General features: G+C 46.4%; 6 protein-coding genes and 1 long non-coding RNA gene across 15 annotated transcripts in view; 4 read left to right on the top strand and 3 right to left on the bottom strand.

Annotated features, from left to right (window-relative positions):
* Positions 1–179429: 179429 nt before the first annotated feature.
* On the top strand, positions 179430–216736 carry SP6 (Sp6 transcription factor). 4 transcript variants are annotated; one of them, XM_063959636.1, is made up of 4 exons: positions 179430–179496; positions 179740–179803; positions 180461–180549; positions 211066–216736. In XM_063959636.1, exon 4 carries the CDS (start codon positions 211105–211107, stop codon positions 212122–212124), a length of 1020 nt encoding a protein of 339 aa, XP_063815706.1. In that variant the 5' UTR covers positions 179430–179496; positions 179740–179803; positions 180461–180549; positions 211066–211104; the 3' UTR covers positions 212125–216736. The 4 variants fall into 4 exon arrangements, with proteins under 4 accessions (XP_063815706.1, XP_063815705.1, XP_063815708.1 ...); XM_063959635.1 differs by having other exon boundaries at positions 179463–179803; XM_063959637.1 differs by lacking the exons at positions 179430–179496; positions 179740–179803 and adding an exon at positions 179854–180156.
* A 21974-nt stretch (positions 216737–238710) lies between these two features.
* On the top strand, positions 238711–265536 carry SCRN2 (secernin 2). 2 transcript variants are annotated; one of them, XM_063959645.1, is made up of 8 exons: positions 238711–238916; positions 241487–241658; positions 241743–241924; positions 259769–259967; positions 260858–261074; positions 261677–261842; positions 262880–263060; positions 264428–265536. In XM_063959645.1, exons 2-8 carry the CDS (start codon positions 241491–241493, stop codon positions 264596–264598), a joined length of 1284 nt encoding a protein of 427 aa, XP_063815715.1. In that variant the 5' UTR covers positions 238711–238916; positions 241487–241490; the 3' UTR covers positions 264599–265536. The 2 variants fall into 2 exon arrangements, with proteins under 2 accessions (XP_063815715.1, XP_063815714.1); XM_063959644.1 differs by lacking the exon at positions 238711–238916 and adding an exon at positions 239979–240299.
* Positions 264664–332107, bottom strand: LRRC46 (leucine rich repeat containing 46). 2 transcript variants are annotated; one of them, XM_063959643.1, is made up of 8 exons: positions 332018–332107; positions 331838–331934; positions 285326–285434; positions 284794–284840; positions 274522–274631; positions 274320–274389; positions 274057–274202; positions 264664–265479 (listed from the first exon to the last, which is right to left on the bottom strand). In XM_063959643.1, exons 1-8 carry the CDS (start codon positions 332025–332027, stop codon positions 264782–264784), a joined length of 1287 nt encoding a protein of 428 aa, XP_063815713.1. In that variant the 5' UTR covers positions 332028–332107; the 3' UTR covers positions 264664–264781. The 2 variants fall into 2 exon arrangements, with proteins under 2 accessions (XP_063815713.1, XP_063815712.1); XM_063959642.1 differs by lacking the exon at positions 332018–332107 and having other exon boundaries at positions 331838–332009.
* LOC135057768 (uncharacterized) lies at positions 319627–323493 on the top strand. Its single transcript, XR_010244353.1, has 3 exons — positions 319627–319726; positions 320072–320178; positions 322910–323493. It is a non-coding gene; the product is annotated as an uncharacterized LOC135057768 (long non-coding RNA).
* A 1-nt stretch (position 332108) lies between the features above and the next one.
* Positions 332109–373020, top strand: MRPL10 (mitochondrial ribosomal protein L10). 3 transcript variants are annotated; one of them, XM_063959647.1, is made up of 5 exons: positions 332109–332193; positions 363991–364166; positions 371849–372013; positions 372093–372237; positions 372747–373020. In XM_063959647.1, the coding sequence occupies exons 1-5, from the start codon at positions 332109–332111 to the stop codon at positions 372947–372949; spliced, it is 774 nt and encodes a 257-aa protein (XP_063815717.1). In that variant the 3' UTR covers positions 372950–373020. The 3 variants fall into 3 exon arrangements, with proteins under 3 accessions (XP_063815717.1, XP_063815716.1, XP_063815718.1); XM_063959646.1 differs by lacking the exon at positions 332109–332193 and adding an exon at positions 332263–332384; XM_063959648.1 differs by lacking the exon at positions 332109–332193 and adding an exon at positions 332551–332628.
* TBX21 (T-box transcription factor 21) lies at positions 372989–477264 on the bottom strand. 2 transcript variants are annotated; one of them, XM_063959639.1, is made up of 6 exons: positions 476086–477264; positions 457519–457673; positions 448864–448985; positions 418824–418970; positions 378213–378298; positions 372989–373718 (listed from the first exon to the last, which is right to left on the bottom strand). In XM_063959639.1, the coding sequence occupies exons 1-6, from the start codon at positions 476736–476738 to the stop codon at positions 373217–373219; spliced, it is 1665 nt and encodes a 554-aa protein (XP_063815709.1). In that variant the 5' UTR covers positions 476739–477264; the 3' UTR covers positions 372989–373216. The 2 variants fall into 2 exon arrangements, with proteins under 2 accessions (XP_063815709.1, XP_063815710.1); XM_063959640.1 differs by lacking the exon at positions 418824–418970.
* A 79311-nt stretch (positions 477265–556575) lies between these two features.
* TBKBP1 (TBK1 binding protein 1) overlaps positions 556576–576716 on the bottom strand; it is an 80334-nt gene continuing 60193 nt past the window's right edge. The window contains exons 7-9 of the mRNA XM_063959649.1: positions 570920–571029; positions 568240–568868; positions 556576–559732 (exon numbers count right to left, since the gene is read on the bottom strand). Coding sequence (XP_063815719.1) covers positions 559604–559732; positions 568240–568868; positions 570920–571029 — 868 coding nt within the window. The 3' untranslated portion in view covers positions 556576–559603. The remainder of the gene's footprint in view (positions 559733–568239; positions 568869–570919; positions 571030–576716) is intronic.

The raw sequence follows: 576716 nt of genomic DNA on the forward strand, positions 1-576716 counted from the left end.
ACGTCAGCTCCAGCCCGGATCAGCCTCTTCTGATCGCACTGTAGGAGTATATCCTTGGCTGCGCAGAGACTGCACATGGAGGATTTTTGCAGCTCAGTGTACACATGGGATCGCACACTTGCACGCTGAATTTACACTCCCCCTGGGGGCGGTGACTATCTGAACGCAGGACAGCAAAGTTAGCAGTGCAGCAATCAGGTCTGAAGCACCCCCTATATTCGTTCTTTGATATGCATACTAACGGGCTAATTTATTAGAGAATATCCTTCTGAACACTAATAGGTGCTGCTCTTTATTCGTGGTACTATATCAATTTCAAATGGGTCTCCTAGCTGTAGAAAAAAATATGTTTAACATTTAAAAGTGACAGACACCAATTTGTTGTGGTGAACATCAGCTTATACACTGTAAAATCCGTAGTGGTGGTGTCGGCAGGTGCTTAGGCAATACAGATTCTGCTTCAGCCCTACATCCAAATATAGCACGAAGGACATTCTTAGGCTTTGCTGCAGGCTACCTCAGCTCAGCAGGAAGCTACGCGGGTGCAGTAAGCCACTCTGGAGGAAAGTCAAAAGCAACAGCAAATTCTAATCAATAAACTTTGTGAGCAACAGCACCAAGACCACAAGGTCTTAAAAGTGGCGGTATAACATTTAGCAGCCCTGTCCTGGAACACTTTCAACTAACCTTCGCTCCATATGGGCTAGTCATTTTCTGCAAAAGATGACTCTGAGTGATGATGTTGAATCCTATCTAAGCACTTTTGAAAGAACAGCTGAGAGAGAGTTAGCCTAAAGATCAATGGGCAAGTCTTGTGGCATCCTTCCTATCTGGAGAACCACAAAAAGCCTATTTTGACTTGTGCCTGATGCCAAAGACCATGATAAATTAAAACATTAAATCTTAACTCGATTGTAAGTCACAGTGTTCGTGCCCAATGAGTTCACCACTGGGAATGGAGAAGCCTTCCCGCTCTTAAGTGCATTACCTTGTCATCTTACTACAAAGTGGCTACAGCCAGAGTCTCTAACAGAACCACAGATTGTGTTAAGGATCATTATGAATCAATATCTACAATCCATAATAAAAATTATGCACAAGTAGGGGAGCTAAATGGACCCTAAAACAGCAGATCAATTGGTATAAATGGTGGAGAGCGGTATGTGGAGGCTGAGAAACTATTAAGTGTACCCCACCGCATCCTAGTCCCGCAACGGTAATCTTCAATGACCACTGGTAAGACTGGGGAGAAGGATGCTGGCCGGTGGAATGAACCTAAGACTGTGGGTTTGGAACCTGGAAGTAGGCCAGCAGTGTCAGGAAGGTTCCTACTTCATAAAATACTTGATAGAAATATTATCCAATGTTTTCTACGTGTTGGTTTGGGCCATATGGCTGCTAATTACCTCTGAATCTATGCAATGTGATACTGCTTATATCAATCATAGAGTGTCTTTCTTTGCTCAGCTAGCCTGCACTGCAGACCAGAGTCAGGTAAACAAATGTGAATAGTCAATATAGAAGTCTAACAGATAGAGGATCTTCTGGATTCTGATAACCTGGTTATTCTTATAAAAGTCAACTTGAAGAACTTCTTAATCCGTAAGGGAAAAACTGTTGGTGTGACTTGCATAAATGGGGATACTAAGTATTATGTTTTTTATTATTATTATTATTATTATTATTATTATTATTTATTAATTAACAGTTTCTTATATAGCGCAGCATATTCCATTGCTCTTTACAATTAGAACAACAGTAATAGAACAAAACTGGGTATAAACAGACTGACATAGAGATAGGAAGGCCCTGCTTGCAAGCTTACAATCTATAGGGAAATAGCCATTGATACACAAGGATAGATGCTACCTATTGCATAATGGTACACCAGATTGCTAGGTTCTTGATAGTGATGAGCGGATTCGGTTTTACTCGGTTCTCAAAACAGCATCTTATTGGCTCTCGGATGTCACGTGTTTTGGATAGCCAATAAGATGCCGTTTTGAGAACCGAGTAAAACCGAGTAAAACCGAGTAAAACCGAACCTCGCTCATCACTAGTTCTTGATGGGTTGTATGATATGATCACCCAGCAATGTTGGCCAAGGGTCAGGAGGGAGTGAGAGTAAAGAAAGACAATATATGTGAGGTTTTCTGTACTGTACAGAGAAGATGTAATTAGATAGGGAAGCACTGAAGGTTATGTGGGTGGGTCTGGAATTTGATAAGCTTGTCTGAAGAGGTGAGTTTTCAGGGAACATTTAAAGGTTTGGAGACTAGAGGTGAGTCTTATTTTGCATGGGAGGGCATTCTACAAAGTGGGTGAAGCCCGGATAAAGTCCTGTCATTTTGAGTGTGAACAAATAATACATGTGCATGAGAGACTCAGATCTTGTGCAGAGTGGAGAGGTCAGGTAGGGAGATATTTTAAGATGAGTGAAGAGATTATGTTGGTGCAGTTTGGTTAATAGCCTTGTATGTAAGTAAAAGTATTTTATATTTAATATGGTAGAATACCGGTAACCAATGGAGGGACTGACAGAGCAGATCTGCAGACGATGAACGTCTAGCGAGGAAGATTAGCCTTGCAGCTGCATTCAAAATGGATTGTAATATGAAAGAACCTATGTTTGGGAAGACCAGTCAGGAGGCTATTACAATTATCAGTGCGGGAGATAATGAGAGCATGGATTAGAGTTTTTGCTGTATCTTGTGTAAGATATGCTCGTATTTTGGATGTTTCTTAGATGTATGTAACATGATCTTGAGACAGATTGAATGTGGGGAACAAAGGACAGTTTAGAGTCAAGAATGACACCTAGGCAGCGAACTTGTGGGGTAGGGATGATTGCTGAGTTATCAACAGTGATAGAGATATCAGGTTGGTAACTACTATTGGCCGGTGGAAATATAATTAATTCTGTTTTGGAAATATGAAGTTTGAGGTGGCGAGATGTCATCCAAGATGAAATGGCAGAAAGGCATTCAGTGACACAGCCCAATACAGATGGTGACAAATCTGGGGAGGATAGATAGATTTGAGTATCATCTGCATACAGATGATACTGAAATTGGAAAGAGTTGATTAGTTTGCCAAGAGATGTGGTATAGATAGAGAAAAGCAGAGGACCTAAGACTGAGCCTTGCGGTACTCCAACTGAGAGAGGTAGCGAAGAGGAGGTGGAATCAGAGAAACGAACACTGAAGGAGCGATTAGATAAGTAGGATGAGAACTAAGAAAGGGCTGTGTCCTGAGGACCTAGGGATTGTAGTGTTTGTATGAGAAAAGAGTGGTAACAGTGTCAAAAGCAGCAGAGAGAATAAGGAGAATAAGTAATAATAGCCTTGAGATTTAGCAGTGACTAAATCATTCACTACCTTAGTGCTGTCTCTGAGGAGTGTTGGGCATGAAATCCTGGCTTAAATGGGTCCAGTAAGCTGTGTGAGTTAAGAAAGTGTGAGGCGAGTGTAAGCAAGTCTCTCAGGTAGCTTGGGGGGGCATGGGAGCTGAGAGTTGGGACAGTAGTTTGAGAGAGAGTTAGGGTCAGAGTTTTGTTTTTTTCAGAACGGGAATAATCACTGCATGCTTGTACAGAGAAGGAAAGATACCAGTAGACAGAGAGAGATTACAGATTTTAGAAAAGGTTGGGATGAGCACAGCAGACAGAGCTTTACTAATTTGTGAGGGTGTAGAGTAAAGGGGAGAGGTAGTAGAGTAGGCAGATGAGAAGAGTGCAGATACTTCATCTTCAGTTGTGGGATAAAATGAAGAGAAGGTGTTAGAGTGTTCAGGAAGGGAATTGAGCACGTCGCTGGCTGTGGAAGAGCATACCATTTCATTTAGAATCTTATCAATCTTGTCCTTGAAATAGGAAGCAAGATCTTGTGCGCTGATAGTGACTGGTGGGTTGGGTGAGGGAGGGATAAAAAGTGATTTAAATGTATTAAAAAGGCGCTTGGGGTTAGAGGCTTGAGCAGAGATGAGAGATTGGTAATATGTTTGTTTGGCAGTGTCCAGAGCAGTACGAAAAGAGTGGTACACGGTTTTACATGTGAGGAAGTCACGTGAACTACGAGATTTACGCCACTGGCATTCTACTTTACGTGAGAGTTTTTGTAGGTGTCTTGTTTATTTAGAGTGCCACGGTTGACATCTAAGTCTACATGGAGTGTGATGGGTAGCAGGAGCCACATGTTACTGCGAAAGTGAACTTAAAAAAGTGTGGTTCCACTGTAGTTACTGTGGCTTTGATTCCTGGTTTGATATTTGATGCGATATTGGAGACTTTGCCTACTTCCGGAAGCTGATTTGCCACAGAAGTAAATAACTCAGTCCCATTTGAGAATGTTACTGATACAGCAGCAGTGGGAGTGTCTTCTGTGTTGAACCAGTTGATCTCCCTGATCTTGAAGTCAGAAATTAGAAATTTGCCTTAGAGCACTTAAATGTAAAAGTGATTTACTGAAACCCAGTAGACCCTTATAGTAGGTTGTCAAGTGGAAGAAATTTTGAAACAAATGGTAGTTCCCAAGGCATATTGAAGAGCATTGCTAGACCTGGTTCATGGTCACATAACTGCAGGTCACCTAGGGGTAGAAGGGTGTGGCTCATTAGATCGACAGTGTCTAGGTCGACAATGTTTAGGTCGACCACTATAGGTCGACAGTCACTAAGTCGACAGGGTTTGAAGGGCGACAGGGTTTCTAGGTTGACATGTTCTAGGTCGACAGATCAAAAGGTCGACATGAGTTTTTCCTGTTTTTTTTGGTGTCGTTTTCTCCATACAGTGACCGGGAACCCCAATTAGTGCACCACATCCCCTCGCCATGCTTTGGGCAAGGTGCCTCACTCCGCTACCGCTGCCCTCGGCACAGATTACCGTTCCCAATCCTAGTCCGCGTGGATCATTAAGTATGAAAAAGTTTTAAAAAAAGAAAAAAATGTGAAAAACTCATATCGACCTTTTAACCTGTCCACCTAGAACATGTCGACCTAGAAACCCTGTCGACTTTGAAAACATGTCGACCTAGTGACTGTCGACCTATAGTGGTTGACCTAAACATTGTCAACCTAGGCACTGTCGATCTTCAGACCGGATCCCAGGTAGAAGAAACCACTGACAGAATTTTACAGAGGTTTTTCTGGCCTGGAATCCATAAAGAGGTATTTGAATTTTGTCCATCATGCCCTGAATGTCAGTACCATGCTCCAAGGCCATATTTTAAAAGTCTGCTTGTCCTGTTACCCATTATTGAAGTTTCCATTTGAGTGAAAGCTATTGATTTTGTTGGACCTCAAATAAAATCTGCACCGGGCCATCAATATATTTTGTTGATAATGGATTACAGTACCAGATAACCGAAAGTGATACTTTTGTGTGATACATTAACAAAGACCATTGCTAGCAAACTCGTACATGTCTTTAGCAGATTGAGAATACCTAAGGAAACCCTGACTCACCAGGATACCCAATTTATGTTGAAAATCATGAAAGAATTTTGCTGCCTATTTAAAATTACTCAATTAAGAACCTCTGCGTATCACCCCCGGACTGATGGGTTAGGAAAAGGTTTAACAAAACTTTAAAAGATACGCTAAAGAAAGTGGTGGCTAAAAATGGAAGAGATTGGGATTATTTGTTGCCTTGTTTGTTGCTGGCCATTAGAGAGGTTCCCCAATCTTCCACAGCGTTTTCACGTTTTGATTTGTTGTACGGAAGACACCCAAGGGGATTGCTGGATATTGCAAAGGAGACATGGAAGGGGCAATACAGTCCTTATAAATTATGTTATTGAGTATGTGTCTCAGATGAAGGAAAGACTCGCTGCTGTGGTGCCAATAGTAAGTGAGCACTTGGAACAGTCCCAACAGGCACAGCAGAGGGTGTACAATTGCTATGCCCAGTTGTTCATCTTTGCTCCTGAGGACAAAGTGCTTGCTGTGATTCCCACAGTAGAAAGTTAACTTTTGGATAAGTGGCAAGGACCTTTGAAATCCTAGAAAAAGTGGGGGAAGATAATTATAAAATGTACAGGGGGGTAAACACGGAGAGATCCATGCTTAAAATCTAAGCAGTCTGACTAGATTGCTTAGAAGTTAAGCACTGATCTCTCCATGTGTATGCCCCCCAGTGACAGCGATGCGCGGCCCCGCGCGTCGCTATCACCGGTGCTAGATTGGCCTCAATCTAGCAGGTCGCTCACTCCAGCACTGTGTGAAGTGAGCGGTCCCCCCCCCCCTCGCTCAGCACACATCGCGCTATGCTGAGCGGGGAGGAGAGATGTGTGCTGAGCGGTTCGCTCAGCACACATCTCCCCCGGGTATTCGGTCCTTACCAGCCTGGAAAAAGAAAGCCAGAAGAGATCTACCATGTAAATCTTATAAAACTTTTGAAGGATAGAGTACAGTAGCTTTGTCAGCCATCCCAGTCCCTCCAGTTTACCCAGTGCCTTTGGTTCCCAAAGTAACAATAGCTAAAACCCTCTGAACTGTTCAACAGCAGTAAGGATACAGCATTTCTCAAAAGAAATATATATTTCTTTCAGACACACCAGTTAAAAACAACAGTCATTATACATGACATAATCACTGACCCAGGGGTTAAAGTTAGCCTAAAGCCCTATAGAATACCAAAAGCCCAACAGGAATCAGCATCTAAAGAAATAAAAAAAAATATGGAATTATATGAAATTGAAGAGTCACATAGTGAATGGTCAAGTTCCATTGTGCTCATTCCGAAACCTGACATGAGTTTGGGCTTCTGCAATTATTTCTGTAAGTTTAATAATGTGTTTTCAATGCCTACCCGATGCCTCTGGTGTATGAATTTATTGAAAGATTAGGAACAGCAAGATTCTTAATAGAGATGAGCGGGTTCGGTTCCCTGAGAACCGAACCCCCCTGAACTTCACTATCCGAGCCCGGATCTGAGTCATTCTCGGGTTCCATTGGTACTGGCGTATAAATCCAGTGATACTGCCGTATAATTCCAGTGATACTGCTGTATAATTCCAGTGGTACTGGCGTATAAATCCAGTGATACTGCCGTATAAATCCAGTCCAGTGGTATTACCATATAAGTCCAGTGGTACTGCCGTATAAGTCCAGTCAAGTGGTGCTGCCATATAAGTTCAGTGGTGTATAATTCCAGTTATACTGCTGTATAATTCCAGTGGTACTGGCGTATAATTCCAGTGATACTGCCATATAATTCCAGTGATACTTCCGTATAATTCCAGTGATACTGCCGTATAATTCCATAAGTCCAGTGATACTGCCGTATAAATCCAGTCCAGTGTTACTGCCATATAAGTCCAGTGGTATTGCCGTATAATTCCAGTGATACTGCTGTATAATTCCAGTGAAACTGCCATATCATTCCAGTGATACTGCCGTATAATTCCAGTGGTACTGCCGTATAAGTCCAGTCAAGTGGTGCTGCCATATAAGTTCAGTGGTGCTGTCCTGTGCTGTATATTATTTACTCCAAATAAAGGGGTTATTAATATTTAATCCAAATAATTTTCACAGGGTTTGCCCTGTGTGGTGTAGAGGTATGCTCTCCTGTACCACATATTGTTATATAACTCCAGAAAAATATTGGAGAACAAAAATTTGGAGGATAAAATAGGGAAAGATCAAGAACCACTTCCTCCTAGTGCTGAAGCTGCTGCTACTAGTCATGACATAGACAATGAAATGCCATCAACATCGTCTGCCAAGGCCGATGCCCAATGTGATAGTAGAGGGCATGTAAAATCCAAAAAGTAAAAAGACCCAAAAAATAAATTTAAATGGTCTGAGGAGAAACGTAAACTTGCCAATATGCCATTTACGACACGGAGTGGCAAGGAACAGCTAAGGCCCTGGCCTATGTTCATGACTAGTGTTTCAGCTTCACATGACGATGGAAGCCCTCATCCTCCCAATAGAAAAATTATAAGAGTTAAGCTGGCAAAAGCACAGCAAAGAACTGTGCGTTCTAAGATGGTATCACAAATCCCCAAGGAGAGTCCAAGTGTGTCGGTGGTTGCGATGCCTGACCTTCCCAACACTGGACGGGAAGAGGTGGCTCCTTCCACCATTTGCATGCCCTCTGCAAGTGCTGGAAGTAGCACCCACAGTCCAGTTTCTGATATTCAAATTGAAGATGTAACTGTTGAAGTACACAAGGATGAGGATTTGGGTGTTGCTGGTGCTGAGGAGGAAGTTGACGATGAGGATTCTGATGGTGATGTGGTTTGTATAAATCAGGTACCGGGGGAGACACCTGTTGTCCGTAGGATGAATAAACCCATTGTGATGCCTGGGCACAATACCAAAAAAGCCACCTCTTTGGTGTGGAATTATTTCTCCACAAATCCGGACAACAGGTGTCAAGCCGTGTGTTGCCTCTGTCAATCTGTAATAAGTAGGGGTAAGGACGTTAACCACCTAGGAACATCCTTATACGTCACCTGCTGCGCATTCATCAGAAGTCAGTGTCAAGTTGTGAACTTTGGGTAAGAGCTTAAGCAGTCCACTGACACCTAAATCCCTTCTTCCTCTTGTACCCAAGCTCCTGCAAGGCACACCACCAACTCCCTCAACGTCAACTTCCTCCTCAGTCAGGAACGTCAGTAGTCCTGCAGACCATGTCACTGGCAAGACTAAGGAGTCCTCTCCTAACCAAGATTCCTTCGGAGGCTCCTTGAGTGGTACGCCTACTGCTGCTGCTGTTGTTGCTGCTGGGAGTCGATCGTCATCCCAGAGGGGAAGTCGAAAGACCACTTGTACTACTTCAACTAAGCAATTGACTGTCCAACAGTCCTTTGTGAGGAAGATGAAATATGACAGCAGTCATCCTGTTGCAAAGCGGATAACTGAGGCCTTGACAGCTATGTTGGTGTTAGACGTGTGTCCGGTATCCGCCATTGGTTCAGTGGGACTTAGAGAATTGATGGAGGTAGTGTGTCCCCGGTACCAAATCCCATCTAGGTTCCACTTCACTAGACAAGCGATACCAAGAATGTACAGAGATGTCAGAAAAAGTGTCCTCAGTGTCCTAAAAAATGCAGTTGTACCCACTGTCCACTTAACCACGGACATGTGGTCAAGTGGAACAGGGCAGAATAAGGACTATATGACTGTGACAGCCCACTGGGTAGATGTATTGCCTCCCGTAGCAACAACAGCAGCGGCACCAGTAGCAGCATCTCGCAAATACCAACTCGTTCCTAGGCAGGCTACGCTATGTATCGCCATTTTCCATAAGAGGTACACCGCTGACAACCTCTTATGGAAACTGATGGACATCATCACACAATGGCTTACCCCATTTAGACTCTCCTGGGGATTTGTGATATCGGACAACGCCACCAATATTGTGCGTGCATTACATCTGGGCAAATTCCAGCACGTCCCATGTTTTGCACATACAATTAATTTGGTGGTGCAGAATTTTTTTTTAAATGTCAGGGGTGTGCAGGAGATGCTGTCAGTTGCCCCGAAAAATTGTGGCCACTTTCAACATTCAGCCACTGCGTGCCGAATACTGGAGCACCAGCAAGCACTCCTGAACCTACCTTGCCATCAGCTGAAGCAAGAGGTGGTAACGAGGTGGAATTCAACACTCTATATGCTTCAGAGGATGGAGGAGCAGCAAAAGGCCATTCAAGCCTATACATCCACCTACGATATAGGCAAAGGAGGGGGAATGCACCTGACTCAAGCGCAGTGGAGAATGATTTTCGATCTTGTGCAAGGTTCTCCATCCCTTCAAACTTGCCACACGTGAAGTCAGTTCAGACACTGTCAGCTTGAGTTAGATCACCTCATCAGGCTTTTGCAGAAGCAGCTGGAGAAATTGAAGGAGGAGCTAAGACGGAGCGATTCTGCAAAGTATGTGGGACTTGTGGATGGAGCCCTTCATTCGCTTTGCCAGGATTCAAGGGTAGTCAATCTGTTGAAATCAGAGCACTACATTTTGGACACCGTGCTCGATCCTAGGTTTAAAGACTATGTTGTATCTCTCTTTCCGGCAGACACAAATCTGCAGAGGTTCAAAGACCTGCTGGTGAGAAAATTGTCAACTCAAGCGGAACGTGACCCGTCAACAGCTCCTCCTTCATTTTCTCCCGCAATTCGGGCTGCGAGAAAAAGGATAAGATTTTCTAGCCCACCTGCTGGCGGTGATGCAGGGCAGTCAGGAGCGGGTGCTGACATCTGGTCCGGACTGAAGGACCTGCCAAAAATTACTGAAATGTCTACTGTCACTGCATATGATTCTGTCACCATTGAAAGAATGGTGGAGGATTATATGAGTGACAGCATCCAAGTAGGCATGTAAGACAGTCCGTATGTATACTGGCAGGAAAAAGAGGCAATCTGGATGCCCTTGCACAAACTGGCTTTATTTTACCTAAATTACCATCCCTGCCGTCCCCCTCCAGTGTGTACTCCAAAAAAGTGTTTAGTGTAGCCGGTAACCTTGTCAGCGATCGGCGTAGGAGGATACTTCCACATAATGTGGAGAAGATGATGTTCATCAAAATGAATTATAAATTCCTCCGGGAAGACCTTTACCAGCAATTGCCTCCATTCCAATGGGGACGAATTAATACTTTGTGAGGAGGAGGATGTACACACTGAAAGGGGTGAGGAATCGGAGGATGAGGTCGACATCTTGCCTCTGTAGAGCCAGTTTGTGAAAGGAGAGATTGATTGCTTCTTTTTTGGTGGGGGCCCAAACAAACCTGTCATTTCAGCCACAGGCATGTTGCAGACCCTGTCGCTGAAATGATTGGTTTGTTAAAGTGTGCATGTCCTGTTTATACAACATAGGGGTGGATAGCAGAGGATCAAAATTACCCCCAAATTATGTGATTTTAGCTGTTTTTATGTTTTTTTAAAAACTCATCCAGATCCAAAACACGAAAGGGTGGTTTTGGCAAAACCAATCCAATCCAAAACACGAGCATGGAACCAGAACCAAAACTCAAAACACGAAAAGTGCCCGTCGCACATCTCTAGTTCTTAACCACTCTAGACTTAACCAAAGGGTATTCGCAAGTGCCAAAGAAAAGACAGACCTGCACCAGAAGGGTTGTTCCAATAGAAAATATTTCCATTTGGGTTACATAGGGCACCCGCCACCTTTGAAAGGATGATGGATAGAATTCTAAGCCCTCATAGACAGTATGCTGCTACTTATTTTGATGATGTAGTCATCTATAGCCCTAATTGACAGTCTTTCTTACCCAAGATACAAGCAGTGTTGGACTCCATCCATAAGGCAGGATTGACACCTAACCCCAAAAAATCTTGTTTAGGGATGGAAAAAGTAAATTATTTTGAAAACACCATTGGAGAAGTTTGTTAAAGCCCCAACTGAATAAAATGAAGGCAATACAAAGGGACAGATGTATAAAGCCTGGAGAAGTGATAAAGCAGTGACAAGTGGAAGGGGATAATGCACCAACCAATCAGTTCCTAACTGTAATTTTTCAAACCCGTCATGATTGGCTGGTGCGTTATCACCTTCCACTTATCACTTCATTATCACTGCTTTATCACTTCTCCAGGCTTAATACATCTGCCACAGTATTGGCTATGACCCCTGAATAAGTAGCAGGTTGAGAGATATCTTAGGAATCACATGGTATTATAGAAGATTTATTCTCAATTTGTAATACAATGGGGAGGTGGTTGATAGACAGTTAAAAGGTCGACAGAGTCAAATGGTCGACAGTCAAAAGGTCGAGAGTCAATAGGGTTGACACATATTTTTTAGGGTTTTTTCGTGCTTTTACAACTTTTGCCTCATTTACTATCCATGTCACAAACTATTACCTTTAGTAACCTTGTGGTGAGCGAAGTGGATCGAGCCACCGAGCCCGAAGCGTGGAAAGTGAAGTGAGCCTGCGGGGGATTTTATTATTTAAATTCTATAGTTAGTTTCGTCATCGTCACTGATTAACCCGATGACTGCGATATAATCAGCAAATTTATGACCTTAACTGAGTCAGAAGACCACATATAGTCGTGGGTAAACAGTAAGTATCTAATTCGGACCAGCAGAATACACAAGCACAAAAGGGGACTCTCCTAAACAGGAAAATAAGGTCTTAATGGCAGTGGTGGATTTCCCAATAGGCAGATGAGGCACGTGGGGGTGATACAGCAAGCTCACTTGCAGGAGAGCCCTGCTAGGCTGATGGGCAGATGAGGCCAGGTGATTCTTTTTTTCCCCCCGTCATTAAGTCTTATTTTTTTTTTTGTGTAACTGGTGAGGGAGGAGGGGGCAATGGCCAATAAATTGTGATTGAGGAGGGACAGTAAGATTGGTGCTGAAGGGGGCAGTGACATGATGGACGGTGGCCGATAATGTTGTGCCTAGGGGTGGCCTCACCCCTAAATTCATCCCTGCTTAATGGGCAAGCTAGTGTACTTATCAGTAGGGTATATGTGACTGTCAGCGCTACCTCTTAATAAAGGCTATATTATATATATATAATATATAATACATCTTGATTTTTATCACATTAGTAATAAATAAATAAAATAATGTATATGGGGTCTAAAATATTTATTTGTTAAATATTTGACAGTCTATGTAGCAATAACATTTATAATACCAGTACATGTATAGGACAATAAACACACAAATTAAACAAAATACATATATAATAAAATAAAAGTAAATAAAAAGGTAGACCTTTTTGAAAAAAGTGTAGCGGGTGTGACAAACTTTATGCGACTAACTCATCCTCACTATATGTTGTACTAGAATTCTATAACCCATATACCTTGATTCAGGGACGTGCGGTGAGCTAAATGGCTCAGGAGGCACTGGCTAACCCCAGAGCCAGAATTCCATGCAATATATGAGCCAAAGGGTGCATCTGGGCATTGTAATCATGTGCAGCAGTATAAACTCCTGGGAATTTGGTGAGTTTTGATCAGAGATGAGCTGAAAAGATAAGCAGGTGAGGCATAACCTTTTTACTCCAGAGTTTTGGCTATAAAAATTATTAGAACAATGCAAAGAAGATATTTCAAACAAATTATTGCAGGGTGCTCTTTACTTATTCCTCACCGGAAATGTCCATGTCCACCAAAGTAAAGGCACTCACTTCTTTTTCATTTTTAATAAAACAAAATAGTTTTATTATTCAATCTTCAGGCACAGCTGTATTAATCCGCTGTTTCAGTGTAATGAGCATGTTCATTAGCAGGGAGTCATAAATTCAACTTAACATTTATGTCACTTTCCATACACTTCAGTGATTATTGGAAAATCCTCAATGGTTGTAAACATATGATATTCCTTTATACGACTCCACATAATATGACATCATGCTCTTCCTCCATTAAACACATCATATCTCTTTAATGTGTCTGTCGACTTCGGCCGCTTATGTGCCTTATAAGACCCACATCTAGAATAAACCATAGACAAACAAACTATTACAAAATTGCTTTAGGTGCATCCATCATCAGTACTCACTCATAGGACCTCATCATCTACCTGTCCAGCCAGATTCCCAGCGTGCATTCCACCCAGTTGCGCATGTCACTCACTCCCTCAGTGTCCGGACTATAAGCCCCTCCACTCCGGTCATGTGACGTGCTAAACTCCCTTGTTTAATCAATGCGCATGTCAAGTCCGGCGTCATTTTATGACGATGTAGCGGTTCACCTGCGTTCCACTGAGTTGTCAATATGTATATCACATTCAGCGCCACCCTATGACGCATTTGCAGTTCACCTGCGTTCCACTGGGCTATCCACTCTCTACTTCCTAATCCACTGCATAAATACTTTCCTTTACTTAAAGCTCTATCAATGCAGTTCCCAACATATATCATTGTTATTAATCGTAACTCTGAGCTCTATATTCATCCACTGAGTGAGTACAGTGATACATGCACCTTTACAACCATATACAAACAACACCAACATATATAGTTAAAACCCTGGATTATATACCTCGGTATAAATCCTATGTTAAAAACATATAAACATATAATCCCCCAATTACCGGATGTGATCATTACTCTTCATTTTCTCCATGACATATTGTAATCCCACAATTCACAAAGGATACTTTTAATAGCATCAAAGAAAACATTTAAAGTTAACATTTTCATTCATTCCTCTCGGAGCAATAGTATCTAGATCATAAATCCATCTTGCCTCTCTCCTCAGCAGTTTCTGGTCCCTATCACCCCCTCTTTCCAGATGTGGGACATGGTCTATTAACATACATCTTAATGACGCTATTGAGTGTGACTTTTGTAAAAAATGTCTGGCCACAGGTTTATCACTTCTACCTTCACTAATGACCTCTCTGATTGACCTTCTATGATTAGCCATTCTTTCTCTAAAGTTTCTAGAAGTCTTGCTCACGTAGACAAGACTAAATAGGCACGTTAATATGTATATCACGTACTTTGATGTGCACGTCAACCAATGTTTAATCCGAATTTGTACTCCCGTGTGGGGATGTGAGAATGTCTTCCCTGCCATCATACCACTACAGGTCGTGCATCCCGTACATTTATGACATCCAAAATTTTTCTTATCTAACCATGTCCTTGTTGACTTCTGGTTAAAATTATAGTCCGGACACTAAGGGAGTGAGTGGACGGTGGAACGTACGCCGGGAATCCGTCCGGACAGGTAGATGATGAGATCCTATGAGTGAGTACTGCTGATGGATGCACCTAAAGCAATTTTGTAATTGTTCATTTGTCTATGGTTTATTCTAGATGTGGGTCTTAAAAGGCACGTAAGCGGCCAAAGTCGACAGACATATTAAAGATATATGGTGTGTTTAATGGAGGAAGAGCATGATGTCATATTATGTGGAGTCGTATATAGGAATATCATATGTTTGCAACCATTGAGGATTTTCCAATAATCACTGATGTGTATGAAAAGTGACATAAATGTTAAGTTGAATTTATGACTCCCTGCTAATGAACATGCTCATTACACTGAAACAGCGGATTAATGCAGCTGTGCCTGAGGACTGAATAATAAAACTATTTTGTATTGTTAAAAATTAAAAAGTAGTGAGTGCCTTTAATTTGGTGGATATGGACATTTCCGGTGAGGAATAATTAAAGAGCACCATGTATGATGAAGAAAAGTAAAAGGAGAGTGCATCTATGTAAATATGGATATTTATGGATCGAGAGAACCTTTATAGTTGCACCCTGAAGAGATTGACTTGGAGTTGACAGTAAATATGTTATTATCTTGAAGTTCTTTCTAAAGGCACATGAATGAGAACACCAACTGTGCTATATATGTTTTTATATATTGGTAATTATTGGATGTGAAAATTGTTTGGTTAATTATGAAAGTGGTGAGCCACAGATTATATTAATAGGTTGATGGGGAAAACCTGACATATTGTATACTACAGACTTAATTTATTAATCAATGATAACACAAAGTGGGAACAGGTTTTTGGATGAGGCATTATTGGCACAAGCTGAAAATATTCAGTTAAGTTTGACAGATGATGATGCCAAGAAAGTACTGTTTGCACAGGAGGAGTTTGGGGAGTTACCGGCAGAAACTACACTTGACCTTTACCACAGATTATTAAAATTATCTAAGAAGGAAATTGATTTGATCCTACATGGACAATTCCTTTCATATTATTACAGACAAAAAAAGATCCCCAGAGGTTTCAGTATCCAAAATGTACCAACGATTGGACGCAAACCCTGCATTTTGCAGTAAGTGGTGCAGTGTTTTGAATAGTGTTCAATGGACCTGATACTCCTGGTGATCGAGGAAGTAGGTAATGACCTTAAGAAAACCAGGGATGAATTAGGGGAGTTTAAAACCTCATCCCAAACAAAATTGGTGGAAGACACGAATGAAAAATGGTTGGATAAATTATCTACAAATATTGAACGTTATAGAAAAGATCTGGCTGCTTTTAAAAGGAATAAGTTGGATGTGGTATTGAATGATTATAAAAATCACAATGTATATTGGTGGTTAAGTGGGGAAAGTATAAAATTTCCAAAATTCCGCCAGAGAAATCAGAGATATAAGCATTCATATTCCATAGACTCCTCCTCAGAGGCTGAACAGTCTGACAGACTCCCACCCAGTGGTTCTGGGAATTTTTTAGGGGTCAGTACAGATTTAGTAGAGACAACACATATAAGAGAAAAAAGAGGCCGCACCCGAGGAGGGGGAGGAAGGAGGGGAAGAAGGAAGCGTTAAGTAGTAATGTTTTTAATCTCTCCAAATATCCTTTGACACAGACAGAACTCTCGGTATTAGCACTTGTTGTTCCAACATTTAGGAGTAATTCATTTGATACACATGTGGATTTATATAGGTTGGGGAGAAAATTAAGATTGAAAGAATTCTTTAAAGACACGAAGCAGGACAAAATATGCAAATTTGGATCATTAAGGGGGAATCCTAGTACTTTAAATCCCCTGTCCAGTAATGCCAGTATAAAAACTTTCCTACGTATGGTAGAGAGGGACTATGTGGAAATGAATAAAAAATCATCATTATAGATGTAATTTAACTAATGATCAAAGAAGGGCTCTTACATCATTACAAAATAATGATGAGTTGGTAATAAACATATATATTGGTAGATGCTCAATTAGCTTAGTGATATCATTCAGGTGCTCGAAAGGGAGGGGTATTTCTAAGCAAGAAAAAAAGGCATTTGTTTCCCCCAGCACCCTGAATGATAACCGTAACCAGATATAAATTCCACATAATAATAGAATTCAGAGATCTTCGTTACACATATTTGCGCAAATGTGTGAATAAGCCCCAAAGCTGCATCAAGGCGTCTCTGTATATTTGGGGTCCCTAGCGCTATATCTAGGTGCAGGCTGTGGCACCCCAAAACCCCAGCATAAGCCAGAAAGCCCAGCGTAGCATACCAGTGAAAAAACTATAGTGTTAATAAATTAGTATTTAGGAAGCCGAAGCTATAGAGAAAGTGATACAAAAATGAAATGCTATTAAAATAGAGAAATAGTGTTAAAAAATGAATAAGTGAAAAGTGTTAATAGAATGTAAAGGTATGCCACACTATGGCCATCCAGCTCAGCCAGTCCAGAGGCACCACACCTCACACCTCCATTACCCCAATCTGGGTCTAAGATTAACCAGGAAGAAAACGATTTACAGAAGACTCTTGAGTGGGTGCACTCCTATTTTGATTTATTAATATGAAGATATTAAAACATAACTTTTATTATCTCATTATTTTAAGAAAAGATCCACACTTATATAGTCCACCACGATTAATTCAACAAAATATATTAGTACACGCATATATGATTCAGCCCGCCAGCATCTCTGAGAGATGCCATATCTAATTGATGTGGCTGATCAGACTAGAAAAATTGGAGTGAGTATAATCAACAACCAATCATTAAAAATTAGAAATATACTAATATACTAATAAGGATCTATACTCCTGATAACAATCCGGTTCAATGACCCTTGGAGGTCCTATTAATACAAGCTGAGCTTGTGCTGGTGGGATAGGATCAGGGTGTAGAGCCAGAGTGTCTACATCCCTCCTGAAGTCTATTAGTATAGACTAACCAGAACATTTCCAAATTTTCTAATTTTTAATGATTGGTTGTTGATTATACTCACCAGTGGCGTCACAACGTGGGTGCGGGGGGTGCGGCCCGCACCCGGGTGTTACCCTCTGAGGGGTGACACCAAAGTGCCGGCTCCTGCTCAGTGACAGGAGCTGGATGCTGCAACCCGGCTCCTGTCACAGTGCAGAAGCCAGCACTGCAGATTCAGCAGTGTCCGGGTGAAGGCCGTATCCCCCGACCCACAATGTGCCGAAAACGGGGGTCGGGACGCAAAGCCACGCCCCATTCCGCGAAGCCACCACCATTCCACTAAGCCACGCCCCCTTTTCACCCGCGACCGCACCGGATGTTATAAGAGTAAGTGACGCCCCTGATACTCACTCCAATTTTTCTAGTCTGATCAGCCACATCAATTAGATATGGCATCTCTCAGAGATGCTGGCGGGCTGAATAATATATGCGTGTACTAATATATTTCATTGAATTAATCGTGGTAGACTATATAAGTGTGGATTTTCTTAAAATAATGAGATAATAAAAGTTATGTTTTAATATCTTCATATTAACAAATCAAAATAAGAGTGCACCCACACAAGAGTCTTCTGTAAATCGTTTTCTTCCTAGTTTGTCTCTGACTCTGGGTGCACCACCAGATCTATTTATCAAAAATACGAATTATTCTTGCATATTATTCGCTATTCTGGTACTTTATTATTATTACTATTTCTTTTGAACCTTCAGAACTGGTGCGGAATCATGTCTACTGTCACGATCCGGGTATCTGGTCGCCATTACTTACCCTTCAGATGCCTCCTAAGGCTGGCTCAGCGTTCCAGGACCGGATCCCGCTGTTCCTGAGTTTCCACATGCAGAATGTCAGAGTGGTGATTTCATCAGCCGCGGCCTCCGCTGTGCCCGCGTGGTTAAATGTGCGCTTGTCAGTCTGGCGTCTCCTGTCTCCTGTGGCCGGCGTCGCCATTACTGTTTCAATTCTCACATGGATTACAAACCACACTTCCCTCCAAGTGTCTGCATGGGCGCAGCCATCTTGGATTTTGTCATCTGATTATTTCCACCAATCTGCTGTCTGTATTGTTGATTTGCATAATTGCCTAGCCAACCCCTTCCTTGCTGCAGGTATAAGTATGCTGTGCCTGAGCAAGGAAGGCGTCAGTGCTTTGGTTGTCTAACCTAGTTCCAGTTTGTCTCTCTCCTGTGGTTGTCTTCCAGGTTCCAGCTCCTGTCTCCAGACTTCTGCTATAGAGACCCGCACCAGCATTCCATCTGCGGTGTAGCCTGACTCTCCGATCCATTCTGGACTCACCTGTTTCCAGCTACTACAATCACCTGCTTCCAGCCCAGCTTCCAGCAGTGTACAGCTTCTCTTAAAGGGCCGGTGTCCTTTCTGCAGTTTACCACTCTCCACCGGTATTATTATTTCACCGCTCTCAAACAATCACCTGCTTCCAGCCCAGCTTCCAGCAGTGTATAGCTTCTCTTAAAGGGCCGGTGTCCTTTTCTGCAGTTTACCACTCTCCACCGGTATTATTATTTCACCGCTCTCAAACTCCAAACTTCATTATTATTTCATCGCTCTCAAGTTAGTTTATTATTTAACTGGTTCCAGCCAGTATCCACTCCGTACCAACAACAGTCTGGTTCCAGCCAGTATCCACAGCAGCCGTTTTACCTTCAGCAGCCCAGCCTTTCCTGGAACATCAGCTGGTACGATCCTGGGTTCTCTCCATTGCTACAGTCAGGCCTGGTAAGGACTTTCCAACTAGAAGATTATAAGAACTGTCTCACACTACCAGTGCCTGTGGCCCTTGCCACCCTGTAGTACCCAGGAATTGTATTTATCCTCTGTTGACTTTTATGTTTCCTTTTACTGCTGCTGTGTTACGGAGTTTGTCATAATAAACATCATTGACTTTTATCCTGGTTGTCGTGGTCACGCCTTCGGGCAGTTATTCTACATGTTACTTACATGTCTAGGGGTCTGATACAACCTCCCAGGTTCCGTTACATCTCAGCCCCTACAACTGAGGCTGCCTCCCGTCAGCTCAGGCCCTCAGTTGTGACATCTACTCTCTAAGATTAACCAGCAAGGAGCCACATGATAATGGCTCCTTACTACAATATGTCTAAGCTAAGAGCTACCTACCTTGGAGCAACCCCATAATGCTCCATGTGGCATGTTAGGGCCTGCACCTCCTCCTAATGCAGGAACCTCTCTGCCTCTCACAACAAACATATATATTGGTGGATGCTCAATTAGCTTAGTGATATCATTCAGGTGCTCGAAAGGGAGGGGTATTTCTAAGCAAGAAAAAAAGGCATTGATGCGGCTATGGGGCTTATTCACACATTTGCGCAAATATGTGTAACGAATGCCTTTTTTTCTTGCTTAGAAATACTGGTGAATCCTGGTTAAGCGAATGAAGGGCTCCATCCACAAGTCCCACATGCCTAGCGGAATCGCTCCGTTTTTGCTCCTCCTTCAATCTCTCCAGCTGCTTCTGCAAAAGCTTGATGAGGGGAATGACCTGACTTAGGCTGGCAGTGTCTGAACTGACTTCATGTGTGGCAAGTTCAAAGGGTTGGAGAACCTTGCACAACGTTGAAATCATTCTCCACTGCGCTTGAGTCAGCTGCATTCCCCCTCCTTTGCCTATATTGTAGGCAGGTGTATAGACTTGAATGGCCTTTTGCTGCTCCTCCATCCTCTGAAGCATATAGAGGGTTGAATTCCACCTCGTTACCACCTCTTGCTTCAGCTGATGGCAGGGCATGTTCAGGAGTGTTTGCTGGTGCTCCAGTATTCGGCACGCGGTGGCTAAATGCCAAAAGTGGCCCGCAATTCTTCGGTCCACCGACAGCATCTCCTGCACGCCCCTGTCGTGTTTAAAAAAATTCTGCACCACCAAATTCATTGTATGTGCAAAACATGGGACGTGCTGGAATTTGCCCACATGTAATGCACGCACAATATTGGTGGCGTTGTCCGATAGCACAAATCCCCAGGAGAGTCCAATTGGGGTAAGCCAATCTGCGATGATGTTCCTCAGTTTCCGTAAGAGGTTGTCAGCTGTGTGCCTCTTATGATACAAAGCGTAGCCTGCCTAGGAATGAGTTGGCGTTTGCGAGATGCTGCTACTGGTGCCGCTGCTGCTGTTGTTGCTGTGGGAGGCAATACATCTACCCAGTGGGCTGTCACAATCATATAGTCCTTAGCCTGCCCTGCTCCACTTGTCCACATGTCCATGGTTAAGTGGACAGTGGGTACAACTGCATTTTGACTCTTTTTCTGACGTCTGTGTACATTCTCGGTATCGCCTGCCTAGAGAAGTGGAACCTAGATGGTATTTGGTACCGGGGACACACTACCTTAAGCAATTCTTTAAGTCCCTGTGAACTAACAGCGGATACCGGACGCATGTCTAACACCAACAGAGTTGTCAAGGCCTGAGTTATCCGCTTCGCAACAGGATGTCTGCTGTCATATTTCATTTTCCTCGCAAAGGACTGTTGGACAGTCAATTGCTTACTGGAAGTAGTACAAGTGGTCTTCCGACTTCCCCTCTGGGATGACGATCGACTCCCAGCAGCAACAATAGCAGCGCCAGCAGCAGTAGGCGTTACACTCAAGGATCCATCGGAGGAATCCCACTTAGGAGAGGACTCGTCAGACTTGCCAGTGACATGGCCTGCAGGACTATTGGCGTTCCTGTCTAAGGAGGAAATTGACATTGAGGGAGTTGGTGGTGTGGTTTGCAGGAGCTTGGGTACAAGAGGAAGAAGGGATTTAGTTGTCAGTGGATTGCTTCCGCTGTCACCCAAAGTTTTTGAACTTGTCAATGTCTTCTTATGAATGCGCTCCAGGTGAAGTATAGTTGGTTAACGTCCTTACCCCTACTTATTACAGCTTGACAAAGGCAACACACCGCTTGACACCTGTTGTCCACATTTCTGTTGAAATAATTCCACACAGAAGAGGTGATTTTTTTTGTATTTTGACCAGGCATGTCAATGACCTTATTCTTCCCACAGACAACAGGTGTCTCCCCGGGTGCCTGACTTAAACAAACCACCTCACCATCAGAATCCTCCTTCTCAATTTTCTCCTCAGCGCCAGCAACACCCATATCCTCATCCTGGTGTACTTCAACAGCTCATTCCAGCACTTGCAGGGGGCATGCAAATGGTGGAAGGAGCCACCTCTTCCCGTCCAGTGTTGGGAAGGTCAGGCATCGCAACCAACACAATTGGACTCTCCTTGGGGATTTGTGATTTAGAAGAACGCACAGTTCTTTGCTGTGCTTTTGCCAGCTTAACTCTTTTCATTTTTCTAGCGGGAGGATGAGTGCTTCCATCCTCATGTGAAGCTGAACCACTAGCCATGAACATAGGCCAGGGCCTCAGCCGTTCCTTGCCACTCCGTGTCGTAAATGGCATATTGGCACGTTTACGCTTCTCCTCAGGCACTTTTAATTTAGATTTTTGGGTCATTTTACTGAACTTTTGTTTTTTGGATTTTACATGCTCTCTACTATGACATTGGGCATCGGCCTTGGCAGACGACGTTGATGGCATTGAATCATCTCTGCCATGACTAGTGGCAGCAGCTTCAGAACTAGGTGGAAGTGGATCTTGATCTTTCCCTATTTTACCCTCCAAATTTTTGTTCTCCATTTTTTAATGTGTGGAATTATATGCCAGTAATATATCTGGAATTACACGGCAGTAATGTCTGGAATTAGATAACACTAGATAGATACCAGATACCACTGTGACTGGAATGATGATGACCTATGCACAGTGACAGGACACTACCACAGCACCCTACAGCAGCAAGAGGCAGCACAAGACACTGGACTTTTAGTAATGTACTGTAGTATACTGGTCACCACAATGCAGCACAAGACAATGAGCAGTGATACTGAACACTGATGAGGATACTAGAACTGACACTGGGCAGCGAGATGCAGCAGTGGACTATTGTACTGTAGTATACTGGTAATGTTTTTATTTGAAATATTGCAACCTTCTTACATTTTATTTACACATTTACAAATTTACAATAAATAAATAAAATTAAAAAAGAACAAAATCTCAAACAAATTTTCCCATTTGTTCCTACCACTTCTCCCCTGTTTGACATATTTCCAAATTCCATCTTTCCCTTCAATTTTCCCCTTAAGTCTAACAACTTCCTTAAGAACCTTCTTGTCCTGAGACTAGCCTCCTCCTTTTTCTCCTTACTCCCCCCTCACCTGTTCTTGAGCCCATGCATACCACTCTCACACTTCCTTTCATTCCCCACCACCACCTTTCACTCCACTCTCAACCCACTCACCCTCTCACCTACCATCCCATACACTCTACTTTCTCCCAGGACAATCCAACATTTAATGAGGAGTCAATAACAAATCTAGGTAGCTCTTCCAGTGTACGCAGCCATTTAAAACCAAACCAAATCTCAAAATTCTATTTCAACTAAAAAGTGAGATAGTTATAGAAAAGTTTCTACCAGTACCTGGAGGCTGAAAATTTTCCATCACCCACTAAGGGGGCTTCAGCCGGCGCCACAAGTGGGACCAACTGGTGACATCCAATCTCTCCTCCTCCATTTCCATCATCCGCTTCACCTCGTGTAGTATTAAGCCCTCCACCACTTCGCAGGGAAGGATTTTATTTCTCAATGAAACCTGACACCATGCATTCCATAAGTGATACCTGACAGCTAAACTTATCATAAAAATTGTGCATAAATCAAATTCCTCATACCCTTTGAGTGCCCCATATGCCCATCCCTGGTAATCCAAACCAGAAAGACAAGGTATTCCTAGAGCGCTTGACACTCTTTTGCAAATGTTTATATTAAAAGGACACTGAAGCAAGAAATGGTCCATACTCTCCTCCTGACCTTGACACTCCTCCCGTGGACAATCACGATCATTGGATCTTCTAAACTTCAGGTTCCCCCTAACATAGAGCTTCCCTTGGAATGAGAACCAGGCGATGTCCCTAAATTTCAACGGGATCCTCTGAGAATTTATCAGAGAAATCCCTTCTGAACATACAGTTTCTGGGCAATCCTTCAGGGCCAATGGGACAAGGAAGTGAGTTTGCAAGACCCTCTTCCCCAACTCCTTCCTACTGAGATCTCTTAACTCCCCCACTCCCAAGCCCCATCGCCCAATCACTTTCAAGCACTGGATCACATAGATCGGGAGGTAGCCTCTTCTAGGCCGAGAGTTTCTCAAGTGACCTCCTTCTATCCACACTGTGAGGAAGGGGGATATCCATTCACTAAAACCGTCTGCCCACCGAGGAGGGGTCTCTGAAAACAGACCCCCGAAATTCATTTTTAAAAAAGCTGTTATAAAAAACACCACCGGGTTGACCATATCCAGCCCCCCCTTGGTCCTCGGTTTGCACGCAATGCCTCTCTTGACTATATTCATTTTGTTTCCCCACAACAGCAGGAAAAACAAAGAGCCAATTTTAGACCACAGTGGTTGTGGCAAAAAACATACATAACTGACATATAAAAACAATGGAATCAGATAGGTTTTACACAAGTCAACCCTTTCCCTCAGAGAGAATTTCCATCCTCTCCAACTTCTTACTTTCCGGGTCGCCTCTTCCAGTATCCTTTCCCAATTTGCTGTGGCATAATCGCCCTGGTCGAATCGTATTCCTAGAATCTTAATTTGGTGGTTGGCCACAGGGAGGCTGTCTGGAAGGTCGAATTCTCGACCTTCCTCCCCCATCCAGAAAACTTCACACTTGTCCTGATTTATCATGGAGCCCGAGGCTCCAGAGTATTCGCCTATCAGTTGGTCCACATCACAGGCCTCTGTCTTTGATGACAACACCACTGTGACATCATCAGCAAAGGCAGTTACCCTTAGTGGTTCTCCTTGGCCCAGCTGCACCCCTCCCACCATGCTGTCCTCAATCCTCCGAATAAAAGGATCGATCGCAAACACGTAAAGGAGAGGGCTCAGGGGGCAACCCTGACGGACCCCAGAATTCACCACAAAGGCAGGCCCTACCCAACCATTAACAAGCGGGAAGCTCTCGGCCTTGCTGTACAATATGCGTAGCCAATTGACTAATTTAACTGGAATGCCATACCTTTCCAGCAAAGTCCAGAGGTACTCATGGTTGACTCGGTCAAAAGCTTTGGACTGATCCAATGCCAGTAAGTACTTCCCCCACTTCTCAACCCTGCACCGTTCTATGGCCTCCCGGACACCAAGGACAGCACTAAATGTGCTTCGACCTTTCACAGTACAATGCTGAGAAGTAGAGAGCAACTGCCCGGAAAATTCCATCAGCCTATTAAATATGATTTTTGCCAACACCTTCCTATCTGTATTGAGGAGTGCTATGGGGCGCCAGTTCTCAATACGGACCGGGTCCTTTCCTTTAGAGCAGTGATTTTCAACCTTTTTTTACTCACGGCACACCGAACAATATTTTAAAATTGCCAAGGCACACCATCAGTTCCCCACAGAAGAAAAAAAAAAACACACACATTGGCCCTCATAGTAAAAAACAATCACATTGCTCCCCACATAAATCAATCACATTTCTCTCCACATAAATCCTATTGCTCCCCACATGTATTATTCACATTGTCCCCCCCATAAATCCATAAATTCTTATTCTCCCCACGTAAATCCTATTGAAATCCTATTGTTCCCCACAGGAGAAATAAAATAACAAATATTATCAGCTGTCCTCCTCCCTGTCCCTCAGTGGCGGGGGCTGTTCATAGTGGATTGCTGCGAATACTGAGCAGCGGGCGGGCAGGTGTGGATGTGGGTGGGCAAGGAAAGCTGTGTATGCAGGCGGGAACTGGAAGATGTGTATGCAGGCAGGTGGGCTGGCTGGGTGGTGAGACGCAGCAGCTGTGACCTATGATATCATATAGTTTTCAAGGCATAGGTCACAGCCGGAGCACGGCTGATCCTCTAAGAAGAGCCCGGGCCAACAGTTCACTCTGCAGGTGCAGGAAGCTGCTCTGGCTCCGCGGCACACCTTGCAACTGGTCGCGGCACACTAGTGTGCCGCGGCACACTGGTTGAAAAAGCCTGCTTTAGAGAGTAAGATAAGTGCAGAAAGCCTCATGGAGGGAGGGAGTTCACCCTCTGCCAGGCCACTGTTAAAAACCTCCACGAGACGAGGTGCCAGGACGTCTGAGAATTCTTTATAGAATTCAGCTGTCAAACCATCTGGCCCAGGTGTCTTTTTTGATGTTAAACCGCCAATCGCTTCTCTGACCTCCTCCACAGATATCTCACTCTCTAAGCTATCAATTGAGGCATCCGGTTCCACAAGCCCTGGTATCCTCCCCATAAATTCCTCCATCTTTTCTCTGCTAAGTGCCTTCTCGGACAGCAGATCAGTGTAATAGGTTCTAATGACTTCCAGGATGCCCTCTCTCCCCTCCTGCATGACACCCTTTCCATCAATCAGATCTCTGATTTCCTTTAACTCGATCTTTCGCCTACAATTCTGGTAGGGATCCGGGGAGTGGTACTTGCCATAATCCCTCTCCCGAATCAAAGACGAAAGTCGACTATACTGCAACTGCTGCATCCGAGATTTCACCCGGGAGATTTCCCCATCATCTCCTCTTTCAGAGATCAGGAAGTCTAATTTCCTCCTCAGAGCATAGTAGGCACTTTTCTTTACCAAGTTTTTCTTTGCTACCAGCCACTTGAAAAACCCTCGGGTCCTCTCTTTGACCTCCTCCCACCACTCCGATCTACTCCATCCTGCCTCCAACAGTGTTTCCTGTGCTTGGAAGAATTCCCTAAAGGATTGTCTTACCTTCTCTTCCTTTAGGAGCTCTGAGTTCAGCCTCCATAGACCCCTTCCTTTCGAAATGGACTGTGAGGCATTCAAAGAAAAAGTCAAGAACCCGTGATCCGAAAATTCCACCAACCTTACCCGTGAAGGCAAAGTCTTGGAAGTTTCTTTAATGAAAAACCTATCTATTCTAGTCCTACTCTGACCACTAAAGTAAGTGTACCCCGTGAGGTCTGGATGATGCCGAATATGGACATCAACCAACCCAGCTTGCCTTACCATTGACACTAAATAATTTGAATCATAGCCCATGGTTTTTTTGGCACCTCCCCTGTCTTTTGGCCTAACTACGGCGTTGAAATCGCCACCAAAAACAACCTGCTGGGCCGTAAAAAGAAATGGCTTGATCCTCTTGAAAAGGCATTTCCTATCCCAGGCTGTCTGGGGCCCATAGATATTGATCAGCCTTAGGTCATGCCCTCTCAAGTTGACATCTAAGATCATACACCTTCCAATTTGTAGCTCAATAACCTTGTGCACAGTTACTATGCCGGCAAAAAGTACCGCCAACCCACCATAAGGCTCAGCTGCAAGAGACCAATAGGAGGGCCCACCTCTCCACTCGCTTTTGGCTTTATGAAGAGCTGCCAACCTGCTAACCCGGGTCTCCTGCAAAAACAAAATATCAAAATCTTGGTTGTTAAAAAATTCAAAAGCCATAAACCGAGCCTTATCGGAAAGAACGGAAGCCACATTAATTGTGGCACATCGTATAGGGTGGAGATCCATGTTTCTTTGGTGATTGAGTTTCACTACCCATTTTCCTTATTCACTTCTCCCCACCACCTCCTTCACCATCACCACCACCAACACCACATTCCATTCTTACAACAGCCTCTCCTTCTTTCATCCCGGCTCCCTCCACGCCTGAACCAGGATCTGGGGGTTTCCGGGCAGGATCCTTTGAAGGCGGATCCTTCTCTATTTGGGATTCCTGCACCCCCTCCCCAATTCCTTCCATGTTTGACTCTACATTTTCACCTTCCTCCTTGTCTTTCCCCACTAATGTAGATCCTACCGGGTCCCACTACAGCTCACTTTCTGATTCTTTCCCTGAAACTTCCGTCAAACTTCCTTTTCTTTCCTTCTTCTTTCTCCCTCCTTCCCCACTCCCTTTCTCTCTCTTCCTTCTCTTCCTTACTTTCCTTTGCTTAAGCACTAACTCTCCTTTTTCTCTCACTATTTCCCCTTCTTCTTCCTCCGTAGGCACCCCCTCAAACCTATTGAAAAGCAACAAGTTTTCTTTAATTCTTTCTGACTGCCTTTTTGCTCCCTTAATTACTAGCTGGAATCCCTCATCCTTCTCTTCCTTTCCCTCCTTTCCTTTCCCCTTTCCTCCTACCAACTTCCATTCCACCTTTCCTTCCTGTACCTTCGCTGACCCTACTTGCACATTTTTCTCTCTTTCTTCCGTCTCTCTTTCCCTCCTCTGCGTTGCTAATTCCTCCACACTTTCCCTCCTTCTCCCCCCTTCCTTCATTTTTACCGCCTCCGGGCACCTACTATATGGATGACCTTCACCCCCACATAAATTGCATCGAATTATGTTGCAAACCTTTGACGTATGGCCCAGTCCGCCGCATAAGTTGCATTTGACCGCATCGCACTCATTGCTCAAGTGCCCAGGGTCACCACACTTAAAGCAGGTCTTTGGCTGACCCTGGTAGAAAACCTGAATGCGATCGCGGCCAATGTATGCGGCGGACGGCAGATGTTTCACTCCTTCTACATTTCGCACCAAGTGCACATTTGCTGACCATGTTCCTCCCCACACTCCCAGTGTATAATCAGCTTTCTCTAAACTCAACACTTTTTCACATTGCCTGCTTAACCAGAATTTAATGTCGTTTTCCGGTATTGTCTCGTTTCTTACTAATATAGATACTTTAACACTTTCAATCCTCCCCCTCATTAAAAAGGAAAATTGACTAAAGTAGCCTCCTTCTACTTGATCAGTTAATTTTAAGAAGCACTCCTGCATCACCCTGTTTGCCATAAAGGCCACGTCAAACTCTTTGAATTCACAGGGTGAATGCAGGAGTACAGTTGCCTGGCTGAAAACCCCAATGCAAAAAATTCTTTCAAAAAATCAACTTTTGAAGGAGCATCCCCCTTACCATTCCATTTAAAATGTATCACCTTTCTCTTCCCAAAACCTCCCGCATCTCCTCCCTCCCCCCAAACATCTTCACCTTGTCTCACAGACGGTGGTTCGCACAGTACCTTTGCATAAGACGCGACTCCTTCCTTTGATGTTCCACCTTTACCTGCAACAGGGACAATGGGAACAGGGAAAAACACAGGGCCAGGGGCTGCAATAGGGACAACTGCAGGCTTTACCTTTTTCCCTGGAACCACATTCTTGCTTTTATCCTTGTGTTTAAGCATTTCAGTACTTATGAGCTTTGCCGCAGCTCGCATTCTTTCTGGTACCTGTAGTTCCCCATAAACTGTATTCACCACTTCTAACTCTGCTTTAGAAAGCGAGCTTTTATCCAGCCTTGTCTGGCCTTGAACTTTACCGGATTTTCCTTCATTTCCACTGTTTCTATTTATCTCCCCATTTGCATTTTCATCTTCATTTTCCCCACTTTGTCCCTCCATCCCCCTGCAAAGCCCAACTGGGCCCCCACCACCCAAACAAAATTCTGGAGCCCCCTTTGCTCTTTCCTTTCCTCCGCTGTCTGGGACACACACCTCTTGTCTGCTGCTCTCAGCCGCTTTGCAGGGCTTCATGCTGGCCGGGACTCCCGCTGTCACTTGTCTTCCAGCCGGGATCCCCGCACGGGTCTTTTCTGCCTCTACCGCTCTGGCCGCCACTGCTTGATCTTCCTGCTGCTTCTGCATCACCGCTGGCTCACCTTCGTCCATGGACCCCGGCTTTCCCTCCGTCTCCATATCAACCAGGATTTCTTCCACGTCAGTGGCCACGTCACCGGGGTTCCCTCGACTTCCGCATTGGTCCACTGCTCCCGGCACCCCCTCCACACTGATGTCGCATGGAATTCCTCCCTGAGGCCGCTCCTCCTGCACCGCTGTCTCCGGCTGCTCTACAGGGAAATCCTTTGTAGATGGTACTGTCATTAACCCCTGTAGCGCCGGCAAGTTTTCAGTACTGTCCTTTTTCTTATTTTTTTCTCTGGCAGCTACCATTTTTCCTTTAATACGAGCATGGTATATAGTTAAGTCCTCAATTTGATTTACATACCGCTGCCTCTCCCACACTTGACTTTTATTCCTTCTTTTCTTTGCTGACACAATACGATTGCTTATTTTCTTTGATTCCATTATCAGTTCTTGTAAGGACATCTTCGCTAATATTTCCTCAGTGTCAGATGTATCTTCGGATACTGACTTCTCCTCCGATTCTGACACTTCCTCCATACTGTACTCTTCTTGATTAACCCCTAACTCCCTGGTTTCTGCAGATTTCCCCCCAGGAGCTGGCTTTCCCCCAAAGGTACTCTCTACTAACTCAGGGGGCTCGGGGCCCTCAGAGGATGCATCATACCATGACAATGGCTCTTGAATTTTAATATTTGCTTTTTCCACTAGCGGCACTAGCCGCTCCCCTCCGTCCCGCAGCTTTCCCCCAATCCCCTCTTGGGGACCCCTGGACTTTGCAGCATTATCCCCAGGAGCTACACTACCCCCAGGGACACCTGCTGCTAGCACAGGAAGGGGGGCTGCCCTGGACAGGGACCCTTCTCGGGATTTACCTTCTTGCTGTGCCATTTGCCGCTCCCCTTCTCCGGACGGACCCGCAGACTCCACTTTCCCTTCTACGGGCGGACCTTTCTCGGCTCCAGGATTCTCTGTTCTCACAGCTGCTTGATTTTTGGTACCCCTCCTTTGCACGGAGGGGGTGCTTTGCCTTCCTCTTACTTTCACCGGTCCCGGGCACTCTGTTCTTGGATCCTGCAACTTTCCTTTTTCCTCCTTTGCAGCAGCAGCAGCTGCTGCAACACGGGCAGATGTTCTGACATCCTCTTTCTTTTTTTACTTTAGCTGGGGAGGCCGGCAGGACCCCCCGCTTCTTCATCCTGGTAATAGGGCTCCTCCAGGCACCCTCAAATGTTCAGGAATACAGGCCCCAGCCTGGGCCCTCCAGGCAGGGGATTCTCCTGCTACAGCTGCCCACTCCCCAGCTCCCACAGCTGGGAGAGGGGGCGGGATCCCTCAGGTAACCAGATGGAGCACAGGAGCTCCTGCAGACACGTCCAGAACTGAGTAGTATACTGGTCACCACAATGCAGCACAAGACAATGAGTAGTGATACTGAGCACTGATGAGGATACTAGAACTGACACTGGGCAGCGAGAACAGCACTGGACTATTGTACTGTAGTATACTGGTCACCACAATGCAGTACAAGACAATGAGTAGTGATACTGAGCACTGATGAGGATACTAGAACTGACACTGGGCAGCGAGATGCAGCACTGGACTAACGTACTGTAGCATACTGGTCATCACAATGCAGCACAGATACTGAGCATTGATATTGAGCTTTCCACTCAGAGAACGTAGCCACGTCCTCTCACTCTCTCGACAATGCACGAGTGAAAATGGCGGCAATGCGCGGCTCTTTATATGGAATCCGAATCTCGCGAGAATCCGTTGTGGGATGATGACGTTTTGCCTCGTTCGGGTTTTCCGAGTCAGGCGGAAAGAGCTGAGGCTGCCTCGGACCCGTGTAAATCACGTGGAGTTCGGGGGGGGGGGGGTTCGGTTCTCGGAGAACCAAACCCGCTCATCTCTATTGTATATGGTTGTAAAGGTGCATGTATCACTGTACTCACTCAGTGTATGAATATAGAGCTCAGGGTTACGATTAATAACAATGATATATGTTGGGAACTGCATTGATAGAGTAAAGGAAAGTATTTATGCAGCGGATTAGGAAGTAGATAGTGGATAACGCAGGTGAACCACAAATGCGTCATAGCATGGCGCTGAATGTGATATACATATTGACAACTCAGTGGAACGCAGGTGAACCTCTACGTCATCGTAAAATGATGCCAGACGTGACATGCGCATTGATTAAACAAGGGAGTTTAGCGCGTCACATGACCGGAGTGGAGGGGCTTATAATCCGGACACTGAGGGAGTGAGTGGACATGCGCAGCTGGGTGGAGCGCACGCCGGGAATCCGGCCGGTCAGGTAGATGATGAGGTCCTATGAGTGAGTACTGATGATGGATGCACCTAAAGCAATTTTGTAATGGTTCGTTTGTCTATGGTTTATTCTATATGTGGGTCTTATAAGGCACGTAAGCGGCCGAAGTCGACAGACATATTAAAGAGATATGATGTGTTTAATGGAGGAAGAGCATGATGTCATGTTATGTGGAGTCGTATAAAGGAATATCATATGTTTGCAACCATTGAGGATTTTCCAATAATCACTGAAGTTTATGGAAAGTGACATAAATGTTATGTTGAATTTATTACTCCCTACTAATGAACATGCTCATTACACTGAAACAGCGGATCAATACAGCTGTGCCTGAAGATTGAATAATAAAACTACTTTATCTTGTTAAAAATGAAAAAGTAGTGAGTGCCTTTACTTTGGTGGAGATATATATATATATATATACATATACACAGTGGGGCAAAAAAGTATTTGGACAGCCACCGATTGTGCAAGTTGACCCACTTAAAAAGATGAGACGGTCTGTAATTTCCATCATAGGTACACTTCAACTGTGAGAGACAGAATCTGGAAAAAACCTAGACAATCACATTGTATGATTTTTAAACAATTTATTTGTATATTCATGCGAAAAATAAATATTTGGACAATCAAAAAGTTTAACTCAATAATTTGTAATATAACCTCGGTTGGCAATTACAGGAGGTCAAACGTTTCCTGTAGTTCTTGACCAGGTTTGCACACACTGTAGCAGGTATTTTGGCCCACTCTTCCTTGCAGATCTTCTCTAGATCTGTCACGTTTTGGGGCTGTCATCGGGCAACACGGACTTTCAAATCTCTCCACAGATTTTCTATTGGGTTGAGGCCTGGAGACTGGCTAGGCCACTCCAGGACCTTGAAATGCTTCTTACGGAGCCACTCCTTAGTTGCCCGGGCGGTGTGTTTGGGGTCATTGTCATGCTGAAAGACCCAGCTACGTTCCATCTTCAATGCTCTTACTGAGGGAAGGAGGTTTTTGCCCAAAATCTCACGATACATGGCCCCATTCATCCTCTCCTTAATACGGATCAGTTGTCCTGTCCCCTTTGCAGAAAAGCAGCCCCAAAGCATGATCTTTCCACCCCCATGCTTCACAGCGGGTATGGTGTTCTTGGGATGGATGCCATTCATCATTCTTCTCCCTCCAAACACGAGTGGAGTTGATACCAAAAAGTTCGATATTGCTCTCATCTGACCACATTACATTCTCCCAATCCTCCTCTGGATCATCCAGATGGTCACTGGCAAACTTTAGATGGGCCTGGACATGTGTTGGCTTAAGCATGGGGACCTTTCGGGCGCTGCAGAATTTCAATCCATGACGACCTAGTGTATTACTAATGGTAACCTTTGTGACTGTGGCCCCAGCTCTTTTGAGGTCATTGACCAGGTCCCCCGTGTAGTTCTGGGCTGATTCCGCACCGTTCTCAAGATCATTGCTACCCCACGAGGTGAGATCTTGCATGGTCGAGGGAGATTGTCAGTGATCTTGTATTTCTTCCATTTTTTAATAATTGCACCAACAGTTGATCTCTTCTCACCAAGCTGCTTGCCTATTGTCGAGTAGCTCATCCCAGCCTTGTGCAGCTCTACAATTTTGTCCCTGGTGTCCTTAGACAGCTCTCTGGTCTTGGCCATGGTGGAGAGGTAGCAGTCTTGTTGTTTGTGGTTGTGGACAGGTGTCTTTTATACAGATAACCAGTTTAAACAGGTGCCATTTAATACAGGTAACGAGTGGAGGATAGAAGAGCTTCTTAAAGAAGAAGTAACAGGTCTGTGAGAGCCAGAAATCTTGCTGCTTGGTAGGTGTCCAAATATTTATATTCCACAAGAATATACAAGTAAATTGTTTAAAAATCATACAATGTGATTTCCTGTTTTTTTTTTTGTTTTTTTTTCCAGATTCTGTCTATCACAGTTGAAGTGTACCTATGATGGAAATTACAGACCTCTCTCATCTTTTTAAGTGGATCAACTTGCCCAATCGGTGGCTGTCCAAATACTTTTTTGCTCCACTGTGTGTATATATATATATATATATATATATATATATATAGCCTTTATAGTAGAGGTAGTGCTGAGAGTCACATATACCCTTGCACTTCTACATTAAGGGAAGATGGACTCCCTTTTCTGCACTATATAGCAGCATCCTATATACAGTGGTAAGTGCATCCTTTATATCTGTTTTTATTGTCCTTATCAAGCCTGGAGTTAAATAAGTTTAACTCTTCATCCAACAAACTATTTTCTCCTTTCACCTCTGCCTATTTTGTTTTGCAACCAGTTCTTGTAACGGGTCGGGGTCTTTTTAACAGGTACAGGTTGAGTATCCCTTATCCAAAATGCTTGGGACCAGCAGTATTTTGGATATCGGATTTTTCCGTATTTTGGAATAATTGCATAACATAATGAGAGATCATGGTGATGGGACCTAAGTCTAAGCACAGAATGCATTTATGTTTCATATACACCTTATGCACACAGTCTGAAGGTCAATTTAGCCAATATTTTTAATAACTTTGTGCATTAAACAAAGTGTGTGTACATTCACACAATTCATTTATGGTTCATATACACCTTATACACACAGTCTGAATGCCATTTAATACAATATTTTTAATAACTTTGTGTATTAAACAAAGTTTGTGTACATTGAGCTATCAGAAAACAAAGATTTCACTATCTCACTCTCACTCAAAAAATTCCGTATTTTGGAATATTCCGTATTTCGGAATATTTGGATATGGGATACTCAACCTGTATTAAAAACAGGGACTCATGATCTGATCTACCAATATTGGAACACACCACATATTTGTAAGCCATTTTAAGATTCGCATAGACCTGGTCCAAAATATGTTCACCACAAGTAGAATCTAAGAAATCTTTATAAAAAATAGATAAAAACCTTTTCAAGTCAGCTTGGTTAAATAATACAGAATAACGAGGCATTACAAAACTTTACATTTTCAGAAAAGCACAAGCCAGGGAGCCAACTGGCCAATGCAGATGATTTGCCTCTTGTTTTTTTTTTCATAAAAGCCGATTAAGGGTTCCTGGGGCTGTGGATGGAGAGAGAAGCCGGCTCCATCCATTAGGGCCATTCAGGTCATCAGCCTGAGATCAGGATAATTAGTATTTGCAGGGTTTTGTGTCAGGGTTTTACTCAGTGTCTCACTATCTGGGGATAACAGGTGGAGGGAGGCCTGTTAAGAGACAGTGTGAATTTCTGGCCATGAGTACTGTGCACATGCTTATATTTGTCTTAGGAGCAGTAGGACCTACTACTCTGAGAGAGGGACTCTGTTTGGTTAGTGCCAAGACGAAGTAGAATTTATTTTTATATTTTATATTTGCTGTACTGCACAATAAAGCTAGATATGGCACAAAACCCATGGATTGGTGTGCTGTCTCCTGGCTGCTGTGTGTTTGGAAGGGCCTATCTACCCCAGGAGATGGCACCTCCACCTTGATCTCCTCACACTACCTACTGACTTTTTGCATTATTATGGTGAGTGCCTATAATTTAGCTCTACATATTATTGGACTTAAGGTCTACAGTGGAGCACCATCATATTGATCCGGTTAAGCAGTGACTGCTGACAGGGCCACAATCACAGGGGGACTGCTGAGACTCCAGGCCCAGACTATGAGGGGGTCCACATTGCAGCAATGTGGATTGGAGTACTCCGGAAGCAGCTATAGACGGACAACAACTGCAGCATTTTGAGTTTGGAGCTGACCACAAGCCAGTCGGAGCTTGCTGATTGCCAGTTATTCAGGAGCAGATGCAGTGGCAGCTCCTGATTAGCTGCCAGTCTGCAGGCTCCGACTGGCTCATTGCTAGCTCCAAATTTGAAATACCAATGGCGCTGTCCCTCTATGGCTGCCTGCTCTGGACTCCTTCCCTATTCTGCTGCTGCTGCTGTGGTCCTGGACCACTGCATTTGTGCCTAGGGGTCACCTGATGTCCTGCGGTCTGCTCCCAGGACTAGCAACCTGCACCCAGAATGGTAAGCTGTGGGGGCTGCAGGGAAATGGAAGGTGAGAGCTGTTGGGGGCCCTACCTATTCTGCTAATCCTGGGCCCCACAATTTACGATAGCAGCCCTGAGTCCAGATATATTAGGTCCTGCACTTGCTGCTTAGGTCCTGAGTGCCCCATACTCAACTGCTGATTGGCCAGTAACAGAAAATGGGCGGGACTTAAGCAGATGATGGACAGAAAGACATAGTATAATTTACATACTATAAAAGTATACAGAGCAGCTGACTGGTTGCCATGGGCAACTTCTCCACTGGCTCACTTCTCCACTTTTTTCACTGCTCAGTACATCTCCCTATTAATCCTCAGGGGAGGTGTCGCCGGGCTGCCACAGCAAGTCCCACTGATTTTTCCTAAAATTAACAACTTTAGGAAAAATCAGACTTGCTCTGAGGGTGCATGAAAAAAGACAGTGATTTCTATAGCAATCACTGCATCTCATTTTCAGTACTGTAACTGAATAGCAAAACACTGAGGCTGCAGGAAACATCCCATGGGGTTTTTTACATTTCCTTCCATCAATTGAATCTGCCCCACAGTATTTCACAGTACTGCACATTGTATTGTTATGATAGCAATAAAGAACATAAAATGACATCAAACAGAAGATAAATATGGTCCTGCCTTCAATGCTTCCAATCTAGGAGATGTATGAGATTGATATACATATATATAGACTATATATAAAATAACAATTGCAGCTGATGTTGGAAAAAGTGTGGTTATTGTAAAGCAGAAGCATTATTACCTAGAAATTATATAGCAGCCTGGCGACAGCTCCCTGTGCAGCTACTAATAGTGTTGTATGGTTGGAATGACACTGACAGTGGAACATGGAGACATGAAAGATGATTAGTCACTGCAGAAATGTTAAAACAACTGCTGGAAGCCATACCTGTCCATCCCCATTTATCTTAACTGAGCCTCTCTCTTCTTCACTTTTGTGCTACTGTATGCACTTCTACACTATGTGCCTTTGCTGATGATGTTATTCATTTTGTGTCCTATGCTAACATCACATTACATACAATTGCTTGTGAAACATTAACAGGTTGGGCTGTTTTGGGGGTGATGGTTGGGGCCAAACATGCCCCAACCATCACCCCCATTCCAAAGACCAAGGAATCTGATGACTCCTCTTGCTTTGTTGGCAAGCAAGGCAGTGCAGTTCGATACAATACCATGGTCATGCTGGGATGTTATTTGCTTAATTAATGCACATACATTTCTTGTGCATTCCACAAAAATAGAAAGTAATTTCCAAAACTGCATCAACATACATCTCACCACTTGTCTCTAAGTCGTTATTCCCAACTCCCTTCCAAGTGCAACAACTGTCCCCTTGCCTGCAAGCTTCAAGTGTTCTCTGGAAACTCACCTCTTTAGACAAGCTTATCAATTCCTGAGACACTTTATTTACCTCCCTCACTCATAAATCACATTTATTCTCATTCTAAAACAACCACAGGAATGGGTGTGGCCTCACAGGAATGAGTATGGCCTCACGGCCTGAACCCCATATTTATCACTCATGGGGTCCTGGAGATACGGGGTTTTCCCCAGAGATCATCTGGGTGCAGTGCTGGCTCCTACACTGTGACTGTTACTGAGGAGGAAACGGCATTCTGGTGTCACCCTTCGGAGGATGACACCTGGGTGCAGCCCACACACCCCTAGTGACACCACTGCCCTAAACTAATATTGCTGTGTGTTTAGATCATATATACCCCAACTCAGAGGCAGAACTAGCGCCAGTGCAGGCAGTGCCTTGCACTGGGGCCCGCAACTGTCAAGGGGCCCGCAGCCAGAATGGCATGTAATGAGTCAAACTGACTCATTACATGCCGCCTGGCTGCCGCTGTGTTCCGCCGCCAAGGAGATGATGCGCGCACCGGCTACAGGGGGGGAGGAGGAGGAGGGGGGATGGAGGAGGGAGCCGCAGCAGCGCTGTGTAATTGGTAGAAGCGCTGCTGCTGCTGGCCCTCTCCTTTACCATAGGCTGCCCTCCGCCGCTGTGAATGCTGGGATGCGCATTGCATCCCAGCATTCACAGCGGCAGGGGGCAGCCTATGGTAAAGGAAAGGTCCAGCAGCAGCAGCGCTTCTACCAATGACATAGCGCTGCTGCGGCTCCCTCCTCCAGCCCTCCTCCTCCTTCTTCTCTCCTGCCAGAACAGAAGCTGCACGAGGAGCCTGAGCCAGCGGAAACGGTAAGTATACCTATTCTATCTATCTATCTATCTATCTATCTATCTATCTATCTATCTATCTATCTATCTATCCTGTTTGCCGTAATGTGTAAAACATGGGACGCTGTCTGCCGTAATGTATAATAAATGGGACGCTGTCTGCTGTAATATGCAAAAAATGGGACGCTGTCTGCCGTAATGTGTAATAAATGGGACGCTGTCTGCCGTAATGTGCAAAACATGGGACGCTGTCTGCCGTAATGTATAATAAATGGGACGCTGTCTGACGTAATATGCAAAAAATGGGACGCTGTCTGCCGTAATGTGTAATAAATGGGACGCTGTCTGCCGTAATGTGTAATAAATGGGACGTTGTCTGCCGTAATGTGCAAAAAATGGGACGCTGTCTGCCGTAATGTGTAAAAATGGGACGCTGTCTGTTGTAATGTGTAAAAAAGGGACGCTGTGTGCCGTAATGTGTAAAAAGGGGACGCTGTCTGCCGTAATGTGTAAAAAATGGGGCGCTGTCTGCCTTAATGTGTAAAAATGGGACGCTGTCTGTTGTAATGTGTAAAAAAGGGACGCTGTGTGCCGTAATGTGTAAAAAGGGGACGCTGTCTGCCGTAATGTGTAAAAAATGGGACGCTGTCTGCCGTAATGTGTAATAAATGGGACACTGTCTGCCGTAATATGCAAAAAAGGGACGCTGTCTGCCGTAATGTGTAATAAATGGGATGCTGTCTGCCATAATGTGTAATAAATGGGACGCTGTCTGCCGTAATGTGCAAAAAATGGGACGCTGTCTGCCGTAATGTGTAAAAATGGGACGCTGTCTGTTGTAATGTGTAAAAAAGGGACGCTGTGTGCCGTAATGTGTAAATAGGGGACGCTGTCTGCCGTAATGTGTAAAAAATGGGACGCTGTCTGCCATAATGTGTAATAAATGGGACGCTGTCTGCCATAATATGCAAAAAATGGGACGCTGTCTGCCGTAATGTGTAATAAATGGGACGCTGTCTGCCGTAATGTGCAAAAAAGGGGACGCTGTCTGTCGTAATGTGTAAAAAAGGGGACGCTGTCTGTCGTAATGTGTAAAAAGGGGACGCTGTCTGCCGTAATGTGTAAAAAGGGGACGCTGTCTGCCGTAATGTGTAAAAAAGGGACGCTGTCTGCCGTACTGTGTAAAAAAAGGACGCTGTCTGCCGTAATGAGTAAAAAAGGGGAAGCTGTCTGTCGTAATGTGTAAAAAGGGGACGCTGTCTGCCATAATGTGTAAAAAGGGGGACGCTGTCTGCCGTAATGTATAAAAAAGGGGAAGCTGTCCGCCATAATGTGTAAAAGGGTCTCTACCTGGTGTAGTGGTACTACCGTGTGGCGTAATTTGAATAATGGAGACTACTGTGCACCGTTATATGAATTGGTATTATTTTGTGGCCACACCCCCTTCCCCACGAAGCCATGCCCCTATTTTTTCGCGTGCGCCTGCGGCGCGCACTGCCCCTGTTTTACATAGAGGGGCGGGGCTCCGATGCCATTTCTTGCACACAGCACTAAAATGACTAATTACGGCACTGTTGCTAGGTATCCATTTCTCTGGCCCTGAGCAGGTCCCCCTCACCAGATCCTCTCCAGGGGTGAGGCGGTGGACTTAGATGGGGGGGGGGGGGCAAAGCATTTTGTCCCACATGGGCCCACCGCTTGCTAGTTCCGCCACTGCCCCAACTAATCATGTTTTCCTTTGCAATCTGGCTAGGGAAATATGCAGTATATACAGGGCCGGCGCTACCATTAGGCAGCTTTAGGCAGCTGCCTATGGGCGCTGGCCACTGGAGGGCGGCATGCTCCAATTAAATATATTTTACAAAAAAAAATAATATTTTGATAAGTAAGCCCAGACCAGGGGCGGCCGCGGCGAGGGTCTAGCCTGCCACAGCCGTCAGTCACCTCACCGGCGCCAGTGTATTGATTTCCTTGCTCCATGTCTCTAACAGAAATAGACGGAGCTGCGCGTATGAGAGAGCAGGTCAGGAGACGGGCGCCGCCCACACTGACAGCCTAACACGCATCCTAGGCGCCGTCAGCACGAACATGCCGTGCGCTTGTGCGGCGCCCGTCTCCTGACCTGCTCTCTCATACGCGCAGCTCCGTCTATTTCTGTTAGAGACATGGAGCAGGGAAATCAACACACTGGCGTAGGTGAGGTGACTGACGGCTGTGGCAGGCTAGACCCTCGCCGCGGCCGCCCCTGGTCTGGGCTAACTTATCAAAATATTATTTTTTTTTGTAAAATATATTTAATTGGAGCATCTGAAAGGCAAGAGAAGTCTCCCTATCCCCTCCCTCCCTGCCGCCCCGCGCCTCCCTATCCCCTCCCTCCCTGCCGCCCCGCGTCTCCCTATCCTCTCCCTCCCACCCCGTGTCTCACTATCCCCTCACTGCCGCCCCGCGTCTCGCTATCCCCTCCCTCCCCGCCGCCCCGCGCCTCCCTATCCCCTCCCTCCCTGCCGCCCCGCGTCTCCCTATCCTCTCCCTCCCACCCCGCGTCTCACTATCCCCTCACTGCCGCCCCGCGTCTCGCTATCCCCTCCCTCCCCGCCGCCCCACGTCTCCCTATCCCCTCCCTCCCTGCCGCCCCGCGTCTCCCTATCCTCTCCCTCCCACCCCGCGTCTCACTATCCCCTCACTGCCGCCCCGCGTCTCGCTATCCCCTCCCTCCCCGCCGCCCCGCGCCTCCCTGCCGCCCTGCGCCTCCCTATCCCCTCCCTCCCTGCCGCCCCGCGTCTCCCTATCCCCTCCCTCCCACCCCGCGTCTCACTATCCCCTCACTGCCGCCCCGCGTCTCGCTATCCCCTCCCTCCCCGCCGCCCCGTGCCTCCCTATCCCCTCCCTCCCTGCCGCCCCATGCCTCCCTATCCCCTCCCTCCCTGCCGCCCCGTGTCTCCCTATCCCCTCCCTCGCACCCCGCGTCTCACTATCCCCTCCCTGCCGCCCCGCGTCTCGCTATCCCCTCCCTCCCTGCCGCCCCGCGCCTCCCTATCTCCTCCCTCCCACCCCGCATCTCCCTATCCCCTCCCTTCCACCCCGCGTCTCCCTATCCCCTCCCTCCCACCCCACGTCTCCCTATCCCCTTCCTCCCTGCCGCCCCGTGTCTCCCTATCCCCTCCCTCCCACCCCACGTCTCCCTATCCCCTCCCTCCCTGCCGCCCCGCGCCTCCCGATGTTGGAGTTGCCTACAGCAGCGGCAGCTCCGGAGACAACAGGCAGCGCTGTTACCTCTATTTCCGTGCCCTCAGCATCTCCGGCAGCATCTGCTTCCTCCGGGACTGAGGAACCAGGACCACTAAGGCGAGGGGTGGGGGAAGTTGTGCTTGGTGGCAAGTGTCTGGGCAGCTCACCCCCAGATCACTTGGACTGCAGCTCCCCCCCTTGAGATCTGGGGGCGAGCTGCAGTCCAAGTGATCTGGGGGTGAGCTGCAGTCCAAGTGATCTGGGGGTGAGCTGCAGTCCAAGTGATCTGGGGGTGAGCTGCAGTCCAAGTGATCTTGGCAAGATCACTTTGACTCCAGCTCACCCCCAGATCACTTGGACGCAGGGACAGGGAAAAATAAATAAAATAAATGTAAAAAAATGATATATTTATATCACAGCTGCCCGCCTCCCACCGCTGACCAGCGCTCACTTCTGCACGCTGCACCGCCATTGAAAGCTGACCACCGCAGACCACAACTGGCGGTGGTCAGAGGGACATCAACGCCTCAGCGAAGAAGGACAGCTTAGTACCGCCACATCCCCCGCAGACCATGGGCTCATCCGCCACCGACAACCACAGTCCCTTCCGCACCTCCGCTGCACATATCAGGTAATGTTACCCTATGTCCCTGCTGTCACGCTCTCAGTCCCTGCTGTCACTCTCTCAGTCCCTGCTGTCACTCTCTCAGTCCTTGCTGTCACTCTCTCTCCCTGTCCCTGATTTGTGGGTCATACCGTTTGCTATAATGTGAATTTCGGGTCATACCGTGTGCTATAATGTGAATTTCGGCTCATACAGTGTGGTAAAATCTGAAATTTTGAGTCATAGCGTGTTCTGTAACGTGAATTTCGGCTCATACCGTGTGCTGTAATGTGAATTTCGGCTCATACTGTGTAGTAAAATATGAATTTTGGCTCATACTGTGTGCTGTAATGTGAATTTTGGCTCATACTGTGTGCTGTAATGTGAATTTCGGCTCATACCGTGTGCTGTAATGTGAATTTCGGCTCATACCGTGTGCTGTAATGTGAATTTCGGCTCATACTGTGTGCTGTAATGTGAATTTCGGCTCATACGGTGTGCTGTAATGTGAATTTCGGCTCATACTGTGTGGTAAAATATGAATTTCGGATCATACCATGTAATGTAGTGTGAATTTTGGCTCATACCATGTGCTGTAGTGTGAATTTCGGCTCATTCCGTGTGCTGTAATGTGAATTTCTAGATAGTATAAGAATTTCTAGATAGTATAAGGGGTCCTAATACACTGAAGGACACGCCCCCATTTGAGTGGCCACACCCCCTCTTCCGGAGGCGCGCGCATAATTGCAACCTTCACTTTTCCATACCCCCACTTCAAAATGTCCACTTCGACCACTGTATATGTATGTGTGTGTGTATATGTATATATATATATATATATATATATATATATATTATATATAAAATCTCAGTGCCTCCCCAGCCAATGACCTCACCGCACGTCACTGCCACAAAGTTCTAGTTACAACCCTGGTGCCTATCTATAATACTGTATAAAACTACAGACTGTGGTATTATACTATATATGGATGTGGGGCTGGATGCTTTTTAACTTGTGTGCATTTAATATAATATTTGTCAGGTTATCTTTTGCTGTTATTTGGCTGTTTCAGGAGGATCAACATACTGTTAACACAGCCTCTAGATAACGTGATCACTCCACTGTCCAAGCAACAGGGGAAGGGGAGGGCCGGGAGGACGGGAGGACGGGGGGGGGGGGGGGGGGGGGGGTGTAGGCAGAAATTTTGCACTTTATAGCACTTTACGTATCAAGTTCCCATATATTTCTGTTTATACCCAGTCTTATTTTCTGACTGTGTTTCTGCACTATTGTAAAGCACTGCGGAATATAACTATTTGGGCTTGGCTCGTGCATTCAGAACGTTGTTGTTTTCTTTGCATTAAGCATTAAAGTCGGACCTGAATGGAAGACTGCACATTTCCTCAACTATGCCAATATTCCTGTCCCACACTGAGAAAGGATCTCTGAAGAGAGCAGCTTGGTCTGTCCTGTATATCAAGGTGAATTGTGTTGTCGCCACACACCCAAGGTGTGTCATTACCCACAACAAAGCTCAGTCTGTCCTCGCTCACAACTCTCTGAATTCCTGCTAATGGCTTTCTTCCCTCTGATAAAAATACTCAGAGCTTATCCACACTGTCTGCTGCCAGACGGATAAAACACTGATCTTACTCGCACAGAGTTGCCTATGACTTCAAACCGGAAACATTGTCATATCCGAATGTGGTGACAGCTGCCCGTATTGTAATTGTGTCACAACATTTACTTTACCATGTCCACACTACCAAATTCACTGAGCATGTTACTGTCAGTAAATCTACTGACAGCAGAAATGATGCAGCCCAAATATACAGACAGAACATACTTAGAATAGAAAGGATTCCTGAAATGTGCAAATGTGCATTGAAACCATAGCAATCAATCAGACACTTGGATTCATTGTTTATTTTGCACAGTTAAATGTTGTTGATTGGTTGCTATAGAGCCATAAAAATGTTAATTGTTACTAAAAATATTTAAAAAAATGATACCAATAGTGGTGAATAATTTCTAAAATAAAAAACTGTCATTGTACACTTTTAATACATGCATAGCATAAATAATACAAACACAACATATTAACAATAAAAACACAGTTTACAGTGTATATTAAGACAACACTAAAATATTTTTCATTTTACTTATAAATGTTTAGTTCAGAAGCATCCAATCTTTTTTCTTAGAGTGTCGCATTAGGGAAATTACTTTGGCCCTCATTCAGTATGGATCGCATTTGCAAAGCTGCTCTCCCTGTCCCTCCCCCGAACGCCTCTGCCTGTCAATCAGGCAGAGGCATTTGCAGTACAATGATGCGATCGCAGGACCCATTCTGTACATGCATAGTATGGGTCTTTGGCATGCGTAGTTTCCCGATTATCAGGAGACTGCCCTGAGGATTGCTCCCGCGATCCATATTGAATGAGGGTCTTTGAATGGAAAGACGCAAGCTTCTTTCTCAGCCTCCCAGCAATTACTAAAGAGTTCTCTGCTTCGTAAATCTTATTCTAAGAAATGATAAAACTAATAAAAATATATTGAAAGGTGAGAGTCCTTGGGCTATATTCAGGGACATTAGAGGAGGGGGCCCTCCGGGTGGGCCCCCTCCTCTGCACAGTGCACTAGTCTCTGGCATTGTGCCGGAGTTTGGCTGTGATTTTCACACCGATGATGGACTCCAGAAAGGTAAGTATTAAAATATGGGTGCAGTGTAGGGCCCCCCTGGACTCAGAGGCCCGTGTGCTCCACACACATTGCACCCATTATAGAAACGCCAATGGCTATATTCTTCTCAGACACTGTCTCTCAACTAATGTATTTGTCCTCCTCCTAAAATACTAGAACTCTAGATCCTATGCTCCCTGCCCCCATCATACAGGATCCCCTTCTGATATATAGTCACAAGTGCCTGTCTTCCCTGAGAAAGGGCCATGGAGAGTGGTGCCAGGCTCGTGTTCAATAGGGGGCATGGCCTATCCAGAGGAGGTGGGGCCCAGCAGCGGGGCTGTAACGCCGACTACCTTGTGCAGGGGGGGTGGGGGTGGCAACATTAGCACATATAAACATATATGTGCAGACGTATGTAATATGTGTGCTGGCGTGTCCAGGATCGGCAGTGGCTATGCAGAATTTAGGACTCGTCATTAGGCTTCCCTCTCATAAGCCTGCCTGCAGACTCCTGTGAGCTAGCCATTGAGCGTTCCTCCCTTGCTCAAGGTAGTCAGCGCTGCAGCCCAGGGACTGCAGCTGCTGCTGGTGTAGCATACAAAAATTAATATCACTTCAAATTGCTCCTGGAAGTGGGTTACTAATACTCGGCCGGCGCCATATTCCCAGTGATATACGGAAAGATGGCGAATGTGCACTAGGGAGCACAGTGACAGAGTCTTTGTTTTCACTGGGCGGCGCCATCTTTCTTAAGATATCACTGGGAAGATGGCTACATGGCATAGTCCCTTTTCTCCTCAGAAGTAGCCTCCAGTCCTCGTCTGCTTTGTGTCTGACTCTGCTGCTGGGTGAGAGGGGAACTACCTATAGATTGTAAACTTGCGAGCAGGGCCTTCAGTTCCTACCTCTATGTCTGTCTGTTTTTACCCAGTTATGTTCTATTACTGTTGTTCTAATTGTAAAGCGCAATGGAATACGCTGCGCTATATAAGAAACTGTTAATAAATAAAATAAATAACTGCCTAATGTTGTCTCAGCTCTGCCTATATTTTAAGAAGTGAGCACGCAGCTCTCACTCCCCATGGTGTATGTGTTTAGCAGCAGATCAAAGACTCCAAACTGTTGTCCAGTCAGATGACCACATTGGAGCAGGTGGAGGTCCACATTTGTCCCAAGGGATTCCCCTGTTTGAATTCCCCTGTTTTAGAGGTTTCTTCCTGAAACAAAGACTATGGGGGTTATTCAGGTTTGTTAGCAAATCAAACAAGTTAGCAATTGGGCAAAACCATGTTGCACTGCAGGTGGGGCAGATGTAACATGCACAGAGAGATTTAGATTTGGGTGGGTTATATTGTTTCTGTGCATGGTAAATACTGGCTGCTTAATTTCTACACTGCTATTTAGATTTCAGTTTGAACACATCTCACCCAAATCTCACTCTCTCTACACAGGTTACATCTGCCCCACCTGCAGTGCAACATGGTTTTGATCAATTGCTAACTTTTTTGGTTTGCTAACAATCCTGAATAAGGCCCTATGGGGTAAATGTATGAAGCAGTGATAAGAGTGGAGAAGTGAACCAGTGGGGAAGCTGCCCATGGCAAACAATCAGCTGCTCTGTATAATTTTATAGTATGCAAATTATAAATGTTTCTTCAATGCTGATTGGTTGCCATAGGTACTTTCTCCACTGGCTCACTTCTTCACTCTAATCACTGCTTCATACATTTACCCCTATATCTGCAATTTAGAATCCAGGATTCAGCTTGAAGAGTACATTAATAATAACTTTCCTGTATCTGATTTATAGGGTGTAGTATGGTATACCAGCGCCCGGGCTCCCGGCGACCAGCATACAGGCGCCGGGAGCCTGACCGCCGGCATACCGATAGCGCGGCGAGCGCAAATGAGCCACTTGCGGGCTCGCTGTGCTCGCCACGATGCGGGCATGGTTTATTCTCCCTCCAGGGGGTCGTGGACCCCCACGAGGGAGAAAAAGTGTCGGTATGCCGGCTGTCGGGATTCCGGCGCCGGTATACTGTGCACCGGGATCCCGACAGTCGGCATACTGAAGACCTCCCGATTTATATACAGAGCCACATTAAGAACCCATGGAACCCCTGGGCAGGATGAGAGTTTTGTCCACTGTCCTCTAAAAATGTGACTATCTGCTTACACCTGACATCACACAATTGATACACATTGGTCTCTAAACACAGGCCGTACAGATATCACACTTCATTCCCACTTATCACTATCACTGTCACATCAATATTGCACACGATACACACTGATCACTACACACAGAACACAGTCTGACATCACACTGATACACACTGATCACTGATACTGATCACAATACACAGATCACACACTTGGTATACAGTGTTCATGGGCCCTCATTCCAAGTTGTTCGCTCGCTAGCAGATTTTAGCAGCATTGCACATGCTAGGCCGCCGCCCTCTGGGAGTGTATCTTAGCTTAGCAGAATTGCGAATGAAAGATTAGCAGAATTGCGAATAGAAAATTCTTAGCAGTTTGTGAGTAGCTCGAGACTTACTCCTACACTGCGATCAGCTCAGCCCGTTTCGTTCCTGGTTTGACGTCACAAACACGCCCTGCGTTCGGCCAGCCACTCCCCCGTTTCTCCAGACACTCCCGCGTTTTATTCTGGCACGCCTGCGTTTTTCCGCACACTCAGAGAAAACGGTCAGTTTCCGCATTTTTGCCTTAATCGCTCCGTTGCGAAAATCGGCAACGAGCGAACAACTCGGAATGACCCCCATTATACACAGGTTGTGCACATATCACATACACTTATCAGTATACATAAGTCACAACAATATCACAAACCTAATACACACTAATCACCATGCACATGTCATACCGATATCACACATGTGATACAAATTGATCACTAAACACAAGTCGGCGGCATATCATACATCTGGAACTCGCTAATCTCTATACCAGGTATTCCCAACCTCGGTCCTCAAGGAACACTAAAAGTCCAGGTTTCTCATACGTCCTAGAGGATGCTGGGGACGAAATCAAGACCATGGGGGTATAGACGGGATCCGCAGGAGACATGGGCGCTCTTAAGACTTTTCATTGGGTGTGAACTGGCTCCACCCTCTATGCCCCTCCTCCTGACCTCAGTTGTAGAAATGTGCCCAGGCAGACTGGATGCACTCTGAGGAGCTCTACTGAGTTTCTCTGAAAAGACTAATGTTAGGTTTTTTATTTTCAGGGAGAACTGCTGGCAACAGACTCCCTGCTTCGTGGGACTGAGGGGGCAGATGCAGAACCAACTTCCTAAAGAGTTTCATGGCTCTGCTTCTGGCTGACAGGACACCATTAGCTCCTGAAGGGAACTGAACGCTAGCCGTGTCTAGATGCTCACTCCCACAGCACGCCGCAACCCCCTTCACAGAGCCAGAAGTCAGAAGACAGGTGAGTATGAGAAGAATGATCTTCTATCAAGTAAGTGACGGGTGAGGTACGGCGCGACTGGCGGGAGCGCAGCGTGCCATGGCTGCCCACACACACAGGCACTGCAGGGTGCAGGGCGCGGGGGGGGGGGCGCCCTGGGAAGCAAAATATACCTCAAAACTGGCTAAAAGGGGGCATAAGATGCCGCTGGCACAGCCCTACCCCCGCCAGTATAAATATTAAAGTGTTTTACTGAGTGTAAGGACGCGCCATTGCGGGGGCGGAGCTTCTTCCTCAGGCAGCCAGCACACTGCTCAGCGCCATTTTCTCTCATTCACAGACTTCAGAGAAGAAGCTGGTCCTCCTCCACTTCTGAACAAGTATCAGGGTGACAAAAGGGGGGGCCTGGGTGCTAAAATATTTGTGCATATTAATAGCGCTAAAAGGTTTCTGTGTACGGAGTACGCAACATGGGGATTTTGTCTCTGTGTACAAAGTACGCGGCACAGGGATTTTTTCTTTGGCGCTGGGTTGTGAACTGGCTGCTCCTAAACTGTGTCCCTCTGACAGATTTTACTGTGGGTCTGTCCCCTATAAAGCCCAGTGTGTCTGTGAGTGTGTGCTGTACACGTGTGAGGCATGTCTGAGGCAGGGAGTTCCTCCCCGGAGGAAGCAATTTTAGGGACACAGAGTTGTAATGTGGTGGCACTGCCGGCACACCAAAAGCCTGCATGGGTGAAAGAGATACGTGACAGTATGCATCTGATTAACAGAAGGTTAGATAAGTCTGAATCTCATGCTGCATGCTGGAGAAAATCTGTGGAAGATGTGATTTTTCAGGACTCTGTTCTTCCTCCTGCAGGCGGCCCCTCTGGGTCACATAAGAGACCATTTGCGAATGTTGTGAATACTGATACCGACACGGACACTGATTCTAGTGTTGACGGTAGTGACTCCAGAGAAATTGATCATAAATTGATATATATATATATATATATATATATATATATACACAATATGTGATTGTGGCTATAAGGGACGTGTTAGAAGTTACAGAAGCCACTCCTGTACCTCAGGAGAAGGCATATTTCTATAAGGAAAAGAAATCCAAAGTCACTTTCCCTCCTTCCCACGAGCTAAATACTCTCTTTAAAGGGATGTGGGTGAATCCTGATAAGAAATTTTGTATTCCCAAAAGGATTCAGATACCTTATCCTTTCCCGGCTGAGGACAGGAAAAAATGGGAATCACCCCCTGTGTTAGACAGTGCACTTTCCAGGTTGACAAAGAAGGTAATTCTCCCTGCACCTGGCACGGCTTCACTAAAAGAGCCGGCAGACCGTAAAATGGAAACTACATTGAAATCCATTTATGTAGCCAATGGTACACTGCTCAGACCCACTATTGCCTGCGCGTGGGTGAGTCGTGCTATTGTAAAATGGTCAGAAAGCGTGTCATCAGAAATTGACACGATTGTTAAAGATGAGATACTCCTTAAGTTAGGGAATATCAAGGATGCTGCCGCCTACATGCTGGAAGCAACGAAGAATATTGGACTCTTGAGTTCACAAGCCGCTACCATGGCAGTATCGGCTAGGCGGGCGTTGTGGATTCGCCAGTGGAACGCAGATGCAGATTCCAAAAGAAACATGGAAGCTCTCCCGTATAAAGGTGAGGCCTTATTTGGCGATGGCCTGGATGCAGTAGTCTCGGCAGCTACCGCAGGTAAGTCAACATTTTTGCCCTCTACGCCTGCACAGGCAAAAAAGACCTATCACCCACACGTGCAGTCCTTTCAGCCCAATAAATACAAAAAAGCGAGAGATTCCCCCTTCTTTGCAGGTAAGGGAAGGGGAAAGGGAAAGAAGTCCGCAGCGGCTTCCGGTTCCCAGGAGCAGAAGTCTACCCCTACTTCTACCAAATCCTCAGCATGACGCTGGGGCTCCCTTGCGGGAGGCCGCTCGGGTGGGGCACGTCTCAAACTGTTCAGCCAAGGTTGGATTCTGTCTGGCCGGGATCCCTGGGTATTGCAAATAGTATCCCAGGGATACAAGCTGGAGTTTCAAGACGTTCCCCATGCCGATTTTTCAAATCGACCTTGCCAGTTTCTCCGCCAGAGTGAGAAGCAGTAACAGCGGCAATCCAAAAATGATGTCAGGACCAGGTCATAGTCCTGGTACCATTGTCACAACAAGGGAAGGGTTTTTATTCAAGCCTCTTTGTAGTTCCGAAGCCGGACGGCTCGGTCAGACCAATCCTAAACCTAAAAGATCTGAATTTCTACTTGAAAAGGTTCAATTTCAAGATGGAATCACTTCGAGCGGTGATTTCCAGTCTGGAGGAGGGGGACTACATGGTGTCGGAAGACATAAAGGATGCTTACCTACATGTTCCCATTTATCCTCCTCGCCAGGCGTATCTGAGATTCGCGGTTCAGGATTGCCATTACCAATTCCAGATGTTACCTTTTGGCCTCTCCACAGTGCCGAGGGTATTCACCAAGGTGATGGCGGAGATGATGGTTCTCCTTCGTCAGAAAGGAGTCAATATAATTCCTTATCTGGATGATCTCCTGATAAAGGTGAGATCCAGGGAGCAGTTGATACAAAACATCTCACTCTCTCTGTCAATACTCCACCAACACGGTTGGATCATAAATTATCCAAAGTCACAGTTGGAACCAACGACAAGGTTGTCTTTCCTCGGGATAATTCCGGACACAGAAGTTCAGAGAGTATTTCTGCTGGTGGAAAAAGCTTTGGAAATACAGAAAATGGTAAAACAGATACTGAAACCATCCTCTGTGTTGATCCATCAGTGCATTCGGTTGTTGGGGAAGATGGTGGCGGATTACGAGGCCATACAGTTTGGCAGGTTCCATGCCAGAGTATTCCAGTGGGACCTGTTGGACAAGTGGTCGGGGTCACACTTGCACATGCACCGAAAGATAATCCTGTCGTCAAAAACCAGGATTTCGCTCCTGTGGTGGCTACACAGCTCTCACCTACTGGAAGGCCGCAGGTTCGGGATTCAGGACTGGGTCCTGGTAACCACGGATGCAAGTCTCCGAGGCTGGGGAACAGTCACTCAAGGAGAAAACTTCCAAGGACGTTGGTCACATCAGGAAGCCTGCCTTCACATAAACGTGCTGGAGCTGGAAGCCATTTACAACGGCCTTCAACATGCGGTACATCTTCTTCAAGACCGTCCCGTGCAGATCCAGGCAGACAATGTAACAGCAGTTGCGTACATAAACAGGCAGGGCGAAACAAAAAGCAGAGCGGCAATGGCAGAAGTGACAAGAATCCCCCTCTGGGCGGAAAAGCATCTAAAAGCTCTGTCGGCAATATTCATTCCGGGAGTAGACAACTGGGAAGCGGACTTCCTCAGCAGATGCGATCTCCATCCAGGAGAGTGGGGCCTCCACCAAGAAGTCTTCGCAGAGGTGACAAGTCTTTGGGAAGTTCCTCAAATAGACATGATGGCATATCGTCTCAACAAGAAGCTTCAGAGGTACTGTTCCAGGTCGAGAGACCCTCAAGCAATAGCGTTGGATGCGCTAGTGACCCAGTGGGTTTTCCCATCAGTGTATGTCTTCCCTCCACTTACGCTGATCCCAAAGGTACTCGGGATCATAAGAAGAACAAGGGTTCGAGCAATTTTCATTGCCGCAGACTGGCCAAGGAGGGCTTGGTACCCAGATCTTCAGGAATTGCTCATAGAAGGTCCTCGGTCTCTTCCTCTTCGCGAGGATCTGCTACAGCAGGGGCCGTGCATGTATCAAGTCTTCCCGCTGCTACGTTTGATGGCATGGCTGTTGAGTGCCCGATCCTAGCCCGAAAGGGTATTCCCAAGGAAGTCATCCCCACTCTTATTCAGGCCAGGAAAGGAGTAACGTCGAAACATTACCACCGTGTTTGGAGAAAATATGTGTCTTGGTGTGAATCCAAGAAAGCTCCTATTGAAGAGTTTCACTTAGGACGTTTCCTCCATGTTCTACAGGCTGGTATGGAAGCAGGCCTCCGATTGGGATTAATCAAGGTCCAGATTTCGGCCTTGTCAGTGTTCTTCCAAAAACAATTGGCCTCTCTTCCAGAGGTTCAGACCTTCGTGAAAGCGGTTCTGCACATCCAGCCTCCATTTTTGCCTCCAGTGGCACCATGGGACCTTAATGTGGTGCTGCAGTTCCTTAAATCGGAATGGTTTGAACCTCTACAAGAGATAGAGTTGAAGTTTCTCACTTGGAAAGTGGTGATGCTTTTGGCATTGGCATCCACACGGCGGGTGTCTGAATTGGGGGCCTTGTCTCACAAGAGCTTTACCTGATCTTGCATGAAGATAGGGCAGAGTTGAGAACTCGCCAACATTTTCTTCACAAAGTTGCTTTCATCTTTCCACCAAAACCAACCTATTGTTGTGCCAGTAATTACTGACACATTCACTGAGTCAAAGTCTCTAGATGTCAAGCAGACTATTGCACGTTGGGTCAGAAATACGATTCAGCAAGATCATACTACGGCTGGATTACCGTTACCGACGTCGGTAAAGGCCCACTCCACTAGGAAAGTGGGCTCATCCTGGGCGTCTGCCCGGGGGGTCTTGGCATTACAACTTTGCCGAGCAGCTACTTGGTCAGGGTCAAACACATTTGCTAAGTTCTACAAGTTTGACACCGTGGCCGATGAGGACCTAAAGTTTGGTCAATCTGTGCTGCAGGGCCACAGTTCCTACAACTGAGGTCTGGAGGAGGGGCATAGAGGGAGGAGCCAGTTCACACCCAATGAAAAGTCTTAAGAGTGCCCATGTCTCCTGCGGATCCCGTCTATACCCCCATGGTCTTGATGTCGTCCCCAGCATCCTCTACGGACTAGGAGAAAAGGATTTACCGGTAGGTATCAAAATCCTGTTTTTAGTGATATCCATGCGTGAGCACAGGTGAATTAATTAGTACCTCAATTATTTTGATTTAACCATCTAGTGTGCTGAAGCCTGGACATCACTAAATCCTGCACTGTTGTACCCCTTTCAGAAATACTGTACAACAAAAACCCAGGTTCGACCCAAGTTTCCAGACACAGTTCCAACCTGGGTCAGACCCTGTTTACACTGCACATTGGACCTGGGTTATTCCTGGGTCAGCCCCATTTAAACATGCCCTGCATGCCACTCACAGAGCCTCATTTAAGGCGGATCTCTGCGGATACAGCATCGTTACCTGGGTCCAACCCTAGTAGCTACTAGGGTCCGATTCCCTGGGTTATTTTTCAAGGACTCTTTTACACCAAGCTGTGACCTGGGTAGACCCAGCAATAAACCGGCTCAAAAGCTCAGTGTAAAAGGGGTATGAAATGAATGCGCATTGACCCAGGTTTTTGCTATGTGTGAATACAAACTAAGTGGGTCAAAGTTCCAGGTCCACAACCCTGCTCTCTACCAGGGGTTTTCCCAGGTGCGAAGTATGAACACATCCAATCTGGGTTTTTAGACTCAGCTTGGCTGTTCGGGTAATTGCTATAACATAACCCTTTTGATCTGGGTTAATGCAACTCTAACCTGCTTACCCTATACACCTGATATCACTGGGGCTCTTCAGCATTGGTGTGCTGGTGTCCTCTCTTACTCTTTGTATCCTTCCCACATAAAATAGGGCAGGATTGTTTGTAATTCAGTCTATGTTGTATGTGTTATTGTGTGTTACTCCATAATGGTGAAACAAAAAATATGCAGTGTTTGTAATGCCAGATTCTCCCCTCTCTCAATTGGCTCCTTATCATGTGAGCAGTGTAGTCAGTCATCACAAAATGCTGACACTGTGGGGGAGAGTCACGAGCCCTCCTGGCTGGGGGCTATCAAAAATATGATGTCTGATATGTAATCTCAATTAACTGCAATAAAACACAAGAACTGCAACAAGCAGTAGCAAGTCTAGCTGCCAGGGCTGATGCCCCCCATCCCCCCACCTGTCTACTACAAGTGCACATAAACGTGCTTTATCTGCACTCCTATCAGATACTGATGATGATATGCAGGATGATGGGGATGATGTGGACCCCATAAGCAGGAACTCCACCCCTGCACAGGGTACTGAACCCCTCATTTTGGCTATAAAGGATGTGCTAAATCTCCCCCTGGAGGACGCTACAAATCAGCAGTCATTTTTCCTCCCATAAGACAAAAGGAATTAGATGATTTGTTTAAACTAGCCTGGAAAACTCCTGATAAAAAATATCAGGTGTCAAAACAATTTTTGCATACATTTCACTTTGCCCCTGAAGGCAGAAAGTTCTGGGAAGAATCTCTGGCTGTAGATGTCTCTGTCTCGCCTTTCCAAAAAGGTGGTACTCCCTGCCCGAGGATCCATTACGGTAAAGGATCCGGGAGATAGGAAAATTGAGGCCACACTGAAATCTATCTACACTGCTGCAGGTGTATCTGAAAGACCAGTCATTGCAGGTTGCTGGATGACACATGCAATTCATTCCTGGGCTACTCAAATTCAGGAGGGTCTTTTTGGGGATATGACCCTGGTTACTACAGTAACTTTCCTAAAACACATTCAGGATACGGCTAGAGTCCTCTGTGACTCCCTAAAAGAGATTGGCAATGTTAATGCTAGGACCACTGCTATGGCTGTATCTGCACACAGAGCCATATGGTTGCGTCAGTGGATTGCAGACACTGACTCCAAACATAATGTGGAATCTCTTCCCTTTACAGGTGAATGGCTCTTCGGAGGTGAATTGGACGCATGGATTTCCAAGGTTACTGCTGGAAATTCCCATTTCTTCCCTCTGGGGCTCCGCCTGCTAGACGTACCTACCCGAGACCATCTACCCAGTCCTTTCGGTCCACCAGATTTCGATCTAGGGCCAGGGGTGCCTCCAACGCAGCTAGAGGCAACAGAGGTAAGCCTAAGAAACCTGCCATTGCCGGCTCTCAGGAACAGGGCACCAGTTCTGCTTCTGCGAAAGCTTCAGCATGATGGTGCCCACCCACCCCGAGAGGATCTCATGGTGGAAGCTCGGTTACATCGCTTCAGCCATATCTGGGAAGGTTCCTGCCAGGATGCCTGGGTAAGGGACCTCATCTCTCAGGTTACAAGCTGAAGTTCGGCGGTGCTCCTCCCCAACGATTTTTCAAATCAAGCTTACCAGCTTTGGAAAATATGCATGTTACGCTGCTACTGGCCATCACAAAGTTGGTCCAGTCCCAGGTCATTTTTCCGGTGCCCCTGCATCAACAAAGACAAGGTTACTACTCCAGCCTATTCGTAGTACCAAAACCAGATGGGTCTGTGAGACACATTTTGAATCTGAAGTCCTCGAGTCTTTACCTGAAGGTTTTCAAATTCAAGATGGAATCTTTGAGAGCAGTGATCGCAGGCCTGGAACACCAGGAGTTCCTCGTGTCTCTAGATATCAAGGATGCCTACCTCCATATCCCAATTTGGCCTCCTCACCAGGCCTATCTGAGGTTCGCCCTGCTGAACGATCATTACCAGTTCCAGGCGTTACCCTTCAGCCTGTCTACAGCTCCGAGGGTGTTCATGAAGGTGATGGCGGAAATGAGGTTTCAACTCAGAGTCCAGGGGGTCAATATAGTCCCTTACCTGGATGATCTCCTGATAAAAGCGAGTTCCCAGGAGCTTCTACTGCTCCATATAGATCGCACTATCCAACTTCTGTCTCACCACGGGTGGATCCTCAATCTACAGAAGTCCCACCTGGAACCGTCTCAGCGGCTCCTGTTTCTGGGTATGCTACTAGATACTGTAGCACAGAGAGTGTTCCTCCCAGTGGAAAAAGCGAGAACACTCCAGGAAATGGCTCACATGGTCCTCAGACCTGCTCGAGTGTCCATTCATCTTTGCATAAAATTATTGGGAAAGATGATGGCATTGTACGAAGCGATACAGTATGGACGGTTCCGTGCCAGAACGTTCCAACTGCACATCCTGAACAAGTGGTCTGGTTCCCATCTCCAGATGCACTGGATGATTCAGCTGTCACCCCAGGTCAGGATTTCTCTTCTGTGGTGGCTACAGTCTTCCAATCTCCTGGAAGGTCGACGCTTCGGGATTCAGGTTTGGGTCCTCCTCACGACGGATGCGAGTCTAAGAGGATGGGGAGCTGTCACCCAGGGGGTGCAGTTCCAGGGCAGGTGGTCTGCCCAAGAAGCCCTACTTCCGATCAACATCCAGGAACTTCGGGCTATCTACAGTGCTCTGATTCAGGCCTCCCCTCTGCTCAGGAATCCGGCAATCCAGGTACAGTCGGACAACGCCACAACTGTGGCGTACATGAATTGACAAGGAGAGACAAAAAGCAGGGCCTGCATGCGAGAAGTGTCAAGGATACTCCTCTGGGCGGAAAGAAATGCAAGAGCACTGACCGCAATCTTTATTCCGGGAGCGGACAACTGGGAAGCGGATTTTCTGAGTCGACACGATCTCCACCGGAGTGGGGACTACACCCTCAGGTGTTTCAACAGATCATTGACAGGTGGGGATGCCCACAGAGCGACATGATGGCGCCTCGCCTCAAAAAGAAGCTTCGCTACTATTGCTCATGAACCAGAGACCCTCAGGCGAGCGCAGTGGATGCGCTGTCATCGCCTTGGCTTTACCAGCTGGTCTACCTATTTCCTCCATTTCCGTTGATCCCAAAGGTGCTCAAGAGGATCAGGCATCAAAGAGTGCAACCAATCTTGATTGCCACGGACTGGCCCTGAAGAGCATGGTACGCGGCTCGTCTGGACATGTCCATAGAAGACCTTTGGCCTCTGCCATTAAGAAAGGATCTTCTTCAGCAAGGACCATTTGTCTACCAGAACTTACGGCTGCTTCGTTTGACGGCATGGAAGTTGAGCGGAACATCCTAGCTCACAAAGGGCTTTCCAAAAAGGTCATTGCCATTATGGTGCAAGCCAGAAAACCTGTGACGTCAAAACACTATCGTCATATCTGGCGGAGATATGTCTCGTGGTGCGAGGAACGCACATATCCATCTGCAGACTTTCACTTGGGAAGATTCCTTAGTTTCCTGCAGGCTGGAGTGGATAAAGGCTTACGTCTGGGATCCATTAAGGTCCAGATTTCAGCTCTTTCCGTCTTCTTCCAGAAGAAGTTGACTCTATTGCCAGAAGTTTAGACCTTCTTGCAAGGGGTGTGTCACATACAACCTCCGTTTGTGCCGCCTATGGCACCTTGGGACTTGGATTTGGTGTTACGTTTTCTGCAGTCCTCCTGATTTGAACCTCTGATGATGGTATAAGACAAGTACCTCACGTGGAAGATGGTGATGTTACTGGCCCTGGCTTCTGCTAGACGTGTCTCGGAATTGGGGGCCTTATCGTGTAAAAGTACATACTTGGGGGGATATCCAATTATCCCCGGTAAAACATTGAGTCCGAAAAACGGCTGACATTTTTCTGACTTTTTTCCGATGTTTCACTGATAATTTTTTTACAGGCGATCCAGATTGATCGCCTGTAAAAAAAAAACGTTGTCCCGAAAACACACAGGTTCAGTGAAACCTGTGTGTTTTTGTATGAAACAGCACCGTTTTCGGACAAAAACGGGTCTGGTTCCGGGGATTCTACTTCGCCTGCTGGAGGCAGGTGAAACAAAATCCCAGATAAGCCGCGGCACGCACCGTCTTATCGGGGCTAATTAGCTAGCCCCCGGTGGGACAATTAGCCCCGGTAAATTACCGGGGCTAATTGGATATCCCCCTTGGTCTTTTACGAGGACAGAGCGGAGCTCAGGAATATACAACAGTTCCTGCTGAAGGTGGTCTCCGCGTTTCACTTGAATCAACCTATTGTGATTCCGTCCACTTCTGGCACTTCTGCCCCTCTGGAGGCACTGGATGCAGTGCAAGTCTTGAAAATCTATGTCAAGAGAACGGCTCGTGTCAGAAAGATGGATTCCTTGTTCGTGCTGTATGATGCGCAGAAGAAGGGTTGCCCTGCTTCAAAGCAGTCCATTGTTCGTTGGATTAGGCTTACTATCCAGCAGGCCTATGTGTCTGCAGCCTTACCTGTTCCTAAGTCTCTGAAGGCCCACTCTACAAGATCGGTGGGGTTTTCCAGGGCGGCTGCCCGTGGAGTCTCGGCCTTGCAACTATGCCGAGCTGCTCCCTGGTCAGGGAAGACAGGGACGAAACTAGGCAATTTGTCACCCGGGGCGAGACAGTAATATCTCACCCCCCCCCCCCCCCCAAAAAAAAAAAAAAAAAACAACAACAACAGCAACAAAAAAACACCACACACGTTATGCCACAGTAGTACCCCTTATACACAGTGCACCACAGTAGTACCCCTATTTAATTATCCCCATCCATGATAAGCCAGTGACTATTAACATGCATTATTAGTGCCTCAGGCTCAGTGTAACTTTTTTTTAAACGTTACTGAACTAAGATAAAATGTTTTACTCAAGCAATAAAGTACACTGTTTAAATACAAAAAGGAGTAATTTAGTAGAGTGCGCAGTAGTATTGTGAAGGTACCTTCATGACACTTGCCAGCAAACACAATGGCAAGCGGTGACCCTTTGATGTATGACCCCCTTGTTGAGCTCAATCAAGTGATGCCTGTGTCTGTAACGATACAGTATATTTAGGCTGGAAAACGGCTACTGAGGCAAAACTAAAATGTATTATTTATTCTCCACATATCTGCATATGAAATTCTAATAGAACTAAGAAAATAAACATGTGACAGATGAACACAGTTAGGGACCTGACTGCCACCACACAGGAAGCAGTATGCATAATTACACATGTATGTTGCATTGTTGCACTGCAGTAATGACAGACTGCCAGCTGCTGTCTCTGTGCATACACTACTACCCGTACCTGCTACCTGCTGCACCCACCGATCACTCTGAACCCTCACCTCTTCTGCCTCTATCTCCTTGTAGTCGGTCTCCATTCATGGTCAGCACTGGAGGCACCTCTATCAGGAGAAGAGTCCGACATGCATGCTTTGCTTTCTCTAAGGGACTGAGGACCTCGGTCAGAAACCGAGGAGTCAGCATGCTGCTGCAGTGGCAGATCCTGAAACTGGAGAGACAGAGAGGTCTCTGGGGGCCATCGTACACTTGCGCTTCACGGGCGCCTCCGGCACTGCTGTTTCCGGGTCATCTTTAGTGGGCCACCCACTCTTGGACAGATATTTGGGCAGGACTGGGGGCGGGGGAGGTGGATGGAGAGCTGTGGCTGGCGCTGCACTGAGAACCCCTGATGTGACCATACAGGTAACATCGGAGGCTGCAGCAGCGGCCGGGAGCGGAGCAACAGTGAAGGGGGCGTGGCCAGCGCAGGACATCACCATATAGCAGCAGCAACACAGTCAGTCCTCACAAGGCTTAAGCTCCGCAAACCAACAAGCGGCCTCTGCTGCAGCGGCGGTGGAATTTAGGAGGGATTCATTTGACTGTCTCGGCGCCCTCTCCAGTCTCGCGCCCGGGTCACGTGCCCCCCTAGCCCCCCCCTAGTTTCGGCCCTGGGGAAGAACACCTTTGTGAAGTTCTACAAATTTGATACCCTGGCCAAAGAGGATACCCAGTTTGGGCAGGCGGTGCTGCAGATGTCTCTGCATGTTCCCGCCCGTTCTGGAAGCTTTGCGACATCCCCCTCATACTAATGTGTCCCCAATATCACTTATGGATGCTAGAGAAAATAGGATTTTAATACCTACCGGAAAATCCTTTTCTCGTAGTCCATATGGGATATTGGGCGCCCCCCTCTGTGTGGTGACTTTCTGCAGGTTCTCTGTTACGTGTTACCTGTTCAGCTGTTGCTGTTATGTTGCCAGCCGTTGCTGGCCCGGTTATGTTATGGTGTGCTGGTGTGTAAATCTCACCACACTTCTTGTTGTTATGTTCCTTCTCTCAAGTATGTCATTTCTCCTTCGGGCACTGTATTACCTATAACTGCCTGTGGGAGGGGGCATAGAGGGGAGGAGCCAGCACACCCAGTGGAAGAAATTTAAAGTGCACTGGCTCCTTTGGACCCGTCTATACCCCATCGTACTAATTTTGTCCCCAATATCCCTTATGGACTACAAGAAAAGGATTTACCGGTAGGTATTAAAATCCTATTTTTCTTTTAACAACAATATATATAGGAACAAAGTTGCTTAACATATTTGACCGCTTTTTCACTTAATATGCAGTCTACGTTTCATTTTTGGGAGCTGCGTCAACTAGACTCTTTTTTTTCTGCTGTGATTAATTTATTTATTTATTTTGAGGTAGGGATTTCCTTTGGTCTACAGTTGAGTGCTTATATGTTTATTTATGGATACCAAACATGAGCACCTTACTCATGCTCTGGTGAGTTATAGGTACCCAAGTGTTTGTTTTTAAACAAGTCATGCTGTGACTGCACCTGGGTACAGCTACTTGTTTGTACTAGGGGCCTAATTCATGTTTGTATGCAATACCAAAGTTCACGCAATGGAGCAATTATTGTCAGACTGCACATGTGCTGCGATCGCACTGCACAAGTGCCAAGATGCCTTTGCGATGTAAAGCAGAGTGATTGACAGGAAGGGGCTGATTGGGGGAGGTAACTGGGAGTGGTGTCAAAAATGCAGGCGTATCATGCCCATTTTTTGGGGTTGGGTACAATCATGTTCATAGAGAAGCATGGCACCAGCATCGTTACTGCTGCTGCCAGCCTGCATAGCCATACTCGTCGATGTTCCTCGTTGTTGCGTCAGTGCTGCATATGTGTACGCAGTTGCTGAGGACTTTGGCTCCAGTGGCCGTCTTTATCCTCTTCTGGGTAGCAGCTTCACCTGCAATGTTCAACAGTTCCGTAGCCTGAAAGTTTAGATAGTGATGTGGTTTATGGTCAATTTTTGGAACCTTTTTATAGGCTTTTATAGGCTTGGGTAACGATTCATGTAAATTCTGCAGTGTCATGCAGAGAGGGTGTGATGCTGTGTAGATGAGTTTTGCAATTTTACTTCTCTGACTTTTTATTGTTTTATTTTATTTTATTTCTTTATTTTTACTGTTTTATGAACTTTTTCCCCACTTGTAGGACCATGGCGATCCTAATCTAGCAACTTGTTATTCGGGAAATACTTTGCTAGTGCTAAAGGTTCATTCCATGAAATGAAATAGTTGCATCAGCTGCAAACCAAAATCTACAAAAAAACAAAAAAACCTTCAGTAAATAACAATAGTCCCTTTTATAGTACTGTAATTGTTATAATAGATTAAATTTATAAATTCATGATCTTTTCACTTTTGGTTTTGTAACTGATGCAAGAATTTCTGTAGTGCACAGCTGCAATTGAGTGTCTTTTACATGGTGGAAATTGGTGTGGTATGAAAAGTCGACATTCAGAATGCCAACTGGTTCTAAATATCGTGCCGCAAAAAGGAAAATATTGCTGTACACTCTATGCACTAAGAATACTGCTAATCAAAACAATTTAACATGGAGTACAATGGCGGTACTCAGCACATGTTTGTCAAAAGATGCACGCCCACTTACCATGTCATGGTGACCCTCATCAGGTGGGTACTACCATCCCTCATATTGACATATTATATACATTTATCCAGGACTAACCTATAATAGTGCCAATTCTAACATGTAGACAGCAAATGCAAGAGCCTATACTAATTAAAATTTAAGAGCAGGTGGGTGGGGTACTAGTCTGGATAGAAGGAGTCTCCACCTTCAAGTGTACATATATTGACAATTACAGCGTAAAGGGACTACTAAAGCCCAGCACCACCAGAGGTGCGACCTCCAACATAGCCAAATGCACTACTGGGCATGCACTGTTCTTCACGAGTCTTTTCCTTTCTCCCATCCTATGGTAATGGACGTGCCCCTGAGAGTCTCCGATAATGAAGACTACTTATATGGTACACTATACCACACTGTTACCACCGCTTTATATTACATACATCCCACTGCCACCACTGTGTATATACATGCAAGGGTTTGTGCTACACCACCAGCATTAATCCCATATGTTCCTGGCTGCACCTGAAGATATTGCATCATGAACAAGCTGTATACTATTTAATCCTGTGTAAATCTGCATCTGCTTTCTACCAGTTAATAAACCAATGCCTGAGTAAGTTATCCACTCTGGGAATGAACGTCCATCGCTCATCGCTGACACCTATTACCATCATAGGATCAGCCAATAGGTTATGGGCTCAAGCAGAGCCGGATTATGGGAGGGGTGACAGGGGCGTTCAACCTTGGGCCCCCACACACTAGCGTAACTAACTTCCATAGGTTCCCATCTTCATTATACTGGTTGGGCCCCCGCAATCACGTATTTGCAGCTGAGCATTGGCGCAGACTGCTGCTGTGTGTGTGTGCTGCTGGAAGGGGTTGGGAGGAGGGGTGTTGTGCCGCCCGCCGCCGCTTCCGCTTTTCAGTGGATGCGGAAAGGAGGACATTCCGGCTTTCACGCTGACTGGTGCTGGTGAGGGGGTGCCGGCCGCCGCTTCTCTGTGGGTGGGAGTTTATGATGATTTCTGGTGAGTGTGGCAGGATAGAGGGGGCGGCAGGATAGAGGTTGTGCTGCAGTATGTCGTATGTTGGGAGGGTCTGTTGCTCCTGAGGCTGTGCCCTCCTAGCCCTCCTTAGATATGTGTATGCATGTATATATATATATATATATGTAGTCCACCTAGCCTCATATGCCCACAGGGGCATAGCAGTACCGGTTTTGCACACAGGAGGGGGGGGGGGGGCGCAAAGGGTTTGGCAGCAATCTTACTATTGGGGCCCACACAACTTCACTGTCCCTGGGCCCCTACAAGCCTTAATCCGGCCCTGGGCTCAAGCACCAGTGTGTGAAGATTATGGATACCAAGAAAAATGGCTGCAGGAACATTGAACAAAAGAATCTGAGTGAGCACATAAAAGTCCTTTATTTATATAAGGGAAAATGTTCAGTGGAGCGGGTTAGTATGAGCTTCATTAAACTTACAGGCTCAGAAAACTATGCCACATGGATGTTTGCCATGGAAATGCAGTTAATGAGGGAAAAGCTGTGAAAGGTTACCAGTGACCCAGGTGATAACCCTAACCTAGATGATGTAGTCATGGGGACCATAAACTTAGCTCTGGAACAGCATGTATATTCCATTATCCATAGGAAAACATCTGCACATGATATGTGGGTGACTTTAGAGACATCTTATGAAGACAGGTTTAATGAGAAGAATTAACCTGAGGTGTACTTTATATAGAACGACGCTGAGTTCATGCTGCAATATGAATGAATATATAGATAAAATGCTATTTATCTCTCAGCAATTAACTGCAGTAGGCATCCAAGTAGACAATGGGGAGGTTGCAAAAGCTATGCTGCAAAACCAGACACCAGAGTATGTTTCCTATTCGTGGCTTTGGAGTCTTGCACCTCAAAGCTATCAGCAGAGACTGTATGGTTAAAACTACTGCAGTTTCAATGGTGCATACCTGTAGAGACCATGCTGAGAATTCTATTCTGCTGTCAAAGGGTGTTAAACCCAAAAAGACAAAAAAACAGGTACTTCAAGTGTCACAAAATTGGGACATAGGGCCTCAGAATGCTGAACAAGTGACCCAATTGGTACTTAACCATACAAGTATGATAGAAGAAATGAATCAGAGTTAAATGCAGCAGACAGTTCCTGCAAAGACTGCTGGTACATGGATTCAGGAGCCACAAGGCACTTCAGCTGTAATGAAAGTTGGTTAAATTCACTCAAGCCATGTGAATCTGTGAACTCCACGGAATAGGTGACATGGAGTCTATGTACTAAGACTAGGACAGGGATAAAGTGTAGGGAGATAAAGCACCAGCCAACCAGGTCCTAACTGTCATTTTTCAAACAGAGCCTGTAATATGGCAGTTAGGGACTGACTAGCTGGTACTTTATCTCCATCCACTTTATCTCTCTCCAAGGTTTAGTACATAGGCCCAAGATCGTAAATGCCACAAAAGTCACAACAATTACTGTGTGCTTAAGAATTATAGGCTAAATCAGTTGTCACAGACACAAAGTTAACAGAAAGTAATTAAACAGCCATTAGAAACTATGTAACTGACCCTCTACTAGAGTAACAATGTATAATTTGAGTGATTGTCTGTAACCTGACATTAGAGGAGGCATTGGACCCTCTGGCAGTGGGGATTTACCCTGTACCCATATAGGTCAGTCCAACCCTGTCTCCAAGAAGCAAAAATAAAGAGTTGTATACAGCCCTGAATGACAATGACACATTACCATTGTGGACAAACAGTCAAAAACTAGTGGGTCTTCTGCAAGAAACTCAACGATTGAAGACTTGCTCACTACAAAGCCCAACTGGTTGCCATATTCTACACTGAAAAATCCAGCATTGATCTTCTCACTTGTTGCAAGGTACAGTGTGTTATATATGGTCATTGATATATCTACTGCATATGATCTCCTACTATACTAGCTAGACTTAGATTAAGCCTTCTTAAACAGTGAGCTAGTGGAAGAAATTTACATGAAGCCATAGGAGCACTACATTTCGAGAGGGAAAAGTATGTCTATTAAACAGTGCTGGTACATCAAGTTAAATGATGTACTGTATGGGCGGTACGGGTGGTGTAATGGTGTAGCATTACTGCCTTAAAGCACTGAGGTCATTGATTCATTTCCCACCGTGGTCCTAACGGTGCAGTTTGTATATTCTCCCCGTACTTGAGTAGGTTTCCTATGGGTACTCTGGTTTCCTCCCACAATCCAAAAATATACTGGTAAATTAATTGGCTCCTGACAAAATTAACCCTAGTGTGAATGTGTGAGCGTGTACATGTGATAGGGAATATAGATTGTAAACTCTACTAGGGCAGGGACTGATGTGAATGGCCAAATATTCTCTCTGTAAAGCGATGCGGAATATGTGTGTGCAATATAAATAACTGGTGATAAATAATAGATTAATAGAGATTACCTTTGGTTGTTCAAAATCTGTTCTTTTTTTGAATTACAATTTTTTTTTACTTACTTGTCCATGTAGATTATCCATGTATATTGCTTGCAGGTCAAGAAAGTCAGATAGCCTATGTCATGTTGTTGCTAAGTGACAGGTTCAGACTCAAAGACTTGCTGAGGGTCATATAAAACCTGAGTATTGGGAGTGTTTCTACATAGACCAACAATGCTGCATTATGGCAATGCTCAACAAACGTGGAATGACAAATGCCAATCCTGTCAACAGACCAACTGGTAAAGCGTGAAAGCTATATAGGTGGAATATAGACAGGAAAATAGGAACCAGTGGGGGCATAACCCCACCCCCATGATTTCTGTTGAGTGGGCAAAGACTGTGTTTTGCGCCCCGCCCCCACCCCCACCCCCACCCCCACCTGTGAACTTCTACACAAAAGTGAATGGGGACAAATGAACTGAAAATGAGGAGGAATCGATAATAGCTTTATTTTAACTCGCCAATTTAGCCAATAGCTTTATTTGAATTTGTGAAGCTTTTTTAAAATATGGGGGCTGATGTATCAAGGTGTTTCCGCAGTAATTTTTCCCGGTAAGCATGTTTATCGCAATATTTTGCTTTTGGTCTTATGTAACAAGCTATTAATAAGATTTGTATCTCATTTTTTGGGAGTTTCACTTATCGCAAAAAACATCCCACACTCATTGGAGTCTATTAAATGCGATATAAATCACATGTATCACATAATCCAGACAGATTTTTTCCGTAAAATTTGATATAAATTTAACGGTAGCTGTAGAAGGCGTTAAATGCCTTTGATGTACTTTAATTTCATTATTCTTTTCTTTTTTTAAAATAAATTGTCTATTATATATGGCCTATTTTTATTTTTTTATCTTTGTTAGAATTTATTTATTTTTGTCATTATTTTTTTTAGACCCCCTACAGCACATTTCTTGTTCTTCTCACAGAATGGGACAGACATGAGACAGGCCCGCGACTCTGACTACCATCAACCTCACCTGCCACGTCTCCGAGGCTGAATATGGCACCTCAGTTGTCCCTGGAGCGTCTTTCATGTTTCAGTGCACATGTGTAGTACAAAAATGCGATAAAAATTACGAAATTTATCGCATTTTAAAATCGCAAAAAAATGGCTAACATTGCATACACGTTAAATATCGCATTTGATTGATACATTTCATGCTAAAATATGCCAATCAAATGCGATATTAGATGGAAAAAAATGTGAATTGCGATGAATGATACATCAGCCCCACAGATTGTCTTAGTATACTGTAAATACTAAATGTTATTTAATATATATTGCCTTAGTATACAGATGGATTTGTTTATTTAAAAAACTCTAAGTGTTCCATTCATAAACATTTAACAAATAACCTGTATTGATGAACAATTACTCACTTTACTTTTACCCTGAATCTTGTGCGGTGTGTCCAGTAACAAACATGAGATATAGCAATTTATATTTCTAGCACATACCATAACCAGTGAGATAGTGACTATAGATTTAAAAATACTCCCAATCAAATGAGATTAGGCTGTCAACAAAATCTGAATAAAAACTAGGTTAATGACAATGAAAAATTTAATTTTTTAAGATGAACACTTGAATTTATCTTTAACTCTCTCTGCACATGTTATATCGCCCCCCTCCCTGCAGTGCACATGGTTTGCCCATTAGCTAACAAATTTGCTGCTGTGATCAAATCTGAATTAGGCCCAATAATAACAATAATTTTATTTATATAGTGTTTTTCTCCTGTAGGACTCAAAGGACGGGATTCAAATCTTTTATTGCCCCCGATCTCCCGTCTAAAGTGACGGGAGATCGCGGGGTGATATTCTATGGCCCCCTGTTATCGTGCTGCTCGCGCCCATAAGAGACGGGTTTAGCCGTGTAAAGCAGCTAAACCCGACTAAAGTCATGGGCGCGATCGCGAAAAGTCCCATTTGGGCGTCCAAATGGGTACTTTTCGTGCATTTCAGCACACCACCCCAGGGGGGGCGGGCTGAAATGCTGATATCGCGGCTATCGGCAGCAACATTTGAATACTGCCGGCGGGGGAGCCGGAGGGGGAGCTAGAAGATTTGAATCACACCCAAAGTCTTTTTACAGACATCAAACATAGTAAATAGTGCAACTATTTAGTATTACAGCAAGAACAGGAATCACACAGAAATAATAAAAAAAAATTACACCTAAAGAGCACAACAGTCATACTGCTTGGTTGGTGCAGACATTCTAGGTAAAAACTTCCATGGGTTGTGTATTCCACTCACAATAGGTACCAGACAAGGCAGCCATCTTGGACGCACTACGTAGGATTACCCTGGGTGGAATAGGTTGCCCCTAGAAGAGATGACACAAAATGGTTGGTTGGGGCGTCCTAACGCTAGGAGTAGGGTCATCAACATAACAGTCAGGTCCATGTATTATTCATCTCAGCCACGAGCGTACCAGATGAGGCAGCCATGTTGGGGCACTATCACAGGTTACACTGTGTAGGGTAAGCAGGGCCGGTGCAAGGTCTCTATGCACCCTAGGCAAATCTCCATGCTAGCGCCCCCTAACCTACAAACCCCTCACCTTTTGGAGGGGAGATGTAGGTGGCCACTATCTATCTATCTATCTATCTATCTATCTATCTATCTATCCTGCATCTGTAAATATGGGGTCTGGTGGGATATTTAATTGTATGTGTATACATACGTACAGTATTATATACATATATAGATATATTTGTATGCTCCTTATTGTGTTATTATGTGTAAGTTAATTACTGACCCCATGGGGGCACCCCTAGGGAGCCATAGTTACATCTGCTTCCTATGTGCCTCCACATGACTTGATGTTACACTTGTTAGCATGGAGGAAGCGCTGAGGCAATCTGTGGTACAGCCTGATAGCGACGGCTGCACCTGATTAGACCCGCAGCAGCAGCCAGCGCAGTGTAAGGAGGAGGCCACACACAGATTCATCCTTCAGTATTTTGCTAGATGAATCTAGTGGCGCCCTCCAGGAGCTGGCGCCCCTAGGCAGCCGCCTAAAGCTGCCGAATGGTAGAGCCGGCCCTGAGGGTAAGCCATACAAGGACCCAAGGCATATGTAGGAGAACTGTCATATTTGTAGTAGTATGATATACCCTGTATGAATCGATCCACGTGTAGTATTTCCCGCCCACAAAGGAACCATCCGAGGCAGCCATCTGGGGCGCACTGCATAGGTTGCTGCTGGCAAGGTGTGTAAACAGTGGCAGTACAGCATACCATGGGGCGGAAGTACATGGTAAAAACAAAAGCAGTAGCTAGGGCAGAATACAATGGTAGAGTGATAGTAGTTGGCAGGCAAAAGTAATTAAAGTAAAGCATCTTCGGCAAAGCAGCTACCAGCATGTAGTTGGATTTGCCATCATTTTTTTTTTAACATGTTTGTATAATATCTCTTATGTTTCATAAAACTCTACCAGAATAAGTAATACATTTTATTTAAAACAGTGTTTAGTATGCTGCTCCTTCAGGAGTGTAATTGTATCTGTGAGCTTTCTTATATGCATTTCTCCCTCCCTGCACACATTGGAAGATCTCTATATCAAGTTATGAAACAAACATTAGTGTTGACACATCATTTTTGCAAGACTTTCATATGAGTTCCTAACAAACACAGTTTTGTAAACCATTTAACTGCATAGATTCAGCAGAGCTTCTAATACTGTATGTTGCTATGAGAAGTATTACATGGACCTTGCTTAACCTGTAGCGTGCCAGGGATATTGCCCACAGATTGATGACAGAAGCGGCTCAGCCCTGCGTGGAAGGTCCCTGTTCCCCCCTGGGTGTGGGCTCAGTGTAATCTGGAGCAGGATTTGGGCGTTGCTGGCTGGTTCATCCAGTTCTTGGTGAAATCCTCCCTGCCTGGGACTCTGGATCCCACTGGATGCAGGGCAGTGCCTGCAGGGACATGCATGTAATTATCCAAGGCTGTCATTCCTGTACACAGCAGAGAGAGAACATTGTCTTTAATCTATTAGTGTCACTAATTGCTAAATAATAACTTTACCGCCATGAGTGCATGATTACAATAGCTTGTCTCTCTTGCTACAAGGGACAGTCCTGTACAGCCCTCATCACTGGATAAACAATTACAATGTCTGTGTAAATCATTTTACACCTGACAGACGCATATGAGAAATAAGACGGCTGGAGTACACCGCTAACAGCATAGTATATGATGTGTCTGACATGGTGGGATGATATTTAAAAAATAACACTCAGTGGTAGGACAAAAAAGAATAGGGTATGTGGAAGTGGAATAAAGGTTCAATTATATTATATACGGAATAATGTTAGAGAGGAGAGGTCAACAGGTAATGCTACAGCCTACCAATATAGTAGTGCATAGATTGAAAAAGAATGTGGATGACATTAAAATGTCACACTTGTTCGTATGCACCTTTAACTGTTTTTACAATCTTATTTTAGTATTTTTATTCATGCTAAACTTTTCTAGTCTCCCACTTTTAGTATCAAGATTTTAATATTAAACAATAAGGAACACAAAAAAAACCGATATGCAATATTAACAGCTCCATTTATATAAAATACTGGCGTTTGCCCGCAGCTTCGCTCATGTATGTAGATGTCTGCTATTGTTTAGTAAAACTTATTTTACAAAGACAGTAGTACCATCTAATATTATGATGTATATTTTATATTGTACACATTGTTCACAAAATATCTTTGTAAAAATTATTTTTACTTTTTATATAATTTTTGTGACATTATTTACTATTGTTCTTTGCTCGTTTTGGATTTGCAATACCCCTTATGGTGGCAGCATAATTTAATTACACATTCCCCTGATTTTAATGTACAGTATATGTAACGTGACTTTTCTATACTTTCTTTCCCATTATAGAAGAGTACCTCCTCAATATAGTTTCCTAATATAGGTAAAATTGAGCAAGTTCGGCTACAGAAGTGGTGGTTTACAGTTGAATAAGGTGGGGAGTTAATTATACTAAATTATTCTATATTATACTGATGTGTAATGGAAAATTAGTTACAGGAGGGTGACAGATTTCTGATCTTGCTATATAATAACTTCATGTCTCAGTATAGGCCAAGATGCAAAACTCTATCTCCTAGGTAATACAGAACTTGAAGTAAAATAGCTAATAGGAATTGGCAATTCTAAGATAATGATATTTTTATTTAGTGTAAGCAAGCATACACATAATGAGCAATAGTGACTTGTATAGCTATAGATAGATTTCAGGAAATCAAACATATGCAAACAAAACATAGACCGAGATATAGCCTCTACTAATACAATTAAGAAGTGGATAGAGATAATGCAAAAACACTGCTTAAATACTTAAGTATAAATGAAACAATACAAATGTGGCTTACTATAAACCAGTGGTTTCCATACTTTTCTGAGTCATGGCGCCCTAGAGTGTCAGAATTTTTTTTTTTGGCACCCCTAGGCTAAAAGTTTCTTATTGATAAATTTAGAAATAAACAGTATATGAAGTACATTGTGTTTCTATGTCACCCCATTCACACCACAGACTGGACCCGTTTATTGCCTGGTCTTCCATCTACAAATGCGTGGAGATGACATCTCCACCAGGGTCAGATTCCAGGGTAACACAACCCGGGTAGACCCTTTTACAACAAACTTAGGCTTGGGTTGCCCCAACAAATATCTGGGTTATAATTTTGGTGTGAAAGGGGTATAAGGAACAAAATGTCAGTCAGCAGTGCCTCAGCCACTAGACTGGTGACCAAAGGAAACCTAGTTCCTATTCCTAGAGGATAAGCGGAGCAAGGATGTGGCCGAAGTTATTTCCTAACCTAGTAGGTCTCAGTGAAAGGATCCATGCCATTTTACAAATTGGGTACATTTTCAAGAAAATATATTTTTATGATGCCATTTTTATATTTACTGGCTGAAGGGAGGATTTCCTTTTGCCGAGAAACTCCTGCTGATAATTTACTGGCTGAAGGGCATGACAGAAGCGTTGATCAAATACAAATCAGCACCTTTCGCCACAACAGCAACCTTAGACAATTAAACATAAATTGGCAATGAAAGCAAATGTAACCCTCTGCCAATTGTTCAAATATACCTAATACAAAAATAAAATACAAAAAAGACAAAATATGATTTTGGCTCATTATTTCGTCATGAGAAAGATGGCCAAACATCCGAAAATCCACAAATCTATACTGCCAAAGGTCCTATCAGTTGGTTAATCAAGACTTTCATGCAAGATCAGGAGCTTCTAAAATCGATAAAGGCTCTTAGTCAGAAAGTATACAGGGGATCGGTATGGCATCTGACATTGGCATCCTGAGTGGTGGAATGCTGGCAGGGGGTCAAGCGCAATGAAGACCCTTGCGGGCTCACTATACTCACCACACTGTGGGCAATATATTAATAAAAATTACCTCTAGAAGGGCTCCCATGACAACATACATATGATCGTCCATTTTCAAATAATATTATCAGCAGATATCAACCTGACTTTTATGAGAGGTCAATTATGTCAAAGATATGTAATTACTTACTGTGATTACGTGAGCTAATTCCAAGAACAAGGTATTGATATAGATGTATATTTGAATTGTACATATGTTATCTACAGTACATTAGAGTTTTGTGGTGTAAATTAAGGAACTCAGGCTTGCAGTTGCCCATTGTACCTGAATAAAAAATTACTATCATGACAAAGGAGGTGATTCAGTAAGGATTGCATATGCAATCCTTGCTGCATATTCCCGAAGGTCGGGTCCTGCGTTTTCGGCGGAGGAAAGCAAACTCCTCTGCCTGATTGACAGGCAGAAGCATTCGAAGGGAGGGGCGAGGGAGGCCAGTGTTCGGGCAAACGCCCCTGTTTTCCGGGTGTGGCGGGGCCAAGGACTGCATCGCGAGATGCAGTTTTCTTGGCATCGGAAGCCGCACTATGACGGTAAGGCTGATAAAGCTTAGAATTACTCAGCCACCCGTTGCACATGGACATCATGAGCAGCTTTGCATTTGCAATCCTTAGTGAATTAGGCCCAAAGTACATATAAAAAGTCAAATGTAGATTGCAAAATCTAGATGCCCACAATACACTTTGATTGCACAAATGCACTTAGGGGGTTATTCGGAGTTGGTTGCAATCATTGCAAAATCTGGGACCACTAAAATCACATGCTGGGGGCTGGCCAGCATGAGGCAAAGCCACCCAGCATGTGTAGCGCCGCCCGGCGATGTGATCACAGTTCAACTGCGACTGCATAGCTAATACCTCAAATAGAGGTTGACCCCTGCCTATGCAGCATGGCTGCATAGGCGGGAGGTCCAGCGCCATGTTTCCTATTGCCGGTAATGCAGGCAACGTCATTGGGCTGCCCTGAAAACTGCCATGACACGCCTTTGTTTCCTGCTTTCCTCCCCCCAACGCTGCGTTGCCAGCGCCTGTCAATCACCTGTCAATCACTATGCAATGACATCCTTCACATAGTGAAGCGCATGTGCAAACAGCCAATGTTTGGCTGTTTGCAATTCTACTTACATTGCGTCCACCTCTGAATAAGGCTCTTAATTGCCTACCGTGCGCATTACATTACGGTTTCTTTCAATAAGGGTTTTAGAACTGTTCCTATAGGACATTTTTGTGAATTGTAGGAAATGTGAATGGTGGAGTGCAAAGTCCAGCTTGTTGTCACCTTAGCGTTAACCCTTTATTACTTTCTATTTTTACATTTTCTCTAAAATACCACTGAACTTAGGGGGGTATTCAATTGGTGCCGAATTTTCCAACAGATGGAAAAGCGGCACTTTTCGCCCATTTTTAGGTCAAATTTACAGTCGACCTATTCAATCAAAGTGGTGATTTTTCAACTGTCCGGCACTATCGGTAAACATGTGGATCGGCGAATTACTCACCGTTCCAAGGTGGTCATTCCGAGTTGTTCGCTCAGTAATTTTCTTCGCATCGCAGCGATTTTCCGCTAATTGCGCATGCGCAATGTTCGCACTGCGACTGCGCCAAGTAAATTTGCTATGAAGATTGGTATTTTACTCATGGCATTACGAGGTTTTTTCTTCGTTCTGGAGATCGGAGTGTGATTGACAGGAAGTGGGTGTTTCTGGGCGGAAACTGGCCGTTTTATGGGAGTGTGTGAAAAAACGCTACAGTTTCTGGGAAAAACGCGGGAGTGGCTGGAGAAACGGAGGAGTGTCTGGGCGAACGCTGGGTGTGTTTGTGACGTCAAACCAGGAACGACAAGCACTGAACTGATCGCACTGGAAGAGTAAGTCTCGAGCTACTCAGAAACTGCACAGAGAAGTATTTTCGCAATATTGCGACTCTTTCGTTCGCAATTTTGATAAGCTAAGATTCACTCCCAGTAGGCGGCGGCTTAGCGTGTGCAAAGCTGCTAAAAGCAGCTTGCGAGCAAACAACTCGGAATGACCACCCAAGTGTTTTTGTCGAGAAAGTGGCTGTTTATGACTGTTTTCCACAGATGCAGATTCGACTTGTTAACAAGTGGAATCTGCATTGTCAGAAAAAGTGTCCGAAAACGGATTGAATAGCTATGTCCGGATTTTTCGGCTAGCTGAAAATTCCGGACATAATTGATTTACTCTCATTTATTGTTTATTTTTTTGTTATAAACTTTATTTATTTAAGGTCAAATGTAACAATCACCATACATAACAGAGTAAATACAATGCAACACTGGAAAATAAAATAATTAATCAAAAATAAAAAATCTCTAGGTAAAAATAAAGAGAATGTAAAATAAAGCCGACCATTTCTAGAAAGAAGGACGAGGAGGTTCAGCATGGCAGAGCGCATGAAGGAAGGGGGTGGGTGAATTTGAGATCAGAGATAAGTAGGGGGAGCAGGGCCGGAAAAAGCCTTGGGGGTGACCGGTGCACTTAAAATAGGAGGGCCCTGGTGGAAGGTGGGGGATGTATATTAGATTGTGCATACCTCCAAACATGTCCCATTCCAAGAGGTACAAAATGATCTCCACCTGGACTTCCCACTTAATATAGGATTGGCGTCACCTGAGTTATTAATTGATTAGAAAGGCATTTCAACACAGGTGATTGCAATCATAAATTAAGGCAGTCCAGGTAGAGAGCATGTTGTCCCTCCTGGAATGGGTCATGGTGGGAGGTATAGACTGTGTATATTAAATTTAAACCAATGATATATATTAGTTTTAGCTAATAGTTTAGTAATGCCTGGGTACTGTTTATTGCTCCACCTAATTGAAAGACAACTATTTTATACATTTTTCTTGTAGTGGAACAAAGACAACTTAACCTTAAAATACACATAGAAAAATTAAATAATTTATCTTGTCACATGCAAGAATAGCAGCAGCCTCTGTACTACTTACACACTGGGACAGGACTCAGGAGGACTTTCTGTATGTGCCTCTATCTCTAGTCCCAAATTGTTTAGTTGCATAACAGTTTACACAGGACTAAGATACCCAGGCGGGGAGGAGGAGAAGCTGGGATCCCTGTGCCACTTACAGCTCTCTCCACCCTCTTATCTCTCCTCTGGTCAGAAAGCGCTGTCGGTAGCTCATGAATAATGATATTCCTGTGTCACTGCCTTCACTGCGTACTGTCCTGCTCGTATTCTGGCTGCTGGTTCTTCTGCTGCTTAAGAGGGAAAGCTAGTGATGTCAGTGTGCTCTGGCCGGGGGGCCCCCTGACGAAGGGGGGCCCGGGGTACAGTATGCCCTGCTTCCCCCCCTTAATCTGGCTATGAAAAATAGCACAATATCAATTACATACACATTACATGCATATACAATAAAAAAATGAATATGTTATAAAAAAAAACTATTTCACAACCGTAGATGTATCCGGAAAACAATCGTCCTCTACTGAAGGTTTATTATTGGCCAAGAATCTCGTTAGAGTATTAGCTCAATTCACTGTCCGTGATACAAATAAAATGACATTTGCAGGAGATACTTCTAGTATAAATGAAGGGTATCCAAATAAATGCTTAATAACACAGTATTCTTCCCAACTCTGCTATATTCCACCGTGTCAGTTGTAAGTTCTGATTGAGGGACAGCGTTTTTTAGCTCTATACAATAACGTAACGTAACGCTGAACTCACCTCCTGGATATGTATCCATTTAGCTAGAACTGCACTAGAGGGGCAGAGGGAGATCACTGCTGTCATTTATACGGTTGTTGCCACCTGTGTCTGATGCACACTATTTGAAAGCTCTGTATAGCAGTGGATGGAATACCGCTCTCTGCTCCGGTCCGCCACTGTCATATTGTACCTCGATTGTCCGCGAGGCTAGGGCTGACCAGGAGCTGGTGTGTTGTATTAGAACAGGCATTCCCAACCACGGTCCTTAAGGCGCACTAACATTGCAGGTTTTAGTGATATCCAGGCTGCGGCACAGATGTTTAAATCAAAATAACTGAGCTACTAATTAAGTCACCTGTGCTGAAGCCTGGATATCACTAAAACCTGCACTGTTAGTGTGCCTTGAGGACCGTGGTTGGGAATGCCTGTATTAGAAGAATACAGTAAGGTGTCCGGATACAAATTGCTGAATAAGGCAAAGTCCTTACGCATTTCTCCGCACCTGTGGTATGGCGGTTTCGTCAGAGGATGAAGAATACTGTGTTATTAAGCATTTATTTGGATACCCTTCATTTATACTACAACTGTCGTCTGCAACTTTAATTTTATTTGTATCACGGACAGTGAATTGAGCTAATACTCTAACGAGATCCTTGGCCAATAATAAACCATCAGTAGAGGACGATTGTTTTCCGGATACATCTACGTTTGTGAAATAGTTTTTTATAACATATTCATATTTTATTGTATATGCATGAAATGTGTATGTAATTGATATTGTGCTATTTTTCATATATTTTTAAAAATAAAACATTTTCTATATAGATTCCAGAAGCGCTCCTTGATATTTTGTTTCCCCAATCGACACACATACACACACAGCCTGTCCCCAACACACAGTCTGCTCCCCCAATGCACACACACACAGCCTGTCCCCTACACACACACACACACTCAGCCTGTCCCCTACACACACACACACACACACACACACACACACACACACACACACACACACACACCATGTCCCCTACACACACACAGACACACACACAGCCTGTCCCCTACACACACACACACACACACACACACACACACACACACACACACACTCAGCCTGTCCCCTACACACACACACACACACACACACACACACAGCCTGTTCCCTACACACACACACACACACACACACACACACACACACACAGCCTGCCCCCTACACACACATACACACAGCCTGTCCCCTACACACAGACACACACATGCACAGCCTGTCCCCTACACACACACACACACACACACACACACACACACACACACACACACCCTGTTCCCTACACAGACACACAGCCTGTCCCCTACACACACATACACAGCCTGTCCCCTACACACAGACACACACATGCACAGCCTGTCCCCTACACACACATACACACACACACACACACACACAGCCTGTCCCCTACACACACACACACACACACACACACACACACACACACCCTGTCCCCCACACACACACACACACACACACAGCCTGTCCCACACACACACACACTCAGCCTGTCCCCTACACACACACACACACACACACACACACACACACACACCCTGTTCCCTACACAGACACACAGCCTGTCCCCTACACACACATACACAGCCTGTCCCCTACACACAGACAGACACATGCACAGCCAGTCCCCTACACACACACACACACACACACACACACACACACACACACACACACACACACACACACACTGGCTGTCAAGGGCGTAGCTACCATAGGTGCAAGGAGTGCAGCTGCTATGAGGCCCAGAGCAGAAAGGGGCCCATCTTCCCTGTTAAAGAGACATGTGTTATATACATTATTCCCTATTAGGTGGTGCATAGAGGCACTTACAAACATTTGCCTTGGGTTTCTACAGTGCCTTACTAAAGTGTTCACTCCCCTTGGCTTTTTACCTGATTTGTTACATTACAACCTGTAATGTAATTTTTGTTTAATCTGAATTTTATGTGATGGATCTGCACAAAATAGTTTAAGTTGGTGAAGTGAAATGAGAAAAATGTATATGAAAAATTATTTTTATAAATAAAAATTATAAAATTGGCATGTGCATATGTATTCACCCCCTTTGCTATGAAGCCCCTCAAAAGTTCTGGTGCAACCAATTACCTTCAGAAGTCACATAATTAGTGAAATGAAGTCCACCTGTGTGCAATCTAAGTGTCACATGATCTGTCAATATAAACACACCTTTTCTGAAAGGCCCCAGAGGCTGCAACACCACTAAGCAAGAGGCATAACACCATGAAGACCAAAGAGCTCTCCAAACAAGTCAGGGACAAAGTTGTTGAAAAGTACAAGTCAGGGTTGAGTTATAAAAAAAATATCCAAATCTTCGATGATCCCTCAGAGCACCATCAAATCCATCATCTTCAAATGGAAAGAACATGGTACCACAACAAACCTTCCAAGAGAGGGCCAGTCACCAAAACTCACAGACCGGACAAGGAGGGCATTAATCAGAGAGGCAGCACAGAGACCAAAGGTAACCATGAATGAGCTGCAGAGTTCCCCAGCAGAGACTGGTGTATCTGCGCATGTGACCACAATAAGCCGTACACTCCATAGAGCTGGGCTTTATGGAAGAGTGGCCAAAAAAAAAGCCATTACTTAGTGAAAAAATAATAAGGCGCGTTTTGAGCTTGCCAAAAGGCAAGTGGATGACTCCTCAAATATATGGAAGAAGGTGCTCTGGTCAGATGACACTAAAATTTAACTTTTCGGCCACCAAGAAAAACGCTATGCCTGGCGCAAACCCAACACATCCCATCACTCCAAGAACACAGCATCATGCTGTGGGGATGTTTTCAGCAGCATGGACTGGGAAACTGTTTCGAGTCGAGGGAAAGATGGATGGTGCTAAATACAGGGACATTCTTGAGCAAAACCTGCTTCAGTCTGCCTGTGATTTGAGACTGGGACAGAGGTTCACCTTCCAGAAGGACAATGACCCAAGGCATACTGCTAAAGCAACACTCGAGTGGTTTAAAGGGAAACATTTAAATGTGTTGAAATGGCCCAGTCAACGCTCAGATATCAATCCAATTGAGAATCTGTGGTCAGACTTGAAGATTGCTGTTCACAAGCGGAAACAATCCAACATGAAGGAGCTGGAGCAGTTTTGCCTTGAGGAATAGGCAAAAATCCCAGTGGCAAGATGTGGCAAGCTCATAGAGACTTATCCAAAGTAACTTGCAGCTGCAATTGCCGCCAAAAGTGGCTCTAGAAAGTACTGACTTTAGGGGCGTGAGTAGTTATGCATGCTGAAGTTTTCTGTTATTTTGTCGTATTTGTTGTTTGCTTCACAATATAAAAAACCAAACAAAAACATCTTCAAAGTTGTAGGCATGCTCTGTGAATGAAATGATGCAAACCTTCAAACAATCCTTTTAAATTCAAGGTTGTGAGGCAACAAAACATGAAAATTGCAAAGGAGGGTGAATACTTTAGCAAAGCACTGTATAACTAGTTATGCCCTTGGACCTGCTTATTGTAATGTGGTATAAAATAAACAGGAGGGCACTATACCGAATACATAATATGAATTGGGCGTACTGTAATGTGGCATAATATGAACTGAAGACACTATGTCATAATATGAATTGAGGCACTGTGTTGCATAAATATGTACTGATAGCACTGCTATGTACTAGGGCACTACTATGGTTCATAAAATAAACTATGACACTACTATGGTTCATATATAAACTACGACACTACTATGCGGCATAAAATTAGCAACTGCTGCGTAGAGGTGTCTCTGTAGAAGTATTGGGACAGGGCCCCTCCGAAATGTAGCTATGGGGCCCACAAAGTACTTTCTGTGCCCCTGCTGGCTGTCCCCTACACACACACACACACACACACACACACACACACACACACACACACACACACACGCACACACACACACACACACACACATAGCCTGTTCCTTACACACACACAGCCTGTCCCCTACACCCACAAACACTCACGCACACACGCACACACACACACACACACACACACACACACACACACACACAGCCTGTCCTCTACACACACACACACACAGCCTGTCCCCTACACACACCCAGCCTGTCACTTACACGCACAGTCTGTTCCAAGCACATTCACTCAGTCTCCCCACCCTCCTCTGTTCCCACTGTCTTACCTCCAGAAGAGCCGAGGAACACAGACACTATAAACCACAGGCAAAGTCAGGGGCGTGGCCTAATCACGGACCCGTAGCCATGCCCCCTTTGAGGGGAAAAAATACAGCAATCACGATAGGCGGCCTGGAAGAGGATGCACATGACCGGAAAATGGCAAACTCACCAGGCGTCCCGATCCACAGCTGACGAGCACTGCAGTTTACTGAAACTTCCGCGGACACACCAAGCAGCGCGGACCTGCAGGTGTTGCCGACGGTCCTGTGCCCTCAGTGCACATGCACTGTGTGACAGGCACCGCCAGCACACACCTAGTTACGGCCCTGAGAAGAAGCGGTGCTTTGGGATCATCTCATCTCCAAGTGCCGCCTCCACACGCATCGGGCCGCCGTCTGAAAGGAGTATCTTGCTGGGTTGCACCAGGGAAGGACCCATGTACAGACCTCAGGTGCGACCCGGCAAGCCATCTGAAAGAGGTGTAATTCCACAGTTGTGATAGGTCTATGGGTTATACTGTATATGATTAACCTTATTATGAAAATGCACAATTCTAAGGAATTGATAGAGATTGTATTTGGGATGTCACATTTGGACTGGATGTCTGAGAAGGAAGGGAAACTAAACAAGGTTGGTGTTAAAAGCTTGGTTGAAATTGTTATAAGTCGCCGCCGTGGTTCATATCTGTAGTGGGTCCCGGTCGTTGCCAAGTGACTGGGACACCATGTCATGCCAGCTGCACTGGCTGATGGTTCCAATGGTTGCTAGGCAACCAGGACTCAGACGGTTACAGTGATTTCTGGTACCGGCTGTTACTTGCAACCAGGACTCTTTCTCTGTATGAGTGCAGCTTTACAACTGCAGTCTATTTTGTCATTAAGGAGGCTGGTCTGCCTGGCTGCGGATTTTTACTGTGGACTACAGAAGCCATTGTGTGAAGTCATTGTTCTGAATTCTAAGCCCTGGTGCAGATCTGTGTATTCAGTCTGCAGTTGCATTTCCACCTGTGCTCGAGGACTGTGCTGCACTCCTGGATTAACATTACTCATGGTTAAAGTGCATATCCATAGTCTGAATGTGACTATGTTCAGAGATCCTTTCTACACCCTGCTCCAGAATCCTGAACACACCAATTATCCTAAAGTTACTCCTGTCCTGCCATTCCTGCATCTGCCTTCAGTTACTGCTCCAACCAATAATCCAGTGGTCTCCAGCCAATTGTATGAGCCCCTACTGCTTGAGGCCTAAGACTTGGTGGCATCCTAAGTACAAGTGTGTACATAATACACTAAGGAAACAATTGGCGGCTGTTGTAGGCAGAAGATCCTTGCAGTGGCTCTAGGGGTCTCATGTCATTTTACTGGAGTTCCATAACATTAATTCACTGTTATAAGTGAGATGATTGAGGAAGGCTAAGGGGAGAGAGCAAAGAGCCTATTAGCATGTTCATAGATTGCCAAGGAGTGAGGAAACAATTAGGTGATAAGAAGCCAACTTTGGATGTCGGTAGAGAGGGAGCCAAATGAGCGAGAAGGGCAACAGCCTCCTCAATACAAAGGATGCATTGTGCAAGCCATGTGTGGTCATGTAAAATTGTTTGAAATCAGGGATACCTAGACCACTCCCCTAGGCGACTGTGTATAACCCTGAGGTGCACCCGAGTATGTCTATTTCCCCATATAAAAAGGGAAGCAACATGGATGGGAAGGGACTAGAAAACATTCAATATTCCTAGGAATGTGTTCATTTTAACAGAGGTAATAGGGCCAATCCAAGAAATGTAAAAAAATGAGATCAGGTATCAAGATCTGCTTTTATCTGAGAAAGAAGGTTAAGAGAATTTGCCAGGAAAAGTTGATGATGTCTTATGGTTAGGACCATTGAGACAGGCAAAGGGCCCTGAAGAGGGTGTGGCCAAATCAGGGAAGCGTGGTTATGTCCCACCAGAAAAAAAAAAAATAATGATTTGTACTCTGCTTCCCTGGCAGGCTCCTCCAAAAGGCCTTGGAAAAGTCTGCTCCAGGTAAACCCTCACCTCCTAAGCCACTCCTTTTTATTAGCCCAAATTTTGATAAAAATGTAAAGGTCCACATTGAGTAATGATATTGGTCTATTAAATTTACCTAACTTGAGGTCTCACAATGTTTTCAGAATAACCACTATGTTGGCAGCAGTTGTGGTATAATTATATATGTTCCCCAAATATTTTATTATAAAACATATTTAGGTAGGAGGTCTAAAATAGCAGATGGTTGTTTTTTTTTTAATATTGGGCTGTAAAGCCAATAGGGCTTGGGACGGGACAAAATGTAAGTGTTTTATAAAGCTGTGGACCCAAGTTAAGATATCAGCATTCAGGTTAGCTGAGCTTCTGTCAAGTTCGGAAGAGTTTGGGGCTTAATTCAGATCTGATCACTAGGCAGCCATTTTTGCTGTCCTGCGATCAGATAGTCGCCGCCTACAAGGGGAGTGTATTTTTGCTGTGTGTGATCGCATGTGTAGCAGAGCTGCACAAACTGATTTTTTGCAGTCTCTGCGCAGCCCAGGACTTACTGAGCCGCTACGATCACATCAGTCTGTTCGGGACCGGATTTGACATCAGACACCCTCCTCTGAAATGCTTGATCCCGTCTGCGTTTTTCCGGACACTCCCTGAAAACAGTCAGTTGCCACCCACAAATGCCCTCTTTCTGTCAATCTCCTTGCGAACCCCTGCGCGACTGGATCCTTCACACAAACCCGACGCTGACCGGCGATCCACTTTGCAGCTGTCCATCGCGCCTGCGCATTGCAGTGCATACTCATGCGCAGTTCGGATCTGATCGCCTACTGTGCGAAAACGCACAGCAGCGATCAGATCTGAATTACTCCCTTGGTTCCTAAAGTAAGCATCAAGTGCTTCAGCAGAACAGCTGCATATTAGGTAGCGATCTATATACATTCCTCAGAGACCGGGCTCTGAAGCATATATGAAATGAATGATGTCATGACCAAATCTCTAATGACTGTCTGGTTTGTTATTTAACGTAGGGTCCATCCCGGAACTGCCCACGTGGCATTTAATTTAAGTACAAATAATTGTACATAATATACCCTGTGAAATAACTACAGAAAATATGGTATGTACCCATTAATTTCCATTCTTTAAACTACGAGTTCAGACACGACTGCAATGTGATGTGGGATGGTTAGATACCTAATTGTTCAAAACCATAAGTCATAGTGATTTCCAAATTGAACCTAACCTGCACATAGACCTCATATATTTTCCTCGGATTTTGGAAGCTCCATGCTGTCCTAGAAATATTGTTTTACTTCAAAAACAGATACACATATGGTTATGTCTTTGTTCTTTGTCTGGTGTCTGTTTATTCCTGCCTACTCCTACTGGTTTGTTGACAGTTTCCCAGATCTAACAAATCAATATGCGCCCACTTACAATAGGCCTGGTTTATAATAGAGATGAGCGGGTTCGGTTTCTTTGAATCCGAACCCGCACGAACTTCACTTTTTTTTCCACGGGTCCGAGCGACTCGGATCTTCCCGCCTTGCTCGGTTAACCCGAGCGCGCCCGAACGTCATCATGACGCTGTCGGATTCTCGCGAGGCTCGGATTCTATCGCGAGACTCGGATTCTATATAAGGAGCCGCGCGTCGCCGCCATTTTCACTCGTGCATTGAGATTGATAGGGAGAGGACGTGTCTGGCGTCCTCTCCATTAGAATAGAGATAGATAGATTAGATAGAGAGAGATTGTGCAGAGTCGCAGACAGAGTTAGTTTACCACAGTCAGTGACCAGTGCAGTTGCTAGTTAACTTTTATTTAATATAATATATCCGTTCACTTCTCTCTGCTATATCCGTTCTCTGCCTGAAAAAAAAAACGATACACAGCACAGTCAGTCACACAGTGTGACTCAGTCTGTGTGCACTCAGCTCAGCCCAGTGTGCTGCACAGTCATCAATGTATAAATTAAAAGCTTATAATTAATTGTGGGGGAGACTGGGGAGCACTGCAGGTTGTTAGCAGGAGCCAGGAGTACAATTATATTAATTAACAGTGCACACTTTTGCTGCAGGAGTGGTGACCAGTGCCTGACCACCAGTATAGTATTGTTGTATACTACTAATATCTCTTTAAATATCAACCAGTCTATATTAGCAGCAGACACAGTACAGTGCGGTAGTTCACGGCTGTGGCTACCTCTGTGTCGGCACACGGCAGGCAGTCCGTCCGACCAGAATTGTATTATTTATTATTATATACCTACCACCTAACCGTGGTTTTTTTTTCATTCTTTATACCGTCATAGTGTCATCCTAATTGTTACGAGTATACTACTATCTCTTTATCAACCAGTGTACAGTGCGGTAGTTCACGGCTGTGGCTACCTCTGTGTCGGCACACGGCAGGCAGTCCGTCCGACCAGAATTGTATTATTTATTATTATATACCTACCACCTAACCGTGGTTTTTTTTTCATTCTTTATACCGTCATAGTGTCATCCTAATTGTTACGAGTATACTACTATCTCTTTATCAACCAGTGTACAGTGCGGTAGTTCACGGCTGTGGCTACCTCTGTGTCGGCACACGGCAGGCAGTCCGTCCGACCAGAATTGTATTATTTATTATTATATACCTACCACCTAACCGTGGTTTTTTTTTCATTCTTTATACCGTCATAGTGTCATCCTAATTGTTACGAGTATACTACTATCTCTTTATCAACCAGTGTACAGTGCGGTAGTTCACGGCTGTGGCTACCTCTGTGTCGGCACACGGCAGGCAGTCCGTCCGACCAGAATTGTATTATTTATTATTATATACCTACCACCTAACCGTGGTTTTTTTTTCATTCTTTATACCGTCATAGTGTCATCCTAATTGTTACGAGTATACTACTATCTCTTTATCAACCAGTGTACAGTGCGGTAGTTCACGGCTGTGGCTACCTCTGTGTCGGCACACGGCAGGCAGTCCGTCCGACCAGAATTGTATTATTTATTATTATATACCTACCACCTAACCGTGGTTTTTTTTTCATTCTTTATACCGTCATAGTGTCATCCTAATTGTTACGAGTATACTACTATCTCTTTATCAACCAGTGTACAGTGCGGTAGTTCACGGCTGTGGCTACCTCTGTGTCGGCACACGGCAGGCAGTCCGTCCGACCAGAATTGTATTATTTATTATTATATACCTACCACCTAACCGTGGTTTTTTTTTCATTCTTTATACCGTCATAGTGTCATCCTAATTGTTACGAGTATACTACTATCTCTTTATCAACCAGTGTACAGTGCGGTAGTTCACGGCTGTGGCTACCTCTGTGTCGGCAGTCGGCAGGCAGTCCGTCCATCCATAATTGTATTATTATTATAATATATACCACCTAACCGTGGTTTTTTTTTCATTCTTTATACCGTCGTCATAGTGTCATACTAGTTGTTACGAGTATACTACTATCTCTTTATCAACCAGTGTACAGTGCGGTAGTTCACGGCTGTGGCTACCTCTGTGTCGGCAGTCGGCAGGCAGTCCGTCCATCCATAATTGTATTATTATTATAATATATACCACCTAACTGTGGTTTTTTTTGCATTCTTTATACCGTCGTCATAGTGTCATACTAGTTGTTACGAGTATACTACTATCTCTTTATCAACCAGTGTACAGTGCGGTAGTTCACGGCTGTGGCTACCTCTGTGTCGGCAGTCGGCAGGCAGTCCGTCCATCCATAATTGTATTATTATTATAATATATACCACCTAACCGTGGTTTTTTTTTCATTCTTTATACCGTCGTCATAGTGTCATACTAGTTGTTACGAGTATACTACTATCTCTTTATCAACCAGTGTACAGTGCGGTAGTTCACGGCTGTGGCTACCTCTGTGTCGGCAGTCGGCAGGCAGTCCGTCCATCCATAATTGTATTATTATTATAATATATACCACCTAACTGTGGTTTTTTTTGCATTCTTTATACCGTCGTCATAGTGTCATACTAGTTGTTACGAGTATACTACTATCTCTTTATCAACCAGTGTACAGTGCGGTAGTTCACGGCTGTGGCTACCTCTGTGTCGGCAGTCGGCAGGCAGTCCGTCCATCCATAATTGTATTATTATTATAATATATACCACCTAACCGTGGTTTTTTTTTCATTCTTTATACCGTCGTCATAGTGTCATACTAGTTGTTACGAGTATACTACTATCTCTTTATCAACCAGTGTACAGTGCGGTAGTTCACGGCTGTGGCTACCTCTGTGTCGGCAGTCGGCAGGCAGTCCGTCCATCCATAATTGTATTATTATTATAATATATACCACCTAACCGTGGTTTTTTTTTCATTCTTTATACCGTCGTCATAGTGTCATACTAGTTGTTACGAGTATACTACTATCTCTTTATCAACCAGTGTACAGTGCGGTAGTTCACGGCTGTGGCTACCTCTGTGTCGGCAGTCGGCAGGCAGTCCGTCCATCCATAATTGTATTATTATTATAATATATACCACCTAACCGTGGTTTTTTTTTCATTCTTTATACCGTCGTCATAGTGTCATACTAGTTGTTACGAGTATACTACTATCTCTTTATCAACCAGTGTACAGTGCGGTAGTTCACGGCTGTGGCTACCTCTGTGTCGGCAGTCGGCAGGCAGTCCGTCCATCCATAATTGTATTATTATTATAATATATACCACCTAACCGTGGTTTTTTTTTCATTCTTTATACCGTCGTCATAGTGTCATACTAGTTGTTACGAGTATACTACTATCTCTTTATCAACCAGTGTACAGTGCGGTAGTTCACGGCTGTGGCTACCTCTGTGTCGGCAGTCGGCAGGCAGTCCGTCCATCCATAATTGTATTATTATTATAATATATACCACCTAACCGTGGTTTTTTTTTCATTCTTTATACCGTCGTCATAGTGTCATACTAGTTGTTACGAGTATACTACTATCTCTTTATCAACCAGTGTACAGTGCGGTAGTTCACGGCTGTGGCTACCTCTGTGTCGGCAGTCGGCAGGCAGTCCGTCCATCCATAATTGTATTATTATTATAATATATACCACCTAACCGTGGTTTTTTTATACCACCTAACCGTGGCAGTCCGTCCATAATTGTATACTAGTATCCAATCCATCCATCTCCATTGTTTACCTGAGGTGCCTTTTAGTTCTGCCTATAAAATATGGAGAACAAAAAAGTTGAGGTTCCAAAATTAGGGAAAGATCAAGATCCACTTCCACCTCGTGCTGAAGCTGCTGCCACTAGTCATGGCCGAGACGATGAAATGCCAGCAACGTCGTCTGCCAAGGCCGATGCCCAATGTCATAGTACAGAGCATGTCAAATCCAAAACACCAAATATCAGAAAAAAAAGGACTCCAAAACCTAAAATAAAATTGTCGGAGGAGAAGCGTAAACTTGCCAATATGCCATTTACCACACGGAGTGGCAAGGAACGGCTGAGGCCCTGGCCTATGTTCATGGCTAGTGGTTCAGCTTCACATGAGGATGGAAGCACTCAGCCTCTCGCTAGAAAACTGAAAAGACTCAAGCTGGCAAAAGCACCGCAAAGAACTGTGCGTTCTTTGAAATCCCAAATCCACAAGGAGAGTCCAATTGTGTCGTTTGCGATGCCTGACCTTCCCAACACTGGACGTGAAGAGCATGCGCCTTCCACTATTTGCATGCCCCCTGCAAGTGCTGGAAGGAGCACCCGCAGTCCAGTTCCTGATAGTCAGATTGAAGATGTCAGTGTTGAAGTACACCAGGATGAGGAGGATATGGGTGTTGCTGGCGCTGGGGAGGAAATTGACCAGGAGGATTCTGATGGTGAGGTGGTTTGTTTAAGTCAGGCACCCGGGGAGACACCTGTTGTCCGTGGGAGGAATATGGCCGTTGACATGCCAGGTGAAAATACCAAAAAAATCAGCTCTTCGGTGTGGAGGTATTTCACCAGAAATGCGGACAACAGGTGTCAAGCCGTGTGTTCCCTTTGTCAAGCTGTAATAAGTAGGGGTAAGGACGTTAACCACCTCGGAACATCCTCCCTTATACGTCACCTGCAGCGCATTCATAATAAGTCAGTGACAAGTTCAAAAACTTTGGGTGACAGCGGAAGCAGTCCACTGACCAGTAAATCCCTTCCTCTTGTAACCAAGCTCACGCAAACCACCCCACCAACTCCCTCAGTGTCAATTTCCTCCTTCCCCAGGAATGCCAATAGTCCTGCAGGCCATGTCACTGGCAAGTCTGACGAGTCCTCTCCTGCCTGGGATTCCTCCGATGCATCCTTGCGTGTAACGCCTACTGCTGCTGGCGCTGCTGTTGTTGCCGCTGGGAGTCGATGGTCATCCCAGAGGGGAAGTCGTAAGCCCACTTGTACTACTTCCAGTAAGCAATTGACTGTTCAACAGTCCTTTGCGAGGAAGATGAAATATCACAGCAGTCATCCTACTGCAAAGCGGATAACTGAGTCCTTGACAACTATGTTGGTGTTAGACGTGCGTCCGGTATCCGCCGTTAGTTCACAGGGAACTAGACAATTTATTGAGGCAGTGTGCCCCCGTTACCAAATACCATCTAGGTTCCACTTCTCTAGGCAGGCGATACCGAGAATGTACACGGACGTCAGAAAAAGACTCACCAGTCTCCTAAAAAATGCAGTTGTACCCAATGTCCACTTAACCACGGACATGTGGACAAGTGGAGCAGGGCAGGGTCAGGACTATATGACTGTGACAGCCCACTGGGTAGATGTATGGACTCCCGCCGCAAGAACAGCAGCGGCGGCACCAGTAGCAGCATCTCGCAAACGCCAACTCCTTCCTCCTAGGCAGGCTACGCTTTGTATCACCGCTTTCCAGAATACGCACACAGCTGAAAACCTCTTACGGCAACTGAGGAAGATCATCGCGGAATGGCTTACCCCAATTGGACTCTCCTGTGGATTTGTGGCATCGGACAACGCCAGCAATATTGTGTGTGCATTAAATATGGGCAAATTCCAGCACGTCCCATGTTTTGCACATACCTTGAATTTGGTGGTGCAGAATTTTTTAAAAAACGACAGGGGCGTGCAAGAGATGCTGTCGGTGGCCAGAAAAATTGCGGGACACTTTCGGCGTACAGGCACCACGTACAGAAGACTGGAGCACCACCAAAAACTACTGAACCTGCCCTGCCATCATCTGAAGCAAGAAGTGGTAACGAGGTGGAATTCAACCCTCTATATGCTTCAGAGGTTGGAGGAGCAGCAAAAGGCCATTCAAGCCTATACAATTGAGCACGATATAGGAGATGGAATGCACCTGTCTCAAGTGCAGTGGAGAATGATTTCAACGTTGTGCAAGGTTCTGATGCCCTTTGAACTTGCCACACGTGAAGTCAGTTCAGACACTGCCAGCCTGAGTCAGGTCATTCCCCTCATCAGGCTTTTGCAGAAGAAGCTGGAGGCATTGAAGAAGGAGCTAACACGGAGCGATTCCGCTAGGCATGTGGGACTTGTGGATGCAGCCCTTAATTCGCTTAACAAGGATTCACGGGTGGTCAATCTGTTGAAATCAGAGCACTACATTTTGGCCACCGTGCTCGATCCTAGATTTAAAGCCTACCTTGGATCTCTCTTTCCGGCAGACACAGGTCTGCTGGGGTTGAAAGACCTGCTGGTGACAAAATTGTCAAGTCAAGCGGAACGCGACCTGTCAACATCTCCTCCTTCACATTCTCCCGCAACTGGGGGTGCGAGGAAAAGGCTCAGAATTCCGAGCCCACCCGCTGGCGGTGATGCAGGGCAGTCTGGAGCGACTGCTGATGCTGACATCTGGTCCGGACTGAAGGACCTGCCAACGATTACGGACATGTCGTCTACTGTCACTGCATATGATTCTCTCAACATTGATAGAATGGTGGAGGATTATATGAGTGACCGCATCCAAGTAGGCACGTCACACAGTCCGTACTTATACTGGCAGGAAAAAGAGGCAATTTGGAGGCCCTTGCACAAACTGGCTTTATTCTACCTAAGTTGCCCTCCCACAAGTGTGTACTCCGAAAGAGTGTTTAGTGCCGCCGCTCACCTTGTCAGCAATCGGCGTACGAGGTTACATCCAGAAAATGTGGAGAAGATGATGTTCATTAAAATGAATTATAATCAATTCCTCCGCGGAGACATTGACCAGCAGCAATTGCCTCCACAAAGTACACAGGGAGCTGAGATGGTGGATTCCAGTGGGGACGAATTGATAATCTGTGAGGAGGGGGATGTACACGGTGATATATCGGAGGGTGAAGATGAGGTGGACATCTTGCCTCTGTAGAGCCAGTTTGTGCAAGGAGAGATTAATTGCTTCTTTTTTGGGGGGGGTCCAAACCAACCCGTCATATCAGTCACAGTCGTGTGGCAGACCCTGTCACTGAAATGATGGGTTGGTTAAAGTGTGCATGTCCTGTTTTGTTTATACAACATAAGGGTGGGTGGGAGGGCCCAAGGATAATTCCATCTTGCACCTCTTTTTTCTTTTCTTTTTCTTTGCATCATGTGCTGATTGGGGAGGGTTTTTTGGAAGGGACATCCTGCGTGACACTGCAGTGCCACTCCTAGATGGGCCCGGTGTTTGTGTCGGCCACTAGGGTCGCTAATCTTACTCACACAGCTACCTCATTGCGCCTCTTTTTTTCTTTGCGTCATGTGCTGTTTGGGGAGGGTTTTTTGGAAGGGACATCCTGCGTGACACTGCAGTGCCACTCCTAGATGGGCCCGGTGTTTGTGTCGGCCACTAGGGTCGCTAATCTTACTCACACAGTCAGCTACCTCATTGCGCCTCTTTTTTTCTTTGCGTCATGTGCTGTTTGGGGAGGGTTTTTTGGAAGGGCCATCCTGCGTGACACTGCAGTGCCACTCCTAGATGGGCCCGGTGTTTGTGTCGGCCACTAGGGTCGCTAATCTTACTCACACAGCTACCTCATTGCGCCTCTTTTTTTCTTTGCGTCATGTGCTGTTTGGGGAGGGTTTTTTGGAAGGGCCATCCTGCGTGACACTGCAGTGCCACTCCTAGATGGGCCCGGTGTTTGTGTCGGCCACTAGGGTCGCTAATCTTACTCACACAGCTACCTCATTGCGCCTCTTTTTTTCTTTGCGTCATGTGCTGTTTGGGGAGGGTTTTTTGGAAGGGACATCCTGCGTGACACTGCAGTGCCACTCCTAGATGGGCCCGGTGTTTGTGTCGGCCACTAGGGTCGCTTATCTTACTCACACAGCGACCTCGGTGCAAATTTTAGGACTAAAAATAATATTGTGAGGTGTGAGGTATTCAGAATAGACTGAAAATGAGTGTAAATTATGGTTTTTGAGGTTAATAATACTTTGGGATCAAAATGACCCCCAAATTCTATGATTTAAGCTGTTTTTTAGTGTTTTTGGAAAAAAACACCCGAATCCAAAACACACCCGAATCCGACAAAAATAATTCGGTGAGGTTTTGCCAAAACGCGTTCGAACCCAAAACACGGCCGCGGAACCGAACCCAAAACCAAAACACAAAACCCGAAAAATTTCAGGCGCTCATCTCTAGTTTATAAATCCCTGGTCAGGTAATTGGGTTTCCTGATCAGAGCATTGTCCTTAGAGATATACATTCTAATGAACTACCCAGGGCATCCTGAGTGATTGAAACTTCCTATTTCTCGATGAGGACAGAATTATGACACAACATCGATAGTCACAGCGAAAGCATTCCCATTACCTGTCCACTGTGTGAGGCAGATTTATCTAACATCAAAGAAAAACATAACTAGCAATATGTCCTATTAAACCTATACCTCTACACTAGGGGATAGATTGTGTATTTCTAGAAGGGAAGATATCTCTTAACAAGAGCTTCCTCTTGTTAGGGAGACATTTAGTAAGCAGTGATAAGAGCGGAGAAGTGAGCCAGTGGAGAAGTTGCCCCATCAACCAATCAGCAGCTCTGTATCATTTTATAGTATGCAAATTATAGATGGTACTTCAGTGCTGATTGATTGCCATGGGCAACTTCTCCACTGGCTCACTTCTCCGCTCTTATCACTGCTTAGTAAATGTCCCCCTAAGTCCCAAATGACACCAGGTGCCATGTCGTCAGAGGAATTATCCGTGAAGTAATAAACTGTTGCATACATGACCGCCACAATTTTTTCTGGCTTGAGTAGTGAAGACTCATTAAGTTACCATTTGCAGGGGCTGGAGGCAAATTGGATAATGTCTAAAAGTATGTATACTCCAACATGATTTGTCCATGAGAAAGGGGTAATTTCGGCAATCACCGGAGATAAAGAGGGGTCTATTCATGAAGCAGTGAAAAGAGTGGAAAAGTTGCCCATGGCAACCAATCAGTGTTGAGGTAACATTTAAAAAGTGCATTCTATAAAATTACATGTAGCAGCTGATTGGTTTCCATTGGCAACTTCTCCACTGGCTCACTGACCCCACAGTGAGATATGGCAATCATGTCAATGTGGGAGTATATTTGCTGAGGGTTGGAAAGTGAGTGAAATCTATGGGGGTAGTATTGATTAGGAAGCAGCTTCTATTGTTTTAGCAAAGAACTGTTTAAAGGGGGGTACACGCTGAGTGACATTTACTTAATTTCTATGCAATCTGACTAGATTGCTTAGAAATTAAGCACACATCGCTCTGTGTGTAGGGTTCCGGCGACAGCGATGCGCGGCCCCACGCATCGCTGGCTCTAGATTTGGCATGCATGCATGCACGCCAAATCTAGTCAGGTCGCTCACTTCACCGCTGTGTAAACTGAGCTGCCCCCCCCCCCCCCCATCCCCGCCCCTCCGCTCAGCACACAGCGCGATGTGTGCTGAGCAGGGGGAGAGATGTAGCTGAGTGGTCTGTGAAAGATCGCTCAGCACACATCTCTACATGTGTACCCCCCCTTTAGAATCCTTAGTTGGTTTGTACTCAATTCCACCTAATGGAAGAACAGATTTATCTAACAATAGGTTAATGACTGTGTTAAAGTCTCCCCTATTATCACACAGCCTTGCATAACTCGCTCAATGCATCTGAACAATATAGTGAAGAAGGACATAAACTGAAATACTGTACATGTGACTGTTTCGGAGCAGAGTGTTCCAAACATAACAAGATATTGGGTCAGCAAGTGTCTACATCAGGATAAATGGTACGCTACTACATATTAAAATTGCCAAACCCACTTTTTGCAGTATGACAAAACAAAGAAGATTTTTTTTCTTTATTTGTTTGCTTTGTAGCAGAGAGTGCTGCTTGTCCTGGAATGTTGAGGCGCTGTTTAGAAGAGAAAAAGCTACTATTCACCTACTTGAGTAGAAACCTGAGCAACAAGTTAACACTAGGCATCATCTTCCCATCCGCACATAGTATCATACATTAAGTTATTAACTCCCATATTTAAGAAATAGATCTCTTTTCCCCACCTAGCCCTGAAATGACATTAATACTCCTCAGTCCTCACATCTATCAGGGACCCACATATTGCACGTTTAGCCCCTACAATATAGGAATAGCCTTTAACAACACCCCATTACAATAATAGCCTCTACATTTAAGACATAACATTATATATTCAGCTGTATTTAGCCGTCTACTATATAATACATTTTTTTAGTAAATTCTTTGCTGTTAGAAAGAAATTGAGGGGGAGGGGGTCTTGTAATGGTACAGTCTCTAATAAGTGCTTTTCTGGTAAGTATCTTTATTGACTTCAGTTGTATCTCTCAGGTAAGCATCATTTTCCTTAATTGTACTATTTAGCTTATGAATTTTTATTATTATTATTATTATTATTATTATTCTTTTTTCCCACTAGCGAGTAATGATATAATGTGTCCGTACATTACTATTTTTGGTGCTTCCCAAAAAACATGGGATTATCCCAAAACTCTAGATTGGACATTTTGTCCATCAGAAGTTTCTGGGTAGGCCAGTTGGCTTCAGGGGGCTGCCTTAAGCGTTGTATATAATTTTATTATTTTTCCTTCTAGTGATGGCTGCACAGGACAGGTGGACTGTTTAGGGTTGGCCACGGCCGTGCACGCTTATGGACAGAAGTAAAACTCTTTGACTAGTTACCAGTGCCTGTTGTTTGCCTATTTTGCCCATATTTTTAGCATATTTTTCCTTTGCACCAGAAAAGCTTCAACCCATGGAGGTGAGCTGGCAAACAGAAAAACACCTACCTATCTTGCTTTATAATTTATAGCCTTTTTTTTTTTATTAAATCTTTTTATTAAACAGTCATATCAGTACAAATAATAAAAAAATAAGATACATGCAGTTCTTAGGATTTCAAAAAAATAAACAAACCCATAGTTAAAAGATGCATCGTAGATCCCGGAGAACCAATAATATGGCAATATGACTGTGGATTTTCTAAATTTTTCAAAAAGAAGTGAAAAAGGCAAGTAGAAAAAAGAAAAGTGAAGAAAATAAAAAGGGAGAGAGAAAGAGGGGGAAAGAGGGAGAGCCGGGGGGGACATAAAACATACATAATAATAGAGACTAAGACAGAATGAAAGTTCACTCTATACCAAGTAGTCGAGTCAAATATTTTCCAAATTCGATCCTGGGAATGAACAGGTAAGCTAAGTATAAAAGCACCTCATTTCTTGTAGAAAGAATCTACACCCCTTTCAATATTGAAGATGGCTATACGGCATTCATGAAATAAAACATTCATTACTGCACTTTCCCATTCTTTTATTGTTGGAGCTGTGGGATGTATCCAGTGGAAAAGGATCACATGTTTGGCGATGGTAATCATTACTGTTACGACCGGGACTAAAGTTATTATTTCAAAATCTAGTAGCCATGAAGAGAAGTCAGCAAACAACATTGGTCTTACTGAAAGGGGCAGATCAAGGTTAAACGTCCTATTAAGAAATCTTAGAAGCTTAAACCAAAATTTCTTTATCTTACTACATGTCCAAAAGTTATGCGTAAAATTGGCTCCGAGTACCGAGCATTTAGGACATAGACCCAGCTCCAGAGCATTAAAATGTTTCCTTTGGGAGGGGGACACATACATTCTATTGAAAACTCAAATATGCACCTCTTGGAGGCGAGCTGCCTTTAAGTATTTGAGAGACTGCTTTGAATGTTTTAAAGTATCCAAGATATCTGGAACATCAGGGATTTCCTTTTTCCACGCCAGGTATAGCGGATCCCATGAAGGGGCGTTAGCTTATAATTTATAGCCTTCTTAAATAGCTGTTATGCTTCATTCTGACTTAAACTTGCAGAAACAGATATTTCTGCAAGTTTTAAGGCCAAAATTACTTTGATCGATAGACCCCTAAAAACTACGCTTATCACATTCTTATTTGGAATCAGTGAAAACAAGTTGAAACAACTGAATTCTCTTAGAACACACAGGATTTAATATGTCACATGCTTCTTCAATAATGATAGTTATTGTATTACAGAATTATAATGTAAAATAGTTTCTTAAAATAGAATGTAAACCGAACTCAGAATAATAACTACACTCACATTCATACTATTTCAACTAAACTGCTACATGGATGAATAGTAGAAGGTCCGGACAATTTCTCTGTATCAGACTGATCCACAAAACTGAAAACAGATTTTCTTTAATCTTTTGAAACACCCCTCCTCACTGAAAGAGATGCAGTGATCCGCTTTACAACTGGTTTATTGCCTTCTTATCTAACACTTCTTATTTAGGGGTCACAAAAATATGCCATGCCTTCCATCTCAGCACAGCATAGAAATATTTTTTTTCCTTTCAGAATTATCTTTATCAGGCTATAACAATGACATGGGTGGTGTATCTAGTTAATGTTTTGTTTTTCAACATAATCATTATATAACTATGTATATGTTTATTTTTAATGTGTATAAATGGAATTGTGTGTGTATCCCAGGGTGTGTACAGTTTGGGACAATGTATGCCTCTTCCATCAATCAAATTTTATGTTGTTTGTCAGGCAACTAATTATTTCTTACAAGACATGAGTGATAGGAGTCATCTCCAGGAGTGACCTCTTTAGTGGTAGTTTAAAGGAGCAGTCATTGTAAGCTGTAAGCAACACAACCAACAAAACAATGCGATTTTTGCCAAGCATGTATCTGTTAAACTCACACATCAGAAATCTACTAAACTGCTGGGCTGCTTCAGAATAATTGTGTTTCATCCTATGGCTCAGTAATGAATACGCCATATAAATTGAGGATAATAATAATAATAATAATAATAATAATTGTTATTATTATTATTATTATTATTATTATTAATCTGCTAACAGTGTCACAGTCACATGATAATAGTGCCATAACCCCAGGTACCTGGTATATTTATTTCTGTGGTTACCATAAGGATCAAAAGTGTGTTGTTTGTAACCTTCTTTAAGGTCTAGACCTGTACACAAGAAATTAAAAGGAAAACATGCAAACTCACCAGTGCATTCAATCTTGTTGCTTATTGATTAGTGCTTCATGTTCTAAAATCTAACTGGCTGCTTAACCAAACAAAATAACTAAACTGGTGATTCTCTCAGGCTAAATTACGGTATAGCCAAATACTATAGCTCCAAAGTGATACTGCTATAGCGTCCACAGACATAAACATAAAAATATCCATACTAATGTATAAGGGGTATGAGCAGAGTCGGCAAACTGGTAGGTACAGGCCAGTCAATTGAGAGTCTTCCTTACCTGTATTGTTTTCCCCCTGGGCAGATGGTGACTTCATTTGGTATTCACTATTCACATAGGAGATCACATGGTTCAGAACACACCTGTTTGAGAAGAAATATAACCAACGTCACCATCATATAGCAGATAATACAAAGTAACAGAAATACTGGTGCAGAGTAAAATGTAAACTTCCTTTATCAAACAATATAATACAGTATTATCAAACTGTATTTGTTAATTTGGTACCATTTGTAGAAGTAATGTTTTTTTAGAATGAAGATTGCTGTCCCTGAGCAAGCATTTTCCTTCAAATCCTGTCAGTTGTGGATAATCTCCACCCATTTACCCCACCCCCCTCCCCCGCCTCCAGTTCTTTTCAGTCCTATCCCCCTTGTGTCTCCCCAGCCCCTGACCCTTCTGTGCCTCCAGCCCCACATTGTCCCTCTAGTCCTCACAGTGTCCCTCCAGCCCCTGCCCCTGGAATCTCTCCAGCCCTCACACTTTCTGTCTTCTGGTTGCTTGCTATGGCTTCTCTGCTCTGTCTTTCAGGGGTGCGGTGCTGCATGATGTCACACGTGCTGCGCCACAATAACAAAACAAAAAAACTGGGAAGTCACTGTAGCAATGAAGCTACAGTGGCTTCCCAGACAGACCCCATACCAGGGACGTGTGGTGAGGTAAATGGCTCAGGAGGCACTGGCTAGAACCAGAACTAGATTAACACACAATATATGAGCCAAAGGGTTTGTGTGGGCATTATACAAAGATGCAGCAGTATATACCGCTGGAAATCTGGTGAGTTTGGATTAGATATGTGTGGAAAAGATAGGCAGGGGAAGCAGTGCCTCATCTATCATAGACTTTTTACTCCAAAGTTTTGACTATAAAAATTATTACAATAATACAAAGAAGATATTTCTAATATATTCTTTGTATTTTTCATATATTTTATATAGTCAAACCTCTGGTTTTTGTATGTAATTGCATAATGAAAGCCCTCTCACGCACAGTGCGGCTGCGGCAATTGTGAATTTCTCAAGACTGCGTCCATCTCTGAATAGTCCCCTGAGAGTGAAGGATTATTACATCAGAAAAGAGATGAGCAGAGGAATGTGTTGGTGCATTATTGTAGCCAGCCTCAGAAGAAAATATCAAGTCAACTTCAATGCACAAAGTCATAATGCTTCCATTGTTTCTTATAGTTGATGTGGTAAATAATATATTTTGCCCAAGCCATTGGCCCTGCTGTAGTAATCTAGATAAAATGTACATTCTGTTGGAGTGAGATATATATATATATATATATATATATATATATATATATGTATACACAGGATTAAAGTGGTCCTGGAGAGGAGGTGGAACTCATTTACCATGCCGCCTACCCTCCCGCCCCCCCCCCCCCCCCCCCCGCCCCCTACACACACACATGCACTTATTCCCATTACACAGCATGTATTGCCCCTGATTCATATTACACCACGTAGTATTGCCGAATATTCAGGTTATGTCACTTAGTAGTGCCCTTTATTAAATTTGCACTACCCAATGGTGTCCTCTACACATGTTGTACCACACAGTAGTGCACATTATATACAATGCCCACAGTAGTGCCCCTTATACACAATTCCCACAACAGTAGTGCCCCTTGTACATAATGCCCGCAATAGCAGTGCCCTTACACAAAATGACCACAGTAGTGCTGCTTATACACAGCTCTACCTCTGTCACTCCAGCAGCTCACCACCTGTGTTCCTCAGAAGCTTCCCCACCTCTCTTGTTCCTCCAGCTCCCTCTCATCTTATCTTCAAGATGCACATAGCCTGCTCCTCTTCATGACTCCTCTTCACTTCAGCAGTGATGACAGCATGGCATAACATAAGCTGTGCTGGAAAATTAAGCCACTTGGAGCTGAGGGGGGGATGAATGCTCTCCAACAGACACAGCGTGTGTGAGTACCAGGAGGGGTGGGCTGTAAATGGAGGAGGATCATAGAGCCACGAGGACCTGAGGAAAAAGGAGGTGGCGGCAGCTCATCAGTAACATTAGCACACCCTGCATCATCTATTGATGTATGTGACGGGGCGGTTTTTCTGTTGGAATTACTGTGCAGGGCAACAGAAATGGTGGAACTGGTTCCCCCTACCATTACAGGTGGTGGAACTCAGTTCCACCTCGTTCCCCTTCACTTTAACCCCTGTATAATAAGATTTTACTTACCGGTAAATCTATTTCTCGTAGTCCGTAGTGGATGCTGGGGACTCCGTAAGGACCATGGGGAATAGACGGGCTCCGCAGGAGACAGGGCACTTTAAGAAAGAATTTGGATACTGGTGTGCTCTGGCTCCTCCCTCTATGTCCCTCCTCCAGACCTCAGTTAGAGAAACTGTGCCCAGAAGAGCTGACAGTGCAAGGAAAGGATTTTGGAATCCAGGGCAAGACTCATACCAGTCACACCAATCACACCGTATAACTTGTGATAAACTTACCCAGTTAACAGTATGAACAACAACGGAGCATCAGGTCAACCCTGATGCAACCACAACATAACCCTTAGTTAAGCAATAACTATATACAAGTATTGCAGAAGAAGTCCGCACTTGGGACAGGCGCCCAGCATCCACTACGGACTACGAGAAATAGATTTACCGGTAAGTAAAATGTTATTTTCTCTAACGTCCTAGTGGATGCTGGGGACTCCGTAAGGACCATGGGGATTATACCAAAGCTCCCAAACGGGCGGGAGAGTGCGGATGACTCTGCAGCACCGAATGAGCAAACACAAGGTCCTCCTCAGCCAGGGTATCAAACTTGTAAAACTTTGCAAAAGTGTTCGAACCTGACCAAGTAGCTGCTCTGCAAAGCTGTAATGCCGAGACCCCTCGGGCAGCCGCCCAAGAAGAGCCCACCTTCCTTGTGGAGTGGGCTTTTACTGATTTTGGAAGCGGCAATCCAGCCGCAGAATGAGCCTGCTGAATCGTGTTACAGATCCAGCGAGCAATAGTTTGCTTTGAAGCAGGAGCACCCAGCTTGTTGGATGCATACAGGATAAACAGCGACTCAGTTTTCCTGACTCTAGCCGTTCTGGCTACATAATCATATGAAAAGATGACACCACTTTTGGCAGAAATTGTGGACGGGTCCGCAATTCTGCCCTGTCCATATGGAAAACCAGATAGGGGCTTTTATGTGACAAAGCCGCTAATTCTGACACACGCCTAGCTGAAGCCAAGGCTAATAGCATGACCACCTTCCATGTGAGAAATTTTAACTCCACGGTTTTGAGTGGCTCAAACCAGTGTGACTTCAGGAAACTCAACACCACGTTAAGATCCCAAGGTGCCACTGGATGCACAAAAGGGGGCTGAATATGCAGCACTCCCTTTACAAACGTCTGAACTTCAGGAAGAGAAGCCAGTTCTTTTTGAAAGAAAATGGATAGGGCCGAAATCTGGACCTTAATGGAACCCAATTTCAGGCCCAAAGTCACTCCCGACTGTAGGAAGTGAAGGAAACGGCCCAGCTGGAATTCCTCCGTAGGTGCATTCCTGGCCTCACACCAAGCAACATATTTTCGCCATATACGGTGATAATGTTGTGCCGTCACGTACTTCCTAGCCTTTATCAGCGTAGGAATAACCTCATCCAGAATGCCTTTTTCTGCTAGGATCCGGCGTTCAACCGCCATGCCGTCAAACGCAGCCGCGGTAAGTCTTGGAACAGACAGGGCCCCTGTTGCAACAAGTCCTGTCTTAGAGGCAGAGGCCATGGATCCTCTGTGAGCATTTCTTGCAGATCTGGATACCAAGTCCTTCTTGGCCAATCCGGAACAATGAGTATTGTTCTCACTCCTCTTTTTCTTATGATTCTCAGCACCTTGGGTATGAGAGGAAGAGGAGGAAATACATAAACCGACTGGAACACCCACGGTGTCACTGAGGGTCTCTTGACCTGGCGCAATACCTCTGTAGCTTTTTGTTGAGGCGGGATGCCATCATGTCCACCTGTGGCAGTTCCCACCGACTTGCAATCTGCGTGAAGACTTCTTGATGAAGCCCCCACTCTCCCGGGTGGAGGTCGTGCCTGCTGAGGAAGTCTGCTTCCCAGTTGTCCACTCCCGGAATGAACACTGCTGACAGTGCTCTTACGTGATTCTCCGCCCAGCGAAGAATTCTGGTGGCTTCCGCCATCGCCACCCTGCTCCTTGTGCCGCTTTGGCGGTTTACATGAGCCACTGCGGTGATGTTGTCTGACTGAATCAGCACCAATTGGTCGCGAAGCAGGGTCTCCGCTTGACTTAGGGCATTGTATATGGCCCTTAGTTCCAGGATATTGATGTGAAGGCAAGTCTCCTGACTTGACCACAGACCTTGGAAATTTCTTCCCTGTGTGACTGCCCCCCACCCTCGGAGGCTTGCATCCGTGGTCACCAGGACCCAGTCCTGAATGCCGAATCTGCGGCCCTCGAGAAGGTGAGCACTCTGCAGCCACCACAGGAGAGACACCCTGGCCCTGGGGGATAGGGTGATCAGCCGATGCATCTGTAGATGTGATCCGGACCACTTGTCCAACAGATCCCATTGAAAGGTCCTCGCATGGAACCTGCCGAAGGGAATGGCCTCGTATGATGCCACCCTTTTTCCCAGGACTCGCGTGCAGTGATGCACCGACACCTGTTTTGGTTTTAATAGGTCTCTGACCAGTGTCATGAGCTCCTGAGCCTTCTCCATCGGGAGATAAACCCTCTTCTGGTCTGTGTCCAGAATCATGCCCAGGAAGGGCAGACGAGTCGTAGGAATCAGCTGCGACTTTGGAATATTTAGAATCCAGCCGTGCTGTTGTAACACTTCCCGAGAGCGTGCTACGCTGATCAGCAACTGCTCTCTGGACCTCGCCTTTATGAGGAGATCGTCTAAGTATGGGATAATTGTGACCCCTTGCTTTCGCAGGAGCACCATCATTTCCGCCATTACCTTGGTAAATATTCTCGGTGCCGTGGAGAGACCAAACGGCAACGTCTGGAATTGGTAATGACAATCCTGTACCACAAATCTGAGGTACGCCTGATGAGGTGGATAAATGGGGACATGAAGGTATGCATCCTTTATGTCCAGAGACACCATAAAATCCCCCCCTTTCAGGCTTGCGATGACCGCTCTGAGCGATTCCATCTTGAACTTGAACCTTTTCAGGTATATGTTCAGGGATTTTAAATTCAATATGGGTCTGACCGAACCGTCCGGTTTCGGTACCACAAACATGGTCGAATAATAACCCTTTCCTTGTTGAAGGAGGGGAACCTTGACCACCACCTGCTGAAGATACAATTTGTGAATTGCAGCTAAAACTATTTCCCTCTCTAAGGGGGAAGCTGGCAGGGCCGATTTGAGGTATCGGTGAGGGGGCATCTCTTCGAATTCCAGCTTGTATCCCTGAGACACAATCTCTAGTGCCCAGGGATCCACCTGGGAGTGAACCCACTTGTGGCTGAAATTTCGGAGACGCGCCCCCACCGGGCTTAGCTCCGCTTGTGGAGCCCCAGCGTCATGCGGTGGATTTAGTGGAAGCCGGGGAGGACTTCTGTTCCTGGGAACTAGCTGTGTTGTGCAGCTTCTTTCCTCTGCCCCTGTCTCTGGCAAGAAAGGACGCACCTCGGACTTTCTTGCCCTTTTGTGATCGAAAGGACTGCATTTGGTAATACGGTGCTTTCTTAGGTTGTGAGGGAACATATGGCAAAAAATTTGACTTTCCAGCAGTAGCTGTGGAGACCAGGTCCGAGAGACCCTCCCCAAACAACTCCTCACCCTTGTAAGGTAAAACCTCCATGTGCCTTTTTGAGTCGGCATCACCTGTCCATTGCCGAGTCTACAGGATCCTTCTGGCAGAAATCGACATTGCATTTATTCTAGAGCCCAGAAGGCTAATGTCTCTTTGAGCATCTCTCATATATAGGACAGCGTTTTTTATATGCCCCAGGGTCATTAATATAGTATCCTTGTCCAAGGTATCAAGTTCCTCAGATAAGGTATCCGTCCATGCTGCTACAGCACTACACACCCAGGCCGATGCAATTGCCGGCCTTAGTAAGGTACCTGAATGTATATAAATGGACTTCAGGGTACCCTCTTGCTTTCTATCCGCAGCATCTTTTAGGGTGGCCGTATCCTGTGACGGCAGGGCTACCCTCTTGGATAAGCGTGTGAGAGCTTTGTCCACCCTAGGGGAGGATTCCTAGCGTAACCTGTCCGTTGGCGGCAAAGGATACGCCATAAGCATCCGTTTGGAAATCTGCAGTTTTTTATCTGGAGATTCCCAAGCCTTTTCACATAACTCATTTAGCTCATGTGAAGGGGGAAAGGTCACCACCTGCCTTTTTTCCCCATATATATGAACCCTCTTGTCAGGGACTGGGGTTTCCTCTGTGATGTGCAACACATCCTTTATTGCTATAATCATATAACGGATGGCTTTAGCCAATTTAGGCTGTAACTTTGCATCATCGCCATCGACACTGGAGTCAGAATCCGTGTCGATATCTGTGTCAACAATTTGGGATAGTGGGCGCTTCTGAGACCCTGACGGCCTCTGCGACATAGGATCAGGCATGGGCTGAGACCCAGACTGTCCTAAGGTTTCAGCTTTATCCAACCTTTTATGCAAGGAATTAGCATTATCATTTAAAACCTTACACATATCCATCCAATCAGGTGTCGGCGCCGTTGGCGGCGACCCCACATTCATTTGCTCCCGCTCAGTTTCCACATAGCCTTCCTCGTCAAACATGTCGACACAAGCGTACCGACACACCACACACACACAGGGGATGCTCTTTTTGAAGACAGTTCCCCCACAAGGCCTTTTGGAGAGACAGAGAGAGAGTATTCCAGTACACACCCCAGCGCTATATGTCCCAGGAATCACACAGTAACTTAGTGTTAACCCAGTAGCTGCTGTATAAAATGTTTTTTGCGCCTAATTTATGTGCCCGTCCTCTCTTTTTACCCTCTTCTACCGTGAATCTGCAGGGGAGAGCCTGGGGAGCTTCCTCTCAGTGGAGCTGTGGAGAGAAAATGGCGCTGGTGAGTGCTGAGGAAGAAGCCCCGCTCCCTCGGCGGCGGGCTTCTGTCCCACGTTTCTGTGTAAAATTATGGTGGGGGCTCATGCATATATACAGTGCCCAACTGTATATATGCCCAACTTTTGCCAAGAGGTCCTAATTGCTGCCCAGGGCGCCCCCCCCCTGGCGCCCTGGGCAGCAATACAGTGACCGGAGTGACCCCCCCCCCCCCCGCACCCTGGGCAGCAATACAGTGACTGGAGTGACTCTGGTCACCCTACAGTGACCGGAGTATGTGGGTTTAATGTGGGAGCAATGGCGCACAGCTGCAGTGCTGTGCGCTACCTCAGTGTGAAGACTGGAGTCTTCTGCCGCCGATTTTGAAGTCTTCTTGCTTCTTTCACCCGGCTTCTGTCCTCCGGCTCTGCGAGGGGGGCGGCGGCGCGGCTCCGGGATCGGACGACAAAGGGTGAGATCCTGTGTACGATCCCTCTGGAGCCAGGGCCGTCTTTTCGTATGGGCTCAATGGGCTCTTGCCCAAGGGCCCCAGGAGTAAAAGGGCCCTAGTCTGATAGCTGAGGGTCCCCTCTTTCCAGGGGTACCAGATTTTTGAAAATCGGCCCTGGGGAACCAGAGATATCAGACTTCAAAGCAGTGGTCCCCATCCAAGCCTGTTAATTGTTCTTCCCAGCCAGATATCTCGGTTTCTTTTTGACTTAGAGTTTTTCTGAGGGTATACTCCAAAAGCTGTGACTCACCCCTTTCAGTGGACACTGGCAGCTTGTCTCTACTATGCCCAGAACCAGAGATATCAGCCTTCAAGCAGCTGTTCCCTGCTCCAGCTCCACACTCCTAATATGCAGTTTTATATTTTTGTCGGTGGATTGCTCTGGCTTCTAAAGTCTGATCCCCAAGTCCCCAGTACCTCCTGAAAGGTGTCCCCAGTATCTCCTGACAAGTGTCCCCAGTACCTCCTGACAGGTGTCCCCAGTATCTCCTGACAAGTGTCCCCAGTACCTCCTGACAGGTGGGACTCTCTAGTTTTTTTTTTCCCCATTAAAGCTAAGAAATCTATTTCCAGGAACTGGAGATATCTGCAGTAAAGCACGCTGCCCTGACCCCCGGAAAATGATGAATATTAAGCCCACTCCATTATCCACTCCTCCCCTGTGTATTAAACACCCCCTACCACCCTAGAAGTCATGTACCAGGGCCACTTCATTCAGCACAATGCCCCCTTCTACAGTTTAGTGTTCTCCTTCCTGCCCCATCTGTGCAGTAAAGGAATAATTAGCAGAAATTATTTCTCCAGGTCCTACATACTGAGCGAAAGATAGAACCCCCCCTATCCCCCGCGGAACATCAAAGCTGCCGCTGATAGCTCCCCCCACCCCTTCCGCTGGTGGGTGGGTAGGGGCCCCAGTGCATTGCTGTGTCCAGGGGCCCACACTGCTGTTAAGACGTCTCTGTCTGGAGCTAATGGTGTCCAGTAGTCTAAGAAGCAGGACCTATCTTCAGTGAGCAGGGCTGCTTCTCTCCCCTCAGTCCCACGCTGCAGAGAGTCTGTTGCCAGCAGGTCTCTCTGAAAATAAAAAAAACTAACAAAATACTTTCTTATAGCAAGCTCAGGAGAGCTCACTAAGTAGCACCCAGCTCGTCCGGGCACAGATTCAAACTGAGGTCTGGAGGAGGGACATAGAGGGAGGAGCCAGAGCACATCAGTATCCAAATTCTTTCTTAAAGTGCCCTGTCTCCTGCGGAGCCCGTCTATTCCCCATGGTCCTTACGGAGTCCCCAGCATCCACTAGGACTTTAGAGAAATATATATATATATATATATATATAAATATATATATATATATATATATATATATATATATGTATATGGAACTCTCTCCTCCGAATCCTAAGTTTGTCTCTGAAGCCATAAAGAAGAAAGTTAGATATTTTGCATTTATCTGTGAATGTTAAGATATGTATCTTTTTGTCTTATGGATACATTTACATTCTAGTTTACTGGCCTGTTATGCATATAGCCCTTTCAAGTGTTCTTGGAGAGAATGAGGACAGGTCTGTTTCCATAAAGGGACCTCCCAAAATATTATTACTCATTAAGATTGCATATTAATTGTAGCTCTATAAATACTTTGCCTTCAGGGATGTCCCCAATGAGCAATTGCACAAATTGTTCATGTAAGTCTGGGACATGAAATACATGATTTAGAAAGTATGTGGCCCCCATCAGAAAAGTATATATACTGTACACTACATTATTATTTTTGGGCTCGTCGCAACCAATTATAATTTCTTCTAGGATTTGATTACTGATGCATTGATGATTTATAAAATGTTAATTGAGTAAATTGTAAATTACATATATATTATACAGAGGGGAAGAGTGTGTGTGTGTGTGTGTGTGTGTGTGTGTGTGTGTGTGTGTGTGTGTGTGTGTGTGTGTGTGTGTGTGTGGGAGAGTGTGAGAGAGAAAGAGAGAGAGAGAGAGAGAGAGAGAGAGAGAGATGTGGTATATTATTAACTTGGGGCACTATAGTATGGCATAATATGAACTGGGTACAATATGGCATAACATGAACTATTGTAAGGCACCACCACTATCATTCAGAAAATCAACTAGGGCACTACTATGGGGGAAAAAATTAACAACTCTATGTATAGAGGTGTCTCTCTAAAAGGTAGTGAGGCCCCTTCAAAATGTTGCTATTAGTCCCACAAAGTTCTGGGGACGGCCCTGGGTCAACATTATCCCATGCGATCCATCACAGCTGTCTTCTGAGATTACGCTGCAAAGTCCTTCTGAGCTGCATTCTTTTCATTTACCATTGAATGGAGCTGAAAGTACGTCAGATAAAATCAATAATTTTCTTTTCTAATTATTTAACTCACCTAAAAAGTAATACACAATTCCTACGTGGAAGTTCACCCCAAACCATTCTGTATTGTATAGTCTTGAGTAGTGGGAGGAAATATCTTTACAATACAATTTTTATGAATACATTTTTAACATTAGAAATACAGAGCAAAACTCTAAAAAAAAAACCAGTTTAAAATGTTTCACAAACATGTGAATGACCCCTAAGTTTGGATTCTGATAATTAGGTCTAAATTAGGTCATTCATGTTGCATTTGTATTGGACAATTTGATTAGTGCGGAACCACAAAACAATTGCCCAACTTGAAGTTTGATTGAATTTGATGGAATTTTGATCAGAAAAATCTTATCTGCTGATGAGCACTTCAGCTTCTGAATGTCATCATCTGATAGGAAACACAGTTCACCTTACAATCCAGTTGTTTATCAGTACTTGGAATTACTAGATATGTCCATGGTCCAGTAATCCCTCACACATTTATATCCAATTTGTTTACAGATCGTATAGCAGCTGTTTTATCCAAATTGAAGCATGCAAAATAAGGGATTAGGGGCAGGGCCGTTTTAACAGCATTGTAGAGCAAAACAATGCACTGGGGCCCATACTCGCCCATTCACGGGAATAAGTAAAAAAATAGCTTAACCCCCCCCTGCGGTCATGAGCTGTTTCTCTAAATGCTTCCAGTCATCCACTAATAAACATGCTGACCACCATTAACCATTTGACTACAGGCTGGGAGGCTGGTAGAGAATACTGCCTGGCCTATCTGATTACGAGTAATTCACAATCAAAGTGGCTGGGCAGCAATCTCTATCTGCCTCCCAACAAGCTCCAAAGGCAAAGGTTGCCACTGCCTAAAGGCCCCTAGAACCATGGGCAGCTGGCCAGTAAGCCCATACATTAAGATGTCCCTGATTAGGGGGAATATTTATCAAAGCTTGAAGAAAGATAAAGTGCTAACTAATCACTTCTTAACTTCCATTTTTCAAACGCAGCCTGTAAAAAGTCAGTTAGGAGCTTATTGGTTGGTACTTTAGCTCTTTATGCTTTATCTCTCTCCAAGCTTTGATAAATCTCTCAATAGATCTTCTGCAGGTAGCTCTAGGTGAGCAGTCTGAAACCCTAACCCAGTCTGAAACCCTAACCTATTATTTGACAGTGTGTTATTTGGGTCTGACCACTGACACACAACATTGGAACTGATTCAGAGTTGGGAGCAAAGTAAAAAAATAAGGAGCAGCTTTGTAGCTGGACAAACAATGCAATATATATGGGATACTTTCAGCACCCCGGTGGTCGTGATGCTGGCGGTCATGTGGCCGACGCCGGAATCCCGACACCACTCCACTCAGGAGACTGGTGCCGGAACACCAACAGCCGACATCCCAAAGATGAGTATTGGAGTACAAGTTAGGGCACGTGGTGGTGGGGGAGCCTTAGGCATTGGGGGGGATCAGGGTTAGGTACTAGGTGGGTGGTTAACCATAGCCACCACCCGCCGAGTGTTAGCCGTAACCGCCACCCGCAAACGGTTAGCCATTAGCGCCACTTCAGGGTGGTTAGCGTAGGGGACGGATAGAATACTTTCCCTGTCCAGTGTTGGGATGCCGACCGCTGGGATAACATACCCAACCCATACATACCAGGTACGTGCGGTGAGGTAAATGGCTGAGGAGGCACTGACTAGGACCAGAGCCAGATTTATACACAGCATGTGAGCCCAAGGGTTTATATGGGCATTATGCAAAGGTGCAGCAGTATTAACTTCTGGAGTTGGTGAGTTTTGATCAGAGATGTGTGGAAAAGGGGTGTAGTATGTGATGCCGGCGGTCGGGCTCCCGGCGGCCAGCATACCGGCGCCGGAATCCCGACCTCCGGCATACCGACAGCTGAGCGAGTGCAAATGAGCCCCTTGCGGGCTCACTGTGCTCGCCACGCTGTGGGCACGGTGGCGAGCCACACGCGCCGCGCTATCTATTCTCCCTCCAGGGGGGCCGTGGACCCCCAAGAGGGAGAAAATCTGTCGGTATGCCGGCGGTCGGTATGGTGGTCGTTGGGAGCCCGGCCGCCAGCAACCTGAAGACCACCCGTGGAAAAGATAGGTAGGGGAGACACTGTCTCACCTGCCATAGACTTTTTACTCCAGAGTTTTGACTATAAAAATGTTTAGAATAATACAAAGATATTTCTAACATATTCTTTGTATTTTTCATATACTTTATATAGCTAAAACTGTGATGCAAACGTTAGTATGGCAGGAAAGGCTCTTCCTCACCTGCCTCACCCCACCGCACGTCAGTGATACATACGTACTGCCTGCTTTTGCATGTAGCTCACAGATTTATTTTTGCATTACAATCTGGATCAGCCAGGTCATTCCCCTCACAATTATAAAGAGGAGTTTTCCTAACAGGTGGTTTATCAAAGCGGCGTTGATCTTCAGAAAAACCATGGTATGGTTATGTTGCCCCTAAACCTCTTTGCACAGTTTAAATCTGCCCCAACAGCAGTGAATCATGGCTTTGCCAAAGTGTAACATTCTTTCTTGTTTTCTTTGCTCCCAACTTTGAATCAGCCCCATAGTTTGATGATCATTATACATAACCTAATTAGATATGTGCGCTGGACCATTTTTGCTGGATTTGGATTTGGCTCTGGTTCATAGTCTGGCTTTGGATTTGGATTTTGTACACTGCCGTGACTGATTTTGGATTTGGACATTTTTTTTTTAAATTGATAATACAGCTAAACTCACATAATTTGGTCCTTTTTTGTAGCCAGAGTATTATTAACCTCAAAATATTAATTTCCAGAAATTTCCAGTCAATTTTGATCACCTCATAGCTCACAATGGGGGTAATTCCAAGTTGATCGCAGCAGGAATTTTTTTAGCAGTTGGGCAAAACCATGGGGGTCATTCCGAGTTGTTCGCTCGGTAAATTTCATCGCATCACAGCAATTTTCCGCTTAGTGCGCATGCGCAATGTTCGCACTGCGACTGCGCCAAGTAAATTTGCTATGAAGTTAGGTATTTTACTCACGGCTTTTTCTTCGTTCAGGCGATCGTAATGTGATTGACAGGAAGTGGGTGTTTCTGGACGGAAACAGGCCGTTTTATGGGCGTGTGGGAAAAAACGCTACCGTTTCTGGGAAAAACGCGGGAGTGGCTGGAGAAACGGAGGAGTGTCTGGGCGAACGCTGGGTGTGTTTGTGACGTCAAACCAGGAACGACAAGCTCTGAACTGATCGCAGATGCCGAGTAAGTCTGGAGCTACTCAGAAACTGCACAGAGATGTCTTTTCGCAATATTGCGAATCTTTCGTTCGCAAATTTACTATGCTAAGATTCACTCCCAGTAGGCGTAGGCTTAGCGTGTGCAAAGCTGCTAAAAACGGCTTGCGAGCGAACAACTCGGAATGACCCCCTATGTGCACTGCAGGGGAGGCAGATATAACATGTGCAGAAAGAGTTAGATTTGGGTGGGTTATTTTATTTCTGTGCAGGGTAAATACTGGCTGCTTTATTTTTACACTGCAAATTAGATTGCAGATTGAACACACCACACCCAAATCTAACTCTCCCTGCACATGTTATATCTGCCTCCCCTGCAGTGCACATGGTTTTGCCCAACTGCTAAAAAAATTCCTGCTGCGATCAACTTGGAATTACCCCCAATATTGGGAGTCATTCTGAGTTGATTGCAGCAGGAACTTTGGGGGTAATTCCAAGTTGATTGCAGCAGGAAATTTTTAGCAGTTGGACAAAACCATGTGCACTGCAGGGGGGGCAGATATAACATTTGCAGAGAGAGTTAGATTTGGGTGGGTTATTTTGTTTCTGTGCAGGGTAAATATTGGCTGCTTTATTTTTACACTGCAATTTAGATTGCAGATTGAACTCACCACACCCAAATCTATCTCTCTCTGCACATGTTATATCTGCCCCGCCCCTGCAGTGCACATGGTTTTGCCCAACTGCTAAAAAATTTCCTGCTGCGATCAACTCGGAATTACCCCCATTGTTTTTACCAATATTGGCCAAAGGCTGCAGTGTGCTGGCTGATTACTAAGCGACAGAGCAGTGGTACAAATACACAGCAGTTTATAGTACATCTATGAAACATTGCCACAGCGTACTGGGGTACAGTGCACAGAACAGTACAAACAATAAATCTATATATATATATATATATATATTTTCTTTGTAGAACTTGCAGCTGGGTTCAAACTGCATAGAGTCACAGGAGTTTGAACAAAGGGCACTAGCGTAAAGTGCACCAAACAGTACTAACAATTAGATCTATATATATTTTACATTTTTCTGTTTTTTCAACTTGCAGCTTGGTTCAATCAGCATGAAGTCATAGGGCATATAGATGAACATGATCAAAGCGCACTAGGGTAAAGCACACCAAACAGTACAAACTAGAGATGAGCGAAAAAAAGAACTAGTGATAGTTCTGGCATTAAGAACCAAGTAAATCCGAACCCACCCATCTCTAGTACGGGTTTAGTACTGGTGACCGGCAGTCTCCTGACCGCCGGTCCGCTTACCGACGCCGGGATCTCGGCGGGGAGGGGCGATTGCAGCAAGCCCCTTGCGGGCTCGGTCGCCTGCGGTCGCCACGGGTTCTATTCCCACTCTATGGGTGTCGTGTACACCCACGAGTGGAAATAGTCCCTGTTGATCGGCATGCCGACCATCGGGATAGTGAGCCGTCGGGCTCGTGGAGGAGGTCATGTGACTGTCGGTCAGCTGACCGGTGGTCACATGAATACCACCCCTCTAGTACAAACAATAGAACTTAACTATATATTTTTATTTATTTTTATTTTTTATTGACTTGCAGCCTGGTTCAAACTGAGTGGATCACAGGGCTTATAGATGCATGTGCGCAAAGTGCACTAGGGTAAAGTGCACCAAACAGTGCAAAAAAATAGAAATTAACTAGATAGATAGATAGATAGATAGATAGATAGATAGATAGATAGATAGATAGATGAACATGAACATATGAAGCCATCTGATTGATAGCCTTTTATATTACCTGATTCCTATACCTGACATAGGGGTCTATGTACTAACCCTTGGGGAGATATAAAGTGGACAGAGAAAAAGTACCAACCAATAAGGTCCTAACTGCCATGTTACAGGCTGTGTTTGAAAAATGACAATTAGGAGCTGGTTGTTTAGTACTTTGGGGGTAATTTCGAGTTGATTGCTAGCTGCCGTTGTTCGCAGCACAGCGATCAGGCTAAAAATCGGCATTTCTGCGCACGCGTATGCACCGCAATGTGCACGCGCGACGTACGGGTACAAAGGCCTTTGTGGTTTTGTACAGGTTCTAGCGACGTTTTCATTCGCACTGGAGGCCGCAAGAAGATTGACAGGAAAGGGGAGTTTCTGGGTGTCAACTGACCATTTTCAGGGAGTGCTTAGAAAAATGCAGGCGTGACTGGGCGAACGCTGGGCGGGTGTGTGACGTCAAAAGCCAACCCACCAACTTTAGAATCAATGCACATGAAGAGTAACTACAGGCTGGTCTTGTTTTGCACAAAATGTTTTTGCAGGCGCTCTGCTGCACAGGCATTTGCACTTCTGCAAAGCGAAAATACACTCCCCGGTGGGCGGCGACAATGCGATTACACAGCTGCTAAAAACTGCTAGCGAGCGATCAACTCGGAATGACCACCTTTATCTCCATCCACTTATCTCTCTCCAAAGCTTAGTACATAGGGGCCATAGTAATGTATATTCTGGATCTGACTATTGACACTCACATTGTAACCTTTGTTATATTACCTGTTTCTTTAATTCATGGGTCTTCAACCTGCGGCCCTTCAGCTGTTGTGGAACTACACAGCTCAGCATGCCCTGCCTTAGTTTTAGCATGCCTTAATAGTAAAACTGTGGTAGGGCATGCTGGGATGTGCAGTTCCACAGCAGCTGGAAGGCCACAGGTTGAAGACCCATGCTTTAATTGATTTCTGATATACACTGTTATTATAGTTGTTTCCCTGAACACGATTCTACATTTATAGAAATATTTTATTTTGTTCTGATTTATTTTGGAACACTGTATATCACACAGTCTCTGCGTCCTGGAATACACATTCCCCCAGCTCTGAAGTTCTGCCCTACCTTGAGGTATTGAGAAGCGGGCAGGGAGGGGGCGAGCAATTATTTTCCAATAAATCTGTCACAAGTACAGATAATTAACCCGGGCGTTAACCCCTCCACCCCCAGAGATGTGTGTGTCTGGTACTCTGTAATCTTACAGTATGTCATAAAAAAAAAAAAATCAGAGTATTCCCAGTGTAAGAGGAAGAGTCTTGGCATGACTATACTCATGCCAATCCTCTTCTCATTTCCTCTGTCAAAGGTAAAGCTTTAAATGGGATAAATCATTATTGACACACAAATTAAGACTACACTAAACTAGCAATAGGAAGGCATTCATTACTGTTAAGTATATTGTTCCCTTTGTTATAATTCTGTTTACTGATATTTTATAGAACAATTATTTACTGTTGGTCTTGTTGGACAATCATTTAGGGGCCCATTTATCAATGATCACTTATGCAAAGCAATCCTGGGTGCTAATATCCCGCCCAGATCGCATTGCATAATGCGATTATACCAGGTGGATGTATCACATGGCACAGGCAGGGACAGGAGCTCAGAAAGGAGGCGGTCCCTGCAATGCGCCGAGCGTGCTGCCGGGGTTGCTGTGCACGTGAAGTCATCGTGACCACTGTGCACAGGAAGGAAAGGGGGGGGGGGGGGGGAAACATTTCCGGTGGAGGGTTCCTGCAGAACCCTGCCAGAACTGCATCTCTTGAAGTATAGCCCATAGGCTACAATGGATTACAGCATGGGCCAATATAGGAAATGCTTCACATTCCCGATATTGATATTGATCAGGCAATATCTCATCCCCCCATAGGACGGCAATAGAGGGATGGCAGAAGGTATCCCTCCTTCTTATATGGGATACATAATATTTGTGGCTAAATGCGTGTTTTCAGGGACATTGCCGCAAATATTGTATGATAATTGGGCCCCTGAGACTTGAAAGCGGCATTATTATTGTTTTATGCAATGGGTGTTTCAGGCTTATTTTACATAAAATTTCAGTTGTAGTTCACCAAGTTATGTTGACATACAGAATTCTACTTACCTGGGATTCCAACATCCAGTGCTGCTCTTGTACACTTGTGTAAAGTGCACAGGAGTCTTGTTAATGTCCTCCCCCATGTTTTTGCATTGTCTTATATGGGAAAGTCACAGGAGTGGGGTGGGAGAAACATCTACAACATCAACATGTATGATACAGCGTGCTTTCAGGGAGGTATGTAGCCACAACATCAACATTCACAATATTGACAATAATAATGTGGTCACCACAATGTTAACAGTTATGATAAAGAAGAAAATAACGAGTTTTATGGTAAGAACTTACCTTTGAAAAAAAACTCTTTCTGCGAGGTACACTGGGCTCCACAAGGATAGACATGAGGGTGTAGAGTAGGATCTTGATCCGAGGCACCAACAGGCTCAAAAGCACAGGAGCTCAGTTTTTAGTTAACCAGCCCAATGCAGTAGCAGGAAAAGAGACGACAACGGTTAGTAGCCACATACACCATACTCTCACGACAGGAGAAGTGTCAGCGGCTAATGCCATACCAACCCAAAGAAGCTAAGTGCGTCAGGGTGGGCGCCTTGTGGAGCCCAGTGTACCTCTCAGAAAGAGTTTTAACAAAGGTAAGTTCTTACCATAAAACTCGTTTTCTGCTGCGCGGTACACTGGGCTCCACAAGGATAGACATAGGGGATGTCCTAAAGCAGTTCCTTATGGGAGGGGACGCACTGTAGCGGGCACAAGAACCCGGCGTACAAAGGAAGCATCCTGGGAAACGGCAGTATCGAAGGCATAAAACCTTATGAACGTGTTCACTGAGGACCACGTAGCCACCTTGCACAATTGTTCAAGGGTCGCACCACGACGGACCGCCCAAGAAGGTCCAACAGACTGAGTAGAATGGGCCGTAATGTGAGCAGGAGCTGACAGACCAGCCCTCACATAAGCATGTGTAATCACCATTCTAATCCATCTGGCCAAAATCTGCTTGTGAGCAGGCCAGCCCCATTTGTGAAACCCAAACAGAATAAAGAGAGAATCAGATTTCCTAATAGAAGCAGTTCTCTTCACATAGATACGGAGAGCCCGTACCACATCCAAAGACCGCTCTTTGGGAGACAGATCAGGAGAGACAAAGGCCGGTACCACAATCTCCTGATTAAGTTGGAACGAAGAAACCACCTTAAGCAAATAACCGGGACGAGTCCTAAGAACCGCCCAGTCACGGTGAAATATCAGATATGGGGAACTACAAGACAAGGCACCCAAATCTGACACTCTTCTAGCTGAAGCAATAGCCAGCAGAAACACCACCTTAAGGGAAAGCCACTTAAGATCAGCTGAACCAAGAGGTTCATACGGAGACTCTTGTAACGCAACCAAAACCACCGACAAGTCCCAAGGAGCCACAGGCGGGACATAGGGAGGTTGGATACGCAACACACCCTGAGTAAAGACATGCACATCAGGTAAGGTCGCAAACTTTCTCTGAAACCACACCGACAAGGCAGATATTTGAACCTTGAGGGAGGCCAGACGCAGGTCCAGGCCCTGCTGAAGAAAGGCCAACAACTTGGCTGTACTAAACTTGGAAGCGTCATAATTGTTAGATGCGCACCAAACAAAGTAACAATACCAGACCCTATAGTAAATCCGCGCAGAAGCCGGTTTCTGGGCCCGCAACATAGTTTGAATGACCGCTTCAGAAAACCCTTTAGCCCTCAAGACGGAAGCTTCAAGAGCCACGCCGTCAAAGACATCCGGGCTAGGTCCTGGTAGACACAGGGGCCCTGAACGAGGAGGTCTGGGCGTTGTGGAAGTAGAATTGGACGCTCTGACAATAGGCCCTGCAGGTCTGAGAACCGGTGCCGTCTGGGCCACGCTGGAGCTATGAGAAGCAGAATACCTCTTTCTTGCTTGAACTTCCGAATTACCCTGGGCAGGAGTGACACCGGAGGGAACACGTACGGCAGCCGAAACCTCCACGGCACCGCCAGCGCATCCATGAATGCTGCTTGAGGATCCCTCGTCCTTGCTCCGAAGACTGGAACCTTGTGATTGTGTCGAGACGCCATCAGATCTACGTCTGGAAGGCCCCACTTTTCCACTAGGAGTTGAAACACTTCTGGATGGAGTCCCCACTCTCCGGCGTGTACGTCCTGACGACTGAGAAAGTCCGCTTCCCAATTCAGGACCCCCGGAATAAATATTGCTGATATGGCCGGTAGATGGCGTTCCGCCCATTGTAGAATCCGTGAGACTTCCTTCATTGCCAAACGGCTTCGAGTGCCGCCTTGATGATTTATGTATGCCACTGTGGTGGCGTTGTCCGACTGTACTTGAACAGGACGGTTCTGAATTAAATGCTGGGCCAGGTTCAACGCATTGAAGACCACCCGCAATTCCAGAATGTTGATCGAGAGGAGAGATTCCTCCTTGGTCCACCGACCCTGAAGGGAGTGTTGCTCCAGCACCGCACCCCAACCTCTTAGACTGGCATCTGTCGTCAACAGAACCCAGTCGGATATCCAGAAGGGACGGCCCCTGCACAATCGTTGGTCCTGGAGCCACCATAGCAACGACAGACGGACCTCCGGAGTCAATGAGATCATGTGAGACCTGATCCGGTGAGGCAGGCCATCCCACTTGGCTACAATCAGCCTCTGGAGGGGGCGAGAATGGAACTGAGCATACTTCACCATGTCGAATGCTGAGACCATGAGGCCCAGCACCTGCACTGCCGAATGTATCAACACTTGCGGACAAGAAAGGAAGCAACAAATCCTGTCCTGAAGCTTCAGGACTTTCTCCTGAGACAAGAACAACTGCTGGTTGTGAGTGTCCATTAGCGCTCCCAGGTGCACCATGATCTGAGCAGGGACCAGGGAGGTTTTCTTCCAGTTGATGAGCTACACGTGGGCTTGTAGAAACCGGACAGTCATATCCTGATGACGTAGGAGAAGTTCTGGGGAATTTGCCAGGATCAACAAGTCGTCCAGATACGGCAGGATCCTGACCCCTTGACGGCGGAGTACCACCGTCATCACCGCCATAACTTTGGTGAAGACTCCCGGAGCCGTAGTTAAACCAAAAGGTAATGCCGAAACTGGTAATGGAGGTTGCCAATCGCAAACCTCAGGTATTGCTGATGTGACACTGCTATAGGAATACGCAGGTAAGCATCCTGTATGTCCAGGGAGACCATGTAATCCCCAGGTTCCAAGGCCAGAACTATAGAGCGAAGGGTTTCCATACGGAAATTGGAAACTTTCAATGCCTTGAGATTGAGAATGGGCCGAGAGGACCCATTCGGTTTCGGGACTAGAAACAGCGGAGAATAGTACCCCCGGCCCCTCTGAGCAAGAGGCACCTGTACTAAGACTCCTGTATCCAGGAGGGTCTGTACCACCGAATGTAGAGTGTTTGCCTTTGTCTGGTCCAACGGGACGTCTGTCAGGCAAAATCGATGAGGGGGACGGTTTTTGAAGGCTATGGCGTAACCTCGAGTGATGACTTCCCGTACCCAGGCATCTGAAGTGGTCTTCAACCATTCCTGGGTATACCCTAGAAGCCGGCCCCCCATCCTGGGATCCTCCAGGGGGAGGCCCGCCCCGTCATGCGGCAGGCTTATCCATCTTGGAAGCTGGCTGACGGGCAGCCCAGGCTCTTTTGGGCTTCGGCTTACCAGGTTTGGAAGTACGGGCCTGCTTGTTGTACGCCTGACCTTCTGATTTACCTGAAGGATGAAAGGGGCGAAAGGAAGTACCTTTAGCCTTCGACACAGAAGGAGCGGTACCTGGCAGACAGGCAGTTTTGGCAGTAGCCAAGTCAGCCACTATCTTATTTAAGTCCTTCCCAAACAGAATATCTCCCTTGGAAGGGAGTACCTCCAGGGTTTTTCTAGAGTCCAGATCCACAGACCAGGATCTCAGCCACAATATCCGGCGAGCCAGAACTGATGTAGTAGAGGCCTTGGCTGCTAGAATACCGGCATCAGAAGCCGCCTCTTTAATATAGTGAGAAGCTGTGACAATATATGACAAGCATTGTCTAGCATGGTCAGAAGAGATTTCAGCTTCTAACTCTAGGGCCCATGCTTCAATAGCCTCTGCAGCCCATGTTGCTGCAATAGTGGGCCTTTGTGCAGCACCCGTGAGGGTGTAATTCGCCTTCAGACAACCCTCCACACGTTTATCCGTAGGCTCTTTTAGAGACGTGACGGTAGTGACAGGTTGAGCTGAGGAAACCACCATCCTAGCCACATGTGAGTCCACTGGCGGAGGCGTTTCCCAATTTTTAGACAGCTCTGGCGCGAGGGGATAGCGAGCCAGCATCTTCTTTTGAGGCACAAACTTCTTTCCCGGGTTTCCCCACGGTTCCTGACGTATATCCACTAGGTGGGCAGAGTGAGGTAAAACTTAAATCACAAAAACGAGGGAGCGCTAGTAGGCTGGCTATGAGACAACTAATCGAGAATGACTGCTGCTTCACAAATTGAGGTGCTGAGCCTCAAAAAATAGAAACTGAATATCAAACGAAATGAAGCGCTATCATTATCGATATAATAATTTATTTTTAAAAAATTCAAAATGTATTATTAAACATCCTGTGACTAAAAACATGTGAAATTTCTTTGAAACATGCACAAAACACGGTAACAATTTACTATAACTTACTAGCAAAATGCTCCTACTAATAATGTATTCATTTAATGTTTAGAATAACATAATGTGACACTCTGCAATGGACCAATTAATTCAGCATAAATCTCCACCCGTATATCCACTAGACATAAAGGTCCATATATTGCTTCTATAGGTGTACGTGAGAGTCCCTCAATAGTGGAACAATTAGGGTGCACTGCAGAGAGCTCTCCAGAGTTTTCTGTGGAAAAAGAATTTTGTTAGGTTTTTTATTTTCAGGGAGTCCTGTTGGCAACAGGCTCCCTGCATCGTGGGACCGAGGAGAGAGAAGCAGAGCTGGCTTGTCAAGTTGGGCACTGCTTCTAAGGCTACTGGACACCATTAGCTCCAGAGGGAGTCGGAACACAGGTCTCACCTGGGGTTCGTCCCGGAGCCGCGCCGCCGTCCTCCTCACAGATGCCGAAGATAGAAGCCGGATAGAGAAGGCAGAAGACATCTTAGGCGGCAGAAGACATCAGATCTTCATGAGGTAAGGCGCGCAGCGGTAAGCTGCGTGCCATTGCTCCCAGTCACACACACACAGAGCAGCACTGAAGTGTGCAGGGCGCAGGAAGGGGCGCCCTGGGCAGCAATAAACCTCACATTTTGGCACAAATACAGTTTGATTAGACTGCGGAGGCAGTAAATCTATGATTCCCCGCCATTTTATTGAAAAATCACTGGGACCGAAGCCCGCCGTCGGGTGGGCGGGGCTTGATCCTCAGCACTAACCAGCGCCATTTTCTCCACAGAAGCTGCATGAGGAAAACGCTGGCTCCCTGGTCTCTCCCCTGCTGAACTCACAGGCTGGAAAAAAGAGGAGGGGGGCACATTAGCGACGCAGTGAGTGGGAATTGGCATAATATATATAAAAAAGCGCTATCTGGACATATTTTTTCCAGTGTTTTTAAGCGCTGGTGTGTGCTGGCATACTCTTTCTCTGTCTCTCCTTAGGACCTGGTTGGGGTTTTGTCCCCTTATAGGTTAATCCCTGTGTGTGTGGGGTGTCGGTACGTGTGTGTCGACATGTCTGAGGCGGAAGGCTTCTCCAAGGAGGAGGTGGAGCAAATGAGTGGTGTGTCCCCGTCGGTTGTGCCGACTCCAGATTGGATGGACATGTGGCATATGTTGAATGCAAGTGTGGCATCTTTACATAAAAGGCTTGATAAGGCTGATTTAGGGGGGACATCAGGGGGTCAATCCGACTCACAGGGTCCGTCGGGGTCTCAAAAGCGTCCCTTAACACAAGACACTATTACCGACACGGATTCTGATTCCAGTGTCGACTATGACGAAGTAAAATTGCACCTAGGGTGACTAAAACCATTCAGTGTATGATTGTGGCAATAAGGGATGTGTTGCATATTGTGGATGAACCCTCTGTCCCCGACACAAGGGTACACATGTTTAAGGAAAAGAAACAGATTATTAACTTTCCCACATCTCATGAATTAAATTAATTCTTTGGAAAAGCTTGGGAGACTCCGGATAAGAGACCGCAGATCCCCAAAAGAATTTATATGGCATACCCTTTCCCTAAGCAGGACAGGGAGATTTGGGAATCACCCCCCACTGTGGACAAGGCCCTGACGCGCTTGTCCAAGAAAGTGGCGCTACCGTCTCCTGACACAGCGGCCCTTAAGAACCCTGCAGATCGCAGGCAAGAAACTACCTTAAAGTGCATTTATTCTCATACGGGTGCTGTGCTAAGACCGACAATTGCGTCGGCATGGGTGTGTAGCGCAATTGCAGCTTGGACAGATGAGCTGACAGATCAATTTGATAATATGGAAAAGGATACTATATTCCTAACTCTAGCCCATATTAAAGACGCAGTCTTATTTATGAGGGATGCTCAAAGGGACATTGGATTGCTAGCTTCTAGGGCCAATGCCATGTCTGTCTCAGCGAGAAGATCCTTATGGACTCGCCAATGGACGGGTGATGCGGATTCCAAGACACATATGGAAGTACTACCATATAAGGGGGATGTATTGTTTGGGGATGGGCTGACGGACCTGGTTTCCACAGCTACAGCAGGTAAATCAAATTTTTTACCATATATTCCCCAACAGCAAAAGAAAGTAACACCCTATCAGATGCAGTCCTTTCGGTCGCACAAGTCCAAAAGAGGTCGGGGATCCTCTTTGCTCGCCAGAGGTAAGGGCAGAGGCAAGAGAGCACCTGCTGCGGCAGGTGCCCAGGAACAAAAGTCCTCCCCGGCTGCTCCAGAACCCACAGCATGACGCTGGGGCTCCCCGGAGGGAGTCCGCACCGGTGGGGGCACGTCTTCGACTTTTCAGTCAGGCCTGGGTCAGTTCGGACCTGAATCCCTGGGTGTTGGAAATAGTTTCCCAGGGTTACAAATTGGAATTCGAGGAGGTGCCCCCGTGCCAATTTTTCATATTGGCCCTACCAGCCTCCACATCGGAAAGGGATGTAGTGTTAGCTGCAATTCAAACGCTGTGTATACAGCAAGTGATAATCAAGGTTCCCCTGCACCAGCAGGGAAGAGGTTACTCAACCCTATTTGTGGTCCTGAAACCGGACGGTTCGTAAAGAACCTATTTTGTATCTGAAATCCCTAAACCTGTACATAAAAAGATTCAAATTCAAAATGGAATCTCTCAGAGCGATAATAGCCAACATGGAGGAGGGGGAGTTTATGGTGTCTCTGGACATAAAGGATGCGTACCTTCATGTCCCCATATATGCCCCCCATCAGGAATACCTGAGATTCGCTGTACAGGATTGTCATTACCAATTTCAGACGTTGCCGTTTGGACTCTCCACGGCCCCGAGGATTTTCACCAAGATAATGGCGAAAATGATGGTGGTCCTGTGCAAGCATGGAGTCACAATTATCCCATACTTGGATGATCTCCTGATAAAAGCGAGATCAAGGGAGAAATTGCTGAGCAGTGTGGCGCTCTCTCTGAGAGTGCTCCAGCAACACGGTTGGATTCTAAATCTACCGAAGTCACAGTTGATTCCGACAACTCGACTACCATTCCTAGGTATGATACTGGATACGGAACAAATGAAGGTCTTCCTCCCAATAGAGAAAGCCCAAGACATCCAGAACATGGTCAGAGACCTGCTAAAACCGAAAAGGGTGTCAGTTCACCAATGCACTCGAGTTCTGGGGAAAATGGTGGCGGCCTACGAGGCCATTCCCTTCGGAAGGTTCCATGCAAGGACTTTTCAATGGGACCTTCTGGACAAGTGGTCCGGGTCCCATCTGCACTTACATCGGAAAATAACTCTGTCCCCAGGGACCAGAGTTTCCCTCCTGTGGTGGTTGCAAAGTGCTCACCTCCTGGAGGGTCGCAGGTTCGGAATTCAGGATTGGATCCTGGTTACCACGGATGTGAGCCTCCGAGGATGGGGGGCGGTCACACAGGGAAACATTTTTCAAGGTCTTTGGTCAGACCAGGAGTCCTGTCTACACATCAATGTGTTGGAACTCAGGGCCATTTACAACGGCCTTCGACAAGCGGAGAGTTTTCTTCGAAACCTACCGGTTCTGATTCAATCAGACAATGTCACAGCAGTGGCTCATGTGAACCGCCAAGGCGGGACAAGAAGCAGAGTCGCGATGGCGGAAGCCACAAGGATCCTTCGCTGGGCGGAAAATCATGTAAGCGCTCTGTCGGCTGTCTTCATTCCGGGAGTGGACAACTGGGAAGCAGACTTCCTCAGCAGACACGATCTCCATCCAGGAGAGTGGGGACTTCATCAAGAAGTCTTTGCAGACGTAACACGTCTTTGGGGAACTCCTCAAATAGACATGATGGCGTCACGCCTCAACAAAAAACTTCGGAGGTATTGCGCCAGGTCTCGGGACCCTCAGGCAGTAGCAGTAGCCGCTCCGGTAACACCGTGGGTGTTCAAATCGGTCTACGTGTTTCCTCCTCTTCCTCTCATCACAAAAGTGTTGAGGATCATAAGACGAAGAAGAGTACAGACGATACTCGTTGTCCCAGACTGGTCTCGAAGGGCCTGGTACTCGGATCTACAAGAGATGCTCACAGGAGATCCCTGGCCTCTTCCTCTCAGGGAAGACCTGTTGCAGCAGGGGCCCTGTGTATTTCAAGACTTACCGCGGTTACGTTTGACGGCATGGCGGTTGAACGCCGAATCCTAGCGAAAAAGGGGATTCCGGAAGAGGTCATCCCTACTTTAATAAAGGCTAGGAAGGAGGTGACGGTAAAACATTATCACCGTATCTGGCGAAAGTATGTGTCTTGGTGTGAGACCAAGAATGCACCTACGGAAGATTTTCATCTGGGTCGTCTTCTCCACTTCCTAGTTCCTACAGACAGGAGTGGATATGGGCCTGAAATTAGGCTCTGTTATGGTACAGATTTCGGCCCTCTCGATTTTCTTTCAGAAGGAATTGGCTTCTCTTACAGAAGTCCAGACGTTTGTAAAGGGAGTGCTGCACATCCAGCCCCCTTTTGTGCCTCCAGTGGCACCCTGGGACCTGAACGTGGTGTTGCAGTTCCTAAAATCACACTGGTTTGAACCGCTTAACAAGGTTGAGTTGAAATTTCTTACCTGGAAGGTGGTCATGTTGTTGGCCTTAGCATCAGCAAGGCGAGTGTCAGAATTGGCTGCTTTGTCACACAAGAGCCCCTACTTGATTTTTCACAACCTATTGTGGTGCCTGTGGCTACAAGTGACCTGGAGGATTCCAGATCCCTGGACGTAGTCAGGGCCTTAAAAATTTATGTAGCCAGGACGGCTAGAATTAGGAAAACAGAGGCTCTGTTTGTCCTGTATGCGGCCAATAAGATTGGCGCTCCTGCTTCGAAGCAGACTATTGCTCGCTGGATCTGTAATACGATTCAGCAGGCTCACTCTACGGCTGGATTGCCGGTACCAAATTCGGTTAAGGCCCATTCCACTAGGAAGGTGGGCTCTTCTTGGGCGGCTGCCTGAGGCGTCTCGGCATTACAACTTTGCCGAGCGGCGACATGGTCCAGTGGCGCACCCAGGGGGGGTTTCCGAGCACCCAGAAACCCCCCTCCACTAAAAAAAAAAAAAAAATTTTTTTTTTTTTTTTTAGCTGCATGAGTATTATTAATGGCTGTCTAGCGTCCTCTGCAGCCTGCTGTCTTCCTGGTGGCACTTGTAAGTGCAATGAAAGTTTACTTTATTTTAATTATAGTACATATATATCCATGTGCATACATATATACACATGTATATATATACATACATATAAACACACACACACACATGATATATATACATGTGTATATATATGTGTACTGTATGTGTGTGTACATATATATATATATATATATATATGCATGTTTAATATGCTATGTATATGTGTGTATATATATGTGTGTGTGTATGTGTATATATATATATATATATATATATGTGTGTAGATATATGTATATATATATATATATATACACACACACACAGACACACTAGTTTTACGGACCCAGCATATACTGGGTCACCTCAGTCCGCACCCCCGTGATTGGCTCCACCCAGTTCTGGAAACCCCCCCATGCAAATCCTGCGTTTGCCACTGTGGTCGGGGTCAAACACTTTTGCTAAATTCTACAAGTTTGATACCCTGGCTGATGAGGACCTAGCGTTTGCTCAGTCGGTGCTGCAGAGTCATACGCACTCTCCCGCCCGATTGGATGCTTTGGTATAAACCCCATGGTCCTTACGGAGTCCCCAGCATCCACTAGGACGTAAGAGAAAATAAGATTTTAAACCTATCGATAAATCTATTTCTCCTAGTCCGTAGAGGATGCTGGGCGCCCGTCCCAGTGCGGAAACTCTGCAAGACTTGTATATAGTTGTTGCTTACATAAGGGTTATGTTACAGTTGACATCGGTCTTGGACCGTTACTGTCGTTTGTTCATACTGTTAACTGGTTATGTATGTTCCAGGTTACATGGTATGATTGGTGTGCAGTGGCAAACGCAGGATTTGCATGGGGGGGGTTTCCAGAACTGGGCGGAGCCAATCACGGGGGTGGGGACTGAGGTGACCCAGTATATGCTGGGTCCGTAAAACTAGTGTGTCTGTGTGTATATATATATATACACATATATCTACACATATATATATATATATATATATATATATACACATACACACACACATACATATACATAGCATATTAAACAAGCATACATACACATATATATATATATATATATATATATATATACAAACAGAGAACCCAGCACTCACCAAAGTAAACTCACTTATCCTCAACAATTCAATAAATAAATGATGGGGGTTTAGTTGGTGGATTGGCCAATGCACGGAAGCCTGTATACCGATTCAAGGTACCCCACCTTCATACAGGTCCTACACTATCACAGAGTCTTAAAACCTGACTACCACACTGCAATCATCTTTGAGCCAGTGCAATAGGTGACTAGTGTGCCTTTAAAAGCCATAAAGTCTGTGGCAGGTACACATTACATCTAGCAGGCAGATGATGCAGCAGTGTGGTAGTCAGGTTTTAAGACTCTGTGATAGTGTAGGACCTGTATGAAGGTGGGGTACCTTGAATCGGTATACAGGCTTCCGTGCATTGGCCAATCCACCAACTAAACCCCCATCATTTATTTATTGAATTGTTGAGGATAAGTGAGTTTACTTTGGTGAGTGCTGGGTTCTCTGTTTGTATTTATTAGAGCGATGTGGTCATGGGCTACATGCACCCCGCCCTGTGAGTGGTAAGTACAGCTGTGTACCCCGCTTCTGTGGTGGAGAGTGCAGTGTTACATGCACCCCACCCTGTGAGTGGTAAGTGCATAGCTGTGCCCCGCTTCTGGTGTGGTGAGTGCTGTGGTTTTTACTCTGTGTGTATATATATATATATATATATATATATGTACACACACATACAGTACACATATATATACACACTTATATATATATCATATGTGTGTGTGTGTGTTTATATGTATGTATGTATGTATGTATGTATGTATGTATATACATGTGTGTATATATGTATGCACATGGATATATATGTACTATAATTAAAATAAAGTAAACTTTTATTGCACTTGCAAGTGCCACCAGGAAGACAGCAGGCTGCAGAGGACGCTAGACAGTCATTAATAATACTCATGCAGCTAAAAAAAAATTATTTATTTATTTTTTTAGTGGAGGGGGGTTTCTGGGTACTCGGAAACCCCCCCTTAGTGCGCCACTGGTGTGGGCTGGTATGAATCTTGCCCTTGGATTGCTAAATCCTGCCTTGTATTGTCCATCTCCTCTGGGCACAGTTCTCTAACTGAGGTCTGGAGGAGGGGCATAGAGGGAGGAGCCAGTGCACACCCATAGTCAAAGTTCTTTTTAGGTGCCCTATCTCCTGCGGAGCCCGTCTATACCCCTATGGTCCTTACGAAGTCCCCAGCATCCTCTAGGAGAAATAGATTTACCGGTAGGTTTAAAATCTTATTTTTTCCACTTCTTCCAAACATAGACATTTCTAACTGAATAGAACAAAAGTCCAGGAACAACCCGTGGATAAAGCTGAACATACATAACAGCTTAGGGAGAATCATCAATTTAATAGCCGCCAACCTGCTCCTCTCTCATATAGGACTCAAGCATACGCAATTAAGGATGATAATTACACAGAAATCAGGGCCAGCTCTACCATTAGACAGCTTTATGCGGCAGCCTACGGGCGCTGGTCCCTGGAGGGAGCCACTGAATTCATCTAACAAAAAACTGAAGGATGTCTCTGTATGCGGCCTCCTCCTTTTACACTGCGCTGGCTGCTGCTGTGGGTCTAATCAGGTGCAGCCGCCATCAGGCTGTACCACATAGTTTTCTCCATGCTGACGTGTGTAACATCAAGTCATGTGAAAGCACATATGGAGGCGGATCTAACTATGGCTCCCGAAAGGGGCCCTCCATGGCCGCTCCTAGTTGCCCTGATGCACCTCCTCCAGGCCCCTGGATCCCATCTCTCTAGCAGCAAGCAGCACCTGACTACATCTCTGCACCCAGCACGGGCGCTGTAATGCTGCTGCTGCTGCCTATAAGAGGAACCATACCAAAAACAGAAAAAAATAACTTTTAGGTAAGTAACCCATGGGGGTTTCTGTGGGACCACAGACGGTACAGATCTTTCAGCCCGATGGGAGGTTTGCAGTTGTAAACAGCATAATAGGGAAAACACAGGCACTGGGGCACAATACAGTACATATGGAGGAGGAGGGTTAGTAATAAACTTACAGATGGGGGGATGGAACACATATATATTAGAGATGAGCGGGTTCGGTTTCTCTGAATCCGAACCCGCCAGAACTTCATGTTTTTTTTCACGGGTCCGAGCGACTCGGATCTTCCCGCCTTGCTCGGTTAACCCGAGCGCGCCCGAACGTCATCATGACGCTGTCGGATTCTCGCGAGGCTCGGATTCTATCGCGAGACTCGGATTCTATATAAGGAGCCGCGCGTCGCCGCCATTTTCACACGTGCATTGAGATTGATAGGGAGAGGACGTGGCTGGCGTCCTCTCCGTTTAGAATTAGAATAGATTAGAGAGACACTTGATTTACTAATTTTGGGGAGCATTAGGAGTACTCAGTAGTGTACAGTGCAGAGTTTTGCTGATAGTGACCAGTGACCACCACTTTTATTTATAATCCGTTCTCTGCCTGAAAAAAGCGATACACAGCACACAGTGACTCAGTCACATACCATATCTGTGTGCACTGCTCAGGCTCAGGCCAGTGTGCTGCATCATCTATTATCTATATATAATATTATATATATCTGTCTGACTGCTCAGCTCACACAGCTTATAATTGTGGGGGAGACTGGGGAGCACTACTGCAGTGCCAGTTATAGGTTATAGCAGGAGCCAGGAGTACATAATATATTATATAGTGAGTGACCACCAGACACACAGTGCAGTTTATTTAATATATCCGTTCTCTGCCTGAAAAAAGCGATACACACAGTGACTCAGTCAGTCACATACCATATCTGTGTGCACTGCTCAGGCTCAGGCCAGTGTGCTGCATCATCTATATATATTATATATCTGTCTGACTGCTCAGCTCACACAGCTTATAATTGTGGGGGAGACTGGGGAGCACTACTGCAGTGCCAGTTATAGGTTATAGCAGGAGCCAGGAGTACATAATATTATATTAAAATTAAACAGTGCACACTTTTGCTGCAGGAGTGCCACTGCCAGTGTGACTAGTGACCAGTGACCTGACCACCAGTATATAATATTAGTAGTATACTATCTCTTTATCAACCAGTCTATATTAGCAGCAGACACAGTACAGTGCGGTAGTTCACGGCTGTGGCTACCTCTGTGTCGGCACTCGGCAGCCCGTCCATAATTGTATATACCACCTAACCGTGGTTTTTTTTTCTTTCTTTATACATACATACTAGTTACGAGTATACTATCTCTTTATCAACCAGTCTATATATTAGCAGCAGACACAGTACAGTGCGGTAGTTCACGGCTGTGGCTACCTCTGTGTCGGCACTCGGCAGCCCGTCCATAATTGTATATACCACCTAACCGTGGTTTTTTTTTCTTTCTTTATACATACATACTAGTTACGAGTATACTATCTCTTTATCAACCAGTCTATATATTAGCAGCAGACACAGTACAGTGCGGTAGTTCACGGCTGTGGCTACCTCTGTGTCGGCACTCGGCAGCCCGTCCATAATTGTATATACCACCTAACCGTGTTTTTTTTTTCTTTCTTTATACATACATACTAGTTACGAGTATACTATCTCTTTATCAACCAGTCTATATATTAGCAGCAGACACAGTACAGTGCGGTAGTTCACGGCTGTGGCTACCTCTGTGTCGGCACTCGGCAGCCCGTCCATAATTGTATATACCACCTAACCGTGGTTTTTTTTTCTTTCTTTATACATACATACTAGTTACGAGTATACTATCTCTTTATCAACCAGTCTATATATTAGCAGCAGACACAGTACAGTGCGGTAGTTCACGGCTGTGGCTACCTCTGTGTCGGCACTCGGCAGCCCGTCCATAATTGTATATACCACCTAACCGTGGTTTTTTTTTCTTTCTTTATACATACATACTAGTTACGAGTATACAATCTCTTTATCAACCAGTCTATATATTAGCAGCAGACACAGTACAGTGCGGTAGTTCACGGCTGTGGCTACCTCTGTGTCGGCACTCGGCAGCCCGTCCATAATTGTATATACCACCTAACCGTGGTTTTTTTTTCTTTCTTTATACATACATACTAGTTACGAGTATACTATCTCTTTATCAACCAGTCTATATATTAGCAGCAGACACAGTACAGTGCGGTAGTTCACGGCTGTGGCTACCTCTGTGTCGGCACTCGGCAGCCCGTCCATAATTGTATATACCACCTAACCGTGGTTTTTTTTTCTTTCTTTATACATACATACTAGTTACGAGTATACTATCTCTTTATCAACCAGTCTATATATTAGCAGCAGACACAGTACAGTGCGGTAGTTCACGGCTGTGGCTACCTCTGTGTCGGCACTCGGCAGCCCGTCCATAATTGTATATACCACCTAACCGTGGTTTTTTTTTCTTTCTTTATACATACATACTAGTTACGAGTATACTATCTCTTTATCAACCAGTCTATATATTAGCAGCAGACACAGTACAGTGCGGTAGTTCACGGCTGTGGCTACCTCTGTGTCGGCACTCGGCAGCCCGTCCATAATTGTATATACCACCTAACCGTGGTTTTTTTTTCTTTCTTTATACATACATACTAGTTACGAGTATACTATCTCTTTATCAACCAGTCTATATTAGCAGCAGACACAGTACAGTGCGGTAGTTCACGGCTGTGGCTACCTCTGTGTCGGCACTCGGCAGCCCGTCCATAATTGTATACTAGTATCCAATCCATCCATCTCCATTGTTTACCTGAGGTGCCTTTTAGTTGTGCCTATTAAAATATGGAGAACAAAAATGTTGAGGTTCCAAAATTAGGGAAAGATCAAGATCCACTTCCACCTCGTGCTGAAGCTGCTGCCACTAGTCATGGCCGAGACGATGAAATGCCAGCAACGTCGTCTGCCAAGGCCGATGCCCAATGGCATAGTACAGAGCATGTCAAAACCAAAACACCAAATATCAGTAAAAAAAGGACTCCAAAACCTAAAATAAAATTGTCGGAGGAGAAGCGTAAACTTGCCAATATGCCATTTACCACACGGAGTGGCAAGGAACGGCTGAGGCCCTGGCCTATGTTCATGGCTAGTGGTTCAGCTTCACATGAGGATGGAAGCACTCAGCCTCTCGCTAGAAAACTGAAAAGACTCAAGCTGGCAAAAGCACCGCAAAGAACTGTGCGTTCTTTGAAATCCCAAATCCACAAGGAGAGTCCAATTGTGTCGGTTGCGATGCCTGACCTTCCCAACACTGGACGTGAAGAGCATGCGCCTTCCACCATTTGCACGCCCCCTGCAAGTGCTGGAAGGAGCACCCGCAGTCCAGTTCCTGATAGTCAGATTGAAGATGTCAGTGTTGAAGTACACCAGGATGAGGAGGATATGGGTGTTGCTGGCGCTGGGGAGGAAATTGACCAGGAGGATTCTGATGGTGAGGTGGTTTGTTTAAGTCAGGCACCCGGGGAGACACCTGTTGTCTGTGGGAGGAATATGGCCGTTGACATGCCAGGTGAAAATACCAAAAAAATCAGCTCTTCGGTGTGGAGGTATTTCACCAGAAATGCGGACAACAGGTGTCAAGCCGTGTGTTCCCTTTGTCAAGCTGTAATAAGTAGGGGTAAGGACGTTAACCACCTCGGAACATCCTCCCTTATACGTCACCTGCAGCGCATTCATAATAAGTCAGTGACAAGTTCAAAAACTTTGGGTGACAGCAGAAGCAGTCCACTGACCAGTAAATCCCTTCCTCTTGTAACCAAGCTCACGCAAACCACCCCACCAACTCCCTCAGTGTCAATTTCCTCCTTCCCCAGGAATGCCAATAGTCCTGCAGGCCATGTCACTGGCAATTCTGACGAGTCCTCTCCTGCCTGGGATTCCTCCGATGCATCCTTGCGTGTAACGCCTACTGCTGCTGGCGCTGCTGTTGTTGCCGCTGGGAGTCGATGGTCATCCCAGAGGGGAAGTCGTAAGCCCACTTGTACTACTTCCAGTAAGCAATTGACTGTTCAACAGTCCTTTGCGAGGAAGATGAAATATCACAGCAGTCATCCTACTGCAAAGCGGATAACTGAGGCCTTGGCATCCTGGGTGGTGAGAAACGTGGTTCCGGTATCCATCATTACTGCAGAGCCAACTAGAGACTTGTTGGAGGTACTGTGTCCCCGGTACCAAATACCATCTAGGTTCCATTTCTCTAGGCAGGCGATACCGAAAATGTACACAGACCTCAGAAAAAGAGTCACCAGTGTCCTAAAAAATGCAGCTGTACCCAATGTCCACTTAACCACGGACATGTGGACAAGTGGAGCAGGGCAGGGTCAGGACTATATGACTGTGACAGCCCACTGGGTAGATGTATGGACTCCCGCCGCAAGAACAGCAGCGGCGGCACCAGTAGCAGCATCTCGCAAACGCCAACTCTTTCCTAGGCAGGCTACGCTTTGTATCACCGCTTTCCAGAATACGCACACAGCTGAAAACCTCTTACGGCAACTGAGGAAGATCATCGCGGAATGGCTTACCCCAATTGGACTCTCCTGTGGATTTGTGGCATCGGACAACGCCAGCAATATTGTGTGTGCATTAAATCTGGGCCAATTCCAGCACGTCCCATGTTTTGCACATACCTTGAATTTGGTGGTGCAGAATTTTTTAAAAAACGACAGGGGCGTGCAAGAGATGCTGTCGGTGGCCAGAAGAATTGCGGGACACTTTCGGCGTACAGGCACCACGTACAGAAAACTGGAGCACCACCAAAAACTACTGAACCTGCCCTGCCATCATCTGAAGCAAGAAGTGGTAACGAGGTGGAATTCAACCCTCTATATGCTTCAGAGGTTGGAGGAGCAGCAAAAGGCCATTCAAGCCTATACAATTGAGCACGATATAGTAGGTGGAATGCACCTGTCTCAAGTGCAGTGGAGAATGATTTCAACGTTGTGCAAGGTTCTGATGCCCTTTGAACTTGCCACACGTGAAGTCAGTTCAGACACTGCCAGCCTGAGTCAGGTCATTCCCCTCATCAGGCTTTTGCAGAAGAAGCTGGAGGCATTGAAGAAGGAGCTAAAAGGGAGCGATTCCGCTAGGCATGTGGGACTTGTGGATGCAGCCCTTAATTCGCTTAACAAGGATTCACGGGTGGTCAATCTGTTGAAATCAGAGCACTACATTTTGGCCACCGTGCTCGATCCTAGATTTAAAGCCTACCTTGGATCTCTCTTTCCGGCAGACACAGGTCTGCTGGGGTTGAAAGACCTGCTGGCGACAAAATTGTCAAGTCAAGCGGAACGCGACCTGTCAACATCTCCTCCTTCACATTCTCCCGCAACTGGGGGTGCGAGGAAAAGGCTCAGAATTCCGAGCCCACCCGCTGGCGGTGATGCAGGGCAGTCTGGAGCGACTGCTGATGCTGACATCTGGTCCGGACTGAAGGACCTGACAACGATTACGGACATGTCGTCTACTGTCACTGCATATGATTCTCTCAACATTGATAGAATGGTGGAGGATTATATGAGTGACCGCATCCAAGTAGGCACGTCACACAGTCCGTACTTATACTGGCAGGAAAAAGAGGCAATTTGGAGGCCCTTGCACAAACTGGCTTTATTCTACCTAAGTTGCCCTCCCACAAGTGTGTACTCCGAAAGAGTGTTTAGTGCCGCCGCTCACCTTGTCAGCAATCGGCGTACGAGGTTACATCCAGAAAATGTGGAGAAGATGATGTTCATTAAAATGAATTATAATCAATTCCTCCGCGGAGACATTGACCAGCAGCAATTGCCTCCACAAAGTACACAGGGAGCTGAGATGGTGGATTCCAGTGGGGACGAATTGATAATCTGTGAGGAGGGGGATGTACACGGTGATATATCGGAGGGTGAAGATGAGGTGGACATCTTGCCTCTGTAGAGCCAGTTTGTGCAAGGAGAGATTAATTGCTTCTTTTTTGGGGGGGGTCCAAACCAACCCGTCATATCAGTCACAGTCGTGTGGCAGACCCTGTCACTGAAATGATGGGTTGGTTAAAGTGTGCATGTCCTGTTTTGTTTATACAACATAAGGGTGGGTGGGAGGGCCCAAGGACAATTCCTTCTTGCACCTCTTTTTTCTTTTCTTTTTCTTTGCATCATGTGCTGATTGGGGAGGGTTTTTTTGGAAGGGACATCCTGCGTGACACTGCAGTGCCACTCCTAGATGGGCCCGGTGTTTGTGTCGGCCACTAGGGTCGCTAATCTTACTCACACAGTCAGCTACCTCATTGCGCCTCTTTTTTTCTTTGCGTCATGTGCTGTTTGGGGAGGGTTTTTTGGAAGGGACATCCTGCGTGACACTGCAGTGCCACTCCTAGATGGGCCCGGTGTTTGTGTCGGCCACTAGGGTCGCTAATCTTACTCACACAGCTACCTCATTGCGCCTCTTTTTTTCTTTGCGTCATGTGCTGTTTGGGGAGGGTTTTTTGGAAGGGACATCCTGCGTGACACTGCAGTGCCACTCCTAGATGGGCCCGGTGTTTGTGTCGGCCACTAGGGTCGCTAATCTTACTCACACAGCTACCTCATTGCGCCTCTTTTTTTCTTTGCGTCATGTGCTGTTTGGGGAGGGTTTTTTGGAAGGGACATCCTGCGTGACACTGCAGTGCCACTCCTAGATGGGCCCGGTGTTTGTGTCGGCCACTAGGGTCGCTAATCTTACTCACACAGCTACCTCATTGCGCCTCTTTTTTTCTTTGCGTCATGTGCTGTTTGGGGAGGGTTTTTTGGAAGGGCCATCCTGCGTGACACTGCAGTGCCACTCCTAGATGGGCCCGGTGTTTGTGTCGGCCACTAGGGTCGCTAATCTTACTCACACAGCTACCTCATTGCGCCTCTTTTTTTCTTTGCGTCATGTGCTGTTTGGGGAGGGTTTTTTGGAAGGGACATCCTGCGTGACACTGCAGTGCCACTCCTAGATGGGCCCGGTGTTTGTGTCGGCCACTAGGGTCGCTTATCTTACTCACACAGCGACCTCGGTGCAAATTTTAGGACTAAAAATAATATTGTGAGGTGTGAGGTATTCAGAATAGACTGAAAATGAGTGTAAATTATGGTTTTTGAGGTTAATAATACTTTGGGATCAAAATGACCCCCAAATTCTATGATTTAAGCTGTTTTTTAGTGTTTTTGGAAAAAAACACCCGAATCCAAAACACACCCGAATCCGACAAAAATAATTCGGTGAGGTTTTGCCAAAACGCGTTCGAACCCAAAACACGGCCGCGGAACCGAACCCAAAACCAAAACACAAAACCCGAAAAATTTCAGGCGCTCATCTCTAATATATATATATATATATATATATATATATATACACACACACAGAGACAAAAGCCGGCACTCCACTACTTGTTGTATTTGTAATTGCGTCTGGTGCCCTCCAAGTGTATTTGGCCCGAAAGGGTCATTCACCGTAGATACTGGATCCAGGCAGTACTCATGACAACTTGAATAAGAAAGACACGGACCCCAGGAAGAATGTCAACGTTTCAATCTCTAGTGAAGATTTTCGTCAGGATAAATGAAACAATTACAATCTTACCTTAAATAACCCCACCACGTGAACCACGCCCTGAGCCCGTCACAAACGCGGCTCTAATGACGTCATGGTAATCAGTGCACCCTTCACCAACATGAATACAAGTACGGGGGCCATTAGAGAACAAAAATGCTCATTTACATAGTACCACTTCGATTGTCAAAGTTATTTCTTAAAGAAACAAATAACAGAGCACCATCACATACTAAATGTAAAGTAGGTTTTATATAGTAAAAAATAAATCAGCATTGCGCCGATAACACAGCGCTAAAAGAATAGTATCTTCATTAAAGCAATGCCATCGCCCTCGTTCTGTGGAAAACCACCGACGGAGACCACACATGCGCACAAGTCAAACCTATGAATAGCAACACTTTAGCGATCACTAAACATCTAGTAAAATATTTGAAACAGCAAGACACATTGGGGTATATTCAATTGAGGTCGGATCCATTCCAACATGCATTTGTCGGAATGGATCCAACAAGGGCTATTCAATGGCCATCTCTATTCGACTTTAAAAAAGGCGAATTGAGATGAGGGACCGGAGAGGGGGGACAGCCACGGGCAGACGGGGGACAGCAGCGCTGCAGAAGGATGTGACACAGCCGCCAGACCTCATGGCAGCGCCCACCCGGCTCCAGCAAGCGGGCCCTCATTTTCTGGAGCTGGGTGGACGCTGCCGTGAGCAGCGGCTATGACACATCCTCCTGCAGCGCTGTGCTGTAGCGCTGCTGTCTCCCATCTGTCCGCGGCTCTCCCCCCTCTACTCCTCTCAGGTCCCTCATCTCAGTTCAACTTTTTTTAAGTCGAACTGAGATGGTCGTAAACGTGGCCAAAACCTGTCGAATTTGCCCCCGTTTCCCTCAGAAGTACGAGAATCGGCAGCTATACCGCCAATTCACGTACTGTTCGACAAGTCGAATTCCCCGACTTGTCGAATAAAAATGCTGGGGACTGAATAGTTCGGAATCCCTTCCGACCTGTAAAAGTCGAAAACTGACGTCTTTTTGACAAGACGGCAGTTTCGACCTTATTTGAATATACCCCATTGTGGCAAAAGCCTACATGTGCCGCCCCATGTGAAATCACTAAACACTTCCTTACTAAAACTGTATTACCTATTCCTGTCAAAAAACGTTTCCTGCACAGGAATCCAGCCACTACAGAGCATAAATAGCAAGAACACCTACAGACAGAAACTATATTGCAAATATAGATGCTACTTCTGTCAAGGATAAAAAGGGAGACTGGACCACCAAAGCTGCCCTGCAAATCACAAAAAGGCTTGTAAACCAAGATTTTCATTAAGCCAGCCCTTTAGGGGACAATGTATTTAATTAAAAAATCCATTCAGCTTCGCTTAGTAACAGCAAGCGTGATCTATCACCCCCTGTTGGCATGGCCGGAATATGGTCAATGATCCTGTAATGCAGGGATGCAAGACTATGTTTAGCGTTTAAGAAGTGTCTAGCAACAGGTTGATCACTTTTGCCTTTCTCTAACGCTTGACGAAAGGAAGTACGATGCATAGTTATTCCTTCCTTGAACATTCTGTCTGTTTTACCCACGTAAATCACACTACATGGACATATAATCATGTACACCACAAATTTTGTAGTACATGGTAGAAAATGCCTAATGGAAATATTTTTGCCTGTGTGGGGATGATTGAAAGAAGTACCACTCAGCCAGGGCAAAAATAGGGGTGTGGCTTCATAAAGAGGCGTGGTCAGTTATGCCCCCAGTAGAGTTGTGCCCCCGTTTGTGCCCCCAGTAGAGTTGTGCCCCCATTTGTGCCCCAAGTAGAGTTGTGCAGCTTTCAAAAATAAAAAATAAATTAATTAATACTCACCATTCCCGCTCCTGATTCCCGACCGCTGCTGCCCTCCGTCTCCGGCCGACGGCGCCGCTCCTCTGATCTATGGGAGAGACGTCATGACGTCTCTCCCATAGCACCGCATAGACACTAGAGGTCAATCATGACCCCTAGTGTCTATGTGCCGCCCCCACAATGCCGTGCGGTGCGCGATGACTTTATACCGCACTGCACCGCATCTACCAAGGACCGCGGGGCACCAGTAGTGGATCTTGCTATGGCAGCGGCGCCCTCCGGACGGCGGCGCCCTGGGCAAAAATCCTGCGTGCCCATAGCTGCACGCAGCATGTAACTGTATGTGGTACAGTTTGGACATCTATAGCATCCCAATTTTTGGGAACTTAAAAAGTGTCCACTGTTTTTATTGCTTTCTGTGATATCCGTTTTTACCAATAAATTACGCAAATTGCGTCCTTTTGAACAGCATGGCATAATGATACATTCAGATAACGATTTTAAATCAGGGTCATTAGTGACTATTGGCCATAATGTCTTAGAATGTTTTTTTTTTATCATTTGACTAGATGTGTTGTAATGATTAACCCAAGCAATACGGGGTTTGTCTCGGGCATTACACCCAAGGGTCATTAAATCCTTTCTAGATTTTTTTAAAGCCTTATTCTTTTGTTTTAATAAGCTATTAAGATTGTACCCTCTAGTCAGAATTTTTTTGACCATGTCGTCTAGTTGGCTCAACGCTAAGGTTCTGTCACTAGTAATACGTAAGACCCATAAAAATTTAGAGTACGGTAGACCCTCTTTGAGACTAAGCGGATGACAGCTCTGGTATTTTAACAAATTATTCCGGTCCATGGGTTTAGTGTAAATGACCGTGTCTAATCCCCCGCCTTTTCTGCTAATCGTGACGTCTAAAAAAATGTACACTGTCACTGTTCATGACACAAGTGAATTTGATAGGATGAGTCAAGCTATTATGCATATCAAACACTTTCTGCAACATATCACACAGTCCGGACCATAAAATGAGAAGATCGTCAATAGAGATTGAAACGTTGACATTCTTCCTGGGGTCTGTGTCTTTCTTATTCAAGTTGTCATGAGTGCCGCCTGTATCCAGTATCTATGGTGAATGACCCTTTCAGGCCAAATACACTTGGATATATATATATATATATATATATATATATATATATAAAAACCCATACATATATTTGTATATATATCCTATCCCAGCACTTAGCAAAATTGTGAAATTGGCCTCGGTGTCCTATACAATTTCTAACATGCCAGATAGCGCATATACACAGACAGAAAGAATGGTCGTCACTCAAGGATTTAAAAGTGACAGTATATTGTGACTGTATACAGTATATAAAATAATGCAATTCACCCCAGTCCACCTAGTGGCCACCTGCATCTCCCCTTTGAGAGGTGGTGGAGGTGGCCTTTGTTGGTTAGGGGGCGCTAGGCTGAAACTTTGCCTAGGGTGCAGAGAGACCTTGCATCGGCCCTGATTGTAATAGGTCTTCTTTCGTAGCTGGGACAAAGATATACATAAAGGATGTCTTTTGCCAGGAATATTTCTGAATTTTCATGATGCTTAGAGCTCGATAGGTGTTGACTGCGGCAATTGTATTCAAAACAATCCCAACCTGATCTGAAATAACTTGATGATTTAATAAGAGATTCAAACTATTAGAGACAAGCTTAAAATGAGAATTTAATAGTGTGATCGGAAGATAATTGTGTAATAATTGTGATAGGTCCTTACCTACCTAAGGAATAGCATTCACCTGGGCTGCCAGCATCTATGGATGGAAAGACCTAGAAGAAGATCCCACTTGAAACACTCCCACCTAAATTGGAACCAGCTTGCTTTTGAAACATAAAAAATGATTAGCTTAGCCATTTGGCAATTGTGATTTTAATTTCAGTTCTGTCCACTCTTACTTTAGGATCCACCTCAGGAAGAATCAAATCCCATAAGAAGTAAAAAAAAGAAAAAAGTGGAGGGTACAGGCGCTAACATCTTTCTTACTTCCTTACTGTTATTTATGTGGGCATAGTATACCGCTAAGGTTTTCATGGGATTAGTCACTGCTCAGTTTCATACCTTTAAAATTAAAGCTGCTCAACTGTGCCTGAAGGCGAGGAGACTTGGGGTGGGGGGGCAGTGGCAAACGCAGGATTTCTAGACGGGAGTTTCCAACTGCTTGATTAGTAAGCCTTTAGATGTGGCAGTAGGGACATCCTGCCTGAGCTGAATGCTTTATATCAAATGTGCTTTATACCAAATGTGTTACCATTCCAGACCATTGGCGCAAGTCTGGGAGAATGGCAGAAGAACCTAGAAACTGCCCTGAACATATATGTACACATTACAGTATTAATCATTAACACTATAGATGGTCTATAGCAGAACACCTCTACTAGCTGGTATACATCATTTTATTATATACAATTGCTATAGTGGTAATGGTGTGGGCTAGAGAGGGGGGTTTCCAGGCAACCAGAAACCCCACCTGCGTTTACCTATGGGGGGTTGGGCTGCAGTCCTAAGTCGGGATGTCTGTGTGGAAAGTGCGGTTGTGTACTCCCATGCGTATTCGGTCTCCTGGCCTTTTTCGGGGAAGACCTGAAGAAGGCCAGGGATTGGGACTGCAGCCCAGCCTTCCCGCTCTCTCACCCCTCTGGGGAGGAGACGTGTTGCTGTGCTTCCAGGAGTGGGCTCTCTCCCTCCCCCTCCCTGTGGGGAGGTGGTTGCTGCTGGATGGTGGATCAGACCCCTGGGGAGGAGAAGTACTACATGGCTGCTGCCTCTGCTGCTGTGGAGGAGCACTCACCAAAAGGGAGCTGGAGTGCCGGAGTCCCAGGAGAAACTGCAGCAGGGGGTGAGATATTGGTGCCCCAAACACCCCTCCTATAGCCCTTCTGCTGCAAACACTCTGCATACTGGGGACAAAATAGTAAATAGGGATTGGGTTCCCCGATACCCATCTGCCCTGTGTGTGTTAAAGTGTGGGGTAGGCTCCCTTTTTCCCTATCTCTCCCCAGTGTTACAAAGTTACTAGGTGATGGGCTCCCCTTGGGTGTTGCTGCCCAGCTGCCAAGAAGGGGCGCAGTAAGTGTTAGGGGGTAGACAACCCTTTGTACCATAATGTATTATCTAAGTAAGGGGGCTAGGGTCCCCTTTGGCTGCTGCACCCATGTTAACGAAAAAGAGGGGGTAGGCATCCCTAACTTCAATTTACCCCAGTGTGATGTATGATCAGGGGCTGAGCTCCCCAATGTGGAGTCTGATATGTGAATCCCTGCTAATCTGCTGAAGTGCCGCCGTGCCGGTATGTGGAATGCAGATGTGAAATGCCTGCTATGCCGAAGTATTGTACATGAGAGTACCTATGTCTTCAGTGCCGCAATGCCGGTTTTCAAATACAGATAGGCAAATCCTGCATGCCAGTTAAAGGGGGAATAAAAGTGCCAAATTCTGAGATAAATGAGAGTTGTGTATGTAAATGTTATGCCTACCAGCCAACGGAGAGAGGAAAGGGTTAACTGTGTAGTGCTGAGGGGTGATTATTAATGTGTTTAATGTATACTAGCTAGTCAGATGATAGTCCATGCCATCGATGTTTTGCCAATGTTTATTGCTAACAATGGTGCATTTATATTGGCCAAGGTACTGTGAATGCATGCTAGTTAGTCCTATGTATTATGGTTAACCGATGTTTAATGTATGCCAGTGTATTGAATTTCTGCTAATGTGCATAGCTCATGCTGGTCGATGGTTGACCGATGTTTAATTGATGTCAATGTGTTGCATTCCTGCTAAAGTCATAACCCATGCTAACCGATGCTTGACCTAAGTGTATGTTGCCAAGGTATTAGTGCACAATTGTGGGACTGTTTTCAAAGCCGGTGCACCACAGATACCATACTGACTGTACTACGGGTGTGGTATTGAAAGTCGACAGTAACTAGGTCGACAATGTCTAGGTCGACCACTATTGGTCGACAGTAACTAGGTCGACAGGGTGTCTAGGTCGACAGGGTCTTTAGGTCGACATGTTCTAGGTCGACAGGTCAAAAGGTCGACATGAGTTTTTAATGTTATTTTGGTGTCGTTTTCTTCGTAGAGTGACCAGGAACCCCAATTAGTGCACCGCGTCCCCTCGCATGGCTCACTTCGCTCGCCATGCTTCGGGCATGGTGCCTTCGCTTCGCTCGGCACAGATTACCGTTCCAATCGTAGTCCACGTGGATCGTTAAGTATGAAAAGGTTCAAAAAAAGAAAAAAATTGTGAAAAACTCATGTCGACCTTTTGACCTGTCGACCTAGAACATGTCGACCTAAAGAACCTGTCGACCTAGACACCCTGTCGACCTAGTTACTGTCGACCAATAGTGGTCGACCAAGACATTGTCGACCTAGTTACTGTCGACTTTCAGTCCGGATCCCCTGTACTACTTGCCTACTGCTTGACTGCTACAGCCATCTGTGCACAGGGAAACGCCAGTGTTTAAAGCTTTTATAATGTGTACCACTGCACCATTGCAGGACTGTATTTAAAGCCGGTGTACCACAGGTACCATACTGACTGTGCTACTTACCTACTGCCTGACTGCTACAGCTACAGCCATCCGTGCACAGGGGAACTCCAGTGTTTAAAGTTATTATATTGTAAACCACTGCACCATTGCGGGACTGTGTTCAAAGCTGGTGCACCAAAGGTGCCATACTGACTGTGCTACTTACCTACTGCTTGACTGCTACAGCTACAGCCATCCATGCCAGGGGTGCTTTAAAAGAGGAGGAGGCCCGGGTGCAGCCTCCTCCGTTTGGGCCCCCTCCTCCCTACCGGCAGCACTGAGAGTCTGAGCACTAGTACGCTCAGACTCTACTGGGCATGCACAGATCTCTGGGAAAATGGCACGGCGGCCATTTTCCCCGAGATTTCTCTACTGCGCATGCGCAGAACTCCGTGAAAATGGCCACCGGGACATTTTCACAGAGTTTTAATACCGCCGTGGACGTCGCCGCGGGTGAGTATTTAGAAAATGGATGCAGCGTGTGCAGTGGGGGGCCCCACTGGACTCAGGGGCCCATGTGCAACGCACACATTGCACCCATTATAGAAACGCCAGTGATCCATGCACAGGGAAACACCTGTGTTTACAGTTATTATATTGTAATCCACTGCATCATTGCGGGACTGTGTTTAAAGCCAGTGCCTCACAGGTACCAAACTGACTGTGCTACTTACCTACTGCTTGACTGCAACAGCTACAGAGCACACATGCATCCATTTTGTTTTCTTTATTAAAAATCGGTGGGCGGGCAGCCGAGCCGGTGGGTCGGGCCCCCACGTATGTGTGTGTGTGTGTGTGAAAGGGTATGTATGTATATATTAGAGATGAGCGGGTCTGGTTCCCTGAGAACCGAACCCTACCGGACTTCACTACCCGAGCCGGGATCCGAGTCAGGCTCGGGTTTTCCTGCCTGACTCAGAAACCAGAACGAGGCAAAACGTCATCATCTCGCTGTCGGATTCTCGTTGGGTTTGGATTCCATGTAAGGAACCGCACGTCCCCGCCATTTTCACTCCGGCATTGGAGAGTGTAGCGAGAGGACATGTCTCCGTCCTCAGTGTCCTAAATCAGTACAGTGGTAGTGTCTTGTGCTGCATCAGTCCAGTCACAGTGGTGGTGTCCTCTACTGTCATATGTCCAGTGCTGCTGTATAACTCCAGTCCATTGCAGTGGTGCTGTGTTTTCCTGCATCAGTCCAGTGGTGGTTCCCTGTGCTGCTGTATATGTCCAGTGGTACTGCCGTATATGTCCAGTGATACTGCCTTATAAATCCAGTGATACTGCTGTATATGTCCAGTGGTACTGCCATATAATTCCAGTAATACTGCCGTATATGTCCGGTGGTACTGCTGTATAAGTCCAGTGGTACTGGAGTATAAATCTAGTCCAGTGATACTGCCCTATATGTCCAGTGGTACTGCCGTATAAATCCAGTGGTACTGCCGTATAAATCAAGTCCAGTGATACTGCCGTATATGTCCAGTGGTACTGCCATATAATTCCAGTGACACTGCCGTATATGTCCAGTGGAACTACCGTATAAATTCAGTGGTACTGGCATATAAATCCAGTCCAGTGATACAGCCGTATATGTCCAGTGGTACTGCTGTATAAATCCAGTGATACTGCCGTATATGTCCAGTGGTACTGGCGTATAAATCCAGTGGTACTGCCGTATAAATCCAGTCCTCAGTCCAGTGATACTGCCGTATATGTCCAGTGATACTGCTGTATATGTCCAGTGGTACTGCTGTATAAGTCCAGTGGTACTGCCGTATAAGTCCAGTGATACTGCCGTATAATTCCAGTGATACTGCCTTATAAATCCAGTCCAGTGGTACGGCCATACAAGTCCAGTGGTACTGCCGTATAATTCCAGTGATACTGCTGTATATGTCCAGTGGTACTGCCATATAATTCCAGTGATACTGCCGTATATGTCCAGTGGTACTACCGTATAAATCCATTGGTACTGCCGTATAAATCCAGTCCAGTGATACTGCTGTATATGTCCAGTGGTACTGCCATATAATTCCAGTGATACTGCATTATATATCCAGTGGTACTGCTGTATAAATCCAGTGGTACTGCCGTATAAATCCAGTGCAGTGATACTGCCATACATTCCAGTGGTACTGCCGTATAAATCCAATGATACTGCCTATATATGACCAGTGGTACTGCCATATATATATACCCTGTTGCAACGGATTACTGAGGCCATAACAACCATGCTGGTGTTAGACGTGCATCCGGTATCCGCCATTAGTGCAGTGGGACTGCAGTGCCACTCCTCGATGGGCCATGGAACCAGAACCAAAACACAAAACACGAAAATTGCCCGCCGCATATCTCTAGTATTTATCTTTACTATAATGGGTGCAGTGTGTGCAATGCACACGGGCCCCTGGGTCCACTCCATGGGTGTATGGGCCCACTCCATACACACTGCACCCATATATTATACTTACCACTCCGAAGTCCTGCGGCTGCGACACTCCAGTGTGGGCCATTTCCGAGTGATTTGCACATGTGCACTGGAGATGTCCCGGGAACATGGTGCAGTAGGCTCAGGCATTATGCCAAAGTCTACTCACGGCTGGAGAGGGGGTGGCCCACGACGGAAGCTGGGTGCGGGTCCCCTCCTCTCTTAAAATGCCCCTGCTGTAGATATTTAGATATATATAAATATATGTATAATATCTGTAGATATATAAATATATTTGTATACACATAGGTAAAGAGAGATAGGTATCTGTGTACAGTATATAGGCATATCTATATAGATGGGATGGTATCAGGATCCCGGCACTTGGGATGACAGTGGTCAGAATACAGACAGCAGCATCCCTACACTCAGAATCCTGACACCTGTTAGGTAAGTATTTTAACCCCCACTCCCTGCCCAACCCCTACTCTCCCTAGCTGCAGCCTGACCCTAATATCCCCCCCCCCCCCACCCCACCCCCACACACACCCCAACCCTCCCGCAGTTTCAACCAGCTGACAATGTAGCTTTTATGGGGCTGTCTCGCCATCCAAATAGTGAATACTTTTGTCCCAGCTGCAGGAAGGCATGCCATGCTCCTGTGTGTGGGTGCTTCTCATGTGCTAGACACGCCCCACAAAGAGGTGTGGCCATGCCCACAGCATACTGTGGTCACACTCCCTCCAGGAGGGGGGCCCAGGAAGTTGCTGTACAGGTGCCCAGGATTTCTCTTGGCAGCCCTGCATACCAGCAGTTCTCTTTACCGGATACAAGTGCAGAGATCCGATTATAATAGATGATATCCTGAGGTCAATTTGGTTTCTCTTTGTAAGTTATTACAGAAGGTTACTGTATTAATAGCATTTGGGGAGCCATGAAGTTGTTAAATATGTTTAGTAACTTAACAAGACAAACAGTTTGCAGGGCCGTCTTAACAGCAATGTAGGCCCCTGGGCACAGCAATGCACTGAGCCCCCTACCCATCCTCCAGCGGTAGGGGGTGCTATCAGTGGCTGCTTTGATGTCCCGTGGGCAGCAGGGGGTGTTTTATCTTCCACTCAGCATATAGGACCTGGAGCAGTAATTTATGCTAATTACTCCTTTACTGCACAGATGGGGCTAAACTGTAGAATGGGGCATCGGGCTGAATGTTGAAGCCCAGGTACATGACTTCCAGGGTGGTAGGGGGTGTTTAATACGTAGGGGAGGGGTGGATAGTAGAGTGGGCTTAATATTTATCATGTTCTGGTGGGAGGGCAGCTTGCTTGACTGCAGATATCTCAAGTTTCTGAATATATATTTCTGAGCTTGGAATGGGATCAAAAACTAGAGAGTCCCACCTGTCAGGAGGTAGTGGGGACTTGGGGATCAGAGTTCAGGAGCCAGAGCAATTCACCAACGAAAATCTAAAACTGCATATTAGGCGTGTGGAGCTGGAGCAGGGACCAGCTGCATGAAGGCTGATATCTCTGGTTCTGGGCATAGTAGAGACAAGCTGCCAGTGTCCACCAAAAGTGGAGAGTCCCAGCTTTTGGATTATACCCTCAGAAAACTCTAAGTCAGACAGAACCCCAGATAGCTGGCTGGTAAGAGCAATTAACAGGCTTGGATGGGGACCATTGCTTTCAAGTCGGATATCTCTGGTTCCCCAGGGCCGATTATCAAAAATCTGGTACCCCTGGAAAGAGGGGACTCTCAGCTATCAGCCTTGGACCCTTATACTCCTGGGGCCCTTGGGCAAGAGCCCATTGATCCCATACGAAAAGACGGCCCTGACAGTTTGAGTATTGGTATTGGTATCTTTACTAAAGATTTTCCATTTTGGAGAAATGACATGGATCTCCATACAATTTTCGATATGCATCTCCCGGCAGTATGGGATGCATACGTGCATTGGGTATGAGATCCCGGTGGCCGGGATCCCGGCGGGCAGCATACCAATGCCAGGATCCCAGCCGCCAGAATGCCAGCAGCAGGGCTTGCTGTGCTCGCCACGCTGCGGGCTCGGTGGCTCGCTGCGTTCGCCACAGGTTCTATTCCCACTCTATGTGGGAATAGCCCCTGTTAGCCGGGATTCCGGCTGTTGGCATTGTCAGCAGTTGGCATTCTGGCATCAGTATCCTGACCGCCGAGATCACGACTGCCGGCAATGTAACTGTATCCCACATATGTAGTGCTGCTACTGCTTCCACCTCTGAAATCCTCCCTAAGATGTACATTTACTAAAGCTTCTGATTGCTTGCTATGGGCCACACCACCACGTTTTATTCTATTTTATAAGTGTCCCAGAAACTCAATTATACTGGCTCTAAATGTGCATTACCCCGTTCAGCATACAGCTCATGGATTCAAAGTCCTTCTAGTCATCTAATGTAATTCCTATGTTGCTCTACATTTTTAGAATAGTTTAGTATATCATCCAAATAGATGGCCACAAACTGTATACTGTAAAAAACAACTCGGGAAGGACCTGGGTACCGTTTAAAGCCAATGGAGAGCTGAATGACCTGTCCTTGGAGATGATGTCATCTCCAAGCGCCGGCATAACAGGAACACTGCATGCGGGTGTGAAAATGTCTCCGGGTCACTATAAATGGATCCGACCCGGGTTTTTGGTGGAAAAGGGGTATAACACTGGATTGAATATGCAGGAGGGCTGGACTATTGGTAGTACAGTGGAGGCAGGCTTCTGCTGGTATAGGAGTTGGGTGCTATGCTCACTGAAGGCAGACTGCAGATTGTGCAGACACTGAATGCTATGCACCTTGTAGGCAGACTGCAGATAGTATTGAAATTAGTGATGAGCGGGTTCGGTTTCTCGGGAACCGAACCCCACCGAACTTCACCCTTTTTACACGGGTCCGAGCCATACTCGGATTCTCCCGTATGGTTTGGTTAACCCGAGCGCGCCCGAACGTCATCATTACGCTGTCGGATTCTCGCGAGATTCGGATTCTATATAAGCAGCCGCGCGTCGCCGCCATTTTCACTCGTGCATTGGAAATGTTAGGGAGAGGACGTGGCTGGCGTCCTCTCCGTTATTGTTGAACTTGATTGTGCATTATTGCTTAATTGTGGGGAGGGCTGGGGAGCAGCTGTATAATATAGGAGGAGTACAGTGCAGAGTTTTGCTGATCAGTGACCACCAGTTTTATCCGTTCTCTGCCTGAAAAAAACGCTCCTTATCTGTGCTCAGTGTGCTGCATATATCTGTGCTCACACTGCTTAATTGTGGGGACTGGGGAGCAGCTGTATTATATAGCAGGAGTACAGTGCAGAGTTTTGCTGACAGTGACCACCAGTATACGTTGTCTGCCTGAAAAACACACCATATCTGTGCTCAGTGTGATGCTTATATCTGTGCTCAACCTGCTTTATTGTGGGTACTGGGGACCACCAGTATATTATATAGGAGGAGTACAGTGCAGAGTTTTGCTGACAGTGACCACCAGTATACGTTGTCTGCCTGAAAAACACTCCATATCTGTGCTCAGTGTGCTGCTTTATTGTGGGTACTGGGGACCACCAGTATATTATATAGCAGGAGTACAGTGCAGAGTTTTGCTGACAGTGACCACCAGTATACGTTGTCTGCCTGAAAAACACTCCATATCTGTGCTCAGTGTGCTGCTTTATTGTGGGGACTAGGGACCACCAGTATAATTAATATTATATAGGAGGAGTACAATGCAGAGTTTTGCTGACCAGTGACCACCAGTATATAATATATAGCATTACGGTACAGTAGGCCACTGCTGTACCTACCTCTGTGTCGTCATTAAGTATACTATCCATCTAGATTCTATACCTGTGGTGCATTTCAGTTGTGCAGTTTGCTGACACAGTGACCACCAGTATATATAGCAGTACGGTACGGAAGGTCACTGCTGTACCTACCTCTGTGTCGTCATTAAGTATACTATCCATCTACATTCTATACCTGTGGTGCATTTTAGTTTTGCAGTTTGCTGACACAGTGACCACCAGTATACTATATATAGCAGTACGGTACGGAAGGCCACTGCTGTACCTACCTCTGTGTCGTCATTAAGTATACTATCCATCTACATTCTATACCTGTGGTGCATTTTAGTTTTGCAGTTTGCTGACACAGTGACCACCAGTATACTATATATAGCAGTACGGTACGGAAGGCCACTGCTGTACCTACCTCTGTGTCGTCATTAAGTATACTATCCATCTACATTCTATACCTGTGGTGCATTTTAGTTTCGCAGTTTGCTGACACAGTAACCACCAGTATATATAGCAGTACGGTACGGAAGGCCACTGCTGTACCTACCTCTGTGTCATCATTAAGTATACTATCCATCTACATTCTATACCTGTGGTGCATTTTAGTTTTGCAGTTTGCTGACACAGTGACCACCAGTATACAGTACGGTACAGAAGGCCACTGCTGTACCCACCTCTGTGTCGTCATTAAGAATACTATCCATCTACATTCTATACCTGTGGTGCATTTTAGTTTTGCAGTTTGCTGACACAGTGACCACCAGTATACTATATATAGCAGTACGGTACAGAAGGCCACTGCTGTACCCACCTCTGTGTCGTCATTAAGAATACTATCCATCTACATTCTATACCTGTGGTGCATTTTAGTTTTGCAGTTTGCTGACACAGTGACCACCAGTATACTATATATAGCAGTACGGTACGGAAGGCCACTGCTGTACCTACCTCTGTGTCGTCATTAAGTATACTATCCATCTACATTCTATACCTGTGGTGCATTTTAGTTTTGCAGTTTGCTGACACAGTGACCACCAGTATACTATATATAGCAGTACGGTACGGAAGGCCACTGCTGTACCTAACTCTGTGTTGTCATTAAGTATACTATCCATCTACATTCTATACCTGTGGTGCATTTTAGTTTTGCAGTTTGCTGACACAGTGACCACCAGTATACTATATATAGCAGTACGGTACGGAAGGCCACTGCTGTACCTACCTCTGTGTCGTCATTAAGTATACTATCCATCTACATTCTATACCTGTGGTGCATTTTAGTTTTGCAGTTTGCTGACACAGTGACCACCAGTATACTATATATAGCAGTACGGTACGGAAGGCCACTGCTGTACCTACCTCTGTGTCGTCATTAAGTATACTATCCATCTACATTCTATACCTGTGGTGCGCCTCTTTTTTTCTTTGCATCATGTGCTGTTTGGGGACAATTTTTTTGCAGTGCCATCCTGTCTGACACTGCAGTGCCACTCCTAGATGGGCCAGGTGTTTGTGTCGGCCACTTGTGTCGCTTAGCTTAGTCACACAGCGACCTTGGTGCGCCTCTTTTTTTCTTTGCATCATGTGCTGTTTGGGGACAATTTTTTTGAAGTGCCATCCTGTCTGACACTGCAGTGCCACTCCTAGATGGGCCAGGTGTTTGTGTCGGCCACTTGTGTCGCTTAGCTTAGTCACACAGCGACCTTGGTGCGCCTCTTTTTTTCTTTGCATCATGTGCTGTTTGGGGACAATTTTTTTGAAGTGCCATCCTGTCTGACACTGCAGTGCCACTCCTAGATGGGCCAGGTGTTTGTGTCGGCCACTTGTGTCGCTTAGCTTAGTCACACAGCGACCTTGGTGCGCCTCTTTTTTTCTTTGCATCATGTGCTGTTTGGGGACAATTTTTTTGAAGTGCCATCCTGTCTGACACTGCAGTGCCACTCCTAGATGGGCCAGGTGTTTGTGTCGGCCACTTGTGTCGCTTAGCTTAGTCACACAGCGACCTTGGTGCGCCTCTTTTTTTCTTTGCATCATGTGCTGTTTGGGGACAATTTTTTTGAAGTGCCATCCTGTCTGACACTGCAGTGCCACTCCTAGATGGGCCAGGTGTTTGTGTCGGCCACTTGTGTCGCTTAGCTTAGTCACACAGCGACCTTGGTGCGCCTCTTTTTTTCTTTGCATCATGTGCTGTTTGGGGACTATTTTTTTGAAGTGCCATCCTGTCTGACACTGCAGTGCCACTCCTAGATGGGCCAGGTGTTTGTGTCGGCCACTTGTGTCGCTTAGCTTAGTCACACAGCGACCTTGGTGCGCCTCTTTTTTTCTTTGCATCATGTGCTGTTTGGGGACAATTTTTTTGAAGTGCCATCCTGTCTGACACTGCAGTGCCACTCCTAGATGGGCCAGGTGTTTGTGTCGGCCACTTGTGTCGCTTAGCTTAGTCACACAGCGACCTTGGTGCGCCTCTTTTTTTCATTGCATCATGTGCTGTTTGGGGACAATTTTTTTGAAGTGCCATCCTGTCTGACACTGCAGTGCCACTCCTAGATGGGCCAGGTGTTTGTGTCGGCCACTTGTGTCGCTTAGCTTAGTCACACAGCGACCTTGGTGCGCCTCTTTTTTTCTTTGCATCATGTGCTGTTTGGGGACAATTTTTTTGAAGTGCCATCCTGCCTGACACTGCAGTGCCACTCCTAGATGGGCCAGGTGTTTGTGTCGGCCACTTGTGTCGCTTAGCTTAGTCACACAGCGACCTTGGTGCGCCTCTTTTTTTCTTTGCATCATGTGCTGTTTGGGGACAATTTTTTTGAAGTGCCATCCTGTCTGACACTGCAGTGCCACGCCTAGATGGGCCAGTTGTTTGTGTCGACCACTTGTGTCGCTTAGCTTAGTCACACAGCGACCTTGGTGCGCCTCTTTTTTTCTTTGCATCATGTGCTGTTTGGGGACTATTTTTTTGAAGTGCCATCCTGCCTGACACTGCAGTGCCACTCCTAGATGGGCCAGGTGTTTGTGTCGGCCACTTGTGTCGCTTAGCTTAGTCACACAGCGACCTTGGTGCGCCTCTTTTTTTCTTTGCATCATGTGCTGTTTGGGGACAATTTTTTTGAAGTGCCATCCTGTCTGACACTGCAGTGCCACTCCTAGATGGGCCAGGTGTTTGTGTCGGCCACTTGTGTCGCTTAACTTAGTCACACAGCGACCTTGGTGCGCCTCTTTTTTTCTTTGCATCATGTGCTGTTTGGGGGAAAAATTTTTGAAGCGCCATCCTGTCTGACACTGCAGTGCCACTCCTAGATGGGCCAGGTGTTTGTGTCGGCCACTTGTGTCGCTTAGCTTAGTCACACAGCGACCTTGGTGCGCCTCTTTTTTTCTTTGCATCATGTGCTGTTTGGGGACAATTTTTTTGAAGTGCCATCCTGCCTGACACTGCAGTGCCACTCCTAGATGGGCCAGGTGTTTGTGTCGGCCACTTGTGTCGCTTATCTTAGTCACACAGCGACCTTGGTGCGCCTCTTTTTTTCTTTGCATCATGTGCTGTTTGGGGACAATTTTTTTGAAGTGCCATCCTGTCTGACACTGCAGTGCCACTCCTAGATGGGCCAGGTGTTTGTGTCGGCCACTTGTGTCGCTTAGCTTAGTCACACAGCTACCTTGGTGCGCCTCTTTTTTTCTTTGCATCATGTGCTGTTTGGGGACAATTTTTTTGAAGTGCCATCCTGTCTGACACTGCAGTGCCACTGCTAGATGGGCCAGGTGTTTGTGTCGGCCACTTGTGTCGCTTATCTTAGTCACACAGCGACCTTGGTGCGCCTCTTTTTTTCTTTGCATCATGTGCTGTTTGGGGACAATTTTTTTGAAGTGCCATCCTGTCTGACACTGCAGTGCCACTCCTAGATGGGCCAGGTGTTTGTGTCGGCCACTTGTGTCGCTTAGCTTAGTCACACAGCGACCTTGGTGCGCCTCTTTTTTTCTTTGCATCATGTGCTGTTTGGGGACAATTTTTTTGAAGTGCCATCCTGTCTGACACTGCAGTGCCACTCCTAGATGGGCCAGGTGTTTGTGTCGGCCACTTGTGTCGCTTAGCTTAGTCACACAGCGACCTTGGTGCGCCTCTTTTTTTCTTTGCATCATGTGCTGTTTGGGGACAATTTTTTTGAAGTGCCATCCTGCCTGACACTGCAGTGCCACTCCTAGATGGGCCAGGTGTTTGTGTCGGCCACTTGTGTCGCTTATCTTAGTCACACAGCGACCTTGGTGCGCCTCTTTTTTTCTTTGCATCATGTGCTGTTTGGGGACAATTTTTTTGAAGTGCCATCCTGTCTGACACTGCAGTGCCACTCCTAGATGGGCCAGGTGTTTGTGTCGGCCACTTGTGTCGCTTAGCTTAGTCACACAGCGACCTTGGTGCGCCTCTTTTTTTCTTTGCATCATGTGCTGTTTGGGGACAATTTTTTTGAAGTGCCATCCTGTCTGACACTGCAGTGCCACTCCTAGATGGGCCAGGTGTTTGTGTCGGCCACTTGTGTCGCTTATCTTAGTCACACAGCGACCTTGGTGCGCCTCTTTTTTTCTTTGCATCATGTGCTGTTTGGGGACAATTTTTTTGAAGTGCCATCCTGTCTGACACTGCAGTGCCACTCCTAGATGGGCCAGGTGTTTGTGTCGGCCACTTGTGTCGCTTAGCTTTGTCACACAGCGACCTTGGTGCGCCTCTTTTTTTCTTTGCATCATGTGCTGTTTGGGGACAATTTTTTTGAAGTGCCATCCTGCCTGACACTGCAGTGCCACTCCTAGATGGGCCAGGTGTTTGTGTCGGCCACTTGTGTCGCTTAGCTTAGTCACACAGCGACCTTGGTGCGCCTCTTTTTTTCTTTGCATCATGTGCTGTTTGGGGACAATTTTTTTGAAGTGCCATCCTGTCTGACACTGCAGTGCCACTCCTAGATGGGCCAGGTGTTTGTGTCGGCCACTTGTGTCGCTTAGCTTAGTCACACAGCGACCTTGGTGCGCCTCTTTTTTTCTTTGCATCATGTGCTGTTTGGGGACTATTTTTTTGAAGTGCCATCCTGTCTGACACTGCAGTGCCACTCCTAGATGGGCCAGGTGTTTGTGTCGGCCACTTGGGTCGCTTAGCTTAGTCACACAGCTACCTCATTGCGCCTCTTTTTTTCTTTGCATCATGTGCTGTTTGGGGACTATTTTTTTGAAGTGCCATCCTGTCTGACACTGCAGTGCCACTCCTAGATGGGCCAGGTGTTTGTGTCGGCCACTTGTGTCGCTTAGCTTAGTCACACAGCGACCTTGGTGCGCCTCTTTTTTTCTTTGCATCATGTGCTGTTTGGGGACAATTTTTTTGAAGTGCCATCCTGTCTGACACTGCAGTGCCACTCCTAGATGGGCCAGGTGTTTGTGTCGGCCACTTGTGTCGCTTAGCTTAGTCACACAGCGATCTTGGTGCGCCTCTTTTTTTCATTGCATCATGTGCTGTTTGGGGACAATTTTTTTGAAGTGCCATCCTGTCTGACACTGCAGTGCCACTCCTAGATGGGCCAGGTGTTTGTGTCGGCCACTTGTGTCGCTTAGCTTAGTCACACAGCGACCTTGGTGCGCCTCTTTTTTTCTTTGCATCATGTGCTGTTTGGGGACAATTTTTTTGAAGTGCCATCCTGCCTGACACTGCAGTGCCACTCCTAGATGGGCCAGGTGTTTGTGTCGGCCACTTGTGTCGCTTAGCTTAGTCACACAGCGACCTTGGTGCGCCTCTTTTTTTCTTTGCATCATGTGCTGTTTGGGGACAATTTTTTTGAAGTGCCATCCTGTCTGACACTGCAGTGCCACGCCTAGATGGGCCAGTTGTTTGTGTCGACCACTTGTGTCGCTTAGCTTAGTCACACAGCGACCTTGGTGCGCCTCTTTTTTTCTTTGCATCATTTGCTGTTTGGGGACAATTTTTTTGAAGTGCCATCCTGTCTGACACTGCAGTGCCACTCCTAGATGGGCCAGGTGTTTGTGTCGGCCACTTGTGTCGCTTAGCTTAGTCACACAGCGACCTTGGTGCGCCTCTTTTTTTCTTTGCATCATGTGCTGTTTGGGGACTATTTTTTTGAAGTGCCATCCTGCCTGACACTGCAGTGCCACTCCTAGATGGGCCAGGTGTTTGTGTCGGCCACTTGGGTCGCTTAGCTTAGTCACACAGCTACCTCATTGCGCCTCTTTTTTTCTTTGCATCATGTGCTGTTTGGGGACTATTTTTTTGAAGTGCCATCCTGCCTGACACTGCAGTGCCATTCCTAGATGGGCCAGGTGTTTGTGTCGGCCACTTGTGTCGCTTAGCTTAGTCACACTGCGACCTTGGTGCGCCTCTTTTTTTCTTTGCATCATGTGCTGTTTGGGGACAATTTTTTTGAAGTGCCATCCTGTCTGACACTGCAGTGCCACTCCTAGATGGGCCAGGTGTTTGTGTCGGCCACTTGTGTCGCTTAACTTAGTCACACAGCGACCTTGGTGCGCCTCTTTTTTTCTTTGCATCATGTGCTGTTTGGGGACAATTTTTATGAAGCGCCATCCTGTCTGACACTGCAGTGCCACTCCTAGATGGGCCAGGTGTTTGTGTCGGCCACTTGTGTCGCTTAGCTTAGTCACACAGCGACCTTGGTGCGCCTCTTTTTTTCTTTGCATCATGTGCTGTTTGGGGACAATTTTTATGAAGCGCCATCCTGTCTGACACTGCAGTGCCACTCCTAGATGGGCCAGGTGTTTGTGTCGGCCACTTGTGTCGCTTAGCTTAGTCACACAGCGACCTTGGTGCGCCTCTTTTTTTCTTTGCATCATGTGCTGTTTGGGGACAATTTTTTTGAAGTGCCATCCTGCCTGACACTGCAGTGCCACTCCTAGATGGGCCAGGTGTTTGTGTCGGCCACTTGTGTCGCTTATCTTAGTCACACAGCGACCTTGGTGCGCCTCTTTTTTTCTTTGCATCATGTGCTGTTTGGGGACAATTTTTTTGAAGTGCCATCCTGTCTGACACTGCAGTGCCACTCCTAGATGGGCCAGGTGTTTGTGTCGGCCACTTGTGTCGCTTAGCTTAGTCACACAGCGACCTTGGTGCGCCTCTTTTTTTCTTTGCATCATGTGCTGTTTGGGGACAATTGTTTTGAAGTGCCATCCTGCCTGACACTGCAGTGCCACTCCTAGATGGGCCAGGTGTTTGTGTCGGCCACTTGTGTCGCTTAGCTTAGTCACACAGCGACCTTGGTGCGCCTCTTTTTTTCTTTGCATCATGTGCTGTTTGGGGACAATTTTTTTGAAGTGCCATCCTGTCTGACACTGCAGTGCCACTCCTAGATGGGCCAGGTGTTTGTGTCGGCCACTTGTGTCGCTTAGCTTAGTCACAAAGCGACCTTGGTGCGCCTCTTTTTTTCTTTGCATCATGTGCTGTTTGGGGTCTATTTTTTTGAAGTGCCATCCTGCCTGACACTGCAGTGCCACTCCTAGATGGGCCAGGTGTTTGTGTCGGCCACTTGGGTCGCTTAGCTTAGTCACACAGCTACCTCATTGCGCCTCTTTTTTTCTTTGCATCATGTGCTGTTTGGGGACTATTTTTTTGAAGTGCCATCCTGCCTGACACTGCAGTGCCACTCCTAGATGGGCCAGGTGTTTGTGTCGGCCACTTGTGTCGCTTAGCTTAGTCACACAGCGACCTTGGTGCGCCTCTTTTTTTCTTTGCATCATGTGCTGTTTGGGGACAATTTTTTTGAAGTGCCATCCTGCCTGACACTGCAGTGCCACTCCTAGATGGGCCAGGTGTTTGTGTCGGCCACTTGGGTCGCTTAGCTTAGTCACACAGCGACCTTGGTGCGCCTCTTTTTTTCTTTGCATCATGTGCTGTTTGGGGACTATTTTTTTGAAGTGCCATCCTGTCTGACACTGCAGTGTCACTCCTAGATGGGCCAGGTGTTTGTGTCGGCCACTTGTGTCGCTTAGCTTAGTCACACAGCGACCTTGGTGCGCCTCTTTTTTTCTTTGCATCATGTGCTGTTTGGGGACAATTTTTTTGAAGCGCCATCCTGTCTGACACTGCAGTGCCACTCCTAGATGGGCCAGGTGTTTGTGTCGGCCACTTGTGTCGCTTAGCTTAGTCACACAGCGACCTTGGTGCGCCTCTTTTTTTCTTTGCATCATGTGCTGTTTGGGGACAATTTTTTGAAGTGCCATCCTGTCTGACACTGCAGTGCCACTCCTAGATGGGCCAGGTGTTTGTGTCGGCCACTTGTGTCGCTTAGCTTAGTCACACAGCGACCTTGGTGCGCCTCTTTTTTTCTTTGCATCATGTGCTGTTTGGGGACAATTTTTTTGAAGTGCCATCCTGTCTGACACTGCAGTGCCACTCCTAGATGGGCCAGGTGTTTGTGTCGGCCACTTGTGTCGCTTAGCTTAGTCACACAGCGACCTTGGTGCGCCTCTTTTTTTCTTTGCATCATGTGCTGTTTGGGGACTATTTTTTGAAGTGCCATCCTGTCTGACACTGCAGTGCCACTCCTAGATGGGCCAGGTGTTTGTGTCGGCCACTTGTGTCGCTTAGCTTAGTCACACAGCGACCTTGGTGCGCCTCTTTTTTTCATTGCATCATGTGCTGTTTGGGGACAATTTTTTTGAAGTGCCATCCTGTCTGACACTGCAGTGCCACTCCTAGATGGGCCAGATGTTTGTGTCGGCCACTTGTGTCGCTTAGCTTAGTCACACAGCGACCTTGGTGCGCCTCTTTTTTTCTTTGCATCATGTGCTGTTTGGGGACAATTTTTTTGAAGTGCCATCCTGCCTGACACTGCAGTGCCACTCCTAGATGGGCCAGGTGTTTGTGTCGGCCACTTGTGTCGCTTAGCTTAGTCACACAGCGACCTTGGTGCGCCTCTTTTTTTCTTTGCATCATGTGCTGTTTGGGGACTATTTTTTTGAAGTGCCATCCTGCCTGACACTGCAGTGCCACTCCTAGATGGGCCAGGTGTTTGTGTCGGCCACTTGTGTCGCTTAGCTTAGTCACACAGCGACCTTGGTGCGCCTCTTTTTTTCTTTGCATCATGTGCTGTTTGGGGACTATTTTTTTGAAGTGCCATCCTGCCTGACACTGCAGTGCCACTCCTAGATGGGCCAGGTGTTTGTGTCGGCCACTTGGGTCGCTTAGCTTAGTCACACAGCTACCTCATTGCGCCTCTTTTTTTCTTTGCATCATGTGCTGTTTGGGGACTATTTTTTTGAAGTGCCATCCTGCCTGACACTGCAGTGCCACTCCTAGATGGGCCAGGTGTTTGTGTCGGCCACTTGTGTCGCTTAGCTTAGTCACACAGCGACCTTGGTGCGCCTCTTTTTTTCTTTGCATCATGTGCTGTTTGGGGACAATTTTTTTGAAGTGCCATCCTGTCTGACACTGCAGTGCCACTCCTAGATGGGCCAGGTGTTTGTGTCGGCCACTTGTGTCGCTTAGCTAAGTCACACAGCGACCTTGGTGCGCCTCTTTTTTTCTTTGCATCATGTGCTGTTTGGGGACTATTTTTTTGAAGCGCCATCCTGTCTGACACTGCAGTGCCACTCCTAGATGGGCCAGGTGTTTGTGTCGGCCACTTGTGTCGCTTAGCTTAGTCACACAGCGACCTTGGTGCGCCTCTTTTTTTCTTTGCATCATGTGCTGTTTGGGGACTATTTTTTTGAAGTGCCATCCTGTCTGACACTGCAGTGCCACTCCTAGATGGGCCAGGTGTTTGTGTCGGCCACTTGTGTCGCTTAGCTTAGTCACACAGCGACCTTGGTGCGCCTCTTTTTTTCTTTGCATCATGTGCTGTTTGGGGACAATTTTTTTGAAGTGCCATCCTGCCTGACACTGCAGTGCCACTCCTAGATGGGCCAGGTGTTTGTGTCGGCCACTTGTGTCGCTTATCTTAGTCACACAGCGACCTTGGTGCGCCTCTTTTTTTCTTTGCATCATGTGCTGTTTGGGGACAATTTTTTTGAAGTGCCATCCTGCCTGACACTGCAGTGCCACTCCTAGATGGGCCAGGTGTTTGTGTCGGCCACTTGTGTCGCTTAGCTTAGTCACACAGCGACCTTGGTGCGCCTCTTTTTTTCTTTGCATCATGTGCTGTTTAGGGACAATTTTTTTGAAGTGCCATCCTGTCTGACACTGCAGTGCCACTCCTAGATGGGCCAGGTGTTTGTGTCGGCCACTTGTGTCGCTTAGCTTAGTCACACAGCGACCTTGGTGCGCCTCTTTTTTTTCTTTGCATCATGTGCTGTTTGGGGACTATTTTTTTGAAGTGCCATCCTGCCTGACACTGCAGTGCCACTCCTAGATGGGCCAGGTGTTTGTGTCGGCCACTTGGGTTGCTTAGCTTAGTCACACAGCTACCTCATTGCGCCTCTTTTTTTCTTTGCATCATGTGCTGTTTGGGGACTATTTTTTTGAAGTGCCATCCTGCCTGACACTGCAGTGCCACTCCTAGATGGGCCAGGTGTTTGTGTCGGCCACTTGTGTCGCTTAGCTTAGTCACACAGCGACCTTGGTGCGACTCTTTTTTTCTTTGCATCATGTGCTGTTTGGGGACAATTTTTTTGAAGCGCCATCCTGCCTGACACTGCAGTGCCACTCCTAGATGGGCCAGGTGTTTGTGTCGGCCACTTGTGTCGCTTAGCTTAGCCATCCAGCTACCTCGGTGCAAATTTTAGGACTAAAAATAATATTGTGAGGTGTTCAGAATAGACTGGAAATGAGTGGAAATTATGGTTATTGAGGTTAATAATACTATGGGATCAAAATTACCCCCAAATTCTATGATTAAAGCTGTTTTTTAGGGTTTTTTGAAAAAAACACCCGAATCCAAAACACATCCGAATCCGACAAAAAAATTTCAGGGAGGTTTTGCCAAAACGCATCCGAATCCAAAACACGGCCGCGGAACCGAATCCAAAACCAAAACACAAAACCCGAAAAATGTCCGGTGCACATCACTAATTGAAATATTGGGGTAGATTTATTAATCTTCTTTAAGGGGTAATGCGATATCTGCACACGTTATGTGCCGTTGTATGTACCTGGCGATGCTGTATTCTTTGCTGCGGCGGTATCCTGCCACAGCCATTTCGGCACCTCTATCTTTTAGATAGCGCACCGATGACATACCTGACTTATTAACATTCGTTGTGTCCGAACGTTAGTGTCTCCTGCCTTCTGCCTGTTCGCCGGCTGGACCCGGCGCTGCGGTTGGCTTAGCAGCTGCTAATCTCCGTTCATCCCAGCATTCCCGGCGTCCACACATTCATTCCGTGCATGCGCCAGCCTAACTCCCAAACTGGATGCTGGGAGTTACTGGACGGCGCATGCACGGAAGAAGTGACTGCGGCCGAAGCGGGTGCCCGTTATGGGAGGACACGTATCACCAGAGGGGTGTGATAATGCGCTCCCATAACGTACAAGTTACGGTTAGTAAATTCACCGGAAAGGAGGTCCCACTTCACCACGATAATGCGGTGAAGCGGGACCCTGCTAATAAAGAACCTTAAGCACATTTTAATAAATTTACCCCTGAGTTCTTTGCACAATTGAAGCATACTGCAAATGATGTTTGTCGCTGAATGCTGCTGTGCACACTGAATGCATACTGCCGGTGAAGTTTGAAGCTGATTGGCAGCAATGTAGTAGACTAATGACTGAGGGCCTAATTCATCCTAGTATTATAAGTAGTAGCAGTGCCACTGCTGCTAAATGATGGTAATGCAGCAGCTATGCTAAATTTTGCTAATGTAGCTAAGCTGCGTATGCAGGAGGTCCGCTGCCATTTTTTAGATCGGAGCAGCTGCGTGTGTCGTCATGCAGCCGCCCGAAAACACTGCAACGATTTGTCGCCTCCCCCCACCTGCCCCGCGAACGCCTCTGTCTGTCAGTCAGGCAGAGACATTCACAGCCAATGTGATCAGTTCGCATTTGGCGGTCGCGCAAGTGCAGGATGGGACCTGCGCATGCACACTGTTGCCACTGCCGGGGTTCTTGCGGACTGAATAACCCCGTCTAACCATAGCTTTGTGCATGTTATGTTTCTGCCTCTATATAACAATACTCTGGTGCCCTCAGGTAATGCAGAATAATGGGTGTCTGGTCAGCATATTAGATCACACACTGAGGCCTGCTGCTTCCCAACCTGGTAATTCATACATATAGAGCATGTAATTAAGTGACTGATTTGGATTTATGCTCTGTGTGTGGTCTGATCTCAGGCTCCCACACAAGGACAGGCGTGTAGGCTGTGGCAGCTTACCCAAAATATTATGTCCAATAACATAACCTCTTCATCTCCGACATCAAGCTCTACGGAACACTGGCAACTGGTATAAACGGACCTCAATATAAAGTTGCAGCCTTGTTTTTACACCGGTGTGTCTGGTGGATTCTCCCAAAACACTTAGAAGGTACGAGCCTACTTCACTCACTTTAGGGATATATCAACAAACTAGATGCGTCTCTAGTATTACAAGGAGGCAGAGCTATCAGAAGTGAAAAGGATACATCAAATCAATCTCCTACCTCTTTAGAGCTACAGTACTTCCCCTTTTTTTTTTTTTTTGAGTGAAGGGATTATGGGATATTATGGGGGAGATTCAATTGTTTGAAAAGTCAGTTGGGTGTCTGTTTTTTTCCTATCTAATAGACAGTAAAAAACAGACATCCAATTGACGTTTCAAACATTTGAATTCCCCCCTATGTGTCCATTTATTTATTTATTTTATAGGGCAAAGTGTGCACAGAAATGAGCTTCCCTGCCGAAGTACAAAAGGAGGGTGCAAAGTGTGCCCCAGTAAGGTATAGGTGAGTAAATCATACTTTGCTTTAAACTTCTAAGTTAAAAAACACAGAAAACCTGACCCCATATGTAATGGCACCAGCCACTCCCATTCCCAAATGCTAAATTAAGTCTAGTCCCAAAAAAAAAGTATAATTTCACTAAATCTAATTTATGTTTTTCAGTTCTGTAATAGTTTTCCTACAGGTTTTCAGAGAAAGGAGAGCAAATGTCCAATAAGCTTTCTCTCACAGCCTGCTAAGACTCAAATCCCCAGCACAGTCTGGAACACCTGGAAAATACAGCAAGTGGTCAGTTGTTGTTGATGACTGTCTCTGAAATACAGAACTACCTGTCACTGTTTGCAGGGGTTGAATGCTGGGCAGGGGTGTAACGAGGGTGGCTCAGCCTGAACACCCCAGCTCCCTTCGCTTGCTATGGTGCGGGCCGCTGTACAGGCAGAGCAGGAGAAAGAGAAGGAGACGGGTGCACACTGACTTGGAGACTAGGTAGGGTACAGGGCAGGCCAGAGGCGATAGCAGGAGGCACATGCCGGAGCTCTGCTGCCCGCTTTATCAGGGCCGGAGCTTCCACTAGGCAGCTTTAGGCAGCTGCCTAGGGGCACCAGGACCTGAGGGGGCGGCCAGCTACAGCTACATGAAAAAGGTAGTGTGGTCCTACCTTTCACAGCTGCCGCAATCCCCCCGACACTCGTATCTTACAGTAGCTGCAACTGCCAAGCTCCCGTATTGCAGCCTCCAGCTCTGCCTCCACCCGGCACAGGCAGTAACTTTGACAGCTCCTGGAGTCCTGGCTGGGGGTGACATGCAGTGCTGCTCTTCATTCCAGACTTTTTCACAGACTACTCAGTCCCTACTCTGCATCGCAGCATGCAGGTAAGGTGGCTGCACAGTGCACTGCCTGCATTTGATAAGGAAAGTGGAGGAGAGCAGCAGTTTGTGGAGGGGGGGTAGTGGGGGGGGGGGGGGGGGGGGGGGAGATGAGCAGCAGGCATGCACACAGATGGTGGGTGGAATAGAACATTTAAGAGAGATGAGGGGGAGAAGGGTGTGAGCAGCAGGCAACCACACAGACTGGAAAGATGGGGAGAAGAGTTCAGCCATGCAACAGACTGGGGGTGGGGGAGACCACCAGCATGCCATTCATCTGAAGGGCAGGTAGGGGGTAGGGGCAGTATGCAGAAGTTTTGCCTAGGGTGCCGAGAAAGCTTGCACCGGCCCTGCGCTTTATATGTCTCACTATCTGCTTGTATCTGTACAGAAAGGTTATTTCTGTCCTGCTACACAATTCTCTGCCCCTGCTGATTCAACACATCTTTCTGACCCAGCTGCTGCAGCATTTCTCTCTCTCCCGGCTGCTGCAGCACCTCTCTCTGCCCTGGCTGCTGTTGCTGCAGCACCTCTCTCTGCATTAGAAGCTGCAGAGTAACATGTATAAGCTGGTCTACTGTGGCATAACTTGTATAAACGGTGGTGTAACGTGTATAAACGGTTCTACTGTGGAGTAACGTACATAAGCCGCTCTACTGCAGTGTAAGGTGTATAAATGGTTCTACTGTGGTGTAACATATGTAAGGGGCTCTACTGTGGTATAACGTGTATAAGCAGCTCTACTGTGGTGTAAAGGGTATAAACGGTTCTACTGTGGTATAACATGTATCAGGGCCGGCTCCAGGCATGTTCGACTAGAGCGGCCGCGCAGGGCGCCACCCTTAATGGGCGCCGCGCGCTGGCGCCGCCATAGTCATACCTGGAGCCGGCCCTGTACGCTGCAGCTCTCCCCGCCGTCCCCGGCCTTTGACTGTGCGCCGCGCAGCGCGCATGTAGAGCGCTCAAGCGGCCGGGAACACCAACAGACAGTCGGTGCCCTCAGACGGCAGCACTTCCCCTCCCAGCGCCGCCGCAGGTATTGTGGGGATCATCGGGCACTGTGTGGGGGCATATCTGTCACTGTGGGATCATCTGCACTGTGGGGTCATATCTGGCACTGTGGGGGCATCTGCACTGTGGGGGCATATCTGGCAATGTGGGGGCACTGTCACTGTGTGGGGGCCTATCTGTCACTGTGGGGTCATATCTGCACTGTGGGGTCATATCTGGCACTGTGGGGCATCTGCACTGTGGGGGCATATCTGTCAATGTGGGGGCACTGGCACTGTGTGGGCATATCTGTCAATGTGGGGGCATATCTGGCACTGTGGGGTCATCTGCACTGTGGGGGCACTGGCACTGTGTGGGGTCATATCTGTCACTGTGAGGTCATATCTGCACTGTGGGGGCACTGGCACTGTGTGGGTGCATATCTGTCACTGTGGGGTCATATCTGCACTGTGGGGGCACTGGCACTGTGTGGGTGCATATCTGTCACTGTGGGATTATATCTGCACTGTGGGGTCATATCTGCACTGTGGGGCCACTGGCACTGTGTGGGGTCATATCTGCACTGTGGGGGCACTGGCACTGTGTGGGTGCATATCTGTCACTGTGGGGTCATATCTGCACTGTGGGAGCACTGGCACTGTGTGGGTGCATATCTGTCACTGTGGGGTCATATCTGCACTGTGGGGGCACTGGCACTGTGTGGGTGCATATCTGTCACTGTGGGATCATATCTGCACTGTGGGAGCACTGGCACTGTGTGGGGTCATATCTGCACTGTGGGGGCACTGGCACTGTGTGGGTGCATATCTGTCACTGTGGGGTCATATCTGCACTGTGGGAGCACTGGCACTGTGTGGGTGCAGATCTGTCATTGTGGGGTCATCTGCACTGTGGGGGCACTGGCACTGTGTGGGGTCATCTGCACTGTGGGGGCACTGGCAGTGTGTGGGGTCATATCTGCACTGTGGGGGCACTGGCACTGTGTGGGGTCATATCTGTCACTGTGGGGTCATATCTGCACTGTGGGGGCACTGGCACTGTGTGGGGTCATATCTGTCACTGGGGTCATATCTGTCACTGTGGGGTCATATCTGTCACTGTGGGGTCATATCTGTCACTGGGGTCATATCTGTCACTGTGGGGTCATATCTGTCACTGTGGGGGCACTGGCACTGTGTGGGGGCATATCTGTCACTGTGGGGTCATATCTGTCACTGTGGGGGCATTTATGTATCTGGCACTGTGGGGGCATTTATGTATCTGGCACTGGGGGCATCTATGTATCTGGCACTGTGGGGGCATATCTGCACTGTGGGGGCATATATTTATCTGGCACTGTGGGGCATATATTTATCTGGAACTGTGGGGGCATTTATTTATCTGGCACTGGGGGCATTTATGTATCTGGCACTGTGGGGGCATATCTGCACTGTGGGGGCATATATTTATCTGGCACTATGGGGGCATATATTTATCTGGCACTGTGGGGGCATATATTTATCTGGCACTGTGGGGGCATTTATGTATCTGGCACTGTGGGGCATTTATGTATCTGGCACTGTGGGGGCATTTATGTATCTGGCACTGCTGGGGGGCATATCGGCACTGTGGGGGCATTTATTTATCTTGCACTGTGGGGGCATTTATTTGGCACTGTAGGGGCATTTATGTATCTGGCACTGCTGGGGGCATGTCACGTGTATCTGGCACTGCTGGAGGGCATGTCACGTGTATCTGGCACTGCTCGGGGGCATGTCACGTGTATCTGGCACTGCTGGGGGGCATGTCACGTGTTGCTGGCACTGCTGGGGGGCATGTCACGTGTAGCTGGCACGGCTGGGGGGCATGTCACGTGTAGCTGGCACGGCTGGGGAGCATATCATGTAGTGTTCCCGCTAGGCGTCTGTGGCTAGGCAATGTGTCTCAGTGCTCTGCCTGGCGCAATGTGTCTAACGTACTCTGCCTGGCGCAAAGTGTGTAGGAGGTTCTACCTGGTGCAATGTATATTAGCTGCACGACTGTGTGGTGTAATACGAATTGCCACTATTATGTGGCCACGCATCTTCCCCATGAAGCAACTGCCCTAAATTTTTGCTGCGCGCCGAAGGCGCGCACTGTCCATGCTCTGGCGTATGGGTAGGTGAGCACCAAGCATTACAGTATGTACAGAATTTCGCCCTCCTAACTTGAAAATGTGCCCTCCCTGTGATCAGCACCCTGCCCTAAAAAGTGAGCACTATCATGTGTAGCTGGCACTGCTGGGGGGCACATTGTGTGTAGCTGGCACTGCTGCGGGGCATGTCATGTGTAGCTGGCACTGCTGCGGGGCATGTCATCTGTAGCTGGCACTGCTTGGGGGCATGTCATGTGTAGCTGGCATGGCTGCGGGGCATGTCATGTGTAGCTGGCACTGCTGCGGGGCATGTCATGTGTACCTGGCACTGCTGGAGGGCATATTACGTCTATCTGGCACTGCACATTATGTGTATCTGCCACTATACTGGAGACATTGTGTGTAAGGAACACTACTGTGGCTGTTATGTGTGAGGCTGCTAATTGTGTGCGTAGAGGGGGTGTGAAAATATGTTTATAGTGTGATAATATGAGGCCACGCCCACTTTTCCAGGAGGCCACACCCACTTTTCCTGGAGCGCGCGCATAGGGTTTGGAGGAGGGGGGGGCGCTTTTATATTTTCTCGCTCAGGGTGCTAGTAGGCCTGGAGCCAGCCCTGACATGTATAAGGGGCTCTACTGTGGTGTATCATATATAAACAGCTCTACTGTGGTGTAAGGTGTATAAGTGGTTCTACTGTGGTGTAACATGTATAAGGGACTCTACTGTGGCTTAACGTGTATAGACGGCTCTACTGTAGAATGTATAACATGTACTGTATATGCAGCTCTACTGTGGTGTAATGTGTATAAGCAACTCTACTGTGTTGTATAACATTTATAAGTTGTGTAATGTGTATAAATGGCTTTACTGTGGTGTAATGTGTATAAGCGGCTCTACTGTGTTGTATTACATGTATAAGCGGCTTTACTGTGGTGTAATGTGTGTAAGCAGCTCTACTGTGGTGTAATGTGTATAAGCGGCTCTACTGTGTTGTATAAAATGTATAAGGGGCTATACAGTGTGGCATAACATGTATAAGGGGCCATACTATGTGGCATAAAGCATGGGCTCTACTGTGGTGTAACGTGTATAAATAGTTCTACTGTGGTGTAATGTGTATAAGGGGCTCTACTGTGATGTAACATGTATAAATGGTTCTACTGTGGTGTAACGTATATAAGGTGCTCTACTGTAGTGTACCATGTATAAACAGCTCTACTGTGGTGTAACATGTATAAGCGGCTTTACTGTGGTGTAATGCGTATAAGTAGCTCTACTGTGTTGTATAACATGTATAACGTGCTCTACTGTGTGGTGTAACATGTATAAGGAGCTCTACTGTGTGGCATAAAGTGTGGGCTCTACTGTGATGTAACGTGTATAAATGGTTCTACTGTGGTGTAACGTGTATAAATGGTTCTACTGTGGTGTAACGTGTATAAGGGACTCTACTGTGGTGTAACGTGTATAGATGGCTCTACTGTGGTGTAACAGGTATAAGTGGCTCTACTGTGGTGTAACATGTATAAGGAGCTCTACTGTGTGGCATAAAGTGTGGGCTCTACTGTGGTGTAACGTGTATAATTGGTTCTACTGTGGTGTAATTGTGTATAAATGGTTCTACTGTGGTGTAACGTGTATAAGGGACTCTACTGTGGTGTAACGTGTATAGATGGCTCTACTGTGGTGTAACAGGTATAAGTGGCTGTACTGGGGTGTAATGTGTATAAGCAGCTCTACTGTGTTGTATAACATGTATAAGCGGCTCTACTGTGGTGTAATGTGTAAAAGCGGCTCTACTACTATGTTGTATAATATGTATAAGTGGTGTAACGTGTATAAATGGCTCTACTGTGGTGTAATGTGTATAAGCGGCTCTACTGTGTTGTATAAGATGTATAAACATATTTACTGTGGTGTAATGTGTATACGCGGCTCTACTGTGTTTTATAACATGTATAAGGGGCTCTATTGTGGTGTAATGTGTATAAACGGCTCTACTGTGGTGTAATGGGTATACGCAGCTCTACTGTGGTATAATGTGTATAAGCGGCTTTACTGTGTTGTATAACATGTATAAGGGGCTCTACTGTGTGGCGTAAAGCATGGGCTCCACTGTGGTGTAACGTTTATAAATTGTTCTACTGTGGTGTAACGTATATAAATGGCTCTACTGTGGTGTAACTTGTATAAGCAGCCCTACTGTGGTGTAATGTGTATAAGAGGCTCTACTATATTGTATAACATGTATAAGGGGCTCTACTGTGTGGCGTAATGTGTATAAGGGGCTTTACTGTGTGGCGTAAAGTGTTTAAGGGGTACTACTGTGTTGTGTAATATGATTAACGGAGAGTACTGTGCAGTGTAATCTGAATTGGTACTATTCTGTGGCCATGTCCCTTCCTCATGAAGCCATACCACTATATTGTTGATGGGCACCTTTGGCGCGCACTGTCCCTAGCTTACTCATGGGGGGCGCCCAAAGGAAACTTTTGCCCTGAGCTCCACAAGGCCTAGAACCGGCCCTGTCACAAATTTAGGATTTTTAAATATTTTTATTTTCAAATGTAACATGCCCCACATGTTGGCAAGGACCTCAATTCACTACAGGGGTTGGGGGCATCAAAACATACCCTTGCTCCTCGCACCATTGCACTTAGCTACACCTCTGATGCTGGTTAAATAAAATAAATAGATCGATTTTTTATTACATTTTTAATTCCCTTTGCAGAAAAACTGCATACAGTCAAGGAGGGATCCGGTCATGTGACCAACACTAGGGATCCCGGCAGTAATCATGCCGACGCCGGGATCCCACCCTCTTACCAGCCCGACAGTCGGCATGCCAGCTGACTATTTCCACTCATGGGTGTCCAATACAACCATAGGGGGTCATTCCGAGTTGATCACACGCTAGCTATTATTTGCAGCACTGCGATCAGGTCAAAACTCAGCAAAACTGCACATGCATATGCACCGCAATGCGCAGGCACGACGTACGGGTACAAAGCGGATCGTTGCTGGGCAATGGATTTAATGAAGAATCCATTCGCACAGCCGATCGCAAGAAGATTGACAGGAAGAAGGCGTTTTCAGGGAGTGGTTGGAAAAACACAGGTGTGTCCAAGCGTTTGCACGGCGGGTATCTGACGTCAATTCCGGGACCGGACAGGCTGAAGTGATCGCAGCGGCTGAGTAAGTTCAGACCTACTCAGAAACTGCACAGACTGTTTTTGTACTGCTCGGCTGCACAAGCGTTCGCACACTTGCAAAGCAAAAATACACTCCCCCATTGGCGGCGACTATCTGATCGCAGCGCTGCAAAAAATAGCTAGTGAGCGATCAACTCGGAATGTCCCCCATAGAGCGGGAATAGAACCTGTGGCGAGCCCACTGCGTGGCGAGTGCAGCAAGCCCACAAAGGACTTTGTTGCGATGCCCCCCCCCCCCCATGTCATTCCGCTGCCGGAATCTCGAGGCAGATATGCTGACCGCCGGGATCCCCAGCGCCGGACTCCCCAGCGCCGGTCTCCCAGCCCCAACCCTTCAAGGAGACTAAGGCTGGATACACACTTGATAATATGCACACGACATAACTGGCGGATTGGACAATATATCTTTCACATCGTCCAGTGTGTACATGATGCATGCCCCCGCGGGTCGTTAACAAAGTTCAATATCTTTAGTTCAAGCCTTGAAATCTAAAGACATTGGACAGGACTACATGCACCTGGATGTGGGTGGATGTCATCACTGACGATATTAGTGACGATATCGTTCAGTGTGTAAGTCCGATATCTTTTCACTTGACAATGTCGCATCTTATGTGCATCGTCTTGTGTGTACCCAGCCTTAAGCTAGGTACACACAAGACGATAAATTGGATGATATGTCGTTTTGGCCGAATTGGAATGACACATCGTCCTCATCAAATGTGTACACAATATTGCACACTCTCTTGAGTCGTTCATCGCATCTTCAGATCAGGCAGATCTGAAGATGTTGTTAATAACAGCATTCTCCTGGATGTAGCCACTGAACAATATATAGCATGGTCACGTAATACATTAAGTGTGTATGGGTGACCGACACACATCATTCTGTTGGTCGTACCATCAGTCATGATTTGGAATCGTCTAGTGTGTACCCAGTTTAAATTGAATGCAGCAATAAGTCCTCCTTTATCAATAAAGTAACAGCAAACATAATAATTGTTAGTATCATCCATTTTGCTAATTATCCTAGCCATTCTGATGACATATACTAAGTGTGCAGAATCAGGTAGGCTTACAGGAAACACTTTTTCATACCTCCCAACAATACCCTCTCCAGGAGGGACAGAATGCTGTGACATATTCTGTGTCATAAGTATCTGCTTTGTATAATTATACTATCCAGTTTTATATTAAAATTAGGTTTTGGAGGCACCCAGTTGACAATAGGAAAGATGCTGGAACAGAGGGCGGGCGGGGGCGGGGCCAAGCCATGGGCAGTAAAAGCCCATTGAAAATAACAGTGAAAGCGGCACTTGCATAAGTGCCTTGGTGACAGGGACGTGCTTTCATTGCACATGAAAGCACGCCCTTGTCAGTCAGGCAGATGTGATTGGACAGCGGATTTGTCACTGGATACAGCTGTATAGTGATGGATCCGCTGTCATCACTGTGTGGGCAGCGGGATGTGTGGCGGGGATGTGGCGAAGGTGCGGGCATTTGCGGCTGCGGGACCCGGTGGGGATAGCTGGCATGACGGCAGGCATGGATCCAAGAGGATCCAGTCCCTGCCTGTCATTTTGCAGAGTTCATCAGCGGAGCGGAGCTGTTCTAATTTAACAAATGGCACGTTAGCGTCATTTTTGAAATCTAAGATGGCCACCACGAGCCAAGCATGGCTCGCCGTGTCATTGCCCCGCCCCTCGGGGTTGGCTTATAGAAGCCAGCGCGAGACAGCAGCTGTCATTCCGCCAGCAGGGAGGGAGTGTGCAAGAGCTCCAGAAGACAGAAGACGCCAGGGAGCCCTGGGGAGGCGGCAGCCATGGAAAATAGCTGCCTAAAGGCCGCCGCCCGCTAAGTGAAGACAAAAGACTCCAGAAGTCCTGTGGAGGCAGCAGCCATGGAAAAGACCTGCCCAAAGGCCGCCACCCCCCACGTGAATATACGGAAGCCCTGGGGAGGTGGCGTGCCCCCCAGGTGAAGACAGAAGATTCCAGAAGTCCTGGGGAGGCGGCGGCCATGAAAAAGAGCTGCCCAAAGGCCATCACCCCCCAGGTGAAGACCCTATATAATAAACTTTTTTTTTTAAATGTGTGTTTTCTTTTTTTTATTCTTTATTGTAGAAGTGGAGAATAAAAATGTACAGTATATACAAAAGCTTTGTATATAACAACAGAAAGCAAAATATGTATCAAATTGCGTTATACAATAAAGTACATCATAATCAACAAAAATATCAACAATTCCACTTAATGTTTATATTTTATAAGGGGAAACAACATTAAAGGCAACAGCTAACGTGTTACACTGTGGATTGAGGGGAGGGATTGGGTGAGAAGGAAAAGAAAAAAAAAGTTAAATAGGGTGTGGGGGATGGAGAAGTAGGGGGTGGGGAGGGAAGAATACCGCTAGACCAAGCTGCAATGAGAAGGGGTGCATCAAAACTACCGGTAGAGAGGACAGATTAGCATCTAGAAAGGGTAATGAAACCAAATTGGAATAGACATTTACCGGGTGCCCGGCAGTTGTCTATTAAAATGAAGATACCATGGGCCCCATGTTGCTAAAAATTTGGTCATAGAATCGTGAAGCAAGGCAGTAATGTACTCCATCGATGCTACAAACCAAATTTTATTAATCACTGCCTGTAAGGACGGAACTGCAGGTTGCTTCCATTGGGTCGCTATGAGCAGTTTAGCTGCGTTAAGTATATGAGTGCAGAGTTTACTAGAGGGTCCAGAAATCCCCCCCACCGGTCTACAGAGCAATGCGTGTAAGGGCCCAATAGAGGGGGAAGTCTGGAGGACCGTATCAATGAGGGCGAAAACACTCTTCCAGTAAGAACTAATCACCGCATAATCTCACCATACATGTAAGAATGAGCCCTTTGAACCACATTTTTCAGGAACTATATACCACCTCAAATAGACTTTAAAGGCATTTTCCTTAATATTGGTATTTATGGATGTTTTGGCTATTGAGCCTCTGATCGTTGACCACTCCTCCTCCTCCAAAGTATCGCCCAAATCCTGTTCCCAGACAAATTCATATGGTTCTTTGGGAGTGGAGGAGCCGGCCAGTAGAGAATACAGAAGAGAAATAACTCCCCTACGTCCTGGGTCATAAATACATAAATCTTCAAATGGGGTCGGGGGCCTAAATTTAGAAGACTTGCTTATGGAGCGAACAAAGCTGGTGATTTGCATATAATCAAAGTATCTAGACTCCTGTATACCATATTTCTCTTGTAGAGCTGAAAAAGTTTGCGGAGCAAACTCTCCAGTAACGTGTAAAATTCTAGTTATACCCGCTGTAACCCATGAGTGCATGTAGGAAGACACACAACCCATGGGGAAATGGGGGTGCATCCATAAGGGGGTCAAGGGGGGAGGATATGGTGCCAAGTGGAGTTTTTTATTCAAACTGTCCCATATCTTAAGAACAGAGTGGACACAGGGAACTTCATGCACCGAGGCTGGTATCAAATGTTGGGGGGAGCCATGGAAGGAAGCTTACAGAGAAATTGTCAATTAGGTCGCTTTCCAGGGACACCTATTTCCTACAGACCCCAGGAGTGTGCCAAGCCAACACATGACTCAATTGTGTAGCCTGGAAATACCATTCGAAGATGGGGAGTCCCAAGCCCCCTGTAGCCATTGGTTAGAGAGACATGCTCTCTGAAGTCTGGGTTTCTTGATGGACCATATAAATTTACCACACATAGATTGCACAGAACGGAGAGAGGAAATTTGAACAACAATTGGAATAGTCTGGAACAAATAAAGCAGCCTTGGCAGAATATTCATCTTAACAGAATTAATTCTACCAGTCCAAGAAATGCACAGGGAATCCCATTTGGCTAAATCTTTTCTAATATCCTGTAATAGCAGGATAAAAATAAGATTTTACACTTACCGGTAAATCTATTTCTCGTAGTCCGTAGAGGATGCTGGGACTCCGTAAGGACCATGGGGAATAGACGGGCTCCACAGGAGACATGGGCACTTTAAGAAAGACTTTAGACTCTGGGTGTGCACTGGCTCCTCCCTCTATGCCCCTCCTCCAGACCTCAGTTAGAGAAACTGTGCCCAGAGGAGATGGACAGTACGAGGAAAGGATTTTGGTAATCCAAGGGCAAGATTCATACCAGCCACACCAATCACACCGTATAACTTGTGAAAAACTACCCAGTTAACAGTATGAACAAACAACAAAGTCTCGGTCCAAACCGATGAACTATAATATAACCCTTATGTAAGCAATAACTATATACAAGTCTTGCAGAAGAAGTCCGCACTTGGGACGGGCGCCCAGCATCCTCTACGGACTACGAGAAATAGATTTACCGGTAAGTGCAAAATCTTATTTTCTCTAACGTCCTAGAGGATGTTGGGACTCCGTAAGGACCATGGGGATTATACCAAAGCTCCCAAACGGGTGGGAGAGTGCGGATGACTCTGCAGCACCGATTGAGCAAACAGGAGGTCCTCCTCAGCCAGGGTATCAAACTTATAGAACTTTGCAAAAGTGTTTGACCCCAACCAAGTAGCAGCTCGGCATAGCTGTAGTGCAGAGACCCTTCGGGCAGCCGCCCAAGACGAGCCCACCTTCCTAGTGGAATGGGCCTTAACCAATTTCGGTAACGGCAATCCCGCCGTAGAATGCACCTGCTGAATCGTGTCACAGATCCAGCGAGCAATAGTTTGCTTTGAAGCAGGGCCGCCAACCTTGTTGGCTGCATACAGGACAAACAGTGCTTCTGTTTTTCTAATCCTAGCCGTTCTGGCCACGTAAATTTTCAAAGCCCTGACCACATCAAGGGACTCGGAATCCTCCAAGTCACGTGTAGCCACAGGCACGACAATAGGTTGGTTCATATGAAAGGATGAGACCACCTTAGGTAGGAAGTGAGGACGGGTCCGCAACTCCGCTCTATCCATATGGAAAACCAGATAGGGGCTTTTATGTGATAGAGCCGCCAATTCCGAAACTCGCCTAGCCGAAGCCAAGGCAAACAACATGACCACCTTCCAAGTGAGATATTTCAACTCCACTGTTTTAAGTGGTTCAAACCAATGCGACTTAAGGAAATTTAACACCACGTTAAGGTCCCAAGGGGCCACCGGAGGTACAAAAGGAGGCTGAATGTGCAGTACTCCCTTCACAAAAGTCTGTACTTCAGGTAAAGAGGCCAATTCCCTTTGAAAGAAAATGGATAAGGCCAAAATCTGAACTTTAATGGAGCCTAATTTTAGGCCCAAATTCACTCCAGTTTGTAGGAAGTGAAGAAAATGGCCCAGATGGAATTCTTCCGTAGGAGTATTCCTGGCCTCACACCAAGAAACATATTTTCGCCATATTCGGTGATAATGTTTTGCTGTCACGTCCTTCCTAGCCTTTATCAGAGTAGGAATGACCTCATCCGGAATACCCTTTTCCGCTAGGATCTGGCGTTCAACCTCCATGCCGTCAAACGCAGCCGCGGTAAGTCTTGGAACAGACAGGGACCTTGTTGTAACAGGTCCTGCCTTAGAGGAAGAGGCCACGGATCTTCTGTGAGCATTTCTTGCAGATCCGGATACCAGGTCCTTCGTGGCCAATCTGGAACAATGAGAATTGTTCTCCCTCATCTTCTTCTTATTATCCTCAACACCTTGGGTATGAGAGGGAGAGGAGGAAACACATAGACCGACTGGAACACCCACGGTGTCACTAGGGCGTCCACCGCTACCGCCTGAGGGTCTCTTGACCTGGCGCAATACCGTTGTAGCTTTTTGTTGAGACGGGATGCCATCATGTCTATTTGGGGTAGTCCCCACCGACTTGCAATGTGCGCGAAGACTTCCTGATGAAGTCCCCACTCTCCCGTGGCAGATCGTGTCTACTGAGGAAGTCCGCTTCCCAGTTGTCCACTCCCGGAATGAACACTGCTGACAGAGCGCTTACATGATTCTCCGCCCAGCGAAGAATTCTGGTGACTTCTGCCATTGCCACTCTGCTCCTTGTACCGCCTTGGCGGTTTACATGAGCTACTGCAGTGATGTTGTCTGACTTGATCAGAACTGGTCGATTGCGAAGTAAGATCTCCGCTTGACGTAGGGCATTGTATATGGCCCTTAGTTCCAGGATGTTGATGTGAAGACAAGTCTCTTGACTTGACCAAAGTCCTTGGAAATTTCTTCCCTGTGTGACTGCTCCCCAACCTCGGAGGCTCGCATCCATGGTCACCAGGATCCAGTCCTGAATGCCGAACCTGCGGCCTTCCAGGAGGTGAGCACTGTGCAGCCACCACAGGAGAGATATCCTGGCTCTGGGAGACAGGGTGATCCTTTGATGCATTTGTAAATGAGACCCGGACCATTTGTCCAGTAGGTCCCATTGAAAGGTCCTCGCATGGAACCTGCCGAATGGGATGGCCTCCTACGAGGCCACCATCTTCCCCAGGGCACGGGCGCAGTGAAGCACTGAAACCTTTTTTGGCTTTAATAGGTTCCTGACCAGAGCTATGAGCTCCTGAGCCTTTTCCATCAGAAGAAACATCTTTTTCTGTTCCGTGTCCAGAATCAGGCCCAAAAATGCCAGACGCGTTGTAGGAACCAGCTGGGACTTCGGAATATTGAGAATCCAGCCGTGCTGTTGCAACGTCCTCACTGACAGTGACACGCTGTCCAGTAACTTCTCTCGAGATCTCGCCTTTATGAGGAGATCGTCCAAGTATGGGATAATTGTGACACCCTGCTTGCACAGGAGCACCATCATTTCCGCCATTACCTTGGTGAAAATTCTTGGGGCCGTGGAAAGCCCAAACGGCAAAGTCTGAAATTGGTAATGACAGTCCTGCACCGCAAATCTCAGGAACGCCTGGTGAGGAAGAAAAACCGGAACATGAAGGTAAGCATCCTTTATGTCCAGGGAAACCATCCAATCCCCCCCCCTCCAGGCTGGCGATGACCGCTCTGAGCGATTCCATCTTGAACTTGAACTTTTTCAAGTACAGGTTCAGGGATTTTAGATCCAAAATGGGTCTGACCGAACCGTCCGGTTTCGGAACCACAAACAGGGTCGAGTAATACCCCTTTCCTTGCTGGAGAAGAGGAACCTTGACTATCACCTGTTGCAGGTACAATTTTTGAATTGCAGTTAACACTAACTCCCTTTCTGAGGGAGAAGCCGGGAGAGCCGATTTGAAAAACCGGCGAGGAGGCATCTCTTCGAATTCCAGCCTGTATCCCTGAGAAACAATCTCTATTGCCCAGGGATCCACCTGTGAGTGAACCCAGACGTGGCTGAAAAAACGAAGACGTGCCCCCACTTGATCTGGCCCCCCCAGGGAAGCCCCAGCGTCATGCGGTGGATTTTGCAGACGTAGGGGGGGGGGGACTTCTGCTCCTGGGAACTAGCTGTGTGCAGCTTTTTTCCCTTGCCCTTACCTCTGGCAAGAAAGGACGATCCCCGTACCTTTTTGCTTTTATTTGAACGAAAGGACTGCATCTGGTAATGAGGTGCCTTCTTAGTATGTTGTGGGGGAACATAAGGTAAAAAATTCAATTTACCAGCCGTAGCAGTAGAGACAAGGTCCGAGAGGCCTTCTCCAAACAACTCCTCCCCCTTGAAAGGCAACGACTCCATATGCTGCTTCGAGTCGGCATCCCCCGTCCACTGTCGGGTCCACAAGAGTCGCCTTGCAGAAATAGACATAGCATTTATTCTGGAGCTTAGTAAACAAATGTCTCTTTGAGCATCCCTCAGATATAAAGCAGCATCCTTGATATGCTCTAGGGTCATTAGAATGGTATCCTTGTCTAGGGTCTCAATCTCCGTAGACAAGGAATCTGTCCATGCTGCGACAGCACTACAAACCCAGGCCGACGCCATAGCCGGCCTAACAATAGTACCAGAATGTGTGTAAATGTACTTCATGGTAACTTCCTGCTTACGATCCGCAGGATCCTTGAGGGTAGCAGTATCCTGGGAAGGCAGTGCCACCTTCTTGGATAAGCGCGTCAACGCCTTGTCTACTTTAGGCGAAGATTCCCATCGTATCCTGTCCTTTTGTGGGAAGGGATACGCCATAAGAATCCTTTTGGGAACATGTAGCCTCCTGTCTAGAGATTCCCAAGCCTTTTCGCACAATTCGCTTAGCTCAAATGAGAACGGAAAGGTGATCTCAGGCTTTTTCTCTTTATACATGTGTACCCTCGTGTCAGGGACAGGAGGTTCCTCAGTAATATGCAAAACCTCTTTAATAGCAATGATCATGTAACGAATACCTTTAGCCACTTTTGGCTGTAATTTTGCATCCTCATAGTCGACACTGGAATCTGAATCCGTGTCGGTATCTGTGTCAGTGATCTGGGATAATGTGCGTTTCTGAGACCCAGAAGGTCCCGGTGCCACTGGGACAGGCATGGTCTGACTACCTGACTGATCCCTAGCCTCAGTCTTGTCTAATCTCTTATGCAATAAATATACATTAGCATTCAAGACATTCCACATATCCATCCAGTCCGCTGTCGGCGTTACCGACGGCGACCTGACAATCATGCACTCCCCCTCCTCCTTAGGCTAGCCTTCATCGTCAAACATGTCGACACACGCGTACCGACACACCCCACACACACAGGGAAACTCTTTTCTGAAGACAGGTTCCCCTTTAGGCCCTTTGGAGAGTCAGAGAGAGAGTATGCCAGCACACACCCCAGCGCTATATGACCCCAGAGAAAAACACAGAATGTTTACCCAGTAGCGCTGCTGTAATGTATAATCGCCAATTATGTGCCCCCCCTCTACTTTAAAACCCTCTTTCACCGTGTGTCAAGCAGGGGAGAGCCCGGGGAGCTTCCTCTCAGCGGAGCTGTGGAGAGAAAATGGCGCTGGTGAGTGCTGAGGGAGAAGCCCCGCCCCCTCGGCGGCGGGCTTTTGTCCCGCTCAAACTTAATAAAATATGGCGGGGGCTCATTTATATACATGTACAGTGCCCACCTGTACATGTATATAGTCATTTGCCATAGGAGAGGTATTCTATTGCTGCCCAGGGCGCCCCCCCCCTGCGCCCTGCACCCGTACAGTGACCGGAGTGTGTGAGGTGTATGGGAGCAATGATGCACAGCTGCAGTGCTGTGCGTTACCTCAGTGAAGCACCCGAGGGCTTCTGCCGCCTCAGTATCTTCTTTCTTCGTTTCTTCTGGCTCTGTGAGGAGAACGGCGGCGCGGCTCTGGGATGAACGCCCAGGACGAACCTGTGTTCCACTCCCTCTGGAGCTAATGGTGTCCAGTAGCCGAGAAGCAGAGCCTATCATTTAAGTAGGTCTGCTCCTCTCTCCTCAGTCCCTCGATGCAGGGAGTCTGTTGCCAGCAGAGCTCCCTGAAAATAAGAAAAAAACTAACAAAATGCTTTCTTAGAAGGAAACTCAGGAGAGCTCCCTGCAGTGCACCCATCTACCTCTGGGCACAGTCTAAAACTGAGGTCTGGAGGAAGGGCATAGAGGGAGGAGCCAGTGCACACCCAGAGTCTAAAGTCTTTCTTAAAGTGCCCATGTCTCCTCTGGAGCCCGTCTATTCCCCATTGTCCTTACGGAGTCCCAGCATCCTCTAGGACGTTAGAGAAATTGGCCTGAAATAACTGGTCGTAATGCTTCGTGATCTGGACCCCTAAGTATGTAATAGACTTTGGCCACCAGATATACCCAAAATTTTATACTAAGAGATTCACAATGCTGGGGGGGGGGTGGGGGGGGGGTGATGGAATGCTAGTGCCTCTGATTTAGCACTATTAACCTTGTGTCCTGACACACTTCCGAACAGAGAGAGTTCAGCCTGTATATTAGGAAGCGAAGTCTGAGGGGAAGACCAGGACAAAAGAACATCATCCGCGATAAGAGAAATTTTATACTGTGAGCCCTTAACAGAAATTCTTTGATGTCCAGATTCAGCCTAATGTGAGTTGCCAAAGGTTCTATGCTGAGAGCATAAAGCAGAGGCGACAAGGGGCACCCCTGTCTGGTGCCGTTACTTAAACTAAAGGTAGGGGAGGAGAGGCCATTGGTAAAAACAGATGCCATGGGATTGTGATAAAGGGCTTCGTTTTGTATTTATTTTAATATTTTCTTTACAGGGGGACTAAAGGTGCCAGCAGGCCCTGAATGTCCAGGCATGCAGGCACTTATGGTTCTCCGAGTGCCAGCGTGCTGGGGCATGCTTGCTGGGACCTGTAGACCACCACGGGTGCGGGGCATATCACTGGGCTGCTTGTTGTTGCTAGGGATAGGGGACTCCATTTATTTTTTTCTGGGGTCCCCACTTTCCAAGGAATTCCAGCCCTGGGCTGACTGGTTTGGGAGGAGTTTAATGTGATGGCAGGGGGACCCCACACTGATGGTGGGATATACCAAGTGAAAAATGCTGTAAACCCCCATTTTTGGGGGTTCTACCGCATTTTCAAATGTACTAGGACCCAGCCACCCACATATCGGTGTGGAGGGTATCGCCATCTTTCTTATGGTGATACCCTACAGAAGCCTATGGGCTTCTTTCCGCAATCCGCCGCACTCACCGCTCACGCCAACTCCTCTCTAACCAGTGTGTCCTGGCAGCCTGCTCAAGGATCCCCCGCCTCCTCCGAGCTCCTGCAGTAGCTTGTGGGGGGTCCTCCTCCCCATCCTCCAGGAGCCGGTGCATTCCATGCCTTCTGCAGCTGCCCCACACCCAGCCCCAGCTGCACAGCTGCTTGTTCCCCGCTACGAAGTGCCGGGGTCCCAGGTGCTGGTGGTGGTATTGACTGCTGCATGTGGGGGTGCACACCGGGTACGGCGTGTTCCTGCCCCGCACGCAGGAGCAGATGTTGGGACGGCCGGGGTTCTCAGGGCACCGCTGTACTCCACGCTGCAGGAGCTTGGGGTGCGGTAGGTGCTGAGCTGCAGGGCTTCCCCGATGTGGACCACTAGGGAGTCCATCTCCTGCGAGCCCACGGTGACCGACTGCTCCAGCAGCAGGAAGCTCTCCTTGCGGCAGTCCTCCTCCCCCGCATCACAAACCCTCTCCTCGGGACTATCACTCATCGCGGGGCACCCCTGACATTGTGATACTAATCACCATAGGCGTGCGCACGGGGGTCGCCTGGTGCGCACAGGCACCCCCTAATGTCCGGCACCTCGCACGCAGCCTGCTACAGCACAGTGATAGCCAAGCCTGCAGCCCATTGCTGTGCCTCCCCCTACCGCTGCGCCCGGCGCCCGCTAATAAATGCTGACAGTGCTTAGTGTACTTTACGTGCTGGCGGCCTCACAGGGGGGGACTGAAGTCATCTGATTATGTGATTATATCACAGCGTGCATCCGCCCATGCTCTCCTCCCGGCCGTCGCGCTCTCCTCCTGCCCGCGCTCAGTCTCAATCCTAGGGTGCAGCCAAGCCACAGCCAGCGTTCCTCTCATGGGGACTCGGAGCCGTCGCTGGAGGACACATTCTGCTGGGGCAGTTCAACAGAGACTCTGCCACCGAGATGGACAGTAAGTCACTGTTTCTGATATTGTGGGTTCCATTACCAATAGCCAAATTTATCAATATCCTTCCCTATCATCATACATACAAGTATTAGAGATCCTATGAAAAAAATGTGCAAAGATAATAAATAATATAATATGAATGTGATATCATTATTGGAAGTATCATTTTTTTTTTCTTGCAGCCATACTTATGCTACCAGGGGTGAATTTGCCATAAGTTACCCAAGGCACGTGCTGTGTGGCTTAATATGAATTTTGACTCATATTGTGTGGCGTAATATGATTTTTGGCTCATACTGTGTGGCGTAATATGAATTTCGGCTCATACTGTGTGGCGTTATATGAATTTCGGCTCATACTGTGTGGCGTAATATGAATTTCGGCTCATACCATGTGGTGTAAGGTGAATTTCGGCTCATACTGTGTGGCGTAATATGAATTTCGGCTCATACTGTGTGGCGTAATGTGAATTTCGGCTCATACTGTGTGGCGTAATATAAATTTCGGCTCATACTGTGTGGCATAATATGAATTTCGGCTCATACCATGTGGTGTAATGTGAATTTCGGCTCATACTGTTTGGTGTAATGTGAGTTTCGGCTCATACTGTGCGGCGTCACGTGAATTTCGGCTCATATTGTGTGGCGTAATGTGAATAAGGGGCACTAATGTCAGTAGCTGGTGAGCACGGGGACATATGTGAAAAATGCTGGTATCCTGCAGAGGAGGTGGGATCTGATGGCATAGAAAGAGGCAGATGTGGCTCTTATGGCACATGTGTACATTTTAAACGTTACTTGTGTTATGTTAAAACTCAAACGTTTGGCCCCGTAAATCTCCCGTACTTTTCAGGATGGCCCACTCAAAATCAGGGTGTAGGTGCTGGGGGGTGCAAGGGTTGGTGATGGTGGGGAAGGGGGGGTGGAATGTATATGCACCTAGGCCCACCACTCTCTTGTTCCGCCACTGGGTTAGGTATAGTTGAGTAAGTGTAAGCAGCGGTAGGGTGCAGCGGCAGCTAGGACTCATGGTTATTCCGTAGCGGACAGTCAGTACCGGCCGGTGGTCGCACAATTATGTTTAATTTTATTTCTCTGCGGTGTATTATATCTACTTGTATAATTAATAACTAGGGAGAAATTAGATTAAGCCATGTTACTTTACTGAGAGAATGTAAGTGCTAGACATGTCCCTGGGCGGTGCACCCCCTAATAAAATTAGCTGTGCACGCCTATGCTAATCACATATGTTAATACATATGAGATTAGCATTGTTGCGATGATCGGCAATCAATCAACATCCCGCCCTGAGTGTCCCCCCTGCTATGGCATTACTCCCCCTGGTTGAGCCTGGTGCTGGTTTTGGTTAAATATGTGGAACCCTAATTATTATAATTCCCCCCCCATCAATATATATAAGGGATGGGGGGGGTTCAATCATCCCACGCCTCCCCAGGCACTGACCTCACCGCGCATCACTGGTGCATACCTCCCAACATGACCCTCTCCAGGAAGGACAGAACGCTCTGCTTCTGGACTTTTCTCTTAATGTATGATTGCTGGCACCTGTTTGAACAGGTTAATAGATGAGAAAGGTGTTTCACCACAGGTGCCGGCAATCATACATTAAGAGGGAAGTCCAGGAGCAGAGCATTCTGTCCCTCCTGGAGAGGGTCATGTTGGGAGGTGTGCTGGTGAAACACCTTTTATCAAGTAACTAGTTCAGCACAGGTGCTGGCAATCATACATTAAGAGGGAAGTCCAGTGAACAGAGCATTTTGTTTCTCCTGGAGAGGGTTATGTTTGGAGGCATGCTTTTTTGCTAAATATTTTCCCATTCTACTTAATGTTTCACCACCCACTCTGCAAGTATATATTCATTTTAATAGATTTTACTGATTTTAATGGTCAGGGAAAGTATCAGGCAGCCCCACATCTGGATTTTTCAAATACATCTAAAGTTTGTGCGTTAACTGTGTTCCTGCAATTCTTTCATACAGTGATTAATTGTAGAAGTGAATGCTACGGATACTTTCTTGTTTCCTTCCTTAGCTTTCTTGTACATCCTGCAGACTGAGAGGCGCTATATACTTCCTTACTGATGTACATCTCCCAGGTAATCCCCAAATCCCTCTTTCTTTCTTGTGTGTTAGAGTTGTCTGACGTGCGGCACACCCCTCCTTTTAATGAGTTAAACTTCACAGGGTGAAGCAATGCCAGCTGCTGTTGTTTCCTCTGTATCAAAGGGTTAAAGTCATCAGAGAAGAGGGGGGAGGAGCCCCGCTGGGAAAAAAAAGGCAGAGGTGCAACCTGTAAAGTTTAGGTGTGAGAGAGGAGCAGGCTGGGACAGAAAGCAATTCAAGAGTTGAACTTGGAGGGGATCGGATGCTGCTGTAACTTGGATGGTTTGCGATGTCTGACTGCTGCTGGCCGCTGGGTTTCCTATACAGCTGATCTGATCTTCCGCAGGTGACACTGGCTGTCCTTCCCCCTTCTCCTCTCAGATATCTGCGGACGAACCATTAAACCGAGCATATCGTTAGATCCGGCTATTAATGCCTCTATGTTCCAGAACAATTGACCGTAATGGACTTAAAATAGCACTTCTCTAATCTGACATCGGACATAACCGGGTGGCATAGACCAGGCAGGAGCTGCTTTGGTTAATGGGTTTTATGAATCCTCACTCTGCTGACTGCTTTTAAGAATCCTATCATCTATCAAGTGGACCACGAACATATGGACTAAAGTGATGGTTCTTTTAAATCCCCAGGCTCAGACTCCTGTTCTCATGACGTTCCAGGAGGATCCAGCCTGCATCCCTACATTACTCTAGTTATTGGAGGCATCCAGATAGTGAAGGTATGTCGCACAGTCCTCTCATCATCTTACCTCATTGAAGAGTTAAAAATGGCATCATCAGTCCCTGAATATTACTAGATTACCATATTTTCCCAGTTTTACTAACACATGTCTAATTTAAATCAAGGTTTCAGAAGCATGTGATTGGCTTGTACATCAATCTGGCGGTTTATGTACCTGTGTGTGTGTGTGTGTGTGTATATATATATATATATATATATATATATATATATATATATATATATCTATCTATCTCATTAGTAAATGGAACATAAAGTTTAGTAAGTCTGGTTCAGATAAGCATGCTGTCCTACTATGAACTTGAAAGGGTGAAAGTTAGGATTTGAGGTTGAACCAAGGTAAATACTGTAGAACTTTAGTGTTTACATTTACAGCATGTGTAGCTGATGTAGTTTGTGCAGCTCTCTTTTTGCTGGGAACCGCCATCATATTTTCTATGAATACTTTGCAGTTTATTGGTCTGTTAATACCTCTGGAGATCTATGAAACCTATCATTTCATATTCTCTAGTGAAATCTATAGTTCACCCTGTGCCCTCCTCCAGCGATTTAGTGACTTAGGTAATGGCACAAATGATGTGCTAGATTAGAAGATCTAAAGGGCCTTGTCCATTCATACAGATGACAGCACCTGTCAAACCAACAAGATTGCACAAATTAGAATTTATTATCTAAATAAGAACTTCCAATGATCTATAATGAATTGATAGGGTAAATGTAAGTTGTTTCTCAAATTCCACAGAGTGGAATGGGATTTTTTTTTAATGCATTTTGACCCTATCAGTGGGGTACTATTCACTTACTCTAAGCGCAGAGTTGTGACTTTCACCTTCTGCTAACCCTGCATTCTGGTAGTGCAAGTAAATAGGGTGCAATAATCTATAGCACACAGGGGAGTATGCAGGGAGAAACAGAAAGCGTAACCATAAATTGCCAAATTGCAAATAGTGTCTCATGCTTAGTGTACAGGTATAGATGTACAGATATCACACACACACTTTACTTAGGTTATTATTATTATTATCTTATGGGGAATCTGCCATTTCCCCATAGTAGCAATATAAGGTTTTCCCTGTGTGTTGGAGGATATTGCAGTGTTATGCCAGTAAAGGGTCACATGGGTGATTCAAACAAATTCATTTAATGGCAGAGCTAGCCCTGCTTTATTAAAGCATATATTCAATACAATGGGTAAATGCAATCCCGATAATAACATATTTCTCCAGTATTGGTTGTTACATTTACATATGTTATATGGATGTAGCATACAAGGAATAATATTAATTAGTGGCCGGGTGCTGTCAAGTGTCGGGAATGAAGGTATTTTCATGGTTATTCAACATAAAGTACACAGGGCTACCCAGTTGCATAGTGCTTTTTACTGTTGTGTATCAGTCTCGTTTGAAATGTAACCTATTGAAATACTGTAGCAGTCAATGGGGGGGGGGGGGGGGGGGGGGGGGGGAATTGAGATACAGACACCACCTAAGAAAAATAAATTGTTCTATAACTAATTAGGTATTTCCTGCATACCTCACAGTGCTAGGGTCATTGGTTTGATAGCAACTATTGAAAGTCTATTTGTGACGTTTGCATGGGTTTTCTCTAGATGTCCACGTTTGCTCCCACAATCCGGAAAAAAACATACTGGTAGAGTCACTACTGACAAAAATGCTAGAAAAAATTCGTTTGTAAGTATATATAAAAAAAAAAGGCAAGGATTGATGTAAATTACACTTACCTACTATCTCAATATGTCCAGGAGATTAAACCACCCTTTCATGTTTAGTGTTATGCATGATGACATGATTCTCTGTATACGAGAGGCTGGGGCCTGATGATGAACATTGCTCCATATTGGCCATGACCCCCAATGTGTGATGATTAGGGATACCAATCCTTTTGGATTAATCTCTTGATTAGGATTAATGGAAAAATGGTAATATAAATATTATATTTTATTATATATATTTATATATAATATTTTATTTCTTTACCTCTAGTCCTCTCTGTGATCTACCCCCCCCCCACTCCTGTCCTCTGCCACCCATTTTCCCCCTCCTGTCCTCTCTGCCATCCATCATGTCCTCTCTGCCTTCCATCTCCCCCCCCCTCCCCCCCCCCATACCTCATGTCCTCTCTGCCTTCCATCTCCCCCCCCCCCCCCATACCTCATGTCCTCTCTGCCTTCCATCTCCCCCCCCCCCCCATACCTCATGTCCTCTCTGCCTTCCATCTCCCCCCCCCCCCATACCTCATGTCCTCTCTGCCTTCCATCCCTCCCCTCCCTCATGTCCTCTCTGCCATCCATCTACTCCCCCCCCCCCCCCCATACCTCATACCTCATACCTCATGTCCTCTCTGCCTTCCATCCCTCCCCTCCCTCATGTCCTCTCTGCCATCCATCTTCTCCCCCCCCATACCTCATGTCCTCTCTGCCTTCCATCTCCTCCCCCCCATACCTCATGTCCTCTCTGCCTTCCATCTCCTCCCCCCCCCCCCCATACCTCATGTCCTCTCTGCCTTCCATCTCCTCCCCCCCCCCCCCATACCTCATGTCCTCTCTGCCTTCCATCTCCTCCCCCCCCACCCCCCATACCTCATGTCCTCTCTGCCTTCCATCTCCTCCCCCCCCCCCCCCCCCCCCATACCTCATGTCCTCTCTGCCTTCCATCTCCTCCCCCCCCCCTCCATACCTCATGTCCTCTCTGCCTTCCATCTCCTCCCCCCCCCCTCCATACCTCATGTCCTCTCTGCCTTCCATCTCCTCCCCCCCCCCCCCTCCATACCTCATGTCCTCTCTGCCTTCCATCTCCTCCCCCCCCCCATACCTCATGTCCTCTCTGCCTTCCATCTCCCTCCCCTCCCTCATGTCCTCTCTGCCATCCATCTTCTCCCCCCCCCCCCCATACCTCATGTCCTCTCTGCCTTCCATCTCCTCCCCCCCATACCTCATGTCCTCTCTGCCTTCCATCTCCCCCCCCCCTCCTCCATACCTCATGTCCTCTCTGCCTTCCATCTCCTCCCTCCCCCATACCTCATGTCCTCTCCGCCTTCCATCCCTCCCTCATGTCCTCTCTGCCATCCATCTACCCCCATCGCTCATGACCTCTCTGCCTTCCATCTCCCCCCCCCATCCCTCATGTCCTCTCTGCCTTCCATCTCCCCCCAACCTCCCTGCCACCTATCCCCCCTTCCTGTCCACCCCCACACTCCTGTCATCCATCTCCCACCCCCTCCTGACTTTACATTACACCTTCTGTCCTCTCTGCCATCCGTTTATTACCTCCTTTCAATGGCGTATGTATAATGGATGCAGTGTGTGCTGGGGAGCCCACACCGCACACCCTGCACTTGTGTTTAATGACTTACCTCTCAGAGCACTGCATCGGTGCTGCAGCAGAAATAACACAAAAAATTTTGGGCAGACATTTTTCTGATGATATGCACATGCGCAGTAGAGATCAGTCATGGGAACATGAACTGAGATCTAAATTTGCGCAGTAGGATAAATACCAGATGTTACTGCATCACAGAGAGGAAGGGCCTGCATGGACTATGCACCCAGGCCTCCTCCTCTCTTAAACCGCCTCTGGCCCCTGTCTCCTTTCCTCTCTGCCATCCATCTTGCACCTCCTGTCCTCTGTACCATTCATATCCTCCCTCCTGTCCTTTATGATATACATCTTCCCCTCTGTGTTATCTGATATCCTTCCCGTAAGTGCTATAATTCTACCATTTCCTTCACTTAAATTATTCACATAGTGATGCTCACAAGGGATTTCTATTGCTGATGGGCACATTGTCTGGTCCTCTCCCAGGAGCTGCATTTGAAGAACTGGAGACTTGTGATGCGACTGCTCTCAGTCACTGATTGCCCCAGCCCAATCCACAGTGTGTTTTGACTCCCATAATACCCAGGATTTAAGGATTATTATACAGAGTATTTTTGGGACTCTGGGGTTGGAATACTTAGTGATGATGCATACTATTTCATCATACTTTCAGGACTTCCCTCTCCGGGATATTGGTAGGTCCTACAAGTTATAAAGTATGGTTTGACTAAGTGTTCTCTGTACAGTATTGTGTAATATGGTGTAGCTGTATAAATGAAACAATGTAAACTATCATACAGACTACTAATATTCCAGACCTGTCATTCGCTGGTTTGCTAACTATTGTGCCCAGTTTTCCCGTTTGTTCTTTGTTTTTTCCTTCTTCTCTTTGTGTTCCCATCACATCTATCTTTACCTCTTTCCCCCTTTCCCCAGCAGAGTGGATTGCCCATCTGGCACTTCTGGCATATGCCAGAAGGGCCAATGGTCTGTTGGGCGGTCTGATCCCACAGAGAGCAGAGAAGAACGTGTGCAGTGCAGCTTCTGGCTCTCTGGTTTGGCTGCCTCCCCCCAGCCCGAGGTGTGTGTCTTAAGGAAAATGGGGGCGTGGACTGACTTGCGATATGCTCCCGTGAGCTGAATCCGCACGCCCCCTGTGACATGTGCATGCCCCCGTGCTGTGCGCTCCTTCACAAATTATTTTGTCTACCCTTCTTCCCTTTTTTTCTTGGGAGGGGTCTTTCTTTTCTGCCTCTTCTTTTTCGGTGCTTGAACACGCCGACTCTGTATGATTTTTTTTATTTTACCTTTTATACTGTAAAGGGCCCCATGCACTAGTACGATTTTACATGATTTCATACAATTCTGATATATTGTATGAAATTGTGTACGAGCGTATGTGTTTTAGATTGTATCCAATCTGATGCGCATCCCTGTGGCTGTCGGATAGGATCCACTAGGTCGTTGGAGCTGCACTAATGATATATTGGAATTGGATGGAATCTGATGAAAAAAGTGTGTTTTTTGTGCATGTGATATATCGCATGCGATGTATTACAGGGAAGTTTAACTGGCATTCTCAGGACACTCCCAGCCCCCGTAGCCCTCTATCCAGCCCATCAACTATATCTCATGGTACAATTGTATGTCGTACGATATATTGCATGTGATGTATAGCAGCTTCATCAATTGCATGCAATATATCTTCTACAAAAGTACCAAGTCGTATGGAATCGCTCCTGGGGGAGTTCAAGGGAAATGACATCCGACTTCAGCCTCAGACATTTGATATTGGAAAAAATTGCCGCGCTTGTATTTATTATGTCAGCAGCTCCATATAATAATGAACTATATGACAAAACGATAATTAGGAGCGCTTGTGTATATATATTATGTGTAGAACGCACATACCTGTTAAAAAAGAAAAGGGTTATTTTGAATGTTACAGCTCTTTTGTAATTAATTGGTAGAACGGAGATAATTAGCGGTATAATTAGCAGTGTATCCGGGTTGTTATGGACGGTCTCTATATGCGGGTAATACTTTCCCTACTGTCCCTAACTGTACCTCTTCTCCCCGGGAGAAGTCACGGTGAAGGACGGAGGAGCCCTGCCAGTGCATGCAAACGCTGACACGCTCGGGAATTAAAAGCCGCACGGGGAAATCAAGCCGAAGCGGCCGGAGCAGCAGCAAAGACGGGACCTGATACAACTGCGGCGGCCGGACAGGCTGGAACATCAAGCCGCAAGAGGTACAGTTAGGGACAATAGGGAAAGTATTACCCGCATATAGAGACTGTCCATAACAACCCAGATACACTGCTAATTATACCGCTAATTATCTCCGTTCTACCAATTAATTACAAAAGAGCTGTAACATTCAAAATAACCCTTTTCTTTTTTAACAGGTATGTGCGTTCTACACATAATATATATATATACACAAGCGCTCCTAATTATCGTTTTGTCATTCAGCCTCAGACATATTGTTGTAGTGTATGGGGCCCTTTAAGGTGCATACACACAGTGAGATTTATCCTTGCGATTTTAACTACATAGTCAAAATCGCAAGGAGAGTTGGCACATAACGCACTGTGTGTACACGGCTTACGATACCGATGCGCAGACCTGCTGGGTCGGAATCGCAAGGTTAGATAGACTGTTCAGGCAAGTCAGTTTTGACTATCTAGTACTAAAGTATAGTCAAAATCGTCCATAGCCAAAATCGCACATAGCCAATATCACAAGCACACAGTCAATATCACATAGTCAAAATAGAAGATAGACAAAATCTCACTGTGTGTATGCACTGTAAGGGTCACGCTGTAAAGCAGAATGAGTTATAACCGTATGCACTAAATTCAGGTACAGTATCTAGACAGGTAAGGTATTGTGTACTGATAAACAGAAGAGGTGGTTGAAGCCAAACATAGCGGCCACTGCTTCGGTTGAGTGTCCAGTTATTTTGGGGTACAGGTAGAGTTGGACTGGCCCACAAGTGCACAGGGGGGAACCCCCAGTGGGCTCCACTGTCTGGGGGCCCACCTCCTTCTTGACGGATACGGTTCCAGGCTGTGCACTTAAATTACACATAATACATATGTTACCTGATAGAACACAGGACTATGGTGTATTTTCTACAGTACATTGGTGTCATTAATCTGCTACATTACATGCACTATCAGTATTTACTATATACAAGGCTGGATTAACAATGGGGCGGATGGAGCTGCAGCTCCAGTCCCCAATTAAAAATAGGACCAGAGGAGTGACAGCATTGTCGGGGGGGGGGGGGGTGGTGGTAACGTTCTCCTGTCACAGACAGCCAGCAGCCGTCCTCTCTCCCTTGCCCAGCCTCCTTCGGCTCAAGCAGTGAGCACTCTCACCTGAGATCCGTGCAGGCAGTGTGCTGGCTGCCCTTCCCTTTCAGTCTTTCCTTCACTTGGGGTCCTGAGCCTGTCAGTCACAAGCTGTATGTGTGTATACTGTGTGCATACTGTAGGTGTGGTGTGTGTACTGTGTGTGTATATGTGGGACTGGAGTTGTACTGTATGTCGGTGTATATATGTGGGTCTGTGTGTATATGTGGTGGGAAGTGTATAGTGTGTGGATGTGGTGGTGTGGGGAGGTGAATGTGGTAGTGGTCACTGGGATGTTGAAATTGATCAATGAATGGGTAAAGAGTGCTAAGTGGGGGTAGTTAATGGGTGCTGCGGTGTGCGTGTAGTAATGGATTCTGCGGTGTGTAGTAATGGATACTGCTGTGTGAGTGAAGTGTATTAAGGGGTGGTGCTGTTGTGAGTGTAGTAAGGGGTGCTGCGGTGTGAGGAAAGCTTTACAGCAGCTGATAGGATGGGTAGTTAAATGTGCTAATGACTACTGGGAAGAGGGATTGATAATGAATTCGGGAGGGATGGGTTAATGGAGGGCAATTGGGGTGATTGAGGGAAGGCACTTGCCACAGCCCATGACGCAGACCACACCTCCACACCACTGGTCATGTCTCCTCACATCACTAGTCACACCCCCGGCGGCCGCGCATAATAGGCCTTTTTGGTAATTTCAGCTTATTCTGGCACTGACTATATATACTTATCAAGGGGACCAGGCCATACACTCTCTAATCGTTATCCAAAGCCCTGTGGAGACTAGCCAAACCGCTACACATGGGCCCCTACCACTGCACTCCCCTAGTGGGCCCTTCATGCCACCAGTCCGACACCATGTACAGGTCAGGTGTCTTCCTTACTTCTTAGTGGCATACAATTATCCAGATCAATGAAGAGTGTGCTTTCAAAATCTGCTATGTGTTCAATGCTGTACAGAGTATATGGTTAGCATCAGTCTTGGCCCATTGGAGCTAAAAAAAAAAAAAAAAAATAATTACAGAACCCCCCCCCCCCTCCCAAAGTAATACAGGTTGAGTATCCCATATCCAAATATTCCGAAATACGGAATTTTTTGAGTGAGATAGTGAAACCTTTGTTTATTGATGGCTCAATGTACACAAACTTTGATAATGCACAAAGTTATTAAATGACCTTCAGGCTGTGTATAAGGTGTATAGGAAACATAAATGCATTCTGTGCTTAGACTTTGGTCCTATCACCATGATATCTCATTATGGTATGCAATTATTCCAAAATATGGAAAAAAACAATATCCAAAATACTTCTAGTGCCAAGCATTTTGGATAAGGGATACTCAACCTGTATGTACAGAAAATATATATCATTCACATAGATCACTGCCACATTGAGTGAATGGTCTACATTATCTACCACACAGAGAGCTCCATTTTTGTCATCACAATTAACCTGTTTGCATTTTATTTTTGGACTGTGGGAAGAAACGGCAACCAGAGAAAACTAACACAAAGAAGTGGAGAGCATACAAATGCCATAAAGATAAGACCCTTGTCTGTTTTAAATCCATAGTCCCAGCACAAAGCTATAATTGTATGTTTATACTATATAGTTGTACGTGTCTTTACAGTGTAATATGCAAATCACTTTTCTTGTGATTCTTATAGTACCTATCCCTTGTGAAATGGACCAAAAAAGTGGTGTTCAATTTAAAATCATTATGTTAAATACTACCACCACCACCTAAAATAAGGGCTGTAACACACACTCCGGTTTTTCCCGGATGGCAAAAAGCCGGACAAAGTTTGTCCGGCTTTTTGCCATCCGGGAGAAACCGGCAGTGTCTGTCACACAGGACGGCTTTGAGCCGTGTGTGATGCTGTGCGCATGCGCAGCATCAGACACGGCTTCAGAAAAAACCATTGTGTGTGAAAGCTCCCCTTCACACACATGGTTTACTGGCTCCAAGGACGACCCGGCGGCCGCCCGGCCGCCGGGCCTTCCAGTGGTGAGACCCGGCTGCAACCCGGCAGCCGGGCCGGGGCCGTGCAGTGTGAAGGGACCCTACCCCTCACACTGTTAACTACAATGCCGGCACGGGAAAAAGCCGTCCGGCTTTTTCCCGGCCGGCAACAACCGTGTAGTGTGTTTTAGCCCTAACTCCTAAATCTTGGGAAGGCACTTCTGCTGAAATCAACTGTTCGAACTACAGGAACCTGCCATCTGACCAGTTATAAATGAATGACTTTTCTTAGCAACAACTGTAACCATGGGAACAATCGGCATGTTGTTTCCATAGTTATAAATGTTGTTGTTAAGAAAGGTAATTTATTCACAGCCTAACCTTTGTAACCATGGAAACAAACTGAATCATGGAAACAACCAAACTGCACTGATTGCTTCCATAGTTACAGATGTTGTAAGATAGGTCCGTTGCTTATAAATTCTCAACAGTTGCAGCAACAGAGTGAGTTTTACGTTTTAACATTTAAGGCAGAATACCGGACTTGGTATTTTACTCTGTCAAAATGTAAAAACGCAAAATATAGATACCATAATTTTGACAGGTACATTATTTAGACAACCTAAATGTTGATATGGACCTCATGTAGACAATTAGTGTGTATATAGACAGGTTGAAATGTCAACCATCAAAAAATAGGCATGGTCAAAATGTAGACTTTTAAAACATAGAAAAGGTTAAAATAGACATATCGACATTCATAATATAGGTAACTGCACATAGTTTTGACCAACAGTCAAACTCGTACTTACTGACTTTATGGCTGCTCCCTCCAGGTGGGGCAGCCAGGTCGGTGCAAGAGGGAGCGTGGCATCATTCAAGGTGGGGGCGTGGATTCTCGATTGAGTCATCAGTCCCGCCCCCGTTCTACATTGCCCAGAATACTTGCTTTGTAAAGCGGGGGGAGGGTCTACGATGACACGTCCAGCACAAATAGGGTCAATGGTTCCCATGGACGTGACTGGGGCTACCACTATCTTTACAGGGATTTTTTTTTCCACAGTGTTAGGGATTATTATTACAGTTGGCACACTTGCCTACTTCTGTTTAAGCATTTCAGGGAGATTGTGAAAGCAACACCTATGTGCTTGCCTTGGACGGGTACTAGCGCTACCTTTTACAGCAGTGATTTTCAACCTTTTTTTACTTGCGGCACACCGAACAATATTTTAAAAGTGCCAAGGCACACTATCAGTTCCCCACAGAAAAAAAAAACAAAAAACACACATTGGCCCTCACAGTAAAAAAAGAATCCCACATGACTTATTCACATTGTTCCCCCCCCCCCCCCCCCCCCCCCATCATTCCATAAATCCTTTTGATCCCCACAGAAGAAATAACATAACAAATATTAGCCCCTAGCGGTCAGCTGTCCTCCTCCCTGTCCCTCGGTGGCGGGGGTTGTTCATAGTGGAGTGCTGCGAATACTGAGCAGCGAGCGGTCAGGCAGGTGTGAATGTGGGTGGGCAAGAAAAGCTGTGGATGCAAGCGGGAACTGGAAGATATGTGGGCTGGCTGGGTGGTGAGACGCGACGGCCGTGACCTATGATATCACACTGCCGCGTCATCAAGTCATAGGTCACAGCCGGAGCACGACTGATCCTCTAAGAAGATCCCGGGCCAACAGTTCATTATGAAGGTACAGGAAGCTGATCTGGCTCCGCGGCACACCTTGTACCTGGTCGCGGCACACTAGTGTGCCACGGCACACTGGTTGAAAGCCTGTTTTACAGGGATCTTTTCTCTGACGTCCTAAGTGGATGCTGGGACTCCGTAAGGACCATGGGGAATAGCGGCTCCGCAGGAGACTGGGCACAACTAAAGAAAGCTTTAGGACTACCTGGTGTGCACTGGCTCCTCCCACTAAGACCCTCCTCCAGACCTCAGTTAGATTCTTGTGCCCGGCTGAGCTGGATGCACACTAGGGGCTCTCCTGAGCTCCTAGAAAGAAAGTATATTTTAGGTTTTTTATTTTACAGTGAGATCTGCTGGCAACAGACTCACTGCAGCGAGGGACTAAGGGGAGAAGAAGCGAACCTACCTAACTGGTGGTAGCTTGGGCTTCTTAGGCTACTGGACACCATTAGCTCCAGGGGGATCGACCGCATGGAACCGGCCATTGATGTTCGGTCCCGAAGCCGCGCCACCGGACCCCTTACAGAGCCAGAAGCAAGAAGTGTTCCGGAAAATCGGCGGCAGAAGACTTCAGTCTTCACCAAGGTAGCGCACAGCACTGCAGCTGTGCGCCATTGCTCCTCATGCACACCTCACACTCCGGTCACTGATGGGTGCAGGGCGCTGGGGGGGGCGCCCTGAGCAGCAATATAAACACCTTGCCTGGCAAAATCATCACAATATATAGCCCCAGAGGCTATATATGTGATAAATACCCCTGCCAGAATCCATAAAAAAGCGGGAGAAAAGTCTGCGAAAAAGGGGCGGAGCTATCTCCCTCAGCACACTGGCGCCATTTTCTCTTCACAGTGCAGCTGGAAGACAGCTCCCCAGGCTCTCCCCTGTAGTTTTCAGGCTCAAAGGGTTAAAAAGAGGGGGGGCACTAAATTTAGGCGCAATATTGTTTATACAAGCAGCTATTGGGGGAAAAATCACTCAGTTATAGTGTTAATCCCTGCATTATATAGCGCTCTGGCGTGTGCTGGCATACTCTCTCTCTGTCTCCCCAAAGGACTTTGTGGGGTCCTGTCCTCAGTCAGAGCATTCCCTGTGTGTGTGCTGTGTGTCGGTACGGCTGTGTCGACATGTGGGATGAGGAAGGTTACGTGGAGGTGGAGCAGAGGCAGATAAATGGGATGTCGCCCCCTGTGGGGCCGACACCAGAGTGGATGGGATAGGTGGAAGGTATTAACCGACAATGTCAACTCCTTACATAGAAGGCTGGATGACGTAAAACAGCTGTGGGACAGCCGGCTTCTCAGCCCGCGCCTGCCCAGGCGTCTCAAAGGCCATCAGGGGCTCAAAAAAGCGCCCGTTACCTCAGATGGCAGACACAGATGTCGACACGGAGTCTGACTCCAGTGTCGACGAGGTTGAGACATATACACAATCCACTAGGAACATCCGTTACATGATCTCGGCAATGAAAAATGTGTTACGCATTTCTGACATGAACCCAAGTACCACATAAAAGGGGTTTTATTTTTGGGGAGAAAAAGCAGCCAGTGTTTTGTTCCCCCATCAGATGAATGAATGAAGTGTGTAAAGTAGCGTGGGTTTCCCCGATAAGAAACTGGTAATTTCTAAAAAGTTACTGATGGCGTACCCTTTCCCGCCAGAGGATAGGTCACGTTGGGAGCTATCCCTTAGGGTGGATAAGGCGCTCACACGTTTGTCAAAAATGGTGGCACTGCCATCTTAGGATACAGCCACCTTGAAGGAGCCTGCTGATAAAAAGCAGGAGGCTATCCTGAAGTCTGTATATACACACTCAGGTTATATACTGAGACCTGCAATTGCCTCAGCATAAATAGTGCTGCTGCAGCGTGGTCTGATACCCAGTCAGATAATATTAATACTCTAAGACAGGGATAATAGTTTGCTAACATAGAGCATATTAAAGACGTCGTCTTAGATATAAAGGATGCACAGAGGGATATTTGCCGGCTGGCATCCAGAATTAATGCAATGTCCATTCTGCCAGGAGGGTATTAGAAACCCGGCAGTGGACAGGTGATGCTGCCTATAAAAGGCACATGGAGATTCTGCCTTATAAGGGTGAGGAATTGTTTGGGGATGGTCTCTGGGACCTCGTATCCACAGCAACAGCTGGGAAGAAATTTTTTTTACCTCAGGTTTCCTCACAGCCTAAGAAAGCACTGTATTTTCAGGTACAGTCCTTTCGGCTTCAGAAAAGCAAGCGGGTCAAAGGTGCTTCCTTTCTGCACAGAGACAAGGGAAGAAGGAAAAAGCTGCACCAGCAGCCAGTTCCCAGGATCAAAAATCTTCCCCCGCTTCCTCTGAGTCCACCGCATGACGTTGGGGCTCCACAGGTGGAGACAGGTGCGGTAGGGGCGCGTCTCGGGAACTTCAGGGACCAGTGGGCTTGCCCACAGGTGGATCCCTAGGTTCTGCAAATAGTATCACAGGGATACAGGCTGGAGTTCGAGGCGACTCCCCCTCGCCGTTACCTCACATCAGCCTTGCCTGCTGCCCCCGGAGAAAGGTAGTACTGGCGGCAATTCACAAGCTGTACTTCCAGCAGGTGAAATCAAGGTACCCCTCCTTCAATAAGGCCGGGGTTACTATTCCAAAATGTTGTGGTACCGAAACCAGACTGTTCGGTGAGACCCATTCTAAAATTGAAAGCCTTGAACACTTATATACGAAGGTTCAAGTTCAAAATGGAATCGCTCAGGGCGATTATTGCAAGCCTGGAGAATTTCATGGTATCACTGGACATCAAGGATGCTTACCTGCATGTCCCTATTTACCCTCTTCACCAGGAGTACCTCAAAATTGTGGTACAGGATTGTCATTACCAATTCCAGACGTTGCCGTTGTTCTGTCCCCGGCACCGAGGTATTTACCAAGGTAATGGCCGAAATAATTATCCCGTACTTGGATGATCTCCTTATAAAGGCGAGGTCCAGGGAGCAGTTGTTCGGCGGAGTAGCACTATCTCGGGAAGTGCTACAACAGCACGGCTGGATTCTGAATATTCCAAAGTCGCAGCTGGTTCCTACGACGCGTCTACTGTTCCTGGGTATGGTTCTGGACACAGAACAGGATAAAAAGGGTTTCTCCCGGAGGAGAAGTCTAAGGAGTTGTCGTCTCTAGACAGAGACCTCCTAATACGTATACAGGTGTCGGTGCATCAATGCACGCGAGCCCTGGGAAGGATGGTAGCTTCTTACGAAGAAATTCCATTCGCCAGGTCCCATGCAAGGATTTTCCAGTGGGATCTGTTGGACAAGTGGTCCGGGTCGCATCTTCAGATGCATCGGCGGATAACCCTGTCTCCAAGGGCCAGGGTGTCGCTGTTGTGGTGGCTGCAGAGTGCTCATCTTCTAGGGGGCCGCAGATTAGGCATACAGGACTGGGTCCTGGTGACCACGGATGCCAGCCTTCGAGGCTGGGGGGCAGTCACACAGGGAAGAAACTTCCAAGGCTATGGAAAAGTCAGGAGACTTCCCTACACATAAATATTCTGGAACTAAGGGCCATTTACAATGCCCTAAGTCAGGCTAGACCCTGCATCAACACCGGCCGGTGCTGATCCAGTCAGACAACATCACGGCGGTCGCTCATGTAAACCGACAGGGCGGCACAAGAAGCAGGATGGCGATGGCAGAAGCCACTAGGATTCTCCGATGGGCGGAAAATCATGTGTTAGCACTGTCAGCAGTGTTCATTCCCGGAGTGGACAACTGAGAAGCAGACTTTCTCAGAAGACACGACCTCCACCCGGGAGAGTGGGGACTTCATCCAGAAGTTTTCCAAATGATTGTACACCGTTGGGAAAGGCCACAGGTGGACATGATGGCGTCCCGCCTCAACAAAAAGCTACAAAGATATTGCGCCAGGTCAAGGGACCCTCAGGCGATGGCTGTGGATGCTCTGGTAACACCGTCGGAGTACCAGTCGGTGTATGTGTTCCCTTCTCTGCCTCTCTTACCCAGGGTAATGAGAATAATAAGAAGGAGAGGAGTAAGAACTATACTCATTGTTCCGGGTTGGCCAAGAAGAGCTTGGTAACCAGAACTCCAAGAAATGATCTCAGAGGACCCATGGCCTCTGCCGCTCAGACAGGACCTGCTGCAGCAGGGGGCCTGTCTGTTCCAAGACGTACCGCGGCTGCGTTTGATGGCATGGCGGTTGAACGCCGGATCCTGAAGGAAAAGGGCATTCCGGAGGAAGTTATCCCTACGCTATTTAAAGCTTGGAAAGAAGTGAACGCAAACCATTATCAGCGCATATGGTGGAAATATGTTGCGTACTGTGAGGCCAGGAAGGCCCCAAAGGAGAAATTTCAGCTAGGTCGATTTCTGCACTTCCTACAGTCAGAGGTGACTATGGGCCTAAAATTGGGTTCCATGAAGGTCCAGATTTCGGCTCTATCGATTTTCTTCCAAAATAGAACTGGCTTCACTGCCTGAAGTTCGGACTTTTGTTAAGGGAGTGCTGCATAGTCAGCCCCCGTTTGTGCCTCAAGTGGCACCGTGGGATCTCAACGTGGTGTTGGATTTCCTGAAGTCGCATTGGGTTGAGCCACTTAAATCCGTGGAGCTACAATACCTCACGTGGAAAGTGGTCATGCTGTGGGCCGTGGCGTCGGCCAGGCGTGTATCAGAATTGGCGGCTTTGTCATACAAAAGCCCTTATCTGTATTTTATATGGATAAGGCGGAATTGAGGACTCGTTCCCAATTCCTTCCTAAGGTGGTATCAGTTTTTCATGTGAACCAACCTATTGTGGTGCCTGCGGCTACTTGGGACTTGGAGGATTCCAAGTTACTGGACGTAGTCAGGGCCCTGAAAAGTATATGTTTCCAGGACGGCTGGAGTCAGGAAAACTGACTCGCTATTTATCCTGTATGCACCCAACAAGCTGGGTGCTCCTGCTTCTAAGCAGACTATTGCTCGCTGGATCTGTAGCACGATTCAACTTGCACATGCTGCGGCTGGACTGCAGCACCCTAAATCTGTAAAAGCCCATTCCACGTGGAAAGTGGGCTCTTCTTGGGCGGCTGCCCGAGGGGTCTCTGCTTTACGACTTTGCCGAGCTGTTACTTGGTCGGGTTCAAACATTTTTGCAACAGTCTACAAGTTTGATACCCTGGCTGAGGAGGACCTAGAATTTGCTCATTCGGTGCTGCAGAGTCATCCGCACTCTCCCGCCCGTTTGGGAGCTTTGGTATAATCCCCATGGTCCTTACGGAGTCCCAGCATCCACTTAGGACGTCAGAGAAAATAAGATTTTACTCACCGGTAAATCTATTTCTCGTAGTCCGTAGTGGATGCTGGGCGCCCATCCCAAGTGCGGATTGTCTGCAATACTTGTTTATAGTTATTGCCTAACTAAAGGGTTATTGTTGAGCCATCTGTTGAGAGGCTCAGTTATATTTCATACTGTTAACTGGGTATAGTATCACGAGTTATACGGTGTGATTGGTGTGGCTGGTATGAGTCTTACCCGGGATTCAAAATCCTTCCTATTTGTGTCAGCTCTTCCGGGCACAGTATCCTAACTGAGGTCTGGAGGAGGGTCTTAGTGGGAGGAGCCAGTGCACACCAGGTAGTCCTAAAGCTTTCTTTAGTTGTGCCCAGTCTCCTGCGGAGCCGCTATTCCCCATGGTCCTTACGGAGTCCCAGCATCCACTACGGACTACGAGAAATAGATTTACCGGTGAGTAAAATCTTATTTTTTCCACCGTGATGGGGATTAGTACTACAGTTGGTATACTTGCTACTTTTGAAAAAAACAAAAAAACTTTTCGGGAAATTGTGAAAGCAATACCTATATGCGTGGCGTTAAAGTGGACATGTACTGCTCTGTCTTAGCATTGTCTTTTGTTCTAAGTGTAAACGTAATGTGAGTAAAGTGCCATCAGGGAAATTGCTAGACTCTTCAGGGAGTCTTCCTGATATTCAGGAAGATCTAGCAAGTATTATTAGTATTAGTATTATTATTATTATTATTATTATTATTATTATTACCCTTTATTTATATGGCGCCACAAGGGTTCCGCAGCGCCCAATTACAGAGTACATAGACAAATAATCAAACAGGAAAACAGCAACTTTCAGTTGACGACAATATAGGACAAGTACAGGGTAAATAAACATAGCTACATCAGCAGATGACACTGGAATAAGTATCAAGTGGCAGAAGACTGCTGGATTTGGTGCAGTTGAAGATTATTAAAGTAAGAAAAGGGTAAGCACATGAGGGAAGAGGGCCCTGCTCGTGAGAGCTTACATTCTAAAGTATACGCACATTACGCAGGTATGGGATTAGTGCAACAGTCGCATCAATAAATGTATGGTGTGTCCCATAACAGGAGGGCAGTTAGTCAGTGCAAGATTCCCTAGTGGGGCAGGGGAATGAGGCAGGACAGAGGTCAGACAAAGAATGAAGGCTGGACAGAGGATGGGGTGGTGGAGGCGGGAATGGGATTGGACCAGATGACCTAGCCTTCACTTCCCACACGCATTAAAGAGCCTTGGTCGCCTATGATCCTGTCACCAGTTGTCCTTCCTTGGGCCACTTTTGGTAGGTACTAACCACTGCATACCGGGAACACCCCACATGTAGGAGATGCCCAGACCCAGTCGTCACACAATTTGGCCCTTGTTGCAATTTGCTCTGTAAATTTTGGAGCTGTTGATTTTCCCCCTGCCTATTCAATTACATCCCGCTTTCGCCTGTCTTTAAGGGATTTTCGCCAATGACTTTTTAAACTTTTTTTTTAATTTTTATTTTTTTACGTTAAAAAGCGTTTCCTCAATCGGTGGAAACGGCCACGTTTTTGCCGGCGCAGGTGAGAACATGTGGATTCGCCGATCCGCATGTTTTTTTGCGTCTGCTGAATTTTTCAAAAGGTAAAAAAACTGACCTAATTGAATTCCCCTCTAGGGCATCAAAATAGGAACTGGGTAGGATTCACAATTAACGGAACAATTCAGTATTGCTCCGGCCAAGGGACAGCTGCTCTGAAAAACAGCTGTCCTTGTGATCTATATCACAGTTACAGAGGTAGCAGTGATACTTAAGTGCCCATCCAGCCAACTGAGCATGCACACAGCCAATGATTGTGCTATGAGCCAGAGGGATCTGCTCAGATCCCTCTTCGCAACTCTACACCTCCTTCCTGCAAGAAGGACTAGGGCTCAGAGAACCATTGCTGTTTTAAAATGGTGTTGGTTCTTGCAAGCAAACTCCAAAAACTTTAAGTTTTCAGAGTTTGCTGTATATTAGGCGGCTCTATTTAGCGCCTAATAATGAATGGGCCCGTTACATAAACATAGGTGTTCTCAGGAGCCGACACTGGGGTGCCGCTCTGGGACTTAACCCCCTCTGCCACGTTATGGTTTATTCCTCCCCCTGCAGGGGGGGTGGGGGGGCTTGAAGCTGGGGGTTAGGCACCACCAAGGTGGGTTAGGGTTAGGCTGCAAACATGGAGGGTCAGCATTAGGGGGCCATTGGAGGAAGGTAAACCTAACCCTTACCTTCCCCTGTTGGGATTCTGATCATCGGGATGCCGTGGTTGCTGTATTCTGACCAACGGCATACCGTCCGCCGGGATATCCATCCCATCCCTGGGACAGCTGTTTATAGTATAATTCTATGCTTTCCTTCATATAAGGCAGGTGTGGGGAACCTTTGGCCCTCCATCTGTTGAACTACACATACCAGCATACCTTGCTACAGTTTTGCTATTTGGACAAGCTAAAACTGTTGCAGGGCATACAGGGATATGTAGTTCAACAACAGCTGTAGGGCCGAAGGTTCCCCTTCCCCGATATAAGGCCAAAGTCCTAGTAAACTTCCAATCCGGATTCAGAACAGTATTACAGATGCTCCTCATTTAACGACCAAGTTCCGTTCCTATGACTAGGTTGCTAAACGAATTGGTTGTTAAGCGAGGTTCTCATACTTAATATAGGCAATCCCCTATTTTTTTTTTTCTGAATAAACAAAATATTTGAATGGAGTTTCAACTTGACGGGGGGGGGGGGGTTGGGCATTGGGGGAAGGCAAGTATACTTACTTTGCCCCTGTCGGGAATTCTCACCATAGGGATGCTACGGTCGGTATTCTGACTGCCAGCATGTCAAACCCAACCCGCTTGGAACACCTGCTATTCGGAGATGCATCCCCCAGAAGCATTTTAATGGCTATTTCGCATATAATTGAATGAAGATTTTGACATATCAAAGCACTGATGTACAATGTATTCTCTCATGAATAGTGGGCAACCAAATTACAGGATGGGGGCTCTTCCCATTTTTATTTTGTGTTGGTCTGCAGTAATATTTAAAATATGCTTAAGTAGATTTATACTTTTACATTTTTTTTTTTTCTTTTCTATTGAAGCATCACATGTAATAAAAAGTATACATTACAGTAGTGCAATAACAATGGACAATAAATACGGTGGCTGGTGGAGGAAGATTTCTCCATCAAAGTAAGGGTCAAATAATGGGTATTAGACATAATGGGGGGAAAAAAAATAGACAAGCAAACAAAAAAACCCATATCCTTTTAATTAGCATATAGGTGGTCATTCCGAATTGATCGCACGTAGCAACTTTTTGACGCCGCCTATGGGGAAGTGTATTTTAGCATAGCAGGGCTGTGATCACTTGTGCAGCCCTGCTATGCTAAAAAAAAGTTTCAAGCAAAACAAGACTAGCCCTTGAACTACTTACCCAGTGCGACAGATCCAGCGATGAAGGTCCCGGCTGTGATGTCAGACATCCGCCCTCCAAACGCCTGGACACGCCTGCGTTTACCTTGCCACGCCCGGGAAACAGTGAGTAGACGCCCCCGATCCTCCTTCCCGCTGTCAATCTTCTTGCAATCGCGCCTGCGATCGCTTTCATCTGTCCTGGCGTCGTTGCCCGGTGCCGCACTTCCCACTCGTTCGCACCGAAGCCAAGAACCGCTGCATGCGAATGAGTCGGAATGACACCCATAGTATTTTGTGTATGACACTGTTATCATAATACTGTGATGCTATACCATCTCCAAATACATCATTTGTAGCACTTCTCCATTGCACAGAATGTTACGACCTTCGAATGTGTCAACAAAACTATTCCCAGAGTTCTTTTTATCTGTATGAGAGCAGACAGCAGTCATTCTCAGTGTACAGTTGTGACCATGTTACATGCTGCAGTGATATGGCACAAAACGCAACCTAAATGATAACTTGTAAATGAATAGTTCTATTCTTTATTACTATACATATGTAAATATAATACATAAAAGAAATGTCAGTGCTCAGTTTTACCTTTTTATTATACATGGTTCCAGCTGCATGGTAACATATGTAAATACAAAGCTGTGACAACAATTGTTATAAATAATGCGTACAGAGAAATCCATGAATCTCATTCGCTGATTGGGATTCACACAGGTATGCCCGTAATCCTTCCAAAGCGCAAGGGTTTGTGGAGCAAGGTGGATGGATTTGACAGAGTTCCATATTTCTAATTTGTGGAGGCGCCCGATGAGGGTGTAGAATAAGCGTACAATGTGATATGAGCTGGGTAAATAATCGAAGTATGAAATTGCTATAGAAAGTGTGTTCTGCTGTGCATTCATTGCACTTCGTAAAGAAGGTCCCGTGTCCTTGCTGAGTTCATACGACTATTAGGCCCACTCTGAAGTTATTATAAGGGATTAGTCATACAAATACTTCAGACAGGAGATTGTCTGTCTATTAGGTTTGCAAATTAGATATTCTAATGTAAATGACGAGTATGATTTCGATGTCCCTCATACCAAATTACTTGTACAAACCGTTTGCTGTCCTCTCCTGTTGCAGTGCATTCAGCCTTTGACTACTTCCACAACTGCCTGAGATATCAATGGGCAGGTTTTTTTTATATTGCAGGTATATAAATTACAGACTCTGCTAATCTACAAATTTGAAGAAAGTACATTTACCCAAATTTTATTTTGCACCAACTATGCCAATTTATTTACACACAAAGGGGGTGTATTTTTACACTGCAATTTAGATTTCAGTTTGAACACACCCCACCCAAATCTAACTCTCTCTGCACATGTTATATCTGCCCTCCCCCATGCTCTGCACATGGTTTTACCCAACGGCTAACAAATTTGCTGCTGCAATCAACTCTGAATTAGGCCCAAAATCTGTTTACATTTGCGGATACACCTGGACATGCAAACAATGGGAAAAAGTTAGTGACTGTCATGCCATAGACCTGTCAAATAACCAAATATGTCAATTCCTTCTTTTAGTACAATCTTTCAGTTTTTAACTCCTTATCTAAATTTCTCTATCGTCCTAGTGGATGCTGGGGTTCCTGAAAGGACCATGGGGGAATAGCGGCTCCGCAGGAGACAGGGCACAAAAGTAAAGCTTTCCGATCAGGTGGTGTGCACTGGCTCCTCCCCCTATGACCCTCCTCCAAGCCAGTTAGATTTTTGTGCCCGGCCGAGAAGGGTGCAATCTAGGTGGCTCTCCTAAAGAGCTGCTTAGAGAAAGTTTAGCTTAGGTTTTTTATTTTACAGTGAATCCTGCTGGCAACAGGATCACTGCAACGAGGGACTTAGGGGAGAAGAAGTGAACTCACCTGCGTGCAGGATGGATTGGCTTCTTGGCTACTGGACATCAGCTCCAGAGGGACGATCACAGGTACAGCCTGGATGGTCACCGGAGCCTCGCCGCCGGCCCCCTTGCAGATGCTGAAACATGAAGAGGTCCAGAATCGGCGGCAGAAGACTCCTCAGTCTTCTAAAGGTAGCGCACAGCACTGCAGCTGTGCGCCATTTTCCTCTCAGCACACTTCACACGGCAGTCACTGAGGGTGCAGGGCGCTGGGAGGGGAGCGCCCTGGGAGGCAAATGAAAACCTATTTGGCTAAAAAATACCTCACATATAGCCTCCGGGGCTATATGGAGATATTTAACCCCTGCCAGAATACACTAAAGAGCGGGAGACGAGCCCGCCGGAAAAGGGGCGGGGCCTATCTCCTCAGCACACAGCGCCATTTTCCTTACACAGCTCCGCTGGTCAGGACGGCTCCCAGGTCTCTCCCCTGCACTGCACTACAGAAACAGGGTAAAACAAGAGAGGGGGGGCAAAATAGTGGCAAAAATTATATTATAAAAGCAGCTATACAGGGAGCACTTATTATAAGGCTATCCCTGTCATATATAGCGCTTTTGGTGTGTGCTGGCAAACTCTCCCTCTGTCTCCCCAAAGGGCTAGTGGGGTCCTGTCTTCGTTAAGAGCATTCCCTGTGTGTCTGCTGTGTGTTGGTACGTGTGTGTCGACATGTATGAGGACGATATTGGTGTGGAGGCGGAGCAATTGCCAAATATGGGGATGTCACCTCCTAGGGGGTCGACACCAGAATGGATGCCTTTATTTATGGAATTACGGGATAGTGTCAACACGCTAAAGCAGTCGTTTGTCGACATGAGACGGCCGGACAATCAGTTAGTGCCTGTCCAGGCGCCTCAAACACCGTCAGGGGCTGTAAAACGCCCTTTGCCTCAGTCGGTCGACACAGACCCAGACACAGGCACTGATTCCAGTGGCGACGGTGACGAATCAACCGTATTTTCCAGTAGGGCCACACGTTATATGATTTTGGCAATGAAGGAGGCGTTACATTTAGCTGATACTACTGGTACCACTAAACAGGGTATTATGTGGGGTGTGAAAAAACTACCTATAGTTTTTCCTGAATCAGAAGAACTAAATGATGTATGTGATGAAGCGTGGGTTGCCCCCGATAAAAAGATGCTAATTTCAAAGAAGTTATTAGCTTTATACCCTTTCCCGTCAGAGGTTAGGGCGCGCTGGGAAACACCTCCTAGGGTGGATAAGGCGCTCACACGCTTATCTAAACAAGTGGCGTTACCCTCTCCTGAGACGGCCGCACTTTAAAGATCCAACAGATAGGAGGATGGAAAATATCCAAAAAAGTATATACACACATACAGGTGTTATACTACGACCAGCTATAGCGTCAGCCTGGATGTGCAGTGCTGGAGTAGTTTGGTCAGAGTCCCTGATTGAAAATATTGATACCCTGGATAGGGACAATGTTTTACTGTCTTTAGAGCAAATAAAGGATGCATTTCTTTATATGCGTGATGCACAGAGGGATATCTGCACACTGGCATCACGGGTAAGTGCTATGTCCATTTCGGCCAGAAGAAGTTTATGGACGCGACAGTGGTCAGGCGATGCGGACTCAAAACGGCATATGGAAGTTTTGCCGTATAAAGGGGAGGAGTTATTTGGAGTCGGTCTATCAGATTTGGTGGCCACGGCTACAGCCGGGAAATCCACCTTTTTACCTCAAGCTACTCCCCAACAGAAAAAGACACCGACTTTTCAACCGCAGTCCTTTCGTTCCTTTAAAAACAAGAGAGCAAAGGGATATTCATATCTGCCACGAGGCAGAGGAAGGGGGAAGAGACACCAACAGGCAGCTCCTTCCCAGGAACAGAAGCCCTCCCCCGCTTCTACAAAAGCCTCAGCATGACGCTGGGGCTTCTCAAGCGGACTCGGGGGCGGTGGGCGGTCGTCTCAAGCATTTCAGCGCGCAGTGGGCTCACTCGCAGGTAGATCCCTGGATCCTGCAGATAATATCTCAGGGGTACAGGTTGGAACTAGAGACAGATCCGCCTCGCCGTTTCCTGAAGTCTGCTTTACCAACGTCCCCCTCCGAAAGGGAGACGGTTTTGGAAGCCATTCACAAGCTGTACTCTCAGCAGGTGATAGTCAAGGTACCTCTTCTACAACAGGGAAAGGGGTATTATTCCACTCTATTTGTGGTACCGAAGCCGGACGGCTCGGTAAGACCTATTCTAAATCTGTAGTCCTTGAACCTGTACATAAAGAAGTTCAAGTTCAAAATGGAGTCACTCAGAGCAGTGATAGCGAACCTGGAAGAAGGGGACTTTATGGTGTCCTTGGACATCAAGGATGCGTACCTCCACGTTCCAATTTACCCCTCACACCAGGGGTACCTCAGGTTCGTTGTACAAAACTGTCACTATCAGTTTCAGACGCTGCCGTTCGGATTGTCCACGGCACCTCGGGTCTTTACAAAGGTAATGGCCGAGATGATGATTCTTCTTCGAAGAAAAGGCGTATTAATTATCCCATACTTGGACGATCTCCTAATAAGGGCAAGGTCCAGAGAACAGCTAGAGAGGGGATTAGCACTGTCTCAAGAAGTGCTAAAACAACACGGCTGGATTCTGAATATTCCAAAATCCCAGTTAATGCCGACAACTCGTCTGCTGTTCCTAGGGATGATTCTGGACACGGTTCAGAAAAAGGTTTTTCTCCCGGAGGAAAAAGCCAAGGAGTTGTCCGAGCTTGTCAGGAACCTCCTAAAACCAGGAAAGGTGTCTGTACATCAATGCACAAGAGTCCTGGGAAAAATGGTGGCTTCTTACGAAGCAATTCCATTCGGCAGATTCCATGCACGAATTTTCCAGAGGGATCTGTTAGACAAATGGTCAGGGTCGCATCTTCAGATGCACCAGCGGATAACCCTGTCTCCAAGGACAAGGGTATCTCTTCTGTGGTGGTTGCAGAGTGCTCATCTATTGGAGGGCCGCAGATTCGGCATACAGGATTGGATCCTGGTGACCACGGACGCCAGCCTGAGAGGCTGGGGAGCAGTCACACAAGGAAGAAACTTCCAGGGAGTGTGGACGAGCCTGGAAACGTCTCTTCACATAAACATTCTGGAACTAAGAGCAATCTACAATGCTCTAAGCCAGGCAGAACCTCTGCTTCAAGGAAAACCGGTGTTGATCCAGTCGGACAACATCACGGCAGTCGCCCATGTGAACAGACAGGGCGGCACAAGAAGCAGGAGTGCAATGGCAGAAGCTGCAAGGATTCTTCGCTGGGCAGAGAATCATGTGATAGCACTGTCAGCAGTGTTCATCCCGGGAGTGGACAACTGGGAAGCAGACTTCCTCAGCAGACACGACCTTCACCCGGGAGAGTGGGGACTTCATCCGGAAGTCTTCCACATGCTGGTAACCCGTTGGGAAAGACCAATGGTGGACATGATGGCGTCTCGCCTCAACAAAAAACTGGACAGGTATTGCGCCAGGTCAAGAGATCCGCAGGCAATAGCTGTGGACGCGCTGGTAACGCCTTGGGTGTACCAGTCGGTGTATGTGTTTCCTCCTCTGCCTCTCATACCAAAAGTATTGAGAATTATACGGCAAAGAGGCGTAAGAACGATACTAGTGGTTCCGGATTGGCCAAGAAGGACTTGGTACCCGGAACTTCAAGAGATGATCACGGAAGATCCGTGGCCTCTACCTCTAAGGAGGGACTTGCTTCAGCAGGGTCCCTGTCTGTTTCAAGACTTACCGCGGCTGCGTTTGACGGCATGGCGGTTGAACGCCGGATCCTAAAGGAAAAAGGCATGCCGGAAGAAGTCATTCCTACTTTGATTAAAGCAAGGAAGGAAGTAACCGTGCAACACTATCACCGCATTTGGCGAAGATATGTTGCGTGGTGCGAGGATCGGAGTGCTCCGACGGAGGAATTTCAACTGGGTCGATTCCTACATTTCCTGCAATCAGGATTGTCTATGGGTCTCAAATTGGGATCTATTAAGGTTCAAATTTCGGCCCTGTCGATTTTCTTTCAAAAAGAATTGGCTTCAGTTCCTGAAGTCCAGACTTTTGTTAAGGGAGTGCTGCATACACAGCCTCCTGTGGTGCCTCCAGTGGCACCGTGGGATCTCAATGTGGTTTTGGAATTTCTAAAATCTCATTGGTTTGAACCACTAAAAAAGGTGGATTTAAAATATCTCACATGGAAAGTGACCATGTTACTAGCCCTGGCTTCGGCCAGGAGAGTGTCAGAACTGGCAGCTTTATCTTACAAAAGCCCATATCTGATTTTCCATTCGGACAGGGCAGAACTGCGGACTCGTCCGCATTTTCTCCCTAAGGTGGTGTCAGCATTTCATCTGAACCAGCCTATTGTAGTGCCTGCGGCTACAAGTGACTTGGAGGACTCCAAGTTACTGGACGTTGTCAGAGCATTAAAAATATATATTGCAAGGACAGCTGGAGTCAGAAAATCTGACTCGTTGTTTATATTGTATGCACCCAACAAGATGGGTGTTCCTGCGTCTAAGCAGACGATTGCTCGTTGGATCTGTAGCACAATCCAACTTGCACATTCTGTGGCAGGCCTGCCACAGCCTAAATCTGTAAAGGCCCACTCCACAAGGAAGGTGGGCTCATCTTGGGCGGCTGCCCGAGGGGTCTCGGCATTACAACTTTGCCGAGCAGCTACGTGGTCAGGGGAGAACACGTTTGTAAAATTTTACAAATTTGATACTCTGGCTAAGGAGGACCTGGAGTTCTCTCATTCGGTGCTGCAGAGTCATCCGCACTCTCCCGCCCGTTTGGGAGCTTTGGTATAATCCCCATGGTCCTTTCAGGAACCCCAGCATCCACTAGGACGATAGAGAAAATAAGAATTTACTTACCGATAATTCTATTTCTCGGAGTCCGTAGTGGATGCTGGGCGCCCATCCCAAGTGCGGATTATCTGCAATAATTGTACATAGTTATTGTTAACTAATTCGGGTTATTGTTAAGAAGCCATCTTTCAGAGGCTCCTCTGTTATCATACTGTTAACTGGTTTTGATCACAAGTTGTACGGTGTGATTGGTGTGGCTGGTATGAGTCTTACCCGGGATTCAAAATTCCTCCCTTATTGTGTACGCTCGTCCGGGCACAGTACCTAACTGGCTTGGAGGAGGGTCATAGGGGGAGGAGCCAGTGCACACCACCTGATCGGAAAGCTTTACTTTTGTGCCCTGTCTCCTGCGGAGCCGCTATTCCCCCATGGTCCTTTCAGGAACCCCAGCATCCACTACGGACTCCGAGAAATAGAATTATCGGTAAGTAAATTCTTATTTTAATTTAGTGTGATACCAATACCTTCATCATGTGTGCCATTATAATTAATTGTCTGTGTGTATCACATGATTAAAATGCTCTTAGAAATATGCTTTCCTATATAAAGTGTGTATGAAAGCTTGAAATAATAAGCCAAGACCTGATCTCTTGTGGCCAAAGATTTGGTGGTCCCTTTGTAAAACGAAGAATGCCCTTGTAAGTGCCCTCTTACCCCCCTTGAATGTTCTACATAAAGATATCCTGTTTTTGCATGTGGGCTTACAATGAAAAGCTTTATGTGTACCCATATTTAGGAATAGGCGTCTGTGGAAAAGATTTGAAGGACTTAAATGATGTTGTTCCAGAAGTCAGTCTCTTCTATACAAGTAATAACACCCTTTGTTATGTGGAGTTATACATTATGTTCAATTGCTTCCTGCAGCCTCCAGTATGAAACACTCCCACTGCTGTCTCTCTCATCGACCATGACAAAAAGCGTTCTCAGAGGATCAAATCATATAGATTGAGTGTACATTCATTATTGCTATGCTGCAGCAACCGCATGTTTAAAAATAAATAGTTAAAATGAAGATACTGGTAATTCCACATATCGTTTTATGTTATCAAAGAATGTAGTCTTACAAAATATATCATTGTTTTACAGGGAATGTTTTCGGTCACATTAGTCTCTGCCCTAGTGTAGCTTACAACCTCAGGTTTTTTTTCCCTACATGCCAATGCTGTCTGAACGCCATGAGCGTACCAGTGTATTTTGAGGTTTTAGCCCTCATTCAGATGTGGTTGGAGATGCTATCGCTGCTGCTTACATAAAAAGCAGCAGCGATAGCTCTAATATGGTAATGCAGCAGGAGGATGCAGTATCGGATCATCTCTGACACCATCTGCCAGCTGCGGAACATATGGGGGTACACAAGCCAGCTGCTGCATTTGCTATGCAGAGGCCAGGAAATCTCCGTCCTAGGGATGGCCATTGACTATCAATGGTTACAAACCATCGATGGTCCGAACCTAGAGTTAGATGGTTTTTATCATCAATGGCGGGACTGCAGATAATTTCCCGCCGTTGATTGTAGACGTGAGGGCGATGGATTCACTTATGTTCATGTTGCTACTGCAGCGCATGAGTGCTACTTGGCTGTCTGCCGCTGGCTACACAGTCATTCACACATAGCTTCATCTGATTAGCCTTATTCTTTCATAGCAACATCCAGTGGGGCAGCGGCGCACATGGGCAGAGGAAACTTATGCCCACTCTGATTCAGTTAGTGACTTCAGAGCAGCAGCCCTATTCTGCGCAAATGCGGCATCGTGGGAATGAAATAGTATAAACAATCAATGGCAAGTAATCACATCGTTTCTACCCATCGATGGTTGTCTTTAGAATTTTAATTGATATCACCATCAATGGAACGCCTACCGATGGTTATCCCTACTCTGACGGAAATCCAGTCATCTTCCCTCTCCTGCAACGCTGGCGAGACGCCTCTGTCTAAAGATACTGAGGGCATTACCGCCCCTTTCCCGCCTCCAAACTGCATCAAAGTGTCAATCACTGACAGTCTGATGTTGTCCTGCATCCGCTGTCGCAAACCCACACTGCACATATGCAGTATACACCGTACTTGCCTACCTGACCCTCTCCATGAGGGAGAAAATGCTCTGTTCCTGGACTTTCCTGCTAATGTATGATTGCCATCACCTGTGGTGAGCTAGTTAATTGATAAGAAAGGTGTTTCACCACAGGTGATGGCAATCATACATTAGCAGGAAAGTCCAGGAACAGAGCATTTTCTCCCTCCATGGAGAGGGTCAGGTAGGCAAGTATGGTATACACTGGCACATGCACAGTACACACTGGCACATGCACAAAGTACCAAACAGCAGATTCTTCAGGATCTGAATGAGGGCCTTTGTGCTGAAACACACGAGCCGGCTTTTGCCGGCCGTGAAAAAAACGGATGGCTTTTTCCCGTGCTGGCATTGTAATTAAAAGTGTGAAGGGTAGGGTCCTTTCACACTGCACGGCCCTGGCCCGGCTGCCGGGTTGCAGCCTGAAATATCCACTGGTAGGTCTGGCTGCCGGGCCGGGGCCGTGCCGTCTTTGCAGCCAGTGGACCGTGTGTGTGAAGGGGAGCTTTCACACACAACTGGTGTGTTTTTTTTTTGGGGGGGGGGGGTTTCCAAGCCGTGTCCAATGCTGCACATGCGCACAGCATCACACACGGCTCAAAGCCGTTTGTGTGTGTGTGTGTGTGTGTGTGTGAAAGGCTCTGCCGGATGGCAAAAAAACCGGAGTGTGTGTTATAGCCCTTAGTGAGGAAACCCACAGAGAAGATAACATGGAAACACCACAGATATTGCCTGGGTTTCATTCTAAACTGGGACCTGAGATACAGATATATTTCTCATTTAATTTTATACTCCTAATATGCCTAATATTTGTCTCATAAATTGCCGTTCTTGCCTAATATGATTTTATATGACTGAATGTGTTTTAATTAAATATATGTATTAATTATTCAATATGATATATTCATTATGTAATATGTAGGGTCTATAAGGTGATGTTTTATAGTGTGTGTGTGTATACTGTTTTTAGTATTTTGTAAACACTTGATACCCTTATATTACATAAACAGTGACGCTTCGTGGTTTGGTTCATCGTACGTGTTAGCATGACAAATTAACAAAGTATACAACCTTTTAAAACTGTCTGAATTAATGCTTTTGTCCACCACACGCCTTAATTTTACCCTCTGGTTCACTGTGCTCCCAAAAATAATCCCATGTTCTCTGGATGGGTTGGCCGGCAGGATATTCAGGGGTCGGGATCCTGGTGTTGGTATTGTGACTGGCGGTCTCCTGACCGCCGGTCACATAACCGCATCCCCTCTGGATAGTGCTGGTATTGTGGCCTTAGAGAAATAAGGGGCAGATATATTAAGCCTTGAGACGGCATAAGGGAGTGCTAAACCAGTGATAAGTGCAAGGTGATAAACGCACCAGCCAATCAGCTTCTAACTGTTCATTTACATATTGGAGCTGATTGGCTGGTGCTTTTATCACCCTGCACTTATTACTGGTTCATCACTTCCTTATGCGTTCTACGGGTTGATACATCTGCCCCTAAATTCTGTATGTTCATATATAATTGTGAATCCTGTCTATACCTCTTTCGTGTGTTAGCCGTTCTATCTGATTGTAGTACATTCTGGTTGTATTATAACTGAAGCACATGTAAACCTTATATGCTAACAATGGGCAAACTCCACTGCAACCTATCCATGACATGCAAAGCAAGACCACAAGCTTCATTATTTATGTGCATATTTGATATTTATGCAATAAGTCCCTACATTTTAAAATTCCCTGCAGTGCATGGGTTAACTTTTCTGTTCCCCAGACTTTCTGACCCTAATATTCTTTAGGTCTCTCTCAGCCTCCACTTCTCGTTACAGCTCAGACAATAATTACTGTAATTTGCATCCACCAGCCCTTTATTACAGCTGCTGGCTCCTGGGATATTTAGGATGAAAGATAAACTATATTTACATTTCCTCTGAATATTTGAAAACCTCTAATCAGAGTGGGTGACGTGGGATTATGGTCTGACATTTTGCAACCTGTAAGCACCGGGTCCTAGCCTCCGGTACAATCAGCTGAGTAGTAAGGTATCTTATTTACTGCAAATGGGGGGGGGGATAGCCTATATCGCATGAGAAGGGGGAACCCAAATACAAGGTAACTGGTTCTATTAAACAAAGGAGAAATATTGGGGTCCTAGTGAAGGACATGAGAGAGTGAGCAGATGTTTTAGTGCACACAGAATGAGAGGAAACAGAGGTTCCATCACTAATCTGAGGAAATAGTTGCCTGCAGTAAAAATATATAGGACCTGATTCAGGGAGCAAAGCTTTTTGCTTGGTGAATATAGCAGAGTAAGTTTGCTTTTTAATGCATCCAGAAAGAGCAAGTAAGAAGCAATTGCACATGAAAACACAGGGTTTCAGTGAACACCAAATCTGAGGCAGAAAGAGAGCTCTAGAGCTGATAGAAACTGATAAATCAGGGGCATTCTCTTCTAAAATACTGTTTCACTTTCATGCTAACTCGTATTTATCTTTCTACAGATCACCTTTACCTGAACAACCTTTTGGCGTGTTTTTGCAATGCTGACTGCTGTATGTAGCTCTCTGGGTAACCAACCATCAGAGGCTCCTGGATCTCCATCCTCCTCTGAGCGGTCTCTGAAAACCTACACACTCCCTCCAGATTCTGATCCAGCATTGTCTGTCCTGCAGGAAACTGACCAAAACCCATCCTATTCTTCTACTGAGCGATACACATCTCTCTCCTCTGTAAGGCTTCCCTGCCAATCTTTTTCAAGCCAGGAATCTGCAGAGAACACATCATTCACCAAATTTCTAAGCCCACCCTTTGAGATGTCTCATCCATATGAGTCCTGGATGAGACCTCCAACCTCGGGAGGGCCTGGAGAGGAGACTGGAGTTCCTTCATGGTGGGATCTTCATGCTGGGTCTAATTGGATGGATATGCAACCTGGTGCTGGAGGCTTCAGTACTCAGTCATCCCACCAGTCACCTCTGGGGGCATATGGCTCTGATCTATGTATTCCCACTCCACATATGCTGCCTCCCACCCCACATCTCATTGGAACTTTGGATGCCCAAATTGAGTCTCATGCTGCTGAACAAAGTTCAGATGGTTCCCCTCGTGCGAAAGGTGCTAGGCGTGCAATGCCACGTAGTGCTGCTCAAACTGCCTGTCGTTGTCCCAACTGCCAGGAAGCAGAACGTGCTGGTTCCAATGCAGATGTAACCAAGCGCAAAACCATGCACAATTGCCACATTCCAGGCTGTGGAAAGGCATATGCCAAGACATCCCATCTGAAGGCTCACTTACGCTGGCATAGTGGAGATCGACCATTTGTCTGCAACTGGCTGTTCTGTGGCAAAAGATTCACTCGAAGTGATGAGTTGCAAAGGCACCTACAGACCCATACCGGGGCCAAAAAATACCCCTGTCCTTCCTGCAGCCGTGTCTTTATGCGGAGTGATCATCTCACGAAGCACATGAAGACCCATGAGGGAGAGACACGGGGGCCCACAGAAACTATGGGCAAGACCAAGATAGAGCCAGAAGAGAGTAGCAGTAGTCATACAAACTGAAAGTTCCCTTCCTAAACTGCAATCTCTATAATGGTGTAGGTGGCCTACACTGTAGGGGATCTATCCCTTGCATGGTTGTCCCCCACATTCCAAAATTAGTAGTGTGGGCTGGGTTCTTATTGATTTATTTATTTGAAGATAGACAATTGTCTCTAGCATTAGCTGATGCCCTGGTGTAAGAGTAGAGCAAGGGATAGGGGATGGGCCAGTAGAAGCATGTGATGTTTAATAAATCATTGTAATTGAGAGAGGGTTGTGGACAATTAGTCATTCCCTTGCTGCAGTAACAGTGACTTAGTGATGGAGTGTTGCAGAGAATACAGACAACAGTGGACATCCCTTACGGAACACACTTCATTCTGCAAATTGTTCTGCGCACTCCTACTGTGTTTTTGTTTTTTGTTTTTTTCTTTTGGAGACTCCTCAGTCAATAAGAAGTGCTGCACTGTACAAAAGTAGGAATATTGCATGAAAAGTCCAACTGTCTAGCATTTTAGAAGGGCCATTTTCATAAGATAAAACATGTACATTTTTATCTTTAAAATATAGGTAGTTTAGTCTAATTTATGGCTTAAAAGAATAATTGGAGAGAAGCAACATTAGAGCTGCCTTTATTATACCTAACACTTGTGTGTGTTTTTCTTTTGCTTTCCTTTTTTTGGTGGGTGGGATGGGACGTTAGGAGTGTAGTGGGTTATGTTATTTTGTTTGCCTTTTATTAGCTTTTTGGTTTACATTGGATGAAGCGCACCTTGATTCTAGCTGACTTTCTTAAACTCCCCTCCCGCCCAGTGCCACATTATCAGACTCTTCTCTTCACTGTGTAATGCTGCGGTGATTAGATGACACAATTAGAAAATAATTGTCATCACCCCCCCCCCCCCCCCCCCCCCCACCCACTGGGAATTTGGCCATGATCAAGGATGTTGACCTGCTCTCCTGGTAGTCCATTAGATTTTGCTAAATGTATGCGTCTTTAAAATTGCAAGGACGGGTCCCACCTGGGAATTAGAAACGGGGCCTCCCCGGGTGGGACCTGGCCATAGACCCTATACACCGCAATCCCATCCCAGCAATATGGGTCGGGTTGCCATCCAGGATGGAGCTGGCATCAGGGCGGGAGTGGAGGAGGCGTGGAGATGATCTCATGCAGTGAACGGGTACCGGGTCGCATCAACCCAGGAATCCCGTTCACACTGCGACTGGCCCCGGTCAGGTGACCCGGGTATTCATCCATGGCTCCTTTCACACCGCACAGCGACCCGTGCTGACCTGGCAATAAACTGGGTTGAAACCGGGTTATTTGTGCAGTATGAAAAGGGTATAATAGACATAAAGTACCTGGAACTTGGGTAAATATGATGCAAACTCTGTCCTCAAGGCACACTAACAGAGTAGGATTTAAAAATATCAATGGCTCAGGACAGATGGTTAAATTGTACTGACTAAAGTACCAATTAAGTCACCTGTGGCCAAGCATGGATATAATTTAAATCTGGACTGTAATAGGCCCTACACACTTGGCGATATTCTGAAAGATATGAACGATCTCGTTCATAAATGAACGAGAACTCGTTCATATCTTTCAGTGTGGAGACTTAAGCGATGAACGATGCGCGTCCCCGCGCTCGTTCATCGCTGGTCTCCCGTCGGCTGTGCATGCAGGCCAATATGGACGATCTCGTCCATATTTGCCTGCACTTCAATGCAGCCGGGTGACGTGGGGAGTGAAGAAACTTCACTCCCCCCGTCACTGCCCCCCCGCCGCCGGGTTGCTCGTCGGCCGTATCGGCCGTCGGGCACCTCGGCGGCACATCGCCAAGTGAGTAGGGCCCTTTAGTGCTCCTTGTGGACCGATTTTGGAAACCATTGACCTTGAAATATTTTCAGTACTTCCCATGTAAAGGTTTAAGACCAGATTTTACACCAACTTAAAGCTGGTGCAATATTCAAGCGTCTAACAAAGACTGCTCTTGCTCTTCCAAACTCCTCCTTTTTGGCGATTGCAAATTTCGTCTGCAAATGCCACCATCTTCCACCGTAAATCAGTGCACCTGACCAAAGATGATTTTATGCTGTGCATCAAGCTTTGTAATGGTAAATGTGTACAAAATGCTCCCTATTGTGTGTACATTTATTTAAAGTCCCCTCCTTATCAGAGTTGGCTTATTGCAATCCACTCCTTATGTCTTTAAATAGTGATTTATTTATTCTTTTAAATCCACCTTGTGATCATTTTTGCGTATGTGTTTATTATTATTATTATTATTATTACTACTAAGAAATGTAATGTTAGATTCATTGTGTCCGTCAGGCTTTTAAATATACCTGGGCACTTTTGCTCTAGAGAATATAAAGTGTGACTGGGTGAACAGAATTCATAATATAACTTTTCAGTTCACCTACCCACTGTACAGGCTGCAGATGGAACAGTTACATAAAAAGATAAATGCTTTTTGTGTAATTATATTGTGCATTAGATTCCCTGCATAGCACTGCAATAAATTGTGGGGGTTCCCTTTCTTTTTTTTAACTTTATAGTATCCAGAATGCATGGATTAGAGGAAACGCCCTCTGTTCTTCATTGTTCTGTGAGTGAGGGGCTACCCCTCCCACATACAGTCTCTACCCATGTTATGGGGGGAATGTGTCTATAAAACTGGGTGTGGACGTATATGGAAAGAGAACAGCTCCACGCCCAGTGAGACACCAGCACGCACCGGCTGCACCCAGGGGAACCATAGGTGCTGCATTAACCCCTTGCCTGATGCTATGAGATCAAATGTTGGCCTAATGCAGCTGATGCACAAAGGTGGTCTGTATAGTTCTAAATGAATCCTGTGCCTATGGTGCATGAAACTAATTGCCAAACCCTTTGCTTCCTCTTAATAATCCCAAACTGCAATATTACACCCTTGCATGGAAATCCTATTATAATACAGTTCACATTAACGTCTTAAAAATATTTTTGGCTTTCTACAACACATACCTGTTTAAGATGTTTGTGGATTACAAGGCCTGGGGATTTCTAGTATGTTTATACATTGGCAGGCTGTGGATGAAAATACTTTTTTTTTTATTTTTTATTTTTTTTAGCACAGGTAAGATACTAGAAATTATCCCCAAACCTGTTAATGCTGTTACTGCCATTTTGCGCTGCTTTTTGGGTACATATTTTACTAGCCATGTGTAAGGATTTTTGTTTGTTTTTTACCTGCTATTTGACCTATCAGAGAAAAAAAAAAAAAAAGTGAGAAGTCGGCCACCATCTGGGCCTCAGTGTAGCTTTGCTTCTGTGTGCGTGTGGGGGAAATGATAATAAATATGTACTTTGTTTTTCATGCAGTTTCCTGCCAATTTAACATTTATTATTACAATATATGTTTTTATGTTTATGCTGTTGATTCTACACACGACACAAAGTAAAATGTTACGTATTCTGTATTTCAATCATGGCCCCATCAGTGTCCTGCTTTTGGGGGTTTGTTATTTATTAGGTCCGGTCTAGTGGAAGGGAATTAAGGGCCTAATTCAGACATGATCGACGCACTGCTAATTTTGTTGTCTTTCTATCAGATAGTCGTCGCCCAACGGGGAGTGTTAATTCACCCTTTGCAAGTCTGTGATTGCATGTGTGTGCTGTGCGAAAATGTACCTGGCAGCGGACGGCTGCAAATCCGTTTGCAACTTGCTCACCATCTAATAGTTTTTCCAGTGTGTGCAGGCCACGACTTACTCCTATAGTGAGAAAAGAACTGGCTGTTTGGGGCCGGAGCTCATGTCATACACCCTCCCTGAAAACGCTTGGGAACGCCGGCGTTTTCCCTGACACTCCCAGAAAACGGGCAGTTACCACCCACAAACGGCCTCTTCCGGTCAATCAGCTTGCGAATGACTGCAATCAACATTTTTGCACCAGCTTGTCGCTGTTTGGCGACATGCGTGCACATTGCAGTACATATGCATGCGCAGTCAATCGATAATCGCCCGCTGTCCAAAAACGCACAGCAGTGATCAGGTCTGAATCGAGCCCTAAGTGTGATATGGCCAGTAATTAACTTGATGTATTTCATTATGATTTCTTATGGTTTTAGGATTTTGCTAATAAACAATGTGGGGAAAACTGTCATGATTACTCTAGTATTAAGCCCAGGCCACCGATCTAGGAAACGTTTTCTTCTAAGGTTCGGTGCTTGACCTCGGCAGCACCACCACAATCTTGTAAAAAAAATAAAATGGATAAAACGGACGCACAGAATAAAGTGTTACTGTATACTCCAATACTAGACTCATGAAGTGGCTGGGACTGAAAATGTTTTTAAAATAATTTTGTTTAACTCACAACCAATCAATATAAATAACTATAATGTCTGTGCACTGGTGATTTCTAAACTGACTGAAGAGCAAACCTTAGTTTTAAAGGGGGAAAGTTGCTTTTGTTTGGCTTGTCCAACTTCAGATTGTTATTCCGCAGCTAAAAAGTACCATGCCTCACTTACACTCTGGGTGTGTGCAGCTATCGGGTACTCGATGATGAATGATGATGAATCTACTGATGTTGATGACAATAGATTTGTGATAGTAAAAAATAAATAAAATTTAAAAACCCAAATTATTTGTGTTGAGTTTGTGTTTTCTTGGGGCAGACATAGGGAGGGGGCAGGAGCCTGGATCTCAGTCTGCTCCTCAACAGGCGTCGAGATGGTGAGCACAGTGTAAAAACCATGAATCGGCGTCTCATGTGAGATTTGTGGTTGCTGCTAGTGTAATCCTGGGATGGGCTGACAGGACAGTGAACAGCAGATGGAGCTGTCACAAGACAACCTATAATACTGTGGCTCTTTCCTGGAGGTCACCCACTATGACCTAATGACACGGAGTGAGTGTGCACTGTGCAGCCTTTATCTATCACAGGAGTATAAATCAGAAGGATAACATGACACCTTAAAAATAAAATGGTGTGTGTGTATATGATTGCTAGACTACCTTACACCAAGTGGTCGAAGATTACCCAAGAATATATGAAAGCTGTAAAATACTATAACTGTGTAATTTTCAGTATAACTTCACCCATATACACATTCAAATGAATACATTTTAGGGTTGGGCTCTGGTGTTTTATGAGAGATTATTACTTTATCTCTGTCCACTTTATCTTTCTCCAAGGCTTAGTAAATAGGCCCCTTGCGGAAGCAAGATCTGTGTCCATCTCTGAACAACCCCCTTACTGGCTACTAATTTTATATATATATATATATATATATATATATATATATATATATATATATATATATATATATATATATATATATATATATTTTTTTATTTATTTTTTTACAAATACTCCGGTTTGTTAATAAAATTATTCTGAATCAAGTTTATTGAGCTAGTTTAGCAATTTGGCTATATGAAAAAGTTTTGGTTTTTTTTGCAATATAACACACAGCCAGCAGCAGGGCATGGTACTACCTGGGAGAGGGGTAAGCTAGGGTTTCCTACACTCCCGCATTCAGCGGGAGGCTCACGTTTTTTACATGAGCCTCCCGCTGCCCCGGAAATCCTCCTGGTCCTCACGGTTTTTCTGTGCTCAACATCGAGAATGAAAACTGTGCATGTGCGAGTCCAGAAAGCCAGGGGGCGGGGCCTGCATGGGACGTCATGCTATTTAAATGCCAGCCGGCGCTGCTACCCAGTACCTGCATCCCCGCTACATTTAAATAACAAGCCGTCCACATTATGACATCGCCCGTGCAGGCTCCGGCATTTCGGACTCATGCAGGCACAGTCTGCAACATCGGTGAGTACAGAATGCCGGGGGGGCGCGGCCGGCAGCAGAGGTTGGTCTCTTCCCCCCCCCCCCCCCCCCCTCCAAAATGTAAGGATATTAAACCAGAGGTTCTCAAACTCGGTCCTCAGGACCCCACACGGTGCATGTTTTGCAGGTCTCCTCACAGAATCGCAAGTGAAATAATTAGCTCCACCTGTGGACCTTTTAAAATGTGTCAGTGCGTAATTAATACACCTGTGCACCTGCTGGGTTACCTGCAAAACATGCACTGTGTGGGCTCCCGAGGACCGAGTTTGAGAACCTCTGTATTAAACGGTGTAATGGGGCTGATGCTGCATGGTGGCTGGGCTGGACTGGATAAGGCAGCCCAAACTGGGTGGGCAAACTGGGGCAACAGGCTTTTTTTTTTTGTGTACCTCAACTCTCATAGCGGCCCATTGATCATTGATCGCATATTGAATGTGATCTGAGCAGCATCTTACAGCCCAGAATCGCATTACAATATGCGATCTCTTCATCTGAATATAACATCCAGCACCCGCAGGGACAGGGGCTCCGAAACGAGCCTGTCCCTGCGATGTGCTCAGATGGCTGCTGTGGGGTCTGCAGTCACATGTGACCATGCTCTATAGAGGCCACTTCCGGGGAGGGTTCCAAGGGACACCTCTGCCCGGCCACAAGTGCAGTGAGTAGGCCATACGTTACAGTGAGCTTCCGCCATCTTCAGGAGACCAATATCGGGAATGCTTTGCATTGTGGATATTGGTAAATTTGGCAGCATTGCATCCCCTAGGGGATGCGGCAATGGAGGGATCGAAGCAGATATTAGAGATACCTGCTGCGGTCCCTCCTACTTAATTCAGGAGATGCCTTATATTTGCAGCTAACCCCTGAAAACAGGTGTTTTCGGGGATATAGCCGCAAATATACTTTGAGAAATGGGCCCCACAGTGCGGTCTGTAGTAAAGGAAAAATGCAGTAAAAACCCAGTTTTCACCACATTTCTATATGCACTAAGACCTCTGCACAGGCTTCCTATAGAAACCTATGGGCTTCTTTCCACACTGTGCTGTGAGCTGGATCTGATCGGATCCCTTTCAGCATGCCCCGCTGACGTGCGCAGACAGACTCCCGAGGGCAGATACCTGGAAGTCCAGTGACGGGAGCACATCGCAGAGGGCAGCTCTTATCGGAAGAGCTGTCCTTTGCAGTACTAATCGCATATGTTAGTGCATATGTGATTAGTACCACTGCGATGCTATGTGTGGCGGAATGTGTTCCACCTTTAAGTGCATCCCATCCTTACACAGAATTCAGATTTGCATTGTACTTGCATTATGGGTAATTCTGTGACACTGTGATGATTGTTCCTGACTTTAAAAACACTAAAGGGCCCATTTATCATTGATTGGGTATTCGATGCGAACTTGGCATGATGTTAGCACGCAAGATCGCATTGCAATATGCAATCATATTGGCTGGATGCATCGCCTGGAACCCGCAGGAACAGGGGCTGCTGCTCGTGCACGGTCACGCTGACAATACATGCATAGAGGCCACTTCCGGGGAAACTCTCTGCTTGCATGGGTCAATATTGGGAATGCTTCATATTCTGGATATTGATAATCTGTCAGCATTGCATCGCCCCTAGATAGCTATGGGAGATGTGGCTGCTGCGGGAATGGAAGGATCGCAGCAGGTATTAGAGATATCTGCTGCGATCACTCTTACATATATTCCAGGAATACTTAATATTTGTAGCTACCCCCCCCCCCCCTAAAAAAGGGGTGTTTTCAGGGAAATAGCCACAAATATTTTTTGCTGAATGCAGAGCTGCCTACTCTCCCCCATTCAGCGGGGGTCTCCTGTTTTTTTTTTACCTGAGCCTCCCACTGCCCCACAAACCTTGCTCTTCCTCAAGGGTGTAGCTACCATAGGTGCAGGCAGTGCAGCTGCTATGGAGCCTAAAGCTGAGAGGGGCCCACCTTCCCTGTCAAAGTTACATATGTTATATATATTTTTCGCCATTGGGTGGTACGTAGGGGTCCTTTCAAACTATTTCCTTGGGGCATGCTATATATCTACGTATGTCCCTGGACCTGCTCATTGTAGTGTGATATAAAATGAACTGAAGGGCATTTTAATGTTATATAATATGAACCGGGGCACTGTAATGTGGCACAATATGAATGGGGAGCGCTATATATCATAATGTGAATTGGGGATATGGTGCGGCATAATGTGTATTGGCAGCTCTGAAATGGGACATAGGGTGAACTTAAGCATTACTACGATTCAGAAAATTAACTAGGGCACTGTTACAGGGCATAAAATTACCAACTACTGCTGCAGAGAGGTGTCTCTCTAGAAGCATTGGGATGGGGCCCCTTTAAAATGTTGCTATGGGGCCCTCAAAGTTCTAGCTACGCCCCTGCTCTTCCTCCTGGCTTTTGTGGGTCCCCCCACAAAAAATCTGGACTGTGTAAGTCCAGAAATTCTGGGCCTGCCTCCGGCTCTACCCTACTTGGAAAACTATGCCTCCAAGTCCTGCCTCCTTCCCAGACAGAGGGAAGGCAGGCACTTAGTATACAGTCCCGCCCGGGTCCGCCTCCAGTTACCCTGCACCTGGCTGCTGTTCCTTAGATGCAGGCAGCTTCACAAACATGGTTACAGCACAGCTCCACTCAACTTAGCAGCCTCCTCAGCGGCTCTACCTCACAAGATTTGGGGACCACTGTGTCACAGGTACACAGTGTGTTGCTCAGTCCCATCAGAAAGCTGCCTCATCACTCCGTAACAGGCCGTGGGTCCCCCTATTTATCTCCTCTCCTCAGAAGTTCTGGATGTTTCCTGCTGTGACCGCAAGACCCTGTGTAGCTGACGCACGGGGTGCAGTTCCATTACCAGCATGCTGGCTGCTGGAGCTGCACTGATGGGTAGATGTATCATCATTGAGCCATTCTGACATTATTTGGCAGGACCTACTCCATCCATTTAGTGCAGCGAAGCAAGTCCCAGAATGTCTGCCGAAGAGGGAGAGTGTTAAGGTACCTGTGTTCCGAAGTGCACTCTCCCTCTTCGGCTGCTCTGGCCAGCGCGTACATGGATTGTGCACATATGCCGGTCAGAAATCCACCAGCGGCACCCAGGTTATTAACCAAAACAATAAAAATACTTTTATTTTTAAGCACAATCTCTGTCAGAGCCAATAGCCAGAGACAGTGCTGTGGAGGAGCAACAACAGCTATAGCTGCAGCTGTCAGAATGGTCAGTGCCACATTGTCCTGCATATCAGAAGTGCTGATAAAGACACATATGGACACTGTAATACATGTGCACTGATACTACGCCCCCCCCCCCCCCTTCCCATATCATCGTGTCATACTCTATCCCTCAGTGTCCACTACCACCAATGAGTCTCTGGCACAGCATAAGGGGCAGCATATATTTATATACACCAGAAATTGCTCCCTCGCTTATCCACACTGCATCCAGCATGGGGTCCATATTGGGGGGGTATTAATGGTCTCAATTACAGAAGTGGGGTGCCACATTGTGTATATTTTTATTCATAAAAATGCTCTCAGTGTTGTTTGGTAGTCACTAAAATACTTTCCATATTGCCTAGTGGTCACAAAAGTGCCCAATGGTGGAGACACACCCTTTGGGGGTTGGACATGACCCCTTCCCCCCCCCCAACTGCGCGCACACAGTGTATTCTGTTGAAGAGGTGAGATCTGTCGATGGGGCAGGATCCCTACTCATATGGTCTGATTCTGAGTTGGATGCAGTTGAAGCCTTCCTTGCATCTTTTGCTGCAGTTGCGCCTGTGACTTTATGCTAGTGACACTACAATGCCCTTCCCTGCATCCATACATCCAAATATGCAAGGACAGAGATACCCACTATCAGTATCTACAGATGCTGCAATTGTGCGTTGTGCATTTTTAGATGCCACCTTTGGTCATACCATCGTAACTTTTACCAACGCTATGCTAGGGGCAGATCATCCCTATGAGAATGTGAGCAAATCAGCATCTCTATAAGCACCACGTCCATACTATGTTACATCTGCATCTGATTGGCCACCCCCCTGTAACCGCCTAGTAACGCCCAACACATTTCTAATACACTACATTGTGCGTATGTCTGTATCTGCACTGCACATCTGTACAAACACCATCAGGATGTATGTGCAGCGCAACTCAGATAAAAATCATCACTCCACTGCGTCCAACATCACCACTGGTCAGACTCTGATCAGGCCTGGAATGCTGTATACTATGCCATAGTGGTGCTTGCTGTACAAAATAACTACAAACAGGTCATGCATATTTACATAATGTCACTCCCCTTCTATCTGCGGATCTCTCTCATTATAAAAACATTCAGAGGTGTAATAATTAGAAAATGGCATTTACCAAAACAAAAAACTAAACAAAAAAAACACAGAAATTAAATATTCTGGCTGACAATGACTTGTTAGTAGTCAGCAGCTGACGTGACATTATAGTGATCATCTCACCACACAGGCTGCAGCATACTGTACGGAAAATATATGGGATGTAGTTATGTGATCCCGGCCGCCGGTAATGTGGCCCCGACCCAAATATATGTCACAAACACTATATCTATCTGTATATACCTATATATAGGCACAATAGCCAAAGGGGATGATAATAATAATAATAATAATAATAATAACTAACATGATTGGACACCATACTGTAGATCAAAGTGAAAATTCACATTACCCCACATAGTATGAGCCGAAATTCCCATTACCCCACACAGTATGAGCCGAAATTCCCATTACCCCACACAGTATGAGCCGAAATTCCCATTACCCCACACAGTATGAGCCGAAATTCCCATTACCCCACACAGTATGAGCCGAAATTCCCATTACCCCACACAGTATGAGCCGAAATTCCCATTACCCCACACAGTATGAGCCGAAATTCCCATTACCCCACACAGTATGAGCCGAAATTCCCATTACCCCACACAGTATGAGCCGAAATTCCCATTACCCCACACAGTATGAGCCGAAAAACTGTGATCAGCAGCAGCGGTGCAGAGGAGGCTGTGGTCGTTAGCGGCAGTGCAGAGAAGACTGGTTGGCGGAGGAGGCTGTGATCTGCTTCAGCGGTGCAGAGAAGTCTGTGGTCGGCGGAGAAGGCTGTGAGCAGCAGCAGCAGCGGTGCAGAGGAGGCTGTGGTCAGCAGCGGCAGTGCAGAGAAGACTGGTCGGCGGAGGAGGCTGTGATCAGCAGCAGCTGTGCAGAGGAGGCTGTGGTCGGTGGAGGAGGCTGTGTGTGTGTTTTACATATATATATATATATATATATATATATATAATATATGTGTGTGTTTGGCGCCACTCCTTCACTCTGTTACCCCTTCACTCTATGCCCCTCGTTCTGTGTCTCTCAGCAGCCTCCCTTCTCCCTCCTCCTGTGCTATGATGTGGGGCAGCACAGTAGTGAGTGACAGGCTGGCCAGCGGCAATCAAATACGGCGCCGGCAGAAACCGTGGGCCGGGCTCTGCAAGCAGTGACTAGCCTACCCTGGGAGCTGCTGAGGCTGCGCATGCGCAGCAGCTCCCCCCGGCGGCCATGTTTTGTTGGTCTTTATGGTGTTTCTGCGCATGCGTAGAATTTCTCACTGAGTGCTGCCGGTTCGGAGCTGAGCTCCGATCGCGGCAGCGGCCTGTCGCAGGGGAGAGGAGACGCCGCTGAGGGGACAACCGGACCAGCCAACCAGGATCTGGTCCGGCGTCCCAATCCGCCCCTGTGTGCACCTGCTGGGTTATCTGCAAAATATGCACTGTGTAGGGTCCTGAGGACCGAGTTTGAGAACCCCTGGTGTAGATAAACCAGAACTCTTCACTGTTAATTACATGCAATCCACCTGCAGCAATGGGTGTACCTATAGTGAGTGCTGGGGGTAACATTGTTATGGTTAACTCAAGATTCCTAACGCCAGGGCATTCCCCCCATGCACCCAATGCCCACTGGTATCAGCGGCAAATGTTGCGGTAGGTCCAGGTATCAAAGTATCGAATACAGAAATGGACAGTCTAGAAATTAGTTGCCATGATACAAGTCTATTCAATATACTGTATTGAATATACTAGACCAGTGGTTCTCATACTGTGTACCTGGCTCTTGCAAGGGTGCCTTGGGTTGGACCAAATCAAATTATTTATGGTCAAAGTGATAGGAAAACCAGTGCTGGTGGCTCCCAACCATAAAAAGTGCTCACTCAGAAGCACAGCTGTACACCACCACATAACTGACACTAAGGATGACAGGTAGGCACGATTTACTTTAATATGTTTCTCTAACGTCCTAGTGGATGCTGGGGACTCCGTCAGGACCATGGGGAATAGCGGCTCCGCAGGAGACAGGGCACAAAAGCAAGCTTTTAGGATCACATGGTGTGTACTGGCTCCTCCCCCTATGACCCTCCTCCAAGCCTCAGTTAGGTTTTTGTGCCCGTCCGAGCAGGGTGCAATCTAGGTGGCTCTCTTAAAGAGTTGCTTAGAAAAAGTTTTTAGGTTCTTTATTTTCAGTGAGTCCTGCTGGCAACAGGCTCACTGCATCGAGGGACTTAGGGGAGAGATTTTCAACTCACCTGCGTGCAGGATGGATTGGATTCTTAGGCTACTGGACATAGCTCCAGAGGGAGTCGGAACACAGGGCTCGCCCTGGGGTTCGTCCCGGAGCCGCGCCGCCGACCCCCCTTGCAGATGCTGAAGATTGAAGAGGTCCGGAACCAGGCGGCAGAAGACTTTCAGTCTTCATCAGGTAGCGCACAGCACTGCAGCTATGCGCCATTGTTGTCAGCACACTTCACACAGCGGTCACGGAGGGTGCAGGGCGAGTGGGGGGGCGCCCTGGGCAGCAATGTATAATACCTGTATGGCGAAAAATACATCACATATAGCCCTTGAGGCTATATGGATGTATTTAACCCCTGCCAGATATCACAAACTCCGGAGAAGAAGCCCGCCGAAAAGGGGGCGGGGCCTATTCTCCTCAGCACACAGCGCCATTTTCCCTCACAGAAATGCTGGTGGGAAGGCTCCCAAGCTCTCCCCTGCACTGCACTACAGAAACAGGGTTAAAACAGAGAGGGGGGGCACTGATTTGGCGATATGTATATATATTAAAATGCTATAAGGGACACTTATATAAAGGTTGTCCCTGGATAATTATAGCGTTTTGGTGTGTGCTGGCAAACTCTCCCTCTGTCTCCCCAAAGGGCTAGTGGGTCCTGTCCTCTATCAGAGCATTCCCTATGTGTGTGCTGTATGTCGGTACGTGTGTGTCGACATGTATGAGGAAAATGTTGGTGAGGAGGCGGAGAAAATTGCCTGTAATGGTGATGTCACTCTCTAGGGAGTCGACACCGGAATGGATGGCTTATTTATGGAATTACGTGATAATGTCAACACGCTGCAAGCCGGTTGACGACATGAGAGGGCCGGCGAACAAATTAGTATCTGTCCAGGCGTCTCAAACACCGTCAGGGGCTGTAAAATGCCCATTTACCTCAGTCGGTCGACACAGACCCAGACACGGACACTGATTTCAGTGTCGACGGTGAAGAAACAAACGTATTTTCCTTTAGGGCCACACGTTAAGGGCAATGAAGGAGGTGTTACATATTTCTGATACTCCAAGTACCACAAAAAAGGGTATTATGTGGGAGGTGAAAGAAACTACCTGTAGTTTTTCCTGAATCAGATAAATTAAATGAAGTGTGTGATGCGTGGGTTTCCCCCGATAGAAAATTATTGGCGGTATACCCTTTCCCGCCAGAAGTTAAGGCGCGTTGGGAAACACCCCTCAGGGTGGATAAGGCGCTCACACGCTTATCAGAACAAGTGGCGGTACCATCTACAGATAGGGCCGTACTTAAGGAGCCAGCTGATAGGAGGCTGAAAAATATCCTAAAAAGTATACACACACATGCTGGTGTTATACTGCGACCAGCGATCGCCTCAGCCTGGAGGTGCAGAGCTGAGGTGGCTTGGTCGGATTCCCTGACTAAAAATATTGATACCCTTGACAGGGACAGTATTTTATTGACTATAGAGCATTTAAAGGATGCATTTCTATATATGCGAGATGCGCAGAGGGATATTTGCACTCTGGCATCAAGAGTAAATGCGATGTCCATATCTGCAAGAATATGTTTATGGACACGACAGTGGTCAGGTGATGCAGATTCCAAACGGCACAAAGATGTATTGCCGTATAAAGGGGAGGAGTTATTTGGGGTCGGTCCATGGGACCTGGTGGCCACGGCAACTGCTGGAAAATCCACCGTTTTTTACCCTAAGTCACATCTCTACAGAAAAAGACACCGTCTTTTCAGCCTCAGTCCTCCTATAAGAGTCATATCTGCCCAGGGATAGAGGAAAGGGAAGAAGACTGCAGCAGGCAGCCCATTCCCAGGAACACCGCTTCTACCAAGTTCTCAGCATGACGCTGGGACCGTACAGGACCCCTGGATCCTACAAGTAGTATCCAAGGGGTACAGATTGGAATGTCGAGACGTTTCCCCCCTCGCAGGTTCCTGTAGTCTGCTGTACCAATATCTCCCTCCGACAGGGAGGCAGTATTGAAAACAATTCACAAGCTGTATTCCCAGCAGGTGATAATAAAATTACCCCTCCTACAACAAGGAAAGGGGTATTATTCCACACTATATGGTGGTACTGAAGCCAGAAGGCTAGGTGAGACCTATTCTAAATCTGAAAAATTTGAACACTTACAAGGGTTCAAATCCAGATGGAGTCACTCAGAGCAGTGATAGCGAACCGGGAACAAGGGGACTATATGGTGTCCCGGGACATCAGGGATGCTTACCTCCATGTCCCAAAATTTGCCTTTCTCACCAAGGGTACCTCAGGTTCGTGGTACAGAACTGTCACTATCAGTTTCAGACGATGCCGTTGGATTGTCCAAGGCACCCCGGGTCCTTACCAAGGTAATGACCGGAATGAGGATTCGTCTTCAAAGAAAATGGACGACCTCCTGATAAGAACAAGGTCCAGAGAACAGTTGGAGGTCGGAGTAGCACTATCTCAAGTAGTTCTACGACAGCACGGGTGGATTCTAAATATTCCAAAACCGCAGTTGTTCCGACGACACGTCTGCTGGTCCTAGGGATGATTCTGGACACAGTCCAGGAAAAGGTGTTTCTCCCAGAGGAGAAAGCCAGGGAGTTATCCGAGCTAATCGGGATCCTCCTAAAACCAGGAAAAGTGTCAGTGCATCATTGCACAAGAGTCCTGGTAAAAATGGTGGCTTATTACGAAGCGCTTCCATTCGGCAGATTTCACGCAAGAACTCTTCAGTGGGATCTGCTGGACAAATGGTCCGGATCGCATCTTCAGATGCATCAGCGGATAACCCTATATCCAAGGACAAGGGTGTCTCTCCTGTGGTGATTACAGAGTGCTCATCTTCTAGAGGGCCGCAGATTCAGCATTCAGGATTGGATGCTGGTGACCACGGAGGCCAGCCTGAGAGGCTGGGGAGCAGTCACACAGGGAAAAAATTTCCAGGGAGTGTGATCAAGTCTGGAGAATTCTCTCCACATAAATATACTGGAGCTAAGAGCAAATTTATAATGCTCTAAGCTTAGCAAGACCTCTGCTTCAAGGTCAGCCGGTATTGATCCAGTGGGATAACATCACGGCAGTCGCCCACGTAAACAGAAAGGGCGGCACAAGAAGCAGGAGGGCAGTGGCAAAACTGCAAGGATTTTTCGCTAGGCGGAAAATCATGTGATAGCACTGTCAGCAGTGTTCATTCCGGGAGTGGACGACTGGGAAGCAGACTTCCTCAGCAGGCACGACCTCCACCCGGGAGAGTGGGAACTTCATCGGGAAGTTTTCCGCATGATTGTGAACCGTTGGGAAAGACCAAAGGTGGACATGATGGCGTCCCGCCCGAACAAAAAACGGGACAGGTATTGCGCCAGGTCACGAGACCTTCAGGCGATAGCTGTGGACGTCCTGGTAACACCGTGGGTGTAACAGTCGGTGTATGTGTTCCCTCCTCTGCTTCTCATGACCAAGGTATTGAGAATTATAAGACGTAGAGGAGTAAGAACTATACTCGTGGCTCCGGATTGGCCAAGAGGGACTTGGTACCCGGAACTTCAAGAGATGCTCACAGAGGACTAATGGCCTCGGGAGCTAAGAAGGGATTTGCTTTCAGCAAGTACCATGTCTGTTCCAAGAGGAACCGTGACATCTGCCTCTAAGAAAGGACCTGCTCCAGCAGGGACCTTGTCTGTTCCAAGACTTACCGCGACTGCGTTTGACGGCATGGCGGTTGAACGCCGGATCCTAAGGGAAAAGGCATTCCGGAAGAGGTCATACCTACCCTGGTAAAAGCCAGGAAGGAGGTGACCGCACAACGTTATCACCACAGGTGGTGAAAATATGTTGCGTGGGTGAGGCCAGGAAGGCCCCACAAAAAAATTTCAACTAGGTCGATTTCTGCACTTCCTGCAAACAGGAGTGTCTATGAGCCTCAAATTGGGGTCCATTAAGGTTCAAGTTTCGGCCCTGTAGATTTTCTTCCAGAAAGAATTGGCTTCAGTTCCTGAAGTCCAGACGTTTGTCAAGGGAGTATTGCATATACAGCCCCTTGTGTGCCTCCAGTGGCACCGTGGGATCTCAACGTAGTGTTGGGATTCCTCAAATCATATTGGTTTGAACCGCTCAAATCTGTGGATTTGAAATATCTCACATGGAAAGTGACCATGATGTGGCCCTGGCCTCGGCCAGGCGATTGTCAGAATTGGTGGTTTTGTCTTAAAAAAGCCCATATTTGATTTTCCATTCGGACAGGGCAGAACTGCGGACTCGTCCCCAGTTTCTTCCTAAGGTGGTGTCAGCGTTTCACCTGAAACAACCTATTGTGGTGCCTGCGGCTACTAGGGACTTGGAGGACTCCAAGTTGCTAGACGTTGTCGGGGCCCTAAAAATATATAGATATATATATATATATATTTCCAGGACGGCTGGAGTCAGAAAGTCTGACTTGCTGTTTATATTGTATGCACCCAAAAAAGCTGGGTGCTCCTGCTTCTAAGCAGACTATTGCTCGTTGGATTTGTAGTACAATTCAGCTTGCACATTCTGTGGCAGGCCTGCCACAGCCAAAATCTGTAAATGCCCATTCCACAAGGAAGGTGGGCTCATCTTGGGCGTATGCCCGAGGGGGTCTCGGCTTTAAAACTTTGCCGAGCAGCTACGTGGTCAGGGGGGAACACGTTTGTAAAATTCTACAAATTTGATACCCTGGCTGAGGAGGACCTGGAGTTCTCTCATTCGGTGCTGCAGAGTCATCCGCACTCTCCCGCCCGTTTGGGAGCTTTGGTATAATCCCCATGGTCCTGACGGAGTCCCCAGCATCCACTAGGACGTTAGAGAAAATAAGATTTTACTTACCGATAAATCTATTTCTCATAGTCCGTAGTGGATGCTGGGCGCCCATCCCAAGTGCGGATTGTCTGCATTACTTGTACATAGTTATTGTTACAAAAATCGGGTTATTATTGTTGTGAGCCATCTTTTTTAGAGGCTACTTCATTGTTATCATACTGTTAACTGGGTTCAGATCACAAGTTGTACGGTGTGATTGGTGTGGCTGGTATGAGTCTTACCCGGGATTCAAGATCCTTCCTTATTGTGTACGCTCGTCCGGGCACAGTACCTAACTGAGGCTTGGAGGAGGGTCATAGGGGGAGGAGCCAGTACACACCATGTGATCCTAAAAGCTTGCTTTTGTGCCCTGTCTCCTGCGGAGCCGCTATTCCCCATGGTCCTGACGGAGTCCCCAGCATCCACTACGGACTATGAGAAATAGATTTATCGGTAAGTAAAATCTTATTTTTTCCAAATTTATCAATAAAAAAAACTTTTATCTTAGGTGTGTCATGAAAAAACATGCTAATACTTTAGGGAGCCGTGATTCAAGAAAGTTTTGGAACCACTGTACTAGACAATGGTGAGTAATTGCTCTCGCCTGTTCTTTCCATACCATTTGCCACTGATGCCAATGTGAGCTGGGTGGATCCATTTGGGTACTGACGGAGCGATATTCTTAGCAATCTGACTAGATTGCTTAGAATATGAGCATTATCGCTCCGTGTGTACCCCCCACAAGGATAGCGATGCGCAGCCCCGCGCATCGCTATCGCTGCTGCTAGATTGGCCTACATGCAGGCCAATCTAGCGGGTCGCTCACTTCACCCGCTGGGTGAAGTGAGCGGCCCACCCGTCTCCCCCCCCCCTGCACGCTCAGCACAGATAGCGCTGTGCTGAGCGGCGGGAGAGATGTGTGCTGAGCGGTTCGCTCAGCACACATCTCTCCTGCATCGGCCCGTCTATATGGGCCTTACCACCTCTCAGTAAACTGGAGCAGTACAATGTAGTGTAATGTGAACTAGCACCTCAGTTTTGCATATTGTGAATTTGGGGCTCCACAATAGGCATAAAATGAGCAACTGCTACAGAGCAAAGTGTCTCTCTAGAACACAAGTTCTCAAACTCGGTCCTCAGGACCCCACACAGTGCATGTTTTGCAGGTCTCCTCACAGAATCACAATTGAAATAATTAGCTCCACCTGTGGATCTTTTAAAATGGGACAGTGAGTAATGACTACACCTGTGTACCTGCAAAACATGCACTGTGTGGGCTCCTGAGGACCGAGTTTAAGAACCTGTGCTCTAGAAGCATTTGGAGCATACTTGCCTACCTGACCCTCTCCATGAGGGAGAAAATGCTCTGTACCTGGACTTTCCTGGTAATGTATGATTGCCATCACCTGTGGTGAGCTAGTTAATTGATAAGAAAGGTGTTTCACCACAGGTGATGGCAATCATACATTACCAGGAAAGTCCAGGAACAGAGCATTTTCTCCCTCATGGAGAGGGTCAGGTAGGCAAGTAAGATTTGGAGCCCTTGAAAATATTGCAGTTAGGCCGACAGAGTTCTAGATACACCCTTGATTTAGGCTGTACAGTTCTTTAGTTTGGCTCCACATGTTCACTCATGAGATGGTGAAGTATGAGTTATCTGATCATGTCATCTTCCTCTGCTGTCCTTTTGTCTGTGCTTTTTGTAATACTGCACCACTGACCTCACAAACAAACACTTATGTGTGGTTTATGCACTGTAACCTGATCTGACTATATGATCCTGTCCTGTGGTGCTTTCTGTCTGCCTGAGGGCCTGGGCATACCAACCGCCTTTGGTACAGATTTTCATAGGTACCAGGTATTCACAAGCTTATGTACACACCCCCATAGTATCATGGCCCGTTAGTTCTCTTGGTGGACCTGCTTGAAATTTGCATTCAAATTGGTCGAAAGTTGCTCGCCTGTTTTGTCTTGCACTGTAAATGAATGCATGTATATCATAACCCTGTACAATGTGCTTCTGCCAATTGTAGCTGTATTGCTGCTGTTGCTTTGCCTTTGGAGTTTCAGGTTGACGTCCCCTCAAGACACTGTTGCTTGTGAAACATTGAGCTGTCTTGGGGGTCTATCCATGAAGCAGTGAAAAGAGTGGAGAAGAGAGCCAGTGGAGAAGTTGCCCATGGCAACCAATCGGCATTGAAGTAACATTTATCAAGTGCATTTTACAGAATTATACATAGCAGCTGATTGGTTGCTATGGGCAACTTCTCCACAGACTGTCTTCTCCACTCTTTTCACTGCTTCATGAATAGACCCCTTGGTCGTGGAAACTCCTTCCAATTGCACCCTGATTACCCTTTTCTTTTTCAAAGTCAGTGAGGTCTCCTCTTACAGCCATACCAGTGGTTATTAGAAACAACTTTTGCGTGGAGTTCCTTATTTTCAGTATTCTTGATGTCTCATTTATTCAGGTGTTTAGTAGGTGTCTCTAATCTCTATGGATTTATTCAAATTGCTCATTTATAGTTGTACAAGTGAGGAATAATACATATACATTTTTGTTCTAAAATTAATTTGAAGCTTTGTTCCATTTGAGCTTTACACGGTGATATAAATCACATTTCCATAATTTTACAGATGCATCTGTCAACACGGTTGTGCCTATATCTATATTTGAATGATCTGATTTTTCAGTTAAATACAAAGTTAGTGTACTTATTTAACATGCTTACAAATAGGTGCTTTGAGTTGTCACACTGTTTTCAAATGGCACTGCCTCCTGGGACAAAGCACGTTGGGCCTTGGTTTGGAGTTCAATCTTGCAAAATCGCTAGCAAATCACTGCATGTGTGTGGAGCATACTTAACTTTATTAATTCTCCAAGAGACAAATAAATAATTTAGGAGGTTCAGAAAGAGTAGGTATTGAGTAAGGTATGGCGTAAAACAGTGCTTCTCAAATCAAGTCCTCAGGACACACTAACAGTGCATATTTTCTTTATATCTTTTGGTGAGCACAAGTGTGTTCATTACTGACTGACACGTTTTAAAAGATCCACATGTGGAGATAATCATTTCACTTGTGAGTCTGTGAGGAGACCTGGTAAACATACACTGTTAAGCAGGGCATACACTATACAATTATCTGGCAGATCATCTGCCAGATCTGGCTGGTTGGCAGGGGTGTTTCTAGGGGTCCGAGCGCCCCTGTCAAAGTAAGGGACTGGTGCCCCCCATATTTAAATAGGGAAGGTGCAAGTGCAAAAAAGGGACATAATCTTTTGGGAAAGGAGAATGACAATACAACAGTTTCGCCAATTCAAATTACGCTACACAGTAGTAACCCTTATACACATCATGCCCACACAGTAGCAGTTCCCTTTACACATGGGGGGTGATTCCGAGTTGTTCGCTCGCTAGCAGATTTTAGCAGCATTGCACACGCTAAGCCGCCGCCCTCTGGGAGTGTATCTTAGCTTAGCAGAATAGCGAAAGAAAGATTAGCAGATTTGCGAATAGACACTTCTTAGCAGTTTCTGAGTAGCTCGAGACTTACTCCTACACTGCGATCAGTTCAGTCAGTTTCGTTCCTGGTTTGACGTCACAAACGCACCCAGCGTTCGCCCAGACACTCCCGCGTTTTTCCCAGAAATGCCAGCGTTTTTCCACACACTCCCATAAAACGGCCAGTTTCCGCCCAGAAACACCCACTTCCTGTCAATCACACTACGATCACCAGAATGATGAAAAAACCTTTGTTACGCCGTGAGTAAAATACCAAACTTTTGTGCTGATTTATTTGGCGCAGGCGCACTGTGAACATTGCGCATGCGCAGTTTGCGACTAATCGCTCCATAGCGGAAAAAACTAACGAGCGAACAACTCGGAATCACCCCCATTATGCCCACACAGTAATCCTTATAACACTGAAGAGACATCAGCAGTGCCTGGCCTGGCTGAGGATGCAATGCCACCCAGGACCAGGTGGTATAATCAAATAGTAGTGCAAAGAAGTGCAGTGCAGCACAGTACCGAGTGGTGCAAATAGAAAAAAAATGTTAGCGGTACGGTGCGCGCACGCCACAAAAATTGGTGTGGCAACATGCCACATGGGGCGTGACCAATGAAAATGGGGTCGTGATACACATATGACCCCAATGCTGCAGTGCCAAATACACATATGCCCCCAATAGTGCCAGATACAAATATGCCCCCACAGTGCCAGATACACACATGCCCCCATGATGCCAGATATGCCCCCACAGTGCCAGATATGCCCCCACAGTGCCAGATATGCCCCCACAGTGCCAGATACACATATTCCCCCACGTTACCAGATATGCCCCCACATTGCCAGATACACGTGCCCCCATAGTGCCAGATATGCTACCACAGTGCCAGATATGCCCCCATGGTGCCAGATACACATATGCCCCACAGTGCCAGATATGCCCCCAAAGTCATATAGTCTTAGTCCCCCTCCCAGCACAGAGCCATAGTCCCCTCCCAGTAAATAGCCATAGCCCCCACCTCTCCAAGCAATAGCCATAGTCCCCCAGCACAAGTCTCCACCTCTCCCATCACAGTCATACAGTAGTCCCATCATATAACAATAGTACCCTGCCAACATAGATAGCCATAGTCCCCCTCCCCAAACACACAGCACTTAGCACATAGTAATAATCTCCCCCACTCCCATCACATACATAGACTCCCCACACAGCCCTAGTCCCCACCCCCACAACATCCCATCAGATAGCTGTAGTGTCTGTCAATACCTGCTGTGCCGAGCTGCCTGGGATGGAGGGCGGAGGATCGCTCAGCAGGCAGAAGCTGGCGCCGCTGTATGGCACCGCACCAAACTACGTGAAGAAACTGAAAAAAAAAAATGACAGCTCCCAGCAGCCCTTGCCGCTGGGAACTCCCGACAGCAAGGGTTGCTGGGAGTTGTAGTTTATTTTCAGTTTCTTCCCTGTAGTGCATTGCGGTGCTGTACACCGGTGCCAGCTCCTGCCTGCTCAGTGATCCTCAGCCCTTGGTATGCTGACCGGTGGTCTCCTGACCGCCGGTAAGCCATACTACACCCTCCGCCCTCCATCCCAGGCAATGCACAGGCAGCTCGGCACAGCAGGTGTTGCCAGACACTAAGGCTTAAGGTATTCCACCGATTGGCCGAGGGTGGCACCGTCTGGCGGCACCCCCTGCTTGGCTGGCGCCCCTGGCGAGTGCCATCCTGGCCAATGGGTAGATACGCCCCTGCTGGTTGGAATGAAAATCTGGTGATGGATGAGAGCAAATGACAATCAACCATTTGCTCTTAAGCACTAGAAAATGAACAAAACCTGTTGTTTATACAAATGGGATAAATCGCTAATTTAACCAATTTGTACAAAACTACAGTTTTTGTCCTTTTTCCAGTGTTAGACAATAAATGGTCGATTGTCATTTGCTCTCATCCATTACCAGATTTTCATTCCAACGTGCCAGATCTGACAGATTAGCTGCCAGATAATTGTATAGTGTATGCCCGCCCAGCTTTAGTGTATCCCGAGGACTGAGTTTGAGAGTTGTTGGAGTAAAATAACTTCTGCAAAGTAAATTTCCATTCCATATACACCTTAGGGTTAGCAGCCATCTGGGATTCATATGGAACCCCGGACAGATGGTAGGCTGACCATATTATCCCTTTAACCTGGGACATTAATGAATTACACAGGTTCTGTGGGATCAGTACGAGATCCCGCCGGACGAAATCCTGGCGGTCGGAATACCGACACTGGGTTCCCGACCGGCACAATCCTGACAGGGGGGCGAGTGCAACACAGCCCCTTGCGGGCTCGCTGCGCTCGCCACGCTGCGGGCACTGTGTCTTGCTACGCTCGTCACACTAATTTATTCTCCCTCTATGGGTGTTGTGGACACCCACAGAGGGAGAATATGTCGGGATTGTGCCGGTTGGGATCCCAGTGTCGGGACTGCGACCGCCGGGATCCCGTCCGGCGGGATCTTGACCGCATCCCGGTTCTGTGGCTGGCTGACTACAAGCCTGCATTTCACCTGGTTTTAAGCAGCCACACAACCTGTGTAATTCATGAGTGTCCCAGGTTAAAGGGACAATATGGTCAGCCTGCAAGATGGTATCTGTAAATTTGACAGCAAGCAGCGCTGGATTAGCACAGTGCGCTGGCTAGTGATACACTGACAGTAAAGTAACCGGATGGCCCTCTGTGCTGATCCAGCCGGGTGGCCTTTAGTATACCACCGGACGTGAATCCGGCGACCAGCATACCGACGCCAGGATCCCGACAACCGGCATGCCGATACATATTCTCTCTTTTGGGGGTCCACGACCCCCCTGGATGGAGAATGAATAGCGTGGCGCATGTAGCGCGCCACCGTGCCCGCAGTGTGGTGAGCGCAGTGAGTTCGCAAGGGGCTCATTAGCGCTCACCCAGCTGTCGGTATGCCGGCGGTCGGGATCCCGGCCGCCGGCCACTCATACTACACCCATCCAGCCTTCACCCTGGACAACCTCCTTCTCTCTGATGCAGGAGTGGTGCAGAGTGCATGATGTCATCATATTGCATCACACTGTGTCTCTGAAGGCTAGAGGAATAGTTGCTGCTAGAAAACATCATAGGTAAGGTAAGTGTGGGCTGAAGAGATAGAATGCTCGCAGGAGGGACAGGAGAAAAGCTGGAGCTGGAGAGTCAGAAAGGTAGCTGGAGAGATACAGTGTGCTCCTGATAGTGGTCCCCTAACAGGGGGGCCTGGGGTACAGTGTCCCCTGCACCTCCCTCTTAATCTGGCTATGGGTGGGTACAATCTCTCGATTACTATTACCCCTTTCAGATCTCCAGTGCTGGATCCCACCTGGGAATTGGAAACGGGTCCTTCCCGGGTGGGATCCAGCATTGGAGGCTCTGCGCTGGCTTTCTGACCCGGCAATATGCCGGGTCGGTTGCCATGGCGTCAGGGGGTGGAGCCGGCAGTGGGTGTGGGGGTGGAGGTGGCACTGGAAGATGAGCTCATCTCTGTGATGCCTCTCCCTATGTAGTAAACCGGTGACCCTGGAATCCATTTACGCTGCCACTGACCCAGGAATAACTCTTCTTATTACCCGGGAATGCTACCTTCAACCCTGGAATAACCCTCCTTATTACCCGAGTTGAATTACCGGGTCAGGCGACCCGGGAATTCTCATGGGGCCCTTTCACATTGCAAAAATAACCCGTGTCGACCCGGCAGTATGCCTGGTCGATACCAGGTTATTTTTGCGATGTTAAAGGGTTATATAGCAGCATTGCGGCATCATGGACTGCTCTGTCCTCTATAGTCTGTACTAACGCTGTCATGAAGCCAGTGTACTGGCGGAAGTGTTTCCAGTGTGTTTATATATATATATATATATATATAGAGAGAGAGAGAACTAAGACCCCTAATTGTGCTATAACCAATGAGCTCAAACCACTGAGGAATACCTCCTGTCAGAAGAGGTACTAGACATAGAATAGAAGAAACAAAGGAGATTCTCTTGGGAGCTTAACCACAACAGATATCTAATACAGAGGCAGAACTCTGGGAGGCAACGGAGTCATCTGCCGCCGGGCTCTGAAGTGGGGGCACCTCTCCTCCCATTCTGTGACACCATTTAATTAAGTTAATTGATAGCTGCCGCTGTCTTTTCAGTGGCCGACTTCGTCACTGGTCCCTGCACTTTACAAATCACACCCTCTTTATTATACTGAATATACTCATTTTACAAGTGTCATAGCCAGGAATAGAACCCACAACCTATTACACTGGAATCAGACACCTTACTAATGAAGCTATCTGCTCCTGTATCGGAAATATGAGAATTCTAACTATATGAAGTTACTTCTCTGACAATTACACATAACTTCATATAGTTAGGATTCTCATGTTTCCTATACAGGAGCAAATAACTCCATCAGTAAAGTGTCTGCTGTCAGTGTAACAGGTCATGGGTTCTAATCCTGGATTATGACCGCTAAGAAATGTGTGATTTAAAATAAAAGACAATTAAATGTATAAATACAGTATATAAATTTTTTTCAGCACACTACACACACACACACACTCTCTCTCTCTCTCTCTCTCTCTCTCTCTCTCTCTCTCTTTCTCTCTCTCTCTTATCTTAATCTAGGAAATAGGGGGTCACCAATATTTATCTTGCCTCCGGGCAACTGGGACGAACTTTTTGCCACTGATCTAATACATATGATAAAAAATCGTTTATTCAAACAACATATTACAATATTGTCATATAAACCTCCTTAATATGAATAGATGGATCATACATGTTAATTTATTAATAGAGCACACACGTGATTTCGGGTCGAAGAGTAACCACTTCACCTAACAACTGAGAATTTAGTGACTATATAATAGATCATTGCAAATGACTGTATGATTCAATTAACATGTATGATCCATCTATTCATATTAAGGAGGTTTAGATGACAATATTGGAATATGTTGTTTGAATAAATGATTTCTTATCATATGTATTAGATATCTGTGGTGGTTAAGCTCCTAAGAGAATCCCCTTTGTTATATATATATATATATATATATATATATATATATATATATATATATATATAAAATATATATTTAGAACCAGTGTAGGGAAGGAAGAGTCACAACTGAAACTTTGTGGAGCTCATTCATTGTATTATACAATGTAACTGTTCATGTGACTGTTCTGATGAATTTCAATTGCAACAATCGGCAGAGTCTGAGAGGAGATGTAGGAAAAAATAAAATAAAGAAATATCAGGATCTCATTACAAGAAAAATCAGTCGCCTGCATAAGAAATACAATACAACTCTGCATGAAAGACAAGTTTATTTTTTTTATACCAATTTCATCTCAGAAAATAAATAAGGCTAGGAGAAAGTTCCCAGAGTAAGGTAGGAGGGAGTTTGGGTATCATGTAAATAATGTGTATTTTATGTCCCTAATTGCAAGACACACCTCCGCTACCTGACACGTCCCTGGGTGGCAAATACTTCTTTTGGTGTTTCAAGTGCATAGTACCTCTCAACATTGGTGGCCAGTGGATTGGGGCCCTTGGCACGCCAAAGGCGCTCCCACGGCCACAAAGGTGGGCAGAGTCTTGGGGAACACGGTGGTGCTTTGCTTCTCTCCCCCCTGAGATTCCAGGCACGCCCCCAGAATATCCCTGCACTGCTTACCTGCTGCTCTTGTGAGCGGTGAGTGGTGGTGTGTTTTCCTCCCAATTTCCTCCCACACCCACCACCATGGGACACTGTAGATGTGTAGACGTGGATGGGTGTGGCTTTGTGCCCAAACCCCTGTTTTTGTCACTCCGTGGGTCCAGGAGATGCGGGCCTCCTCTGGAGTCTGCTGTGGCTGCAGCGCCAGCTCTTACATGATGTTACGGTGCAGCACCCAGCTCTTTTCACTGAGCAGGAGCTGGCATTTTGGTGTCACCCCTCAGCAGGTGACATCCAGCATGACCCGCACCCCCGTAGTGACACCACTGTGCTTGATCGGTGTGACAGTAAGTGACGGTTATGTATGTATGTGTATATGAGAGACATCTGCGCATGCCCGAAATTAGAGGGCATAGCAAGTGCTGCAATCGCAAGCCATGCCCCCATTTTCAGCACTATTGGGGCATGGCAGCAAACTGTGAGCTGCTGGCCATGCTTCCTGTACCTCTGCCGGTGCATAGACACTGTGCGCATGCATACAGCATCTGTTCACCGCCACTTTGCTAAGAAGAACAACAAATGAGAGAGCACACACCACCACCACCACCAGACACTGCGGCCCACGGTTGGACAGTGGGACAGTTTGTGAAAAACGGGACAGTTGGGAGGGTATGGTACATGTGTGGGCTGCAGTGTACTGTGGGGAGGAAAGCTAGGGTGGGAATGCTCTCCCCTGCTATTCGCACGAGGCTAGACTCAGGCAGGCAAAACCAAATACCCGAAAAGCAGCGGGTCTGTGGTCGGCGAAAACACACACATTTTTCTTTAAAAATGTGTGACTTTGTGAGAATTGTTGTTGGGTTTTCTTTTATGGGTGATCTAATTATATAACCTGTAAAAAAGAATATAGGTAAAACATCTGGAAAAATCGCAAAAACCCCCCAGATTTTTTTTGCACCCGATGTTTTATCGTGGGTAATTTGATACCACACCCTTAGAGTGAGTAGAATATGGCCTGAAATCTGATTTAAAAATGGTTATATTCCAGCTGCGGTTTTGGTCATGCCCCCTGTCCAGGAATTTAACAATGAAAAGGTGATAACCCTAATTTGTCTCCAATTTATTGCACATATAAAATACAGTTGTGACCACTGTCTGGGCAGATAGCAAGAAACAGTTGTTGTTTGTTAATGCTACTTAGAAGCTTGAATTTACCATTGCGAAATAGAACACCCAGGCATACCTCCCAACATGACCCTCTCCAGGAGGGACAGAATGTTCTGCTCCTGGACTTCCCTCTTAATTTATGACTGCCATCACCTATGCAGAAACACCTTTCTTATCCATCAACGTGTTCAATAAAGGTGCCTGCAATCATACATTAAGAGAAAAGTGCAGAAGCAGAGCATTCTGTCCCTCCTGTAGAGGGTCATGCTGGGAGGTATGCCCAAGTACAATTCAGCTCTGTTCAATAATGCAAAAAGCCGTTTTCTATAGGGTATAAAAAAAATAACAAATCAGCAACTACGAGCTATATGAACCATTGCACAGCCAGTTGTAGCCTCTGGGGGCACTAGGCTCCCAGTGCGGCCTTCCCAGGACAGCTCCTCCAGCCCCCAGCAGCAAGTCAGTACGTGAATCGGTGTATCAGTCAGTGGGCACTGAAGAAGCGTCGGAAGGAGTACCCGTAGTTTAGCGTCAGTAGCACCCGACCGGATCCAACGTGCAAGGTCAGCATATATCGTAAATAGGGGTGTCAGCATGTTATACAGAGTATAGTCTTGTTGATCTGAAACTCGCATAAGAATTATTGTACTGTAAACTACAGCAGTCTAGTTTTCTGTCACCTTAAAATGGGGGAAGCTATAGCAAGAGATAGCAGTACAGTATGGCTGTGTAGGGTAATGTATACAACATTAAAGTATGTATGCAGTATTAAACTAACTCTAAATACAGTTCAAAGTGTAGAAAGCTTATGCATGTGGCATTTAGAACGAGATAAACCTAAGGACGGTGTGGTATGTTAGACAGAATAGACTTCGGTCGACCACTATTGGTCGACATGGTTTCTAGGTCAACAGGGACTCTAGGTCGATATGTACTAGGTCAACATGAAAAAAGGTCGACATGAGTTTGTTTTTTTAAATTGGTTTAGTTTTCGTCGTAGAGTGACAGGGAACCCCAATTAGTGCACCGTGTCCCCTCGCATGGCGAGTGAACTTCGGGAAAGGTGCCTCGATCCGCTACCGCTGCGCTCGGCACAGGTTACCGTTCACAATTGTAGTCCACGTGGATCGTAAAGTATGAAAAAGTTCAAAAAATGAAGTAAAAAAAGTGAAAAACATGTCGACCTTTTGTCATGTCAACCTAGAAACCATGTCGACCTACTTACTGTCGACCAATAGTGGTCGACCTAGACACTGTCGACCTAGAGACCGGTTCCCACCTAAGGAATATGTAGGTGACAAAGGAGCACAGGTGTAAAAAGCATCTATATGGGCAGGACACTATAGTTGAAGGACTACCCTGAGGTTTTTTTTTTCTGTTTTTCCTGAGACCTTCCTGGGTCAGTTACTGCAAATCTTTATCTTGAAATGAATGTTACTCATTAATTTAGATCAGGGATGGGGAACCTTCGGCCCTCCAGCTGTTGTTGAACTACACATACCAGCATGTCCTGCTACAGTTTTACTATTTGGCCATGCTAAAACTGTTGCCGGGCATTCTGGGATGTGTAGTTCACAACAGGTGGATGGCCGAAGGTTCCCCATCCCTGATTTAGACTAATACAATAGAACAGCTGGAAACAGATCGCTAACTGGCACATACTGAATAATCTTTTTCGTTTTGTATTTAAGGAAACAGCAGTCCTTTTATGTGATGCATTTAATGTGAGACAAAACCTCTTTTTCTGCAGCACCATGTCTGTACCATTGTACCCCAGCTCATGTGACTGCTTTGTGTCACTTCCCCCGGCCTCGTTGGCCCCTGTTGTTGTGTTTGCAAAGAATTCAGACCGACCTCGAATGGAGGTCCAGGAGGTTGTGTACTACACCGCTGCCACACATCCGCCGGGCTCAACAGTCATGGTAAGGATAGTGAGCCCCCAGCGCTGATGTATTCCTAGTTGCATTGCTCTGTAAATGATATTTGTTACCTTGTTCTCTGGTTAGTGCACCTTTATTGAAGTTGAGCAGGCGCCGAAGACCCTGGCTGTACTGCTGAGTCGTCCAGCTTGGTTGTGGGGGGCAGAGATGGGAGCTAATGAGATGGGGGTATGCATTGGGAATGAAGCTGTGTGGACCAAGGAACCGGTTGAAGAGTATGACGCACTGCTGGGCATGGACCTGGTCAGGTGAGATGGAGGGCCTCCTCAATTCACACAACTGTCTATATTCCTCAAACACACTGGTATCAGGGTACTCTTTAAAGGTTTAGTCTTTTTTTTCTTTTCTTTCTCTATCGTCCTAAGTGGATGCTGGGGTTCCTGAAAGGACCATGGGGAATAGCGGCTCCGCAGGAGACAGGGCACAAAAAAGTAAAGCTTTACTAGGTCAGGTGGTGTGCACTGGCTCCTCCCCCTATGACCCTCCTCCAGACTCCAGTTAGATTTTGTGCCCGAACGAGAAGGGTGCAATCTAGGTGGCTCTCCTAAAGAGCTGCTTAGAGAAAGTTTAGTTTAGGTTTTTTTCTTTACAGTGAGTCCTGCTGGCAACAGGATCACTGCAACGTGGGACTTAGGGGGAAAGTAGTAAACTCACCTGCATGCAGAGTGGATTTGCTGCTTGGCTACTGGACACCATTAGCTCCAGAGGGATCGAACACAGGCCCAGCCGTGGAGTCCGGTCCCGGAGCCGCGCCGCCGACCCCCTTGCAGATGCTGAAGCGTGAAGAGGTCCGGAAACCGGCGGCTGAAGACTCCTCAGTCTTCATAAGGTAGCGCACAGCACTGCAGCTGTGCGCCATTTTCCTCTCAGCACACTTCACTGGGCAGTCACTGAGGGTGCAGAGCGCTGGGGGGGGGCGCTCTGAGAGGCAAATATAAACCTTATACAAGGCTAAAAATACCTCACATATAGCCCATAGGGGCTATATGGAGATATTTAACCCCTGCCTGACTGGAAAAATAGCGGGAGAAGAACCCGCCGAAAAAGGGGCGGGGCCTATCTCCTCAGCACACGGCGCCATTTTCTGTCACAGCTCCGCTGGTCAGAACGGCTCCCAGGTCTCTCCCCTGCACTGCACTACAGAAACAGGGTAAAACAGAGAGGGGGGGCACATTAATGGCTATATATATATATATTAAAGCAGCTATAAGGGAGCACTTAATATAAGGATATCCCTTGTATATATAGCGCTTTGTGGTGTGTGCTGGCAGACTCTCCCTCTGTCTCCCCAAAAGGGCTAGTGGGTCCTGTCTTCATTAGAGCATTCCCTGTGAGTTTGCGGTGTGTGTCGGTACGTGGTGTCGACATGTATGAGGACGATATTGGTGTGGAGGCGGAGCAATTGCCAAATATGCAGATGTCACCCCCCAGGGGGTCGACACCAGAATGGATGCCTTTATTTGTGGAATTACGTGATGGTTTATCTTCCCTTAAACAGTCAGTTGAGGACATGAGGCGGCCGGACAATCAATTAATGCCTGTCCAGGCGCCTCAAACACCGTCAGGGGCTGTAAAACGCCCTTTGCCTCAGTCGGTCGACACAGACCCAGACACGGGCACTGATTCCAGTGACGACGGTAGAAATTCAAACGTATTTTCCAGTAGGGCCACACGTTATATGATTTTGGCAATGAAGGAGACGTTACATTTAGCTGATACTACAGATACCGTAAAACAGGGTATTATGTATGGTGTGAAAAAACTACAAACAGTTTTTCCTGAATCAGAAGAATTAAATGACGTGTGTGATGAAGCGTGGGTTGCTCCTGATAAAAAGTTGATAATTTCAAAAAAGTTATTGGCATTATACCCTTTCCCGCCAGAGGTTAGGGCGCGCTGGGAAACACCCCCTAAGGTGGACAAGGCGCTCACACGCTTATCCAAACAAGTGGCGTTACCCTCTCCTGAGACGGCCGCACTTAAGGATCCATCAGATAGAAAGATGGAAGTTATTCAAAAGAATATATACACACATGCAGGTGTTATACTACGACCAGCTATAGCAACTGCCTGGATGTGCAGTGCTGGAGTAGTTTGGTCAGAATCCCTGATTGAAAATATTGATACCCTAGATAGGGACAATGTTTTACTGTCGTTAGAACAAATAAAGGATGCATTTATCTATATGCGTGATGCACAGAGGGATATTTGCACACTGGCATCTCGGGTGAGTGCTATGTCCATTTCAGCCAGAAGAGCCTTATGGACACGACAGTGGACAGGCGATGCGGATTCAAAACGTCACATGGAGGTTTTGCCGTATAAAGGGGAGGAGTTATTTGGAGTTGGTCTATCAGACTTGGTGGCCACGGCTACTGCCGGGAAATCCACTTTTTTACCTCAAGTCACTCCCCAACAGAGAAAGGCACCGACTTTTCAACCGCAGCCTTTTCGCTCCTACAAAAATAAGAGAGCAAAGGGCTTGTCGTACCTGCCACGAGGCAGAGGAAGAGGGAAGAGACACCAACAGGCAGCTCCTTCCCAGGAACAGAAGCCCTCCCCGGCTCCTGCAAAAACCTCAGCATGACGCTGGGGCCTCTCAAGCGGACTCGGGGACAGTGGGGGGCCGTCTCAAAAATTACAGCGCGCAGTGGGCTCACTCGCAGGTAGACCCCTGGATCCTGCAGATAATATCTCAGGGGTACAGGTTGGAATTAGAGACGGATCCTCCTCATCGTTTCCTGAAGTCTGCCTTACCAACCGTCTCTTCCGAAAGGGAGAGGGTGTTGGAAGCCATTCACAAGCTGTACGCTCAGCAGGTGATAGTCAAAGTACCCCTATTACAACAAGGAAAGGGGTATTATTCCACTCTATTTGTGGTACCGAAGCCGGATGGCTCGGTAAGGCCTATTCTAAATCTGAAGTCCTTGAACCTCTACATAAAAAAGTTCAAGTTCAAGATGGAGTCACTCAGAGCAGTGATAGCGAACCTGGAAGAAGGGGACTTTATGGTATCCTTGGACATCAAGGATGCGTATCTACACGTTCCGATTTACCCCGCACACCAGGGGTACCTCAGGTTCATTGTTCAAAACTGTCACTATCAGTTTCAGACGCTGCCGTTCGGATTGTCCACGGCGCCTCGGGTCTTTACCAAGGTAATGGCCGAGATGATGATTCTTCTTCGAAGAAAAGGCGTATTAGTTATCCCATACTTGGACGATCTCCTAATAAGGGCAAGGTCCAGAGAACAGCTGGAGACAGCTTTAGCACTATCTCAAGAGGTGCTAAGACAACACGGGTGGATTCTGAATATTCCAAAATCCCATTTAATCCCGACAACTCGTCTGCTGTTCCTAGGAATGATTCTGGACACGGTTCAGAAAAAGGTTTTCCTTCCAGAGGAAAAAGCCAAGGAGTTATCCGATCTGGTCAGGAACCTCCTAAAACCAGGAAAAGTGTCAGTACATCAATGCACAAGAGTCCTGGGAAAAATGGTGGCTTCTTACGAAGCAATTCCATTCGGCAGATTCCATGCAAGAATATTCCAAAGGGATCTGTTGGACAAATGGTCAGGGTCGCATCTGCAGATGCACCTGCGAATAACCCTGTCACCAAAGACAAGGGTGTCACTTCTGTGGTGGTTGCAGAAGGCTCACCTATTAGAAGGCCGCAGATTCGGCATTCAGGATTGGATCCTGGTGACCACGGACGCCAGCCTGAGAGGCTGGGGAGCAGTCACACAAGGAAGAAACTTCCAGGGAGTATGGACGAGTCTGGAAAAGTCTCTTCACATAAACATTCTGGAACTAAGAGCAATCTACAATGCTCTAAGCCAGGCGGAACTTCTCCTGCAAGGAAAGCCGGTGTTGATTCAGTCGGACAACATCACGGCGGTCGCCCATGTAAACAGGCAGGGCGGCACAAGAAGCAGGAGTGCAATGGCAGAAGCTGCCAAGATTCTTCGCTGGGCGGAGAATCACGTGATAGCACTGTCAGCAGTGTTCATCCCGGGCGTGGACAACTGGGAAGCAGACTTCCTCAGCAGACACGATCTTCATCCGGGAGAGTGGGGTCTACATCCAGAAGTCTTCAACATGTTAATAGACCGTTGGGAAAGACCAATTGTAGACATGATGGCGTCTCGCCTCAACAAGAAACTGGACAAATATTGCGCCAGGTCAAGAGATCCACAGGCAATAGCTGTGGACGCACTGGTAACTCCTTGGGTGTACCAGTCAGTGTATGTGTTTCCTCCTCTGCCGCTCATACCAAAGGTATTGAAGATCATACGGCAAAGAAGAGTAAGAACAATACTAGTGGTTCCGGATTGGCCGAGAAGGACTTGGTATCCGGAACTTCAAGAGATGCTCACGGACGAACCGTGGCCTCTACCTCTGAGAAGGGACCTGCTACAGCAGGGTCCCTGTCTTTTTCAAGACTTACCGCGGCTGCGTTTGACGGCATGGCGGTTGAACGCCAGATCCTAAAAGGGAAAGGCATTCCAGAAGAAGTCATTCCTACCTTGATTAAGGCACGGAAGGAAGTCACCGTGAAACATTATCACCGCATTTGGCGAAAATATGTAGCGTGGTGCGAGGATCGGAAGGTTCCGACGGAGGAATTCCAACTGGGTCGTTTCCTACATTTCCTGCAATCAGGATTATCTATGGGTCTCAAATTGGGATCCATTAAGGTTCAAATTTCGGCCCTGTCAATATTCTTCCAAAAAGAATTGGCCTCTGTCCCTGAGGTCCAGACTTTTGTCAAGGGAGTACTGCATATACAGCCTCCTGTGGTGCCTCCGGTGGCACCGTGGGATCTAAATGTAGTTTTAGATTTCCTCAAATCCCATTGGTTTGAACCATTGAAAAAGGTGGATTTGAAATATCTCACATTGAAAGTGACTATGTTACTAGCCCTGGCCTCTGCCAGGAGAGTATCTGAATTGGCGGCTTTATCTTATAAAAGTCCTTATCTAATCTTCCATTCGGATAGGGCAGAACTGCGGACTCGTCCGCATTTTCTCCCTAAAGTGGTATCAGCATTTCATCTGAACCAACCTATTGTGGTGCCTGCGGCCACTAGCGACTTGGAGGACTCCAAGTTGTTGGACGTTGTCAGAGCCTTAAAAATATACATTGCAAGGACGGCTGGAGTCAGAAAATCTGACTCGCTGTTTATATTGTATGCACCCAACAAGTTGGGCGCACCTGCTTCTAAGCAGTCGATTGCTCGTTGGATTTGTAACACAATTCAACTTGCACATTCTGTGGCAGGCCTGCCACAGCCTAAAACTGTAAAAGCCCACTCCACAAGGAAGGTGGGCTCATCTTGGGCGGCTGCCCGAGGGGTCTCGGCATTACAACTCTGCCGAGCAGCTACGTGGTCGGGGGAGAACACGTTTGTAAAATTTTACAAATTTGATACCCTGGCAAAGGAGGACCTGGAGTTCTCTCATTCGGTGCTGCAGAGTCATCCGCACTCTCCCGCCCGTTTGGGAGCTTTGGTATAATCCCCATGGTCCTTTCAGGAACCCCAGCATCCACTTAGGACGATAGAGAAAATAGGAATTTACTTACCGATAATTCTATTTCTCGGAGTCCGTAGTGGATGCTGGGCGCCCATCCCAAGTGCGGATTATCTGCAATACTTGTACATAGTTATTGTTAACTAATTCGGGTTATTGTTAAGGAGCCATCTTTAAGAGGCCCTTTCTGTTGTCATACTGTTAACTGGGTTTAGATCACAAGTTGTACGGTGTGATTGGTGTGGCTGGTATGAGTCTTACCCGGGATTCAAAATGCCTCCCTTATTGTGTATGCTCGTCCGGGCACAGTACCTAACTGGAGTCTGGAGGAGGGTCATAGGGGGAGGAGCCAGTGCACACCACCTGACCTAGTAAAGCTTTACTTTTTTGTGCCCTGTCTCCTGCGGAGCCGCTATTCCCCATGGTCCTTTCAGGAACCCCAGCATCCACTACGGACTCCGAGAAATAGAATTATCGGTAAGTAAATTCCTATTTTTTTTTTACTGGGGTTATACAGTATGTACAAAATATAAGCATTATTCCATTTATGGGCAACCCCATAAACTTCAAGGGCCATCCAACGTTGGGCTGCTCACTACCCATAATTCAAGAATTAAAAAAATAGGATTTTAATACCTACCGGTAAATCCTTTTCTCCTAGTCCGTAGAGGATGCTGGGGACTCCAAAAGGACCATGGGGTATAGACGGGATCCGCAGGAGACATGTGCACACCATAAGACTTTGAATGGGTGTGAACTGGCTCCTCCCTCAATGCCCCTCCTCCAGACCCCAGCCATAGGAACTGTGCCCAGGGAGACGGACATTTCGAGGAAAAGGATTTTTGTTAAACTAAGGGTGAGATACATACCAGCTCACACCACAACACACCGTACAAACTGGTTTACCAGGAATACCAGATAACAGTATGAACGAAAGACAGCAACAAGCTGAATTTCTCTATCGTCCTAGTGGATGCTGGGGTTCCTGAAAGGACCATGGGGAATAGCGGCTCCGCAGGAGACAGGGCACAAAAAGTAAAGCTTTTTCAGATCAGGTGGTGTGCACTGGCTCCTCCCCCTATGACCCTCCTCCAGACTCCAGTTAGATTTTTGTGCCCGGCCGAGAAGGGTGCAATCTAGGTGGCTCTCCTAAAGAGCTGCTTAGAAAAAGTTTAGCTAGGTTTTTTATTTTACAGTGATTCCTGCTGGCAACAGGATCACTGCAGCGAGGGACTGAGGGGAGAAGGAGTCAACTCACCTGCGTGCAGGATGGATTGGCTTCTTGGCTACTGGACATCAAGCTCCAGAGGGACGATCACAGGTACAGCCTGGATGGTCACCGGAGCCGCGCCGCCGGCCCCCTTGCAGATGCTGAAGTCAGAAGAGGTCCAGAATCGGCGGCTGAAGACTCCTGCAGTCTTCTAAAGGTAGCGCACAGCACTGCAGCTGTGCGCCATTTTCCTCTCAGCACACTTCACACGGCAGTCACTGAGGGTGCAGGGCGCTGGGAGGGGGGCGCCCTGGGAGGCAAATGAATACCTATAAAGGCTAAAAATACCTCACATATAGCCCCTAGAGGCTATATGGAGATATTTAACCCCTGCCTGATTTTTCTAAATAGCGGGAGACGAGCCCGCCAGAAAAGGGGCGGGGCCTATCTCCTCAGCACACGGCGCCATTTCCTCTCACAGCTCCGCTGGTCAGGACGGCTCCCAAGTCTCTCCCCTGCACTGCACTACAGAAACAGGGTAAAACAGAGAGGGGGGGGCAAATTTATGGCGATATTTTGATATAACAAAGCAGCTATAAGGGAGCACTTATTATAAGGCTATCCCTGATATATATATAGCGCTTTTGGTGTGTGCTGGCAAACTCTCCCTCTGTCTCCCCAAAGGGCTAGTGGGTCCTGTCTTCGTTAGGAGCATTCCCTGTGTGTCTGCTGTGTGTCGGTACGTGTGTGTCGACATGTATGAGGACGATATTGGTGTGGAGGCGGAGCAATTGCCAAATATGAGGATGTCACCCCCTAGGGAGTCGACACCAGAATGGATGCCTTTATTTATGGAACTACGGGATAGTGTCAACACGCTAAAGCAGTCGTTTGACGACATGAGGCGGCCGGACAATCAATTAGTGCCTGTCCAGGCGACTCAAACACCGTCAGGGGCTGTGAAACGCCCTTTGCCTCAGTCGGTCGACACAGACCCAGACGCAGGCACTGACTCCAGTGGTGACGGTGACGATTCAACCGTATTTTCCAGTAGGGCCACACGTTATATGATTTTGGCAATGAAGGAGGCGTTACATTTAGCTGATACTACAGGTACCACTAAACAGGGTATTATGTGGGGTATGAAAAAACTACCTATAGTTTTTCCTGAATCAGAAGAATTAAATGACGTGTGTAATGAAGCGTGGGTTGCCCCTGATAAAAAGCTGATAATTTCAAAGAAATTATTGGCATTATACCCTTTCCCGCCAGAGGTTAGGGAGCGCTGGGAAACACCTCCTAGGGTGGACAAGGCGCTAACACGCTTATCTAAACAAGTGGCGTTACCCTCTCCTGAGACGGCCGCACTTAAAGATCCATCAGATAGGAGGATGGAAAATATCCAAAAAAGTATATACACACATGCAGGTGTTATACTACGACCAGCTGTAGCGACTGCCTGGATGGGCAGTGCTGGGGTAGTTTGGTCAGAGTCCCTGATTGAAAATATTGATACCCTGGACAGGGACAATATTTTACTGTCGTTAGAACAAATAAAGGATGCATTTCTTTATATGCGTGATGCACAGAGGGATATCTGCACACTGGCATCACGGGTAAGTGCTATGTCCATTTCGGCCAGAAGAGCTTTATGGACGCGACAGTGGACAGGCGATGCGGATTCAAAACGGCATATGGAAGTTTTGCCGTATAAAGGGGAGGAGTTATTTGGAGTCGGTCTATCAGATTTGGTGGCCACGGCTACAGCCGGGAAATCCACCTTTCTACCTCAAGTCACTCCCCAACAGAAAACGACTTTTCAACCGCAGCCCTTTCGTTCCTTTAAAAATAAGAGAGCAAAGGGCTATTCATATCTGCCACGAGGCAGAGGTCGAGGGAAGAGACAGCAACACGCAGCTCCTTCCCAGGAACAGAAGCCCTCCCCGGCTTCTACAAAAGCCTCAGCATGACGCTGGGGCTTCTCAAGCGGACTCGGGGACGGTGGGCGGTCGTCTCAAAAATTACAGCGCGCAGTGGGCTCACTCGCAGGTAGATCCCTGGATCCTGCAGATAATATCTCAAGGGTACAGGTTGGAATTAGAGACAGATCCACCTCGCTGTTTCCTGAAGTCTGCTTTACCAACGTCCCCCTCCGAAAGGGAGACGGTTTTGGAAGCCATTCACAAGCTGTACTCTCAGCAGGTGATAGTCAAGGTACCTCTTCTACAACAAGGGAAGGGGTATTATTCCACTCTTTTTGTGGTACCGAAGCCGGATGGCTCGGTAAGGCCTATTCTAAATCTGAAGTCCTTGAACCTGTACATAAAGAAGTTCAAGTTCAAGATGGAGTCACTCAGAGCAGTGATAGCGAACCTGGAAGAGGGGGACTTTATGGTATCCTTGGACATCAAGGATGCGTATCTCCACGTTCCAATTTACCCCTCACACCAGGGGTACCTCAGGTTCGTTGTACAAAACTGTCACTATCAGTTTCAGACGCTGCCGTTCGGATTGTCCACGGCACCTCGGATCTTTACAAAGGTAATGGCCGAGATGATGATTCTTCTTCGAAGAAAAGGCATATTAATTATCCCATACTTGGACGATCTCCTAATAAGGGCGAGGTCCAGAGAACAGCTAGAGATGGGATTAGCACTGTCTCAAGAAGTGCTAAAACAGCACGGGTGGATTCTGAATATTCCAAAATCCCAGTTAATGCCGACAACTCGTCTGCTGTTTCTAGGGATGATTCTGGACACGGTTCAGAAAAAGGTTTTTCTCCCGGAGGAAAAAGCCAAGGAGCTATCCGAGCTTGTCAGGAACCTCCTAAAACCAGGAAAGGTGTCTGTACATCAATGCACAAGAGTCCTGGGAAAAATGGTGGCTTCTTACGAAGCTATTCCATTCGGCAGATTCCACGCAAGAATTTTCCAAAGGGATCTGTTGGACAAATGGTCAGGGTCGCATCTTCAGATGCACCTACGGATAACCCTGTCTCCAAGGACAAGGGTGTCTCTTCTGTGGTGGTTGCAGAGTCCTCATCTATTGGAGGGCCGCAGATTCGGCATACAGGATTGGATCCTGGTGACCACGGACGCCAGCCTGAGAGGCTGGGGAGCAGTCACACAAGGAAGAAACTTCCAGGGAGTATGGACGAGCCTGGAAACGTCTCTTCACATAAACATTCTGGAACTAAGAGCAATATACAATGCTCTAAGCCAGGCAGAACCTCTGCTTCAGGGAAAACCGGTGTTGATCCAGTCGGACAACATCACGGCAGTCGCCCATGTGAACAGACAGGGCGGCACAAGAAGCAGGAGTGCAATGGCAGAAGCTGCAAGGATTCTTCGCTGGGCAGAGAATCATGTGATAGCACTGTCAGCAGTGTTCATCCCGGGAGTGGACAACTGGGAAGCAGACTTCCTCAGCAGACACGATCTTCACCCGGGAGAGTGGGGACTTCATCCAGAAGTCTTCCACATGCTGGTAACCCGTTGGGAAAGACCAATGGTGGACATGATGGCGTCTCGCCTCAACAAAAAACTGGACAGGTATTGCGCCAGGTCAAGAGATCCGCAGGCAATAGCTGTGGACGCGCTGGTAACGCCTTGGGTGTACCAGTCGGTGTATGTGTTTCCTCCTCTGCCTCTCATACCAAAAGTATTGAGAATTATACGGCAAAGAGGCGTAAGAACGATACTAGTGGTTCCGGATTGGCCAAGAAGGACTTGGTACCCGGAACTTCAAGAGATGATCACGGAAGATCCGTGACCTCTACCTCTAAGGAGGGACTTGCTTCAGCAGGGTCCCTGTCTGTTTCAAGACTTACCGCGGCTGCGTTTGACGGCATGGCGGTTGAACGCCGGATCCTAAAGGAAAAAGGCATGCCGGAAGAAGTCATTCCTACTTTGATTAAAGCAAGGAAGGATGTAACCGTGCAACATTATCACCGAATTTGGCGAAAATATGTTGCGTGGTGCGAAGATCGGAGTGCTCCGACGGAGGAATTTCAACTGGGTCGATTCCTACATTTCCTGCAATCAGGATTGTCTATGGGTCTCAAATTGGGATCTATTAAGGTTCAAATTTCGGCCCTGTCGATTTTCTTTCAAAAAGAATTGGCTTCAGTCCCTGAAGTCCAGACCTTTGTTAAGGGAGTGCTGCATATACAGCCTCCTGTGGTGCCTCCAGTGGCACCGTGGGATCTCAATGTGGTTTTGGACTTTCTAAAATCTCATTGGTTGGAACCACTAAATAAGGTGGATTTGAAATATCTCACTTGGAAAGTGACCATGCTTCTAGCCCTGGCTTCTGCCAGGAGAGTATCAGAATTGGCAGCTTTATCTTACAAAAGCCCATATCTGATTTTCCATTCGGACAGGGCAGAACTGCGGACTCGTCCGCATTTTCTCCCTAAGGTGGTGTCAGCATTTCATCTGAACCAGCCTATTGTAGTGCCTGCGGCTACAAGTGACTTGGAGGACTCCAAGTTACTGGACGTTGTCAGAGCATTAAAAATATATATTGCAAGGACAGCTGGAGTCAGAAAATCTGACTCGTTGTTTATATTGTATGCACCCAACAAGATGGGTGCTCCTGCGTCTAAGCAGACGATTGCTCGTTGGATCTGTAGCACAATCCAACTTGCACATTCTGTGGCAGGCCTGCCACAGCCTAAATCTGTAAAGGCCCACTCCACAAGGAAGGTGGGCTCATCTTGGGCGGCTGCCCGAGGGGTCTCGGCATTACAACTTTGCCGAGCAGCTACGTGGTCAGGGGAGAACACGTTTGTAAAATTTTACAAATTTGATACTCTGGCTAAGGAGGACCTGGAGTTCTCTCATTCGGTGCTGCAGAGTCATCCGCACTCTCCCGCCCGTTTGGGAGCTTTGGTATAATCCCCATGGTCCTTTCAGGAACCCCAGCATCCACTAGGACGATAGAGAAAATAAGATTTTACTTACCGATAAATCTATTTCTCGGAGTCCGTAGTGGATGCTGGGCGCCCATCCCAAGTGCGGATTATCTGCATAAATTGTACATAGTTATTGTTAACTGATTCGGGTTATTGTTGAAGGAAGCCATCTTTCAGAGGCTCCGCTGTTATCATACTGTTAACTGGGTTTCGATCACAGGTTGTACGGTGTGATTGGTGTGGCTGGTATGAGTCTTACCCGGGATTCAAAATCCTCCCTTATTGTGTACGCTCGTCCGGGCACAGTACCTAACTGGAGTCTGGAGGAGGGTCATAGGGGGAGGAGCCAGTGCACACCACCTGATCTGAAAAAGCTTTACTTTTTGTGCCCTGTCTCCTGCGGAGCCGCTATTCCCCATGGTCCTTTCAGGAACCCCAGCATCCACTACGGACTCCGAGAAATAGATTTATCGGTAAGTAAAATCTTATTATAACCGATACACAACCTTCGTGTAACCGAAAACAACAACCATCAATACAACTGCAAGTAACAGTCCGCACTGGGATGGGCGCCCAGCATCCTCTACGGACTAGGAGAAAAGGATTTACCGGTAGGTATTAAAATCCTATTTTCTCTTACGTCCTAGAGGACGCTGGGGACTCCAAAAGGACCATGGGGTCTATACCAAAGCTCCAGACCGGGCGGGAGAGTGCGGACGACTCTGCAGCACCGATTGAGCAAACATGAGGTCTTCATCAGCCAGGGTATCAAACTTGTAGAACTTAGCAAAAGTGTTTGAACCCGACCACGTAGCTGCTCGGCAAAGTTGAAGAGCCGAGACTCCTCGGGCAGCCGCCCAAGATGAGCCCACCTTTCTGGTAGAATGGGCTTTCACTGACTTCGGGAACGGCAATCCAGCCGTAGAATGAGTATGCCGAATCGTATTACAGATCCAGCGTGCAATAGTCTGCTTGGAAGCAGGAGCCGCAAATTTTGTTGGGAGCATATAGGACAAACCGAGCCTCTGATTTCCTAATTTGAGCCGTTCTAGCGACATAAATTTTCAAAGCTCTAACTACATCAAGAGATTTTGACATAGCCAAGGCACCCGTAGCCACAGGCACCACAATGGGTTGGTTTATGTGAAACGAATAAACCACCTTCGTCAGAAATTGTCGACGAGTTCTCAATTCCACTCTATCCTCATGGAAAATCAAATAGGGACTCTTGTGAGATAAAGCCGCCAACTCCGACACCCGTCTTGCGGACGCCAAGGCCAAAAGCATGACCACTTTCCAAGTGAGAAATTTCAACTCAACCTTTCGCAAAGGTTCAAACCAGTGAGACATAAGAAATTGCAACACTACGTCAAGATCCCACGGAGCCACGGGTGGCACAAACGGAGGATGGATGTGCAGCATTCCCTTCACGAAAGTCTGAACCTCTGAAAGTCTGAAGGGTGGCCAATTCTTTTTGAAAGAAAATAGATAAAGCCGAAATCTGCACTTTTATGGAACCCAATTTCAGGCCTGCATCCACGCCTGCCTGCAAAAAATGGAGGAAACGCCCCAGCTGAAACTCCTCCGTAGGAGCTCTCTTGGCTTCACACCACGACACATATTTTCTCCAAATACGGTGATAATGCTTTGCCGTAACCTCCTTTCTAGCCTTAAGGAGAGTGGGGATGACTTCCCCGGGAATACCCTTTCGAGTTAGGATTTGGCGTTCAACCTCCACGCCATCAAACGCAGCTGCGGTAAGTCTTGAAATACGCATGGCCCTTGCAGTAACAGATCCTCTCTGAGAGGAAGAGGCCAAGGATCTTCTATGAGCAATTCCTGAAGATCCGGATACCAGGCCCTCCGTGGCCAATCTGGAACGACGAGTACTGCCGGAACCCTTGTTCGTCTTATGATTCTCAACACTTTTGGAATGAGAGGAAGTGGAGGGAACACATATACCGACTGAAACACCCACGGAGTCACCAGGGCGTCCACTGCACTGGCTTGAGGGTCCCTTGACCTATCACAATACCTCGGAAGCTTCTTGTTGAGGCGAGACGCCATCATGTCTATTTGAGGAATTCCCCAACGACTTGTCACTTCTGCAAAGACCTCTTGATGAAGACCCCACTCTCCCGGCCTGCTGAGGAAGTCTGCTTCCCAGTTGTCCACGCCCGGAAGGAAGACCGCTGACAGAGCGCTCACGTGCTTTTCCGCCCAGCAGAGAACTCTTGTGGCCTCTGCCATCGCCGCTCTGCTCTTTGTTCCGCCCTGGCGGTTTACGTACGCCACCGCTGTTACGTTGTCCGACTGAATCAGGACAGGTAGACCTCGAAGAAAGTGTTCCACTTGCAGAAGGCCGTTGTAAATGGCTCTTAATTCCAGAACGTTTATGTGGAGACAAGTTTCCTGGCTTGACCATTTTCCCAGGAAACTTCTTCCTTGTGTGACTGCTCCCCAGCCTCGGAGACTTGCATCCGTGGTCAGCAGGACCCAATCCTGGATCCCGAACCTGCGTCCTTCTAGGAGGGGAGAACTTTGAAGCCACCACAGGAGAGATATTCTGGTCCTGGAAGATAGACTTATTTTCTGGTGCATGTGCAGGTGAGACCCGGACCATTTGTCCAACAGGTCCCACTGAAACACCCGGGCATGAAACCTGCCAAACGGAATGGCTTCGTAAGCTGCAACCATCTTCCCCCAGCACTCGAGTGCATTGATGAATCGACACTCTTGCCGGTTTCAGAATCTCCTTGACCATGGATTGGATTTCCAGAGCTTTTTCCGCTGGAAGAAACCCTCTCTGCAGTTCCGTGTCCAGGATCATGCCCAAGAAAGGCAGCCGAGTTGTCGGAATCAACTGTGATTTTGGCAAATTTAGAATCCAACCATGATGTTGCAGAACAGTCAGGGAGAGTTCCACATTTCTTAGCAACTGCTCCTTTGATCTCGCCTTTATCAGGAGATCGTCCAAGTACGGGATAATTGTGACACCCTGCTTGCGTAGGAGTACCATAATTTCCGCCATTACTTTGGTGAAGACCATCAGGGCCGTGGAAAGACCAAACGGCAACGTCTGAAATTGGTAATGACAATACTGCACTGCAAACCTCAGGAAAGCTTGATGTGGAGGATATATTGGGACATGTAACTAGGCATCTTTTATGTCGACTGACGCCATAAAATCCCCCCCTTCTAGACTGGAGATCACTGCTCGAAGCGATTCCATCTTGAACTTGAAAGTTTTCAAACACAGATTGAGGGATTTTAGGTTCAGGATCGGTCTGACTGAGCCGTCCGGCTTTGGTACGACAAAGAGACTAGAATAAAACCCTCCCCCCCCCCCTGTTGAAACGGGGGTACCGGGACAATGACACTCTGTTGACACAGCTTTTGTATCGCAGCACTCACTACTTCCCTTTCTGGGATAGAAACTCCAGTTTGTACCCTTGGGACACTATGTCTAACACCCAAGGATCTAGGCCCGAGTAAAACCAGACCTGACTGAAGAGTCGGAGACGCGCCCCCACCGGTACGGACTCCCGTAGGGGAGCCCCAGCGTCATGTGGTGGACTTGGCAGAGGCCGGGGAGGACTTCTGGTCCTGGGAGCATGGCACTGCAGGCGACCTTTTTCCCCTACCTCTACCTTTAGAGGCAAGGAAGGACGACCCTCTTCCTTTTTTGTATTTATTAGGCCGAAAGGACTGCATCTGATAATGGGGTGACTTTCTGTTGTGCCGGAACATAAGGAAGAAAGGATGACTTACCCGCTGTAGCAGTAGACACCAGGTCAGCGAGGCCGTCACCAAACAAGACACTACCTTTATATGGGAGAGCTTCCATAGCTTTCTTGGAGTCGGCATCAGCATTCCATTGATGAATCCACAGCGCTTTCCTGGCTGAGACTGCCATGGCATTGGCCCTTGATCCCAAGAGGCCAATATCCCTCGCCGCATCCTTTAGGTAAGCTGCAGCGTCCCTGATATAACCGAGAGTCAAAAGAATGTTATCCCTATCCAGGGTATCCATGTCAGATGCCAAATTATCCGCCCACTTAGCAAAAGCACTACTCACCCGTGCCGACGCCACGGCAGGTCTGAGCAGTGCACCCGTAGTGACATAAATGGCCTTTAATGTCGTTTCCTGCTTACGATCCGCAGGGTCCTTGAGGGCAGCAGTGTCGGGAGACGGAAGCGCCACCTTCTTGGACAGCCGTGATAGAGCCTTGTCCACATTGGGAGATGACTCCCACTTTTCCCTGTCGTCAGAGGGGAAAGGATATGCCATAAAAATTCTCTTGCAAATCTGCCACCTTTTATCAGGAGATTCCCAAGCCCTTTCACAAAGAGCGTTCAGTTCATGAGAGGGGGGAAACGTCACCTCAGGCTTCTTTCCCTTATACAAACAAACCCGTGTATCTGGAACAGCAGGTACTTCAGAAATATGTAAAACCTCTTTAATAGCCACAATCATGTACTGAATACTCTTAACCAATTTTGGATGTAAACTGGCCTCACTATAGTCGACACTGGAATCAGAGTCCGTGTCGGTATCTGTATCCGCTATTTGGGTAAATGAACGTTTTTGTGACCCTGAGGGGGCCTGTACCTGAGACAAGGCGTCCTCCATGGATTTTCTCCACGTTTGTGTCTGAGAATCAGATTTATCCAGCCTTTTAGTCAATAACTCCACATTTGCTTTCAATGTACTCAACATATTCACCCAATCAGCAGTCGGCGGTGCTGACAGTCACTCCCAAATCCTTCTCTGCCCCCCCCAGCAACTTCCAAATTACTAATCTCCCCCCCCCCCCTCCCACCCCCGTTTTGCTCCATGTTACTTGATCAGGAGAGTGGAGGTCCGGACCAGCGTCTCTGCAGTCTGTGAAGAGAGAAAATGGAACTGGTAAGCTGTGAGGGCTAAGCCACGCCCCCACCTCGGCGCGCTGTAGTCCTGCTCAAATTTCAATCTTTATACTGGCGGGGGCTATATTTAGTGCCTAGGCACTTATAATATATCTCTTTCAGCCAGTCTTTACCTCAGTAACATGCTGCCCAGGGCGCCCCCCTTCCTGCGCCCTGCACCCTGTAAGTGCCGTTGGAAGTATATGTGGGAGCATGGCAAGCAGCGCGACCGCTGCGCTGTACCTCGTTACTGAAGTCTTCTGCCGTCACTGAAGTCTTCTGATCTTCTCATACTCACCCGGCTTCTTTCTTCTGGCTTCTGTGAGGGGGTTGACGGCGCGGCTGCGGGAACAAGCAGCTAGGCGCACCAAGTGATCGAACCCTTCTTAGGCTAATGGTGTCCAGTAGCCTAAGAAGCAGAGCCTTTAACTCAGAAGAAGTAGGTCTGACTTCTCTCCCCTCACTCCCACGAAGCAGGGAGCCTGTAGCCAGCAGGTCTCCCTGAAAATAAAAAACCTAACAAAGTCCTTTTCAGAGAAACTCAGGAAAGCTCCCCTAGTGTGTGTCCAGTCTCTCTGGGCACAGAATCTAACTGGAGGAGGGGCATGGAGGGAGGAGCCAGTTCACACCCATTCAAAGTCTTATGGTGTGCCCATGTCTCCTGCGTATCCCGTCTATACCCCATGGTCCTTTTGGAGTCCCCAGCATCCTCTAGGACGTAAGAGAAAATAAATAAATAAGTCAGGCCTACACTTGCTCCAAAATAGCCCCACTGGCCCTGAGACCCCCACTCGTCCAAAATGCTGCCAATTGCCATGCAATGCAACATAAGCGCTCAGATCCCACTAGTACCTTGAAAATCCCCCACATGACAAACCTCTCCACATGGATATCTGAGGCCCACATGCCCCTCACACCTTGCCCATGTGGCTACATTTGCTTGTCTTTATAGCTGGCGTTAGCTAGGAAAAAGGAAGAGAATATAGTGCAGAATAGTGCACAATACAATACACTCTGTCCTCTGATTGTGTGTATACAGTATGTCACATGATGCACCCAAATCTGGCTGTTCCCACTCAGTGTTATTTATTGTATAGACTAATTTGCATGGACAATAGAGCAGCTGTTACCTGTTCAGAAGATCCTGCCATCTTATGTTGACCACAGTGCATCTTCTCTATAGCTAGACCCCCTCCACGGCATCACAAGCCCCATTTTATGATGACTGAGTTGTGCTGCAACACAAGTGGATTTTCTTCCTACTGTGTTCAGCTTGAAGTCAGCAAAATGGTACAGTGGGTGGGCTGACTGTAGACAAGGGGATTCTGCCTGCCCCTCTCAAGAAGATGCCTTGAGCATGAGGACAATTGTTATATACAATCTCTAGTGTACAGTATATAGCTAACAGTTAACTATAGGATACACTATGTATTCACTCATATAACACACCTAAAAGTTGAGTTACTTTTTGAAAACACAAGTAACTTCCTTCTTTTTTCCCTGCCTTGTGTACCTCCATTTCTCTGTAGGCTGGCTCTAGAGCGTGCTCCGACCGCTAAAGCTGCAGTGGAAGTTATTGCTGAACTGTTGTCAAAGTACAGGCAAGGAGGCAGCTGTCGGGAAGACCCCCAGCCATTCATGTACCACAACACGTTCCTGCTATGTGATCGCCTAGAGGCATATGTGCTCGAGACAGCTGGACCATATTGGGCAGTTGAAAGAATCACTGGGAAGTTACCGCATATTGAAAAAATATTCTTAAATATAAAAAATATATACAGATGCGTTCTCAATACGCCATGCAGCGCTAGAAGCCTGGTGTGAGTGAGCCGCCAGATCCCGTACAATGCTGCTAACTTCGAGCACCTTTTTTTGTTGAAAATGCCTCTTAGTTGCAACGAAATGCGAATAGGACACACAAGGAGACTGTGCTGATTAATGTGATATGACACTTGTATATTGTATGTGACTGTGGGCCAGATTTATTAAGCCTGGTGAAGTGATAAAGTGGAAGGTGATAAAGAACCAGCCAATCAGCTCCTAACTTCTATGTTACCGGCTGGGGTTGAAAAATGACAGGAGCTGACTGGCTGGTGCGTTATCACCTTCCACTTTATCACTTCATCAGGCTTAATAAATCTGCCCCTGAGTCTGTATATAGAGCAGAACAGAACTTGTATTGGGGAAAAAAGCTGCGGCTGCTACATTGTAGCACTTCGTATACAGATTCAGAGACTCAGTCGCACACAGATATACAAGTGTCCTATATCAAATTAATCAGCACAGTCTTCTCTTATGTCCTAATCACATTGGGTCAGATGTATTAACCTGGAAAAGGGATAAAGAAGTGATAAAGCAGTGATAACGCGCCTGCCAGTCATTTCAGATTTGAAAAATGACCGGAGCTGACTGGCTGGTGCGTTATCACCTTGCGTTCATCACTGCTTTATCACTTCTTTATCCCTTCTCCGGGCTTAATACATATGCCCCATTGTTTGGTGTGACTGAAGCAAAAGTGTGTGAGGACATATCTGTACTTTCTTAAAGAATTGAATTATGTATGTTGTATTTTCCTCCTACGTGTCATAGAAATATATTACACACTGTCTTCCTACACAGAGGGTGCACGGAACATCTCTAACCAACTGAGTGTCGGGACAGTTATATGGAAAGAGCACCCTGAGCTTCGCTCCCATGCCCTGACTCAGGGTTGGTGGGATGGGGTAGAAGAATTTAATTTCAGGGCTGTCTATTCTTTAGAAAAGCAGCCAGTGCGTATGGAGGCTGCAAAAGCAAGATACAGAGCTGGCCAAGAACTGCTGCAAGGACAAAAAGGTGAGGAGACAAAAGTGGGGAGAGATTGTGACAGAAAAGTAAATTATGCTATAATGTTCCAGTGGTAGCAACACTAATGCGATATGGGTGACAAGCCCCATACTTTCTGGGGCTTTTTGTGTAACATTAGCTAGTAATGACAAGTGGCACTTTTTTTGGCACTAGCAAGCATTCCCACTCCCTGTAGAAAAATAAATAAATATATATATATATATATATATATAGATATATATATATATATAATATAAAAATATGAGAAGGTGCGGGCCGGCACTCCTCCCAATGGCTGGAAATTACCCTGGTGCCCTCTGGAAGAAATTTTGCAAAGTCCCAATACAGAAGACAGCGGCACTCAGGGATTTTCAAAAACACAAAGTTGTATTCAAAGTGTACAAGAAAGCTTTGTACACTTTGAATACAACTTTGTGTTTTTGAAAATCACTGAGTGCCGCTGTCTTCTGTATTGGGACTTATATATATATATATATATACACAATTTTTTTTTAAATTAATATCAGAAGGGGATAGATAGAAAGGTCAGTGTGTACATGGGAATGTGGGAGTATAACCATAGTATTACACTATATCCAATTGTGTCCTAGGGCACATTACAGTAGAGTCAATCCTGAAGATATTGCGTGATAAGAACAGTGGCATCTGTATGGACTCTGGAGGCTTTCGTACTACATCAAGTATGGTGTCTGTGCTTCCTCGCTGTCCACATTTACCATGCATCCATCTGATGACCGCCACTCCTGACCCATCCAAGTGAGAGACCATTGCTGGGTGTATTTTGATTTCTAGTTACTCATAGAAGTACACGTCTCATTGTGCTGCACAGCGGCATTAATGGATTCTCAAAGAAAACAAGTTTGGTCCACACCTAAGTACATCACTGTCACAGATACTTCTATATTGCACACTGAATATACTGTACATACTGTTCAATTGAAACAAGAACACGTCTGTGTATATACTGTATATCAGCTATACTAGTTTTAAATGTATGTATGTGTATTTACTATAAATCATCAGATGGGGTGCTCCTTCAGCAGTGAAGAGGAACCAGTCCTACTTGAATTGTATTTAATCCAGCAAAAAAGCAGGACACTCCCCAATAAATTCCAAAAGGTGTTTAATCCATATAAAAAAAACTCACAAATTCAGAAAATGGATTATATACAGATGTGTCCTCTTACATCCTTGCTGCAGTCATGCTAAACAGGCCTTCAAGTCACGCCATGACGTGATAGAGCAGAATGTCTTTTTTTTGTGTTTTAATGCAATAGGACGCACAAGCAGATCCTGCTGATTACAAAGATATGCGGCATGCCTATATTCTGTGTGTAATTGCGGCTCTGCTTGTGCGTCCTACTGCATTACAACGTGACAAAAAGACAATCTGCGCTACAGAGTCACACGGCACCCACACGTTATGTGTAACGCAACTTATATTGCACGGAGCGAAGATGTAAGAGGACACACCTTTATGTACGTGTCTACCAGCTCTAATGACTGGCTTTTATATACTTCTTTACATTCCAAAGTGATGACAATTTTTCTCAGTAGTCCATATTATTGTGTAGGTTTTAGATTTTAGTGAAAGGACCCGGGTCATCTCAGTCTACCCCTCCCACGCTGAGGTCTGCACCCTCTTAGCAGATTTTTATATAGTTGGAGAATATATTAAAATAATTTCATACAAATGAATGAAAGATTATTTAATATAAAACATTTAAAGGAGTATTGTCCCTGTTTATTCATTGACTTTCTCTGTGGTCTTTGCTGCCTATGTTTTGTTGCAGGTCTGTATTTAAACCTTTTGTGTTTGGTTCTCGAGTGACACAAGTGCCCCGGGTGTTGTCACCCAGTTTTGGAGATAACGACCCTGTCAGGCAGATTCCTCGCTTTCAGGCTCAGGTGGACAGGAGACATGAGCTTTACAAGTTCCACCAGAGGGCACTGGAAGCCTGTGAAGGCAATGAGGTATAAAGATGACAATAACTGTTAAATACTACATCCAGAGCACTTACAGTAAACAGCCAATATTGTCTGTGGTGCCTTAAGCTGGGTAAACACTATGTGATATGTTTTTGAGGGAACGGGCGATAGAACGCAAGCCTGTCTGCGTGTGTAAAAATTACATGTCTGTGAACCCGGGGGTGGTTGGAGGGGGGGGGATATTGAGCGTAGCCTCCTGTTTGCCACTTGGGGTGCGTGCCCAGTGCTTACAGAGATGCCGTGCTGCCCCCAAACTCTTAACGACACTGACCAGCGGTGAGCACTAAACTGCAACTTTTCCCACCCTTGCAACACTGCGGCCTGGGGGTGAGCATGGCACAGGGTAGGCCATTTCAGCGGGACCCCTCCATTAGGGCAGGGCACATTTTGTCATTTTAAAATCCATTAGGAAACCACCTAGTTGGAAAACTAGGGATTTAACTCTGCCCCTCTCTACAACAGGATTATTGTCCAAAAATAGATACTCTCATTAAAATTGTACAAAATTAACAATCTAATAGTAATATATAGGAGGGTGTGCTTTCCCAGTGGTAGCAAGAACCCTGGCATAGTAGTTAGCATTACTTCCTTATAGTGATGGGGTCCGTTCTAACTACTGTAGGTCCCATTTCTGTGATTTTTCTATGTTCTCCCTATGTTTCCATGTATTTCCTTCCTTACACACAGGACCAACTGATAGGTTAAATTAACGTGTGTGTATTTTTAGGGAATATAGGGGGGGAAACAATTGTTGGCGATTTGCACAAATGTGCGTATTGCTGAGCATGTTAGAGGAACACTGCAGATTTGTCTGCGCACCTCTATGCGCTGCAAAGGAAAATCGTGGTATATGCGCCTGCGAGTTGCTGGGGAAATCGTCTGAATGCTGCAACTTGCGGTAATCGTGATTGATTGATTGATTTGTCTTCATACAATGACATTAAAGGCCCTACGCACTAGGTGATATACTAAGCGATATCACTCATTTTTTACCCTCCTGAGCGATATTGCTTACTATATAGCCCAGTGTGCATGCTGCTGATGACAACCGATGTGCAGCCCCGCGGGACGTTATCAACCCTCTGTGACGTGCATGCAGCTCAATTTGGATTAATCGTCCAAAACCGTGGAATGATGTCACTCTGCGATATCGCACAGTGTGTATGCCTGCATCTGGCGGCCGGGCCAGGAGGGTGACACACTAGGCGATGTCATTCGCGGAGCACTTTTAAACACCACAAGGTCAGAATAAGTTGAACAATATATTGGTAAAAGGCATAATATTGAGTCACTATATGAAGAACTGTTAAGAAATAAAACTGATCAGCATAACAGTCCCTCTCTCTGGACAGGCTGCTCAACAGAGACTACAGGAAAAGCAAAGAAACATGGAAGCTGAAAACCTTGTATTGGTCAGTAGTCTGCTGGATGGAACAGATATCCCTAACCTTATGGACCTATCTGACCCATTTCTACTCAGTGTGGAGAAGGAACTTGCATTGTACAGAGAAGAAAACCATTAATAGTGCAGGTCACCGTACTCTATACTAATGCAGTATCTGATTACATCATTGCCCCAACCAAGAACAACCATAATAATGATAGAATTTAATATACATATTGATGAAACAATCACCAAATGCTCTAATTACAATAATTGTTCTTTTTTCCTTTAAACTTACATATGCACTATACATTGAGGACAATCATGGAAGGGCTTGTTTAGTGGTTGCTGTTTTATGGGGGGATCCATGCTGTAATTTTCTGTAGAAGGGAGCAGACACAGTTTGTCTCTCATTCTGAGTGTCTGAAGAAGAGACAGCTCTAGCGAGTGACTGCATTGTTTTTTTTATGGGGACAGACTGTAATTTTCTGGTGGAGGGAGCAGATCTAGCTTGTCTTTCATTCTGTGCAGATGCAGCTGTGCCACCAATTCTTCCAGAAGAAACGTTATTTGTTTGTGAAACTTTTGGTTGCAGATCAGGACATGGCACTTTTCTAGTAGAGCTCCTGTTAAATGCCAATACCGACATCCTAGCATCGGATTGGGTGGGTTGGACTGCTACCTGTTTTTTAGTGATGGGTTTGGAGGTTAACACAGAGGTGCCAACACTCCGATTATCCCTTGCCTTTTTTTCAATCGAAACAGGAGTCTTTGTATCTTTCTTAGATATAATAGTGTTGACTGGCTTGCTCTTAGTGGGGGAATGCTGTGGGTTTGTACCATGAGGAGATATAGTAGACGGCTCTGGGAGGTCTGCCTTGCAGGAATCCCTCCTGGCTGAGTCAAGGGGCTGAGCATCGGTATTACTCAGCTCCGATAGACGCTCTTCATGTTCTCTCTGTGCTCGGTTTCTCCTCTGATTAGACCTTTGCAGCATCTCCTGAGTCGTAGATGATAGACCTAAGAAGAAGAAAATACATAATAAATAAATGTATTAAATTACTGTATGTTCCTAAACTGCATCCATTTCTTTTCCTGTGTGCTGAAAACTGCTATCTTCTTTTACATTTATTCAAAGAAAATCCATTTGTGCCATTTTGTTTTATAATCGGAATTGTATAGAAATATTAGAAAAACCTTACGTCATAGAAACAATAGGTGGCTATGTTGTTGGAAATTAATTAATTAGACGTAACATGAAACACTTTTTCATTACTGAACTAAGAACTCAATCAGCAAAAATGAATTGTGCTGTCATGATGGCGAGCACATCCAATAGATTTCCAAAAATCAAATTGAATGTAACATTTCTCTAAATATTATATATGCAAAATGTATCCAAATGTAATTTACCCCAGTGCTAGAACACATTCAGCATGGCCAGTTATTGCAGCAATGTATCAAACCATAGTCCTTAGAGAGGTGATGTGGAAACTAACCCCCAGAGCCGTAACAACGTGTGTGCCTGGCACACAGCGCAGTCGCCCTGAGGGCGCAACTGCCCACATTCAAAGTCAGCGGCTTGTAATGAGTCAAACTGACTCATTACAAGCTGCCTGTATGCACCGGAGGAGGAGAGGAGCAGCTCCGGAGGCAGCGGAGAAGGAAGAGGAGGGAGAGGGACTCAGGAGCTGCAGCAGCGCTATGTAATTGGTAGCGGTGCCGCTGCAGCTGTCCCTCTCCTTCCACATAGGCTGGCCGCCGCCGCTGTGAACGCTGGGATGCGCTTACCTCATCCCAGCAGTCACAGCGGCGGCGGCCAGCCAATGTGGAAGGAGAGGGACAGCTGCATGTGGCGCCGCTACCAATTACAGTGCGCTGCTGCAGCTCCCGAATCCCCCGTCCCCCCTCCTCCTCCCCTGCCTCCAGAGCTGCCAACACCAAGGAAACTGACTGCCTGAGCCAGTGGAGAGATGGTATCATCTATTCTATCAGTCTATCTATCCTGTCTACCTAATGTGTAAAAAAGGGGACGCTGTCTGCCGTAAGGTGTAAAAAGGGGACGCTGTCTGCCGTAAGGTGTAAAAAGGGGACGCTGTCTGCCGTAAGGTGTAAAAAGGGGACGCTGTCTACCTAATGTGTAAAAAGGGGACGCTGTCTACCTAATGTGTAAAAATAAGATTTTAAACCTACCGGTAAATCTTTTTCTCCTAATCTGTAGAGGATGCTGGGGACTCCGTAAGGACCATGGGGAATAGACGGGCTCCGCAGGAGACATGGGCACTAAAAAGAACTTTAGGTATGGGTGTGCACTGGCTCCTCCCTCTATGCCCCTCCTCCAGACCTCAGTTAGAGAAACTGTGCCCAGAGGAGACGGACAGTACGAGGAAAGGATTTTCGTTAATCTAAGGGCAAGATTCATACCAGCCCACACCATCCACACCGTATAACATGGATATACAAACCAGTCAACAGTATGAAACAAAACCGCATCAGCCCGAGACTGATCAAAACTGTAACATAACCCTTATGTAAGCAGAAACTATATACAAGTCTTGCAGAATGTAGTCCGCACTGGGACGGGCGCCCAGCATCCTCTACGGACTAGGAGAAAAAGATTTACCGGTAGGTTTAAAATCTTATTTTCTCTTACGTCCTAGAGGATGCTGGGGACTCCGTAAGGACCATGGGGATTATACCAAAGCTCCAAAACAGGCGGGAGAGTGCGGATGACTCTGCAGCACCGATTGAGCAAACATGAGGTCCTCATCAGCCAAGGTATCAAACTTGTAGAATTTTGCAAAGGTGTTTGAACCCGACCAAGTCGCCGCTCGGCAAAGCTGTAATGCCGAGACTCCTCGGGCAGCCGCCCAAGACGAGCCCACCTTCCTAGTGGAATGGGCCTTTACAGAATTTGGTAACGGCAATCCAGCCGTAGAATGAGCCTGCTGAATTGTGTTACAGATCCAGCGAGCAATAGTCTGCTTAGAAGCAGGAGCGCCAACCTTGTTGGCTGCATACAGGACAAACAGAGCCTCTGTTTTCCTAACCCGAGCCGTTCTGGCCACATACATTTTCAATGCCCTGACCACATCAAGGGACTCTGAATCCTCCATATGAAAAGATGGAACCACCTTGGGCAAAAATTGAGGACGAGTCCGCAACTCCGCTCTATCCACATGGAAAACCAGATAGGGGCTTTTGTGAGATAAAGCCACCAATTCCGACACGTGCCTTGCCGATGCCAAGGCCAACAACATGACCACTTTCCAAGTGAGATACTTTAATTCCACCGTTTTAAGAGGTTCAAACCAGTGAGACTTAAGGAACCGCAACAGCACGTTAAGGTCCCAGGGTGCCACTGGAGGTACAAAAGGAGGCTGGATATGCAGCACTCCCTTCACAAAAGTCTGTACTTCCGGAAGACAAGACAATTTCTTCTGAAAGAAAATGGATAGGGCCGAAATCTTAACCTTAATGGAGCCTAATTTTAGGCCCAAATTCACTCCAGTCTGTAGGAAGTGAAGGAAACGGCCCAGATGGAATTCTTCCGGAGGAGCATTCCTGGACTCGCACCAAGATACATACTTCCGCCATATACGGTGATAATGTTTTGTTGTCACGTCCTTCCTAGCCTTTATCAGAGTCGGAATGACCTCATCCGGAATGCCCTTTTCCGCTAGGATCCGGCGTTCAACCGCCATGCCGTCAAACGCGGCAGCGGTAAGTCTTGGAACAGACAGGGTCCCTGTTGTAACAGGTCCTCTCTGAGAGGAAGAGGCCACCGATCTTCTGTGAGCATTTCCTGCAGATCCGGATACCAGGCCCTTCGAGGCCAATCTGGAACAATGAGAATCGTCTGTACTCCTCTTCGTCTTAAGATTCTCAATATCTTGGAGATGAGAAGAAGAGGAGGAAACACATAGACCGTCTGGAACACCCACGGTGTCACCAGGGCGTCCACTGCTACCGCCTGAGGGTCCCTTGACCTGGCGCAATACCTCGGTAGCTTTTTGTTGAGGCGTGACGCCATCATGTCTATCTGAGGCAGTCCCCACTGACTTGCAATCTCTGCGAAGACTTCCTGATGAAGTCCCCACTCTCCTGGATGTAGATCGTGTCTGCTGAGGAAGTCTGCTTCCCAGTTGTCCACTCCCGGAATAAAGACTGCTGTCAGAGTGCTTACCTGATTTTCCGCCCAGCGAAGAATCCTGGTGGCTTCTGCCATTGCCACTCTGCTCTTTGTTCCGCCTTGGCGGTTTACATGAGCCACTGCGGTAGGTCGCGAAGCAAAGTCTCAGCTTGACGAAGGCCGTTGTATATGGCCCTTAATTCCAGTACGTTGATGTGAAGACAAGCCTCCTGGCTTGACCAGAGACCTTGGAAGTTTCTTCCCTGTGTGACTGCTCCCCAACCTCAGAGGCTCGTGTCCGTGTTTATCAGAACCCACTCCTGAATGCCGAACCTGCGACCCTCTAGAACAGGGATGGGGAACCTTTGGCCCTCCAGCTGTTGCTAAACTACACATACCAGCATGCCTTGCAACAGTTTTGCAATTTGGCCATGCTAAAACTGCTGCAGGGCATGCTGGGATGTGTAGTTCAACAACAGCTGGAGGGCCAAAGGTTCCCCATCCCTGCTCTAGAAGGTGAGCACTTTGCAGCTACCACAGGAGATACCCTGGCCCTGGGGGACAGGCTGATCATCTGATGAATCTGTAGATGTGACCCGGACCAGTTGTCCAGAAGGTCCCACTGAAAAGTCCTCGCATGGAACCTGCCGAACAGAATGGCCTCGTAAGACGCCACCATCTTTCCCAGAACTCGAGTGCAGTGATGCACCGACACCCTTTTTGGCTTCAAGAGGTCCCTGACCAAATTCATGAGTTCTTGGGCCTTTTCCATCGGGAGATAAACCCTTTTCTGGTCTGTATCCAGAATCATGCCTAAGAAAGGCAAATGGGTCGTCGGAACCAACTGTGACTTTGGGATATTGAGAATCCAGCCGTGCTGCTGCAAAACCCTCAGGGAAAGCGATACGCTGTTCAGCAATTGCTCTCTTGATCTTTTATTAGGCGATCGTCCAAGTACGGGATAATTGTGACACCCTGCTTGCGCAGGAGCACCATCATTTCCGCCATTACCTTGGTGAAGATCCTCGGGGCCGTTGGAAAGCCCAAACGGCAACGTCTGAAATTGGTAATGACAATCCTGTACAGCAAATCTCAGGAACGCCTGATGAGGCGGATATATGGGGACATGAAGGTATGCATCCTTTATGTCCAGGGACACCATATAATCCCCCCCTTCCAGGCTGGCTATGACCGCCCTGAGCGATTCCATCTTGAACTTGAACCTTTTTAAGTATAGGTTTAAGGATTTTTAATTTAAAATGGGTCTGACCGAACCGTCCGGTTTCGGGACCACAAACAGGGTTGAGTACCACTTGTTGAAGACACAATTTTTGAATTGCATTTAAAACTATCTCCCTCTCTGGGGAAGAAGCCAGTAGGGCAGATTTGAAAAACCGGCGAGGAGGCACCTCTTCGAATTCCAGCTTGTAACCCTGGGAAACAATTTCTATTGCCCAGGGATCTACCTGTGAGTGAACCCAGACATGGCTGAAAAGGCGAAGACGTGCCCCCACTGGGGCGGACTCCCTCAGCGGAGCCCCAGCGTCATGCGGTGGATTTTGTAGAGGCCGGGGAGGACTTCTGCTCCTGGGAACTAGCTGTAGTTGGCAGCTTTTTCCCCCTGCCCTTACCTCTGGCAAGAAAGGAAGATCCCCGTACTCTATTGGGTTTATGCGATCGAAAGGACTGCATCTGATAATGTGGCGTTTTCTTAGGTTGTGAGGAAACATAAGGCAAAAAAGTTGATTTACCTGCAGTAGCTGTGGAAACCAGGTCCGTGAGACCTTCCCCAAACAATGCCTCACCCTTGTAAGGCAAAACCTCCATATGCTTTCGAGTCGGCATCACCCGTCCATTGTCTGGTCCATAGGGCTCGTCTAGCAGAAATCGCCATAGCGTTGGCTCTGGACCCCAGTAGGCCAACGTCTCTCTGAGCATCTCTCATATATAGAACAGCATCCTTAATATGACCCAGGGTCAATAAAATGGTTTCCTTATCAGGCGTATCTATATCAGCAGATAAGGTATCTGTCCACGCTGCTACAGCGCTACAAACCCAAGTAATGTACCAGTATGTGTGTAAATTGACTTCAAGGTAGTCTCCTGCCTGCGATCAGCGAGGGTTGCGGTATCTTGAGATGGCAGCGCTACCTTTTTGGATAAGCGTGTCAACGCTTTGTCCACCCTTGGGGAGGATTCCCTCCGTATCCTGTCCTTAGCCGGGAAAGGATACGCCATAAGAATCCTTTTGGGAATCTGTAGTTTTTTGTCTGGAGATTCCCAAGCCTTTTCAAATAACTCGTTCAGCTCATGAGAAGGGGGAAAGGTTACCTCAGGTTTCTTTTCCTTATACATGCGCACCCTCGTGTCAGGGACAGAGGGGTCATCTGTGATATGCAACACCTCTTTTATTGCAATAATCATATAATGAATACTTTTAGACAATTTTGGCTGCAACTTCGCATCATCATAGTCGACACTGGAGTCAGAATCCGTGTCTGTATCCGTGTCTACAACCTGGGATAGTGGGCGCTTTTGAGACCTAGAAGGTCCCTGCGACATAGTAAAAGGCAGGGCTAGACTCCCTGTACATTCCCTGGACTCTGCTTTGTCCAACCTCTTGTGTAATAAATTCACATTTGCATTTAAAACATTCCACATATCCACCCAGTCAGGTGTCGGCGTTGCCGACTGAGACACCACACTCATTTGCTCCACCTCCTCCCTAGAAGAGCCTTCCGCTTCAGACATGCTGACACACGTGTACAGACACCCCACACACACAGGGAATCTCTAATCTGGAGACAGTTCCCCCACAAGGCCCTTAGGAGAGACAGAGAGAGAGTATGCCAGCACACACCCAGCCCTAATAACTTTGGAAACCAAAATTCCCAGATAGCGCCTTGTGTATATATATATATGTATATATATATATATATGTATATATATATATATATATATATATATATATATATATATATATATATATATATATATATATATATATATATATACACATTCCAAACGGACCGGCACTCCCACCAGCGTCAGCTCACCTGAGCGGGATTCTTGGGTATTTAAGGTACGTTTTAAGGTACGTTTTTGCTTCTATACACACTTGTTCACTTTGACAAAGGGGTGTTGTGACCCCGAAACGTTAGTTCTTCTTTGTGGGAATACAATTTTGATTTGCACTTTTAAGCCTCCGAGTGCCGCCTCTTATTTTCTGGTTATATATATATATATATATATAAATCTTGATTGTGCCAAATTATGTCGTCCGTCCCCCCCCCCCTTCTTTAAACCCCTCTGTCACCGTGTTCAGCAGGGGAGAGTCCGGGGAGCCAGCTTCTCAGCGTGTGCTGTGGAGAAAAATGGCGCTGGTGAGTGCTGAGGATCAAGCTCCGCCCCCTCCGCGGCGGGCTTCGGTCCTGCTCGAATCCATTCAAAAACTGGTGGGGGATACCCATATACAGCCCACAGAGCCAATATATCTAGTTTTACCAGTCCCAGAGGTGTAAATTGCTGCCCAGGGCGCCCCCCCCCCCCGCGCCCTGCACCCTTACAGTGCCTGCCGTGTGTGTTTTGTGTGGGAGCAATGGCGGGCAGCGTTACCTCAGTGAAGATCTGAAGTCTTCTGCCACTTCTGAAGTCTTCTATCTTCTTATACTCACCCGGCTTCTATCTTCCGGCTCTGTGAGGAGGACGGCGGCGCGGCTCCGGGACGAACAGCTAGGTGTCCAGTAGCCTAAGAAGCAGAGCCTAGCATTTAAGTAGGTCTGCTTCTCTCTCCTCAGTCCCTCGATGCAGGGAGCCTGTTGCCAGCAGGCTCCCTGAAATTAAAAAACCTGACAAAAATTCTTTCTTTCAGGAAACTCAGGAAAGCTCCCTGTATGCACCCAGTCTCCTCTGAGCACAGTATCAAACTGAGGTCTGGAGGAGGCGCATAGAGGGAGGAGCTAGTGCACACCCATACCTAAAGTTCTTTTTAGTGCCCATGTCTCCTGCGGAGCCCGTCTATTCCCCATGGTCCTTACGGAGTCCCCAGCATCATCTAGGACGTAAGAAAAAAGGGGACGCTGTCTACCTAATGTGTAAAAAGGGGACGCTGTCTACCTAATGTGTAAAAAGGGGAAGCTGTCTACCTAATGTGTAAAAAGGGGAAGCTGTCTGCCGTAATGTGTAAAAAGGGTACGCTGTCTGCCGTAATGTGTAAAAAGGGTACGCTGTCTGTCGTAATGTGTAAAAAGGGGGACTGGCTGCCGTAATGTGTAAAAAGGGGGACTGGCTGCCGTAATGTGTAAAAAGGGGGACTGGCTGCCGTAATGTGTAAAAAGGGGGACTGGCCTCCGTAATGTGTAAAAGAGGCTCTACCTGGTGTAGTGGCGCTACTGTGCGGTGTAATTTGAATAATGGAGCCTACTGTGCACCGTAACATGAATTGGTATTATTTTGTGGTCACACCCCTTCCCCATGAAGCCACGCCCCTATATTTTTTATGCGCGCCTACGACGCGAACTGCCTCTATTTTATATGAAGCCCCCCTTATTGCACACAGCGCTAAAATGTCTAGTTACGGCACTGCTAACTCCACTGGTAACATGTTGGACTCCGAAGTTGCATAGATGTGGGCCCATTGCGCATGCGTGAGAGAGTACAGCAGAGCAAAATGTAATGTTTTCTTGACTGCACATGAATCATAGGGAGTACTGACAGCGCTTCGGGAGTTATCTGTGGCACTGTAGGCAGGCATGATGCCACCCTCAGAGCGCATTCTGTTCTCTTAACAAATGTTAAAAGTTATGCTTTTATACATATATATCTCTTGCATCCCACTTGATTCCTAGTGAAGCAGGCAGGATGGGGAGAAAATCATAGCCTTGTATGTAGGGGGCGTGGCTTACTCATGTGATTTGAGTAATTTTAGCCCCACTCCTCCCCACGGTAATTTCCGGAGATGGGGCAGGGACTATTGACGTGAGCCCAACCCCTGCAGTGGACAGCAGCGTCTCCTCTCTGGGCTTCTCCCGAAGAGGAGACTGAAAAAGCAGGCAAGTATGGTACACTAAGTCACCCAATACATAGTCTACATCTCACAGGCTCTGAAGATGTATAAAGTGACATTATAGAAATGACACTAGCAAGCAGGGTAGTGCCACTTAATAAGCCTTAATTACTAAAATGTAGGTGCAATATATCCAAAAGGTACACAATCTGTGGCGTTAGTATGTTCTCTCCATGTTTTCTCCAAGAATAAAAATAAAAAAACATTTGGAGATGAATTGGCTCCTGATTAAATTAACCCTAGGGTGTGTTCAAGTGGTAGGAAATTTAGATAAAAAAAATCTGCAATAGACAAATAAAAGCGGATTGGATAGTGTAAGTTTGCTCCTAATAGCAATGACAGTAAATTGACCCTAGAGAGTGATTAAGTCCAAATGCATCCTTGATACACCACACACTACCTGAATGATCAAATGATAGGTTGGTGTCATCACTATCATTGCCATCCTCCTCTTCACGGTCACTGTGGAGCTCCTGGCTAGCAGCATCTCTCACAACTTCTAAATCCAGTTCTTGCAAGATGGGTAGGGCCTCCAATACTTGCTGCCTGAGGAAAAAGTGACAAAATCCTGTCAATTATTTTAAGTGAGTGTGCTGTCACGTTTTCTGTCAGCTGCTTCAGGATCTACTTTTGGGTGCATGTTTCTGAACCTTGGTGTCTCACCTGTAATCTTTATTTTTAGTGCATGGATTTCCTGTCAGGTCCAAAATGAGGATTGTCTGAGGTAATTCTCCTGTTAATATGCAAGGCATTACTAAGTGACAGTTGGACCACAAAGACAAGTGTCGTTTACAGGCTGTTAATTATTTACAATACAATTCTAGTATGGTAGGAACTGGTAACATAATATTGGTGAGGAACTCACCTATATCCAATCTGTGGATTAAATTATGGGATAAATCCAAAAGCTGGAGCTTCTCCAAACAGAGAAGGTTTTTGAATTCTTTAATTTGGTTTCCAGAAAGACTAAGGAACCTATGAGATATATATATATATAAATGTTCAGGTTAATCTACATTATTCAGTATTAATAAAAATAAGAATTTACTTACCGATAATTCTATTTCTCGTAGTCCGTAGTGGATGCTGGGGACTCCGTAAGGACCATGGGGAATAGCGGCTCCGCAGGAGACCGGGCACAAAAGTAAAGCTTTAGAACTACCTGGTGTGCACTGGCTCCTCCCCCTATGACCCTCCTCCAAGCCTCAGTTAGGATACTGTGCCCGGACGAGCGTACACAATAAGGAAGGATTTTGAATCCCGGGTAAGACTCATACCAGCCACACCAATCACACCGTATAACTCGTGATCTAAACCCAGTTAACAGCATGATAACAGAGGAGCCTCTAGAAAAGATGGCTCACTACAGCAATAACCCGATTTTTTGGTAACAATAACTATATACCAGTATTGCAGACAATCCGCACTTGGGATGGGCGCCCAGCATCCACTACGGACTACGAGAAATAGAATTATCGGTAAGTAAATTCTTATTTTCTCTAACGTCCTAAGTGGATGCTGGGGACTCCGTAAGGACCATGGGGATTATACCAAAGCTCCCAAACGGGCGGGAGAGTGCGGATGACTCTGCAGCACCAAATGAGAGAACTCCAGGTCCTCCTCAGCCAGGGTATCAATTTTGTAGAATTTTACAAACGTATTTGCTCCTGACCAAGTAGCTGCTCGGCAAAGTTGTAAAGCCGAGACCCCTCGGGCAGCCGCCCAAGATGAGCCCACCTTCCTCGTGGAGTGGGCATTTACAGATTTTTGGCTGTGGCAGGCCTGCCACAGAATGTGCAAGCTGAATTGTACTACAAATCCAACGAGCAATAGTCTGCTTAGAAGCAGGAGCACCCAGCTTGTTGGGTGCATACAGGATAAACAGCGAGTCAGATTTTCTGACTCCAGCCGTCCTGGAAACATATATTTTCAGGGCCCTGACAACGTCTAGCAACTTGGAGTCCTCCAAGTCCCTAGTAGCCGCAGGCACCACAATAGGTTGGTTCAGGTGAAACGCTGAAACCACCTTAGGGAGAAACTGAGGACGAGTCCTCAATTCCGCCCTGTCCGAATGGAAAATCAGATAAGGGCTTTTACAGGATAAAGCCGCCAATTCTGACACGCGCCTGGCCCAGGCCAGGGCCAACAGCATGACCACTTTCCATGTGAGATATTTTAACTCCACAGATTTAAGTGGTTCAAACCAATGTGACTTTTGGAACCCAAAAACTACATTGAGATCCCAAAGTGCCACTGGAGGCACAAAAGGAGGCTGTATATGCAGTACCCCTTTTACAAACGTCTGAACTTCAGGGACTGAAGCTAGTTCTTTTTGGAAGAAAATTGACAGGGCCGAAATTTGAACCTTAATGGACCCCAATTTCAGGCCCATAGACACTCCTGTTTGCAGGAAATGTAGGAATCGACCCAGTTGAATTTCCTCCCTCGGCCCTTACTGGCCTCGCACCACGCAACATATTTTCGCCAAATGCGGTGATAATGTTTTGCGGTTACATCCTTCCTGGCTTTGATCAGGATAGGGATGACTTCATCCGGAATGCCTTTTTTCCTTCAGGATCCGGCGTTCAACCGCCATGCCGTCAAACGCAGCCGCGGTAAGTCTTGGAACAGACAGGGTCCTTGCTGGAGCAGGTCCCTTCTTAGAGGTAGAGGCCACGGATCCTCCGTGAGCATCTCTTGAAGTTCCGGTTACCAAGTCCTTCTTGGCCAATCCGGAGCCACGAATATAGTGCTTACTCCTCTCCATCTTATCAATCTCAGTACCTTGGGTATGAGAGGCAGAGGAGGGAACACATACACTGACTGGTACACCCACGGTGTTACCAGAGCGTCTACAGCTATTGCCTGAGGGTCCCTTGACCTGGCGCGATACCTGTCGAGTTTTTCCCAACGGTTTATAATCATGTGGAAGACTTCTGGGTGAAGTCTCCACTCTCCCGGGTGGAGGTCGTGTCTGCTGATGAAGTCTGCTTCCCAGTTGTCCACTCCCGGAATGAATACTGCTGACAGTGCTATCACATGATTTTCCGCCCAGCGAAGAATCCTTGCAGCTTCTGCCATTGCCCTCCTGCTTCTTGTGCCACCCTGTCTGTTTACGTGGGTGACTGCCGTGATGTTGTCCGACTGGATCAACACCGGCTGACCTTGAAGCAGAGGTCTTGCTAAGCTTAGAGCATTGTAAATGGCCCTTAGCTTCAGGATATTTATGTGAAGTGATGTCTCCAGGCTTGACCATAAGCCCTGGAAATTCCTTCCCTGTGTGACTGCTCCTCAGCCTCGCAGGCTGGCATCCGTGGTCACCAGGACCCAGTCCTGAATGCCGAATCTGCGGCCCTCTAGAAGATGAGCACTCTGCAACCACCACAGGAGGGACACCCTTGTCCTTGGTGACAGGGTTATCCGCTGATGCATCTGAAGATGCGACCGGACCATTTGTCCAGCAGGTCCCACTGGAAAGTTCTTGCGTGGAATCTGCCGAATGGGATTGCTTCGTAGGAAGCCACCATTTTACCCAGTACCCTTGTGCATTGATGCACTGAGAGTTGGCTCGGTTTTAGGAGGTTCCTGACTAGCTCGGATAACTCCCTGGCTTTCTCCTCCGGGAGAAACACCTTTTTCTGGACTGTGTCCAGGATCATCCCTAGGAACAGAAGACGAGTCGTCGGAACCAGCTGCGATTTTGGAATATTGAGAATCCAATCGTGCTGCCGCAACACTACCTGAGATAGTGCTACACCGACCTCCAACTGTTCCCTGGATCTTACCCTTATCAGGGAATCGTCCAAGTAAGGGATAACTAAAATTCCCTTCCTTCGAAGGAATATCATCATTTCGGCCATTACCTTGGTAAAGACCCGGGGTGCCGTGGACCATCCATACGGCAGCGTCTGAACTGATAGTGACAGTTCTGTACCATAAACCTGAGGTACCCTTGGTGAGAAGGGTAAATTGGGACATGAAGGTAAGCATCCTTGATGTCCCGAGACATCATGTAGTCCCCTTCTTCCAGGTTCACAATCACTGCTCTGAGTGACTCAATCTTGAATTCGAACCTCTGTATGTAAGTGTTCAAAGATTTTAGATTTAGAATCGGTCTCACCGAGCCGTCCGGCTTCGGTACCACAACAGTGTGGAATAATACCCCGTTCCCTGTTGCAGGAGGGGTACCTTGATTATCACCTGCTGGGAATACAGCTTGTGAATGGCTTCCAAAACCGTCTCCCTGTCAGAAGGAGACATCGGTAAAGCCGACTTTAGGAAACGGCGAGGGGAAGACGTCTCGAATTCCAATTTGTACCCCTGAGATATCACCTGAAGGATCCAGGGGTCTACTTGCGAGTGAGCCCACTGCGCGCTGAAATTCATTGAGACGGGCCCCCCACCGTGCCTGATTCTGCTTGTAAAGCCCCAGCGTCATACTGAGGGCTTGGCAGAGGCGGGAGAGGGTTTCTGTTCCTGGGAACTGGCTGATTTCTGCAGCCTTTTTCCTCTCCCTCTGTCACGGGGCAGAAATGAGGAACCTTTTGCCCGCTTGTCCACGAAAAGACTGCGCCTGATAATACGGCGTCTTCTCATGTTGAGAGGCGACCTGGGGTACAAACGTGGATTTCCCAGCTGTTGCCGTGGCCACCAGGTCTGAAAGACCGACCCCAAATAACTCCTCCCCTTAATAAGGCAATACTTCCAAATGCCGTTTGGAATCCGCATCACCTGACCACTGTCGTGTCCATAGCCCTCTACTGGTAGAAATGGACAACGCACTTAGACTTGATGCCAGTCGGCAAATATTCCGCTGTGCATCACGCATATATAGAAATGCATCTTTCAAATGCTCTATAGGCAATAATATACTGTCCCTATCTAGGGTATCAATATTTTCAGTCAGGGAATCCGACCACGCCAACCCAGCACTGCACATCCAGGCTGAGGCGATTGCTGGTCGCAGTATAACACCAGTATGTGTGTAAATACATTTTAGGATACCCTCCTGCTTTCTATCAGCAGGATCCTTAAGGGCGGCCATCTCAGGAGAGGGTAGAGCCCTTGTTCTTACAAGCGTGTGAGCGCTTTATCCACCCTAGGGGGTGTTTCCCAACGCACCCTAACCTCTGGCGGGAAAGGATATAATGCCAATAACATTTTAGAAATTATCAGTTGTTATCGGGGGAAACCCACGCATCATCACACACCTCATTTAATTTCTCAGATTCAGGAAAACTACAGGTAGTTTTTCCTCACCGAACATAATACCCCTTTTTGGTGGTACTCGTATTATCAGAAATGTGTAAAACATTTTTCATTGCCTCAATCATGTAACGTGTGGCCCTACTGGAAGTCACATTTGTCTCTTCACCGTCGACACTGGAGTCAGTATCCGTGTCGGCGTCTATATCTGCCATCTGAGGTAACGGGCGCTTTAGAGCCCCTGACGGCCTATGAGACGTCTGGACAGGCACAAGCTGAGTAGCCGGCTGTCTCATGTCAACCACTGTCTTTTATACAGAGCTGACACTGTCACGTAATTCCTTCCAACAGTTCATCCACTCAGGTGTCGACCCCCTAGGGGGTGACATCACTATTACAGGCAATCTGCTCCGTCTCCACATCATTTTTCTCCTCATACATGTCGACACAAATGTACCGACACACAGCACACACACAGGGAATGCTCTGATAGAGGACAGGACCCCACTAGCCCTTTGGGGAGACAGAGGGAGAGTTTGCCAGCACACACCAGAGCGCTATATATATACAGGGATAACCTTATATAAGTGTTTTCCCCCTTATAGCTGCTGTATTGTTAATACTGCGCCTAATTAGTGCCCCCCTCTCTTTTTTAACCCTTTCTGTAGTGTAGTGACTGCAGGGGAGAGCCAGGGGAGCTTCCCTCCAACTGAGCTGTGAGGGAAAATGGCGCCAGTGTGCTGAGGAGATAGGCTCCGCCCCTTTTTCGCGGACTTTTCTCCTGCTTTTTTATGGATTCTGGCAGGGGTTAAAATTCATCCATATAGCCCTGGGGGCTATATGTGATGTATTTTCGCCAGCCAAGGTGTTTTTATTGCTGCTCAGGGCGCCCCCCCCCCCTAGCGCCCTGCACCCTCAGTGACCGAAGTGTGAAGTGTGCTGAGGAGCAATGGCGCACAGCTGCAGTGCTGTGCGCTACCTTGGTGAAGACAGGACGTCTTCTGCCGCCGATTTTCCGGACCTCTTCTGGCTCTGTAAGGGGGCCGGCGGCGGGGCTCTGGGACCCATCCATGGCTGGGCCTGTGATCGTCCCTCTGGAGCTAATGTCCAGTAGCCTAAGAAGCCCAATCCACTCTGCACGCAGGTGAGTTCGCTTCTTCTCCCCTTAGTCCCTCGATGCAGTGAGCCTGTTGCCAGCAGGTCTCACTGAAAATAAAAAACCTAAAACTAAACTTTTCACTAAGCAGCTCAGGAGAGCCCCTTAGCCTGCACCCGTCTCGTTCGGGCACAAAAATCTAACTGAGGCTTGGAGGAGGGTCATAGGGGGAGGAGCCAGTGCACACCAGGTAGTTCTAAAGCTTTACTTTTGTGCCCAGTCTCCTGCGGAGCCGCTATTCCCCATGGTCCTTACGGAGTCCCCAGCATCCACTTAGGACGTTAGAGAAATATATAAATGTGTTCTACTATATTACGCAGGGTGCATACGTGTGTGCTGTAAAGCAGGGACTACCATACGATTAGTACATCCTAGGGAGTATGAATAGGTCTTTGTGCCAGATTCACTGCAGGTTCTATACCATACGGCGCTCAAATGCTGACTGTCAAATGCCAGGTAGCATTCCTATTTTCAAATCATGGTCAGTTGCAGCCAATTGTTTGCAGGAGGCGCTCAGTCCCTGTCTGTGTAGTGGCAAACACCTCCATTCCTATGCAAGATGCCGAAATGCTGCCAGACTAGTATTGCATAGTTAAAGGGACAAGAAAAAGCAATGAAGTATCTTTTCTGGGTGCACTGGGAACACAATAAATGGTTAAAATTACTCTTTATTAAGTACTGTATGCATTAAAATTATTACAGGACTGGTGTGTCAATGCCTATTCTATACCTTGTATAAAACACTCTAAAAGGTTAAGGAACACAGTACGCAATTGGCGCACGAGGTACCGTAAGGGTACGCCCTTAGCGTAGCGGACGCTGTATCGGGAGCGAGCCGCTCGAGCGACACAAACGCTCGCGAGAATACGCTGTTGGTATCGGGCACACTATAGGTGAGCGACTACCGTAATGCTACGCTATCAGCGTAGCGGACGCTCGAGACCACGAGGAGATCACGAGCGGCGCAGACGCTCACAGTGTTAAACCTTTATAACTAAACCATAAACAATGTACTTATACTGTAAACCCTTGTGGAGTGATAAGGTGTAAATGCAACACAGTGTAACCTTGTTAGTTTAAAAGCTGCATGAGCGTATGTGACGCTCAGAGAACCCCTTAGCAATATAATAAACACTCAAATACCGGTCTAAGGGTCTAACGCCTTTTAAGGAAATTAATGAACGTTCAATTGCAAAAGAATAATACAATACAAGTTATACACTACCAAGATAACATAAAATACCTAACCGAATCACTACACATAAAATACAATAAAGATACAATTACATTTAAGGGGGAAGGAGAGAGAGAATGGCTTATAACATTAAAATAAGAGACAATATGGTTGCAGAGAACTTACGCACCAGGGGAAACAATCGCAAGCGCCTTTTCTGGATATCCAGCTCCCGATTATCAGCAATGAGAACCGTTGAAGAGAGTAGAGAGCTGGCCCAGATCGGCTTGTCCTTTTATACACTACACACAATACAGTACAATGGTCCCTACATTCTTATTGTTCATTGGACACAGGAATTCGTCTTCGCATTATAACAAAAGGTCATAGGTTGGTTCATACAGGTGGGCTGTGACTATTCCTAACTGCTCAGGTGGGTGGGAAACTGGGTTTCCCGCCGCATGGGTAATAAAGTGCAAATATAGTAAATGTCCATAAACTTCTTATGTCCATAACTATACGCACGAGCGATTAATCCGCTTCAAACCAACACCGGAATATTGCTAATTATATTCTCTTCCGATGGATACTAAACACCACTGTGTAACCCCTGTCTGACCCTTCGTATCAAACAAAGAGGGATCTCTTTGTCCCCGAACATACTACGTTAACTAAACTTTCAGATTCTATCAAAGGGACCATAATCTACAAAATACATTATATGACTAAAATATGTTACGATTGAGTCGCCCGCTAGACGCACACAAACTCTACCGTAAATGCGCACACCGTGCGCCTGCGGGTGCACGCAACTGAGAGTATGCGCACGGGAGGGCTCATGCACACGCAGCAGGCACTCGCATGAGGTGCATATATGGCAGTGTGTAGCGTGATATTTTTCTGACTTTGACAGGTGAAATATTAACATATAGTGTGATAAGAAAATAAAGTGATATTAAAACTACAAAAACTCAGATCAGTGTTTTCCTGTGTGAATTTTATTATCCAAAATAAAGGCTATTTTGCCTATGAACTCTGTGTAAATGTGTATTCCTATTATATTATCCTCCACATTAATCCTCTCGAGTTGTATCAACGTATCTCTTTATTAAACATCATATTCTTAATGTTGTATTATTTCCACCTCTTTACAGCCGGTATGTATCAGATTTGTAACAATCACTATGTATACCCTGGTATATTGCAACAAATTGTCTTTCCTCCTTTTATACTGTGTTTTCAGAGTAGCATTTGTTTAATTGCTATAGACCACAGATTCTCAAACTCGGTCCTCAGAACCCCACACGGTGCATGTTTTGCAGGTCTCACAGAATCCTAAGTTAAATAATAAGCTCCACCTGTGGACATTCTAAAATGTGTCAGTGAGTAATGAATACACCTGTGCTCCTGCTGGGTTGCCTGCAAAACATGCACTGTGTGGGGTCCTGAGGACCGAGTTTGAGAAACTGTGCTATAGACCAAGGAAAGCTGTGGTTCATCTGCCCATAATGTATTGTATTCACACAGATTTTTCTTATTAGCGGAGGCAATATAGCATAAAATCCACATTGATATCACTAAATAGTGGATTCACTAGAGCGGTATTCCTATGGCTATTATTCACCATTTATATTATTATAATATAATCCTCGTCTCTTATTCATTATAACATATTATATACATCCGTGTGTTTAATAGATCAGTTCTTCACTATTATATTAAATGGTGCACGTAATGCTGTTCCCCCTCGGTATATTCAAATCGCACTCTGCCTTGCTATTAATGATCACATCACTGGCTCTGTACGAGTTTAGTGCGTGTGATCAGTTAATGTGAGTCTGGGGCTCTCCCCTGTAATTTCTCCATGCACACCAGGTTCACGCTGCCCCGCTGTTTGTCTCCAAACCACTAGCTACTAGCCGGCTTAGCGTGTGTGGCTGGGCGCTGCAGCCAGCGGGTTCTCCTCTCTCCTCCCTCCGACTGGCAGAGTGCAATTTGAATATACCGAGGGGAACAGCATTACGTGCACCATTTAATATAATGGTGAAGAAGTGATCTATTAAACACAGGGATGTATAATATGTTATAATGAATAAAACACGTGGATTATATTATAATAATATAAATGGTGAATAATAGCCATATGAATACCGCTCTAGTGAATACACTATTTGGTGATATCAATGTGTATTTTATGCTATATTGCCTCAGCTAATAAGAAAACATCTGTGTGAATACAATACATTATGGGAAGATGAACAACAGCTTTCCTTGGTCTATAGCAATTAAACAAATGCTACTCTGAAAACACAGTATAAAAGGAGGAAAGATACTTTTGTTGCAATATACCAGGGTATACATAGTGAGTGTTACAAATCTGATACATACTAGCTGTAAAGAGGTGGAAATAATACAACATGATGTTTTGTAAAGACATAAGTTGATACAACTCGAGAGGATTAATGTGGAGGATAATATAATAGGAATACACATTTACACAGAGTTCATAGGCAAAATAGCCTTTATTTTGGATAATAAAATTCACACAGGAAAACACTGATCTGAGTTTTTGTTGTTTTTAATATCACTTTATTTTCTTATCATACTATATTTTAATATTTCACCAGTCCTGTAATAATTTTAATGCATACTTCAGAAAGAAGAGTCATTTTAACCAATTATTGTGGTTCCAGTGCACCCAGAAAAGATGCTTCTTTTGCTTTTTCTTGTCCCTTTATAAATGCTGGTCTCTGACTTTGAAGCATTAGGGTAGCACCTGCAAATGATGGAATGTCAGACGTTATAAGAAAATTAATACATGTTGAGTATCCCATATCCAAATATTCCGAAATACGGACTTTTTTGAGTGAGACTGAGATAGTGAAAACTTTGTTTTCTGATGGCTCAATGTACACAAACTTTGTTTAATACACAAAGTTATTAAAAATATTGTATTAAATGACCTTCAGGATGTGTGTATAAGGTGTATATGAAACATAAATGAATTGTGTGAATGTGCACACACTTTGTTTAATGCACAAAGTTATAAAAAATATTGGCTAAAATGACCTTCAGGCTGTGTGTATAAGGTGTATGTGTAACATAAATGCATTCTGTGCTTAGATTTAGGTCCCATCACCATGATATCTCATTATGGTATGCAATTATTCCAAAATACGGAAAAATCCCATAGCCAAAATACCTCTGGTCCCAAGCATTTTGGATAAGGGAGACTCAACCTGTATATAGCAGAAGGAACCACCAATATCCGAGCTTATATATAACGAGCTTTCTTATACTGGTGTGGAATTTATTTAGTATTGTAGTATCACATAGTGCTGACACTACCAATATAGGACACAGAAGCTGACAGCCAGTCTATTATCATGCTGTAAACCCTGCCATTGTGGTATAAAGCGGTGCTTAGGCTGCTAAAGAGACAGAATTAAATACTGCTGTTTAGATACTATCTAACTAGGAAATAGTAATGTTTGTGGCATTGTCAGATAAACATCAGGTAATGCTATGTACTGGGCAGGCTGGCATAGGCTTGTTAGCATATCTGGCAGTACACTGAAACTGAGGTTACGCACTGCACTCACCGCAGATTCTTAAGAACATCTAAATTTTCAATCTTTTTTATATGATTCTAGAAAAAGAAAAAAAAATGGAAATGTTGGGCGACAAATCAATTTAAAGCCAACATGCAAGGGTTCAATGTAATAAATCTCATTACACGCAATAGTTACAGGTTAATGAAGTGCGACATACAGTATATATTACAATAAGTACAAGCAGACTTAGCAGAAAAAACACCATAAAACACATTATGGAAATTAGGACTTTTCCAACAGTGTTCCTTTATAGAAAATGATAGTAATACTTGGGCTGTGACACAGGTATGTATCTTCCTGCGGTACGGGCTATGACTTGTATGCTGGCTTCCTAACTCCCACAACCAATTGCTGAAAACTTGGTATGTTATCTAGTGCAGGTACAAGCAAATGGGTGTCAAAACAAAGTACCGATCCATGGGACCGTATCACTTGAGCATCTGAAATCATACTGTAATATGGCAGGATATAGCGTGGGGCGGGCGGCCCATATTCTTTTGAGGTGCAGTTAATAGGTTACCTTTTGCAGGTATAGGCTGTGTGTCTGATTTACCATCTCCAGATCCCTCAGGGCTGTGATACCTTCTCTGTCCAGTCTCACCGTGCGCAGGCGGAGTAATGCCTGGGACCTGTGTGGGAAGAAATAATGACAGACACACCCTTAGTCTAAGATCCATGAAAGACACCTACTGTATGACTTCATACAAACATGTACTAACTTATTAGCCTCTCAGTTCTTTTAGGACTCCTGGCATTTTCAAGTTTTAATCATGTAGATGCCAAACACCTACTTTTTAACTGTTAGATTGATAGTGCTCATGTTTGCCAGAATAAAGGGATATCTCTGCTCTACATTCTCACTATGTTGCACTTGACGGCAAAACATGAACTAAGATGAGTGCGCACTCATAAGATATTGCATGAACAGGTCGGGAATCAAAAGAATTTCCAGATCTTTGTATAAGTGTATACCCAGCGTTACTTTGTACTTTTTCTCTAACGACCTAGAGCAGTGATTTTCAACCTTTTTTTACTCACGGCACACCGAACAATGTTTTAAAATTGCCAAGGCACACCATCCGTTCCCCACAGAAAATACCACAAAAAACACACATTGGCCGTCACAATAATAAAAAATGTACACATACATTGGCCTACACAGAAAAAAACAATGACATTGCTCCCCACATAAATCATGTTGCTCCTTACATACAGCCTATTGCTCCCACATAAATCAATCACATTGCTCCCCACATAAATCATGTTGCTCACACATAAATCAATTACATTTCTCCCCACATAAATCCTATTGCTCCCCACATGAATTATTCACATTGTTCCCCCCATAAATCCATAAATCCTATTGCTCCCCACAGGAGAAATAGCATAACAAATATTAGCCCCTACCGGTCAGCTGTCCTCCTCCCTGTCCCTCAGTGGCAGGGGTTGTTCATAGTGGATTACTGCGAATACTGAGCAGCGGGCGGTTGGGCAGGTGTGGATGTGGGTGGGCAAGGAAAGCTGTGGATGCAGGTGGAAATTGGAAGATGTGTATGCAGGTGGGTGGGCTGGCTGGGTGGTGAGTTGCGGCGGCCTTGACCTATGATATCACACTGCCGCGTCATCAAGGCACAGGACACAGCCGGATTATGAATGATCCTCTTAGAAGAGCCCAGGCCAACAGTTCACTCTGAAGGTGCAGGAAGCTGCTCTGGCTCCGCGGCACACCTTGCAACTGGTCGCGGCACACTAGTGTGCCACGGCACACTGGTTGAAAAAGCCTGACCTAGAGGATGCTGGGGACTCCGTAAGGACCATGGGGAGAGACTGGCTCCGCAGGAGACATGGGCACTTTAAGAAAGAATTTAGTTCCTGGTGTGCACTGGCTCCTCCCTCTCCGCCCCTCCTCTAGACCTCAGTTTGATTCTGTGCCCAGAGGAGCTGGGTGCTTTTCAGTGAGCTCTCCTGAGTTTGCTGATAGAAAGTTTTTTGTTAGGTTTTTTATTTTCAGGGAGCTCTGCTGGCAACAGACTCCCTGCATCGTGGGACTGAGGGGAGAGAAGCAGCCCTACTCTCTGAAGCTAGGTCCTGCTTCTTATGCTACTGGACACCATTAGCTCCAGAGGGATCGGTACGCAGGATCTCACCCTCGCCGTCCGTCCCAGAGCTGCGCCGTCGTCCCGTTCGCAGAGCTGGAAGACTGAAGCCGGGTGAGTATGAGAAGCAAGAAGACTTCACAGGCGGCAGAAGACTTCGTGATCTTCACTGGAGGTAACGCACAGCACTGCAGCTGTGCGCCATTGCTCCAAACACCTACACATACTCCGGTCACTGTTAGGGCGCGGGGGGGGGGCGCCCTGGGCAGCATTTGGGACCTCATTCTGGCAAATAAACACATATATACAGCTGGGCACTGTATATATGTAGGAGCCCCCGCCAAAGAAATAACATTTAAGCGGGACAGAAGCCCGCCGCCGAGGGGGCGGGGCTTCTCCCTCAGCACTCACCAGCCCCATTTTTTCTCCACAGCACGCTGAGAGGAAGTTCCCCAGGCTCTCCCCTGCTGATACACGGTAGAAGAGGGTTGAAAAGAGGGGGAGCACATAATTAGGCGCAAAAAAGTATATTAACAGCAGCTACTGGGTTAACATTAAGTTACTGTGTTATTCCTGGGTTATATAGCGCTGGGGTGTGTGCTGGCATACTCTCTCTGTCTCTCCAAAGGGCCTCGTGGGGAAACCGTCTTCAGAAAGGACATTCCCTGTGTGTGTGGTGTGTCAGTACGCTTGTGTCGACATGTCTGATGTGGAAGGCTATGTGGGAGAGGAGCGGGAGCAAATGAATGTGGTGTCTCCGCCGACGGCGCCGACACCTGATTGGATGGATATGTGGAAGGTTTTAAATGATAATGTTAATTCTTTGCATAAAAGATTAGACAAGGCTGATGCATTGGGACAGTCAGGGTCTCAACCCGTGCCTGATCCTATGTCGCAAATTGTTGACACAGATACCGACATGGATTCTGACTCCAGTGTCGCTTACGATGATGCAAAGTTACAGCCAAAGTTGGCTAAATCACTCCGATATATGATTACAGCAATTAGGGAGGTTTTGCACATCACAGAGGAAACCCCTGTCCCTGACACAAGGGTTTATATGTATAAGGGAAAGAAACCTGAGGTAACTTTTCCCCCCTCACACGAACTGAATGAGTTATGTGAAAAAGCTTGGGAATCTCCAGATAAAAAAAAATGCAGATTTCCAAACGGATTCTTATGGCGTATCCTTTCCCGCCAACGGACAGGCTGAGGTTACGATGGGAATCCTCCCCTAGGGTGGACAAAGCTTTAACTCGCTTATCCAAAAAGGTAGCCCTGCCGTCCCAGGATACGGCTACCCTCAAAGATGCTGCTGATCGCATACAGGAGGGTACCCTGAAGTCCATTTATACACATTCAGGTACCTTGCTCAGACCGGCAATCGCGTCGGCCTGGGTCTGTAGTGCAGTAGCGGCATGGACTGATACCTTATCAGAGGAGTTTGATACCCTAGATAGGGATACTGTTTTATTGACCCTGGGGCATATTAAAGACGCTGTCCTTTATATGAGAGATGCTCAAAGAGACATTAGTCTGCTGGGTTCTAGAATAAACGATCTGTCGATTTCTGCCAGAAGGGTCCTGTGGACTCGGCAATGGACAGGTGATGCCGACTCAAAACGGCATATGGAGGTTTTACCTTACAGGGGTGAGGAATTGTTCGGTGAAGGTCTATCGGACCTGGTCTCCACAGCTACGGCTGGAAAGTCAAATTTTTTGCCTTATGTTCCCTCACAGCCTAAGAGAGCACCGCATTATCAAATGCAGTGCTTTCGTTCACAAAGAAACAAGAAAGTCCGAGGTGCGTCCTTTCTTGCCAGGGGGAGGGGCAGAGGAAAAAAGCTGCACAATACAGCTAGTTCCCAGGAACAGAAGTCCTCCCCGGCCTCTGCAAAATCCACTGCATGACGCTGGGGCTCCACTGGCGGAGTCGGGGCCAGTGGGGGCGCGTCTTCGGAATTTCAGCCACATGTGGGTTCACTCCCAGGTGGATCCCTGGGCAATAGAAATTGTGTCTCAGGGTTACAAGCTAGAATTCGAAGAGGTGCCTCCTCGCCGGTTTTTCAAATTGGCCCTACCGTCTTCCCCCCTAGAGAGAGAGATCGTGTTAAATGCAATACAAAAATAAGATTTTAAACCTACCGGTAAATCTATTTCTCCTAGTTCGTAGAGGATGCTGGGGACTCCGTAAGGACCATGGGGTATAGACTGGCTCCGCAGGAGATAGGGCACCTAAAAAGAACTTTGACTATGGGTGTGCACTGGCTCCTCCCTCTATGCCCCTCCTCCAGACCTCAGATAGAGAACTGTGCCCAGAGGAGATGGACAATACAAGGCAGGATTTAGCAATCCAAGGGCAAGATTCATACCAGCCCACACCAATCATACCATGTAACCTGGAACATACATAACCAGTTAACAGTATGAACAAACTACAGTAACGGTGCAAGACCGATGTCAACTGTAACATAACCCTTATGTAAGCAACAACTATATACAAGTCTTGCAGAGTTTCCGCACTGGGACGGGCGCCCAGCATCCTCTACGGACTAGGAGAAATAGATTTACCGGCAGGTTTAAAATCTTATTTTCTCTTACGTCCTAGAGGATGCTGGGGACTCCGTAAGGACCATGGGGTTTATACCAAAGCATCCAATCGGGCGGTAGAGTGCGTATGACTCTGCAGCACCGACTGAGCAAACGCTAGGTCCTCATCAGCCAGGGTATCAAACTTGTAGAATTTAGCAAAAGTGTTTGACCCCGACCAAGTCGCCGCTCGGCAAAGTTGTAAAGCCGAGACGCCTCGGGCAGCCGCCCAAGAAGAGCCCACCTTCCTAGTGGAATGGGCCTTAACCGAATTTGGTACCGGCAATCCAGCCGTAGAGTGAGCCTGCTGAATCGTATTACAGATCCAGCGAGCAATAGTCTGCTTCGAAGCAGGAGCGCCAATCTTATTGGCCGCATCCAGGATAAACAGAGCCTCTGTTTTCCTAATTCTAGCCGTCCTGGCTACATAAATTTTTAAGGCCCTGACTACGTCCAGGGATCTGGAATCCTCCAGGTCACTTGTAGCCACAGGCACCACAATAGGTTGATTCATATGGAACGAAGAAACCACTTTAGGCAAAAATTGCGGACGTGTCCTCAATTCAGCTCGATCCACATGAAAAATCAAGTAGGGGCTCTTGTGTGACAAAGCCGCCAATTCTGACACTTGCCTTGCTGATGCTAAGGCCAACAACATGACCACCTTCCAGGTAAGGAATTTCAACTCAACCTTGTTAAGCGGTTCAAACCAGTGTGATTTTAGGAACTGCAACACCACGTTCAGGTCCCATGGTGCCACTGGAGGCACAAAAGGGGGCTGGATGTGCAGCACTCCCTTTACAAACGTCTGGACTTCTGGAAGAGAAGCCAATTCCTTCTGAAAGAAAATAGAGAGGGCCGAAATCTGTACCTTAACAGAGCCTAATTTCAGGCCCATATCCACTCCTGTCTGTAGGAAGTGGAGAAGACGACCCAAATGAAAATCTTCCGTAGGTGCATTCTTGGTCTCACACCAAGACACATACTTTCGCCAGATACGGTGATAATGTTTTATCGTCACCTCCTTCCTAGCCTTTATTAACGTAGGGATGACCTCTTCCGGAATCCCCTTTTTTGCTAGGATTCGGCGTTCAACCGCCATGCCGTCAAACGTAACCGCGGTAAGTCTTGAAATACACAGGGCCCCTGCTGCAACAGGTCTTCCCTCAGAGGAAGAGGCCAGGGATCTCCTGTGAGCATCTCTTGTAGATCCGAGTACCAGGCCCTTCGAGGCCAGTCTGGGACAACGAGTATCGTTTGTACTCTTCTTCGTCTTATGATCCTCAACACTTTTGTGATGAGAGGAAGAGGAGGAAACACGTAGACCGATTTGAACACCCACGGTGTTACCAGAGCGTCCAATGCTATTGCCTGAGGGTACCGAGACCTGGCGCAGTACCTCTGAAGTTTTTTGTTGAGGCGTGACGCCATCATGTCTATTTGTGGAGTTCCCCAAAGACGTGTTACGTCTGCAAAGACTTCTTGATGAAGTCCCCACTCTCCTGGATGGAGATCGTGTCTGCTGAGGAAGTCTGCTTCCCAGTTGTCCACTCCCGGAATGAAGACAGCTGACAGAGCGCTTACATGATTTTCCGCCCAGCGAAGGGTCCTTGTGGCTTCCGCCATCGCGACTCTGCTTTTTGTCCCGCCTTGGCGGTTCACATGAGCCACTGCTGTGACATTGTCTGATTGAATCAGAACCTGTAGGTTTCGATGAAGACTCTCCGCTTGTCGAAGGCCGTTGTAAATGGCCCTGAGTTCCAACACATTGGTCAGACCAGGAGTCCTGTCTACACATCAAAGACCCTGAAAATGTTTTCCCTGTGTGACCGCTCCCCATCCTGGGAGGCTCGCGTCCGTGGTAACCAGGATCCAATCCTGAATTCCGAACCTGCGACCCTCCAGGAGGTGAGCACTTTGCAACCACCACAGGAGGGACACTCTGGTCCCTGGGGACAGAGTTATTTTCCGATGTAAGTGCAGATGGGACCCGGACCACTTGTCCAGAAGGTCCCATTGAAAAGTCCTTGCATGGAACCTGCCGAAGGTAATGGCCTCGTAGGCCGCCACCATTTTCCCCAGAACTCAAGTGCATTGGTGAACTGACACCCTTTTCGGTTTTAGCAGGTCTCTGACCATGTTCTGTATGTCTTGGGCTTTCTCTATTGGGAGGAAGACCTTCATTTGTTCTGTATCCAGTATCATACCTAGGAACGGTAGTCGAGTTGTCGGAATCAACTGTGACTTCGGTAGATTTAGAATCCAACCGTGTTGCTGGAGCACTCTCAACGAGAGCGCCACACTGTTCAGCAATTTCTCCCTTGATCTCGCTTTTATCAGGAGATCGTCCAAGTATGGGATAATTGTGACTCCATGCTTGCGCAGGACCACCATCATTTCCGCCATTATCTTGGTGAAAATCCTCGGGGCCGTGGAGAGTCCAAACGGCAACGTCTGAAATTGGTAATGACAATCCTGTACAGCGAATCTCAGGTATTCCTGTTGAGGGGCATATACAGTATATGTGGTTTATGAATTAAATTGATTTGCACTATGAGCGCATTCTCCTTCTTTTGCTATTTCCAGATACTTTGCTCTTGAGAGTCAGAGCTATATGAGGAGAACTGCTGCGTTGTGAATATACTCCGGTGCTACAGCCCAGTGTTGTGCTTTTACCTGTGGACTGAGACTAACTAATCACCAGCGCACCTGTACACATCTCTTTTCTGTGGATATATATATATATATATATATATATATATATATATATATATATATATACATACACATATACCAGTGACGTGCGGTGGGGTGTGATGCAGAACCTTTCCTGTCATACTAACGTTTGTGCCAGAGTTTTCACTGTATAAAGTATGTGCAAAATACAAAGAATATATGTTTAAAATATCTTCTTTATATTTTCTAATAATTTTTATAGCCAAAACTCTGGAGTAAGAAGTCTATGGCAGGTGAGGCCTATCTTTTCTGCACATCTCTGATCAAAACTCACAAAATTTCCTGGAGTTTATACTACTGCACCTGTGTATAATGTCCAGATGTACCCTTTGGCTCATATATTGCATATAAATCTGGCTCTGGTGCTAGCCAGTGCCTCCTGAGCCATTTACCTCACCGCACGGCCCTGATACATACATGTAATATACAGTGAGTAGTTTCCCCAGTTTCATTGCCGCGGTGCACATTACCAAAAAATACATACATACTATCCAGTGTACGGCACTCAGTAGTGTCTTGTAATAATTCAAACAGCCGACTTCAAAGTGATGTTTTGGGTTATTCACCTTTTTTTTTGTTTTTTGTGCAGCTTGAAAAAGGGTGAATAAACCCAAAATGTCGCTGTGAAGTTGGATGTTTGAATTATTACAAGAGATCACTGAGTGCCGTACACTGGATTGTATATATTATTATCATGTTTAAGTTACAAACAGAAACGGTCTAAAAAACTTGCTCAGACATTGTATATAAATTTATATTGTCATTAACATCTATAACTGAATTCACATCTATGCACCTATAATCTGTCTTCCATGCATTTTTGGATACCTGAAAACTGGAGAAAATATGCTAAAAAAATACAGCACATCCATTTTTATGGTGTTAGTCCCAACTCGGAATTTACCATATTGGGGTAATTCAGTTAACCACAAGGTTTTGTAGTCGCCTTGACATTAATATTTCCATGTGACATGTGGGCAATTATCAGGTGATAAAATATGCTTAATTCATCAAGATAGCCCATCTTAAGGGTGATAGTAGAAATGAAAAATTTTAGTTTGCACAGAAACCTAAAGCATGAAACTGCCACATCTCACAGCTAATTGAATTGCCCTTTTAAGGGCCCTACACACTGGGCGATTTTAACGACCAACGATATTATCATTGGTCAATTTTTCACCAACGATTTTTGCATACACACTGGACGATATATATGGCCGATTTGAACTAGTCCGCCACGCATGTCAGTGCCGCCCCCCTCCGCAGAAGTGCAAAGGCATCGCACAGCGGCGATGCCTTTGCACTTCAAGAGTAGCTCCCGACCAGCACAGCTTTAGCATGCTGGCCGGGAGCTACTCGTCGCTCCCCGGCCCGCAGCGGCTGCGTGTGACATCACGCAGCCGCCGCGGACCGCCCCAATGGTCCGGCCACGCGTGCGTTGCCCGGACCGCTCCCCCTAAACGGCGGCTTGACGCCGCTGTCCAGCCCCCTCCCTCCCAGCGAACGCCTCTGTCTCAGAGGCGATCGCTAGGCAACGACAGCTGCCATGTGCCGGCGCACTGTGGCGCCGGTGCAGTTCCGACCCGACCGCTGCTCTGCGACAAACTGCAGCGAGCGATCGGGTCGGAATGACCCCCTATGCACTTATGTGCTGACATACTGACATCCTCTCTGCTGTTGTGAAAATCTTGCCAATCTAATTGTCTGCAGGTTGTACCATGCCCACCCAGTTTAAAATTGAGGGTGTGGAATTTGAAGAGCGAGAATACAAAGTGTAGTGAGTCGACACACTGAACTCCCACCTTTTTGTTGCAAAGGGGGAAGCCCAACTTGAAACATATGGCTGGAGTTGTTCTTCTCAGAACATACATTTTAGGTAACATAGGTTATATAATCGATCCATATAACTGAGGCTATTGTTATATAGATTGTGTTTAATCTGGAACACTTGCTCATATTGAGAAAACGGTTTTGTTTACACAAGTTGTTCGAGTTTCACCTCCCTTACTAAAACATCTCTTAGAAAATAATCCAATAATTCAGGTCAGTAAAACTCATTTCTGAACTGCACACTTTACAGGCCCATAATTCTCCATGTGCACAACCTTCTTGTCCAACATGCCCACTTCACGTCTTTCCAATACACCCCCGAAATGTACTCTGCAGCTACATGTGCAGGTTGGCGGATACTCCAGAAAATGTACATGGTATTAGTATAATTTATGTAGTCAGAGTCCAACCTACAACATACAAGCTGCAAGGGACAGGGGTGTCACAATGTGATCATGACATTGTAAAACAGGGCCACAGTGAAGCAATTCAGCATAAATCTCTCAGACCGCCGACTGCACTTGGAGACTTGCCTACTTTTTCGGGCATCCGGGAAATCCACCTGGGATTCAGGAGTCTTCATATTAAAGGAGAGCAGGCAAGTATGATCTTCAACCGCTTTAGGGTCGTCTTTTCAATAATTTTAACGTGTTTTCTTTTAAATAAATGATATAAGAATGCTTATAGAATAGTTTATTCTGGGTAATTGGGGACACGTTAATGTTATATCCACTGGTACAGATGCTCTACCAACATTACCCCTGTAAATGTACCATATCTAGCCTTTTTCTATGTATGTTACAGGCATAGCGAGGAACTGCCGCCCCTGGAACAGGTGCATGCTGCAGTGCCCCCCTCTCCAGTACTGAAGTGTGTCTGGGAATAAAGCATTTTTTAATTATTTTAATTTGTTAACAAAATAGGTATTGTGGTGGTACAAGTACCGCCACAATATGTGAGCAAATGTATGACCAGTGATAGGGTGGTTATTGGGCAGAAATGATTCACCTCATTGCAGTTACCTGCTGTCCTTGGGCTTGTCCATGTCATCTCTGATTGTCTGCCACCATGACTCCATCAACTTATTGCTGTTGCTGCTATTACTTCGCTGCTGTGACAGAGGTCAGGCGGAGCAACATATGGACAGGAAGAGTTGCACTCACTATTGTAGCAGAGTGGGACCAACTTTGCACAGGAGTGGGAACGCTTCAGATGGCGCTTCCCAACATTTTTTTTAAATGTATTTTCTCAGACAGGTTATTGTGATTAAAAAATAGAGCATAATCAAGAGTGCCTACAAACTAAAGAAAGAGTGAAGCCAGGAAAACAATGGGCAACATGAAAAAAAATGCAGAGGGGGTGTTTTCAGCCATGTGCTTATTGAAGGATCTTGCATAAGCCTTTCCTGTAGTTCCTCTTAGTGGAAGAGTGTGGCATTTTGTACATGTAGGTAAAATAGGACAATAATGGAGTAGGTTGGGGAAGGAGATATGTTCCCTTCACTTGCTTTTGGGACCACAAACATTGCAAAGCATAAGTTGCAGCTTACTCTGATTTGGTGTGGTTACTCAGCAAAGGAGAGGGAATATCTCATCAGGACAAGGACAGCTACACCCTGAATTCACTGCACAACCTATTCCTGTGGCTTCATGACATCTAGGTGCTCTGAGGGACTTGAAAAAGGATCCATTGGAAGAGATTCAAATGAGCACCCTGCACAACGGAAGGCTAGTCCCACCGTTTCCTGCAGTGGTGAATTTCCCTAAACACTGGCATACAGTATATTGTATGATGTACCCGACTCCAGGGCTGTTTAACAGAGGGAGCCACCTTGTGTAGTCTCAATGCAGCCCACCTCCCCCATTTCCCTCTTGATGGCACATGTCCAGAGTATTTATTTATTATTATTATTATTATACTGTATATTAGCAGTTTCTTTTATAGCGCAGCAAATTCCGTTGCGCTTTACAATTGGACACAATGATAAAACAAAACTGGGTAATAAACAAGCAGTCATAGAGGTAGGAAGGCCCTGCTCGGAAGCTTACAATCTTTAGGGAATTGGGCATTGATACACAAGGAAAGGCACTATTGAATAGTTGTCCACTGGATTGCAAAGGTTCTAGGTGGGTTGCATGATATCACATTACAGCAATGATGAACCATGGTCAGAAAGAAGGGAAAGTGAAGAAAGAGAAAATATGTGGAGGATATGTGCAGACTGTACAGTGGGGATATAATCGGATAGGAAAGCTTATGAAGGTTGAGTGAGCGGTTCTGGAATGTGATAAGCTAGCCTGAAGAGGCGAGTTTTCAATCAGAGTAGACTCTGATTAGGCTATTTTCAAATATTGACACAGATTTCCAATAAAATTGATATTAGGGCTTTGATTAGGCCATGTTATACATTCACCTTTTTGTTCTTGATCCACTAGAGCACAGGTTCTCAAACTCTATCCTCAGGACCCCACACGGTGCATGTTTTGCAGGTCTCCTCACAGAATCACAAGTGACATAATTAGCTCCACCTGTGGACCTTTTAAAATGTGTCAGTGAGTAATTAATACACCTGTGCACCTGCTGGGTTACCTGCAAAACATGCACTGTGTGGGGTCCTGAGGACCAAGTTTGAGAACCACTGCAGTAGAGTGAGTGAGCGAGTGAGTGTATGTGTGTGTGGTTTAGTAGAACAAAACATCATGTTTTGCAGTCATTCTTCCTTCTATTTAAAAGTTGCTCACTCCTTGCTGATGAAAAGAAGCCCCACATCAAAAATGCGACGGCAACCACACTTCGCTGTAGGTGAAACTGTATGTTGGCATGATTTGATAACAAAAACATTTTCCTACATAGCAAAATCCACATTGCTTGCTTTTTGGCAAACTTAGGTCTTGCTATTACACGGTTAATTTGGATAAATTGCTTCTCTTGTGTCACCCTCCCACACAGGCCAGTCTTATGCCAATCTCCTGATATGCCTGATTGGAGCACCTCTACTCCAGCCTCAGCTACTTCTGGGGAACCTCTACTCCAGCCTCAGCTACTTCTGGGGAACCTCTACTCCAGCCTCAGCTACTTCTGGGGCACTTCTACTCTGGCCTCAGCTACTTCTGGGGCGTCTCTACTCTGACCTCAGCTACTTCTGGGGCGCCTCTCCTCCGGCCTCAGCTACTTCTGGGGCGCCTTAGCTACTTCTGGGGCACCTCTCCTTTTGGCTCAGCTACTTCTGGGGCACCTCTCCTCCAGCCTCAGCTAATTCAAAGAGGTTGTTGGCCTCTCTGACTTTTCTCTCATCTGTCTCATTCTTGTATTTTGCAGAGTACTGAGGGACTTGGTAGAGCGTCCACTTCTCTTAATTGAACCAAGTGCCTACTGTAACATCCAAATACTTATTGTAGTTTACTTTTTCCCTAATCTATGAATCTTTATCACCTTAACTCTGACTTATTAGGGATGCTCTTCAGTCATCATTTTCGCAGATGTTCTTCAGACTCCCTACCTGAATAGCACTGGTAAAGGTCAATCACTGGGTAACGGTGTCTTAGCATCAGTGTAACCTTCCACAACATTATATATATATATATATATATATATATATATATATATATGTATGTTATAATAATTAGTTGCCCAAATGACATATTTTAGTTTATTTTTTACTTAAGATTTTATATGTAATATAAAACAATGTTACCTCACAAGAAATTTGATTTTCCATGCTTTGAAAAAAATATAATAGAGAGGGAAAAAAATAAAATAAGATTTTACTTACCGGTAAATCTATTTCTCGTAGTCCGTAGAGGATGCTGGGGACTCCGTAAGGACCATGGGGAGAGACGGGCTCCGCAGGAGACATGGGCACTTTAAGAAAGAATTTAGTTCCTGGTGTGCACTGGCTCCTCCCTCTCCACCCCTCCTCCAGACCTCAGTTAGAGAACTGTGCCCAGAGGAGATGGACAGTACGAGGAAAGGATTTTTGTTAATCCAAGGGCAAGATTCATACCAGCCACACCAATCACACCGTATAACTTGTGATAAAAATCCAGTAAACAGTATGACAATAACATAGCATCAGTTCACGCCCGATGCAACAATAACATAACCCTTATTGAAGCAATAACTATATACAAGTATTGCAGAAGAAGTCCGCACTTGGGACGGGCGCCCAGCATCCTCTACAGACTACGAGAAATAGATTTACCGGTAAGTAAAATCTTATTTTCTCTAACGTCCTAGAGGATGCTGGGGACTCCGTAAGGACCATGGGGATTATACCAAAGCTCCCAAACGGGCGGGAGAGTGCGGATGACTCTGCAGCACCGATTGAGCAAACATGAGGTCCTCCTCAGCCAGGGTATCAAACATATAGAATTTTGCAAAGGTGTTTGTACCCGACCAAGTAGCAGCTCGACACAGCTGTAGTGCCGAGACCCCTCGGGCAGCCACCCAAGAAGAGCCCACTTTACTAGTGGAATGGGCCTTGATCGATTTAGGTAATGGCAATCCTGCCGTAGAATGCGCCTGCTGAATCGTGTTACAGATCCAGCGAGCAAGAGTCTGCTTTGAAGCAGGGCCGCCAAGCTTGTTGGCTGCATACAGAACAAACAGTGCTTCTGTTTTTCGGACTCTAGCCGTTCTGGCTACATAAATTTCAAAGCCCTGGCCACATTAAGGGACTCGGAATCCTCTAAGTCCCGTGTAGCCACAGGCACCACAATAGGTTGGTCATATGAAAGGATGAAACCACTTTTGGCAGGAACTGAGGACGTGGCCGCAATTACGCTCTATCCATATGGAAAACCAGATAGGGGCTTTTATGTGATAAAGCCGCAAATTCCGACACTCGCCTAGCCGAAGCCAGGGCTAATAACATGACCACCTTCCAAGTGAGATATTTCAACTCCACCGTTTTCAGTGGTTCAAACCAGTGTGACTTTAGGAAGCCCAAGACCACATTAAGGTCCCAAGGCGCCACCGGAGGCACAAACGGAGGCTGAATATGCAGTACTCCCTTAACAAAAGTCTGAACTTCTGGGAGAGAAGCCAATTCTTTTTGAAAGAAAATGGATAGGGCCGAAATCTGGACCTTAATGGAGCCTAATTTAAGGCCCAAATCCACTCCAGTTTGTAGGAAGTGAAGGAAACGGCCCAGATGGAATTCTTCCATAGGAGCATTCCTGGCCTCACACCAAGAAACATATCTTCGCCATATACGGTGATAATGTTTTGCTGTTACTTCCTTCCTAGCCTTTATCAGCGTAGGGATAACCTCCACCGGAATACCTTTTTCTGCTAGGATCCAGCGTTCAACCGCCATGCCGTCAAACGCAGCAGCGGTAAGTCTTGGAACAGACAGGGACCCTGTTGCAACAGGTCCTGCCTTAGAGGAAGAGGCCACGGATCTTCCGTGAGCATTTCCTGTAGATCTGGATACCAGGTCCGTCATGGCCAATCTGGAACAACGAGGATTGTTATCACTCCTTTTCTTCTTACTATTCTCAACACCTTTGGTATGAGAGGAAGAGGAGGAAATACATAGACGGACCGGAACACCCACTGTGTCACGAGGGCGTCTATCGCTACTGCCTGAGGGTCTCTTGACCTGGCGCAATACCTCTGCAGCTTTTTGTTGAGGCGGGACGCCATCATGTCTATCTGTGGCAGTTCCCACCGACTCACAATCTGTGCGAAGACTTCTGGATGAAGTCTCCACTCTCCCGGGTGTAGGTCGCGTCTGCTGAGGAAGTCTGCTTCCCAGTTGTCCACTCCCGAAATGAGCACTGCCGACAGTGCACTTACATGATTCTCCGCCCAGCGAAGAATCCTGGTGGCTTCCGCCATTGCCGCTCTGCTCCTTGTGCCGCCTTGGCGGTTTACATGAGCCACTGCGGTGATGTTGTCTGACTGGATCAGAACTGGTTGGTCGCGAAGTAAGGCCTCCGCTTGACGTAGGGCGTTGTATATGGCCCTTAGTTCCAGGATTTTGATGTGCAGACAAGTCTCTTGACTTGACCAAAGACCCTGGAAATTTCTTCCCTGTGTGACTGCTCCCCAACCGCGGAGGCTTGCGTCCGTGGTCACCAGGATCCAATCCTGAATGCCGAATCTGCGGCCCTTGAGAAGGTGAGCACTCTGCAGCCACCACAGGAGTGACACCCTGGCCCTGGGGGACAGGGTGATCAACCGATGCATCTGTAGATGTGATCCAGACCACTTGTCCAACAGATCCCATTGGAAAGTCCTCGCATGGAACCTGCCAAAGGGAATGGCCTCGTATGAGTTCACCATCTTTCCCAGGACTCGAGTGCAATGATGCACTGACACCTGTCTTGTTTTCAAAAGGTTCCTGACCAGAGTCATAAGTTCCTGGGCTTTTTCTATCGGAAGATAAACCCTTTTCTGGGTCGTGTCCAGAATCATGCCCAAGAAGGGAAGACTATTCCTAGGAACCAACTACGACTTTGGGATATTGAGAATCCAGCAGTGTTGTTGTAACACTTTCAGTGAAAGAGATACGCTGTTAAGCAACTGCTCTCTTGATCTCGTTTTTATGAGGAGATCGTCCAAGTACGGGATAATTGTGACACCCTGCTTGCGCAGGAGCACCATCATTACCGCCATTACCTTGGTGAAAATCCTCGGAGCCGTTGAGAGACCAAACGGCAACGTCTGAAATTGGTAATGACAGTCCTGTACCTCAAATCTTAGGTACGCCTGATGAGGTGGATAAATGGGGACATGAAGGTACGCATCCTTTATGTCCAGTGACACCATAAAATCCCCCCCTTCCAGGCTGGCGATGACCGCTCTTAGCGATTCCATCTTGAACCTCTTCAAGTATAGGTTCAGAGATTTTAAATTCAATATGGGTCTTACCAAACCGTCCGGTTTCGGAACCACAAACATGGTCGAATAATACCCCCTTCCCTGTTGAAGGAGGGGAACCTCGACCACCACCTGCTGAAGATACAATTTTCTCTTACGTCCTAGAGGATGCTGGGGACTCCGTAAGGACCATGGGGTATAGACGGGCTCCGCAGGAGATAGGGCACCTAAAAAGAACTTTGACTATGGGTGTGCACTGGCTCCTCCCTCTATGCCCCTCCTCCAGACCACAGTTAGATCTTGTGCCCAGAGGAGAATGGGTGCACTGCAGAGAGCTCTCCAGAGTTTTCTGTGGAAAGAGAATTTTGTTAGGTTTTTTATTTTCAGGGAGTCCTGTTGGCAACAGGCTCCCTGCATCGTGGGACCGAGGAGAGAGAAGCAGATCTGGCTTGTCAAGTTGGGCTCTGTTTCTAAGGCTACTGGACACCACTAGCTCCAGAGGGAGTCGGAACACAGGTCTCACCTGGGGTTCGTCCCGGAGCCGCGCCGCCGTCCTCCTCACAGATGCTGAAGATAGAAGCTGGGTGAGTATGAGAAGGCAGAAGACATCATAGGCGGCAGAAGACATCAGATCTTCATGAGGTAAGACCATTGCTCCCATTCACACACACGGAGCAGCACTGAAGGGCGCAGGGGGGGGGGGGGGGGGAGACGCCCTGGGCAGCAATAAACCTCACATTTGGGCACTGACAAGGTAGATTAGGCTGCTGGGCAGTAATTCTACGATCCCCTGCCATTTTCTATAAAAAAAAAATCACCGGGACCGTAGCACGCAGTCGGGTGGGCGGAGCTTGATCCCCAGCACTAACCAGCGCCATGTTCTCCACAGAAGCTGCATGAGGAAAACGCTGGCTCCCTGGTCTCTCCCCTGCTGAACATTCAGGCTGGAAAAAAGAGGAGGGGTGCATTTTGAGAGCAGTGAGTGGGAATCTGGTCATTATAAGCGCTATCTGGTCATATTTTTCCAGTGTTATTAAGCGCTGGGTGTGTGCTGGCATACTCTCTCTCTGTCTCTCCTAAGGGCCTGGTTGGGGTTTTGTCCCCTTATAGGTTAATCCCTGTGTGTGTGGGGTGTCGGTACGTGGTGTCGACATGTCTGAAGCGGAAGGCTTTTCCAAGGAGGAGGTGGAGCAAATGAGTGGTGTGTCCCCGTCGGTTGTGCCGACTCCAGATTGGATGGACATGTGGCATATGTTGATAAGGCTGATTTAGGGGGGACATCAGGGGGTCAATCCTCAGATTGGACCGACTCACAGGGCCCGTCGGGGTCTCAAAAGCGTCCCTTAACACAAGACACTACTACCGACACAGATTCTGATTCCAGTGTCGACTATGACGAAATAAAATTGCACCCTAGGGTGACTAAAACCATTCAGTGTATGATTGTGGCAATAAGGGATGTGTTGCATATTGTGGATGAACCCTCTGTTCCCGACACAAGGGTACACATGTTTAAAGGAAAAGAAACAGATTATTAACTTTCCCACATCTCATGAATTAAATGAATTCTTTGGAAAAGCTTGGGAGACTCCGGATAAGAGACCGCAGATCCCCAAAAGAATTTATATGGCATACCCTTTCCCTAAGCAGGACAGGGAGATTTGGGAATCACCCCCCACTGTGGACAAAGCCCTGACGCGCTTGTCCAAGAAGGTGGCGCTACCGTCTCCTAACACAGCAGCCCTTAAGGACCCTGCAGATCGCAGGCAAGAAACTACCTTAAAGTGTATTTATTCTCATACGGGTGCTGTGCTAAGACCGACAATTGCGTCGGCATGGGTGTGTAGCGCAATTGCAGCTTGGACAGATGAGCTGACAGATCAATTTGATAATATGGATAAGGATACTATATTCCTAACTCTAGCCCATATTAAAGACTCAGTCTTATTTATGAGGGATGCTCAAAGGGACATTGGATTGCTAGCTTCTAGGGCCAATGCCATGTCTGTCTCAGCGAGAAGATCCTTATGGACTCGCCAATGGACGGGTGATGCGGATTCCAAGAAACATATGGAAGTACTTCCCTACAAGGGTGATGTATTATTTGGGGATGGGCTGACGGACCTGGTTTCCACAGCAGGTAAATCAAATTTTTTACCATATATTCCCCAACAGCAAAAGAAAGTAACACCCTATCAGATGCAGTCCTTTCGGTCGCACAAGTCCAAAAGAGGTCGGGGATCCTCTTTCCTCGCCAGAGGTAAGGGCAGAGGCAAGAGAGCACCTGCTTCGGCAGGTGCCCAGGAACCAAAGTCCTCCCCGGCTGCTCCAAAACCCACAGCATGACGCTGGGGCTCCCCTGAGGGAGTCCGCACCGGTGGGGGCACGTCTTTGACTTTTCAGTCAGGCCTGGGTCAGTTCGGACCTGAATCCCTGGGTGTTGGAAATAGTTTCCCAGGGTTACAAATTGGAATTCGAGGAGGTGCCCCCGCGCCGATTTTTCAAATCGGCCCTACCAGCTTCCACATCGGAAAGGGATGTAGTGTTAGCTGCAATTCAAACGCTGTGTATACAGCAAGTGATAATCAAGGTTCCCCTGCACCAGCAGGGAAGAGGTTACTATTCAACCCTATTTGTGGTCCCGAAACCGGACGGTTCGGTCAGACCTATTTTGAATCTGAAATCCCTAAACCTGTACATAAGAAGTTTCAAATTCAAAATGGAATCTCTCAGAGCGATAATAGCCAACATGGAGGAAGGGGAGTTTATGGTGTCTCTGGACATAAAGGATGCGTACCTTCATGTCCCCATACTGTATACACAGGATAGGTCAAATGAATAGCAGTGGACTCATACCCTGATAGCCCACTCTGTGGGCTGTGTATCACATGAAAAGTAAAACCACAAGGCAAAAGCTGCAGCCCGCTGCACCTGGATCTGGGACCACGCACCGCACCAGCTTCAGCGACCGATCCGTCAGGACACCTGTACCGGGTGAAGTCGGGGATGACAGCTCATGTGGAACAGGAATCGCATGGTAAGCCCCACCTCAATGCATTTCGTAATCACTTCACTTCCTGACGAAGTGATTACGAAATGCATTGAGGTGGGGCTTACCAGGCGATTCCTGTTCCACATGAGCTGTCATCCCCGACTTCACCCGGTACAGGTGTCCTGACGGATCGGTCGCTGAAGCTGGTGCGGTGCGTGGTCCCAGATCCAGGTGCAGCGGGCTGCAGCTTTTGCCTTGTAGTTTTACTTTTCATGTGATACACAGCCCACAGAGTGGGCTATCAGGGTATGAGTCCACTGCTATTCGTTTGACCTATCCTGTGTATATATGTGGTTTATGAATTAAATTGATTTGCACTATGAGCGCATTCTCCTTCTTTTGCTATTTTTATATATATATATATATATATATATATATATATATATATATATATATATATATATATATATATATAAGCTAAGTACCTCAGGTGTGCTAATGTATGTAATAGAGGAATAGTACTACAATGAAATACCCTTATATCAAATAGTCACTCTAATCTTTAAAATATGATAATGACATTTAGTCCATTATATAGAAGGTTTATTCTTGTTCAATAAACAGAGGTATATATCAACTGCACATGAAGCTCAATACAATAAATTTACATACGCAATTATAACATATAAACCTGCTCAATTGTGATGCTGATTGTCACCTTTACCCTTACAAGTGTGAATTCGTAGGGGAGTATCCCCACATATATTGCAGGCGGTTATGCAGATAACCTAATGCGTTTCGTCCACTTATGGAACTTCTTCAGGGGTACAAATCAATGGATACAATTCAGATAGTGTATAGAATCAACACTTATGGATTGTTATTCTTCAAAAGAGCACAAGGATTCCCCAAAATTGGCTTTGTAGTACTGAAAGGATCCTATTAATAGTATACTTTTAAGTGAATATCATGTGTTTTCAATGGATAAACACCAACAGCATAGGACCTAGTATTAGTGATGTATGTCTTTCCCTCTGTTTGTCAGCAATTATTGCAAGACACTACTGAGTGCCGTACACTGGATAGTATGTATGGATTTTTTTGGTAATGTGCACCACGGTAATAAAATTGGGGAAGCTACTCGCTATATTATACATAAAAAGATCTATTATCTATTTAATATGACCTCTAATACACTTCTATACTGTTATCCAATGTTGGTTTTGCATTTTTGGGGGTACAGGCTGATTTCCCCATTTTCACCTACACTTTTAACTGCATGGATTTTCAAGCAAATCCTGTTTTCATGATTTTTGATTTCGCACCTATTCAATTCCAAAATTGTGAAAACAGGATTTGTGCAAAAAATGTTACAGTGAAAATGGGGAAATCAGCCTCTAGCCCAAAAAATGGCAAACATAGGATAACAGTAAATAAGTATATTAGAGGTCATATTAAAATAGATTTGGGGTACTTAAATTGAGTCAAATTGCTTTTATATGCATTTTTTTTTTAAATGGAAAAAAAATTCTAAAAGCTATTTTCTATTCTAGCAAAATAAGTGCTCTCATTAAATTTTGTGTATATAAAAATGGGTATAAGTTTATATTTGGGTCATTTAAGGAGATGTTAAAAAAAAAAAAAGTGGAAAAAGACTGACTACTCACACCTTCAAGCTTAAAAACATTTGACCCACTCAAAGCACCCCAATCTACCTGTCCCATACACTGAACCCTTAATTCATTCACTTTGCACTTTTTCACCCAAAAAATTACATGTCATTATTGGCAGCTACAAATTAAAACCGTCAAAGCGCCTACTTGGTCACTGCGGGGGCGGGAGGAGGGGGGGGGGGCGAATTGGTTCCCAGTGGGTTCTGAATCAAATCCTGACATTTTTACCTTTTAAAATAGAGATTTTCCACAACTTTGCACCTGTTCAGAGTAGGTGAAGTGAACTTCACAGTAAAATTTTCCACAATAAATTATTGCAGCTAATTGAATAGGGGTCTTGCATGATTTGCAGTAAAATCGCTTTTTTTCACGCAATAATTAATACCTACCGGTAAATCCTTTTCTCCTAGTCCATAGAGGATGCTGGGGTCCACTTCATGACCATGGGGTATAGACGGTTCCGCAGGAGCCATGGGCACTCTTAAGACTTTTCAATGGGTGTGAACTGGCTCCTCCCTCTATGCCCCTCCTCCAGACCTCAGTTATAGGAACTGTGCCCAGGGAGACGGACATTTCGAGGATAGGATTTACTTTAAAACTAATGATGAGATACATACCAGCTCACACCGCAACCGTGCCGCACACATGGCCTTCAACACAAGACGGGTGCCCAGCATCCTATTAAGAAAAGGATTTACCGGTAGGTATTAAAATCCTGGTTTCTCATACGTCCTAGAGGATGCTGGGGTACACTTCATGACCATGGGGTTTATACCAAAGCTCCAGTACGGGCGGGAGAGTGCGGATGACCCTGCAGCACCGATTGACCGAACTTGAGGTCCTCATCGGCCAAGGTGTCAAACTTGTAGAACTTTTGCAAATGTGTTTGACCCTGACCAAGTAGCTGCTCGGCAGAGTTGTAATGCCGAGACCCCCTGGGCAGCCGACCAGGATGAGCCCACCTTCCTAGTAGAATGGGCCTTCACCGACTTAGGTAACGGCAAACCAGCCGTAGAATGAGCATGCTGAATCGTTCCTCTGATCCAGCGTGCAATAGTCTGCTTGGAAGCAGGACACCCAATTTTGTTGGGAGCATACAGGACAAACAGAGCCTCTGTTTTCCATATCCTAGCTGTTCTAGCAACATAAATCTTCAAAGCCCTCACCACATCAAGAGACTTTGACTCAGTGAAGGTGTCAGTAGCCACTGGCACCACAATAGGTTGGTTTATGTGGAAAGATGAAACCACCTTTGGAAGAAAATGTTGGCGAGTTCTCAACTCTGCTCTATCTTCATGGAAGATCAGATAAGGGCTCTTGTGAGACAAGGCCCCCAATTCAGACACCCGCCTTGCGGATGCCAAAGCCAAAAGCATCACCCCTTTCCAAGTGAGAAACTTTAACTCTATCTCTCTTGTAGAGGTTCAAACCAATCCGATTTAAGGAACTGCAACACCACGTTAAGGTCCCATGGTGCCACTGGAGGCACAAATGGAGGCTGGATGTTGAGCGCCGGGCTAGGATCCTGCGCTCAACAGCCATGCCGTCAAACGTAGCCGCGGTAAGTCTTGATACACGCACGGCCCCTACTGTAGCAGGTCCTCGCGAAGAGGAAGAGGCCGAGGCTCTTCTATGAGCAACTCCTGAAGATCTGTGTATCAAGCCTTCCTTGGCCAGTCTGGGGCAATGAAGATTGCACGAACTCTTGTCCTTCTTATTATCTTGAGAGCTTTTAGGATCAGCGGAAGTGGAGGGAAGACATACACCGACCTGAATACCCACTGGGCCACCAGCGCATCCACTGCTATTGCTTGAGGGTCTCTCGACCTGGAACAATATCTCTGAAGCTTCCTGTTGAGACGAGACGCCATCATGTCTATTTGAGGAATTCCCCAAAGACTTGTCACCTCTGCGAAGACTTCTTGGTGGAGGCCCCACTCTCCTGCATGGAGATCGTGTCTGCTGAGGAAGTCTGCTTCCCAGTTGTCTACTCCCGGAATGAAAATTGCCGACAGAGCCTGTACATGTCTTTCTGCCCAGAGGAGGATCTGTCACCTCTACCATTGCCGCTCTGCTTTTCGTTCTACCCTGCCTGTTTATGTACGCGACTGCTGTTATATTGTCCGACTGGATCTGGACGGGATGATCTTGAAAAAGATGTACCGCCTAATGAAGGCTGTTGTAAATGGCTCTCAATTTCAGCATGTTTATGTGAAGGCAGGCTTCCTGACATGACCATTTTCCTTGGAAGCTTTCCCCCTGAGTGACAGCTCCCCAGCCTCGGAGACTTGCATCCGTGGTTACCAGGAGCCAGTCCTGAATCCCGAACCTGCGTCCCTCTAGTAGGTGGGAACTGTGTAGCCACCACAGGAGCGAAATCCTGGCTTTCGACGACAGGATTATCTTCCAGTGCATGTGTAAGTGGGAACCCGACCACTTGTCCAACAGGTCCCACTGGAATGCTCTGGCATGGAACCTGCCAAACTGTATGGCCTCGTAAGCCTCCACCATCTTCCCCAACAACCGAATGCACTGATGGGTCGACACACTTGTTGGCTTTAATTTCTGTTTCACCAGGTTCTGGATTTCCAGAGCCTTTTCCACCGGAAGAAATACTCTCTGAACCTCTGTGTCCAGAATCATTCTGAGAAAAGCCAATCTTGTCGTCGGATTCAACTGTGACTTTGGGAAATGTATGATCCAACCGTGTTGTTGGAGTATGACCAGGGAGAGTGTGATGTTTTGTAGCAACTGCTCCCTGGATCTCACCTTTATCAGGAGACCGTCCAGATAAGGGATTATACTGACTCCTTTTTGACGAAGGAGGACCATCATTTCCGCCATCACCTTGGTGAATACCCTCGGCGCCGTGGAGAGACCGAAAGGCAACGTCTGGAATTGGTAATGGCAATCCTGAACCGCGAATCTCAGATAAGCCTGGTGAGGAGCATAAATGGGAACATGCAGGTAAGCATCTTTTATGTCTACTGACACCATGTAGTCCCCCTCTTCCAGACTGGAAATCACTGCCCTCAGTGATTTCATTTTGAACTTGAACCTTTTCAAGTAGAGATTCAGATTTTTTAGGTTCAAAATTGGTCTGACCGCGCCGTCCGGCTTCGGAACTACTAAGAGGCTTGAATAAAACCCCTCCCCTTGCTGTGACACAGGTACCAGGACGATGACCTGATCCTGACAATTTTTGAATCGCCGTCGTTACTGCCTCTCTTTCTGGAAGAGAAGCTGGCAAGGTCAATTTGAAAAATCGGCATGGGGGAACGTCTTGAAACTCCAGCTTGTACCCCTGGGACACTATTTGTAAAACCCAGGGATCCAGGCCAGATTGAATCCAACCTTGACTGAACAGTTTGAGAGGTGCCCCCACCCGAGCGGCCTCCCGCAAGGGAGCCCCAGTGTCATGCTGTAGATTTGGCAATAGTAGGGGTTGACTTCTGCTCCTGGGATCCTGAAGTCATGGAGGACTTCTTTCCCTTTCCCCTTCCCCTACCTGCAAAGAAGGGAGAACCTTTGGCCTTTTTGTATTTATTGGGCCGAAAGGACTGCATGTGAGAGTGATATGTCTTTTTTGCTGGTGCAGGAGCAGAAGGCAAAAAAGTCGACTTACCTGCGGTAGCCGTTGAGACTAACGCATCCAGTCCATCACCAAATAAGGCCTCACCTTTATACAGGAGAGCCTCCATATTCTTTTTGGAATCTGCATCCGCGTTCCACTGGCGAATCCACAACGCCCGCCTAGCCGATACTGCCATGGTAGCGGCTGTTGAACCCAAGAGTCCAATATCTTTCATCGCCTCTAGCATGTATGCGGCAGCATCTTTGATATTCCCTAACTTAAGGAGTATCTCATCTTTATCAATCGTGTTAATTTCTGATGACAAGCTTTCTGACCATTTTTCAATAGCGCGACTCATCTACGCGCAAGCAATTGTGGACCTGAGCAGCGTACCATTGGCAACATAAATGGATTTTAATGTAGTCTCCGTTTTGCGGTCTACCGGGTCCTTTAGTGAAGCCGTCCCAGGTGCAGGGAGAATTACTTTCTTTGTCAACCTGGACAGTGCACTGTCTAACACCGGGGGTGACCCACTTTTTCCTGTCCTCTGCAGGGAAAGGATAAGCCATCTGAATCCTCTTGGGAATACGAAATTTCTTTCAGGATTCACCCACACCCCTTCAAAGAGAGTATTTAGCTCGTGGGAAGGAGGGAAAGTGACCTTAGATTTCTTCTCTTTATAGAAATAGGCCTTTTCCTGAGGTACAGGAGTGGATTCGGTAACCTCCAGAACTTCTCTTATAGCCACAATCATATATTGTATATTTTTCGCCAATTTATGATCTATTTCCCTGGAGTCACTATCGTCGACACAGGAATCAGTGTCTGTGTCGGTATTTACAATATTTGCAAACGGTCTCTTATGTGACCCAGAGGAGTCGCCTGTGGGTGGAAGAACAGAACCCTGAAAAATCACATCTTCCACAGACTTTCTCCACCATTCTGCATGAGATTCAGACTTAACTAACCTCCTATTGATATGATGCATACTATCACGTATTTCTTTCACCCATGCAGGCTCTTGGTGTGTCGGTAGCGCCACCACATTGTCTGTGTCCCTAAAATGGCTTCCTCCGGTGAAGAGCTCCCTGCCTCTGACATGTCTTACACATGTGCACAACACACACAGACACAGACACACTGGGACTTATAGGGGACAGACCCACAGTAAAATCTGTCAGATGGACACCGTTTAGGAGCAGCCAGTTCACAACCCCAGCACCAGTATATAATGCCTGTGAACACAAAATGTCCACTGACATGCAGCACTGTTTTACACAGTAAACACACTTGTAAAGCACCAAATTCGCTTGTGCCCCCCCCCCCCTGTTTTGCACCCTGATACTTGTAGTCAGAAGTGGAGGAGGACCAGCGATGTCTCTGCAGCCCGAGGAGAGAGAGAAAATGGAGCTGAGCAGTGTGCTGGCTGCCTGAGGAAGAAGCTCCGCCCCCGCAATGGCGCGTTTTTACCTCAGAGTTTTTATAATATTTATACTGGCGGGGGTAGGGCTGTGCCTGGGCATCTTATGCCCCCTTTTAGCCATTTTTTATGGGTATTTTGCTGCCCAGGGCGCCCCCCGCCGCGCCCTGCACCCTGCGGTGCCTGTGTGTGTGGGCAGCAATGGCGCGCTGCGCTCCCGCCAACCTCGCCGTACCTCAGCCGTCACTTTACTTGATTGAAGATCTATCTTCTTACACTCACCTGTCTTCTGACTTCTGGCTCTGTGAGGGGGGTGACGGCGTGCTGTGGGAGTGAGCATCTAGACACGGCTAGCGTTCAGTACCCTTCAGGAGCTAATGGTGCCCTGTCAGCCAGAAGCAGAGCCATGAAACTCTTCAGGAAGTTGGTTCCTACTTCTGCCCCCTCAGTCCCACGAAGCAGGGAGACTGTTGCCAGCAGTTCTCCCTGAAAATAAAAAACCTAACATAAGTCTTTTCAGAGTAGCTCAGTAGAGCTCCTCTGGAGTGCATCCAGTCTGCCTGGGTACATTTCTAAAATTGAGGTCTGGAGGAGGGGCATAGAGGGAGGAGCCAGTTCACACCCATTGAAAAGTCTTAAGAGTGCCCATGGCTCCTGCGGAACAGTCTATACCCCATGGTCACGAAGTGGACCCCAGCATCCTCTAGGACGTATGAGAAAAACGGGTTATTGCAGCTAACTGTATTAGTAGAGATGAGCGGGTTTGGATCTTTGAGATCCGAACTTCATGTTCGAAGCCGGGAACTGAGTCAGGCTCGGGACTTCCCGCCAGACTCTGATCCCAGAACGAGGCAAAATGTCATCATCCTGCTGTCGGATTCTCATGGGTTTTGTATTCTATATATAAGTGTTGCTGCTGTTTTCACTCTGGAGTTGTAGAGTGAGGGAGACAGACCTCTGTCTGTGGGTGGTGGCGTACAGAGGTGCTGCTGTCCTGTTCTGGGGTGGTGTACTGTGCTGTTAGGGGTGCTGCTGATCTGTGCTGTTCTGGGGTGGTGCACTGTACTGTTAGGGGTGCTGCTGTCCTGTGCTGTTCTAGGGTAGTGTCCTGTGCTGTTAGGGGTGCTGCTGTCCTGTACAGGGTTGCTGTTCTGGGATGTCCTGTGCTGTTTGGGGTGCTGCAGTCCTGTGCTGTACAGGGGCACTGTTCTGTGTGCAGTAAATACCCCTGTAGTAAAAATAAAGGAACACTGGCCCTGTCCTGCATGCTGTACAGAAGTGTTGTAAAAATACAGGGGTGCTGTGTCCCTGTCCTGTAAAAATACAGGGGTGTTGTAAAATAAAGCAACACTGGCACTGTCCTGTATGCTGTAAAAATACAGGGGTGTTGTAAAAATACAAGGGGTGCTGTGTCCCTGTCCTGTATGCTGTAAAAATACAGGGGTGTTGTAAAATAAAGGAACACTGGCACTGTCCTGTATGCTGTAAAAATACAGGGGTGTTGTAAAAATACAAGGGGTGCTGTGTCCCTGTCCTGTATGCTGTAAAAATACAGGGGTGTTGTAAAATAAAGGAACACTGGCACTGTCCTGTATGCTGTAAAAATACAGGGGTGTTGTAAAAATACACGGGGTGCTGTGTCCCTGTCCTGTATGCTGTAAAAATACAGGGGTGTTGTAAAAATACAAGGGGTGCTGTGTCCCTGTCCTGTAAAAATACCGGGGTGTTGTAAAATAAAGGAACACTGGCACTGTCCTGTATGCTGTAAAAATACAGGGGTTGTTAAAATACAGGGGTGCTGTAGCCCTGTATGTTGTAAAAATACAGAGGGGAGGTTTAAAAATAAAGGAACACTGTTCCTGTGCGCTGTAAAAATACAGGGGTGTTGTGAAAATACAGGGGTGCTGTGTCCCTGTCCTGTATGCTGTAAAAATACAGGGGTGTTGTAAAAATTATACCCCTTTCACACTGCAAATATATCCCGGGATATTGCCAGGTTGAGCCAGCTCGACCCGGGTCAAGGTGGTCTAAAAGCACCACTTTTGAATATCCCCGGTCGAGTAACCCTGCATTTCAACCCGGTATAAAAGCAGTGTTATACAATGGTTGGACCCGGGTCAATGTGCACTCTAAAGTGTCCAACCCAGGTTATTCAACCCTGCGTTCATGTAAAAGTGCTGATTGGCTGTTCTTTGTGTGCCTTGATGATGTCAGCAGCCTGACCCCTGCTACACAGGAGAGAACAGAGGGCATTAAGAATTAGAGCTGTTAAGAATTAGGGGTGAGGCGGAGATTGCTAGGCAGCTTACTGCATACCTCCCTACTTATTAAAAGTACAAAGAGGGACCTTGGGGCGCGTCACACGCATGCGCGCCCAAAAAGGGGACGTGACCTATATGAAAAGGGCATGGTCTAGTGGTAGAGCTGCAGTCACGAGTCACGCTCCCTTGTACCGTCACTGAGGGGGCATGCCCAGCGCTATGAGCTGCTGGAATGCCCCCTCTGTCACCTGTGAATAGACGCTGTGCGCGTGCGCACAGTGTCTATTCACCGCTGCTCTGCTAAGCAGAACAGAAGTGACAGGAGCCTCCGAACTGGGCCCCCTACCCCCCCCCCCCACCGTGGGACACTGCGGCCCGTGGGTGGGACAGTCCCAAAAAAAGGGACTGTCCCGTGAAAAATGGGACAGTTGGGAGGTATGTTACTGGAACAGTTAAAGATGCAATTGTGTATAAAAACATAGCTGTTAGCCATGATTCCTACAATGCTGTGAGCTGTACCCACCCTCTCCTTTTGTCCCCTTCCGACACCTCATCTTTCTGAGCCAAAAAAAGTCAATTTAAAATGACATTCATGGTGTTTTAATTGGTTACCCGGGTTCAGTTAAACCTTGCAATAACCGGGTTGAAAGTGTAGTGTGAAAGGGTCGGACACGGATTCAAAATACCAGGTCGAACCCGGGTTTGTGGTGTGAAAGGGGTATAAAGTAACACTGGCCCTGTCCTGTATACTGTAAAAATACAGGGGTGCTTTGGCCTTGTCCTGAATGCTGTGAAAATACAGGGGTGTTGTAAATATAAAGGGGCACTGTTCTGTTTGCTGCAAAAATAAAGGGGCACCGTTCTGTGTGCTGTAATAATAAAGGGGCGCTGTCCTGTGAAATAGAGAACAAACATTTGGAGGAAAAAATAGTGAAAGATCAGGAACCACTTTCACTTCCTAGTACTAGTACTGAAGCTGCTACTGCCACCAGTCATGACATCGACAATGCAATTCCATCAACGTCGTCTGCTAAGGCCAATGCCCAATGTCATACTGAGCATGTAAAATTCTAGAAGCAAGAATTAAGAACCAAAAAAAAGAAATTATCTGATGAGAAACGTAAAATTGGCAATATGCCATTCACGACACAAAGTGGCAAGGAGAGGCTAATGCCTTGGCCTATGTTCATGACTGGTGGTCCAGCTTCTCATGAAGATGGAAGCCCTCCTCCCTCTCAAAATATTAAAAAATAAAGCTTGTTAAAGCATAAGAAACAACTGCGTTCAGAAACATCATAAATCCCCAAGGAGAGTCCAAGTGTGTCCATGGTTGCAATTTCTAGGACTGACCTTCCCAAGACTGTATGGGAAGAGGAGGCTCCTACCACCATTTGCGCTCCCACTGCAAGTGCTGGGAGGAGCACCACCAGTCCAGTTGCTGATATCGAGATTGAGGATGTCACTGTAGAAGTACACCAGGATGAGGAGGATATTGGTATAGCTGGCGCTGAGGAGGAAGTTGACGATGAGGATTCTGACGGTGATGTGGTTTGTTTGAATAAGGCACAAGTGGAGACAGTTGTTGGCCATGGGATGAAAAAGCCCATTGTCATGCCTGGGCAAATTACCAAAAAAGAAATCCACCTCTTCAGTGTGGAATTAGTTCTCTGTGAGGATGTATACACTGAAGGGGGTGAGGAATCGGAGGATGAGGACGACAGCTTGCCTCTGTAGAGCCAGTTTGTGCAAGGAGAGATTAATTGCTTTTCTTTTTTGTGGGGGCCCAAACAAACCAATCATTTCAGCCAGTCATGAGGCAGACCCTGTCTCTGAAATGATTGGTTTGTTAAAGTGTGCATGTCCTGTTTATACAATATAAGGATGGGTGGGAGGGCCCAAGGACAATTCCATCTTGCAGATCTTTTCTTTGTCTGCCACATAATTCCAGGGCTGCTGCCCTATATGGGGTGCTTCCCCTCTGCCCTATCAGTCCAGGGGTGCTGCCCCACTGCCGTTTAAGTCCAGGGGTGCTGCTGCCTGTCTGCAGTGCTATTCTCCAGGGGTGCTGCCTATGCTGTATAAGTCCAGGGGTGCTGCCTATCTGCTGTATAAGTCCAGAGGCGCTGCCGTATAATTCCAGGGGTACCCTGTCTGAACCCGCTCACTTCTAGTAGATATATCTTCTAGTAAGCACTGTGTACCCAGCATCAGAGAGAGGTTCTTCTCAATTATTTCATGTTAGGGACTCAAATGAATGGCTGCAGTTACTCAACCTTAATTTTGATTTATTAATGTTCCACATTTTGGGATTATTCACAAGATGTGCACTTGTTGTACAGGGTTCTTTTCCTTTATTTTGTAAACGTTTTCTCCTTAATAATTGTACAATATAAGGGCTGCGTAGGGTTATCGCAAGACCTTGCGGTGTTAGAAGAACAGAGTTTCAGTGATCTTGCATTGCATCAGCTTTCCATTGCACTGCAGCACTAGATGGGACAGGAGCTCCTGTGAGGCACAAACAGTTACTGAATAAGGGCCCAGTATGGAGTCTCATGGTGACTTCTAGCCAGTAAGATGTCTTGCTTGCCAGGCTGAGGCATGCTGGTGGCACAAAGGTTAGCACTGCTTCCTCCCACAGTCCTACTTGTAATATGAAATGACTTTGGACTCGAGTGGTAAGCTCCACTAGGGCGGGGGCTCAATAACAGAAAAAAAAAAATCACTGCAAAGTTCTGCTTAGTACTGTACTGAACCCACCTGAACTCAACTTGTCCAATCCGGTGATGCTGTGGGGGCTCACGAGGGGCTACTAAAATATCTAAGGGGCTGCTTTATTTGAATAAAATAAGACACACCGCTATCACTGGCGTGCGCAGCACATTTGATTAGGGGGTGCACCGTCGGAGGAGTGTGTCTAGCACCGCCTTTTGGGCGTGTCTAGCACCATCTATTGATGGTCAACGCATATAAAATATCCACCCTTGTACCAATCCTAATAAAGCAGATACATTGTCATATGTTGTGGTGTGCACGAAACAAACACCCCTGATGGCACTCACTGCAATTACAGTACTCGTCCTCAGCCTGGTCTGGCTCCCCCTCTCTTTCCCCTGCAAGCTGCAGTCACTCACTGACACTGACAGTCGCAGACTAGTTACTGCTGCTGCTGGAAAAACGAGTGACGTGTCAATGCTGCTGCTGACCGCCTGCCAGTATTGAACTTGTCTTCCTTACGTAACATCACACTGTTTTTGTACGTGGAGGTGGAGCTGGGAATTTGAAAGCCGGTGGCAGTGGCACCCTTGATTAACCCAGGCGTCCGGTCAGTAGTGCAGTCCTGACAGGGTGCAGCGCAGAGGGGACAGTAATCTGCCTGCTCGGCGATTGCTGCATCAGGCATGTGAGATTGGGGTGCCGGACATTAGGGGGTGCCTGTGCGCACCAGGCACCCCCCCCCCTGCGCACACCTATGACTATGCTCACATGCGTGTAACTGGGACACACAGGTATGCTCAAATGCGTGTAACTGGGAGCTGTGGAAACTTAAAATAAGGCATCTGCCACAAAATATGTAAATAAAAATGCAATTAAAATATGGAAAAAAAGAAACCCACCAGATTTTCACAAAATAAATCTCCAGACTCCGTGGAGGGGAATATATCCAATCTTGATCCTATGGTATACAACAGTTTGCATCCCAGCATTAAATCCAAGATTATCGTAATCCCTGAAAATGGAGATGTGGGTACAAATTTGGAGGCTTTAGCCCCTAGTTTTTCAGTTTGTCCAGTAATGTGGTAATTATATATTTGCTTGGTTAAAGTCCTTTCTGTTTAACACCAAGACAGGAGTGGAGGTGAAAGCCTGTGTGTTGTTCCTGATTGCGTGTGCCTCTGTCATTTTTAATCACCTTCTTGACACTGTCCTTTTCTTCTTGCCTCTTCTCATAATGTGAAAAGTCATCAAATATGGAGGTGGTATGTTTGTAGCTAGCTATGATTTGGAGAACTTGTCAAGCTTTTCTAGGGGGACCACCTTTCGCTGAAATGATGGGTTTATTAAACTGTGTATGTCCTGTTTGAACAACATAACGGTGGGTGGGAGGGCCCAAGGACAGTTCCATCTTGCGCCTCCTTTTTTTCTTTGCATTATGTGCTCTTTGGCGCCTAGTTTTTAAAACTGCCATCCTGTCTGCCACAGCAGTGCCACTTCTAGATGGGCCAGGTGTTTGTGCCACCCACTTGTGTCGCTTAGCTTAGTCAAGAGTATAAGGAAAATGAATTCACTGTGCTAATTGTGTGTATAAGCTGCTCCAATAAAATTGTCATGCATTAAAAAAAAAAAATCACAAAGGAGCGCTGATTAAAAAAAAAGAAAAAAGACATAAAAAAGGAAAATTTGATAAATGTTATGAACGCCAGCACCTGTAGGAAAAAAATGGTGTTAGTAAATGTTTACAACCCTTTTGTTGAAAGGGTTAAATGGAATCTGTGAAGCTGTGGGTTCCAAGGAACCTGTGGACGAGTCATTAAGGCATACAGTGGAAATTCTAACTTTCCCTATCTCTACCTGACGGGTTTTAGTTCCTCCGACTGGTAACTTCTAATGCGGCGCGTCCGTCTGTATGCCTGGCGGCGCTTGCTGTTACCGTCACTGCTGTCTGCTTCTCTACGTTCCCAGCACTCTGTCACAGCGTATGCACGCTGCACCAATGCGTTTCGGGCGATCCGGCCCTTTCTCAAGGTTGATGCTGGTCTTGGGGTGGTCCTTTTTATTTAAAAATCTTTGTTGATAAATTGGATTAAAATTGTTTTCAATTAAACATTAATTAATTTAAAAAAAAAATCCGTACTGCATTAATAAAAATAAGGTTTTCAAAATATGTGAAATAGTAAAAAGGTTTTTGTTATTAAAAAAAAAAAAAAAGTTAAAATCGAAATCGATATTTAGTCCATTAGGTTACAAAGTATGTAAATAGTAAATCCATTTGGATTCCGTTTTTTTCAACTCCTGAGGGAAATCCCCTCCTCTCCAATTAGGGATAACCTTTTGGATTCCCATGAATAGCATACCTTCTGGGTTCTTAATTGTGTTTCTCCTGGAAATGTTTAGAGGCACTGTGGGTTTGTAATCTATTTCTTCTTATATTATAGATGTGTTCTGTGATTCTTTTTTTTTTATTTTTATTTTAGTTTGTCCTATATATTGTAGACCGCATGGACATTGTAGCAAATAAATTACCCCTTCAGTTTCACAGGAAATAGTCTTTTATTGTGTATTTTTTTTTTTTTTGTTACATTACAGCAAAGAGAGGATAAAGGCTGTGTTCTTGCTTTTTTTGTTATTTTGCAGGCAGGACAGTTCAAACAGAAGAAATAACCTTTTCTTTCTGATGTTCTTGTTACTTTAACATCCCTGATAGGACTCCTTACCAGTTCATGTTTTAAATTAGATGCTCTTTTGTAAACAATCCTTGTTTTTTTTCTATAAAGGGAGCTAATTGTTTATCTAGATGCAAAATATGTCAGTGTTTGGTTAGTATTGTTTGTAGCGCTGAATATTGGCTGTTTTGTTGAGTGATGAAACTAACCTTTTGGTCTTGTAATTGGATTTCTTTGTTTGTACCAGGGGCGGAACTGTGGGAGGCAGTGGAGTCGGCTGCCGCCGGGCTCCTGACCACAAGGGGGCGCATCTCCTCCACTGTCTCCCGCAGCCTGAGAACTGCGCTGCTATTGTGGACGGAGGAGCAGTCACTGACACGGAAGCTGCCTCCTGTAGGGAGAGATGGCACTGGCTGCAGCTAGGGGGAGCTCCAGAGCACAGCTCCTCTTCTAGCCAGCCGAGGGAAGCTCTCTGCTCCGTCAGCCTGATGATGAAAGCCAAAGGTAGACACTGTGTGGGGGGTAGGGGAGAGGTGTATTTGGGGGGAAGCACTGTGTTTTGTGTGTGCTTGTTTTTAAGTGAGGTGTGTGTGTGTTTTTAATGAAAGTTGTGCATTCAAGTAAAAGGCATGTGTGTGAGTGATGTGTGTGTAAGTGAGAGACATGTGTATGTAAGTGAGAGGCATGTATGTGTGTGTAAGTGGGAGGCATGTGTATGTAAGAGAGACTTGTGTGTGTAAGTGAAAGAGACGTGTGTGTGTGTGTTTAAGTGAATGAGGCGTTTGTGTTTTTTTTATATATATATCTAGTGTTCACGCTAGGTGTCTGCACCTTTTTTTAGACAGATGAATCCCACCCTGCCCGTTTTTGTGCGCCCTACCAACCCGCCGTTTTCTGCCTGCCGTACCCCGCCACGCCGCCAGACCCAGCCGTGCGCCGCCGGACCCGGTAAGCACATGAGAGTCCCCCTGGGCTAAATTAACCTTGTAAGTATTTTGCAGCTGTAAACTTCAATCTCAGTGCTCTCTACCTGGTGCAGTGTGCCTCAGTGCTCTCTACCTGGTGCAGTGTGCCTCAGTGCTCTCTACCTGGTGCCGTGTGCCTCAGTGCTCTCTACCTGGTGCAGTGTGCCTCAGTGCTCTCTACCTGGTGCAGTGTGTCTCAGTGCTCTCTACCTGGTGCAGTGTGCCTCAGTGCTCTCTACCTGGTGCAGTGTGCCTCAGTGCTCTCTACCTGGTGCAGTGTGTCTCAGTGCTCTCTACCTGGTGCAGTGTGCCTCAGTGCCAGGGGCGGAACTGTGGGAGGCAGTGGAGTCGGCTGCCGCCGGGCTCCTGACCACAAGGGGGCGCATCTCCTCCACTGTCTCCCGCAGCCTGAGAACTGCGCTGCTATTGTGGACGGAGGAGCAGTCACTGACACGGAAGCTGCCTCCTGTAGGGAGAGATGGCACTGGCTGCAGCTAGGGGGAGCTCCAGAGCACAGCTCCTCTTCTAGCCAGCCGAGGGAAGCTCTCTGCTCCGTCAGCCTGATGATGAAAGCCAAAGGTAGACACTGTGTGGGGGGTAGGGGAGAGGTGTATTTGGGGGGAAGCACTGTGTTTTGTGTGTGCTTGTTTTTAAGTGAGGTGTGTGTGTGTTTTTAATGAAAGTTGTGCATTCAAGTAAAAGGCATGTGTGTGAGTGATGTGTGTGTGTGTGTAAGTGAGAGACATGTGTATGTAAGTGAGAGGCATGTATGTGTGTGTAAGTGGGAGGCATGTGTATGTAAGAGAGACTTGTGTGTGTAAGTGAAAGAGACGTGTGTGTGTGTGTGTTTAAGTGAATGAGGCGTTTGTGTTTTTTTTATATATATATCTAGTGTTCACGCTAGGTGTCTGCACCTTTTTTTAGACAGATGAATCCCACCCTGCCCGTTTTTGTGCGCCCTACCAACCCGCCGTTTTCTGCCTGCCGTACCCCGCCACGCCGCCAGACCCAGCCGTGCGCCGCCGGACCCGGTAAGCACATGAGAGTCCCCCTGGGCTAAATTAACCTTGTAAGTATTTTGCAGCTGTAAACTTCAATCTCAGTGCTCTCTACCTGGTGCAGTGTGCCTCAGTGCTCTCTACCTGGTGCAGTGTGCCTCAGTGCTCTCTACCTGGTGCCGTGTGCCTCAGTGCTCTCTACCTGGTGCAGTGTGCCTCAGTGCTCTCTACCTGGTGCAGTGTGTCTCAGTGCTCTCTACCTGGTGCAGTGTGCCTCAGTGCTCTCTACCTGGTGCAGTGTGCCTCAGTGCTCTCTACCTGGTGCAGTGTGTCTCAGTGCTCTCTACCTGGTGCAGTGTGCCTCAGTGCTCTCTACCTGGTGCAGTGTGTCTCAGTGCTCTCTACCTGGTGCAGTGTGTCTCAGTGCTCTCTACCTGGTGCAGTGTGTCTCAGTGCTCTCTACCTGGTGCAGTGTGCCTCAGTGCTCTCTACCTGGTGCAGTGTGCCTCAGTGCTCTCTACCTGGTGCAGTGTGCCTCAGTGCTCTCTACCTGGTGCAGTGTGCCTCAGTGCTCTCTACCTGGTGCAGTGTGTCTCAGTGCTCTCTACCTGGTGCAGTGTGCCTCAGTGCTCTCTACCTGGTGCAGTGTGCCTCAGTGCTCTCTACCTGGTGCAGTGTGTCTCAGTGCTCTCTACCTGGTGCAGTGTGCCTCAGTGCTCTCTACCTGGTGCAGTGTGTCTCAGTGCTCTCTACCTGGTGCAGTGTGTCTCAGTGCTCTCTACCTGGTGCAGTGTGCCTCAGTGCTCTCTACCTGGTGCAGTGTGCCTCAGTGCTCTCTACCTGGTGCAGTGTGCCTCAGTGCTCTCTACCTGGTGCAGTGTGCCTCAGTGCTCTCTACCTGGTGCAGTGTGCCTCAGTGCTCTCTACCTGGTGCAATGTGTATAACGTGCTCTATCTGTCGCAGTGTGTAGGAGGTTCTATCTGGTGCAATGTGTATTAGGTGCACCACCGTGTTGTAATAAAGTGTTTGGCCCCTATTATGAAACAACGCCGCTAGATTTTTGGAGCGCGCCTTCGGCGCGCACTGTCCATGTTTTGGCCCATAGGTATGGGAGCACCAAGCATTATAGTATGTACCTAAGTTTGCCCATCCCTCCCCGTGATCAGCACCCTGCCGTAAAAAAAATCCTACAGTGAACACTAATTATATCGGCACACCACTGCGCCAAAGCATCTCCATCGAGACCTGCTGGCGGGTGAGGGAGCACTGTAGGTGTACTATAATGGTATGCTGGTGTCTGTTTTATTGTAATAACTGACTTGGTGTGCGTCCACTTTGTATGTGTATCTATATTACTACTGGGAAAGGTACCTGAGCACGCTGCTACTGTTCACCCTTAGTGCCGGATAGCTACATATGGTATGTGTGTGTATGTGTATATGTAGGGGGGCACCAACATTTATCATGCCTCCGGGCGACTGGGACGAACTTACGCCACTGGTTTGTACTGTATTAGTTGTTTTCTATCCAGGTTATTTGTTCTTTTAATATGTTGCTGTAATTCTTTTTCTTTGTATCCTTTATGTATAATTTATTCTTTCATGTCCCGGGCTTGTTGAAGAAATGTTTCTGTATTTGAACAATTACGCTTCACTCGTAAAAACTGACCGCCTGGTATATTTTTTTTATTCACATTTTTTGATGGTTGCTGTTTGTCAGCAGCATATTGTTAGAACTAACATTTTTGGTATGAGTCATTGTGTTGATCATGTTATTTTCTATGTATATTTCTAGATCTAAATAAATGACCATTTGTTTGCTGGTTGTTGATGTGAACTCTAACCCATAATTGTTCTTGTTAATGTATGTAAGGAATTCCAACAGGATTTCTTCTGCTCCATTCCATAAGAAAAACAGGTCATCTATATATCTTTTCCGTGTTAGCAAGTATTTGTCATATGGGTTGTTGTGCCAGATTGTCTCTTCTTCCCATTTTGCCACAAAAAGATTGGCATAACTCGGTGCGAATGAACTTCCCATAGCGGTCCCTTTCACTTGATTATAGCATCTTCCTTGGTCCCAAAAGAAATTGTGGTGTAGTATAAAGCTGACACAACTCATTATATAATTTATCTGTGCATTTGGCAAATGGGAATCCGCTGAAAGGAAGTATCTCGTAGCGTCACAACCTTTCTCATGATCTATACATGTCTACAAAGATTTTACGTCGTTTGTACATAAGATGTAATCTTCTTGCCAGACCAAGGTTTCTAATATTTGAAGTATGTTGATGGTATCTCTTAAATAACTTTGTTGTATAATCACTATGTCTTGGAGGAATGAATCCACATATTTCAAGATATTAGCTGACAGTGAATTTGTCCCAGATCTGATGGGACGTCCAGGGGGGTTGTCTATATTCTTGTGTAATTTCGGAAGTTGGTAAAAGGTGGGTATCTTCGGAAATTCTGTATATAAGAAATCATATTCTTTTCTTGTCAGGATCCCAATCTCCAATCCTTCATCCAATAATTATTTTAGTTCTCTCTGATATACATGTGTTGGGTTTCCTTCTAGGAGACAATAGGTGGCAGTATCATCTAATAGATTATCAACCTCCGCTTGATGTGTCTTTATCCATAATAAAAAGGCTTCCGCCTTTGTCTGCTGGCTTGATCACGATGGAATAGTCTTCCTTTAATTTGATTAATGCTTCATTTTCTTTTTTGGTGATGTTAAATTACTTTTTTTTTTTACCTGTAGGTTTTCTTAGATCTGACTCCACCAGTCGTTGGAACGTTTCTATAGGTGCTCCCTTAATGTATGAGTGGAAGAACTTTGAAGATGGTTTAAAGTTGGAATGGACAAAGTTGTCTTCTACATCTTGATCCAAATTTTGATTTTCCTTTTTTGAGAAGAATTTCTTTATGCAGAGTTTTCGAACGAATCTGTGTATCTATGTACAGTACATATCAAATTGGTTAGCATTAGAATGTGCTGAAAACTTTAAGCCTTTGTTGAGCAATGTTATTTCTTGTTCTGTAAGGATTCTTGTGCTTAGATTGAAGCTACCTTTGTTGTGTTGTTGTGAGATTTTAGTGCTTAATTTCTTCTTTTTTTGCCTTTCCTCAGCCTTAATGACTCATCCACAGGTTGCTTGGAACCCACAGCTTCACGGACTCCATTTAACGCTTTTTTCCCTACAGGTACTAGATTATCTTAGTCATCCAGCGACCTCGGTGCAACCTTTTGGCCTAAAAGCAATATTGTGAGGTGTTCAGAATAGACTGGAAATGAATGTTATTGAGGTTAATAATACTGTAGGATTAAAAAAAAAAATATGTGATTTTAGCGGTTTTTATGTTGTTGTTTTTTTTAAAAATCCAGATCCAAAACCAAAACGCGAAAATAAGATTTTACTCACCGGTAAATCTATTTCTCGTAGTCCGTAGTGGATGCTGGGACTCCGTAAGGACCATGGGGATTAGCGGCTCCGTAGGAGACTGGGCACAACTAAAGAAAGCTTTAGGACTACCTGGTGTGCACTGGCTCCTCCCACTAAGACCCTCCTCCAGACCTCAGTTAGGATACTGTGCCCAGAAGAGCTGACACAAATAGGAAAGATTTTGAATCCCGGGTAAGACTCATACCAGCCACACCAATCACACCGTATAACTCGTGATACTATACCCAGTTAACAGTATGAAATATAACTGAGCCTCTCAACAGATGGCTCAACAATAACCCTTTAGTTAGGCAATAACTATAAACAAGTATTGCAGACAATCCGCACTTGGGATGGGCGCCCAGCATCCACTACGGACTACGAGAAATAGATTTACCGGTGAGTAAAATCTTATTTTCTCTGACGTCCTAAGTGGATGCTGGGACTCCGTAAGGACCATGGGGATTATACCAAAGCTCCCAAACGGGCGGGAGAGTGCGGATGACTCTGCAGCACCGAATGAGCAAACTCTAGGTCCTCCTCAGCCAGGGTATCAACCTTGTAGACTGTTGCAAAAATGTTTGAACCCGACCAAGTAACAGCTCGGCAAAGTTGTAAAGCCGAGACCCCTCGGGCAGCCGCCCAAGAAGAGCCCACTTTCCTCGTGGAATGGGCTTTTACAGATTTAGGGTGCGGCAGTCAAGCCGCAGCATGTGCAAGTTGAATCGCGCTACAGATCCAGCGAGCAATAGTCTGCTTAGAAGCAGGAGCACCCAGCTTGTTGGGTGCATACAGGATAAATAGCGAGTCAGTTTTCCTGACTCCAGCCGTCCTGGAAACATATACTTTTCAGGGCCCTGACTACGTCCAGTAACTTGGAATCCTCCAAGTCCCAAGTAGCCGCAGGCACCACAATAGGTTGGTTCACATGAAAAACTGATACCACCTTAGGAAGGAATTGGGAACGAGTCCTCAATTCCGCCTTATCCATATAAAATACAGATAAGGGCTTTTGTATGACAAAGCCGCCAATTCTGATACACGCCTGGCCGACGCCACGGCCCACAGCATGACCACTTTCCACGTGAGGTATTGTAGCTCCACGGATTTAAGTGGCTCAACCCAATGCGACTTCAGGAAATCCAACACCACGTTGAGATCCCACGGTGCCACTTGAGGCACAAACGGGGACTGACTATGCAGCACTCCCTTAACAAAAGTCCGAACTTCAGGCAGTGAAGCCAGTTCTATTTTGGAAGAAAATCGATAGAGCCGAAATCTGGATCTTCATGGAACCCAATTTTAGGCCCATAGTCACCTCTGACTGTAGGAAGTGCAGAAATCGACCTAGCTGAAATTTCTCCTTTGGGGCCTTCCTGGCCTCACAGCACCATATGCGGTGATAATGGTTTGCGTTCACTTCTTTCCTAGCTTTAAATAGCGTAGGGATAACTTCCTCCGGAATGCCCTTTTCCTTCAGGATCCGGCGTTCAACCGCCATGCCGTCAAACGTAGCCGCGGTACGTCTTGGAACAGACAGGCCCCCTGCTGCAGCAGGTCCTGTCTGAGCGGCAGAGGCCATGGGTCCTCTGAGATCATTTCTTGGAGTTCTGGTTACCAAGCTTTTCTTGGCCAACCCGGAACAATGAGTATAGTTCTTACTCCTCTCCTTCTTATTATTCTCATTACCCTGGGTAAGAGAGGCAGAGAAGGGAACACATACACCGACTGGTACACCCACGGTGTTACCAGAGCGTCCACAGCTATCGCCTGAGGGTCCCTTGACCTGGCGCAATATCTTTGTAGCTTTTTGTTGAGGCGGGACGCCATCATGTCCACCTGTGGCCTTTCCCAACGGTGTACAATCATTTGGAAAACTTCTGGATGAAGTCCCCACTCTCCCGGGTGGAGGTCGTGTCTTCTGATAGTCTGCTTCTCAGTTGTCCACTCCGGGAATGAACACTGCTGACAGTGCTAACACATGATTTTCCGCCCACCGGAGAATCCTTGTGGCTTCTGCCATCGCCATCCTGCTTCTTGTGCCACCCTGTCGGTTTACATGAGCGACCGCCGTGATGTTGTCTGACTGGATCAGCACCGGCCGGTGTTGAAGCAGGGGTCTAGCCTGACTTAGGGCATTGTAAATGGCCCTTAGTTCCAGAATATTTATGTGTAGGGAAGTCTCCTGACTTTTCCATAGCCTTGGAAGTTTCTTCCCTGTGTGACTGCCCCCCAGCCTCGAAGGCTGGCATCCGTGGTCACCAGGACCCAGTCCTGTATGCCGAATCTGCGGCCCCCTAGAAGATGAGCACTCTGCAGCCACCACAACAGCGACACCCTGGCCCTTGGAGACAGGGTTATCCGCCGATGCATCTGAAGATGCGACCCGGACCACTTGTCCAACAGATCCCACTGGAAAATCCTTGCATGGGACCTGGCGAATGGAATTTCTTCGTAAGAAGCTACCATCCTTCCCAGGGCTCGCGTGCATTGATGCACCGACACCTGTATACGTATTAGGAGGTCTCTGTCTAGAGACGACAACTCCTTGGACTTCTCCTCCGGGAGAAACCCTTTTTATCCTGTTCTGTGTCCAGAACCATACCCAGGAACAGTAGACGCGTCGTAGGAACCAGCTGCGACTTTGGAATATTCAGAATCCAGCCGTGCTGTTGTAGCACTTCCCGGGATAGTGCTACTCCGCCGAACAACTGCTCCCTGGACCTCGCCTTTATAAGGAGATCGTCCAAGTACGGGATAATTATTTCGGCCATTACCTTGGTAAATACCTCGGTGCCAGGGACAGACCAACGGCAACGTCTGGAATTGGTAATGACAATCCTGTACCACAATTTTGAGGTACTCCTGGTGAAGAGGGTAAATAGGGACATGCAGGTAAGCATCCTTGATGTCCAGTAATACCATGAAATTCTCCAGGCTTGCAATAATCGCCCCGAGCGATTCCAATTTTGAACTTGAACCTTCGTATATAAGTTTTCAAGGCTTTCAATTTTAGAATGGGTCTCACCGAACCGTCTGGTTTCGGTACCACAACATTTTGGAATAGTAACCCCGGCCTTGTTGAAGGAGGGGTACCTTGATTTCACCTGCTGGAAGTACAGCTTGTGAATTGCCGCCAGTACTACCTTTCTCCGAGGGCAGCAGGCAAGGCTGATGTGAGGTAACGGCGAGGGGGAGTCGCCTCGAACTCCAGCCTGTATCCCTGTGATACTATTTGCAGAACCTAGGGATCCACCTGTGGGCAAGCCCACTGGTCCCTGAAGTTCCCGAGACGCGCCCCTACCGCACCTGTCTCCACCTGTGGAGCCCCAACGTCATGCGGTGGACTCAGAGGAAGCGGGGGAAGATTTTTGATCCTGGGAACTGGCTGCTGGTGCAGCTTTTTCCTTCTTCCCTTGTCTCTGTGCAGAAAGGAAGCGCCTTTTGACCCGCTTGCTTTTCTGAAGCCGAAAGGACTGTACCTGAAAATACAGTGCTTTCTTAGGCTGTGAGGAAACCTGAGGTAAAAAATTTTCTTCCCAGCTTATACTTTCTTTCTAGGAGCTCAGGAGAGCCCCTAGTGTGCATCCAGCTCAGCCGGGCACAAGAATCTAACTGAGGTCTGGAGGAGGGTCTTAGTGGGAGGAGCCAGTGCACACCAGGTAGTCCTAAAGCTTTCTTTAGTTGTGCCGAGTCTCCTGCGGAGCCGCTAATCCCCATGGTCCTTACGGAGTCCCAGCATCCACTTAGGACGTCAGAGAAAGGGTGGTTTTGGCAAAACCAATCCAGATTCAAACTACGAACTGCGATCCAGATCCAAAATCCGAAAAGTGTCCGGTGCACATCTCTAGTGAATACTCCCCTATATGTAATTAGAAATCTGAAAATACGCCCCTGGCGGGCAAAATTATACATAATTAAACATTAAAATACTCATACAAGCAATCAAATCCCATTATTTTTCTTTCATAGCCTTTTAAAGTATACTTTAAGGTTCAATTTAAACAAAGGAGGGACATGATAACTGCTCTGCCTTAGGGTGATAATGCTAATTGAACCCACTTTTTTTTTTTGCACCAAAATAATTATTAAGTATGAAGTAAAGGAATGTATAATGAACTCTCCGAATCAGGCAATATTTATAAAACATTTTTTTTAGAGACACTTCATATTTTGATTTACAAAGGGTTAAAATTTCAAAGTGATACGTGGATTAAGCACGGAGATGTGAATTTGTTATCAGATACACCTCACAAAAACGGAGCATCAGGAGTGGCATTTCCCAGCAAATACTCAAAACTTTAACCCCCTATATCGCAAAAACTCTGAGGCCTAGAGAAGAAAAAATGTACATGGGTTAGTAGCTATGTCGTAGTATAAAGTGTACAAAGTACCATGAAAATATGAGTTGGTGGGTGTCATGCCTGGTTGAACTGTCATGGAATAACCCTAGAGTCGCATGCAGTGTTAATGCCGCAAGCAGTTGGCCAACATTTTAAGTTTGCACATGCGTTCTAAATCGCAATGCGTATGCAGCTTGATTGTTAGTGATCAAAGATGCAGGACAGAATTAGACTCGGGGCCAAAATTTACTAAAAATATCGAGTTTGGCCGATTTGTGGGGGGTTTTTTTTAAGTCCCAACATGGGAATTCACTAAGCACAAATCTCGGCAGTGTTTGGACTATTCGTAATGGTTTGAATGACAAAGTTCAGAAATACGAATGAATAGACCATCGGTCAAACGCGGCTGTTATTTCCTACAACACGGGTATTCACTATTCATTTGTATTTGGGTGTTAGTCTCTGAGTGCTCAAGTGCGGGTGTATTTTTTTGCAATTCGTTAAAAAAAGCAGCAAAAAAAAAAAAAAATAGACCTGCTTTTTCCTGGCGAGTTTGGATAATCATGCACGGATCAGTGAGATCTGTGCATGGTTATCTACGGGAAAGGGTCCGTTTACTGTAAAAACTTGGAAAAAAAATTGCGTGGGGTCCCCCCTCCTAAGCCAAACCAGCCTCGGGCTCTTTGAGCCGGTCCTGGTTGCAAAAATATGGGGAAAAAATTGATAGGGGTTCCCCCATATTTGAACAACCAGCACCGGGCTCTGCGCCTGGTCCTGGTGCTAAAAATACGGGGGACAAAAAGCGTAGGGGTCCCCCGTATTTTTAACACCAGCACCGGGCTCCACTAGTCAGAGAGATAATGCCACAGCCGGGGGACACTTTTATATAGGTCCCTGCGGCCCTGGCATTAAATCACTAACTAGTCACCCCTGGCCGGGGTACCCTCCAGCTACCCAAGGGCCAGGGGTGAAGCCCGAGGCTGTGTCCCCCATCCAAGGGCTGCGGATGGGGGGCTGATAGCCATGTGTAAAAAAAAGAATATTGTTTTTTGTAGCAGTACTACAAGTCCCAGCAAGCCTCCCCCGTAAGCTGGTACTTGGAGAACCACAAGTACCAGCATGCGGGGGGGGGGGGGGGGAACGGGCCCGCTGGTACCTGTAGTACTACTACAAAAAAAAATACCCAAATAAAAACAGAACTCACACACCTTGAAAGTAAAACTTTATTACATACATGTACACCTACATTCACACATACTTACCTATGTTCACACGAAGGTTGGTCCACTTTGCGGTCAGCGGTTGACCGCGAGTAACCTCACCGCTGACCGCAAAGTTCTCACCATTGGATACAATGTAGCGCCTATGCGCTACATTGTATCTCTGCCGTGCGCAGCCTGACTGACAGCTCAGGAGCGCACAGGCAATCAGGAGAGTGCCACGACGTGGCGCTCCCTGATTGGCTGAAGGGACCCTCTGTGACAGGAGTCACGGGGGGTCTCGGCAGTCGGGGAAAGGGGTCCCATGTGTAAACATGGGACCCCTTTCAGTGCGTGGTTCGGGTTTTTCGGTTTGTTTTTTGCCAAGTACGTGGATTACAAGCTCAGAAGAGGACCGATCTACACTTGGTTTTTGTGAGTATAATTTTATTCACAGGTACCCCATTGATTCTACTTGGACTAGTGGAGCCCGGTGCTGGTTTTAAAAATACGGGGGACCCCTACGCTTTTTGTCCCCCGTATTTTTAGCAGCAGGACCAGGCGCAGAGCCCGGTGCTGGTTGTTCAAATATGGGGGAACCCCTGTCAATTTTTCCCCATATTTTTGCAACCAGGACCGGCTCAAAGAGCCTGAGGCTGGTTTGGCTTAGGAGGGGGGACCCCACGCAATTTTTCTTTTTAATTTTAACACTTTATTTTTTTTAAGGTGCACAATGAAGCCCTGCACGGATCTCACAGATCCGGCCGGGATTCCTTGTGTTTTGTCAGGCAGTGTTTTACTCATCACTCCCGTAAAACACTGCCTGACATTACGAATCACATCGACATCGGAAAAGACGAATGTTGCAAACTCGGCAGATTAGTAAATGACCGTATCAGGATTCAAAAAGTTGCAGTAAAATGCACCCGATACCACTTGAGTTCAAACACCCTTAAAAATGGCAAAAACACGAATATTAGTAAATATACCCCCGGGTCTGTGGAATTCCTGGGAGGTAACCGGGGAGGTGGCTAAACAGATCTGGGATTTGTCGCTGTAAATTGCTGCGTCTACCACGAGAGGGTGGGGACAAGCCCAGGCCACTGACACTGTGCCCACTGCCCACAAACTATCCATTTGTACTACACAGAGCACAGACCCAGCACTGTCTCTGATGCACTGGAAGTTCCTGACTTGTGTATTTGACTACTGTGTGTACCTTCAATAAATGCTATCGTGCAGTGGTATCATTAGACGTGGGTGGGAGGAGCCCAGATCACAGCACTTACAGAAGGAACAAGACAGACACAGGTTCTGAACCAGATGGCAATATATATAAAATATTTATTTTTTTTGCAGTACGGATGGTGTAATATTTAGAATTACTGCCTCACAAACACTGACGTAATGGGTTTGAGTCCCACCATGGCCCTAACTGTGTGGAATTTGTATAATCTCCTCGTACTTGTGTGGGTTTCCTCCCGCAATAAAGAAGAAAAAACTAGTGTATTGCGCTTGATGCACTAATTATCTAAATAAATTAATAAATAGCACTCTATAGTTGTGTGTCTGTTTTACTTCAAATTTTAATATATCCAATATTGGTATATATGATTCATGTATGTGAAATGTTATTAAAATATTCTAGTTGGTTTTTATGAAAGCAAGTTCCATGTGTGTTAATTTGAAGTAAAACAGACACACAACTATAGAGTGCTATTTATTCATTTATTAATTTATTTAGATAATTAGTGCATCAAGCGCAATACACTATTTTTTTCTTCTTTCTTGTGTTTCCCTGAGGATATTGCCAATCCTTTAGTGTGTGCAGCTGGTGTACTGAGTAAATTAACTACATACTCAATTATATTTGCGCCAGGAGCTGGGGTGTTAATCACTCCTAAATTTTGGTTTTTCCTCCCGCAATACAAAAAATATATACTGGTAGGTTGTCTGTCAACAAAATTAACCCTAGCGTGAATGTGTTTGTGTGTACAGTACATGTAAAAGGGAATATCACTCTTTATCTGTCTCTACTTTATCTTTTGCTAAAGCTTAATACATTTGGGCAATAGAGTGTAAACTCCAATGGTGCAGGGATTGATGTGAATGACCAAAATAATCTCTATAAAGCATTGTGGAATATGTGTGCGCTATATAAATAACTAGTAATAATAGATTTTTTTTTTTTTACCACAAATTGCTTTATTTTACTCAAATAACATATAACACACGCAATCACAGTTCTAATGAGCAATATTTTACACTACCGCACATTTATCACAGTCTGAGATGTGCATGAAATGTAAATTATCTGCATCCATGAGCAAATGGAAATGGGCTGTAACTGGATAGGGAGTAAGGAGTCATGCAATACAATTCATTTTCATAGGAATGTCATGGGGGTGCAATTCGTTTTACAAAGTCGAAGAGTCAGCATTGTGAGGGGGTGGGGGGCAACTTCTATCTTGCCTCTGGGTAACTGGGATGAAAACATAGTATCCCACCACATTTGCACCTTATCCCCTTTATGTAGCGGTTATATGGCCTATGCCACAGGTGTTGCTTTTTCAATAGTAGATAAGTATCATTTGCCAATTATGATCTCACTGTACAATTAAGAAAAAAATTACAATAAAGAAATAAATTATGAAGCAGTGAGCAAGACAGACATTATCATTGTATCAACAATATTTCTACTTACAATGACTCATGTGTATTGCACTGTAAAGAAGGGTCTAAATTCCTCCTCACTATGGCAACCTGCATGGATCCTGGGACCGGTGTGTCCTCCTTGTCTCCTATAGAAAACGAACACGGTGTGAGACAAGTGTGTGACAGCATAGCCTCTGCATAAGGGCCCTGGTATTTGTGTCATACCCACCTCCTGCCATCTTACACACACTTTATACACAAGACAAAGCTTCTTCCACTTCTCCCCGCGTCACTCAGTTGCTAGGATACCACCGGCTCCCATGATGCTGTGCGGCGCCTCCGGTGTGACCTTCACTTCCGGGAGCATGACGGCGGCCCTGGTGAGAGGAGCGGCTCGGGAGCTAGGTGAGAGCGCGTGACCGTACCGGAACATCCCGGGAACACAGTGAGCCGAAACGTTGGCACAAGTATTACGTCATGGCTTAATTGTAAAATGTGACCTCGTATGACAGTCTGCCAACAGGGTGACAGCCATGACAGTTCCGCCATGCAATGCTGCATATTACACTCGCGTCAGTGGTGTCGTTTTCTCCCAGGTCATTCATTTATTTGCGCCTACAGATTCCGGTTATAACAGCATACCTCCCAACATGGCCCTCTCCAGGAGGGACAGAATGCTCTGCTCCTGGACTTCCCTGTTAATTTATGATTGCCAGCACCTGTGGTGAAACACCTTTCTTATCCATTAACCTGTTCAAAACAGGTGCCGGCAATGATACATTAAGAGAAAAGTCCAGAAGCAGAGCGTTCTGTCCCTCTTGGAGAGGGTCATGTTGGGAGGTATGTAACCTTGTGCCCCCTCTGTTTCTTACTGATGCTGTACACAGTATAGTCCAGGTGTAGGCAACATCCGCTACTCCAGCTGCTGTGGAACTAAACATCCCAGCATGCCTTGACTTAGTTTTAAGGTCCGTACACATACACATTATACGATGTTGCTCTGTGATCGACGTCATCTAATGCTTCCCCTCCCGGGCCGGCCGGTCGGCGGCCAACTGTACACACTAAGCGATATGACCGCTCATATCGCACAGTGATGTCACGCCTCCGCCAGCCCTGCATGGAGGTCGTGGACGACAGTCCCGATCATGCATGCACTGGCGACAGCGACGATCGTTGCCGACCCGCGGGGCCGCGCATCGGTCGTCGCTGGCGGCATACACACTTGCCGATAAAATGAGCGACGCTCAGGAAGGGGGAAAATGAGCGACGTCGCTCATTTTATCAGCAAGTGTGTATGGGCCTTTAGCATGCTATAACAACTAAACTAGGAGGGCAAGCTGGGATGTGTAGTTCCACAGCAGTTGGAGTACCACACATTACGTACCTTTGGTGTAGACTCTCACAGTACCTATGATGGTGCTTTTTTGTCAATATATGGAACATTTACACATTGGTGCTGGTCAGTAGTGTTAGAGCACAGCGATGGCCCCCTCACACTACCTGTACATATCAATGTCATTTTATGGTATTTTTTATACTGCTCTTCATTTTAAATATGTCCACTTATAAAAATAAAAAAAATGGTCCATAACACTTTCTTACAGACATAGATCCTTCCCCATCCACTTTCTCTAATTATTGCATAATATTTTTCAGATGGATTTGGTTGGAAACAACTTTAGATAAAGAGAAATGGACCTCAAATTTTTTTTAATACTTGGGAAATTTATGTGGCAACCCTTCCCATAGACTTTCAAAGGAGGATTAGACACCCTTAAAAATACGGAGTGGTATGAGACAATGTTGCTGTTGGGAGATCCCCCCCAATAATACTCATTAGTTAGACTTTTAGGGCTACAGCGGCCCCCTCAAACTCTGGGCTCCTCCTATTCGTGTTAGAGGGAACCTCACGATTCTGGAATACTGTGTCCAGTTTTGAAGACCATATCTCCAGGAGGATATAAATACATTAGAGAGTGTACAAAGAAGGGCAACTAAAATGTTGCATGGCCTACATCACAAAACTCATAGGCATTACACGCTTGCCGATACCACTGAAAGATATGAACAATCTCGTTCATTAATGAACAAGATATCGTTCATATCTTTCAGTGTGTAGGCAACAACGATGAACGATGCGCGGCCCCCGGGAGAATATAACCTGTGGCAAACACAGAGAGGCGAGCCCTCAAGGGGCTTTATAGCGCTCGCCCCGCTGCCAGAATACTGGTGGCCCGTATCCTGCTGTCGGGATAATGACAACCAGGATCCCTGCTGCCTGTAAAACTTATGTATTCTGGGAAATGGGCATTGATACACAAGGATTGGTGCTACCTATTGCATAATGGTCCAGACAGATTGCAGTTTCTTTGTGGGCTGTATGATATGGTCACACAGACTAAAGATCTGTGTCAAACTGAGGAAAAAGAAAATACTATGGGTGGTATCCTATTAGAGGAGATAAAACATCGGTTCACACTTTTTTCCGGTGTTTCACCAATGTTTTTTTTTACAGGCTATCCAATTAGGATCACCCCTAAAAAACAGTGAAACCTGTGTGTTTTCGTGAGAAACAAAGAGAAAACGGGGCCGTTTCTGGCCGAGGCAGGTGAAACAAAATTCCTGATAAGCTGTGGTGACCCGTCAGTGTCCCATGCACGGCGCAGCAGCAGGCTGGGCTGTAGTAAAGATGCTGGGGTCCGGCACTAAGCGCCGTGACCCCCGGCAGGGAAGTAGGAGCAGCGCCGCATTCCCCTCTTCCCCTGACACCTGGCGGTGGTCATATGACAGGGGAGCAGTCATGTTACCGGAGAGCCGGAGGTCAGCGCTACCCTGTCTGCACCAGGAGCTGGCATTCGGTGCAGTAACAAAAACCCATGATAAGCTGTAGCTTGTTCCGGCTTATCAGGGCTAATAGAATAGCCCCGGGCATCATCATTACCACGGGTAATTGGATATCCCTGCATATGTGAGGATGTGTGGACTGTACAGAGGGGATGTAATTTCATATGAATATTTATGAAGGTTATGTTGGCAGTCCTGGAATTTGATAAGCTTGCCTGAAGAGGTGAGTATTCATCAAACACTAGAAGGTTGAAGACTAGAGGAGAGTTTTATTGTGTGGGGGAGAGTATTCCACAAAGTGTGTGCAGTCCGAAGGAAGTCCTGCAACCGTTAATGGGAATGAGTAATGAGTGTGGATGAGAAATACAGCTCTTGTGCAGAGCAAAGAGGTCGTGTTGGGAGATATTTTAAGATAAGCGGAGAGCTGTATATTGATGTAGTATGGTTAATAGCCTTATATGTAAGTAAAAGTGTTTTAGATTGAATATGATAGAATACAGGCAGCCAATGGAGTGACTGACAGAGCGGATCAGCAGATGATGAACATCTAGCGAGGAAGATCAGCCTTGCTGATGCACCTAAAATGGATTGTAAAGATGGGAGTCTTTTGTAAGACCAATACGGAGGCTATTGCAATGATTAATGTGGGAGATGAGAGCATGGATTAGTTCTTGCAGTGTCTTGTGTAAGATAAGGGCGTATTTTAGATATGTTTTTTTGATGCATGTAACATGATTTAGAGACAGATTGAATGTGGGGAACAAAGGACAGTTCAGAGTCATGTATGACACCTAGGCAGTGAGCTTGTGGGGTAGGGATGATTGTCAAGTTATCAACAGTGATAGAGATATCAGGTTGGTAACTACTTTTGTCCAGTCCAAATATAATTAATTCTGTTTCTCTAACGTCCTAGTGGATGCTGGGAACTCCGTAAGGACCATGGGGGATAGCGGGCTCCGAAGGAGGCTGGGCACTCTAGAAAGATTTATGACTACCTGGTGTGCACTGGCCCCTCCCACTATGACCCTCCTCCAAGCCTCAGTTAGATTTCGTGCCCGGCCGAGGTTGGATGCACACTAGGGGCTCTCCTGAGCCCTTAGAAAGAAAGTATAGTTTTAGGTTTTTTATTTTCAGTGAGACCTGCTGGCAACAGGCTCACTGCAGCGAGGGACTAAGGGGAGAAGAAGCGAACTCGCCTGCTTGCAGCCGGATTGGGCTTCTTAGGCTACTGGACACCATTAGCTCCAGAGGGATCGACCGCAGGCCCAGTCCTTGGTGTTCGGTCCCGGAGCCGCGCCGCCGTCCCCCTTACAGAGCCAGAAGCAAGAAGAGGTCCGGAAAAACGGCGGCAGAAGACATCAGTCTTCACCAAGGTAGCGCACAGCACTGCAGCTGTGCGCCATTGCTCCTCATGCACACTTCACACTCCGGTCACTGAGGGTGCAGGGCGCTTGGGGGGGGGCGCCCTGAGCAGCAATAAAAACACCTTGGCTGGCAAAAATACCACAATATATAGCCCCAGAGGCTATATATGTGGTAAATACCCCTGCCAGAATCCAGAAAAAAGCGGGAGAATAGGCCGCGGAAAAGGGGCGGAGCTATCTCCCTCAGACACACTGGCGCCATTTCTCCTTCACAGATCCGCTGGAAGGAAGCTCCCTGGCTCTCCCCTGCAGTCTACACTACAGAACAGGGTAAAAACAGAGAGGGGGGGCACTAAATTTGGGCGCAATATATATATATATAATATAAAAAGCAGCTATAGGGGACATAACTCAGTTAGTCCCTGCATTATATAGCGCTCTGGTGTGTGCTGGCATACTCTCACTCTGTCCCCCCAAAGGGCTTTTGTGGGTCCTGTCCTCATTCGGAGCATTCCTTGTGTGTGTGCGGTGTGTCGGTACGGCTGTGTCGACATGTTTGATGAGGATAATGATGTGGAGGCAGAGCAGATGCCTTTAGAAGGGATGTCACCCCCTGCGGGGCAGACACCTGAGTGGATGGGCTTATGGAAAGTAATGAGTGCACGTATAGACTCCTTATATAAGAAAATCGACGACATGCCTAATGTGGGACAGCCGACTTCTCAGCTCGTGCCTGCCCAGGCGTCGCATGGGTCGTCAGGGGCTCTAAAACGCCCGCTACCTCAAGCAGACCCAGATGTCGACACTGATACTGACACCAGTGTCGACGACGATGAGTCAAACCTGATGCCCACTAAGGCCATTCACTGCATGATTGAGGCAATGAAAGAGGTGTTAAACATTTCTGATATAACTACAGGTACCACTAAAAAGGGTATTATGTTTGGAGAGAAAAAAATAAGAATTTACTTACCGATAATTCTATTTCTCGGAGTCCGTAGTGGATGCTGGGGTTCCTGAAAGGACCATGGGGAATAGCGGCTCCGCAGGAGACAGGGCACAAAAGTAAAGCTTTCCGATCAGGTGGTGTGCACTGGCTCCTCCCCCTATGACCCTCCTCCAAGCCAGTTAGGTACTGTGCCCGGACGAGCGTACACAATAAGGGAGGAATTTTGAATCCCGGGTAAGACTCATACCAGCCACACCAATCACACCGTACAACTTGTGATCTAAACCCAGTTAACAGTATGATAACAGCGGAGCCTCTGAAAAGATGGCTCACAACAATAATAACCCGATTTTTGTAACTATGTACAAGTATTGCAGATAATCCGCACTTGGGATGGGCGCCCAGCATCCACTACGGACTCCGAGAAATAGAATTATCGGTAAGTAAATTCTTATTTTCTCTATCGTCCTAGTGGATGCTGGGGTTCCTGAAAGGACCATGGGGATTATACCAAAGCTCCCAAACGGGCGGGAGAGTGCGGATGACTCTGCAGCACCGAATGAGAGAACTCCAGGTCCTCCTTAGCCAGGGTATCAAATTTGTAGAATTTAGCAAACGTGTTTGCCCCTGACCAAGTAGCTGCTCGGCAAAGTTGTAAAGCCGAGACCCCTCGGGCAGCCGCCCAAGATGAGCCCACCTTCCTTGTGGAATGGGCATTTACATATTTTGGCTGTGGCAGGCCTGCCACAGAATGTGCAAGCTGAATTTTATTACACATCCAACTAGCAATAGTCTGCTTAGAAACAAGAGCACCCAGTTTGTTGGGTGCATACAGGATAACAGCAAGTCAGTTTTCCTGACTCCAGCCGTCCTGGAACATATTTTCAGGGCCCTGACAACATCTAGCAACTTGGAGTCCTCCAAGTCCCTAGTAGGTGCAAGGCACCACAATAAGCTGGTTCAGGTGAAACACTGACACCACCTTAGGGAGAGAACTGGGGACGAGTCCGCAGCTCTGCCCTGTCCGAATGGACAAACAGATATGGGCTTTTTTGAGAAAAAACCACCAATTTGACACTCGCCTGGTCCAGGCCAGGGCCAAGAGCATGGTCACTTTTCATGTGAGATGCTTCAAATCCACAGATTTGACTGGTTTTAAACCAATGTGATTTGAGGAATCCCAGAACTACGTTGAGATCCCACAGTGCCACTGGAGGCACAAAAGGGGGTTGTATATGCAATACTCCCTTGACAAACTTCTGGACTTCAGGAACTGAAGCCAATTCTTTCTGGAAGAAAATCGACAGGGCCGAAATTTGAACCTTAATGGACCCCAATTTGAGGCCCATAGACACTCCTGTTTGCAGGAAATGCAGGAAACGACCGAGTTGAAATTTCTTTGTGGGGCCTTCCTGGCCTCACACCACGCAACATATTTTCGCCACATGTGGTGATAATGTTGTGCGGTCACCTCCTTTCTGGCTTTGACCAGGGTAGGAATGACCTCTTCCGGAATGCCTTTTTCCCCTAGGATCCGGCTTTCCACCGCCATGCCGACAAACGCAGCTGCGGTAAGTCTTGGAACAGACATGGTACTTGCTGAAGCAAGTCCCTTCTTAGCGGCAGAGGCCATAAGACCTCTGTAAGCATCTCTTGAAGTTCCGGGTACCAAGTCCTTCTTGGCCAATCCGGAGCCATGAGTATAGTTCTTACTCCTCTACGTCTTATAATTCTCAGCACCTTAGGTATGAGAAGCAGAGGAGGGAACACATACACCGACTGGTACACCCACGGTGTTACCAGAACGTCCACAGCTATTGCCTGAGGGTCTCTTGACCTGGCGCAATACCTGTCCCGATTTTTGTTCAGACGGGACGCCATCATGTCCACCTTTGGTATTTCCCAACGGTTTACAATCATGTGGAAAAAACTTCCCGATGAAGTTTCCACTCTCCCGGGTGGAGGTCGTGCCTGCTGAGGAAGTCTGCTTCCCAGTTTCCATTCCCGGGATGAAACACTGCTGACAGTGCTATCACATGATTTTCCGCCCAGCGAAAAGTCCTTGCAGTTTTTGCCATTGCCCTCCTGCTTCTTGTGTCGCACTGTCTGTTTACGTGGGCGACTGCCGTGATGTTTTTCCCACTGGATCAATACCGGCTGACCTTGAAGCAGAGGTCTTGCTAAGCTTAGAGCATTATAAATATACCCTTAGCTCCAGTATATTTATGTGGAGAAAAGTCTCCAGACTTGATCACACTCCCTGGAAATTTTTTCCTTGTGTGACTGCTCCCCAGCCTCTCGGGCTGGGCTCCGTGGTCACCAGCATCCAATCCTGAATGCCGAATCTGCGGCCCTCTAGAAGATGAGCACTCTATAACCACCACAGGAGAGACACCCTTGTCCTTGGATATAGGGTTATCCGCTGATGCATCTGAAGATGCGATCCGGACCATTTGTCCAGCAGATCCCACTGAAAAGTTCTTGCGTGAAATCTACCGAATGGAATTGCTTCGTAGGAAGCCACCATTTTTACCAGGACCCTTGTGCAATGATGCACTGTTTTTAGGAGGTTCCTGACTAGCTCGGATAACTCCCTGGCTTTCTCTTCCGGGAGAAACACCTTTTTCTGGACTGTGTCCAGAATCATCCCTAGGCACAGCAGACGTGTCGTCGGGATCAGCTGCGATTTTGGAATATTTAGAATCCACCCGTGCTGTTGTAGCAGTATCCGAGATAGTGCTACTCCGACCTCCAACTGTTCCCTGGACTATGCCCTTATCAGGAGATCGTCCAAGTAAGGGATAATTAAGACGCCTTTTCTTCGAAGAAGAATCATCATTTCGGCCATTACCTTGGTAAAGACCCGGGGTGCCGTGGACAATCCAAACGGCAGCGTCTGAAACTGATAGTGACAGTTCTGCACCACGAACCTGAGGTACCCTTAGTGAGAAGGGCAAATTTGGGACATAGAGGTAAGCATCCCTGATGTCCCGGGACACTATATAGTCCCCTTCTTCCTGGTTCGTTATCACTGCTCTGAGTGACTCCATCTTGATTTGAACCTTTGTAAGTGTTCAAAAAATTTTTTAGAATAAGTCTCACCTAGCCTTCTGGCTTCAGTACCACAATATAGTGTGGAATAATACCCCTTTTCTTGTAGTAGGAGGGGTAATTTAATTGTCACCTGCTGGGAATACAGCTTGTGAATTTTTTCCCATACTGCCTCCTTGTCGGAGGGAGACCTTGGTAAAGCAGACTTCAGGAGCCTGCGAAGGGGAAACGTCTCGACATTCCAATCTGTACCCCTGGGATACTACTTGTAGGATCCAGGGGTCCTGTACGGTCTCAGCGCCATGCTGAGAACTTGTCAGAAGCGGTGGAACGCTTCTGTTCCTGGGAATGGGCTGCCTGCTGCAGTCTTCTTCCCTTTCCTCTATCCCTGGGCAGATATGATCTTATAGGGACGAAAGGACTGAGGCTGAAAAGACGGTGTCTTTTTCTGCAGAGATGTGACTTAGGGTAAAAACGGCGGATTTTCCAGCAGTTGCCGTGGCCACCAGGTCCGATGGACCGACCCCAAATAACTCCTCTTCCTTTATACGGCAATACACCTTTGTGCCGTTTGGAATCTGCATCACCTGACCACTGTCGTGTCCATAACATCTTCTGGCAGATATGGACATCGCATTTACTCTTGATGCCAGAGTGCAAATATCCCTCTGTGCATCTTGCATATATAGAAATGCATCCTTTAAATGCTCTATAGTCAATAAAATACTGTCCCTGTCAAGGGTATCAATATTTTTAGTCAGGGAATCCGACCAAGCCACCCCAGCTCTGCACATCCAGGCTGAGGCGATCGCTGGTCGCAGTATAACACCAGTATGTGTGTATATACTTTTTATGATATTTTCCAGCCTCCTGTCAGCTGGTCCTTGAGGACGGCCCTATCTATAGACGGTACCGCCACTTGTTTTGATAAGCGTGTGAGCGCCTTATCCACCCTAAGGGGTGTTTCCCAACGCGCCCTAACTTCTGGCGGGAAAGGGTATACCGCCCATAATTTTCTATCGGGGGGAACCCACGCATCATCACACACTTTATTTAATTTATCTGATTCAGGAAAAACTACGGTAGTTTTTTCACATCCCACATAATACCCTCTTTTGTGGTACTTGTAGTATCAGAAATATGTAACACCTCCTTCATTGCCTTTAACGTGTGGCCCTAATAAGGAATACGTTTGTTTATTCACCGTCAACACTGGATTCAGTGTCCCTGTCTGTGTCTGTGTCGACCGACTAAAGTAAACGGGCGTTTTAAAACCCCTGACGGTGTTTTTGAGACGTCTGGACCGGTACTAATTGTTTGTCGGCCGTCTCATGTCGTCAACCGACCTTGCAGCGTGTTGACATTATCACGTAATTTCCTAAATAAGCCATCCATTCCGGTGTCGACTCCCTAGAGAGTGACATCACCATTACAGGCAATTGCTCCGCCTCCTCACCAACATCGTCCTCATACATGTCGACACACACGTACCGACACACAGCACACACACAGGGAATGCTCTGATAGAGGACAGGACCCACTAGCCCTTTGGAGAGACAGAGGGAGAGTTTACCAGCACACACCAAAAACGCTATAATTATATAGGGACAACCTTATATAAGTGTTTTCCCTTATAGCATCTTTTTTATATATTTCTAACGCCAATTTAGTGCCCCCCCTCTCTGTTTTAACCCTGTTTCTGTAGTGCAGTGCAGGGGAGAGCCTGGGAGCCTTCCCTCCAGCCTTTCTGTGAGGGAAAATGGCGCTGTGTGCTGAGAAGATAGGCCCCGCCCCTTTTTCGGCGGCCTCGTCTCCCGCTCTTAACGGATTCTGGCAGGGGTTAAATATCTCCATATAGCCTCCGGAGGCTATATGTGAGGTATTTTTAGCCAAAATAGGTATTCATTTGCCTCCCAGGGCGCCCCCCTCCCAGCGCCCTGCACCCTCAGTGACTGCCGTGTGAAGTGTGCTGAGAGGAAAATGGCGCACAGCTGCAGTGCTGTGCGCTACCTTTAGAAGACTGAGGAGTCTTCTGCCGCCGATTCTGGACCTCTTCTTACTTCAGCATCTGCAAGGGGGCCGGCGGCAAGGCTCCGGTGACCATCCAGGCTGTACCTGTGATCGTCCCTCTGGAGCTGATGTCCAGTAGCCAAGAAGCCAATCCATCCTGCACGCAGGTGAGTTCACTTCTTCTCCCCTAAGTCCCTCGTTGCAGTGATCCTGTTGCCAGCAGGACTCACTGTAAAATAAAAAACCTAAGCTAAACTTTTCTAAGCAGCTCTTTAGGAGAGCCACCTAGATTGCACCCTTCTCGGCCGGGCACAAAAATCTAACTGGCTTGGAGGAGGGTCATACGGGGAGGAGCCAGTGCACACCACCTGATCGGAAAGCTTTACTTTTGTGCCCTGTCTCCTGCGGAGCCGCTATTCCCCATGGTCCTTTCAGGAACCCCAGCATCCACTAGGACGATAGAGAAAACTACCCGTAGTTTTTCCCCCATCAGATGAATTAAATGAAGTGTGTGAAGAAGTGTGGGCTTTCCCTGATAAAAAATTGGTATTTCCTAAGAAGGTACTAATGGCGTTCCCTTTCCCGCTAGAGGATAGGTCACGTTGGGAAACACCCCCTAGAGTGGATAAAGCGCTCACACGTTTGTCTAAAAAGGTGGCACTACCGTCTCCGGATACGGCCGCCCTCAAGGAACCTGCTGATAGAAAGCAGGAGGCGATCCTGAAGTCTGTATATACACACACAGGCATTATACTTAGGCCAGCTATTGCGTCAGCTTGGATGTGCAGTGCTGCCGCTGCATGGTCAGATAAACTGTCAGAAAATATTGACACATTAGACAGAGATACGATCCTGTTAACCATAGACCATATAAAAGACTCAATCTTATATATGAGAGATGCACAGAGGGAAATCTGCCGACTGGCATCTAAAGTAAGTGCATTGTCCATTTCTGCTAGGAGAGGCTTATGGACTCGCCAGTGGACAGGAGATGCAGATTCAAAAAAGCACATGGAAGTGTTACCATATAAGGGTGAGGAACTATTTGGGGATGGTCTCTCGGACCTAGTTTCCACAGCAACGGCTGGGAAGTCAGCATTTTTACCCCATGTCCCCTCACAGCCTAAGAAGGCGCCGTTTTATCAGGTTCAGTCCTTTCGGACCCAGAAACGGAGCCAGGTACGGTGGGGGGTCGCCTCAAAAATTTCAGCGATCAGTGGGTTCGCTCACAGGTGGATCCCTGGATCCTGCAAATAGTATCTCAGGGGTACAAGCTGAAATTCGAGGCGTCCCCACCCTACCGGTTCCTAAAATCTGCCTTGCCGATTGCTCCCTCAGACAGGGAGGCGGTGCTAGCGGCAATTCACAAGCTGTATTCCCAGCAGGTGATAATCAAGGTACCCCTACTTCAACAAGGCCGGGGTTATTATTCCACACTATTTGTGGTACCGAAACCGGACGGTTCGGTGAGACCCATTCTCAATTTGAAATCCTTGAACACATACATAAAGAAATTCAAGTTCAAGATGGAATCGCTCAGGGCGGTTATTGCAAGCCTGGACGAGGGGGATTACATGGTATCCCTGGACATCAAGGATGCTTACTTGCATGTCCCCATTTACCATCCTCACCAGGAGTACCTCAGATTTGTGGTACAGGATTGCCATTACCAATTCCAGACGCTGCCGTTTGGACTGTCCACGGCACCGAGGGTATTTACCAAGGTTATGGCGGAAATGATGATACTCCTTCGAAGAAAGGGAGTTTTAATTATCCCGTACTTGGACGATCTCCTAATAAAAGCGAGGTCCAAGGAACAGTTGTTGTTGGGAGTAGCAGAGCCGGCCTTAGGCATAGGCAAACTAGGCAATTGCCTAGGGCATTTGGTATGCTTAGGGGCACCAGCAGCTTCTGCTGATTAAAATGATATGCGGCATGCCTATATTCTGTGTGTGACTGCGGCTGTATCTGCATACAAAATGCTACGTTGCAGTGTACTCCTGGAAATCACTGTAATGTAGCATTTCATATGCAGATATAGCCGCAGTCACACACAGAATATAGGCATGCTGCATATCATTTTAATCAGCAGAAGCTGCTTGTGCATCCTAGCCACATAGTAATGCAAATAAGATTATAAACAAAAGGCGCCTGACATTAGCAGAGCTGCCACTGACTCATGCCAGGCATCTCCTGCAGAACTAGCGGCGGTGCTAGGGGGCACCAGCCAAAATCTTGCCTAGGGCATCATATTGGTTAGGGCCGGCTCTGGGGAGTAGCACTATCTCAGGAAGTGCTGCACCAGCACGGCTGGATTCTGAATATCCCAAAGTCACAGCTGGTTCCGACGACACGGCTACTGTTCCTGGGTATGATTCTGGATACAGTCCAGAGAAAAGTGTTTCTCCCGGAGGAGAAAGCCAGGGAGTTGTCATCTCTAGTCAGAGACCTCCTGAAACCAAAACAGGTATCAGTGCATCGCTGCACGCGGGTCCTGGGAAAGATGGTGGCTTCTTACGAAGCAATTCCCTTCGGCAGGTTCCATGCCAGAATCTTTCAGTGGGACCTGTTGGACCAGTGGTCCGGATCGCATCTTCAGATGCATCGATTAATAACCCTGTCTCCAAGAACCAGGGTGTCTCTACTGTGGTGGCTGCAGAGAGCCCATCTTCTAGAGGGCCGCAGGTTCGGCATACAGGACTGGGTCCTGGTGACCACGGATGCCAGCCTTCGAGGCTGGGGGGCAGTCACACAGGGAAGAAACTTCCAAGGACTATGGTCGAGTCAGGAGACTTCCCTTCACATAAATATTCTGGAACTAAGGGCCATCTACAATGCCCTAAGTCAAGCAAAATCCCTGCTCCTACACCAGCCGGTGCTGATCCAGTCAGACAACATCACGGCAGTCGCCCATGTAAATCGACAGGGCGGCACAAGAAGCAGGATGGCGATGGCAGAAGCCACAAGAATTCTCCGATGGGCGGAGAATCATGTACTAGCACTGTCAGCAGTGTTCATTCCGGGAGTGGACAACTGGGAAGCAGACTTCCTCAGCAGACACGACCTCCACCCGGGAGAGTGGGGACTTCATCCAGAAGTCTTCCAGATGCTGGTAAACCGTTGGGAAAAACCACAGGTGGACATGATGGCGTCCCGCCTCAACAAAAAGTTGAAAAGATATTGCGCCAGGTCAAGGGACCCTCAGGCGATAGCTGTAGACGCTCTAGTGACACCGTGGGTGTACCAGTCGGTTTATGTGTTCCCTCCTCTGCCTCTCATACCAAAGGTATTGAGAATAATAAGAAAGCGAGGAGTAAACACAATTCTCGTGGTTCCGGATTGGCCAAGGCGAGCGTGGTACCCGGAACTTCAAGAGATGCTCTCAGAGGACCCGTGGCCTCTACCGCTCAGACAGGACCTGATACAGCAGGGGCCCTGTCTGTTCCAAGACTTACCGCGGCTGCGTTTGACGGCATGGCGGTTGAACACCAGATCCTGAAGGAAAAGGGTATTCCGGAAGAAGTCATTCCTACGCTTATTAAGGCCAGGAAAGATGTTACGGCAACGCATTATCACCGTATATGGCGAAAATATGTTGCATGGTGCGAGGCCAATAAGGCCCCAACAGAGGAATTTCAACTAGGTCGATTTCTGCATTTCCTGCAAGCAGGAGTGGATATGGGCCTAAAACTAGGCTCCATTAAAGTACAGATCTCGGCTCTGTCGATTTTCTTTCAAAAAGAACTAGCTTCAGTACCTGAAGTTCAGACTTTTGTAAAAGGAGTGCTGCATATTCAGCCCCCGTTTGTGCCTCCAGTGGCACCTTGGGATCTCAACGTGATGTTGAGTTTCTTAAAATCACATTGGTTTGAGCCACTTAAAACCGTGGATCTGAAATATCTCACGTGGAAAGTGGTCATGTTATTAGCCTTGGCTTCAGCCAGGCGAGTGTCAGAATTGGCGGCTTTATTATGTAAAAGCCCTTATCTGATTTTCCATATGGATAGGGCAGAGTTGCGGACTCGTCCCCAATTTCTCCCTAAGGTGGTGTCAGCGTTTCACCTGAACCAGCCTATTGTGGTGCCGGCGGCTACTAGTGAATTGGAGGACTCCAAGTTGCTAGACGTTGTCAGGGCCCTGAAAATATATGTTTCCAGGACGGCTGGAGTCAGAAAATCTGACTCGCTGTTTATCCTATATGCACCTAACAAGCTGGGTGCTCCTGCTTCTAAGCAGTCTATTGCTCGCTGGATTTGTAGTACAATTCAGCTTGCACATTCTGTGGCAGGCATACCACAGCCAAAATCTGTAAAGGCCCATTCCACAAGGAAGGTGGGCTCATCTTGGGCGGCTGCCCGAGGGGTCTCGGCTTTACAACTTTGCCGAGCAGCTACTTGGTCAGGGGCAAATACGTTTGCAAAATTCTACAAATTTGATACCCTGGCTGAGGAGGACCTGGAGTTCTCTCATTCGGTGCTACAGAGTCATCCGCACTTCTCCCGCCCGTTTGGGAGCTTTGGTATAATCCCCATGGTCCTTACGGAGTTCCCAGCATCCACTAGGACGTTAGAGAAAATAAGAATTTACTCACCGGTAATTCTATTTCTCGTAGTCCGTAGTGGATGCTGGGCGCCCATCCCAAGTGCGGATTGTCTGCAATACTTGTAAATAGTTATTGTTAACTAAAGGGTTATTGTTGAGCCATCTGTTGAGAGGCTCAGTTGTTTTCATACTGTCAAACTGGATATAGTATCACGAGTTGTACGGTGTGATTGGTGTGGCTGGTAAGAGTCTTACCCGGGATTCTAAATCCTTCCTTATTATGTCTGCTCGTCCGGGCACGGTGTCCTAACTGAGGCTTGGAGGAGGGTCATAGTGGGAGGGGCCAGTGCACACCAGGTAGTCATAAATCTTTCTAGAGTGCCCAGCCTCCTTCGGAGCCCGCTATCCCCCATGGTCCTTACGGAGTTCCCAGCATCCACTACGGACTACGAGAAATAGAATTACCGGTGAGTAAATTCTTATTTTTGTAAATATTAAGTTTGAAGATGAAATGACAGAAAGGCATTCAGTGACGTGGACCAATACAGATGGTGACAAATCTGCAGTGAATAGGTATATTTGAGTATCATCCGCATACAGGTGACACTGAAATATGAAAGAGCTGATTAGTTTGCCAAGAGGTGAGGTATAGATTGAGAAACGCAGGGGGCCTAAGACTGAGCCTTGTGGTACTCCTACTGATATAGGCTGTGAAAAGGAGGTGGAATCAGAGAAGAGAACACTGAAAGAATGATTAGATAGGTAGGATGAGAACCTTAAGATCTTGTCCATACAAGATATAGGGGTATATGCAATTGCGGTCGAATTCCCGAAATTGTCGAATTTCGAGTCATTTTCGCCCAAAAAAAAAATTCGCCAATGCAATTCAGTGCTTTCCGACCAAAAAACGGACTTTCAAAAATCGACTTTTTGAAATTCGAATTTTTGCAAATTCGACTTTTCTGCAATGATACAAGTGCTGCAATTCGACAAAAGCATATTCAATTCAAGTTTGGAAATTCGACAGCAGTGCTTTTAGACAGCAAATTCGTCATTTTCAATCCGCCACACTTTGGAGGGTGAAAACAATAAAAAAAAATTTAAACATGTTTTTTTTTGGTGTTTTTTTTTTTTAGGAATAGCATATCTATTTATATTAGAAGGGATTAGGTACTTTTTTTTTTTTTTTTTTTTTGGAGGCACAAATATTCATATATTTTTTAAAATATTATTTTTTTTTTATTTTTTTTTTATTGCTGGAACGGTAAAATCCTTTAAAAAAATGGCGTGGGGTCCCCCCTCCAAAGCATAACCAGCCTCGGGCTCTTCGAGCTGGTCCTGGTTCTAAAAATGCGGGGAAAAAATTGACGGGATCCCCCGTATTTTTAAAACCAGCACTGGGCTCTGCGCCTGGTGCTGGTGCAAAAAATATGGGGGACAAAACGAGCAGGGGTCCCCCGTATTTTTCACACCAGCATCGGGCTCCACTAGCTGGACAGATAATGCCACAGCCGGGGGTCACTTTTATGCCGTGCCCTGCGGCCGTGGCATTAAATATCCAACTAGTCACCCCTGGCCGGGGTACCCTGGGGGAGTGGGGACCCCTTCAATCAAGGGGTCCCCCCCCCCAGCCACCCAAGGGCCAGGGGTGAAGCCCGAGGCTGTTCCCCCCCATCCAATGGGCTGCGGATGGGGGGGCTGATAGCCTTTTGTGATAATGAAAAGAATATTGTTTTTTCCAGCAGTACTACAAGTCCCAGCAAGCCTCCCCCGCAAGCTGGTACTTGGAGAACCACAAGTACCAGCATGCGGGAGAAAAACGGGCCCGCTGGTACCTGTAGTACTACTGGGAAAAAAATACCCAAATAAAAACAGGACACACACACCGTGACAGTAAAACTTTATTTCATACGTCGACACACACATACTTACCTAAGTTCACACGCCGACATCGGTCCTCTTCTCCATGTAGAATCCACGGATACCTGAAAATAAAAGATCAATATACTCACCTCAGCCATGGTCCAGAGATACATCCACGTACTTGGCAAAAAAAGAAAACGAACACACGGGCCACCGGACTGAAAGGGGTCCCATGCTGACACATGAGACCCCTTTCCACGAATGAGACCTGTCAGTGACAGCTGTCACACAAAGGTCTCTAAAGCCAATCAGGAAGCGCAACTTCGTTGCGCTCACCTGATTGGCTGTGCGCTGTCTGAACTCAGACAGCGCATCGCACAGCCCCGTCCATTATATTCAATGGTGGGAATTTAGCGGCTAGCGGTGAGGTCACCCGCCGGTCAGCGGCTGACCGCGGGTAACCCCACCGCAGACAGCAAAGTTCCCACCATTGAAACTAATGGAGCGGCTTTGCGATGCGCTGTCACAGCACAGACAGCGCACAGCCAATCAGGTGAGCGCCACGGAAGTAGCGCTTCCTGATTGGCTGAAGGGACTTCAGTGACAGGAGTCACGTGATGTCCCGGCATTCGGGAGAAAGGGGTCTGATGTGAAAGCATGGGACCCCTTTCAGTACGGCATGGAGCGGGTGTTCGGTTTGTTTTTTTAACAAGTACGTGGATTTATATCTGGACGTGGATGTACCTCTGGACGCTGGAAGGTGAGTATAATTTTTTCACAGGTACCCTCGGATCGTCGGAGACCGTGGCAGTCGGCGTGTCAACATAGGTAAGTATGTGTGTGTCGGTAGTGTGTAATAAAGTTTTACTATCAAGGTGTCTGTGTACTGTTTTTATTTGGGTATTTTTTTCCCAGTAGTACTACAGGTACCAGCGGGCCCGTTTTTCTCCCGCATGCTGGTACTTGTGGTTCTCCAAGTACCAGCTTGCGGGGGAGGCTTGCTGGGACTTGTAGTACTACTGGAAAAAACAATATCTTTTTATTATCACAAAAGGCTATCAGCCCCCCCATCCGCAGCCCATTGGATGGGGGGGGGACAGCCTCGGGCTTCACCCCTGGCCCTTGGGTGGCTGGGGGGGGGGGGACCCCTTGATTGAAGGGGTCCCCACTCCCCCAGGGTACCCCGGCCAGGGGTGACTAGTTGGGTAGTTAATGCCACGGCCGCAGGGCACGGCATAAAAGTGACCCCCGGCTGTGGCATTATCTGTCCAGCTAGTGGAGCCCGATGCTGGTGTTAAAAATACGGGGGACCCCTGCTCTTTTTGTCCCCCGTATTTTTGGCACCAGCACCAGGCGCAGAGCCCGGTGCTGGTTTTAAAAATACGGGGGATCCCTGCCCAATTTTTCCCCGCATTTTTAGAACCAGGACCAGCTCGAAGAGCCCGAGGCTGGTTATGCTTTGGAGGGGGGACCCCACGCCATTTTTTTTTCAGGCTTTTTCCCGTTTTTTAAAATCGCGGCAAAATCCGCCAAATCGGACGATTTTCGCCCGCGGGACTGTCGAATCCGTTTTGCATTGAATATGGTGAATTCCGGCAGCCACCTGCCAGAATTCACCTGTCGAATTGTGTTGAATTTAAAAACGGCGATAATTTGCCGCGATTCGCCGTGAATTGCATATACCCCATAGAATTGATTGAAGATTGAAGTGGGAAGAACAGAGAATTTATGTTGCATGGTTTAGAAAATTAGAAATTTCCCTACAGAAGTGTGAATTAGGCCTTTAAAATAATACAAGTTTGCCTAAAGAATTCTAACATCTTAAAGAAAGTACAATAATCAGAAAGGGGTGAAAGAAGATCTTTAAATGCAGTGAACTGTTTTGATTTGTAGCAATATGTAACCTTCATTGTGGTTCTGTTTTTTGATATGTACTATCGTGCATTCCTATCTTGTTTCAATGGACTTCCTTTATTATAGAAAATCTGAGGCTTGGGTGTAACTGTTTAAAGAAGATATATTTTGTATCTTTGTATACAGTAAATAGCACAGTAATTAGTTTTATATCAAATATTTTAATCACTTATTGCTGTACCTTTCATTTTTTGCTGAGTTAAAAAAAAGTAAAATAAATAAAACATAAATGTAATTTATTACATTTAGACAACAGTAATACAAGTATTTTATTGAAGACATAATAAAGGTTATATTTTAATGCAAATTGTACTGGTGCGTTGCATTTACCAATATCCTTTCTACTTCTGTTGATTATTGTACCTTCTGTTGTGTTTTTTTTTTTTTGTAGTAGTACCTACTTGAAGCTACTATCGTTTTGTTTGTAGTATCTAAGGTGTAGGTATGACATTATTGGTGTGGTGGAAACATATACAAGAGTCCTAAAGAATGCTAACAATAGAGAATAATGATGCCAAAAGTAAATAATGAGGTTGACACTCTCTGCTTTGCTGTGACTGTCCTCGGCCGGTGCTGCACAGCTAAGGGTCCGGGGTGAATGGCTGTTGACACATGAGGTGCCCGAGTGTAGTAGCTGCCTCCCTGGGTGAGTCTGTGCCATCTTATGGTTACCTCTGCAGGGGGAGGCTAGCTGGCAGCTTCTACTACAGCCTGAGGTTTAGTTGCGGCCTTCTTAAGCTGATGGAGAGTAGTCATATCAAGATCTATTGCCACATGTCATAAGGGGGATCCTGCCCTGATCTGCCCTCCTAAAGACCTAATTTTGCCATAGACTCTCTGCATACCTGGGGCATCCCTCTCCCTGTGCTGGAGACATGAAGGTGACTGGACTGCTCCTTTTCTTATAACATACCCTCCCTCTATGACCTGCATGGGGGGCTGACAGTGTGCACCCTGGCCGATCGGACCCTGTCCTACCAACCGTGCTCATGAATGTTTTTCCTATCATGCAGTGTCTAGCCTTAATTGGGACATATTTGAATGTCCTGTTGCCATTTTTATTAAATTTATCATATCTGCTGTTTACGATGCCCCTGAAGAAAGATTAATACCCCTTTCACATCGCACTAAAAACTCGGTATCGACACGGCATATTGCCGTGTCGAAACTGGTCAGTGTGCGATGTGAAAGGTCCTTTGCAGAATTAGCGGGTCGCCTGACCCGGTAATTCAACCCGGTAAAAAAGAAGGGTTATTACCGGGTTGAATACCGGGTCAGGTGCAGTGTGAATGGGAGCCGTTCCGATGCGACACGGCTCCCATTCACAGCATAGGGAGAGGCGGCGCAGGAGATGAGCTCATCTCCCAGCGCCGCCTCCACCCCCGCCCCTGCTGCTGCTGCGCCCCCCGCTGCTATGGCAACCGACCCGGTATATTGCCGGGTCGGAAAGCCAGCAGAGGAGCGCAAATGCCGGATCCCACCCGGTAAGGACACGTTTCTCTTACCGGGTAGGATCCGGCATTTGCGATCTGAATGCAGCATTAGTGAAGGACAGAGAATTCTCGGCTACCTTTAATATCTACCAATTTCTTTGACATAGTGATTCAGCCCCCAGCTATTTAAGGAAAAATGTGGATCTCCTTAGCGTTTCTGCAGACAGATGTTACCCATGTTGCTCAGTGGGTTTTGGCCCTTGAAGATGCCACAGAGGGAACTTGTGAGGTCCTACAGAGTGTTTGCAACCTGATGGATTGATCATCTGAGCTTTGCTCCGTTCAGGTCCGCCATAAGGATATGAAAAATAGGGGATGTTGCAGGTATTGGGTGGGGATCCTTTAAAAAATTACACAACAAGCCATTATAGATGTTTTAACAAAAATCTTCAGTGAGATCCTGTCCAAGGACACGCATACGCATAGTCCACCGAGCACTCCGCCCGGGAGGTTTGCCCTCCGAGGCCCCTCCGGAACATTATCTGCCAGCTACATTATTATACTATAAAAGCTGAGATTCGTAGAAAGGTACGCCAGCTGGACAACATTAAATATGAAGACAGCAAGGTCCAAATATTTCAAGACCTTTCCTGGCATACTTTACAGCTGAGACGTCTTCTTAAACTTCTTTTGTCGGACATTTGGAAGAAGGATCTCATGTAAAGATGGGGTTTCCATTTAGCCTCAATGGTGCTAAAGGATGGAACTCTCATTATGCTGAAATCTCCTGACCTACATGACTTTTGTACTGGTCGGTTTTCTCCTCCCGACTGGATAACCCTAACATGCATTCCACTGAGAAATGGCAAAATATTTCCAGATCGCAACCTCATGGGAAATATACAAGGCCTTGATCTATCCGCTCTGGCTCAGATGACCCTGGGTGACTTAAGTAAATATCTCTATGCTGAAATATCTATTTATTTGTCTTATGTGCTCCATGGTGTACTTTCCTTTGTTTTGGATGTGATGATATTTTCAACAGTACTGTAGCATTGTCTCTCTTCCAAGCCCACTGGGGCTGAGGTTTACCTCATTTCTTACGTTTGATGATATTATACTCTGAGGTTTATTTTTATCACTGTTATTTTCATGTTACTATGTTGTGATAGTTGTACTATCTGTTTATGGTGGTTGTAGGTTGATTTGGACTTGTGTGGTGGGTTGCATGGTTCGGCCCCCGGATGGCTTATTCTGACTCCATTGTTACTTTGGGCCTTGCTCTAATTTGCTCTCAGCAGACTAAGAAAACATACATTTTAAAATAATTAAAAAGTCCACAAGTACTGTGTGTCATCAGAGCAAGATTCCCATTGTTTGCACAATAAAATATCAGGTGGAGATGTATCCTAGGGACCAGGTGTGTCTGAGGCAGGGGTGTAGCTATATACCAGATACTCGGGTGTCTCTGAGACACGGGTACAGCTATTTATAAAGGGACAGATGGGTGCAGCTATATAGCAGGGACCAAGGGTGCACTTATATACCAGGTGCTTAGGTGTCTCTAAGACAGGGGTACAGCTATTTATAAAGGGACAGGTGTCTCTAAGATGGGTGCAGCTGTATAGCAGGGGCCAAGGGTGCACTTATATACCAGGTGCTTAGGTGTCTCTAAGACAGGGGTACAGCTATTTATAAAGGGACAGGTGTCTCTAAGATGGGTGCAGCTGTATAGCAGGGGCCAAGGGTGCACTTATATACCAGGTGCTTAGGTGTCTCTGAGACAGGGGTACAGCTATTTATAAAGGGACAGGTGTCTCTAAGATGGGTGCAGCTGTATAGCAGGGGCCAAGGGTGCACTTATATACCAGGTGCTTAGGTGTCTCTGAGACAGGGGTACAGCTATTTCTCTATCGTCCTAGTGGATGCTGGGGTTCCTGAAAGGACCATGGGGAATAGCGGCTCCGCAGGAGACAGGGCACAAAAGTAAAGCTTTCCGATCAGGTGGTGTGCACTGGCTCCTCCCCCTATGACCCTCCTCCAAGCCAGTTAGATTTTTGTGCCCGGCCGAGAAGGGTGCAATTCTAGGTGGCTCTCCTAAAGAGCTGCTTAGAGAAAGTTTAGCTTAGGTTTTTTACTTTACAGTGAGTCCTGCTGGCAACAGGATCACTGCAACGAGGGACAGAGGGGAGAAGAAGTGAACTCACCTGCGTGCAGGATGGATTGGCTTCTTGGCTACTGGACATCAGCTCCAGAGGGACGATCACAGGTACAGCCTGGATGGTCACCGGAGCCTTGCCGCCGGCCCCCTTGCAGATGCTGAAGTAAGAAGAGGTCCAGAATCGGCGGCAGAAGACTCCTCAGTCTTCTAAAGGTAGCGCACAGCACTGCAGCTGTGCGCCATTTTCCTCTCAGCACACTTCACACGGCAGTCACTGAGGGTGCAGGGCGCTGGGAGGGGGGCGCCCTGGGAGGCAAATGAATACCTATTTTGGCTAAAAATACCTCACATATAGCCTCCGGAGGCTATATGGAGATATTTAACCCCTGCCAGAATCCGTTAAGAGCGGGAGACGAGGCCGCCGAAAAAGGGGCGGGGCCTATCTCCTCAGCACACAGCGCCATTTTCCCTCACAGAAAGGCTGGAGGGAAGGCTCCCAGGCTCTCCCCTGCACTGCACTACAGAAACAGGGTTAAAACAGAGAGGGGGGGCACTAATTTGGCAATATGCTTATATATTAAGATGCTATAAGGGAAAACACTTATATAAGGTTGTCCCTATATAATTATAGCGTTTTTGGTGTGTGCTGGCAAACTCTCCCTCTGTCTCTCCAAAGGGCTAGTGGGTCCTGTCCTCTATCAGAGCATTCCCTGTGTGTGTGCTGTGTGTCGGTACGTGTGTGTCGACATGTAGGAGGACGATGTTGGTGAGGAGGCGGAGCAATTGCCTGTAATGGTGATGTCACTCTCTAGGGAGTCGACACCGGAATGGATGGCTTATTTAGGAAATTACGTGATAATGTCAACACGCTGCAAGGTCGGTTGACGACATGAGACGGCCGACAAACAATTAGTACCGGTCCAGACGTCTCAAAAACACCGTCAGGGGTTTTAAAACGCCCGTTTACTTTAGTCGGTCGACACAGACACAGACAGGGACACTGAATCCAGTGTCGACGGTGAATAAACAAACGTATTCCTTATTAGGGCCACACGTTAAAGGCAACGAAGGAGGTGTTACATATTTCTGATACTACAAGTACCACAAAAGAGGGTATTATGTGGGATGTGAAAAAACTACCATAGTTTTTCCTGAATCAGATAAATTAAATAAAGTGTGTGATGATGCGTGGGTTCCCCCCGATAGAAAATTATGGGCGGTATACCCTTTCCCGCCAGAAGTTAGGGCGCGTTGGGAAACACCCCTTAAGGTGGATAAGGCGCTCACACGCTTATCAAAACAAGTGGCGGTACCGTCTATAGATAGGGCCGTCCTCAAGGACCAGCTGACAGGAGGCTGGAAAAATATCATAAAAAGTATATACACACATACTGGTGTTATACTGCGACCAGCGATCGCCTCAGCCTGGATGTGCAGAGCTGGGGTGGCTTGGTCGGATTCCCTGACTAAAAATATTGATACCCTTGACAGGGACAGTATTTTATTGACTATAGAGCATTTAAAGGATGCATTTCTATATATGCGAGATGCACAGAGGGATATTTGCACTCTGGCATCATGAGTAAATGCGATGTCCATAACTGCCAAAAGATGTTATGGACACGACAGTGGTCAGGTGATGCAGATTCCAAACGGCACAAAGGTGTATTGCCGTATAAAGGAAGAGGAGTTATTTGGGGTCGGTCCATGGGACCTGGTGGCCACGGCAACTGCTGGAAAATCCACCGGTTTTTACCCTAAGTCACATCTCTGCAAAAAAAGACACCGTCTTTTCAGCCTCAGTCCTCTCGTCCCTATAAGATCATATCTGCCCAGGGATAGAGGAAAGGGAAGAAGACTGCAGCAGGCAGCCCATTCCCAGGAACAGAAGCGTTCCACCGCTTCTGACAAGTTCTCAGCATGGCGCTGAGACCGTACAGGACCCCTGGATCCTACTAGTAGTATCCCAGGGGTACAGATTGGAAGGTCGAGACGTTTCCCCTTCGCAGGCTCCTGAAGTCTGCTTTACCAAGGTCTCCCTCCGACAAGGAGGCAGTATGGAAAAAAAAAATTCACAAGCTGTATTCCCAGCAGGTGATAACTAAATTACCCCTCCTACTACAAGAAAAGGGGTATTATTCCACACTATATTGTGGTACTGAAGCCAGAAGGCTAGGTGAGACTTATTCTAAAAAATTTTTTGAACACTTACAAAGGTTCAAATCAAGATGGAGTCACTCAGAGCAGTGATAACGAACCAGGAAGAAGAGGACTATATAGTGTCCCGGGACATCAGGGATGCTTACCTCTATGTCCCAAATTTGCCCTTCTCACTAAGGGTACCTCAGGTTCGTGGTGCAGAACTGTCACTATCAGTTTCAGACGCTGCCGTTTGGATTGTCCACGGCACCCCGGGTCTTTACCAAGGTAATGGCCGAAATGATGATTCTTCTTCGAAGAAAAGGCGTCTTAAGTATCCCTTACTTGGACGATTTCCTGATAAGGGCATAGTCCAGGGAACAGTTGGAGGTCGGAGTAGCACTATCTCGGATACTGCTACAACAGCACGGGTGGATTCTAAATATTCCAAAATCGCAGCTGATCCGACGACACGTCTGCTGTGCCTAGGGATGATTCTGGACACAGTCCAGAAAAAGGTGTTTCTCCCGGAAGAGAAAGCCAGGGAGTTATCCGAGTTAGTCAGGAACCTCCTAAAAACAGTGCATCATTGCACAAGGGTCCTGGTAAAAATGGTGGCTTCCTACGAAGCAATTCCATTCGGCAGATTTCACGCAAGAACTTTTCAGTGGGATCTGCTGGACAAATGGCCCGGATCGCATCTTCAGATGCATCAGCGGATAACCCTATATCCAAGGACAAGGGTGTCTCTCCTGTGGTGGTTATAGAGTGCTCATCTTCTAGAGGGCCGCAGATTCGGCATTCAGGATTGGATGCTGGTGACCACGGAGCCCAGCCCGAGAGGCTGGGGAGCAGTCACACAGGGAAAAAATTTCCAGGGAGTGTGATCAAGTCTGGAGACTTTTCTCCACATAAATATACTGGAGCTAAGGGTAAATTTATAATGCTCTAAGCTTAGCAAGACCTCTGCTTCAGGGTCAGCCGGTATTTATCCAGTGGGAAAAACATCACGGCAGTCGCCCACGTAAACAGACAGGGCGACACAAGAAGCAGGAGGGCAATGGCAAAAACTGCAAGGACTTTTCGCTGGGCGGAAAATCATGTAATAGCACTGTCAGCAGTGTTTCATCCCGGGAATGGAAACTGGGAAGCAGACTTCCTCAGCAGGCACGACCTCCACCCGGGAGAGTGGAAACTTCATCGGGAAGTTTTTTCCACATGATTGTAAACCGTTGGGAAATACCAAAGGTGGACATGATGGCGTCCCGTCTGAACAAAAAACGGGACAGGTATTGCGCCAGGTCAAGAGACCCTCAGGCAATAGCTGTGGACGTTCTGGTAACACCGTGGGTGTACCAGTCGGGGTATGTGTTCCCTCCTCTGCTTCTCATACCTAAGGTGCTGAAATTTATAAGACGTAGAGGAGTAAGAACTATACTCATGGCTCCGGATTGGCCAAGAAGGACTTGGTACCCGGAACTTCAAGAGATGCTTACAGAGGTCTTATGGCCTCTGCCGCTAAGAAGGGACTTGCTTCAGCAAGTACCATGTCTGTTCCAAGACTTACCGCAGCTGCGTTTGTCGGCATGGCGGTGGAAAGCCGGATCCTAAGGGAAAAAGGCATTCCGGAAGAGGTCATTCCTACCCTGGTCAAAGCCAGAAAGGAGGTGACCGCACAACATTATCACCACATGTGGCGAAAATATGTTGCGTGGTGTGAGGCCAGGAAGGCCTCACAAAGAAATTTCAACTCGGTCGTTTCCTGCATTTCCTGCAAACAGGAGTGTCTATGGGCCTCAAATTGGGGTCCATTAAGGTTCAAATTTCGGCCCTGTCGATTTTCTTCCAGAAAGAATTGGCTTCAGTTCCTGAAGTCCAGAAGTTGTCAAGGGAGTATTGCATATACAACCCCCTTTTGTGCCTCCAGTGGCACTGTGGGATCTCAACGTAGTTCTGGGATTCCTCAAATCACATTGGTTTAAAACCAGTCAAATCTGTGGATTTGAAGCATCTCACAGGAAAAGTGACCATGCTCTTGGCCCTGGCCTGGACCAGGCGAGTGTCAAATTGGTGGTTTTTTCTCAAAAAAGCCCATATCTGTTTGTCCATTCGGACAGGGCAGAGCTGCGGACTCGTCCCCAGTTCTCTCCCTAAGGTGGTGTCAGTGTTTTACCTGAACCAGCTTATTGTGGTGCCTTGCACCTACTAGGGACTTGGAGGACTCCAAGTTGCTAGATGTTGTCAGGGCCCTGAAAATATGTTCCAGGACGGCTGGAGTCAGGAAAACTGACTTGCTGTTATCCTGTATGCACCCAACAAACTGGGTGCTCTTGCTTCTAAGCAGACTATTGCTAGTTGGATGTGTAATACAATTCAGCTTGCACATTCTGTGGCAGGCCTGCCACAGCCAAAATATGTAAATGCCCATTCCACAAGGAAGGTGGGCTCATCTTGGGCGGCTGCCCGAGGGGTCTCGGCTTTACAACTTTGCCGAGCAGCTACTTGGTCAGGGGCAAACACGTTTGCTAAATTCTACAAATTTGATACCCTGGCTAAGGAGGACCTGGAGTTCTCTCATTCGGTGCTGCAGAGTCATCCGCACTCTCCCGCCCGTTTGGGAGCTTTGGTATAATCCCCATGGTCCTTTCAGGAACCCCAGCATCCACTAGGACGATAGAGAAAATAAGAATTTACTTACCGATAATTCTATTTCTCGGAGTCCGTAGTGGATGCTGGGCGCCCATCCCAAGTGCGGATTATCTGCAATACTTGTACATAGTTACAAAAATCGGGTTATTATTGTTGTGAGCCATCTTTTCAGAGGCTCCGCTGTTATCATACTGTTAACTGGGTTTAGATCACAAGTTGTACGGTGTGATTGGTGTGGCTGGTATGAGTCTTACCCGGGATTCAAAATTCCTCCCTTATTGTGTACGCTCGTCCGGGCACAGTACCTAACTGGCTTGGAGGAGGGTCATAGGGGGAGGAGCCAGTGCACACCACCTGATCGGAAAGCTTTACTTTTGTGCCCTGTCTCCTGCGGAGCCGCTATTCCCCATGGTCCTTTCAGGAACCCCAGCATCCACTACGGACTCCGAGAAATAGAATTATCGGTAAGTAAATTCTTATTTTATAAAGGGACAGGTGTCTCTAAGATGGGTGCAGCTGTATAGCAGGGGCCAAGGGTGCACTTATATACCAGGTGCTTAGGTGTCTCTGAGACAGGGGTACAGCTATTTATAAAGGGACAGGTGTCTCTAAGATGGGTGCAGCTGTATAGCAGGGGCCAAGGGTGCACTTATATACCAGGTGCTTAGGTGTCTCTGAGACAGGGGTACAGCTATTTATAAAGGGACAGGTGTCTCTAAGATGGGTGCAGCTGTATAGCAGGGGCCAAGGGTGCACTTATATACCAGGTGCTTAGGTGTCTCTGAGACAGGGGTACAGCTATTTATAAAGGGACAGGTGTCTCTAAGATGGGTGCAGCTGTATAGCAGGGGCCAAGGGTGCACTTATATACCAGGTGCTTAGGTGTCTCTGAGACAGGGGTACAGCTATTTATAAAGGGACAGGTGTCTCTAAGATGGGTGCAGCTGTATAGCAGGGGCCAAGGGTGCACTTATATACCAGGTGCTTAGGTGTCTCTGAGACAGGGGTACAGCTATTTATAAAGGGACAGGTGTCTCTAAGATGGGTGCAGCTGTATAGCAGGGGCCAAGGGTGCACTTATATACCAGGTGCTTAGGTGTCTCTGAGACAGGGGTACAGCTATTTATAAAGGGACAGGTGTCTCTAAGATGGGTGCAGCTGTATAGCAGGGGCCAAGGGTGCACTTATATACCAGGTGCTTAGGTGTCTCTGAGACAGGGGTACAGCTATTTATAAAGGGACAGGTGTCTCTAAGATGGGTGCAGCTGTATAGCAGGGGCCAAAGGGTGCACTTATATACCAGGTGCTTAGGTGTCTCTGAGACAGGGGTGCAGCTGGGGGACAAGTTGCTGGGACTGACCCGTTCTTAGCAGATGCTGTGTCTCTCTCTCTCTCTGTCTGCCACGCTGGCCACCTTGAAGGTGAGCAGCTGGAACATGAACAGCTCTTCTTGGGCGTGGTTATGCAGCCATCCAAAGTACCGCTCCTTATGGTCTGATTCTTATTTGGCGATTGATGTCTATGTGACAACAGAGACAGCCGCAGCTTGCCAATAATAATCAGCCTGATTCTTGTTGGCTGCTGGGTCGTGTCAATAGTCAATCATGTATTCCTTTCATCCACCATTTTATTCTTTTTGTAAGTCAACTTGTAGAGTGTGTGTTCTACATGACTGACCTCGGCATCCCGACTTTAAGATTGCCGACAGGGACCTGGGTAATTAATTTACCCCTACCCTAACCCACCTGTTGTGGCGACTAGAGAAGGACACAGACCCCCCCCTGGTGCCTATCCCTAACCCACACCCCAGGCCCTAACCCTCACCCCAATACTTATCCTCGGGATGCTGTTGGTTGGGGTTCCAGCGCTGGGACTCCGAGTGGAGTCAGTCACCTGGACTGCCGGCATCCAGCGCTCCGGGGATGCTGACTGCATCCCCTTGTAGAGACTGTTCTCTCAGCAATGTATTTGCAGGGACTGTTAGCAATTGGTTTCCAGAATCATGGCATTCTGTGTAATTACAGGAGCTAAAGCTGTATTTGCTAGAAACCCACTGTGTAAGAGCAGTTGAATGTAACAGGGTGATCACATACTTCATAGAAGTTTTAATTTCTAGAAGCCATTTATTATGCATAACAGAGAATATAAAGGCTGGAGAGCATATGGCTGTCACAAGCTCCTGCAGTATGTATGGGGTTGGTAGAGGTTGGTGTGTGCTGTTGGGGGCTAAAGGTTAATGTAGTGTGCTGTTGGTTGTGCCATATTCTGTGGAGGGTCTCAGGTCAGTGCAGTGTGGGAGCATGAGCTGGTGCACTGTATTATTGCGAGTGGGGACACAGGATTGTGCAGTATACGTACTATGGGGAGCCATAAGTTGGTGCAGTCTGCTGTTGGATGTACCACATGCTATGGGGAGTCTCATGCTGTGCAATGTTCTATGGGGAGACCACAGGAGGGCACAGTGTGTTATGGGGAGGTCACAGTTGGGCAGTGAAGCTGGGACGCCATTTGTGGCCACAGTCTGCTATGAGGAGGCACAGGAGGGACTATTGAGGGTACCACGTGCTTACGTAAAGTGCCGTGGAGGCACAGCTTATCATGTAAGCTGCTTTCAAAAGGAGGTACACATGGGCATAGTGTGCTATAGGGAAGCCACACACAGGCTGGCACTATGTGCTGTTGTGAGACCACACATTGGTGGGTACAGTGTGCTTGTTACAAGGCCTCACATATGCAGGTACACTGGGTTATGGGCCTAATTCAGATCTGATCGCAGCAGCAAATTTGTTAGCTAATGGGCAAAACCATGTGCACTGCAGGGGGGGGGGGGATATAACGTGCAGAGAGATTTAGATTTGGATGGGGTGTGTTCAAACTGAAATCTGCAGTGTAAAAATAAAAAAAAAAAGCAGCCAGTATTTACCCTGCATAGGAACAATATAACCCACCCAAATCTAACTCTCTCTGCACATGTTATATCTGCCTGCCCTGCAGTGCACATGGTTTTTCCAATTAGATGACAAATTTGCTGCTGCGAGCAGATCTGTATTACCCCCTATGATGCACTATTGACTGGTAAAGTGTGCAATTGAGAGGCCAAACATAGGCGAGCACTGTGTTAGCAAAAAGCCACACACATGCAAGGGATGCTAGGGGGAGGCCGCATACATGTGAATACCATGTGCCAGGAGGGAGCTGCACACACAGGCCAACACAATGTGTCACACTATGGGGGGAACTCAGTTGGGTGCAAGGTTTAGCAATATAAAATATGTGCTAATGTGAAGTGGGGGCTGCAGCCTGATAGACTATATTTATCACTTAAGCAGTTTAATGTTTAGTATATTGGGTGATTCTGGAGATTATTAGGTATTAAGTTATTTTTCTATTAAATGTGTTACATTGGTCTATTTTTTTAAATAATTGCAACACTGACTTTCATCTGTTATTATTGCTTAGTGCAGCAATGCAAGATGTGTTACTACTACAATTTATTATTATTATTATTATTATTATTATTATTATTATTATTATTATTATTATTATTGTACTAGTAGCAGTAGTAGTGATGTCCTTCACACAATTTGAAAATGCCACCTTCACTGGAATCGTAATGCTTCGGCTAAAGGGCGATGTGCATTCTCATGTTAAAATTCCAACTGCAAACTGGAGAGGTGGCACACTCACAAAAAGGGTCTGTCTGTTTAGAGGGAGGAGCAAGACACAAAGCCAGCCAAAGAGAGGCAGGACCTCTCTGCACACTCTCTAGTTAAAGAGCAACAAGCGATAACCCCTTTCCTGCTCTTTTTGTTTCTATAACCGAGTTTTCAGTGCTTAATAATTAGACCCATAATCTCCTAGCACCTAAAATATTTTGGGGTAATTCAGTAATGAGCTATGCGCCATCAGACATCACTGTGATGTCCAGCTGCGTACATTAGTGTTCAGTATCTTCGCTCGTTTTTCTACACACATCTTTGGAGTCATGGAGTACATTCATCTGGTCATTTAGTGCTTTGAGGCAGCAGTGCTAGCCATTACACAGTGCTGAGGTCATGGGTTCAATTCCCACCATGGCCCTAACAGTGTGGAGTTTGTATATTCTCCCCGTGCTAGCTTGAGTTCCTCTGGGTACTCCGGTTTCCTCCCACAATCCAAAAATATGCTGGTGGGTTGGCTCCTGGCAAAAATGAATCCTAGTGTGTGTTTGTTTGTTTGTGTGTGTATGTGTTTCGGGCAGACTGGATGGGCCAAGTGGTTAGAATCTGCTATAAAATACTGTGTTTCTATGTAAATGTATGAATATGAAACAGGGCAAAGAAATATAGATTAAAGGAGAAAACTGAAAGTATATGAACCCTAATCCTAATGTAGTATGGTATCAATGGACATGTATAACAATAAGGACATTACAAGGTATGGTGATATGGAACAGGTAAAAGGTTCATTAAAATGCAGATTTACATAAATGTCTAAATATTCTATACTGTTTGACAATATATAGCGCCACCTGCTGCTCTTGACTGTGATTTACTCACAGCAGCCCTGGAAAATGTTTATAAAAGTTTTATATAGTTGTTACTCTGTCAGTTCTTTTCAGTGGGTGTAGTATGGTATGATGGCGGCCGGGATCCCGGCGACCAGCATTCCGGCGCCGTAATCCTGACCACCGGCATACCGACAGCTGGGCGAGCGCAAATGAGCCCCTTGCGGGCTCGCTGCACTCTCCACGCTGCGGGCACGGTGGCGCGCTACACGCTATTTATTCTCCCTCCAGGGGGGTTGTGGACCCCCAAGAGGGAGAATAGGTGTTAGTATGCAGGGTGTCGAGATTATGGCGCCGGGATCCCAACAGCCGGCATACTGAATGCCACCCCCTTTTCAGTTTATTGCTTTAGGCACCTCAGACTATGGTCTCTGTCGTTTGCATAAAAGCATTTTTTTCCCTCATACCGTCATTGCTAAGTGCTTAGGGCGGTATCCTATTAGCTAAGGATTCCCCCGGGGCTATCCTATTAGCCCTGTAAACCAGCACTTATTGCGGAATCCCCAATAACCAGCCCCCCGGACACCCATTTATCGGCCCTGAACACATGGGTCTGCGATGTTATCACGGATCCCATGTATTATCGCCCGATAATGGGTGAGTTACCACATGTAGCGTTATCGGGCTAAAAAGCCCGTTATTACCGTGTGTTAACTCACTGCTCCTAATAGGATACCATCCTTAGTCTTTTTGAATTGACAGTAACATCTTATTTTTTTTATTTTTTTATGCAGCTTGGCTTCCATCACTGCAGTGTGTCCGTCATGGCTCCAAAGCTGTCACTCGTCACAAAAAGGCTATACACTTCGAGAGGCAGAAGATTTTGGCACTCACAGAATACATTGCGCCTAAACCAGTTTTCGATGAAGCCTGTGTGAAACCCAAGGACCGAGCTGCTGACACAGACAAGGTAGTATTGAGGTATACTCCCCAAAGAATTTCCCCAAGGCACTGCAAAGAGCTAGATAGCTCCATGAACAAATACAAGAATAGGGGAATAAGTTAAACAGTTGCTAATTTATGTGGCGCATGCTTAAGGGTATTCGATTAGTGAGGTGCTGGCGCTTCAGGTCTTTCTCTGGATCCTTGTAAACACCATAAAGGTTTTCAGGAAAATTTGCAATGTTACTGTATCGTAATTATCAATGCGCGGAATCATTGACTACCCCCTCTTAGAGGACTGATACAAATTGTTGGCTGGAAATCAGAGGAGGATATGTATTGAGGAGGCCATATACTGTAGCTATCATGGAAAGTTAATTCTGGACGGAACAGCTGCAAGCAGACCCAAAGCCACCTGTTTTCCGCCACCAAGTAAGATGATATAAAGCCCAGCCGGTTACATAATGTATAACTAGTTTGAGCAACTGAGTTGAAACTTTGCCGGACAACAGTAGTACAAGTTTGTTATTTGCTGCCTTTTATATGTAATAGGGCTCTCAAGATTATCCTGCTATCAAGTTTAAAGAGTACAAATAAAAATGTTTTTGTACCAACCAATTAAATATTTATAAAAAGATTTACTTTGCAAAATAAACCTCACAGATAGTCATATTAAGGAGCTATCCCTTAAAAATGTGCAAAAAGTATAAATTGTATTACACATTGTCCTATCTATAAAATCACCCTCACTATCACAGCATCTTTGGCAATATGCGTTTCAAGTTGACCTTGTAAAGAGGGAACACTCTATATCAGACATGAGCAGTTATCAACATATGAGGCAAACAGATACTGTCCCCACATAACCTCCACCCCCCCTTCCCATTATGGACACCACCCACCAAGAATTTCTATAATATTTGAGTGTCCATAACAAAGAGAAAATAATTATCGCGTTTGCTCGCAGAGATGGTCACAACTTGCTACAGATTTACAGAATGAGTAACATCATAATGGATTCCTACTTTAAATATTCAGTTGTTTTTTAATAAAACATTGCCTGTTCAGGACCTGCCTTGTATACTGGCCACCAGGCAATGGGCTCTGCCTGGTACACTGTCCACCAGGCAATGGGCTCTGCATTATACACTGACCACAAGGCAGTGGGCTCTGCATCATACATTGATCACATGGCAAAGGGTTCTGCCTTGTACACCAGTCACTAGGCAATGGGCTCTGCCTAGCATACTGGCTCCCAGGCAGTGGGCTCTGCCTTGTACACTGGTTCCCAGGCAGTGGGCCCTGCCTTGTACACTGGTTCCCAGGCAGTGGGCTCTGCATTATACACTGACCACAAGGCAGTGGGCTCTGCATCATACATTGATCACATGGCAAAGGGTTCTGCCTTGTACACTGGTCACTAGGCAATGGGCTCTTCCTAGCATACTGGCTCCCAGGCAGTGGGCTCTGCCTTGTACACTGGTTCCCAGGCAGTGGGCTCTGCCTTGTACACTGGTTCCCAGGCAGTGGGCTCTGCCTTGTACACTGGCCACCAGGCAGTGGGCTCTGCCTTTTACACTGGCCACCAAGCAGTGGGCTCTGCCTTGTACACTGGTCACCCGGCAGTGGGCTCTGCCTTGTACACTGGTCACCCGGCAGTGGGCTCTGCCTTGTACACTGGCCACCAGACAGTGGGCTCTGCCTTGTACACTGGCCACCAGGCAGTGAGCTCGGCATTGTATACTGGCCACCAGGCAGTGAGCTCGGCATTGTACACTGTCCACCAGGGAATGAGCTCGGCATTGTACACTGTCCACCAGGGAATGAGCTCGGCATTGTACAATGGCCACCAGGCAATGAGCTTGGCATTGTACACTGGCCACCAGGCAATGAGCTTGGCATTGTACACTGGCCACCAGGCAATGGGCTCCAGTAGGGTATTATAATTATTGTAATGACCAATGCATGGGGCTCTCTCGGTGCTGGGTTTGGGGTTTGCATTAAAGTGCCAAAACAGTTTGTTTTGCCATTAATTGTAATTTCTCTGACGTCCTAGTGGATGCTGGGAACTCCGTAAGGACCATGGGGAACAGCGGCTCCGCAGGAGACTGGGCACAAAAAGTAAAAGCTTTAGACTAGCTGGTGTGCACTGGCTCCTCCCCCTATGACCCTCCTCCAAGCCTCAGTTAGATTTTTCTGCCCGAACGAGAAGGGTGCAAGCTAGGTGGCTCTCCTGAGCTGCTTAGAAGTAAAAGTTTAAATAGGTTTTTTATTTTCAGTGAGTCCTGCTGGCAACAGGCTCACTGCATCGTGGGACTAAGGGGAGAAGAAGCGAACTCACCTGACTGCAGAGTGGATTGGGCTTCTTGGCTACTGGACATTAGCTCCAGAGGGACGATCACAGGTTCAGCCTGGATGGGTCCCGGAGCCGCGCCGCCGGCCCCCTTACAGAGCCAGAAGAGCGAAGAGGTCCGGAGAAAGCGGCGGCAGAAGACGTTCCTGTCTTCAAATAAGGTAGCGCACAGCACTGCAGCTGTGCGCCATTGCTCTCAGCACACTTCACACTCCGGTCACTGAGGGTGCAGGGCGCTGGGGGGGAGCGCCCTGAGACGCAATAAAAACGATATAAAAACCTTATATGGCTAAAAAAAATGCATCACATATAGCTCCTGGGCTATATGGATGCATTTATCCCCTGCCAGTTTCCTGAAAAAAGCGGGAGAAAAGGCCGCCGTGAAGGGGGCGGAGCCTTTCTCCTCAGCACATGAGCGCCATTTTCTTTCACAGCTCCGCTGGAAGGACGGCTCCCTGACTCTCTCCCCTGCAGACTACAGAAACAGGGTAAAACAAGAGAGGGGGGGCACTATTGGCAGCTAATATATAATACAGCAGCTATAAAGGGAGTAACACTTATATAAGGTTATCCCTGTATATATATAGCGCTCTGGTGTGTGCTGGCAAACTCTCCCTCTGTCTCCCCAAAGGGCTAGTGGGGTCCTGTCCTCTATCAGAGCATTCCCTGTGTGTGTGCTGGGTGTCGGTACGATTGTGTCGACATGTATGAGGAGGAAAATGATGTGGAAGCAGAGCAATTGCCTGTGTTAGTGATGTCACCCCCTAGGAAGTCGACACCTGACTGGATGGTAGTAATTAAAGAATTACGTGACAATGTCAGCACTTTGCAAAAAACTGTTGACGACATGAGACAGCCGACAAATCAATTAGTGCCTGTTCAGGCGTCTCAGACACCGTCAGGGGCGCTAAAACGCCCGTTACCTCAGATGGTCGACACAGACCCTGACACGGATACTGAATCCAGTGTCGACGGTGACGAGACAAACGTAATGTCCAGTAGGGCCACACGTTACATGATCACGGCAATGAAGGAGGCATTGAACATTTCTGACACTACAAGTACCACAAAAAAAAGGGTATTATGTGGGGTGTGAAAAAACTACCAGTAGTTTTTCCTGAGTCAGATGAATTAAATGAGGTGTGTGATAAAGCGTGGGTTTCCCCCGATAAAAAACTGCTGATTTCTAATAAATTATTGGCACTATACCCTTTCCCGCCAGAGGTTAGGGCACGTTGGGAAACACCCCCTAGGGTAGATAAGGCGCTCACACGCTTATCAAAACAAGTGGCGTTACCGTCTCCTGATACGGCCGCTCTCAAGGAACCAGCTGATAGAAGGCTGGAAAATATCTTAAAAGGTATATACACACATACCGGTGTTATACTGCGACCAGCGATCGCCTCAGCCTGGATGTGCAGCGCTGGAGTGGCTTGGTCGGATTCCCTGACTGAAAATATTGATACCCTGGATAGGGACAGTATATTATTAACTATAGAGCATTTAAAGGATGCATTACTATATATGCGAGATGCACAGAGGGATATTTGCACCCTGGCATCTAGAGTAAGTGCGATGTCCATTTCTGCCAGAAGAACGTTATGGACGCGACAGTGGTCAGGTGATGCGGATTCCAAACGACATATGGAAGTATTGCCGTATAAAGGGGAGGAGTTATTTGGGGTCGGTCTATCGGACCTGGTGGCCACGGCAACGGCTGGAAAATCCACCTTTTTACCCCAGGTCACCTCTCAGCAGAAAAAGACACCGTCTTTTCAAACCCAGTCCTTTCGTCCCTATAAGGGCAAGAGGGAAAAAGGCCGCTCATTCCTGCCCCGGGGCAGAGGAAGGGGAAAAAGACTGCACCATGCAGCCTCTTCCCAGGAGCAGAAGCCCTCCCCCGCTTCTGCCAAGTCCTCAGCATGACGCTGGGGCTCTGCAAGCAGACTCGGGCACGGTGGGGGGCCGTCTCAAGAATTTCAGCGCGCAGTGGGCTCACTCGCAAGTGGACCCCTGGATCCTGCAGGTAGTATCACAGGGGTACAAATTGGAATTCGAGACGTCTCCCCCTCGCCGGTTCCTGAAGTCTGCTCTACCAACGTCTCCCTCCGACAGGGAGGCAGTATTGGAAGCTATTCACAAGCTGTATTCCCAGCAGGTGATAATCAAGGTACCCCTCCTACAACAGGGAAAGGGGTATTATTCCACGCTGTTTGTGGTACCGAAGCCGGACGGCTCGGTGAGACCAATTTTAAATCTAAAATCTTTGAACACTTACATAAAAAGGTTCAAATTCAAGATGGAGTCACTCAGAGCAGTGATAGCGAACCTGGAAGAAGGGGACTATATGTATTCTCTAGACATCAAGGATGCTTATCTCCATGTCCCAATCTACCCTTCTCACCAAGGGTACCTCAGGTTTGTGATTGTCCACGGCACCACGGGTCTTTACCAAGGTAATGGCCGAAATGATGATTCTTCTTCGAAGAAAAGGCGTATTAATTATCCCTTACTTGGACGATCTCCTGATAAGGGCAAGGTCCAGGGAACAGTTAGAGGTCGGAGTAGCACTATCTCAGGTAGTGCTACGTCAGCACGGGTGGATTCTAAATATCCCAAAATCACAGCTGATTCCAACAACACGTCTACTGTTCCTAGGGATGATTCTGGACACAGTCCAGAAAAAGGTGTTTCTCCCGGAGGAGAAGGCCAGGGAGTTATCCGAGCTAGTCAGGAACCTCCTAAAACCAGGACAAGTGTCAGTGCATCAGTGCACGAGAGTCCTGGGAAAAATGGTGGCTTCTTACGAAGCGATTCCATTCGGAAGATTCCATGCAAGAACTTTTCAGTGGGATCTGCTGGACAAATGGTCCGGATCGCATCTTCAGATGCATCAGCGGATAACCCTATCTCCAAGGACAAGGGTATCTCTCCTGTGGTGGTTACAGAAGGCTCATCTTCTAGAGGGCCGCAGATTCGGCATTCAGGATTGGATGCTGGTAACCACGGATGCCAGCCTGAGAGGCTGGGGAGCAGTCACACAGGGAAGAAATTTCCAGGGCTTGTGGTCAAGCATGGAAACGTCTCTTCACATAAATATCCTAGAGCTAAGGGCCATTTACAATGCCCTAAGTCAAGCAAGGCCTCTGCTTCAGGGTCAACCGATATTGATCCAGTCGGACAACATCACGGCTGTCGCCCACGTAAACAGACAGGGCGGCACAAGAAGCAGGAGGGCAATGGTAGAAGCTGCAAGGATTCTCCGCTGGGCGGAAAATCATGTGATAGCACTGTCAGCAGTGTTCATTCCGGGAGTGGACAACTGGGAAGCAGACTTCCTCAGCAGACACGACCTCCACCCGGGGGAGTGGGGACTTCATCCAGAAGTCTTCCAAGTGATTGTAAACCGTTGGGAAAAACCAAAGGTGGACATGATGGCGTCCTGTCTCAACAAGAAACTGGACAGATATTGCGCCAGGTCAAGGGACCCTCAGGCAATAGCGGTGGACGCTCTGGTAACTCCGTGGGTTTTCCAGTCGGTATATGTGTTCCCTCCTCTTCCTCTCATACCAAAAGTACTGATAATCATAAGAAGGAGAGGAGTAAGAACGATACTCGTGGCTCCGGATTGGCCAAGAAGAACTTGGTACCCGGAGCTGCAAGAGATGCTCACGGAGGACCCGTGGCCTCTACCTCTAAGGAAGGACCTGCTCCAGCAGGGACCTTGTCTGTTCCAAGACTTACCGCGGCTGCGTTTGACGGCATGGCGGTTGAACGCCGGATCCTGAAGGAAAAAGGCATTCCAGATGAAGTCATCCCTACCCTGATCAAGGCCAGGAAGGATGTAACTGCAAAACATTATCATCGCATTTGGCGAAAATATGTTGCGTGGTGTGAGGCCAAGAAGGCCCCTACGGAGGAATTTCAACTGGGTCGTTTCCTACATTTCCTGCAAGCAGGATTGTCTATGGGCCTAAAATTAGGATCCATTAAGGTTCAAATTTCGGCCCTGTCGATCTTCTTCCAGAAAGAACTGGCTTCAGTGCCTAAAGTTCAGACGTTTGTCAAAGGGGTACTGCATATACAGCCTCCTTTTGTGCCTCCAGTGGCACCTTGGGATCTCAATGTAGTTTTAGGGTTCCTAAAATCACATTGGTTTGAACCACTTGCCACAGTGGATTTGAAATATCTCACATGGAAAGTGGTAATGCTGTTGGCCCTGGCTTCAGCCAGGCGCGTATCAGAATTGGCGGCTTTATCCTATAAAAGCCCTTACCTGATATTTCATTCGGATAGGGCGGAATTGAGGACTCGTCCTCAATTTCTCCCTAAGGTGGTTTCAGCGTTTCACATGAATCAACCTATTGTGGTACCTGTGGCTACTAGGGACTTGGAGGACGCCAAGTTGCTGGACGTAGTCAGGGCCCTGAAAATATATGTTTCCAGGACGGCTGGAGTCAGAAAATCTGACTCGCTGTTTATACTGTATTCACCCAACAAGCTGGGTGCTCCTGCTTCTAAGCAGATGATTGCTCGTTGGATTTGTAGTACAATTCAACTTGCACATTCTGTGGCAGGCCTGCCACAGCCAAAATCTGTTAAAGCCCATTCCACAAGGAAGGTGGGCTCATCTTGGGCGGCTGCCCGAGGGGTCTCGGCTTTACAACTTTGCCGAGCAGCTACTTGGTCAGGGGAAAACACGTTTGCTAAATTCTACAAATTTGATACCCTGGCTGAGGAGGACCTGGAGTTCTCTCATTCGGTGCTGCAGAGTCATCCGCACTCTCCCGCCCGTTTGGGAGCTTTGGTATAATCCCCATGGTCCTTACGGAGTTCCCAGCATCCACTAGGACGTCAGAGAAAATAAGAATTTACTTACCGATAATTCTATTTCTCGTAGTCCATAGTGGATGCTGGGCGCCCATCCCAAGTGCGGATTGTCTGCAATACTTGTATATAGTTATTGTTACAAACAAATCGGGTTGTTTATTGTTGGAAGCCATCTTTTCAGAGGCTCCTACGGTTATCATACTGTTAACTGGGTTCAGATCACGAGTTGTACGGTGTGATTGGTGTGGCTGGTATGAGTCTTACCCGGGATTCAAGATCCTTCCTTATTATGTACGCTCGTCCGGGCACAGTATCTTAACTGAGGCTTGGAGGAGGGTCATAGGGGGAGGAGCCAGTGCACACCAGCTAGTCTAAAGCTTTTACTTTTTGTGCCCAGTCTCCTGCGGAGCCGCTGTTCCCCATGGTCCTTACGGAGTTCCCAGCATCCACTACGGACGACGAGAAATAGAATTATCGGTAAGTAAATTCTTATTTTTATAACTAATTAAAATTTTCGGAATTTTCAGGAAAACCTACTGGAGAGGTTCCAGTGTTCCCAGCTAGAGGCAGTTCTCCGGGATAGTAAAATGGTGGCTGTGTTTCAGCGCAACTCGCTTGCAGCGGATGATTTTCTACTTCTTAAACACAGGCTTTTTAAGCATGAAATCTACATTAAGCTCTTTTCTAACCAGGTAGTAATGTTAAAAAAGACATAATAGAAGGGCATAGAGATGTTCTGGGAATCGTTCACTCTGCTTTCTCTTATTCCAGGTCATAAGAAAAACTTTGGCCCAATCCCATCTCCAGGCCATGCTGCCACTATTCATCGGACAGACCTTTTTAGTAGTGAGTCACCAGCCAAAGGCGAAGGAGATGTTACAGACAGCGCGGAATGTGTCACAGATAGTGCTACTGGGTATGCGTCCTGTTCATGGAATGTGTAGTTGCACCAAAATTCAGAATATTTAGACAGGTTAAAGAATCATCTAGGCTTATTTGCACCAGGGATGTATATGCTAGCTTTGTGTATTCCCCCTGTGTGGACTAGTCATAAACTCAGCGCTGGTGTCTGTCACCTCTTTGTCTGCCCTCTGTCACTTTCTGTCCTTTCCTTCAGCTACATCATATCTCACCTGAAATAATGTCACATGTAATTAGGTGAAAGCCTCTCTGGGCAATTATATTAGAAAAAGATTGTTGCACCTTGAGAATATCAATATAGATAGTAAGGATTATGCAGAAGACAAGGCCATCCATGACAGCTGTACAGAGTTTTACTGACATCACAGAATATAGTTAGTTTTTATAATTAAAATTGTAATTTACAGTTTATATTAGACATATACAAAGTTAAAGTTAAAAAAAACCCTCATTGTTCCTTTAATATGTATCTCTGTGTCATTCTGAGTTTGCTCCTCTTTGTAGGAGCCTGTATTGAGAATCGACTGCTAAGCAGACAAGGAGTTGTGAATTATTCCAGACTACCCAGCAAGGACGCATTGCAAAGCCAGCTTGTAGGAGCCTTAACAATGATGACCTCACAAACTTCAAATCTATTGACACATCATTCTGCACGGCTATGTCACATGCTCGAGCAACATAGCAAGGAAGAAGCCAAGAGTGCTTGAAAAAAATCTAATTATTGTCAAGGACATGATATTAATATTTACATTTAATAAAAATATTGTGTAGTGAAAAAGTTGTTGTGTATAAAATATTTTATTAATGTGACAATAGAGGACACCGAGATTCAGTGTTAATCTTTTACATACAGTAGAATGTGCTGTAATTTGCTTTGGGATCAGATGCAGTACCCCTACTCATGGTCATTGTCCTGACTTCACAGCTTCAATGTAAGGCTCATTGAATAAGTTTTACCATGTCTTTAATATGTGTCATTGGCTGTAAAACCCACAGAATGGCATGTCTGTGTCCCTGTCACATGTGTTGGGGGATCCACCTGATCTGTAAGGTGACAATCTCCTTCGTTTACTGTCTTCCACAAAGATTGCGGGGTCTCCCCATGGGATGGATTCCTCCTCTTTTGCTCGGTTGTCGTAAAAGGGATGAAACCAGCTTGAGGGTGTAGGACTTGGTTTGGGATGGTACTGTGCTGGTCCTGCCCAGGATGAGCCCAAGGTATCTGAATAATATGCAAGTGGAGGAGGCTGGGGATAACACTTCATTGCATATGCTGCAGCCATTTTGCCTGTTGTGTCATAAGGGGTGTAGTCTCGGTGTGTAGCAATACCTTGTGAAGATAGGTACCAAGGTGGTGGTTCTTTCTGCTCCATTGAGTAGAGTCGGGTGGTCTGCAGAGGGTCCTGCAAGAAGGGTGGTGGGTAACGAACTGGTGGTGATGGAGTTAGGCGTTCTCCAGATGGCGGTACACATAACCTGCAATAAGAGAAAAATAATCACTTTATTCAAGCTCATGAGCATTCAAGCATGATCACAGTAATAAACCATCGTCTGGTGGACCTGTCAAACCCATATATAACCAGCAAATGGAGAAAACGCAGCAACACTCTCCGAGTGGTGCAAGGACACAAAGTTCTAGTTCCTAGTGAAAACATAAGCTACATTTTCAGAATACATAAGCTGCAGGGGTGAGTCCTCCAGTGGTATCTTGGAGATGGTTATACGTTGCAAAGAGGTGAGCACATATTATCATTAACAGCCCTGTCCAGACATCAGCAAATATCACATTTCTACAGCGTGGTACACTCTGGTGTAGAGCAGGATCTTGATCCAGAGGCACCATCAGGCAAAGCTTTGACTGTCCCAGGATGCATTGGGGCCTCCTCTATAACCCCACCTCCAGGCACTGAGAGCTCAGTTTCGAGTGGTGCCTGCAGGCAGCAGGTCACCTAACAGGCGGGCTGCACTGGGCAGCCCTGAAAAAGCTAAGAAGACTTCAAGGGCCGCAGCACTGTTATGTCAGGGTGATATTCAGTGCTGCGTCTCCGTCACCTCCCAAGTGGCGTTGCATACTCCTGCGGCTCAGATCCCATTTGGACAACCACTGATTGTGCAAGTTGACCCAATTAAAAAGATGAGAGAGGTCTGTAATTTCCATCATAGGTATACTTCAACTGTGAGAGACAGAATCTGAAAAATAATAACTAGGAAATCACATTGTATGATTTTTAAACAATTTATTTGTATATTCTTGCGGAAAATAAATATTTGGACAATCAAAAAGTTTAACTCAATACTTTGTAATATAACCTTGGTTGGCAATTACAGAGGTCACACGTTTCCTGTAGTTCTTGACCAGGTTTGCACACACTGTAGCAGGTATTTTGGCCCACTCTTCCATGCAGATCTTCTCTAGAGCGGTCATGTTTTGGGGCTGTCGCCGGGCAACACAGACTTTCAACTCCCTCCACAGATTTTCTATTGGGTTGAGGTCTGGAGACCACTCCAGGACCTTGAAATGCTTCTTACGGAGCCACTCCTTAGTTGATATACAGGATGCTTATCTGCATATTCCTATTGCCATATCGCATCAGCAGTTCCTGTGGTCTGCTGTTTTCGACAGTCACTACCAATTCCAGGGTCTGCCGTTCAGACTGGCCACGGCTCCTTGGATCTTCCCCAAGGTTATGGCCGTGATGACGGCGCACCTTTTGTTGCCAGGGAACTCACAATCTGCTGATTCTGGTGAGTTCCCATGATGTCCTCTTCGGTCATCTACAATTGACGGTGAGTTGCTTACAAGCCTACGGATGGCTGATCAATTGGAAGAAGTCCTCGCTGGTCCCAGGTCAGAGCATAGTGCACCTAGGGGTGCTTCTGGATACACACAGTCAGAGACCTTTCCTGTCTCCAGACAAGGTCCTGAAAACCCAGGATAGGATAAGACACTTCATCCGTCACCCCAGAGTGTCAATTCACTCGGCAATGCAGGTACTTGGCCTGATGGTGTCGACGTTCAACATGGTGGAGTACGCTCAATTTCATTCCCGCCCTCTGCAACGATTAATTCTTGCCAAGTGGGACGGCCTTCCTCGTCGGATCTGATCCCAATGATCTTGTTGACTCTGGAGGTTCGTTTGTCGCTGACCTGGTGGCTCCAGGACCAGCAATTGAGCAGGGGTCATCCCTTCCGGATCCCCAACGGGGTCCTCCTGACGACGGATGCCAGTCTGAGTGGATGGGGTTCGGTGTTGGAGCAACACTCTTTTCAGGGTCGGTGGACCAAGGAAGAATCACTCCTTCCAATAAAGCTGATGGCAGTTTTCAATGCATTATCACTTGCCCTGCCTCTGGTACAGTACAGACCGGTTCAGGTACGGTAGACAACGCCACGACAGTGGCATACATAAACCATCAAGGCGGCACTCGAAGCCGCATGGCTATGAAGGAAGTGTCAAAAATCCTTTGTTGGGCTGAACTCCATCTGCCGAGTATATCAGCAGTGTTTATTTCGGGTGTCCTAAACTGGGAAGTGGACTACCTCAGTTGCCAGGACGTACATGCCGGAGAGTGGAGTCTTCATCCAGAAGTCTTTCAACCCCTCGTGTACTGGTGGGGTCTACCGGACGTAGACCTCATGCCATCTCGACACAATCACAAGGTTCCGGCCCTCGGATCAAGGACAAGGTATTCTCCAGCAGCGTTCGTAGACGCACTGGCGATTCCATGGAACTTTCAACTGCCTTACGTGTTCCCTCCAGTGTCACTCCTGCCCAGAGTTCTACGGAAGTTCAAACAGGAAGGAGGAATGCTGCTTCTAGTCGCTCCAGCATGTCCCAGAATGCTTGGTTCTCAGACCTGCAGGGTCTATCGACGGGGCATCCCCTTCTACTTCCTCAATGACCAGACCTCCTCGTACAGGGCCCTTGTCTCTGCCCAGACCTGGCCAGACTGGCTGTGACGGCGTGGCTCTTGAAGCTTCACTCCTGAGAGCCAAAGGATTTTCAGAGGCGGTTATTCAAACGATGTTGAAAGCCTGCAAACCGGCCTCTTCCCGGATTTATTACAGGGTTTGGAATTCTTACTTCACCTGGTGTGCTGAGAATTATTATGATGTCCATGGATTCAGAACTTCCAGAACTGGACTTAGGTCTTCGTCTGGCCTTCCTTAAGCTTCATATATCTGCCTTGTCGGTTTGGTTTCAGACAAAAATTGCCTCTATACCTGATGTCCAGACGTTCATTCAGGGCGTTATTCAGATGCAGCCTCCCTATGGGGGTCATTCCGAGTTGATCGCGGCTAGCAACTTTTGCAGCGCTCCGATCAGGTTAAAACTCAGCAAAACCGCATGCGTATGCACTGCAATGCGCAGGTGTGTCATACGGGTGCAAAGAGGATCGGTGCTGGGCGATGGATTTAACTAAGAATCCATTCGCACAGCCGATCGCAAGGTGATTGACAGAAAGAGGGTGTTTATGGGTGTCAACTGACCGTTTTCTGGGTGTGTTTGGAAAAATGCAGGCGTGTCCAAGTGTTTGAGGGCGGGTGTCTGACGTCAATTCCGGGACCGGACAGGCTGAAGTGATTGCAGCGGCTGAGTAAGTCCAGAGCTACTCAGAAACTGCAACAAACTTTTTTGTGCCGTCGGCTGCAAAAGCGTTTGCACACTTGCAAAGCGAAAATACACTCCCCAATAGGCGGCGACTATCTGATCGCAGCACAGCAAAAAGTTGCTAGCGAGCGATCAACTCTGAATGACCCCCTATGTCCCTCCTGTGGCTCCTTGGGATTTTTCTGTTGTGCAGAATGCTCCGCAAGAGTCTCCATTTGAATCTCTTGAATCGGTGGACCTGAAATGGCTCACAGCCAAGGTCCTGTCCTTGCTGGCCATTGGCTCTGCAAGACGGGTGTCGGACTTAGGTGCTTTATCCTGTTGTCCACCCTTTCTCATATTCCACCAGGACTGGGCGGTTCTACGTACTCGCCCCGGTTATTTGCCTAAGGTGGTGTCATCTTTTCACCTTAACCAAGAGATTGTGGTTCCGGCCTGTGGGCCTAATTCAGACCTGTTCACTCGCTTGGTTTTTTTTGCAGTCCTGCATTCACATATTCGCCGCCCACAGGGGAGTGTATTTTCGCTTTGCAAGTGTGCCTACGCATGTGTAGCAGAGCTGTACAAACAGATTTTGTTCTGTCTCTGACTAGCCCAGGTCTTACTCAGCCGCTGCGAACACTTCAGCCTGTCCGGGACCGGAATTTACATCAGGAACTTCCCTGCAAACACTTGGACATGCCTGCGTTTTTCCAATCACTCCCAGAAAACGGTCAGTTGACACCCACAAACTCCTTTTTCCTGTCAATCTCCTTGTGAATGGATCCTTTGCACAAACCCATCGCTGAGAGGCGATCCGCTTTGTACCCGTGCGACACACCTGCGCACTGCGGTGCACGCGCAATTTAGACCTGATCGCCTGCTGTACGAAAACTCAGCCTAGCGATCGGGTCTGAATTAGGCCCTTTGTCTCTTCGTATTTGTCTCCCAAAGAACGTTCTTTGGATGTGGTTAGGGCTCTCCGTGTCTATGTGGAGAGGACTGCCTCGATCAGGAGGTCAGATTCCCTTTTTGTAATGTTTGGGTTGTATGGCACTAGCTGCTGGTACCCTCTCCTGTCGTGAGATTGTGGCTCTATGTGACTAACATCTGCCTTCTCTTTTACCTGCTCCTGCATTGGACTGGTTAACGAAACTGAGCTCTCAGTGCCTGGAGGCGGAGTTATAGAGGAAGCCTCAGTGCATCCTGGGACAGTCAAAGCTTTGCTTGATGGTGCCTCTGGATCCAAGATCCCACTCTACACCCTGATGTTTTCCCTGTGGAACCCTGTGTACCTCGCAGAAAGATAGTTAACCATGGCAAGTCTACCATAACTCTCCTTTTCATATGTCTACAAGAGTTTGGAAGCTGTACTGACCCCATCATCACACTGGATACTTGTGAGTCACAGTGATCCCGGAATCCTTTAGCAAATGGATTGTGATCAATTTTCAGCTGTGTGATCTGTAAAACAATAGAATATTGTCACATTACCACATACTGGGGGTAATTCCAAGTTGATCGCAGCAGGAATTTAGTTAGCAACTGGGCAAAACCATGTGCACTGCAGGGGAGGCAGATATAACATGTGCAGAGAGAGTTAGATTTGGGTGTGGTGTGTTCAATCTGCAATCTAATTTGCAGTGTAAAAATAAAGCAGCCACTATTTACTCTGCACAGAAATAAAATAACCCACCCAAATCTAACTCTCTCTGCACATGTTATATCTGCCCCCCCTGCAGTGCACATGGTTTTGCCCAGTTGCTAACTAAATTCCTGCTGCGATCAACTTGGAATTACCCCCACTGTGCGATTCCTGCGTTTATAATAATTATTAGCATGACTCCGTTTAAATAGGTCAAATCAGGTACAGCGCAAAACTGGCTTTGGCTAGTGTGGTATGATCTGTCGATATGAGAATGCTGACCTGGTCATAATGTTGATGTTGACCATGTCGGCATTCAATATGTAGGCAGTGATGAAATGTCGACATATCATCACTGGTGGCCCTGCTCCTGATGGCTACAGTAATTTACCAGTCACAGGTCAGACCTCTGCTGCTGCAGAGTTACAGTGAGTATTCCTTACCTATTCCTAACTCTTCCTCCCTCTAGTGCCTCCTGCCCGAAGCCTAACCCTAACTTTACCTAATGTCTAACCATCCCGCCTGCGGCTAACCCTAATGTAAATACGTCACATATCGACATGCTGAGGATATCAACATGTTACCTGTCAACATTTTAACAATATGAACCTTACTGTCAACATTATAAATGTGCTACATTGTCAATGTTGACCTAATGACTACTTCCTGTCTTTGGCATTGCCTCCATTTGTACGGGTGCACATAGAGTTCTGCCAAATAGTACGTGTTTGTAAATTCAAATGGTGCCATTTACAGAAGAGCGCAAGTCTGATTTGGCTGAAAAGAAGCTCTTGGGCGGCATAAGGACGTGCCTTGTAAAGTACAGAGCAGTCGCACCAGCATGGAACAGTGGGGAAATTTGCATTCATTTTACAGAGACAAATGATTGAATTAAGATAAAAAACAGAGGTGATGATACATTATTAGGGGTGTTTCTCGTAATGTTTGAAGGCGAACCTTAGCCACTGAACAATAGCATTTGATTTTTCTTTGCGGTCCATAGCTATTCACAAAGACATTGGGGTATAAGTTACAGATAGGATCCGGGGCACCAGACAGCTTAAGCTTTGAAACTTCCAAAATGCTCCAGTCCTCTCTCCCTATACCCCGCCGCTGGCCAAGGGACTGTCAATTTGTTACTGGTGCCGGCAGGAGCCGGACGCACCGCTGGACAGTGGGGCTGCAACTTAACTGCCCCAAGCTTGATATTTTTTGTTTTTTTAACTTCAGAGTAACAGCACTTGGCTGTCTGGCTGACGCCAGCGCTGCTACTCCTACAACTCCACATCTCAGTCGTGGAGACGGACCGGAGATGCTGATGTGGGCGACTGTCCGTCCGCGACCCCACTAGGCCACCAGGGCAATACTATACTGGCTAGCTGGGGATATATATATTTATTTTCTGCTGCGGGGTACACTGGGCTCCACAAGTCTGGACAATGGGGTGTAGAGTAGGATCTTGATCCGAGGCACCAACAGGCTCAAAGCTTTGTCTGTTCCCAGAATGCACAGCGCCGCCTCCTCTATAACCCCGCCCCCCAGCACAGGAGCTCAGGCAGCCCTAAGAAAAGCTTTTTATGAGGTAAAAAGTGAAGACTTCAAGGGCAGCAGCAGGGGTAAATGTCTTCTGACATTCTCTGCTGCAGCTCCAGCTCTCCCCAGCGGCGCTGTACACTCCCGAGCCCTGGTTGCCGGGTACCTACAGCAGAGGCTCCGGTTTACTTCACGTTAGGCACACATGGCTGGGGCTCTCCAGGATCGCGTGGCCGTGCTTCGGGAGGTGGTAAGTGGGTCCCGCTCGCGGGACCCGGTCTTTATCGCGATCCGGCGCGGTCAGTGGGAGGCGGGCCGCGCACACTGGCGGTGGACACTGTGGATACAGGCGATCCAACTAGATCACCAGGGCATGGGCGCAGGTCAGGTTTTCTCTTAAAACCGATTTTAATATCGCCCACAGTACCCGGTGGTTTTGCCAGCAAGGGGGATAAGGCTTAGACCTGAAGCCCCTCCCCCAGCCCCAGGGCACCATTTCCAGCAAGTGTTACCGCCCTGGAGCTGCATCTCTGTCTTTCCTCACTCCCTGTCAGTGTCTGCGGCGCCATTACTCCTCAGCTCACTGTTCCTGGGACTGCTTGGGCAAATCCTCCTATGTAAAGCCGCCTGGTTGTCAGTGCTGTGACTTTACATGACACTTAAGTATTCTACCTGCCTTTTTAGTCAGTGTTAGTAAGAAAGAGTGCATTTAGTCAGGGGTTTATAGTACAATTACCCTGTGATATACATCCAGTTTCTTACTGTGTAGTGTTATATCTATTGACTATATAGCTGTGTAAGCTAGTCCAGTGCAGTATTATTGTCTGTAATTACCTCTGCATTGTACAAACTGTGACTATTTGTGTGTGCATTGATAGCTGAGTGGTGTCCATCTCGTGTCTTTCACTCAACTTGCTATCCCTATATTCTATAACCTGAGGGGGCTTGGTGCGTCAGGTGTTATTTAATATAGGATTTTCACAAAGATATACTGTATTACGTATTTTTCTCTGTGATTTAGTCACCATATCTCTCCTTTATCTCTGCTGGCGCTGACTACACTGCGCAGGGGTTTGGGTTTAGGGATATAGTGCTGCTAATAATTGTACTGTGTTACCTCATACTGCAAGTTATATCATGTCTGCTTCTGAGGGTAACGGTTCTGGGGCGGAACACACTGCTGGTGTTTCTGAAGCCACAGGCATATATGGGGAGAATATAGCAGCTGTGGGCTCTGGTTCTGGGGGCTCCTTGCCCCCCAGTGGGACTGTGGCAACGGAGGCACATACTGACCCTCCGTGGCCCGCTTTTTCCACGCTTCTGCATGCGCTAGTTCATAAACTAACACCGCCTATGGGACCCCCAATGCCGGTACAACCGTATGTGGTCCCTGCAGCTAACCCGCCGTGGGCAGACGATTTATCTGCTCAATTAAAGAAGTTGAACCAGTACCTGACTACTAAAAAGTCTGACCAGCGCTCGCCTAAGTCCAAGAGGTCCTCTAAGCGAGCGCTCGTCTCCTCACAATCCACTGCTGTCACTGACACCTCGTCTGATGAAGACAGCACATACACTGACCCCACAGGTTCTGACTCAGATACGGCTGATGGGCAGGGTAGTTCACATGTGGATGTTCCTGATCTTTTGGAGGCTCTCAAGTTAATTCTGCAGATTACGGATGATCCCGAGCCATCCGTTCCTCCTAAGAAACCAGATAGGTTCAAGCGTCAGAAGGTGATTAAACAAGTTTTACCTCACTCTGACCACCTAGTGGATATACATCAGGAACCCTGGCAAAGCCCGGGTACGCAGTTTGTGCCTCAAAAGAAGATGCTGGCTCGCTATCCCCTCGCGCCAGAGCTGTCAAAGAATTGGGAAACGCCTCCTCCAGCAGACTCGCATGTGGCTAGGATGGTGGTTTCCTCAGCTCTACCTGTCACTACCGTCACGTCTCCGTGTCGAGGGTTGTCTAAAAGCGATTTACACCCTCACGGGTGCTGCTCAAAGGCCCACTATTGCAGCTACATGGGCGGCAGAGGCTATTGAAGCATGGGCCTTGGAGTTAGAGGCTGAAATCTCATCTGACCATGCTAGACAATGCTTGTCATATATTGTCACAGCTTCTCGCTATATTAAAGAGGCGGCTTCTGATGCCGGTATCCTAGCAGCCAAGGCCTCTACTACGTCAGTCCTGGCTCGCAGGATATTGTGGCTGAGATCCTGGTCTGTGGATCTGGACTCTAGAAAAACCCTGGAGGTACTCCCTTTCAAGGGGGATATTCTGGTTGGAGAGGACTTAAATAAGATAGTGGCTGACTTGGCTACTGCCAAAACTGCCTGTCTGCCTAATACAGCTCCTTCTGTGTCGAAGGCCAAAGGCAAGTCCTTTCGCCCCTTTCGTCCTTCAGGTAAAGCAAAAGGTCAGGCGTACCATAAGCAGGCCCGCACTTCCAAACCTGGTAAGCCGAAGCCCAAAGAGCCTGGGCTGCCCGTCAGCCAGCAGCCAAGACCGATAAGCCTGCCGCATGATGGAGCGGGCCTCCCCCTGGGGGATCCCACGGTGGGGGGCCGGCTTCTAGGGTATACCCAGGAATGGTTGAAGACCACTTCAGATGCCTGGGTACGGGAAGTCGTCACTCGAGGTTACGCCATAGCCTTCAAAAACCGACCCCCTCATCGATTTTGCCAGACAGACGTCCCGTCGGACCAGACAAAGGCAAACACTCTGCATTCGGTGGTACAGACCCTCCTGGATACAGGAGTCGTAGTACAGGTGCCTCTTGCTCAGAGGGGCTGGGGGTACTATTCTCTGCTGTTTCTAGTCCCGAAACCGAATGGGTCCTCCTGGCCCATTCTCAACCTCAAGGCACTGAACAAATTTGTGAAGGTTTCCAAGTTCCGTATGGAAGCCCTTCGCTCTATAGTTCTGGCCTTGGAACTTGGGGACTACATGGTCTCCCTGGACATACAGGATGCTTACCTGCATATTCCTATAGCAGTGTCACATCAACAATACCTGAGGTTCGCTATTGGCAACCTCCGTTACCAGTTTCGGGCGTTACCTTTTGGTTTAACAACGGCTCCGCGAGTCTTCACCAAAGTTATGGTGGTGATGACGGTGGTACTCCGCCGTCAAGGGGTCAGGATACTGCCGTATCTGGACGACTTGTTAATCCTGGCAAATTCCCCAGATCTTCTCCTGCGTCATCTGGATATGACGGTCCGGTTTCTACAAGCCCACGGGTGGCTCATCAACTGGAAGAAATCCTCCCTGGTCCCTGCTCAGAGCATGGTGCATCTGGGAGCGCTGTTGGACACTCACAACCAGAGGTTGTTCTTGTCTCAGGAGAAAGTCCTGAAACTTCAGGACAGGATTCGTTGTTTCCTTTCTCGTCCGCAAGTGTCGATACATTCGACAATGCAGGTGCTGGGCCTCATGGTGTCAGCATTCGACATGGTGGAGTATGCTCAATTCCATTCTCGCCCCCTCCAGAAGCTGATTCTAGCCAAGTGGGACGGCCTGCCTCACCGGATCAGGTCTCACATGATCTCTTTGACTCCGGAGGTCCGTCTGTCGCTGCTCTGGTGGCTCCTGGACCGACAAACAGAGGCCGTCCCTTCTGGATATCCAACTGGGTCCTGTTGACGACAGATGCCAGTCTAAGAGGTTGGGGCGCGGTGCTGGAGCAGCACTCCTTGCAGGGTCGGTGGACCAAGGAGGAATCTCTCCTCTCGATCAACATTCTGGAATTGCGGGCGGTCTTCAATGCGTTGAACCTAGCCCAGCATTTGATTCAGAACCGTCCTGTTCAAGTACAGTCGTACAACGCCACCACAGTGGCTTACATAAATCATCAAGGCGGCACTCGAAGCCGTTTGGCAATGAAGGAATCCTCACGGATTCTACGTTGGGCAGAACGCCATCTACCGGCAATATCGGCAATATTCATTCCGGGAGTCCTGAATTGGGAAGCGGACTTTCTCAGTCGTCAGGACGTGCATGCCGGCGAGTGGGGCCTCCATCCAGAAGTGTTTCAACTCCTCGTGGAAAGGTGGGGTCTTCCAGATGTGGATCTGATAGCGTCTCAACACAATCACAAGGTTCCGGTCTTCGGAGCAAGGACAAGGGATCCTCAAGCAGCATTCGTGGATGCGCTGGCAGTGCCGTGGAGGTTTCGGCTGCTGTACGTGTTCCCTCCGGTGTCACTCCTGCCCAAGGTAATTCGGAAGTTCACGCAAGAAAAAGGAAATCTGCTTCTCATAGCTCCGGCGTGGCCCAGACAGCACTGGTTCTCAGACCTGCAAGGCCTATCGTCAGAGCGTCCACTTCTTATTCCACAACACCAAGACCTCCTCGTTCAGGGCCCCTGTGTCTACCAGGACCTAGCCCGGCTGTCTTTGACGGCGTGGCTCTTGAAGCTTCCATCTTAAGAGCTAAGGGTTTTTCTGAAGAGGTCATTAAAACTATGTTGCGGGCCCGGAAACCGGCCTCTGCTCGGATTTACCATCGGGTCTGACATTCCTACTTTGTTTGGTGCGCATCTAACCATTATGACGCTTCCAAGTTTAGTACAGCCAAACTTTTGGCTTTTCTACAGCAGGGCCTAGATTTAGGCCTGCGTCTGGCCTCCCTCAAGGTTCCTATTTCTGCCTTGTTGGTGTGGTTTCAGAGAAAAATTGCGACTTTACCTGATGTTCATACTTTCACTCAGGGTGTGTTGCGTATCCAACCTCCCTATGTCCCCCCTGTGGCTCCTTGGGACTTGTCGGTGGTTTTGGAGGCGTTGCAGGAGCCTCCATTTGAATCTCTTGGTTCAAGCTGACCTTAAGTGGCTTTCCCTTAAGGTGGTGTTCTTGCTGGCTATTGCCTCTGCTAGAAGAGTGTCGGATTTGGGTACCTTGTCTTGTAGTTCCCCATATCTGATTTTTCACCGTGACCGGGCGGTTCTTAGGACTCGTCCCGGATATTTACCTAAGGTGGTTTCTTCGTTCCACCTTAATCAGGAGATTGTGGTTCCAGCTTTTGTTTCTCCTGATTTGTCTCCCAAAGAGCGGTCTTTGGATGTGGTACGGGCTCTCCGTATCTATGTGAAGAGAACTGCTTCTATTCGAAAGTCTGATTCTCTCTTTGTTTTGTTTGGATTTCACAAACTTGGCTGGCCTGCTCACAAGCAGACCCTGGCCAGGTGGCTTAGAATGGTGATTGCGCATGCTTATGTGAAGGCTGGTCTGTCAGCTCCTGTTCACATTACGGCCCATTCTACTCGGTCTGTTGGACCTTCTTGGGCGGCCCAACGTGGTGCGACCCTTGACCAATTGTGCAAGGCGGCTACGTGGTCCTCCGGGAACACGTTCATAAGGTTCTATGCCTTCGATACTGCCGCTTCCCAGGATGCTTCCTTTGGACGCCGGGTTCTTGTGCCCGCTACAGTGCGTCCCCTCCCATAAGGAACTGCTTTAGGACATCCCCATTGTCCAGACTTGTGGAGCCCAGTGTACCCCGCAGCAGAAAACAAGTTTTATGGTAAGAACTTACCCTTGTTAAATCTTTCTGCGAGGTACACTGGGCTCCACAAGGCGCCCACCCTGACGCACTTAGCTTCTTTGGGTTGATATGGCATTAGCCGCTGACACTTCTCTTGTCGTGAGAGTGTGGTGTATGTGGCTACTAACCGTTGTCGTCTCTTTTCCTGCTACTGCATTGGGCTGGTTAACTAAATTGAGCTCCTGTGCTGGGAGGCGGGGTTATAGAGGAGGCGGCGCTGTGCATTCTGGGAACAGTCAAAGCTTTGAGCCTGTTGGTGCCTCGGATCAAGATCCTACTCTACACCCCATTGTCCAGACTTGTGGAGCCCAGTGTACCTCGCAGAAAGAGTTTTAACAAGGGTAAGTTCTTACCATAAAACTCGTTTTTTCTGCCGGACGCCCTGGGGATTAAAGTCAGCACAGGGAAGGGTGTTTCCCCAGCAGCCCCTCCCCCGGTTCAGAGGGGGTCTCCATGCCAGTTTCCCGCCTCCGAGCTGCTCCTTCCTCACCCTCTTCCCTTAAATAGACGCTCAGTGGCCATTTCCTCAAGGGACACAGGTTAAAGCTGAAACTCTCTGGGAACGCTGGGTTTTGGTCTCCTGTATACCTTCTCCCAGTGGTCAGGTTATACAGCACTTCATCCTACTAGCCATTGCAGTCTGTGTAGTTGATATAGGCCCTCATTCCGAGTTGTTCGCTCGCAAGCTGCTTTTAGCAGCTTTACACACGCTAAGCCGCCGCCTACTGGGAGTGAATCTTAGCTTCTTAAAATTGCGAACGAAAGATTCGCAATATAGCGAAAAGACATCTCTGTGCAGTTTCTGAGTAGCTCGAGACTTACTCGGCATCTGCGATCAGTTCAGTGCTTGTCATTCCTGGTTTGACGTCATAAACACACCCAGCGTTCGCCCAGATACTCCTCCGTTTCTCCAGCCACTCCCGCGTTTTTCCCAGAAACGGTAGCGTTTTTTCGCACACACCCATAAAACGGCCAGTTTCCGCCCAGAAACACCCACTTCCGGTCAATCACATTACGATCACCAGAACGAAGAAAAAAACGTGAGTAAAAAACCTAACTGCATAGCAAATTTACTTTGCGCAGTCGCACTGCGGACATTGCGCATGCGCACTAAGCGGAAAATCGCTGCGATGCGAAAAAATTTACCGAGCGAACAACTCGGAATGACCCCCATAGTGCCTATTGCAATCTGTATGTGACTTGTGCTAGCTCTGCTGTCTACTTGTATTTCTTCTGTTTATATCTATCCCTTACCTTCTTATATCATACGTCCTTGAGGATGCTGGGGTCACTTCAAGAACCATGGGGTATAGACGGGATCCGCAGGAGACATGGGCACTTTAAGACTTTCAAATAGTGTGACCTGGCTCCTCCCTCTATGCCCCTCCTCCAGACTCCAGTTTAGATCTGTGCCCAGGCATACTGGATGCACACTGAGGAGCTCTACTGAGTTTCTCAGAAAAGACTTTATGTTAGGTTTTTTATTTTCAGGGAGGCTGCTGGCAACGGTCTCCCTGCATCGTGGGACTTAGGGGAGAGAAGTCAGACCTACTTCTAGGGAGTTTAAAGGCTCTGCTTCTTGGCTACAGGACACCATTAGCTCCTGAGGGTTTGGAACACTAGGTACGCCTAGGGGTTCACTCCCAGAGCCCGCCGTCACCCCCCTTGCAGAGCCAGAAGTTAGAAGACAGGTGAGTAGAAGAAGAAAAGAAGACTTCTGAGGTACCGCACAGCGATCGCACGCTGCTTGCCGTGCTCCCACACACCAGAGGCACTCCAGGGTGCAGGGCGCGGAGGGGGGGGGCGGGCCGGGCCCTGGGCAGCATATACACCTCAATTATAAGACTGACAACTGGGGACATAGGTGCTGGGGCACTGTCCTAACCCCCGCCAGTATAAAAAATTTGACTAAAATAGCGGGACTGAAGCGCGCCATTGCGGGGGCGGGGCTTAGCCCTCACAGCTCACTATGTCATTATGATTTAAAAAGAGTAAACACAGTTGTTTGACAATAAATGGCTTCACCCAACCACTAACCATGAGTGAAAGAAAAGTTTGTGAGTTATCATTCACATTCTCTGACAAATGGGCAGAAAATCACACCTTCTGCTAGGGTATGTAAACTTATGAGCACAACTGTATGTATGTATGTATGTATATATATATATATATATATATATATATATATATATATATATATATATATATATATATATATATACCTGCCAAGAAATTGAAGAAGTAGGGAGCGCCAATAGTGCATTAAAAGAGTAAAGTAATTTTAATTTATAAAATCCAAATCACTGACCGGTAAAAACTCGTACCATAAAAGGCGGTCAAACCACCGCTCGTATAACCAGCATAGAATTTACCCCACTGTGCAAAACAGCATTCTCAATTCGAGAGCCAAACGTCAGACCACGCCCATATGCGTTTCGTCATTCGACTTCGTCAGTGGGCTTGGTCTGAAGTCCTAAAGGCGGTGTTTAAATACACACATCAGTATTCTGATTGGCCCATGCCAATTACATGAAAAATGAATATCAACATAACAAGAAATTTATTAATAACATCCCTCTAATGCACAGATAGTACAAAATAGTAAGTACTATACTTCTACATAAAAATCATTATAACAAGAGTTCATCAAGGCATCAAATATCTAAATAAATAACAATAAAATAAAGAAAATACATTCAATGACACAAGTGAGCATATCACTGTCAACGATGTTATCATACAAAGATAAACCAGTTAGCCATTTATCACCTATATGCAGTTCTAATGGATGGTTCCGTATTGCTCATATCCCTAACATATAGCGCTGGACATATGTGTCCACATTTCATCCGTCTTACGATCTCTTTATTTTGGCTATAATACTTTTACCTTTATTGTTCACAGCGATCATCTCAGCACCTAAAGTCGGATGTTTTTTTGACATCCTTGCATTGTTTGTAACCTCCGTCCCATCGCATGACCCATGTTGGATGGTCAAACGCGCCCATTCATGACGCGGACTGGTAAAATGGACAGGTGTGCGGGCATATCATCATGTTAAAGACACAGCACTCGTTTAAGCTATCAATCACAAAGAAAGGGGAAATGGCTGCTACCAATTTTATACCGGCAATATAGAGTGAAGGCTAAAGGGATATGGAAAGAAGTTAATAAACATAAACCATCCAGACTAAGAAGCAATCTTATAAAAAATTATTAGTATAATGAATTTACGTGACAACAGACAACACACTAAAAGTCGGAGATCAGGCACCTATTTTAAAAACGGGGTCAATTCATATCCCTCCTTCAGTCCGTTTGTATGAAGGGTATCTAATGTAAACATCCAGAATGTTTCTCTTTTGTTCAGAGTATTCTCTCTATCTCCCCCACGCTTATCATGTGCTATATGCTCTAGACCAATAAATCTTAATGATGAGGGGTTACTACAATGATGTTTAAAATGACGGGGAACACTGTGATTTTCCACATTATTCTTAATATTTCTCAAATGTTCTAAAATTCGTAGTTTTAACACTCTCTTTGTCTTGCCGACATATCTCATCCCACATCCACATTCAAGTAGATATACAATGAATGTGGAATTGCAGTTAATAAAGCTAATGATTTTAAACTTTTTATCTGAGTTTTTACTACTGAAAGTTTTGGTGCCTTTTAACCCATGCTGACACACTTTGCACCTTCCACATACATAGAATCCCTCTACTTTATTAAGTGATAGACAATTCGGAGCACTGTTCTCTTTTCTCTCCAAAGCAGGCAATAGACTAGGGGCTAAATGAGTTTTTAAGGTTTTGGCTCGTCTGAATACCATGTCAGGTCTTGCTGGTAGGTGTTGGGACAGTACAGAATCCATTTGCAAAATATGCCAGTTTCGTTTAAGACTAGTCTGAATTTCATGATTCGATGTATTATATTGTGTCACAAAGGGGCAGAACATTTTTTCAGTTTCAGCTTGGTTATGAACTTCACGTTTCTTATATTTAATTAATTCCTTTCTATCTAATGTACTGGCTTTTTTAATAGCTCCTTCGATCAGAGATAAGGGATAACCTTTCTCTAAAAAGCGCCTTTTGTATTCTAGAGCTTGTTCCTCAAATTTAGTTACTGAGGTACAATTTCTTCTTAAACGGATCAGCTGTGAGAAAGGTAAATTACTTTCTCTGACGTCCTAGTGGATGCTGGGGACTCCGTCAGGACCATGGGGATATAGCGGCTCCGCAGGAGACAGGGCACAATAATAAAAGCTTTAGGATCAGGTGGTGTGCACTGGCTCCTCCCCCTATGACCCTCCTCCAAGCCTCAGTTAGATTTTTGTGCCCGACGAGAAGGGTGCAATCTAGGTGGCTCTCCTGAGCTGCTTAGAATAAAAGTTTATGTTAGGTTTTTTATTTTCAGTGAGTCCTGCTGGCAACAGGCTCACTGCTACGAGGGACTTAGGGGAGAGAAGAAAACTCACCTGCGTGCAGGATGGATTTGCTTCTTAGGCTACTGGACACCATTAGCTCCAGAGGGAGTCGGAACACAGGTCTCACCCTGGGGTTCGTCCCGGAGCCGTGCCGCCGACCCCCCTTACAGATGCCGAAGTTGAAGAGGTCCAGAAATAGGCGGCAGAAGACTTTCAGTCTTCATAAGGTAGCGCACAGCACTGCAGCTGTGCGCCATTGTTGTCAGCACACTTCACCAACAGTCACCAACTGTCACTGAGGGTGCAGGGCGCTGGGGGGGGCGCTCTGGGCAGCAATGTATTATACCTTTTATGGCTAAAATACATCACATATAGCCCTTGAGGCTATATGGATGTATTTAACCCCTGCCAGATCTCACAAACTCCGGGAGAAGAGCCCGCCGAAAAGGGGGCGGGGCCTATTCTCCTCAGCACACGGCGCCATTTTCCTGCTCAGCTCTGCTGTGAGGAAGGCTCCCAGGCTCTCCCCTGCACTGCACTACAGAAACAGGGTTAAAACAGAGAGGGGGGGCACTTATTTGGCGATATGATTACATATATAAAAATGCTATAAGGGAAAACACTTGTATAAGGGGTTGTCCCTGTATAATTATAGCGTTTTTGGTGTGTGCTGGCAAACTCTCCCTCTGTCTCCCCAAAGGGCTAGTGGGGTCCTGTCCTCTGTCAGAGCATTCCCTGTGTGTGTGCTGTGTGTCGGTACGTGTGTGTCGACATGTAGGAGGACGATGTTGGTGAGGAGGCGGAGCAAATTGCCTGTATTGGTGATGTCACTCTCTAGGGAGTCGACACTGGAATGGATGGCTTATTTAGGAATTACGTGATAATGTCAACACGCTGCAAGGTCGGTTGACGACATGAGACGGCCGGCAAACAAATTAGTACCTGTCCAGGCGTTTCAGACACCGTCAGGGGCTTGTAAAAACGCCCATTTACCTCAGTCGGTCGACACAGACACAGACACGGACACTGACTCCAGTGTCGACGGTGAAGAAACAAACGTATTTTCCTTTAGGGCCACACGTTTCATGTTAAGGGCAATGAAGGAGGTGTTACATATTTCTGATACTACAAGTACCACAAATAAGGGTATTATGTAGGGTGTGAATAAACTACTTGTAGTTTTTCCTGAATCAGATAAATTAAATGAAGTGTGTGATGATACGTGGGTTTCCTCCGATAGAAAATTACTGGCGGTATACCTTTTCCCGCCAGAAGTTAGGGCGAGTTGGGAAACACACCTTAGGGTGAATAAGGCGCTCACACGCTTATAAAAACAAGTGGCGTTACCGTCTCCAGATACGGCAGCCCTCAAGGAGCCAGCTGATAGGAAGCTGAAAAATATCCTAAAAGTATATACACATATACTGGTGTTATACTACGACCAGCAATCGCCTCAGCCTGGATGTGCAGCGCTGAGGGGGCTTGGTCGGATTTCCTGACTGAAAATATTGATACCCTTGACAGGGACAAGATTTTATTGACTATAGAGCATTTTAAGGATGCATTTCTATATATGCGAGATGCGCAGAGGGATATTTGCATTCTGGCATCAAGAGTAAATGTGATGTCCATATCTGCCAGACGACAGTGGTCAGGTGATGCAGATTCCAGACGGCATATGGAAGTATTGCCGTACAAAGGGGCGGTCCATCGGACCTGGTGGCCATGGCAACAGCTGAAAAATCCACCTTTTGTTACCCCAAGTCACATCTCAGCAGAAAAGGACACAGTCTTTTCAGTCTCAGTCCTTTCGTCCCCATAAGGGCAGGCGGGCAAAAGGGCCAGTCATATCTGCCCAGGGGTAGAGGAAAGGGAAGAAGACTGCAGCAGGCAGCCCATTCCCAGGAACAGAAGCCATCCACAGCTTCTGCCAAGTCCGCAGCATGACGCTGGGGCCGTACAAGCGGACTCAGGTGCGGTAGGGGGTCATCTCAAGAGTTTCAGCACGCAGTGGGCTCACTCACAAGTGGACTCCTGGATCCTACACGTAGTATCCCAGGTGTACATTGGAAATTCGAGACGTCTCCCCCTCACAAGTTCCTGAAGTCTGCTTTACCAACGTCTCCCTCCGACAGGGAGGCAGTATTGGGAACAATTCACAGGCTGTATTCCCAGCAGGTGATAATCAAAGTACCCCTTCTACAACAAGGGAAGGGGTATTATTCCACACTATATTGTGGTACTGAAGCCAGACGGCTAGGTGAGATCTGAAATATTTGAACACTTACATACAAGCGTTCAAATCAAGATGGAGTCACTCAGAGCAGTGATAGCGAACCAGGAAGAAGGGGACGATATGGTGTCACTGGATATCAGGGACGCTTACCTACATGTCCAAATTTGCCCTTCTCACCAAGGGTACCTCAGGTTCGTGGTACAGAACTGTCACTATCAGTTCAGACGCTGCCGTTTGGATTGTCCACGGCACCCCGGGTCTTTACCAAGGTAATGGCCGAAATGATGATTCTTCTTAAAAGAAATATGGACGCTTTCCTGATAAGGGCAAGGTCCAGAGAACAGTTGGAGGTCGGAGTAGCACTATCTTAAGTAGTTCTACGACAGCACGAGTGGATTCTAAATATTCCAAAATCGCAGTTTTTTCCGACGACACGTCTACTGTTCCTAGGGATGATTCTGGACACAGTCCAGAAAAGGATGTTTTCTCCCGGAGAAGAAAGCCAGGGAGTTATCCGAGCTAGTCAGGAACCTCCTAAAACCAGGAAAAGTATCAGTGCATCATTGCACAAGGATCCTGTGAAAAATGGTGGTTTCTTACAAAGCGATCCCATTCGGTAGATTTCACGCAAGAACCTTTACGTGGGATCTGCTGGAAAAATGGTCCGGATCGCATCTTCAGATGCATCAGCGGATAACCCTGTCTCCAAGGACAAGGGTGTTTCTTCTGCGGTGGCTGCAGAGTGCTCATCTATGAAAGGGCCGCAGATTCGGCATTCAGGACTGGGTCCTGGTGACCACGGATGCCAGCCTGAGTGGCTGGGGAGCAGTCACACAAGGAAAAAATTTCCAGAGAGTGTGATCGAGTCTGGAGACTTCTCTCCACATAAATATACTGGAGCTAAGGGCAATTTACAATGCTCTAAGCTTAGCAAGACCTCTGCTTCAAGGTCAGCCGGTATTGATCCAGTGGGACAACATCACGGCAGTCGCCCACGTAAACAGACAGGACGGCACAAGAAGCAGGAGGGAAATGGCAGAAACTGCAAGGATTCTTCGCTGGGCGAAAAATCATGTGATAACACTCTCAGCAGTGTTCATTCCGGGAGTGGAAAACTGGGAAGCAGACTTCCTCAGCAGGCATGACCTCCACCCGGGAGAGTGGGGACTTCATCGGGAAGTCTTCCACATGATTGTAAACCGTTGTGAAAAACCAAAGGTGGACATGATGGCGTCCCGCCTGAACAAAAAACTAGATATTGCGCCAGGTCAAGGGACCCTCAGGCAATAGCGGTGGACGCTCTGGTAACACTGTGGATGTACCAGTCAGAGTATGTGTTCCCTCCTATGCCTCTCATACAAAAAGTACTGAGAATCATAAGAGGGAGATGAGTAAGAATGATACTCGTGGTTCCGGATTGGCCAAGAAGGACTTGGTACCCGAAACTTCAAGAGATGTTCACGGAAGACCCGTGGCCTCTACCTTTAAGAAAGGACCTGCTCCAGCAGGGGCCTTGTCTGTTCCAAGACTTACCGCGGCCGCGTTTGACGGCATGGCGGTTGAACGCCGGATCCTGAAAGGGCATTCCAGATGAAGTCATCCCTACCCTGGTCGAAGACAGGAAGGATGTAACCGCAAAACATTTTCTCTATCGTCCTAGTGGATGCTGGGGTTCCTGAAAGGACCATGGGGAATAGCGGCTCCGCAGGAGACAGGGCACAAAAGTAAAGCTTTTCCGATCAGGTGGTGTGCACTGGCTCCTCCCCCTATGACCCTCCTCCAGACTCCAGTTAGATTTTTGTGCCCGGCCGAGAAGGGTGCAATTCTAGGTGGCTCTCCTAAAGAGCTGCTTAGAGAAAGTTTAGCTTAGGTTTTTTATTTTACAGTGAGTCCTGCTGGCAACAGGATCACTGCAACGAGGGACTGAGGGGAGAAGAAGTGAACTCACCTGCGTGCAGGATGGATTGGCTTCTTGGCTACTGGACATCAGCTCCAGAGGGACGATCACAGGTACAGCCTGGATGGTCACCGGAGCCGCGCCGCCGGCCCCCTTGCAGATGCTGAAGTTAGAAGAGGTCCAGAATCGGCGGCTGAAGACTCTGACAGTCTTCTAAAGGTAGCGCACAGCACTGCAGCTGTGCGCCATTTTCCTCTCAGCACACTTCACACGCTGTCACTGAGGGTGCAGGGCGCTGGGGGGGGGCGCCCTGGGAGGCAAATGTAAACCTATATACTGGCTAAAAATACCTCACATATAGCCCCCAGAGGCTATATGGAGATATTTAACCCCTGCCAAACTTCACTAAAGAGCGGGAGACGAGCCCGCCGGAAAAGGGGCGGGGCCTATCTCCTCAGCACACAGCGCAATTTTTTCTCTCACGGAAAGGCTGGAGAGAAGGCTCCCAGGCTCTCCCCTGCACTGCACTACAGAAACAGGGTTTAAACAGAGAGGGGGGCACTAATTGGCGATATAAATATATATATAAAGATGCTATTAGGGAGAAACACTTATATAAGGTTGTCCCTATGTAATTATAGCGTTTTTTGGTGTGTGCTGGCAAACTCTCCCTCTGTCTCTCCAAAAGGCTAGTGGGGTCCTGTCCTCTGTCAGAGCATTCCAGGTGTGTGTGCTGTGTGTCGGTACGTGTGTGTCGACATGTATGAGGACGATGTTGGAGGAGGCGGAGAAATTGCCTGTAATGGTGATGTCACTCTCTAGGGAGTCGACACCGGAATGGATGGCTTATTTAGGGAATTACGTGAACATGTCAACACGCTGCAAGGTCGGTTGACGACATGAGACGGCCGACAAACAATTAGTACCGGTCCAGGCGTCTCAGAAACACCGTCAGGGGTTTTTAAAAAAACGCCCATTTACCTCAGTCGGTCGACACAGACACAGACACGGACACTGAATCCAGTGTCGACGGTGAATAAACAAACGTATTCCTCATTAGGGCCACACGTTAAGGGCAATGAAGGAGGTGTTACATATTTCTGATACTACAAGTACCACAAAAAAGGGTATTATGTGGGAGTGAAAAAACTACCTGTAGTTTTTCCTGAATCAGATAAAATAAAATGAAGTGTGTGATGATGCGTGGGTTTACCCCGATAGCAAATATTGGCGTTATACCCTTTCCCGCCAGAAGTTAGGGCGCGTTGGGAAACACCCCTTAGGGTGGATAAGGCGCTCACACGCTTATCAAGTGGCGTTACCGTCTCCAGATACGGCCGCCCTCAAGGAGCCAGCTGATAGGCAGCTGGAAAAATATCCTAAAAAGTATATACACACATACGGTGGTTATACTGCGACCAGCGATCGCCATCAGCCTGGAGATGCAGTGCTGGGTTGGTTTGGTCGAATTCCCTGACTAAAAATATTTTATTGATATAGAGCATTTAATAGGATGCATTCTATATATATGTATGCGAGATGCACAGAGGGATATTTGCACTCTGGCATCAAGATAAGTGCGTTGTCCATATCTCCCAGAAGATGTCATGGACACGACAGTGGTCAGGTGATACAGATCCCATACGGCACATGGAAGTATTGCCGTATAAAGGGAAGGAGTTATTTGGGGTCGGTCCATCGGACCTGGGGGCCACGGCTACAGCTGGGAAATCCAACCTTTTTACCCCAAGTTACATCTCAGCAGAAAAAGACACTGTCTTTTCAGCCTCAATCCTTCCGTTTCCCATGTGGGCAAGCGGGCAAAAGGCCAGTCATATCTGCCCAGACATAGAGGAAAGGGAAGTAGACTGCAGCAGGCAGCCCCTTCCCAGGAAAAGAAGCCCTCCACCGCGTCTGCCAAGTCCTCAGCGTGACGCTGGGGCCGTGCAAGCGGACTCAGGTGAGGTGGGGGGGTAGTCTCAAGAGTCTCAGCGCGCAGTGGGATCACTTGCAAGTTGACCCCTAGATCGTACAAGTATTATCCCAGGGGTACAGATTGGAGAGTCGAGACATTTTTTCCTCGCAGGTTCCTGAAGCCTGCTTTACCAACGGCTCCCTCCGACAGGGAGGCAGTATTGGGAAAAAATTCACAAGCTGTATTTCCAGCAGGTGATAATCAAAGTACCCCTCCTACAACAAGGAAAAGGGTATTAGTCTTCCACACTATATTGTGGTACTGAAGCCAGACGGCTTGGTGAGACATAGTCTAAATCTGAAATCTTTGAACACTTACATAAAAAGGTTCAAATCAAGATGGAGTCACTCAGAGCAGTGATAGAGAACCGGAAAAAAGGGGACTATATGGTGTCCCTGGACATCAAGGATTACCTCCATGTCCAAATTTGCCCTTCTCAACAAGGGTACCTCTGGTTCGTGATACAGAACTGTCAATATCAGTTTCAGACGCTGCCGTTGAATTATCCACGGCACCCCGGGCCTTTACCAAGGTAATGGCCGAAAAGATGATTCTTAAAAGAAGAAAGGCATCTTAATTATCCCTTACTTGGACGATATCCTGAAAGGGGCAAGTTTCCAGAGAACAGTTGGAGGTCGGAAAAGAACTATCTAAAGTAGTTCTACGACAGCACGAGTGGATTCTAAATATTCCAAAAATCGCAGCTGTTTTCCGATGATACGTCTGCTGTTCCTAGGAATGATTCTGGGCATAGTCCAGAAAGAGGTATTTCTCCTGGAGGGGAAAGCCAGGGAGTTATCCGACCTAGTCAGAAACCTCCTAAAACCAGGCCAAGTATCAGTGCATCAATGCACAGGAGTCCTGGGAAAAATGGTGGCTTCTTACGAAGCGATTCCATTCGGCAGATCTCACGCAAAAACTTTTCAGGGGGATTTGCGGGACGAATGGTCCGGATCGCATCTTCAGATGCATCAGCGGATAACCCTGTCTCCAAGGACAAGGGTGTCTCTTCTGTGGGGGCTGCAGAGTGCTCATCTTCTAGAGGGCAGCACATTCAGCATTCAGGACTGTGTTCTGGTGACCACGGATGCCAGTCTGAGAGGCTGGGGAACAGTCACACAGGGAAGAAATTTCCAAGGAAGTGTGGTCAAGTCTGGAGATTTCTCTCCACATGAATATACTGGAGCTAAGGGCAATTTACGATGCTCTGAGCCTAGGAAGACCTCTGCTTCAAAGTCAACCGGTGCTGATCCAGTAGGACATCATCATGGCAGTCGCCCACGTAAACAGACGGGGCGGCACAAGAAGCAGGAGGGCAATGACAGCAAGGATTCTTCGCTGGGCGAAAAATCATGTGATAACACTGTCAGCAGTGTTCATTCCGGGAGTGGACAACTAGGAAGATTTCCTCAGCATGAATGAATTCCACCCGGAAAAGTGGGAACTTCATCTGGAAGTTTCCACATGTTTGTAAACCGTTGGGAAAGACCAAAGGTGGTTATGATGGCGTCCCACATGAAGCGCCAGGTCTAGAGACCCTCAGGCAATAGCTGGGACGCTCTGGTAACACCGTGGGTGTACCAGTCGGTGTATGTGTTCCCTCCTCTGCCTTTCATACCCAGTGTATGGAGAATGATAGGAAGGAGAGGAGTAAGAACTATACTCGTGGCTCCGGTTTGGCCAAGAAGAACTTGGTACCCGGAACTTCAAGAGATACTAGAAAGGATCTTGATTCAGCAAGAATCATGTCTGTTCCATGACTTACCGCAGCCGCGTTGACGGGTGAACGCCGGATCCTAAGGGAAAAAGGCATTCCGGAAGAGGTCATCCCTACCCTGGTCAGAGCCAGGAAGGAGGTGACCGCACAACATTATCACTGCTTAGGTGAAAATGTGTTCCATGGTGTGAGGCCAGGAAGGCTCCACGGAAGAATTTCAACTAGGTTAATTCCTACATTTCCTGCAAACAGGAGTGTATATGGGTCTCAAATTGGGGTCCATTAAGGTTCAAATTTCGACCGGTCGATTTTCTTCCAGAAAGAAATTGGCTTCAGTTCCTGAAGTCCAGAAGTTGTTAAGGGAGTACTGCATATACAACCCCCTTTTGATGTCTCCAGTGGCACTGGGCGATCTCAACGTAGTTTGGGATTCCTAAAATCACATTGGTTTAAACAACTCAAATCTGTGGATTTGATATATCTCACATGGAAAGCGACCATGCTGTTGGTCCTGGCCTCGGCCAGGCGAGTGTCAGAATTGGCGGCTTTATCTCACAAAGCCATATCTGATTGTCCATTCGGACAGAGCAAAGCTGTGGACTCGTCCCCAGTTTCTCCCTAAGGTGGTGTCAGCGTTTCACCTGAACCAGCTTATTGTGGTACCTGCGGCTACTAGGGACTTGGAGGACTCCAAGTTGCTGGATGTTGTCAGGGCCCTGAAAATATAGTTTCCAGGTCGGCTGGAGTCAGGAAATCTGACTTGCTGTTTATCCTGTATGCACCCAACAAGCTGGGTGCTCCTGCTTCTAAGCAGACTATTGCTCGTTGGATTTGTAGTACAATTCAGCTTGCACATTCTGTGGCAGGCTTGCCACAGCAAAAAATATGTAAATGCCCATTCCACAAGGAAGGTGGGCTCATCTTGGGCGGCTGCCCGAGGGGTCTCGGCATTACAACTCTGCCGAGCAGCTACGTGGTCGGGGGAGAACACGTTTGTAAAATTCTACAAATTTGATACCCTGGCAAAAAGAGGACCTGGAGTTCTCTCATTCGGTGCTGCAGAGTCATCCGCACTCTCCCGCCCGTTTGGGAGCTTTGGTATAATCCCCATGGTCCTTTCAGGAACCCCAGCATCCACTAGGACGATAGAGAAAATAAGAATTTACTTACCGATAATTCTATTTCTCGGAGTCCGTAGTGGATGCTGGGCGCCCATCCCAAGTGCGGATTATTCTGCAATACTTGTACATAGTTATTGTTACAAAAATCGGGTTATTGTTGTAGGAAGCCGTCTTTCAGAGGCTCCTTTTGTTATCATACTGTTAACTGGGTTTAGATCACACGTTGTACGGTGTGATTGGTGTGGCTGGTATGAGTCTTACCCGGGATTCAAAATTCTTCCCTTATTGTGTACGCTCGTCCGGGCACAGTACCTAACTGGAGTCTGGAGGAGGGTCATAGGGGGAGGAGCCAGTGCACACCACCTGATCGGAAAAGCTTTACTTTTGTGCCCTGTCTCCTGCGGAGCCGCTATTCCCCATGGTCCTTTCAGGAACCCCAGCATCCACTACGGACTCCGAGAAATAGAATTATCGGTAAGTAAATTCTTATTTTCACCGCATTTGGCGAAGATATGTTGCGTGGTGTGAGGCCAAGAAGGCCCCTACAGAGGAATTCCAACTGGGTCGTTTCCTACATTTCCTGAAAACAGGACTGTCTCTATGGGCCTAAAATTATGGTCCATTAAGGTTCAAATTTCGGCCCTGTCGAATTTCTTCCAGAAAGAACTGGCTTTAGTGCCTGACGTTCAGATGTTTGTAAAAGGGGTACTGCATATACAGCCTCCTTTTGTGCCCCAGTGGCACCTTGGGATCTCAATGTTGTTTTGAGTTTCCTAAAGTCACATTGGTTTGAACCACTCACCACTGTGGACTTAGCATCGTCACCTTCCATGTGAGATATTTTATTAGCCCTGGCTTCAGCCAGGCGTGTGTCAGAATTGGCGGCTTTATCATATATAAAGCCCTTACTTAATTTTTCATTCTGACAGGGCAGAATTGAGGACTCGTCCTCAATTTCTCCTTAAGGTGTTTTCTGTTTTTCACATGAACCAACCTATTGTGGTACCTGCGGGTACTAGGGACTTGGAGGACTCCAAGTTACTTGACGTTGTCAGGGCCCTGAAAAATATGTTTCCAGGAAGGCTGGAGTCAGAAAATCTGACTCGCTGTTTAGCCTGTATGCACCCAACAAGATGGGTGCTCCTGCTTCTAAGCAGACGATTGCTCGCTGGATTTGTAATACAATTCAGTTTACACATTCTGTGGCAGGCCTGCCAAAGCCAAAATCGGTAAAAGCCCATTCCAAAAGGAAGGGGGCTCATCTTGGGCGACTGCCCGAGGGGTCTCGGCTTTACAACTTTGCCGAGCAGTTACTTGGTCAGGGGAAAACACGTTTGCTAAATTCTACAAATTTGATACCCTGGCTGAGGAGGACATGGAGTTCTCTCATTCGGTGCTGCAGGGTCATCCGCACTCTCCCGCCCGTTTGGGAGATTTGGTATAATCCCCATGGTCCTGACGGAGTCCCCAGCATCCACTAGGACGTCAGAGAAAATAAGATTTTACTTACCGATAAATCTATTTCTCGTAGTCCGTAGTGGATGCTGGGCGCCCATCCCAAGTGCGGATTGTCTGCAATACTTGTACATACATAGTTATTGTTACAAAAATCGGGTTATTCTTGTTGTGAGCCATCTTTTCAGAGGCTCCTTCGTTGTTATCATACTGTTAACTGGGTTCAGATCACAGGTTGTACGGTGTGATTGGTGTGGCTGGTATGAGTCTTACCCGGGATTCAATATCCTTCCTTATTATGCACGCTCGTCCGGGCACAGTATCCTAACTGAGGCTTGGAGGAGGGTCATAGGGGGAGGAGCCAGTGCACACCACCTGATCCTAAAGCTTTTATTATTGTGCCCTGTCTCCTGCGGAGCCGCTATATCCCCATGGTCCTGACGGAGTCCCCAGCATCCACTACGGACTACGAGAAATAGATTTATCGGTAAGTAAAATCTTATTTTTCCATTTCTTCAAATGGCAGCTATTATACTCTAAATAATTATTGCTGTCTACCTCTTTAAAAAATGTATACGTCTCTATTGGTTTATTGGATGTATAATCACTAGTATTAAGGACGAGGTCCAAAAACTCTATTTGTTCTCTCTGGAAATTTGATGTAAACTGGAGATTAAATTCATTTATATTAAGATATTGTATAAACCCATTGAATTCATCTTCTGTTCCACGCCAAATGACTAGCATGTCATCAATATCACGTTTAAACAACATGATCTTATCAGAAAAAGGATTATTGGTTAATACATTTCCCTTTTCCCACTCGCCCATATATAAGTTGGCGACACTCGGGGCACAAATCGTCCCCATAGCTACCCCGCACACTTGTACGAAATATTCATCCAAAAAAGAAAAATAATTGTGTTTAAAAATAAAACTGACACAATCCAGAAGAAACTGTACTCTCTGCATATTCATCTCATTATCTCTTATCAAGATCATCTCCAAGCAAAAAAGACCTTTTTCATGTGGGATCGAGGTGTATAACGAAGTGACATCAATTGTACCCCACTTATACTCATCACACCAGGCAAAATTTTCTAGCAACTGTAGTATATGTGTAGAATCTTTCACATAAGTTTCTAATACAGGGACATACTTTTTAAGAAAAAAGTCTACATATTCAGAGACACGGGAGGTAAGGGAATCAATCCCCGAAATAATGGGGCGACCTGGGGGTTTAGATTGGTTTTTGTGGATTTTTGGCAAATAATATATTGTAGCAATCCTAGGATGTTCGTTCCACAAATAACCATATTCCTCATCACTGAGGGCCCCCGTTTTAAAACCTTCATTAAGTAAATCAAACAGTATAACTTGATAATCCTTCGTAGGGTCCTTAGTTAGCTTGGAATAGGAAGAATGGTCTGAGAGCAACCTATGCATTTCCGTCTCATAATCACTCCGATTTAATAAAACCAACCCCCCCCCCCCCCCCCCCCCCCCCCCTTTATCGGCTTGTTTAATGACTAAAGCCGTATTCCCTTTTAGTTTATCTAGTGATAGTTGTTCTAATCTGGTTAAATTTGGGACTGAATTCCCCTTTTCTTTAATTTTATCAAAATCTTTTTTTACCAGTTGAGCAAATAGATCCAGGTGTGTACCCCGTGACTCAACAGGGTAAAAGGTGGATCTCTTTTTTAGCCCAGAAACATTAGAGTTTTTTTGGCTGTCATAGTTTTTTATAGGGGCTGTTGACTTATTACCTTGTCTAATATAATGTCTTTTTAATGTCAGTTTACGTATGTAAAGATCAAGATCCATATATAAATTAAATTTATTAACACCTGCCGTAGGTGCAAAAGATAACCCCTTCTGTAATACATGAATATCTGTATCATTAAGCTCCACCTCTGAAAGATTAAAAATACCCATTTTCTTTCTCACTAATGGGGTTGCATTAGTGCTTTTTTGTGAGGTACCCTGTCCTCCTCTCTTCCCTCTTCGTCTCTGTTTCTTTTTCCCCACATCCGTGATGATAATTGATTCGGAACCTGGTCTTTTTGTTGTTGTCTCATATAGTCTCGTCGTTTCCCTAAAAAAGACCCCTGCTTTGGGGAATAATCCTCCCCCTGTAGCTGTTGGAGAGTGTCAAATCTATTATTGGTAGTATAATTTGGGGCCTCTGACCACTTTGTTTGTGGTCTCCATGTTCTATCTCTACCGAAGTCGAATGACGAAATGCGTATGGGCGTGGTCTGACGTTTGGATCTCGAATTGAGAATGCTGTTTTGCACAGTGGGGTAAATTCTATGCTGGTTATGCGAGCGGTGGTTTGACCGCCTTTTGTGGTACGAGTTTTTACCTGTCAGTGATTTGGATTTTATAAATTAAAATGACTTTACTCTTTTAATGCACTATTGGCGCTCCCTACTTCTTCAATTTCTTGGCAGGATTATCACCCGTCCGGAATCGGGTAACACTGGGAAAGCGACAGCTGGAAGTCCCAGAAGTGCACACTGACAAGCTTCTACTACCAAATAATATTGGCTGTCAGTGACTTTGAGGAACATTGTTTCTTGTCCAGCTTTGGACTTGTAGTTCCACGGGACTAAAAACATTTACCTTGGTATTCGCGCTCATACTGTTTGTCCTTACATTGTTTATACCATTCCGTGTATTTGTAGCTGCATTTCAAGTGTAAAATGTTCAAGTTTGCAGACTTAAGAACTAAGAGGTCATTACAATGTGTTGATTTGTTTAGTGAACAAATATCAGAGGAAACTTCTGCTGATGCTTGTATAACCGAAGATAATTACTCCAAGGCAGAACGCCTAGTAATTAAGGAGACCCGAATGTGGTGGGATATTGTGGGTTTAGAGAATTATATTAAATGCAAGAGAGTTCCTCGCGGATTACGAATCACAAAGACCCCCACATTCGGATCATCCAATGAGAAGTTCATGAAAGAATGGCATCGCATTCTAGATGAATGCTCAGTAGAGCTTATGAAGCTTATTGTATATGAGAAGAAAAAAATGTTGCAGGAATTAGAGAAAGAACTGGCTTCTGTCGAACAGCAGCTAGACACTAAAAGGGATGATGTTGAATTTAAGGATTTTTCAGGATATATGGAACAAAAAATAGCTAAAATTGAGGGGGAGATAATACAGACTAAAAGGAAAAAATTAATTAGAGATAAAACTAATTATGAATTGGGCCAGGTGAGAAATTGGTCACAGGTGAAATGGGATAATGAGCCAGTGAGGAAACAGAGATACCAACAGAGGCAAAGACCGGTCTCAAGATATAGAGATCAATCCACGAGTATGCCCCATATCAGGGTTATAGGAATGATAGCAGGGGGAGACAAGCCGCTGAACAATTTAGACCCAAACCACAGCGTGAGAGATACACCCAGCGTTGGCAGAAAGTGGGTAGAGATAGAACATGGAGACCACAAACAAAGTGGTCAGAGGCCCCAAATTATACTACCAACAATAGATTTGACACTCTCCAACAGCTACAGGGGGAGGATTATTCCCCAGAGCAGGGGTCTTTTTTAGGGAAACGACGAGACTATATGAGACAACAACAAAAAGACCAGGTTCCGAATCAATTATCATCACGGATGTGGGGATAAAGAAACAGAGACGAAGAGGGAAGAGAGGAGGACAGGGTACCTCACAAAAAAGCACTAATGCAACCCCATTAGTGAGAAAGAAAATGGGTATTTTTAATCTTTCAGAGGTGGAGCTTAATGATACAGATATTCATGTATTACAGAAGGGGTTATCTTTTGCACCCACGGCAGGTGTTAATAAATTTAATTTATATATGGATCTTGATCTTTACATACGTAAACTGACATTAAAAAGACATTATATTAGACAAGGTAATAAGTCAACAGCCCCTATAAAAAACTATGACAGCCAAAAAAACTCTAATGTTTCTGGGCTAAAAAAGAGATCCACCTTTTACCCTGTTGAGTCACGGGGTACACACCTGGATCTATTTGCTCAACTGGTAAAAAAAGATTTTGATAAAATCAAAGAAAAGGGGAATTCAGTCCCAAATTTAACCAGATTAGAACAACTATCACTAGATAAACTAAAAGGGAATACGGCTTTAGTCATTAAACAAGCCGATAAAGGGAGGAGGGGGTTGGTTTTATTAAATCGGAGTGATTATGAGACGGAAATGTATAGGTTGCTCTCAGACCATTCTTCCTATTCCAAGCTAACTAAGGACCCTACGAAGGATTATCAAGTTATACTGTTTGATTTACTTAATGAAGGTTTTAAAACGGGGGCCCTCGGTGATGAGGAATATGGTTATTTGTGGAACGAACATCCTAGGATTGCTACAATATATTATTTGCCAAAAATCCACAAAAACCAATCTAAACCCCCAGGTCGCCCCATTATTTCGGGGATTGATTCCCTTACCTCCCGTGTCTCTGAATATGTAGACTTTTTTCTTAAAAAGTATGTCCCTGTATTAGAAACTTATGTGAAAGATTCTACACATATACTACAGTTGCTAGAAAATTTTGCCTGGTGTGATGAGTATAAGTGGGGTACAATTGATGTCACTTCGTTATACACCTCGATCCCACATGAAAAAGGTCTTTTTTGCTTGGAGATGATCTTGATAAGAGATAATGAGATGAATATGCAGAGAGTACAGTTTCTTCTGGATTGTGTCAGTTTTATTTTTAAACACAATTATTTTTCTTTTTTGGATGAATATTTCGTACAAGTGTGCGGGGTAGCTATGGGGACGATTTGTGCCCCGAGTGTCGCCAACTTATATATGGGCGAGTGGGAAAAGGGAAATGTATTAACCAATAATCCTTTTTCTGATAAGATCATGTTGTTTAAACGTGATATTGATGACATGCTAGTCATTTGGCGTGGAACAGAAGATGAATTCAATGGGTTTATACAATATCTTAATATAAATGAATTTAATCTCCAGTTTACATCAAATTTCCAGAGAGAACAAATAGAGTTTTTGGACCTTGTCCTTAATACTAGTGATTATACATCCAATAAACCAATAGAGACGTATACATTTTTTAAAGAGGTAGACAGCAATAATTATTTAGAGTATAATAGCTGCCATTTGAAGAAATGGAAAAGTAATTTACCTTTCTCACAGCTGATCCGTTTAAGAAGAAATTGTACCTCAGTAACTAAATTTGAGGAACAAGCTCTAGAATACAAAAGGCGCTTTTTAGAGAAAGGTTATCCCTTATCTCTGATCGAAGGAGCTATTAAAAAAGCCAGTACATTAGATAGAAAGGAATTAATTAAATATAAGAAACGTGAAGTTCATAACCAAGCTGAAACTGAAAAAATGTTCTGCCCCTTTGTGACACAATATAATACATCGAATCATGAAATTCAGACTAGTCTTAAACGAAACTGGCATATTTTGCAAATGGATTCTGTACTGTCCCAACACCTACCAGCAAGACCTGACATGGTATTCAGATGAGCCAAAACCTTAAAAACTCATTTAGCCCCTAGTCTATTGCCTGCTTTGGAGAGAAAAGAGAACAGTGCTCCGAATTGTCTATCACTTAATAAAGTAGAGGGATTCTATGTATGTGGAAGGTATAAAGTGTGTCAGCATGGGTTAAAAGGCACCAAAACTTTCAGTAGTAAAAACTCAGATAAAAAGTTTAAAATCAATAGCTTTATTAACTGCAATTCCACATTCATTGTATATCTACTTGAATGTGGATGTGGAATGAGATATATGTCGGCAAGACAAAGAGAGTGTTAAAACTACGAATTTTAAAACATTTGAGAAATATTAAGAATAATGTGGAAAATCACAGTGTTCCCCGTCATTTTAAACAACATCATTGTAGTAACCCCTCATCATTAAGATTTATTGGTCTAGAGCATATAGCACATGATAAGTGTGGGGGAGATAGAGAGAATACTCTGAACAAAAGAGAAACATTCTGGATGTTTACATTAGATACCCTTCATCCAAACGGACTGAATGAGGGATATGAATTGACCCCGTTTTTAAAATAGGTGCCTGATCTCCGACTTTTAGTGTGTTGTCTGTTGTCACGTAAGTTCATTATACTAATAATTTGTTATAAGATTGCTTCTTAGTCTGGATGGTTTATGTTTATTAACTTCTTTCCATATCCCTTTAGCCTTCACTCTATATTGCCGGTATAAAATTGGTAGCAGCCATTTCCCCTTTCTTTGTGATTAATAGATAGCTTAAACGAGTGTTGTGTCTTTAACATGATGATATGCCCGCACACCTGTCCATTTTACCCGTCCGCGTCATGAATGGGCGCCGTTTGACCGTCCAACATGGGTCATGCGATGGGACGGAGGTTACAAACAGTGCAAGGATGTCAAAAAAACATCCGACTTTAGGTGCTGAGATGATCGCTGTGAACAATAAAGGTAAAAGTATTATAGCCAAAATAAAGAGATCGTAAGACGGATGAAATGTGGACACATATGTCCAGCGCTATATGTTAGGGATATGAGCAATACGGAACCATCCATTAGAACTGCATATAGGTGATGAATGGCTAACTGGTTTATCTTTGTATGATAACATCGTTGACAGTGATATGCTCACTTGTGTCATTGAATGTATTTTTTTTATTTTATTGTTATTTATTTAGATATTTGATGCCTTGATGAACTCTTGTTATAATGATTTTTATGTAGAAGTATAGTACTTACTATTTTGTACTATCTGTGCACTAGAGGGATGTTATTAATACATTTCTTGTTATGTTGATATTCATTTTTCATGTAATTGGCATGGGCCAATCAGAATACTGATGTGTGTATTTAAACACCGCCTTTATGACTTCAGACCAAGCCCACTGACAAAGTCGAATGACGAAACGCGTATGGGCGTGGTCTGACGTTTGGATCTCGAATTGAGAATGCTGTTTTGCACAGTGGGGTAAATTCTATGCTGGTTATACGAGCGGTGGTTTGACCGCCTTTTGTGGTACGAGTTTTTACCTGTCAGTGATTTGGATTTTATAAATTAAAATGACTTTACTCTTTTAATGCACTATTGGCGCTCCCTACTTCTTCAATTTCTTGGCAGGATTATCACCCGTCCGGAATCGGGTAACACTGGGAAAGCGACAGCTGGAAGTCCCAGAAGTGCACACTGACAAGCTTCTACTACCAAATAATATTGGCTGTCAGTGACTTTGAGGAACATTGTTTCTTGTCCAGCTTTGGACTTGTAGTTCCACGGGACTAAAAACATTTACCTTGGTATTCGCGCTCATACTGTTTGTCCTTACATATATATATATATATATATATATATATATATATGCATTTATAATCCTGCTGAAGTAACATTCTGCATTTTCATGTGCTGAACGCTCTGTTCGAGAAGGTCTGGGTCAGCCCTGACAAGATGATTTCAAATCCTCAAGAGGATTCCGATTGTTTATTCTTTTCCCGCCGCGGATAGAATAAAGTGGGTGTCACCCCCTATTCTGCACGGGGCCCTGTCACGAAGCCAGAGGATCATATGTAGGAAGCTTTTGTTATGTTCTAATTATGTGTCGACGCGTACGTCAGTTAGACCTGGCCATTACATGCGCATGGGGAGTAGTAGTATCCAAAAATGGTCGGTTGCCTGGTCATCCGTTATAGATACCCTGGGGAGAAATGGTATACTCCTTACGTTGGGTCGTATCAAGGACGCTGCAGCATGCTTTCGTGTGACTGCAAGGGATAGAGGACTCTTGGGTTAGCGGGCCGATTCCATGGTTTCGGCTAGGAGGGAGTTGTGTATTCACCAATGGAATGCTGAGGTTGACTCCGAGAAGATAGGGAGTCTTTTCCAGATGAAGGTGAAGCCCGGTTCGGGGACGACCTAGTTAATTTGATCTCGGCAGATGCCGTGGGTAGGTCTACCTTCGGGGCCTATGTTCCCTCACAACGGATGATGACGCATAATTGTCAGATGCAGTCATGTCAGCCCGATAGATATGGATTCCCCCTTCTTTCTTTACAGACAGAGGAAGGAGAAAAGGGAAGAGGTCAGCAGCCCCTTCAAGGTCACAGGGGCAGAAATCATCCTCTGTTTCTGCCAGATCCACCGCATGACGCTGGGACACCGCATGACGCTGGGACTCTCTTGCGGGAGCCCACACCGGTGAGGTCACGTCTAAAACTTTTCAGTCGGTCCCGGCACAGACTTGGACCCGTGGGGTTTACGAATAGTGTCCCACGGGTGCATACTGGAGTTTCCAGGCGTTTTCCCTCACAAGTTCTTCATTATTTCTGATTCTCCTCCGGACGGGGAGGAATTATACAACGCAACACAAGAGTTGTGTCAGGATCAGGTCATGGTCCTGGTGTCCCCTGTCACAGTTGGGAGAAGACGGTTATTCAAGCCTCTTCATGCTCCCGTAGCCAGACGGCTAGGTCAGACCAATCCAAAATCTGGCATACTTTAATTTCTATTTAAAGAAATTCAAATCCAATCTAAAGAAGAATAAAGGAGGTCTAATTACATTTTCCTCTGCATTAGTTTACCTGAGTTTTGCTATTCAGGATGATCATTACCAGTTTCGCAGGGTGATGGCAGTATTGACGGTTCTCCTTCTCTAGTACAGAGCCACGTTTATCCCGTATGGGGACGATCTCCTGATAACGGCGAGATCAAGAAACCAGTTGGTGCAAAACGTTGCACTCTCCCTGACAGTTCTTCAACAACAGGGTTGGCTCCTGAACTTACCAGAATCGCTAATGGCCCACCGACGCTGTTGTCGGTTATGGTAATAATACTAGATACTACAGAGAGTTTTTTCTTCCAGTGGAAAAGGATCTGGAGATCCAGAGTTTGGTCATACGAATTCTAAGACCAGCTGGAGTGTCAATCCATCAATACATTAGAAAAGATGGTTGCGGCCTACAAGGCCGTTCAGTTGACAGGTTCTTTGCCAAGGTGTTCTAGTGGGTCCTGTGGGACGAGGGGTCCGGTTCCCACCTACACATAAACGGTATGATAATCCATGTTGTCAAAAGCCAGGGTTTCGCTCCTGTGGTGGCTCCACATCTCGCACTTACTAGAGGCACTTAGGTTCGGGGTCAGGACTGGGTCCTGAAATCCACGGATGCAAGTCTCCGAGGCTGGGGAGCTGTCACTCAAGGGAAAAAGCTTCCAAGAAAAATGCTGAAGTCGGGAAGCCTGCCTTCACGTTAATATGCTGGAGTTGAGAGCCATTTACGACGGCCTTCAGCAGGCGGTACATCTTCTTCAAGATCAACCCATGCAGATCCAGTTGGATAAGGTAACAGAAAAAAGCAGAGCGGAAATGGCAGAGGTGACGGAGATCCTCCTCTGGGCAGAAAAATCTGTAAAGGTTCTGTCGGCAATTTTCATTCCGGTGGACAACTGGGAAGCATGGTTCCTCAGCAGACACGATCTCCGTCCGGGAGAGTGGGACCTCAACCAAGAAGTCTTCGCAGAGGTGACAAGTCTTTGGGGAGTTCCTCCAGTCGACAGGTTGACTTCTCGTCTCAACGAGAAACTTCAGAAAAATTGTTCCAGGTCAAAAGACCCTCAGGCAGTAGCAGTAGATGCTCTGGTAACCCAGTGACTATTCCGGTCAGTGTATTCCTTCCACTTCCATTGATCCCAAAAGTTTTTGGGATAATAGGAAGAACAAAGGTTCGGGCAATTTTCACTGCCCCAGACTGGCCAAGGAGGGCTTGGTGCTCAGATATTCAGGAGGTACTTGTTAAAAGATCCTGAGCCTTTTTTCCTCTTCGCAGGGACCTACTACGGTAGGTACCCGACGTGTACCTAGACTTGCCGCGGCTACATTTGACGGCATGAATGTTCAACGCCGAATCCTACCCCAAAAGGGTATTCCCAAGGAAGTCATCTCCACTCTTGTTCAGGCCAGGAAAGGAGTAACGTCTAGACATTACCACCGTTTTTGGAGAAAATATATGTCTTAGTGTAAATCCAAGACAGTTTCAATGGAAGTTTTTTCAGTAAGGCGTTTTCTCAGTTTCCTACAGGCTGGGGGAAATGCAGACTGCAGTTGGACTCCATCATGGTCCAGTTTTCAGCATTGGAGATTTTCTTTCTGAAACTATTAGCTTCTCTTCCGGAAGTTTCAGTTTGCGTGAAAGACGTGTTGCACGTCCAACTTTCATGGCACGTCCAACTTTCATTGGTGCCTTTGGTGGCATCTTGGGATCGTCATGTGGTGTTGCAGTTTTTTCAATCACATTGGTTTGATCCTTTACAGAAGGTGGAGTTGATATTCCTCACTTGGAAAATGGTCAGCCTATTGGCCTTGGCATCTGCACGGCAGATGTCTGAGTTAGCGGTCTTGCCTCTCAAGAGCACTTAGTTGATCTTCCTGGAAGATAGAGCTGAATTGAGGACACGTCAGCAATTTCTACCGAAGGTGGTTTCCTCGGTCCACATCGACCAACCTATTGTGGTGCCTGTGGCTACTGACGCCTTCGCTCAGTCAAGATCTCTGGATGTGGTCAGAGCGTTGAAGATTTATGTCGCCAGAACGGCTCAGATTTGGAAAACAGAGGCTCTGTTTGTCCTGTATGTTCCCAACAAGGTTGGGTGTCCTGCTTCCAAGCAGATTATGGCATGCTGGATCCGGAACACCGTTTCAGCACGCTCATTCCACGGCTGGATTGCCGTTACCGATATCGGTGAAAGCCCTTTCTACTAAATAGATGGGCTCATTCTGGACGGCTGTCCGGGGGGGTCTCGGCATAGCAACTTGCCGTGCAGCTGCTTGATCGGGGTCAAACACATTTTGCAAAGTTCTACAAGTTTGACACCTTGGCCGATGAAGACCTTAAGTTGGTCAATCCGTGCTGCAGAGTCATCCGCACTCTCCTGCCCGTTCTAGAGCTTTGGTATAAACCCCATGGTTCTTGGAAGTGACCCCAGCATCCTCTAGGACGTATGAGAAAATAGGATTTTAATACCTACCGGTAAATCCTTTTCTCTTAGTCCGTAGAGGATGCTGGGTGCCCGTCCCAGTGCGTACTGTATCTGCAGTTATTGGTTGTGGTTACACACAGGTTGTGTTACGATTTTTGTCAGCATATTGCTGCACATTCTTCATGCCGTTGGCTTGGGTTCTGTTGAATGCCACGTTCTGCGGCATGCTTGAGGTGTGAGCTGGTAAGATGCTCACTGTGGTTTAACAATAAATCCTTTCCTCGAAATGTCCGTCTCCCTGGGCACAGTTCCTTAAACTGGAGTCTGGAGGAGGGGCATAGAGGGAGTAGCCAGGTCCCACCATTTGAAAGTCTTAAAGTGCCCATGTCTCCTGCGGATCCCGTCTATACCCCATGGTTTTTTTAAGTGACCCCAGCATCCTCTACGGACTAAGAGAAAAGGATTTACCGGTAGGTATTAAAATCCTATTTTTTTTCACTAAACCGTAGAAAACAGGTGTTTAAGGGTTCAGTTTGTACTTCACATTTATTTATATCTATGAAGGCAGTCACATTCCATACTTTAACCATACACTGTGGTGTGCTGTACATATTTTGCCATGTTCTCTAAAAAGGCTAACAGGGTGCAGGCTGCCCCAGTACTGGTAACATGCAGTACCTGTTCGGCGGGTTTATCACCACAGGATCAGATTCAGGATGGTCAGTGCTCTAATTGCTAAAATCCTCCCCACCAGTCTACCTCCATGGAACAGCCTCACCAGGAAACCCCCTGGGCTTCCTTTTTACAGCTCCTCACACATATTATTAGCACCTGCTCAGCCTCTTAATGTGGGATTTCCCCAGCAGATACAGCCTGCCATGTTAAATTCCCTTTTGCATCCCATGCAACCCCTCTGGGTTGATGTTCTGTCCCACTCGGTACAGAATTAAGTTCAAACTTCTATTGCATGCCAGCAGATTTTACAGTCTAATAAGCCTAAAGAGGTTAGACCTCACAAACGAACTATGCAATCCTCAACGCTCTTCTCAGAGTCAGAGGAAACTTCTGGGGAGCTTGACCAGACGGACACTTCTCTAGTGGAAACTCTCTCTCTTTAGGAGGTACGTCATTTCATTATAGATGTACCAGCTCTAATGAGAGTGGTTAAATATATTTTATAAATAGAGGAGGAACAACTGGCTCCTAAATCCAAAACGCCGGGTTTTAAGCACTCTAAAGTGGTTAAAGCGGAATTTCTGCAGTCAGAACAACTGACGGAATTAATGCAGGAATCCTGGGCTACGCCTGGCAAGAAATTCCAGATTCCAAAATGCCTATCTACCTTTTGTCCTCTCCCAGCGCAGGATTGTGCAAATGGGAAGCACCTCCTTCTGTGGACTTGCATGTGGCACGCCTAGAGTGCACCTCCACACTGCCTATACCATCTGTCTTTTCGCTTAAGGATGCTACAGACAGGGAGGTAGAAACCGGCCTTAAGTCCATATAATCCCTTTCGGGAACAGTCACTAGACCGGCAATGGCCTCGGCATGGGTAGCAAAGGCTATCGAGAATTGGGCAGATGCTTTAGAAGAAAGCATGCCAGCAAATAGTAGCCACCATAGCAGCATCAAAGACTGCCTATCTGCCCTCGGCAGCTAACCCGAAACCAAAAGCAAATCCTTCCAGGTCCCTCAAGGAAAGGTTAAGGGACAGCCCTTTCCACGCCAGGCACCCTCAAACAGGTCTGTCAAATCACAAAAGCGAATGTGGGCTTCTAGACAGCCGGCGGCCAAGTCCGCCAACAAGCCCACAAGCTTTATGGACCGGGACTCCTCTTGGGGGACCCCAGGGTGGGAGGCCAACTTTAGTATGCAAGAACCTGGAGTCGTACCACCACGGACGCCTGGGTTCGGGAAGTAGTGTCCCACGGGTATGCTCTGCAATTCTCGCAGCGACCTCCCTAGCAATTTTTTTGCACAAGCCCCTCAAAGGATCCAGCCAAGGCAGGGGCCCTTCAAGAAGCAATACAATCCCTCCTAGAAGCAGGAGTAATTATCCCAGTACCCTCCGTACACCGAGGAAAAGGGTTTTAATCCACCCTCTTCTTGGTTCAGAAGTCCAATGGGTCATATCATCCTATAATAAATCTCAGGACCCTGAACAAATTTATCCAGGTGCTCAGGTTTCGTATGGAAACCCTCCGGTCTATAGTGCTAGCTTTGGAACCAGGAGATTTCATGGCATCACTGGATGCATATCTCCATGTGCTCATCTGCAGTATCTCACATTTGTCGTATTGAAACAGCATTACCAGTTTCAAGCGCTGCCCTTTGGCCTAGCCACGGCTCCTCAAGTCTTTACCACACTAATGGCGGTCATGGCAGCACATCTACATCCCCAGGGTATCAGAATAATACCCTATCTTGATGATTTGCTGATACTAGCACACACCCCGGACATCCTGAGCAGTCATCTACAGGTGACTGTAACGTTTCTTCAGAAACACGGCTGGATCATCAATCAGAAGAAGTCATTACTGACACCTTCCCAATGGATGATACATCTAGGAGCCTTGATAGATACACAGGCCCAGAGAATCTTTCTACCACCAGAAAAGATAATGACCTTACAGGGATGAGTGCGCAGACTATTGGACAACCGGGTTTCAATACACTCGCCAATGCATGTTTTGGGGTCCATGGTATCAACATTCGACATGGTGGAATATGTCCGATCCCACTCCAGTCCCCTTCAACGTCTAATCTAATCTTGTCCAGATAGAATGGACAACTGCAGCTCATCAGAGCTCAGACAATGGTCCTCTCCCCAGAGGTGCGCCTATCCCTAGCCTGGTAGCTGCAAAAGGCACATTTGGACAATGGACGTCCGTTCTGGATATCAAACTGGGTACTCCTGACAATGGACGCCAGCCTAAGAGGCTGGGGGCGGGAACAGCCACCACTCTTTTTTCAGGGAAAGTGGACCCACTCAGAAAGCCTTCTGCCAATCAATATCCTAGAGCTACAGGTGATCCTCAGGGTCCTCAAGCAGGCGAAAAAACTATTCTTCAGGGCAAGTGGGTACAGGTTCAGTCCAACAGTGCCACAGCTGGGGCTTATCTAAACCATCAAGGAGGAACCCGCAGTCAGTTGGCGATGTAGGAAGTAGCACACATCTTGAGGTGGGCCGAACGCCATATCCCGGGAGTCCTAAATTGGGAGGCGGATTTTCTCAGCTGCAACAAAGTACATTCAGGAGAATGGGCACTACACCCACATTCGTGGGTGCCCTGTTGGTAAAGTGGAGGTTCAGGCTAGCTTACCCGTTCCCGCCAGTGAAACAGGAGGGAGCATGGTAATACTAATAGTCCTAGCGTGGCCCAGACGGCATTGGTACACAGACCTCCTCAGTCTCTCAGTGGACGACCCTCTCACTTCCTCTATGGCCAGATCTACTGTCTCAAGGTTCCTGCCTGCACCTGGATCTAACTCACCTGTCTTTGACGGTGTGGCTCTTGAGACATCTTTCTTGAGAGCTAAAGGATTCTCTAGCCAAGTAATACAGACTATGCTTTAAGCAAGGAAACCAGCTTCAGCAAGGATTTACTACAATGTGTGGCTCACCTATTTCCGCAATACATATGTTTTACCGGCAGCCGGGATCCCGAGGATTTACCGGCTGTAATGTTCCCGACAGCGGGATCCCACCTGGGATCCTGCTGTTGAGAACATTACGGATGGTAAATCCTCGGGATCCCGGCCACCAGTATGCCGGCAGCGGGGCAAGCGATAGAAAGCCCCTTGCGGTGTCGCTGTGCTCACCACAGGTTCTAGTCTCTCTCTACGAGTGTCCACGACACTAGCGCTTGCCCCGCTACCGGCATACTAGTGGCCGGGATTCCGAGGATTTACCATCTGTAATGTTCCTGACAGCGGGATCCTGGCCACTAGTGTGCCGGCAGCGGGGCATACTGCGCTTGCCACGCTGCAGGCACGGTGGCTCGCTGCGCTCGCCACAGGTTCTGTTCTCCCTCTATGGGTGTTGTGGATGCCCATAGAGAGAAAAAAGTCATTGGCGCCGGTATTCCGGCGGCAGCATTTCTCGCCTGTCGGGATTGTGACGCAGTGACCGAGAGAAGCGGTCTCCTGATTGCCTGACCTATTTCCAATGGTGTGTTCCTAAGATCTATGACCCTCTCACCTTCAGGAATCTTGGCTTTCCTTCACGTAGGACTAGATCGTGGACTAAGATTGACTTCACTAAAGGTGCTGCTTTCAGCCTTGTCTGTGTGGTTTCAATGAAGGATTGCTGTGCTTCCTGATGTTCACATCTTTTTACAGGGGGTACTAAGAATTCAGCCTCCATTTATCCCACCAGTAGGTCCTTGGGACCTATCTGTGGTACTTAGGGCTTTGCAGGAGTCCCTGTATGGCCCTCTGGACTCAGTGGATCTTAAATGGCTTACCACGAAGACACTTTTTCTTCTGGCAATTGCTTCAGCTAGAAGGGTGTCGGATTTAGGGGCATTTTCATGTATATCCCCGTTTCTAATTTTTCACAAGGACAGAGCTGTGCTTAGAACCAGACCAGACTACCTCCCAAAAGTGGTTTCTAGCTTCCATCTGAATGAGGAGATTGCTGTTCCAGCATTTAGGTTTCCGAGTCTCTCATCTGGTGAGGCCTCTCTGCATGTAGTCCGAGCTCTACAGATTTATGTAACGAGAACAAGCTCCATCAGGAAACAGACTCACTCTTTGATCTTTACGGATTCCACAAGAGAGGCTGGCCATCTAATAAACCTAGGCCAGATGGATTCGTAAAACCATATCACATGCTTACCAGCAAGCAGACCTTCCTGTGCCAGACACAGTCTCGGCACTAGGTCTGTGGGTCCATCGTGGGCAGCCCGCCGTGGATTGTCTGCAGAACAGCTTTGCAAGGCGGCCACATGGTCATCTGTCCACACCTTCCTAAGGTTCTATGCCTTTGACACTTTTGCCTCTCAGGATACTTAATTTGGATGTCGGTTCCTCCTCTCAGCTCAGGAGTGTTCCCACACTGTAAATTAACTGCTTTAGAACATTCCTGATGTCCCTGTGAATAGCTATGGACCCCGAAGAAGAAAATAAGATTTATGGTATGACTTAACCTTTGTTAACTCTTTTTCTTCGTGGTCCATAGATTCACAGGGCGGCCACCCTGACACACCTTGCTTCAAAGGGTTTTTATTTTTGGTCATCAAATTCCCTTCTTTTTTTTCAGTAAGAATGTAGTTCTTGTATGTACCGATCTTCTTTTTCTCTCTGATCCTGCTCCTGCCTTGGGCTAGCTAACAAAACTGACAGTCCCTTGGCCAGGGGGCGGGGTATAGGGAGAGAGGATCGGAGCATTGTGGGAGTTTCAAAGCTTAAGCTGTCTGGTGCCACGGATCCTATCTGCAACTTATACCCCAATGTCCCTGTGATTCTATGGACCTCGAAGAAAAAGAGTTAACGAAGGTAAGTTATAACATAACTCTCTTTATTTTTTTGCACTAGCTGAGCTGGGGTAGAACTGGGCTCCTGCTTCAGTTTTAATAGGACATATTTTGCACCTTCCAGTTGCACTTTGGGGGAGAATGAGGGGCAACTACATAACGGGGGTCATTCCGACCCGATCGCTCGCTACAGTTGTTCGCAGTGATTGGGTCGGAACTGCGCATGCGACGGCCGTCAGGCAGAGGCGGTCGATAGGCGGAAGGGGGCAGCACGGCAGCATTAAGCCGCTGTTTTGTGGGCTCGGTCCGGCCAACGCAGGCGTGGCCGGACCGCGCTGGGGGCGGACCGCAGCGGCTGCGTGACGTCACATGCAGCCGCTGCGACCAGGGGCAGTGACTAGCAACTCCCGGCCAGCCGCAGGAGCTGCGCTGGCCGGGAGTTACTCAACAAGTACAAAAGCATCGCCGCTGTGTGATGCTTTTGTACTTGGGGGGGGGGGGGGGCGGACAGACATGCGGGGCTGACTAGCATCTGTGCTCAGCGTCCCCCCGCATGTCTGGGAACATGATCATAGCTGTGCTAAATTTAGCACAGCTATGATCAACTCGGAATGACCCCCATCATTCAAAAGATCACATGTTTTCTAAATAGGAACACCTACATTACTATAGTTTTGCAATGTATCCATTGATGTTCAGTTGCACAGTAGTTGGCATTGCTGTCTTACATCGCTATGTTAACATGGAGTTAGTACTTCCGGTGTAAGCATGAGTTTCCCCCAGATAGTCTGGCTTCCTCACACAGGGGGTGATTCTTTACCCGAACTCAACCGCGCATCTGTACGCAGTGACTGCAGTGCTCATGCGTTCCTTACATATTGCTGCCGCATTCAGGAAGGATGCGGCCGCAGTGTGATTGACAGCAGTGGGCGTTCGTGAGACGGCGAAGCGGTGCTGGGCCGAATGGGGGCATTCCGGGAGTGGTTAAAAAAATGTTGGCGGTGCCAGGGGGCAACCTTAGTTCAATGCGTCTGTAATCTAATTGCGGACACATCGGGAGGCGACCCGACCACACATGCTGGGTGGGCGGCCCCAGCATTTGAGGAGATGGACGCAGATCTGACTGCGTATGCAGCGATCTGGGTCCATCTCCGAATAAGGTCCTCGATACTGATAGGACAAACTGACCTTAGTTTGTGTGTGGCAGAGAATTTTGACTGTAAGATCCATAGGGGCAGGACTGATGTCAGTGACTAAGCATTCTCTTTCAAACACTGGCCTTCATTCCGAGTTGTTCGCTCGCTAGCTGCTTTTAGCAGCATTGCACACGCTAGGCCGCCGCCCTCTGGGAGTGTATCTTAGCTTAGCAGAAGTGCGAACGAAAGATTAGCAGAACTGCTACTAAATAATTCTTTGCAGTTTCTGAGTAGCTCCAGACCTACTCACAGATTGCGATCAGCTCAGTCCGTTTAGTTCCTGGTTTGACGTCACAAACACGCCCTGCGTTTGGCCAGCCACTCCCCCGTTTTTCCAGACACTCCCTGACACGCCTGCGTTTTTTTGCAAACGCCGGGAAAACGCTGAGTTACCACCCAGAAACGCCCCTTTCCTGTCAATCATTCACCGATCAGCAGTGCGACTGAAAAGCGCAGCAGAATCCACAGCAAATCTGCTATGTTTTTAGTTAAATAACTAAGCGCATGCGCCCTGCATGCCTTGCGCATGCGCAATTTGCAACAAATCGCAGCATAGCGAAAATCGGCAACGAGCGAACAACTCGGAATGACCCCCATTGTGTAATATGGTGGTGCTGTATAAATAAATTTGAATAAATAAGTGTCCTTTGTCAAGTAACACTTTCATTAAGTTTGTTGTATATGGACATTGACATTTGCACATATATAGATTTATTTAAATATAGCTCTTAATTACTCTTTGTTTATCTAATGACTAACAGACTGCACACAGTGATTATTGTACATGACCTGGTAACCTATACTCACATCAGCATTCTGATAAGCAGTAACTGCTATGAATTGCGTCTCTGCAAAGGTGAATGTGTGACTGTGAGTCTCGGGGCCTCCAGAGTCTGGAATGCGTGTCACATGTAGTCGCGGCTGGTACTTGTGAAGCGACTGCAGAACCACCATCTGTGAGATCAAATGGTAAATGTTACACTTCATCTAAACTAAATAAAAGACCAGAAGAAAATGCATATTTTGTGCAGATTCGTATAGCCAAATCAAGCAGGCTAGTATGTAGGAAGGCTCGCAGAGGTTTCATTACTACTTTATCATATTTTATAACCGTATATGCTGATGTAAACTAGTAATCCCAACATTGAGTGTTATTGTCACATAGATGTCGTCACTGTGTACAGGTGGTGTGTTGTCGGTCCCTACCCCAGGGTTTGATCCCTCATATGACCAGTAAATGGCTCAGGCAGCAAAAATATTGGGATTAGTCCCACCCCTGTGTTCTAATATCTTGTTATCAATCCCACCCCTGCCCTGGGTACTAATTTCATGCTATTAATTCCACCCCTGCCCTGAGTACTAATGTCATGCTATTAATTCCACCGCTGCACTGGGTACTAATGTCATTCTGTTAATCCCACCCCTGCCCTGTGTACTGTTGTTATGCTATTACTCCCACCCCTGAGTACTAATGTCATGCTATTACTCCCACCCCTGTGTACTAATGTTGCTATTACTTCCACCCTTGTGTACTAATTTCATGCAATTACTCCCACCCCTGCCCTGTGTACTAATGTCATGCTATTACTCCCACCCCTGTGTACTAATGTTGCTATTACTTCCACCCTCGTGTACTAATGTCATGCAATTACTCCCACCCCTGCCCTGTGTACTAGTGTCATGCTATTACTCCCACCCCTGTGCACTAATGTCTTTATCAATCCCACCCATGTATACTAATGTCATGCTATTTATCCCACCTCTGTGTACTAATGTTTTACTATTAATCCCACCCCTGCCCTGTGTACTAATGTCATGCTGTTAATCCCACCCCTGTGTACTAATGTAGCTATTAATCCCTGAAAGGGTTGTACATTTGGAAGAGCCTGTATGGGTCTTTTGGAAGATGGCAGATTCACAGTCTTAGGAGCACCATAAGGCAAAGCTCAGGGTGCACCAGTAAAAATAAAATTTATCTTACGTCCTGGGGGATACTGGGAATCCATTTAGTACCATGGGGTATAGATGGGTCCACTAGGAGCCATGGGTACTTTAAGAAATTGATAGTGTGCACTGGCTCCTCCCTCTATGCCCCTCCCATTAGACTCAGTTTAGAAAATGTGCCCGGAGGAGCCGGTCACGTCTCTCGAAGCTCCTGTAGATTTTTCTGCATCTATTGTCTGTTTTTGTTATTTTCAGGCAGGACTGGATGGCACCAGCCTGCCTGCTTCATGGGACTTGGGGGGGGGACGGCACGGCCCAACCTCTCTCAGGGTTAATGGTCCCGTTCCCCGCTGACACGACACTAGCTCCTGAGGGAACTATTTGCAAGCCCCACCACGGCGAGCATACATTCCCGCAACACACCACCACCTCTAACAGAGCCAGAAGAAAGAAGAGTGGTGAGTACTAAGCCGGCATCCCGGTTAGCGGGTAACAGTCTATTATGGCGGCATGAGGGTACGGAGACGCACGGCTTCTAAATGGGGCGGACTGCGTCTCCCGCTGTGTAAGGACACAGACGCTGAACAGCGGTCACAGTACCCAGACTGGCAACAAAGCCATAAAAGGTATCTGTCTTCATTTTATGCACTTAGACACATAGAGCCAGTATAAAAAAGAGCTGGAAGACCGCATGCCATTGAAGGGGCGGGGCTTCACTCTGACCGGATCCAGCAGCTCACCAGAGCCACTTTCCCTCTGCAACTGACACAGACTGACAGGGACGCGCATCTCGTCCGGAGAGACCCAAGATTACATCAGCGGTACCAGGGGTCATAGCAGGGGGGAAGCGCTTATTAGAGTACTAAGTCTCTAATCTAAGTACTTAGTCTGCGACCCGGCTAAGCTTGGCATTAGCGTAAAGGGCGCCGTGTGCAGGTTCCACACTCCTTCTGTGTCTCCCTGGAACGGCTTTTGGTGGGTTAATTGTGCATTTAATCTTTCCTGTGTGTGTGTGTATGTGCTGTCACTATACAGTATGTCAGGCAAAAAGTGTGTTTCATGTAAGGCACAGTGTTCCTCTTCCCAAGAGTTCACTAGTGTGTACTCAATGTAGTGTCCCTTCCCAGGCTAGTGGGGCAGAACCAGCATGGTTGGACTCCATTAGGGGAATGATTTCCACAATCTCTACTAAGTTATCTCGGACCAAGAAAGAGACGCAATACTTAAGACAATCTATGACTGAGTTTATGAAAAGAGACTCAGTACCCAAACAGAGCGTCTCAGTCCCTCGCCATTTTTCCGCTAAAATGCACTTTGGCCCATATCCTGCAGTCTGACTCGGATGATGAGGGGTTAGAAATGGAGGAGCAGGAGGTGGACTCAGAGGCCGGGGAGGGTACTCTGTCGCAGGGAATAGAGGCTCTCATAGAAGCTATCAGAGAAGTTCTAAATATCCCTGATAAGGTCACAGAGGAGAGTGAGGAATCTTAATATAAAAAAGAAATCCTCAGCCACTTTTCCTGTGTCAAAGGTACTTCATACCCTGTTTGAAGAACGGTGGGTTAGTCTTGATAGGAGATTTCAAATCCCTAAACGGTTGTTATCATCCTTTCCTTTTCCTCCTGAGGATAGGAAAAAATGGGAAAATCCACCGATAGTGGATGCATCAGTATCCAGGCTTTCAAGAAAAATTGTATTGCCTGTCCCAGGTGCAGCCTCCCTAAAAGACGCGGCTGATCGTAAAATTGAGACTATGCTCAAATCCTTGTATACAGCTGTTGGGGTGGCCCAGAGACCCACTATAGCATGTGGGTGGATTATTAGAGCCATTGCCAAATAGTCGGGTAACCTGATTGAAGGGATAGACACCTTGCCTCAGGAGGAGGTTATCTTGTTCCTACAGCATATACAGGACTCTCTGAATTTTATGGTGGAAGCCATAAAAGAAATAGGCTTGCTTAATGCACGCACTACGGCTATGGCAGTGTCTGCATGCAGGGGTCTATGGCTACGCCAGTGGACGGTGGATGCGGACTCCAGGAAAGGAGTGGAAGGCCTACCTTTCACAGGCGAGGCCTTATTTGGAGATGAACTAGACAAATGGATCTCCAAAGCTACTGCGGGTAAGTCCACATACCTTCTTTCTGCAGCTTCCCCAGCTAGGAAGGCCTACTCAGGTCCCAATTTACAGTCCTTTCGGACTGCCAGGTTTAGGGGCAAACCCATAGGTTCTTCTATAGCCACCAGAGGCGCTAGAGGTAAACCACACAAACCAGCAACTGCCGGTTCACAGGAACAGGGCTCAAGCTCTGCTTCCTCAAAACCTTTTCAGCATGACTGTGGGCCGCGATGCCTGGAAGACTGGCAGGTGGGAGCCTGGCTACAATTCTTCAGTCACGGCGTTCCTGAGAGGGACCTTGATTAAGAGGGTGTCTAATCTAAAATCCTTTTTCTGCTGTGGGGTACACTGGGCTCCACAAGGATAGACATTGGTGTAGAGTAGGATCTTGATCCGAGGCACCAACAGGCTCAAAAGCTTTGACTGTTCCCAAGATGCATAGCGCCGCCTCCTCTATAACCCCTCCTCCCTGCAAAGGAGCTCAGTTTTGTAGTTGGTGCCGCAGATAGCAGGCACGTAACAGAGGAGCTGCTCCAGGCAGCCCTAAGAAGAGCTTTTTGTGAAGAAAAAGTGAAGACTACAAGGGCAGCAGCAGTGTGTAAATGTCAGGAGACATTCACTGCTGCAGCTCCATCTCTCCCCAGCGGCGCTGTACACTCCCGTGCCCTGGTTGCCGGGTAACTACAGCAGGAGGCTCCGGTTTTCTTCCAGTTAGACACACACGGCTGGGGCTCTCCGGGATCGCGTGGCCGCGCTTCGGGAGGTGGTAAGTGGGTCCCGTTCGCGGGACCCGCGCTGTATCGCGATCCGGGGCGGCCGATGAGAGGCTGGCCGCGCGCGCTGACGGTGAACACTGTGGCATACAGGCCACCCCACTAGGCCACCAGGGCAAGGGTACAGGTCAGGTTTTCTCTCAAAATCCTATTTATATTGGCCCGCAGTACCAGGTGGTTAAGCCAGCAGACAGGATAAGGCTTAGACCTGTAGCCCCCCCAGCCCCCAGCCCCAGGGCGCCATTTACAGTAAATGTTCCCGCCCTGGAGCTGCATATCTGTCTCTCCCTCACTCCCAGTCAGTGTTTGGGCGCCATTTCTCTCAGCTACACTGTTCCTGGGACTGCTTGGGCAAATCCTTCTTTGTAAAGCCGCCTGATAGCGCTGTGACTTTACAAGACACTTAAGTATTCTACATGTCATTTAGACAGTAATAGTTAAGAAAAAGTGCATTTAGTCAGGGTTCTCTGGTACAAGTACCCTGTGATATACATCCAGTTTTTTACTGTGCAGTGTTATATCTATTGACTACATAGCTATATATAAGCTAGTCCAGTGCAGTATTATTGTTTGTAATAACCTCTGCATTGTACAACTGTGACTATCTGTGTGTGCATTAGCTAGCTGGGTGAATTTAATTTTGTGTCTCTCACTCAACTTGCTATCCCTATATTCTATAACCTGAGGGGGCTTGGTGCGTCAGGTTTATAATACTGTAATATAGGATATTCAATATTCACAAGACATACTCTAATTGTATTTTTCTCTGATTTTAGTCACCATATCTCTCCTGTATCCCTTCTTGTGCTGACTACACTGCGCAGGGGTTTGGGCAAGAGGTTTGTGCTGCTGACAATTGTACTGTGTTACCTGATATTGCAAGTTATATCATATCTGCTTCTGAGGGTAACGGTTCAGGGGCTGAACACACTACCGGTGTTGCTGACGCCACAGATCCCTATGAGGAGAATATAGCAGCTGAGGGCTCTGATTCTGGGGGCTCCTTGCCTCCCAGTGGTACTGTGGCAACGGGGGTCCATAATGACCCGCTGTGGGCTACTTTCTCCACACTTCTGAATACGCTAGTTACTAAACTAACGCCCCCTATGGGACCTCCTATGCCGGTTCAACCGTATGTCGTCCCCGCGGCTAACCCGCCGTGGGCAGATAACTTGTCTGCTCAATTGAAGAAATTGAACCAGTCTTTGACTACTAAAAAGTCTGACCCTCGCTCGCCTAAGACCAAGGGGTCCTCTAAGCGAGCTCTTACCTCCTCACAATCCACTGCTGTCACTGACACCTCGTCTGATGAAGATGGCGCTTACACTGACCCCACAGATTCTGACACAGATACTGCTGATGGGGAGGGTAATTCACAAGTGGATGTTCCTGATCTTTTGGAGGCTTTTAAACTGATTCTACAGACTACAGATGATTCCGAGCCATCCGTCCCTCCTAAGAAACCAGATAGGTTCAAGCGTCAGAAGGTGGTTAAACAAGTTTTACCTCATTCTGATCACCTGGTGGATATACGTTTAGAATCCTGGGAAAATCCAGGGAAGAAGTTTGTGCCTCACAAGAAGTTGCTGGCTTGCTGTCCTCTCGCGCCAGAGCTGTCAAAAAATTGGGAGACGCCTCCACCAGTGGACTCGCATGTGGCAAGGATGGTTGTTTCCTCAGCTCTACCTGTCACTACCGTCACGTCTCTGAAAGAGCCTACGGATAAACGTGTGGAGGGTTGTCTGAAATCGATTTACACCCTCACGGGTGCTACGCAAAGGCCCACTATTGCAGCTACATGGGCTGCAGAGGCTATTGAAGCGTGGGCAGAAGCTATTGAAGCGTAGAGTTGGAAGCTGAAATCTCTTCCGACTATGCTAGACAGTGCTTCTACTACGTCAGTCCTTTCCCGCCGAATATTGTGGCTGAGATCCTGGTCCGTGGATCTGGATTCTAGAAAAACCCTGGAGGTACTCCCTTTTAAGGGAGATATTCTTTTTGGGGAGGACTTAAATAAGATAGTGGCTGATTTGGCTACTGCCAAAACTGCCTGTCTGCCAAGTACCGCTCCTTCTGTGCCGAAGGCTAAAAGTACTTCCTTTCGTCCTTCAGGTAAAGCAAAAGGTCAGGCGTACCACAAACAGGCCCGCACTTCCAAACCTGGTAAGCCGAAGCCCAAAAGAGCCTGGGCTGCCCATCAGCCAGCTTCCAAGACCGATAAGCCTGCCGCATGACGGGGCGGGCCTTCCCCTGGGGGACCCCAGGGTGGGGGGTCGGCTTCTAGGGTATACCCAGGAATGGTTGAAGACCACTTCAGATGCCTGGGTATGGGAAGTCGTCACTCGAGGTTACGCCATAGCCTTCAAAAACCGCCCCCCCTCGTCGATTTGCCTGACAGACGTACCTTCGGATCAGGTGAAGGCAAAGACTCTACATACGGTGGTACAGACCCTCCTGGACACAGGAGTGGTAGTACAGGTGCCTCTTGCTCAGAGGGGCCAGGGGTACTATTCTCCGCTGTTTCTAGTCCCGAAACCGAATGGGTCCTCCCGGCCCATTCTCAACCTCAAGGCATTGAACAAGTTTGTGAGAATCTCCAAATTCCATATGGAAACCCTTCGCTTTATTGTTCTGGTCTTGGAACCTGGGGATTATATGGTCTCCCTGGATATACAGGATGCTTACCTGCATATTCCTATAGCAGCGTCGCATCAGCAATACCTGAGGTTTGCGGTTGGCAACCTCCATTACCAGTTTCGGGCGTTACCTTTTGGTTTAACCACGGCTCCGCGAGTCTTCACCAAAGTTATGGCGGTGATGACGGTGGTAATCCGCCGTCAAAGGGGTCAGGATCCTACCGTATCTGGACGACTTGTTGATCCTGGCAAATTCCCCAGAAATTCTCCTACATCACTTGGATCTGACTGTCCGGTTTCTGCAAGCCCACGGGTGGCTCATCAACTGGAAGAAATCCTCCCTGGTCCCTGCTCAGAGCATGGTGCACCTTGGAGCGCTATTGGACACTCACAACCAGCGGTTGTTCTTGTCTCAGGAGAAAGTCCTGAAGCTTCAGGACAGGATTCGTTGCTTCCTCTCTCCTCCGCAAGTGTCGATGCATTCGGCGATGCAGGTGCTGGGCCTCATATTGTCAGCATTCGACATGGTGGAGTATGCTCAATTCCATTCTCGCCCCCTCCAGAGGCTGATTCTGGCCAAGAGGGATGGCCTACCTCACCGGATCAGGTCTCACATGATATGATTGACTCCGGAGGTCCGTCTGTCGCTGTACTGGTGGCCCCAGGACCAACGATTGTGCAGGGGCCGTTCCTTCTGGATATCCGACTGGGTTCTGTTGACGACGGATGGCAGTCTAAGGGGTTGGGGCGCGGTATTGGAGCAACACTCCCTTCAGGGTCGGTGGACCAAGGAGGAGTCTCTCCTCCCGATTAACATTCTGGAATTGCGGGCGTCTTCAACTCATTGAACCTCGCCAGCATTTAATACAGAACCGTTCTGTTCAAGTACAGTCGGACAACGCCACCACAGTGGCTTACATAAATCATCAAGGCGGCACTCGCAGCCGCTTGGCAATGAAGGAAGTCTCACGGATTCTTCAATGGGCGGAATGCCATCTACCGGCCATATCAGCAATATTCATTCCGGGAGTACTGAATTGGGAAGCGGACTTTCTCAGTCGTCAGGACGTACATGCCGGAGAGTGTGGCCTCCATCCAGAAGTGTTTCAACTCATAGTGGAAAGGTGGGGCCTTCCAGACGTGGATCTGATGGCGTCTTGACACAATCACAAGGTTCCGGTCTTCGGAGCAAGGACAAGGGATCCTCAAGTAGCATTCGTGGATGCGCTGGCGGTGCCATGGAGGTTTCGCCGTACGTGTTCCCTCCGGTGTCACTCCTGCCCAGGGTAATTCGGTAGTTCAAGCAAGAAGGAGGAATCCTGCTTCTCATAGCTCCAGCGTGGCCCAGACGGCATTGGTTCTCAGACCTGCAGGGCCTATCGTCAGAGCGTCTAATCCTACTTCTACAACGCCCAGATCTCCTCGTTCAGGGCCCCTGTGTCTACCAGGACCTGGCCCGACTGTATTTGACGGCGTTGGTCATTAAAACTATGTTGCGGGCCCGGAAACCGGCTTCTGCTCGGATTTACCATAGGGTCTGGCATTCTTACTTTGTTTGGTGCGCATCTAACAATTATGACGCTTCCAAGTTTAGTACGGCCAATCTTTTGGCTTTTCTGCAGCAGGGCCTAGATGTAGGCCTGCGTCTGGCTTCCCTCAAGGTTCATATTTCTGCCTTGTCGGTGTGGTTTCAGAGAAAAATTGCGACCTTGCCTGATGTTTATACCTTTACTCAGGGTGTGTTGCGTATCCAACCTCCCTATGTCCCGCCTGTGGCTCATTGTGACTTGTCGGTGGTGTTGGAGGCGTTGCAGGAGTCCCCATTTGAACCTCTTGGCTCAGCTGACCTTAAGTGGTTTTCCCTTAAGGTGGTCGGATTTGGGTGCCTTGTCCTGTAGTTCCCCATATCTGATTTTTCACCGTGACCGCGCGGTTCTTCAAATATTTACCTAAGGTGGTATTTTCGTTCCACCTTAACCAGGAGATTGTGGTTCCGGCCCTGGTCTCTCCTGACTTGTCTCCCAAAGAGCGGTCTTTGGATGTGGTACGGGCTCTCTGTATCTATGTGAAGAGAACTGCTTCTATTAGGAAATCTGATTCTCTCTTTGTTCTGTTTGTGAAAACCAAACGTGGCTGGCCTGCTCACAAGCAGACTTTGGCCAGATGGATTAGAATGGTGATTGCACATGCTTATGTGAAGGCTGGTCTCTCAGCTCCTGCTCACATTGCGGCCCATTCTACACGGTCTGTTGGACCTTCTTGGGCGGCCCGCTGTGGTGCGACCCTTGAACAATTGTGCAAGGCGGCTACGTGGTCTTCAGTGAACACGTTCATAAGGTTCTATGCCTTCGATACTGCCGCTTCCCAGGATGCTTCCTTTGGACGCCGGGTTCTTGTGCCCGCTACAGTGCATCCCGTCCCATAAGGAACTGCTTTAGGTCATCCCCAATGTCTATCCTTGTGGAGCCCAGTGTACCCCGCAGCAGAAAACGAGTTTTATGGTAAGAACTTACCTTTGTTAAAACTCTTTCTGCGAGGTACACTGGGCTCCACAAGGCGCCCACCCTGATGCACTTAGCTTCTTTGGGTTGGTATGGCATTAACCGCTGATACTTCTCCTGTAGTGAGAATGTGGTGTTTGTGGCTACTAACTGTTGTCGTCTCTTTTCCTGCTACTGCATTGGGCTGGTTAACTAAAAACTGAGCTCCTGTGCAGGAAGGCGGGGTTATAGAGGAGGCGGCGCTATGCATCTTGGGAACAGTCAAAGCTTTTGAGCCTGTTGGTGACTCGGATCAAGATCCTACTCTACACCAATGTCTATCCTTGTGGAGCCCAGTGTACCTCGCAGAAAGAGTTTTAACAAAGGTAAGTTCTTACCATAAAACTCGTTTTTAAATGTCGGGAATCTTAATTAGAAGCCCAGAGTGTTGCTGCGGAAATGTTCTACTTGAAGGATCATTTGGTTAGTTCCAAATCGGCCTGGTTGATGGCCCAGAAAGAATGTAAAGATTATTTGTTGAAAAAGACCCAGCATAGACTTCTTTTTTCTTCTCATACTCTTTATGCTACTGGTGATAGGTCGGGTTCATATCCAGCCATCCTAGCGCGAGGGGAAAGATCCTCAAATATTGTGGTTGAGCTTAATGGCTCGGATGGTGCTATCCTCCTACAGACCCCGCAGATTGCATCAGAGTTTGTATCATACTACCGGCAGTTATATAGTTCCAAATTGGACTGTACCACGCTGGAAATGGATAACTATTTGCAGAATGTACACTTTCCCTCCTTGTACTGTAAAGCACGTGATCTCTTGGAGGCACCTTTATCACCAGAAGAAATTGAGGCTGCGATTAAGGCCTCTCCTGGTGATAGAGCTTCGGGACTGGACGGTATACCATCTGAGCTATACAAGAAGCACTTGGATTTCTTTGTCCCCCGGTTATTTAAGTTATTTAACTCAATTTTTGAACAGAACACACTTCCTCCATCCATGGCAGAGGCATTAATTGTGGTTATCCCTAAACCTGATAAAGATCATAGAAAGGTTGAATCTTATCATCCTATTTCTCTCTTGCCCACTGATATTAAAATTTTATCCAAAGTCCTAGCGGGTAGACTAAACCAGGTTATTACACAAATTATACACCCTGATCAAACAGGGTTTATGCCCAGCAAATCGACTTCCATTAATCTTCTAAGGTTGTTTACCCATTTACAAGCTCCCCGTGATAGGGCTCCCTCCTCCATTATAGTTTCATTGGACGCTGCTAAGGCGTTTGATTCAGTGGAGTGGGCTTACTTATGGGAGACAATGCGTAGGTTCGGTATAGGCCCCAATTTTATTAAATATGTTAGATTAATGTATTCCTCTCCCCTGGCCAGAGTAGGGGTGAATGGCTTTGTATCACAATCCTTCCCCTTATCCCCGGTAACACGGCAGGGATGCCCATTGTCACCTACCCTATTTGCTATTTTTATAGACCCTCTTGCATGCCTTATACAGGTAAATAACGAAATCTTAGGTCTTAAGGTAGGCACCAGAGAGGACAGAATAGCTCTATATGCAGATGACATTTTATTATTTTTTGATAACTATGCTGAGTCTATGCCCAAAATTTTAGATATCATCAATGCGTTTGGGCGATACTCTGGGCTTCTAATAAACTGGGACAAATCCTCTGTCATTCCGCTTAAGTGTGAGATCCCTACTTGTCCTTTGGTTTCTCTCCCACTAAAGTGGGTGGATTCCTTCAAATACTTGGGAGTTTGGGTGCCCAATGACCCTCATAAATTTAATTCCCTCAATATCACGCCGCAAATAGTTTATCTTCGTAATAGAGTACGGATCTGGGGGAAACTGCCCTCGACTATTACGGGAAGGGTTAACATTATAAAAATGGTCTTTCGACCCAAACTTCTATATGTTCTGCAGCAGTCCCCCGTATATATCTCTCAGAAAACCTTTAAACAAATTGACGGCTTGCTTTCTTCCTTAATATGGGCCAGCAAAAGGGCGCGCTTAAAACCTGACACTCTGACTAGGACAAAAGTACTGGGAGGACTAGCTCTCCCCAATTTACATGTTATTACTATGCGGCACAATTAGCGCACCTTTGGGAATGGGTTAATGATTTTGATAACTCGGCCCTACACTCACAACTGATACTACAGGAGTATCCAGGTGGTACACCATTACAACTGCTTCTTTGTGGGAGTACTAAAATGTCCAAAGTGCCACTTATAAAGCAAGCTATCACTGTTTGGAAGCTGGTACGTTCTATATTGCACGGCCAAGGCATTGATCCAGATACCCCACTGGACAATAAATACGGTCTACCCGAATTGTCTTAGCGTGAAGTACAAGAAGTGTGGGGGAAGTGGGGTGTATTTTCTCTGGAACACTTACACTGCTCAAAAAAAATAAAGGGAACACTAAAATAACACATCCTAGATCTGAATGAATGAAATATTCTTATTAAATACTTTGTTCTTTACATAGTTGAATGTGCTGACAACAAACTCACACAAAAATTATTAATGGAAATCAAATTTATTAACCCATGGAGGTCTGGATTTGGAGTCACTCAAAATTAAAGTGGAAAAACACACTACAGGCTGATCCAACTTTGATGTAATGTCCTTAAAACAAGTCAAAATGAGGTTCAGTAGTATGTGTGGCCTCCACGTGCCTGTATGACCTCCCTACAACGCCTGGGCATGCTTCTGATGAGGTGGCGGATGGTCTCCTGAGGGATCTCCTCCCAGACCTGGACTAAAGCATCCGCCAACTCCTGGACAGTCTGTGGTGCAACGTGGCATTGGTGGATGGAGCGAGACATGATGTCCCAGATGTGCTCAATTGGATTCAGGTCTGGGGAACAGGCGGGCCAGTCCATAGCATCAATGCCTTCGTCTTGCAGGAACTGCTGACACACTCCAGCCACATGAGGTCTAGCATTGACTTGCATTAGGAGGATCCCAGGGCCAACCGCACCAACATATGGTCTCACAAGGGGTCTGGGGATCTCATCTCGGTACCTAATGGCAGTCAGGCTACCTCTGGCGAGCATATGGAGGGCTGTGCGGCCCTCCAAAGAAATGCTACCCCACACCATTACTGACCCACTGCCAAACCGGTCATGCTGGAGGATGTTGCAGGCAGCAGAACGTTCTCCTTGGCGTCTCCAGATTCTGTCACGTCTGTCACATGTGCTCGGTGAGAACCTGCTTTCATCTGTGAAGAGCACTGCCACTGCACTGCGCCCTGCCAGTGGTGAATTTGCCAATCTTGGTGTTCTCTGGCAAATGCCAACTGTCCTGCACGGTGTTGGGCTGTAAGCACAACTCCCACCCGTGGTCGTCGGGCCCTCAGACCACCCTCATGGAGTCTGTTTCTGATTGTTTGAGTAGACACATGCACATTTGTGGCTTGCTGGAGGTAATTTTGCAGGCCTCTGGCAGTGCTCCCCCTGTTCCTCCTTGCACAAAGGCAGAGGTAGAGGTCCTGCTGCTGGGTTGTTGCCCTCCTACGGCCTCCTCCACATCTCCTGATGTACTGGCCTGTCTCCTGGTAGCGCCTCCATGCTCTGGACGCTACGCTGACAGACACAGCAAACCTTCTTGCCACAGCTCGCATTGATGTGCCATCCTGGATGAGCTGCACTAACTGAGCCACTTTTGTGGGTTGTAGCAGTGACGTGCGGTGGGGTGAGGCAGGTGAGGCAGAGCCTTCCCTGTCATACTTATGTTTAAACCAGAGTTTCCATTGAATAAAGTATATGAAAAATTCTAATAATTTGTTTGAAATATCTTCTTTGCATTATTCTAGTACTTTTTATAGCCCAAACTCTGGAGTAAAAAATCTCTGGCAGGTGAGGCAGTGCCTCATCTGCTTATCTTTTCTGCAAATCTCTGATCAAAACTCACCAAATTTCCAGGAGTTTATACTGCTGCACCTGTGTATAATGCCCAGATGTACCCTTTGGCTTATTTATTGCATGGAAATCTGGCTCTGGGGTTAGCAAGTGCCTCCTGAGCCATTTACCTCACCGCACGTCCGTGGGTTGTAGGGAGGTCATGCAGGCACGTGGAGGCCACACACACTACTGAGCCTCATTTTGAATTGTTTTAAGGACATTACATCAAAGTTGGATCAGCCTGTAGTGTGTTTTTCCACTTTAATTTTGAGTGTGACTCCAAATCCAGCCCTCCATGGGTTAATAAATTTGATTTCCATTGACAATTTTTGTGTGATTTTGTTGTCAGCACATTCAACTATGTAAAGAACAAAGTATTTAATAAGAATATTTCATTCATTCAGATCTAGGATGTGTTATTTTAGTGTTCCCTTTATTTTTTTGATCAGTGTATATACCAGCAAGGTGTTTACATCCTTTCAACAGCTTCAGCAGGACTATAATGTCCCCTCATAATTTTTTTTATCACCTCCTTCAGTTGAGGCATGCCATCAATGCACAATTCTTTAATGACTCTCCAACAATTGGTGATTCTCTGGTTAAATTACTGTTACAAAATTTAGGAAATAGACACTTAGGGGGTCATTCTGACCCGATCGCATGCTGCAGTTTATCGCAGCGGTGCGATGGGGTCAGAACTGTGCATGCACCGGCGCCGCAGGCATTTGGCCGCCATTTCGTGGGCACAGTACGGCCAACGCAGGCATGGCCGGACCGTGTGGGGGTGTCACACGCAGCCGCTGAGGGCCGGGGAGCAACGAGTAGCTCCCGGCCAGCACGTTAAAGCTGCGCTGGCCGGGAGCTACTCCTAAACTGCAAAAGCATCGTCGCTGTGCGAGATGCTTTTGCACTTCTGCGGGGGGGCCGGCACTGACATGCGGGGCGGGATAGCCCTGTGCTGGGCGTCCACCCGAATGTCTATTGTCATGATCGTAGCCCTGCTAAATTTTGCAGGGCTACGATCAACTCGGAATGACCCCCATAGTCTCTAATATATATAGTCATATACTTCAGGCACATCATCTGGACCCACTAGCATCTCTTAAGAACAAGTGGGAATCAGATTTGTGCCCAATAACAGATGATTTATGGGACGATGCTATGGGGTCCCCTTGGTTATCCACTACCACTATAAGATATCAGCAAATACAATTGTTTATATTACATAGAATATACATGACTCTGCTGAGACTTTCATATATTGGAGGATCCCACAGCTCAAAATACCCTAAGTGTGGCACTCTTGGGGCCGACTTCTGGCATATGATTTGGTTATGTCCAATGGTTGCAGTATTTTGGAAGGGGGTTATATATGCTGTGGTTAGGACGGGTATTCCCTCTCATGTTTTCACGTCCACGGTGTGTCTACTGTCACCCAACAGACGCTATGGTAAAAATTTGTGTGCGCTAGCCAAGGTGTGCATAGCCAGACTTTGGCTAGTTAGTGAAGCCCCGGTTTTAAAGTCTTGGATATCTCTAGTTAAAGAAACAGCTGCGCATGAAAAATTTGTATATCTGGCCAGGAATGCAGAGAAAAAGTATATTAATATCTGGGGAAAATTGTTGAACTCTCGCTATTCAACGAACCATCAGTGTTAAGTGCTTGTGTCGATTTGCAGCATATTGTTTGAGGTGAATGTGTAATTTATGTAATGAGTAGCCCGTGGCCAGCCATGTCATATAGTATTATATGTTATATCTTATCATGTCTTGTTATGTGCTAAAATGCATGGTGCATTGTATTGTTCTCGTAGGACAGTGGTTCTCAAACTCGGTCCTCAGGACCCCACACAGTGCATGTTTTGCAGGTAACCCAGCAAGTGCACAGGTGTATTAATTACTCACTGACACATTTTAAAAGGTCCGCAGGTGGAGCTAATTATTTCACTTGTGATTTTGTGAGGAGACCTGCAAAACATGCACCGTGTGGGGTCCTGAGGGCCGAGTTTGGGAACCTGTGTCATAGGACATGCATTATTGACGTATGTATACTATAGATGAACGCATGTTTACTTTACTGTTCCAGTACTCCTGTAATATGTTAACACTTCTTTTGTTGCTCTTAAAGATGTGTTACGGTGATTTGTTGATAATTGCTAAGTTTTGTCTCCCTGTACTGTCCTTTGTACGTCGCTGCGAAACACTTGTGGCGCCCTATAAATAAAATGTAATAATAATTATTATTCAAATAGCATTGTGAAGGTTCTGGATTCAAGAATGAGTCTACACACACATGATTAGATACGTATTTATTTGTATCTGTGGAAGGTTGTCAGTCACATCTGGACAAATTCGTGCCAGGATCCCTAGGTCATAGATCTTATTTCCCAGGGCTACAGACTGGAGTTCCAGGAGCTCCCACCTCACAGATTCTTCAAATCAGGCTTACCAGTTTCACAAGAGGCAAGTGTAACTTTACAGGACGTCATTCAAAAACTGGTACAGACTCAGGTCATTGTTCCAGTTCCACTTCATCTGCAAAACAAGGGGTACTATTCCAACTTCTTTGTAGTACCGAAACCAGACGGTTCGGTAAGACCGATTCTGAACCTCAAGTCGTTGAACCCGTACTTACGAGTGTTCAAATTCAAGATGGAGTCTCTGAGAGCGGTGATCTCATGTCTGGAGGAAGGGAAATTCCTAGTGTCTCTGGATATCAAGGATGCGTACCTTCACATTCCGATCTGGCCGCCTCATCAGGCTTATTTACGGTTTGCACTGTAGGACTGTCACTACCAGTTCCAGGCCCTGCCATTTGGTCTGTCCACGGCACCGAGGGTGTTCACCAATGGCAGAGATGATGTTTCTACTCCGCAAACAAGGAGTGAACATAATTCCGTACCTGGAAGATCTTCTGATAAAGGCACTGTCCAGGGAGTGGTTGTTGGACAGCATTGGCCTCTCAACCAGACTACTCCTGGATCACGGGTGGATTCTGAACCTACCAAAATCTCACCTAGAGCCAACACATCATTCCTGGGAATGATACTGGACACAGAGTCTCAGAAAGTGTTCCTTCCCTTGGAAAAGGCAATGGTAATCCAGTCGATGGTTCGGGCTGTCCTGAAGCCAACCCGGATCTCGGTGCATCTGTGCATTCACCTTCTGGGGAAAATGGTGGCCTCTTACGAGGCAATTCAGTATGAAAGGTTTCATGTGAGTCCCTTCCAGCTGGATCTGTTGGACAAATGGTCCGGATTGCATCTTCACATGCACCAGAGGATCCGTCTGTCGCCAAAAGCCAGGGTCTCCCTCCTGTGGTGGCTACAGACTTCTCACCTAGTCAAGGATCTGAAGTTCGGGATTCAGAATTGGATTCTGCTATCAACAGACGCAAGCCTCAGAGCAGTGGCGGAATTAGCAAATGGTGGGCCCAGGTGCAAAAATATGCTCTGGGCCCCCCTTCTTCGCATCATGGGGAGAAACAGTGGGTGATAGCGGGAGAGGCCATGGATAATGAAAAGCCAGGTGGTGACTGGGGAGTCAATGGGTGACAGGTAGAGGTGGCTGGGAGAGACAGATATTGGGGAGGCAATAGGTGGCGGGAGAGGCAAAGGTTGGTAGGGGGTGGTAGTGGGCATAGGATGGTAACTGGGGAGTCTGTGGGTGATGGAGAGGTAAAGGGTGACAGGGAGAGGCAGTGGGTGATGGGAGAGGCAGCAGATGATGGGGAGAGACAGAGGGTGGCAGGGGAAGGCAATGGGTGGTAGGTGCAACTCTGTTAGCTCAGCTGACACAGACATAAAGTGGGTGACAAAGGTAGAAGGTGACAGGGAAAATCAGTGGGTGATTGGGGAGTCAGTGGGTGACAGGGAGATGACATGGGATAGGCAGATAGGGAAAGGCAGTGGGTGAATGGAGAGGTAGAGGGTGATGGGGAGAGGCAGAGGTGGCAGGAGGTGACTAAAGTCAATGGGTGACAGATAGGGAGAGGATGCCAGGGAGAGGCAATGGGTGACTGGGTAATTAATGGGTTATGGGTAGTCAGTGGGGGACAGGGAGAGTCAGAGGGTGACAGCAGAAGGCAGAGGGAGACAGGGAGAGACATGGGTGAAATTGGAAGTCAAAGGGAGACAGGGAGAGGAAGTCGATGACAGCTAAAGGCAGAGGGCAGATTGGTTTACTTACTGCCGAGTCCGGGACCTAGGACCACAACAGACTAGCTTTGTTGGCTCATTCAGTGTCATGAGATGGACTGGCATGCAGGCAGGGGCAGGGCTGTTCCTCCTATTCGCCTGGCCATAAAGTTATGCTACATAGATTTAAAACCAACATATTCTCATAGAGCTCACCAGCATTAGTTTTAGAGAAGAGTAGTCATGTTTATTGTTCACAAATATTTGTGCCAGTGCTGGTCGGTAGTGAACAAGCTCACAAATCTGCCTAAATACAATATTTCTGGAGATTTGCAATATTGAGTGTGTTCCTTCCCAGGATTTAATTAGATATATAGATAGATAGATAGATAGATAGATAGATAGATAGATAGAGATTGTTGCTTACTGCAACACATACTGTCTCAGCCAGTCTTGAGTAGTTTCTTCAAGTTCAACATCTTGACTGATTGCAGCAACAGTTGGTGGGAGCTGTGAGGGTCTCTGCAGGGAGTGGACACTGCTGCATGGCATGCCCGGTTATTCCGTTGCCTGCGGGTTCCTGCTCCACTTATGTGACAGTGGGACGCCACGGCGGAGAGGCAGGTACAGAACAATGAAAAGCCGGCACTGACATTATGCCGCACAATGCAGACTACAACAGGTGACAGGGGTAATTGTGGGGGGGTACGCTGGATGGCTTGATTGTATGGTATTTTTTTGTCCACTTGTGCCATACTGGACAGGCGGAAGGCACAATTAGGCACTACGGAATATAAATAAGAAAAGGGAGTACCTGAGACAGGGGTGGTTTGGGGACTAAAAGTGGCCTTGGAAAAATTCCTAGAAGTGGCCTCACATGGGGGGTTGCACCAAATCAACTGTAAGCAGAGACAACACTGTAATTGCAGCCTACTTCTAACCCCACCCTAATTGCTGCCTAAACTAATCCTAACCGCAATCTAATCCTATCCCTAGCCTAACTGCAGACTAACCCTAACCGCAGCCTAATATTAACCCTACCCTAACTGCTGCTTAACCCTAATTGCAGCCCTATACTAACCCTACCCTAACCAAGACCATTCCTAACCCTACCCTAAATACAGCCTAACCCTAACCCATGCCTAGTCCGAACCCCACCCTAACTGCAGACTAATCCTTACTCGTACCTATCCCAACCCTAATTGAGGCATAACCCTAACCCATGCCTAATCCTAACCCCACCCTAACTGCAGCCTAACCAAAGCCTAACCTCAACCCCACCCTGACTGCAGTCTAACCCTAAATTGTGTGTGGGGGAAGGGGTGATCGGGGATGCTGCGAATGGGGTTAGTTAGCGCTGTGAGGAAATAGAGAGCAGGAAAGGGGAATTTGTGTGGAAGACAGAGTGATTGAAGGGGTTATTTGGAGCAGTACAGGGGAATGTTTGTGGGGGTGAGGCAGGGTTTGGTGGGTGCCTTGGATTTGGTTGGGGAGATTTTGAGCTGTGAGAGGAGTTGGAGCTAGAGAGAACAATCTGTGTGTGGGGGGAGGGGGGGTTGGAGCTAGAGAGGGGAGAGAGCAGTTGAGGGGAAAATGTGTGGAGGAGGGGGAATGTACCACGGATGAATTTGGAGCTGTAAGGTGAGATCTAGCAGGAGAAGGGAATCTATGTGGGGGAGGGGGGTGAACGGAGGGTCTGCAGATGGGGGATTTGGAGCTGTGAAAGGAGATCTAGCAGGAGAAAGGAATCTATGTGGGGGAGGGGGTGAACGAAGGGTCTGCAGATGGGGGATTTGGGGATTTGGAGCTGTGAGGGGAGAGAAAGTAGGAGGGCATAACATGCGTGGGTGGGAAGGGAGGGTTACGGGTGACATGGATGTGGGGGGGGGGTGGCCTGTGGTTGTGAGGGAACAAGAGTAGCCCGCAGGGGAGGGTCGTTTGGGGTGCTGTGTATGAGGGTGCGGGCTGTAGCTGTGGAGGAACAAAGAGGAGCCTGTGCGGGGGGGTCGGGTGGTGCCGTGAATGGGGGGCTGGGTTGTAGCTGTGAGAAGGTACTGCAGATGGGGAAACCAGCCACTTACCGCTGTTAGTAGGAGCTGCTTTTGGACCGCTACTGTATGTGCTCTTCTGCTTGGGAGTCGGGACTGGGGACTGGTGAGGTGACTGGCTGGAAGAGTTCTGTCAGAAGCTCCTCCAAGCTGCAGGTCCCTGACAGGTGCCGGCATGCTGCCAGTACGTGCCTGTCATTTAGAATAGTGACTGACAAGCTGCTGGGGGCGTGGCCACATGTAGGATTCGTGCTCGCAGCACGGCCGGCCTCCCAGGAAACGTCTCTGTTGGAAGTAATCAGGCAGAGGCAGGAGGCAGCAATGCATTGCGAAGTCTGGGGGCGGAGCTGAGAGGAGAGAGCGACTCCTCCTCCCACTCCAGCCGGGACCCGAACATGATGAACAGTGACTGTGACTGACTACTTTCCAGGCCCAACGTTATTGTGCAGAGACCCTGGGGCTCTGGTGGTGATCGCAGCTCTGGCGGCATTTAATGAGTAATTGTGACTCATTGTAATGCCGTCGGCAGTGGGCCCCTTCAGTGCGGTGGGCCCCGGTGCAATGCACCTGCTGCATCGCTAGTATTTCCCCCTCTGCCTCACAGGTTGGGGCGCAGTCACCCAGAGGGTGCAGTTTCAGGTATGATGGTCAAGTCAGGAAGCCGTCCTTCCGATAAACATCCTGGAACTCAGGCTATATACAACGCCCTTCTGCAGGTCTAATCTCTTCTTCCGAATTAGGCCATTCAGGTCCAGTCAGACAATGTATTGGCAGTGACGTACATAAACTGACAGGGCACAACGAAAAGCAGAGCAGCGATGTCAGAGGTGTCAAGAATTCTCCTCTGGGCGGAAAAACATGCCATGGCGTTGTCAGCGGTCTTCATTCCAGGTGTAGACAACTGGGAAGCAGACTTCCTAAGCAGGCACGACCTGCACCTGGGGGAATGGGGCCTTCACCCGGAGGTGTTCCGTTGGTTGACACGTCGGTGGGGATATCTACAAATCGACATGATGGGACCCACAAGCAGTGGCGGTAGACGCTCTGACAACTCCGTGGGTCTACCAGCTGGTTTATGTGCTTCCTCCACTTCCGCTGATCCCAAGAATTCTAAAAAGAATAAAAAGGGAAAAGGATCAAGCAATTCTCATTGCCCCGGACTGGCCACAAAGTGCCTGGTATGCGGATCTTCTAGAGATGCTGCTCGAAGATCCGTGGCCTCTACCTCTTCGCGAGGATCTTCCGCAACAGGGCCCGTTCGTCTATCAAGTCTTACCGTGGCTACGATTGACGGCATGGAAGTTGAACGGCTGATTCTATCCAGGAGAAGGATTCCTGACAAGGTCATCCCGACTTTGATCCAAGCCAGGAAGGGGGTAACGTCTAAACATTACCACCGCATTTGGAAGAAATATGTCTCTTGGTGTGAGAGCAGACAATATTCTACAGTGGAATTTCATCTGGGACGTTTCCTTCTTTTTCTGCAGTCGGGAGTTGATGTGGGCCTACGTCTAGGTTCCACAAAAGTACAGATTTCGGCCTTATCTATTTTCTTTCAGAAACAATTGGCTTCTCTCCTTGAGGTCCAGACGTTCTTGAAAAATGTACTGCACATCCAATTTCCCTTTGTGCCTCCCACAGCACCTTGGATTCTCAATTTGGTGCTGCAGTTCCTCCATCGGACTGGTTTGACCCGTTACAGGAGGTAGACGTAAAGTACATTACGTGGAAGACCGTCACACTGTTGGCCTTGGCTTCAGCAAGACGTGTGTCGGAGATGGGGCGTTGTCTCCCAGGAGCCCCTACCTAATTTTCCATGAGGACAGAGCTGAACTCAGAACTCGTCAGCAGTTTCTTCCTAAGGTGGTGTCTGCGTTTCACATCAACCAACCTATTGTGGTTCTGGTTGTTACGGACACCTCTGCTACGTCAAAGTCTTTGGATGTTGTGAGGGCTTTGAAGGTGTATGTAAAGAGGACAGCTCATCACAGGAAATCGGACTCGCTGTTGGTTCTCTATGATCCCCCAAAAAATTTGGTGTTCTGCTTCAAAGCAGTCAATTGCACGCTGGATCAGGCTCACTATCCAGCATGGTTATTCCATGGCAGGCTTGCCAGTTCCAAAATCTGTACAGGCCCCCTCTATTAGGTCAGTGGGTTCTTCATGGGCGGCTGCCCAGGGTGTCTTGGCTTTACAGCTCTGCCGAGCATCTACTTGGTCAGGTTCGAACACGTTTGCAAAGTTTTACAAGCTTGATACTCTGGCCTCTGAGGACCTTCACTTTGGTCAATCAGTTCTGCAAGAACCTCAGCACTCTCCCACCCGGTTTGGGAGCTTTGGTAGATCCCCATTGTACTAAATGGAACCCCAGCATCCTCTAGGACGTAAGAGAAAATAGGATTTTAATTACCTACCAGTAAATCCTTTTCTCGTAGTCCGTAGGGGATACTGGGAATCCATATAATATCATGGGGAAGTACCAAAGCTCCCAAACTGGGTGGGAGAGTGCTGAGGTTCTTGCAGAACTGATTGGCCAAACTTCGAGAAAGTCACGTGAACGTGACGAAACGCGTCAGGACCCGCCCCTATCCGTACTCAGCTCAGGTGAAATCCTCCAGGTGCTCCTTGGTCCCCGCTGCACCCTCCGTCTACAGCATCCGACATCAGCGGCTTCAGCACGCACGCCGCCACGACCGGGTTGTGAGAGAGACGGTCTCCTCCTTTCCGCTGCACAGCGTATGTGGGCATTGCAGGACATTGAAGCCGAGGACGCTCGGCTTTCACCAGCCCATCTGGAAAGGTATTGAATCTCAAATTCAACTGAGGGACTTTGAATTTATTAGGATTCCACTAGTACACCTGGTACTTATCAATGTTTTAACTAGTTGAACACGGAACTTCTCACCCCAAAAAGCTGAGCTATTACAACAGACCACCAGTTCACGTCTAGTGAATGTTCTTATATATATATATTATTCACCGGTCATATGATAATTAATCTTTTTATATGTTTTACAAATAAACATTGTTATTTTTTTACGTTGGCTCTCTGTACATTGTGTTCCGTTCCTGATATTCAGCGCAGCCGCTTGTTCTTTTTCTATGCCATCACCACAATACTACACATAGTATTCCGGCAAGCGCAGACTATCAGGAACATAAAATTGTGATAATTTGATCGCACGAAACACGTATTGGTTTTCATTGTCATTTGATGATTAGGCGCTTGTTTGTTGCAGTTTTTTGTTCTGGTCTTCTACTGTGAGCTCAGTTTTAGAGGTGGTGCCTGCATGAAGCAGGTCACTTAACGGGGGCTGCGCTAGGCAGCCCTGAAAAAGCTTTATAGAAGACTTCAAGGGCTGCAGCACTTTATATGTCAGTGTGACATACTGTGCTGCGGCTCCATCACCTCCCTAGCGGCGTCCCCACTATATCCGCCAGGGCATAGGAGTGCAGGTCGGATATACTAATATCCATTTTAATAAGACTCCATAGTACCAGGTGGTGAGGACCAGCATAGGGGAGCCGGCGCTTGATCTGTAGCCTCTCCCCCTGCCCAGGGCGCCATCTACTGCTGGTGTTCCCGCCCTGCAGCTGTCTCACACTCTCCCTCACTCCCTGACTGAGACGCTGGGCACCATTTTATAAAATAAATGTGACTGGTCTCTGGGACTGCAGGGCAAGGTCTCCTTTGTAAACTTGCCTGTACATCAATGCCATGGTTTTACAAAGACTGAAGTATTCTACATGTCGATATTAAGACAGCGTTAGTTAAGAACAAGTGTACCTCTGACAGAATATATTGTACGAGTATTCTGATGGGATCCGGTCTCTAGGTCGACAGTAACTAGGTCGACAATATCTAGGTCGACCACTATTGGTCGACATGTTCTATGTCTATGTCGACAGGTCAAAAGGTCGACATGGGTTTTTCACGATTTTTTTCTTTTTTTGAACCCTTTCATACTTAACGATCCACGTGGACTACAATTGCCCGAAGCATGGCGAGCGAAGCGAGCCATGTGAGGGAACACGGTGCACTAATTGGGGTTCCCGGCCACTCTACGAAGAAAACTACACCAAAAAAACATTAAAAAAACCTCATGCCGACCTTTTGACCTGTGGACCTAAAAACCCTGTCGACCTAGAGACCCTGTTGACCTAGTTACTGTCGACCAATAGTGGACGACCTAGACACTAACTACCTTCCATACCACACCCTATTCTAATATATATATCCGATCTCAGATCGTGCATTGTTATAAATATATATATATATATATATATATTTATATATGTTCATATAATAATAATCCAATGCAATTTTATTGTCATGAAAATAATTATCTGCATTGCAAACGTGACTGTGTGTGCCTGTATCTGCTATGTGATTTCACTGCAGTGTATCCCAGATATATCTATCACTGTATACTGTACCCTAGGGGACTAGGTGTGTCTGGATCAATATATAGTGCATCACAGTATTTACCTATTACGTGTATTCTACTGTGTACTCGATCACATAATACCGGATTTATTCGCAGGTGTTGTGTACTGGGTACTCAGTCACATGCTAACGGATTTATTTGCAGGTATTGTACTCTGTCTGGCTTCATCGTACTATGGGGGTCATACCGACCCAATCGCTCGCTGCAGTTTCTCGCAGCGCAGCAATCGGGTTGGAACTGCGCATGCGCTGGCGCCGCAGTGCCATGGCACATGCCAGCCATCATTGCCTAGCGATCGCCTCTGAGGCAGAGGCGGTCGCTGGGCGGGAGGGGGCTGGACGGCGGCGTTAAGCCGCCATTTAGGGGGCACGGTCCGGCCAACGCAGGCGTGGCCGGACCATTGGGGGGGTGGGCCGCGGCGGCTGCGTGACGTCACACGCAGCCGCTGCGGGCCGGAGAGGGACGAGTAGCTCCCAGCCAGCACGCTAAAGCTGTGCTGGTCGGGTGCTACTCTTGAAGTGCAAAGGCATCGCCGCTGTGCGATGCCTTTGCACTTCTGCGGGGGGGGCGGCGGCACTGACATGTGGGGCGGACTAGCCCTGTGCTGGGCGTCCACCCGCATGTCAGTGTGAATGATCGTAGCTGTGCTACATTGAGCACAGCTACGATCAACTCGGAATGACCCCCTAAACCTCTCTCTGTTGCATTTGTGTATAATGTTTAACATGTAGGGCAATAAACCTGGGGACACTCCTGCATCCTGCAGAGCCTGTGCAACGGATTTACCTGAGGGGGAAGTTTGTGTGATGGTCTGTGTACTATGGCCCTCATTCCGAGTTGTTCGCTCGTTATTTTTCTTCGCATCGCATCGATTTTCCGCAAACTGCGCATGCGCAATGTTCGCACCGCGGCTGCGCCAAGTAAATTTGCAAAGAAGTTTGGTATTTTACTCACGACTTAGCAAAGATTTTTCTTCGTTCTGGTGATCGTAGTGTGATTGACAGGAAGTGGGTGTTTCTGGGCGGAAACTGACCGTTTTATGGGTGTGTGTGAAAAAACGCTGCCGTTTCTGGGAAAAACGCGGGAGTGGCTGGAAAAATGGGGGAGTGTCTGGGCGAACGCTGGGTGTGTTTGTGACGTCAAACCAGGAACGAAAAGGACTGAACTGATCGCAGTGGCAGAGTAAGTATCGAGCTACTCGGAAACTGCAAAGAAATTTCTAATCGCTTTTCTAGTCGCAATTCTGCGAATCTTTCATTCGCTATTCTGCAAAGCTAAGATTCACTCCCAGTAGGCGGCGGCTTAGCGTGTGCAAAGCTGCTAAAAGCAGCTAGCGAGCGAACAACTCGGAATGAGGGCCCATGTCTCATACATCTCCCAGTCAGTCCGCAGCTCCTGTAATCAATCAGAAGCCAACCTGGGCTGCGTTCTCAAACCTACTGGGTAATCTAGTTGAACGCTTTATGCCCCCTATGGGGCCACCTGTAACATTACAGTCACTGATGTCCCCATGGTTACTCCGCTTTGGGCAGGAAAATTTTGCCTCACGGGTTGCAATGTATGACTCGTTCCTTGGTCAGACAAAACCCTATTCCAGGTCACTCTCGTGTCTCTGTTTCATCTACGTGGGCTGCTTCCTCCTCCCTATACAATAATCTCTCAGATATTTATCTGAAGAGAGGGGGAACATGCTGTCCTATCAGTCCCTATATTAGGTGTTTCTGACAAGGATTTTCTATTGCTAAATTACACCACAGCCCTTGTGGTTACTGGGAAGCAAATCCTACAAATCATGAAGATAAGAGGATTCCCCTGCTGTGGTTAAGCAAACTGATATGTTCACACGTCAGAGGGTAAATAAAACTCTGTTACCACAATCTGACCATTAAGTGTACATCAGACCAGACCCCTGGTCTAACCCAGGGAAGACATTCCACCTGTCTACAATGGGCATTAGCTCAATATCCTCCCCCTGCAGAGTTATATAACAAGTAGGTAATTCACTGCTAGTGAACTCATGTATCACCCAGTGTTCGCAAAAATGCGCCATATTTTACCCTGTTTTGAGGGCGGGGGACTCGCATCTAAAAAGTGGGCAGGTCCCTGGGACGCGCTCCGCTGCAGCTTGGCTGGACTTGGTGTGGTGGCTCAGCACGGAGGGCCCGGGGCTGAGTGTTTCCACAGCCGTGGGGGAGAGTTTCTCAGCTGACGGGGGCGGGTCCTGATGCTCAGCGCTCCGGCGGGAGTGAGTGGCAGCTGGCTGTGTTCTTAGTTTTACTGCGGCCTTGGGGTCCGGATGCTCAGGGCTCTGGCAGGCGTGAGTGGCAGATGTGCTTAGTGCGGGGGAGTGGAGGGTATCTGTGTACTCCGGGGCCCGCAGTACTGAAAGGGACCACAGTGGCATTGACAGCAGCAGTACTAAAAATGAGTCAGACGGACTCATAACAGTACGCTGCAGCAAAGAAGGAGAAGGCGGTCCGGCCGGAGGACAGGAGGGGAGCGCTCTCCTCTCCTCCCATCTCCTCTCCTTCCCTGAAATTGTTGTTGCAGGGGGTCCTATGTTACAATGTAGTGACCGGCCCCAGCGCAGAAGTCAGGATGTCATGAAACTGCAGCTGAACCTAAACAATGATGTTAGGGCGGCAGTGATGTCATGAGACCTAGGATGGAGCAATGAATTTCCTGGAAAACATTCCCTGTCTTTAAGCAGTACTGTGCATTTATGTTGAACATATTATTTTACTGTTGTAAGCTCTTAATACATACTCGTCTCCACTCTACATTCTCTCTCTCTCTCTTTAATTTTCTTTTTTTATAACTTCCAGCAGTGACATATAGTGGAGATTATGTATTAAGGGGTTACAGCAGTGATATAGCATGTGCAACATAAAAGCACAGTACTGCTTAAAGGCAGGGAATGTTTTACAGGAAATAACATTGGCTACCTGCGGGCGTTTGTGCATATAGTAATTTATCTTTTTTGTGATAATTAAACTGGAAGCTTCTTTCTATACAGTACCAATAGTACTGCCTACCTCCCCTTGCCCCAGCAATTTACTCCACAGTACTGCCTGTCCAAATAAACCTCCTTGCCCCCAGTACTGCCATAACTACTGTCCACCGTTACCACCTCCCTACCCCTAGTGCTGCCTGCCTCTAACCCCTTCCTTGCCCTCCAATACTGCTCCAGCTGCTATCTACCCTTACCCCCACCTTACTCTCAGCACTGCCTGTCCCCAGCACTTCCCCAACAGATGCATGTTCTCCCCCTCCCCCCCACCAATAATATGTGATGGGACCCAGAAATGGTGCAGTAGGACCCAAATTTTCTAAAGTGAGGGGTCCCTGGGACCCACAATTTTTTTCGCTTAGCACGATCATTGTGTCACCCATCGGGTGTCTTCCACTCTGCCTCTCACCACTGTCCCCTTACTGTAGGAACTGACAGATAAGCGTGTGGAGGGATGCCTGAAGTCTTTTACTCCCTTACGGGTGTTGTACATAGCCCATGATTGCGTCCTCTTGGGGCTGCAAAATAGATTGATGACTGGCTCAGGCATTAGAGGAAGAGTTGCCCGAGGATATATCTGACAATGCCAGACATTCCCTGTCTCACAATACCACCGCCACCTTTTTCTATACCAGGAGGCGTCCCCTGAGGTGGGTGTGATTGTCCTGAAATTTCAGGACAGGATCAGATACTTCCTCTCTCACCCAAGAGTGTTGATACACTCGGCGATGGAAAGTACTAGGCCTCATGGTGTCAGTTTTTGATATAGTAGAGTACGCTCAATTCCATTCCCGCCTTCTACAGAGGTTGATCCTTTCTAAGTGGGATGGCCTGCCTCATCGGATCAGGTCTCAAATGATCTCCTTGACTCCGGAGGTTCGTCTGTCACTGAGCTGGTTGCTACAGGACCAGCAGTTGAGCAGGGGCCGTCCCTTCTGGATCCCCAACTGGGTCCCTACTGACTACAGACGCCAGTCTGAGGGGTTGGGGCGTGGTGCTGGAGCAACACTCTCTCCAGGGTCGGTGGACCAAGGGGGAATCTCTCCTCCTGAGAAACATTCTGAAATTGTGGGCAGTGTTCAATGCTTTGACTCTTGCCCTGCCTCTGATACAGAACAGGCCTGTTCAAGTACAATCAGACAACGCCACCACGGTGACATACATAAACCATCAAGGCGGCACTCGAAAACGCATAGCAATGATGGAAGTGTCAAAGATCCTTCGTTGGGCGGAACGCCATCTGCCAGCAATATCGGCAGTGTTCATTCCGGGAGTCCTCAACTGGGAAGCGGATTTCCTCTGTATTCAGGACGTACAAGCCAGAGAGTGGAGTCTTCATCAGGAATTCTTTCAACTCCTAGTGGACAAGTGGGGACTACCAGATGTAGACCTGATGGCGTTACGACACAATCACAAAGTTCCGGTCTTCGGATCAAAAACAAGGGATCCTCAAGCAGCGTTCGCGGACACACTGGCAATTCCATGGAACTGCCCTACATGTTCCTTCCAGTGTCACTTCTGCCCTTGGTAGTACAGAAGTTCAATCAAGAAGGAGGAATACTACTTCTAGGTGCTCCAGCGTGGCCCAGACGGCATTGGTTCTCAAAACCTGCAGGGTCTATCGATAGATCGTCCTCTTCTACTTCCTCAATGCCCAGACCTCCTCGTTCAGGGCCCTTGTGTCTACCCGGACCTTGCCAGACTGGCTTTGACGGCGTGGCTCTTGAAGATTCAAGGGCCAAATGATTCTCCGAGGTGGTTATCCTAACTATGCTAAAGGCCTGCAAACCGGCTTCTGCACAGATTTATTATATGGTTTGGAATTCTTACTTCACCTGGTGTGCTGCTAAGAATTACGACGCTTCCACGTTTAGTACTTCCAGACTTCTGGCTTTTTTGCAACAAGGCCTAGATTTAGGGCTTCGTCTTGCCTCTCTCAAGGTTCACATATATGCCTTGTCGGTGTGATTTCAGAGAAAAATTGTGTCTATACCTGACGTTCATGCATTCACTCAGGGCGTACTGCGGATTCAGCCTCCCTATGTCCCTCCTGTGGCTCCATGGGATTTGTCTGTTGTCCTGAATGCCCTGCAAGAGTTTCCATTTGAACCTCCTGAGTCAGTGGACCTTAAATGGCTCACAGCCAAGGTCCTGTTTCTGCTGGCTATTGCCTCTGCTAGAAGGGTGTCAGACTTTGTCCTGTCATCCACCCTTTTTGATATTTCATCGTGACCGATCAGTTCTTAGAACTCACCCTGGTTATTTACCTAAGGTGGTATCATCTTTTCACCTTAATCAAGAGATTGTGGTTCCAGCCTTCATCTCTTCCGAATTGTCCTCCGAAGAACGGTCTTTGGATGTGGTACGGGCTCTCCGTATATATGTGGAGAGGACTGCCTCTGTCAGGAGGTCCAATACCCTCTTCGTACTGTTTGGTTTCCACAAACGTGGCTAGCCTGCGAATAAGCAAACCTTGGCCAGATGGATTAGAATGGTGATTGCACAAGCTTATGCGCAGACTGGACTCCCAGCTCCTGCTGTGATTAAAGACCATTCTACTCGGTCTGTTGGACCCTCTTGGGCGGCCCATCATGGCACATCCGCAGAACAATTGTGCAAGGTGCCTACGTGGTCCTCAGCGAACACGTTTATTAGGTACACTGGGTTCCACAGGGCGCCCACCCTGACGCACCTAGCTTCTTTGGGTTTGTATTGCATTAGCCGCTAGTCCCTTCTCCTGTCGTGAGAACGTGGTTCTATGTGACTAACATCTGCCTTCTCTTTTACCTGCTTCTGCATTGGACTGGATAACAAAACTGTGCTCACAGTGCCTGGAGGCGGGGTAATAGAGGAGTCCCCGCAATGCATTCTGGGACAGTCTAAAGCTTTAGCCTGTTGGTGCCTCTGGATCAAAATCCATCTCTACACTCAGATGTATTCCCTGTGAAACCCAGTGTACCTCGCAGAAAGAGATTTAACCATGGTAAGTCTACCATAAATCTCCTATACAAAGATCCTGTTTTGTGCCTGTGAGACTCATGTCCCTGCTGTGTTTTTGTTATTAATAGATTAAAGGCAAACTTTAATTTGCTCCTGACTATCCCTAGTTGAGCCGCTGCCACATACTACTGAAAAAGCAAGCTGTTCCAGTTGTCGGTGAAGGAGCCAGGTGATGGCAGTGATTACTCTCCTCCTTTATATTATTAATACGATTATTTACCATGGCCTCCCAGACTACACTTACGTATGTTCATGTACTGTCAGTCTGCCACATTCACAGATACATTTGCTACATCATTGTATTGGGGTTGTATACCTGCGTTACGTTGCTAGATGCACCTTTGTTGTTTGTCAGTTTGAGTTTGCTGAATGTCACCTCCTGTCTCATCCAGTGTGCACCAGTATTGGGGGAATCAGGATGCTGGTAAATTCGGTTTCCTGTCCACAGCAAAGAGACAATATGTACAACATGTCATATATAGTATGTTATCTACATTAAGCAATTCATATTTTAACATACCTAATAAACCATACCTATTTTGGATGAATTAATACCCATTTTTGGACCCTATTGGATGTAAACATTGGGACGATACAAGGAAAATTGGGATTGACTGTAGGCAGCTAGACCTCAAAACTAATTTAAGAAACTGCAAAAATGTAGGTTGTAGCTCATGTCACTTTGTGATGGGCTAATCTGCTTGATTTAATTTTGTCTTAACATTGGGTGTTGATCATTGGGTCGACCTTAACTAGGTCGACAGTCATTAGGTCGACAACTATTGGTCAACAGTGACTAGGTCAACACCTGGAATAGGTTGACACGGAAAAGATCAACATGAGTTTTTGGAATTTTTTGGTGTAGTTTGCCTCGTAAAGTGACCGGGAACCCCAATTAGCGCACTGTGTCCCCTTGCCATGCTTCAAGCAGATTACTGTTCCCAATCGTAGTCCACGGGGATGGTAAAGTAAGAAAAAGTTTAAAAAATAACACATTTTTTTGTTGAAAACTCATGTTGACCTTTCATGTGTCGACCTTTGCCATGTAGACCTACTGACCCTGTCGACCTAATGCATGTCGACCAATAGTGGTCAACCTAATGACTGTCGACCTAAGTGAGGTCGACCTAAAGACTGGATACCCTTAACATTGCGACAACTAGTCTGCAACTAGTAATGCAGACATTCAGCTCCCAGTGATGGGAGATGGTCCTAGCTAAATTCTGCTTAGGCTCAGGGATGTGTCTCACATAGGGAAACTGTATTTTGTGACGGCTTCCAGGTTAGGGGCTGGCCTCTGAAGTTTTGGGTGATCAGGTGTTAGCTTATATTTTTCTTGGGACACCTATTGCATTCTAAGCAAAACATGAAGCTATAACAAGCAGTATTTATAAAAAAAAAGCTGTTAAATCCTATATAATAAAAGGCTAACGCTGCTCCTCACCTCTATGGAGGGAATGCAAGTGTTTTGTACACTGGTAGCCACTAGATGGCGCCTGATGGAACTATTCAAGTTCTCCGTTCGGGCACGCATAGCCGCCGGCGCTGACTTTACTATTATGTTGTACTGTCATTTTGATAGGCTGGTAACTAGTATTGAGATAAGTGAAGAACTATGATAGTTTTGTGTTATATGCTTTTATGCTGGACCTATCAACTGCAACATTATAGTGCATGTGGCCAGCATTAACTCCATATGTATTGTAGAGGCCTATGGTGGTCATTCCGAGTTGTTCGCTTGCTGCTATTTCTCTAACGTCCTAGTGGATGCTGGGAACTCCGTAAGGACCATGGGGAATAGCGGGCTCCGAAGGAGGCTGGGCACTCTAGAAAGATCTTAGACTACCTGGTGTGCACTGGCTCCTCCCACTATGACCCTCCTCCAAGCCTCAGTTAGATTTCGTGCCCGGCCGAGGTTGGATGCACACTAGGGGCTCTCCTGAGCTCTTAGAAAGTTATAGTCTTAGAATTTGTTATTTTCAGTGAGACCTGCTGGCAACAGGCTCACTGCAGCGAGGGACTAAGGGGAGAAGAAGCGAACTCGCCTGCTTGCAGCCGGATTGGGCTTCTTAGGCTACTGGACACCATTAGCTCCAGAGGGATCGACCGCAGGCCCAGCCTTGATGTTCGGTCCCGGAGCCGCGCCGCCGTCCCCCTTACAGAGCCAGAAGCAAGAAGATGGTCCGGAAAATCGGCGGCATGAAGACTCTGTCTTCACCAAGGTAGCGCACAGCACTGCAGCTGTGCGCCATTGCTCCTCTCACACACTTCACACTCCGGTCACTGAGGGTGCAGGGCGCTGGGGGGGGCGCCCTGAGGCAGCAATAAAAACACCTTGGCTGGCTAAAATACCTCAATATATGGCCCCAGGGGCTATATATGAGGTAAATACCCCTGCCAGAATTCCATAAAAAACGGGAGAATAGGCCGCGAAAAAGGGGCGGAGCCTATCTCCTCAGCACACTGGCGCCATTTTTCCCTACAGCTCGGCTGGAATGAAGCTCCCTGGCTCTTCCCTGCAATTACTACAGTACAGTAAGAGGGAAAAGAGAGGGGGGGCATTAAAATTGGCACTGTATACAGTATATTATATAAAAAGCAGCTATTAGGGACATAACTCAGTTAGTCCCTGTATATATATAGCGCTCTGGTGTGTGCTGGCATACTCTTACTCTGTCCCCCCAAAGGGCTTTTGTGGGTCCTGTCCTCGTTTAGAGCATTCCCTGTGTGTCTGCGGTGTGTCGGTACGGCTGTGTCGACATGTTGAATGAGGAGGCTTATATGGTGACAGAACAGAGGCCGATATATGTGATGTCGCCCCCTGTGGGGCCGACACCAGAGTGGATGGATAGGTGAAAGGTATTAACCGACAGTGTCAACTCCTTACATAAAAGGGTGGATGACGTAACAGCTGTGGGACAGCCGGCTTCGCAGCCCGCGCCTGCCCAGGCGTCTCAAAGGCCATCAGGGGCTCAAAAACGCCCGCTCTCTCAGATGGCAGACACAGATGTCGACACGGAGTCTGACTCCAGTGTCGACAAGGTGGAGACATATACACAATCCACTAGGAACATCCGTGACGTGATCCCGGCAATAAAAAATGTGTTATACATTTCTGACTTTAACCCAAGCACCTCTAAAAATGGGTTTTAGGTTTGGGGAGAAAAAACAGGCAGTGTTTTGTTCCCCCATCAGATGAATAAATGAAGTGTGTGAAAGCGTGGGTTCCCCCGTTAAGAAACTGGTAATTTATAAAAAGTTACTGATGGCGTACCCTTTCCCGCCAGGTGGATAAGTTACGCTGGGAGATATCCCCTAGGGTGGATAAGGCGCTCACACGTTTGTCAAAAAGGGTGGCACTGCCGTCTTAGGATACGGCCACTTTAATAGGTGCCTGTTGATAAAAAACAGGAGGCTATCCTGAAGTCTGTATTTACACACTCAGGTACTAGACTGAGACCTGCAGATAGTGCTGCTGCAGCGTGGTCGGTGACCCTGTCAAACAGGGATATTAGTTGGCAAACATAAAAACATATTAAAGACGTCGTCTTATATATGGGGGATGCACAGAGGGATATTTTGCCGGCTGGCATCCAAAATAAATGTAATGTCCATTCTGTCAAGAGGGTATTAGAGACCTGTCACTGGACAGGTGATGCTGACTTAAAAAGCGCATAGAGAGCCTTATAAGGGTGAGGAATTATTTGGGGATGGTCTCTGGGACCTCGTATCCACAGCAACTGCTGGGAAGAAATAATTTTACCTCAGGTTTCCTCACAGACAAAGGTACAGTCCTTTCGGCTTCAGAAAAGCAAGCGGGTCAAATGGCGCTTCCTTTCTGTACAGAGACAAGGGGAAAAAAGCTGCACCAGTCAGCCTGTTCCCAGAATCAAGATTCTTCCCCCGCCTCCTGTGAGGCCACACCATGACGCGGGTGCTCCACAGGTGTAGCCAGGTACGGTGGGGGGCCGTCTAAAAAATTTCAGCAATTAGTGGGCTCGCTCACAGGTGGATCCCTGTTTCTTTCAAATAGTATTTCAGGGGTACAAGCTGGAATTCGAGATGTCTCCCCCCAGCCGTTTCCTAAAATATGCCTTGCTGACAACTCCCTCAGGCAGGGAGGCTGTGCTAGAGGCAATTAATAAGCGGTATTCCCAGCAGGTAATACTCAAGGTGCCCCTACTTCAACAAGGACGGGGTTACTATTCCACACGGGTTGGGGTACCGAAACCGCATGGTTCGGTGTGACCCATTTTATATTTAAAATCCTTGAACACAAAAATTCAAGTTCAAGATGGAATCGCTCAGGGCGGTTATTCCAAGCCTGGACGAGGGGGATTACATGGTATCCTGGGACATCAAGGATGCTTACCTGCATGTCCCCATTTACCATCCTCGCCAGGAGTACCTCAGATTTGTGGTACAGGATTACCATTACCAAGTCCAGACACTGCCGTTTGGACTGTACATGGCACCGAGGGTGTTTTATCAAGGTAATGGCCGAGATGTTGATACTCCTTCAAAAAAAGGGAGTTGTAATTATCCCGTACTTGGACATTCTCGTTATAAGGGCGAGGTCCAAGGAGCAGTTGGTAGTCGGGGTAGCACTATTTTGGAAAGTGCTACAACAGCATGGTTGGATTCTAAACAGTCCAAAGTCACAGCTGGTTCCTATGACACGTCTACTGTTCCTGGGGATGGTTCTGGACATAAACCAGAAATAGTGTTTCTCCCGGAGGAGAAAGCCAAGGAGTTGTCATCTCTAGTCAGAGACCTCCTGAAGCCAAAATAGGTAGCAGTGCATCATTGCACGCGAGTCCTGGGAAAAATGGTAGCTTCCTACGAAGCAATCCCATTAGGCAGGTTCCATACAAGAACTTTTCAGAGGGACCTGTTGGACAAGTGGTCCGGATCGCATCTTCCGATGCATAGGCTGATAACCCTGTCTCCAAGGACCAGGGTATCTCTACTGTGGTGGCTGCAGAGTGCCCATCTTCAAGAGGGCCGCAGTTTCGGCATACAGGACTAGGTCCTAGTGACCATGGATTCCAGCCTTTGAGGCTGGGAGGCAGTCACACAGGGAAGAAATTTCCAGGGACTTTGGTCAAGTCAGGTTATTTCCCTACACATAAATATTCTGGACCTGAGGGCCATTTACAATGCCCTGAGGCCGGCAAGGCCTCTGCTTCAAAAACAGCCGGTACTGATCCAATCAGACAACATCACGGCAGTCTCCCATGTAAACCAACAGGGCGGCACAAGAAGCAGGATGGCGATGGCAGAAGCCACAAGGATTCTCCGATAGGCGGAAAATCATGTGTTAGCACTGTCAGCAGTGTTCATTCCCGGAGTGGACAACTGGGAAGCAGATCTTCTCAATAGACACGACCTCCACCCGGGAGAATGGGGACTTCCTCCAGAAGTCTTCCAATAGGATTGTACACCATTGGGAAAGGCCACAGGTGGACATGATGGCGTCCCGCCTCAACAAAAAGCTATAAAAGATATTGCACCGGGTCAAGGGACCCTCAGGCGATAGCTATGGACGCTCTGGTAACACCGTGGGTGTACCAGTCGGTTTATGTGTTCTCGCCTCTGCCTCTCACACCAAAGGTACTGAGAAGGCGAGGAGTAAGAACGATACTCGTGGATGGCCAAGAAGAGCTTGGTACCCAGAACTTCAAGAATTTATATCAGAGGACCCATGGCCTCTGCCACTCAGACAGGACCTGCGGCAGCAGGGGCCCTGTCTGTTCCAAGACTTACCGCGGCTGCGTTTGTCGGCATGGCGGTTGAGCGCCGGATCCTGAAGGAAAAGGGCATTCCGGAGGAAGTCATTCCTACGCTTACTAAAGCCAGGAAAGAGGTTACAGCAACTCATTATCACCGCATATGGCGAAAATATGTTGCATGGTGTGAGGCCGAAAGGGCCCCAACAGAGGAATTTCAACTAGGTCGATTTCTGCATTTCCTGCAAGTAGGAGTGACTATGGGCCTTAAATTGGGTTCCATTAAGGTACAGATCTCGGCTCTGTCGATTTTCTTTCAAAAAGAACTAGCTTCAGTACCTGAAGTTCAGACATTTATAAAAGGAGTGCTGCAGAGTCAGCCCCCGTTTGTGCCTCCTGTGGCACCTTGGGATCTCAACGTGGTGTTGAGTTTCTTAAAATCACATTGGTTTGAACCACTAAAAACCGTGGATCTGAAATATCTCACGTGGAAGGTGGTTATGTTATTGGCCTTGGCTTCTGCCAGGCGAGTATCAAAGTTGGCGGCTTTGTCTTGTAAAAGCCCTTATTTGATTTTCCATATGGATAGGGCAGAATTGAGGACTCGTCCCCAGTTTCTCCCAAAGGTGGTGTCAGCGTTTCACCTGAACCAGCCTATTGTGGTGCCTAGGCTACTAGGGACTTGGAGGACTCCAAGTTGCTAGACGTTGTCAGGGCACTGAAAATATATGTTTCCAGAACGGCTAGAGTCAGAAAATCTGACTCGCTGTTTATCCTATATGCACCTAATAAGCTGGGTGCTCCTGCTTCTAAGCAGACTATTGCTCGTTGGATTTGTAGTACAATTCAGCTTGCACATACTGTGGCAGGCCTGCCACAACCAAAATCTGTCAATGCCCATTCCACAAGGAAGGTGGGCTCATCTTGGGCGGCTGCCCGAGGGGTCTCGGCTTTACAACTTTGCCGAGCAGCTATTTGGTCAGGGGCAAACACGTTTGCAAAATTCTACAAATTTGATACCCTGGCTGAGGAGGACCTGGAGTTCTCTCATTCAGTGCTGCAGAGTCATCCGCACTCTCCCGCCCGTTTGGGAGCTTTGGTATAATCCCCATGGTCCTTACGGAGTTCCCAGCATCCACTAGGACGTTAGAGAAAATAAGAATTTACTCACCGGTAATTCTATTTCTCGTAGTCCGTAGTGGATGCTGGGCGCCCATCCCAAGTGCGGTTTATCTGCAATACTTGTACATAGTTATTGTTAACTAAATCGGGTTATTGTTGAGCCATCTGTTGAGAGGCTCTATTGTTTCATACTGTTAACTGTGTTTCATATCACGAGTTGTACGGTGTGATTGGTGTGGCGGGTATGAGTCTTACCCGGGATTCAAAATCCTTCCTTATTGTGTACGCTCGTCCGGGCACAGTACCTAACTGAGGCTTGGAGGAGGGTCATAGTGGGAGGAGCCAGTGCACACCAGGTAGTCTAAGATCTTTCTAGAGTGCCCAGCCTCCTTCGGAGCCCGCTATTCCCCATGGTCCTTACGGAGTGCCCAGCATCCACTACGGACTACGAGAAATAGAATTACCGGTGAGTAAATTCTTATTTTTTAGCAGAATTGCTAATAGGCTAAAATCCGGCAGTTCTGCGCATGCGTATGCACCACAGAGCGCACGCGCTAAGCAATTTTACACAAAACTATGCTATTTTACTCACGGGTGAACAAAGCTTTTCAGTCGCTCTGTTGATCGGAGAATGATTGACAGGAAGTGGGTGTTTCTGGGTGGTAGCTGAGCGTTTTCCGGGAGTGTGCTAAAAAACGCAGGCGTGCCAGCAGAAAACGCAGGCGTGCCAGCAGAAAACGCAGGAGTGGCTGGAGAAACGGGGGAGTGGCTGGCCGGACGCTGGGCGTGTTTGTGACGTCAAACCAGGAACTAAACGGACTGAGGTGATCGCAATCTAGGAGTAGGTCTGGAGCTACTCAGAAACTGCAAGGAAATAATTAATAGCAGAATTGCTAATCTTTCGTTTGCAATTCTGCTATGCTAAGATACACTCCCAGAGGGCGGCGGCTTTGCGTTTGCATTGCTGCTAAAAGTAGCTAGCGAGCGAACAACTCGGAATGACCACCTATGTTTCCTGTAGAGGGAATCCCTAAGTTCTGTAAAAAATGGGCATTGTCACAGGATTTAGGGATTCCCTCTATTTACCATTCTTCGCAGTCTGAGATGGCCATTATAGGGGCTCTCCAGTGATAGCTTTGCATGGACAAGTGCTTCACGGCGTGTTTACAAAGAACAATGGCAGGAAACTGTTTAGCTGGCTGTCCTACCATGCTATTGTCATCTCAGGATGGTGATAGTGGGTGTGGTAAAAAAAAAAGCTTTATTATTAAAATATAATTTTTTGTAAAACTCTGTGGAAGCCCAAGACTGGGCTTTCAGGTGCAGTTCTTCTGTCTGACCTGAGTCATGCAAGAGCTGTAGGGTCCTGACTGGCTGGAAATGCTGTAAGTCTATGCTTACTGCTGCCAGACAGAGGGCGTCTTTCAGGTGCACCTGAGACTGCAGCGCAAAGTACCAATTTTTGGTACTTTGCGCATGCAGAGGACCCGTTCTGCGCTAACGGATCCTGCTGCATAGGACGCAGGCTGGCATCAGACTGTCATTGATTGATTGATTCGGTGGCGTATCGCAGCTGTTTCTGCGAGTGGGAAGAGGCCAGGGATTTCTATCGTAGGACGGAGATTTCCTGGCCTCTGCTTTGGGTGGCTTGCGCGGCACCATGGATGCCACAAGCCACCCAGTGGTGGGTGCTTTGATTCGATGCGGCATCCTAGGATGCAGGTCTGATCACTAATGCAGCAGGAGGTGTCTGCATGTAAGAGGTGCCTCCTGCTGCATTTACATAGAGCAGTAAACAAATGACCGCACCTGAATGACCCCCAGAATTTACTCAGCTGCCAAGGCAACTTTTTTTTTAGATAAATAGCTCTGAAAAATATTTTTTATCACTACAATAGGAAATAGTGTTTTTTTAGGCTATTTGATATAAAGAGTAAAGATCACTTTGTGATATATCTGTTTGCTGAAAAAAATTTAAGACATGAATCTCTTTTGGTAGGATGTCAAATTGAGGGTATACAATTTAGACGATTGTGATCCTGTATTCAGCTATTACAGATAACTCTTTAGAGATCATATAGAGGCTCTAATCTTATTGAATGCTTTCCTGCAGTTGGTACCTGGCATGTTGCCCTCAGCCTTGCCACATTGGATCCATTTTCCTCCTTGGAATCTCCAGTGATTCTGATCTGCCAGGACCACATCGACATGCAGAGTGTATTGAGCGAGAGGATCCAGGCCTGACGCACGATAACTGAGGAACGGGAACATGCGCCTATAAGAGAGAATATACATTCACTTAAATTTAGAATGAACATTGGTAAATTGCCGTCTCAGAATCATTTTTTAGCATCATGCAGTTATTGTATATGAATTAAAAAAATTTTTATTGATTTTTCCAAAGATAAGATAATATATAAGGGGGTACAGAAACAAGATGGGGGAGAAATAGGGGGATTGGGCATGGAGAACACTTAGACATAAACATAAACCCAACTGAACATACGTATTCAGCAAACATCTTAGAGTGGGAAACAGCAAAAAAAGAAACCTAATAAATGATGAGTTACATGGCCCCTTGGTAGAATACACACTTATACCACTTCATCAATGGAGGATTAGCTGAAGAAAAGTAGGGACAACTGAGTGTCTCCATCAAGAAGCTATATTTAATTGTAGACACTATCAATGAGAGAGAAAGGGATTTATCTTGCTTCCAGAATTGGGCTATAGCTGCCTTTGTAGCAATATTATTATCCCTTATTAATATCGTGCCACAAGGGTTCTGCAGCGCCTAACAAAATACATAAACATATATGAGCAAAACCAGAAAACCAGCGACTTAAGCTGGCTACACCCTAGGCGATATATTGTCTGATCCGGCAGGTCGCACCAACACACCATTCACATCGGGCAGTGTGTATGCCCAATCTCCCCCCCCCCCCCCCTTCCCTGCTGTCGCTAGCGATGTCTTCTGCAGGGCTGACAGTAGACATTGCTAGTGATGTCAGGCTGCAAAATGCAGCATGGCATCCATCGTTGCTCCATCGCCCCCTGCATTGGCAAATATGTGTAGGCACTTGCCAATGCAGGGTCCCATAGCCCGCTGGATCGCAGGGTACACAGGTCATCTAGTGTGTACCCAGCTTTAGAGTACAAGACAATGTAGGACAAGTACATGGTATGCAACATTGCTACATCAGCGGGCATTACACTGAAATAAGCATCAGGGTGGCCGAATCCGAGGGCTAGGTGCCGATGTAAGGACTATGGAGTAGAAGATAGTCTAAGTAAGAGAAGGAAAAGCACATGAGGGGAGAGGGCCCTGCTCGCGAGAGCTTACAATAAAGATATGACTTAAGAGGTATCTGTGATATATAGGGATGGTATCCAGGAATATATGCAGGAGTGCAATTTGTGGGGACAAAGACACCCTATAACTGAGAACTTGAAAACTTAGACTTTACTTCATATGATTTAGGTCTATTTATGAACAGTAGGCGCTAATTAAAAATCTGTTTTGCAGATTATCGTGGTGATAGAAATTCTAGTATATCTGCAATGTACTAACCCTGGCTAAAAACCCTGCACCTCTGCGAGAATGCACACATACGTTTCACCCAGCTTCTCACCTCATAAACAGACCTAACTTACATACATACACAGATACATAGAACTGACCCACAGATTGGAACTGATTAAGTCGCACGCACAGCCGATGTCGGAGGAATTTCTGTCTCAGAAATGTGTGCTAAATTTGGACATTTCTGGTTGGTGACAGGGAGGTGACGTAGCACTCACACGGAGATCGTCTATCTTATGGGGATGACTGTGAAAGTGACTGCATACACAGATGCCCACATGCTCACAAGAGGAAGCCATACTCCGACAAGTTTCAATGGTGCGACTGATAGTGGTGGCTAAAGACCCACCACTTCATCTTTCTGCATCTATGGATGCTGACAGTGGGCTTCTCAGTCCTTGTGAACATTTGTACGCGTGGATGTATACCAGGGAAGGGCTCTGTAGCAATATTTTAGTAAAGGCACAGACAGGCAACCGTCAAGAGACAAAAGACACAGACATGACTGCGTCTGACTTACAATCAGCCCCATTGTCTTAGAAAAGTAAAGGAAACATAATTTTTATAAATTTGTCTTATTAAAATATACCAGCAGGGTCTGATTTGGGGGCCAGGGAACTGGGAAGTCCTTGGTGGTCCCCACTGCTTCAAGACTGCCACTTTCTGTGAGGGATGAGGCTTAATTGTCACGATCACGTGTGCAGGGAGTACTGGGGATGCTGCCCAGCTGTGTCAGAACAAGGGCAAGCAGGGCAGGGTGCCATCTGCCCCTACGGCCGGTATAGTTTTAGTATTCTAGGGCCGCCCACTGGCCGCTGCTCAGCAGCTATGGAGATCTTGCTGAGCAGCAGGGGCTAACAAAAAATGTCTGCCTCCATAGTAGGCTACAGAAAGATGGCCACTTTTGACCACTGGGAAGACAAGTTTCCTTTCCCAGGAACCCAAGGGGCTGAAGAGTGGAAACAGGGGTCAGACTTAGGCTGTTTGTCAGGTGAAGAGGAGCTGAAAAAAGATGTCATGGTGCCAAGGAGGAGAGAGACAGAAAGGTCAGAGGTGAGGAGAGCATGTGCAGCCCCAACATTGTTGTTGTAGCAGAGAAAGTATGTTAGAGAAACCCTGTGCTGTAGGGAAAGAGAGAAAGAAGCTTCTGCTTCCAGTATAAGCAGACAAGGGAGGCTGATAACCACCTAAAGTAATTTTTTCCCACTTGCTATTCTGCTTCCTCTCTGTAGCCATGAAGCAACATTGCAAAGAAGTAGTCTGAGAGTTGCACTGTAGTGCGGAGGGGTGCTGTGAGGCAGGCATTGAATGTTCCAGGATGGTGCTGTGAGGTGGTTATTGAAAGATGGGGGTGCTGTGAAACATTTATTGAAGGGGTGAGGGTGTGTGTGTGCTGCGAGGTAGTTATTGTAGTGGCGGGAAGTGCTGTGAGGTGCTTATTGAAGGGAGGGGCAATGCAGTGAGGAGGACATTGTAGGGGCTGGGGGAGTTGCTGTAAGGTGGTTATTGAATATTGGGGGTTATTTAGGTTGGATTGCAGACTTAATCCTTTCTCTCGCATGCTGGGGGCCGCCCATCGCAGGGCAAAGCCGCCCACCATGCTGAATCTCCTGCCCAGCGGTCACAGCAACTGTGGATGACCCCTGCCCTCTGCAGCCCGGCTGTGAAGGCAGGTGGCCCACCACCATTTTTTTCATCACTGCGCTGCCACCCCGCCCCCATTTTCCCAGCACTACCCCTGCAATGGTCTTTCACCGCCCTCGCCCATTCCGTGAACAGGGGCATTAGCAGCCAATGGGATCATTGGCTGGGACGCGCACATGCAGGATGGGACCTGAGCATGCGCATTAGTGCAGAGAACAGGGAAATTGCAGAGGCATTGCGTTACAGTGCGACCAGAATAACCCCCATAGTTAGAGAAAGATAGCACATGACTGTTTAGGAATACTGGAAACAGAGGCTTCTCACACACAGTGTATGGAGGGGGGAAGGCAGACAATGTCAAGTGCAGTCAGGTTGTGATGAAGACTAGTTCTTATGGAGGTGCACATGTTCTCTTGGCCAATTAGTAAGCTTTCTTAGTCATCTTACTTGGCCAAACCCTGTCAATTGTGGGGGGAGCCGGAGGCTCTCACTCGCGAAGGGTGTATAATAAGACTGTTAAGTGGAAGGCAGGGAAGGAAAATTGCAGGAGTGGCGGGGTGTTGCTTTCTGTATTATATGGTAGTTGCTGCAATACTCTCTGTATTTTATGGTGTTCACTGAGCTGCTCTCTATTATCTGGCGGTCACTGCTTTGTTTCTGTATTATATGGCAGGCATTGCAACACTCTGCCTCACCACTTAAATCAGTAGGCTACACCTCTTAAGCATTGCGAGGTCTCCCTTCAGTGTGCGGCGACTATTGCATTCCCCCTGTGGGCCCTTCATGTCCCAGTCCGATGCTGTACCAGTCATCTACTCAACATTGTTGTGGCAGACATTTTGTGGGCCAAGGGAAGCATATAGTTTATGGACTGTATACATGAAAACATATTGTTAATTGTCTTCTGACAAAAAAAAATGTTAACCCTAGTCTGTATGTGTGTGTCCATGTTACAGGGAATTTGGATTGGAAGCTCCTCTTGGGCTGGAAGAAATGTGAATCTATTTCCACATGAATTTCATATGGCACATTCTCATGAACGTAAACAGTGCACAAACTCTCTACTCCCATTTCAGCCACAAAATGACTGCCTCAGTGCTTTCTATCGATAGCATTCCAGTAGGTTAATTTGCATAATTCTCACCCTTCTTTAATATGGCATCCGGTCAGTAGGTCAACATGGACAATGTTGACTCATGAAAAGGTCTACCTGGCTTTTTCCAGTTTTTTTTATTTTAATTTACAATTTTCATACTTTGCCATCCACGTGAAATATGATTGGGAATAATAACCTGCGAGTGAAGCAAGCTATGCAAGGGAACGCAATTAACTAATTGGGATTTCTGGTCGTGTTACGGAAATATGACGCCAAAAACATTAAAAACATCTCATGTCAACCTGTCCCGTGTCTATATTTTTCCCATGTCGACCAATAGTGGTTGACTTATTGACTGTTGACATTATCCAGGTCGACCCATTGATCCATAACCCTGTAGTAGTCAGCCTTGGTCATGTTGCTAGAGTACTGCTGATTTTAGTAGAGTGACAAAAGTGTGCACAGTGATCATATGTGGTGCATGAGGCTACTCTAAGTACAAATGAGACACTCCCTTAAGGGCTTATTCACACTTGAGACTGCTATTATTCTGTTATATTTAAACAGAAAACCAGATGACAGTGACATGTGGTTTGCTAATCTATACAAGCCACAAAGTATTTCCTGTTGTGTGCCAAATACAGTAAAGCAGTTATGGGAATCAATCTATTACTAGTACGTAATCATGTTCACACAGAATATCCAATAGACTGTGGTCTGAAAAATTATTGAATAGTTAAAGCTTGCTTAAAATGCTAAATATGCACATCTGTGTTGAGTTGTTGCAAAGGCAACTGAGGAGAAGGGGTATTACAGATGTTCTGTATTACCCCTTTCACATCGCAAACCCGGGTCTCACCCAGTATTTTGAACCCGGGTCAGACCCTTTCACACTACACTTTCAACCTGGGTTATTGCAGGGTTGGCTCCTTTTAACTCAACCCGGGTCAGCAATTAAAACACCATGGATTTAATTTTAAATGGACTCTTTTTGGCTCAGAAAGATGGGTGTCAGAAGGGGACAAAATGAGAGGGTGGGGACAGCTCACAGCATTGCAGGAATCATGGCTGACTGAGCTATGTTTTTATATACAATTGCATCTTTAACTGTCCCAGTAACACACCTCCCAAGTGTCCTGATTTTCGCGGGACAGTCTTGTTTTGTGGGACTGTCCCACCCGCGGCCCGCAGTGTCCCACGGTGGGGGGGGGGGGGGTGTCAGTTGGGAGGCTAGTGTCACTGCTGCACTACTTAGCAGGACAGTGGTGAATAGACGCTGTGCGCATGCGCACGACGTCTATTCACAGGTGACAGAGGGAGAGGGGGCATGCCAGCAGCTCAGAGAGCGCTGGGCATGCCCCCTCAGTGACAGTACAAGGGGGGCGTGACTCGCGATCGCTGCTCTGCCATGAGACCATGCCCCTTTCATATGGGGTACGCCTCCTTTTCGGGCGCGCCCCAAGGTCCCTCTTTGTACTTTTAATAAATTGGGAGGTATGCAGTAAGCTGCCTAGCAATCTCTGCTTCACCCCTAATTCTTAACAGCTCTAATTCTTAATGCTCTCTGTTCTCTCCTGTGTAGCAGGGGTCAGGCTGCTGACATCATCAAGGCACACAAAGAACAGCCAATCAGCACTTTTATATTAATGCAGGGTTGAATAACCCGAGTTGGACACTTTAGAGTGCACTTTGACCCGAGTCCAACCCGTGTATAACACTGCTTTTATACCGTGTTGAAATGCAGGGTTACTCTTTTAGACTGCATCTCGACCCGGGTTAAGCTGGCTCGACCCGGCAATATCCCGGGTTATATTTGCGGTGTGAAAGGGGTATAAGTAGTGATGGCCATCGAAGCCTGTTCCATCATCGGTAGAAAACCAGTGGTGGTTCAGCCATCAATAGCTGAGTACTATGCATGCGCAGACATCAGCCATTGGGTCGCTGATGATGTGTTCTTAACATCACCCGCCATCGTCTGTGCCTCACCATTGGTGGGGAAAAACATTTGCCATTGGTCATAGACCATTCATGTTTGTAAACTATCAATGGCCTAATTACTCAAACCCCCCCCCCCCCTCCCCTAATATACTTACCTTGATCCGGGAAGCCGGTCCCTCCACCTCCGCAGCTCCATCTTCCCGTGCCAGAGTCTTTGCTTACTAGTGCACATGATGGCACCAACTGAGGAGGAGGGCTCTCACTTCCCAGATCAAGCTAAGTAAGCTCACCCCCTCCCCCATCCTCATGGAGCGTGCAGGGGGCACCTCTCGTATATATTTTTTTAGGGACCGTGGACACACCCCATCCAGTATCAGGGCCCGGCAGTGCTCTCTACTTCCCTGTCTATAGAACCTTCCAGCTTGCTTGGCAATGTTCTGTGATGGCATGACTTCACATGGGGGGGTGAGGTAGGTGGAGGGAGTATCAGCCCACAGCGCCCTGCTGTGGGTCTGTGTCCAGAATTCCTCATCTGCAAATGGGATATAGTCATGATCCTGGTGGTCGGGATCCCGATGCCAGAATGCCGGCAGGGGGCTGAGGGCCATTCCCACTCTTGGGTGTCCTTGACACCCATAGAGTGGGAATAGAACCTGTGGAGAGCCACCGAGCCCACAGAGGGGCATGCGCAGTGAGCCCGCAAGGAGCTTTGTTGCGCTCACCCACCTGCCGACATTCTGGCGTCCGGGATCCCGGCGTCGGCATGCTGACCACTAGGAAGCCCCAGCGCCGGTATCCCGAACCCAACCCCTGCAAACTTAGGGGCTCATATCAAACTTTACAGACCTTTAAATAATATGTTTACAATACCTATTTTTGGGAAGTACCATGGGCAACCGAGTGGGGGTCTTTCCGCACCCTGCCCACCTCCTAGTTAAGTGGATAAGATGGGGAGAACAATGTGGAAGCACTTGCTATGATGCCCCTTCCCACATGATTATATATATTGCTGACAGACTAGTACTGAGGGCTGCGACCATTTACATTTAGGAACAACTGTCTGTACTCTGTATAATGCATAGTAGAGTGGGACAGAACCATTTCTGGTGAATGACAGATCATAATGAGGGATTGAGAGAGGTTAGATTGTGTCACTGTGATAATTAAGGAGACATTATGGTTGAGTCTCAGGCTTTAGAAATGTGTTTATGCCTTTGGGAGTAATTAAATTGGGTGGTAGGTTTAGCGAGGTAAAAAACCTTGAGTACCTCGTTCCCAATTTTGGATTACCACAGGTATGCACACTCCTGATACCCACAGTATCCAATTCAAAAAAAATAGTGTCAGGGTTTTCAGCGCTGAAAACCCTGCGGTGCATGGAAAAAATAGTCACCCCTCCAGTGGTATTCCCCCTTTCCCCCATTTTCTCAATGGGTGGGGGTGGGCTGCTGGAAGGCTCAAGGGCTGCTGTGAAATGTAATTACCCCAGCTACTGCCTCCAGGGGGTATACACGCAATCACTCATGCATATACACACTCACACATATTGCTATATTCACTGCTGCTACAGTCCGGATCCCGATGCTGGAGGAGGAGAAACCACTTTGGAAGGTGAGTAATTATTAATTAAGCTAATAGGAAACTTCCAATCGTTAACTTAGTCCTGTGGGTGCTTGCGTACGTGTGTGCAAGAGGTAAAAAATGAATAGCAAATCCCACGGCTGTGGGAAAAACCTCATGCCACTTTTTTTTTTAATGTATATATATTTCCCACAGTCAGTTGAATTACCCCCAATGTCTTCAATATTGTACTTGGACCATCTGCACAATTCAACTCATTCCCTATAGCTTATGCAATTTTTCTCTATCTGTTTCTGATAAGTAAATTTTAAATAAGTGAATCTTTATTGAATTAATTTAAAGTTAAAATTACTCTTTAGCCATATTCCGTGATTGCATTGATATAATGGTGGCTATAGCACTCCATGGTCCACCTAAGGCCCTCTTTCAGGTCGGATCGCAAATCACAATCCAACCGCAATAATTACAATGTCGATGTGGGCGCATGCACATGGCCCGACCCGCGCATGCGTCTGCATTTACTGGGGGCGCCCCGCAGCATTTGCGAGCATCTCTGCCTGATTGACAGGCAGAGGCATTCGCGGGGCTGCAATGCACCGTTTCCAAGACGGAGCATTGCAGGGGCAGTGGCTTCTGAATGGGGGCGTGCTGGTGGAATTATTGGGGGCGGTTGCGTGACGTCACTCCGATCAAAAAGATGGCAGCGGGCCTCCTGCCATCGCAGCCAGGCTGACCTCATTTCTGCGACCGGGCACTAATTGTGTCGCGATCTCAATCAATGCGGGTTGCAGATAGGGGGTGGCAGTTACCATGCTGGGTGGCCTTGCCCTGCGATGGGCGTCTCCCAGCATGCGAGGCAAAGGATTGCAAATTCTGCTAAAAAGCAGAATTTGAATAGGGGGCCTAATTCAGATCTGATCATAGGATCACATATGATCATTTACTCTGACATGCGGGGGGACGCCCAGCACAGGGCTAGTCCGCCCCGCATATCAGGCCCTACTCCCCCGCATAAGTACAAAAGCATCGCATGGCGGCGATGCTTTTGTTCCTGACAAGTAGCTCCCATCAGCACAGCTCCTGCCCCTCCCCCCCCCCAATGGTCTGGACACGCCTCTGTTGTCCAGACCGCGCCACGCCAATAGCGTTCTGTCAATCAGGCAGAGGCAATTGCAGCCCTGAGATGCTGAAAGTATCTCACTGGGCTCCCGGGGGGCGCAGGCACACTCCACAAAGTAATTCAGACTGTGCAGTCTGAATTACCTCCCAGGTCCTAAGGCCGGATGCAATATTTCTATGTGGGTTTTTTTTACACACCAGCCCAGCTGCATGGTGCCATGGAAATTATATGCAAGTGTTTCCAAAACAAGCCTTGACTAGGGGGTATATTTACTAACGTGCGATTTTGGGTTTTAGGTAATTTTGCATTAAATGTAAAATCAAATATAAAACCAAATCCAATTCAAAATCGAATAGATGAATATACGATCCCCGGATTTACTAACATTCAAACTGAAAACCAAACAAAAATCAAACACAAAATCGACATACAAATCACCAAAATAACAGACTAATCGCAGACAGGCAATTTTAGCTGCTAGACAACATTCTATTCCCTAAATCTTCATTATGATGCCTATAATAGTAGAGATGATGGACCTTATGCCAATGTTTTTACGAATTGAGTGATTATTGGTAAATTGCACATGTATATGCTTCACACTGTGCATGCGCTAAAGTCTAACAGTGATGCCGTGCGCAGCGCTTGCCTTTTACACAGAGTGGTTCACAGTCAGGCACCGTTTGTAGGCATTGACGGGGGAATGTTTGCAAAAACGCAGGCGCGTTGCAGCCATTTTTGAGTTATGCCGCTGGGTGTGCTTGCAAATCCATACTCAAGAAGCGTGCCTCTGGTGTCTGTTTAGGCTGCCATGCTGCGTGGCCGTTAATTTAATTGAGCTGCCGTTCATCGAAGGCTCTGCATGTGCGCTGGGAATGTGTACGCAGTGGCTGTGCGTTTGCGATGGCTCCGTTGGGCATACCTGTATTTTTCAGTGCTGGTGGGTTTGTGAATAATTTCACACATCCTCAACATGCACAATCTCAGATGCAATCGCATAGCGTCTGCCAATTAATCAGGCCATATATTAATAATACTGTAAATGCTCTATGTGACAGGTCCAAATTACAATTTTAAAAGAAATCAAGAACAGTTGAGGATGTTCGCACATCTCTTAAATAAAAGGACTCAAACATGTGGTTCACTGTGACTATAGAATTGTGAGCCTCATTCAGCTATGGACGCAGTGCACATCGGTCCTGTGTCTTTGGATTCCCCACTGTGTGCGACGCAGGACCTGTGCATGCGCAGATGCCCCTTCATCGGAGATGTACTCAAACCAGAATTAGAGGCATAGGCGTGCGCAGCACATTTTATTAGGGGGTGCACCGTCGGAGGGGTGTGTCTAGCACCACCTTTTGGGCGTGTTAGCACCATCTATTGATGTCAACGCAATATAAAATATCCACCCTTGTGCCAATCCTAATAAAGCAGATACATTTTCAGATGTTGTGGTGTGCACCAAACAAACACCCCTGATGGCACTCACTGCAATTACACTGCTCCTCCTCAGCCTGGTCTGGCTCCCCCTCTCTTTCCCCTGCAAGCTGCAGCAGCTTACTTACAAGTCAGTCACTCACTGACACTGACAGTCGCAGACTAGTACTGCTGCTGCTGGAAAAACGAGTGACGTGTCAATGCTGCTTGCCGGCCGCCTGCCAGTTTTGAATTTGTCTACCTAAGAGGAACGCTGTCTGCATGCTGATCCTCATCAGTGTCTGGCGTTGGCATAACATAGAAGGAGAGAGGTGGGCATGTGGCGGGTGGGCGGTAGCATCCTTGATTAACCCAGGCGTCCAGTCAGTAATGCAGTCCTCACAGGGTAGACAGAGGGGACAGTAATCAGCCTGCTCGGCGATCGCTGCATCAGGCACGTGAGATCGGGGTGCCAGGCATTAGGGGGTGCCTGTGTGCACCAGGCACCCCCCCCCTGCGCACACCTATGATTAGAGGAACCACAGCATCGTCTTGCATGTGATATGTTTTGTCCAATACAAATACATAGGGAAGTGTTTGTTCTACAGATGTGTCCTCATCTAACCTCAATGCACCATGCACCACGAGATGCCTGGCGTGAGTGAGGTGGCAGTTCCCGGGCAGCTCTGCTAACGCTGGGTATCTCTTTTTGCAGAAAATGCGTCTTAATTACATCGCTATGCAAATAAGACTTACGAGCAGACTGCTGAATAAAAAGATATAAGGCGTGTATATTCTGTGTGCGACTGCGTACGTATTTGCAAATTAAATGCTACATTTCATTATTTTCCCGGAAACACTGTAATGTAGAATTTTGTATGCAGATACAGCCGCAGTCACACACATAATATAGGCATGCTGCATATCATTTTAATCAGAAGCTTCTGCTTGTGTGTTTTATTAATCCCCGACATTAGTAAACGCGCTTACAACTACAAAGGCTGTTTAATGTGACTGCAGCAAGTTGTAGGAGGACACATCTGTTTTTCATTTGATTTAATTTTATATTTGATTTTATAGGTGATTTTATGTTTGTGTGTAACCTTTAGTTAAGTTTTCATTCTATGATGTCACTTAATATTTCAAATAAAAGATCTGTGTAATGTCAGGTCAAGGTCACTGTGCATATCTATTGTGCTAATTCTTCTCAAGCTTATCTGTGAATGGGAAGAACTGTTAAGCTGGGTATACACTAGACTACGTGCAAACAATACGATATCGCTCACGATTTCCCTTGAACTCCCTGGAACTCCCGGACAAATGATATTATGTGTACACACTGAGCAATTTTCCAAACGACTAAACAATATATGAGTCATCCGACACTACCAAATTGTTGGGTTTCAGCCTATTTTAACATATCGTTCGTCGTTGGTAGCGTGCACAATGGGCGATTTGCTTCTAGTCATTAGCGGCATTCTCGAAATTGAGCGGCATGTACAGACGACAGAGGACATCACTACGGGAGCATGCTTCACTGGCAATATAATGCAAACACACTGGACGATTAAATAAATTTGTCGTAACGATGTGCCGTTATCTGCAAATTTGTTTAAAAATGTTGTCTAGTGTGTACCCAGCTTAAGATCATATCCACTGATCATGAAAGCATCTTCACATATTTTCTCACACTAGCAGAGTTTATATACAAAGCCAGGGTTTCCATCATATGATTTTTTTATGCAGTTTGGTAGCTTTCTCTATGGGGTGTATTTAGCAAGGCCATATTTCTACATCATTTTATGTATTCCCACTATGTACTAACAGCCTAGTGCAGGAGATTTTACAGAAATCTCTTGCAAAAGGCTAACTAGCGCTGCATTATAATCAATGTGCACTATGGTTTGAACCCTATGTATTAAACTACGAAAAGTTAAGCTTTTCTAAGATTGGCCCCGTTGGATTACACCATCATCAGATGTCTAATCCTCTCGCAGGAGAGTGATCTTACGATCCCTCTCCCGCAAACTCCGTTCGACTCTGGAAACTGACACTGTGAGCAGTCTTTTGAAAATGTGAAAGACTCCTCCAATACCCCAGGGATGTAACTCGCAGGGAGTGTGGTCAACACTCCAGCTGTTCCTGGAATTGCAGTTAGTACATAGCTGGACGTAGAACATGAAAAAGTCTATCACAGGACGGACTGTTAATAATAGCTGCATTCAGGGCCGTCTTAACAGCAGTGTAGTCCCTTGGGCAAAGCAATTCACTGGTGCCCCTTCCCATCCTCCAGCAGTAGGGGGTGCTATTAGCGGCAGCTTAGATGTCCCGCGGGTGGTAGGGGGTGCTCTATCTTCCACTTAGCATGTAGGACCTGGAGCAGTAATTTCTGCTAATTACTCCTTTACTGCACATATGCTGGAAGATGGGGCAAGAGGGATAACACTAAACTGAAGAAGGGGGCATTGGGCTGAATGAAGGGGCTCCGGTACATGAGTTGCAGGGTGGTAGGGGGTGTTTGATATGCAGGGGATGGGTGGATATTGGAGTGGGATTAATATTCATAATTTTCTGGTGGGAGGGCAACTTGCTTGACTGCAGATATCTCCATTTCCTGGAAATAGATTTCTTATCTTTTAATGGGATAAAAAAAAAAATACTAGAGTCTCACCTTTCAGTAGGTTCTGGGATTTGGGGATCAGAGTTCAGGAGTCAGAGCAATCCACCAATGAAAATATAAAACTGCATACCAGGCGTGTGGAGCTGGAGCAGGGACCAGCTGCTGGAAGGCTTATATCTCTGGTTCTGGGCACAGTAGAGACAAGCTGCCAGTGTCCCCCGAAAAGGGATGATTACCAGTTTTTGGCGTATACCCTCAGAAAAACTCTAATACCCCTTTCAGACATCCTCCATAATCCCAGGATTTTGCACATGAATGCACATGAACCCGAGATTTTGGTATGTCTGAAAGCCAACAACCTGAGAACGTGTAATTTACCTGGGTTTTTACTGGATCTTTCTTCCGGGGTTGGTGACCCGGTTTAAGTCTGAATGACGCAACCCGGGAATTTGCTCTCTGGCCGCGTGTAAACAGTTTTAATTGGCCAGGAAGGGCCGTCTGATGCCTGCTGAGAGGAACACAGAGCTGTGGCGGTGCCAGTGAACAGATGCCACACATGAGAAAGAACACAGAAATCCACCTCTCCATGCTACACAAATGCTTGTCAGCCATTAATCCAGCAATGCATTATGGGAACCACACCCAGTTCATTTTAAAGGGTATATTCAACTAGGGTCAGATCCATTCCGACATGCATTTGTCAGAATGGATCCGACAAGGGCTATTCAAAGCCCATCTCAATACGACTTTAAAAAATCAAATTGAGATGAGGGGGGGTGGGGGAGGGGGAAACTGGGGACAGCAGCGGGCAGACGGGGGGCACCAGCGCTGCAGGAGGATGTGGCACAGCCGCCAGACCTCACGGCAGCGTCCACCCGGCTCCAGCAAGCGGGACCTCACCTGCTGGAGCCGGGTGGACGCTGCCGTGAGCGGCGGCTATTACACATCCTCCTGCAGCGCTGTGCTGTATCGCTGCTGTCCCCTGTCTCTCCGCTGCTCTCCCCTGTATGCCCGCGACTCTCCCCCCTCTCCTCCTCTCAGGTTCTTCATCTCAGTTCGACTTCCGCGTTCCGCTCGCCACCCCTGTCAGGATTGTGTGGTCGGGATGCCGGCGTCCGTATTTCGACCGCCGGGATCCCGTCCAGCGGTATTTAGTACTGATCCCTGCCCAACTGAGCAGAAAGTTATAAGGGCAGTTATAATATGTATACCAGGGTTACCAGATTATTTGGAAACTTAACTTTATCATTAAGCTAGCAGACATATACTTCAAAGATGCAACTTTCCGTATCTGAGCAATAACGACATTCAGAAAAGGTAGATGAGAATTTCTACTACCTTGTATAGCATTTGTTTCATACAACTCTTAGGGATGTATTTACTAAAGTGCAGGTTTTTAGAAGTGAAGATGTTGCTCGTGAAAACCAATCAGATTCTACTTATCATTTATCTTTACCTTCTACAGGGTAATAGCTAGAATCTGATTGGTTGCTATGGGCAATATCTCCACTTCTAAAAACCTGCACTTAGTAAATATTCCCCTTCGGGGGAGGTTTACTAAGCCTTGGAGAGAGATAAAGTACCAGACGATCAGCTCCTAGCTGCCATGTTACAAGCTGTGTTTAAAAACCCGGACCCGTTGTAAAACAGGTGCAAAACTAGTAGTAAAAGATAATACATAATATTATGGGGAAATCTCAACATATAAGAAACACATTATAATGGTTAGATACTTTGCAGTATGGTCATTTCAAATAGTTAGCATCAGATCTAAGCTGGTGGAGAGGTGAGGTAATGTATAAATCTGGTTGATAAAAGTCAGGCCTGAAATGATTGTATACCTCTCCATAATTTAATTTTATTTTTTAACATATTTTGTTATGTAAAATAAAATGTTTCAGAAAATATCAAACTTTTCTCTCTGCGTTCAAGACAGTGGAGATGTGATAAAAGAGTTAGCAGTTGATCTTATTTTTACTTAGCGGAAGACTGCTGGGACAGGTGTAATCACAAATCATTATTTAATCCACCAGGAAGCACGAATGCCAAGTTATGCAAAGGATCTTGGGGGCTTTACTAATGATTTCTCCTGCGACCTAAAACACAGACCAACTACAAAGTGTAAATGTCAATTCTACATGTCAAATAGGAATACAAAAAAAAAACACCTCACTAATATTAAACTTTTACTAAATCCTTATAAAACATTATGGGATAATGAGGTCACTTATTCAACTAACACCTAATATACTGTATCTACATGCAGTATACATTCAGTAATTTTAGTGCATTTGAGTATATTGTATTATATTTGCATATCATTTAATAACAATTTCTAGGATAAACTAGTATACATCAAAAGGAACAGCGTTAAGAGAATAAAAGTTAACACCAAGAAAGTTTTTTACACCATCTAAGAAATTGAAGTTTGCAAAGGAAATGACACTATTTTTAATGACAAAAACTGCGTAAAAATAAACTTGTGAAAAGACATTATGTATTTATGTAACCTTAGTAACTAAATACACCATGTTTTTTTACAACTGAATACGTATTGCATGAACAAGTTTCTAGCAGTAATTGCCATTAAATAAAACATTATTTCAAATATTTCCTCCAAAAATATATTTTTTAAAATATTATTTTACCTCAAATTATTTGTCACACTGCTTATAATGACTCGTGCGTGAAGCATGGCTTCAATTTTATTTTTTATTTGTTCTTTTGTCAGATTCTCTGAAAATTGTCCTGTGAGTATATTGAAGAACAACATCTGCCTGCTGGCTGAGGTAAGCCATTCAGTTTCACGTCTCAGATTAGAGCTGGAATTGCACTGCCCTTTCATTTTGTGGGGCATGCTACTCAGGACATGTCGCTACTCAGAGACAGGACATGTCGCTACTCAGAGACTGGACATGTCTGTGTCTGACATTGCAACAGGTTATTAGGGTGATACCTTTAACTAGACTCTAGAGCTGAAATGGAGCTGGACATATGCCAGTTTGCATAGCATAAACTACGCAAACTGCTTCATCACATGTCCAATACAAGCTGCATGCACCAAATACATGAACATTTTTGCTGAATTGTGAATAGATGCAGATCCATACAGAGCTACAAAGCCACGTCAACTGCAGGTGCCTGAAGGCACATGAATGATGATGATGACGACGTCCAGCACTGACTAGCTGAATTTACAGATTCCCCTCTGCTCCTTATTTTAGAAAGCAGAGTTCTCTGCTTTCTATATTTTTTTTACACCTAATAGTTAATGCATATTTTACTTCCAAACAAAAATGTATTAAAACTTGTGTGTGTCAGATGTATACATGACAAAAACCTGGTGCATATGCTACTAGTGCATACTTTGCATGTGCGTGCTATTGCGCTTCTATAGTGAACACATTATATATCTGCGTATTTGGACACAGCTATAGTCAAACTCAGTCTCAGGCCCCCTATCTCTACAGAGACTCTTGATATTGTACTGTATTTGGTCAGTAGTTGCAATACAATATATTTTTAATGTTACTTTATCCATATCTCAGATGCCCATAGTCCGGTTTTATAGCTCTGTACCAGTCAACTGCCCCATTTTTCATATTTTGGCTACTGCACAGTACAATTCCTCTTATCCTATACAATGCTGAATGGTATTCTCACAATCTCTCCTAATTATAAGGGCAGGTATTAAAAAAGGAACATTTGAAATACAAACAATATATTATAACAAGGTTCAGTAAACATGCCATTATGAGGATTTGAATGTAAGCTCTCTTGAGCAGGGCCCTCTACCCTTATGTGCTGTTCCTTTTTTTTACTTAAACCATCTTCTACTCCATACTCCCTTCTACGGCACCAAATCCCGTGGCTTTCTACCACCCTGATACTTATTTCAGTGTTATCTGCTGATGTAGCTATGTTACTATACCCTGTACTTAAATTGTTTTCAACTGTAAGTCACTGTTTTCCTGTTTTGCTAATTTGTTTATGTACTCTGTAATTGGGTGCTGCAGATCCCTTGTGGCACCATATAAATATAAGTTGTTATTAATAATAATGATAATAATAATAATAATAATAATAATAATAATAATAATTGTACATAAAGGTCTGCTTAATCCATGTCTGATTTGTGTGTTTGTGTGTGTGTGTCAGAAACTGAAGTTTTGGCCTACTTGTAGACATAATATTGAAAGTGTTCAATTATAGAAAATGGGTTATATGTACTAATACAGTGGCCATAGTTCACAAAAGCACACAACCAGAAATATACTTTGTTTTGCCTAATATATAGAAAACTGATAAAAGCTATTAGTTGATTTGTTTCTTCCTGTTAATGTGCCGGTAGTAAAAAGCCCAAATATAGTCTAATTAAAAAAACAGCACTTTTTATTGTTCCAGCATGTTTTCTGAACTGGGATCTCACTAATCTCTCACCCTGTACAGTAGAGTATGGGTTTAATGTGCCAGAATTTGCAGATTGCATACAGCTGAAGTGTACAGCTGAAGTCCATTCACTAAACTATTATGGAGTTCAACAAATGCAAAAAAGGTTAGTTTTCGTTGCCATTTATATATAGTATTAGTTGGTGTTACTGGATTTGCCTGTATTGTATTTTTATTTTTGTATTGAGTATATTAAAGGCAGTCACTACTTTACAGCAATGACAGGTCATACACAAATTTACAGACAAATGAATACTGCTGGATTTTACATTTTTTATTATTTATACAAAAAGTTAGACTATTCATATTGAAATGAAATGGCTTGGCATTGTACATTGTTAATGAAAGCCAAATAGTTTTCTGATCTGAATTTTCAGAGATGCTAAGCACAGTTACATGTCTATAATGTTTCTCCGTCACTTTTTTATACATGATATCAATAAAAGAACAATATCAGAGTCTGAACAGAGAACAATTGTATGCACAGCCACATAATTATCTAAGGTAATAACACAATTTCTCTATTTGAAGTGACAATTTTGCTTAAAATCCACAGAATTCATTTTTCTTGAATAAGAAATAGACAGAAGTCCTACATACATACTATATGCCAAAAATAGATTTGTGTGAGTACTGCATATAGACTACATCAATAGTTCTTCTAAAACTTTTCATTGAACTGCTGTGTGCAGGCTGATCACTTCCACTTCAAATCAGCACCTGTTATATGGAATGTACAGTTGTGTGTATATATATAATTATAAATATATATATAAATGTATAATTATATATATATATATATATATATATATATATATATAAAATCATACTGCATCCCGAATAAACCAATTAACATCTTAAAATATGCATGTATTGTAATAAAAAAAATACAAAAATATTTGTTGTTAGGCTGTGGAGTTGTGTTGCGAATGTTTATTTATATTGTGATATATGTGTGTCTATGAATTAGCTTGCTATTTGTGTTGTAGATGTTGTGTGATAGCTTTTGATGATGTTACAGTGAGTGTCTATATGTGTTACAGTATATGCAAATGTGCCGCTTAATCTGTTTGTCGTCATGTAGTTGTTAATTTGTGTGAGGGTATATTTTCCAGTTTGTAAAAAGTATGTAAAAATGACTAATGGAAATGTTACTACAGCTTGCACATTTTGTAGGGCTTATGAATTCTGTAAAATAAAAATATTAGTTATTAGACAAAAGAAGTGAGTTGCCACTTACCTGCCTTGCTTTGTGATGATCATCTCTGTCTGATGTTTGTGAAATTTGCCCCACAAGTGGTAGTTAGCTAGGTTGACCTGCACTTTCTCTGAGTTTTGGCACCCTGGACTAGGTGTGCGAGTGAAGGAGTGCGGTAGGTTTATGGGGTACGACAAATGTCCATCGGCTTGGGGGTACTTTTCTGCATCTTCGGCCACAGGTGAATATTCTTGACTATAAGAGCAGTTGGTGTGGGGTATGTGACGGGCTCCATGTGGGTAGGGGTAGTTTGGGGGTAGATTTTCATCTGTAGAATCAACATGATCATATTTATGCTGCTGCGTTGTGGGCAAGCTCTGCATGTCCGTTCTGCTTTGCAATTGTTCAGTGCTTTGCATTTGTTTTTCACTTTCAGTCACCACAGTGCTCCTTTTTCTAATTGTGCTCTGCATATTTGCTTCACTTTTGATATTTGCTCCGCTCCGCATCTCATCTGTGCTCTGCATGTCCGCTGTGCTTTGCATTTCTGTTATGCTCTGAATGCCTATTATGTTCCGCAGGCCCGTGCTCTGCACCCTTTGCGTACTTGGCATTTTCAATGTGTTTTGTAGCTCTGCTGTGCCCTGTATGTGGTGTTCTGCTGATAGACTGTGCACTCGAATTTCTCTATGCATTCTGACACGTAATGCTCCGCTGCACCCATGGAAGTATCTCAGAGCTACTCCTCCAGTGTCAGTGTTGCACTAGGTGGATGTCGCACAGGGGTCATGTGTGTATTGTATATATGTGTACATGTGTATGTGTGTTAGTGTACTTACAGCCCCTTCTCCGCCTATAAAGATAGGTGCTATCGTCCCATCACTTCAGCACTTGCCTCTCAGTACCCTGATCCAAAATCAACTTACAGACAGTCTTCTCTTCCCTTAGTATGATTGCACTCAGGTATATTTCCTTTTCCCCTGATCTTGTCACACCCCTCAAAATCCTTGGCATGAAAGATTTCCCCTCCTTTTGTCTGTCATTAGCTGTCTGCACCCTTCATTCTGCATCCTCTAGTGTGCCAGCCTGCCACTGTCTGTGTTAGTCTACAGTCACTTGTTCTGTATCTTGGTAATGTCCCCGTCTGACTTTGTGAGGGTGTCAGTCACTCTTCTCTGTCACTGCCTGTCATATGGCTTCTGTGTCTTTGCCTCTCTGTATCTGTCTCACACATTGAGCTTTTATCATAGGGAAATTAACTGATCACTGATTGGGTAATGTCACCCCCTCAATACTGCCTACAGTGTGACCTGTGAGGTTGCTGTGCCTTAAAGTCACACTGTCACATACACTGGGTGCTACATGAGTTCAGTTGTACAGACAAATAGTCACAATCCTCAACAAATGTTAACTTATACATTTTGATCTCATGTCTTGTAATATTTATGTTTATATACATTTATCCACATATTAAAAAAACACATGAAACATTATACAAACATTTTCAGAAGCATGTTTCATATGCAGAGCTAAACACGGTAAATCTACAGCTGTGACAGGAATCCTGACCACAGCCTTACAGATCTACATTGTGCCCTGCGTTAGAGAAGGCAGTCGGTGTGGTATATACTGCACGGTAGTGGGTAATGTGGTAATGAGGGAATTTTGTATGATGAGGATATTTATTTAGAAGTATGTGATGCAGAGTGTTGTGTGTTCTGCAGCTAGCGCAGGAAGTAACTCCTCAGGTTACCGGCAGCTTTGGGAATCTGCCGGTAATATGAGCAGCGACAGGAGGAGATATACAGGGTCAGTATATAAATATATACACACATTAAGAATTAAACATAAAAGGGCAACGTGCGTATAAAAGTTATGTGTATACATGTAGCTATCCCATCGTATGTTTTCAGCTTTGTTGAATAGTAATATCATAACTTATATTTTGAGAGTAGTGCTGTCATGGTATAAATGATGGCATATTTGTAGAATAGTGATGTTTCTTGTGCCACAACTCGATTTGAAAGTGTTCCATTACGGACTGTATAACTGTCAGTGGACTCCAAAATGTGCAGTGCAAAACATACTGATCTGTCACTGATGTGCCTGAGTGATCTACCCATCACACACATTGAGGTGCTACCGTACACTCTCGGGAGTTGCCTCCTCAAACTAAAAATGCATCTAGATTTAGACATATGGAAATACCTGAATAGGTGCGTGGTGTACATGTGCAAGCATTAACCACAATACAAAGCTCCTACAATATAGAAAAGTAAAAGAATATGTAAGTGCGCAGTCAGCAGCAGCTGGTATGGGGATGGTCAGATCCCAGAATATAATAGAATAAAAAACACAAGTACCAGCGCTGGCTGTAAGAATTATATAAGGACGGTTTGCTGAATAAAATGTCAATTTATTAAATCATTTAAAAAGACAGGTGTGAAATCCTGTTATTGATCTAAATAACACTTAAAATATAAAGTATAATAGTGCCCACTGGGTATAGTCACTTATACATCCACTTTCCTTTGGGACATATACAGATTTACACGGCTAGGACAGTCTCCAAAGTGGCAATCACTGTAGCAGCAGATAATTACCGGTTTCCACAGATGAGATGTTTAATGGCATCAGCTTTAGGAAGGGTCCATTGCTAGCTGTTTGTGTGGATCCGGTTCTTTATCCTTGGGGAATGAATCCCAGTGATAGGAGCAAAGTCCAAATGAATGCCGAGAATGTCAGAGTCCCAATGTGTCGTGGAGTGGTGCCCAGGTGGGGTATAGGGCTCAACGCGTTTCGCTGGCAACAAGGTGATCCAGCTTCCTGAGGAAGCTGGATCACCTTGTTGCCAGCGAAACGCGTTGAGCCCTATACCCCACCTGGGCACCACTCCACGACACATTGGGACTCTGACATTCTCGGCATTCATTTGGACTTTGCTCCTATCACTGGGATTCATTCCCCAAGGATAAAGAACCGGATCCACACAAACAGCTAGCAATGGACCCTTCCTAAAGCTGATGCCATTAAACATCTCATCTGTGGAAACCGGTAATTATCTGCTGCTACAGTGATTGCCACTTTGGAGACTGTCCTAGCCGTGTAAATCTGTATATGTCCCAAAGGAAAGTGGATGTATAAGTGACTATACCCAGTGGGCACTATTATACTTTATATTTTAAGTGTTATTTAGATCAATAACAGGATTTCACACCTGTCTTTTTAAATGATTTAATAAATTGACATTTTATTCAGCAAACCGTCCTTATATAATTCTTACAGCCAGCGCTGGTACTTGTGTTTTTTAAAGCTCCTACAATGTTTTACTGAGCAAATGTTTTCCAGTTTTTTTGTATGTAAAATTCTGCTGTTATAGTAATTTATTGTTTTATATATGTATGTTTACCACTGACTTTCCAATAGGCCCCTAGAACTGCATACTGTCTTCACTGTTACCAGCACCTACTTCCCAGTGAGTGATATATGTTCACCGGTACTCAGTTGTTCCTGTGACTAATGCACAATAGTATAGGCTTATATATAAACTGGTACAAAAATATGTTAGACACTAATACTCTGTGCCAGGGGTAGGCAACCTGTGGCACTTTAGTTTATGTGGAACTAAATATCCCAATATGCCCTGCCACAGCTTTAGCAAAACTGTCAGAGCATGCTTGGAGGTTTAGTTCCACAGCAGCTGGCGTGCCACAGGTTGGCTACTCATACAAATTATACATATGTGTGTGTGTGTGTGTGTATATATATATATATATATATATATATATATATATCAAACACAATTTGACTGGCACGCCACATGTATATTATATTACCTGGGTGCCCTCCCATGGACCAGCAAAGAACCATGCAGAGAATCGAGAAAAAACAGGCGGCACTCTTCGCCTTTATGAATAATGCAGACAGATACACAAGCTTTAGTTTACCATCGTTTCAGGTGCACCTTTGTTGGCACCTTTTGTCAGGATACCCAACGTTGATGTTAAAGCTTGTGTAACTGTCTGCGTTATTCATAAAGCCGTGCAGTGCCACCCATTTTTTCTCGAATATATATATATATATATATATATATATATATATATATAGAGAGAGAGAGAGAGAGAGAGAGGGGGGGGGGGGGTTGGTAGGACAATCCCAAGGAAGCTATATAGTGTGTGGTATGTAAAGGCTCAAATTACCCAACTTATCATTAGTCAGTCACCTTTATATAAAAATATATTTTATTTATAAAATAAACAATGAATATATATCCAGTGCTGCCACCAGAAATTATGGGGCCCAGGATGAACCCTCACAAGGCAGCCCCCCCCCCCTTCACCCCCACTGTCTGCTCCCCCCTCTCTCATGCAACCCCCAAACTGTACCTTTTGAGGGGGCTGGAGTGGTTGTAGTCAGGATTAGGGGGCCTGGTCACACAACCACGGAGGGACAGAGGCAGAGCCACGGTCATATTCTTAATACAGAGCCGGCCGTGAGTCAATCGGAGCTCACGGACTGGTAGCCAATCAGGAGCTGCCGAATGGCAGCTCCTGATTGGCTGCCGGTCCGTGAGCTCCGATTGGATCACGCCCGGCTCTGTATTAAGAATATGGCCGCGGACCGCGGATCTGCCTCTGTCTCTCCATTGCTGCCTGTTGATGCGCAGACAGGCAGCTGACCTGTGTCCCTGATCCTGAGTCCTGACTACAAGCACCCGGGCCCCATCTCAGTCCGAGCCCGGGACTGCAGTACCCACCGTTCCCCCTTGATGGTGGGCCTGTATATATCATTTCAAATTGTCTATGTCGAAATTACATAAAAATACTCTTAATCCATACAACAGTACGCAATAATATTGTTCAATTGAGACAGTTGCAATTTTTGCCAGATAGTCTTCACTGAAGCCTAACAAGATCGCTGTTAATAACCCAACGTGTTTCGTCCTCAAGACTTCATCAGGGGTTAACAATCAGAGTCCTGCTTAAAGAGTGTTCATCATAGAAACTTCTCAGTACAGCAGATTGAACACTGTGAAGATGTCAGATAACAATCAATCATATGGGGTATCAGTGAGACTCCATCGGAAAAAAAAACCATATAAATTAAAAACTATGCAGATTGCTGTGGCAGATCCTCTCTGCAAGCCAGACAATTTTACTAAAATTGTCTGGCTTGCAGAGATGCTCTGTCACAGCAATCGGCACCCTTAGTTCCCCTTCCTGTAATTTCAGCGCCTTTTCGGCGCATTGGTATGGATCTGATAGGGCCGGTGGAAAAATCTGCTTGTGGGTATCAATACATATTAGTGGTAGTAGGTTATGTCACTAGGTAACCAGAAGCTATACCGCTAAGAAATATGAAGTCTAGCACTATTGCCCAGGAGTTGATGCTATATACCCATCCTGGAATACCAAAGGAGGTCCTGATGGACCACGGTACTCCTTTTGTATCCAAATTGATGAAGGACCTGTGTCACCTGTTAAAGGTGGATAGACTTACCACTATGATTTACCACCCGCAGACCGGCGGACTTGTAGAACAGCTTAACCAGACCCTTATATGATAAAGAGGGCGGTGTCTCAGGAAAATAAGATTGGGACCTACTCTTACCTTACTTAATGTTCGCAGTGTGAGAGGTGCCCCAATCTTCTACAAAATGTAGTCCCTTCGAACTCCTATACGGGAGACAGACCAGAGGGATTCTAGCCCTGCTGGAAGAAGGGTGGGAACAGTAGTTGTGCTGAGATCCTAATATTGTTGAGCTTGTGTCCCAACTGTATGACCGTTTGAGGCAAATTGCCCCACTTGTGAACAAGCATATGGGTAGGGCTCAACAGCGACAGAGGCATAATTATGCGGAATCTTGGCGTTGTCCTGGATGGTGGCTTGACACTTAAACATCAGATATCAGCCACAATCAAATCCTCATTCTTTCACCTGAGGAACATAGCCAGAATCAAGCACTTAATTCCGTCAGATGATCTGCCAAAAGTCATCCACGCATTTGTATCATCTCGATTAGACTACTGTAATGCCCTCTACCTTGGTCTCCCAGCAAAAGAATTGCACCGCTTACAGCTGGTGCAAAACACAGCTGCCAGGCTGTTAACCAACCAGTCCCGTTCTAGCCACATAACACCCATACTCTACTCCCTTCACTGGCTGCCTGTAAGATGGCGAATCATCTTCAAGATTGGCTTACTGAGTTTCAAAGCACTACATGACCAGGCCCCAAGGTACCTGAAGCAGCTACTAGCCCCATACTGCCCCACTCGATTCCTGCGATCTGTAGATGAAGGACTTTTAGCAGTACCTAGAATCTCCCGTAATTCATCTGGGGGTCGAGCTTTTAGTCATGCGGCTCCGACTCTATGGAACTCACTTCCCCGCACAGTGCGAGAGGCCCCAACTATAGAATCCTTCAAAAGTAGACTCAAGACTTTCCTTTTTACTCAAGCATTCCCATAATTGTCCCTTTAGTATCTCCATGCTTCTGTATTTTATGAAAATCTGGGGCAGATGTATTAACCTAGAGAAGGCATAAGGAAGTGATAAACCAGTGATATGTGCAAGGTGATAAACACACCAGCCAATCAGCTCCCATATGTAAATTAACAGTTAGGAGCTGATTGGCTGGTGCATTATCACCTTGCACATATCACTGGTTTATCACTTCCTTATGCCTTCTCCAGGTTAATACATCTGCCCCTCTGTTCTGTACTTCATTATTTTCTGTACTATATTATGCTATGTATCTGTTAAGCGCCTTGAGTCCTATTGGAGAAAGAGCGCTATATAAATAAAATTATTATTATTATTATAATTATGACGTTACCGCAGTTAACGGGACTTTTAAACCGGAGGATAGGGTACTGGTTCTCATGCCCACGACCGAGAGCAAATGGTATGCCCAGTAGCGAGGCCCATATGAGATCATAGAGGCAGTGGGACTTGTTAACTATAGGGTTCAGCAGGAGGGTATAAGAAAGGAGGTACAACTTTACCATGTAAATCTATTAAAGACTTAGAAATAAAGTGTCCGTCAACCATCTAATGGTTAAGAAAACCACAGACTGCCAGGTACCCATTGAAGTCACCCTAAGAGTGCTAGCCAGAAACAGGAAATGGTGAATTTAGTAGCACGGTTCCAGGAAGTGTTATCTGCCATACCAGGGAACATCCAAATCATTCAGCATAATATTGATACTCCTCCTGGGGTGGTAGTAAAGCAGAGGCCCTATCGCATAACCGAGGCAAAACAGGCAGCGGTAAACCAGGAAGTGAAGGAAATGTTGCACCTGGCAGTCATAGAGGAAACTAATACTGAATGGAATAATCTCATTGTTTTAGTACCTAAGCCTTCAGGGGCACTAAGATTCTGTAATGACTTCTGCACGTTAAACAAAGTTTCTACTGCGGGGTACACTGGGCTCCACAAGGATAGACATTGGGGGTGTAGAGTAGGATCTTTTTTTTACGTAAACTGTTTTTATTGCGACAATAGACAAATAAGTTGTACAACAAAATTCTGACAATAGGAGACAAAATCTTTGCAGGTCAAATATAGCAATATATCATAACTTAGTCTCCTAAAATATAGAAAAGCGTCATCCATTTTCAATCTAAGCAAATATATAGAGATAACATTATGATAAGACAGTGGAAGAGAAAAGACTAAGAAGAAAGAAAAAGGAAAGAAAAGAATAGAGGGGGGAGAGATAGGGTAGAGATGCAAAAACTAGGAGAAGATAAGCGTATTCTAGATGAGCGAATGGGCCTCACAGTATATTAAAGGAGGGGTAAAACCGCTAAGTGGTCTAAAATGCGGTGGGAACTAATCCGAGTTATTAGTGGGGAGAACTCTAAATAGACATGTAAGTCCGATATACAGGAGACCCCTTGAAATCATACCAGGGAAACCAAGTGGCTGTAAAGTTGACGGATCTACCCAATGAGAAGGAGATAAGGTCCTCCATATCTAAAAAGTAGTCAATCCTATTAAACCATTGTTTGATTGAAGGGGGGGAGGTCGACCTCCAAAGGATCGGTATAATGGCCTTAGCCGCATTGCTAAGATGTCTCAGTAGTGAGCTCTTATATGTGTGGGCACCCACCGAAGTGAGGTTGAGGAGCCAGAACTCCGGGTCTTTAGGAACTACATCTCCCATTATCAATTCTGAACATGCAAAAACTTCCCTCCAAAAGGAAACTATAAGAGGGCATTCCCACCATATATGCCAAAAGCTCCCCGGGGCTCCCTTACATCGCCAGCAAAGGGTCGAGAGAGTAGGAAACATCTTGTTAAGCACTAAAGGGGTCCTATACCATCTATACACGAGTTTATAAAGAGTTTCCATCGTAGATAAGAATAAAGAGCTAGCCTGGGTATTACGGAATATAGATTCCCAATTAGATTGTAACGCCAACTTCGGCATTTCCTTCTCCCAAGAACTCATAAAAGTAGGGGGTTGCGGGAAGAGGTCTTCCATGATAAGCACATAGATTTAGGATATGGTGTGTGTGGGAGGTCGTGGGGAAACGCATAGTTTTTCAAAAGCGGTAAGATTTCTAGTTATGTCAGAGAAATTCTTGGAAGATGTTAAGAAATGGTGAGCCTGAAGAAATTTCCAAAAATCGGGATTCGGTATGTTCCAAAGAGATTGAATATCTGAAAATGTGCGCACCCTGCCCGAACTCACCAGCTGACCGACCCTGAAAAGCCCAACCCCCGCCCATAAGGTGAAGGCTGTTCCTTGAAGCCCCGGAATAAATTCAGAATTAAAAAGAAAGGAAGTTAAGGGTGACCATTTGGAGGATATGTGGCTTCTCAGCCTAAGCTTGTTCCATAATTTGAGCGTGGGAGAGACTGTGGGGTGGGAGACCTTCGGGCGTGATTTCTATATAGTGTGGTAGACATCCCTCTTCCAGAAGTACCCATTGTTTACAATCTTTTGCTCGTGTCCATTTTAGAATTCTATTTAAAAGTACAGCATGGAAATAGCTGGGGATGTGTGGTAGCTGCTGTCCTCCCTGATGCTTTCTCCGAAATAGTATGTCATGTTTAAATCTAGGTGTGTTGCTGCCCCAAACAAATGCTCGGATAAGACACTGAATATCTTGAAACCATCGAGGGGGGATATGAATGGGGAGGGTTTGGAGAAAAAACAATATCCTAGGTAAGGCATTCATTTTGACTACATTAATTCTACCAAACCAGGATAGTCGCAATCTCCTCCACTTTTGGAAGTCTATGCGAAGCGTTTTCAATAAAGGGTTAAAGTTTAGAGCGAATATTTTAGACAGGTCATTAGAAAGCATAACCCCTAAGTATTTCAGCTTATGGTCATGCCAAGTGAAAGGGAAGGAGCTTTTCAAACCCGCAATCACATTAGGAGAAGTAGTCAGGTTCAGTGCAATGGATTTGGAATAATTTATCTTAAAATTAGAAAGGGCTCCGAACCTGTCAAATTCCGACATCAGATTGGGGAGTGAGGTGACCGGGTTTGAGATTAGAGCGAGTAAATCGTCAGCATATAGGGCCAATTTGTATTAATTCCCCCTCACTAGCAGACCAGAAATATTTTGATTAGGCCTTATACTTCTAGCTAAAGCCTCCATACACAAAACCAAAAGTAGCGGGGAAAGTGGGCATCCCTGTCGTGTGCCGTTTGAGATAGTGAAGGGGTCAGATAAGGAGCCATTAATTTTAATTCTGGCAAAAGGGGCAGCGTAGAGGGACAGAATTCTGTGGAGACAGGCGTTGCCTAGCCCTAGATGTTTCAAAAATTTCTACTCTATCGAATGCTTTTTCAGCATCAGTCGATAACATGATTGAGGGGGACGTGGATTGGTTGGCATAATGAATCTAATAGACCTTTATCAAGATGATAGTCATCAAGTCATCTTGATAAAGGTCTATTAGACCGAAACGCGTTGATTATACTACAAGGAGTGTGAGTAGCCATTTTTAATTGAATCCATGTGGACTTTGTTTTTTATACTTCAAGTTTTTTTCTGTTGCTGGTATTTTAAATAGATTTTTTACTGGATTCTCTTCCTTTTTTTATGTATGTGTTGTATTTTTGCACACTCCTCTGTGGAGCTTGTGGAGTCCAATAAATTTTTATTTTTTTGGAAAAATCACGACTTGGAATGAAATTACCTGACCAATTACATAAAGATACCCTGATAGGAACGGCGCATGATTTACACGTGTGAGTCCTGGTACGCTATATATGAAAACTTTCTGCACCCTTGAAAAAGATACCTTGATGTGTTTGTCACTGGTGGTGTTGCCGTGAGTGTTGGGGTACGCCACCCTATTTTGCACTACCTTACTACCAGGCTTAATACACTATCTAATTTGCTGTTTTATATAGTGTAAGTCTAGCACAAATTGCTTCTCCTGTATCTTGAATTAACATCTAAATAGGAGATTTATTCATCAGACCTCTATACCAATTGATACATACTACACATTGGTTTTTCCTCTTCTTGCTTTATTTCCCCATGTTAAAACTTTGAGGATATATGGTATAACCTAGAAGACAGAACTACTTACCAAGACAACCAAGTAAAAGATACCTTGATAGGAATTGTTCCACATCATCAAGAGTGAGTTGGGGTACGCTGTGTGCAACTGAATAACACATTTGAAAGAAACCTTTACATATTTCATATCCCCCCTTTTCCTGTGAGTCTTCGGGTACGCTTTATATATTGATGATTTTTACCCTTCCTATCTGTCTTTTCAACGCACTCCAAGGGTGAATAGACACGACATTTGATGGCATAAAGATACCTTTATATGCATATATCCACCTATCACTGAGTGAGTGGGGTACGCTGGATCTGGATATCTAAGTCTACTCATCCAAAGACATTTTTTATCCATTTATTGTTGTGAAATACTACACATTGGTTGTCCTTTCATTTTCTCTGTTTCATATTTACAAGTTGGATTCCGTACACTCGGAAAGCTGGACAGGGACACATTCAATCAGGAACGTAACCTTTCCTTTTCTTGTTGCTTGCGCTGTGTGTACTAGGAAGGTTTACTTTTGTTGTATTTATTCTTGTCTTTAAATGTGGTGACATTTATTTTAAACCATCAGGTACTATAGCTGCATTGCGCCACTTGAGGCACTTTCCTATCTTTCTGTTTTATTCCATCTATATTTCAGTTCAAGTTTCCGAAGGGAGTTAGTAAGTGGCTTCAGGGCTCTACGTTGTTGCAAGGTTGACCATGCCAGGTCAGGAAATAACTGAATCTTGTCACCCTGAAAATCAATACTATCCACTTGACGGCCTTTCTCATTATCTCCTCCTTCTGAGCATAATAGCGGAGTCTACAGATCACATCTCTTGGCCTGTCTAACGGTGAGCCTCGAGGCCGAAGGGCACGGTGAGCTCTATCGAACATAATGTCCCCATTTGGATCCAAATCAATAAGCTCTCCGAAGATCGTGGTTAGTGCATTCGTCAAGTCAGCTTGCTGTACACTTTCCGGTAGTCCTCTGACCCTGATGTTATTCCACCTCCCGCGGTTATCCATATCCTCAATGCGGGATTTGAGGAAGGCAATATCACTCCTCTGATGAGAAGTCACCTCTTGAAAATTAGATAAGTAGCAAAGCTAGATGTGTCGTGTCGTTCCAATACATCGACTCGGGTCGCAATTTGAGACATGTCCTGTTGAAGCGCTGTCACCTCACGTTTGATGGTAGTCAGTAGGCGAGTCTCCAAAGCCGAGAAATCTTGCTTTGTGGGAAGTGACTTGACATGGGAGAGAATCTCGCTAATCTCTGCTGTCAGAGAGGAGGTTAACGGAGGTTGCGGGGTCTAGGGAGCCGTCAGGTCGTCCACCGGGGTACGTAAAATCGGGGAGTCAGAAACAGCTTGTGTGGTGGCCGGACCCGTTACAGGCGTGGTCAGGAACTGACGTAACTCTGACGAATGACGGGACGCAGATTTTGGGGTCTCGTCTGGCTTGGTCTTGGCCTTTTTTTTCTTCGTGCCTCTCACCATGAGATCGGTTTACAAAGAAAGGCGATGTGGTGTCACTCTTACATATCCCAGGTATTATAAAAATGTGCGGACCGTCGTCGTGCAGTAGCCCCCCACGTGGCTTTAAGGATACATCAGGCAAGGAGCAGCATTACCCAAATGACCACCGGGGGTCAGCACATAATGACATATGGAACTGCGGTCTGTGTCTGCAGTAAACTTCAGAGTATAGGTGCAGTATGCAGGGAATCACAGGAGAGTACCTGGAATCTGTAGGTCTGTAGAAGGAGCCCCTCCTGAGGTGAGATGTCCAGAAATCCCAAGGTAAACCCCTATTCACGATGGGATTGCAGCTCTGATTCTCTCAGCCTGTTTCCCTGCAGTGTGGGCGTGCAGCCCTTATCAAAAATGGCGCCCCCGCCCTCACTTGCAGGGCCTTGATTACTGGGAGACCTGGGGCCAGCCAAGCGGGTCTAATCGTTAGTGGGAGCGGTAGAGCAGTGATCCCGCCACAGCCGCGGCTCTCTGAGGGGAAGAGGTGGGTGCAGCGTGCGGCGCCCCCGGCAGCAGCGTGCCGCGGGTCCCCGCTCCTAGCAGCGCCGCCGCTAAGGAGCTTACTGATCAGTCCAGCCAGGCGGGGAGACGAGCGGGGAAGCAACAGCGGAGGCCCACGATCACCGCAGCGCCCGCCGGCGCCGAGCACCTCACTTCCGGTCCGGGCCAGGCGGGAAATCGAGGCCCCGACTTCAGGTGGATGGGTGGGCCGCAACCCGCATGGGAGCAGGAGGCCCCAGCCGGCTCCGCAGACCACACCACCCTGCACAGGAATGCTATATGGGCCAAGGAAAAGTAAGTTGCCACCAATAATGACCCCAAACTGGCTGAATAAACAGGTGTCAGGCAGGAGCTTCAGGATACCACAGCTTTTCGGTTCAGCTGCCAAGCCACGCCCCCCAGAGTAGGACCTTGATCCGAGGCACCAACAGGCTCAAAAGCTTTGACTGTTCCAAAGATGCATAGCGCCGCCTCCTCTATAACCCCGCCTCCCTGCAAAGGAGCTCAGTTTTGTAGTTTGTGCCGCAGATAGCAGGCATGTAACAGAGGCGCTGCTCCAGGCAGCCCTAAGAAGAGCTTTTTATGAAGAAAAGTGAAGACTTCAAGGGCTGCAGCAGTGTGTAGATGTCAGGATACATTCACTGCTGGAGCTCCATCTCTCCCTAGCGGCGCTGTACACACCCGCGCCCTTGTTGCCGGGTAACTACAGCAGGAGGCTCCGGTTTTCTTCCTGTCAGGCACACACGACTGGGGCTCTCCGGGATCGCGTGGTCGCGCTTCGGGAGGTGGTGAGTGGGTCCCGCTCGCGGGACCCGTGCTGTATCGCGATCCGGTGCGGCCGGTGGGAGGTGGGCCGCGCGCGCTGGCGGTGCACACTGTGGCAGTACAGGCGATCCCACTAGATCACCAGGGCATGGGTGCAGGTCAGTTTTTCTCTCCAGACCTTTTTATATCTAGCCCGCAGTACCAGGTGGTTTTACCAGCAGAGGGGATAAGGCTTAGACCTGGAGCCCCTCCCCAAGCCCCAGGGCGCCATTTACAGTAAATGTTCCTGACCTGGAGCTGCATATCTGTCTCTCCCTCACTCCCAGTCAGTATTTGGGCGCCATTTCTCTCAGCTACACTGTTCCTGGGACTGCTTGGGCAAATCCTCCTTTGTAAAGCCGCCTGGTAGTCAGCCTTTACAAGACACTTAAGTATTCTACATGTCATTTAGACAGTGATAGTTAAGAAAAAGTGCATTTAGTCAGGGTTCTCTGGTACAAGTACCCTGTGATATACATCCAGTCTTTACTGTGCAGTGTTATATCTATTGACTACATAGCTATATATATAAGCTAGTCCAGTGCAGTATTATTGTTTGTAATAACCTCTGCATTGTACAACTGTGACTATATGTGTGTGCATTAGCTTGCTGGGTGATTTTCATTTCGTGTCTCTCACTCAACTTGCTATCCCTATATTCTATAACCTGAGGGGGCTTGGTGCGTTAGGTTTATAATACTGTAATATAGGATATTCACAAGACATACTCTAAGTGTATTTTTTCTCTGTGATTTTAGTCACCATATCTCTCCTGTATCCCTGCTTGTGCTGACTACACTGCACAGGGGTTTGGGCAAGAGGTATTGTGCTGCTGACAATTGTACTGTGTTACCTGATATTGCAAGTTATTTCATGTCTGCTTCTGAGGGTAACGGTTCTAGGGCTGAACACACTCCCGGTGTTGCTAACGCCACAGATCCCTATGAGGAGAATATAGCAGCTACGGGCTCTGGTTCTGGGGGCTCCTTGCCCCCCAGTGGGACTGTGGCAACAGGGGTCATAATGACCCGCCGTGGGCTACTTTCTCCACACTTCTGAATATGCTAGTTACTAAACTAACGCCCCCTATGGGACCTCCTATGTCGGTTCAACCGTATGTGGTCTCCTCGGCTAACCCGCCGTGGACAGATAACTTGTCTGCTCAATTGAAGAAATTGAACCAGTCTGTGACTACTAAAAAGTCTGACCCTCGCTCGCCTAAGACCAAAGGGTCCTCTAAGTGAGCTCTTACCTCCTCACAATCCACTGCTGTCACTGACACCTCGTCTGATGAAGATGCCGCTTACACTGACCCCACAGATTCTGACACAGATACTGCTGATGGGGAGGTTAGTTCACATGTGGACGTTCCTGATCTTTTGGAGGCTATTAAGTTGATTCTACAGATTACGGATGATCCCGAGCCATCCGTCCCTCCTAAGAAACCAGATAGGTTCAAGCGTCAGAAGGTGGTTAAGCAAGTTTTACCTCATTCTGATCACCTGGTGGATATATGTCAGGAACCCTGGGAAAATCCTGGGAAGAAGTTTGCGCCTCAAAAGAAGATGCTGGCTCGCTATCCCCTCGTGCCAGAGCTGTCTAAAAATTGGGAAACGCCTCCTCCAGTGGACTCGCATGTGGCTAGGATGGTGGTTTCATCAGCTCTACCTGTCAGTACCGTGACGTCTCTGAAAAAGCCTACGGATAAACGTGTGGAGGGTTGTCTGAAAGCGATTTACACCCTCACGGGTGCTGCACAAAGGCCCACTATTGCAGCGACATGGGCTGCAGAGGCTATTGAAGCGTGGGCCCTAGAGTTGGAAGCTGAAATCTCTTCTGACCATACTAGACAGTGCTTGTCATATATTGTCACAGCTTCTCACTATATTAAAGTGGCGGCTTCTGATTCCGGTATTCTAGCAGCCAAGGCCTCTACTACGTCAGTCCTGGCTCGCCGGATATTGTGGCTGAGATCCTGGTCCATGGATCTGGATTCTAGAAAAACCCTGGAGGTACTCCCTTTCAAGGGAGATATTCTGTTTGGGGAGGACTTAAATAAGATAGTGGCTGATTTGGCTACTGCCAAAACTGCCTGTCTGCCAAGTACCGCTCCTTCTGTGCTGAAGGCTAAAGGTACTTCCTTTCACCCCTTTCGTCCTTCAGGTAAAGCAAAAGGTCAGGCATACCACAAGCAGGCCCGCACTTCCAAACCGGGTAAGCCAAAGCCCAAAAGAGCCTGGTCTGCCCGTCAGCCAGCTTCCAAGAAGTATAAGCCTGCCGTATGACGGGGCAGGCCTCCCCCTGGGGGATCCCAGGGTGGGGGCCGGCTTCTACGGTATACCCAGAATTGGTTGAAGTCCACTTCAAATGCCTGGGTACGGGAAGTCGTCACTCAAGGTTACGCCATAGCCTTCAAAAACCGGCCCCCTCATCGATTTTGCCTGACAGGCGTCACTTCGGACCAGACAAAGGCAAAAACTCTACATTCGGTGGTACAGACTCTCCTGGACACAGGAGTGGTAGTACAAGTGCCTCTTGCTCAGAGAGGCCAGGGGTACTATTCTCCGCTATTTCTGGTCCCGAAACCGAATGGGTCCTCCCGGCCCATTCTCAACCTCAAGGCATTGAACAAGTTTGTGAGAGTCTCCAAGTTCCGTATGGAAACCCTTCGCTCTATCGTTCTGGCCTTGGAACCTGGGGATTATATGGTCTCCCTGGACATACAGGATGCTTACCTGCATATTCTTATAGCAGTGTCGCATACCTGAGGTTTGCGATTGGCAACCTCCATTACCAGTTTCGGGCGTTACCTTTTGGTTTAACCATGGCTCCGTGAGTCTTCACCAAAGTTATGGTGGTGATGACGGTGGTACTCCGCCGTCAAGGGGTCAGGATACTACCGTATCTGGACGACTTGTTGATCCTGGCAAATTACCCAGAAATTCTCCTACGTCACCTAGATCTGACGGTCCGGTTTCTGCAAGACCACGGGTGGATCATCAACTGGAAGAAGTCCTCCCTGGTCCCTGCTCAGAGCATGGTGCACCTGGGAGCGTTATTGGACACACACAACCAGCGGTTGTTCTTGTCTCAGTAGAAAGTCCTGAAGCTTCAGGACAGGATTCGTTGCTTCCTCTCTCCGCAAGTGTCGATACATTCTGCGATGCAGGTGCTGGGCCTCATGGTGTCAGCATTCGACATGGTAGAGTATGCTCAATTCCATTCTCACCCCCTCCAGAGGCTGATCCTGGCCAAGTGGGACGGCCTGCCTCACCGGATCAGGTCTCACATGATCTCATTGACTCCGGCGGTACGTCTGTCGCTGTACTGGTGGCTCCAGGACCAACGATTGTGCAAGGGCCGTCCCTTCTGGATATCCGACTGGGTCCTGTTGACGACAGATGCCAGTCTAAGGGGTTGGGGTGCGGTGCTGGAGCAACACTCCCTTCAGGGTCGGTGGACCAAGGAGGAGTCTCTCCTCCCGATCAACATTCTGGAATTGCGGGCGGTCTTCAACTCATTGAACCTGGCCCAGCATTTAATTCAGAACCGTCCTGTTCAAGTACAGTCAGACAACGCCACCACAGTGGCTTACATAAATCATCAAGGCGGCACTCAAAGCCGCTTGGCAATGAAGGAAGCCTCACGGATTCTTCAATGGGCGGAACGCCATCTACCGGCCATATCGGCAATATTCATTCCGGGAGTACTGATTTGGGAAGCGGACTTTCTCAGTCGTCAGGACGTACACGCCGGAGAGTGGGGCCTCCATCCAGAAGTGTTTCAACTCCTAGTGGAAAGGTGTGGCCTTCCAGACGTGGATCTGATGGCATCTCGACACAACCACAAGGTTCCGGTCTTCAGAGCAAGGACAAGGGATCCTCAAGCAGCATTCGTGAATGCGCTGGCGGTGCCGTGGAGGTTTCGGCTGCCGTACGTGTTCCCTCCGGTGTCACTTCTGCCCAGGGTAATTTGAAGTTCAAGCAGGAAAGAGGAATCCTGCTTCTCATAGCTCCAGCGTGGCCCAGACGGCACTGGTTCTCAGACCTGCAGGGCCTCTCGTCAGAGCGTCCAATTCTACTTCCACAACGCCAAGACCTCCTTGTTCAGGGCCCCTGTGTCTACCAGGACCTGGCCCGGCTGTCTTTGACGGCGTGGCTTTTGAAGCTTCCGTCTTGAGGGCTAAAGGGTTATTTGAGGCGGTCATTCAAACTATGTTGTGGGCCCGGAAACCGGCTTCTACTCGGATTTACCATAGGGTCTGGCATTCTTACTTTGTTTGGTGCGCATCTAACAATTATGACGCTTCCAAGTTTAGTACAGCCAAGTTGTTGGCTTTTCTTCAGCAGGGCCTGGACTTAGGCCTGTGTCTGGCCTCCCTCAAGGTTCACATTTCTGCCTTGTCGGTGTGGTTTCAGAGAAAAATTGCGACCTTACCTGATGTGCATACCTTTACTCAGGGTGTGTTGCGTATCCAACCTCCCTATGTCCCGCCTGTGGCTCCTTGGGACTTGTCGGTGGTTCTGGAGGCGTTACAAGAGCCTCCGTTTGAACCTCTTGGTTCAGCTGATCTTAAGTGGCTTTCCCTTAAGGTGGTGTTTCTGCTGGCTATTGCATCAGCTAGAAGAGTGTCGGATTTGAGTGCCTTGTCTTGTAGTTCCCCATATCTGATATTTCACTGTGACCGGGCGGTTCTTCGAACTCGTCCCGGATATTTACCTAAGGTGGTTTCTTCGTTCCACCTTAATCAGGAGATTGTGGTCCGGCACTTGTTTCTCCTGATCTGTCTCCCAAAGAGCGGTCTTTGGATGTGGCACGGGCTCTCTGTATCTATGTGAAGAGAACTGCTTCTATTAGGAAATCTGATTCTCTCTTTGTTCTGTTTGGATTTCACAAACGTGGCTGGCCTGCTCACAAGCAGACTTTGGCCAGATGGATTATAATGGTGATTGCACATGTTTATGTGAAGGCTGGTCTGTCAGCTCCTGCTCACATTACGGCCCATTCTACTCGGTCTGTTGGATCTTCTTGGGCGGCCCGCCGTGGTGCGACCCTTGAACAATTGTGCAAGGCGGCTACGTGGTCCTCAGTGAACACGTTCATAAGGTTCTATGCCTTCGATACTGCCGCTTCCCAGGATGCTTCCTTTGGACGCCAGGTTCTTGTGCCCGCTACAGTGCATCCCCTCCCATAAGGAACTGCTTTCGGACATCCCCAATGTCTATCCTTGTGGAGCCCAGTGTACCCCGCAGCAGAAAACGAGTGTTAAAACTCTTTCTGCGAGGTACACTGGGCTCCACAAGGAGCCCACCCTGACGCACTTAGCTTCTTTGGGTTGGTATGGCATTAACCGCTGACACTTCTCCTGTCGTGAGAATGTGGTGTTTGTGACTACTAACTGTTGTTGTCTCTTTTCCTGCTACTGCATTGGGCTGGTTAACTAAAAACTGAGCTCCTGTGCAGGGAGGCGGGGTTATAGAGGAGGCGGCGCTATGCATCTTGGGAACAGTCAAAGCTTTTGAGCCTGTTGGTGCCTCAGATCAAGATCCTACTCTACACCCCCAATGTCTATCCTTGTGGAGCCCAGTGTACCTCGCAGAAAGAGTTTTAACAAAGGTAAGTTCTTACCATAAAACTCGTTTTCTCGATTCGATTCTTACCATTTGACACGGGGTGATGAGCTAGTGGAGAATCTGTCGAAAAACCAGTACCTTACCACTCTTGACTTGACAAAAGGGTACTGACAGATTCCCTCATCTGAAGCCGCTAATGCAAAGACAGCTGTCTCTACCCCAGAGGATTTATTTCCATACAGAATGCTTCCCTTTGGTCTGCATGGGGTCCCAGCAACTTTCCAGAGATCTATGAATGAGTTGCTACAGCCTCACAGGGAATATGTGGCAGCATATTTGGACGATATTGTCATTTTTAGCACAGACTGGAAGTCACACCTTCCAAAGGTAGAGGCAGTGTTACAGTCTCTGCGTGCCCATGGGTTAACCGCTAACCCAAGTTTGCCATTGGGATGGTGGAGGCAAAATATTTGGGGTACATTGAGGGTAGAAGTCAAGTTAAACCTCAGCCAAGTAAGTTGGAAGCAGTCCTCACATGGCCTAGACCTAAATGTAAGACACAACATAGGACATTCCTTGGTTTGGTGGGCTATTACCGTAAATTCATATGTGATTTTGCCACTACAGCAGCTTGACTTGCTGCCCAGGGAACGCAAGTACGCTGCTGTGGAGCAGGAGTGCTTGGCAATTAAGTGTTCAGGGGAATCACTGAAGTATTATCTGTTAGGACGAGAATTCCAGCTAGCTACCTCATGCATCCTTTGCAGTGGATGCACAAACAAAGAAGTGAATGCCAGGAAGACCCGCTTGTTTTTGGCTTTACAGTCATTCATATTTGAGGTGCAGCATCATCTGGTCAGACGGCACCTCAATGCTGATGCCCTTTCCAGAAGGTTCGTGGGTCCCGATCCTCCAAGCAAATCTATGGTGAAGCTAGGGGAGGAGGAGGAAGAGGGAGAAGAAAGCGAACTTTAGAAAATTATAGAGGGTTGTGTTCCCGGACAGATGGCACAAATAGATGTGGACAAGGCAGAGAACTTGCCAGGTGAATTCATAGCCTAACCAGAGTGGTTGAAGGTTAGGGAGAAAGAGTGTGGCAGGGACAGCATGATTCATTCCACATGAGGTTAATGTGGAACGGCAAGCCTTTGCAGGACTGGAGCAGCAGCAACAGGTCTGATGGAATCCAGTCCCGGCTTTGGCTATATCTGTTGTAAGCCACAGTTGGGCTAATTACTAAATCTTATCTGCTACCTTTAAAAATGTTTGTTGAGTAGGTCATTACTTCTGATGGCAAATTAGTCGCCCAGCCAATAGGACTGGGGTGTGGAGTTATGTTAGGAGTCATCTAGAATTGTGATACCAACTGCATTGAGAAGATTGTACCCTATTGTGCTGTGACTACTGCTGTTGTTTTAAAAAAAAATGCTTTTAAAACCTAACCTGCAAATCCTGCATGAAATTGTCTAACCTGCCTGAGGTGTAAAGAAAAGCAAGTTGGTCTGTACCCTATTCTTATGGTTCTGTCACATTATATACAGTACTGGCCCCTACCCTGTCACTTTGGGGGCAGAGGCTAGGATTAATCTGTGGGGGGTGGCTAGAATTAACCCTCGGTGGGTGGCAGCTATGGCTTACCACCCCCCTAGTGCCTGACGCCCCCTAGTGCCTAACTCCTCCCCCCCCCAGATCCTGACCCTAACCCTGAAATTCACCTTCAGCATTCCTATGCCCATCTCCCAAGTGCGGTGTCGGTCACATGACTGCCAGCATCCAGACTGCCGGGATGCTTAACGCATCCCTTCAAAACAGCATAAATTCTTCTAGGTACACTTGCACACAGTTTTTAAAAGAACACAGTAGGGAGGTTGTTCCAAACATCTTGGAGAACTAACCACAGACCCTCTGTGGATGTAGTCTTGCTCATATCCTTCTGTCTCTTCATGTAATCCCAGACAGAATCGGTGATGTAGAGATCAGGGCTCTATGGGAGCAATATAATCACTTCTAGGACTCCTTGTTCTACTTTACGCTGAAGATAGTTCCTAATGACATTGGCTTTATGTTTGGGGTCGTTGTCCTGCTGCGGAATAAATTTGGAGCCAATTAGATGCCCCCTGATGTATTGTATAATGGATAAGTACCTGTCTGTCTTTTTTGAATGCCTGCCACTGAAGTACTTTTATATTTTCCACTCACACAACATATTACTGACTTATTATTTATGCACGGCCTGATTAAGGGTTCCAGCCGCCCTAGGCTAATACAGATGTGGCCACATCTCCCCTCCACACCACCAATTCTTTGCTCACATTCAGCTAAAAATCTGTAACAGGGCCTCAGCTCCATTCATATCGTCACTTACCGTCCTAACAGTGCTGGCAATGGTGGCAGTGACATCAATCACAGCCTCGGCAGCGGAGCCATCCGCGGCTGTCACAGGATCTCCTTCCCAGCGTCCCTGCCTCAGGTACGCCGGCAATCCCAGCAGGTACCAGTGCTCCCACAGTTCCTGGGAGAGATCTCGCGAGACCTTGCTCGACCCCAACTCCAGCGGCACCAGGAAGTGCTCCCATCCCAGCGTAATCTATTGTACCGGTGCTACGCCACACCCCCCCTCTCCCCCCCAGGACCCAGCCAAATCAGCCAATTGGTTAATCAGGCCCTGTATTTATGCAACCATTAATTTTTTTTTTTAAATATGAAAGTAGTGGCATCTAGTGGACCAAGGACCTCATTCAGCTTGGATCACTATTGAGACAGAAATTGTGATTTTTTTTCAATCCTGCTTCTACTAAAAATCGAATGTGAAGAGCTGCTCAGAAAGGAAAAAGGCGCTCACCGATGCACTCGAAATATTGCGATGCATACGCAGAAATCAAGGGCCTAATTCAGACCTGATCGCAGCAGCAAATTTGTTAGCTAATGAGCAAAACCATGTGCACTGCAGGGGGGGGAGGGGGCAGATATAACATGTGCAGCGAGAGTTAGATTTGGGCACGGTGTGATCAAACGGAAATCTAATTTGCAGTGTAAAAATAAAGCAGCCTGTATTTACCCTGCACAGAAACAATATAACCCACCCAAATCTAACTATCTCTGCACATGTTATATCTACCCCCCCTGCAGTGCACATGGTTTTGCCCATTAGAGAACAAATTTGTTGCTGCGATCAGGTCTGAATTAGGCCCCAAGTACCATCGACAATTGCAGTTGACCCAGGGCTACTCAGAATAATGATAATGCAGTGCCACTGGCGCCATGTTTTTAGTCACAATCCATTGCAAATGACGTCAGGTACACGCCCGAAAAAGTCCATGATCCACCTGCGTTTTTTTAACCACTCCCCACAAACGCCATGTTAACACCCACAAACGGTTACTACCTGTCAATCAAACTTCACTAAATTACGATCGCAATTTAGCCTTTGCGCATTTCGTTCACAGCACATGCACAGTCTGCTGATAATCGCTCGATTGCCGAATTTGCAATTTTGTAACTGAAGCTGAGTAAAGCCTTAAGACCTCACACCACTGACTTAACTACATAGGTTTTATGTTTTCTAGTGTCTCTATACCCACTACAAGTACAACGGTTACTGGCCAGGGCCAGATGCCTACCCCCTTCCTATGGATTTGACACCCTTTACCCCTTACTGATACACTTTTTACCTTACATGGGGTGTGTGAAAAGACAGTGGCATCTTCTAACTGTTAGAATGGGAGTGTTAAACATGGCTGTTCCGCTATCTCTCAGCGTGGATGGGCTGCTGGGGAAATACTAACACAGAATAAGATGATGTTATTTCACTCATTTAGGGAGATATTTATTAAATCTTGCAGAAATAATTAGTGGAGAGAGATAAAGGGGTCTATTTACTAATCCATGGAGAGTAATAAAGTGGACAGAGATAAACTACCTATCAGTTCCTAACTATCATTTTTCAAACACAGCCTGTAACATGGCAGTTAGGAGCTGATTGGTTGCTGCCTTATCTCAGTCCACTTTATCTCTCTCCAAGGCTTGGTAAATAGACCCCAAAGTAACAACCTATCAGCTCCTAACTGCCATGTTACAGGCTGTATTTGACAAATGACACTTAGAAGCTGATTGGTTGATACTATGGGGGAAATGTAATAGGGTGTGAAAATCGGACAGTGAGAGATTTTGGTAAAATTCTCCTGTTTTGTTTTTTTTAAAGTGGCAATCATTTACATGGCATAACCAGATTGATTTTGCCATGTAAATGATTTCCAGATTTAAAAATCTCTCACTTTCTGATTCTCGCGCCCTATTACATTTCCCTCATATCTCTACTTTATCTCTCTCCGATATTTGATACATCTCCCTAATAGTATTTTAGGCTGACATAAGCAGTAATGCCCTAAGCATATATTGGTCTGCTAGTACCCCTTTCAAACATGCTATAAATTCCCGGGTTTTTACACATGAACGCGCATCAACCCGGGATTTTGGTATGTCTGGAAGGCAACGTCCCAGAACTAAGTCTCAGGTCCGCGACCCTTCTCCTGACCAGGGTCATGGAGCTTAGACCCGGTAATTTGCTGGCATGCTAGAGCCAGCAATTTCCTGGGTCTGATGTCTGAAAGGGATCTTATACCCCTTTCAGACATGCTCTAAATTCCCGGGTTTTTACACATGAACGCACCTCAATCCGGGAATTTGGTATGTCTGAAAGGCACCGACCCGGGAATGTGATCCGGGTCGCCAACCCTGCAATTGAACTGGGTTTTTCCCGGGTTGGCTTCCCGGGTTAAGTCTGAAAGGCGCTACCCGGGAATTTGCTCTCTGGCTGCATGAAAAAGGTTTTCATTGGTCAGAAAGGGCTGCCTGATGCCTGCTGATGACCTCATCAGCGGCAGACGGAGGGGAACAAACGCCACAGCAGCATGGGAGGAAGCAGAGAGCTTTGCTGTGAAGTGTGGCAGTGCCAGAGTGCAGAAGGTACACAGAGCTGTGCATGTATGTGTGCCAGTGCCAGAGTAACACAGAGCTGTGCAGAGAAGTCTGCAGAAGTGTGCAGAGAAGTGTGCCAGAGGGTGCCAGTGAAGAGACTGCCATTTTGTTCATAATGGCTCACTGGAAGGAGGAGGAGGTCCAGGAGCTACTACATGTGAGGGGTGAGGAGGAAATGAAATCACAAGTAACAGGGACTGTTAAGGATGCCATGATCTATGGCAACATTGCAAAGATCCTGTTCAGCAGAGGTATTGTGAAGACACAACAGCAAGTTCTTAACAAACTAAAGTCCCTTAAGAAACAATATACCAAGGTCCATGACCACAATGGAAATCGCAGTGGTATGGGAAGGATGGAGTGGCACTTATATGAACTGTGCAGCAACGTGTTTGGCCATACAGCACTTAGCAATCCCGTTGCCCTATCCTCATCTAGTGATGCTGGCACGCTGTCTGCTATACCATCGTCTCCAGAGTGCAGCCAGCAGAGCCCGGCATCATCACAGAGCCTATTTGATGATGATCCAGATGTTGATTCAGATGTCACCATCATCATCGATCCAAACAAGGCCACAGATGTGACAGCATCGTCGTAGAGCACGGGGGACGATTCCCTACCACAGAACCAGGGAGACAAGCCTATCCTACGCTCAAACCGTAAGTTTCCGGCATTATCATTGTCAGAGACATATTTAACATATAGTATATGACAATACTTTTATGTAGTATACTAACAGTAATGACTAATATTATGTGACGTAATAGGGTGTTATTATTAAACTGTACCTGTTGCTGCGTTCATATTGTGCTAGCGTATGGTAACTGCAAGCACAGATGTATTCATATATTTTATAAATCTATTTGTCCAACTTACACTTCTGTGCCATATCCCATTGTTACCTTTGAGATGGTCAAAGAAAATTCTGTTTTGTTTTTTAGTTTACACAGTCCCGCCTCGTAGGAAAAAGACGACCAAAATAGGGGGAGCTACAAAAGCCATGACAAATATCCTGTGCGACCAACTACGCGAGATGGATTCAGATTGGCAGAGTCAAGAGGATGCAAGATTGCAAAAATGTATGGACAATGAACGTGAACTGCAGAGGAATTTGCTAACGCAAATGGTAGCTATGCAGGATAAGATCAGCAGCGAGAACCGTGAATTCCTAGGACAGCTTGTTTCCAAAATGACCTCTACACCACAATGTACAAACACTCATTCTGACCTACAATCGCATTCTCACACCACATTTGGTCCAAAAACACGGTATGCCCAGCAAGGCCAGTCTCCCCCATCTTTTGGGCCTATATCCCAGTATATGCAACAAGCCCAGTGTCCACCATATTTTGGGCCTACATCCCAGTATATGCAGCAAGCCCAGTCTCCCACCTCTTTTGGGGATACTCGCCAGTATATGCAGCAAGCCCAGTCTCCCACCTCTTTTGGGGATACTCGCCAGTATATGCAGCAAGCCCAGTCTCCCACCTCTTTTGGGGATACTCGCCAGTATATGCAGCAAGCCCAGTCTCCCACCTCTTTTGGGGATACTCGCCAGTATATGCAGCAAGCCCAGTCTCCCACCTCTTTTGGGGACACTCACCAGTTTGCGCAGCAAGCCCAGTCTCCCACCTCTTTTGGGGACACTCACCAGTTTGCGCAGCAAGCACAGTCTCCCACCACTTTTGGGGATACTCACCAGTTTGCGCAGCAAGCCCAGTCTCCCACCTCTTTTGGGGATACTCGCCAGTATATGCAGCAAGCCCAGTCTCCCACCTCTTTTGGGGATACTCACCAGTTTGCGCAGCAAGCCCAGTCTCCAACATCCTTTAATTCGACCTCGAATACATTGAAGAATAGACCGAGAGGTCCAGAATTTGGAGATTCATTATCTAGTACAACTCCAGAGGAATCTACTCCCAGCAATAAACCACAGTACCAAATTCTCTAATGTATACTGTGCACATACAGTAAATATTTGTTCTATGTTTATTGGTTGGGTATTGTGCCCATAACTTTATTTTTGTTTAATGTTTTGTTTGTGAAATACGTATATGTTTAAAATGCGTATGTTTGTCTTAAAAAATTCAGGTATTGCGCATACGCTCATAATTATGAGTACATCATACACCTTGGTCTTATGATTATCTTGTTTGTATTTTTCACTGCAATACCGCAGCAATTTTTTTTATTGTAGAACAGGGGTCTTCAACCATTGCCCTGCAGCTGTTATGGAACTACACTTCCCAGCATTTTCTGCCACCGTTTAGCATGGGCTAAAATCTAAAATGTGGATGGGCATGCTGGGAACTGAAGTTCCATAACAGCTGCAGGGCAAAGGTTTAAGACCCTTGTGATACACCATGCCCTTCGGCAAAACTACTTTTTTGCACTGCAATACAGCAGCACTTTTATGTTATGGCTAAAGTGGGTGTAATGCGCCTGTCATTCCTAAAAAGTTTTTGTACTATAACATATATGTCCTCATAATTGGGAGGATCTCATTAAAGATGCAAAAGATGTGCACACACGTTTTACAAGTTGAAAAAAAACTTTTATTCTTTCTAAAATAAACATTTTTGGAAAAGAAAAACTGGTGTTCTATTTATTGGTATATAAATATGAAATTACTGTATTCCTAACATGGAATTTAATAGCCTGCCCTCCCCTTTGCATGACCTCATTATTATGTGCCTGCAAACCGTCCCCTTAAAATGATGACACTGCCTTAAAAACTGAAAAATCCAGCTTATGTCTGAAAGGGACCAACTCGGGAATTTCCCGGGTCTGTGGTGTAGAATGAAAGGGGGTCTGAAGAAAAAGCCGGGTTTTTGCTGGAGAGAAAATACCGGGACTTGAGCAGGGTAATTCCCGAGTCATATGTCTGAAAGGGGTATAAATGGTAGCTCTGGGCTGGTGCATTGTAGTAGAATTCTTTTGCATTATAACTTTTGGGACTTAACTTTTTCTTTTCACATGTTTGGAAAACGAATTGTGGAAGCCTGTAGTGAGCTCCAAATACTGGTAAAGAATGCTATTGCATGAAACATGCTTACTGGTGTTACAAAACTATAGAGCAAAACCAATGGTTTCTGCTGGCCTGCAGTGGCAAACGCAGGATTTTCACAGGGGGGTTTCCGTACGTGTGTGTGTGTAATTGAGTAGCCAGCACACTGCTCGACCTGTATACATTATATATATATATATATATATATATATATTACATACCGCACATCTGTACACAGGCATACTGTACATACACACACACATACTGTACAGTAGCATACATGCACACAGCATACATACACAGTGTACATGCACACAGGATACATACGTACACACACTCATACACACACACAGTATACATGCACACAGCATACACACACACACACACACACACACACACACACACACACACACAGTACACATGCATGCATACATACTCACAGCATGCATACATACATACATACATATATACATACATACATACTATACATGCACACAGGCATACTTACATACACAAAATAGATGCACACAGCATGCATGCATGCATACACACACACACACACACACACACACACACACACTATACATGCACACAGTACACAGGCATGCATACATAAAAACACACACAGAATAAATGCACACAGCATTCACACACACACACACACACACACACACACACACACACACACACACACACTATACATGCACAAAGCATACATACTTAGTTACTCACATAGTATCCATGTAGATAGCCATGTACACACCCATTAACAGTAAACACAACACCCCCCTCCTCACCCCCGCACCTTATAACACATACATGGCTACTCACAAACTGTTGCAGTACAATTTATTATAAACTACCCCTCCATCCATGATCCCACACACATATAGAATGTGAGACACGCACCTTGTTTCTGCAGAGTCACACACAGTGGGAGCCGAAGACAGCAGAGAGAGGAGCTGTCCCGTGCGCTACCGCTGCAGCTCCCCCTACAGGCAGACAGCAGCAGCAGCCAGGTTCTCACTGTCACTCGGACAGTGTAAGGAGGAGGGAGCTGCTGCTGCTAATTAAAAATAAATGCTAAAAAAAACGGACAGCAGCACTGATGGATCGGCGGCCAGGGGGGGTTTCTAGGTGCTCGGAACCCCCCCCCCCCCCCGCGTGCGCGTATAGCCTGATAGATCAAAGACAATGGCATAACTCTGGGAGGCAATGGAGTCATCTGCCGCCGGGCTCCTGCTCTGAAGGGGGCATCTCTCCTCCCATTCTGTGACACCATTGAATTAAGTTCATTAACAGCTGCCACTATCTCTTCAGTGGCCGACTTCCTCACTGGTCCCTGTACCTTACAAATCACACCCTCTTTATTATACTGTAGAAACACATTTTACAAGTGTCATACCCAGGATTAGAAACCACGACCTATTACACACTGGAAGCAAACACCTTACTGATGAAGCTATTTGCTCCTGTGTAGGAAATATGAGAATTCTAACTATATGAAGTTACTTCTCTGACAATTACACGTAACTTCATAAAGTTAGAATTCTCATTCTTACTGTACAGGAGCAAATAACTCCATCAGTAAAGTGTCTGCTGTCAGTGTAACAGGTTACGGGTTCTTATCCTGTGTATGACTGCTAAGAAATGTGTGATTTAAAATAAAAGACAGTGAAATGTATATATACAGTATATATATATATATTTTTTTTCCAGAACACTCCACACACACACACGCGCGCGCACGCGTGTATATACACATACACACATACATACATACATACATACATACATACATACATACATTTATCTAAATATATGGGGGGGCACCAATATTTATCTTGCCTCCGGGCAACTGGGACGAACTTACGCCACTGATCAATGAAGTGATTGCCAGCCATCAGTAAATTTACTGACGGACTATAAAAATTGTGTAATATTTTAACCTGTACATAAGAACAAATACAGATTAGATACAAATTATAGTATTACATTTCAAATCACAATTGGCATAACCAAACTAATAGTTTTGAGACTTACTAGGGTTATGAGGCCACATTTTGATGTCTGTGACACTAAGCCTTGGACGGAGATTGGGAAGCCAATCCGGGGTATCGGGATTGAAAAATGGTCAATCCTGGGATTCCCGGGATACCCGGGATTGGTGTTTCCCTGTGTGGCCGCCCGCCCCGCACACACAACTCACCAAACACCGGGGCGGGCGGGTGGGGAACATAAATTGCTTTCTCCCTGCGGCTCCCTGCGGCGTGTGACGGTGCTGCGTGACCTCTCACTGCACGTCACGCTGCGCTGGGGAGCTGGGAGGAGGAAGCCGGGCAGCGTCTGTGCGTCCAATCCCGGGATTGAATCCCAGATGTTTTTGGCCCTAAATCCAGGGATCCCCCCGATCCCGGGATTGGCCTCCCTAGACGGAGATAAATTGGATATAGATAAAGTAGCAGCTAACTAGTTCCTAATAGTCATTTTTAAAACATTGCCTGTAACATGACAGTTAGGAGCTGAGGGGGTAATTCAGACCTGATCGCTAGGGTGCGTTTTCTGCATCCTTGCGATCAGGTAGTCACCGTCTACAGGGGAAGGGGGAATTCGCTGTGCAGGTGTGCGATCGCATGTGCAGGAGAGCTGCACAAACAGCAGTTTCTGCAGTCTCTGCACAGCCCACGACTTACTCAGCCGCTGCGATGATTGGGGCCGGAGCTGACGTCACAAATCCTCCCACAAAACGCCAGTCCCTCCTGCATTTTTCCAGACACTCCCTGAAAACGGTCAGTTGCCACCCACAAATGCCCTCTTCCTGTCAATATTCTGCGATCGCCGGTGCAATCGGATTTTTCGCACCATTCCGTCGCTCCCCACCGTCGCGTCTGTGCATTGCGGTGCATATGCATGCGCAGTTCAGACCTGATCGCCCGCTGTGCGAAAACACACAGCAGCGCTCAGGTCTGAATTAGCCCCTGAGTCCATCCACTTTATCTCTCTCCATGGCTTAGTACATAGACCCCTTAGTTTTTCTTTAAGATGCTACATTTTCATTTGTAAACAGTGGCAGTTGCAAAGGTGGGGCTGCAGTGCAGTCCAAAATTCAAATAGGGGACTTACACCAACTGCCACACCAAACACTACCAAACATTGCCAGCAGTTGGTGTGGCTCCCCTATTTGAATTTTGGACTGAGCTGCAGTCCCACTTCTGCGACAGCAACTGTTTGGAAATACATTTTAATTTTACATAAAGGGGTCTATTTACTAAGCCTTGGAGAGAGATAAAGTGGATGAAGATAAAGTACCAGCCTAGCAGCTCTTAACTGTTTTTCAAACACAGCCTGTAACATGGCATTTAGGAGCTGACTGGCTGGGACGTTATCTCTATTCACTCTATCTCTCTCCAAGGCTTAATAAATAGACCCCAAAATGTCATATCAAATGCTAGCTTTTGGTAAATGTATTATAAAATTCTATAAAATAATATTATCAAATGGTATTATATCTGGTTAAGGTTTTTTTTTAAAACCTTCCTGTTCCACTTCCTACAACTGTTGTAGTTCACACACACACACCAGCCACAGTAAAATAAAATCATTCATCCTTAAGCCAGTACACCGGGGATGGGGAACCTTCGGCCCTCCAGCTGCTGTTGAACTACACATCCCAGCATGCCCTGCAACAGTTTTAGCATGGCCAAATAGCAAAACTGTAGCAAGGCATGCTGGTATGTGTAGTTCAACAACAGCTGGAGGGCCGAAGGTTCCCCATTCCTGCAGTACACCTATCTGTTCACACGGTACTTCATTCATATCCAATTTACCAGAATTACTGCATACTGTGCTTCCAGTAATCTGCGCATATGGACAAACGGCATCACAAGCACCAGTGCAGTACAATGCAAATCTGTAAAGAAGCCCTTAGAATTTTTTAAAGGGGATTGCATGTTTGAACTGGAAAACATAAAGGTTAAATTGATACTTTTTTGGTGAACCTGTAATGTGAATTTCAAAATATAGCCACACTATTTTTTGTAATAAAATATTTTTCATAGGTTTTTTTTTTTCAATAATAATATTTATAAACGTTAATTTTAACTGAAAGGTATGAGGTGACAAGGTGCAGACTGTAATACATATTTACTGGCAAGCTGCTCAATCAGATTAATGATGTCACTCAGGTGCTAAAAGGGAGGGGTAATTCTGAGTAAGAAAAATATTTTGGTATCCCTAATGCACACTGAGTGACATTTGAAATAACACTACATAATAGCAAAATATACAAAGATCTTGGTTGCCTAAATTTGCAAATATAGGGTTTGAGCCCCGGGCCACACGTCAAGGCATCTCTGTTTCACTGGGGGTCCCTAACAATGGGTATGAGTCCCGGGCGCAGGACCCCATCACACCAGCACAGGCTCTCCACCCCAGGGCAGCACACAGGTGAAAATTAAGGAAAAAAAAGTTAAGAACAAAATTCAAATAAGGGAGCCACACCAACAACCAGTGAGTCCCGGTCGACAATGGGGGTATTCTGAGTTCATTGCTCACTGCCGTTTCTCGCAGCGCAGTGATCAGGTCACTACTGCGCATGCGTTTGCATCGCAATGCGCAAGCGCGTCGTACGGGTACAAAGTGGATCATTGCTGGGCGGTGGATTTAACAAAGAATCTGTTCGCACAGCGGATCGCAAGGAGATTGACAGGAAGAGGGCGTTTGTGGGTGTCAGGTGACCGATTTCTGGGAGTGTTTGGAAAAACGCAGGCATGTCCAAGCGTTTGCTGGGCGGGTGTCTGACTTCAATTCCGGCACCAAAAAGACTGAAGTGATCGCAAGGGCTGAGAAAGTCCAGAGCTACTCAGAAACTGCACAAAATGTTTTTGCAGAGCTCGCCTGCACATGCGATCGCACACTTGCAAATTGAAAATACACTCCCCTGTGGGCGGCGACTATGCGTTTGCACGGCTGCAAAAAATAGCTAGCGAGCGATCAACTCGGAATGAGGGTCAATGTTTGGCAGTGTTTGGGGCGGCAGCTGGTGTAGCTCCCCAATTTGAATTTTGGACTACACTGCCACCTCACCTCTGAAGCTGCCACTGCATCTACTCTATACTCCCTTCAACTGCACCTGACCATTGGTTTCTACCACCCTGCTGCTTATTTGAGTGCTATGATCACTGATGCAGCAATGTTTATAAACCATGTACTTGGCCAGCATTGTCTTGTATTATAAGTCACTGTTTTGTTGAGTGCTCATTTGTTTATATACTTTGTTAGGCGCTGCGGAATCCTTGTACTGACATATATATATATATATATATATATATAATAAAATATAATAATAAAAAATGAAACCATCACTTGACGATGAAACTAGTTAGGACGTCCATTTGCTGTGTACTGGACTGCTTCTTACTGCACCTGAAATCAGCTATCTAACAACAGCATCAATTGAGACTGCATCGCTGATACACTTGCCATTGTAATCACAGTGGATGGCACTTTTAACAATGATCCTGGGTTACAAATTGGGATAAACATAGATGAGAACCGGATGTGGAGTTTGTTACTGACTTCTGCTTTTAGCCGGGGATGTGAGTAAAAGACACTCTCTCCCGTGTGTAACGGACTGCTCTTACCCAATCCCAGCATTGGTAATATTCATTAAGCATTGTGTATATTTCCTCTAAGAAATCACCAGGTCTAAGTGAGGATATAACAGACTTGCAGTGAAAGTTAATGTGGATCCTTCTTATGGATTTCCATGTAATGCAGTGCGCATGTGCAGACATCTATGGTAAAGAGCTGATGATCAGGGCCTGGTGAAATTCAAACAAATTTCAAACTAATTGAATATTTCAAAGCAACTGTACCTTCAAGTACTGGCAATTTGGACGTTCTGCTACTGTCATTGTCAGTATATTTTAAAACTCCTATTTGGAATCATAGACTCTGGAGACACTTACCTGGCTCCAGGACCTTCAGCATTCAGAAAGTTAGTTTAGGTGAGTACCGATACTTTATTTTCTTATAATACCAATCATAGAAAAAAATGACTGAATATACTTAAATTGTTTTGTGACTTCATCAGCAGGATATTTATAATAAATGGCAATTCCTTCTTTTGCTAGCATCATTTGCAACTTTATAGCATGTGTAAATACAAGTGACTACAAATTGGGTGAGCTTTGTGTAGTGTGGCCCTTGTTATTTTGAGAACCTACCAACGTCCCTGGTGCCAGGCAAAGAAACAGTTTAACCAATGGAGATGGTTGAACTGAAATTACTTTTAATGTCATAAACAATGACACCTACAATATGTTAGAGTTACTGGGGGAACTACAAGCAGGCCAACAGCAAAAATCCAATTGTCTTCTTTCATAATGTTGTTCGCTGAGTTTTGTGTGGCGCTAACCATAGAAATGGGTAAAACTAATGCAAATATACAAAATACAGACATATGCTACATAAAGTGTATTGACAGTCATTAGTAAAGTTGTGTATGGGATGCTGCAAAAAAAATTGTAGCATATAGACAACTCTAAAGGGTGCAGGGCAGATGTACAGTGATTTCTGGAAATGTGAGCACATTTATAGTCACAAATGTCACTCAATCTCAGTTCTCACCTTTGTTCTCAAGTATAGAACACAATGTTCTCATTGCATGAAAAATGTAAGTAAAAACGCATATAAACCATATTGTGTGTAAAATGCATATGATACTAGTCTAGATGCACGTTACAAAGGATTCAGGGGCAGATTTTTTAAACCTGGTGAAGTGATAAAGTGAACGGTTATAATGCTCCAGCCAGTCAGCTCCTAACTGTCATTTTCAAACCCAGCCTGTAACATAGAAGTTAGAAGCTGATTGGTTGGTGCGTTATCACCTTCCACTTTATCTCTTCACCAGGCTTAATAAATCTGCCCCTCAGTTTGAGTTTTTAAACCTACTTTTGTAATGAAGGTATCTTGGTCAAGCTACACTTATGTTGAAACACATATGTAAACTCTTCGTAACTGCATCTCACTGCATTTGACATGCACTCACTGTTAGAGGGCTGTAAGTGCCCAGCTATGTTGAGGTAAATCGAAGACACTGAAATAGAACAAGAAGAGATAAACAAATAAAATAAAAGCAGCTTAACACACGTAAAAATCAACAATAAAATACAAATATGTATCTTCTTATTTTGTACAATGTTTATTTTCATGCCAAATTAAATGCAGTTAATTTATTTTAGGAATACGTCTTATACACAGAAATGTAATGCTGGGGTGTACGTAGCCTATGACCTAAACTACTTTGAACTAGATAGTAAGTGTTGTGGTGTGACACATATGCCTCAACTTTTAGGCATGACCCAGTTTCTACCCACAATACACCCACACGTAAAAAATACAAATTGTAATTTACTATATTATGAGGCACCGAATGTTTGTAGCGGAGATTCCCTTGACACACTGGACCTAATTCAGATTTGGTTGTTCTTGCGATTTGTTTTGCCATTCGCAATTGCGATTATATGCTATCGTGGACAGAAGCTAACCTGATCATAGGGAACCCCAGTGCTGTCACATCATTTCCGTCCGATGGTGTACAACTGCTGATACATTGGTAGGATCATTGCAGATCGGGTCATCACACAGAGTCTCTGTCCCTGAAAAGGTTGAGCAGGTTGAGCTGCTGTCCCAGGATGCAGCGAGCTCTCTAGAACGCCCAAAAAATGCCATCTGAATGGCCATGACATGCTTGCATTTACCCAGCCACTCCCCATTCACACCCCCAAACACTGTTTACCTGTCAGTCACTCTACCGCTAATTCCTTGGTGTGACCGCCGTCGCAGTTCAATCACTGTGCATGGTTATTTGCCCTTAAAAAGTAAAATGTTAGCTAGTAATCACCTCCCTGAAGCTAGAAGGACTGTCTGCAGTGAGTCCCATCAGTCCCCCCCCCCCCCCCCCCCCCTTCCTCCTGCTGCATTGTATCAGGTAGTCTCTCTATTTTGACAATAGCGGGAGAGGCAATACAAACAGCAGTGTGCTTACTTATACTGTACATATCGATCACAGGGGACCATGATTTTGTCAAATCAATAATTGTTATTTATTTCTTAGGCCACTATACATTCTGCTGCACTTTTACATACATGCTATTTTATTACTCACTATATTATTGCTAGAAAAGTGTATCACTTCCAGTATTCTCATTCACTTTGTAAAGTAAAGCAGCCAGTTGCACACATTGATCTAATTGCTGGGCCTGCTGTCCGTGTCTGCATCTCTTGTCAGATGTACATCTGCGACCTTCCCTCGTGTACAGCAGTGTGTCTGAATGTGCAAGGACTGAGACGCCCACTCAAATACCGATTGCTGCATCTTTAGATACAACCATCACTCACACCAACCCCATGTTAGGTGCAGAAGGTCCGTCAGAGTATGACCTCAAATGTGAGCAGTGAAACGTCTGTGTTCGCAATCACTTCATTAACACACCTGCGACACTTCCATAACATCTGTCTGCATAGCCACCTCACAGCCATTGGCCAGGAATACCCACTATGTTTCCAAGACATTTCTGAGATGGTGCATCTCAATCACAACTGCTAAACTGCTACTCTCTTCTCCTGGACTTTGGATGCATGCGCAGTGCAATTAAACGCATAAGCAAAAGAAAAAAACTCTCAACTGTGTCCGTCATTGGTAGTGCTTCCGAATAAGAATCAGGCTTGCAGTGTGCATTCCTTACAAATAATGCTGTAGGATTGTAAGCTGCAGGCCACTGTGGTCATGTACAATGGTAATTACTGTATGTTCCACTTTTAGTACACACCTGGGCTGCCAAAAAATTTGGACATGTCCACGACCCTGTTGGATGTAGCCTCTCTGTCACAGAACCAAACAACATGTTTTGTCCAATATAGTTACTTATTTGTGGACAAACTGAACATTGATCAATTTTCCTTTGTACTCCTAACATCAACTCCTCACATACTGGTGAATCTCACCTGTTTGTTGAAAGAAAAGATGCAGCATCGGATCATCTGCATGAAGATCGCCCTGTTTTCTCACAGCCAGTGCCAGTGAAGCTGTGTCCAAGGACGCAACCACTGTCTTCAGCATTTCCAGAAAAGGGGCTGACGTGTCTCCCTTTTCTGGAAGCTGGCTGTTACTGCCCCCAAACTGCCACAGCATGCCAATTAGGGCGCACTGCGACCATCGTCGCAAACAGAGATCTACACATTCACAGTACAGATCTCAAAACATTGGTGGTGTATGCAAACCATCAGGTTTGTGTACATCTTTGAAACAGGCACTTAGGGGTCTATTTACTAAGCCTTGGATGAAGATAAAGTCAGTGGAGATAGAGTACCAGCCAATCAGCTCCTAACTGCTATGCCACAGGCTGACTCTGAAAAATGACAGTTAGGAGCTGATTGGCTGATACTTTATCTCCATTGACTTTATCTCCAACCAAGTACATACCTTGTTTAATGGGTTCGGTATGATATCCCGACGCACGGGATGACGATTGTCAGTATACCGACATCGGCATCCCAAGCATTAGAATGCCGTCAGGGGGACGAGCGCAACAAAGCTCCTTGCGGGCTCGTGAACACCCATAGAGGGGAAATGACCTACCTCGCTGGTATACCGATGGCGTTATGGTGCCCCCGTCGGGATCCCAGCGTCAGTATTGTGACAGCCGGGATCCCGACGTGCGGTATGCTAACCGCATACCTGTCTAACTTGCCAACTAGAATTATGTAGCTAACTTTCTTTATTAGCAATTGAAACATGAAATGTTGGGCAAATAGAATCAACACATCATTTTTCTGTTTTTGATCACTGGCATCATACAGGTTGGCATGTTTTAGAGCATAGTTCAAGGTAGTGAGTCGCCTGGAGGAAGATCTCACTTGAGTAGATAAAGAGTGGCTAGTAGTCCTCTTCTTATTCAGTGGCTCTAATCCTTTTGTGTCATGTACCCTATTATCTGAGGGCCTAATTCAGATCTGATCGCAGCAGCAAATTTGTTAGCTAATGGGCAAAACCATGTGCACTGCAGGGGGGGCAGGTATAAGGTATAACGTGCAGAGAGCTAGATTTGGGTGTGGTGTGTTCAAACTGAAAACTAAATTGCAGTGTTAAAGTAAAGTACCCAGTATTTACCCTGCACAGAAACAATATAACCCACCCAAATCTAACTCTCTCTGCCCCACCTGCAGTGCACATAGGGGGTAATTCCAAGTTGATCGCAGAAGGAATTTTGTTAGCAGTTGGGCAAAACCATGTGCACTGCAGGGGAGGCAGATATAACATGTGCAGAAAGAGTTAGATTTGGGTGGGTTATTTTATTTCTGTGCAGGGTAAATACTGGCTGCTTTATTTTTACACTGCAAATTATATTGCAAATTGAACACACCACACCCAAATCTAACTCTCTCTGCACATGTTAAATCTGCCTCCCCTGCAGTGCACATGTTTTTGCCCAACTGCTAACAGAATTCCTGCTGCGATCAACTTGGAATTACCCCCATAGGGGGTAATTCTGAGTTGATCACAGCAGGAACTTTGTTAGCAGTTGGGCAAAACCATGTGCAGTGCAGGGGAGGCGCAGATATAACATGTGCAGAGAGAGTTAGATTTGGGTGGGTTATTTTGTTTCTGTACAGGGTAAATCCTGGGTGCTGTATTTTTACACTGCAATTTAGATTGCAGATTGAACACACCACACCCAAATCTAACTCTCTCTGCACATGTTATATCTGCCTCCCCTGCAGTGCACATGGTTTTGCCTAACTGCTAACAAAGTTCCTGCTTCAATCAACTCAGAATTACCCCCATAGTTTTGCCCATTAGCTAACACATTTGCTGCTGCAATCAGATCTGAATTAGGCCCTGAGTAAATTGATGGGCATCCTCCCACAACAGATCTTTGTTTTACTGCCCTGAAACAAAATAGTCTAATGCTTAATAAAGGTATTGACCCAGAAGTGAACAACGGTCTCAAGCTACTGCACACCCTCCAACATGAGCCCATTCCACAAAGTATCAAAATGCTCTGATCCTGGATTCCAGGAAACTGCATCAGTGATGTGCTGTGAGACAAATGAGCACTGGCTGGTGTCAGAGCCAGATTTACAGTACACACATATATGAACCTGAGGATTCATATTGGCATTATACAAAGGTGAAGATATATACTATCAGCGCTTATAATATACTGGAAATCTGTGTGATGTAGCAAATAAAACTGGATTTTGTCATAATTTGATCAAAACATTTTAGCTTGCAGACCATTGTCAAGGGACCCCAATATTCTGCAAGTCCCTAACCTAGCATATATGCTCAGCACACCATTACATTGCAGTAACATGTGCAGTACTCACTTCCCAGATACAGAGGAGAACACATCCATACAGGGCTGGCTTGTGAGCCACACCCAACAAGGCCTGTTATAGCCTGAATTGTAAGCTGCCATGATAGCACCAGGCAAAATATTTTGAAACAAAACAGAAAAAAAATATGCCAGTGCTGGGGTTTACCCATATTGTACATGGTACCAGCTACGTGGCAATACTAATGCCATATATGTTCACAAAACAGAAAGACACTTGCTAAATGGGTGGTCTCAAGTGCAGGCATATCTCTTTCGCCAAATAACCTAGTCTCGAAGTCACTCTCTCCACCACCGCCTCGTGCCTTGGCATCTCTACTATGCTTACTTCCTGCCCTCAGGCCTCCTCCTTTGCTTGCTCCCCATGTCACTTGTCTGTCCCCCCTCTTCCCCTAGATTGTAAGCTCCTTGGAGCAGGGCCTTCTTTCCCCCTGTTGTCACAGCCCTCTTCTCTCGCACATCAACTACAGCCCTCACCTGTACAAACTTAAAAAAAAAAACACAACAAAAGGGAGAGGACTCCCTGAAACGCGTTGAAGCCGTTTCCCAGATCTGGACTTGGGGTAAGGACACAGATACCTGGGAGGATGTGCAGACCCTGGAGGGTTCATATTTCCTCATCTGTAGCTGGGATTTATGGTAGTCGCTTTCTCCATCCACCTCCAGTATTCATTGTCCTACTGCACTATACATCCCTGGTCACTGAGTCTTTTTTTGATATTCATTGTCTTATGGTTACTGACTGTTTGAGAGAATTTTTTATATACTTATTACAATTTTTTGGGGAGATTTGCACTGCTGACCCTGGTCTGAATAAATCAGTACTCACCTATGAATTATGAAGAGGATGACAAAGGGTTGTCTAGAGGGTTAAGCGGGTGGATCTAAGAAATAAACCTGATGTCCAGTAAAGATGCCTTGATATGCATGCGAGATAGAATGACTATGTAAGCGTCAGTTTAATGTGTGAGAAGCAATCATAAGACACAGCACTACGAGGGAACCCCGAATGGACTTCTTATAAGAGTTCAATTGAGAAAGTTCTTTTTTTTTTCAATGTGTGCATGTTATACTGTGAGAGAAATGGGTGTACTCCTTGATAAAGCTAAATATTTATCTTATTTAAAACCCTTTAAGAGGTCTAAGAACACTGTACGCTATTGACGTATGGAATACCGTAAGGGTACGCACGTTGCGTAACAATCGCTCAGCCGTAGTCGAGACGCTCAAGCGTCACGTTCGCTTACGGCCAAGAGATCACAGGCAGGCACGCTATTGGCTGCCGACTAACGTAATGGATCGCTATTAGCGTAGCGGACGCTCGGGACCACGAGGAGATCACCAGCGGCGCAGACGCTCACAATGTTAAACCTTTATATCTAAACCATAAACAATGTATTGTGCAGTAAACCTTGGTGTAGTGATAGAGTGTAGATGCAACACAGTGTAACCTTATTAACTTAAAAGCTGTTCGAGCGTCACCGACGCTCTGAGAATACTTAACACTATAAGAAATACACCAATACCGGGCTTAGGGTCTAACGCCTTATATGAATGTTATACTTGGAAAATAATAATACAATACAAGTCATACACTACAATATAACATAGACTAACTAACCAGATAACTACACAGGAAATACTATACAATATAATTACGTTTTAAGGGAAAATGAGAGAGAAAGAGGAGGAGGAGAGAGAGAGAGAGAGAGAGAGAGAGATATGGCTCACAATAACAATAAAGACAATATGATTGCGGAGAAAACTTACGCACAAAGGAACGATCGCATGCGCCTCTGGATATCCAGCTCCCGATTATCAGCAATGAGAACCGTTGAAGAGAGTGAGCTGGATATGGTCGGCTGGTCTATTTATGCCCCACACACAATACAATTCAATGGTCCCTACAATCTCATTGTTCATTGGACACAGGAATTCGTCTTCGCAACATAACAAGAGGTCATAGGTTGATTCATACAGGTGGGCTGAGACCATTTCCAACTGCTCAGGTGGGTGGGAAACTAGGTTTCCCGCCGCATGGATAAGTAAGTGCAAATAATAGTAAAAGTACATAAACTTCTTATGTCCATAACTATTCGCACGAGCGATTAATCCGCTTCAAACCAACACCGGAATATTGCTAATTAAATACTCTTCCGATGGATACTAAACACCACTGTATGACTCATGTCTGACCCTTCGTATCAAACAAAGAGGGATCTCTCTGTCCATGAACATGCTATATTAACTAAACTTTCAGAATCTATCAAGGGGACCATGATCTACAAAATACATTATATGGTGAAAATATATAACGATTGAGTCGCACGCTGGGCGCACAGAAACTCTACCGTAAATGCGCATACCGTGCGCCTGCGGGTGCCCGCAACAGCGAGTATGCGCACGCACGGGAGAGCGCACGCATGCGCAGCGCGGACCTGTATGAGGTGCAAATATGGCAGTGTGCATCGTGATATTTTTCTGACTTTGACAGTCCACCCTTTGGCAGTCAACAATAACTGCCACTTCCTAAAACATTTCAAAAAGAGAAAAATATATGTCAGGTGTAAATACATTTCCATGGTTGGGTAGGGGAGGAGAGAAGAAGGTGTGAAAAGGGTATGACCTAGTGAGATAGCAGAAGCATGTGTGTATGAATCCATGTTTGGGGGGTCATGTATCATCGTGCCGTACGTGTTGTAAATCAAGCTTCGAGGTATTGCGAAGTATACATTTGAATTCCTTCTTATCCCGCGGTACGGGTCTGTGGATGGGCTGTCAAACTTTACCGAGCTCTTTTCGGCTTTTGGTTGCAACAAAATGGGGGAGCACATTTTAGTTGATGATACATGAATGGGGGAGTATGTGATTGCTGATATCTGTGCCTGTATTCCCTATCGACTATGTGTGTCATTACCTGAAGGTTGTAGAGATGAAGATAAAGAACACTTATGGTAAATGCAGTGGTATTCTATGTCAGATTAATGAACATTTGTCGGTTGAAGTCTTGTCTGGTGTCTGTTGAATGCAGTCTTCTTTGGGCTTTTGCCAAAAGGTGTGGGCAAAAAGCTTTGTCAATGTCCATAGACTTACAAAAGTGTTGGGCTAGCGTAATTTTAAAATTTCTAGGGAAACTGGGGGTCTATGGCATAGTTCATCAAATATCTGTGTATAAGGTTGTCAAAACTTCTTCTTTAATCCATCAGTTGTCTGTATACAGGATCATCAAATTTCTTGTCCAAGTGGGTCTTTTTACCTTGGAGAAAACGGAAAAACAGGTGAAAGAAACGGACCGTATAATCGCTTTTTCATCACATCATTGTTTCTACCGTTGGGTCATAAATCAAATCCATTGGAATTACAATTTCCTCACTCCTTAGACTCATTACCCTGGTACTACGTTTGCACTTCGTTAAAGCCTGAACGCACCTAAATATCAAGCCAATCGTTATGACAACACCTAAGATACATAGGAGAAACTTCCCTACATCCATTATGACTCCTTGAGCCCATTCTCCTAAACCAGAGAACCAATTTCGCGGGTTCAACCATGACACCCAACCAGTCAGCTCATTATCCACAGCAGCAAGGGTGAGATTATGTCTCCTGCGAAATTCCCACTTCAACTGGAGAATATCGTCCATCTTTTGGTCTATGACCTCGACCGGGTCCTCGGTGCTATTCGTAATATATGTGCAGCATTTCACGCCGTACTGCGTTGCCAGTGTGACACAATATCCACCTGTCACTGCCGTGAGATAATTAAGAACCATTCTATGCTGAACCAGTTCTGTTTTATAAGCTTGAAGTTCTCTTCCAGTATACCTAAACGTGTCATCATACATTTCTGTGATATTGTCTAACAAATTTGCAAGCGCAGAGATATACCTATAGTTCAGCACTCCTCTAGCTTTAGAGAGTGAAATCTAGCGCAAGTAGAACCTGAATCCCGGTGGATTCATGGATCATGTCAGAGGCCGAATGCTCTGTCCTTTCTGACAGTTGCCTTTTAACTACGTGCTCGTAATGAGTGTGAGTATAAGGAGCTTGGGCACCACGGTGTATATCTTTCATTTTGGCATGTGATACAGTCATTACCTCAGGCAGTATTTTTCCAATATAACACAATCCTTCAGAGTTTGGGGCAAGCCACTTATACGCCTTCCTCCCGCATATGAAATATGCATCATCGGGGAGAACATATGGGACAGAGTAGGACATAACCATATTACACATCCTCCATGTGAAATCTCCTACCCCTAATTCTCCCATCTGTCTAGTACACGTATCTGTTTGTACGATATGTGCACAGTATCCTGGTGATACTTCTCCAACTCTCGTAATCCTATTTCCTAGGGTATACCTATATCGGAAAGATTTTTCTCTACTGGCTATGTGGCGTATAAGTTCTGTATCTGTAGGCATTCTATCTCTCTATATGAAAAGGTCATGGTTTGGTTACTCCATGACACTTCCCAATTTCCCGGCTTTCGGGGATTGGTAATGTTAAAACATATTAGGGACCTATCCACATGATATTGGTGGAGCTTCAAACTAGGAGGACTGGAGATATTAAACCTCCTGTCCACCGGTCTCCCACCCTTTAGCTCAAGTACCTCCCCTACCGTTAAAGGAAATGGTACTAATCCTGATTTGCTATGGCCTTGAGGTACTTGAGAGCATACCCAACAATCTGTTTGATTTAACACACTACCCACTAAGGAGTGATAGTCACTCAATGGATGCCGGTTCATGTGGATATTAAAACTGGACTGACATTTCTTGATGCACCCATCTTCTACTACACTGTCACAGAGTCTACAGATACAGTTCTCTTTTCAGCTAACAATGTTTACAAATAACATGGCTGCTAGATCGTTTCCGGTACTCGCCTTTGCTTGGTGGTTGTGTTGCCATTGGAAATTTACACCTCCGTCTCAGTCATCGGAACCTTTCTGGATCCTTTCTCGACCTCCATGGTACTCTCGCCGGAACAGACTGCTCTGGTCAACATCATGGTCAACAGGAAAATCCATATCACAGTCTCTTTGGGCAAGTCCATCTTACAGGAGGAGAAAAGAAGAAATTTGTAATGGGGGTACAGAAAAACAGTTTGAGGGGGAGAGAAACTTGTTACGATAATTAGTTCTCTAGTCTTGTCGTTCTTCTTGTTCTGCTGTCATCTCAAAGGTGCTGTCTCTCAGTCTTCCAAACGAACATTCCGGTGATGCAATATTCCTTCCAAACTAGCGATCTTTCTGTAAGGAGCAAAAATCTTGCATTACCATTTGTCTAACTGATGTGTGACATACCATCTTTAAAACATGAAAACATGAGTGAGAAGAGAGAAAAACAAAAAAACAAAAGAGAGAGAGAACAATTCATATATTTATATATAACATAACACATCAATAAACAACAAAAAAAAAAACCATTTTTCAAACATTTTAAAACATTGTCAGATCATCAGGCTGTCATATCTACATGTCCAATGGTTTCCTTGCGCAGTCCCTCCTCCCCGCACCTCCATACTCCACCCTCTGTATCTGGCCAGGATACATTGATGCGGATAGGTCATGCTGGGGTTTGGTAGACTTCTGCAAAGACCAAGCAGATATGCAATGTTTGAGTCCTACCAATAATCGTCAGAGATGGGGAGAGAAAAAGAAACATTTCACAGATATATTTACAACGTTTCACCCGGTCATTCCTGTGTCTTCAGGGAATGACCTCCCTATTTATTAACCATAGCCTCAGGCTTACCATCAGTCCTAATGATCACCTTTCTTGACTATATATTATGGGTGTGGGCCTAAATTCTTCCTATCTGATCCCTGATTATAATTTGGTGTGTCATCCTTTTGCTCATTTTCTTGTCTAGGGGGTCTGACTTTATGTGGGCTGTTGCAGTTGCTGGCATAATGCCCTTCTCTTTTACAAAGATAACAAACCCTGGGTTTCCTCCAAGTGTCAATGACCTGAGGTCTTGGTTGATTTGATGCCTCCTCAAACGCTCGGATGCTCATCACCATCAACCGTTTTCCCTGTACTTCCCTGTTTCCTTGGGTATCATGGTTATGTTGTTGTCTAGGGGGCTGATGTGACTTTTGTCTACTTCCTGATCTACAATCTCTTGCAAAATGACCTTCCTTCTGGCAATTGTAACAGACTTCCACATTTGAATTTCTCGCAGGGGTTTGGGGCTTATGCTGGAGTGGTCTTGTGGTTAGGGCCTGTATACATGCGGCCATTAACTTATCACTTTGTGACTCCCTGTGTCTGGTGATATTTCGATCATGATCAATAGCGGCCTCTCTTAATACGGCCACCGAGATATTTCTCCAGTTTGGGTTGGTGATCTGCAGGGCCGGATTAACAATGGGGCGGATGGAGCTGCAGCTCCAGGCCCCCCATCAAAATAGGCCCACTGCATCTACTGTGCTGCGGCTGTAGACAGGAAACATTTTTCCTGCTACAGCAGCCTGCAATTGCCACCCTCCGACCACCTCCCCTCCTCCTGTGGCACCCACGCACAAAGGCCACCGCAGGCACAAACTTTATGGGCGGCGGAGTGGAATGGGTCACTAACCCTCCCTGCGCCGCACAGGCAGTGACGTAACACCAGTCAGTGTTTCCGCCTTTCTTCCGGAGTCCCGGTAGCTCCGCCTCCAGCCAGGTCATTAAAAAAACATTTCATAAAAATGGGCGTGGCCACGGGGGCCCCGATGTTAGGCCACGCCCCGAATTTGCTTGGCTCCTGGCGTCGGCGGTAGTCTGTGTGTGGCCTGCCCCTCACTGCTTCCTCTGTGGGGACTTGGAGGTGACAGGTACAGAATACATGTGTGTGTGTGGGGCGAGGGGACAGGCTGAGTATGTGTGGTGACTGGGATAACAGGCTGTATGTGTGGGGGGGTGACTGGGATAACAGGCTGTATGTGTGGGGGGGTGACTGGGGGTAACAGGATGTGTGTGTGGGGGTGGTGACTGGGGGTAACAGGGTGTGTGTGTGTGTGTGTGTGTGTGTGTGTGTGTGTGTGTGTGTGTGTGTGTGTGGGAGGGGGTGACTGGGGGTAACAGGTGTGTGTGTGTGTGTGTGTGTGTGTGTGTGTGGGAGGGGGTGACTGGGGGTAACTGGTGGTGTGTGTGTGTGTGTGTGGGGGGGGTGACTGGGGGTAACAGCTGTGTGGGTGTGACTGGGGGGATAACAGGCTGTTTGTGTGTGGGGGAGGGGATGACTGCGAGTAACAGGCTGTGCGTGTGGGGGGGGGGTGACTGGGGGTAACAGGGTGTGTGTGGGAGGGGGTGACTGGGGGTAACAGGGTGTGTGTGTGTGTGTGTGTGTGTGTGTGTGTGTGTGTGTGTGAGGGGGTGACTGGGGGTAACTGGTTGTGTGTGTGTGTGGGGGATGACTGGGGGTAACAGCTGTGTGGGTGTGACTGGGGGGATAACAGGCTGTTTGTGTGTGGGTGAGGGGATGACTGCGAGTAACAGGCTGTGCGTGTGTGTGTGGGGGGGTGACTGGGGGCAACAGGCTGTGTGTGTTGGTGGGTAACTGGGGGTAACAGGCTGTGGGGGTGACTGGGGGTAACAGGCTGCGTGTGTGTGTGGGGGGTGACGGGGTAACAGGCTGTGTGTGTGGGTGACTGGGGGTAACAGGCTGTGTGAGTTTGAGGGGAGGGGGGATGACTTGGCTGGGGGGTGGCTGTGTGTGTGTATGTGAGTGTGTGTGACTAGGGGGAACAGGCGGCGTGTGTGTGGGGGTGACTGGGGGTAACAGGCTGTCTGTGTGTGAGGGTGACTGGGGGTAACAGGCTGTCTGTGTGTGGGGGTGACTGGGGGTAACAGGCTGTCTGTGTGTGAGGGTGACTGGGGGTAACAGGCCGTGTGAGTTTGAGGGGAGGGGGGATGACTTGGCTGGGGGGTGGCTGTGTGTGTGTGTGTGTGACTAGGGTGAACAGGCTGCGTGTGTGTGGGGGTGACTGCGGGGTAACAGGCCGTGTGAGGGGAGGGGGGGCATGACTTGGCTGGTGGTGGCTGTGTGTGTGTGTGACTAGGGGGAACAGGCTGTGTATGTGCGGGGAGGGTGTGTGTGGCTGGGGGGAACAGGCTGTGTGTGTGTGGGGAGGGGTGTGTGGCTGGGGGTAACAGGCTGTGTGTGTGTGAGTAGGGGGGGGTGACTGGGGGGGAACAGGCTGTGTGGGGTGACTGGAGGCACTGTCGGTGCCACCCCATGTTGTTTCTGCCACTTTTTTCAAGCAGGGACCTGCGGCAGTGTGGTGCCATGAAGGGGCATGCAGCAGTACTAGCAGGAGGAGGTGGTCCAGCCAGTCCAGCCGCACTCACCTTTTTTACCACTCTCTGACGCTGTTGCCCGACGTCATGATCCAACAAAAAACAGAAGAAGGGACCCACTGCTGCCGGAGAAGGGGACCCGCTTTTCCTGTCACTGATGAGAAGGGGGACCCACTACTGCCCGAGGTACACAGTGCCGTTTCACTGAAGGGAGGGACGCACAGTGTCACTTGTACTGGGGGCAGGGGGACAGATCTAAGTACACAGGGCCATCTGTACCCCCTCTCTCTCAACCCGTCTCACCTCTCTCTTTTTCTCTCTTTCCCCTCTCTCAACCTTGGTCTCTCTCACCTCCACTGTTTCCCTCTTTCTTTTTCTTTCATTCTGAATCCCCCCACCCCCCTCTTTGTCACCCCCTTCTCTCTCTCTCTCTCTCTCTAACTCTCTCTCTCGTTCTCTTTTCTCTCTCTCATTTCTCTGTCTTGCTCTTTCTTTCTCTCTCACTTTCTTTGTCACCTTTCTCTCTCTACCCTGCTCCCTCTTCTCTGACCCTCCCTCGTTCACACACCCCTGTCAACTTTGTCTCGCATCCTCCCTGTCTCTCTAATTCTCTCTCTCTCTCCCCCCTGCTCTCCACCCATCCCACTCTCTCTCAACCCTCTCTCTTACACTACCTCTCTGTCTCACCTTTTTCTTTCTCATACTTTCTCTCTCTAACCCTCTCTCCCTCGCTTTCTTTTGCTCTCTTTCCCTCTCTCTTACACCCTGCTCCCCCACTCTCACAACCGTCTGTCTCTCTTTCTTTCTGTCTTTTTTTCTTTCTCCTCCTCTCGACTCTCTTGCGCTGCTTTCTCTACCCTGCTGTCTGTCTCACCTCTTTCTCTCCCCTTTCTCTCTCCTCTCTCACACACACACACACACACACACACACACTCTGTCACCTCTTTCCTCTCCCCCTTCCTTTCTCTCACCCCCTTCCTTTCTCTCACCCCCTCCTTTGTCTCACCTCTCTCTACCTCTCTCATTCTTTTCTCTCCCTCTCATTCTCTCTTCCCTGCCTCCTCTCCCCCGCCCCCCCTCTCCCTCGCCCCCCTCTCCCTCTTTCAAACCTCTCACCCACTTATCTCAACTTTCTTTCTTTCTCTCTCTCTTTCTTTCTCTCTTTCTTTCTTTCTTTCTTTCTTTCTTTCTTTCTTTCTTTCTTTCTTTCTTTCTGTCTTTGTTTCTTTCTTTCTTTCTTTCCATTATATCTCATCCTTCCTCTCTGTCTCCCCTCTCTTTCATTCTCTTTATTTCTCTCTCTCCTGCTCTCTCCTTTCACCCCTCCCTCTGTCTCACCTCGCTCTCTTTTTCTCTCTCTCCCTATTTTTCTTTCTCTCTAACCTTCTTTCTACCTATCTCTCTTTCTTTTGTTCTCTTCTCCCTCCCCTCTTAAACCCTGCTCCCCCTCTCTCTCAACCCTCTCCCACTCCCCCTCTCACCTCTCTCTCTCTTCTGTCTCACCCTGCTTTCTCTACCCTGCTATCTGTGTCCCTTTCTCTCTCTTTCTCTCTACTCCCTTTCTCTCTCCTCTCTCTCTCACCCCGTTGTCTCTCTATCCCTCTCGTCCCCTTTATGAGGGATGATGGGTGTTGCTGGCTGCTGCTGTGATCTGTACTGTTGGGTGCGATGCTGGGAGAAGGGTGCTGGTCAGAGGCGGAACTAGCGGGCGATGCTAGGGGCCACCAGCTAGAATCTTGCCTTGGGCATCAAACTGGTTAGGGCCGGCTCTGAGTGTGCCGCCTTGCCACCACTACACCAGGAAGCACTGGCAGCATTGACAGCAGGATTCTCCATGAAGGTGGCCCGGGCCTCCTGAGGTGAGGAGTTTTTTTTCGGTATGGCACACCCAGTAACAGCATAGTGTGTGTGTGTGTGTGTGTGTGTGTATATATATATATATATATATATACATACACACACACATACATACATACATACACACACACACACACACAAACACACTTACATATCTATATTGATTAGACATATTGTGTCCTTTGACATAGGGGATCATTCCGAGTTGATCGCTCGCTAGCTACTTTTTGCAGCGCTGCGATCAGATAGTCGGCGCCTATAGGGGAGTGTTTTTTCGCTTTGCAAGTGTGTGATCGCCTGTGCAGCCGAGCTGCACAAAAAAGTTTTTAGCAGTTTCCGAGTAGCCAGGACTTACTCAGCCGCTGCGATCACTTCAGCCTGTCTGGTCCCAAAATTGACATCAGACACCCGCCCTGCAAACACTTGGACACGCCTGCATTTTTCCTACCACTCCCTGAAAACGGTCACCCACAAACGCCTTCTTCCTGTCAATCTCCTTGTGATCGGCTGGGCGAATGGATTCTTCATACAATCCATCACTCGGCAACAATCCGCTTTGTAACCGTATGACGCGCAGTTCTGACCTGATCGCAGCGCAGCAAAAAATCCTAGCTTGTGATCAGGTCTGAATGACCCCCTTAGCGAGTTGAATCCAGTTGTTTCTTGCATGCCCATAATTAATGGCAGCTCGACAGAGCTATTCAATTGTAATGCAAATGAAAGTGAAGGCTATGGCCACCTATTGCTTATCACTTAGAAGCACTTGGTAAAACTGCATAATGTGGCTAAACCAGTCTAAACTATTGGTCATGCTGCCAAAATAGCAGTTTGGGCGATCCAACAGCCAATTGTTCACAGATTTCTGCTCACCACCTCAAGAGACTGCGAGCAGAAATCATGCAGTCATGGCAATACAATTGAATAGTTCCATTGGGCGCCCATTACTTATGGTCACCCAAAAAATAAATTCCCCCCAGTGACTCTCTCTAGAGAGATAGATATAGAGAGAGATAAAGATATATAGATAGATTTTTTATTTTATTTTCAAACACGCATACACACACACGCATATATACATATATTTAAATACAGCACTAGTCACGCACCCATATCCGTAGCCCCCATCACAGCCCTGAGGAAGCACACAACAGGCCCTTCAAAAATTTCAGCTCCAGGCCCATTAAGACCTTAATCTGGCACTGGTGGTCTGTACCCTTGTTCTCAATACCTCCTTTAAACCATTCATTAATACCTTAACCGCTATTTCTCTATGCTGTGCGCATGTTTTGATGTCTGTGATCCCAGTGTTCCTAGCCATTACTTGCAGTGCTCGATTTAAATAATTGGAAATACTTTCCCCTTCGTTTTGTCTTATGGAGAAAATTTCATTCCACTTCACAACGGCAGGGAAATATGCTTCCAACTGTCGGTTTATCTGCTTAATACATTCCTGATTGTGTTCCTCCGTTTGAGGTACTTCTGTGTTTAATTGACAATCAGTAATAAATTTCGCAGAGTCAACACCGGAGGGCAAACATGCCCTCAGCACTGTCCGCCAATCTTTGTTGGTGGGTTCTGTTGAGTTTCCTAGTTCTTTAATGAACCTTTGACATGCGACTAGATTTTTCCTAGGATCAGGAAATTCAGACATAATTGATCTCAATTCGGTCCGGGACCATGGACAGCGCATTGCACTGTCCTGGACGGGAATGGTTCCCTGATCGTCAGTCTTCCCATTGGGGACAGTGATCACCCTGACAGGACTAAACTCAATTACATCACCTTGTTTTGGTCTTACAATATGGGGTACATTTGTTTGTGCGTGATATAAAACATTGTACGTACCTGTGGACACGACCTCACCTGACCCTCCGTTAGGGGGTTTGATTATTGCCTTTACCGATTTGGTCGCGTCCACCTGGATGTCTTGTGTGATGGCTGCTGGAAGAGGTGCCGACATCGTGCTGGGCTCACTTTCTTGTTTGTATTCCTGAGGGAAGTTTGACATGGGGTGCGACTTGCACGGGTTAACATTTGTAATTTTTACACTTTCATTTTCATAAACATTATTACATTTTACACTTTCATTCTTAATACAGTTACTAAGTGCATTTTTATCGTACAACATTGTGCCTTTCTCCGCAACCATAATCCTCTCCATTGCCATATCTCTCCTCCCAAGATGAGAGTCAGATATGTCAGTTAACTCTCTTTGCATTTCACTTTCCTGTTGCCATAATTTTAAACAATCATAATGTTTGATCCGTCTCTTTGCTGGTTTAATAAGACCTATCCTTCTCCTTAGATTTAGTAACACTTTTGGGCTAAAGCTGCCTACACTTGGGAACTTCTCCCCGTCATGTACCGTCATTCTCTCCCATTCATCACATAAAACCTCTGTGTGTGAACCGTATTTTTCACACATTACATACCTTGCCGACCCGATTGGTCGGTTTACTAAATCAACCCGAACCAAGGTTGATCGCCCCCTACCTGAACAACTGGCCCCCATAACTTGCAGGTGTTGCTTTTCTTCAGCGAACCCTTACAAAAACCAAGATGTCCGGGGCAGGCCGGCGGCGAAGTTTACCGAGTACTCCACTCACTCCTCGCCCACGTTGGCCAGTACTGCAATCACTGTATCCAGAGCTGTTGTACCCAACCTAGGGCCCCTGTGAACCTTTATTTACTGGGGCGTGTTTACCAGCAAGTATCGGTTGTTGGATAGTTCCTGAGTGACCAGCGAACCTCCCTTAAAATAAAAAAAATTACACAAATCACGTCAGAATGTACAAATAGTGTTTATGACCCGTTTCGTACACAAATGGTACTGGTCAGATTAACTAATGCACACAATTACGTGCGGTACAATCGTTCTGCACATAAGCAACTAATCTTATGTGCAGAGCGACCAGTGGAATCGAAAATTACGGCTGCGAATTCCTTCAGCATGAGCTTTATGGCCTATATGGGTTCCGCACCAACCCCCTGGGTTGTGCTCTTTTCTCTATTTATAGCGGACTTCCTTGTCTGCTGTACCTGGACCTCCTGGTCTGTTCTGGACCTCCTGGTCTGTACTACAGTATGACCTCCTGGTCTGCTATACTCTAATGCTCAGATTTATGTTTAACAAGGGATGCCTCCCTCGCCACCATGCACGTCACTTACATGTATGTACCCGGCGAGAACTCGACTTCTGGTGGTTCAACCTCAAAAAATTGTATAATTGCAAACACTCACTCACCACATGTACACTTTTGTTTCTATTTCTATTTCTGCGCAGAAATTTTCTTTCCTTTAGACCAGATGTGTTGTAAATTTGGAGAAGGATCTGTTAGTCTAAATTTCGGACACTAAAATAGACTTGCGCTATTTATCGCGTTGCCACCTTTTCGCCTGTTAAAAATAACACTAGCGTGTGATTTGAGTTACGTGGGCGTACCCGGACGCTCCGTTGCGTAATGTATGCTGCGTGCGTCGGCCTTTGAGTTGCGTACGCGAGTCTCACCCTTTGTTAGAGACACGTGTACACAAAGCAAATATCCACCGTAACACAATTTTACACGTTTATCAATGTAGATGATCCTCGATCATCTACTGAGCACCACACCAATCTCTCCTTGTATCTTTAGGTAGAGCTGTGTGCGAGCTTTGCACTTTATCCCTTAATGTATTACTTTTATACTTTAACTATGAAATAGCGACAAATCTCTCTTAGCACGTTTATCAATTATAAAATGGCAAACAGAAGAGTGATATATGAAAATACACGAAAATGAAATGCAGATATGCGTGTGTGCGTACGCAAGACAGAAATAAACAGTTTTAAAAGACACTAGCGTGTTGTTCTTACCTCCGGTTCCGGATTCCCTCAGCACCCTTTACTAAGCGAAGCAGACGCTTATCCAGACAGCACTACGAGGAATATGATCTCCCGCCCTTTGCTGATGGATAATGTCTGCTGAAATTACCTAGCAGAGATATGTGAAGGACGGACGAGCCGCCAATTGATAAAGCTAAATATTTATCTTATTTAAAACCCTTTAAGAGGTCTAAGAACACTGTACGCTATTGACGTATGGAATACCGTAAGGGTACGCACGTTGCGTAACAATCGCTCAGCCGTAGACGAGACGCTCAAGCGTCACGTTCGCTTACGGCCAAGAGATCACAGGCAGGCACGCTATTGGCTGCCGACTAACGTAATGGATCGCTATTAGCGTAGCGGACGCTCGGGACCACGAGGAGATCACCAGCGGCGCAGACGCTCACAATGTTAAACCTTTATATCTAAACCATAAACAATGTATTGTGCAGTAAACCTTGGTGTAGTGATAGAGTGTAGATGCAACACAGTGTAACCTTATTAACTTAAAAGCTGTTCGAGCGTCACCGACGCTCTGAGAATACTTAACACTATAAGAAATACACCAATACCGGGCTTAGGGTCTAACGCCTTATATGAATGTTATACTTGGAAAAGAATAATACAATACAAGTCATACACTACAATATAACATAGACTAACTAACCAGATAACTACACAGGAAATACTATACAATATAATTACGTTTTAAGGGAAAATGAGAGAGAAAGAGGAGGAGAGAGAGAGAGAGAGATATGGCTCACAATAACAATAAAGACAATATGATTGCGGAGAAAACTTACGCACAAAGGAACGATCGCATGCGCCTCTGGATATCCAGCTCCCGATTATCAGCAATGAGAACCGTTGAAGAGAGTGAGCTGGATATGGTCGGCTGGTCTATTTATGCCCCACACACAATACAATTCAATGGTCCCTACAATCTCATTGTTCATTGGACACAGGAATTCGTCTTCGCAACATAACAAGAGGTCATAGGTTGATTCATACAGGTGGGCTGAGACCATTTCCAACTGCTCAGGTGGGTGGGAAACTAGGTTTCCCGCCGCATGGATAAGTAAGTGCAAATAATAGTAAAAGTACATAAACTTCTTATGTCCATAACTATTCGCACGAGCGATTAATCCGCTTCAAACCAACACCGGAATATTGCTAATTAAATACTCTTCCGATGGATACTAAACACCACTGTATGACTCATGTCTGACCCTTCGTATCAAACAAAGAGGGATCTCTCTGTCCATGAACATGCTATATTAACTAAACTTTCAGAATCTATCAAGGGGACCATGATCTACAAAATACATTATATGGTGAAAATATATAACGATTGAGTCGCACGCTGGGCGCACAGAAACTCTACCATAAATGCGCATACCGTGCGCCTGCGGGTGCCCGCAACAGCGAGTATGCGCACGCACGGGAGAGCGCACGCATGCGCAGCGCGGACCTGTATGAGGTGCAAATATGGCAGTGTGCATAGAGATATTTTTCTGACTTTGACATCCTTTACCTGTGAACCAGCAGCATACATCGAGCGCAAGGCTGTTACTTTTTTTAATTGATTAATTTACAGCCCTCACCTACTCATCGGTCGTTTAACCAGCATCACCTCTCACTCATAGCCATTCATCTCTCCCTACGACTGAACTCCACTAATAAAACGCAGATTAATCCTTTGCTTACCTTGCTTCCCAGCTGTATTGTGTATTGAGATTTTTGGTGCTACTTGTTACTCGTACTCCAGTTTTAGTTTTGGTTACTGTTATGTATGTCCACGTTTACCCTGTATTGTTCTTATTTGTGCTGTATGTATGATGCTGTGAACCACTTGTGGCGCCTTATAAATAAAATGCCATAATTATTATTGTTAGCGCAGATAGCAAATTTCTCTGATTAATACTGCCACACAGCAGGTACCATGTACGGTATGGGTAAACCGGAGGGCGGGCTTATTTCTTTTCTGTTTTGTATCATTATACACAGGTGCAGCTGTATATAATGCAGGAAATTTGGTGAGTTTTGATCAGAGATGTGCGGACAAGGTACACTGTAGGCAGGGGAAGCACTGCCTAACCTGTCATAGACCAGTACACTTCAGAGTTTTGACTATAAAAATTCTTAGAATAATACAGAAGATATTTATAATATCTTCTTTATATTTTTTATGTCATTTTTATAGTCACAATTCTGGCGTATACTGGAGTATGACAGGAGAGGCCTTGCCTCACACGTTACTGCCTGCTATTGATGGCGCGACTTATGGTGTGTCTTTAGGTAGTTCAGCGCCTATGGATGCTGATAGTGGGTGTCTCAGTCCTTGCACATTTGGACGCATGGATTTACACCAGGGATGGACTTTGGAGCGGCATTATCATAAAGACACAGATGGTAAAAGATGCAATGTCTGCGTTCGACCCAGAATAAGCCCTCTGTCTATACAGCATTTAATAGAACTGCAGTATAACCATATTGGGGGTGGAGTGTCTTATGTCTATATTGAGTGTTATATACTTACTAGTAAATCGTACCTAGCATACCCCTGGCTATCTCCATCCGCCCCTCCCCTCCCCACTATATTACTTACCTCATTCCTGGTCCTGGCAGTGGACTTCCTATTTGGTTGCTGCAGTGGGAGCCATTGGTAACATGCACATGACACAGATGGATAGTTTAGGGCAATGTTTTTCAAGCTCGGCCCTCAGGACCCCGCACAGTTGATGTTATACAGGTCACCTGTTGATCTTTGAAATGTGACAGTTGGTTATACACCTGTGTCCAGCTAGGTGACATGGAAAAAGTGAACTGCATGGGGTCCTGAGGACCGAGTTTAAGAACCACTGGTCTAGGGCACTATATGAAGGATATTAGGCTCATGCTCAGTGATCAGGTCATGTTTGAAGTGGCGTAACTACAGGGTGGCTAAACTGGCAAATGACCAGGGGCCCACAAGGTGAAGGGGGCCCACTCCAAGATCAGTCACTAAATACTGTAGACTGCACTGCTCTGTGTTCCACAGCCGCCGCTGCACTTAGATTCTACTTCCTGTATAATCTTGTCCCCAGAATCCTCTGTAACTAACCAATAGGAGTCTGGGAGTGGGCTTACACAGGAAGGAGAACTGAAGCTCCATCCCGAGTTCAACCATGGCTGTGAAACACAGCGCTACTGATCCCAGGGGTTAAATAGGAGGCCCACCATGAGAGTTTGCCAGAGGCCTTCAAGGCTCTAGTTACGCCACTGCATGTTGGGTAGATGTGGTCTCCTGTATCTGAACAAAGCATGATCAAATTGTATTACAGAAATACACAGTAGGCAGGTCATGTTGGGTTTGCCCCTGCATTGTGATAATGTCCAAAGTTTAGGGTAGGTGTAACATTCTATTTCTATATATAATGTAATAGATTTGTATGATGATCATGTCCAGTAGTCATGTCTGCATACAGTGTAATAGATTTGTATGATGATCATGTCCAGTAGTCATGTCTGCATACAGTGTAATAGATTTGTATGATGATCATGTCCAGTAGTCATGTCTGCATACAGTGTAGTAGATTTGTATGATGATCATGTCCAGTAGTCATGTCTGCATACAGTGTAATAGATTTGTACGATGATCATGTCCAGTAGTCATGTCTGCATACAGTGTAGTACAGTGGTTCCCAAACTGTGTGCCGTGGCACCCTGGGGTGCCGCGGGACACTTGCAGGGGTGCCTCAGGTTGGTGGTCAAGGACCAATTCAAACTATTTATTGTCAATTTAATAGGCAAAACCAGTTCTTATGGCTTCCAGTTTTAAAATATGTTGACAAACAGAAGCAAATCTTGTCCCTCACCACACAACTGACCCTAAGGATGACATATAAACATAATTTACTTAATCTAATATTTTTTTCGAAATTTCTCACTAAGAAACTTGTGGCCTAGGGGTGCCGTGAAAAAAAAATCTGACACTCCAGGGTGCCGTGACTCACAAAAGTTTGGGAACCACCGGTGTAGTAGATTTGTATGATTATCATGTCCAGTAGTCATGTCTGCATACAGTGTAGTAGATTTGTATGATGATCATGTCCAGTAGTCATGTCTGCATACAGTGTAATAGATTTGTATGATGATCATGTCCAGTAGTTATGACACTTTGACTAGGTGGTATGTCAGTACACATTCACATGCCCAATAGGGGTCATTCTTCTGACACGATCGCACGCTGCAGTTTATAGCAGCGTTGCGATCGGGCCAGAACTGCACATGCGCCAGCGCCGCAGTGCGCCGGCGCATGCCAGACGGCTGAAGGCCATCACTGCGCTACGATCGCCTCTGCCTGAGGCAGAGGCGGCCGCTGGGCGGGGGGGTGGGACAGAACGGCAGTAGCTCCCGGCCAGCACGCAAAAGCTGCCTGGCCAGGAACTACTCCCAAAGTGCAAAAGCATCGCCGCTGTGCGATGCTTTTGCACCTCTGCGGGGGGGGGGGGCTACGATCAACTCGGAATCGCCCCCAATATCTTAAGTCTTCATTCTGATTTACATATTATTACATACAAGGCTGAGGTATTATTTGAAATATCATTAAATTTATTTTAGTTCAGAGAATTTTAGTCTTGAAGGCTGACTTTTTACTTATCTGACTATAAATATATTTGTGAATGGGTGAGTGGGAGCATTGTGCTCAGATGTACACTGCTCTGCTGTGAGGATTGTTACTATAGTGTATAGTGTGATACCTCCCCCATCCTACATCCCACCACCCTCACAAATCAAACAGATCAGAAACTGTGTCAACCCGAGAGTGGCCTGACTCATAGAAGGAGCCGCATGTATCAGACCACAGGCCACGCAGAATTAACCCCATTAACACCAGCATGTATGAGCACAACAGCTCTACTGGATTAACCCCAAGGTGTGAGCCCTACGGGTTTATGGATTGTGTGGATGTTGCGCAGACCACCATGCGCAGAGTTGCAAACATTTTGTGAGTCTGAGTATCTCCTAAATGGCAGTGGCCCCCAGACTTTAAACCCTAGCTGTTGCTTGTTGCAGGGACAGTTGCTTTGGGTGAACATCTCTTAGTGCCACATTGTGTATGGCTCATATATAGTAATAGTGCACAGTAGTGCAGCCTTGTCATTTTTACCCAGATAACACATTCTTCTCAACATTTTGTAACATACAGTAGGATAGCAAATATAAAGTTATCTCATCCTGAGTTATAGAGTGCATTTTCCTATGTCTGACCATTAACATGAAGGACATTCATAGAACTATACCATTACACTAAGGGGTCTATTCATGAAGCAGTGAAAAGAGTGGAGAAGTTGCCCATGGCAACCAATCAGCTGCTCTGTACAAATGTATAATATGCAAATTATAAATGTTACTTCAATTCTGATTGGTTGCCATGGGCAACTTCTCCACTGGCTCACTACTTCACTCTTTTCACTGCATCATGAATAGACCCCTTACTGTCATGCTATCCGCCTCCACAGCAAGGAGTTATAATACATATACGTAGCATATTAGCATTAATGTTATGTTTATTACATACATAGCATTAAGGATTACAGTGACATAGCATTAAGACAGACGGTACTGTAATATGCATATTTCAGTGTACTCATGTAATAGATCACAGATATGTTTGCAGTGTTGATCCCTCTGTTGCTAAGGAAGCTCTGTATATTATTTTTGCCACCCTTTATTATTTTCATGAGGTTTTCTGCTTTTTTCATATCCAGTATTTATACAGTGTAGCAGATGGTCACTTATGGTTTCTTCCTCATAGCAAGCAGTAGCTGCGGAACTCTTTATTTTGCATCTGTAAACCTTGCCCAGCACTACTTATATACGGAATTCTCTAACAAGCTGGCAAGTTTCACTGTCTACCAAACTGCTACTTGGGTGAATGGGAACCCAGGTTGATTCAGATATGGACATTAATAGCACAGCCGCTGCGTCTTCGTAAGCAGCAGCTGCAGTAAAATATTCAAAAGCTGGATGAGGCATCTTGTGTAAAAAGACTGTCACTGCCAGTTCCTGTGATCCGCTGCTGCGTCTGGAGATGCAGCATCAGATCACGGTCACGACCACCTGGCAGCTATTGGCCATCTGATTAACCCTGATTACTCAGAATGACCACCACATCTCCTCTGATGAGGCCAGTAAATCTACATCAGAAGACACTGGCCTCAGCACCCCCACAAAACAGAGATGACACACTTCCGTTTTGTACAGCAGTACCTGTCTACTCCCTCAGCTGTGACTTACCCCACACTGCAGCCTCAGCGGTATCGCAGCTCATGCCCTTTGCGGTTCCGGCACAGTCAACTCGGGCATAATATACAGTTGCATCTTATTGCCTCTGGGTCTGTATCAGTTCCCAATTTTAAAGCACTATAGAATACACCAGCAGTGCTATATAAATAAATAAGCTACTATTTGGTCTGCCTTGTGTATCAGATCATTAATTGGGGGTCATTCCGAGTTGATCGCTTGCTAGCTACTTTTTCAGCCGTGCAAACGCATAGTCACCGCTCACTGGGGAGTGTATATTTGCTGTGTAAGGGTGCGATCGCATGTGCAGTCGAGCGGTACAAAAATATTTTGCGCAGTTTCTGAGTAGCTCAGAACTTACTCAGCCCTTGCAATCACTTTAGCCTGTCTGGTCCCGGAATTGAGGTCAGACACCCGCCCTGCAAACGCTTGGACATGCCTGCGTTTTTCCAAACAATCCCAGAAAAACGGCCAGTTGCCACCCACAAACGCCCTCTTCCTGTCAATCTCCTTGCGATCGGCTGTGCAAATGGATTCTTTGTTAAATCCATCGCACAGCAACAATCCGCTTTGTATCCGTACGACGTGCCTGCGCATTGCGGTGCATAGGCATGCACTGTAGTGACCTGATCGCTGCGCTGCGAAAAATGGCAGCGTGCGATCAGGTCGGAATGACCCCCATTGTTCTTTACATATTTATGTTACTCTACTTGTGCCTCTCTCCCTCCCTTTCCCCCTATTTTCTCAGCTGTACACAACCCTTTACATTTTTTAAATCAATAAAGATAACTGAAATGTAAAAATAATTTTGACTATAAATACTCTAAATACTCTTTTAAGACCACAATTAAGGATGATACATAACTAAATACAGGCTATCATTCATCATTCAAACCATCAATCATAACCATAAATTGCAGATAAACGACACAAATGTATTGTAAAACGCAGCGTAATTTAGTAACACTATGGTGGTCATTCCGAGTTGTTCGCTCGCTAGCTGCTTTTAGCAGCATTGCACACGCTAGGCCGCCGCCCTCTGGGAGTGTATCTTAGCTTAGCAGAATAGCGAACAAAAGATTAGCAGAACTGCTACTAAATAATTTCTTGCAGTTTCTGAGTAGCTCCAGACCTACTCCTAGATTGCGATCAGCTCGGTCCGTTTAGTTCCTGGTTTGACGTCACAAACACGCCCTGCGTTCGGCCAGCCACTCCCCCGTTTCTCCAGACACTCCCGCGTTTTTCCCTGACACGCCTGCGTTTTTTAGCACACTCCCGGAAAACGCTCAGTTACCACACAGAAACGCCCCTTTCCTGTCAATCACTCACCGATCAGCAGTGCGACTGAAAAGTGCCGCACGAACAACAGCAAAACTGCTAAGTTTTTAGTTAAATAACTAAGCACATGCGTGCTGCGTACCATGCGCATGCGCATTTAGCAACAAATCGCAGCATAGCGAAAATCGGCAACGAGCGAACAACTCGGAATGACCACCTATATCAAGAAATAAAATTAAAAAATACATGTATTATTTAAAGGGTATTATCTCCTTTTTTAGGACTGTGCTAGTTCCAAAATTCTGGGGGGGGGGGGGGGGGGGGGAATTGAGAAAGGAGGAATAATAATAATAACAATAAAAAAAATAATAATAATATTTATAGAGCACTTATCTCCAAATAGGACTTAAACTTATTTACATTTGGAGAATAAAAAAAAGCAAATTATACAAAATAAACGTAAGTATTAATTGACTACATAAAAGAGCTAAGCATTTGGGGGGTTTGTATTTTTTAAGAAACTATAGGGACATTACAGATATGCCTGATTAACAACTGCTGCACGGTTTGTAAAAACTCCCGCAACTAAACATTGACTAATATACACACAGTATATATCTCTTACATGTCTGAATTACAACATTATAAAATGATTATATGCCATTATCATTTCATTTGAACATGAACTTTTCTGTGAAGTATTGCACAAAGTTCCCCTCCCCATCTTACTCTCTCTTGCTGTGGGGAGAAACTAAGCTTAGTAACAGCCGATACTGATAACATCACCTCCCACGGTGGAAGCTAAAAAACCACACGGCCCCCCGAGATGAGTAAGAAGTCCGAGCCACATTTCATGATTATCACGTGATTTCAACAACAGGCACAGTAAATAGGAGAGAGCTGATGTCACACAATGAAGATCCCACTCTGCCACCACTTCTGGAACTGGCAGCTGGGGAAATACTAGGGAAGGAACTGCTGAGCAGTACTCCTACACACCTTATACATTCTAACATACAAAACCTTTATCCATTTCAACAGCACTTAGCCCAATAAATATGTATAAATAAGCTCATTAGGTTATTAATTGAGTTACAGGTCTTAAAAAAAAGTTGTGTTTTATAACTATAAAGATTTATCATAATGTATTTATAAGGCATCGGGGAGGTTCTGTAGCACTGTACAAGGGGTACAGAACCTGACAACCTGATAACACTGACAACAATAAGTACAGACCAGTGGCGAATTGTACCTAGGGGCTGCAGCAGCAATAATCCACCACCACCAGTGAGCTCCCAGCGAATGCAGTGGCTTCCTATTGGAAGCACTATCTGCATCAACCATAGGGTCCCGCAAGCCGGCTGCAGCGGTTGAAACATAAATCCTGGTCTTGTCCCTCCCCCACAATGACGACAACACGCCTCTGTTTTGGGAAATGGAGGCCGATGCTGCCTCCACCACACCCCCAAACATCATCAAACTGTCAATCACTGACAGTCTGATGCCGTACTGCGTCCTACATCGCAGACCCGTACTGCAAATGCACAGTACCAGTCCGGTGCATGTGCATAGTACCAAACAATGATACTTTGCGCAGCAACGCTGTCCACATCTGTGTGCAGACCATATTCATACAAAAGGGATTATGGACACACAGTATTGGATGTGATCATATGATGTTGGGCATGTCTCCCCTGAAAAGACCTCCATATATCCATGCACACTAATTGCATGTGTAAATAGGTGAGCGTGAACATATCTCCATGGCAGTCAGGACAGTCATATCAGGACTGTTGGGAGATATAAATATGAATAAGTACAGATTGAGTATCCCATATCCAAATATTCCGAAATACTGAATTTTTTGAGTGAGCGTAATATAGTAAAACTTTAGTTTTCTGATGGCTCAATGCATACAAACTTTGTTTAATACACAAAGTTATTAAAAATATTGTATTAAATGACCTTCAGGCTGTGTGTTTAAGGTGTATATGAAACTATGAAACATAAATGAATTGTGTGAATGTACACACACTTTGTTTAATGCAAAGTTATAAAAAATATCGGATAAAATGAGCATCAGGCCATAGGTGCAGGCAATGCAGCTGCTATGGGGCCCAGAGCTGAGAGGGGACCACCTTCCCTGTCACAGTTACATGTGTTATATAAATTTTTCACCATTGGGTGCAGGCCCGGCGCTTACCGCTCAGCAAAGGGATGCAAAGCAGGTAGGTGCCAGGCCAGGAGAGGCGCTCTCTCTGCTCTGCATCCCCGCTGCTGAGCGCCGGCATCATGAAGCCTCCTCTCCCCCTTTTGACGGACACCCAGGTACTGGAATTTATTCCAGTTCATGTCACAGAGCAAAATCACACTCTGATACGGACCAGGATTTAAATCAAACACCTTGAGCTATACGGCGCACGGGAGCTGTGGTCAGAGCGGAGGGACGCTGCTACAGAGACCGGGATTTCCAGCAGCACATCGCACTGCACGGCAGACAGGAGCCGCAACTGTGGCCGGAGCGGAAGGACGCTGCTAAGCACATCCAAGCCTGCCACGTCCACAGAGACCGGGATTTACAGCAGCACATCGCGCTGCACGGCAGACAGGAGCCGCAACTGTGGCCAGAGCGGAAGGACCCTGCTAAGCACATCCAAGCCTGCCACGCCCACAGAGACCGGGATTTTCAGCAGCACATCGCGCTACTTGGCGGACAGGAGCCGCGGCCGGAACGGGGTGAACTGGCTGGAGGAAGGGCACCTTCGTCCTCATTTACATCGCGGACAAAGGTTAGTAAGGGACAGTTAGCAATATAGAACTTGCATAAGAACTGTCTCTCCTATTAGACAAAAAAAGCAGAACCCTGAACATTACCTGAGGACCACAAATTAACTGAAAAGGGCTGTTAAACATTCATTTAACTAAACCTTTTTTTACAGGTATTGCACTAAAAATATTCCCATTAGCAACAACAGTTGCAACACATAGAATATAGATACACAATTTCAAGCGCTCTGCTCTCATATATGTAACTTTGGTCTTTAATCAGAGCTGCTCAGACATTCAAAAATCCCAGCTACAGCGCAGTTTTTTCTTTTTCATTTATCATAGTGCAGTGTTCTGGGCGGATCTAAAAGGGGTGGGGCTATAAGGGAATAATGGGTGGAGTTACATGGGGCCAGGCTGCATCCTGCAACACAGAAGGACGAGTTGTCAGACTTTATGTAAGTGGCTGGAAAGAGTGAGTGAAAGTGTATATGTATACAGTGTGTGTGTGTGTGTGTGTGTGTGTGTATACAGTATCTGTGTATATGTATGTGTGATTGTAATGTATGTACAGAATATGTATGTATATGTGTATGTGTGACTGTGCAGCATAATGTGTGTAAGCGTTACTGGTACAGGGGGCGTTGCGTGTGTAAGCATCACTGGTACAGGGGGTGTTGCGTGTGTAAACATAATTACTGAGGAGGGCGTTACGTGTGTAAGTGCCACTACTACAGGGGGCATTGTGTATAAGCGGCACTACCACAGGGGGCGTTACGTGTGTAAGCGGCACTACTACAGGGGGCATTGTGTATAAGCGGCACTACCACAGGGGCCTTACGTGTGTAAGCGGCACTACTACAGACAGCATTCTGTGTAAAAGCATTATGTGCGCTGTCCCTTTGTAAAGTATGGGAGGGCGCAAATTTATAGTTTGCAGGGGGGCGCCGAACACCCTAGCACCGGCACTGATTGGGTGGTACGTAGGGGACCTTTCAAACTTTTTCCTTGGGACCTGCAATATATCTAGGTATGCCCCTGGACCTGCTCATTGTATTGTGGTATAAAATTAACTGGAGGGCATTTTAATGTTATATTATATGAACCGGGGCACTGTAATGAAGCACAATATGAACAGGGAGCACTATATATCATAATGTGAATTGGGGGTACTGTATGGCATAATGTGTACTGGCAGCTCTGAAATATGACATAGGGTGAACTTAAGCACTACTGCAACTCATAAAAGAACTAGGGCACTACTATGGGGAATAACATTACACAAGGCTCTACTATGGTTCAGAAAATGAACTAGGCCACTATTATAGGGCATCAAATTAACAACTACTGCAGAGAAGTGTCTCTCTAGAAGCATTTGGAATGGGGGGGGGGGCCTTCAAAATGTTGCTATGGGGCCCACAAAGTTCTGGCTACGCCCCTGCATCAGGCTGTGTGTATAAATGGTATATGAAACATAAATGCATTCTGTGCTTAGACTTAGGACCCATTGGCATGATATCTCATTATGGTATTTAGTTATTCCAAAATACGGAAAAATCCGATATCCAAAATACTTCTGGTCCCAAGCACTTTGGATAAGGGATACTCACCCTGTACTATCTATTGCTTTCATCCATTAAAAATAAAATAATGTTTGTAATAAACGCAGTGTCCTCTACTAGGAAATCTCTAGGGTCAAGAGACACTCCTCTGGCTGGCAGCTGCAGATCATATTGTGAAATTCAAATGTAAAATCTTACAATTCTGGAGTACTGTGAGATCAGACGTCCTGAAAGAGTCTTCCAAGTAAGCTGTGACATTATCCATGTGTTCTGCAATCTCTCTGCTGGTAGCATGTTGACAAATCCTTGCAACATTGTTATGTATCAGTTACGGGGCCTAATTCAGACCTGATCGCAGCAGCGAATTTGTTCTCTAATGGGCAAAACCATGGGGGTCATTCCGAGTTGATCGCTCGTTGCCGATCTTCGCAACGGAGCGATTAAGGCAAAAATGCGCATGCGCTAAGCATTTTAGCACAAAACTTAGTAGATTTACTCACGTCCGAACGAAGAATTATCATCGTTGAAGTGATCGGAGTGTGATTGACAGGAAGTGGGTGTTTCTGGGCGGAAACTGACCGTTTTCTGGGAGTGTGCGGAAAAACGCAGGCGTGCCAGGATAAAACGCGGGAGTGTCTGGAGAAACGGGGGAGTGGCTGGCCGAACGCAGGGCGTGTTTGTGACGTCAAACCAGGAACGAAACGGACTGAGCTGATCGCAGTGTAGGAGTAAGTCTGGAGCTACTCAGAAACTGCTAAGAATTTTCTATTCGCAATTCTGCTAATCTTTCGTTCGCAATTCTGCTAAGCTAAGATGCACTCCCAGAGGGCGGCGGCCTAGCGTGTGCAATGCTGCTAAAATCTGCTAGCGAGCGAACAACTCGGAATGAGGGCCCATGGGAGTAATTCCAAGTTGATCACAGCAGGAAATTTTTTAGCAGTTGGGCAAAACCATGTGCACTGCAGGGGAGGCAGATTTAACATGTGCAGAGAGAGTTAGATTTGGGTGTGTTATTTTGTTTCTGTGCAGGGTAAATACTGTCTGCTTTATTTTTACACTGCAATTTAGATTGCAGATTGAACTCACCACACCCAAATCTAACTCTCTATGCACATGTTATATCTGCCCCCCCCCCTGCAGTGCACATGGTTTTGCCCAACTGCTAAAAAATTTCCTGCTGCGATCAACTTGGAATTACCCCCCATGTGCACTGCAGTGTGAGGCAGATGTAACGTGCAGAGAGAGCTAGATTTGGTTGGGTTATTTTCTTTCTGTGCAGGCTACAGTAAATACTGGCTTCTGTATATTTACACTGCAAATTAGATTTCAGTTTGAACACACCCCATCCAAATCTATCGCTCTCTGCACATGTTATATCTAACCCCCACCCTTCCTGAAGTGCGCATGGTTTTGCCCATTAGAGAACAAATATGCTGCTGCAATCAGGTCTGAATTAGGCCCTCTGATCACTGTGTCTTGAAAGAAGGTTAGGAGGATGCGAGTTCATGGTGGGGTGCAAGGGACAGTGCTAAAGGTAAAAAAAAAAAAAAACACTGACAGGAATCCATTGATGGCAGAAAACATTCGGATGCCATTGATGACAAAACCATCGACTAAAGGTGACAAACCGTCAATGGTTGTTAACCATTGATGGTCAGTGGCCATTCCTACACAGAATCCTATTCTATGCAGCCTGCTGTGTGGCAGGGGGCTGTTGCCGGAGGAATGTACTGTGGCTGTGGAGGAGGCAGTATGCGGAAATCATGCCTGTGGAAGATGCTAGCAGTAGATGGTGAGACAGGAGGCACCTCGGGAGTACACTGTGAGGCTGCCATGGGCTGGAAGAGAGACACAGGATGGAGGGATATGGAGCAGAACATATATGTACACTGGGATAAGTTAATTGCTCAATGTGGGTAGTGTGTAAGCAAGTACAGTGTAAAGTATGTACCCATGACTGGGTAGCAGAGAAGATGATATGACATGGGGCAGTGTATTATCAGCAGGAAGCAGAAAAGGCTGGGGTATTATATGTGTGGGGATCCCAGCGGTCGGGATCTCGGCAGTCGAAATACCGACGCTGGATTACCGACACTGCTTGTAATGCCGACGCTGGCATCCCCACTAGGGACACAATCCCAGCACCAGATCGGGTGTTTGCCAGGCTGCCCGACAGGTTAGCTGCAGAGGGATGGTGGTGATTTAGGGTTAGGCTGTGCGGGGGAGGGTTAGACTGTGTGTGTGTGTGGGGGGGGGTTTAGGGTTAGGCGCAACCGGGGAGGGCTATGCAGATCGGGTGTTTGCCAGGCTGCCCAACAGGTAAGCTGCAGAAGGAGGGTGGTGGTGGTGGTAGGGGCGGTGTTAGGGTTAGGCTGTGCGGGGGAGGGGGGGTAAGGGTTAGGCACAACCAGGGAGGGTTATGCAGATGGGGAGGAAAGGGGAGGTTGGGTTTAGATTGTGGGAAGGGAGGGTTGGGGGGGCATTGGGGAAAGCTAAGTATACTTACCTTTCCCCTGTCAGTATTAACAACATCGGGATGAAATGGTTGGTAAATTGACCACCAACATCCCAAGTGCGGACACATCGATCCCAACCCTATGTGTATAATGTCAGTGGGGATAATACAGGCCAGTGGGAATCAGTGGAGGGGTAGAGATGGGACATTGGTGGCCGACAGTCATTAAGTCGATCACTATTGGTCGACATGCATTAGGTCGACAGGGTCATTAGGTCAACATGTACTAGGTCGACAGTTCAAAAGGTCGACATTAGTTTTTTACATTTTTCTTTAATTTTTTTTACTTTTTCATACTTTACGATCCACGTGGACTACAATTGGGAACGGTAACCTGTGCCAAGCGCAGCGGGGCACCTTGCCCGAAGCATGGTGAGCGAAGGCAAGCCATGCGAGGGGACACAGTGCACTAATTGGGGTTTACCGTCACTTTACGAAGAAAACGACACCTAAAAAGTAACAAAAACTCATGTCGACCTTTTGACATGTCAACCTAGTACATGTCGACATAATGACCCTGTTGACCTACTGCATGTCGACCATATGGCTGCCGATCTAATGACTGTCGCCCTAACGACCCATACCCGGCAGAGCTGGGATATTATGTGTTATGTCAGTGGCGATCATACAGGTCATGAGGCAACAGCAGAGGGGTAGGGCAGGGGTAGTATAAGTGTAATGTCAATAGCGGTAAAACCAGTGTGGTACATGTCTCTGTGCACTAAACATATAGTGAGCCTCTGTACGCCATTGCTGTTGTCAGTGGTATCTCTGTATATTATATACCACAGTTCCAATCTGCCTGTCAGACCGCAGAAGACTATCGCTCCGGTTCTTACCGGCACGCTGGTCAATCTGTCCCCGGATGTCATGCAGGTGGACCTGCTGTCTCTCTCCTGGTCCCCATTGCAGTTTGCACTGCACCCCAATCTGCTGCGCTGGCCCCTTGCAGTCTTTCCTTTATCCTCCATCTGCTGGACGCCGCCATGTTGCCGGAGGTCAGCTGACTACTGTTCCACCAACCACAAGCTCCGGTCAAGGGGAATAAAAGAACTTTCAAAGCTCCAGCATGGTGCCCAGAACAACATTGCTGTACTAGCTGCATCGTTGACTCCAGACTTCTGTGTTTAGTATCTGTTCCCAGGAGCTCTGTATCTAAACCTTGTGGTACTTCAGGTCCCAGCCTGTCTCTGTAACTACCCTAAAGTCTCCTGTATAGATCGCTGAGGTCAGAAGTGTATCCTGTACTCATGTTCTCCGGTTCCAGTCCGGTCCAGAGTACAAAGTCAGTTCCAGCCTGACTTCAGTTCCTGTTCTTCCAGTGCCAGTCCGGTCCAAAGTGCAAAGTCAGTTCCAGCCTGACTCCTGTTCAGCTAGTTCCTGTTCATTCCTCCTCTACAGACAGTTCTGCCTGTTTCCAGTTCCAGTTCTACTAGTTCTAGTTTGATTCAAATATACAATTTATTCCAGTCTACCACTCCTGTGAGCTCCACAGTTTCAACTATTCCTTCAGCAATGCTAGATAATCTCCACCAGCACTCAGTTTCGCTCCCGTGTACAGTTGTGCTCTACCTCATGCGCACGAGCTACATTCGTCCTCCAAGTTTCCTGCATCCTAAGCCCACGACTAAATCATTGTTATAGTCACCCTTGGCCTCACAATAACTCCCTAATGTGACAGTTTTTTTTCAAGCTTTGTGCTGTGTAATAATCATACTACACACACAGCAACAATAACTCTACTGTGCAACTTCAACAGGACGCTGTCATCTACTATCAGTGCTAAGCCGGGACGGACTGGCCATCTGGCAAATTGATGGGCTGGTCTGGCCACACAGAGAGCCGGGATGGACGTGCACGACACAGCCTTCCGGCTTTCTATCTGCCCGCTTTCCTACCCGACGTGCCTGTGTTAAAGAAAGATGGAGGTGTGCCATGAGGCCAGGTCCCCCTGACTTGTGGCACCCCCACGTGAGTAGTGGCCCCACCGCCTGATGCGCGCATTTTCACAATCAAAAGCAGCCTCAGTCCATCTTTGGCGCTAAGGAATTTGTTGTGCATTATAAGAGGCATGTAGGAAGGGCTAAAGCTGGATACACACTACTAGATTATTTGTCCAATCTTACTGGTTGAAGCGAAAATCTGGAAAGGTATTGGAACAAATGACAATTAACCATTTGCCCCAAAAGCCACAAAATGGCAAAAATGGACGTTCAGTCACATTGGTTAAATCCATCTGATTTAACCAATTTGTCTGAGCGTCCATTTTTGTCTGTTTTCTAGTGTTTGGAAGCAAATAGTCAATTGTCATTTGCTCCCATACATTTGACCAGATTTTCGTTGCAACTGAAAGATTGGTCAGATAGTATTATAGTGTGTATCTATCTTTAGGGCATGTGGCAGAGCTGATGGTCACATTTAACCATATGGAGTAGTCTGAGATCATGTGAGGCTGATCTGAGTGACATGTAACATTTGAGCGCACGCAGATGATCTGATGGACATTTAAAGGGGTATGTGGGATTATCTGATGCCATGTGGGGAGGTCTGAATGACTGTTAAACGGCAGATATGGAGGTCTGACAGCATGTGCAGTGGTCTGAGGGGCATTTAAGGGATACATGGAGCGGTCTGGTGACATTTAAAGGGCATGTGGAGAGGTCTCATGCCAATTTATAGTTGACTTTATAATAATAGATTATGTTGGGAACCAGAAACAATGAAGGAGGACCCCAAATCTTTTAAATGATGGGTTCCTGGGAACCAATTAATATTTGTCTCAGTGCAATCACTGTTACCTTTTATTCAATTCCTATTTAAAGCTTTGGAGACAAATCAAAATATCTTCACATGTATATCCAGAGAGGAAAGCACTTTCCCTACTACCTATATCAGAGGTTCCCAAACGCCGTCCTCAAGGCTCCTCAACGGTCCAGGTTTTAAATGTATCCATGCTTGGCCACAGGTGACTTAATTAGCACCTCAGTCAATTTGATTTAACCATCTGTGCTGAGCCATTGATATACCTAAAGCCTGGACTGTTGGGGTGTCTTGAGGACCGCGTTTGGGAACCTCTGGCTTAAATTTACTCACGGGAAAGAAACTTTTATCTACAACTTGGTATTTCCACAATTAGACTGACCTCCTCAATACAGTCCTTCTAACAGGATGCAATCAGGTTCCCAGCAGTTGGGATCACGAAAGTCAGAATACAGACTGAGGGATCTAGAAGGTAGGAAGGATTAGGGTTAGGCTGTGGGATGATAGAGTTAGGGTTAGGCTGCGTGAGAGGACAGTTAGGGTAAAACTGGGTACACATTGAATGATATGTCATTTGATCAGGTGGATTAGACCCATATATCGCTCACATCAGTGCATATCAGGCAGTGTGTATGCCTGCAGTCGCTAGTGACGCGAGGTTTAATGTGCTGCACATCAAACTTGACATTATTGCTAGCGTCCTCGTTTATGCTAATGCAGGACGGAACATGATCATTCTGTCCTTTGTTAACATCATGCCGGAGTGTATGGGCAATCTCCGCTGACGGGCATTTGTTCCAATATCAGAATGAATGCCCGTCAGGTGTAACCAGCTTTAGGCTGTGGGAGGTTAGGGCAGACTGCGGGAGGGGTGGGTTAGGGATCAGGTAATAATACTTACCGCGATCCATCGGGATTCTGACCGCTGGAATCCTGCTTGTCAGTATTTTGGATTTGTCAGGATTTCGTACCCAACCTCTTTCTTTTCACAAAACCAATATGGTGAAAGAATCTAGTAGTCCAAATATAACTTTGTTCATTACACTGTAGTCTGTTACATGTATCTTCCCAGGATTTAGACTTTGCCTTAACAGGAAATATAATTACTTTTCATACAGGCACTCTGACTGATGCTTTTTAATCATGATCACTTTTAGAAAGACATGTTGAAGCGCAAAGGTGAGAATAGTTGGTGTTCCGTCATAGTGACTCTTCAAGCAAGGGCTGAATCCCCAACATGGAATCCTAGCAGTCTTGCTAGTTGGAGCATGAAAGTTTATTTGCAGAAACACTTCTTGTGAATATATTTGCCGACCTGAAGCTTATGAACACTTGCCCTCTAGGACACTTTTTGGTTGGGTAAATACACATTGTACAGTTTAAGCCAGTGATAGGCAACCGGATTTACTGAGACCCCAAGGTTCCACCAGATGCACAGATCCTGCATACCATAAAATTCTCCCACGTGCCCTCAAGTCCTACATGTAAAGTACTATAAAACTCCCACCACACTGCCACTCACACCTCCCCACATGCCACCCCTACATTCTCATGTGTATAGATTTGAAAAAGGTTTTTCTTAAAGCCAAGAAAATAGGAATTTAAATAGCATTGTATGTACAGAGTGCCAAAAAATTATAAGGTGCAGCTGCTATAAGAAGGAAAATTCTTATAGCCTGAGGCTGTCCCTGGAAACGACTTGAGAAGCAGTTTTGTACAGTGATTATCACTTTACTAACCTTTCTAGAGGTCTGCGGACCATGGTTCCATACCAAACACCCGTGGATAGATTTTTTTTCAAAATGTTTTAAATTAAAAGGCAAAAATAGAAATAAAACCGGATTTATGTTGATCTTTATTTGCTGAATATCAGCAGATTATAGAAAAACAAACAGTTTTCTGCCTGTCACCCCATTATTTCTACCACTAACACATGGATAATGCATAGGGCCTAATAGTGCCACACAGTGTTTTTCCTCTTTGCTTATACATCCTTTGTGTGGGTAGGCTAATGCCAATGTTAAAAAACAATATCTAAAAGTATTTAATTTTTAAATCAACTCTGGTCATGGAATCGTGCAGTTTCTAATATGGCCAGATTGATACTATGGAGAATTCTAAATGGAGCTAGTAAAGTCACTGTTGGATCTCTATGTAATAATTATGCATGGCCTGTCCTGAGTCAGACTTACAGTGAGAGCCGATTGTATGCCAGAGGTGTGCCCCCTGAGGGCAGTGTTTGTAGAGAAAACGAGTTTTATGGTAAGAACTTACCTTTGTTAAAACTCTTTCTGCGAGGTACACTGGGCTCCACAAGGAATGGACAATGGGGTGTAGAGTAGGATCTTTATCCGAGGCACCAACAGGCTCAAAGCTTTGACTGTTCCCAGAATGCATAGCGCCGCCTCCTATATCACCCCGCCTCCCTGCACAGGATCTCAGTTTTTAGTTAACCAGTCCAATGCAGTAGCAGGAAGAGAGACAACAACGGTTAGTAGCCACAACACCGCATTCTCACGGCAGGAGACGTGTCAGCGGCTAATGCCATACCAACCCAAAGAAGCTAAGTGTGTCAGGGTGGGCGCCTAGTGGAGCCCAGTGTACCTCGCAGAAAGAGTTTTAACAAAGGTAAGTTCTTACCATAAAACTCGTTTTCTGCTGCGGGGTACACTGGGCTCCACAAGGAATGGACAATGGGGATGTCCTAAAGCAGTTCCTTATGGGAGGGGACGCACTGTAGCGGGCACAAGAACCCGGTGTCCAAAGGAAGCATCCTGGGAAGCGGCAGTATAGAAGGCATAGAACCTTATGAACGACCACGTAGCCGCCTTGCACAATTGTTCAAGGGTCGCACCACTTTGGGCCGCCCAAGAAGGTCCAACAGACCGAGTAGAATGGGCCTTAATGTGATCAGGAGCACAGAGACCAGCCTTCACATAAGCATGTGCAATCACCATTCTAATCCATCTGGCCAGAGTTTGCTTGTGAGCAGGCCAGCCCCGTTTGTGAAAACCAAACACAACAAAAAGAGAATCAGATTTCCTAATAGGAGCAGTTCTCTTCACATAGATACGGAGAGCCCGTACCACATCCAAAGACCATTCTTTGGGAGACAGATCAGGAGAAACAAGTGCCGGAACTACAATCTCCTGATTAAGGTGGAACTAAGAAACCACCTTAGGTAGATAGCCGGGACGAGTCCTAAGAACCGCCCGGTCACGGTGAAATATCAGATATGAGGAACTACAGGACAAGGCACCCAAATCCGACACTCTTCTAGCTGAAGCAATAGTCAGCAGAAACACCACCTTAAGGGAAAGCCACTTAAGGTCAGCTGAACCAAGAGGTTCAAACAGAGACTCTTGTAACGCCTCCAAAACCACCGACAAGTCCTAAGGAGCCACAGGCGGGACAAAGGGAGGTTGAATACGCAACACGCCCTGAGTAAAGGTATGCACATCAGGTAAGGTCGTAATTTTTCTCTGAAACCACACCGACAAGGCAGATATTTGAACCTTGAGGGAGGCCAGACGCAGGCCTAAGTCCAGGCCTTGCTGAAGAAAAGCCAACAACTTGGCTATACTAAACGTGGAAGCGTCATAATTGTTAGATGCGCACCAAAGTAAGAATGCCAGATCCTATAGTAAATCCGAGCAGAAGCCGGTTTCCGGGCCCGCAACATAGTTTGAATGACCGCCTCAGAAAACCCTTTAGCCCTTAAGACGGAAGCTTCAAGAGTCACGCCATCAAAGACAGCCGGGCTAGGTCCTGGTAGACACAGGGGCCCTGAACGAGGAGGTCTGGGCGTTGTGGAAGTAGAATTGGACGCTCTGACGATAGGGCTTGCAGGTCTGAGAACCAGTGCCGTCTGGGCCACGCTGGAGCTATGAGAAGCAGAATTCCTTTTTCTTGCTTGAACTTCCGAATTACCCTGGGCAGGAGTGACACCGGAGGGAACACGTACGGCAGCCGAAACCTCCACGGTACCGCCAGCACATCCACGAATGCTGCTTGAGGATCCCTTGTCCTTGCTCTGAAGACCGGAACCTTGTGATTGTGTCGAGACGCCATCAGATCTACTTCTGGAAGGCCCCACCTTTCCACTAGGAGTTGAAACACTTCTGGATGGAGGCCCCACTCGCCGGCATGCACGTCCTGACGACTGAGAAAGTCCGCTTCCCAATTCAGGACTCCCGGAATGAATATTGCCGATATGGCCGGTAGATGGCGTTCTGCCCACTGTAGAATCCGTGAGACTTCCTTCATTGCTAAGCGGCTTCAAGTGCCGCCTTGATGATTTATGTAAGCCACTGTGGTGGCGTTGTCTGACTGTACTTGAACAGGACGGTTCTGAATTACATGCTGGGCTAGGTTCAAGGCATTGAAGACCACCCGCAACTTCAGAATATTGATCGAGAGGAGGGACTCCTCCTTGGTTCACCGCCCCTGAAGGGAGTGTTGCTCCAGCACCGCGCCCCAACCTCTTAGACTGGCATCTGTCGTCAACAGGACCCAGTCGGATATCCAGAAGGGACGGCCCCTGCACTGTTGTTGGTCCCGGAGCCACCAGAGCAGCGACAGACGGACCTCCGGAGTCAATAAGATCATTTGAGACCTGATCCGGTGAGGCAGGCCGTCCCATTTGGCTAGAATCAGCCTCTGGAGAGGCTCCACCATGTCGAATGCTGACACCATGAGGCCCAGCACCTGCATCGCCGAATGTATCGACACTTGCGGACGAGATAGGAAGCAACGAATCCTGTCCTGAAGTTTCAGGACTTTCTCCTGAGACAGGAACAACCGCTGGTTGTGAGTGTCCAATAGTGCTCCCAGATGCACCATGCTCTGAGCAGGGATCAGGGATGACTTCTTCCAGTTGATGAGCCACCCGTGGGCTTGCAGAAACCGGACCGTCACATCTAGATGACGCAGGAGAAGTTCTGGGGAATTTGCCAGGATTAACAAGTCGTCCAAATACGGCAGTATCCTCACCCCTTGACGGCAGAGTACCACCGTCATCACCGCCATGACTTTTGTAAAGACTCGCGGAGCCATTGTTAAACCAAAAGGTAACGCCCAAAACTGGTAATGGCAGTTGCCAATCGCAAATCTCAGGTATTGCTGATGAGACACTGCTATAGGAATATGCAGGTAAGCATCCTGTATATCCAGGGAGACCATGAAGTCCCCAGGTTCCAAGGCCAGAACTATAGAGCGAAGGGTTTCCATCCGCAACTTGGAAACCTTCACAAACCTGTTCAATGCCTTGAGGTTGAGAATGGGCCGGGAGGACCCATTCGGTTTCGGGACTAGAAACAGCGGAGAATAGTACCTCCGGCCCCTCAGCGCAAGAGGCACCTGTACTACAACTCCTGTATCCAGGAGGGTCTGTACCACCGAATGTAGAGTGTTTGCCTTTGTCTTGTCCAACGGAACATCTGTCTGGCAAAATCGATGAGGGGGTCGGTTTTTGAAGGCTATGGCGTAACCTCGAGTGACGACTTCCCGTACCCAGGCATCTGAAGTGGTCTTCAACCATTCCTGGGTATACCCTAGAAGCCGGCCCCCCACCCTGGGATCCCTCAGAGGGAGGCCCGCCCCGTCTTGCGGCAGGCTTATCTGTCTTGGAAGCTGGCTGAAGGGCCGCCCAGGCTCTTTTGGGCATAGACTTACCAGGTTTGGAAGTGCGGGCCTGCTTGTTGTACGCCTGACCTTTTGCTTTACCTGAAGGATGAAAGGGGCGAAAGGAAGTACCTTTAGCCTTCGACACAGAAGGAGCAGTACTTGGCAGACAGGCAGTTTTGGCAGTAGCCAAGTCAGCCACAATCTTATTTAAATCCTCCCCAAACAGACTATCTCCCTTAAAAGGGAGTACCTCCAGGGTTTTTCTAGAGTCCAGATCCACAGACCAGGATCTCAACCACAATATCCGGCGAGCCAGGACTGACGTAGTAGAGGCCTTGGCTGCCAGGATACCGGCATCAGAAGTCGCCTCTTTAATATAACGAGAAGCTGTGACAATATAAGACAAGCATTGTCTAGCATGATCAGAGGAGATTTCAGCATCTAACTCCAAGGCCCATGCTTCAATGGCCTCTGCAGCCCAAGTAGCTGCAATAGTGGGCCTTTGTGCAGCACCCGTGAGGGTGTAAATCGCTTTCAGACAACCCTCCACACGTTTATCCGTAGGCTCTTTTAGAGACGTGACGGTGGTGACCGGTAGAGCTGAGGAAACCACCATCCTAGCTACATGTGAGTCCACTGGAGGAGGAGGCGTTTCCCAATTCTTAGACAGCTCCGGCGCGAGGGGATAGCGAGCCAGCATCTTTTTTTGAGGCACAAACTTCGTACCCGGGTTTTCCCAGGGTTCCTGACGTATATCAATTAGGTGGTCAGAGTGAGGTAAAACTTGTTTAATCACCTTCTGACGCTTGAACCTATCTGGTTTCTTAGGAGGAACGGATGGCTCGGGATCATCCGTTATCTGTAAAATTAACTTAATAGCCTCCAAAAGATCAGGAACATCCACATGTGAACCACCCTCCCCATCTGCCGTATCTGAGTCAGAACCTGTGGGGTCAGTGTAAGTGCCGTCTTCATCCGACGAGGTGTCAGTGACAGCAGTGAATTGTGAGGAGACAAGCGCTCGCTTAGAGGACCCCTTGGACGTAGGCGAGCGACGGTCAGGGACTGGTTCAACTTCTTTATTTGAGCAGATAAATCTTCCGCCTATGGCGGGTTAGCTGCAGGGACCACAAACGGTTGCACCGGCATTGGGGGTCCCATAGCGGGTGTTAGTTTATGAACTAGCGTATGCAGAAGCGTGGAAAAAACGGCCCACGGCGGGTCATTATTTGCCCCCGTCTCACTGGGGGGCAAGGAGCCCCCAGAACCAGAGCCCAAAGCTGCTATATTCTCCTCATAGGTATCTGCGGCTTCAGCAACACCGGCAGTGTGTTCAGCCCCAGAACCGTTACCCTCAGAAGCAGACATGATATAACTTGCAGTATCAGGTAACACAGTACAATTTGTCAGCAACACAATACCTCTAGCCCAAACCCCTGCGCAGTGTAGTCAGCACTAGCAGAGATAAAGGAGAGATATGGTGACTAAATCACAGAGAAAAATACGTAATACAGTATATCTTTGTGAAAATCCTATATTAGATAAAACCTGATGCACCAAGCCCCCTCAGGTTATAGAATATAGGGATAGCAGGTTGAGTGAAAGACACGAAATGGACACCACTCAGCTATCAAATGCACACACAAATAGTCACAGTCTGTACAATGCAGAGGTTATTACTAACAAAAATACTGCACTGGACTAGCTTACACAGCTATATAACAATAGATATAACAGTACACAGTAAGAACTGGATGTATATCACAGGGTATTTGTACTAGGAAACCCTGACTAAGTGCACTCTTTCTTAACTAACACTGTAAAGTCACAGCACTGACAACCAGGCGGCTTTACATAGGAGGATTTGCCCAAGCATTCCCAGGAACAGTGAGCTGAGGGATAATGGCGCCGCAGACACTGCCAGGGAGTGAGAGAGAGACAGATATGCACCTCCAGGGCGGGAACATTTGCAGAAAATGGCGCCCTGGGGCTTCAGGTCCAAGCTCTATCCCCCTGCTGGCAAAACCACCGGGTACTGCGGGCTCTAATAAAACGGTTTATAGAGAAAACCTGATCTGTCCCATGCCCTGGTGATCTAGTGGGATGCCTGTACTGCCACAGTGTCCACCGCCAGCGCGCGCGGCCCGCCTCCCACTGACCGCGCCGGATCGCGATAAAGACCGGGTCCCGCAAGCGGGACCCATTTACCACCTCCCGAAGCGCGGCCGCACGATCCCGGAGAGCCCCTGTCGTGTGTGCCTGACAAGAAGAAAACCGGAGCCTCCTGCTGTAATTACCCGGCAACCAGGGCTCGGGAGTGTACAGCGCCGCTGGGGAGAGTCGGAGCTGCAGCCGTGAATATCCACTGACATGTAACACTGCTGCTGCCCTTGAAGTCTTCACTTTTTTCCTCAGAAAAAAAGCTCTTCTACTGCAGCACCAACTACAAAACTGAGATCCTGTGCAGGGAGGCGGGGTGATATAGGAGGCGGCGCTATGCATTCTGGGAACAGTCAAAGCTTTGAGCCTGTTGGTGCCTCGGATCAAGATCCTACTCTACACCCCATTGTCCATTCCTTGTGGAGCCCAGTGTACCCCGCAGCAGAAAGAATAGGAGAGACCTCTCGACCTGGCAAATGGGAGACAACTGTACGCCAGAGGTGTGCCCACCGAGGGCAGTGTTTGTAGAGAAAGACTAGGAGAGACCTCTTGACCTGGCAAATGTAGGATCCAATATGTTACTTTGCATATAACAAACTATGTATCTGTTGCATATTGCAAGACTTGGTAAATTTGCCATTTTAGCAGCACCCATAGAAGCCTGCCATTTATTGCGGCCCCCCGTACGTACGTACGTACGTACGTACGTACATCCTCAGGATTATTATTATTACATTTTATATATAGGGCGCCACAAGTGTTTCACAGCGCTTTGCAAAGGACAGTACAGGGAGACAAAATTTAGCATTACAGTAAATAAATAACATAAATAGAGTTCAGGTAACAAAGAGCACCACAATTCTTAAAACATAGGCCCTCATTCCGAGTCGTTCGCTCGTTCTTTTTTTTCGCATCGCAGTGAAAATCAGCTTAGAGCGCATGCGCAATGTTCGCACTGCGACTGCGCTAAGTAATTCTGCTATGAAGAAAGGATTTTTACTCACGGCTTTTTGTTCGCACCGGCGAACGTAGTGTGATTGACAGGAAATGGGTGTTACTGGGCGGAAACACGGCGTTTTATGGGCGTGTGGCTGAAAACGCTACCGTTTCCGGAAAAAACGCAGGAGTGGCCGGAGAAACGGGGGAGTGTCTGGGCGAACGCTGGGAGTGTTTGTGACGTCAAACCAGGAACGACAAGCACTGAACTGATCGCACAGGCAGAGTAAGTCTGGAGCTACTCTAAAACTGCTAAGTTTTTTTTGTTCGCAATATTGCGTAAACTTCGTTCGCACTTTTAAGATGCTAAGATACACTCCCAGTAGGCGTAGACTAAGCGTGTGTAACTCTGCTAAATTCGCCTTGCGACCGATCAACTCGGAATGAGGGCCCTAATACAGCTAAGATCTAAGTAGCGAGGGAGTAATCACCGTACTACTTGGGGCTGGCGGCCATAGATAGAGATGAGCCTTTACCAGCAGGAGAAAAAGCAGGTAAAGATGGTTGCAGAGTAGGAGAGAGCTGTGAGTGAAATGTGTCGAGAAGAGTGCTTTGACAACAAGAGGAAAGAGGGCCCTGATCTGAAGAGCTAACAATATAGTGGGGAGGGGTGACAGACAGATGACATGAGGTGCAAGCAAGTGGGAGGAAGCCTGATGGCAGTGTGTAAGCAAAGCAGAGATGTTAAAAGCAGGGGGATGGAGGAGCAGCCTCAGGACTAGGTTATGCATCGGAAGGGTACGCTTTGATGAATAGGTGGGTTTTCAGTGCCCGTTTGAAGCTTTGCAAGGTCGGGGAGAGTCTAATGGAGCGGGGGAGCGCGTTCCACTGAAGGTGTGCAGCACGGGCAAAATATTGAGCTTGTGCATGGGAAGCAGTGACCAGGGCAGAGGAGAGGCGATGGCATTGGCCGACCGTAGTGGGCGGGAGGGAGTATGAAGGGAGAGGAGGTTGGAGATGTAGGAAGCAGTGGAGTTAGAGATGGCTTTGTATGTGAGGGTGAGGAGTTTGAAGAGGATTCTGTAGGGGAAAGGGACCCAGTACAGGTTGAGTATCCCTTATCCAAAATGCTTGGGACCAGAGGAATTTTGGATATCGGATTTCTCCGTATTTTGGAATAATTGCATACCATAATGAGATATCATGGTGATAGGACCCAAGTCTAAGCACAGAATACATTTATGTTACATATACACCTTATACACAATACATTTTAGCCAATATTTTTTATAACTTTGTGCATTAAACAAAGTGTGTGTACATTCACACAATTCATTTATGTTTCATATACACCTTATGCACACAGCCTGAATGTCATTTAATACAATATTTTTAATAACTTTGAGTATTAAACAAAGTTTGTGTACATTGAGCCATCAAAAAACAAAGGTTTCACTATCTCAGTCTCACTCAAAAAAGTCCGTATTTCGGAATATTCCGTATTTCGGAATATTTGGATATGGGATACTCAACCTGTATAGATTTTGTCGAAGGGGAGTGCAGATGTGGAGCAGATGTGCTTAATATTTTCAGGTAGCATGTGAAAATAGTTATTTTCGGGGATATCCTACAGTTAATTTTTGCTAAATATGCTCCTTAATGAGAGGCAAGATGGTAAAGTGGTAAGAGTTTGTACAATGAGGTGACCTTTACACAATTGCACGGTACACCTCTGTGCACACAGTAGGAATATTATTAATTAGTGAATATGTGTACCTTTATGTGTGTAGACCTTACAGGTGCACTAGTGCAAAACCACTTTGTAGTGTGCGCCGAAAATGCTTCTTAGATTGGGTGCACTTTGCAGATTGTTAGATTCATAGCTTTGAGTCAGTAATGTCAAAGACCTGCATCTCCATGTAGCACATTTCATTATGCTCGCCTTGGTATTTGGAAGCACCTCTGGAAAAGCAATCTCTGCCTTATTTTGCATGTTGGCAGATGCTCTGGAAAATGCTGAGTGGAAACAGTACAAATGTCACATCAAAGTCCAGTCTACTACCACTAAATGGTCATCTTCTTTTTTCACTTCAAAATTAATTTTGTTCTGCTTCCACCTTGGAGGTAATTGATCCTGTCAGTCAGAAATGAGGCTTTCTTTGAATACAACTGTTCTCTTAAATAGGAAAGTTCTAATTCTAACATTAAGGAAAAATCAAAATGAAACCACAAACCAGTGATGTTATGGATGGCGCATTGTAGGGTCACAAGTTACTCAAATTAGGAGAAACCGAACAACAAACGTTTGTAATAAAAAAAAGCACTTTTTATTCATTTACACAGGACAGGAATTTGCAAAGAACTGTGAGAGCAGCTGAGCGATCTGCAGAGTAGCTTTTTTCCATCATTGAGCACTGCAGTGCGGCATGTCACTCATTAAGCACCGCAGAGCAATAGGTTACACATTGAGCTCTGCAGAATGCCAGATTTTACTGTACATTTCAGAATAGGAGGCCACGCCAGCAGTGCAGAGCAGTATGCCATTCTGAACAATGCAGAGCAGCATGTCGTATCAGCAGACTGCAGAGCAATATGTTCCACTGAACAAAGCAATGCAGTTTGCACACCATACACTGTATACCAGAATCTCATAAACTGAGCACTGCAGACCAGCATATTTCAGCACTGCAGAGCAGCACATATTACTTGAACTGCAGCTCACCACGTCACACAAAACACTGCAGAGCAGTATGTCCCACGGACAATCTGGTGTGTTCCATTGCAGGCATCACAGTGTCATATGCACAGTGAATTTGCTCTGGCACTAGGAAGGCTAGAGCGCAACAAATGAGTGACGCACTGCATTTACCGCACACATCACAAAGAGAAGCACTCTGCAGACCACTCTGGCTCACAGTGTCACTGGATCAGACAATGAGGGAAGACATTAGACCAGCAGAGCCAGAAATACAGACACTGTTGTGCAGACTCAGTGTATATACAAACATATATATTCATATAAACATATAGGTATGTATATGTATACATTACACATAAGTTAGAGGCTGAGGTATAACACGTCAGGGAGAGGCAACTCCCATCAGGAAGCTTTGTGTTTAACTCCCTGCATGCCAGGGCCTGACCAGAGACACATTTCTGCATGCGATGGAAATATCTCTTGGCAATGCACTGCAGGCTGATCTGGCAGTGAGAGGGTTAAGAGGTGCAGAGAGCTTTTAGTCCTTTAATTAGTCCTTTTAGTCCATTAAATTCCACATTCATTATAGTGCCATACTGTCTGCCATTCACTCTTGGGTCTCATCCGACAACAGCTACCTCTAAAAATTCATTTCTTCACATGGTTTAAATATGGCAGCAACACTTGCGGGTGACGAGACTCCGCTGTGAACCGTACATCCAGTTTAATGTTTAAGGATGAGAGATTTTATCATGCACACAAATGATTTTAGGAGCACTTCAGGCTTACCAGAGGAATGAAGGAAACTTTTCCATCCTGAAACTTGCAATAGAGAAGAGATGAGTAGGCACAGAACCAACCTTTCCCACCCTAAATTCAAAGTTGGCGATACAAGAAAGTATTGACCCTTTGCTTAGTTGAGTTTCCAGTTTGTCCCACAGACTTACTCTGTGATGTCAGTCGTCCCTAGTAAAATTATCATACTTTGCATACTCCTAACTATTGATCCAGTCTAAATGACTGCCTCTCAGTATGCAACAGTAGTGGTAATGTACTGTACTACCATGGTGCAAACTGAGTAACAAGTATTTGTAAATAACACATACAGTATTCTAGTTCTATATTTAAAGAGAATTGAGGCAAAAACTATTTATTATATGGTGCCTTATGCATGTATGATGAAATCAATGACCTTTGTTCCACCCATTCACTGTGAGAGGGCCTGTACCTGCATCTGGAGAAGTTGACCATAGCAACCAATCAGCTGCTCTGTATACTTTTATAGTATGCAAATTATGAATGTTACGGCAATGCTGATTGGTTACCATAGGCAACTTCTCCACTTTTGTCTCTGCTTAGTACATCTCCCAATATTCTTAGAATGCACCATGATAGTACAGCTCCCAGTCAGATGTTGGTTATATTTACTGTTTTTATACAATGAAAAATACACTGTACATTTATTACAGTGTACTCATTTTTCAGGGCACTCAGAATTATTACACAGCAGTATTTAAGACACGTGCAGTTAATACACATCTTAAAATGATAGTACATTTGTGTGCATTAACTGATTAGTTACAACCAAATTAGTCACTGACTCTTGTCCATGTTTTTGGTACAGGTGATAATATCAGCTCATTTATGATCACATTTAAATACAGTAGATGCAAGCACTTTATGAACTTAGAAGCAGTAACCTCAATGCCTACGTGTAGGACTTCCCCTCTGGCAGATCCTATAGGGTGAAAGTAACAAGTGCAGGAGGCATGGTGAGGTGATTCGCCGCATAAAGGCAATGCAGCAGGGACAGGGCCATAATGAAGAGAATCACCAAGTCGTGCCCCCAAAAATCCTGGTCCCACCCACTCCAGTCCGGAACACTCCCAAAATTAGGGAGAATCCTGAAAAAAACAGGTAAGTATGCTATACTCCCATGAGAACAGGTTTAGTTCACAAAATGGCTGCTTCCACTGTTTCAAAAAAGAGCGCAGAGTAAGAGGCTGAGCTTTGCTCCTGTGATTAGCCCTCTGCTCCACAGGGGTTTCTGTTCTCCCTGAGCTCGACAGGTTGGTAGAACAGATACAATTACTTTCTCAAGCCATTAACTGAATCTTCTGTAACCAGGTAAAAGTCCCATTCCTGAATTAAAAAGGGGTATTTTTTTTATATTTAAGTGCCCCTGTAGCATTGTTCAGGTTAAAGGTATACAATCTGTGGCTTCACAGCTACTGCGGAAGTATAGGTCCCAGCTAGTGGCAGCCATAGGTGGGCATGATATTCTGGGAGTTGTAGTTCTACAAGTGCTGGAGAACCACAGGTTTTATAAAGTGGAATGTGTTTGTAGTGTTCATTAGTGGTGTTTAGAGTCAACATCATTATACTGTGCAAACATTTGCAATTATTAAATACCCCATCGTGTTTATGATCAGTGAGTCTCACTGTATAACCAGGTGTGTTCACAAGCAGTGATTATACTGTATTTCATACAGGAGTATATAGATACTCATGATCATCACGACATAATGTGTTCATCAACAGTGCATAAAATATGGGGATTAATATTCTGTAGACCATTTAGTGCGTGTAGCATCTTTATATCCTGGAACCCCACAGAGAGATGGCAAGCTGCTGTTAGATCTTGCTGTTCTCAAGATGGGAGTCAATATGTTTTATCAGAATGTCATCTGGGTATCCAACAGGAAAGGCCAACTGGCACAGGGGACAACTTCTTACCTCCGAGTCTACTGTCTCCATCAGTAACTGCAGGGGAAGAGAAAAAGGGACAAAAAGGGAAGGAGTGAGGAAGAGATTAAAAGAGAGTTGAGAAATAAAAAATATATATATATATATTTTAAACACACACACGCAATTTTATTTTATATATATATATATATATATATATATATATATTAATAAAAAAATGTTTCATTTTTTTTATTCCTTGTGTTTTTTGCTCCTGTGCAGAGTAGACGTTTGGTCAGTAAACTAAGTGGATGACATTACAGACTGCTAGGCTATTTTATCAGATATTGGCTGATAATACAGATCATTAGCTTTTATTTGGCTTCACGGCAAGTGAAAATCTATTCCTAAATTCAGTCAAGTTACAGGAATTTTAACGTGTGACTCTGTGATGGTTATAAACATTTTTATATAACAACTTCTATTTTACAATATTAGTGGTTCTTTCTTTTTTTTTTTTTATTCTTTATTTTTGCGTGGTTAAACAGAGTGGGCAAACAATACAATAAGAAAAGGGACACGCGGTCAAGAGGACCAACGCCCAACAAAAACCACATTTTTAGAATGAAAACATTGGTAACAAAGTATCAAATATGGGGGGGAAGGGGGAGAAGGAAGAGGGGGCTAAGGGGAGGGGAAAACCACGGTGTAATCAAGGCACGGTACATATCCTGAAGAAAGTTATAACAAAAAAGGGGAAAGAGAAGGAGAGCAAGGGAGAGACGAGAGAGGATAAGAAAAAGAAGAAGAAAAAAGAAAAGGAGAGAAGAAATGGAGGAAGAGCGGTAGTCGATGCCCATGAGTCTGCGGATGGAGCTAGGAACAAGAGGGGAGAGGCGGTGATCTACGTTCAGCAACGAGCCAGGGGGCCCAAACCGGCTCAAAAACGTGACCCCGATCGTGGAGATAATATGTAATCCTTTCCATTGACACAATATGCCAGATCTTGGCTTTAAGGGACGGGAGAGAGAGGGGAGAGGGATTTTTCCAATTAAGAGCTATCAGTGATTTTGCTGCAGTTAGGATGTGTGTAGTCAGTTTTTGGGAGAATGTATCAAGCATCGGGGGAGTGTAACACAGCAAAAATAAGATTTTACTTACCGGTAAATCTATTTCTCGTAGTCCGTAGAGGATGCTGGGGACTCCGTAAGGACCATGGGGATAGACGGGCTCCGCAGGAGACATGGACACTTTAAGAAAGAATTTAGTTCCTGGTGTGCACTGGCTCCTCCCTCTATGTCCCTCCTCCAGACCTCAGTTAGAGAAACTGTGCCCAGAGGAGATGGACAGTACGAGGAAAGGATTTTGTTAATCCAAGGGCAAGATTCATACCAGCCACACCAATCACACCGTATAACTTGTGATAACTACCCAGTTAACAGTATGAAAACAACATATCATCAGTTCAAGACCGATGCAACTATAACATAACCCTTATTGAAGCAATAACTATATACAAGTATTGCAGAAGTCCGCACTTGGGACGGGCGCCCAGCATCCTCTAAGGACTACGAGAAATAGATTTACCGGTAAGTAAAATCTTATTTTCTCTAACGTCCTAGAGGATGCTGGGGACTCCGTAAGGACCATGGGGATTATACCAAAGCTCCCAAACGGGCGGGAGAGTGCGGATGACTCTGCAGCACCGATTGAGCAAACATGAGGTCCTCCTCAGCCAGGGTATCAAACTTGTAGAATTTAGCAAAAGTGTTTGAACCCGACCAAGTAGCAGCTCGACACAGCTGTAGTGCTAGACACCCCGGGCAGCCGCCCAAGAAGAGCCCACCTTCCTAGTGGAATGAGCCTTGACCGATTTTGGTAACGGCAAACCAGCCGTTGAATGCGCTTTCTGAATCGTGTTACAAATCCAGCGAGCAATAGTTTGCTTTGAAGCAGGGGCACCAATCTTGTTGGATGCATACAGGACAAACAGCGCTTCAGTTTTCCTGACTCTAGCCGTTCTGGCTACGTAAATTTTCAAAGCCCTGACCACATCAAGTAACTCAGAATCCTCCAAGTCACGTGTAGCCACAAGCACCACAATAGGTTGGTTCATATGAAAAGATTAAACCACTTTTGGCAGAAATTGCGAACGGGTCCGCAATTCTGCTCTATCCATATGGAAAACCAAATAGGGGCTTTTATGTGACATGCCGCTAATTCAGACACTCGCCTAGCCGAAGCCAAGGCTAATAACATGACCACCTTCCACGTGAGATATTTCAACTCCACCGTTTTAAGTGGTTCAAACCAGTGTGACTTTAGGAAACTTAACACCACGTTAAGATCCCAAGGTGCCACCGGAGGCACAAAAGGAGGCTGAATATGCAGCACTCCCTTTACAAAAGTCTGAACTTCTGGGAGAGAAGCCAATTCTTTTTGAAAGAAAATGGATAGGGCCGAAATCTGGACCTTAATGGAACCTAATTTAAGGCCCAAATTCACTCCAGTTTGTAGGAAGTGAAGGAATCGACCCAGATGGAATTCTTCCATAGAAGCATTCTTGGTCTCACACCAAGAAACATATTTTCGCCATATATGGTGATAATGTTTCGCTGTTACTTCCTTCCTAGCCTTTATCAGCGTAGGGATAACCTCAACCGGAATGCCTTTTTCTGCTAGGATCCGGCGTTCAACCGCCATGCCGTCAAACGCAGCCGCGGTAAGTCTTGGAACAGACAGGGTCCCTGTTGCAACAGGTCCTGTCTTAGAGGAAGAGGCCACGGATCTTCTGTGAGCAGTTACTGCAGATCTGGATACCAGGTCCGTCTTGGCCAATCTGGAACAATGAGGATTGTTCTCACTCCTTTTCTTCTTACTATCCTCAACACTTTTGGTACGAGAGGAAGAGGAGGAAATACATAGACTGACCGGAACACCCACGGTGTCACTAGGGCGTCTACCGCTACTGCCCGAGGGTCTCTTGACCTGGCGCAATACCTCTGTAGCTTTTTGTTGAGGCGGGACGCCATCATGTCTATCTGTGGCAGTTCCCACCGACTCACAATCTGTGCGAAGACTTCTGGATGAAGTCCCCACTCTCCCGGGTGTAGGTCGTGTCTGCTGAGGAAGTCTGCTTCCCAGTTGTCCACTCCTGGAATGAACACTGCTGACAGTGTGCTAACATGATTCTCCGCCCAGCGAAGAATTCTGGTGGCTTCCGTCATTGCCACTCTGCTCCTTGTGCCGCCATGGCGGTTTACATGAGCCACTGCGGTGATGTCTGACTGGATCAGAACTGGTCGGTCGCGAAGTAAGGTCTCCGCTTGACGTAGGGCATTATATATGGCCCTTAGCTCCAGGATGTTGATGTGAAGACAAGTCTCTTGACTTGACCAAAGACCCTGGAAATTTCTTCCCTGTGTGACTACTCCCCAACCTCGGAAGCTTGCGTCCGTGGTCACCAGCATCCAGTCCTGAATGCCGAATCTGCGGCCTTCGAGAAGGTGAGCACTCTACAGCCACCACAGTAGTGACACCCTGGCCCTGGGGGACAGGGTGATCAACCGATGCATCTGAAGATGTGACCCGGACCACTTGTCCAGTAGGTCCCACTGGAAAGTCCTCGCATGGAACCTGCCGAAGGGAATGGCCTCGTATGACGCCACCATCTTTCCCAGGACTCGAGTGCAATGATGCACTGACACCTGTTTTGGTTTCAATAGGTTCTTGACCTGAGTCATGAGTTCCTGGGCCTTCTCTATCGGGAGATGAACCCTATTCTGGTCCGTGTCCAGAATCATGCCCAAGAAGGGCAGACGAGTCGTAGGAACCAACTGCGACTTTGGAATATTGAGAATCCAGCCGTGTTGCTGTAACACTTTCAGTGAAAGAGATACGCTGTTCAGCAACTGCTCTCTTGATCTCGCTTTTATGAGGAGATCGTCCAAGTACGGGATAATTGTGACACCTTGCCTCCGCAGGAGCACCATCATTTCCGCCATTACCTTGGTGAAAATCCTCGGGGCCGTTGAGAGACCAAACGGCAACGTCTGAAATTGGTAATGACAATCCTGTACCGCAAATCTTAGGTACGCCTGATGAGGTGGATAAATGGGGACATGAAGGTACGCATCCTTTATGTCCAGTGACACCATAAAATCCCCCCCTTCCAGGCTTGCGATGTGACCGCTCTTAGCGATTCCGTCTTGAACTTGAACCTTTTCAAGTATAGGTTCAGAGATTTTAAATTCAATATGGGTCTGACCGAACCGTCCGGTTTCGGGACTACAAACATGGTCGAATAATAATAACCCCTTCCCTGTTGAAGGAGGGGAACCTTGACCACCACCTGCTGAAGATACAATTTTGTATTGCGTTTAACACTATTTCCCTCTCTTGGGCGGAAGATGGTAGGGCCGATTTGAAATACCGGCGAGGAGGCACCTCTTCGAATTCCAGCTTGTAACCCTGAGACACAATTTCTATTGCCCAAGGATCCACCTGGGAGTGAACCCACATGTGGCTGAAATTCCAAAGACGTGCCCCCACAGGGCCCGGCTCCACCAGTGGAGCCCCAGAGTCATGCGGTGGATTTTGTAGAGGCCGGTGAGGACTTCTGTTCCTGGGAACTAGCTGCGTTGTGCAGCTTCTTTCCTCTGCCCCTACCTCTGGCAAGAAAGGACGCACCTCAGACTTTCTTGCTTCTTTGTGAACGAAAGGACTGCATTTGATAATGCGGTGCTCTCTTAGGTTGTGAGGGAACATAAGGCAAAAAATTTGACTTTCCAGCTGTAGCTGTGGAGACCAGGTCCGAGAGACCTTCCCCGAACAATTCCTCACCCTTGTAAGGTAAAACCTCCATATACCTTTTTGAGTCGGCATCACCTGTCCATTGCCGAGTCCACAGGACCCTTCTGGCAGAAATCGACATAGCGTTTATTCTAGAACCCAGTAGACTAATGTCTCTTTGAGTATCTCTCATATATAGGACAGTGTCTTTTATATGCCCCAGGGTCAATAATACAGTATCCTTATCTAGGGTATCCAATTCCTCAGATAAGGTATCCGTCCATGCCGCTACAGCACTACACACCCAGGCCGACGCAATTGCCGGTCTTAGTAAGGTACCCGAATGTGTATAAATGGACTTCAGGGTAACCTCCTGTTTGCGATCAGCAGCATCTTTGAGGGTAGCCGTATCCTGGGACGGCAGGGCTACCTTTTTGGATAAGCGTGTTAAAGCTTTGTCCACCCTAGGGGGGGATTCCCATCGTAACCTATCTGTTGGCGGGAAAGGATACGCCATAAGAATCCGTTTGGAAATCTGCAGTTTTTTATCTGGAGATTCCCAAGCTTTTTCACATAACTCATTCAGTTCGTGTGAGGGGGGAAAAGTTACTCAGGCTTCTTTCCCTTATACATATACACCCTCGTATCAGGGACAGGGGTTTCCTCTGTGATGTGCAAAACATCCTTTATTGCTATAATCATATATCGAAGGGATTTAGCCAATTTTGGGCGTAACTTTGCATCATCGTAATCGACACTGGAGTCAGAATCCATGTCGGTATCTGTGTCAACAATTTGGGGATAGTGGGCGCTTATGAGACCCTGACGGTCCCTGTGACATAGGGTCAGGCATGGGTTGAGACCCTGACTGCCCCAATGCATCAGCCTTGTCAAATCTTTTATGCAAGGAATTAACATTATCATTTAAAACCTTCCACATATCCATCCAATCAGGTGTCGGCACCGTCGGCGGAGACACCACATTCATTTGCTCCCGCTCCTCTCCCACATAGCCTTCCTCATCAGACATGTCGACACAAGCGTACCGACACACCACACACACACAGGGAATGTCCTTTCTGAAGACCGTTCCCCCACCAGGCCCTTTGGAGAGACAGAGAGAGAGAGTATGCCAGCACACACCCCAGCGCTATAATATCCCAGGAATAACACAGTAACTTAATGTTAACCAGGTAGCTGCTGTATGTTATAGTTTTTGCGCCTAATTATGTGCCCCCCCCTTTCTTTTCAACCCTCTTCTACCGTGTATCAGCAGGGGAGAGCCCCGGGAGCTTCCTCTCAGCGGTGCTGTGGAGAAAAAATGGCGCTGGTGAGTGCTGAGGGAGAAGCCCTGCCTCCTCGGCGGCGGGCTTCTGTCCCGCTTAAACAGTAATTTTGGCGGTGGCTCATACATATATACAGTGCCCAGCTGTATATATGTGTTCTTTTTCCCAATATGAGGTCCCAAATGCTGCCCAGGGCGCCCCCCCCCCCCCCCCCCTGCGCCCTTACAGTGACCGGAGTATGTGAGGTGTGTGGAGCAATGGCGCACAGCTGCAGTGCTGTGCGTTACCTCTAGTGAAGATCATGAAGTCTTCTGCCGCCTGTGATGTCTTCTTTTCTTCTCATACTCACCCGGCTTCTGTCTTCCGGTTCTGCGAGGGGGACGGCGGCGCGGCTCTGGGACGGACGGCGAGGGTGAGATCCTGCGTACCAATCCCTCTGGAGCTAATGGTGTCCAGTAGCCTAAGAAGCAGGACCTAGCTTCAGAGAGTAGGGCTGCTTCTCTCCCCTCAGTCCCTCGATGCAGGGAGTCTGTTGCCAGCAGAGCTCCCTGAAAATAAAAAACCTAACAAAATACTTTCTATCAGTAAACTCAGGAGAGCTCACTGAAAAGCACCCAGCTCCTCTGGGCACAGTATCAAACTGAGGTCTGGAGGAGGGGCATAGAGGGAGGAGCCAGTGCACACCAGGAACTAAATTCTTTCTTAAAGTGCCCATGTCTCCTGCGGAGCCCGTCTATCCCCATGGTCCTTACGGAGTCCCCAGCATCCTCTAGGACGTTAGAGAAAAGATCCAGGGATCTTTCAGCACGGGGAGTCCAGAAGGGAGTTAAGGAGGGAGTGGACTAGATTCCAGAAGGAAACGATGACAGGGCAGGTCCACCATATATGAAGCATAGTGCCATTAGTGGTTCTTTCTACAAGAGCTGGGAATATATTCCAGACTCAAATCTTGCAATGAACTAAAGAAAACCTCTAATCTAACTTGTGTATTGTGCATATTTATTTTGGTTTACAAAGCTCCACTACCTTCTACTGTAACATTTAACAAATGTCCTCCCCCCACGGTGGCTTCTTCATGCGAACATATACTTGTTTGACAGAATCCCTCATTTGAATGGGTTCTCCCAGATCCTGATACTCTTTCTTTCCCATGCTGGAGCCACTATCACACACAGATAATGTTGTCACAGCTTCCCCCACACACCTACACTCTTGTCCCTGGAGGGAAAGGGGGAATCATAAGGTAGGAAAGTATGAACTGGTGAACCAATTATGGATCGCATGTGCAGGAGAGCTGCACAAACAGAAGTTTCTGCAGTCTCTGAACAGCCCAGGACTTACTCAGCCGCTGCAATGATCGGGGCCGGAGCTGACGTCACAAATCCTCCCACAAAATGCTGGGTTCCTCCTGAGTTTTTCCGGACACTCCCTAGAAATGGTCAGTTGCCACCCACAAATGACCTCTTCCTGTCAATCTTCTTTGAGATTGCCGGTCGCACCTTCCCATCGATGCCCAGCAATCCCCGTCGCTGTGGACCGTCACGCCTGCGCATTGCGGTGCATACTCATGCGCAGTTCAGACCTGATCAGGTCTGAATTAGCCCCTAGGTTACCCAGCATCTGCAATCAATTTTATATTACTTTTATTAGGTTGGTTACTTTGCCTAAGTATGTATGCTCAACTAAAGTGGATGGACAACAAGAGTATGCTGCTACTGTATCTTTAACTGCAGGGAAGTAACAGGTGATGCTCTTAACTTTTGCAGCAATCTTTTTTTAGTTTTCCATTCCCAGCGTATTACAATTTTGTATTCACTGTTATAGAACATATAGACAGCACTGATAACCCCAAAGTATTCTGACTAACATTCTAATCTGAATTTGAGACACCTGTAAGAGATAATTCAAAAATAAGTAGGACAAGAATATTACTTAGGCATTCTGTGCCCTGCGTAGGAGTATGCAGTGAGTCTGCACCATTATCTGGTCATTAAACTCGCTGTGATTTCTTATCATCGTATAATTTACACTAGATTATCCAATATATAACAGCCACCTGTAGTAGCATCTGCTACCATGGAGCAATTGACACAGAGTATCTACGATATTAAATAACACAGACTCCTGGAGGTAGATTTTTTTCTAAAGTGCTTGTTTTTCAGATGTGGAGATGTTGCCCATGGCAACCAATCATATTCTGCTTATCATTTATCTAGAACCTTCTAGAAACTATTAGCCAGAATCTGCTTGGTTGCTATGGGCAATACCTCCACTTCTAATTAGTAAATATTCCTCCTGTTGTTGCAATAAAACAATTATTATCCTCAATAAGAGAGTGCTAACATCTCATTTACAGTATGTCGTGTTTATTTTGGTTAGAAAGTGGTGCGTCCCTTGTGAAAGAGTATTACTGTATCTTCTGGCATGGCTAAAAATACAACCTTCCTCTTAAAATACAGGTGCACTTGACAATTGATCCCATGCATTCACCCCCTCCCAATTTCTTACATTGATGGAAGGCCAGGACTGTGCATGTTCTGTACGGGAGTAGGAAGCTGACATTCTTCTGCTTGCCACATCAGGAATGGGGAACCCTGCACAAAAGGAAGCACAGCGTACTGCTCCAGGCTCTGGACTGGGTGGGGATGGGGGACTCCACTCCTCCTCATCAGAGGATTGCTGTGGAGGTTCCTGGAAGCAGGGCACAGTAGGTGGGCTGCCAGCATATCCCTCATTGTAGGACCGCTGCTTGGGCAAGGTTGCCGTTCCTGCTGGTATCCATAAGGAACGGGGTGACCGTGGATACAGAGCAGGCTCACAGATCTCAGAATAGCTTCGGCGGGCCTGGAAAGATGCTTTTGCCTGGTGAGCTGAAGGCTTAGAATATGAAATCTCACTGTTTGCAGGGGATGGGCAAGGCGATGATGCTGGAGATCTACGTGAAGGAGAGGATGGTGGCACTGGGGAGCGGCGCTGATGTACTGGAGACTGTGGCACAGGAGATCTTCTCTGTAAGATGGGAGATGGGCACTGTGGGACCGGGGATCGGCGCTGTGAGGATGGAGAATGGTGGAGAGAAGAAGGAGAGTGTCGGAGTGGGCAGGGGGAATGACGAGGTGGAGGAGAGTGTCTCTGTCCTGGAAAAGAGAAACAATATTTTAGAACTGTGAAGCATACATCTGATCTCTCCGCCACACATTACTATACATGGACTTACTTGTTCTATCTAGGTGGACTTGTTGGAAATTTACAGTAATATTATCAAGAACGAAACTAGCATTTCCTGAAAAAACGTAAACCTCCATGACAGGTCAGAGAGCAAACAGTGGGCATCTAATTGCTTGCAGATATGCATAAACATGGTATTTACCAAGTACATCTCACTTTCCCCATTTGTGATGCGTTCTCACATGCATACATGCCTTTACTTTACATGTGACAACCCATGCAAAAGACCAGGGTGGATATATGGAGATGCATACAGTTCAGTTATTAGGCATGAGCATTTCTTGTACAGAGCACAGTGGGAGATGTACCAAGCAATGTACAGAGAAGCAGCAGTGTGCCACTGCACAGGTTGCCAATAACAACCAAACAGTTTCTACCAATCATTTTATAGAATATACTTGAACATTTTTACCTCAAAGCAGATGACACTGCTTCATATCTCTACATAATTTGACAGAATTGCATCTTACTCTAAATGAACAAAATGGGGTGGATGGGCAGGATGACTGGGAGAACATGGAGGCCTGCTTGCAGTGTAACATTTCATTTTCAAACAAAAGCTTGTACGCTCCTAGGTGCAGACAGAGGGTCTAATTCAGACCTGATCGCTGCTGTGCGGGCTGGCAGCGTTTGGCTGCCATTTTAAGGGCACAGTCCGGGCAACGCAGGCGTGCCGGGACCGTGCGGGGGGAGGGCCAAGGTAGCTGCGTGACGTCACACGCAGCCGTTGCAGCCAGACAGCGACGAGTAGCTCCCTGCCAGCATGCAGGAGCTGCACTGGTAGGGAGCTACTCGTCAAGTACAAAAGCATCAGCGCTTTTGTACTTGTACGGGGGGTGGGGGGTGGGAGTAGGGGAACCAAAAATGTTGGATTTTGAATTTAGGATAAGGGATACTCAACCTGTATAAAATAATCTCAGCTATCACTGTGTGGGCTTCAAGATTTCTGCTGCCGGCCCTGCCCACACTACATGATAAAATAACTTGGCTGTAAGGAGATCTGCAGGTCATTTATTTGTGTGTATATATATATATATATATATATATATATACACACATATATGTATATATCCTTCCTCCCCACATACACCACAGTCTGTGTCTCCCTCTCCTTCCTCCCACACACCCCACTGTCCGTCTCTCCCCAATGACTCCATGCTGCATACCCAGCTCCCCACCCCATGCCGAAGCCTTGTATACCCTCACCAATCCACTCTTTCCCCGGGGAGAGACTTCCCAGTATCCAGACCCAAACACCGCACAGTAGGAACCATGCGGCCCTCACACCCCACCAGTAGAGGCTGGCGCAGGGCACAGTAATCCTGGCCAGCGGAGCTGCTGCCATGTCCCGTAACTGCCTGCAATGAGCCGGACCCGGACACTCGTGACGTCACTGTGTGTGAGAGGCTCCTGTCACTCTGAGGTTATGCCCACGCCCCCTACACTCGCTGCCCTATTTGGACAAGACTGTTCACATCCCTGCCGGGCACTAAGCAGCATGTACTTGGGACCCCTCTGATCCTTGGGGCCTGGTACATGGCAACCAATCAGCTGCTCTGTACAATTGCAAAGTATGCAAATGATAAATGGTACTTCAATGCTGATTGGTTGCCATGGGCAACTTCTCCACACTTTTCACTGCTTCATGAATAGACCCCACAGTGAGAAGCGTAACAATAGCAAAGTTCAGATGACAAAGGTAATACAGAAGGTAATAAGAGATTGAAAAATCCTAGGACTGAAAAATACGTTTTCTGTGTAACATTGGTGCTACGGAAGCTTCCCACAGTGTGGAATAAGCTGCTAAAGTACCATGGATACAGTTCTAGCCAACATTCCTAGAAATGTAAAGCAATGTGCTCCATAAAGCCTAAGGTCTAGGATACAGTTTTTATGAGGTATGCAGTCAAATGATGGTTATCATTTTAGATGGAAGTGTAAAATGCTGAAGGCTTGATACCTGTTTGCTCCTCCAGCAGCGACCTCAGAATCTGACTTTGGAGGGTTGTGAGGTCACGGAGACGGTAGAGTTCCTCCGTCAGTTCAGTGTAAGCCAGGGCAAGATTAACCCTATTAATGTAACATAAAAAATGCCTATGAATAGATTCTTTTTAAATGCATGATTTTTTTTTGAACACATGTAAACTAATGGTTTCTAGTGTTAACCATATCCACTGAATTTATTTTTGTGTTTTTATTGTGGCTGTACCTTTTTTCTTGTTTTGCATTTACAAGACAATTTATTGTGGCGGTAACAAACTCAGGCTCATATTTTACTTATTAACTTTAAGAAAAATGAAGATATACAGTAATGTTACTAACTATGGAATACAAAGAACAACAGTTGTAAAGACAGGTTAAAGTAAAAGTACCATTCTTTCTTTTTATGGAATATTCCCCTTAGACTTCAGAACCTTCTGCAAAGTGTCACATTTCTACTGGTCTGTTCCCCACTTATCTCTTAATGTATAATGTACCCTATGTAGACAAAAGTGATTGGACACTGACAGCAAATAGATACATGAGATTTTATTGGCCTCAGTACTTTGTAGGTCCACCACTTGCATTATAGACGGTTTGTGTATTATGCCTGTTATGAGCAACAGTTAACACATATTGGGTGGAATTCAAATAATATATCACGCCCAATCTCCTGTCTAAAATGATCCCCATTATTGTGCATATCGCGCCCATAGTAATCAGGTTTAGCCGTGTAAAGGGTTAGGTGCCTCACTACTCCAAGGGCAGCAAGCTGAAATAATGATACCATGCCCCAGAGGGCAGAAACAGAACGGGTGTGGAAAGGGGTGAAAAGAACTGAATCCCGCCCATTATGTTACCATAAAAGGGGTATATAAAGAGGCCCCTGGTCACATTTAAAAGTATGCTCCTGAGGAAGCTGGATGTCTGTGAACCAGAGAAACGCGTTAAGCCTGAGATTACCTGCTAAAGCCATTTGGACTTCTGGAATCCAGCTCTGGTACTAGTTAGACTTTTCTCTTCTCCATTGAATACATAAGTGCAGCATCTGCAGTACCTGGATCGCCCCTTCAGCAATCATTTCCCCCTGATGCGGAGAGACTATTGGGGACTGCTATTACAAAGATCTGGTATACACTGCTGCTAAGGGTGACCTGCTATGCACACATACTGGAGAGGGTCCTAGCCAGACTCTGTTAGTACATGATATAGGAGTTAATAGTGGCATTTATTATATTAAATTTATATCTATGAATTCATTGTGGCACTTTAACATTTGTTATTTTTACAAATTTTAAGCTAATAAACTGCACTTGTTTATACTTTTACACAAACCGTCCTAGTATTAATTATTCTCAGCCAGCGCTAGTATACACTTATTTCTACTGTTCCATTAACATGCAGTGATTACTGCAGACACCCTTCTTAGCAAACTGTCCACAAGTTCCTGGATAACAGCAGGCGGTATGTTTTGGCATTCCGCCTTTAGTACAGTGACCAACTGTGACACTGAAGAAGGTCGAGTCGGCCTAGAGCGCACCCGTCGCTCCAATTCGTCCCAGAGGTTCTCAATAGGGTTAAGAGCTGGCCAGTCCATCCGGGTTACCAAATTCTTTGTATACCAGTCCAGCATCGCCCTGGAAACATGAGCCAAGCCATTTCCTTAGCAAATGGTCTAATCAGTGCCTCTCTACCCGGTTTATACCTTCACAAACACGTGTCTGCTGCAGGACCATGGTGTTTGGCTTGCGCACGCACAAGGGTGATATGTCCTGTTACTTTTGTCTACATAGTGTAATATCACCCCCTTCAATCACTGATCTCCACGCACAATCCTACAGTATACACAGCCACAAAACAGTGTCAGAAAACCACAAAACAGATTACATCTCCAAGTCCTTTATCAGACATGAGAGACAGTCATATTAAAGTAAACCTATCGTCTCAACATTAAACCACAGTGGTATCTAAAATACTGTTTAACTTTTTGTCTGTGTGTTAAAAGCAAAATATAAATTGTATGTTACTTTTACTTGTTTCTCTGATGTTACAGTGGCAGGAGGTATTTTTTCTCTTCAAATTATTAGAATACATGATGAGTCTGTCTACTTACTCTCAGTGGAATTCAGTAAAAGATTTATAAAAAAGTTAAAAAATAATTTGTGCCAATGTGGGATCAGAGTGACAAGCAAAATAAGGGCAGGTGTAAGCTGCCTCTGCAACAAGTCATACTTCCCACTCCAACCGGTCATTGCAAAACGGTCAGGCTGCATGGAACACTTGACTTAACTTAGGGGAGACATCAACACAGTGTAATCTGCCTGTCATCGTGTATCTTTCAGTCCCCAGTGAGTTTACCTGACACTTCCTATGGAAGCTGCCTGGCTGTACACCAAGCATATATGCCACCTCTACTAGTACACTGAAATATACCTGAAGCCTAGAACATCCCAAAGTACCAACTTATATGAGGCACAGGTGAGAACTGCTTAATGTTACCTGGAGAACATCCCTCTACCAGTATCCTGCATTCAGCAACAACCTTGAGAAAGGAGAAGAGGTCTGGAAAAAAAATAAGTCTCTGGCTCCTTTTTTCAGAGAGCTCCATAGAATCATCTCAAACCTACTTATTGCCCTTCAATAAGTTTCTGATTGGAGGTGTTATCACTTGGAGTGACCAGCTAAGTGGAGCAGCACAGGGGGTTTATATGGGGATGTAGTTGCTCTCCCTGGTGGTCGGAATCCCGGCGGTCAGAATACCGACGCTGGGATCCAGGCCTCCGAGAATGCCGACAGTTGCGCCAAGGCTATTCCCACTCGTGGGTGTCCAAAAAACCCATTGAGTGGGAACAGAACCTGTGGCGAGCACAGCAAGCTCCTGAGACCGCAGCGTGGCGAGTGCAGGGAGCCTGCAAGAGGCTTTCTAGCGCTTGCCCCACTGGTATTCTGACCTCTGAGATCCTGACCGCTGGGATTCCATACCCAACCCTTTATATGTGTGGTTACTATGATGAGCTGCACAAATTTAATTGTTTCATATTAAATCTGACAAACCTCACCCCAAATCACCTGGAAAGTTACCCAGAGAGACTGAAGTGAAATGTCAAAGGGAAAGAAGAATAATGCAAAGGAGCTTACTCAGTAATTTACGAAACCCTCCTTAAACAGGAAATAAGGGCAGGAATTCCTCTGCAGTCAAGTGGAAGCTGAATCAGATCCTATCATTTGAAGGAATTTACTTTGTCACTTATTAAGGAGATGAAAAAAGCACGCTCCTGTCTACTCTGATGTGCAGAAAGTTATTCATAGCTTAAGAAGAGCAAGTTCATTGGTTAGTGACCTGATCAAGTTGAAAAGAAAAGTTGAGAATATGGTCACCTAACAAGATAATGTGGAGGCGGTCACCTCTCAAAATTGTCAAGAGATCACTACTAATCAATACTGCCTGGTAGATCTTGATAATTAGGAGAGGCAAAATAATGCAAGAAGGAATGGGATGATTTTCCAGTTGACTCTTGTTGCGTTTGAAGACTACTTCTAGACCATGCAGATCAGGTACTGATACATAAATCACAGGATTCTGCACACACAAGGTATATGTTATTACACCTCCACTGTTTCATCGTAAAAGAGATCATCCAGGATGCAGCATTACAGATATTTCAGGACATTTTTCACATTGGCGAAAATTTCTTCAGATCAACTACTGCCAACTTAAGGGTCAATAACATTTATTATTATTCTTTATTTCTTTTTACCAGTTATTTATATAGGGTACACATATTCCGCAGCCCTTTACAGATAATAGTTTGCCATTCACATCAGTCCCTGCCCCAGTGGAGCTTACAATCTATATTCCCTACCACATGTACACGCACACACATTCACATTAGGGTTAATTCTGTTGGGAGCCAATTAAACTACCAGTATATTTTGGGGGGATTGTGGGAGCAAACTGGAGTACTCGGAGTACCATGCAAGAACGGGGAGAATATACAGACTCCACACAGTAAGGGCCATAGTGGGAATAGAACCCATAATCTCAATGCTGTGAGGCAGTAATGCTAACCATTACACTATCCAGACGGCCCAGTAACATCTGCAATAGGTGGATATAACCCTTATGCATTCTGCTATAGTATCAGACTGAACAGTGACTCAGAATATTCTCTACAAATTAGGTTTAGAGAATTTGACCTGAAGGATTCCCCATTACCAGCACTACATCTGAAACATCTGCCCCAATATTATACAAGAAGCAGAACAAAAACGGTCTTGAACCTCCAGGCTTTCTGACACAGGTTTCTGAACATCTGGTTTTAAATCGCCTCTCACCAGCTGGGACTGATCTTGACTTGCCACATGGAGCTTAGTGAAAATAAATAAAAACATAAAAAAATTACTTTCTAGATATGGTTCTGTATGTTGTAATTCTCATTGTTTCTACTTATGCTTACATGTGTCCACATACATCTAGCCTCAATACGCCATGCAGCGCAAGATGTCTGGCGCGAGTGAGCAACCAGGTCCCATGCAACTCTGCTAAACGTTGGGAGTCTTTTTTGTCAAAAATGCATCTTAGTTGCATTTTCAGCAAAAAGAGCTCAGTATGTTTGTGTCTTGACTCCAATGTATGGACCCTGTTAAACATCTGATTCCCTCCCTACAATTATAAATGGTTAATTTCCAAGACTGTAATAATTTAGGTTCTCTAATCCCATATATTCTCCTTCCCTAAACTCTGAGCTGGATATGGGAGAGAGATTACCCCTTGTATTAGGTTTTAATTACTATGAAACAATGGGCCTAATTCAGACCTGATCGTAGCAGAAAATTTGTTAGCAGATGGGCAAAACCATGGGGGTCATTCCGAGTTGTTCACTCGTTATTTTTTTCTCGCAACGGAGCGATTAGTCGCTAATGCGTTTGCGCAATGTCCGCAGTGCGACTGCGCCAAGTAAATTTGCTATGCAGTTAGGTTTTTTACTCACGGCATTATGAGGTTTTTTCTACGTTCTGGTGATCGTAATGTGATTGACAGGAAGTGGGTGTTTCTGGGCGGAAACAGGCCGTTTTATGGGTGTGTGCGAAAAAACGCTAGTTTCTGGGAAAAACGCGGGAGTGGCTGGAGAAACGGAGGAGTGTCTGGGCGAACGCTGGGTGTGTTTGTGACGTCAAACCAGGAACGAAACTGACTGAACTGATCGCAGATGCCGAGTAAGTGTGGAGCTACTCAGAAACTGCTAAGAAGTGTCTATTCGCAATTTTGCTAATCTTTCATTCGCAATTTTGATAAGCTAAGATTCACTCCCAGTAGGCGGCGGCTTAGCGTGTGCAAAGCTGCTAAAAGCAGCTTGCGAGCGAACAACTTGGAATGAGGGCCCATGTGCACTGCATGGGGGGCAAATATAACATGTGCAGAGAGAGTTAGATTTGGGTGGTTATATTGTTTCTGTGCAGGGTAAATACTGGCTGCTTTATTTTTACACTGCAATTTAGATTTCTGTTTTAACACACCACACCCAAATCTAACTCCCTCTGCACATGTTATATCTGCCCCCCCCCCCCCTCCCCCTGCAGTGCGGACCCCAGCATGCAATCCAAAGGATTGCAAATTCTGCTACTTAGCAGAATTTGCAATCCTTACTGGATCAGGTCCCTAGTGCTTACATTGAACCGCATAGGAATCATTTAATTGCCCTCCTATGGCCATTTGAATGATCTAAAAAAATCTTAAAGAGTTATTTAGCATCTAAAGTGTACAAATCTATTTTGTC

Source organism: Pseudophryne corroboree, chromosome 3 (assembly GCF_028390025.1).
Source record: "Pseudophryne corroboree isolate aPseCor3 chromosome 3, aPseCor3.hap2, whole genome shotgun sequence".
Lineage (NCBI taxonomy): Eukaryota > Metazoa > Chordata > Amphibia > Anura > Myobatrachidae > Pseudophryne > Pseudophryne corroboree.

What these genes read in the sequence shown, in the direction of transcription:
- TBX21 (XM_063959639.1), bottom strand. Translation starts at nt 476,738, where the DNA reads ATGCATAGAGAAATTCGAGTGCACAGTCTATCAGCAGAACACCACATA. An exon ending in CATCTAGCAACGTAACGCAG is followed by an intron (nt 418,971 to 448,863) that starts GTATACAACCCC and finishes TTGATCTCACAG; the next exon opens with ATGGTGGTTCTGCAGTCGCT. An exon ending in GTATCCAGTGTGATGATGGG is followed by an intron (nt 373,719 to 378,212) that starts GTCAGTACAGCT and finishes CTCTTATTGCAG; the next exon opens with GTTATGTGTACCGCCATCTG.
- SP6 (XM_063959636.1), top strand. Translation starts at nt 211,105, where the DNA reads ATGCTGACTGCTGTATGTAGCTCTCTGGGTAACCAACCATCAGAGGCT.
- MRPL10 (XM_063959646.1), top strand. Translation starts at nt 332,294, where the DNA reads ATGACAGTCTGCCAACAGGGTGACAGCCATGACAGTTCCGCCATGCAA. An exon ending in GAGCTGCTGACACAGACAAG is followed by an intron (nt 364,167 to 371,848) that starts GTAGTATTGAGG and finishes CGGAATTTTCAG; the next exon opens with GAAAACCTACTGGAGAGGTT. An exon ending in GTCACAGATAGTGCTACTGG is followed by an intron (nt 372,238 to 372,746) that starts GTATGCGTCCTG and finishes TCCTCTTTGTAG; the next exon opens with GAGCCTGTATTGAGAATCGA.
- LRRC46 (XM_063959642.1), bottom strand. Translation starts at nt 331,977, where the DNA reads ATGCTGTCACACACTTGTCTCACACCGTGTTCGTTTTCTATAGGAGAC. An exon ending in GATGTTCTTAAGAATCTGCG is followed by an intron (nt 274,632 to 284,793) that starts GTGAGTGCAGTG and finishes TATATCTCATAG; the next exon opens with GTTCCTTAGTCTTTCTGGAA. An exon ending in ACTAAAAATAAAGATTACAG is followed by an intron (nt 274,203 to 274,319) that starts GTGAGACACCAA and finishes CTTTTTCCTCAG; the next exon opens with GCAGCAAGTATTGGAGGCCC.
- SCRN2 (XM_063959645.1), top strand. Translation starts at nt 241,491, where the DNA reads ATGTCTGTACCATTGTACCCCAGCTCATGTGACTGCTTTGTGTCACTT. An exon ending in CTGGGCATGGACCTGGTCAG is followed by an intron (nt 241,925 to 259,768) that starts GTGAGATGGAGG and finishes ATTTCTCTGTAG; the next exon opens with GCTGGCTCTAGAGCGTGCTC. An exon ending in GCCACTCCTGACCCATCCAA is followed by an intron (nt 261,843 to 262,879) that starts GTGAGAGACCAT and finishes GTTTTGTTGCAG; the next exon opens with GTCTGTATTTAAACCTTTTG.